This window comes from Ornithorhynchus anatinus, chromosome 4 (genome assembly GCF_004115215.2).
Source record: "Ornithorhynchus anatinus isolate Pmale09 chromosome 4, mOrnAna1.pri.v4, whole genome shotgun sequence".
Classification (NCBI taxonomy): Eukaryota; Metazoa; Chordata; class Mammalia; order Monotremata; family Ornithorhynchidae; genus Ornithorhynchus; species Ornithorhynchus anatinus.
In genome coordinates this window covers 96,416,889-96,871,898 of record NC_041731.1, presented here as the reverse complement: position 1 = coordinate 96,871,898, position 455,010 = coordinate 96,416,889, and the positions used below count along the sequence as shown (strand labels likewise).

General features: G+C 44.7%; 1 protein-coding gene and 4 non-coding genes across 6 annotated transcripts; 2 read left to right on the top strand and 3 right to left on the bottom strand.

Annotated features, from left to right (window-relative positions):
• Window positions 1-168,896: 168,896 nt before the first annotated feature.
• Window positions 168,897-433,591, bottom strand: TGFBR3 (transforming growth factor beta receptor 3). Of its 2 annotated transcripts, XM_029062681.2 has the most exons (18): window positions 433,363-433,591; window positions 394,043-394,228; window positions 332,898-333,082; window positions 274,163-274,300; window positions 242,091-242,274; window positions 227,770-227,938; window positions 223,011-223,158; window positions 216,198-216,387; window positions 213,803-214,125; window positions 213,221-213,373; window positions 207,033-207,173; window positions 206,695-206,874; window positions 200,160-200,459; window positions 196,583-196,703; window positions 184,637-184,672; window positions 182,306-182,413; window positions 180,844-180,907; window positions 169,014-169,102 (listed from the first exon to the last, which is right to left on the bottom strand). In XM_029062681.2, exons 2-17 carry the CDS (start codon window positions 394,101-394,103, stop codon window positions 180,867-180,869), a joined length of 2,478 nt encoding a protein of 825 aa, XP_028918514.1. In that variant the 5' UTR covers window positions 394,104-394,228; window positions 433,363-433,591; the 3' UTR covers window positions 169,014-169,102; window positions 180,844-180,866. The 2 variants fall into 2 exon arrangements, with proteins under 2 accessions (XP_028918513.1, XP_028918514.1); XM_029062680.2 differs by lacking the exon at window positions 180,844-180,907 and having other exon boundaries at window positions 168,897-169,102; window positions 433,363-433,590.
• On the bottom strand, window positions 185,734-185,871 carry LOC114811445. Its single transcript, XR_003759148.1, has one exon. It is a non-coding gene; the product is annotated as a small nucleolar RNA SNORA7 (small nucleolar RNA).
• TRNAV-UAC lies at window positions 189,785-189,857 on the top strand. Its single transcript has one exon. It is a non-coding gene; the product is annotated as a tRNA-Val (tRNA).
• Window positions 247,901-248,038, bottom strand: LOC114811798. The gene has a single exon (XR_003759494.1). It is a non-coding gene; the product is annotated as a small nucleolar RNA SNORA7 (small nucleolar RNA).
• On the top strand, window positions 320,210-320,347 carry LOC114811831. The gene has a single exon (XR_003759527.1). It is a non-coding gene; the product is annotated as a small nucleolar RNA SNORA7 (small nucleolar RNA).
• Window positions 433,592-455,010: the final 21,419 nt, after the last annotated feature.

The window sequence follows — 455,010 nt, the reverse complement described above, 5'->3', positions numbered from 1 at the left end:
CTCTGCCCATAGTAAGCGCTTAACAAATACCAACGTTAATTCTAATCCCAGTTCTGGCACTCGCCTGCTGGGTGACTTTAAGTAAGTCCCTTTGCTTCTCTGTGCCTCAGTTCCCTCGCCTGTAAAAGGGAGGTTAAGATTGAGCCCCGTGTGGGACTTGGACCATGTCCAACCCGATTAGCTTGTATGCCCTGGTGAGTGTACAGTGCCTGGTAAGCCCCTAATGATTCTATTTATTGTTATTGTTCTTGTCTGTCCGTCTCCCCCGATTAGACCGTAAGCCCGTCAAAGGGCAGGGACTGTCTCTGTTACCGATTTGTACATTCCAAGCGCTTAGTACAGTGCTCTGCACATAGTAAGTGCTCAATAAATGCTATCGCATGAATGAATAATAATGTTGGCATTTGTTAAGTGCTTACTATGTGCAGAGCACTGTTCTAAGCCCAGGGGTAGATACGGGGTAATCAGGTTGTCCCACGTGAGGCTCACAGTCTTCATCCCCATTTTTACAGATGAGGGAACCGAGGCCCAGAGAAGTGAAGTGACTTGCCCACAGTCCCACAGTTGCCAAGTGGCAGAGCCGGGATTGGAACCCGTGACCTCTGTCTCCCAAGCCCGGACTCTTTCCACTGAGCCACCCTGCTTCCCTAACAAATGCCATCAGAAGAATCCCATCAATACCGTCATCTTTGAATAGGAGAGAGGGAAGGAGAAAGAGGGAGAGAGCAAGCATGCTACTCTGTTTCAAGTGTGGAAAGTAGAGGTCTGGAATAACGCTTTAAACCGGTGGAAAAAAAATCATATAAAATAATGTTGGTATTTATTAAGCTCTTACTATGTGCAAAGCACTGTTCTAAGCGCTGGGAGGATACAAGGTGATCAGGTTGTCCCTCATGAGGCTCACAGTCTTCATCCCCATTTTACAGATGAGGTAACAGGCCCAGAGAATGAAGTGACTTGCCCAAAGTCACACAGCTGACAAATGGCAGAGCTGGGATTAGAACCCACGACCTCTGACTCCCAAGCCCGGGCTCTTTCCACTGACCCACGCTGCTTAAAAGAACTACCCATGTCACTCTTAGTGCTTTGTAGCGTCCCAATCTGCTGCCAGATAGAATAAATCATTTCATTCCAGCTCCATCCCGCCCTTTCTGGGTTTAGCTTGGGTCTCGCTCTTGCGCAGGCAGGAGCGGAGCTCGGTTCCGGCCCTCGCTATCACGAACCCGTCACGAGCCACAGGTCTGTAATCCAGACGGGACCAAGGTGAACCTCGGAGGTGGGTACCGGGAATATACGCTTGGCCGAAAATCCCAGCCGGGCCCCGTGTGGCCTCTAAATGCGGAGCCATGTAGGTGCAGTGAGGAGCCCAGGAACTAGTCTACTTGGAAGACTTCAGTGGAAAGAGCCAGGGCTTTGGAGTCCGCGGTCATGGGTTCGAATCTCAGCTTGGCCACTTGTCAGCTGTGTGACTTCGGGCAAGTCACTTAACTTCTCAGTGCCTCGGTTACCTCATCTGGAAAATGGGGATTGAGACTGTGAACCCCGTGTGGGACAGGGACTGTGTCCGACTTGATTTGCTTGTATCCACCCCAGGGCTTAATAGAGTGCCTGGCACAAAGTAAGTGCTTAACAAATGCCACAATTATTATTTTCCACCCTCCCCTTTCCCCTCAGAAAACTGTTTTCTCCCTGCACAGAGATCTTCTAACTTTAGACTCTCCTTCCTCTTACCACAGGGTATCATGCCTCGCTTAATCTCCCCCATGTACATGCACAAATCAATGTCCATCACACCATCCTCTCTGCTGAATTCAGCCATTTAAACCTGACCTCTATGTGCACCATCACCTCCCCCCGACCCCGGTTCAGCCAATCGAAATCATCATTCATTCAGTGGTATTTATTGAGCGTTAACTGGGTGCGGAGCACTGTACTAAGTGCTTGGAAAGTACAATGCAGCAATAAAGAGAGACAATCCTTACCCACCCTGGGCTTACAGTCTAGAAGGGGGAAGACAGACATCAAAACAAGTAAAAAGACACCCTTGCATTCACTCATCCTTTCCAGTGGTCTCGGAAGACTGTGTCCAACCTCTTTAGAGTGTACCTACCCCAGCGTTCAGTACAGTGACTGACACATAGTAAGCACTTAAATACCATTATAAAATAAAAAACCTATAAAACCAGATCTGTGTACTTTCAAAACCTTCCACTTGCATTTCCAACCTCATCCCTTTCCATTATCTAAATAATAAAACATTTGGGTCCTCTCTCCTTTCCACCCTGACCCTTGCCTTCAACTGCTCACTATACTGGCTCCTTCCCGTCTGCCTTTAAACGTGGCCAATTAACAGTATTTATCGAACAGCTACTGTGGGCAGAATGCCGTATCAAGTGTGTGGGAGAATACAATCGATTTAGAAGACGTGATCCTGCCCTCGAGGAGTTTAAAATCCAGTGGGGAAGTAAGACTAAAATAAGTATCGGGTAAGGAAAAGAGTAAAGTGGATATATTTTAGTGCGTAAGTGACAGGGTACAAACTCCTCACTCTCGGCTTCAGAGCTCTCCATCCCCTTGCCCCCTCTTACCTCACCTCCCTTCTCTCCTTCTCCATCCCAGCCCGCACGCTCCGCTCCTCTGTCGCCGCTCACCTCCTCGCTGGGCTTCGTTCTCGCCTGTCGTGCCGTCGACCCCTGGCCCACGTCCTACCTCTGGCCTGGAACGCCCTCCCTCCTCACGTGGACCAAACAAGCACACCGAAAGCTCGCCTCCTCCAGAAGGCTTTCCCAGACTAAGCCCCCCTTGTCCTCTGCTCCCCCGCCCCCCCCCATCATTGCCCCGACTCGCTCCCTTGCTCTGCCCACCCCCACAGCACTTATGTGTATATATATACATATTTATAATTATTATTCTATTTATTTTTATTAATGATGTGTATAGATCTCTAATTCTATTTATAATGACGCTACTGATGCCAGTTTACTTGTTTTGTTGTCTTTCTCCCCCCTTCTAGACTGAGCCCGTTGTGGGCAGGGATTGTCTGTATTTGTTGCTGAATTGTACTTCTCAAGCGCTTGGTACAGTGCTCTGCACACAGTAAGCCCTCAATAAATGTGATTGAATGAATGAATGTTACAGGAGGTTATGAGTACTCAAGTACCTAACAAATACCATCATTATTATTAAGTGATGATGATGATGGTATTTGTTCAGCGCTTACTATGTGCTGGTTTTGGGTTTTTTTGCGGGCCGGGGGGGGCGGTTTTGGTATTTAAGTGCTTACTATGTGCCTAGCACTGTTCTAAGTGCTGGAATAATTTGTTAAGCGCTAACTATGTGCAAAGCACTGTTCTAAGCACTGGGGGGGGGATATAAAGTGATCAGGTTGTCCCACGTGGGGCTCACACAGTTTTAATCCCCATTTTACAGATGAGGTAACAGGCACAGAGAAGTGAAGTGACTTTGCCCAAAGTCACACAGCTGACAAGCGGCGGAGCGGGATTAGAACCTATGACCTCTGACTCCTAAGCGCTGCGGTAGATATAAGGTCATCAGGTTGTTTCATTTGGGGCTCACAGACTTAAACCCCATTTTGCATATGAGGGAACTGAGGCACAGAGAAGGTAAGTGACTTGCCCAACTCTCCTTCTCCCTTTCCTCTCCACCCAAACGGCTATCTTACCGTTACAGGCTCTCGTAATATCCCGGCTAGATTACCGTGTCGGCCTGCTCTCCGATCTCCCTTCCTCCTCTCTCTCCCCGCTCCGGTCTATTCTTCACTCCGCTGCCCGGCTCATCTTCCCGCAGAAACTATCTGGGCCTGTCACTCCCCTTCTCAAACACCTCCGGTGGTTGCCCATCGACCTCCGCACGAAACAAAAACTTCTCACTCTAGGCTTCGAGGCTCTCCATCCCCTCGCCCCTTCCTACCTCTCCTCCTTTCTCTCTTTCTACCGCCCACCCCGCACGCTCCGCTCCTCCGCCGCTCACCTCCTCACCGTCCCTCGGTCTCGCCTATCCCGCCGGCGACCCCCGGGCCACGTCCTCGCGTGGTCCCGGAACGCCCTCCCTCCTCACGTCCGCCAGACTCATTCTCTTCCCCTCTTCGAAACCCTACTTAAAGCTCACCTCCTCCGAGAGGCCTTCCCTGACTGAGGTCCCCTTTTCCCTCTGCTCCCTCTACCCCCCCTTCACCTCTCCGCAGCTAAACCCTCTTCTCCCCCCTTTCCCTCTGCTCCTCCCCCTCTCCCTTCCCATCCCCTCGGCCCTGTACTCGTCCGCTCGACTGTATCTATCTTCATCACCCTATTTATTTCGTTAATGAGATGTATATGACCCTGATTCTATTTATTTGCTATTGTTTTAATGAGATGTTCATCCCCTCGATTCTATTTATCGCTATTATTCTTGTCTGTCCGTCTCCCCCGATTAGACCGTAAGCCCGTCAAAGGGCAGGGACTGTCTCTATCTGTTACCGATTTGTCCATTCTAAGCGCTTAGTACAGTGCTCTGAACATAGTAAGCGTTCAATAAATACTATTGAATGAATGAATAAGTGCTTTGGTGGCAAAGAAATGACTTCTTTGGATCCCTCTGCACCCTCCAGCTGGGACCCAAAGCCCTCCTCCATTCCTGCCCACATTCTTCAAACATACCGCTTACACCTACTCTGTCCACTTCCTCTCCTCCAACTGCTTCCTTGACCCACTATAACCCGCTTCTTTCTTTTCACTCCACACTCCACTCATTCATTCATCCATTCAATCGTATTTATTGAGCGCTCACTGTGTGCAGAGCACTGTACTAAGCGCTTGAGAAGTACATTTCAGCAACAGAGACAATTAAAGGTATTTGAGTGTGCTGGGCAGAGCACTGTCCTAAGCGCTCTGGTGAGTACTATACAACAGAGTTGGGGGACACGTTCCCTGCTGACAATAAGCTTTACAGTCCGAAATCCCCGGTGATCCTCTTCCTCTAGTGATAGCCCATCCAACTCTGCATAATAAGAAGAAGAAGAAGAAGAAGAAGAAGAATGGTATTTGTTAGGCGCTTACTATCTGTCAAATACTTTTCTAAGCAGGGGGTTAGATACAAGTTAAGATATAATCCCTGTCCCACATGGGGTTCACAGTCTAAGTGGGAAAGAATTTCTGCATCAATCAATGGTATTTATTGAGCGCTTACTCTGTACAGAGTGCTGTACTACTAATAATGGTATTTGTTAAGCGCTTACTCTGTGCAGAGCACTGTTCAAAGCGCTGAGGGAGATACAGGGAAATCAGGTTGTCCCACGTGAGGCTCACAGTTAATCCCCATTTTCCAGATGAGGTAACTGAGGCACAGAGAAGTGAAGTGACTTGCCCCCAGTCACACAGCTGCCAAGTGGCAGAGCCGGGATTCGAACCCGTGACCTCTGACTCCCAAGCCCGGGCTCTTTCCACTGAGTCACGCTACTGAGCGCTTGGAAAGTACTGCTCAGCAATAAAGAGAGCCAATCCCCGCCCACAATGGGCTCACAGTCTAGAAGTAATAATAATAATAATGTTGGTATTTGTTAAGCGCTTACTATGTGCCGAGCACTGTTCTAAGCGCTGGGGTAGACACAGGGGAATCAGGTTGTCCCACGTGGGGCTCACAGTCTTAATCCCCATTTTACAGATGAGGTAACTGAGGCACCGAGAAGTTAAGTGACTTGCCCAAAGTCACACAGCTGACAAGTGGTAGAGCCGGGGTTCGAACCCATGACCTCTGACTCCAAAGCCCGTGCTCTTTCCAGTGAGCCACGCTGCTTCCCTAGAAGTGGGGAGACAGGCATCAAAACAAGTAAATGGGCATCAATAGCATCAATATAAATAAATAGAATTCTAGATATATACACATTAATATAAATAAATAGAATTGTAAATATGTACATATATACACAAGTGCTGTGGGGGGGGCGGGTAGGGCAAAGGGAGCGAGTCAGGGCGATGGGGAGGGGGAGCAGAGGAAATGGGGGCCTTAGTCTGGGAAGGCCTCTTGGAGGAGGTGAGCTCTCAGTAGGGCTTTGAAGGGGGAAGAGAGCTAGTTTGGTGGAGGTGAGGAGGGAGGGCGTTCCAGGCCAGACGTAGGACGTGGGCCGGGGGCCGACGGCGGGACGGGCGAGAACGAGGCCCAGTGAGGAGGTGAGCGGCGGCAGAGGAGCGGACCGTGCGGGCCGGGCTGGAGAAGGAGAGAAGGGAGGAGAGGTAGGAAGGGGCAAGGAGATGGACAGCTTTGAAGCCAAGAGTGAGCAGTTTTTGCTTCACGCGAAGGTTGATAGGCAACCCCTGGAGGTTTTTGAGGAGGGGGGTGACATGTCCAGAACATTTTGATAAAGTCATAAATGGATAAAGTGCCAAATGGACTATCCTAATCCTCTACCTCTCGGCTGCATTCGATACCGTGGACCACTCTCATCCGTCGGGGGAAGAACAAAGGGAGCAAGTCAGGGCAACGCAGAAGGGAGCGGGAGAAGAGGAAAGGGCGGCTTAGGCTGGGAAGGCCTTTTGGAGGAGGTGGGCCTTCGATAAGGTTTAGAAGTGGGGGAAAGTACTTGTCTGTCGGATTCGAGGAGGGAGGGAGAACCAGGCCAGAGGCAGGATAGACGAGATTGAGGCACAGTGAGAAGGTTAGAAGCAGAGGAGCGGAATGTGCGGGCTGGGTTGTAGTGGGAGAGTAATGAGGTGAGGTAAGAGGGGGCAAGGTGATGAAGTGCTTTAAAGCCAATGGTGAGGAGGTTTTGTTTGATGTGGAGGTGGATGAGCAACCTCTGGAGTTATTAAGGAGTGGGAGACAGGTCCTGAACGCTTTTGAAGAAAAATGATCCGGGCAGCAGAGTGAAGTATGGACTGGCGTGGGGAGAGACAGGAGGCTGGGACGTCAGCGAGACTGATGCAGTAATCCGGGCGGGATAAGATGAGTGACTGTAGTACCGCGGTAGCCGTTCGGACGGAGAAGAAAGGGTGGATTTTAGTGATGTCGTGAAGGTGGGACCGACGGGCTTCCGGGATGGGGATGTGTGGGTTGAATGAGAGAGAGGAGTCAAGGAGAGTGCCGGATGGTGGTGCTAAGGCGAGGAAACTGAAGCACAGTGACTCGCCTAAGGTCGCACGGCAAACAAGTAGTGTATTGTAGTCTTCCAACTGCTTAGTACAGCGCTCTCCACATAGTAAGCGCTCAATAAAACCATTGATGATTCATTCATTCAATAGTATTTATTGAGCGCTTACTATGTGCAGAGCGCTGTACTAAGCGCCTGGAATGGACAAATGGGTAACAGATAGAGACAGTCCCTGCCATTTGATGGGCTTACAGTCTAATGATGAAGTGGCAAAGCTGGGATTAGAACCCAGATCCTCTGAGTCCCAGGTCCTTGCTCTTTCCACACGGCTTTTCTACCTTTAATGCACGAAGCCGTGGTGCGGAGCATCACCGTCTCTAGTATCCTAAAATATACATGTGGTAGGGCAATCTTTATCCTTGATATAAATTCTATTTCTCAGCCTAATCATTATCTCGAATGGTGGTGTGGGGTGAAATCTGCATTCCATTTGAGAAGAGGAAAATTAATTGGAAAGTAAAATGGATTGAAACAGGAAAATGATAAAATATGCTCTGATTTAAAAAAAAAAAAACTTCCCTAAGAAGCTTGACTATATTTGTATCACACGTGTGAAGACTAGTAACAGGTTTTCCAAAACACAAAATAGGTAAAAATCTCGTCTCATGACTAAGTTAAGGGATAATGTTTATTTCAGGGGGAAATCTGAAGCGGTAAATAATTTCAGCAAATGACTTAATCCAAAACCTAAACCAAAACCATTCGTTAACCGCAAAGATCCTTTTTTAGTTATTACTCTTTGACCAAACTGACAGACCAAGATTCAGCAGGAGCCAGAGAGGAGCGGGGAAACAATTTTCTCTTTTGAGAGTTTGGAAATTCACCGATTCACTTCCAAATTTGTCCCCGTCCTCCTTTGGGAGGCAGAATTAGGTGAAAACGTGGAGATAAAGGTGAAAAATGTAAAAAGGAACCACCGGAGTTTGGATATAGAAGGCCCACCGCCACCACGGAACCAGTTCTGGCAAAATATGTATAAAACCCTCCAGTGACCTCGATGCCTCTAATGTCACAGTAAATTGGCTACATTTCCAGAACCAGGCATGGGGGCATCCCGGGAAGAAGTCAAATACACTGTTTGCGACGTAAAATTGTAATGTTGGTATTTGTTAAGCGCTTACTATGTGCCGAGCATTGTTCTAAGCGCTGGGGTAGACATAGGGGAATCAGTTTGTCCCACGTGGGGCTCACAGTCTTAATCCCCATTTTACAGATGAGGGAACTGAGGCACAGAGAAGTTAAGTGACTTGCCCACAGTCACACAGCCGACAAGTGGCAGAGCTGGGATTCGAACTCATGAGCCCTGACTCCAAAGCCCGTGCTCTTTCCACTGAGCCACGCTGCTTCTCCATGTAAAAAGGAACCACCGGAGTTTGGTAAAATGTAGAGAATAGCCAGGCAGAAGCTGTACGTGGCCGATCCATCTCTAGCAAGAGACGTTCCTCTAGTTAAGGTCCCGTCGTAATAAATCAACGTAAGTATCATGTACGAGCAGGCTCCTACAGCATGGAAAAGAACAAAATCAATACTCTGGGTGACGGAATGAAGACTTTTGAAAATTCCACTCGACAGCTTGCTCTTCGTGAATATACGTCATCTTCGACGGAGTCAAAATAGCCTGCGACGAGAATGATTTGGAACTCCATTCCAGCAGTGCAGTGGACGAGCCGGGGTCCATCCAAGTTACCCGACTATTGACCAGATTAATTAACGCAGCCAGCAAACAGAAAAATAGAATACGCAACCCGTTCTCATCTCTTTCGAAGTCGGGCGCTTGTTTGTCCCACCGGTCAACCAATTTATTGAAAGCTTATGGTGCGCAGAGAGCACTGAATAAGAACTCGGGAGAATACAAAACAGCAGAGTGGGTAGATATGTTCCCTGCCCACAGTGAGCTTGTAGTCTACAGGGGGAGACACGTAAAAGTACATAAATGTTATGACTATGTACGTAAATGCTGTGGGGCTGAAAGATAGGTGAAGAAAGGTTGCAAAACAGCACTGTGGCTTAGTTGAAAGAGCCCGGGCTTGGGAGTCAGAGGACATGGACTCTAAGGCAACCAGCGTGGCTCAGTGGAAAGAGCACGGGCTTTGGAGTCAGCGGTCATGAGTTCGAATCCCAGCTCTGCCACTTGTCAGCTGTGTGACTGTGGGCAGGTCACTTCACTTCTCTGTGCCTCAGTTACCTCATCTGTGAAAAATGGGGATTAAGACTGTGAGCCCCACGTGGGACAACCTGATTCACCTGCCCCAGCGCTTAGAACAGTGCTCTGCACATAGTAAGCACTTAACAAATACATTATTATCCTGGCTCTTCCATTTGTCTACTGTGTGACCTTGGGCAAGCGATATCACTTCTCTGTGCCTCAGATAGCTCATCTGTAAAATGGGGATTAAGAGTGTAAGCCCCAAGTGGGACAACCTTATTACCTCGGATCTATCCCAGGGTTTAGAACAGTGCTTGACACATAGTAAGTGCTTAACAAATACCATTATTATTATTACTATTAAAACAGGGTGACGCAGAAGGGAGTGGGAAAAGAGGAAATGAGGGCTTAGGGAAGACCTCTGGGAGGATATATTTTTTAAAGGACTTTGATGGGGCCGAAGGGAGAGTGATCGTCCTCTGGTTATGAAGAAGGAGGTTGTTCCAGGCCAGAGGCAAGGTGTGGGCCGGGGGGTCAGTGTGAGATAGACGAGATTGGGGGTATGGGGGTAGGTTTACATTTGAGGAGCGAAGTAGCTGGGTTCTAGTAGGACATAGGGAGGTAAGATAGGAGGGAGCAAGGCGATTTAATGCTTTAAAGCCAATGGTGAGGAGTTTCTGTTCGATGCGGAGGTAGATGGACAACCACCGGAGGTTCTTGAGGAGTCGGGAAACATGGACTGAAAAAGGCCTTTTTTTTTATGGTAGAGAAAAGAACTGAGCAACAGAGTGAAGTATGAATTGAAGTGGAGAGAGACAGGAGGCAAGGAGTCACCAAGGAGGCTAATAGAGTAATCAAGATTCATTCATTCATTCATAGTATTTATTGAGCGCTTACTATGTGCAGAGCACTGTACTAAGCGCTTGGGATGAACAAGTCGGCAACAGATAGAGACAGTCCCTGCCGTTTGACGGGCTTACAGTCTAATCGGGGGAGACGGACAGACGAGAACAATGGCACTAAACAGCGTCAAGGGGAAGAACATCTCGTAAAAACAATGGCGACTAAATAGAATCGAGGCGATGTACAATTCATTAACAAAATAAATAGGGTAACGAAAATATATACAGTTGAGCGGACGGGTACAGTGCTGTGGGGATGGGAAGGGAGAGGTGGAGGAGCAGAGGGAAAAGGGGAAAATGAGGCTTTAGCTGCGGAGAGGTAAAGGGGGGATGGCAGAGGGAGTAGAGGGGGAAGAGGAGCTCAGTCTGGGAACGCCTCTCGGAGGAGGTGATTTTTAAGTAAGGTTTTGAAGAGGGAAAGAGAATCAGTTTGGCGGAGGTGAGGAGGGAGGGCGTTCCAGGACCGCGGGAGGACGCGACCCAGGGGTCGACGGCGGGATAGGCGAGACCGAGGGACGGCGAGGAGGTGGGCGGCGGAGGAGCGGAGCGTGCGGGGTGGGCGGTAGAAAGAGAGAAGGGAGGAGAGGTAGGAAGGGGCAAGGTGATGGAGAGCCTCGAAGCCTAGAGTGAGGAGTTTTTGTTTGGAGCGGAGGTCGATAGGCAACCACCGGAGTTGTTTAAGAAGGGGAGTGACATGCCCAGATCGTTTCTGCGGGAAGATGAGCCGGGCAGCGGAGTGAAGAATAGACCGGAGCGGGGCGAGAGAGGAGGAAGGGAGGTCAGAGAGAAGGCTGACACAGTAGTCTAGCCGGGATATAACGAGAGCCCGTAATAGTAAGGTAGCCGTTTGGGTGGAGAGGAAAGGGCGGATCCTGGCGATATCGTAGAGGTGAAACCGGCAGGTCTCGGTAACGGATAGGATGCGTGGGGTGAACGAGAGGGACGAGTCAAGGATGACACCGAGATTGCGGGCCTGCGGGACGGGAAGGATGGTCGTGCCATCCACGGTGATGGAGAAGTCTGGGAGCGGACCGGGCTTGGGAGGGAAGATGAGGAGCTCAGTCTCGCTCACGTTGAGTTTTAGGTGGCGGGCCGACATCCAGGTGGAGATGTCCCGGAGGCAGGAGGAGATGCGAGCCCGAAGGGAGGGGGAGAGGACAGGGGCGGAGATGTAGATCTGCGTGTCGTCTGCGTAGAGATGGTAGTCAAAGCCGTGAGAGCGGATGAGTTCACCGAGGGAGTGAGTGTAAATGGAGAACAGAAGAGGGCCGAGAACTGACCCTTGAGGAACTCCAACAGTTAAAGGATGGGAGGGGGAGGAGGCTCCAGCGTAGGAGACCGAGAATGATCGGCCAGAGAGGTAAGAGGAGAACCGGGAGAGGACGGAGTCCGTGAAGCCAAGGTGAGATAAGGTATGGAGGAGGAGGGGATGGTCGACAGTGTCAAAGGCAGCAGAGAGGTCAAGGAGGATCAGAATGGAGTAGGAGCCATTGGATTTGGCAAGAAGGAGGTCACGGGTGACCTTAGAGAGAGCAGTCCCGGTAGACTGGAGGGGACGGAAGCCAGATCGGAGGGGGTCTAGGAGAGAATGGGAGTTAAGGAATTCTAGGCATCGATTGTAGACGACTCGTTCTAAGATTTTGGAAAGGAAGGGTAGTAGGGAGATAGGACGATAACTGGAGGGGGAAGTGGGGTCGAGAGCGGGTTTTTTTAGGATGGGGGAGACGTGGGCGTGTTTGAAGGCAGAGGGGAAGGAGCCCTTGGAGATTGAGTGGTTAAAATGAGATAGGATTATTCATTCATTCAATAGTATTTATTGAGCGCTTACTAAGTGCAGAGCACTGTACTAAGCGCTTGGAATGGACAAATCGGCAACAGATAGAGACAGTCCCTGCCTATTGACAGGCTCACAGTCTATTTGGGAGAGACAGACAAAAACAATAGCTATAAATAGAATCAAGGGGATGAACATCTCATTAAAACAAATTGGGATTAACAGGGGAGCAGTCTGGATGGAGAGAAAAGGACAGATTTTAGAGACGTATGTTGTTATGCTTGAACAGGCGGGATTTGGTGACAAATTGAATATGTGGGTTGAATGAGAGAGTTGAGTAGAGGACAACAACAAGGTTAGAGGCCTGAGAGACAGGGAGGATATTGGTACTAGTGGTACTAGAGAGAAGCAGCGTGGTTCAGTGGAAAGAGGATGGGCTTGGGAGTCAGAGGTCATGGGTTCGAATCCCAGCTCTGCCACTTGTCAGCTGTGTGACTGTGGGCAAGTCCCTTAACCTCTCTGTGCCTCAGTTCCCTCATCTGTAAAATGAGGATGAAGACTGTGAGCCTCACGTGGGACGGCCTGATTACCCTGTATCTACCCCAGCGCTTAGAACGGTGCTCTGCACATAGTAAGTGCTTAACAAGTACCAACATTATTATTATTAATATTATTATTGATTCTTGGATTTGGAACTTCCAAAAGGCATGGAAAGCATTTAGGGTTCAACTTGCCAGTCCTGCACCCTAAGGCTTGAAGGTTTGGAAGAACACCAAATGCTTCGATCGCTCCCTAGAAGAAAGTGACTCCAGAGGCAGAGCTCCTTCTGGCACATTCTCTGGTTTCAAACAGATAACCCAGAAGCAGCGTGGCTCAGTGGAAAGAGCCCGGGCTGGGGAGTCAGAGATCATGCGTTCTAATCCCTCCTCCGCCACCTATCAGCTGTGTGACTTTGGGCAAGTCACTTAACTTCTCTGTGCCTCAGTTCCCTCACCTGTCAAACGGGGATTAAAACCGTGAGCCCCACGTGGGACAACTCGATTACCTTGTATCTACCCCAGTGCTTAGAACAGGGCTTGGCACATAGTAAGCGCTTAACAAATATCATCATTACTATCATTATTACTTTGTTTAAGGTTTCAACAGCAACAGTAGGTAATCTTCTTGTGGACAGGGAATGTGTCTGTTTATTGTTATATTGTACTCTCCCAAGTGCTTAGTACAGTGCTCTGCACAAAGTAATAATTATGGTATTTATTAAGCACTTGCTATGTGCCACGCATTGTACTAGGTGCCGGGGTGGATACAAGCAAATCGAGTTGGACACCGTCCCTGTCCCATGTGGGGCTCACAGTCTCATTCCTCATTTGACAGGTGAGGTAACTGAGGCACAGAGAAGTGAAGTGATTTGCCCAAGGTCACACAGAAGACAAGTGGCAAAGGAGAGATTAGAACCCAGGACCTTCTGACTCCCAGGCCCGTGCTCTACCCACTAAGCCATGCTGCTTTTCTAGCAGAGTTGTTAGGCACATTCCCTACCCACTAGGAGCTTACAGTCTAGAGTTCATTCAGTGATAATGAATAACAATATTAATAATATTTGTTAAGCATCACTTACTATATGCCCGCACCGTACTAATCCCTGATAGATACAAGATAATCAGTTCAAACGCAGTCCTTATGCCTTATGGTACTCACAGTCTAAGTAAGTTCTGTCTCAAATAGTGGCAATAATATATTTAAATGAATGCTGTCATTATCATCATCATCATCATCATCATCATCATCAAGAGCACTTATTAAGTGCTTACTGAGGGCAAAGTACTATAGTAGATGTTGGAGAAGAGCGGGGCATAGTGGAAAGAGCACAGGCTTGGGAGTCAGAGGACGTGGGTTCTAATCCAGGCTCGGCCACTTGTCTGCTGTGTGACCTAGGGCAAGCCACTTAACTTCTCTGTGCCTCCGTTACCTCTTCTGCAAAATGGGGATTAAGACTGTGAGCCCTGTGCGGGACAACCTGATTGCCTTGGATTTACCCCAGTGCTTAGAACAGTGCTTGGCACGTAGTAAGTGCTTAACAAATACCATCATTATTATTATTATTAACATAGAAAATAAGTTAAAGACAAGCTTCTTGTTTACAATAAATGGGTGCGATAAGTAAGCATAAACTGTCAACTACCCAAAAGGAAGAAGACTTAGAACATAGAGACAGATGCTAAAACAGAAGAAAGAAATTAAGTAAATAGAGTCAGAAGGTCCTGGGTTCTAATTCCCACTCCACCCCTTATCTGCTGTGTGACTTTGGGCAGGTCACTTTACTTCCCTGTGCCTCAGTTACCTGAACTGTAAGAAAAGGGGATTGACTTGTATCTACCCCAGTGCTTAGAATAGGGCTTGGCACATAGCATGTATCGTAATTATTATTATATTCGCATAACTACTAAGAAGACTGATGGAGTGATATGCCCAGGAAAGTGGAATAGAATGAGGATTCTTCTCCTTGGAGTGTTAATATAGTGGGTGTGGATGGACCATTCTTAATTTCCCCCCCCCCATTTTTTCCCTTACACCCTATTATAGGCCTCTCATCCAGGAATTTACTGAGATTTTTGGCCTGGGCAACTTCCTGGGATAAAACATTCCATATGTTTATCACCCACTGTATAAAAAAATCTTTCCTCTTGTTTGTTTTGAATTTACCACCTTTAATATTTAATGCCCACTGGTCTGGGATACGATGAGCAACAATTATGTGTTTGCCCTGACCACAACCTTGATGATTTTGGAAATTTCAATTATTGGACATTTCAGCCTTCCGCAGAGTTCTGCTCTTTTCGGACTCCCCTCGCGTAGAAACGCCTTCATTTTCTTGATCATTTTAGGTGCTTTCCTCTGTATTTTCTCCCACTTGATTAGGTCTCTCTTAAGATGCAAATACCAGATGAACTTTCCATCTAACGGATCGGCCCCCGAGAAGCAGAAAATGTCTGCACAGAAAATCAAGTTGGCACTGGGCCAATCTGATGTCGTGGGGAGGAATGAACAAGGACAAATTGAATTTTTTAAAAAGAGGATGTCTTTACTACTACCAGATTGCCTGGGAAATCTGCCTGTTCCTTACCGTTCCACTGGGGATATAGATCGCCTCTAAAAGTTTGGGTAGTATTTGGGCCAAAATGATCTAGAATCTTCTTCCTTCATGCGTCGCTTCCAGCTGCATATCTGTGTGGGTTGTGTCATCCCAGCAGCCAACGGCAGCACTTATGAATATGCCCCCATCTTTGCCAACATGTGTAGCAAGCCCTGTTAGAGAAGATGCACGGGCTTGTGGCGTGAACATGGGCTTGGGAGTCAGGTGGCGCGGACACGAATCCTAGCCTCATCATTTCTGTGACCTTGGACAAGTCATTTAACGTGTCTGTGATCTGAGGCAAGTCGCTTGACTTCTCTGTGCCCCCGTTTCCTCATCTGTTAAAAAGAGAAGTGTCTATTTTCCATCCCGCTTAGACTACGAGCCCCATGTGGGACAGGGACTTGGGTCTGCTCCGGTTATCTTGTATCTAGACCATACTTGGTTCAGTACTTGGCCCATAGTAAGTGTTTAAGAAATACAGCACTTATTATTACTAGTGTCCTAATTCTTGTTTGTTTTTCCACAGGACCAGCTGTATCTTCCCCCTGCTCCCTCTATTCATAAATAACTTGCGTCTGCCTGTTTCCTCCATTAGATTCTTAAGCTCGTGAAGGAAGGGATCGGGTCTTTTCCGGGGAAGCAGCGGGGCTCAGTGGAAAGAGCCCGGACTTAGGAGTCAGACTGAGCTCCTCTTCTCCCTCTACTCCCTCTGCCACCCCCCTTTACCTCTCCGCAGCTAAACCCTCTTTTCCCCCCTTTTCCCTCTGCTCCTCCACCTCTCCCTTCCCAACCCCACGGCACCGTACTCGTCCGCTCGACTGTATATATTTCCATTACCCTATTTATTTTGTTAATGAATTGTACATCGCCTCGATTCTATTTAGTCGCCATCGGTTTTTATGAGATGTTCTTCCCCTCGACTCTGTTTATCGCCATCATTCTCGTCTGTCCGTCTCCCCCGATCAGACCGTGAGCCCGTCAGACGGCAGGGACCGGCTCTATCTGTTGCCGACTTGTTCATCCCAAGCGCTTAGTACAGTGCTCTGCACATAGTAAGCGCTCAATAAATACTATTGAATGAATGAATGAGTCAGAGGTCGTGGGTTCTAATCCCACCTCCGCCACTTATCAGCTGTGTGACGTTGGGCAAGTCAGTTCACTTTTCTGTGCCTCAGTTACCTCATCTGTCAAATGGGGATGAAGACTGCGAGCCCCACGTGGGACAACCTGATTAGCTTGTATCTACCCCAGCACTTAGAACAGTGCTTGGCACATAGTAAGCGATTAACAAATACCATAATTATTATTATTACTTCTACTGTATTTTCTCAAGTTCTTAGTACAGTGCAGTATAGTACTAGACAAAGTCGTGGCTCAGTAAGTAATGATAATTAGGGTACTTGGACAGCGCTTACTATGAGAAGCAGCGTGGCTCAGTGGAAAGAGCACGGGCTTGGGAGTCAGAGGTCATGAGGTTGAATCCCAGCTCTGCCACTTGTCAGCTGTGTGACTGTGGGCAAGTCACTTAACTTCTCTGTGCCTCAGTTCCCTCATCTGTAAAATGAGGATTAAGACTGTGAGCCCCACGTGGGACATCCTGATTCCCCTGTGTCTACCCCAGCGCTTAGAACAGTGCTCGGCACACAGTAAGGGCTTAACAAATACCAACATTATTATGTGCCAAGCACCGTTCTAAGAGCTGGAATAGAAACAAGGTAAACAGTTCAGACACAGTCCCTGTCCCACATGGGGCTCCTAGTCTCAATCCCCATTTTAACAGATGAGGTAACTGAGGCACAGAGTACTTGCCCAAGGTCACTCAGCAGACAAGTGGCGGAGCCGGGATTAGAACCCGTGACCTTCTGACTCCCAGGCCCATGCTCTGCTCACTGTGCCATGCTGCTACGGATGGATGAAATTTTCTACGAACCTTGAAACTTAGTGAGGATGGGTCAAGCATATATCTTCTGTGCCCATGAGTCAACCGCCATTGTCTCATGGACCTGGACTTCTCGGGATTTCCTCACCTTGACTCTAAAACTTCCAGGATAGTGGGAAAACTTGTTTCATCTTCTGGAAAAATCTCTTCATCGAAGCTAATTCCTAGAAAGGAAGTCAGGCCTGAGCCTGTGATTTTGACTCCTCCGTCGTTTTTCCTTACTCCACTTAGCTTGATTTTGCAGACGTAAACCGGATGTTCCTAGAATCTGTGAGCTGAATTTTCTCCTTTTGCTGCCAGATGTTCATTTTGTTTTTGGTATCCACTTCAGAGTCAGTTCTGAGGTGGAACTAAGCTCTTTCTTCCAGAGAGTACCTACGAAGATTATTACATATTCCTTTCTTCTCTGTTTAAATAGGAACAAGCTACAGAGTAGCTCAAAGTTTAGCTCACTCCCAGGTGTTCCCCAATTCCCCTATCACAAATGCACAGGTTGAAGACCTGATTGAATTGGATTCTTTCAATGTTTTTTGTTACTATGTGTCAAACACTTTTCTAAGCGCTGAGGTAGTTACAAGTTAATCAGGGTAGATACAGTCCCTGTCCCACGTCGGGCTCACAGTCCAAGCAAGAGGAAGAACGGGTATTTAATCCCTATTTTACAGCGGAGGAAACCGAGGCCCAGAGAGGTCGTGACTTGCCCGAGGTCACACAGCAGGCGAGTAACAGAGTCAGGATTGGAACCCAGGTTCTCTGGCTCCCAGGCCCGTGCTTTATCCATTAGGCCCCGCCGCTTCCCGATCGTCTTGAAATAATAATAATAACGTTGGTATTTGTTAAGCGCTTACTACGTGCAGAGCACCGTTCTAAGCGCTGGGGGAGATACAGGGTCATCAGGTTGTCCCACGTGAGGCTCACAGTCTTCATTCCCATTTTACAGATGAGGGAACTGGGGCACAGAGAAGTGAAGTGACTCGCCCACAGTCACACAGCTGACAAGTGGCAGAGGCGGCATTCGAACCCATGACCCCCAACTCCCGAGCCCGGGCTCTTTCCACTGAGCCTCGCCGCTTCTCTATCCATCCAGATGGCTTGAGGTTTAGGAAGGTAATTCTGATTATCTCCAACTGGCACTTACCCAGTTTTCTTTGGATGGTTCGTTCTTATTTTCCAGTTATTCCAATTAACCTTGATTCTGATAAACGGCCATTTGGATAACGAGGTTAGGATAATCGGTCTCTGCTGAACCTCGCTTATCAAACTGTGGATATTTTTGGACCTTTGTTGGGAAAAGGAACTTGGCATTTGGCCGAAGCGAGCCCGTGATGAAAGCTCAAACAGAAAGTACGCTGGAAATTCTGAAGCTCCCGATCCGTTTCTACGAAAAGATGGAGATGAGTATCTAGTGGCTGCTTCCTATCATTCATTTTGCAGATTCCCAGAATATTCGACTGTTTTTCCTCGTCAGGCTTTTTATTCCCGCTGCTCATTTTCCCTAGAGATAAAACCGCTTAGTAGAAGGACTTTCCATTAGAAACGTATTAAGCCTACCAGTTCAGACCAATTTCATCTGAACATCGACGGTACCGCTTTTGAAAATGACAGCGGCGCTGACATTTTTTAATGAAACTTTCCCATTTAAGGAAGTGATTACAGTTCCGTCAAGGCCCGAAGCGCCACTGCGGGTCAAGGGTGTTTTTCAACAGAGTCAAGCTTATTCGTTTCGAGATCTGAACGAGTCACTTCGGCGATGTTAATCTCTCACTGCTTCTGGCGTCGGCCATCGAGGAAGAAACGTTTGCAGATGTCCGAATAGCTATGGCATAAAATCTTGAAACCCACAAGGCTCTGGGGCCTGGGTTTTACTAATTCCTGCTGTTTATGTAATTTCGGCCCTGCGCGTCACAGTAAAGTTATTTATCTAAAGGAGTTGCAGCCGGATCTGGCAGGCTGAACCGTCTGCCAGCGTCTGCAGATATATCGTTTCCTCCTACGTTCGTGCGGGCTGTCAGCGGGCTCAGAAGTGTCCTGACACCGAGCAAAAATACCTCGACTACCTCCGTTTCGGCGCATTCCGAATGTGTCGCCGCGGCATCGTTTCCCTTGGGTGTGTATCGGAATCGTCGTCCTTTCCCGGGGTGTGGAAATTCTCCCCGCTGCCTCGGTTTGGCCGGCAGAAATAGTTTTTCGCACCGTTTCCAATTATGAAAAGATTTTGACCCAGGACCGCAAGGGTCATCGTCGAAGCGAGTGTTTAGTAAATAATAAGAGATTTACAGAGACAGCCAGCTTTGCGGAGACAATACAAACTAAGAACAGTTGGGGTGGGTTTGGACGGCGGGGAGGGGGTGGACGGTTGGGGGGAATCTACTACAAGAGTGGGAAGGACCTGGGTTCTAATCCCAGCTCTGCAGCTTGCCTGCTGTGTGACCCTGGGCAAGGCGCTTCAGCGTGGCTCAGGGGAAAGAGCCCGGGCTTGGGAGTCAGAGGTCATGGGTTCGAATCCCCGCTCCGCCACTTGTCAGCTGTGTGACTGTGGGCGAGTCACTTCACTTCTCTGGGCCTCGGTGACCTCATCTGTAAAATGGAGATGAAGACCGCGAACCCCACGTGGGACAACCTGATGACCCTGTATCTCCCCCAGCGCTTAGAACAGTGCTCTGCACGTAGTAAGCGCTTAACAAGTACCAACGTTATCGTTATTTTCAGTTACCTCATCTGTGAAAGGGGGATTAAGACTGTGATTCCCATGGGGGACAGGGACTGTATCCGACCTGATTTGCTCGTATCCACCCCAGTGCTTAGGAAGCAGCATGGCTCAGTGGAAAGAGGCCGGGCTTGGGAGTCAGAGGTCCTGGGTTCGAATCCCGGCTCTGCCACTTGTCAGCTGTGGGACTGTGGGCAAATCACTTCACTTCTCTGGGCCTCAGTTACCTCATCTGTAAAAGGGGGATTAAGACGGTGAGCCTCACGGGGGACAACCTGATGACCCTGTGTCTACCCCAGTGCTTAGAACAGTGCTCTGCACATAGTAAGCGCTTAACAAATACCAACATTATTATTATGATTAATCCCGACTCTGCCACTAGTCTGCTGTGTGATCTTGGGCAAGTCAGTTAACCTCTCTGTGCTTCAGTTATTTCATCTGTAAAATGGGGATGAAGACTGTGAACCCCACTTGGGACAACCTGATGACCTCATATCTACCCCAAAACTTAGAACAGTGCTTGGCACAAAGTAAGCATTTAACAAATACCATCGTTATTGTTACAGCGCTTGGCACATAGTAAGCACTTAACAAATGCCACAATGATTACTATTATTATTGTGATAAGGAAATTCATAAGGAGGAAAGAGACATTTTATCTGAGAAGAGAAAAAGGTTTAATTGGTAAGTGAGGATAGAATCCACAAAGCAGCGTGGCTCGGTGGAAAGAGCCCGGGCTTGGGAGTCGGAGGTCGTGGGTTCGAATCCGGGCTCTGCCACCGATCAGCTGTGTGACTTTGAGCAAGTCATTTGACTTCTCTGTGCCTCAGTTACGCCATCTGTAAAATGGGGATGAAGACTGTGAGTCCCAAGTGGGACAGCCTGATGACTTGTATCTACCCCAGCGCTTAGAGCAGTGCTCGGCGCATAGCAAGCACTTAACAAATGCCATCATTATGATTATTATTATTACAGATCAGTCCAGAAAGGCTCGCTGTGGGTAGGGAGCAGGTCTAACCAACTCTGTTGTACTGTTCTCCTCAAATGCTTAGTACAATTCTCTGCACATAGTAAATGGTCAATAAATATCACTGACCGCTTGACTGAAAACCCAGAGTTATGACATATAGCTACGGTAATGTATCCAGTGCTTAGAACAGTGCTTGGCACATAGTAAGCGCTTAAGAAGTACTATAATTATTATGAGTATTTGAGTAAAGGATTATAGAGGTTTGTAACGAAGTTGCCGGGTTGATTGTCTATTGTCTCTATATGGAATTAATTTATAACAGGGCTCTGCAATCTGTGGCTCAGGGCCTGTATTTGGTTCTTTTAATAATAATGGTTTAATTATTGAATGAATTATTAATGAAATAATAATAATTTCTTAAGCGCTTACTATGTGCCAGGCACTGTACTAAGCACTGAAGCCAAATGCAGCTCTCAAGTAGAAAAGGAGAAGTAGAGAAGCAGCCCGGCTTAGTGGCTAGAGCGGGGGCCTGGCAGTCCGAAGGTCGTGGGTTCTAATCCCAGCTCCGTGGCTTGTCTGCTGGGTGACCTTGGGCAAGTCACTTCTCTGTGCCTCGGTGTTACCTCATCTGCAAAACGGGGATCGAGACTGGGAGCCCCACGTGGGACGGGGACTGTGTCCAACCCGATTTGTTTGTATTCACCCCAGCGCTTAGTACGGAGTAAGTGCTTAACAAATGCCACAATTATTATTATTAATAGTAATAATAGTAATAAAAGAAGGAGGCATCAAAAACCACTGCCCAAAGACGGGCTAAATTTTGGGGGGGGGTGGGCTGAACCCCTGACAGGGCACGGTACGGCGACATGGCTCCATTAATCGCAATTCTGGCATGGCAGATGGCACAGCCTTGGTGGACTCTGTCCTGTCCGTTTCTTCCAGGTGTGGGGGGGATCAGCTACGGGCAATCACGAGGGACAGGGATGGAGTCTGATTCCCACTGGGGCATTCTCTCCCACCATTTACTACGTCGCCCTGCACACCGTCAGGACTCTTTATTACTATTCTCCAGAGTCTTCTGTCACCCATCCTGTGCCACTTGGACCTGGGAATCCTCACCCGAACGGGAGCAGGTTGGAAGTTCACAACCCAACGAGCTAAGGGTCTAGAGGGGCATAAGGAATTCATTACACAGTGTGCAGGAACTGGCATTGGATTCGAGAAGTTACGGAGAAGAGAAAAAGTTAGGAATGATCGATCAATCGCTCCACGAATCAGTGGCAGGTACCGAGTACCTACCGTATGCCGAGCACTGTTTTAAGCCGGTGGGAGAGAACGACAGAGTAAATTAACGTGACCCCTACTCTTGGTTCTCCATAGCCATTAGGATGGATGTCAAAGAAGGTAAAGATCACAGTGTTCCTACAAGCATCCGGTTATTGTGGTAAAAGAAAGAATATTAGAGTGGGTTAACTAGGGTTAACTAGAATTAACTAGGGTTAACTAGGGTTAGATTGGTCTGAATCTTTTCCTAATTCTTCTCAACACCTTTACAAGCAGGGCCTCCTCCATTCAGACAGTGACTGCGGGGAAGAGGTGATGAGGAAAGAAGAAGAAGAAGAAGAATTGTGGTATTTGTTCATTCATTCAGTCGGTCATATTTATTGAGCGCTCACTGTGTGCAGAGCACTGTACTGAGCGCTTGGGAGAGTACAGTTCAACACTAAAGAGTTGAACTGAGTTTCCCTGCCCAAAATGAGCTTATGGTCTAGAGGGGGAGATGGATATTAACATACGTAAATACGTGACATGCTGTGGGCCTGGGAAGGGGGATGAATAGAGGGAGAAAGTCAGGGCGATGTAGAAGGGAGTGGGAGAAGAGGAAAGGAGGGATTAGGGAAGATCTCTTGGAGGAGTTGGGCCTTCACTAAGGCTTTGAAGGCAGGAGAGTAAATTGTCTGTCGGATTTGAGGAGGGGGAGTATTCCAGGCCAGAAGCGGGATGGGGGTGAAGGGTTTGGCGGCGAGATAGAGGAGAGCGAGGTACGGCGAGAAGGTTAGCATTAGAGGAACAGAGTGTGCAGGCCGGGTTATAATAGGAGAAGGAGTAGAAGTAAATTAAGCACTGTGATAAGCGCTGTTCTAAGGGCTGGAGAAGGGTCAGGTCAGACACAGTCCCTGTCTCACTTGGGCTCACAACTCAAGTACGAGGGAGAACTGGGATTGAATCTCCATTTTATAGATGAGGTAACGGACGCACGGAGAAGTAAAGTGACTAGCCTAAAATCACCCGGCAGGCAAGTAGCAGAGCCGGGATTAAAACTCAGGTCTTCTCACTCCCAGGCCCGCGCTCTTTCCACTAGGTCCCGCTGCTTCTCTACTAATACTCGGGTCAAGCACGGTCCCCGTCAAATACGGGGCTCATAATCCAGAGGGGAAGAAAAACAGGTTTTTAATCCCCATTTTACAGTTGAGGACACTGGAAGCACGGAGACGTGAAGTGACTTGCCCAGGGTCACACAGCAGGCGAGGGCAGAGACAGGATTAGAGCCAGGTCCTTTGACTCCCAGGACTAGCGGTCGCTCCACTGGGACGCACAGACTGCTTCTCTTGCCTCATTCCTTTTAGCAAAACTCTAAAATCTAAAAACAGGAAACTGTTAATAATGTTGGTATTTGTTAAAGCGCTTACTATGTGCAGAGCACTGTTCTAAGCGCCGGGGTAGACACGGGGGAATCAGGTTGTCCCACGTGGGGCTCACGGTCTTAATCCCCATTTTCCAGATGAGGTAACTGAGGCACCGAGAAGTGAAGCGACTGGCCCAAAGTCACCCAGCTGACAAGTGGCGGAGCTGGGATTCGAACCCATGACCTCTGACTCCAAAGCCCGTGCTCTTTCCACTGAGCCATGTTGCTTCTCTGCCTTAGGTGTTTCGGCGAAAGAAATTGCGTACATTTTTCATTAGCCATTCCTTCTAGTCTTTCCAGTAAAGGGACTACTGTCCCTAAAGGAGGCCCAAGAGTGACCACCGTCCAGGAAAAAAATCCAAATCTGCCCTATCCTCTCAGCCATCTCTAACAGTATGGCTTAGTGGATAGAGCATGGGGCTGGGCGTCAGAAGGTCCGGGTTCTAATCCCAGCTCTACCACGTGTCCTGTTGTGTGACCTAGACAAGTGCCTTCCCTTCTCTGGGCCTCAGTTACCTCATTGGTAAAATGGGGATTAAGAGGGTGGGCCCCATAGAGAAGCAGCGTGGCTCAGTGGAAAGAGGCCCGGGCTTGGGAGTCAGAGGTCATGGGTTTGAATCCCGGGCTCCGCCACTTGTCAGCTGGGTGACTGTGGGCGAGTCACTTCACTTTCTTGGGCCTCAGTTGCCTCATCTGTAAAATGGGGGATTAAGACTGTGAGCCCCAAGTGGGACACCTAATTACCTGTAGTTACCCAGCGCTTTAGAACGTGCTCTGGCACATAGTAAGCGCTTAACAAATACCAATATCATTATATGGGACAGGGACTGTGTTCAACCTGATTAACTGGTATCTATCCAGTGCTTAGAACGGTGCTCGGCACCTAGTGAGCCCTTAAGATTCCCGACGTTTACAGCCGAAAGGAGAATGTCTGCAGAGTCCAAAGAAATAATTTCCCAATGGGTCAGAATTTCATCAAAACTCTATTGAAAATTGTGGTATTTGTTAAGCGCTTACTATGTGCCAAAGCACTGTTCTAAGCACTGGGGGATAGAAGGTGATCAGGTTGTCCCATGTGGCGCTCACAGTTTTTTATCCCCATTGGACAGATGAGGTAACTGAGGCACAGAGAAGCAGCGTGGCTCAGTGGAAAGAGCCCGGGCTTGGGAGTCAGAGGTCACGGGTTTGAATCCCGGCTCCGCCACTTGTCAGCTGTGGGACTGTGGGCGAGTCACTTCACTTCTCTGGGCCTCAGTGACCTCATCTGTAAATGGGGATGAAGACTGTGAGCCTCACGTGGGACAACCCGATGGACCCTGTATCTACCCCAGCGCTTAGAACAGTGCTCCGCACATTGGTAAGTGCTTAACAATACCAACATATTATTATTATTATTGCCCAAGGTGACACAGCGACTAGTGGCGGAGCCGGGATTAGAACCCGTGGCCTCTGACTCCCAAGCCCGCGCTCTTTCCACTGAGCCACACTGCTTCACGCTGCTAATATTACCCTCTACTGTATTCTTCCAAGCGTTTAGTACAGTGCTCTACTCTCACCAGTAGAAGGCCCTTTCTCCTCTCTAACCCAACCGCATCTCTTGGGCTCCGTTATCTTCTGCCGTCTCAGAAGAGACAAACGCCGCCGGGCCGCCCTCCAGGAATAAGGGGACCTTTCTTCCAACGGCCCGGTCAAAGAGGGGATGAGTTAGAGGACGTTAATCATTCCGTTCAAAGCCTTTCCCGCTCCTCAGAGCTCCGCGGCATAAACTGATAGATGTTCCAGCTGCTTCTCTTAAATGAAACGACCAAGTGTCGCAAGCTGAATTCCAGGCCTTTTACAGTGTTACCAAGTAGCTCTCCAAATGGACGGAGGAGACGTTTTCACAAGCGTCTCCGTATTCCTGGTCTCGTAACTGCCTTCCCTCACTTTCTCTCATCTAGACTGTAAACTCGTCCTGGACAGTGAATGCGGCTGTTTATTATTGTATTCTATTCTCCCAGTGGGTTAGTACAGCGTTCTCCACTCAGTAAGCGCTCAATAATAATAATAGTAATAATAATAATGATGGCATTTGTTAAGCGCTTACTACGTGTCAAGCACTCTTCTAAGCACCGGGGTAGATACAAGCTAATCAGGTTGGACACAGTCCCTATCCCACATGGGGCTCACAGTCTCTATCCCTATTTTACAATAATGTTGGTATTTGTTAAGCGCTTACTATGAGCAGAGCACTGTTCTAAGCGCCGGGGTAGATAGAGGTCATGAGTTCGAATCCCTACTCTGCCACTTGTCAGCTGTGTGACTGTGGGCAAGTCACTTCACTTCTCTGTGCCTCAGTTACCTCATCTGTAAAATGGGGATTAACTGTGAGCCTCACGTGGGACCACCTGATTCCCCTGTATCTCCCCCAGCGCTTAGAACAGTACTCGGCACAAAGTAAGCGCTTAACAAATACCAACATTATCATTGTTATTACAGGATCATCAGGTTGTCCCACGTGAGGCTCACAGTCTTAATCCCCATTTTACAGATGAGGGAACTGAGGCACAGAGAAGTGATGTGATTTCCCCAACATCAAACAGCAGGCAAGTGGCAGAGGCGGGATTAGAAGCCAGGCCCTTCGGACCCTCAGCCCCGTGCTCTATCTACTAGGCCATCGCTGCTTCCCTGAGTAAAGTTCGGTGAGTTCGATCAACTGATTAGGTTCTCAGGTGCACCTCGGCACTCTGAAAATTAAGAGAAAGAGATCAGTTTTAATTACGTTTCTTACCATTACCAAATCTCTGGTTCTGAAATACCACTTTGCATCGGATGCGTCAAACTGTGCTGCGACAAGCCGCCCTTCGGCGACGCTTCTTAGATTATGAAATGTTCCGGCAATCTTTCCGTGTAGAGGGATGATCTCCACAGAGCGCTCTGTCCGTAGCCCAGGAATCAACAGTCCCAGTATATTTTTTCCTTATTAACAATCCACAGAGGCCACAGGGTTCCTCCGCGTCTTAAAAGGCAGCTGCGGGCTACGCCGTCGGGTTCACATTTCCCTTTGGCTCTCTTTCCCTTCCCCGGGCTGGGCCGGTCGTTTCACCTGAGCGGTGGTTAAGCTGTGGCTTAGTCGCGCTGTTTGCCTCTCGGCCTTCCGGATTTGCCTTTGGAAAGAGTGGCAGATGTTTAAATTGGCAACCAGACTTCAGGGGCTGGAGAGAGGAACGTCGTGTTCCCTTCCACATTGTAGCACATGTAACTTTTTGTTACTGTCGGGCCCCCGGACTACGGTACGGTGATGAGATGAAATTCTGACCGGTTTGCGAATTATTTTCTTCTACTCTGCAGGAGGTTTTCCTTTTGGATGTAAAATTTCAGGAGATGGGCTGAGAGCATAGGGTGGTCTTGGATTTTTTCCTGGACAGTGGTCAGTGTCGCTCATTTTATGACCTCCTTTAGGGGCAAATAATCACTTTACGGGTAAGATTAGACTGGCTAGGGGCAAGAGCTCCGTGGAAAAAAAGCTAAATTCTCCTGGACAGAGCCTGCTACTGGGAGGCGGGAGGCTAGGAGTCAGGTGACCTGGGTTCTTCTTCCAGCTAATAATGATAAGTGTGATGTTTTTGAGTGCTTACTATGTGTCAAGCATTGTGCTAAGATCATAGGGTAGATTGGTATATAATCTATGTAGATAGGGTAGATAATCAGTCTGTGGCAACACATGGGGCTCACAAGAAGAACAGATATTTAATCCTCATTTTACGAGGGTCAGAAAAGCCAAGTGACATAGTCAAGGTCACACAACAGGAGAGTGGAGGAGTCAGTATTAGAACCCAGGTCCTTTGACTCCCAGACCTGTGCCCTTTCCAGGCGGCCACACTGCTTCTCTGGACAACTCTGCCTCTGGACTACTAGGTGACCTTGGGCAAGCCGGAGAAGCAGCGTGGCTCAGTGGAAAGAGCCCGGGCTTGAGAGTCAGAGGTCATGGATTCTAATCCTGGCTCCGCCACTTGTCAGCTGTATGACTTGGGGCAAGTCACTTCACTTCTCTGTGTCTCAGTTCCCTCATCTGTAAAATAGGGATTAAGACTGTGAGCCCTACGTGGGATGACCTGATCACCCTGTATCCCCCCAAGCTCTTAGAACAGTGATTTGCACATAGTAAGTGCTTAACAAATACCATTATTATTCTTATTCTTCTTATTATTATTAAGTCTAGTGTCTCAGTTTCCTCCTCTGTTAAATGAGGATGATTGCTTTCCCATTAATAATAATAATGTTGGTATTTGTTAAGCGCTTCCTATGTGCAGAGCACTGTTCTAAGCGCTGGGGCAGATACAGGGTAATCAGTTTGTCCCACGTGAGGCTCACAGATAATCCCCATTTTACAGATGAGGTAACTGAGGCACAGAGAAGTTAAGTGACTTGCCCACAGTCGCACAGCTGACAAGCGGCAGAGCCGGGAGTCGAACCCATGACCTCTGCTTCCGAAGCCCACGCTGATTAACCCACACCACCCTGTGCCGGGCTTCCACCGTGTTTTTCTGAGGCCTCTTTCTCGGCCTGTTGGTCCCGTCTCCGGAGAAGGGCCAGAAGCAGGGGAATCCTGCCACCTCCACAAAATGTAGAATGTTGTGAAGACGGCAGCTGAGGCAGTCACTGTGGCAAACGGTTTCGTCTCTGAGCCGTGAAGAGACTGAAATTCTGCTCTTCTAACCACTATATCTGGCAACTTGTATTTGATTTTCTATTTATCCCTATCTTCATCTTATATTTTCATTTGGTATTTTCATTCATTTCTTTTCTACTTATTTGTCTGTTGCCAGCCCCATACCACCCTTAATTTTCAACTGCGAGGCCGTCGAGGGCCAAGGACTCTATCCGTCTTCCCCAGCGCTTAGTATAGATGAGGAAAGTGAGGGATAGAGAAGTTAAGTGACTTACCCAAGGTCACACAATAGGCACGTGGAGGAGCTAAAATTAGAACCCAGGTCCTTTGACTCCCAGACTGATGCTCTTTACACTGGTCCATGTTCCTCCTCTGGACCTCTCTGCTGCTGGACTGCTGGCTGACCTTGGGCAAGTCTAGTGTCTCAGTCTCCTCATCTATTAAATGGGAATAAGTTGATGACTCTCCCTTTAACCCATACCACTCCATGGATTTTTACTATTACTCCTCCTCCTCCTCCTCCTCTCTCTCTCAGATTTAAGTGCTCTTGTGGGTCAGGGACTGTGTCCAACCTGATGATCTGTTACCTACCAAGCACTGCTTTGGCACATGATAAGCACTTAATAAGTACCATAATTAAGTAGTCCTGGGCCATCACAAGCTTTGTGGAGGAGGAGCAGTGTGCCTGGTGGAAAGAGCATGGGTCTGGGAATCGGGGGAACTGGCTTCTGATGCCGGCTCTGTCACTTCAATCAATCTATCGTTTTCAGTGAGAGCTTACGGTGTGCACAGCACTAAGCACATGGAAGAGTACCATATATCAGAATTTATAGACACATTCCCTGCCCACAAGGAGGTTACAGTCCAGATGACAAGGCAGGCATCCTTATAAATGAATAAATTATGGATATGTATATAAGTGTCGTGAGACTAAGAATGCCGTGAGACTAAGAATGGGGTGAATAAAGGCTGCCAATCCAAATGTAAGGCTGACTCCGAGGGAGTGGGAGAAGTGGAAATGAGGGCTTAATCGGGGAAGGTCTCTTGGAGGAAAAGTGATTTTAATGAGGCTTTGAAGGTGGGGAGAGCGATCGTCTGTGGGATATGAAGAGGGAGGCCGTTCCAGGCCGGAGGCCGGACGTGGGCGAGAGGCTGGCGGGGCGATAGACGAGGTAGATTACAATTTTGTCTGTCCGTCTCCCCCCGATTAGACTGTAAGCCCGTCAATGGGCAGGGACTGTGTCTATCTGTTGCCGATTTGTCCATTCCAAGCGCTCAGTACAGTGCTCTGCACATAGTAAGCGCTCAATAGATACTATTGAATGAATGAGTAGGTTGGAATTAGAGGAGTGAAGTGAATGGGTTGGGTTACAGTGAGAAATCAGAGAGGTGAGGTAGGAGGGGGCAAGGGGATTGAGTCCTTTTAAGTATTTCTGTTTGATGTGGAGGTTGGTGGGCAACCACTGGAGGTTCTTGGAGAGTGGGGAGACATGACCTGAATGGTTTTGTAAAAAAAAAAAAAAGATCTGGGCAGCAGAGCGAAGTACGGACCGAAGTGAGGGGAGACGGGAGGCAGGGAGGTCAGGAAGGAGGCTGATGTGACCTTGGGCAAGACATTAACTTCTCTGGGCTTCAGTTACATCATCCATCAAATGGCGATCAAGTCCTCCTCCCTCTGATTTAGACTGTGAGCCCTTTGTGGGGTAGGAACTGTGTCCAGCCTGATTATCTTGCATCTACTTCAGTGCTTAGAATAGTGCTTGACACGTAGTAAACCCTTAACAAATAACATTAAAAAAAACTTGGCATGCCAAGCGTAGTCCTTAAAACAAGCAACCGCTAAGACTGATAATCAATCAATCAGTCAAAAGTATAAGGGGTTACTATGTGCAGAGCACTGTACTAAGCACTTGGGAGAATGCAAGACCACAGGCTTGGTAGTCATTTTCCCTGCCCACAGTGAGCAAGCTCAGTCAAGAGAAGATAGTCCAAAAAAACTTGGTCACATATTCCAGGATCCTATCTCTAGGGACTTTTATTAATAATAACAATAATAATAATGATGATGATGATGATGGCATTTGTTAAGCACTTACTATGTGCCAAGCACTGTTCGAAGCACTGGGGGGGTACAAAGTAATCAGGTTGTCCCACGTGGGGCTCCCAGTCTTAATCCCCATTTTACAGATGAGGTAACTGAGGCACAGAGAAGTTAAGTGACTTGCCCAAGGTCACACAGCTGATGTGGCAGATGCAAATGTTCCTCATTTTTCTGGGTCCCTCTATCTAATCGCTCATAATGTTTCATCTTCCACCTGACCCTCTTCACCTGGCCACCTGCTTCATCCTCCTTAATAAGCAAATTAACCTTGACCCTTGGATATCTTCTCTCTTCCTGGAAGCCGATCCTTTCCATCCAGTCTAACATCCTGTTTGTGCCTCTTGTTCAAGTGTTCTTCCTTCATTAGCAAGAACGTGAGCCAGAATTTTTACTTCTGCATTTTCCTGCCCTTTCACTTTCAGTTTAAAATGAGGTTTAATCAAAGTTTCTGGATTTTTCGAAAAAATTCTCTTTTGGGGGGCCAATTTTCACTCTAATGCTGGAAGTAGGATGTACTTCGGAAGAAAATAGGAGAATTTTCAGTAGAAGTCAAAGTTCCGAGGGATACCTAAATCCATGGTGCCGCTAAATGCTCTGAGCATAAATTCGTTCATTCATTCAATCGTATTTATTGAGCGCTTACTGTGTGCAGAGCACTGTACTAAGCGCTTGGAAAGTACAATTGGGCAACAGATAGAGACAATCCCTACCCGACAACGGGCTCACAGTCTAGAAGAGCACTGAGGTGCTCTCAGTGGAAGCTCAATAAATACCACTACTGCTCCTCCTCCTCCAGTTACTCCAATTAATAATAATAATGTTGGTATTTGTTAAGCGCTTACTGCGTGCAGAGAGAGCACTGTTCTAAGCGCTGGGGTAGATGCAGGGGAATGAGGTTGTCCCACGTGAGGCTCACAGTCTTCATCCCCATTTTACAGATGAGGGAACTGAGGCACAGAGAAGTGAAGTGACTCGCCCACAGTCACACAGCCGACAAGGGGCAGAGTCGGGATTTGAACCCACGACTTCTGACTCCCAAGCCTGGGTTCTTGCCACTGAGCCAACTGCTTCTCTAGTATTGTTACACTGTACTAAGCGCTGGGGTAGAGACAAGCTAATCAGGTTGGTCACGGTCCCTGTCCCACATAGGGCTCGCAAGCTCATTCCCCATTTTATAGGTGAGGCAACCGAGGCACAGAGTAGTTAAGCGACTTGCCAAAACTCACACAGTAGGCCCGGGGCAGAGCCGGGATTAGAACCTATTTCCTTCTGACTTCCCGGCCCTTGCTCTATCCACTAGGCCACGCTGCTTCTTAATCGTTCCTCACTCTTCATCCCTCTGCCTCCGTTCCCTCTCTCACGCAGTTCATCTGGCTCCGAACGCTCGCCCTTCCCACTCCCGAAAGATTCTCCACATGATGATAATAATAATAATAATGTTGGTATTTGTTAAGCGCTTACTATGTGCCGAGCACTGTTCTAAGCGCTGGGGTAGACATAGGGGAATCAGGTCGTCCCACGTGGGGCTCACAGTCTTAATCCCCATTTTACAGATGAGGGAACTGAGGCACAGAGAAGTTAAGTGACTCGCCCACAGTCACACAGCCGACAAGCGGCAGAGCTGGGATTTGAACTCATGAGCCCCGACTCCAAAGCCCGTGCTCTTTCCACTGAGCCACGCTGCTCCTGCAACCCGTGCAGCGCCATCCTCAAATCCCACCTTTTCCGATAGGCCTTCCTCGATTAATTGCCCACCACTCTACGTGAATATGTTGTAGTGGATCGAACACGGGCCTGGGCTCTCATCCCGGCTCCACCGCTTGTCTGCTTTGTGACCTTGGATAAGTCACTTCACTTCGTACCTCATCTGTAAAAAACGGGGATTAAGAGTGTGAGCCCAATGTGAGACATGGACTGTGTCCAAGCTGATCGATTTCCATCTACCCTAGCGCTTAGAACAGTGGTTGGCACATAATAAGAGCTTAATAAGTCCCATAATTATTATAATTATTATTACTATGACATATAAGCTCCTCAGCCAACTCTGACACTAGTGAACTAACTCTTGAATTTCTACGCTCAGCAATCTCCTACTACTCGTACTACTCAGTGGAAAGAGCCCGGGCTTGGGAGTCGGAGGTTATGGGTTCTGATCCCGGATCCGCCGCTTGTCAGCCGTGTGACCTCGGGCAAGTACTTAACTTATCTGGGCCTCAGTTACCTCATCTGTAAAATGGGGATGAAGACTGTGAACCCGATGTGGGGCAACCTGATGCCCTTGTATCTACCCCCGCGTTTAGAACAGTGCTTGGCACACAGTAAACGCTTAACAAATACCAACATTTCTATTACTATTTTTTTGCATTTATCCCAGGGTTAGCACAATGCTTGACAAAAAATAACTGAGACAGAGTGGCCTAGAGGAATGAGCTTGAACCCGTGAGTCAGAGGATCTGGGTTCTAATCCAGGTCTGCCGTTATCCTGCCGTGTGACCCGGGGCAAGTCACCTCATTTCTCCGTGCCTCAGTTTTCTCACCCGTAAAATGGGGACACATTACCTGTTCACCCCTCCAACGTTGACTATAAACCCTGGGTGGGACAGTGGGGACTCTGTCCATTCTGATTAACTTTAATCTTCCCCAGAATTTATTTCTGTGCTTGGCACAAAGTAAGGATTTAGCAGGACTTGGCATAGTGAGGAGCAGTGTGGCTTAGTAGAAAGAGCCCGGGCTTGAGAGTCAGAGGTCGTGGGTTCTAATCCCACCTCCGCCACTTGTCAGCTGTGCGACTTTGGGTGAGTCACTTCACTTCTCCGGGTCCCAGTTACCTCATCTGTAAAATGGGGATTAAGACTGTGATCCCCAAGTGAGACAACCTGATTAGCTTGTATCTACCCCGGCGCTTAGAACAGTGCTTGGCACATAGGAAGCGCTTAACAAATATTGTCATCATCATCATCATCAAATACCAGAATTATTACTAATAAGTGATTAATACCATAAGTTATAGACTATTTCCAGGAGAGCCCCAAGATTAGGAGTCAGCAGGTAAATTTTGGGGGGGGGGGTGTCTATCTTTCTCCCTCTCACCCCTAACTCTCCCTGCCACTTCAATGAAGGGAGTCTCTGGTGGTCTAAGACTAGGAGATGTACAGGGCTGGGATGTCCTAGGAGGAGAGGTCCGTCTCCCAGAGGTCCTCAAACCCGGTCCTCTCCCAGACTTCTCTATCACCGTGGATGGCACGACCGTCCTTCCCGTCTCTCGGGCCCGCGATCTCGGTGTCGTCTTTGACTCGTCTCTCTCGTTCACCCCACGCATCCTATCCGTCACCGAGACCTGCCGGTTTCACCTCTACGATATCGCCGAGGTCCGCCCTCTCCTCTCCACCCACACGGCTACCTTACCGCTACGGGCTCTCGTCATATCCCGGCTAGACTACCGTGTCGGCCTTCTCTCCGACCTCCCTTCCTCCTCTCTCGCCCCGCTCCGGTCTATTCTTCACTCCGCCGCCCGGCTCATCTTCCCGCAGAAACGATCTGGGCCTGTCACTCCCCTTCTTAAACACCTCCGGTGGTTGCCCATCGACCTCCGCTCCAAACAAAAACTCCTCACTCTAGGCTTCGAGGCTCTCCATCCCCTTGCCCCTTCCTACCTCCCCTCCCTTCTCTCTTTCTACCGCCCACCCCGCACGCTCCGCTCCTCCGCCGCCCACCTCCTCGCCGTCCCCCGGTCTCGTCCGTCCCGCCGTCGACCCCCGGGCCGCGTCCTCCCGCGGTCCCGGAACGCCCTCCCTCCTCACCTCCGCCAAACTGATTCTCTTCCCCTCTTCGAAACCCTACTTAAAACTCACCTCCTCCGAGAGGCCTTCCCAGACTGAGCTCCTCTTCTCCCTCTACTCCCTCTACCGCCCCCCCTTCACCTCTCCGCAGCTTAACCCTCTTTTCCCCCCATCTCCCTCTGCTCCTCCCCCTCTCCCTTCCCATCCCCTCGGCACTGTACTCGTCCGCTCGACTGTATATATTTCCGTTACCCTATTTATTTTGTTAATGAAATGTACATCGCCTCGATTCTATTTAGTCGCCATCGGTTTTTACGAGATGTTCTTCCCCTCGACTCTTTATCGCCATCGTCCTCGTCTGTCCGTCTCCCCCGATTAGACCGTGAGCCCGTCAAACGGCAAGGACCGTCTCTATCTGTTGCCGACTTGTTCATCCCAAGCGCTTAGTACAGTGCTCTGCACATAGTAAACGCTCAATAAATACTATTGAATCCAGCTTCCAATGATTTTCCAGGGTGAAGTCCATTTTTTCTTAGTGGAATTTGTCAAGCGTTTACCATATGCCAGACACTTTCCTAAGCAATGGGGTAGAAAATCAATCGATCAAGCAGGTTTATCGAGTGCTTACTGAGGAGAGAGCACTGTACTCGCTGCTTGGGAGAGTAATAATGAGTATAATGGTATTTATTAACCACTTACTGTGTGTCAACAACTGTTCATTCAATAGTATTTATTGAGCGCTTACTATGTGCAGAGCACTGTACTAAGCGCTTGGGATGAACAAGTCGGCAACAGATAGAGACAGTCCCTGCCGTTTGACGGGCTTACGGTCTAATCGGGGGAGACGGACAGACAAGAACAATGGCACTAAACAGCGTTAAGGGGAAGAACGTCTCGTAAAAACAATGGCAACTAAATAGAATCGAGGCGATGTACAATTCATTAACAAAATAAATAGGGTAACGAAAATATATACAGTTGAGCGGACGGGTACGGTGCTGTGGGGATGGGAAGGGAGAGGTGGAGGAGCAGAGGGAAAGGGGGAAAATGAGGCTTTAGCTGCGGAGAGGTAAAGGGGGGATGGCAGAGGGAGTAGAGGGGGAAGAGGAGCTCAGTCTAGGAACGCCTCTTGGAGGAGGTGAGTTTTAAGTAAGGTTTTGAAGAGGGAAAGAGAATCAGTTTGGCGGAGGTGAGGAGGGAGGGCGTTCCGGGACCGCGGGAGGACGTGACCCGGGGGTCGACGGCGGGATGGGCGAGACCGAGGGACGGCGAGGAGGTGGGCGGCGGAGGAGCGGAGCGTGCGGGGTGGGCAGTAGAAAGAGAGAAGGGAGGAGAGATAGGAAGGGGCAAGGTGATGGAGAGCCTCGAAGCCTAGAGTGAGGAGTTTTTGTTTGGAGCGGAGGTCGATAGGCGACCACTGGAGTTGTTTAAGAAGGGGAGTGACATGCCCAGATCGTCTCTGCAGGAAGATGAGCTGGGCAGCGGAGTGAAGAATAGACCGGAGCGGGGTGAGAGAGGAGGAAGGGAGGTCAGAGAGAAGGCTGACACGGTAGTCTAGCCGGGATATAACGAGAGCCCGTAATAGTAAGGTAGCCGTCTGGGTGGAGAGGAAAGGGCGGATCTTGGCGATATCGTAGAGGTGAAACTGGCAGGTCTCGGTAACGGATAGGATGTGTGGGGTGAACGAGAGGGACGAGTCAAGGATGACACCGAGATCGCGGGCCTGCGGGACGGGAAGGATGGTCGTGCCATCCACGGTGACGGAGAAGTCTGGGAGCGGACCGGGCTTGGGAGGGAAGATGAGGAGCTCAGTCTCGCTCATGTTGAGTTTTAGGTGGCGGGCCGACATCCAGGCGGAGACGTCCCGGAGGCGGGAGGAGATGCGAGCCCGAAGGGAGGGGGAGAGGACAGGGGCGGAGATGTAGATCTGCGTGTCATCTGCGTAGAGATGGTAGTCGAAGCCGTGAGAGCGGATGAGTTCACCGAGGGAGTGAGTGTAAATGGAGAACAGAAGAGGGCCGAGAACTGACCCTTGAGGAACTCCAACAGTTAAAGGATGGGAGGGGGAGGAGGCTCCGGCGTAGGAGACCGAGAATGATCGGCCAGAGAGGTAAGAGGAGAACCGGGAGAGGACAGAGTCCGTGAAGCCAAGGTGAGATAAGGTACGGAGGAGGAGGGGATGGTCGACAGTGTCAAAGGCAGCAGAGAGGTCAAGGAGGATCAGAATGGAGTAGGAGCCATCGGATTTGGCAAGAAGGAGGTCACGGGTGACCTTAGAGAGAGCAGTCTCGGTAGAGCGGAGGGGACGGAAGCCAGATCGGAGGGGGTCTAGGAGAGAATGGGAGTTAAGGAATTCTAGGCATCGATCGTAGACGACTCGTTCTAAGATTTTGGAAAGGAAGGGTAGTAGGGAGATAGGACGATAACTGGAGGGGGAAGTGGGGTCAAGAGCGGGTTTTTTTAGGATGGGGGAGACGTGGGCATGTTTGAAGGCAGAGGGGAAGGAGCCCTTGGAGATTGAGTGGTTAAAAATAGAAGTTAAGGAAGGGAGGAGGGCAGGGGCGACGGTTTTAAGAAGGTGAGAGGGAATGGGGTCCGAGGCGCAGGTGGAGGGGGTGGCACTTGCGAGGAGGGAGGAGATCTCCTCTGAGGATACTGCAGGGAAGGATGGGAAAGTAGGGGAGGGGGTTGTTCTAAGCACTGGGGTAGATACAAGGTCATCAGGTTGTCCCACGTGGGGCTCACAGTCTTAATCCCCATTTTACCGATGAGGTAACTGAGGTAACTGAGGCGCAGAGAAGTTAAGTGACTTGCCCAAAGTCACACGGCTGACAAGTGACGGAGTGGGAATTAGAACCCACAACCTCTGACTCATTCATTCAATAGTATTTATTGAGCGCTTACTATGTGCAGAGCACTGTACCAAGCGCTTGGAATGGACAAATCGGCAACAGATAGAGACAGTCCCTGCCAACTGACGGGCTCACAGTCTCACAGAGAAGCAGCGTGGCTTCAGTGGAAAGAGCCCGGGCTTTGGAGTCATAGGTCATGGGTTCGAATCCCGGCTCTGCCACTTGTCACCTGTGTGACTGTGGGCAAGTCACTTCACTGCTCTGTGCCTCAGTTACCTCATCTGTAAAATGGGGATTAAAACTGTGAGCCCCACGTGGGGCAACCTGATTCCCCTGCGTCTACCCCAGCGCTTAGAACAGTGCTCTGCACATAGTAAGCGCTTAACAAATACCAACATTATTAATCGGGGGACACGGACGGACAAAAACAATAGGCAGTAAATAGAATCAAGGGGACGAACATCTCATTAAAACAATAGCAATAAATAGAATCAAGGTGATGTACATCTCATTAACAAAATAAATAGGGTAATGAAAATATAACCTGGGCTCTTTCCACTAAGTCACGCTTACCAGGTTGGTAGACACGTTCCCTGCCCACAATGAGATTACAGCCTAGAGAGGGAGAGGGACATTAATTTAAATAAATAAATTATGGCTATGTACATAAACGCTGTGGGGCCGAGGGAAGGGTGAATAAAGGGAGCAAATCAGGGTGAAGAAAAAGGGAATGTGAGAAGAGGAAATGAGGGCTTTGACAGGGAGGCCTCTTGGAGGAGATGTGTCCTCAATAATAAGAATGTTGGTAGTATTTGTTAAGCGCTTACTATGTGCAGAGCACTGTTCTAAGCGCTGGGGGAGATACAGGGTGATCAGGTAATCAGGTGGTCCCACGTGAGGCTCACAGATAATCCCCATTTTACAGATGAGGTCACTGAGGCCCAGAGAAGTGAAGTGACTTGCCCACAGTCACACAGCTGACAAGTGGCAGAGCCGGGAGTCGAACCCATGACCTCTGACTCCGAAGCCCAGGCTCTGATGGTGGAGAGAGTCAATGTCTCTGAGTTATGAAGAGGGAGGGTGTTCCAGGACAGAGGCAGGACGTGGTGGGAGGTCGGCATAGAGACAGATAAAGAGATAATCAGTTTGGACACAGCTCCTGTCCTACATAGGGATCTCGGTCTTGTTCCCCATTTTACATACGAGGTAACTGAGGCACGGAGAGGTGAAGCGATTTGCCCCAGGTCACAAAGCAAAGCGATAGAGTGCGGATTAGAACCCAGGTCCTTTGACTCTGAGGCAGAGTACAGCACTAGCAATTTGCAAAGATCTGTCCTAGTAGACGTGGCGCTGATTCAGATACGGTTGCTGGTCTAATGGGAGGAGAGGCAGGAGGAAAGGCCAACAGAGGAAACGAATCAGAAGAGGGGACAACTGATAAAACAGCGCAATTGGCCGGTTAGGACACCCCAAAGGGCTCAGCGGAAAGATCCCGGGCTTGGGAGTCAGAGGTCGTGGGTTCTGATCCCGGCTCCGCCGTTTGCCAGCTGTGTGACTTTGGGCAAGTCACTTCACTTCTCTGTGTCTCGGTTCCCTCATCTGTAAAATAGGGATTAAAACTGTGAGCCCCACGTGGGACAACGTGAACGCCTTGTAACCCCCGGCGCTTAGAACGGTGCATTGCCCACAGTGAGGCTTAACAAATACCACCACTTTTTAAAAATTTATTTTATTTTACTAACGTTACAGTCCTCAGATAACTCATGACTCCCACCAAACAGTCTTGAGTGGAAAAACTACCTCATCCCTCACCGTGGTCTAACTGTGGAGACGGTAGGCTTCTCCCCGGGGAGAGGGCGGGCTGTTGCCGGTCAACGGGTGGTCCCGCCAGGACCCTCGAGTCCTGACGCTAGGCATGCCTAGGGCTGCAGGCTTATGCGCTTTCGCCCACCCAGGCCAGGGAATGGAGAGAATGCTTCCCCCTGGAGCTGGTGGAGCCGATTTCCCACCCTTTTTTCCGAGGGAAGGAATAAAACCCGATGAGTTGCCAGGAGAAATTTAATTCAATACGATCTGAAAATGAAGGACTCTGAAATCTGTGATGTCGGCCTTTCTCCAGACCTCTTGTCAAACTGCTTACTTGGAAAGCATTCAGATCATCAGGACGGAACAAAAAAACAAAAGTTTACCGAGAAGCAGCGTGGCCTAGTGGAAAGAGGAGAGGCCTGGGAGTCAGAAGACCCGGGTTCCGACCCCTGCTCTGCCGATCGCTTTCTGTGCGACCTTGGGAAATCACTGAAGTTCTCTGTGCCTCAGTTTCCTCAGTGTGGGAGGGCCTCCTGGAGGAGGTGAGCTCTCAGTAGGGTTTTGAAGAGGGGAAGAGAGCTAGTTTGGCAGCGGGCTCAGTGGAAAACTCAGTGGGCTCAACTGTTAAATAGGGATTGAACGCCTGTTCTCCCTCCTAATTAGATTGTGAGCTTCACGAGGGACAGGGACTGTGTCCAACCTGATTAACTTGCATCTACCTCAGCACTTAGAGCAGTGTTTGATGCATAATAATTACTTAACAAATTTAATAATGATAATAGTAAAAATAAAGGCTTACATTTTTGAGGGAGATGTAACTTAGTGTCCCCTACGTTGTGTATCTATCTGCTGACTTTGTTACCTGTGTGAGAGGTACAGTGCTCTGCACGTGGTAAGGGCTCAATAAACATGACTGAATGAATGAGAGGGTCTCTAATAATAATAATAATAATGTTGGTATTTGTTAAGCGCTTACTATGTGCACTGTTCTAAGCACTGGGGTAGATACAGGGTAATCAGGTTGTCCCACGTGAGGCTCACGGTTAATCCCCATTTTAGAGATGAGGTAACTGAGGCCCACAGAAGTTAAATGTCTTGCCCACAGTCCCACAGCTGACAAGTGGCAGAGCCGGGAGTCAAACTCATGACCTCTGACTCCGAAGCCCAGGCTCTTTTCCACTGAGCCACGCTGCTTCTTAACCCTCTCTCTGACCTCTCAGTATAATCTGTCATCTTCTAAATGTTATTTCTCAATTCTCTGCATGTCCTATATGCCCAAAATGATAAAAATCATTCATTCAATCATATTTTTTGAGCGCTTACTGTGTGCAGAGCACTGTACTAAGCACTTGGAAGGTACAATTCGCCAATAGAGACAATCCCTGCCCAACAATGGGCTCACGATCTAGAAGAGGGAGACAGACAACAAAACAAAATACATAGACAGGCATCACTACCATCAAAATAGATAGAACCATAGATAAATGCACATCATTAATAAAATTAAAAAAGCAATAAATATATACAAATATATACAAGTGCTGTGGGGAGGGGGAGAGAGTCGGGGTGATGGGGAGAGGAGGAGGAACAGAGGGAAAGGGAGGGCTCAGTGTGGGAAGGCCTCCTGGAGGAGGTGAGCTCTCAGTAGGGTTTTGAAGAGGGGAAGAGAGCTAGTCTGGCAGCGGGCTCAGTGGAAAGAGCCCGGGCTTGGGAGTCAGAGGACATGGGTTCTAATCCCGGCTCCGCCACTTGTCAGCTGTGTGACCTTGGGCAAGTCACTTCACTTCTCTGTGCCCCAGTTCCCTCATCTGTAAAATGGGGATGAAGACTGTGAGCCCCAGGTGGGACAACCTGATTACCTTGTATCTATCCCAGCGCTTAGAACAGTGCTTGGCACATAGTAAGCGCTTAACAAATACCAACATTTTTTTTTTTTAGTTTGGTGGATGTGAGGGGGGAGGGTATTCCAGGTCAGAGGTAGACATGGGCCAGGGGTCGACGGCGGGACAGGCGTGAATGGGGGACAGTGAGGAGGTGAGCGGCGGAGGAGCGGAGCGTGCGGGGTGGGCGGTAGAAAGAGAGAAGGGAGGTGAGGTAGGAGGGGGCAAGGGGATGGAGAGCTTGGAAGCCAAGAGTGAGGAGTTTTTGCTTCATGTAAAGGTTGATAGGCAACCACCGGAGGTTTTTGAGGAGGGGAGTGACAGGCCCAGATAATCCAATTAATCCAATAATCCAAAGATAATCCGGGCAGCGGAGTGAAGTATAGACTGAAGTGGGGAGAGACAGGAGGATGAGAGATCAGAAAGGAGGCTGATGCAGTTAGTCCAGTTGGGATATTATGAGAGATTGCACCAGCAAGGTAGCAGTTTGGATGGAGAGAAAAGGGCGGATCTTGGTGATGTTGTGAAAGTGAGACCGGCTAGTTTGGGTGACGGTTTGCATGTGTGGGGTGAATGAGAGAGCAGAGTCAAGGATGACACTGAGGTTGCAGGCTTGTGAGACAGGAAGGATGGTAGTAATGTCCACAGTAGCAGGAAAGTCAGGGAGAGGACAGAGTTTGAGAGGGAAGATAAGGAGCTCAGTCTTGGACACGTTGAGTTTTAGGTGGCGCGCAGACATCCAGGGGGAGACGTCCTGAAGGCAGGAGAAGATATGAGCACGGAGGGAGGGGGAGAGAACAGGGGAGGAGATGCAGAATTGGGTGTCATCCACGTAGAGATCATAGTTGAAGCCGTGGGAGCGAATGAGTTCACCAAGGGAGTGAGTATAGATGGAGAACTGACACTTGAGGAACCCCTACAGTTAGAGGACGGGAGGGGGAGGAGGAGCCCGTGAAAGAGACCGAGAATGAACGGCCCGAGAGGTAAGAGGAGAACCGGGAGAGGACGGAGTCCGTGAAGCCGAGGTTGGATAATGTGTTGAGGAGAAGGAGATGGTGAACGGTGTCAAAGGCAGCTGAGACGTCAAGGAGGATCAGGTTAGAGTAGGAGCCATCGGATATGGCAAGAAGAAGGTCACTGGTGACCTTTGAGGGGGCAGTTTCGGTGGAGCGGAGGGGACGGAAGCCAGATTGGAGGGGATCCAGGAGAGAGTTGGAGTTGAGGAATTTGAGGCAGTGAGTGTAGATGACTCGCTCTAGGAGTTTGGAAAGGAAGGGGAGGAGGGAGATAGGGCGATAACTGGAGGGGGCTGTGGGGTCAAAGGATGGATGGGGGAGACGTGAGCATGTTTGAAGGCAGAGGGGAAGAAGCCATTGGAGAGTGAGAGGTTGAAGATGATAGTTAAGGAAGGGAGGAGGGAAGGGGTGAGAGTTCTTATGAGTAGGAATGGGGTCCGAAGCACAGGTGGAGGGGGTGCCACTTGAGAGGAGGGAGGAGATCTCCTCTGAAGATACTGCTGGGAAGGATGGGAATATAGATGAGAGGGTTGAGGGAGCAGGGGATGGAGAAGGGGGAGGAGTGATTTGGGGGAACTTAGGCCTAATGGTGTTAATTTTCATATTGAAGTAGGTGGCCAGATCGTTGGGGGTGAGGGATGGAGGAGGAGGAGGAACAGGGGACCTGAGGAGGGAGTTAAATGTCCGGAAAACTTGTTAAGCCCTTATATGTTTCAAGCACTGTTCCAAGCACTAGGGTAGATACAAGACAATCAGGTTGGACACAGCCCTCTCCCAGATGGAGCTCACAGTTCTAATCACCATTTTACAGATGAGACAACTGAGCATAGAGAAGTGAAGTGACTTGCCCAAAGTCACACAGCAGACAAGCGGCAGAGCCGAGATTAGGACCCGGGTCCCTCTGACTCCTAGGCCATGCTGCTTCTCTATGAATTACTTTACTCCAAATCACGCTCACTGGTTAGCCTAGCTTCAGATGTGTGAAAAACACCGCCCAGCCTTGGTCTTTGTCCCCCAAATTCCCTTGCCCTGACAGTTCATTCAGTCAATCAATCATATTTATTAAGCTCTTACTGTGTGCAGAGCACTGTATTAAGAACTCGGGAGCGTACGTCCTCCGACTCGCAGGCCCGTGATCTATCCGCTAAACCACACTTATCAGATTGGACACCATCCCTGTTCCACACACAGGGCTCATAATCTTAATTCCCATTTACAGATGAGGTCACTGAGGCACAGAGAAGTGAAGTGACTTGTCCAGGGTCACATAGACAAGTGGCAGAGACGGGTTTAGAACCTAGGTCCTCTGACTCCCAGGCCTGTGCTCTTTCCATGAGGTCATGCTCTTTTTGCCCAAAGAGAATAATGAGAATTATTGTTATTATTGTTATTGTTACTAGGTTCTCACAGGTCTGGAATATTTTTCCAATTCCACAGCATGCTTATAGAACGGAACTAATAAATGAAATAAAAAAAGAGGTCTTCTGAAATCTTGGGGCTGTTATAAAGAAGGCCAATCAATGATATTTATTGAGCTCTTGGAGGAGCTTGGAGGAGTAAAATATAGCAGCGCTTGGAGGAGTAAAATATAACGGAGGAGGTAGACATATTCCCTTCTCACTCTTCTTAAACTCACCTTTCTTAAACCACCCCACAGAAAAATTGGCCCCACCAAAGCACTTTGGAACGACCCCTACGGAATCACAGTGGGCAGAGTGTGCTTCAAGCAGAGTCAGGACAGGATAGAAAGGAGTTTCTCTGGCTTCTTTGGCTTTTGAGAGTAATAATAATAATAATAATTGCAAATATTAAGCGCCTACTATGTGCTTGGTACCAAGCACTGTTCTAAGCGTTGGCATAGATACAAGGTCATCAGGTTGTCCCACGGGGGCTCACAGTTTTAATCTCCATTTTATAGATGAGGTCACTGAGGCCCAGAGAAGTTAAGTGGCTTGCCCAACGTCCCACAGCAGACAACTGGTGGAGCTGGGATTAGAACTCACGTCCTCTGACTCGCAAGCCGGTGCTTTTTCCACTAAGCCAGGCTGTTTCTCTTGAGAGTCCACAGCTGTATCCGCAGCAGCTACAGGCAGGCAGTTGGCCTCATTCTTATCATCTCTTCCTACTGGAGGATGGATAATGTCCCTTCTCATCAATTGTTCAGAGCCTTATTCTTTTGCATTTGTCCACAGTTAATTACAAAAGCTACTTTTCTACTCAGGCGCCTAGTCAATTCAAGTCCTTCTGGCATCTGTCCCTCATTGTCCTTTATACGAGTGGCAAAGACTCGATTGTTCAGCGGGGGCTTTCTCTTGCAGCAATGAATTGGCCTTTCCATCCCTTTGAGAGGCCCTTCTGTTCCCTTCACTTGACTTCTCGTCCTCCAAGGACGTGAAAAATGCCTTTAAGGAGCACAATTTTGGGTTGTCGAATTCTTTTCATTTTCCACCTTTCGTTGCTGACGTTTGCGTTTTCGATGTGGTTCACCGGATGGGGAGTTCAGCACTGGACTAAACTGCTTATAAATGACAAATCGTTAGATGTGATAAATAAATAAGTGGAATTTGTTAAGGGCTTACTATGTGCCAGGCACTGTGCTAAGCACTGAGAGAGATACCCCTTCTAGACGGCGAGCCTGTTGTTGGGTAGAGATTGAGTCTATTTGTTGCCGAATTGTACTTTCCAAGTTCTTAGTACAGTGTTCTGCACACAGTAAGCGCTCAATAAATACGACTGAATGAATGAATACAAGGTTATCAGGTCGGACACAGTCCACGTCCCTCGTGGGCTCACAGTATTAGTCTCCATTTTACAGACGAGGTAACTGAGGCACAGAGGAGTGAAATGACTTGTCCAAGGTCACACAGCAGATAAGAGGGAGAGCCAGGATTAGATTACTAATCATGTTGCTATATTAGCACCACTGTATTGTATCATATTGTATCATGTTGCTATATTACCGATTTCGTTTATTACTGTTTATTGTTGTCAGTGCTGCCACCCACCTCTCTGGCCTCGCCATGTCCCTCCTCCCCCCCGCCCCCTCCCGCCCCTTCCTATCCTCCCCTTCCCCTTCCCCTTCCCCTCTCTCGCTCAGCTCTTTCCCGCTCTCTCCTCTGTCTCCTCCCCCCCTCCTCTCTCCCGCCCTAGAACCCCACTTTACCAGTGCTACCCCTCTTCCCCCTCCCCCTACTCTTCCCCCCACCAAACCCCCTCTTCACCCCCTCCCCCCTTCTCTCTTCCCCACCCACGCCCCATCCCAGTCCTCTTGTCCCACCGCCACCCCTCATCCCCCTCTCCTCATCCAGGGCCCCGCCACCTCCTTCCCATCCAAACCCTCCCCTCCCCCCGCCCCTCCCCCCCTCCTCCCCTTGCACCCACAGCTACTTTCAAGTGTGGCCTCTGGAACCCCCGCTCTGTTACAGGCAAGCTACCTTTCATCCATGACCTTTTCCTCTCCCGCTCTCTCCTCCTCCTCGCCCTTTCGGAAACGTGGCTCTCTCCCGAAGACACGGTCTCCGCCGCCGCTCTCTCCGGCGGAGGCCTCTCCTTCTCCCACTCCCCCAGACTCACCGGTAAGGGAGGAGGCGTCGGCTTCCTCCTCTCGCCCCGATGCCGCTTCCGCACTATCCCTCCTCCCCCCTCCCTCTCCTTCCCCTCCTTCGAAGCCCATATCATTCGCCTCTACCACCCACTCCGGTTACTTGTCGCCGTCATCTACCGCCCTCCCGGTCCCACCTCCGACTTCTTCGACCACCTTGACCCCTTTCTCACCTTCCTCCTCTCCTTCTCTCTGCCCACTCTGATCCTCGGAGACTTCAACATCCATACGGATGTACCCGACGACTCCTCTGCCGCCCGCCTGCTATCCCTCCTCGACTCTGCCGACCTCCTCCTCCACCATACCGCGCCCACTCACCGACTCGGTCACACCCTCGATCTCGTCATCTCCTGCCGCTGCACTATCTCCTCCCTCACCGACTCTGAAATCCCTCTCTCTGACCATAACCTTCTCACCTGCCTCATCTCTCACACTCCCTCCCCCTGCAAATCTTCGCTACTGCCCCACAGAGACCTCCGCTCTCTCGATCCCATCCGTCTTTCCAATAGCATCTCGCCTCACCTTGCCGCCCTGTCCTCTCTTCCCACTCTCGACGAGCGGGTCTCCGCTCTCAACTCCACCCTCTCTACTCATCTCGACTCTCTCGCCCCCCTTTCCCTCCGCCGCTCTCGCTCCACTAACCCACGGCCCCGGATCGCCTCCTCCGTCCGCCTCCTACGCTCCTATGCTCGAGCCGCCGAGCGCTGCTGGCGAAAGTCCAAGCACCGAGCCGACCTCACACACTTCAAATTTATCCTTTCCTGCCTTAACTCTGCCCTCTCCTCCGCCAAGCAAAGCTTCTTCTCCTCCCTCATCGACACCCATGCCCGTCACCCCCGCCGATTGTTCCGGACCTTTAACTCTCTCCTTAGGCCCCCTGTTCCTCCCCCTCCCCCATCTCTCACCCCTAATGATCTGGCCACCTATTTCCTCACGAAAATCAACGCGATCAGGTCTGAGCTCCCCAGAGTCACCCCTCCGCCTCTCCCCTCCCCCCCAACAACCCCCTCCCCTACTTTCCCATCCTTCCCTGCAGTATCCTCAGAGGAGATCTCCTCCCTCCTCGCAAGTGCCACCCCCTCCACCTGCGCCTCGGACCCCATTCCCTCTCACCTTCTTAAAACCGTCGCCCCTGCCCTCCTCCCTTCCTTAACTTCTATTTTTAACCACTCAATCTCCAAGGGCTCCTTCCCCTCTGCCTTCAAACATGCCCACGTCTCCCCCATCCTAAAAAAACCCGCTCTTGACCCCACTTCCCCCTCCAGTTATCGTCCTATCTCCCTACTACCCTTCCTTTCCAAAATCTTAGAACGAGTCGTCTACGATCGATGCCTAGAATTCCTTAACTCCCATTCTCTCCTAGACCCCCTCCGATCTGGCTTCCGTCCCCTCCGCTCTACCGAGACTGCTCTCTCTAAGGTCACCCGTGACCTCCTTCTTGCCAAATCCGATGGCTCCTACTCCATTCTGATCCTCCTTGACCTCTCTGCTGCCTTTGACACTGTCGACCATCCCCTCCTCCTCCATACCTTATCTCACCTTGGCTTCACGGACTCTGTCCTCTCCCGGTTCTCCTCTTACCTCTCTGGCCGATCATTCTCGGTCTCCTACGCCGGAGCCTCCTCCCCCTCCCATCCTTTAACTGTTGGAGTTCCTCAAGGGTCAGTTCTTGGCCCTCTTCTGTTCTCCATTTACACTCACTCCCTCGGTGAACTCATCCGCTCTCACGGCTTTGACTACCATCTCTACGCAGATGACACGCAGATCTACATCTCCGCCCCTGTCCTCTCCCCCTCCCTTCGGGCTCGCGTCTCCTCCCGCCTCCGGGACGTCTCCACCTGGATGTCGGCCCGCCACCTAAAACTCAACATGAGCGAGACTGAGCTCCTCATCTTCCCTCCCAAGCCCGGTCCGCTCCCAGACTTCTCCGTCACCGTGGATGGCACGACCATCCTTCCCGTCCCGCAGGCCCGCGATCTCGGTGTCATCCTTGACTCGTCCCTCTCGTTCACCCCACACATCCTATCCGTTACCGAGACCTGCCGGTTTCACCTCTACGATATCGCCAAGATCCGCCCTTTCCTCTCCACCCAGACGGCTACCTTACTATTACGGGCTCTCGTTATATCCCGGCTAGACTACCGTGTCAGCCTTCTCTCCGACCTCCCTTCCTCCTCTCTCGCCCCGCTCCGGTCTATTCTTCACTCCGCTGCCCGGCTCATCTTCACGCAGAAACGATCTGGGCATGTCACTCCCCTTCTTAAACAACTCCAGTGGTTGCCCATCGACCTCCGCTCCAAACAAAAACTCCTCACTCTAGGCTTTGAGGCTCTCCATCACCTCGCCCCTTCCTACCTCTCCTCCCTTCTCTCTTTCTACCGCCCACCCCGCACGCTCCGCTCCTCCGCCGCCCACCTCCTCGCCGTCCCTCGGTCTCGCCTATCCCGCCGTCGACCCCTGGGTCACGTCCTCTCGCGGTCCCGGAACGCCCTCCCTCCTCACCTCCGCCAAACCGATTCTCTTTCCCTCTTCAAAACCTTACTTAAAAATCACCTCCTCCAAGAGGCGTTCCCAGACTGAGCTCCTCTTCCCCCTCTACTCCCTCTGCCATCCCCCCTTTACCTCTCCGCAGCTAAAGCCTCATTTTCCCCCTTTCCCTCTGCTCCTCCACCTCTCCCTTCCCATCCCCACAGCACTGTACTCGTCCGCTCAACTGTATATATTTTCGTTACCCTATTTATTTTGTTAATGAATTGTACATCGCCTTGATTCTATTTATTTCCCATTGTTTTTATGAGATGTTCTTCCCCTTGACGCTGTTTAGTGCCATTGTTCTTGTCTGTCCGTCTCCCCCGATTAGACCGTAAGCCCGTCAAACGGCAGGGACTGTCTCTATCTGTTGCCGACTTGTTCATCCCAAGCGCTTAGTACAGTGCTCTGCACATAGTAAGCGCTCAATAAATACTATTGAATGAATGAATGAATTACTAATAATTTTGGTATTTGTTAAGGACATAATGAGTGCCAGACACTGTACTAAGCGCTGCGGTGGATACAAGTAACCAAGGGCCAGGCTCTAACTACTAGGCCCCACTGGTGCTGGGCGGCAAAGATAATTTGATGCTGTAAATAAACACCATTAGAATGATCATTAACTCGTAATAAAATGTGTTTTGTATTCATTTTCCCACCCTGCTTCCTACCAGCTGGAGGCTTCCTGTCATTACGCCATATGTCATATTAGTTTTGAGAAGCAGCTGTGGTCTAGAGGAAAGAGCACGGGCCTGGAAGTCAGAGGACCTGGGTTCTAATCCCTACTCTGCCACATGTCTGCTGTGCCCTTGGGCAATTCACTTCACTTCTCTGTGCCTCAGTTACCTCATCTGAAAGATGGTGGTTAAGACTGAGCAGGGAATGTTTCTGTTAATTGCTATATTGTATTCTTTCATTCATTCAATAGTATTTATTGAGTGCTTACTATGTGCAGAGCACTGTACTAAGCGCTTGGAATGAACAAGTTGGCAACAGATAGAGACGGTCCCTGCCCTTTGACGGGCTCACGGTCTAATCGGGGGAGACGGACAGACGAGAACGATGGCGATGAATAGAGTCGAGGGGAAGAACATCTCGTAAAAACCGATGGCGACTAAATAGAATCGAGGCGATGTACATTTCATTAACAAAATAAATAGGGTGATGAAGATATATACAGTCGAGCGGACGAGTACAGTGCCTAGGGGATGGGAAGGGAGAGGGGGAGGAGCAGAGGGAGATGGGGGGAAAAGAGGGTTTAGCTGCGGAGAGGTGAAGGGGGGGCGGTAGAGGGAGTAGAGGGAGAAGGGGAGCTCAGTCTGGGAAGGCCTCTCGGAGGAGGTGAGTTTTAAGTAGGGTTTCGAAGAGGGGAAGAGAATCAGTTTGGCGGAGGTGAGGAGGGAGGGCGTTCCGGGACCGCGGGAGGACGCGGCCCGGGGGTCGACGGCGGGACGGACGAGACCGGGGGACGGCGAGGAGGCGGGCGGCGGAGGAGCGGAGCGTGCAGGGTGGGCGGTAGAAAGAGAGAAGGGAGGAGAGGTAGGAAGGGGCAAGGGGATGGAGAGCCTCAAAGCCTAGAGTGAGGAGTTTTCGTTTGGAGCGGAGGTCGATGGGCGACCACCGGAGGTGTTTAAGAAGGGGAGTGACAGGCCCAGATAGTCTCTGCGGGAAGATGAGCCGGGCGGCGGAGTGAAGAATAGACCGGAGCAGGGCGAGAGAGGAGGAAGGGAGGTCGGAGAGAAGGCCGACACGGTAGTCTAGCCGGGATATGACGAGAGCCCGTAATAGTAAGGTAGCCGTGTGGGTGGAGAGGAGAGGGCGGATCTCGGCGATATCGTAGAGGTGAAACCGGCAGGTCTCGGTGACGGATAGGACGCGCGGGGTGAACGAGAGAGACGAGTCGAGGATGACACCGAGATCGCAGGCCCGAGAGACGGGAAGGATGGTCGTGCCATCTACGGTGATAGGGAAGTCTGGGAGAGGACCGGGTTTGGGAGGGAAGATGAGGAGCTCAGTCTTGCTCATCCAAGCGCTTAATACAGTGTTCTGCACACGGTAAGTGCTCAAGAAATACATTTGACTGACTGACTGTGAGCCCCATGTGGGGCATAGATTGGGTCCAATCCGATTAGCTTGTAGGGTTAATAAAGTTTCTGGTGTATAGTAAGCGCTTAAGAAATACCATTAAAAAAAGTTTGATTTGCATAAATGAAAGACTTTACAAGTCCCTGTCAGTTTTATTATTATCATTATTATTAGCAATAATAATAACAATGATTGTGGTATTTGTTTAGCACTTACGGGGAAGCAGCTTGGCTCATTGGAAAGAGCCCAGGCTTGGGAATCAGAGATCATGGATTCGATTCCCAGCTCTGCCACCTGTCAGCTGTGTGACTGTGGGCAAGTCACTTAACTTCTCAGGGCCTCAGTGACCTCATCTGTAAAATGGGGATTAACTGTGAGCCTCACGTGGGACAACCCGATGACCCTGTATCTCCCCCAGCGCTTAGAACAGTGCTCTGCACATAGTAAGCGCTTAACGAATACCAACATTATTATTATTACTGTACTAAGTGCCGGGCTAGATATAAGCTCATCAGGTCCCACATGGGGCTCACGGTCTAAGTAGGAGGGAGAACGGATATTGAATTCTCATTTTGCAGATGAAGGAACCGAGGCACAGAGAAGCAAGTGACTTGCCCAGGGTCACAAAGCAGGGAAGTGGCCGAGTCAGGATGAGAACCCAGGTCCTCTGACTCCCAGGCCCATGCTCTTTCCACTAAGCCATGCCGCTTCTCATGTAGCCAGTTGCTTTGAAATTGAGAAGATCTTGAAATTGAGAAGATCTTTCGCTGAAATGGTTCAAGTTTGCCCTTCGAAGCTGGCACCTTGGTTCTCCTTCAGGTGCCCACTTCATTTCGGGCTGGTGGTAAAGAAGCAGCCCGGGACTGGTGGATAGAGCACGGGCCTGGGAGTCAGAAGGTCATGGGTTCTAATCCCCCCGCAACCACTTGTCTGCTGTGTGACCTTAGGCAAGCACTTCACTTCCCTGTGCCTGTTATCTGTAAAATGGGGATTGAGACTGCGAGCCCCACGTGGGACAGGGACTGTGTCCGACTCTATGTGCTCGTATTCCCCCAGCGTAGAGTGCAATGCCTGGCACATAGAAAGCACTTAACACATATCATCATCATTACTATTAAGAGAAGCAGCGTGGTTTAATAATGTTGGTATTTGTTAAGCGCTTACTATGTGCAGAGCACTGTTCTAAGCGCTGGGGGAGATACAGGGTGATCAGCTTGCCCACGTGAGGCTCTCAGTCTTCATCTCCATTTTACAGATGAAGCAACTGAGGCCCAGAGAAGTGAAGTGACTTGCCCACAGTCACACAGCTGACAAGCGGCGGAGCCGGGAGTCGAAACCATGGGCTATGACTCCCGAGCCCAGGCTCTTTCCACTGAGCCACGCTGCTTTTTGTGGAAAGAGCCCAGGCTTTTTCTAACCCCGGCTCCACCACTTGTCAGCTGTGTGACTTTGGGCAAGTCACTTCACTTCTCTGGGCCTCAGTTACCTCATCTATAAAAGGGGGATGAAGACTGTGAGCCTCACGTGGGACAACCTGATTACCCTGTATCTCCCCCAGTGCTTAGAACAGTGATCGGCACACACTAAGCACTTAAATACTATCATTATTATTATTGTTATTTAAACTTGAGAGGGGGATCAGGAAGAGAGTCTCGCTAGGAATCAGTCAGAAGATCCTGGCCGGAGAGCCAGCCGAAAGACACAGAAGTGAAGCAGAAGACAAATAAATCAGAAGAGAAGCAATAGAAAAAAGTTCCTTGTGGGCAGGGAACATGTCTATCGATTCGGTTATAAAGTACTCTCCCCAGGACTTAGTACAGTGCTCTGCACACAACAGGGGCTCAATAAATATCATCGATTAATTGATTGATTAAAAAAAAGCAGAAGAGAAACAAAGAAAAAAAAGGCTTAGAGAAAGAGAGCTCAATAGAGACAAGGAGCTAGAGGGAGAGAGAGAAAGAGAGAGATTCATTCATTCCATAGTATTTATTGAGCACTTACTATGTGCAGAGCACTGTACTAAGCGCTTGGAATGGACAATTCGGCAACAGATAGAGACCATCCCTGCCCAATAACGGGCTCACAGTCTGATCGGGGGAGACAGACGGCAGATATCCAGACCCAAGCCCAGGTCTGGAGGCAGAGGAAATTGGGGAGAAGGGGATAAAAAGGATTCACAGTTACGTATAAAGACACACTTATTTACCTAAGCATTGATTGTAAATTCCTCTCAGCTTATAAATTCCTGAAGGCCAGGGACTCTTGTCTTTTAAGTTCTAGCGTATGCTTGCAAGTCAATCAACCAAACATCAGTATTTATTTAAGCCCTTATTTTGTGCAGAGTATTATACCAAAATTTGGGGGAGTACATTAACTGTCACCTAATAATAATGTTGGTAATTGTTAAGCGCTTACTATGTGCAGAGCGCTGTTCTAAGCGCTGGGGTGGATACAGGGTGATCAGGTTGTCCCACGTGAGGCTCACAGTCTGAATCCCCATTTTACAGTTGAGGCAACTGAGGCACAGAGAAGTGAAGTGACTTGCCCACAGTCACACAGCTGCCAAGTGGCAGAGTCGGAAATCGAACCCATGACCTCTGACTCCCGAGCCCGGGCTCTTTCCACTGAGCCACCCTGCTTCACCCTCGAGGAGCTGTCAGTCTTCAGGGGAGACAGACACTGAAATCACTCGAAGACCAAAGGAAGGCACAGAGTTTGAAGAGCTGTACATAATGTAATAAATAACTTCAAGATATAGTATATAATTTAAAGACATATATCTTGAAATTATTCATGTTTTTAAATTATTTATTATAAATTGCTTATTTATTTACATTAATGTCTATCTCTTGCTCTAGACTGTAAGCTCCTTATGGGCAAGGAACGTGTCTGCTAGTTCTGTTGCACTGTACTCTCCCAAGCACATAGCACAGTGCTCGGCACATAGTAAGCGCTCAGTAAATACCACTGATTGATAAGTGCTACCTTGTGGGCAAGATAAGCTATGTCCAACATTTCTGGACATGGCCCAAGCCCCATAGCATAGTGGCTAGAGCATAGGGCTGGGCGTCAGGAGGTCATGAGTTCTAGTCCCGGCTTCACCACCTGACTGCTGTGTGACCTTGGACAAGTCACTTCACTTCTCTGTGCCTCAGTTGCCTCATCTGTACAACGGGATTAAGACTGTGAGCCCCTCGTGGGACAGGGACAGTGTCCAACCCGATTTGCCTGTATCCACTCGGTGCTTAGTACAGTGCCTAGCACATAGCGCTCAACGGCTACCATTAAATACCATTTCTCATTTTCAGGGGGATTGCTGCATTGACGTCCCTGAAGTTGCCCACTTGGTTCTCTCTTGTCTCTCTCTCTCCCTGACGCTCTTCCTCGTATCTCTAAATATTAAAGAAATGCAGTCTATTTCCAGAATCAGTGTGATCCAGTGACTGGAAGTAAAGCAATCTAGTTTCTCTTCCCATTCCTGCTACTCCCTGGAGAGTCTTGGGAAAATCATCCAACCCTTTGGTGATTTCTCCTTTTGGAAGATAACTCGCCACGTTGCGGTGCCATGGGGTTTCGAAAGTTCATGCTTATTAAGCGGAAGTGGATGCATTTGGTATCTGTATTTTTTAGAGTATTTGTTAAGAGATTATTATGTGCCGGGCACTGTACTATTCGCCGGGATATGTTCTGGTTGGACACGGTCCATATAATAATAATAATAATGGCATTTGTTAAGCGCTTACTACGTGCCAAGCACTGTTCTAAGCGCTGGGGGAGATACAGGGTAATCAGGTTGCTCCACGTGAGTTTCACAGTCTTAATCCCCATTTTCCAGACGAGGTCACTGAGGCACAGAGAAGTGAAGCGACTTGCCCAAAGTCACACCGCTGACAAGTGGCGGAGCCGGGATTAGAACCCATGACCTCTGACTCCCAAGCCCGGGCTCTTTCCACTGACCCACGCTGCTTCTCGTATCCAACCTGGGGCTCACGGTCTTAATCCTATTTTACAGATGAGGTTACCGAGGCACAGAGAAGTGAAGTGATTTGGCCAAGGTCACCCAGGATTGGAACAAGGATGCTGGTTGTCTTTCGGTGACTCTTTAGTGCAGACTGTTGTTTTTGAGGAATCGACTGTTGCTCCAACCCAGGGAAGAGAATCAGACCTAGGGAAGTTTTAGGAAGTTTATGAGAAGCGGCGTGGCTCAGTGGAAAGAGCCCGGGCTTGGGAGTCAGAGGTCATGAGTTCGAATCCCGGCTCTGCCAGTTGTCAGCTGAGTGACTGTGGGCTAGTCACTTAACTTCTCTGTGCCTCAGTTACCTCATTTGTAAAATGGGGATGAAGACTGTGAGACTCACGTGGGGCAACCTGATGACCCTGTATCTCCCCCAGCGCTTAGAACAGTGCTCGGCACATAGTAAGCGCTTAATAAATACCAACATCATCATCATTATTATTATTATGGAAGAAGAGCAGGGCTGATTTTCAGAAACTTCTCTGTGCCGTCCGTAGTGCAGTGAAGCAGCATGGACTAGTGGAAAGAGCTTGAGCCTGGGAGTCAGAGGACCTGGGTTCTAATCCCGGCTCCAGCATTTATCTGCTATGTGACCTTGTACAAGTCGATTAACTTAGAGAAGCAGCCTGGTTTAGTGGAAAGAGCAACACGCTTGGGAGTCAGAGGTCATAGGTTCAAATCCCGGCTCCGCCGCTTGTCAGCTGTGTGACCTTGGGCAAGTCACTTCACTTCTCTGTACCTCAGTTACCTCATCTGTAAAATGAGGATTAAGACTGTGAGCTCCACGTGAGACAACCTGATCACCTTGTATCCTCTCCAGTGCTTAGAACAGTGCTTTGCACATAGTAAGCGCTTAACAACTGCCGTCATTATTATTATTCTCTGAGTCTCGGTTCCCTCATCTGCAAAATGGGAATTTAATACCTGTCCTCCCTCCTAATTAGACAGTGAGCCCCATGTGGGACCTGATTATCTTGTATCTACCCCAGGGCTTTCCTCTCTCAGGATGGCACCTGGAGAGTTCCCAGTCCTCTATAATAATAATGTTGGTATTTGTTAAGCGCTTACTATGTGCAGAGCACTGTTCTAAGCGCTGGGGTAGACACAGGGGAATCAGGTTGTCCCACGTGGGGCTCCCAGTCTGAATCCCCATTTTACAGATGAGGTAACAGAGGCGCGGAGAAGTGAAGTGACTTGCCCACAGTCACACAGCTGACGAGTGGCAGAGCGGGGATTCGAACCCATGACCTCTGCCTCCAAAGCCCGTGCTCTTTCCACTGAGCCACGCTCTATCAGTCTCGACTATGGGAGGGAGAGTCGAGCGGAGGCCTGTCCGTTCCATTCCTAGCTTGGCCAGCGGCTAGCGAGTGGAAAACGATCTGCTACAAGTCAAAACTCACCGGTGCCGGGCAGCAGCGGCACGGGAGAGAGTCGAGGGTTGGAGACTCAAGTCGACCACGTGGAAGAAGGCAATGATAAGAATAACAATAATAATAATTATCATGGTAATTGTTGCGTGCTTACTCTGGGCCGAGCACTGTTCTAAGCGCTGGGGTAGGTGCAAGTTATTCAGGTCGGACGAAAGCCCCGGTTCCAGAAGGGGTTCACACTCTTAATGGTAAACCACTCCATATTTTTACCTAAGTACCAAAGAAAAAACCCCCGTGGTGTCACTATCAGAATGATTGCACATGGAGGTGGGACGTTCTGGGAGAGATGTGACCATGGCGTCGCTATGGGTCGGAGACCACTCGACAGCGTAATAATAATAATAACGTTGGAACGCTGTTCTAAGCACTTGGATAGATCCAGGGTCATCAGGTTGTCCCACGTGAGCCTCACAGTTAATCCCCATTTTCCAGACGAGATAACTGAGGCACAGAGAAGTTAAGTAACTTGCCCACAGTCACACAGCTGGGATTCGAACCCATGACCCCCGACTCCCAAGCCCGGGCTCTTTCCACTGAGCCACGTTGCTTCGGACCCCAGGGTTTAGTACAGTGCCTGGCACATAGTAAGCACTTAAACAAATATTATTATTATTATTATTAATATTGTCATTGCTTTTCAGTGTGGCCTAGTGAGAGCAGTATAGGATTTGGAGTCAGAGGACCTGGGTTTTAATCCTGGCTAAACTGCCCGTCCGCCGTGTGACCTTGGGCTAGTCACTTAACTTCTCAGTGCCCTCAGTTGTCTCATCTGTGAAATGGGGAGGAGGACTTTGAGCCCTACGTGGGACAGGGACTGTGTCCGACCCGATTTTCTTGTATCTACTCCAGCACTCGGTACAGTACCTGGCACACAGTGAGCGCTGAAGGTTCACCTCCTCCAAGAGGCCTTCCCAGACTAAGCCCCCCTTTTCCTCAGCTTTCCCTTCTGCGTCACCTCGACTCGCTCTTTTGCTCTTTCCCACCATCCCCGTCCCTCAGCATTAACGTATATACCTATAATTCTATTTATTTATATTGATGCCTGTTTACTTGTTTCGATGTGTATATATCTATAATTCTATGTACTTATGTTGATGCCTGTTACCTTGTCTTGATGTCTGTCTTCCCTCTTCTAGACTGTCAGCCCGGTGTGGGCAGAGATTGTCCGTACTGCTGAACGTAGTACTCTGCACAAAGTAAGCGCTCAATAAATGCGATTGAATGAATGAAATACCTCAATTTTTAGTAGTAGTTTTTCATTCGATCGTATTTATTGAGCACTGTATTAAGTACAATAGAGTACAATATAACAATAAACAGACACATTGCCTGGCCACGATGGGGTTACAGTCTAGAGTAGAAGCAGCGTGGCTCAATGGAAAGAGCCCGGGCTTGGGAATCAGAGGTCATGGGTTCTAATCCCGCCTCTGCCACTTGTCAGCTGCGTGACCTTGGGCAAGTCACTTCACTTCTCTGTGCCTCAGTGACCTCATCTGGCAAATGGGGATGAAGACTGTGAGCCCTACGTGGGACGACCTGATTACCTTGTATCTGCCCCAGCGCTTAGAACAGTGCTCGGCACATAGTAAACGCTTAACAAATACCGACATTATTCTATTATTTATTATTCTATTTATTGCTACTGTTTTTGTCTGTCTCCCCCGATTAGACTGTAAGCCCATCAGTGGGCGGGGATTGTCTCTATCTGTTGCCGAATTGTACACTCCAAGCGCTTAGTACAGTGGTCTGCACGTAGTAAACGCTCAATAGATACTACTGAATGAATGAATTATTATTAGAGTTTCTGACCAATCAGCATTTGTTGTCTACCTAGGGAAGAAAATCAGGGCTGGGCTGGTTTTTCGAAGAAGAATAGGGCGGCCTGAGTTTCTCCAGACTCAGCCAGAGGTCTGAAGTGAAGCTGAAAGAATTGAGCTTCCAACATCAAGTGCTTTCACTGATTCCTGCCTCTCCCCCTTCAAGTTCCGCAAGACCACCTCTCCCACTGCCATTTTTCCCCTCTCATCCTCCTGCCTCCTTCAACCTCCTCCCCTATCTCCACACTTCCACTACTGCTCTATGCTCTCCTCTCTCAGACCACTCCACCTCCTGTCATATGCCAGTCCACTTGTTAATTTAGGATTTTCTGAATTCCTTCATTTGATCGTATTTATTAAGCGCTTACTGTGTGCAGAGCACTGTACTAAGCGCTTGGGAAAGTACATCACGACAATCTACAGTGAGCCCGCAACGAGCTCACAGTCTAGAGGGTGGGAGAGGAGGAGGGGGGATACTCTCTCTGCACAGTGTAGGAACTAATTATTATATACTCTGGCTTAATTTATCTTAATTTATCGGAGAATCTAAGATTCCTCTTTAGCTGGCACCAAAGACATACGACCGTGCAAATTCATCATTTAGGGGACTGGAAATAAAAATGATGAATTAATTTTAATAGATACTTTGAATTAATCCCAATCCAACGTGACAACTCGATCCTGTGATCTTTCCTACTGTAGTATCCTTTCGGTGATCTACAGGCTACAGCCTTGAAGGCAAATGTATTTTTTCTATCCTACTATATTAAAAAAAAAGCTTCCAGAGAATAAATTTAGACTTCCTTACTGAATTGGCTTGAAGAGCTGCTATTTAAGATGTCTCCTCTGTTGTTTTCGAATTCTATTTACATGATTTCAAGATGTTCTACTGTTGTTGCAGATCCCATTTTAAGGATTTAGAGAATCACAGAGGGGAACAAGGGTTCAGAAATCTATCAAAAAATGGAAGAGAAGGCATCGTTTTCTGGAAATTCAATCCTAATCTGGCTAAAAGTAATGACTATGTTTACAATAGAGTTATCAGTAGAAAAATATGTCGTTCTCAACCAATTTTGATTTTATTCGTTTTGTATTCTGGCCTGATCTGTCTCCTATTACAAGTTCTAACCTCGGATTCTGATTTAGATACTGAAAGGTGCCTTCAGTTCAAATCAGGGTGGAGAAATTTTTGATGAGACAGGTCCCGAATGGAGTCTTTCCATTGGGCACAGTGGGACTCAAAGAAGTTGAAAGGAATTTTAATCGCATGAGAAGAATAGTGGTAAAGGAATGAATTGTGGCAGGTGCCAAGGAGAGTGATCAGCACACACTAAGGTCTCAATAAATACAGTTGATTGATTGATTGATTTATATTGTCCTACTCCAACAGAAGCTCTCCAACAAAGCTCTCCATCACCTTGCCCCCTCCTACCTCACCTCCCTTCTCTCCTACAGCCCAGCCCGCACACTCCGCTCCTCTGCCTCTCACCTGTTCACTGTTTCTCGTTCCTGCCTGCCCCGCCGTCGACCCCTGGCCCACGTCCAACCTCTGACTTGGAATGCTCTCCCCCCTCACATCCACCAAACTAGCTCTCTTCCCCTCTTCAAAGCCCTACTGAGAGCTCACCTCCTCCAGGAGACCTTCCCAGACTGAGCCCTCCTTTTCCCTCTGCTCCTCCTTCCCTCCCCATCGTCCCGACTCCCTCCCTCCACTCTACCTCCTTCCCCTCCCCACAGCACTTGTATATATTTGTACATATTCATTGCTCTATTTACTTTATTAATCACATGCATTTATCTATGGTTCTATTCATCTATTTTAATGGTAGTGATGCCTGTCTACTTGTTTTGTTTTATTGTCTGTCTCCCCCATCTAGACTGCGAGCCTGTTGTTGGGTAGGGATTGTCTCTGTTGCCGAATTGTACTTTCCAAGGGCTTAGTACAGTGCTCTGCACACAGTAAGCACTCCATAAATGATTGAATGAATGAATGAATGAACAGAAGATTCAGTGATTCCAAGCTCTTGGTTCTATCTTTCTTCATATAATTTTTCTTTTTCTTTCCTAGATTAATGGTCCTGTGACAGAATAATAAGTTGATTAGGCCATTACATTTTCAAAGTGTGTGCTTTTTTCTTTCTTTTCTATGGTATTTGTTAATGATAATAATGATGGTATTTATTAAATGCGTACTATGTGCATTCTAAGCATTGTTCTAAGCAGTGGGGTAGTTACAAGGTAATCAGCTTGTCCCATATGGGGCTCGCATTCTTCATCTCCATTTGACAGATGAAGTAACTGAGGCACAGAGAAGTTAAGTGACTTACCCAAAGTCACACGGCTGACAAGCGGAGGAGCCGGAATTAGAACCCATGACCTCTGACTCCCACGTCCATACTCTTTCCACTAAGCCACGTTGCTTCTCTGTTTGTTAATGACGTTCTGTGTGCCAGGCACTCTACTAAGTGCTGGGGCAGATACAAGGTAATCGGATTGGACCCATTCCCTGACCCACATGGGGCTCACAATCTCAATCCCCATTTTACAGACGAGGTAAGTGAGACAAGGAGAAGTGAAAATGACTAGCCCTAGGTCACACATCAGACAAGTGGCAGAGGTGGGATTTGAACCCATGACCTTCCGACTCCCAGGCCCGTGCTGCTTGACGAACTCCTCCGGCTAGGCACAGATGGACACTATTTTGAAAGGAAGCTGTTGTTGTTGTGAACCTTATGTATCTGAGCAGTAAGAATTCCATCCAGTGCAGGGGACTTAGAGGCATTTTGTAAAAAAAAAAATTTAATGTATACAAATTCCACCAGCTATTTACATCCCAGCTATTTTGTTTCCTCTGTTTGGAAAAGGAATTTCTTGTTACAGAAACAGAAGTGCCCTCTGTGACCTGCAATGTAAATTTTGGTAAATTTAATAGCAAAGACCTAAACTTTTGACACATATTTATATAGGTTTTTCTTTGATGCAGAAGAATAAACATGACCACCTCTGAGATTTTCCAATACAGCGTGTCTTTGCCACTCTGCGCTTTCTCTCGAAAGTTATGTCTACACGGCTCAAAATGAAGTGGAGATTTGGATTTTATCTGACTCATTTGGTCAATGCAATGGGACAGTTCAGTCTCCAATGTGAATTTTGGGGGTTTGCAGTGTCCGGGTTGAATGCCTACATTGCTCCAAAGCAATTTGATAATTCCTAAATCTCCACTTAAAGAGAAATACTATGTTTTTCAAGAAAATGTACCAATTTAGGGCAAATACATTTATATCAAAAGGACAGTGAGCCTCAATTTAGGACGTTTTACTTTCCGTAAACTCTGAAGAGGAAGTGATTATATCTTTACCATATGCTCTATAGAATCCAGGATGGCTTTAATCATTTACAAACTGGACAATTGCACTGGATTTACTACAGCTGTCAGGGGGTCCCACGGCAAAAGATGTTTTTGAGCCTCTATTGAGGCCTTTTTATTCCAGTCTAAGAGAAGGTCCAACACAGAACAAGCCATGGTTGCATGCAAGGAAGCAGCATGGTGTAGTGGAAAGGGCACGGGCCTGGGAGTCAGGTCCTGAGTTCTAATCTTGACTCTGCCGTTTGTCTGCTATATGACCTTGGGCAAGTCACTTAACTTCTCTCAGTTACCTCATCTGTAAAACAGGGATTAAGACTGCAAGCACCACGTGGAACGTGGACTGTGTCCAATCTGATTAGTTTTATCTACTCCCAGGCTTAGTACAGTGCCAGGCACATAATAAGCACTTAACAAATACAATAAAAAAAGGATCCCTGGTGATGTCTGCCCTTTGGAGGCATGTTCATTCATTCATCCAATCGTATTTATTAAGCGCTTACTGTGCGCAGAGCACTGTACAAAGCACTTGGGAAAGTACGATATAACAATGAACAGTGACATTCCCTACCCACAACGAGCTCACAGCCTAGAGTGGAGGAAAACAGACATCAATACAAATAAAGAAAATTATAGGTACGTACATAAGTGTTGTGGGGCTGGTGCGGGAGGAGGGGGAAGTAAAAGGAACAAGTCAGGGCACTGCAGCAGGGAGTGGGAGATGAGGAAAAGTGGGGCTTAGTCTGGGAAGGCCTCTTGGAGGAGATGGGCCTTCAATAAAGTTTTGAAGGAGGGGAGAGGAATCTTCAGTCATTTTTGAGAGGGGAGGGTGTTCCAGGCCAGAGACAGGACATGAACAGGGGTTAGTGGTGAGACAGGTGAGATCGGGGCACAGTGAGAAGGTTAGCGCTAGAGGAACAAAGTATGTGGAGTGGGTTGTAGACGGAGGGAAGTGAGGTGAAGTAGGAGGGGGCAAGGTGATGGAGTGCTCTAAAGCCAATGGTGAGGAGGTTTCGTTAGATACCGAGGTGGATGGGCAACCACTGGAGAGTTTTGAGGAAGGGGGTGACGTCCGCACATTTTTGTAGAAAGATGATTCGGGCAGCGGAATTTTTCCATTAACTGTCTGATGGAGGAAGCAAGGAAGGATAGACTTGCTATGATGGTGTTTTACAAGTGTGCCTTGCCAGAGTACTAAAATGAATGCTGCAAGACTCAAATTGCAGCTTATGAATATGTTTTAATTAAAGTTTCAATTTATGACATTTAAAGAAAAAAATCCATAGTTGTCCCTTTAATTTACTCCTCCAGAATGGCTGGGTGAGATGAGATTCCTCAAACATAAATGCACCGAGGAAGTAGATTTACTTGATTCTTAAGAGGGCAACCCCAAAAAGTCGCCAGTATTTGCCTGGTTCTGGCTGGAGTTTTGGGCTCAGAGAACCAAAATGTCCAATGCAGTGCTGCCTCATGAGAATCTCAGTTCTTTTCAAGAAGATTCAAGAAGTAGATTTTGAAATCTTTGGGGTTCAATTAGAGGGATTAAAATGGACATTGGCAAACAATGCTAAAATCCAATTTTTCAAAGGACCTCCGGTCAGGCAGCAAAACATAAGCTGGCCTAAGATTAATAACCTCTCAATTCATAGCATGCCTGGGAATTATGAAAGGAAAAAACCATCCTTCATTGTTTAAGGACATATAATTGGCTCTCAGAAATCCAAAGTAATTTTTTTTCATTATTTTAGTCCCTAACTCACTCATATTCAATTCCGAATGAATCATCCTGGAAGTTGGTGATGATGATGATAGTAATAATAATTGTAATAACATTTGTTAAGAGCTTACTATGTACCAAGCATTGTACTACAATATAATCAGATCCCACATGGCCTCACAGTCTAAGTAGGAGGGAGAACAGGTATTGAATCCCCATATTACAGATGAGGGAACTGAGGCACAGGGAAGTTAAGTGACTTGCCCAAGGTCACATAGGCATGTGACAGAGTCAGAATTAGAACCCACGTCCTCTGACTCCCGGGCCCCAGTTCTTTCCATTAGGCCAGGCTGCTTCTCGAAATAACTCGGAAGAAAATGGAGACTGATACCATGCTACCATGAGGCCTCAACAAGAAGCTTAGAAATTTTGCGGTGTTCCAAATTCATTCATTCATTCATTCAATAGTATTTATTGAGCGCTTACTATGTGCAGAGCACTGTACTAAGCGCTTGGAATGTACAAATGGGTAACAGATACAGTCCCTGCCCTTTGACAGGCTTACGGTCTAATCGGGGGAGACGGACAGACGAGAACAACAGCAATAAATAGAATCAAGGGGAGGACAGAAACAATTACCCTTGTCCAGTTTTATGCCTAGCCTGAAATGAGAGAACAATTGTGAATCGGTGACTTCCTAAGTATGGAGTGACCTTTTGAGCTGGCCAGGAAGCTGGAAAGAGGATTCATTCCTAAAAGGTCTCTAAGGAAGAAGACACAGATCTAGGCCTGTTGAATGGGAAACTCTTCTCCCTGGGCTAGTGTTGAAGCAGGTTTAGTGATTATTAACTCCTGATTGCATAAGGCTTTCTATGAGCAGGCTGGAACTTAAATTCGACTGACTTTAAGGAGAGCTTAATCTTAAATAAAGACTGAGTTCCATCAGAGATTATTTTAAATATGAAGGAAGAGGGCACTGTGGAGAAGACACTGGAAAATTCATCCCATACTGGTTTCAGGCTTTCCTTGCGGCTTATTTGTCTCAAATCAGCCTAAGAATATACAGGAGTGGAATTTTCAGGGAGGAACTTCCTACATCTCTAGCTCGCTAGCACTAGATACCTTCAACTTTAAGCCTACTCTTAATCAATTAATCAATCAAAGGTCTTTATTTATGTACTTAGTGCAGAGGACTGTACTAAAGGCTTGGGAGAGTAGAACACAACAGAGTGGATAGACACTTTCCCTGCCCACAAGGAATTTTCCATTTAGAGGGCGAGGCAGACCTATATGTAAATAAATTACGGATATGTGCTTAAGTGCTGTGGGGCTGAGGGTGGAATGCATATCAAGCCCTTAAAGGGTAAAGATCCAAGTGCCTAGGTGAGGCAGAAAGAAGAGGTAGTTGGGGAAAAGGAGGCTGAGTTGGGGAAGGCCTCTTGGCGGAGATGTGATTTTAACAGGCTTTGAAGGTGGGGAGACTGGTGGTCTGTCAGATATGAAGGGGTGCGGGGGAGTTCCACTACACCATGCTGCTAATAACCTTGAGAAGGTCCAGAGAAATATATCAAAATAATCAAGGAAATGGAGAAAGCTTCCTTATGAAGATAGATGGCCAGAGTAAGAATTTTTCCTTCTGGGTCGATGCAGGCTGAGAGGGGAGTGATTGAAGTTGAAAAAGTGATGAAGAGGTTGAGCGGGCGACTGCGACTTGTTGACCAAACCTCACACCAAACCAGGATGAAAGTCAAAACAAACCAAAGGAAACACTTCTTCACATTGCAGTGGTTAGCATATGGAATTTGTCACCCTGGGAAGTTGGGCAAGTAGAAAATATTCAGTAGGTTTAAGAGGTGTTTGGATAACTTTATGGATCATCAGCCCTCCTGAGAACTTGAAAACTCATTTAGATCCATTAAAAGCACAAGTCCTCCAAGAGGACCTCTTCCACTAAATCCTCATTTCCTTTGCTCCCACTCCCTTCTGCATTACCCTAGCACTTGGATTTGCACCCTCCACTCACCCCTCCCTCAGCCCCAAGGAACCGCATACATATCCATAATTTATTTATTTATATTAATGCGTCTCCCCCTCTAGACTGTAAACTCATTATGGGCAGGAAATGTGCCTACAAATTCTGTTATGTCGTTCTCTCTCAAGTGTTTAGTCCAGGGGTCTGCCCACAGTAAGTGCTCAATAGATGATTTATTGATTGATCGATCCATTCACAAATACTTTTGCATATATGTCGATTCAACATTCTAATTGTTCAACACTTTATATCTGTTTCTCTGGCTAGGACAGGGAACATGTGAATCTGTTTTGTACCTCCCAAGAGTTTATTAAAATGCACTGTACCAAGAGGGTTCTCAATAAAAGCTCAAATTGCTCTCGGGTCCAAGTCTCCTTTCTGGCGAATCTGGAGGAAAAGACCTAAGGAATGAATCCTCAGTTAGCATTTTATAGAACTAGCCACCATTGTTTTTTTTTTTAAAAGAGCCATGGTCTATGTGTAATGATCAGGGCCCTATGTGTCAGGATTGCTCAGCAGGAAATGTGAGAAAGCCTAGGGTTGAAAAATTCTGATTAAAAAATGATTAGATGAAGAGTCAGGCAGTTCCCGGTAGTCAGGATGGATATTGCCCAGAAACCAAGGACATCTATTCATTCATTCGATCGTACTTATTAAGCACCTACTGTGTGCAAAGACATCTTTTTGCTGCACCTTAAAGTCTCTTTAGAGAGAGAGACTATAACCATGTGCCTTAACAGATCCCTTCTACACTGACGCTTCTATTTTCAGGGACAGCATGTGTTTCAGTAAACATTTTTACTTCTGCCCAAGAGTCCGGCTGAAAAACGTAGCATTGTGGGGGAGGAAAAGAAGCTCTTAAGGACCGAGCACTAAATATAACCCTTAAGAAATGTTAGAGTGTTAAAGAGATGCCAAGGTCAAAATAAAAGAAAGAAGAGAAATTGCACATCCCAGTTACCACCAACGCTCCCTTCGGAGAAGTAAGCTATTAAGGAGCTATTCTGGCTCTAAAGATGAAATGTCAGGAATGTACGTTCAGGACCCATAAGCAAACACTGACTTTAAAACAAGTGAGTTTATCTCTATGCTGTTGTTTGAAAGGGCACACCTTGGTTTTTCCTTGCTCAAGTGGATAAGGTTCCTGCCAAATAACAGAAGGGCTTAGAGTCTGAAGAGACCAATTTAAAAGTATCCTGCTGGGAAATCGTGCCCATGTCCTTAAGTTCTTGGAAAATGAGACTGCCAATTTGTACTAAACCAAACTCAGAATTTTAAAGAATTCACAGAGTTGGTAAAAGTGAATTGCATTCAGTCTGACCAACAGAAGCAGCCTGGCCCATGGGGAAGAGCATGGGCTCCTGGGTGTCAGAAGACATAATGATAATGGTGGTATTTGTTAGGCACTTACTATGTTCTAAGCGCTGGGGAGGATTCAAGATTATCAGGTTGTCCCACATGGGGCCACAGTCTTAATCCCCATTTTACAAATGAGGTAACTGAGGCACAGAGAAGTTAAGTGACTTGCCCAAAGTCACACAGCTGACAAGCAGCAGAGCCAGGATTAGAACCCATGACCTCTGACTCCCAAGCTCATGCTCTTTCCACTGAGCCACACTGTGCTCTGCACACAGCAAACACTCAATAAATACAATTGAATGAATGAATAAGAAAAATCTACCCCTAATACGGCATACAAGGCTTCTTACATAGGAATCACTTAACAATTACCATACAAAAAAATCCCCCCAGTGCTTAGTACAGTGCCAGGCATAGAGTACTCACTTAAAAAATACCGTAAAAAAATCCCTGCTCTTAGAACAGTGCTTGGCACATAGTAAGCGCTTAACAAACACCAACATTATTGTTATTATAATCTACTCATTCACACTTTATCACACACATCCCCTTCCCTTCAAACCCTCCAGCTCAGGAAGAGAAGGACCCATCAGCAGCTTCATCCCTTTCTTCACCTCCCCTCACGGAGAGGGAATGATTAAAGTGGAAAACAGTATTCAGCTGTTCTCCTGGAGAACATTTCTTTCTCCTTCCCACATGCTCGTGGGCAGTGACTAGGGAAAGTAGAGAAAGGCCAGGTCTGGTTCTTAAGGGGAAACAGTGTCACATTGACCACAGAGGCCTTGCACGTGGGTCTGACGATAGGTTAAACCTTACGACAGGGGTGTTTGTGAGGAAATAGTGGGGATTCCCAAGAAATCAGAGGTTTAGAGTCAGGGAAGGGCAGGGAACAAAGAAGAATTAGCAGCTTAAGAAGTTCTGCATTTCTTCCCTATAAAGTCTGCTGATTCAACTAACGGATCCATAGCCCGATTAGACTGTAAGCCCGTCAAAGGGCAGGGACTGTCTTTATCTGTTGCCAATTTGTACATTCCAAGCGCTTAGTAGAGTGCTCTGCACATAGTAAGCGCTGAATAAATACTATTGAATGAATGAACCAAGCCTCTTCGCTTTGGTCCTTCTAGAAAATAAGAAGGAGCTCAGGATGTCAAAACCCAGGTCCACGTAACTCCTGAATTCTAGAAGGAGGGCCAGGATGAGCCAGTGAGAAAAATAGGAGCCAGAAGAAAACTGAACATAAATGGAAGAATAACATAGACTAAAAGAAGCAGAAGAGAGTCTAGGCTTGTTACCTGGGATGGGGGCTTGGAGCCAGTATGAAGGTTTTTCATTTTTTATATTAAATAATGCATTTATAGCTTATATTTATTACAGGCATAATATGTGCCAAGCACTGTACTAAGTACTGAGGTAGATACAAGCTAATCAAATTGGACACAGCTCCTGTCCCACATGGGGTTCATAGTGTTAATCTCCATTTTACAAATGAGGGCACAGAGAAGTGAAAGGACTTTTGCAAGACACTGGAAGACGTGGGCGAGTCAGGATTAGAACCCAGGTCGTTCCTGACTCTCCGACCTGTGCTCAATCCACTAGGCCGTGCTGCTTCTCCGCTCCATTTCTTTAATGAATATCAGGGCAAAGATTGTCTTGTCAAAGAGCTCCACCAGCATGTTAGAAATCACTCTGGGTTGAAACTCCTTCCCCCTTCACATCCAACAGACCACCACTCCCGCCACATTGGAAGACATTCAAAATAATAAGGTTGGTATCTGTTAAGCGCTTACTACGTGCCAAGCACTGTTCTAAGCGCTGGGGTAGACACAGGGTAATCAGGTTGTCGCACGTGAGGCTCACAATCTTGATTCCCATTTTACAGATGAGGTAACTGAGGCACAGAGAAGTGAAGTGGCTGGCCCACGATCACACAGCTGACAAGTGGCGGAGCCGGGATTCGAACCCATGACCTCGGACTCCCAAGCCCGGGCTCTTTCCACTGAGCCATGCTTATTAAAATCACATCTCCTCCAAGAAGCCTTCCCCGACTATGTCCTCCTTTCCCCGACTCCCATTCCTCTCTGTGTCACCCTTGCACTTGGATCTATACCCTTTTTTCACCATATCCTCACTCTCACAGCGCTCTTTTGCAAATTGTTATTCACCTTAATGTCTGTCTCCCCCTCTGGACTCTAAGATGCAGGGAACACGTGTACCAACTCTATTATACCGTACTCTCCCAAACGCTCTGTAATTACATTCTTCTCTGCCTCCCCCTCTAGACTTCAGGCTCGCCGTGGGCTGGGAATGTATCGGTTTAATAATAACGTTGGTATTTGTTAAGCGCTTACTATGTGCCGAGCACTGTTCTAAGCGCTGGGGTAGATACAGGGTAATCAGGTTATCCCCCGTGAGGCTCACAGTCTTAATCCCCATTTTCCAGATGAGGTCACTGAGGCACAGAGAAGTGAAGTGGTTTGCCCACAGTCACACAGCTGTCAAGTGGCGGAGACAGGATTCGAACCCTTGACATCTGACTTCCAAGCCCGGGCTATTGCCACTGAGCCACGCTCCTTCTCTATACTATACCTTCCCGAGGATTTAGTACAGGGCTCTGCACTCCGTAAGTGCTTAATAAATGATTGACTGGCTTAGAACAGCGCTCTGCACACAGTGAGCGCTCAATATGTACATCCGACTGATCGACTGATCACGCTTCAGACATGGTATTTGGCTGCCAGGAAATTCAGTGCAAGTTGTTCGTATTAGTAATGATTACACAATACGGGCTCAACTAGCAGGATCTAACTTTGAGTAAAAAGAGCTGAACTTTGAGACAGCCATTTCCTGTCAAGAATCTTCTTGGCTTTGACCATGTCCTGTATTCTCCCCCGCCTCCCACCCTAAAACTTCCGTGCATAGGAGCAGGATTAAGATGGAAGGCCTTCAGATGAAACGAATGTATTTCCTCCACTTCTACATTTGACAACAACCTAAACTTCTCCTACACTCGCCTTTTTGAAAGAAAAGAATGCTGAGTGCATTACTCAGAACCTCAGCTGGGCAGCCTAGTCTCAATACACCCAGAAACATATGCAGAAATGCAAGAGATCAAAAATGGGGCCATATGTGGGTCTGAACAAAAGAAAAACCAAACAAAACCTCCACAGACTCAATCTGACCTCTGCCCTGGCCTCTCCTCGCCCTCCATGGCAACACGAACTTTCCTCGGACACACACACACAAACACACGCAAACTCTGGTTAACAACATCCTCCTAGAGTGTGGCCAGTTTCCTTCTGCTAGGTCGAGAAGTCTAAATCACTGACATTCAAGCAACAATTTCCTCTTCATTTCGTGCCCCACCCCATTTGCACTTTGGCTCCGTGGATAAAAGCTCCGAAGGGTAAAAGAATGTAGTCGAGGCTGGGAACCGCCTTCCGCCCGGAGGAGCTCCTTACTGCGCTGACCCAAGATGGCCTGAAGAAATAGCCTAACTATAAGCACACCGTTCTATAATTTGGCGCGTGTATCAGGGTTGGGTTGGTGGAGAGAGGAGGGAGAGGGAAATTTCGGGACTTTCTCATTCATTCATTCATTTAGGTCGTATGTATCGAGCGCTTACTGTGTGCAGAACACTGTACTGAGCGCTTGGGAAGGTACAATATCATAATAAAACAATAAAGAGTGACATTCCCTGCCCACAACGAGCTCACAGTCTAGAGTACGAGCTCACAGTTCTCCTTCCTTCCTGAAGGTTTGTGCCAGGGACTGGAGGAGCGGAATGGCTTAGTGGATAGAGCACGGGTCTGGGAGTCAGAAGGACCTGAGTCTAATCCCACCTCTGCCACTTGCCTGCTCGGTGACCTTGGGCAAGTCACTTATCTTGTCTGGGCCTCGGTTTACCTCACCTGTAAAATGGGGATTGAGAGTGTGAGCTCCGTGTGGGACAGGGACCGTGTCCAGCCGAACTAACTGGAATCTACCCCAGCATTTAGATCAGGGAATGTGTCTGTTTATTACTGTATTGTACTCTCCCAGACACTTAGTACAGTGCTCTGCATATAGTAAGCTCTCAGTAAATACTGATTGATTGTTGCATAGAGTTTTTTTCTGCAATAACACGGTCATTTCTCTAACCAGGGATAAGGGTCTAAAGTAAATTCAGAGGCAAATCTAGGGTGGAGTGTTGGGGAAATGTGGATTCTGGGCTGAAAGTTCCTCCACCAGGCCCCATTGGGGCCTACAAGGGTCCCAGGCTAACTGGGGCATCTGGGCAGGACTCTAGACCATCCTTCCAGGTAGTTTATTCCCCCCGCTCCCCCGGTCGCTGCAGCAGCTCCCCAAGACCCCAGGTGAGGGGAGACCCCACTCTGCATGAGAAATGGGCTAGAGTGGGGAGAGGATATCTTCCCTCCCCATCTTACAGACCAACATGGACACTGCAAGTCCCTGCCCCGGCTCTGGATTTGGAAGCTCGTCTCTAGGCTGTCAGCTCGTTTCGGGCAGGGAATGTGCCTGTTTGTTGTTATATCATACTCTCCCGAGCGCTTGGTACAGTGCTCTGCACACAGTAAGTCTTCAATAAATACGATTGAATGAATGAATGAAACCTCTTCCTGGGTTCAGAAGAGGCAAGACAAAAATCCCTGAGCAGCCCCAAAGCCAAGGCAGGAGCTGAGGAAACCCCTTCCCCAACCTGGAAGCGGCCAAATGCAGGAGAAGTGAGGCTGAAAGGGGAGCCACCATTCTTTTTTTTCGTGGCATTTGTTAAGCGCTTACTATTTGTCAAGCACTGTTCTAAGCACTGGGATAGACACAAGTTAATCAGGTTGGAGATAGGCCCTGTCTCACATGGGCTAACAGTCTTAGGAGGGAGAAGAGGTATTGAATCCCCATTTGCAGTTGAGGAAACTGAGACCCAGAGAAGTTACGTGACTTGCCCAAGGGCACGCAGCCGACAAGTGGCAGAGGGGGAATTAGAATTTATTTATTATTTATTTATATATTATTCATCTATTTATTTATTCATTTATATTTATATTCATTTATATGTATTTATATTAATGTCTGTCTCCCACTCTAGCCTGTGAGTTCGTTGAGGGCAGGAATGTGTCTGTTGTTATACTCTCCCAGGCACTTAGTATGAATCCAGGTCCTCTGGCTCCCAGGCCCTTGCTTTATCTACTAGACAACGCTGGTTCCTTATCATCTTACACCTATATTTCAGCCTTACCCCATCTAGCTCTAAGGTATAAGATGAATTACTTCTGGCAGCTCACAGTACAACCAAATCTGTGCGGGTGAGGCTTATTCTGGGGGACGGGCAACTATGAACCAAGCCACAGCTCCTGCCAGTAGTGCTTCGGAGTATGTATTTTCTAAAAAAAACTTCATTTATTTTCTTGTAGACCTTTTTCGACGGTTTCTGAGGCAAGGAATTGAATAACAGTGGTCTTTGTTAAGCACTTATATGCCAAGCACTGTACTAAGTAGTAGATAATCAGGTCAGGCACAGTCCCATGGTGCTTGCAGCCTAAGGAGGAGGGAGAACAGGTATTTAATCTCCATTTTACAGGTGAGGCAACGAAGAAGTGAAGCGATTTGCCCAAGGTCACACAGAAAACAAACGGCAGAGCGGGGATCCAATAGAACCCATGTCTCCCAATTCCCAGGCCTGTGCTCTTTCCACTAGGCCATGTTGTTTTCTTATTTGAGATATAAAGAAACTAGATGATTTAGCCCACTAATTTCAATCATTCATTCATCCAAAGGTATTTATTGAGTGCTTACTATGTGCAGAGAACTGTACTAAGCGCTTGGGAGAGTACAATACGACAGAATTAGCAGACACATCCCCTGCCCATAATGAGCTTGCAGTCTACAATTTATAACAGAGTTAAAATTTATAACAGATCTAGGGGAAAGCTACGTAAACCTTCATAATCATAAAATCTGAAATTGGTCTGCTTATGTATCCCAGATGCTTTATTTTCTTGTATTAAGAATTCTAAACTTGGTAAAAATGTTTTTTGTGCTGAGGGATTATTTTTAGGTTGAGTTCCTTATTATATATGTCTGGGTAGAATTAATAATAATACTGGTATTTGTTAAGCACTTACTATGTGCCAGGCACTGTTCTAAGCTCTGGGGTGGATACAAGCTAATTGAGTTGGACCCAGTTCCTGTCCCACAGAGGGCTCACAGTCTTAATCCCCATTTTCCAGATGAGGTAACTGAGGCCCAGAGGAGTGAAGTGACTCACCCAAGGTCACACACAGCAGATAAGTGGCTGAGCCAGGATTAGAAGTCAGGTCCTTCTGACTCCCAGGCCCGTGCTCTATCCACTAGGCCATGCTGCTTGCTCTTTCTATTATGAAAAATACCAATGGTAGTACGGTGTAAATATTGCTCAGCTGAATTTTGGAGCACAGAGATCCAGGACAGAAGAAGGGTCCAGACGAAGTGTGAGATGAAGGGACGAATTTCCCTTCAAAATATGTGCCCTTTGGTTCCTGATAACCTGCTCAGAGAGTCTCTTGGGAGCCAGAGACTCTGACTCTGTCAGTGTCCATGCATTGCAATCCCTTGCTGTTTGGTAGAAGCAGCATGGTGTAGTGAATAGAGCATGGGCCTGGACAGTCAGAAGATCACGGGTTCTAATCCAGGGTCTGCCACTCGACTGCTTTGTGACCTTGGACGAGTCGCTTCTCTTCTCTGTGATAATGACAATATTAATGTTGGTATTTGTTAAGCGCTTACTGTGTGCAGAGCACTGTTCTAAGCGCTGGGGTAGATACAGAGTCATCAGGTTGTCCCACGTGAGGCTCACTGTTAATCCCCATTTTACAGATGAGGTAACTGAGGCCCGGATAAATTAAGTGATTTGCCCACAGTCACACAGCTGACAAGTGGTGGCGTTGGGATTAGAACCCATGACCTCTGACTCCCAAGCCCGGGCTCTTTCCACTGAGCCACGCTGCTTCTCTATACCTCAGTTATGCCTTCTCTGTGCCTTCTCTGTGCCTTAGTTACCTCATCTGGAAAATGGGGATGAAGACTGTGAGCCCAATGTGGGACAGGAACTGGGTCCCTCCTGATTTGCTTGTATCCATCCCAGAACTTAGAACAGTGCCTGGCACGTAGTAAGCCCTTAACAAATATCATTACTATGATTATTATTAGTAGTAATTATTCATTCATTCAGTCATATTTACTGAGCACTTACTGTGTGCAGAGCACTGTACTAAGTGCTTGGAAAGTAAATTCGGCAACAAATAGAGATAATCCCTACCTGAAGCAGCGTGGCTCAGTGGAAAAGAGCCCGGGCTTTGCAGTCAGACGTCATGAGTTCGAATTCCAGCTCTGCCACTTGTCAGCTGTGCGACTGTGGGCAAGTCACTTAACTTCTCTGCGCCTCAGTTACCTCATCTGTAAAATGGGGATTAAGACTGGGAGCCCCACGTGGGACAACCTGGTTCCCCTGTGTCTCCCCCAGCGCTTAGAACAGTGCTCTGCACATAGTAAGCGCTTAACAAATACCAACATTATTATTATTATTATTATTACCCAACAACGGGCTCGCAGTCTAGAAGGGGGGAGACAGACAACAAAACAAAGCAAGTGGACAGGCACCAATAGCTAGACCAGAACTTTCTACAGTCCCCTGTACCTTGTAAGTGCTTAATATCTGACATTAGTCCTACTACTCTTTAAGGAAGCACACATTTTGCTCTCCTATTGACAATATTGTTTGAATATTTTAAAAAAAACCCTGAGAAATTCTTGCTTGAGAAGATAAAAGGTATATCATTTTTGCCAAAGGCAAAGACTGACATTTATCTCATCTTGCAAGAATGTATTATTCCGATGACAAAGATGGTCTCTGAGCAAACTGAGCTATCACCATTTCCCACATCAGCACTAAATAACTTCTTCTTCTGTGAACTGAACAGAAACTGTTTATTTCTCCGTGCGCTCAAAGGCAGTCTGGATTTTCATTTAGACATCACGTCTTAGGAGAAGTGAAATGAGAGCTGTAGTGTACTGGTAGATTAATTATGTTTTTTTTCTTTTTCAAATATTTTCTTGCACTCTCTTCCAGTTGTGCAATCACACTTGAGAAAATCTAAAAACCTAGGTAAATTGAAAACACCAGGCTTTACAATTTATATTTTTATTAAACACACCTGGTGAGATTTCTTAACCACCAGAAATTCAGCTGCTTAGAATGGTCGATTCTGATCCATCCCAGAGAGGGTCTGGAGGGCTTTATAAATTCTTCCTCAAGGTGAGTCTTCTGATAGCCCACATGATTTTTTTGCCCTATGTTGGACCTACCTTAGTATCACTTGAAAGTTTGAAAAGGAGGTAATAAACCTGTGATCTGCTGCCTCAAATTTCAATGTTGTTCTAATTCCTGTTTTACTATGATAATATTCCCTCTATTTGCATTTTTGAGGTGAAACCGGCCACTGGCTCCTTTACAACGACCGCCACCTTCCTCTAGGGAAATAGAGCTGGCTCAAGAGTGGCTTGTTTTTCCCTCCCGTAGAACAGGATAGATCTGTTTATAACTCAGCTGTTTGGGAAGTTTCAACTCTTGTTGTTGTAAATTGACTATTTATCAGCTGAGGTTTGCTTAATCCAAAATTTGTGATGCTGCTTTTTAGGATTCGAGGGAATATTTATTAACTAGGTTTAATAGCCCATTGATAGTTGATCTCTTCTCGGCATTTTATCCTCCTGAGTTCAAGGGAGCGTAAACAACATATAGTATGGATTTTTCAAAAATTACAAATTTCACCCAGAAGTCTCTCTCTGTCAGGTCATGATTACCCAATATTATAATTGTGCGTGCTCATTAGCTGCCTGACTTTTAGATGGAATTTGATGGCACTTTGGGTCATTAATTAAGCAATCAGTGGTATTTAGTGAGCGTTTGCTATGTGCGGAACACACTACTAAGCGTTTGGGAGAGTACAATGCACCAGAGCTAGCCGACAGGTTCCTTGCCTGCAATGAACTTACCGGGTTTCGTGTACAGTTGACCTTTACAGCTGAGGCAAGTGGTTGATAAAACTGTGGATCTGGATTTGCTAAATATGGAGATTTGAAAATGTTGGTTTGGAAAAGGAAAACAAACTGTGTCGAAGCAACTGTGCTGCGTATTTAAGAGATCAGGCTGCTACAGCTGCAGTCAGGCCTAGAGCTAAGGAGGGCAAGTTTCAGTCTCTGGAGATGCAGGTATAAATGAAAAGCTTTGTGGTCATTCTGCTTCCAGTTCGTGGGCTTGATGTTTATACGTCGCCGTAAAATATTCCATGGAAAGATTGCAGTTCAGCCCAAACCGGAAGAATAAACTCCCTCCTCTCCTTAACAGTCCTGACACTTGTAAGCTAGTTCCTTTCCCCTACTGTTCACCAATTCAAACACCTTAAGGCTTTTAAACTCATTTTTCCTCTCAGGAAAAGACTTAGAAGAGCAAAGACCCAGGATTCCGGAACGTCCCCAAGGCAAAGAGAATAAGATTACTTTTTCCGTGCTCTGCCGCTAACGGTCATGCCAGATTTACCCTTTGGAGTTGTTTGCTTGCTGAGCTCCCACTGAACCACCTCTGGGGCCGGAGACCGGGGAAGGGGACTTGGGACATTTTGGGGGCCGTCAAAGGGGCAGTATGACTGTTTCCCCCACATCAGGACATCAATCCATCAATCCTCTTCATTCAATAGTATTTATTGAGCGCTTACTATATGCTTCCTCCACATTGACTCCCATGAGCATTTCTGAGCTTCTTAGCTGTGATTTTTGGGTCTTAAAACCCTCTTCCTTACCCCTCCACCCACCTCAGGACAACAATTTATGGATGAAGGCAGGGGATCCAATTAGCATTGTTTCAAAAAGGACAACAAAAGTGTGGATTGGGTTGTCAGTGATGCATAGATTTTGTTTTTCAGCCAAACTTCATGCCTGGATAGAATTTTATTGGCAGTAATAATGATGGTGTTTGTTAATCGCTTACTATGTGTCAAGCACTGTTCTAAGCTCTGGGGTAGATAAGCGCTAATCAGGTTGGACACAGTTCTTGTCGCACGTGGGGCTCGCAGTCTTGATTCCCATTTTACAGATGAGGTAACTGAGGTCCAGAGAACTTAAGTGACTTGGCCAAGGTCACACAGCAGACAAGTGGCAGAGCTGGGATTAGAACCCTTGTCCTGCCGACTTCCAGGCCCGTGCTCTATCCACTAGGCCACAATGATGTAAGTACAGTGTATAAGAAAATGAGAAATTCATTCATCCAGTCGTATTTATTGAGCACTTAGTGTGTGCAAAGCACTGCACTGAGCACTTGGGAGAATACAATATAACAGACACGTTCCCTGCCCACAATGAGCTCACAGTCTACAAATGATCTTTCTGGGTCAGACCAATTATCTGCCAGGTCGGTATTCTGTATCCACTTGAGAATTAGCCTCCTTCATGTCCATCTAGTTATACACTAAAATCTCTTATCACCCTCATCCATATTAGGAATCCAATATGAACATTTTTTGAAATGGTATTTGTTAAACAGTTACTGTATCTCAGGCACTGTATACTAAGCATTGGGGTGGATAGAAGTTTGGAAACAGTCCAAGCCTCACGTGGGGCTCACAGTCTTAAACCCCATTTTATAGATGAGGTAAGTGAGGCACAGAGAAGTCAAGTGACTTGCCCACGGTCACACAGCAGACAAGTGGCAGCGCCGGAATTACACCTCAGGTCCTTCTGACTTCCACTTGACTTGACCACATTGGTTCTTATCTCACCCATAAATTGATCCAAATATCTTTTGACCCTGCCAATATTTCCAACACATACCACTTCCTGAAATAATATTGAAATAATAATAATATTCCTGAATGTGTTTGCACTTGTTTGTTTTGAACTTGCCACTTGAAGCTTCAGTGGGTTCCCCCTTGTCCATATGCTAACCTACTCGCTTTGCCTCGATCTCGTCTATCTCTCCGCCGACCCGTAGCCCATGTCCTGCCTCCGGCCTGGAACACCCTTCCTCCTCAAATCTGACAGACAATTACTCTCCCCTCCTTCAAAGCCTTAGTGAAGGCCCATCTCCTCCAAGAGGGCTTCCCAGACTAAGCCCCACTTTTCCTCATCTCCCACTCTCTTCTGCGTCGCCCTGACTTGCTCCCTTTTCTCATCCCCCATCCCATCCCCCCGGCACTTATGCACGTATCTGCAATTTATTTATATTAATATCCGTCTCCACCTTCTAGACCGTAAGCTCGTTGTGGACCGGGAATGTGTCTGTTCATTGTATCGTACTCTCCCAAGCGCTTAGTACACTGCTCTGCACACAATAAGCTCTCAATAAACACGATTGAATGAATGAATGAAGAATGTGGGATTCGTACTGGGAGTGGAATGGGGAGGCCTCTGCTTGACTCTCCCTCCCGTAGCCGAAACTGGTAGAGAACCAGAGCTGGAGAAGCTCTCCAGGTGCTATCCTGAAAGAGGAAATTCCTATCTAAGTAGTGGGAATTTAGAGCGCATCGGACCGTGATCCCTTCAGCAGGTTACGCCTGGAGCGGCTGCGTGATTGGACTATCTTTCCCATCCCTCTGCCATCCAGTGATAGAAGCCATTTGATGCCAATTTTTTTATGGTATTTGTTAAGCACTTACTATGTTGCAGGGACTGTTCTAAGCACTGGGGTGGATACTGGCTAATAAGGTTGGATGGAGTTACAATCTTAATCCCCATTTTGCAGATGAGGTGTCTGGAGCCTAGGCAGGTCTTATGAGCTGACAAGGGTCTCTCACCAGAAGGGAGGCAGAACAGGGATTTGAATCCAGATCCTTCTGGCTCTGTCCACTCGGCCACACTCCTTCTCTATACTATTGGATAGACCAAAAAGGATAAAACTAAAATGGATCACATAGCTTGATTTCAATGTGTCCTTTCCTTTCTGTCTTCTGAATTTTTGCCCTTTTACACATATCTTTTCATAGCAAGGTAGAATCAGATCCCTTTTGTTCAGTACTTCCCAAACGCTTAGGCCAGTGCTCTGCACAGAGTAAGCGCTCAATAAATATGATTGAATGAATGCATTGCAGAGAAGCGGAGTGGCTCAGTGGAAAGAGCCCGGGCTTGGGAGTCAGAGGTCATGGGTTCAAATCCCCGCTCTGCCACTTATCAGCTGACTGTGGGCAAGTCACTTAATTTCTCTGTGCCTCAGTTGCCCCATCTGTAAAATGGGGATTAAGACTGTGAGCCTCACGTGGGACAACCTGATTACCCTGTATCTACCCCAGCGTTGAGAACAGTGCTCATAGCAAGCGCTTAACAAATACCAACATTATTATTATCTATTCTCTTGTTCTTTAGACTGTAAGCATACTGTGGTCAGGGAATTCATCTACGAACGCTTATGTAGTGTGCTCTCCCAAGCGCTTAGTACAGTACTCTGCACATAGTAAGCACTCAATAAATGCCATTGATTGATTATTGCTACTAGTAATAATAATGATGGTATTTATTAAGTGGCTACTAGGTGCTGAGGTAGATAAAGAAGTGAGATTGGACATAGTCCCTGTCCCACACAGGGCTCACAGTGTAAGAGGGAGGGAGAGCTAGTATTTAATCTCTAATTTATAGCTGCGCAAACTAAGGCATAATCAATCATATTTATTGAGTACTTACTGTGTGCAAAGCACTGTATTAAATGCTTGGGAGAGTATTGTATAACAGTTGCTAGACATGTTCCCTGCCACAGAAGTTGTGACTTCCCCAAAGTCATATATCAGGCACAGGAGCCCACAGCTCTAGACTCCGGACTAATAATCTGTATAAACACAAGACTCCCTTTGGTATTTGATGCATTATTTTAGTTCAAAAGTTTGCATCTTTAACTCTTTTTTTTTTTTGGTAGGGTTTTACTTCCTAATTAAAAAAGAGAGCTCAAATGAACCAAGAGTCAAATTATATGTATAAAACTCTATGGAGTGGTTTGCAAGGATGAGAATAAACTTTCCAGAAGAGGGAAGGAATGAAAATATTATCAGTGTCTCAATAACATTTGGCCTGTTCTTTTTAAGAGCTTCAGTTCTTCTTTTGGCTTGTCTCACTATACAGTTTGCAGCCTTGGAAGAATGATTAAGAATGTTGAAATAGTTCAACTAGAGATATTCTTGTCATAATAAAATACATCAGTGTAAAATATTAATTGAACTTTTGTTTATGAAGTTATGCGTTTTGTTAATCGATAAGATTTTCCTGATACTAATCCATGCCTTCATTGAGATATCTCTTTCTTTAGAAGGTAAAATGTAAACTAAAGAAAAGCATATTATAATCTAAATGACATTACTGGTTTCCAGATTCACGCGTCCCATCTTTCATTTAGAATTTATCATTTCATTTTGTGAAATTTTGTGACTTCAGCATTTGTTACTTGAAACTGTTAGCTAACTTGAAACTCACTCCTCTAAACTCTTTTATGGAGAATTTTTAGTTTTAAAACAAAGAGGAAATTGGGGGAAACGACTGAGAATACAGCAAAGAAAACTTTGGTTGATAAAATACAAGTAGTAAATACACACAATACTTGAAACAAACTGTTATTGAAAACTCCTCAAGTCAATCTCTATTTTAACAGGATTTCTTGCTAATAAGCAGGTTTATAGGTCTAAGGGGCACGGGGCAAACTCTCTAAAAAAAACACAGGATCTCAAGTTGAATTGTTCTTCCCTTCGGTCAATCCTTGATCCTCCCTCCTCCAGTGGAATCTTTTCCTAATGGGCAATTTAAGGTCCAAAGAAAGGCTTTGACGTTTGGAAATTTCCAATGGTGAATAAATGGAACATTTTTTTTTTTTTAAGTGAATGAACTCTTTCAGGTCACTGGAAAGAAGAGATTGTTTACTAACTGGTACCCCTTAAAATACCAATTCAGGCCTGGCCCCCATCCAGATCAAACTAATAATAATAATTGTGGAATTCATTGAACACTGACTTTGTGCTAAACACTGGAGCAGATACGAGATAATCAGTTCAGACCCAGGACCTATGCTCTAAGAGGGAGGGAGAACAGGTATTGAATTTCCATTTTACAGGCATGGGGAATAATAATAATAATAATAATGTTGGTAATTGTTAAGCACTCACTATGTGCAGAGCACTGTTCTAAGCGCTGGGGTAGATACAGCGTAATCAGGTTGTCCCACACGAGACTCACAGTCTTAATCACCATTTTACAGATGAGGTAACTGAGGCACAGAGAAGTGAAGTAACTTGCCCACAGTCACACAGCTAAGCGGAGGAAGTGGGATTCAAACCCATGACCTATGACTCCCAAGCCCAAGCTCTTTCCACTGAGCCACGCTGCTTCTCAAGTTAAGTGACTGGCCCAAGGACCCAAAGTGGCAGAGCTGGGATTAGAACCCAGGTCCCCTGACTCCAAAGGCTGTGAGATTTCCAGTGGGCCACGCCGCTTTGGACTGTAAGCTCGATGCGGGCAGGGGATGTGTCTGTTATATTGTACTCTCCCAAGCGCTTAGTACAGTGCTCTGCACACACTAAGTGTTGGATTGACTGACTGAGGGCAGACAGTGCCTCCACATCAGGTCCAATCTCATTTCTAGTTCCGGAGATGAAGCCATACTTCAATATATTTAGTATTCACTATTCAATCGTATTTATTGAGCACTTACTGTGTGCAGAACGCTGTACTAAGCTCTGGGGAGAGTACAATAGAAGAGTAAACAGTCACACTCCCTGCACACGACGAGCTTACAGTCCAGAGTCAGGGAGACAGATGTCAGTGCAAATAAAAATTACAAATACGTACATGGGTGCCGTGGGCTACGAGGGGGGAAGAGCAAAGGGAGCAAGGCAGGGAGACACAGAAGGGAGTGGGAGATGAGGGAAAGTGGGGCTTAGTCTGGGAAGGCCTCTTGATCCTTAAGGCTAAGGTTACCAGAAATTTGCTGGAAAAGGACAGCACCCGACGCGAGTCAGCGAAATGGAAACGAGAAGAAAGGAAATAGGAAAGAGGCAGAGGGGAGAGAGGAGAAGGCGCCATGTTCTGTCACTGCCGCGTTTTCTTATTTTCTGTTGCGAAGCATGAGGTATAGTGGAAGGAGCACGGGACTGAGAGTCGGAGAAGCTGGATTTCTAATCTAGGCCCTGCCTCATACCCGCTGCGTGACCTTGGGCGTGTCACTTAACTTCTCTGCGCTTCAGGTCCTTCATCTGCAAAATGGGGACTCAATATCTGTTCTCCCCTCTACTGGGGATTAATATTCTGTGCTCCATGTGGGACAAGGACTGTATCCAATTTGATTAACTTGTATCTGCCCCAGCACTTAGTACAGTGCTTGGAACACAGTAAGCGCAAAACAAATGTAATGATCATCATCGTCATTCTGTGGCCTCCACCTCCTAGGTAGGGCAGCTTCATCAGCCTACCTGAGGATGAGCTAATCGAACTGCAGAGGTTGCCGTTACTCTTTTCTTATATTTTTAATGGCATTTGTTAAGCACTGCACTAAGCACTGGGGTAGATACAAGCTAATCAGATTGGACACTGTCTACGTCCCACACGAGGATCAGAGTATTAATCCCCATTTTGCAGAAGAGGTAACTGAAGTACAGAAGAGTAAATGACTCTCCCAGCGTCTCACAGCAGATAGGTGGTGGAGTCAGTATTAGAACCCAGATCCTTCTGACTCCCAAGCCTGTGCTCTACCCACTAGGCCATGCAATGGCTGACAGTCGCCTGAACTGACTTGGGCCACCTTGGACTGGGCCTTGTAGACCACACCTGTCCATAGCATGGCTTAGTGGAAAGAGCCCGGGCTTGGGAGTCAGAGGTCATGGGTTCTAATCCCGGCTCCGCCTCTTGTCTGCTGTGTGACTTTGGGCAAGTCACTTCACTCCTCCGGGCCTCAGTTACCTCATCTGTAAAGTAGGGATTAAGACTGTGAGCCCCATGTGGGACAACCTGCTTACCTTGTATCTACCCCAGTGCTTAGAACGGTGCTTGGCACATAAAATGCACTTAACAAATACCATAATTATAACCATTATTATTATTATCATCATCCTGGGTGGTAGAGGCAGAAGGTTGTGGCCTGAATTGGATCCGACTGCTGGGATTGCCATCCCCACCTCAACCTCTCGTCATGGGCAGGAAATTAAGTGGCTATTTATTCATTCAGTCGTATTTATTGAGCGCTTACTGTGTGCAGAGCACTCTACTAAGCGCTTGGGAGGGTATAATACAACAATAAATAGACACATTCCCTGTGGCGGTGGAATCTGCTGCCGCTGTCGACGTCTTCCCCGACTGAGCCCGCCTTTCCTCTTCTCCCACTCCCTTCTGCGTCACCCTGACTCGCTCCCTTCATTCTCCCCCCCCCCCCCAGCCCCACAGCATATCTGTAATCTATTTATGTACGTATTACATATATAAATATTACATATCTGTAATCTATATTGATGTCTGTCTCCCCCTCTAGACCGTAAGCTGGTTGTGGGTACGGAACGTGTCCGTTTATGGTTGTAGCGCACTCTTCCAAGCCCTTAGTACAGTGTTTTGCGCACAGGAAGCCCTCAGTAAATATGGAGTGAATGAATGAATGCAGAGAGGGAGGGGGAAGCAGAGCGGTCTCCACCTCCTCCTTCTCATTCCTGCAGTAGTGCTTCCTGTAGTTCTCCTCCTGCCACTCCAGTCAAAGACGGGAGTCAAATGGATTACCTCTTAGGCATTTTAAGTAGCAGGATGGAGCCCAGAATAGTGCAACCATCCCACTCATTTCTGGTCACCTGACTCCAGTGCTTCAGCTTACTGTTCACAGTGACATTCAAATGTGTGTCTATATGGTGCACCACAGTGGCTGTCACTCCCTTCCCCGTCCCCGACACCTTGACTTGAGGAAAACCAAAATGGAAGGCCGTGGACCGCTTGACCCCAAGTCCAGCCTGTCTTTCCGTGGCCTCTGGGGCAGGCCCGAACAAGGGCAGTTCGCCGCGGGACGTATTTCAAAATCGACCAATTCGACCCTCTTCGGATAGAGTACGGTCTCCCGTCTTGAAATTCGGGAGTAGCTATTTGAGGGTGATCTTCTTCAAATGCCGTCGTGTCGTTTCCGACCCGTTGTGACTCCGTGGACACGCCCTCTTCGGAACGTCCCATCTTCTTTCATAAAGTCGTTCCGGTCTGCGTATCCATGTGTGTTCTTGGTAGAGATATGGAAGTGGTCTATCACTGCCTTCTTCCTTGCAGTAAGAACTTGAATCTCTGCCACTGTTTTCGATCAACGTTTCGATCGCTCGATCATCTGCCTTTGGCTCTTTCCCATGTCGCTGCTGCCCGGTACGGGTGAATTGAAGCTAATACGTTATTGTAATTACCATCAAATCACGGACCGTTTCTTCACCTAGGGGGGAACTAACACGGTCTAGTGCTAGACTGGAAGCTTGTTGTGGGTGAGGAACGTGTCTACCAACTCGGTTTTATTGCAGTCTCCCAAGTGCTTAGTACAGCGTGGCTCACTGGAAAGAGCACGGGCTTTGGAGTCAGAGGTCATGGGTTCGAACCCCGGCTCTACCACTTGTCAGCTGTGTGACTTTGGGCAAGTCATTTAACTTCTCGGTGCCTCAGTTACCTCATCTGTAAAATGGGGATTAAGACTGTGAGCCCCACGTGGGACAACCCGATTCCCCTGTGTCTACCCCAGCGCTTAGAACAGTGCTCGGCACATAGTAAGCGCTTAACAAATACCAACATTATTATTAAGCGCTCAGTAAATACCGTAGGAAAAAGAGCCCGGGATTGTAAGTCAAGAGACCTGGGATCTAGATCCTGCTCTGGCACTGGCCTGCTACGTGAATGTGGACAAGTCATTTCTCCACTGTTGGGGTTTAGTGTCTTCATCTGTAAAATGGAGATAAAATAGAATGTGAGTCCTGGGTAGAATAGGGACTGTGTCTGATTTGATAATGATGTAATAGCTTCAACACTTAGCACATAAGTACTCGATCGATAATGGCCATTATGGTAAAAATTAAGATTTTACCATTTTAGGATTTCCAAGTCAGGGAAACGTGAGACCGCCGTCATATGAGCTTGATGGAAAATATGAGATTTTTAGGGAGATTTAGTGGAAGAAGGAGACGGCGGATCCTCAGTGTTGATTGGAGAACCGCTTTTAAATGTTGTATTTATCTGAATCTAAGTGCCGCATTAGCAAATAAGTCACGCTTCTCAGAGAGCATCACTCACAGTTTACTCTACTGTGTTTTCTGCCCAATTTTATGTGAGAGGTCATTTTTTCTCTGACACAGTGCTGTTCCTTTTCTTCCTAACAGGGACCACAATGGAAATCTGACCCTAAAAAAACTGAAGTACTATCAAAGAATCAAACCATATATGGTATGTAAGGATCTTTTTTATTTTAAATAAGTAACAAAACTATTTATACTTTTACAAGAGCCTGCCCTATTTTAGTAAATATTTGGCAGAGTGACTTGATTAAAAGAGCAAACTGCCCCTCTTTCTGCTTGGTATTTTGCCGTAATGAAAATCTTTCATTAATTTCCTGAAAATAGAAGCGGTACATTTTTATTCCTTCTTCCTAAGTAGTGCTTGTGTATGAATAATTCGGTTAAGAGCTCTATTTACATTAGCCATAACCAAACAGGTGCTTTTAAGCCTAAAACCCAACTGCAGATTCATCTCTCTGAAGTCACCAGATAATAAAATTAGAAAAGATTCTATTCTGCATGGGAAAAGTTTTAGATGAACCTGGATTCTTTTTTATCTGCTTAACAGAATGCCTCAAACTAGATATCAAATAGCCTCTATTTGGCCAGGAGCCTCGAATGTTTTGAAAAATAATAATCCCCTTGGTTATTAAACAGCACACTCTCTATTAGAAGTTGAGGGCCATATGTTTCTGATTCACTGGCAATTAATTCAGTCTGGTCTATGGAGGGCAACCTCCATGATCCACATTCTTTCCGAGCATTGTCGTCTTTTTCTTCCTTGAAATTAGGATCTTGCCAACACACCTGTGCGGAGAGGGTGGCAACTCTTGGAACTCATTACCCTCGTCACCCCCACCGCCCCTTGGGAATGTCGTACCGCAGAAGAGATGGTAGGGCATTACACATCCCCGCAGCGTGGCTCGTGGAGAGAACCCGGGCTTGGGAGTCAGAGGTCATGGGTTCAAATTCAGGCCCTGCCATTTGTCAGCTGTGTGACTGTGGGCAAGTCACTTAACCTCTCTGTGCCTCAGTTACCGCATTTGTAAAATGGAGATTAACTGTGAGCCTCATGTGGGACAACCTGATTACCCTGTCTACCCCAGCGCTGAGAACAGTGCTCTGCACATAGTAAGCGCTTAACAAATACCAACATTATTATTATTAGTGAAGCAGCATAGCTCAGTGGAAAGAGCCCGGGCTTGGGAGTCCGAGGTCATGGGTTCGAATTCCGGCTCTGCCACTTAGCTGTGTGACTGTGGGCAAGTCACTTCACTTCTCTGCACCCCAGTTACCTCATCTGGAAAATGGGGATTAACTATGAGCCTCACGTGGGATAACCCGATTACCCTGTATCTACCCCAGCGCTTAAAACAGTGCTCTGCACATAGTAAGCGCTTAACAAATACCAACATTATTATTAGAGCAGTGAGGTGAGGTAGGAGGGGGTGAGGTACCAGGAGGAGGGACTGCGAGGCTGATGGGACCCTGAAGTCAGCGGGGGTGAATGTTGGCTGGGCCTTAGGGAGAGTGGCTTGAAGGGGAAGGATAGAGCGTGAATCTTGGAGTCAGAAGAACCTGGGTTCTAATCCCGGCTCGGCCACTCATCGGCTGTGAGACCTTGGGATTGTCACTTCACTTCTCTCTGCCGCGGTGACCTCATCTGTAAAATGGAGATTAAGACCGTAAGGCCCATGTGGGATATAGACTGTGTTCAACCTGATTATCTTGCATCTACCCCAGTGTTTAGCACAATGCCTGGCACATACTAAGCGCTTAACAAATGCCATTAAAAAAAAAAACTTCAAGTGGAGGTGCTCTCTAGACCCTAAGCTTGTTGTGAGCAGGAAATGGCGGCTCTTTATCGTTATGCTGTACTCTCCCATCCGCTTAGTACAGTGCTTGGCACACAGTGAGCACTCAATAAATATGATTGAATGAATGATTGGTGCTGCTGCACAGCAGAGAGCACTGATGGTTTGGCTGAAAAGGACGGTAGGGATGAAGGACAAATCTCTGCTCCTATAAGCAATGCTAGTAAGGAAAATTGGGGGCTCGGGGGAGAAAAATCCACGCACAGTGCTCTCAGGACCCCCTAAATGCTAGCTGTGTTCAACCTTGATTCTATTAATCGTGATTACGTTGTCTTGTTTTTGTCCATCTGTCTCCCCCAATCAGACTGTGAACCTGTCATTGCGCAGGGATTGTCTCTATCTGTTGCCGAATTGGACATTCCAAGCACTTAGTACAGTGCTCTGCACGTAGTAAGCGCTCAATAAATACTATTGAATAAATGAATGAATGAATAGCTGACTGGGGAACTACTCCAAAGGACCTCACCAGTCAATCACTCAATCAGTGGTACTTATTGAGCACTTAGTGAGCACTTGATGTTGTATCCTACTCTCCTAACCGCTTAGTACAGTACTTGGCACACGGTAAGCGCTCAATAAGTACGATTGAAAGAATAAATGAACATACTGGGTGCAGAGCACTGAACTAAACGCTCGATAAAGTACAAGTTGGTAAATGTGGTCCCTGCCCACAGGAATTTACGAGCTACAGATGTGTCGCCTGTAGGTGACTGGTTTATTAAAAGATCCATGTGCATAGTATGTGTCTTCTGTTATCGCCCTCTCTCCTGCAACCTCACAAGGTCAATGGGGAAGCAACATGGCGTAGTGGATAGAGGATGGGCTTGGGAATCAGAAGGACATGGGTTCTAATGCTGGCTCCGCCACTTTGCTGTGTGGCCTTGGGCAAGTCACTTCACTTTTCTGGGCCTCAGTTACCTCAACTGTAAAATGGGGATTGAGACTGGGAGCCCCATGTGGGTCAGGGGCTGTGTCCAACCCGATTTATTGCCATTGTTCTCGTCTGCCTGTCTCCCGCGATTAGACCGTAAGCCCGTCAAACGGCAGGGACCGTCTCTATCTGTTGCCGACTTGTTCATTCCAACCGCTTAGTGCAGTGCTCTGCACATAGTAAATGCTCAATAAATACTATTGAATGAATGAATGAATGATTTGCTTGTATCCACCCCAGTGCTTAGTACAGTGCCTGGCACATAGTAAGCACTTAAAAGCCCCCACAATTATTATTATTATTATTATTAAGTAAAGGTGTGAATCTGACTTTAATACAAGAAGCTTAGCAGAAAGCCACTTTTACAGAGGTGATTTTCAAGGATGGGTGTTCAGTTTCTGAAAACTCAAAGTCTAGAAATCCAGTTCTTGTAACCCCAGAAAATTATACTATGTAGTGGGTTTTGGGAGCAGGATGTCTGCTCGGACTTTTGGGTTATTAACAGGGAAACCCACTAAGTCATCAGGTTGCAAAAGCTCTCCAGAGGATAATAATGGGTGTCTATCCTAACACCTAGGAAGGAAATCCAGAAATCTGACTCTAGTAACCAAACAATAATAATAATAATAGCATTTGTTAAGTGCTTCCTATGTGCCAAACACTGTATTAAGTGCTAGGGTAGATCCAAGATATTCAGACCCCAGGGGCTCACAGTAGAAATAGGAGGGAGAATAGCTATTGAATCCCCACTTTACAGATGAGGGGACTGAGATACAGAGAATTATGGATGATGGTATTTGTTAAACATTTACTATACGTCAAGCACCGTTCTAAAGTGATGGGGTAGATACAAAGTAATCAGTTTGGACACAGACCCTGTCCCACATCGGGCTCACCTTACAGATGAGGTAACTGAGGCACGGAGCCGTTGAGTGACTTACCCAAGGCCACACAACAGACACTGGGAAGAGGGAGGATTAGAACCCAGGTCGTCCTGACTCCCAGGTCCGGTCTCTGTCCACTAGGCCATGCTGCTTCCCTGACCAAGGTCACACAGTAGCGGCGGAGCCGGGATTAGAAACCAGATCCCCTGACTCGCTCCCGGGGTCTGACGATTCTACCTTCTGAAAGGCTTTCCTTAGTCACTTAAATCTCTGTGACAAGGATGTCATTTGCGGCTTAATTTGCCCTTCAGCGACCAGATTCAGTCATCTGCCACCTGCTCCTGATTCATTGGCCTTGGGGCCTGCGGGGTGACTTTTGGAGCAAGCGGTGGACTGTTTAGGGAAACAGGTGTGACCAGCTTGAAGCCACTGGAGCAGTGGGTGATTCCTGTGTTTGGCTCAACTGTGCTTAAGAACAGCTTGTGGCAGAATGACAAGTCGGGGGCAACAACAAACAAACTATGCCGATTAAGGCGGAAATTTCTGCAAAGAATTGAGAGGGGAAACACCTTTGCCTTTTAAGAGAATTGCTGCAAAAGTTTAACAGACCTAGACAATTGAGAAGGCTCAAGGCAGTAATTAAGACGTCAGTGGGCTGGGACTGTCTCTATCTGTTGCGGAATTGTCCATTCCAAGCGCTTAGTACAGTGCTCTGCATGTAGTAAGTGCTCAATAAATGCTATTGAATGAATTAGAAGGGGAAGAAGAGGGTGAGGTGAAGGGGAGGAGAGGCCTAGACTTTCATATCGAGCTGCTGCCTGTCTACTTGTTTCGTCTTGTTGTCTATCTCCCTCTTCTAAACTGTGAGCCCGTTGTTGGGTAGGGAATGTCTCTATCTGTTGCCCGAATTGTACTTCCCAAGTGCTTAGCGCAGTGCTCTGCGCACAGTAAGTGCTCAATAAATACGACTGAGTGAACGAGTTCAATTTGGAAAAATCACTCTGGTGAAGATGGAAGCTGGCCTAATGCAAGGAGGCGGAAGTCTATGACAGATTGGGAAAATGGCTCGAGAAACACCGTGGTATAATGGAAAGAGCACGGGCCCGGGAATCAGGAGAGCTGGGTTCTAATCCCGACTCCACCACTTGTCTGCTCTGTGACCGTGAGAGAGTCACTTCACTTCTGTCCCTCAGTTACCTCATCTGTAAAATAGGGACTGAGACTGTGAGCCCCAGGTAGACATAGACTGTATTCATTCATTCAATAGTATTTATTGAGCGCTTACTATGTGCAGAGCACTGTACTAAGCGCTTGGAGTGTTCAAATCGGTAACAGATAGAGACAGTCCCTGCCCTTTGACGGGCTCACGGTCTAATCGGGGGAGACGGACAGACGAGAACGATGGCAATAAATAGAATCGAGGGGAAGAACATCTCAATAAAACAATAGCAAATAAATAGAATCAAGGTGATGTACATCTCATTAACAAAATAAATAGGGTGATGAAGATAGATACAGTTGAGCGGACGAGTACAGTGCTGAGAGGAGGAGAAGGGGAGGGGAGGAGCAGAGGGAAAGGGGGGAGAAGAGGGTTTAGCTGCGGAGAGGAGAAGAGGTGGGGGGGTAGAGGGAGCAGAGGGAAAAGGGGAGCTCAGTGTGGGAAGGCCTCTTGGAGGAGGTGAGCTTTAAGTAGGGTTTTGAAGAGGGAAAGCGAATTATTTCGGTGGACGTGAGGAGGGAGGGCGTTCCAGGCCCGCGGGAGGATGTGGATAGGCGAGAACGGGGGACGGCGAGGAGGTGGGCGGCAGAGGAGCGGAGCGTGCGGGGTGGGCAGTGGAAAGAGAGAAGGGAGGAGAGGTAGGAGGGGGCGAGGGGATGGAGAGCCTCGAAGCCTAGAGTGAGCCTAGACTGTAGCCAATCTGATTAGCTTGTATCTTCCCCAGCACTTGTACGGCACCCGGAACATAGTAAACACTTAAATACCGCAATTATCATTATTATTATTACTGCAGAAAATTGGTGAAGGACGATTTCTATTGTGCATCTAACACTTTAGAATGTACTAACAGGCCCTACTGTCAAACTTGGTGAGCTCCTATTTAAGACAGGCAGTGGGGCGAGGGGGGCTCAACAGGGCCACACCTGTGGATCCGTGGCCTAGTAAAACGATCAAGGGATTGGAAATTGGGAGATAGAGTTTCTAATCCCTGCTCCACCACTTGTCTTCTATGTACCCAGTAAACTTCTGCACCTCAATATCTTCATCTGTAAAATGTGCATAAAATACTTCTTTTTCTTCTTCTTCTGTCAGATTGAGCCCCAAGTGAGACAAGGACTGTATGTGATCTGATTATCTTGGATCTACCCCATCACTTAGCTCCACGCTTTGGCACATAGTAAACACTAGAAATACCATCATTAGTAGGATAAGTACCGTTGAAAGAAAGCCCTAGGTCTCTACCTTTATGGGAATTTTTGAAAAATACAACTGAAGTAAAACCCTCTTATACTAATTGCCATTTAAAGTACATTACGTATAAAACTTTTTTCGTATAAAATTTAGAAGGTATCCACACCCTGATGACTTATGGTACAGATGTGGGTGAACTTCTGAAAGTCCTAGCTTTCTATCTATCACACCTGAAAAAATTGGCTCTCGCAAGTACAAATCCAAGGACTTAAGAGGGGGTTACAGAGATGAGCGCTCTGCTGTGGAAAAAATAGACTTTTATAGTTCTAAAAGCACTTCCCTTCGTACAGTTTGACACGGTCTAATGAAATGGATATGCTTCCAAGCCTGACCTGCGTTCACATGTAGATGGAATTAGTGGAGTGTTTGTGTCTGACTAAAATTTCAGGAGATCATGTTTTGGAAATTTCTGCTTCAAGGTGCATTGAGGAGCCCAAGCTGTCTGTTTTTTAGCTTGAACACACACTGGAAGGTTGATGTCTTCTTACTGGAGCTGTCAGTTGTCAGTGTTGATAATCTCTGCTGACGTTCTTAATAGAAAGCAGCACGGACAAGTGGAAAGAGCACAGGCCTTGGAATCAGAGCACCTGGGTTCTAATCCCGTCTCCGCCACTTTTCGGCCGTGTGATTTTAGGCAAGTCACTTAACTTCTTTGTGCCTCAGTTTCCTCATTTTTGGGGTATTTGTTAAACTCTTACTATATGTCAGGCACTCTTCTAAGTGCTGGGGTAGATACAAGGTAATCAGGTTGGACACAATCCTTATCCCATGTGGGGCTCACAGCCTCAATCCCCATTTTACAGGTAACTGAGGCACAGAGAAGTGAAGCGACTTACCCAAGGTCACACAGCAGACAAGTGGCAGAACCAGGACTAGAATCCAGGTCTGATTCCGAGGCTCGTGTTCTCATCTGTAAAATGGGGATTAAGTGCTCTAGACTGTAAACACCTTGTGGGCAGGGACTGTATCTACCAACTCTATTATATGGTACTCTCCCAGGTGCTCATTACAGTGCTCTGCACACAGTAAGAGCTCAATAAATCAGTCGATCATATTTAATGAGTGCTTACTGTGTGAAGAGCACTGTACTAAGCGCTTGGGAAAGTACAATATAGCAATTTAATGGACACATTCCCTGCCAACAACCAGCTTGATTGTTTGATCCTTTTCCCTCCATTTTAGACTGAGAGCCCCACGTGGCAAAGACTATATGGTACAGAGACTGTGATTGATTATCTCATATTTACCCCAGTGCTTAGAACAATGCTTGGCACTTAGTAAGCTCTTGGTAGTATTTATTGAGCACTTACTGTGTGCAGATACTGTACTAAGCACTTGGGAAATTACAATACAACCGAATTGGCTGTGAGCTCACTGTGGGCAGGGAATATCACTGTTTATTGTAGTATTGTACTTTCCCAAGCGTTTAGTACAGTGCTCTGCACACAATGAGCACTCAGTAAATACTACTGAGTGAATGAATGACCCCTGCCCACAAGGAACTTACAGTTTACAGGGGGAAATGGACATTAAAAAAGATTAGAGATAGTGGAAATAAAAGTACAAGAATAAGCATCATTGTGGCAGGGAATGTATCTGTTTATTGTTGTATTGTACTCTTCCAAGCATTTAGTACAGTGCTCTGCACACATTAAGTGCTCAATAAATTCAATTGAATGAATGAATTAAAAATGACTCTGTGGTTCTACAGGCAGCCTTCATGTTTGAAGGAAGGAACACACAAAGGGACTTTGCTTCTGAAGCTGCACTTCCAAAACCTACAATCAGGTTACTTTCCCTGTCTCCAAAGCCTTACTGGAGGCACATCTCCTCCAAGAGGCCTTCCCACATTAAGCCCTCCTTTTGCTCATTTCCCACTCCCTTCTGCATCAGCCTGACTTGCTCCTTTTGCTCTTCCCTCCTCTTCCAGCCCCTCAGCACTTACGTATAGATTTGTAATTCTATTTATTTGTATTGATGTCTGTCTGTATTGATGTCTGTCTCCCCCGCACACGCACCCCCGACTATAAGCTCGTTGTGGGCAGGGATTGTTGCTCTTTATTGTCGTACTGTACTTTTCCAAGCACTTAGTACAGTGCTCTGCACATAGTGAGCGCTTAATAAATACGACTGAGTGAATGAACGAATGAACGAATGAGGTTGTGTTACTACAGCCGTGCCTCATTTGTTGGCAAATAGGTTAGCTGGTTTATTAGGTTTATTGAACTACAGCCCAGTTTTTCAGTTCTTTATTTGAATTAATCACTAAAATCAAGCACCATCTGCAATGTTGTTTGCAGAATCGTATCCTGATGCTCTGGCAGATATGAGTTACAGGGATGAATTGAGAAAGGAAAATACCATCAAGGCTCCGTACTGAGAATCCTTCAGGCTACTTTTGACCCCGAATTCTACAGCAATGACACTTATAATGCAAGTGAAGTTTCCATATGGTCTTTTCTTTTGAAACAAAGGCAGCTTAATCCTCCTCCCACAAGAAGGGCAAAATGCTACGAGGTTCTTGGAAATGTTATTACTCTAAAGATCGAGTTCAGACTCTGGCTGTATTTGTGCCTTTCTTAATCTCCCATAAACCTGTGGTATGACCTTGAGCAAATAATAGCTTATTTTGCTCCTCAGTTTCTTTATCTGTAAAACTTAGGCAAGGGCCCTCCTTTCCTTTGCGAACCTTGTGAATTAGTGTGTAAAAAACATTCAGAACCAGAATTTTAAATGAATATAGTAAATCTACTCTTGACTATCCATGGTAATTAGTGAGGAAGGTAACATGAAGAATTGAAACTTTTAAATAATCCAAAGACATTGTGTTAGATCATTCTTTTCGGTCAGTTGGCCAATCTTATTTATTGAGTATTTACTGTGTGCAGAGCACTGTATTAAGCACTTGGGAGAGTGTCGTGTAACAAGATAACAGACATATTCCTTGCCCGCAGTGAGTTTACAGTCTAGAGCTGCTCTTTACCAGAGCATCTAACAAGCCACAGAAGGGACAGATATGTTTCATTTCTTTTTATTTCCCCCCAGATCTAGTCAAAATTGGGCCATATTTACCCAACAAAACTGAGCACGTTTCCAGCATGGGGTTTTTGAAGTTGTCTTGGAGGATATCCGTGCTGTAATGGGGGTTCCATGGCGTAATAGTTAGCACTTTGGTCTTTGAATTCAGAGTTCCCAACTTGGTGGGAAGTCTATTTGAGAAGTGGCCTGACTTAGTGGATAGACCACAGACCTGGGAGTCAGAAGGACCTGGGTTCTAATCCCAGCTCCACAAGTCTGCTGTGTGACCTTGGGCAAGTCACTTAACATCTCTGAGTCTCAGTTACCTCCATTACCTGTATATGGGGATGAAGACTGTGAGACCCATGTGGGACATGGACGGTGTCCAACCTGATTAACGTGTATCCACCCAGCTTTTAAAACAGTGCTTGGCACATAGTAAGCACTTAAGAAGTACCATAATTATTATTATTATTCCGAAGTTATCCCAGAGGGCTCAGGTCAGGGCTCAGGTAGGGATCGATCTTGCATTCCCCATCCCACCCTGCAAGCTGCTTAGAAACATCATATTCCAAAATGTGACAGCCAACAGGGCTTCCCAGTATGAAGCACTAGTAGAAAAAAGCCGGAAAAGATAATACGGAAAAATGTGCAGTCATGAAGATAGGAGAAATGTACATGTATGCACACACCCGGATTTGCTCACGTAGGACACGGTCATGTCAATCAGTCAATCATATTTGGAAGCATGGAAGCAGCGTGGCTCAGTGGAAAGAGCCTGGGCTTCGGAGTCAGAGGTCATGGGTTCGATTCCCGGCTCTGCCACTTCTCAGCTGTGTGACTGTGGGCAAGTCACTTAACTTCTCTGTGCCTCAGTTCCCTCATCTGTAAAATGGGGATTAACTGTGAACCTCACGTGGGACAACCTGATCACCCTGTATCTACCCCAGCGCTTAGAACAGTGCTCTGCACATAGTAAGTACTTAACAAATACAAATACCAACATTATTATATTTATTGAGCATTTACTGTGTGCAGAGCACTTGAGAAAGTACAGTGTATCAGAGTCGGTAATAATAATAATAACTGTGGTATTTGTTAAGCGCTTATTATATGCCAGGCACTGTACTAAGCATTGGGGTGGATACAAGCAAATCGGGTCGGACACAGTCCCTGTCCCACGTGGGGCTCGCCGTCTCAGTCCCCGTTTTAGAGATGAGGTAACTGAGGCCCAGAGAAGTGAAGTGACTTGACCAAGGTCACATAGACAAGTGGCGAAGCCAGGACTAGAACCCATTTCCCCCGACTCCCGGGCCCGTGCTCTTTCCACTACGCCATGCTGGTTCTCTAGACAGACCCACCACGAGCTGACAGTCTGGAAGGGGAGACAGACATTAAAATAAATTATAGCTATGTACGTAAGTGCTGTGGGGCTGAGGATAGGACAAATAAAGGGAAGAAGTCATGCGTACACACGCTCACATACAAATACGGTTAATGCTGACACTGAAAGAAACCAGCAGCAGCGGCCATGGCTACTACCTTCAGTCACCCTCCTTTGGCAACATTTCATCATCCCTGTAAGAGAACACCCCAAGGGTCACAATCTCCATGCTCAGGCCACCCAGCATAATTACAAAAACGCTCTTCATAATAATAATAATTATGGTACTTGATAAGTACTTATTGTGTGCCAAGGACTGATCTAAATGCTGGGATTCAAGTTAATCAGGTTGGACAGAGTGCCCGCCCCACATGGGGATCCCACTCTTAATCCCCATTTTACAGATGAAGTCACTGAGGCACAAAGAAGTGCCCCAGGTCACACAGCAGGCAAGTGGCAGAACTGGAATTAGAACCCAGGCCCTTCTGACTCCCAGACCCGGGCTCAATCCACTAAACCACACTGTCTATGGGCGTCGAAAAGCCGTGTGGCCTAATGAAAAGAGTATCGGGCCTGGGAGTCAGGAGACTTGTACCCTGATCTTTAATCCATCACTTACGTCCTGGGTGTTCGGGGCTAGCCACTTAACTTCTCTGTGCCTCAGTTTCCTCACCTGTAAAATAGGATTGAAATGCCTGTACTCCACAGGGACTTCTACTGAATCAGTTCTCCCCCTCCTACTTTACCTCAGTGATCTCTTATTACAACCCAGTCGGCACACTTCGCTCTTCTAACGCCAGCCTACCCTCTGTACCTCCACCTATCCAGCGGCTGACCCCTTGTCTGTATCCTCCCTATATCCTGGAACTCCTTCCTGCTTCATAGCTGACAGACCACCACTTTTCCAACCTCCAAAAACTACCTAAAATCTCTTTCAAGAGGCCTCATTTCCCCCATCCATCCTCCCCACTGCCTATAAACTTAGCTGTGCATCCCCTAAGAACTTGGATATTCACCCAAACCCATAACTGGGGTATATACACATCCTTACGTATATATGAATCTAGCCTCCGCTCTAGACTGAAAGCTCCTTGTGGATAGGGAACGTGTCTACCAACTCTGTTGAATAGGCACTTAGTAAAGTACTAAGTGTGCAGGGCAGTGCTCTGCACATAAATGCTATTGATTGATGGACTAGACTCTCCTAAGTATTTACTATAGTGCTCTGCACACATTAAGCGTTCAATAAATACGATGGATTGAAGCAGCACGGCCTAGTGGATAGAGCACAGGACTCAGCAGGACTTGGGTTCTAATCCTGGCTCTGCCACTTCTCTGCTGTGTGACTTTAGGGAAGTCACTTCCCTTCTCTGTGCTTCAATCACCTCATTTGTAAAATAAGGATTAAGACTGTGAACCCCATGTGGGATAGAGACTGTCTCCAACCCGATTAATTTGCCCTAGTGCCTGGCACATAGTAGATACTTAAATCCCATAAAAGAAAACTCCTTGTTGGATGGATGGATCCCTATCCTCTACTATTAACCCATCCCTAAATTATTTTAATGATAGTGGGAAGAGAAGATGTAGAACACTGGGAAACCAACTGTTTAATAATTGTTATCTATATTTCTTTTTTTATTATGAATTTTCTAGAGGGTGTCTTAATGCTTCATTCTATTATCTCAAAAATGTTCAGCAACGATGCAGTTTAGCCTTTTCTCTGCCCTCACACTTCAGCCATTTCCGGTAGCCAGTAGTAAAAAAACATTGATTATACTTATTTTTCACTCCACATAGTACAGATCTGAAAGCTCGGGGAAGGATGGATTGGTTAAATAAAGTTGTAGGTTGCAGTTGCATTTTAGAAATTGTTACCCTTGAAGAAAAAAATTCCATGATGAATTAGAGATTATGTAGATGTTTTAGAAGAATCGTGCTGGTTTTTATTATTAGTATTTCTCTATGTACTTATCTGTAGTGTAACTTTCCAGTTAGGGGATTCACTGCCTGTTTAAAATAAAACGAGAGCAAGGGCAGCTGTTCGCTTGGGCTGCCTGATGGGACAACATGCCATAAACAAGAATCTATATGATAACATAATTCCCCACGGATTCAACCTTTTAAGGAAGCTGCTCTGCTTTCCCCAACAGAAAGATTAACTAGGGGAAGTTCAAGTTTACGTTCTCGTTCGAGTTTCATCAACCATGTGATTTCTCCAAAACTTTTTTTCAAGTTGGAGAAGGAGAGCTCTCAAAATTCAGGCAGTTGCAAACTGGTTTTAGAAAAATTCTGGAATTTTGCCTTAGAATTTCCAAGTTTATGGACGAGAATGTCCAGATTCATATTTTTCCAGGAAATGGAATAATGGAATGGTTTTATTTATCTATTTTGGTGGTAGTGATGCCTGTCTACTTGTTTGGTTTTGTTGTCTGTTTCCCCCTTCTAGACTGTGAGCCCATTGTTGGGTAGGGATTGTCTCTGTTGCTGAATTGTACTTTTCAAGCACTTAGTACTGTGCTCTGCACACAGTAAGCGCTTAATAAATACGCCCGAATGAATGAATGAATTAAAATGCCCCAATTTATTGGTCAGAAAGATTTAGGGGTGTTGCCAAGGAAACTCTCAGGATTGAAAGATCACAAACATTATAAAAACTATGATATTTGCCTCTGTTCAAAGCAGTGACCTGCAATTGATTTTAAGGTGTCACGCAGGGATAATTATAGTATTGGTTAAGTGTTCGCTATATTCCAAGCACGGCTATAAGGACTAGGGTAGATTCAAATTAATCAAAGTGGACATAGTCCTTATCCCACTTGGGACTCACAGTGTGAGTAGGAGGAGCACCCCCTTTTACATATGAGGTAACCGAGACACAGAGAAGTCAAATGACTTGTCCAGGGTCAAACAGCAGACAAATTGCAGTGCTGGATTTAGAACCCGGCTCCTGTGACTCCCAGGTCCGAGCTCTTTCCACTGGGCCAAGCCGCTGTTCAGTAAATAACAATAAGGAAGAGTAGTGTTATCACATTTTGTCATACCCATTCCATGTGTTTAGCCTCTTCCCCAAACTCCAAAAAATACCACCACTTTGATGCTGTAGCCCCATTTAGTAGGGAATTAGTCTCTCAAATTGATTAATTTGATTGAATAATTCTCCTCCTCTTCAAAACCTTATTGAAGTCTGCTCTAGACTGTGGTCAGGGAACATGCCTACCAACTGTTGAATAAGCACTTAGTAAAGTACTAAGTGTCTAGAGCAGTGCTCTGCACATGGTAAGCACTCAATAAATGCGGATTGATCCACTGTACTCTCCCAAGTATTTAATGCAGTGCTCTGCACACATTAAGTGTTCAATAAATACCATGGATTGAAGCTGCATGGCCTAGTGGATAGAGCACAGGCCTAGGACTCGAAAGGACTTGGGTTCTAATCCTGGTGCCACTTCCCTGCTGTGTGACTTTAGGAAAGTCACTTCACTTCTCTGTGCTTCAGTCGCCTCATGAGAAGCAGCATGGCTCAGTGGAAAGATCCCGGGCTTTGGAGTCAGACGTCATGGGTTCGAATCCCGGCTGGGCCACTTGGCAGCTGTGTGACTTTGGGCAAGTCACTTAACTTCTCGATGCCTCAGTGACCTCATCTGTAAAGTGGGGATGAAGACTGTGAGCCCCACGTGGGACAACCTGATTCCCCTGTGTCTACCCCAGCGCTTAGAACAGTGCTCGGCACATAGTAAGCGCTTAACAAATACCAACATTATTATTATTAAAATAAGGATTAAGACTGTGAACCCCATCTGGGATAGAGACTGTCTCCAACCTGTCTCTCCTTTCCGCTTCTCCCGCTCCCTTCTGCATCACCCTGACTTTCTCTCTTTATTATAATAATAATGTCGGTATTTGTTAAGCGCTTACTATGTGCAGAGCACTGTTCTCAGCGCTGGGGTAGACAGGGTAATCAGGTTGTCCCACGTGGGGCTCACAGTGAATCCCCATTTTACAGATGAGGTAACTGAGGCACAGAGAAGTGAAGTGACTTGCCCACAGTCACACAGCTGACAAGCGGCAGAGCCGGGAGTCGAACCCATGACCTCTGACTCCGAAGCCCGGGCTCTTTCCACTGAGCCACGCTGCATTCTTCCTTCCTCCCAGCCCACAACACTTATATACAGATCTGTAATTTATTTAGTTATTTATATTAATGTCTGTCTCCTCCTCTAGACTGTAAGGTCATCGTACACAGGGAATGTGTCTGTTTATTGTTATATTGTCCTCTCCCAAGTGCTTAGTGCAGTGCTCTGTACACAGTGAGTGCTCAGTATATATAAATGAATGAATAAATGAATGAATGAGTTATAAGGGAAAGCAGCGTTGCCTAGTGGCTAGAACACGGGCCTGGGAGCCAGAAGGACCTAGGTTCTAATCCCAACCCTGCTGCTTGTCTGCTCTGTGACCTTGAGCAAGTCATTTAAATTCTCTGTGCCTCAGTGACCTCATCTGTAAAATGGGGATGAAGACTGTGAGCCCTAAATGGGACAGGGACTGTGTCCAACCTGATTACCTTGCATAATCTCGTTTAATACAGTGCCTGACACATAGTAAGTGCTTAATAAATACCATTGTTATTATTATTATTATTATTAATAAGAAGAACCCACCATGAAAAGTCACTGCCGTCGATCCAAAGAAGTTGGCTGCTGCTGATGTCCCTTGTTTAATCCTTACAAGTCTTCCGTATTGCCTCTGTTTACCCCACTCCAGCACAGGCCTGGAAATGAGAGGGACCTGGTCTCTAATCCCGACTCCACCCCAAAGAACCTGGTTTCTAATCCCGACTCCACCACATGTCTGCTGTGTGACCCTGGGTAAGTCACTTCATTCCTCCGTGCCTTAGTTCCCTCATCTGCCAAATGGGGATTAAGAGTGTGACCCCAGTGGGGGATTAACCTGATTAACTTGTATCTGCTCCAGTGCTTAGAACAGTGCTTGGCACATAGTAATCGCTTAACAAGTACCCTAATTAACTCCAAAATGACTCCCAGGCCCCTTCCGTCCTGGGTGCTTACCCTGCTCACCGTCCTCTGTCCTGTCCTATCGGCACAATTTCTGCTCGTGCACGACACAATATTAGGCCAGCGTAACATGCTGTATTTCTAAGGTGTCTTGGACAGAGCTCAGGGAAATAAGATTAATCGAAAAGTCATGTTGGTTTTTCAGAGCAGGCCATGGGGTTAGATGGCACATTTAGGCCATTTTGGCCCAAAAAAACTAGACCTAAGAAGGTTCACCCAGTCCTCCTAAAATGCCAAGGTTTGTCTGCCACGGTTGAAGCAGCGTGGCTCAGTGGAAAGACCCCGGGGCTTGGAAGTCAGAGTTCGTGGGTTCTAATCCCGGCTCTGCCACTTGTCCGCTGGGTGACTTTGGGCAAGTCACTTCACTTCTCTGTGCCTCAGTTACCTCATCTGTAAAATGGAGGTTAAGACTGTGAGCTCAATGTGGAACAACTTAATTACCTTTTATCTCCCCCAGTGCTTAGAACAGTGCTTGACACATAATAAATGCTTAACAAATACCATCAGTGTCATTATTATTATTATTCACTATAGAGAAACTTCACATTAAGGAAAGCATATGCTGTGGTACTTAGCTGTTCCAAGGTCATGCAAATGCCAACAACCAGTTTCTTCAGTACTGCTAGGTTTGCACTCTGTGAAAAAAGTGCCCTAAATCCCTGATCATATTGTAGTCAATCAATCAATCAGTGGTATTCATTGAGCTCTCACTATGTGAAGAGCACTGCACTAAACGCTTGGGAAAATACGATAAAATAGAGTTTGCAGATACGTTCCTGGCCCAGAATGAGCTTATAGTCAAAATGTATAATGGAAATATGTGTTATGGAAGAACTGAGCAGACTTCACTAGATATTTTAATAATGTTGTCATATTTTTAGATTCCTTGAGATGCATTCATTCATTCATCCAATTGTATTTATTGAGTGTTTAATGTGTGCAAAGCACTATTCTAGGCACTTGGGAGAGTACAATATAACAGTGTAGCCTCTAGGAAAGAGCATATACTTGGGAGACAGAAGACCTGGCTTCTAATCCTCACTCCGCCATATGCCTGCTGTGACCTAAGCGCTTAATACAGTACCCTGCACACAGTAATCTCAATAAATACGATTGAATGAGTGAATGAATGACCTCGGGCAAGTTATTTAACTTCTCTGCGCCTCCATTTCCTCCATGAGGAATAAATACCTTTCCTCCCTCGACCGTAGACTATGAGCCCCACGTGGGCCAAGGACAGTGTCCAACCTGATTATTTTATATCTACCCCAGCTCTGAATACAGTGCTTGGCACATAGTAAGCACTCAACAGATAGCTTTACTATTATTTTCAAAAGTTAGTGGACCCTTCTCTGGTTAGACTGAGTGAGCAGGCAATGCCCAAATATTCTCCAATTTAATCCGACCCTGATTCCTCTGGTATCCGGTTTGTGCCTCCTCCAGGATAAATACTCAGAAATACTGAATGCATGCCTCTGGTTTAAAGAAAATAATTAAACTTGATCTCAGTGTGCCTTGCCAATTAAAAGGTTCTACTGTCTAATGACATCTAGGCAGGGTAGCAGGGAAAAATGACTAGATTATCTTTGTTTTGAAAACTCAAAATTTAGTATTTCGACTGTAAAATGCTTGGCTCCTTGTAGGAAAATGGAGTGTACGCCCACTCTGATATCTGGTGAGGAAGTTTTCTAAAGTGCATTTTTATATATAGGTTCAAAAATATCAACCCACAAAAATATTTATGCCAGCCCACATAGAGACATAAGGCAGTGGGGTGGGGGAAGGACTGTATTTTCTATTTTCAGACTGTTGCTTGTGGGTCTCCAGATTTTCTTCGAGATGGGTAGAATTAGCTTCCATGTCCTCACTAGTGTGAGAATTTCCCAAAACAAATTTAGAGCAGTGGATAGTAGGAAACTACTGTGAGATACAAGAATTGAAATTATTTCACAATTGTACTTTTTTGTGAGGAAGTTTTATCTTCACTGGATGATGTTACATTTAGGATTCATTCTAATCCAGCCTGGGATCGATTCGTTAAAATTATATGAAATATGCAAGATTGGGCCTCCAACGCAGAGAAGTCTTTACATAAAGTTTGCCATGCTTTGTAAATACAGATTCTTCAAGACTCATCCAACATGACTCATATTTTTAGTGGTATTTAAGTGCTTACTGTGTGGCAGGCACCGTACTTATCACTGGTGTAGATCCAGCGCTTAGAATAGTGCTCTGCACATAATAATAATAATGTTGGTATTTGTTAAGCGCTTACTACGTGCAGAGCACTGTTCTAAGCGCTGGGGGAGATACAACGTAAGCAGGTTGTCCCACGTGAGGCTCAAGGTCTTAATCCCCATTTTACAGATGAGGTAACTGAGGCACCGAGAAGTGAAGTGACTCGCCCACAGTCCCACAGCTGACAAGTGGCAGAGCCGGGAGTCGAACCCATGACCTCTGGCTCCCAAACCCGGGCTCTTTCCAGTGAGCCACGCAACTTCTCTAACATTATGCAAGCTAATCAAGTTGAACACAGTCCATGTCCCACGTGGGGCTCCGTCTCAATCCCCATTTAACAGATGAGGTAACTGAGGCACTGAGAAGTGAAGTGACTTGACCAAGGTCACACAGCGGACAAGTGGCGGAGTCGGGATTAGAATCCAGGTCCTTCTGACTCCCAGACCCATGCTGTACCCACTAGACCACGGACTCTTCGTCTTTAGGCTGGTTCTGGGGAATCCAGGAACAATGAGGTGGCAGACAGAGAAGTCATCCCAGATCCAGAAAGATAAATATAACAAAGTGCTGCCCGTAAAAGCACAAGTAAACACTCACTTGACTCTGAGGTAAACATGTGGTTTCCCCTTGTGTAAGGGAAATTAACTAAAGATATACATGAGAAACTCTAAGGCAGAAGGTATCCAAGAAGATATGGCTATTTAGTCTTTATTTACCAACCGGTTTCCAAAGCCTTTTTCAGTAATTTGAGGCTGAAAAGCATGTTGTGAAGAGGAAAGTAATTATTATTATCATTTTACAGGGAAAAGAATTGAAACATAAGAGAATCTTTAGCATTTTAATGCTGAAGTTCAGAGAGGAAACTGAGACACTAACAGGTGGAGATCTAGCAATCTGAAGTCAGGAGACCTATGTTCCAGTCTCAGTCTTGCCGCTGGCCTGCTGTGTGACCTTGGACAAGTCGCTTAACTTCTCTGTGCCTCATTTTTCTCATCTTTACAATAGGATCTGAGTTCTCTCGCTCTTAGATCATGCGCTCCATGTGGGATGGTGACTGTGTCTGATGAGATTATCTTGTATTTAACTCAGCAGTTAGCACAGAGCGTGTGGTCAATAAAAAAAATCTATAAGAATAACTTTGGTGATGATAATATCATTTTTATCATTATCAAAGATATATGTTAAACATTTCTTATACAAAGAAGCAGTGTGGCCTAGTGCAAAGAACATGGGACTGGGAGTCAGAGGACCTGGGTTCTAATCCTGGCTCCACCACTTGTCCGCTGTGTGTCCTTGGACAAGTCACTAAACTTGTCTGGGCCTCAGTTTCCTCATGTGTAAAATGGGGATTAAATCCTACTCCCGTTTACCTAGACTCTGAGCCCCATGCGAGAACAGAGATTGTGTCCAATCTGATAATCCTGTATCTATCCCAGGGCTTAGAACGGTAGTTAACACATGGTAATCGCTTAGCAAACACCATATTTATTGTTATTGCTATTATATATTGAGTGCAGCTGTACTAGATGCTCAGGGAATTTACAGAAAAACCAAAAGGAAATGGAGGACAGTGAATATGACTTTGAGTAAGACTGCAAAAGCTACAGTGAGTAAAAGAAGTACGGACATTTGATGAGAAATATATACAGATGTACTTAGGTTTCTTGAACCATAGTCCGATGGGGAGAATAGAGAGCATGGCATAGTGGATAGAGCACGGGTCTAGGAGTCAGAAGGTCATGGGTTCTAATCCCTGCTCTGCCACTTGTCTGCTGTGTGAGTTTGGGCAAATGACATCACTTCTCTGGGCCTCAGTTACCCCTTCTATAAAATGGGGATTGAGACTGTGAACCCCACACGGGACGGGGACTTTGTCCAAACCGATTTGCTTGTATCCACTCCGGCACTTAGTACAGTGCCTGGCACATAGTGAGTGTTTAACAAATACCATAATTATCGTTAGTGTTATTATTATTACTTTAGCATCTAACGATTGCCCATCCATCCCCACCTTTGACCTCATTCTCACACCTTCCTTTCTGCCTGGCACTCCCTTTCTCTTTACAATAAAAATAATAATAATAATGCTATTTGTTCATTTATTCATTCAATCATATTTATTGAGCACTTACTGTAAGGTGAGCACTGTACTAAGTGCTTGGAAAGTACAATTCAGCAGCAGAGACAATCCCTGCCCAAATACAGGTTAAGCTCTTACTATGTGCCAAGCACTGCTCTAAGCGCTGGGGTACATACAAGCTAATCAGGTTGTCCCCCGAGGGGCTCACAGTCTTAGTCCCCATTTTACAGATGAGGGAACTGAGGCACAGAGAAGTGAAGTAGTTTGCCCAAGGTCACACAGCAGAAAAGCGGTGGGACCGGGATTAAAACCCACATCCTCTGACTTCCAAGCCCGTGCTCTGCTTCTCTTTATAAACAACAGACCACTATATCTCGACTCTGCCCCTTGTCAGCTGTGTGACTGTGGGCAAGTCACTTCACTTCTCTGTGCCTCAGTTCCCTCATCTGTAAACGTGGCTCAGTGGAAAGAGCACGGGCTTTGGAGTCAGGGCTCATGAGTTCGAATCCCAGCTCTGCCACTTGTCGGCTGTGTGACTGTGGGCAAGTCACTTAACTTCTCTGTGCCTCAGTTCCCTCATCTGTTAAATGGGGATTAAGACTGTGAGCCCCACGTGGGACAACCTGATTCCCCTATGTCTACCCCAGTGCTTAGAACAGTGCTCGGCACATAGTAAGCGCTTAACAAATACCAACATTATTATTAAAATGGGAGTGAAGACTGTGAGCCTCATGTGGGACAACCTGATTACCCTGTATCTACCCCAGCGCTTAGAACAGTGCTATGCACGTAGTAAGCGTTTAACAAATACCAACATTATTATCATTCATCCCATCTTCAAAGCTTTACTAAAATCCCATCTCCTCCCAAAGACCCTCCCTGACTAAGTCCTCCCTTCCCTGTCTAAGCCTTCCCTTCTGCATCACGTATGTGTTTGGGTCTGTTCCCCTTAAGCCCTTCGACATTCCCCCTATCCCTAACCCCACGGCACTTCCGTTCATATCCTTATACTCTGCTTTGTCCCCTACTTGTAAATTATTTGAACGTCTGCCTTCCTCATTAGGTCGTGTGTTCCTAAGTACAAGAGGAGAGGAGAGCGGGGAGAGACAGGACGTGGAGAAGTCGGCAAGGAGGCTGACGCAGTAGTCGGTACCGGATAGGATAAGTTCTTGGATCAGCACGGTAATTGTTTGGATGGCGAAGAAAGGGCAGGTTTTAGCAATGTTGCGAAGGTCGAGCCGACGGAATCTGGTGATGGATTGGGCTGCATGTTGGTTGGATGATAGAGATGAGTCGAGGATTACTCCAAGGTTGTAGTCTTGTGGGATAGGGAAGGTGGTGGTGCTGTCTACAGTGATGGGAGGACAGGGTTCTGGTGGGAAGACGATCCACTCTTGCTTCTGCCTTGAGACATTTAACTGGGTGGGGACTGGGAAAAGCCGAGAGGAACTTTGCCCTCGTGATCCGTTTCCCAGCCAAACCTAGAGAGCCTGATGCACAACCCACACTCCCATAACTTTGCCCAGGGGCTCACTGTCTCCCCAGACATTTTCCCCCCCAGACACACCCTGCCACCAGCCTCCTAGTGCCCTCCGAGATCCAGCTCCCCTGGGCACTCAGTTAGGATCAAAAATTTGGGGTGGTTTCCCTCTCACAGTTAGCTGGTGGGCTATGAGGACCATGGAGGGAAATTCATTCATTTATTCATTCAATAGTATTTACTGAGTGCTTACTATGTGCAGAGCCCCTGTGACCAGAGAATCCATCTATCAATCGATTATTGAGCACTTGAACTGAACTCACCCAGCCCCAAGGAGTCAAGATGAATCACAGCAAACAATTTGCTTCCCTCTAACCATAATAATGTATTTGTTAAGCTCTTACTATGTGCTAAGCGCTGTAGTAGATACAAAGTGATCAGGATGGGGACAGTCCCTTTCTCCCATAGGGCTCACAGTCTGAGTAGGAGGGAGAACAGATATTGAGTCCCTATGTTACAGATGAGGAAACTGAGGCACAGAGAAGCTGTGACTTGCCCATGGATACACAGCAGGCAAGTGGTAGAACTGGGATTAAAACCCAGGTCTCCTGATGTTGCTTCAGGTGGTTCCTCGGGTGGAAGGGGATCTCCGATCCGGGCCGTGGAGGCAGAGAGGAGAGTGCTACTGTGCTCCAGGGAGTGTCTGCCTGGGCAGAATCCCGACAACCTTGGTTATCACTTGAGCCAGCTTGGCCCTTCTCCGGACGGTGTGTCACTGGGAGAGCCGGCGCCAGCTTCTGGAAGACATTTCCCTGGGTGATGGTTGGTCCTGTCTCCACTTGGTCGCTAGCCAAGTGCTCTCTGTGCACACGCTTCCACCTCCTATCCTTTCGGGGACTTGCATTTCGCTCGACAGCCCACTCCTCTTTCCTGCGAAGCTCGGCCGGGTTCCTCCCCACCCCCTTGGTTTTCATCGGGCAAAGCCTGTTCTCCTTGACTCTCAAGCTTTTCTTGACAAGTGTGACTAGGAAAGAACTATATTTCTGGGGAAACAGCAAAAGCTTCTTCGGAAGATAATCTCCAGCCCCAAGGAGTGATCTCCTCCCGGAAACTCCCTAAAGCTCTGGGAACCCAGGAGCCTGTTTTCCTCTCCCATCACCGGCCCCTAAGGCGGGTGGACAGTCCTAGTGCCAGCTAGTGAGGCTGATGCTGTCAAAGGTAGAGGAGCCTTCTTAGAAGCACGGGATGGGGAGGGATTTTAAGGCAGAGAGAGCTGTGGTCCGTCTGATACGGAGAAGCAGGGAGCTACAAACCTGGCAAAGTGTATGAGCAAGGGGAAGCAGGATAGTTGTGCAGAGCACTGTCTTAAGCACTTGGGAGACTACAATGTAACAATGAGCAGACACATTCCCTGCCCGCTACGAGTTTACGATCTGGAAGGGGAGACAGACATTAATATAAACAAATAAAAAGACACCGAGGCATGCCTAGAAGGTTGGCATGGGAAGAATGATGATGGAGAGTTGGGAAATCATTCAAACAATCAATGGTATTTAATAATAATCATAATAACGATGGCATTTGTTAAGCGCTTACTGATCACTTACCGTATGCAGAACACTGTAACGGATTTATTCATTCACTTGCATTTAATGAGTGCTTGGTGTATGCAAAGCACAGTAGTGGGAGAGTACAAAATAACAACAAACCAGACGCATTTCAGCCCACAACGAACTCACAGTCTAGAGGGGGAGGTATTGTCACTGTTTATTGACGTATTGTTCTTTCCCAAGATCTTAATACAGTGTTCAGCACATAGTAAGCACTTAATAACCGTGGTTCAGTGGAAAGAGCACGGGCTTTGGAGTCAGAGATCATGGGTTCGAATCCCAGCTCTGCCACTTGTCAGCTGTGTGACTTTGGGCAAGTCACTTAACTTCTCTGTGCCTCAGTTACCTCATCTGTAAAATGGAGATTAAGAGTGTGAGCCCCACATGGGACAACCTGATTCCCTTGTGTCTACCCCAGCACTTAGAACAGTGCTCTGCACATAGTAAGCGCTTAACAAATACCAACATTATTATTAAGTACGATTGAATGAATGAATAACTGACATTAACATAAATAGGTAGATACATGAACAGGTACTTGGGAGAGTACAACAGAGTTGGTAGACATGTTCCTTGTCCACGACAAGCTTACAGTCTAGACGAATAGTGGGAAAGGAGAGCAGATAAAAAATCAACAAGTAACATTTATTGAGCGCTTACTGTGTGCAAAGCGTGCGTAGGAAGATATAATACAACAGTAGGGAGCCGTGATCCCTGCCCACCTGGAGATTACATCTACAGATACGGTGGGACCAGACGGTGGAGAGCAGAAGCTGCTGGTGAGGAGTTTTTGTTTGATGCCGAGAGACGAAGGAAGCCAAGGGAGAGGAGAGAAATGGGCCGGGTCACGCTGAAGAACACGATCCATGTAGCAGCACGTAAAGTAGATTGTAGTGGGGAGAGGCAGAAGGGTGGGAGACAAGAGAGAGCGGTGAATGCAACAGTCTGGCCGTGGAAAGACCAGAACTCATTCCAGGTTGGTAGCAGTTTGGGTGGAGAGGAAGATCTGGGAGATTTTCTGCGGGAAGAACCAACAGGATCTGACAGCCTCGACCGCCTCTCTGAATAAGGAATGGATTTACACAAACCATACCGAAAAGCCCAGACAGCTGGGGCTTTTAAGAGATCTAGATGTCATACGGTCCCGGGTTAAGAATGCAAGTCAGGCTGCCCTTGCTGAACGAAATGTGCTCTATCTTGCTTGAGTCTCTGATTGGGGAGTTTGGGGCTTAGGGACGGGAAAGTAAGCAGTCACTATGTTTGGACTCTCTTCTATCTAATTTGATCAAGGCCGCCGTCTCAAGGCCCGGCAGTGGAGGCCTCGGTTTAAAACCGTAAATCGCCTCAGTCGGCGGGAGGAACACTCTGACAGGGCAGAGCCCTCATGTTTGTTTTCCCGTAATCAAAATTCATAAGCCACTCTTTTCAAATGAAATATTCTTTTTATCAAAGATGAGTATTTTACAAGTGCAAACCAATCTGGTGTTTTCAGAATTAATATCTATTAACTGGTTGTTACCGCGTAAGTAATCAAACCACGGGGTTCTTGTCGGAGCTGGGAATTTATATTTTCAGTTGTGAAAGTTCCGGCGGCAACTGTCTGAATTTCACCAGGGAAACACCCCCTGCTTATCGATCCCTTTGTGGGCCAGTCTGGGTTAGGGCTGTGGCCGTGAGAGGAAAAGGAGGGGGTTGATTATGTCTGGAGCCCGTCAGTAGCAGTTGCGAGTGGTTTCTGGAAGGAGAATGTGTCTACTCCTCAAAGCTCCCTCCCCACTCTCAACCACCATATTCCAGGGGATATCAGTCAATCTGTCAACGGTATTCATTGAGCGCTTACCGTGTGCAGGCCACTGTACTAAGTGCTTGGGAGATTTGGTGGACCCAATCCCTGCCCAAAGTGAGATTACAGTCTAGAGGATGTCTTGTTTAGTTTTTAAGATCCATCCAACCTGGTTTGCGGTGTTTTGGATAGAGGGTCTCACCTGCTCGACATAATTCTGGTGATCTCTGAATCACGGACCAGGCTCCAGAGCACTTTCTCAACTGACTTGGTTTCCCTAGAATGCCCCTCCAAGCCTCCTTACTTGGCTAGATGATCCATTGGCCTGACATGGTTGCATTCATTCAATAGTATTTATTGAATGCTTACTATGTGCAGAGCACTGTACTAAGCGCTTGGAATGAACAAGTCGGCAACAGATAGAGACAGTCCCTGCCGTTTGACGGGCTCACGGTCTAACCGGGGTAGACGGACAGACGAGAACGATGGTGATGAATAGAGTCGAGGGGAAGAACATCTCGTAAAAACAATGGCGACTAAATAGAATCGAGGCGATGTACATTTCATTAACAAAATAAATAGGGTAATGAAGATATATACAGTTGAGCAGACAAGTACAGTGCTGAGGGGATGGGAAGGGAGGGGGGAGGAGCAGGAGCAGAGGGAAAGCGGGGAGAAGAGAGTTTAGCTGAGGAGAGGTGAAGGGGGTGGGTAGAGGGAGCAGAGGGAAAAGGGGAGCTCAGTCTGGGAAGGCCTCTTGAAAGAGGTGAGCTTTAAGTAGGGTTTTGAAGAGGGGAAGAGAGTTAGTTTGGCGGAGGTGAGGAGGGAGGGCGTTCCGGGACCGCGGGAGGACGTGGCCCAGGGGTCGACGGCGGGATAGGCGAGACCGAGGGACGGTGGTTTGATGTTGCTTCTACAGTATTTCTAGCCTCTAAGGCAATCCGTCTCAAACATCTCCCTGAGATACTCCTTTCCCCTCATCATCCTTCCAATCCCGCTACCCCAAGAAACTCCCAACTAATACCGATTAGAAGGAGAGACTGATGATGGTATATATCTGTAGTTGCCCATTCAGATCAAATCAGATTGTGACTAGAGAAATAATTTATCTATCTATCTATCTGTCTGTCTGTCTGTCTGTCTGTCTGTCTGTCTGCCTGCCTGCCTGCCTGCCTGTCTGTCTGTCTGTCTGTCTATCTTTCTATCTATCTATCTATCTATCTATCTATCTATCTATCTATCTATCTATCTATCTATCTATCGCTGGGGACTGGTTAAAAAGGAGGAAGCATGATATTAGAGGTCCCTTCCCCCACTCCCAGCCCCAAAGCTTTTATGTACATATCTGTAATTTTATTTACCCCTTTGCTCTTCGCCCACTCCCAGCCCCAAAGCATTTATGTACATATCTGTAATTTAATTTATTTGGTCATCATGTCTGTCTCCTCTCCTCTAGACTGCGAGCTCGTTGTGGGCAGAGAATGTCACTGTTAATTGTTGTATTGTACTTTCCCAGGAGCTTAGTATAGTGCTATACTAAGCACAGAGTAAGCGCTCAATAAATATGATTGAATGAATGAAGTCTGGGAATCCCTAAACTACATCTTCCTGTGCCACCCTATGCTTCCCAGCTCCCTACTTTGAATGTATTCCCCCAGTTATAAGCATTGCTTTATAGGCCAACCATTGACCACTTCCTCCAGTTTGGTTTCCCCCAGACAGGATCTGATTGTTGGGCACATTTGTCATTCTGCCTGTTGAGATGCAACTCCTGAATCTGAAGTATTTTCTCTCTGGAAACCCATGCTGTTGTAAAAGAGGATGCTGTTTGACCACACCCTTTAGCTCCATAATCTCCTTCATTTAGAGAAACAGCATGATTTAGTTGAAAGGGCACGGGCTTGGGAGTCAGAGGACATGGGTTCTAATCCTAACTCTGCCACTTGTCTGCTTTGTGACCTTGGGCAAGTCACTTAACTGCTCTGTGCCTCAGTTACCTCATCTGTAAAATGGAGATTAAGACTGTGAGCCCCACGTGGGACAACCTGATTACCTTGTACCCCACCCCCAGCGCTTAGAACAGTGCTTGGCACATAGTAAGTGCTTAAATACCATCATTATGGTTATCTTTTCCCCTCTTTGTTCCAATGGGGGCTGAGCTCTCCAATTTGAGAAACACTGAGCAATCAGTATGGACAAATGTTTTTAATGGTATTTGTTAAGTGCTTATTATGTTCCGGCTACTGTACCAAGCACTGGGGTTGACACAAGTTTATTCATTCAATCATATTTATTGAGAACTTTCTGTGTGCAGAGCAGGTTGGACCAGTCCCTCTCCTTCTTGGGGCACACAGTCTCAATCCCTATTTTACAGATGACGTAACTAAGGCATAGAGAAGATAAGGGACTTACCCAAGGTCCCACAGCACCCAAGTGGCAGAGTCAGGATTAGAACCCCGATCCTCCTGTCTCTCAAGGTCCGTGCTCTATCCAGTAGACCACCCTGCTTCTCTGAAATTGGAATCAGATTTCTTCTCTCTCTATATTTCAAAAATCTTCGCCAGATGCAGGTGGGTACAGTCCACTCGGGGCAGGACTGTGAGTTTCACCCTCTGTGCTGAAAGGCCAGGCCACCCTTTGTTCTGCGTGAGGCTTCGGGTAAATCCCTTCATCTCTGTGCAACTCAGCCTCTCTTTTTGCAAAACTGATCTGGGGGTGGGATGGGGTGGAGAGTGGAAGGAGTTGAAGTTTTACTCTCCTTTGGGGGAAGCAAACAAGCAAGGCCCTGGGGAAAATTGTGCATATAAAAAAACACTAGTTTTTGGACACGAAGAAGGGGAAAATGAATGTAAAATAAGTTCAATTCAAAGACGTGGGTGTTTTTGGTGGCAAGTTTAGACGTAGGTGTTTTTGGTGTGGCAAGCTTTAGGGAACCGGTGTTTCATAACATGATCTTATCCATCACCTCAGGTTCCTGTGAGGTCTCCGGAGGGTAATTTTTATCAGTTATCAGTAGCTAACCGGGGTACCTCTTAGTGCCCCAATTCTTAGCATCCAATTCTTGCATGTAGGCATATGCCAAAAGCAGTTTCTGTTCTCACCTGCTAATTTATGCTGTGGTTCATGACGCTCTTGTTTCCCCCTCCTCATTGCCATCAGTGGTATTTATTGAGCACTGACTTGTGCAGCGCACTGTACTGAGGGCTTGAGAGAGTAAAATACAACGGAGTTGGTAGACATATTCCCTGCCCATAATGAGTTTACAGTTTAGAGGGCCTCATTAATTACAAACCACAAATATTTAACAAAAGGTTTAGCAGCAACTTTGCAATTAATAGAAACCAACAAAATAGAACAAGAATCCGAGTCCCAGATTAGCTTAGACCAGATAACCACCTGGTCAACCAACTGTTCTTTCCAGGTTTCCTCTTGCAAATAGAGCTGGCATCATTCTTTTCATCAACTCCTGCCTCGACTCAACGATAGTTTCAGCCACGTACTGTTGGGAGAACTGCTCTTTTTCCCTGCCTTGTGGAACAATTCTACTGCTGCTGCTACTGAAATCTGTGGAGCTGAAAAAGATGGGCCTGTTTTCTCTGGTTTCCCCTTCACTTTCCAGTTCATCTGTTAGCGGCCAGGGATGCAGTTATAGTTTTCCCACTGCTGAGACCGAGGATCTCTGGAGACTAAGCCCCCCTTTTCCTCAACTCCCCCTCCCCTCCACGACACCTCGACTCACTCCCTTGGCTCTTCCCTCCCATTCCCTGTCCCATAGCACTTATGTATATATGTATATACCCATAATTCCATTTATTTATATTGATGCCTGTTTATTTGATATGATGTGTATATATCTATATAATTCTATTTATTTATATTGATTCCTGTTTACTTATTTTGATGTCTGCCACCCCTCTTCTAGACTGTAAACCCGGTGTGCACAGGAATTGTCTCTTTTTATTGCTGAACTGTACTTTCCAAGCGCTTAAGTACAGTGCTCTGCACTCAATAAAGGCTCAATAAATGTGATTGAATGAACTGAATGAATGAGAGGTCAAGAAGAACTCAGGGAGCCACTGAGTTTTTCTTCTATATTGTAAGATCCTTGAAGGCAGGGATGACGTCTAGCAAATCTGTTCTTTTGTACTCCCCCAGGCACGTAGTGTAGAGATCTGCACACGGTAAGCACTCAATCCGATTGATTGGGGAGAAGAGGCAGGGAGGGATTGAGGTGGGAATGAGGTTTCTAGGACAGGGGAGGTGGTGGTTGGGGCCAGAGCAATGTATTGTACTCTCCCAAGTGCTTAGTACAGTGCTCTTCACACAGTAAGCACTCAACAAATGCAATTGAATGAATGAAAGAACAATGTTCTTATTCTTGATTCTCCACCACCAATAAATGAAGGGGCCAAAGTTTCTCTCCTCAAAGCATCTTTTCATTAGCTGGATCATAATAATAATGACGATGAGGGTATTTGTTAAGCACATCAAGCACTGTTCTAAGTGCTGGGGTAAGTACAAGACAATCATGTTGGATACAGTTCCTGTCCCTCAAGGAGCTCAAAGACTTAATACCCATTTTATAGATGAGGTAAGAGGTACAGAGAAGTGAAATGACTTGCCCATGGTCACACAGCAGACAAGTGGTGGAAGTGCAATTAGAACCCAGATCCTCCCGACTCCCAGGCTTGTGCTCTATCCACTGGGCCCTGCTGCTTCCCTGGTGGCCACTGAAGGCAGATGAAGGTTAATATGATCAATCAGTCAATATATAGCATTTATTAATCGATGGCATTTATTCAGGGTTTACTGTGTGCAGAACACTGTACTAAGCATTTGGGAGAGTATAATACAGCAGAATTAGCAGACACATTCACTACCCATAAGGAGCTGAGAAGCTTATTTATTGAGCATTTCGCCTGTGTAGAACACTGTACTAAGCGTGTGGGAGAATATACTAGAGCTATTAGACACAATCACTATATCCAAGGAACTTATGATCTGGTGGTGGAGACAGATGCTCATATAACTTACAAATAAGGGTCATTTTGGATTCAGGCCAATTTACTGACAAACAAGGGTAAAATGTCCACTTTTTCTCAAATTCAAACTGAAGCCTCCTCTGCTGTACCAAGGAGAAAATTTCCACCGGTCTGGGCTTCCAAGTTTCGACAGTATTAATCAGGAAGATCAGACCCAAACAACAAGGGGAGTTTAATTTATTTGCAGTCAGTTATTGCCCTGAATTTATTTAGCATTTATAGTAACTTAAGCGCTTACCATGTGCGAAGCACTGTAAGATAATCAGATTGGACACATTTCCTATCTCTCATCTAAGAGAGAGAAGAGGTATTGAAGACCCATTTCACAGATGAGGAAACTGAAGCCAAAGGTCCCACAGCAGGCAAGTGACAGAACCAGGATTAGATGCCATAGACTATGTGCTAAGCACTAGGGTAGGTACAAGATAAATCATACTGGTGATATTCTCCAGAATGTTTTCTTTCTCTCAGAGGATGAACATAAATGAACAAGATTCAGTTCTTTTGGTACTGGTGTGGAGTACCACGCCACGTCCTCTGACTCCTAAGCCTGTGCTCTTTCCACTAAGCCACGCTGCAGAGCACTGAACTAAGCACTCAGGAGAGAACATCAGAAGGAAAACACACAGTTCCAGTCCTCAAGGACTTGTACAGTGATCACTTAGGCTTTTGTTCTAGATTCAACCACTGATACTCAGTTGACTACCTCCAGTACTGTGTGGCTATGGCTAAGTATGATTAAATTATTATTAATTCATTAGGGGACTAGAAAAGGGCAAAGAGCCAGGATAAGGTGAAGATGGATGCTTAATAGTGCCATTTCCGAAACACGAATTTTGTGTTGGTGGGATCCCATTATCTGTTAAAAGGGGATGATGCCGTTTGTTTTTCTCTACCTCATGGGTCTGTGGGAGAGCTATTGATAATAATGTTAGTATTTGTTAAGCGCTTACTATGTGCAGAGCACTCTTCTAAGCTCTGGGGTAGATACAGGATAATCAGGTTTGTTACAGATGATTTGTAGTCCCCCAGGATGTAGGGTGTGGGATGAGGGAGGGATCTCTTCACCGGTAAGTAGATCGTATTTACTGCTTATTCATTCATTCATTCATTGAATAGTATTTATTGAGCACTTACTATGTGCAGAGCACTGTACTAAGCGCTTAGATGGACAAATCGGCAACAGATAGAGACAGTCCCTGCCGACTGAGGGGCTCACAGTCTAATCGGGAGAGACAGACAAAAACAATAGCAATAAATATAATCAAGGTGATGTACATCTCATTAACAAAATAAATAGGGTAATAAAAAATATATATACAATTGAGCGGACAAGCACAGTGTTGAGGGGAGGGGAAAGGAGAGGGGGAGGAGCAGAGGGAAAGTGGGGGAGAAGGGGGCTTAGCTGAGGGGAGGTGAAGGGGGAGTAGAGGGGCAGCAGAGGGAGCAGAGGGAAAGGGGGAAGCTCAATTTAGGAAGGCCTCTTGGAGGAGTTGAGCTCTAAGTAGGGCTTTGAAGAGGGGAAGAGAATTAGTTTGGTGGAGGTGAGGAGGGAGGGCGTTCCAGGACAGCAGGAGGATGTGGCCCAGAGGTCGACGGTGGGATAGGCGAGAATGGGGGAGTGCTTATTGGGTGCAGAGCCCTGTACTAATCACTTGGGAGAGCACAATTCAGTGATAAACAGATACAGTCCCGGCCCACAAGTTTACAGTATAGAAGGGGAGGGGGCAGGCAGTTAGAGCCAGTCCTCAGAAATACTTCCACTTGAAATCATATGAGTGCACTCACATGAAGTTAGAAATCTCTTCTCTCTCACACACAAATGCACAACATGGCTAAAATCCACCCTTTCCTCTCCATCCAAATTGCAACCACGTTATTACAGTCACTCCTTCTATCCCGCCCAGTTTACTGCATCAGCCTCCTTGCTGACCTCCTAGCCTCCTTTCTCTCCCTACTCCAGTCCATATTTCACTCTGCTGCCTGTATTATTTTTCTACTAATACGTTCAGGGTATGTCACCCCGCTCCTCAAAAACCTCCAGTGGTTTCCCATCTACCTCCCCATCAAAGAAAAACTCCTCACCATTGGCTTTAAAGCACTCCGCCCTCTTCATCTCACCTCGCTACTCGCCTTCTACAACTCGGCCCACGACACTTCACTCCTCTAGGGCTAACCGTCTCACTGTGCCTCCATCTCGCCTATCTCGCCGATGATCCCTAGCCCAAGTCCTGCCTCTGGCCTGGAATGCCCTCCCTCCTCATATCTGTCAGGCAATTACTCTCCACCCCCCCTTCGAAGCCTTATCGAAGGCCCATCTCCTCCAATAATTCTTCCCAGGCTAAGCCCCATTTTTCCTCATCTCCCACTCCCTTCTGCCTTACCTGATTTGCTCTCTTTGCTCATCCCCCCTCCCAGCCCCACAGATGTTATGCACCCATCTCAAATTTTGTTTATATGTATTGATGTCTGTCTCCCCCCCACTAGACTGTAAGTCCGCTGGGGGTAGGAAATGTGACTGCTTACTGTTATAGTGCACTTTCCCAAGTACTTAGTACAGTGCTCTGCACATAGGAAGAGCTCATTAAATGCAAATGAATGACTCAGTAAGTCATTCTATGAGATTTATAATCATGAAACTGAGACACCATTTTAAACCCTGCCCTTTCAATTAAGGGACAGAGATTAATTATGTCATACTTTTCCTCTTGCTGGAGATGTATCCCAGGAACAGATACAGATACAAACAGTCCCCACAGGATACAAAACTGCTTATGGTGAGACTTTTGTTTGAAGCCACTGGAAAACCGATTTGGGCCATGCTTTATGTAACCCCATGGATGAACTAGTTTCTCTGCTGTATTTCATTATGGGAACCAGCAACAAAGAGATCTGTAACTGGAAAAGCCCAAAGCAACAATATAAGAGATGTTTTCATCCATTCAATTGTGTGCAATTGAAAAAATAAAATCAGGGTAAACTTGTAGAGCTTCCGGTCCAGAGCTGGGTTGGCCCAGATTTCTTACTAATTGAAAAGCAGCAGGTGGGAGCAATGAATGACTGAATGTTGCAATGAGTAACACCTGCAGACCTAACAGCAAGAGGTCAGAACAGGAAAGGAATGAAGAAAGGAATTCCTTCAACCAGATTCTACACTTGGAAAGCTTTACAGGATGACTCTCCAAGTCAGGGAAATCCAAAGTGGTTTTTTCCTTTCCTTAGGTTAGCTTTTTTTCCCCAAGAAGACATGATGCCCAGCTGTTGAATGCTTTGGGATCTGCAAGCATTAAAACTGGCCTTTGTGATCTCTTTGTGTCACAAATCTGTAATCCGGCAAAAGGTGAAAAATGGTCACTTCACCAGATCTTCCCATATCCACCTTCTTCCACTCAGGATGGACAGTAAGGTAAGTCATGATTTTCTCAGTTAACACTTTACTTCAAGGCTCTCTTGGTCAATCAGCAAAGAATGCATTGTTCTTTGAGGGAAACACATTAACTTAACTGAAACTGAAAGATTCAAAGTCCTGTCTTAGAACTCCAAACTCAGAGTGTTGGTTTAAGAAGCACGTCAGAGGTTTTCTGTGGATGGTTAATCAATGTTCATGGAAAAGAGGTCAAGCTAACTTTAGACGGGTGAAGTAAAAGGAAGACAAAGTACAGACTCGAAGACTCATTAGCAAATCTCTTCCCAGACACAGAGGGGAGGTATTTTGTGTCATCCACGTAACAGCAGTAGTACAGCAGGTTTTACTCTCCCAAGTGTTTAGTAAAATGTTCTGCCCCCAGTAAGTGCTCAATAATTCATTCAATTGTATTTTTTGAGTGCTCCCTATGTGTAGAGCACTGTACTAAGCTCTTGGAATATACAATTAAGCAACAGATAGAGCCAATCCCTGCCCAACAACGAGCTCACAGTCTAAATGGGGGAGTCAGACAAAACAAAGCAGAACAAAACAAAGCAAGTAGTCTGGCATCAATATCATCAAGATAAATAGAATCATAGATATATAAACATCATTAACAAAATAGAGTAATAATTTATTACAAATGAATGAAGTTAGAACACTGTATGTTTTGGTCTCCACACGCAAATGCCAATTTGAAGGCTGAGCTGATTAACCAGACATGTGAGCAAAATAGCTGTCCTTTTCCCTCACTGCAAGATATGACCCCAGAGGATTCTTTCCATTCTCTTGTTTGTTCAAGGAAACTGGTCTCCACTAACTCTGCAGGCAGTTACAAACAAAATGATCACAGGGAACAGCTTGTTGAGGCAGAGGTTTAATGATCTTTCTCGAAATCAGATGGGTTGCCGCATCTTTCCCCTTATCCAACTTAATCTGCAATGTGAAATCCTTTAAGTATTTTTTTCCAGGTAAGAATTGTCTGCAGTATCCTTATCCCTTATTCTTCACTGAAACGTTCTTAAACAATTTGACTCCTGAGTCAGAATCTGTCAATCTATAAAAACAGAAATTTTCTTGTTCATTTCATCACTGATGAACATTCTTCCAAAAGTTTTGTTAATTTAGTGGATAGTTGAATGCTATATTAAAGATTGTTTGCCCAACTAACACAAGTGACTTGTTTTAACCTTAAGGGACCTGAAGCTGAAAATTACGTTATGGCAAAAGGAATTGCTGTTTCCTTTTTATAACTTTATAACTTTCATTTTCCTCTCTACGCCCAATTAGGTGACCTCACATACTTAGGCAAACAACTAGCCACATCCAAAAGAAACAACAGCTAGAATTAAGGAAAATCCTGAGAACAGCATTTCAAGATGAGATTGTTTTAAGGCTGCAACATTTCCAGTTCTTGGGCGCTTCCCATCAGGATACTATCTCTCTCACAGGATTTGCTTCAAGCTAACGGTTTATGGGAGGGAAAATGTTTTATCCCTGGATGTTAATGACTTCTGAGAAAATAAGGCAGTTGTTTACAACTGTATTTTACTGCTTAACATGGCTAAGGGAGGCCTACCTGTCATTTATTTGGGACTCTGGTTGTATGCAGCATATTATATTTGATTTAAGATCTTATTTGCATTTGTAAGACAACTGGATACTTTCTGGAGGTTGAGTGTGATAAATGTGGTTGGAGAGGAAGGAGATGGAAGTTGAGTGTGATAAATGTGGTAAGAGAGGACATTTAACTCCAGTTTGTGGCACTTTGGTTAGATAGCTCCAAAGACAGTATAACAGAATGATTCTGAAGTATACACATTTACAACCTCCCTCCTCTCTTCCCTCCCCACCTTCACCCCCAAACACTTTTAGAATAATGACTTCTTTAATTCTGTGGTCAAAAACTTAGCAAAAGAAACTCTAACAGAGAACTGCCTCTACAAATCTGGGACAAATATATGTAGGATTTCCCAATTCTCAGCAAATTATATCATCATACATTTAGATGACTGTAAAAAAAATTCCTCTTCAAACTAGTAATGAAAATCTAAACTGTAAAATCTTATCATGCAATATGGAAATTGTGACAACCATATCATCCTCTTTAGAGTATTAATCACATATCCTGCTCATCAATTTAGTCTGAGAGTGCTCTCCATATGCTAACCAATAAATCTTGGCATTTTCAGCTGGGTGATAACCTTCCACTAATCACCAGTGGGGAAACAGAATGGTTTAGTTGAAAAAGCATGGAGCTGGGAGTCAGAGGATTTGCGTTCTAATCCCGCCTCTACCACTTGTCTGCTGTGTGACCTTGGGCAAGTTCCCTGATTTCTCTTTGCCTCACTTTCCTCATCTATAAAATAGAGGTTGAATACCTAAGGGACAGAGACTAGTGCTTGATCTAATGATATTGCATCTAACACACAGTAAGTACTTAGCAAATATTAAAGTTATTTTCCTCTAGAGTGTAAATTCACTGAGGCCAGGCTTCAGTGACCCTATTTATCTATTGTATTTTCCCAAGCGCTTATAGTGTTCTTCACAGAGTAAAAAGTCAATAAATACCAGTGATGGATTTTTCTATGCAAGGGAGTGTCCAGGTGACAACTAAACTTAGATCCTGGTCTCCTAAGGGCCTAAAGGATAAAGGGAGAAAGAGAGAGTGAACGGGTGACAGACTCATAAAGAATGAGAGGCAATAATCAAGCACTGGTGTTTATTGAGCATTTACTGTGCTCAAAGCTTGGGAGCAGATAATACAGTAGAGTTGTATTGGGAGAAGCAGTATTATCTAGTGGATAGAGCATGGTCCTGGGATTCGGAAGGACCTGGGTTCTAATCCTACCTCCACCACTTGACAGCTGTATGACCTTGGACAAGTCACTTAACTGTGCCTCAGTTGCCTCATCTGTAAAATGGGAATTAATACTGTGAACCCCATGTGGGACAAGGTCTGTGTCCAACCTGATTAGCTTGTATCTATCCCTGTGCTTTATATGGTAGCTGGCATCCAGTAAGTGCTTAATAAATGCCAGTAAAGACAAAAAGAATTGGTAGCTCTGATCTCTGCCTTCAAGGATCCTGCAATCCAGTGGAAAGAAAACACCAAACAATATAAGAAAAGGGTAGCAAAGAATGGAACAAGGATAGGCTATTGGGGCCAGAGGAGCCACGACCACAGTCTCAATCTCTGATATTCTAAAAGATGAGAAGGAACAATTAATAATTCATTATACCCATAATTTATTGTATCTGTGATTTATGTTAATGTCTGTCTGCCCCTCTAGACTGTAAGCTTGTTGTGGGCAGGGAACGTATCTACCTACTCTGCTAAATTGTACTCTCTTATGCGCTTAGTACACCGCTCTGCACATGGTGAGTGCTCAGTAAATTCATTCATTCAATCATATTTATTGAGCGCTTACTGTGTGCGGAACACAGAGAAGCAGTTTGGCTCAGTGGAAAGAGCATGGGCTAGGGAGTCAGAGGTCGTGGATTCAAATCCTGGTTCCGCCACTTGTCAGCTGTGTGACTTTGGGCGAGTCACTTAACTTCTCTGTGCCTCAGTTCCCTCATCTGTAAAATGGGGATTAAGACTGTGAGCCCCACGTGGGACAACCTGATCTCCTTATATCCTCCCCAGCGCTTAGAACAGTGCTTTGCATTGTAAGCATCATCATTATTATTATTATTACTAAGTGCTTGGAAAGTACAATTTGGCAACCTATAGAGACAATCCCTACCCAACAACGGGCTCACAGTCTAGAAGGGGGAGACAGACAACAAAACAAAACAAGTAGACAGGCATCACTACCATCAACATAGATTCAGAGAACCATAAATTAATGCACATCATTAATAAAACAGAGGAATAAATATGTACAAATATACACAAGTTCTATGGGGAGGGGAAGAGGGTAGAGCAGAGGGAAAGGGAGGGTTCAGTCTGGGAAGGCCTCCGAGTGATCGATCGCACACTGTCTCTGCTTCCTCACCCTCCTGGCCCATAGGAGTCAATCATACTTATGGCGTTGTGTGCAGAGCACTGTACTGAGTGCTTGAGAGAGTGAAATGAGACAGAGTTTGTTAGACATGTTCCCTGCCCACAGTAAGTGTGTGACAAGCCTCTTTTCCTTGTAGGCTTGCTACTACTTGCTTCGAATCCTGGCTCTGCCACTTGTCAGCTGTGTGACTGTGGGAGAGTCACTTCACTTCTGTGTGCCTCAGTTACCTCATCTGTAAAATGGGGATTAAGACTGTGAGCCCCACGTAGGACAAGCTGATTACCCTGTATCTACCCCAGCACTTAGAACAGTGCTCTGCCCATAGTAAACACTTAACAAATACCAACAGTATTATTATTATTATTACTTTGTACCAGGCCCAGAGTAAAGGGATGTTGGGCAGAGAAGGTGTTTTGTCATTATTCTGTACTTCCCAAGTACAGTACACTGTACCTAGTGGACACTCAAAAAATGCAGTTACTTCTACTCCTCTTCATGTTGCCCCTGTTTCCTTGCTTTCCTGTAAAATCTGTCTGGATGAGCTTGCTATCTCGGGCAGACCAGGGTATTGCTTTGGGTGAGGAAGTTGAGGACATTGGTCTTTTTTTCAAATATAAACTCACATCCACCTCTGTACTCTACTATTTAAGACTTGGTCATCCATTTTTCCACCATCCTATTCTCTTTATCTTCCTATATCTGTGTCTGTCTCCCCTGCTAGATTTTAAGCAATTTGGGAGCAGGGTTCATGTCTACGAACTTTATTGTAGTCTTCCAATGGATCCATGGTATTTGAGTGCTTACTAGGTGCAGAGCACTGTAGGAAGTGCTTGGGATAGTCCAATCCCAGGTCCGCCACATGTCTGCTGTGTGAACTTGGCTAAGTCACTTAACTTCTCTGTGCCTCAGTTACCTCATCTGTAAAATGGGGATTAAGAATGTGACCCCCCATGTGGGACAGAGATTGGATCTAACCCCATCAACCTTGTATCTACCTGAGTGCTTAAAACTGCTTGGCACACAGTAAGCGCTTAATAACTACCATTATTATTATTAATTATTATCATTATTACAACAGAATTAGCAATCAATCATATTCTGCATCTACTGTGTGCAACGCACTGTACTAAGTGCTTGGGAAGGTACAATATAACATACTTGGTAGACACGTTCCCTGCCCATAGCGAGCGAACAGTCTAGAGGGGAGCCTAGTACCCAAAAAGACCTCAATAAATACTACTGATTGATTTCCCAACTGGCTAAAACCTTATGGTGTTGGATACTTTTAAGCACCATTTTCAGGTTTCTTTGGGGTCCTGACTCCAGCAAGGGACCTTCACCTTTCCGCCTTCATAAGCCCCATAGACGGTGTGGCCAAGTGGAAAGAATAAGAGCACTGGAGTCAGGAGGCCTGATTTTTAATCCCAGTTCTACCACTTGCCTGCTGTGTGGCCTTGGGCAAATCACTTGATTTTTCCACGCCTCATTTTCTTCCCTCGTAAATTGGGGATTCAATATCTTTCCCCCTCCCTCTTAGAGCATGAGCCCCATGTGGGATAGGGACTATGATCTGATTGTACCGAACCCACTCCAGTGTTCAGTGCAGTGCTTGACACACAGTAAGTGCTTAATAAATATCACAGTTATCAACAAACGAGTGAGATCTCCTTAGCTACATGAAATGTCAGAAGCAGCTCTTAGACCACCTTCAGAAGGACAAGGCAGTTCAGGAAATCATATTATAAATTTGCCCCTCTGTAGACATGAGCTCTTTGATCAAAGTATCAAGATACTACTGATTTCCCTTCATGTCTTCCCCATAACCTTTTTCCAAACTACTTTCTAGTGAAAGCGAGAAATCATCCTCCATCACATCAGGAGCCTTCCCAGATGTAATGATGGGCTTTTGTAAGAGCCAATACCTGGAACAAAATATTGTGCGTAATGACATCAGGAGCTACAGGAAGTTCCATTACAATGAGTTACAGTAGGCCTTGATGAATAAATACTGTTGATGTCAACATTTGCCATAATCTGAGACAGAAGTGTTTCACCCATAGGCACCAAGAAATTGCCGCCTTACTCAAGGGCTTGGTGTTGAGTAATCGGACTGTTTGGCTCAGAAGCTCCTCTAGGTTTACTCCTCTTCATCTGTTAAATGACAGTGTGTATTGCAGATGGAAAAGACAGGGAAGAACCTCCCTGTGATATGTTAGGACTTACTCAAAGGAAGAGTTGCTCTACTCTTATATTGTACGTGAGGAAGAGCTCAATTTTTCTCTTGGCATGGATCTCTCCTAGCTGGTTCTCTTCCTCTGGGTCTGTGACCACCTCTCCTTGTGCTTTCAGTCATAAATGAGTCACCCCCGTGATGATTTGAACACCCAGGAGTCCCAGAAAGAGACGTTTGGTGCCAGCGCCATCTGTTTCATTTTCTCATCTAGGCTGGAATTTTTAACCACCTAATGTTTGAGGCAACATAACAAGGGCTCAGCACTAGACGCTATTCACTCCTTTCCTTTCATTCATTCAATCTTATTTCATTCATTCAATAGTATTTATTGAGCACTTGGTATGTGCAGAGCACTGTACTAAGCGCTTGGGATTTCCAATTCGGCAATAGAGACAATCCCTGCCCAGTAACGGGTTCACAGTCTAAACAGGGGAGACAAACAGGAAAGCAAAACAGAACAAAACATCATCAAGATAAATAGAATCATAGAGATATACACGTCATTAACAAAATAAACAGGGTAATAAATATATACAAATATGCACAGTGATGAGGGGAGGGTAAAGGGGAAGAGCAGAGAGTGGGAGGGGGGAATGAGGAGGGGAGGAGGAGCAGAGGGAAAGGGGGGCTCAGTCTGGGAAGGCCTCCTGGAGGAGGTGAGCTCTCAGTAGGGCTTTGAAGAGGGGAAGAGAGTTAGTTTGACGAGCAGAGCAGTGCAGAGCACTGTACTAAGCCCTTGGAAAGTACACTTCAGCAATAAAGAGAGACAATCTCTATCCACAACGGGCTTACAGTCTAGAAGTGGGGAGACAGACATCAAAACAAGTAAGGGCATGGTTTTTCACTGCGGTGGTGTCCATTAACTTGATGTGGACCACAGAAAACCCGTGATAAACTCCCTCTTTCCCACACATATCAAAACCTGACTCTGAGGCTTGAGCACTTCTGATGCCTACAATGTTCAGTGAGTCCATTATATTTATTGAGCACTTACTGTATGCGGAGCACTATACTAAACGGTGAGACAGATGAGATCTAGGTGCAGTAAGAAGGTTGGCATTAGAGGAGCAAAGTATATGGGCAGGATTGTAGGAGTAGCCAGGTGAGGTAGGAGGGGGCAAGGTGATTGCTCTAAAGCTAATTTAATTTAAATTAAAGTTAAAGGAGTTTCTGTTTGATGCAGAGGCCGATGGGCAACCACTGGTGGTTCTTGAGGAGTGGGGAAACATGGACTGCACAGTTCTGTAGAAAAATGATCCGAGCAGCAGAGTGAAGTATGGACTGGAGTGGGGAGAGAGAGGAGGCAGGAAGGTCAGCAAGGAGGCTGATACACTAATCAAGGCGGGATAGGATAAGTGCTTGGATTAACGTGCTAACATTTTGGATGGAGAGGATAAGGCAGATTTAGAGGTGTTCCTGTCAACAGCGTGGCCTAGTGTAAAGAGTAAGGACCTGGGTTCTGATTCTGACTCCATCACTTGTCTGCTGTGCAGTCTTGGGCAAGTCCCATCACTTCTCTGCGTCTGTTTCCTCAACTGTAAAATGCTCCCTTTTCTCCCTTCTCCTAAGACTGTGAACCACTTCTGACCTGATTAGTTTATATCAACTCCAGTGCTTCAGACAGTACTTGACAAATAGTAGGGACTTAAATCCCTTTATTATTAATAATAATGGTAATTATTATAATTATAATAAATTGTAACAATAACTTTCTTTTTGTTATTAACAGTAATAGCAATAATATTAGATAAGTTTATCTGACTCAGTGAAAAGGACCCTCACCTCTTTTATTGATTATGTGCTGAATCAGGCAAAAATATTATCAAGCTAGAAGTTAGTATTATATAACCCTAAGAATTTGGGAAAGAGGCATCAAAATCGGATTCTGCTCCTCTGGGGAATTCTTCTCATTGGACAGACTGCGAGGGGAATCAAAAGCAGTGAATCACTCAGATTAAAAATCCTTCTATGCTGATAACTGTGCTCTAGAGGATAGAAACTCAAAAGGGACACGCAGATTGTTTCGAACTGTTCCTTGATCTGCAAAGGGCTATGATGGTGACCAGCCTGTATTTAGCAAACTCTTTAGACAATCGAAGATCTCCTTTGGCGACACAGAGCCGAGAGCTGTCTCTCCATACTATGCTAGTACGTCTTTTAAGAGAGTAGCAGATTGTGGCACCAACATGGCATCAGGATTCAGACCAGACTGAAGGTCAGTAGAATTGTGGCTCAGTGGAAAGAGCCCCGGCTTGGGAGTCAGAGGTCATGGGTTCATATCCCAGCTCCGCCACCTGTCAGCTGTGTGACTATGGGCAAGTCACTTAACTTCTCTGTGCCTCAGTTTCCTCATCTGTAAAATGGGGATGAAGACTGTGAGCCCCACATGGGACAACCTGATTACCCTATATCTCCCCCAGCGCTTAGAACAGTGCTCTGCACATAGTAAGTGCTTAAATACCAACATTATTAATAACGGAACTGACCGCGACTTCCTTTTGAGATGTAGAACATGTGCACAGGTGGCACATTGAACTTCTAGAGCAGTTCCGTCAGTTGCAGTTTTTGCCGGGCTAGAAATATTCTGGAGGACCTGTCTTGGCCCAGGGCCATTAGGTATAAGTCAGGTGACGGAGCCTGAATAAGGAGATCCTCAAAAGGGCATAATAATAATAATGGCATTCAAGTGCTTACTATGTGCCAGGCACTGTACTAAGCACTGGCTTAGATTCAAGCAATTCGGATTGGACAAAGTCCTTGTCCCACGTGGGGCTCTCGCTCTCAATCCCCATTTTACAGTTGAGGAAACTGAGGCCCAGTGAAGTGATTTGCCCAAGGTCACATAGCGGACTAGTGATGGACTTCATGACCTTCTGACTCCCAAGCCCGTGCTCTACTAGAGGAAAGAACGTGGGCCTCAGAGTCAGAGGACCTGGGTTCTAATCCCAACTCTGCTACTTACCTTTCGTGTGTGATCTCAGTCAAGTCACTTAACTTCTCTGTGTCTCAGTTCCCTCATTGGCAAAATAGGAATTTACTACCTGTTCTCCCTCCTACTTAGACTGTGAGCTCCATGTGCGACCTGATTATCCTATATCTGCCTTAGAGACGCAGCATGATGTAGTGGATAGAGCATGGGCCTGGGAGTCAGAAGGGCGTGGGTTCTAATCCCGACTCTGCCACTTGTCTACTGTGTGACCTTGAGCAAGTCACGTGACTTCTTTGGGCCTCATTTTTCTCATCTGTAAAATGGGGATTGAGACTGTGAGCCCCACGTGGGACAGGACTATGTCCCACCTGATTTGCTTGTATCTACCCCAGCATTTAGTACAGTGCCTGGCACATGGTAAGTGCTTAACAAATATCACAATTATTATTATCAGCAGTAGTAGTAAAGTGCTTGACATAGTAAGTGCTTAACAAATATTTTTACCATTAGTAGTAGTATTGAATTTCGATTTCTCAACCTTTCTTCCTTATCTCATCTCTCCCCCCCACCCCCCACCGAAATGATCCTTTAGGGAACTCCCAATAAGTTTTCTAGAGCCAGTCCAGTTCAGCCTACATGCCATGCTTAGTATCAAGTGGCAAGACTGGATCACAAACAGCAAGATCCTGGAACTCATTCAGACCACCAGCTTTGAAGAAACACTCGTCACATCACACTTCCCTGGGCTAGACATGTGAGGAGAATGGATGACAGCCGTGTACCCAAATAGCTGCTCTGTGGTGAGCGGAACCGTAAACAGGGTGGATAGAAGAACTGCTTTACAGACACAGTAAAACCAAAGGCCAAATGATATAACAACAATAAAAACAATGCACTGATGGGGACCTAGCAACAGAGGATGGTCCATCCAGATATGCAACCATCAGAAACAGGGTGACTGTCTTGGAGTTCAGGCTTGGTTGGAGAGTATTGCGATCCCCAGAGGAAGGCAAAAGGGCAAGAGTAAATAAAGATTTAAAGGACAGTTCCAGGCTTACTTTTTAAATGCTTGAAGGCCCACTTTTCAAAGTTATCTATCTTGGAAACAGCATGAATTAGTGTTTTGTGGAACAAGCAACCCCATCTAGGGCGTATTTGTAGGGTCAGGCTGTGGTGTGGGGAGAAGGGTTGGAAAGGTTCTTGGCAAAAACAACTTAAAGAGAGTTTCTCCCTAGCCCCACCCACCCACTAACCCAATTTCATACCCCCTTGCAAAGGGTTTCAACAAGATCTTCTCTCTAGCCAATCCAATCCAGCTTGGACTAGCAGTAGTCCCGGTGCAGTAACTCTTCTTCAGGCAGGATCAGATAGTGTTGAGATGAGGACTCTGATGTACGTGGCTAAAGGTAATGCTGTCCTTCCCTCCTGCACCCTCTCTTCCGGGAGAAATCATCTCCACTTGGGGCTGAGCAGATTCCCAAGAAGCTGGAAAACTGAACCAAGCTTCTGGGGTTTGGTAATAATAATGTTGGTATTTGTTAAGCGCTTACTATGAGCCAAGCCCTGTTCTAAGTGCTGCGGTAGATACAAGGTAATGAGGTTGTCCCAAGTGGAGCTCACAGTCTTCATCCCTGTTTTACAGATGAGGTAACTGAGGCACAGAGAAGTTAAGTGACTTGTCCAAAGTCACACAGCTGACAAGAAATAATAATAATGTTGGTATTTGTTAAGCGCTTACTATGTGCAGAGCACTGTTCTAAGCGCTGGGGTAGACATAGGGGAATCAGGTTGTCCCACGTGGGGCTCACAGTCTTAATCCCCATTTTACAGCTGAGGGAACTGAGGCACAGAGAAGTTAAGTGACTTGCCCACAGTCACCCAGCCGACAAGTGGCAGAGCTGGGATTCGAACTCATGAGCCCTGACTCCAAAGCCCGTGCTCTTTCCACTGAGCCACGCTGCTCTCACTCCCAAGCCCAGGCTCTTTCCACTAAGCCATTCTGCTTAATGTCAGTGAGTCACTAGTGGGAAAGATCATGGGTTCCAGAGTCAGAGGTCACAGGTTCTAATCCTGGCTCTGCCACTTGTCTGCTGTTACCTTGGGCAAGCCACTTAACTTCTCTGTGCCTCAGTTACCTCATCTGTACAATGAGGATTAAGACTGTGAGCCCTACGTGGGGCAACCTGATTTCCTTGTATCTACCCTAGTGCTTAGAACAGTGCTTGGCATATAGTAAGCACTTAACAAATACCATAATTATCATTATTATCAAGGGCTGACTGTATGCGGAGCACTGTACTAAGCACTTGGGAGGATATACTGTAACAATATAACAGATACATGCCTTACCCACAACGAGCTTACGGTGTAGAGGAGGAGATAGTAATATGAATAAATAAGTGACAAATATGTATCTAAGTGCTGTGGGCCTGGGAGGGGGGATGGATAAAGGGAGCAAGTCAGGGCGTCGCAGAAAGGATCGGAAGAAGAGGAAAGGAGGCCTTAGTCAGAGAAGGTCTCTTGGAGGAGATGCACCTTTTAATAAGGCTTATGAAGGTGCGAAGAGCCACCGACTATCGGATATGAGGAGGGAGGGTGTTCCGGGCCAGGGGCAGGACGTAGGCAAGAAGTCGGCGGCGAGCTAGATGAGATTGAGGTACAACGAGAAGGTTAGCAGGATGACAGAGCAGGACTGGGGCAGAGTAATGTTGCTGCTTCCCGTGGCCCTCTGGGAAGCCCAGCTTCCGAGCACCACGGTAGTCAGTCGTCCAGTCTTAGAGCAGGCTGTCTGGCTTCCGGCTGGCTCGTCCTCAGCTCCATATTAGAACGGGTCACTTTGACGTCTGACCTTTTATGTTTTTGGAGCTGAGACTCCCTCGGCTCCCGTCACCGAGTTGCATGGCTTGGAGAGCGCACCAGACTTCACATGGATCGGGAAGGGGGAATGCGAAGGCTCTGGAGGAAATAGGGTTGCAGGGATCTTCCCTGGAGAAACACTGTAGAGTCAGGTGAAATCAGCATACTTCCACAGAATGGCAGCTGTGGTGCTGTTGCTTTAAGCTGCAGGCTTGGTTTTTTAATGGCATTTGTTAATAGTAAGAATGATAATAACTGTGGTATTTGTTAAGCTCATACTATGTGCCACACACTTTGCTAAGCACTGGGGCGAATTCAAGGAAATCGGGTTGGACACGGTCCCTGACCTACCTAGGACTCGCAGTCTCCCATTTTCACTGTGGGCTGGAAATGTGTATGTTGTGTTGTACTCTCCCCAGCACTTAGTACAGTGTCCTGAGCTAAGCTTAATAAATGCGATTGAGGTAATTGAGACACAGTGCAATGACTTGCCCCAGGTCACTCAGCAAGGAAGTGACGGAGCCAGGATTAGAAGCCAGATCCTCCTGAACCCCAGGCCCGCTCTCCATCCACTACGCCATGCTGTTCTCTAGTAGAATTTCTGTTATAACGTATTGATGTTTTTAATTATATTAAGCATTTACTACGTGCCAGGCACTGTACTAAGCACTGGGGTAGATACAAGCTAACTGAAGTTGAGCGATGCCTTAAAGTATAATCCATGAAGCAGCATGTAGGGTGCAGAGTAACCTAGTGAACAGAGCATAGGACTGGGTGTCTAGAAACTTGCTCTGTGATCTTGGGTAAGTCATGTGCCGTAGGGGAAGCAGTGTGGCTCAGTGGAAATAGCACGGGTTTGGGAGTCAGAGGCCATGGGTTCTAATCCATTGTTTTTACGAGATGTTCTTCCCCTCGACTCTATTCATTGCCATCGTTCTCGTCCGTCCGTCTCCCCCGATTAGACCGTGAGCCCGTCAAACGGCAGGGACCGTCTCTATCTGTTGCCGACTTGTTCATTCCAAGTGCTTAGTACAGTGCTCTGCACATAGTAAGCGCTCAATAAATACTATTGAATGAATGAATGAATAATCCCTGCTCCTCCTCTTGTCAGCTGTGTGACTTTGGGCAGGTCACTTAACTTCTCTGTGCCTGTTACCTCATCTGGAAAATGGGGATTAAGACTGTGAGCCCCACGTGGGACAACCTGATAACCTTGTATCCCTCCCAGTGCTTAGAACAGTGCTTTGCACATAGTAAACGCTTAACAAATGCTATCATTATTATTATCTCTGTGCTTCCGTTTCTTCATCTGGGAAATGGGGATTAAAATGACCATTCTCCCTCCCCCTTAGACTTTGAACTCCTTGAGGGACAGGGACTGGGGCCCGATCTGCTTGTGTTATATTAATCTCAGTGTTTAGCACAAAATAAGCACCATTATTATTATTATGAAATATAGATTGGAGTAGGGGAGAGGCTGGAGTCTGTGATGTCATGGAGGATGTCGCTGGAGTCTGTGATGTCATGGAGGATGTCTCTTCATCCAGAGAGGCTAACCATGGTAGGATTCATACTACAGCCCAGTCTGCACACTTCACTCCTGCAGCACCCACTTACTCACTGTGTCCCAAACTCATTTTATCGCACCAACGACCCCTTTCGTTCTTTCAGTTTTGTATTTATTGAGCCCTTACTGTGTGCAGAGCACTGGGAGAGTGCATTTGGGAGAGTATAATACAACAATAAACAGACCCCCACCCACATCCCCCCCCAGCCTGGATCTTCCTCCCCTCTCTACATCCACCAGATTACCACTCTCCCGACCTACAAAGCCTTATTTACGTCACATCACCTCCAAGAGGCCTTCCCCGATTAAACCCTCTTTTCCAAGACTCCCTCTTGCTTTTCTGTCTATGCAGTTGTACACTTGATATTCACCTCACCCACTCTTCATCCTCTAGACTGTAAACACATTGTGGGCAGGGAAGGTGTCTGTTTATTGATGAATAGTTCCCTCCCAAGTGCTTACTAGAGTGTTCTGGACACAGTAAGCGTTCAATAAATACGATTGAATTTGACAGACTGAGTACAGAATCAAAAGCCAGTGAATCACTGAGAAATCATTTTATGCTGATAACTGTGCTCTGGAAGTTCACACCCAAGAGAACATGCAAACTATTTTTGAACTATTTCTTTATCAGTAAATGTCTGTGATGGTGACCAGCCAACCTAGCACTTACATACACATCTGTAATTTATATGAATGTCTGTTTCCCCTCTAGATGGTAAGCTCCTTTGGGGCAGGAAATGTTTTTACCAGTGCTGGGGTTTTTTTTTATGGAATTTATTAAATGCTTACTATATGCCAGGCATTGACCTAAAAGCTGGGAGTAGATATAAACTAATCAGGTTGGACACAGTCCATGCACATGGGGCTCATAGTCTTAATCCCCATTTCACAAATCAGGCATCTGAAGCACAGATAAATTAAATGTCTTGTCCAAGATCACACAGCAGGCAAGTAAGTGGTGGAACCATGATTAGGAGGGCTCTCAGGCCCGTGCTCCATCCATTAGGCCATGCTGCCTCTGTTGGATTGGACTTTCTGTATACAGTACGAAGATAATAAACACCACTGATTAGCTCCCCTAACAAGGCCAAAGTTTCTTCCAGCGTCAACCCACTAGGTTCCTTCTCCGGTAAGGGTCTCTGAAGCCCTCAGAAAGGGCTCTCAGACTCAGGAAAAGCCTTGCTTTGGAGTGGAAGGAAAGGTGCCTATCAAGCAAATGCTATCTTGTTTCAGATTAAGCAGGAAAGTCAATTTTGAATAATCAGTCAATGATATTTATTGAGCTCTGTAAGAGTGCTGTTAATAATGTTGGTATTTGTTAAGCGCTTACTATGTGCAGAGCACTGTTCTAAGCGCTGGGGTAGACACAAGGGAATCAGGTTGTCCCACGTGGGGCTCACAGACTTAATCCCCATTTTACAGATGAGGTAACTGAGGCACAGAGAAGTTCTAAATTCTTGGGTGACTGTAATACAAGAGAAATTAGCAGACACTTTCGCTGCCCATAATGAGAATAAGGGACATGTGCAGTAAAAATGATGTAGCCAACTACCCATTTCAACTCTTCCAGGCTAATAGTAATACTTATAATAATAATAATAATAATGATGATGATATTTAAGTGCTTACTATGTGCCAAGCACTGTTCTAATAAGTGCTGAGGTAGATACCAGGTAATCAGGTTGTCCCATGTGGGTCTCACAGTCTTAATCCCCATTTTATAGATGAGGTAACTGAGGCATAGAGAAGTTAAGTAATTTATCCAAGGTCACCCAGCAGACAAGTGGCAGAGCCAGGATTAGAACCCATGTCCTCTGACTCCCAAGCCCGTGCTCTTTCCACCGAGCCACACCGCTTCTCTATTTGGTATTTCTCTATTTCTGGTATTGGTTAAGCACTAACTATGAGTCCCAGCATTGTACTAGGCACTGGTTAATATCTTGCAGTATGGCCTAATGGACAGCACAGGCTTGAGAGTCAGAAGGTCCTGGGTTCTAATCCCAGCTCCACCACTTGTCTGCTGTGTGGCCTTAATAATAATAATAATGTTGGTATTTGTTAAGCGCTTACTATGTGCCGAGCACTGTTCTAAGCGCTGGGGTAGACAAAGGGGAATCAGGTTGTCCCACGTGGGGCTCACAGTCTTAATCCCCATTTTACAGATGAGGGAACTGAGGCACAGAGAAGTTAAGTGACTTGCCCACAGCTTCACTTCTCTGTGCCTCAGTTACCTCATCTGTTAAATGGGGATTAAAACTGTGAGGCCCATGCGGGGCAGGGACTGTGCCCAGCCCAATATGCTTGTATTCTCACTGAAGGCACAACTCCTCCAAGAGGGCTTCCCAGACTAAGACCCCTTTTCCTCAACCGTCACTCCCTTCTGCATTGCCCTGACTTGCTCCCTTTGCTCTTCCCCCACCTCCCAGCCCCACAGCACTTATGTATATATCTGTTATTTTATTTATTTAAACTGATATCCTTTATTTGATATCTGTCCCCGCTCCCCCCAGACTGTGAGCACATGTGGACAAGGACTGTCACTCCTTGTTACTATATTGTACTTTCCCATGCACTTAGTACAGTGCTCTGCATACAGTAAGTGTGCAACAAATAGGATTGAATAAATGAATGAATACAGTGCCTTGCACATAAGTGCTTAACAAATACCCTAATTATTTTTTTGAAAGCAGCATGGCTTAGTAGATAAAGCACGAGCCTGGGAGTCAGAAAGTCATGGGTTTTAGTCGCCGCTCTGCCCCATGTCTGCTGAGTGACCTCGGGCAAGTCTCTCACTTCTCTGGGCCTCAGTTCCCTCATCTGTAAAATAGGGATTAAGAGCGTGAGCTCCTGCATGAGACGGGCTGGTTCCAACCTCATTACCCGGTATCTACCCCAGCGCTTAGAACAGTGCTCTGCATATAGTAAGCACTTAACAAGTACCATAATTGTTATTATTATCTGCGTGGTCTGACCGAGTGGCTAGATGGACCTTCTCGCTATAGGAAAATGTGAAGGCAGCTGCTTTGGCCAGTAGTGTTAACTTGGCCCTCATTTCTGGTTTCATTTGGGCCGTCCCCAAGGATGTCCAGAACAGCAGATGCTCTACAGGCTGTCTTTGCTCCACTTGCCACCTCGGTCAGACTTCAAGCCCCTGACTCCCCGGTGGTTTATTTTATTTATTTATTAATAGTATTTGTTAAACGCTTATTATGTTCCGGGCATCACTGGGGTAGATACAGGCTAATTGGGTTGAACACAGTGTCCCGCATCGGGCTCATCGTCTTAATCCCCACTTTACAAGTGAGGTAATTGAGGCCCAGAGAAGCGAGTGACTTGCCCAAGGTCCCACAGAAGATAAGTGGCGGAGCTGGGATTAGAACCCTGGTCCTTCTGACTCCCTGGCCTGTGTTCTTTCCACTCTGCCTTGATGCTCTTCTCTTCAACTGAACCTGATAGGTGTCACGGAGAGAGGGGAAGAGGAGGAAGAAAAGCCCTTTTAATCAATGGTATTCACTGAACACTTACTGTAAGCAAAGCACTGTACAAAGCGTTTGGGAGAGCACAATATAGCCGACATATTCCCCGCCCACAACAAACTCAGAGTCCCAAATGGAGACAGACATTAATGTAAATAAATTACAGACACATTCATAAATGCTGTGGGGCTGAGGGAGGAGCATGTAAAGGGGGAAAAATCAGGGTGATGCAGAAGGGAATGGGAAAAGAGAAAATGAGGGCTTAAGGGAAAGCCTCCGGGAGGAGATATGTCTTCAGTAAGACCTCGACAGTGGGGAGAGTAACTGTCTGCCGGACATGAAGAGGGAGGGCGTTCCAGGCCAGAGAGGAGTGTTTGGCTTCTGCCTGGAGACAGGTTAGCAATTCTAAACTGGGGAAATCTCTCTTTCCCCAGTAGTCATTCAGAGGGGTCAATCCGAGGCGCTCCTCATCAAACCATTCTCCCCTCTGAGCCCCGGCCCGAGGGACGATTCAAAACCTTGCTGGTTTAAGCTGTTGAACGGCTGCAGTCGGAGCTGGCTCAATCAGCCCAATCTGAAACGCCAAATGGATTGCGGCCGGGGGCTGGGGCTTCCAGAGGGACAGACAAACAAAAACAACCGTTAGCCCCGGAGCAAAGATTGACAGAGGAAAAGTCCTGGGAACAGGAGGTTTGAGTTTGCACAGCTTGATGGACCCGTCTTTGCCGACACACCCGCGAGTGGGCCTGATCTTCCGATTGCGACTGATAGCCACCATTGTGTCCCCCTTCAGTTCTTCCTGCCAGGAAATCCCTGTCCTCTGTACTAGTTGACTGATGATAAGGGGAGCCTGGGAGCTGGCAAGAAGGTGGCATCTGACTACCGTGCGGATCCCCTTGTTAGGGGGAAGCCCTCAGGGTCAGAGGTTGGAATCGGAGCGCCTTAGTCGCTACTTGGAAGCAGTATAGTGTAGTGGGTAGAGCACAGGCCTGGGAGAGCTTAAATTCTAATCCCAGTTCTGACACTTGTCTGCTGTGTGGCCTGGGTAAGTAGCTTCACTTCTCTGTGCCTCAGTTACCTCATCTATAAAATGGGGATTAAGATCGTGAGCCCCATTTGAGGCAGGGACTGTGTACAATACAATACAGTGCCCGGCACATAGTGCTTAACAAATACCACAATTATTATTATTACTGGGAGCAGGTTGGCTATGGGGTCAGGCCCTCCTAAGGGGCAATCAATCAATCCATCAGTGGTATTTATGGAGCACTTACTGTGTGCAGAACACTGGGAGAGTACATGTTCTCCGTCCACAAGAACCTTGTGGAACACTGGTCACTTCCTCCCACAGAGGTGATCTCGTACAGAATGCAATCTGGAAGACGAGGTCTAGGAGGGATAGAGTGGATTATATACTATAAATCATTTATATTAATGTCCGTCTTGCCCTCTAGCCTGTAAGCTTATGGGCAGGGAACGTCAACCAGATGTCATACTCTCCCAAATGCTTGCTTTAGTGCTCTGCACATAATCAATTGTATTTGAGTACTTACTGGGTTTGGGAGAGTAAATAGTAAGCACTCCATAAGTACCCATGATGATGGATTATAAATATGGGTAGGGAATTCCCCCAACCTCTTCTGCCTCCTGAATTTATTGTTTTGTTCAATTCTCTATTAGCTTGAATAAAGTGAACCCAAATTTATATGACCAAGGTCTCAGTCAATCATATTTATTGAGTGCTTACTGTTTATAGAGCACTCTACTAAGTGCTTGGGAGGGTAAAGTACAACAGTGTTGCTAAGACACATTCCTTTGTTTAATGGTACTTGTTAAGCACTTACTGAGGGTCAAACACTGTTCTAAGCGCTGGGGTCAATTAGGCTGGACACAGTCTCTGTCCCATACGGGGCTCACAGTCTAAAGTGGGAAAGGAGCATGTTCTGAATTCCCATTTTATAGTTGAGGGAGCTGAGTCACAGAGAAGTTCAGTGACTTAGCCAAGGTCACACAGCTAGCAATTGGCAGAGCCGGGATTAGAATCGAGGTCCTCTGACTCTCAGGCCTGTGCTCTTTCTACTAAGCCATGCTGCTTCCCTAACCACAATAATAATAATAATGTTGGTATTAAGCGCTTACTATGTGCAGAGCACTGTTCTCAGCGCTGGGGTAGATACAGGGTAATCAGGTTGTCCCATGTGAGACTCACAGTCCTAATCCCCATTTGATAGATGAGGTAACTGAGGCACAGAGAAGTTAAGTGACTTGACCACAGTCACACAGCTGGCAAGTGGCAGAGCTGGGATTTGAACCCATGATCTCTGTCTCCCAAGCCCGGGCTCTTTCCACTGAGCCACGCTGCTTCTGAGCTTTCAGTCTAGAGGATACAGGTACAAGCGAGTATAGAATTACATCTACAGATTCCTTTGTTAAGGGGGTCATGTTCAGGTGCTTGAAACTGGGCCAGTTATGGCATAACATTTCCAATATTGCTCTTAAATTATGCCCCCTCTTTTGTATTTTTGGAACTCAAATTTTATAATTGCTAATCTCTGATGAAGTAAACATAAATGCTTCCACAGTTTCACAGAGGTGATATTAAAACGCTTGTTCACTATACATTTCTAAGTTTGCAGGTAGATGTTTGCAGAATTTCCAACTTCTTTCAATAGCAGCTTCTAGACCTTACTGACCACCTTACCACCGCGTCCCCCACCGCCCCACCCCAACACACACGGCATATTGCCTCTGCCATAAATTGTGTTTAGTTCTGTATTTTGGCTAGAAAATTGTTAGGGAATATTTATCCAAAAGGATGATACTGTTTGGAAACAGCATGTCACAGTGTCCGAAGAAGCAGCTATGTTCAGCTGGGTGGCACCGGACACGGGGAATACTATAGCACACGTTTTCCTAAAGGTGCGACTTCACGAGAGCAAACACCAAGTTGTAGGTCACTAGCCTAAACCTATGGTGGTGAGGGAACACGTCTACCCTGCTGTACTGAATTCTCCCAAGCGCTTAGTATAATTTTCAACGCACCCATAAGCACTCAAATACCACTGATCAATTGTAGAAGATGTTCAGTGAGGGTAGAAATCACATTTGCTTTTTCTAGTGTACTCTCCCAAGCACTCAGTATGGTGCTCTGTATACAGAAAGCACCCAATGAACACATTGATTAATCAAATGGACTGGTTCTAAGTAGTTGGGGCAGACTTCCTGAAAGTCGAAAAGTGGAAAAAATATCCAGGAAATGTTTCCCAGAAATTCAGATGCTGGAAAGCAGCATGGGCAAGGATAGAAAACTCTTCGAAGACTGAAGTCCTGTCATACCGATATGCTCTCCTTCACAATGAAGTAAACCAGTATCTTTAAATGCAGAGTTCAATTTGGCCCCAGACTAAGAGCACTTAGACCAATGTGCATGTTGACAGGCCTTAAGGGGAGAAGCCAATCACTGATTTACTCCAGGCAGGTTTTGAATTCTGAATTTTATAAAAACATTGGCCAGTGAGGATGCCTAGATTTTGGTCGCATCACTTTGGGGATTTTTTCTCTCCCTAACTTCTGTGTATTGTATTTACACTAAATGTATATGAAGAGGAAGGTGTGTTTGAAGGTAAGATAGGTTTAGGTGTGCAGATGAAATTTCATTATTTCTTTTTCAGAGGCAGGAGAGTGTGGAAAGCACCTTTGGAGGGTAAAAGGAGTATTGTAAAGATGACCTGAGATCCCCATAAGGGGCATTAGGAGATTATACTTTATGTTGGAATTTGTTAAGCGCTTACTATGTGCCGAGCACTGTTCTAAGCGCTGGGGTAGACATAGGGGAATCAGGTTGTCCCACGTGGGGCTCACAGTCTTAATCCCCATTTTACAGATGAGGGAAATGAGGCACAGAGAAGTGAAGTGACTTGCCCAAAGTCACACACAGCTGCCAAGTGGCAGAGCTGGGATTCGAACTCATGAGCCCTGACTCCAAAGCCCGTGCTCTTTCCACTGAGCCACGCTGCTTCTCCATTAGATTAGATTAGATTAGAGAAGCAGCATTGCCCAGTGGAAAGAGCATGGGTTCTGGAGTCAGAGGACCTGGGTTCTAGTCCCAGCTCAGCTGCAAACATGTTGTATGACCTTGGGCAAGTCACTTAATTTATCTGGGTCTCAGGTTCCTCATCTGCAAAATGGGGATTCAATACTTGTTCTCCTTCCTACTTAGACTGTGAGCCACATGTGGAACCTGATTATCTTGGATCTATCCCAGTTCTTAGTACAGGGCTTGGCACATAGATATTGGTCAATACTACAGTTTTTTAATTTTTCTCATTAACATCTGAACACCAGAGACTACTCCTTCTTCTTCCAAAGGAACATAACCAAGGCATTCCGGGTTCCATCCAAGCCAGGATTCTCCCTTTGGTAAATGGCAAAAGAATCCTGGAGGGATCACAGGGGGAATGTGGGGAGAATGAGAAGAGGATTGATGGGGCTGACCAGTGGGATGGCAGTGGAATAAATTTGTTCATTGTCGTATTTATTGAGCGATTACTGTGTGCAAAGCACTCACTATACTAAGCGCTTGAGAGAGTACAATATAACAATAAACAGACACATTCCCTGCCCACAACGAGCTCATAAGCAGGGAGGGAGGTGAAGTTTCATGATCCTAGCTGGGGTAGAGTTGGGAGGAGGATAAGCTGGGGCGGAGGGGGGAGGACAAAGCTCGGTGATCCTAGCTGGGGTGGAGCGGGGAGGAGAATGAAGCACAGGGATCCTAAACCGGGGTGGAGTCCAGCTGTCCTGGAAGAGCAAGTCATTTTACTGACAGAACTGGGTCCACCAGGTGGAAAAAGCCTGGCTGAGGTGGGAGGAAAGAAAAGCATCGATGTCCAAAGACGAGGGAACTGAAAGCGCACTGATCTCCGAGAGCCTAAGATTCGGGCTATTGGCCAAGATCTCATCAGGGCAGCATGAAACGCTCAAAGGAAATCAAAATCTTGCTGATGTCACAGTTTTCCCCAGCATCCTCTACTTGTATACAATTCCTCCTTTATGTTTTCTCCTCCAGCCAATGACTGAACAAAGGCTCTTCATACTATCAGTAAGGGAGCACATTGCTAAGGAAAAAGGAAACGGTCAAGTTAGCAGATAAAATACAGCGTCCTGAAATCCGCTTTCAAAGCTCGAGCAGCTTTTCAAGTAGTTTTAGAAAGGGAGTCAACCCAATACAGTTAACGTTTACTCTGGACAAAAGGATTTCCTCCACTAAAGAAATACTCCTATCTCCTATTATTCTGAGTTTACAACATGAAATTTATTGTAGTCTAGTTACTTCTCTCTGGGGTGTTTCCTCCACATGAGTTTTCCAGAATAAACTAACTGGAAACAGAAGAGACGAGTGTGAATTTTTTGCTTTAGTTAAGGTATCTTACCTACTTTGTGCAGTTCAAGGGGCACAAGGCATTTCAAAACCGAAAGGTACATCTGAACATGGAGGTTGTTTTTCTATGAACTAACAGGTTCTTCATTTTGGTACTTTGTGTATATCCCATTTGATGACAATAAAGCTGTCCCCATCTGGCTGGTTATTTAGCTGGGATGTTCACAGAGTTATTGAGCTGGAAAGTAATTAAATGCCGTGCCGGGCCTTGAATTCTCAGGGCGCTGATTGGTGGAAGAATCAAAGTAAAGCATGAAATTACCAGAGGCCTCTATTTTGTTTAAAGTCCATTTAAATATTTATCCTGATTTTGTACAGATGCTATAAACTCTGGGGCAATGACAGTGGAGATTATTTCAATTCAAGAGCAAGATTCAGACAGGAGAGCTGCAGGTTCACAGAAAAGAAAAATCCCATAGGAGAGGTAGCAGGGTCCTGGATTGGGAATTTTCTCATCCTGTGCCAGGATTCCCAAGATTTTCATCACTTGATTTACCTGTTTATCTCCTGGGTTTTCACCGTCTTGCACCTTCTTCTCTCTACCTCAGTAGCTAGTCTTAAGGGCATCAGAAGCTGTTCTGAGTTGAATGCCTTTTGAGACCAATCTTATTATTTGAGAGCCCAGAGCAAAGGTTGCTGCTTGCTAGAGACTGCCCTTTGATGCCTAGGTTAGTGAAAAGCCTGCAGAACGTGCAGAACAAAAGTGCAGGAAAGGGGAGGGATGCATATGTCCCAAACACTTAGCTCAGTGCTGTGCACACAGTAAGTGCCCAATAAATACAGTAGACTGGTAGAGTGATTTGCCAGCCCTCCTCCCAACATCAGTGGAGAGGGAGAAGGGACAGCTGTTCGAGACTTCCCCCTGCATTGATGGGGTTTTTGGCTTACGATGACAGAGAATGAGACAAGAATGAGACACATTTCCTCACCCCCTCATTCTTAGGGGACAGTTTCAGGGACTCTAGATTCAGAGACTGGGTGTGCAGAACTGAATGACCCAAAACCCACCACTGAGAGAACTGGTGGTGTTTGCAGTAAAAGGAGGCAAATGGGCAAAATTACCTTTGGGAAAACCAAAGCCTATCATTAAGGAGAATCAAACTAACTCCCAACAGCAGGCCGGCTGATTTTTGGAAAGCAGGCCAATGGGTATACATAGCTAGCTCCTGGGGTCCGGTTTCAGAGACTGGAGAAGTTTCTCCATCCCCCTTATAGATGAGGATTCAGTTTAGCCCTCTGGCTGCAGGACAAATACTGGGCCTTGGATTATTATTATTAATAGTAATAATAATGGTATTTGTCAAGTGCTTACTATGCGGCAGGCCCTGTACTAAGTTCTGGGTGGATGCAACCAAATCAAGTTAGATATAGTCCCTGTCCCATGCACGGCTCACAGTCTCAATCCCCATTTTATAGCTGAGGTAACTGAGGCAGAGAAGTGAAGTGAGTTGCCCAAGGTCACACAGCAGACAAGTGGCGGAGCCAGGATTAGGACCCATGACCCTCTGAATATAGATCTTTTGGGCAGGGGATTTACATGGGAAATTTCAAGCAGAGCCAATAACATATATATGAATATGTAGCTGTTTAACACATTCTTGTTATGGTGATGAGCCCAGGTTGATTTTTTTTAAATTTTTACATTTAAAATGATAGGATTTGTTAGGTGCTTCCATTGTGCTAAGCACTGTACTAAATGTTGAGATAAAATGTAACCAGGTTGGACACAGTCCCTGTTCCACATGGGGCTTACAGTCTGAAAAGGAGGGAGAACAGGAATTGAATCCCCAACTTTCACATGAGGAAACTGAGGCACAGGGAAACAAAGTAACTTTTCCAAGGTCACACAGCAGAGCGGTGAAAGAACAAGAAATGGGACCCAGGTCCTCTGACTCCTAGGCCACACTACTTTCTAAAACCAATGCAGGTACAAATCTCTGCATTTTCTGGCTCGGTCCAGTTAGCAATATTAAAAATGTATTAGTGGCAGGAACAGGTCTGTACTTAGGGAATAGTTTTCATTAACTGTGGAGCCCTGGCCCTCCGGAGAAAATGAACTGACTAACTGGAGAAGAGAGGAAAATAATAATCATTATAAACAGTCCCAGCCCAAAACACACACATGCCTGTCTCCCAGAAGCAAATCTTTTGGTGGATTGAATGCCAGGGTCAATGAATCCCCCCCGGCTAGTGGTAGTAATGTTAATAGCCAAGGAAAGGGAATCAGGGACTAATGTTTCTTGCTAGTAAAGCAGCGTGGCCTAGTGGAAAGATCACAGGCCTGGGATCTAGATGATCTGGGTTCTAATCCTGGCTCTGCCATGTGTCTGTGTGACCAAATCGTTTAACTTCTCTGTTCCTCAGCTTCGTCATCTGTACATTGGGAGATTAAATCCTAAACCACCCTACTGAGCCCCATGTGGTACAGGGACTGAATCAGACCTGATTATCTCACATCTACCCCAGTGCTTAGAACAATGTCGGGTACAAAATAAGTGCTTGACAAATACCACAGTGTTTATTATCGCAGGTTGGCATGGGAGAACTTGAGAGAGCAGGATGGAAAGATAGCAGGCCTGTGGGATTGCTCCCTCTTGGGTGTCTCCTGACTGGCCTGATATTCCTTGCACTTGCCTCTGTGGTGGCCCCTCTGCCTCTCTGCCACCTGCCTGGACCCTTGGGATGGTTCTGAGACCGCAAAACTGGCAGCCTCAAGGAGGTGGCTGTGTAGAGAGCAGGTTCTCGAAGCTGGGTCCTAGAGGAGATAGTGACACTGAGCCCCTGGATGTGGGTTTGGACTTGCCTGCCCAGCTAAGACTAGGGCAAACATCGGTCTATCTGCTTCAGATTCAGGGCAAAAGCGACCTTTTCTACCAAAAATGATCTTCAAAACACTCTTTCCCTAGACAAATCAGTCCTCTGGCTGTTTTTGAGGGCCCAAGGAGTGCATAGCATTGTCCTAAGCATGAACTTAGAAAAGAAGCTTCCAGTCAGTCTAGGAATCAATCATCTTTATTGAGCACTTACTGTGTGCAGAGCACTGTACTAAATGCGTAGGAGAATACAATATAACAGAGTTGGTAAAAAAAAAAAATTCCCTGCTAGCACTTATGTACATATTTGTGATTCATTTATATTCATGTCTGTCTCCCGCTCAAGACTGTAAGCTCATTGTGGGCAGGGAATGTCTGTTTATTGTCATATTATACTCTTCCAAGTGCTTAGTACAGGGCTCTGCACACAGTAAGCACTCAATAAATACGACCGACTGGCTAGCGAGCTTGCAGACTAGAGGGAATAGATAAGGGATGTCGGTGCAGATCCCGGAAGCACTGATCATGATCCTCAATGGTATTTACTGAGCACTTGCTATGTGCAGAGCCTTGTACTAAGCACTTGGAAGAGTACAATCCTACAGAGTTGGTAGAAGCGTCCCCTGCTCCCCAAGTCCTACTTTTCTACTTGGGGGAGCCCAGAATGAAGGGGTTGGAATCTCCAACCACAGCTGGAGTAGGGCAGGACCCGTATTTGCCTTGACAAGCTGCCGGCTCATCCGTAAGTGAAGGGCAAGGCTAAAGCGTGTTGTGAGATTCCGGGACCTCTCTTAAACACTTGCCAGCTGAGGACATCTGGAGTGGTGTGTCTCTTGAGTCTAGAACGGCTAAATGGGTGGAGCCGGGCCGGCTGACTGGGAGATGACTCACGCGGGAGTTGCTTTGGCGGGCCAACCACAAGGCTAATTTGGAAAAGATGCGAACTGATGCCCAAGCGTGCAGAAGGTTGAGTGACTGGCGCGAGATGCTGCGAGACGTTTGCTTTTGCAAGTTGAGAGGGGAGGGATGGGGAGTAAAGTAGATTTTCCTCCAAGAGGCCTTCCCTGACTAAGCTCTCCATTCCTCCACTCCCATTTCCTTCTGCGTCACCCTGACTTGCTCCCTTTATTCATCCCCTCTCCCAGCCTCACAGCCCTTCTGTACGTATCTGTAATTAATTTATATTAATGTCTGTATCCCCCCTCTAGACTGTAAGCTCCTTGTGAACAGGGAAGTACTTCGTACAGTGCTCCGCACACGTAAGCGCTCAATAAATAAGATTGAATGAATGGTTCTAGTGGAGGGCTGGTTTTGTTTAGGGAAGAGATGTAAGGAAAGTGGGAGATAATTCTGTCCCCAAATGACAGCTCATCAAATACCCTCCCTCTCCTAATTACAAGCAGTGCCCTGTACCTCTTTAACCCAGCGGAGATTGCCGCTTCAAAATCGAAAGATGGAGGGAGACTTGGCTACATAAGGCTGCTCTGATTGTTTCTTGAAGTCTTTCCAAATAAGAAATGACCCAGGGAGCTCGGTTGTGAAATGTTTTTATCTCCCTGATGAAGCAGTGTGTCCTTCAGCTAGGAGTTCTTTCACTGACCAGAACACATTTCCTCATCTTATCCTTTAGGAGGCTGCACGAAAATCCACAGGATACGATGAGGGCAAAAATCCGCCCTGTTACAGTCTGTGAAAGGTCCCCTATCTCTTCTCCTCCATGCTTTTCCAACCCCCAATTTACTGCCCCAATTTAATCCTTGGTTAGCTAACCAGCAATTAGAGCTTGCAGATAAAAAGAAATCCCAGAGCTAGAAATTCTCAGGTCAAATTCCTCAGTCTCAATGCTGAGAAGCTAAAGCCAGACCTGAATGAATTCCTAGTAGAGGAAGGGTCTTTGAGCCTTAAATTAGCTTTCAGGTGTAGGTTGAATGGGGTGGTGAGAGAGGAGGGTGCCTAGGAATCTTCACGTTCTAAATGGAATAATTTGAGCGTCCGGGGAATCATTTCAACTGTGGAAAGGAAATGGAAGTAACTAGGGGAAAAAAGAATGGGGCCTAGGGAACTATACTTGGATCTGACGAAGTATATTGGATTAGATTCAAGCTGGCTGTTGTCCAGATTCAGATTTCTGGTGTTCTGTGGGCTATTTTTTTAAAAAAGCTTATTAACTTCGGTTTGAAAACCACAAGATATTTCAAGCATCGATCCCAGATATTCTTTGAAGACTCTGCAAGGGGTCTACCTCTTGGGAACCAAAAGGCAAGAGTGAGGTCTAATTGCTGGAAGTCTGGATGGAGAGGCGAGTTCTTGATATCACTCTGTTCTGCAGCTGCGTTGGAATGATGCAGGTTAAAGGGAGTTGAGTTTGAAGTTTACAAAGTCATGAAGGATGTCATGGGGCAAAAAGGGAGTTGTGGGTGTTGATGGATAATTATGGTATTTAAGCGCTTACTATGTGCCAAGCACTGTATTAGGCGCTGGGGTAGATACAAGATGATCAGATTGGACACAGTCCCCATCCCATATCTGGCTCACAGTCTAAGGGGAAAGAGAAAATAGATGTTTAATCCCCATTTTACAGAGGAGGAAACGGAGGCCCAGATAAGTGAAGTGACTTGCTCAGGGTCATAGAGAAGACAAGTAGCAGAGCTGGGATTCGAACCCAGGTCCTCTGACTACCAGTCCCATTTTCTTTCCACTAGGACACGTCTTCTTGAACAACACCCCCGACCGGCCGAGACTGGAAGGTAATGGGTTCCAAGCAAACAGGAGCAAACATTTCGGGGAGTGAGGTGGGTGAAATTCATTCCTGTTGTGCAGGTGAAAAATATCAACTGGTCCAAGGAGAATCTGGTAAAATTCATAAGTGATAGATTCGTAACCAGTTGTTAGGTTGAAAAAATCAGGAGCGTTAGAAGATGTATCCCAAAGCGTAAGGATGATTGGAAGGAGGACAACGGTTAGTGTTCCTCTTTGGGTCTTTGGGCTAGATAGAGCAGAGTCTACCAACTCTGTTGTGTTGTAGTCTCCCAAGCGCTTAGTACAGCTCTCTGCACACAATATGCGCTCGATAAATATGATTGATCCTTGGTGTGACCCAACATGCTATCATTAATAGTAGAGTTTGGAGATGACACTGCGATGGTGTACATAAGCACTCCATCACCTCGCCCCCTCCTACCTTATCTCCCTGATTTCCTACTACAAGCCAGCTCACACACTTTGCCCCTCGAACGCCAACCTACTCACCATGTCTCGATCTCCTCAATCTCACCACCGACCCTTTGCCCACGTCCTGCTTCTGGCCAGGAACTCCCTCCCCCTTTATATCCAACAGACAATCACTCTCCCCACCTTCAAAGCCTTCTTAAAATCACATCTCCTTGAAGAAGCCTTCTTAATACATGCTCTGCGCACAATAAACAGTAAGCACTCAGTAAATGGGATTACTTGATTGATTGAATATGAGTATGGTCCCATGCCCCTATTCCTTGAAACGTAAAACCTGTCACCGGTGATGGGATGGGTGTTTTAATACATCTGTATAATCCTCTGTGGTCCTCTGGGTTCAGTCAAAGGAAAACACAAATAAAGAGAGCCAGGAGGGAGAAATAAGAACGGTAGCCATGCGAATCCTGAATAAATATTATTAATAATAATAATTTGGTACTTAAGTGCTTACTATGAGCCAAGCATTGTTTTAAGCACTGGGATAGATACAACTTAATCAGTCCCATATGGGGCTCACACTCTTAGTCCCCATTTTAGAGATGAGGGAACTGAGGTCCAGAAAAGTGATATTCATTCAATAGTATTTATGGAGGGCTTACTGTGTGCAGAGCGTTGTACTGAGCACTTGGAATGTACAATTCGGGCAACAGATAGAGACCATCCTTGCCCAACAACAGGCTCACAGTCTAATAGGGGGAGACAGCAAAACAAAACAAGTAGACAGGCATCGATACCATCAAAAGAGATAAATAGAATCATAGATACATACACATCATTAATAAAATAGAGTAATTAATAATACATACAAATATACACAAGTGCTGTGGGGAGGGGAAGGGTGTAGAGCAGAGGGAGGGAGTAGGGGGAATGGGGAGGGGAGGAGGGGCAGAGGGAAAGGGAGGGCTCAGTCCAAGAAGGCCTCCTGGAGGAGGTGAGCTCTCAATAGGGCTTTGAAGAAGGGAAGAGAGTTTGGCGGATGTGATGAGGGAGGGCATTCCAAGCCAGAGGTAGGACATAGGCCAGGGGTTGAGGGTGGGACAGGAGAGAATGAAGCACCATGGGGAGGTTAGCGGCAGAGGAGCAGAGTGTGTGGGCTGGGTTGGAAAAGGAGAGAAGAGAGATGAGGTAGGAGGAGGCAAGGTGATGGAGAGCTTTGAAGCCAAGAGTGAAATGAGTTGTTCAAGGTCACACAGCAGACATGTGGCAGGGGTAGAATTAGAACCCAGGTCCTTCTGACTCTCGGGCCCGTGCTCCATCTACTAAGCCATGCTGCTTAGTACAGAGCTCTGAACACAGTAAGCACTCTATAAATATGATTGATTAATTGATTAAGTTGCCGAGCGGAGAGAGCCTATGTCTCACTGAGGTATTTACAGTTCTTCATCTGGCTCTCTTCTCTCGGTTCTCCCTTGTCTTCTTCCGGACCACCCTCTGTCTGTGATACTGGCAAAGAAACCATTCCTTGGCCACCCACGAGGTGCTGGCATTAGACTCCCCACAGACCCTTGTTTTGTGGGCATGGAGATGGGTTCAAAGGGGTCTGCCATACACCCTAGAATACCAGGAAAGCGGTGAGGGGCCTGGTACTTCAGCCCTAATTTTAGACCTCTCTGAGCAGTTCTGGTAAACCTCCCCATGTGGCCACATCGTGTTCGGAGCAGGAAATACGAGAGCAAAAGGCGGAGGGATGGGGGGGACCCGACAACCCCCTCCCACCTTGGCACCGGGTGGATCTCGCATGTGTCTGGCTGGCTGCCTCCTCGCGGGCCGCACTTTGCTTTTTTGCCGGGAAACTAGCCGCCCCCTGCCAAGCACAAGCCTTGGGAAAACAAGGGGACCATAAATCGTGAGCCACAGGCTCTGCTCTAAGCAGAGGGAGGGAGTGGCTGGGCCTTGAGCCGTTGCCAGCTCCTCGCTGGGCAACGACCTGCATGAGGTAAACCTGTGGGCTGCTCTCCCACAAGGTCTGGAAAGGTTTTTCTCTAATGCTGCTTGTCAGCAGGCCTGGCAAAGCTGGATCTCCCCAGTCGGGGGGGGGGGGGGGGAGGCGGGGTGAGAAGGAGGGGGTCTTGCAGCCGGCCCGGGGCCCGTCCGGCCCCTCTCCCGGTCCGAGAACCGTCCCACGGCCTCACCCTGTATGAGGGTGGCTCCCTCCTGCTCTTCCAACCTGAATTCTGATCTGGAGAAGCAGCACAATGCTGCTGCTGCTGCTTCTATCAGCCCCCTAAACCATCCCATCTGCCTATTTGGAGGCTAAACTTTGACAGCTGCATTTCATGCTCCTCATTGGCTTGTGTTGTAATTGAGGATGAGCCAAAGGCCTGGTCTGGCCCAGGTTACACACTTCTCCTCTCCCTGCCTCTGAAAGACTGATTTACCACCATTCCCTTCCCCGTCTATGTGCTCACACACGTCTGCACTCTTGCTGGTCCAGAAACACGCTGAAATGGAGCCCAAGGAGAGACAGAAGTAAGAACTGGCTGGCTACTCTACTGGCTAGGCTACTAGAAACAGCGTGGTCTAGTGGAAAGAGCACGGGCTTGGGAGTCAGAGGACGTGAGTTCTAATCCCAGCTCTGCCACTTGTCTGCTGTGTGACCTTGGGCAAGTCACTTCATTTCTCTGCACCTCAGTTACCTCAGCTGTATAATGGAGATGAAGACTATGAGCCGCACGTGGGACAACCTGATTACCTTGTATCTGCCCCAGCACTTAGAATAGTGCTTGGCACATAGTAAGCGGTTAACAAATACCACAATAATTATATTATTACTCCCTCCAGGTTCTGTAGTTGAACTGAATTAAAGCTCCTTCAGACACTTGCTACCTAGAACCAGGGAAATGCTTACCTCTCCCACTTGCTCCACTTGACATTATTCTGTCATGACGTGAATGCACATAATGTATGAAGCAGCACGGCGTAGTGGATAGAGAATAGGCTTGGGAATCTGAAGGGCATGGATTCTAATCCTGGCTCTGCCACTTGATGTTATGTGACCTTGGGTAAGTCACTTCACTTCTCTGGCCCTCAGTTCCCTCACCTGTAAAATGGGAATTAAGCCTATGAGCCCCGTGTAGGACAGGGACTGTGTCCAATTTGATTATCTGATATCGAACCCAGTGCTTAGTACAGTGCCTGACACACAGTAAGTAGTTAATAGAAAAAAAAAGATCAAGGGGGCAGGGATGTGATTGATTCAGTGCTGTGGGTGCAACATCAAAGGGGGTATTGATGTGACTCCCTCCTCTCCCTCCAAAGAAATATTCTTGGTTCAATCTGGCCTGATGGAAGAGCACAGACCTGGGATTCAGTTGACCTAGGGCTTCATCCTGTCTCTGCCATGGACCTGCTATGTCACTCAAGGAAAAAAAATCATTTAACCACTGTCCGTTGCATTTCCTCATCAGTAAAAAGGGGATTAAATACTTGTTCCCCCACACTATTAGCCCATGAATCCCGGGTGAGACAGGCACTGTAACCAATCTGATTATCTTACCCCAGCACTTGGCCCATAGTCAGCACTTACCAAATACTGCAATTATTATTATTTTGCTCCTCCACAGGGAAAACTATCCAAAGCCCCACTCTGCTCCCCTTAGCTGGATGGTCAAAAGCTATTCCAGAGAGATTCAAATTCTCTTTGCCAGGCTGTGTGTTTCTGAGTTCAATTCCTTATGAGATAATAGTAAATAATAATAATTGTGGTGTTCGTTTAAGTGATTACTACATGCCAGACATTGTACTAAGTGCCGGAGTGGATATAAGCAAATCGGGTTGGACATAGTCCCCGTCCCACTTGGAGCTCAAATCTCAAATCCCATCTTACAGTTGAGGGAACTGAGGTACAGAGAAGTGAAGTGATTTGTCCAAGGTCTCACAGTGGACAAGTGGCAGAGCCAGGGTTAGAACCCATGACCCATGTAGACAACTGTGTGAAGTATGGATTGGAGGATGTAGAGGTTAGAGGCATGGAGGTCAGTTGTAGACTGTATGTTCATAATGGGCAGGGAATGTGTCTGCTTATTGTTGTACTTTTCCCAGCGCTTAGTACAGTGCTCTGCACTCAGTAAGTGCTCAATAAATATGATTGAAAGAGACGATGGTAGGCTGACGCAAAAGTTAAGATGGGACAGGATAAATAAGTGCTTGGAGCAGTGTGTTGGCAGTCTGGAGAAGAAAGGATGGATTCTAGAAATGTGAAGGTAGAACCAACATCATTTGGTGACTGACTTGAATGTGTGGGTTGGAAGGAGAGTCCAGAATAATGCCAAGGTTGCAGGCTTGAGAGACTGAGAGGATGACGGTGTCGATGATGATGGAAAGGTCAATGGGTAGAGTGGGTTTGGATGAGAAGATGACGAGTTCTGTCGTGAACATGTTGAGTTTTAAGTGTCAGTGGGTTATCCAAGTAGAGATATCCTGAAGGCAGGAAGAAATTCAAGGCTGGAGGAGGTTGAAACTGGAGAAGTAGATTTGGGTGTCCTCTTGGTAGAGATGGTAGTTGAAAACATGGAAGTGGATGAACTCTCAAAGGGAATGGGTGAAGATTAAGAATAGTAGACCCAGAGCTAAGTTCCACAGTTAGGGAGTGGGAGGCAGTGGAGAAGTTAGTGAAAGAGCAGCCAGAGAGGTAGGAGAACCAGGGGATGACTGTCAGAGAAACCAGAATGACATAGTATTCCTAAGTAAGAGAATGGTTCAGTCCATCATTCAGTCAGTTATATTTATTGAGCAGTTACTGTGTCCAGAACACTGTACTAACTGCTTGAGAGAGTGCAATCGCAATACTGCCACAGACACCCTGTCCACAGCGAGTTTACAGTCTAGAGGGGGAGATGGACATTAATATAAATAAATGCCAGATATGTACATAAGTTCTGAGGGACTAGAAGAAGGCTGCTGTGAGATCAAAGGAGGAATAGAGTGGAGTAGAGTCCATTCTCTCCTCTGAATCGATGCCTTATCATGGCAGGAGAGCTTGCATATGCTGATGAAGCTTAGAGCTCTGCCATATAGGATTACCCATAAAGGAAAGGTCTAAGCTGAAGTGTCAAAGTCAATTCACCTGTGCCAGGCAGCAGCGGCATGGGGAAGATTCAAAGGCGAATGATCGAGTGATCAAAACGTTAATCAAAAAGAAAACAGCAGAGACTCAAGTTTTTACTGCGAGGGAGGTGTCAATGATAAACCATTCCTTGTCTTTACCAAGAAAACTCTACTGATACACATACCAGAATGACTTTATTTATGACAGAAGATGAGACATTCTGAAGAGGATGTGTCCATGGAGTCGCTATGGGTCGAAAATGACTTGACGGAATTTGAAGAAGAGTCCATTAGATTTGGCAAGGAGGAGGTCATCTGTGACCGTGGAGAGAGCAATTTCAGCAGAGTGAGGAGGATAGAAGCTGAATTATACTGGATAGAGGAGGGAGTAGAAAAAAAGAAAGAAAGAAAGAAAGTGGAGGCATTGAGTGTAAACAATTTGTTCAAGGAGCTTGGGTACCGATGATGAGGGAGATGATGAATTGATGGCTTTGGATTTGTTAGGCATTTTATCTTTCCCTAATTAACCTCCCAGGTCCATGGACCATATCATCCCTTCAACCAACTCTAACACTAAATACCTTTTTTTACACTCTCCTTAGCGCATATTCCATACCTGACCCGTGCCAACAAAATGCACACTTTACTCAGTTTCTTGATTTTAATCACTTTAATTCTAAATACTATGTTTGTCTCCTCTGTTTGACTGACAGAGAGCTTCCAGTCTGTCAGTGATATTTACTGAGCCCTTAATGTGTGCAGAGCACTGTAATAAGCATTTGGAAAAAGACAATACAGCAGAGTCAGAAAGCAAGCACAATCCCTGCCCTCAGTGAGCTGACAATCTGGAGGGGGAGATGGGTATTAAGATAAATTACAGATGGGGAAATGGAAAAGTATATGTGCATAAGTCGTGGAGCAGGGGGGTGGAATTAACATTGTGTTTGAAATCCAGATCAAGGTACATAGGTGACTATGAAGGGAGGGGAACTAGTGGAAATGAGGGCTTAGGGAAGTCTTTTTGGAGAAGTTGTGATTTTTGGATGGTATGGTCTGAGGTGGAGTGGTTGTCATTCAGATATGAAGGAGGACGTAGTTCATCAGTGAGATAGAAGCGATTGAGTAGGTTAGCATTAGAGGACTGAAGTGAGCAGGCCGGGTGGTAGGAGGTTACCATGGTCAGGTAGGAGAGTGAGAGTTGAATGAGTGCCTCAGAGCAAATAAGGAGTCCCTACTTGCTGTGGAAGTGGACAGGCAACGATTGGAGAAATTTGAGGAGTGGGGAGATATGGACCAAATGGTTTTTTGCCCTTTTGTTTTTTTAGAAAAATGATCCAGGCCACAGAGGGAAGTAATGTCAGGAGCCGGGGGGGAGATAGAAGAAGGAGAGGCCAGAGAGAAAGCCGATGCACTAGTCAAGGTGGAATATGATAAATATTTGGATCGGCATGGTAGCTGATTGGAGAGGAAAGGGCATATCCTAGAAATATTGCAAAGGAATCTGTTAAAGGTACTTGTAAAGTGCTTACGATGTGCCAGGCACTGGACTAAGCACTGGGATAGATACAAGATTATCTGGTTGGGCAAAGCCCATGTTCCATAAAGGAATCACGGTCTTAATCCCCATTTTTCAGATGAGGTAACTGAGACACAGAGAAGGTAAGTGACTTCCTCAAGGTTCATTCATTCATTCAATAGTAATTATTGAGAGCTTACTATGTTCAGAGCATTGTACTAAGCACTTGAAATGTACAGATCGGCAACAGATAGAGACAATCCCTGCCCATTGACGGGCTTACAGGCTAATCGGGGGAGACAGACAGACAAAAACAATAGCAATAAATAGAATCAAGGGGATGTACATCTCAATAAAACAATAGCAATAGATAGAATCAGGGTGATGTACATCTCATTAACAAAATAAATAGGGTAATAAAAATATATACAAATGAGTGGACGAGCACAGTGCTGAGGGGAGGGGGAGAGAGGGAGGAGGGGGAGGAGCAGAGGGAAAGGGGGGGAAAAGGGGCTTAGCTGAGGGGAGGTGGGGGGGTGTAGAGAGGCAGCATAGGGAGTAGAGGGAAAAGGGGAAGCTCAGTCTGGGAAGGCCTCTTGGAGGAGGTGAGCTCGCAGTAGGGTTTTGAAGAGGGGAAGATAGGCGGAGATGAGGAGGGAGGGCATTCCAGGACAGCAGGAGGACGTGGCCCGGGGGTCGATGGTGGGGATAGGTGAGAACCGGGGATGGTGAGGAGGTGGGCGGCAGAGGAGCGGAGCGTGCGGGGTGGGCACTAGAAAGAGGCAAGGGAGGAAAGGTAGGAGGGGACAAGGTAATGGAGAGCCTTGTAGCCTAGAGTGAGAAGTTTTTGTTTCGTGCAGAGGTCAATAAGCAACCATTGGAGGTTTTTAAGGAGGGGAGTGACATGCCCAGAGCATTTCTGCAGGAAGATGAGCTGGGCAGCAGAGTGAAGAATAGACTGGAGCGGGGAGAGAGAGGAGAAAGGGAGATCAGAGAGAAGACCGACACAATAATCCAGCCGGGATATTATGAGAGCCTGTACCAGTAAGATAGCCATTTCAGTGGAGAGGAAAGGGCGGATCTTGGTGATATTATAAGAGTGAGACCAGCAGGTCTCGGTGACGGATCGGATGTGTGGGGTGAACGAGAGAGCTGAGTCAAAGATGACACCGAGGTTGCGGGCTTGAGAGACGGGAAGGATGGTCAGACCATCCACAGTGATAGGGAAGTCAGGAAGAGGACAGGGCTTGGGTGGGAAGATGAGGAGCTCAATTTTGGACATGCTGAGTTTTAGGTGGCGGACAGACATCCAGGTAGAGACGTCCCGGAGGCAGGAGGAGATACGAACCTGAAGGGATGGGGAGAGGACACAGACAAGTAGCAGAGCTGGAATTAGACTCCCATACCCATGATCTTTCCACTAGGTCGGGCTCCTTTTCATTCATTATTCAGTACTTCCCCAACAGCACAGTCCACTCAATAAATGCTGCTACTTTCATTCATTCAGTCGTATTTATTGAGTGTTTACTGGGTGCAGAGCACTGAATTAAGCACTTGGAAAGTACAATTCAGCAGTAAAAGGAGACAATCCCTGCCCAAAATGGGCTTACAGTCTAGAAAGGGGGAGATAGGCATCAAAACAAGTAAAAAGCCACCAATATAAGTAAATAGAATTATAGATATACAGACATTAAAACAAGTAAATGGGTATTAGTATAAATAAATAGAATTATAGATATGTACATATATACACAAGTGCTGTGGGGAGGAGAGGCAGGGTAGAGCTAAGGGAGTGAGGCGGGGCGATGGGGTGGAGGGGGGATCTGAGGAAGAGAGGGCTTAGTCTGGGAAGGCCTCTTGGAGGAGATGAGCCTTCAGTAGGGCTTTGAAGGGGGGAAGTGCAATTCCTATTACTGTCCTCATCTCCAACCCCCTTAAACCCAGACTTAGCGCTCTTTGGATTTGTCATGTAATTCGACGAGCTCATTAGTTCATTTCGTGACCTTTCTTTTATAACAGGGTCCACTGTGAGTCCAAGTTTCTACATGCAAAGCTTGCCCACCCAACCCTAATCAAAATCTTAATTTCAGGCTAGTTCAATCAAGTTATCTGATCTTTAAAATGGGGATTAAGATTGTGAGCCCCATGTGGGGCAGGGACTGTGATCAACCAGATTAGCTTGTATCTACCCCTATGCTTAGTACAGTACCTGGCACACAGTAAGTGCTCAATGAAAACCAAAGGGGGAAAAAAAAGTAGGAAAGGCTTAGGAACTTCCAGGAGAACAGTCTGGGCCTTGGTGGTGTGTAGTATATCTTCTCATTCATTCATTCATTCAATTGTATTTATAGAGCGCTTATTGTGTGCAGAGCACCGTACTAAACTCTTGGGAGAGTACAATACAACAATAAAAAGACAAATTCCCTGCCCACAACAAGCTTATGGTCTAGAGATGCGGAAGACAGACGTCATTACATACAAATAAATTAGAGATATGTACATAAATGCTGTGGGGCTGGAGTGTGGAAGAACAAAGGGTGCAAGTCAGGGCGACAGAAAGGATCAGGAGATGAGGAAAGGTGGGCTTAGTTTGGGAAGGCCTCTTGGAGGAGATGGGCCTTCAATAAGTCTTTGGAGAGGTGAGAGTAATTGGCTGATTTGATGAGAAAGGGAATTCCTGACCAGAGGCGGGACATGGACGAGGGGTAAACACCGAGTTAGGTGAGATCAAGGCACATTGAAAAGGTTAGCGCTATAGGAGCGAAGTGTGTGAGCTGGGTTGTAGAAGGAGAGTAGCGAGGTGAGGTAAGAAAGGGCAAGGTGGTGGAGTGCTTTAAAGCCACTGTGAGTCAAAGCCGTTGTATTTTTTAAGCACTCATTCTACTGCAGAGCACTGTTCTGAACACGTGGGAGAGAACAATAGTTAGTGGACACCATTTCTGCTCTCAAGAATCTTGTAGTTTAGTAGGGAGGGCAGTCTCTAAAATGAATTATAGGTAGGGGAAGGAACAGAATAAATTACAGGTAGGGAGAAGCAACAGAATTTAAGTGGTATGGGGTGGACTCAAATAAGTAGGTGACACAGTTGGTAGAGAAAATAGGTTGGCAATTAGTCAAAATTAGTCAAGGAAGGCTTCCTGGAGGAGATATGCCTTATTAAAATAACATCTCCTCCAAAAGGCCTTCCCCAACTAAGGCCTCATTTCCCTTACTCCCTTTACCTTCTGCATTGCCCTCACGCTTGAATTTGTACCCTTTACTCACCCCACCCTCAGCCCCTCATGTACATTTCCATAATTTATTTTAATGTCTCCCCTTTTAGACTGTAAGATCCCTTTTTATGGTATTTAAGTGCTGGCTACAAAGCAGACCCTGTACTAAGCGCTTACAAGCTAATCAGGTTGTACACAGTCTGGGTACCACGTGAGGTTCACAGTCCTAATCCCCGTTTTACAGATGAGGTAACAGGCACAGAGAAGTGAAGCGACTTAACCAAGATCACCCAGCAGACAAGTGGCAGAGCTGGGATTAGAACCCAGGTCCTTCTGACTGCCTGGCCCGTGCTCTATCCAGTAGGCCGTGCTGAGAACGAGGCACGGTGAATAGGTTGACGTTAAGGGAGGAAAGTGTGTGGGCTGGGTTGTAGTGGAAGAGACACAAAGAGGATAGAAGGAGGTAAAGAGTGAAAGTCACCCCAGCTCAGCCCCAAAGACATCCTCTCTCCATCCGGAAGTGATTCAGAAGCCGAGGAGGAGCCAGGTTTCGGGGGGCCGTGTTGAGGCCAATATCATTTTTTGGTTAGCAAGTCTGTTAAGCAGCATGGCTCAGTGGAAAGAGCCCGGGCCTGGGAGTCAGAGGTCCTGGATTCGAATCCCAGCTCGGCCACTTGTCAGCTGTGTGACTGTGGGCAAGTCACTTAACTTCTCTGTGCCTCAGTTACCTCATCTGTAAAATGGGCATTAACTGTGAGCCCCACGGGAGACAACTTGATTACCCTGTAACCACCCCAGCACTTAGAACAGTGCTCTGCACATAGTAAGCGCTTAACAAATACCAACATTATTACCCCAAAGTTATGCTAGTTGTGGTTAGGGAATAGGTCTACCAACTGTTATGTCGTACTCTCCTAAACACCGTAAATGCTCAGTAAAAACCCTTGATTAACTGATTATATGGTATATACTGAGTACCTGCCGTATTGAGGATGCTGTACTAAGCTCTTGAGAGATTATATTATTCTCCATCAGCTTTCAAGAACACATCCTGCTCTTTCCCAGATATTTAAGGGGCTACAGTGTTTCTTTAATCCTGGAGCAGTTCTTTGAGTCAGGAGGAAAAGAGGTGTACTCATTTTTTCTGATTTAGAGGGGAGGAAACTGGAGGTGTTAAGTGATGGCCCAGCCAGTAAATAAAGTAGTTAATGGTGTGGGGACTACAAAAGCCTCATGACTTCTACACCAAACCTCTTTCCATGAGAAAGAGGAAAGTTGCAGTTTGATTGCTCAGACCTATTGGCCGAGCGTTGGATGCTGTGTTCTGGGCCACAGTGGAGTCAGGGAAAACAAGGTGTTCATACCATGGTCCTGAAGCCCCACCTCAACTCTCAAGGGCCACAGTGGTGGGGAGGAATCCCTTGAGGCAGGAAAGCAGCGTGGCCTAGTGGAAAGGAGTCAAAAGACCTGGGTTCTAATCCTGGATCTGCCACTTGCCTGTGTTGTGTCTCAGTTCCCTCATCTGTAAAATGGAAATTCAATTCCTGTTCTCCCTCCTACATACTCTGTGAGCCCTGATGGGACCTGATGATCCTGTATCTTCTCCAGGGCTTAGTACAGTTCCTGACATATAGAAAGTGCTTAGCAAATGCCACAATGGATTCTTGGCTCTACAGAATAATCCGGGCCCTGCAGAGCAAAGTGGCATGGAATTTTAAACTCCCCTTTGAGATACTTTTCATTCAGTCGTATTTACTAAGCACCTACTAAGCCCTTGGGAGAGTTCAGTATAACACTAGACACATGCCCTGCCCACAACAAGCTTATTTTCAAATGCTTTCTTAGTTATCACTTTAATCATAATAATAATTATGGTATTAGTTAAGCTCTTACTATGTGGCAGGTACTATTCTAAGCGCTGGGGTAGATACAAGCAAATTGGATTGGACACAGTTCTTGTCCCACATGGGGCTCACAGTCTCAATCCGTATTTTACAGATGAGGTAACTGAGGCACAGAGAAGTGAAGTGACTAGCCCAAGGTCACATAGACAAGTGGTGGAGCTGGGATTAGACCCCATGACCTTCCGACTCCCAGGCCTGTGCTCTATCCACTATGCCATGCTGCTTTTCTGCTCTGCTTGCCATCCATGAAAAGTTTCCATCCTTGGGCACAGGAACTGACACTTGAGGAAACTCGAAAAGGAAGAAAAAGAAGTTAGCAAATCATTCATGGAATGACCCACGCAACCCCCTCCAATCTGGCTTCCGTCCCCTCCACTCTACCGAGACTGCTCTCTCTAAGGTCACCCATGACCTCCTTCTTGCCAAATCCAATGGCTCCTACTCCATTCTGATCCTCCTTGACCTCTCTGCTGCCTTTGACACTGTCGACCATCCCCTCCTCCTCCATACCTTATCTCACCTTGGCTTCACGGACTCTGTCCTCTCCCGGTTCTCCTCTTACCTCTCTGGCCGATCATTCTCGGTCTCCTACGCCGGAGCCTCCTCCCCCTCCCATCCTTTAACTGTTGGAGTTCCTCAAGGGTCAGTTCTTGGCCCTCTTCTGTTCTCCATCTACACTCACTCCCTCGGTGAACTCATCCGCTCTCACGGCTTTGACTACCATCTCTACGCAGATGACACGCAGATCTACATCTCCGCCCCTGTCCTCTCCCCCTCCCTTCGGGCTCGCATCTCCTCCCGCCTCCGGGACGTCTCCACCTGGATGTCGGCCCGCCACCTAAAACTCAACATGAGCGAGACTGAGCTCCTCATCTTCCCTCCCAAACCCGGTCCTCTCCCAGACTTCTCTATCACCGTGGATGGCACGACCATCCTTCCCGTCCCGCAGGCCCGCAATCTCGGTGTCATCCTTGACTCGTCCCTCTCGTTCACCCCACACATCCTATCCGTTACCGAGACCTGCCGGTTTCACCTCTACAATATCGCCAAGATCCGCCCTTTCCTCTCCACCCAGACGGCTACCTTACTATTACGGGCTCTCGTTATATCCCGGCTAGACTACCGTGTCAGCCTTCTCTCTGACCTCCCTTCCTCCTCTCTCGCCCCACTCCGGTCTATTCTTCACTCCGCTGCCCGGCTCATCTTCCCGCAGAAACGATCTGGGCATGTCACTCCCCTTCTTAAACAACTCCAGTGGTCGCCTATCGACCTCCGCTCCAAACAAAAACTCCTCACTCTAGGCTTCGAGGCTCTCCATCACCTTGCCCCTTCCTACCTCTCCTCCCTTCTCTCTTTCTACCGCCCACCCCGCACGCTCCGCTCCTCCGCCGCCCACCTCCTCGCCGTCCCTCGGTCTCGCCTATCCCGCCGTCGACCCCTGGGTCACGTCCTCCCGCGGTCCTGGAACGCCCTCCCTCCTCACCTCCGCCAAACTGATTCTCTTTCCCTCTTCAAAACCCTACTTAAAAATCACCTCCTCCAAGAGGCGTTCCCAGACTGAGCTCCTCTTCCCCCTCTACTCCCTCTGCCATCCCCCCTTTACCTCTCCGCAGCTAAAGCCTCATTTTCCCCTTTTCCCTCTGCTCCTCCACCTCTCCCTTCCCATCCCCACAGCACGTACTCGTCCGCTCAACTGTATATATTTTCGTTACCCTATTTATTTTGTTAATGAATTGTACATCGCCTCGATTCTATTTAGTTGCCATTGTTTTTACGAGATGTTCTTCCCCTTGACGCTGTTTAGTGCCATTGTTCTCGTCTGTCCGTCTCCCCCGATTAGACTGTAAGCCCGTCAAACGGCAGGGACCGTCTCTATCTGTTGCCGACTTGTTCATCCCAAGCGCTTAGTACAGTGCTCTGCACATAGTAAGCGCTCAATAAATACTATTGAATGAATGAATGAATGAAAGTGGCTGGGTTTCTTTCCTTTACTGGCACGGGCACTGAATCACTTTAATTCAAGATCACTCAACTCCAACAGAAACAGCGTTAGGTGACGGCTTTTCCCGAGAACCCAGATTCCTTGACTTTCAAGGCTGCTTAGAAGGCTAATTCCCTTTTTGGATTTGTTTCTTTTTTTCTTCTCTACTCATTTAAGGAGACTGTTTAGATACTCTGCCTCTCCGTGAAGAAACTTCTCTGAGCCACTGAACTTCGCCTTCCATAGCTCGTACCCCCAAAAGCTTGTGTGCTTCTTACAATAGGGACACACAAATGTGTGTTAAAGTACACAATGCCTGTGTCCACATTGGGACTGTACTCTACCCCCTTCCCAGTGCTCTTCCAAATAGGCAAAGTTTATGTGGTGGTTGTTTTTTTCCTCCTAAATTTAACACTATTTTAATACTTTTTCTAAAAAGTACAGACTGTTCTTTGCAGGAACTATGTCATCGGCAGTTTTATAAGCAACAGACCAGTAAAAGCAGCTCCACCCAAATTGCTTATTAAGATATTCATATGTCGCTTCTACTTGTTAAATAGAGCCAAAATCTGTTTTCTTATTTTGAAACCCGCTCCCATCTCTGTTAAGTTGGCTCTTAAGGCTTAAGCTGTAATTATTAGTGAGGAACCCTCTAATAACACTCGAGTGGGGGTTAATAGCGTGAGTGTTGCATTAGTACAAAAGTTGAAAACAGAAGAGAAAAATATGACATACACCCACCCACTTTAAACCCCTTTCCTTTCTTTTCCAAAGCAGACCAGGCCGGTTCTGAAGGTTTCATAGAAACACTTGAGCAGAGAGTGGAGAAAACCATTAAGTTATGATTCAGGCTGATCTTTTCGGGAAAGGGGAGGTGATGTCATTTCATCTTTTTTTATGTGTGAAATCAAATCTGTAAAAGTGCAGAGTTAACTTTGGGCTTTGGACCAGCAACTCTGAAAATGCTGGAATAAAGTTTAGAAGTAAAGGCAGCAAGCAGATGCCAATACTAATAAATATTGGAGGAACAGTGATGTAAATGACATCTATAAAATTAATCAAATCTCCGCTTCTTTAGGTTGCATTGAAGTGAACACCGCTATAGTTTTCAGCCCCTAAACAGAAAAGTCTGGCGTATGTTTCCTCTGAAATTGGCACTCTGTAAAACGTTTTCACTCTCCATCCTTTCCTCTCCATTCAAACTGCTATCATGGTAATAGGATTCATCCTATCCCACCTGGATTACCGCATCAGCCTCTTTGCTGACCTCCCAGCCTCCTGTCTCTCCCCACTCCAATCCGTGCTTCACCCTGTTGCCCGGATCATCTTTCTAAAGAAATGTTCAGGACGTATCACCCTGCTCCTCAGAAAACTCCAGTGGTTGCCCATCCACCTCCACATCAAACAAAAACTCCTCACCATTGGCTTTAAAGCACTTTACCACCTTGGCCCCTCCTACCTCACCTTACTTCTCTCCTACAACCCAGCCCACAGGCTTTGCTTCTCTAGTCCTAACCTTCTAACTGTGTCCCCATCTTGCCTATCTCGCCTCTGACGTCTAGCTCCGTGTCTTGCCTCTAGCCTGCAATGTCTTCCCTCCTCAAATCCGACAGACAATGACTCTACCCCGACTTCAAAGCCTTACTGAAGGCCCATCTCCTTCACGAGGCCTTCCCAGACTAAGCCCCACCTTTCATCATCTCCCACTCCCTTCCGAGTCACCCTTACTTGTTCCCTTTGCTCTTTCTCCCTCCCAGCACTTATGCACCATAACTGTAATTTATTTATTTGCATTCACATCTGTCTCCCCCACTCTAGACTGTAAGCTCGTTGTGGGTGGGGAATGTGTCTGTATTGTTGTATTGTACCCTCCCAAGTGCTTAGTTCAGTGCTCTGCACACAGTAAGTGATCAATAGATACTACTGAATGAATGAATAATTACAGAGAAGTTAAGTGGCTTGTCCAAGGTCACACAGCAAACAAGTGGCATACTCTGGTTGGGACCAACTTAATCACTGCATTGTCCTTAACTGAAGATTTCTTCTATTCATTCATTCAATTGTATTTATTGAGTGCTTACGGTATGCAGAGCACTGTAGTAAGCAATTAAGAACTATAACAATAAACAGACACATTCCCTGCCCACAACGAGCTTACAGTCTAGAGCGGGGGAGACAGACATTAATAGAAATAAATAAATTACAGATATGGACCTAAGTGTTATGGGCCTGGGAGGGAGGAAGAACAAAGAGAGCAAGTCAGGGCGACACAGAAGGAGTGGGAGAAGAGGAAAGCGAGGATTATACCATGGAAACTCCTGGAAGTATTGACATACCAAGTCTAAATCTGGCTGGGGCATAGCGTGAGAAGCAGCATGGTATAGTCGATACCATGGCTCCACTACTTGTCTGCTGTGAGACCTTGGGCTAGTCACTTCACCTCTCAGTTACCTCATCTGGAAAGTGGGGATTGAGACTGTGAGACCTACATGGGGCAGGGACTGTGTCTAACCCGACTTGCCCGTATCCACCCCAGGGCTTAGTACATGGCCTGGCACCCAGTGAGCGCTTAACAGATAGCATAATTATCTATCTGTAGCTCACCTTCCACCTTACTCCCATTTTTATTCCTTCAGTTGTATTTATTGAGCGCTTACTATGTGCAGAGCACTATACTAAGTGCTTGGGAGAGTACAATATAACAATAACCAGACATTCCCTGCCCACAACGGTTCTGCCTGCTATTAGTTTTGGAGACTAGAATTTGGGGCTCTAAACAGCTGTGGAGAAAACTGCAGGGATAGGTGAGCCTAAAAATTTTTTTTCTTACAGAGCAACAATAGTAATAATAAAAACTTTGTTTGAGGCGAGGATTGCATTCACTCTGTGGGAAAGATAGAGCTTTAAGATGAGAGATTCCACACCGGCTTTTTTGCTAGAGTTGCTGGTAACACTGAGACATAGGTAATGCCAAACTCAAACTAGCATGCAGACAATATTTTTGTTACCCTGACCCTTTTAGGTCACTTTAAGACCTGGTGCCGCATCTGAGCTGCAGAACATGGAGGCAAAAGTTGCAGCAGATAGAGGTTCAGCCTGAAAAGCAAAACAAACATCCGGTTCTATATTAGAACTGGCCTCTTGTCCATCCATAGAGAAGCAGCGGGGCCGAGAGGCACGAGCATGGGTTTGGGATTCAGAACGTGGGCTCAAATTCCGGCTCCACCACTTATCTGCTGTGTGACCTTGGGCAAGTCACTTAACTTCTCTGTGCCTGAGTTCCCTCATCTGTAATATGGGGATTAAGACTGTGAGCCCCAAGGGGGACAGAGACTGTATCCAACCTGATTACCTTGTATCTACCACAGTGCTTGGCACGCAGCTTAACAAATATTATTCTTATTAATATCATTATCCTACTTTCCAAGGCTTTTGGAGAGTAGCAGCAGCTGAGCGGGGCTAGGAGAGGAATGTTCAGTCACGGTAAAGAAGGCTTGGTAATTCCAATAGTCTCACCTTTCTTCCCAGAAGCTGTAGACGTCTAGAGTCCTGCTCACTGGGACAGTGAAACTCCTTGTAGCAAGTTCCCCACCTGGCCCGTCGCTAGGGACAACTGCTAACCCTAATCTCTTTGATTCCAAGTTGGCTCTTCTGGAATAGTTGACATTTTACTGAGAATCATGGAGAAGCAGTTTGGCCTAGTGGAAAGGCCTTATAGTCAGAGGACCTGGATTCTAATACCAGCTCTGCCAATTGCTTGCTGTGTGACCTTGGGCAAGTTCATTCATTCAATAGTATTTATTGAGCGCTTACTATGTGCAGAGCACTGTACTAAGCGCTTGGAATGTACAGATCGGCAACAGATAGAGACAGTCCCTGCCTTTTGACGGGCTTGCAGTCTAATCGGGGGAGACGGGCAGACAAGAACAATGGCAGTAAATAGAGTCGAGGGGAAGAACATCTCATAAAAACAATGGCAAATAAATAAAATCAGGGTGATGTACATCTCATTAAACAAAATAAATAGGGTGATGAAGATATGTACAGTTGATCGGACGAGTACAGTGCTGAGGGGGTGGGACGGGAGAGGGGGAGGGGGAGAGGGAAGACACTTCACTTCTCTGGGCCTTGGTTTCCTGAACTGTAAAATGGGGATTTCAGTACCTGTTCTCCTCCCACTTAAGACTGTGAGCCCCATGCCGGACAGGGGCTGTGTCTGACCTAAATGACCTGTAGCTTCCCCAGCACTTAGAACAGTGTTTGGCACATTAAATAAGCACTTAGATACCATAAAAACAAAACAACAAAAATTGGTGCTCGTCTTCCTGCATTTTGGAACCATAAAGAGGTGGAGGTAAAATGCTAATCTTTGTCAATTCCAGCATACTTCAGAGATGTTTAAATCAGACCTGTAGATAGCATCTTTTCAATTAATCAATCAATGGTAGTTATTGAGCACTTACTGTGTGCAGAGCACTGTACTAAGTGCTTGGGGAAATTCAGTATAACAGATTTGATAGACACTTCTGTTGCCCACAAGGAACTTCCAATCTAATCTCTGGCCATCCTGTTTTACCAGAGCAATATTAGTTTGCGACTTTGGCTTTTTGAAATATGTAATGTAACTTTTTTTGAGTGATGGAATTCTAGACTGTAATCTCATTTTGGGCAGGGAACGTGTCTGATATTTCTGTTGTATTTTACTCTCCCTCTTAGTACAGTGCTGTGCATATAGTAAGCACTCAATAAATACTATTAATTAATGTTTTAGAAGGGTTTGATTTGCCAGGGGGCAATCCATGTGCAAATCTCAAGCAGGTAGGAGGAAATAAAGTGCAGATAAGAGAAATCAAGTCTAGGGAGGTAGATTTGGGAGTCATCTTGTTATGGGCAGGGAACGTGTCTACCAATTGTTATAATGTTCTCTTCCAAGTGCTCAGTAAAATGCTCTGCAAACCATAAGTGCTCAGTAAATGATCGAGCGATTGATTAATCTGCAAAGGGTTGGCAGTTGAAGTCTTGAGAGCTGATAAACTCCCTCAACCTAAGGTCGGCCTCCTTTCAGTCAGTCGTTCAATCTTATTTATTAAGTGCTTACCGTGTGCAGAGCATTTTACTAAGCACTTGGGAAAGTACAATAAACAGTGACAAGCACTCTTCCCTGGTGCAGTGGGAGGAGGACAAAGTGGCAGCCCAAGGTGAGGGTCGCCCCCAATCCCGCATCATCTGGGCTCCCATTAGCCCCCCATCTCCAGCCCAGCAGAGGGAGGATGAAGAGACAGCGTCATGAAGCCCCTGCCTACAGCTGTGGCCTCTCTGACTGCTGCCTCACACGTGTGGCTTGGGACCCAGTAAGACTGGGACTCTAGAGGATAGGGCACGAGCCTGGGAGTCAGAAGGTCATGGGTCCTAATCCTGGCTCTGCCACTTGTCTGCTGTGTGACTTTGGACAAGGTGTGCCATTTCTCTGGGCCTCAGTCATCTCATCTGGAAAATGGGGATTGAGATTGTGAGCCCCACATGGGACAGGGATTGTGTCTAACCTGATCTGCTTGTGCTTAATATAGTACCTGGCACATAGTTAAGTGCTTAACTAATACAGTAATTATTATTACCAGCATCCAGACCAGCTTCCCCCAGTCCTGCACGGACACTGGAACAGGAAGGTTGCCGTTCTAAACTTCTGAATCCGTTTAGGCTGGGATGGTTTGTAAGTAAGCTGGCCAATTTACGGGGGACGCTCCAAAGGGGCAAGAGGCAGCAGGGAGATCATTTTCAAGGGCCAGGACTGCCTTCTTGACCTAGTAGGTAGAGCACAGGCCTGGGATATAGAAACTGGGTTCTAAGCCCAGCTCCGTCACATTCATTCAATCATATTTATGGAGCGCTTACTGTGTGCAGAGTACTGTACGCCACATGCCTGCTGTGATCTTGAGCAAGTCACTTCACTTCTTTGTGCCTCAGTTACCTCGCCTGGAAAATGGGGATTGAGTGTGAGCCCCATGTGGAATGTGGCCTGTGTCCAATCTGATCAGCTTGGATCTACCCCAGCACTTAGTGTACAGTGCCTGGCCCATAGTATGTTTTTAACAAGTACCATTAAAAACAAACCTAAAGATTATTCTCCTCTTTACAATTAATAATTTAATCCAGGTCCAGCAGAGCTTGTGGGGGAGGGGGAGAGCATATATAAAGCAAATACTGGCCTCCATCCATCTTGCACTGGTTCTAATGAAGTTCAAGCCGAAGAATTATTATTAATTGATATATATCTTTATTATACACAGAAATCAAGAGGACATATCAAAACTATACATACACCTAAGCTTTTTCACAAATTGCTGAAATACTGACACAGAAAGGAATACACTTGGGGTGTTCAAACTGGCCACAGGGATTTGGAGGGGCTTATTTTTTAAAACCCCTCAGATAAAAATCAGCAAAATATCAGGCTCGTTCAAAACGATCCAAAAATGAGAACCAAGTATTGTGTGTGGGGACTGACCAAAAATCCTTTCAACAAAATATCGATGAATTCATGAACAACCCCTAAACAAGACAAACACAAAAACACAAAGTGTCACTCAACAAAGTGCTCTACAAGCACAACCAGCAGTACAGTCTTCTTTTGAACCATGAGGTAGATACATTACAGAAAAGGTTGGAACAAACAGACAAAACAGTCAGAAAACACAGCATTTACAATCTTTCCAAGAGAGCCAACCGTCTTTCATCTGGCTAATGCTTATAAAATCCAGAAAGATTTGACCTCATGAATATTATAAAGTAACAAAGAGGTTTAAGCCCAAGGGTGAAGACCTCCTCTGGCATAACTGTGACTTAACAGGAGTTCTGCCTTTGGGCTTGAAGCATTTCAACCAATATCTCTTACAAGTGAGAAACGGGCCCTGCTCATAGTTCAGCAGACATAAGCGCAAGACTTTGCAGAAGAAAATGTCCAAATGATATAAACCACACCCAACAGTCTTAAAGAAACTTGGAGTAAATATGAATGGCTGTTATAAAGTTAGGGCCTCTACTTATATCACAAATTTTAAATGGAAGCAGTCTGAAATGCTGCTACAAAAGACCTGAATATTCTTAGAGTAAGAAGTTCCTCTAAGAAAAAAATCCTTTTTAATAAATGTTTACAAACCAAAATAGCTCAGATATTTGAAGGCATCCAATTTAATGTGATATGGTAATGCTCTGTTAGCTCAGATTTCTTACAGTGAATGATACCTATGTATCTTGAATATAATCTCAAAATTCAAATTTTTACCTTTTTATACATAGAAACTTTTAGGTGGTAATTCTGTAAATTAACTTTGTTAAAAAGAGAGTAAATTACTGATAAAGTCATTAATAATGCAGCATTTTTCTCTCAAAAATATACATTTAAATATGTTACAGAAGGTTTTAACCCTGTCCAATGAAGAAATGGATTTTTCAATACTTCCAATGAAAATATTGAAGATATTTTTAAAGAGTAAAGGGTTAAAAGAAGGTATTGACAAACAATTCACAGTAACTGAAATTTAACATTTCATACTGAGTAACTTACATTTATCAAACACTTAAATATCTTTATACACAAATTTTATGTAGTAAAATATAGCTATAAGTGACTTAAAGACTCTAGTCTTCTTTGAAGACATCTTTAAAGATTTTTTTTTTTATACATAGACTATGCTTACACAATACATTCTGCTGAAGGTTAGGCAAAGCGCATTATTTTCAAACACAGGTAGCATATTTTCAATTCAATTCCCACATGTTAAAACAATTATTCAAAGATTAAAATCTCCTTTCACCCACACTTTGGTCAGGTTTACATGGCCACGATTTTCCACAAAATTTCAGATTAGTAGTTCTTTCTGGCTTTCACATGGTGGAGGTGGGGAGAGAAGACAGGAAGGAGCGAGAAACAGTAATTATCCAATTTAGCCTTCTATCGCCAGCTTTCTACTCCACTTGGGTTTGGGAGTTATTTAGATCTTCAGTACTACTCCCTTAAAAGATGGACTAAATTCTGTTCACAGATACCCTGTCATTACAGCTCCCCTTACATTTTCAATGAAATGAGTACTTTACTGAGGGAAAAGTGGCGCCATTTTGAATAGTTTCTATGGGAGTTGAGAGTGGTGCATGGAAAATTTTCCTCTTTGATTATTTTTTTTTTTAAAGAGAGGAACCAGTAGAACCTATGTCAGTTGCAAAGTGACAAATTAATAGTTCTCCTACTATGTGGGGATTAAATTTTCAAAGAACCTCCACGATTAGAGAGTCCTTGCATTGTATTACACATGTTCTGACTTACACCATGAGTCTGCACACAGTGTTCTTCCAACAACACCATCATGTTCTATCCAGACAGCAGTGCGCTATTGGAAGAATGTTCTCAAATTTTCCAACTGTTTTCAATCCAAAACGTGAAAATCCATGTTATCGGAGAACTGATGGTATTTCATTTAACGAAATTCACCTTATTCTCTAATTTTTTAAAAAGTAAGGCTTAGTAAATTCTTAAGGCACAAGTTCTAAATAAAAATGGTCAAAAGGGTATATTTTCCTCTTTTCTATACTACTTTAGGAAGAATCAATTGCAAAATTCAAATAACTACGAGCAATTCCATATAAATCACTGGGAATTTGCTTCTTTAGCTTTGTTTTTATCATCATTGGTAATTACTGAGCGTTTACTAGCGCTTTTATAAAAAGGGTGGATTCTTTTTGGTATACTCTAAGCCCCTGATACACACACAAAGTAAGATCTTGGATATTTCCTAGGAGTCTAAAAATAAATTTACATTGTTACAATTTAAAAACACATCTACTGGATTACATATCGTACATTTGCAAGTATGTAAATGTGCGTGTGTGCCATGGGCCAAGTTCTGAATTCATATGACTGTGCCAAATTCTACTGCCTTTAATAAGCTACTGCACTCTATACTAAATATCAGAAATGTGCAAAAACTACCACATATGGCCATATTCTATTCACATGTGCTCAGAGAAAGTGAGGGAGAAACATGTAACATTTGCATTAAGACATCTTTGTACTGTGTGTATATATGTGTGTAAAGAAATATAAAATTGATAATGTAACTGGAGGTTGGGGTTTGTTGCACACGTAAAGGAATGTTGCTTCGATATGTCAGTGTAATTTACAAAAGCAGCCATCATTAATCAAACATATATGAAGCTGCATGAATAATATGAAAGCAGGAATTAGGCTGTAGCAATCAAGCTCACCCAAAGGTTTAAATTGGATGTGGTTAAAGGGATACAAAGTAATTAAACCTTCCTCAACTAATTACTTTGGAGTTTGAAACAGCTTGTATGCCACGAAGAGACATTCTTAGAAAACACATACTTCCCTAACACACAAATCGATTCATTTAGCCAAAATAAGCCCTGTGAACTCTGTGCATCAGGGGAAGAGGTCGTGAACCCCAATTACGGACGTATGTATTTGGACAAAGCAGCATTTTCAAAACTGGCATGTGTTTCACATTGAGAACCCACCGGCCCTTTGAGGGGATGGTGGGATTTGACTTAGTAGCTTTGTCACATGTATCTTAACATGTTAAAGAGCGGTCCAAAGACCCGGGGTGGGGAGAGGAAGGAAAAAAAAAATCAGGTGACTTTTAATATCAAAATCCCTTCTCAGCTTTCAAAAGGAATCAAATTAATCCGTCCAAGTTCAGACAGCGAACACCAACAAACAGGTCCCTTTGAACAACTGCCCTCCTTCCCGGTTCCTTAGCTTCGTCTCTCCCCGGCACTAAGCCGTGCTGCTGCTGGAGCAGGGGGTGCTCTGGGTACTGCCGATACTGTGGGCAGCGCTGCTGTTCTCGGAGGCTGGGGGTGTTGTAGGGACCGGCTGTCTTCCCGCTGTCTCTCCTGTTAAGCATAAAAGAGAAAGAAAAAATATATGTGAATCCCCCGCAAGGGCATTTTGATTGCACCTCAACTGAGCATTTCTTAGAGTCAGTCAATCGAGCGTATTTGAGTGTTTACTGGGAGCAGAGCTCTATAATAAGCACATGGACATTTATTTCTGGATCTGAACAGAGGCTACTGGAATGTCACCTGGAGACACAAACTCTAATGGATAATTTTAAGCATCAGTGATGTGTGAAAATATTGTTGCTTTTCTTTTCTTCCCCTATGCTATATAGCACAGTAGTAAGCACTTAACAAATACCATTATATATTATTACCACTATATATTATATTATGTGTAATATAAAAATTATAGTATTTGTAATATGTAATATAATAATTATGGTACTTGTTAAGCACTTATTATGTGCCAAACATTGTTCTAAGTGATACAAGTTAATCAGGTAGGACATAGTCCCTGTCCCACAAGGGGTTCACACTTTTAATCTCCATTTTACAGACGAGGTAACTGAGGCCCAGAGAAGTAAAGTGAGTTGACCAAGGTCACAGAGCAGACTTTTGGTGAAGCAGGAATTAGGACCCAGGTCCTCTGACTCCCAGGCCCATGCTCTATCCTCTTAGACACGCTGCTTCTTTATGGTTGTGAGGGGCAGAGATAGATGTCAATAAATCTCCACAAATCTGTAATCAATCAATCCCTTATGGGATTTGAGCACTTCTTATATGCAGAGCACTGTGCTAAGCACTTGGGGAGAGTACAATGCAACAGAGTTGGTAGACATGTTTCCTGCCCACAAGGAGTCTAGAAGGGGCAAAAGACATGAAAATAAAATATAGATATGTACAGAAGTGGTGTGAGGCTGAGGATGGTATGACTATCAAATGCTTAAAGAGAACCAATCCAAATGTATAGATGGCTCAGAAGGGAGAGGGAATAGAGGAAATGAGGGCTTAGTCAGGGATGTTCTCTTGGAGGAGATGTGATTTTAGGAGGGTTTTGAAGGTGGGGATATGGATTGTCTGTTGCATATAAATAATAATAATAATGTTGGTATTTGTTAAGCACTTACTACCTGCAGAGCACTGTTCTACGCACTGGGGTAGATACAGGGTAATCAGGTTATCCCACAGGAGGTTCACAGTCTTAATCCCCATTTTACAGATGAGGGAACTGAGGTCCAAAGAAGTGAAGTGACTTGCCCACAGTCACAGAGCTGACAAGTGGCAGAGCCGGAATTCGAACCCATGATCTGACTCCCAAGCCCATGCTCCTTCCATTGAGCTACGCTGCTTCTCCAGGCCATAGGCAGGACATGGGCAAAGCGTTGGCAGTGAGATAGGATTGAAGTACGGCGAACAGGTTGGCATTCGAGGAGTGAAGTGCGTGGGTTGAGATGTAGTAGGAAATCAGCCAGGTAAGGTAGGAGGGCGTGGTTAATGTTTTGCAGAACACTGAACTAAATGACTGGAGAATACATCAGACTAGGTAAACATGATCCCTGCCCTCAGGAAGCTTACAATCTAGCAGGGGAGACAGACATTAAAATAAATTGTAGGTAGGGGAAGCAACAGAGTATGAGGATAAGAGCTAGTGGGGGTTGAGGGGTGAGTACCAAGTGATTAGGAAATATAGACGTAAGCACATTGGTGTAGCAGACGGGAGGGGAATAGGATGGGGAAATGAAAGATTAGTCGGTGAAGATTTCCTGGAACAGGTTTGATCTGGGTAGGAATTTGAAGACAGGGAGAATGGTGGTTAGGTGGTTTGGGGAGGGAGTTCCAGGCAGGACTCAGAAGGAGTGGAGTGAGAGAGATAAGATTAAACCACAGTGAGTGGACATTAAAGGAGCAAAGTGTGCAGGGTTCTAGTGGGAAAGGAGCTAGGATAGGTACAGGGAAGTGACCTGACCGAGTTCCTTAAAGCCGGCGGTGAGGAATTTTTGTCTGATGCAGAAATGGGTGGACAGCCATTGGAGGTTTCTGAGGAGTGGGGAGATGTGCACAGAATGATTTTTAAGAACAACCAGCAGTGTGAAAGCATGGAAGCAGTGTGGTCTAGTGGAAAGAGTGCAGGCCTGAGAGTCAGAGGTCCTGAGTTCTAATCTTAGCTCCATCACTGGCCTGCTGTGTGATCACAGGCAAGTCACTTAACTTCTCTGGGCCTCACTTCCCTCATCAGCAAAATGGGGATTCAATACCCATTCTCCCATGTGATACCTAATAATCTTGAATCTACTCAGCACTTAGTACTTAAATAGAATAATAATAATGATCCAGGTGGGAAAGTGAAGTATGGACTTGGGGGGGTTTAGGCTGGGGGCACGGTGGTCAGTGAGGAGGCTGATACAGTAGTCCACATGGAATTTAGCATTCTTGGTTCTCCTCTTATCAATCAAACGATCAATTAATTAAATTTACTGAGTGTTTAGTGTATGCAGGGCACTGTTCTAAGCACTTGGGAGAGAAGCAGTATTGAATAGTGGATAGAGCACGGGTCTGGGAGTCAGATTGCCGTTGACTAATCCCAGCTCCGCCACTTGTCTGCTGTGTGAACTCAGGCAAGTCATTTAACTTCTCTGTATCTCAGTTCCCTCATCTGGAAAATGGGGATTGAGACTGTGAGCCCCACGTGGGACAGGGACTGTGTCCAACCTGATTTGCTGGTATCCACCCGTGCGCTAGGTACAGTACCAAGAACATAGGAAGCACTTAACAGATACCACAATTATTATTATATAACAGGGTTGCTAGACAGTGACCTTACAATCTAAAAGGGGAGATAGGCATTAATATAAATAAATTAAATTACAGATATCTACTTAAGTATCTTGAAACTAAGGGAGGGGGTGAATAAAAGGTCCAGATCCAAGTGCAGGTTGACACAGAAGGGCTGGCTATTCCTCTCAATCTCTCTTTTAGGCTCTTCTGCTTCCTACCCACTGACAGCGGGGGTCCTTCAAGAGCCAGTTTTGGGTCCCCTTCTATTCTCCATCGGCACCCACTATCTTGGAGAACTCCTTCACTCCCATGGTTTCAACTACCATCTGTATGCTGATGATTCCCCAAGCTACATCTCCAGCCCTGGCCTCTCTCTTTCCCTGCAATCTCACATTTCCCCCTGACTTCAGAACATCTCTACCTAGATATCCTGTCGACACGTCAAACTAACCATGACTAAAACAAAATTCCTTATCTTCCCAAACACTGTCCTCGCCCATCTTTCCCACCACTGTAAAAAATGTCTCACAAGTCCTCAACCTCGGTATTGTTCCGGACTCCTCTCTCTCATTCAGCCCACTTATTCAATCTGTCACCAAATTCTGTCTATTCTATCTTCACAACGTCACTAAAATCCCCCCTTTCCTCTACATCCAAACTTCTACTACACTGATCCAAACACTTATCCTATCCCGCCTTGACTGCCGCATCGGCCTCCTCCCCGGCCTCCTTATCTCCTGTCTCTCCCCACTTCAGCCTGCTTCACTCTGCTGCCCAGATCATTTTTCTAAAACAATTTTAGTCCTCAAGAATCACCAGTTGTTACCCTTTCACCTCCACATCAAACAGAAACTCCTTACCATTGGCTTTAAAGTACTCAATCAGCTTGCCCCACCTACCTTACCTTGCTGATCTGCTATGGTCCAGCCTGCACACTTGGCTTTTCTAGTGCCAGCTTGCTCATTAGACCCCCCAGCTCATCTATCTCACTACCAACCCGTTTCCCACAGCCTCCTTTTGGCTTGGAACTACCTCCCCCTCCATTTATGTCAGACCACCACTCTCACCATCTTCCACTCTCACCATCTTATTAAGGTCATATGTCTTCCAAGAGGTCTTCCCAGATTAAGCTTTCTTTTCCCTGTCACCTCCACCCTTCTGTGTCACTTCTGCACTTGGTTCTGTGTACTTTGGATACTTAGTATCCACCCCACCCTAAGTCCCACAGCACTTATGTACAAATCTATACATTATAAACTATAAATTATTCATATTAATGTCTGTCTCCTCTAGACCGTAAACTCATTGTGGGCAGGGAATGTATCTACCAACTCTGTTGTATTGTACTCTCCCAAGTGGTTAGCTACAGTGCTCTGTGCTTAGTAAGTGCTCATGAAATACCACTGAGTGACTGATTGCTCATTATTAAATACCATTATTCTAGAAGGCACTGCTTTCAATCAATCAGTGGCATTTATTGAGTGCTTACTGTGTGCAGAGCACTGTACTAAGCACTTGAGAAAGAAAGATAGGGTTGACAGACACAATCCCTGCTCACAAAGAACCTGAGAAGCAGCGTAGTTTAGGGAAAAGAGCATGGGCTTGGGAGTCAGAGGTCGTGGGTTCTAATCTCCGCTCTGCCACTTGTCTGCTGTGTGACCTTGGGCAAGTCACTTCACTTCTCTGAGCCTCAGTTACCTCATCTGGAAAATGAGGATTAAGACTGTGAGCCCCACGTGGGACAACCTGATTACCTTGTCTCTACTTCAGGGCTTAGAACAGTGCTTGGCGCATAGGAAGCAGTTAACAAATACTATCATTATCATCATCATCACTTAACTATCATTAAAAAAATAAAAGAACTTACAGTTTAGAGGCGAAGACAAACTAAAATTACAGAGAGGAGAAATGGCAGAGTATATCTACATAAGTGCTGTGATGCCGAGGGTGGGGTGAATAGCAAGTATCGAAGGGGTACAGAGACTCCGAGTGCACGGGAGATGCAGAGGAGAGGGCGAGTGGGGGAATATGACGGCCTCTCGCAGGAGATGGGATTTTTGGAGGGTTTTGAAAATGGGGAGAGTGGGGATCTGCTGGATATAAAGTGGGAAGGAGCTCCAGGACTGAGGGGGGATGAGGATAAGGGGTTGGCGATGGAATAGGTGAGATCGAGGTACAGAGAATAGGCTGGTGTTAGGAGCGAAGTGTGCGGGTGGAATTGGCTACACCTCGCTATTGTAAGGAATAGTTAAAAACCACTATTCTTGCCAAATGTACAAAATGTTAGAGGGAGGAAACTGGGTTACACACATGGTTTGCATTTAGTGCTGACGTTGATATTTTCCCAAAGAAAAGCTGTATACCATTCAATGCTTCAATTAGAAATCCCTGCATGCACAAACAAAAGATAGAGTAAATCAAATATTACCAGTTGCAGTTAATTTGAAGAATTAGAGGGTTTCATATACTTGCATAAGCATCCTTTTGTTCCACTTGGTCCCTATTAGCCAGATTTAGGAAAACATTTCCTTTTTTTCTGGTGCTAAGGGTCTTATCTAAGTCATAAACAAGCCACCCAGGCCCCGTATGATTAAAACCACGTGTCTGGATAGGATTATTTTGTATCTACCCCAGAACTCAGCATAGTGCTTGGTACATCGAAAATATTAATTAAATAGAATAACCAAAGGCACTAAAGCAGCTGCTTTGGTATCCCAGGAACAGTGCTACCATCCCCTTTCTAGGGCCCCTCAACCCCGCTGCCAAGAAAGCAGTTCTGTAAAATGTAGAACAGGCCCAAGCGCCTTGCCTCTCCGGACCTATTCCAGTCTCACTGTCACCCATTTTACAAACCACACAGTTTCACATATTTCTGGATCCACCACAGCACCTCAGTATGATCTCTGTATATTTAGCCCGGGCTTAGTTTATGCCGAATACCTTTTCTCCTGAGGAAGAAAGTGACAAGAACGGTTGGCTCAGCCTCCCTGGAAGGCGAGGGAGCCGCACTGCTGTGTTTTTGTTCCTTTTTTTTTCAGAAGCTTTCTGCTAAACCATCTTCTCCCCATTAAGTGGGAGTGAATGTGTGGTTTAGGCAAGGTGGAAGAGATTATAGACTTTTGTTTTGATGGCACTGATTTCTGATGAAATTGACTTTGCCCTTGAATGCCCTTTTTCCCCAAAGAAAAATCTTGGCTCTTCTGACATCATCATTCTCTACTGTGAGAGATTTGACAATTTTCTGTAATTTTTAGACTCCAGATGGAAGATTCTAGTACCTCCCATTATATAACAGCCTCCCAACTTCACCAGACATTTCATCAGTTTAGACACATCTATTTAAATATTTCAGATTCACCTTGATACATGGCTACCCAAAAACTATACTTTATTTTTATAAGACTGTGGCACAAATAGTTAATAGAAACCCCAGTTCTTGAACACATCAGCCTCTTTATGTTCTGGTTTGAGGGGAGTGGTAATAAGATGGCATGTCTCAGCTATTGACAGTAAACAAGCTTTCACCCCTCTGAAAGTGACATGTGCTTGATTATTCACACTTAGGAAAACTGCCAAGACTATTCTCCCTGCCCAGGAAGTCTGAATATTTGCTTTCCGATCTCTATTTGCCAAATATAATTTGTTGCTATGTCAGTTTATTTTAATCAGCTCCCATTAAATAGGGTTTTCAACTTCCAGACTTTTGGAAAGGTCCTGCAAAACCCTTTAAAAAAATAAAAGAAGCAAACTAACAAGATTAAGTACTTGGTTTTTCTACAGTGCACAGATGCTCCCTTTTAATTTCCAGAGCTGAATTATTTTTATAAATTGGTACCTGCCTTGAATAATAATAATGATTGTGGTATTTTTGTTAAGCACTTGGTGGCAAGAACGTGGGGGTAGATATAAGATAGTCCCTCTCCCACATGGGGCTCACAGTCTGGGACCTAGGGCAGACGGGAACTTAGTCCTCATTTTACAGATGAGGAAACTGAGGCACAAAGAAGTCAAGTGACTTGCGCCAAGTCAAAAAGCAGGCACGAGACAGAGTCGGGTTTAAAACTCAGATCTCCTCCCAGTTCTTTTTTTTTGTTAAGCTTTTACTATGTGTCAAGCTCTGTTCTAAGCATTAGGGTAGGTACAAGTTAATCAGACTGGATACAGTCCCTGTCCCACATGGGGCTCACAATCTAAGTCATCAAATCCTGTTGTTTTTTCCTCCACAGTATATCCAAAATCTGCCCCTTCCTATCCTTCCAAACAGCTACCATGTTGGACTCAATTCCTGAGATATTCATTCATTCAATCATATTTATTGGGCGCTTACTATGTGCAGAGCACTGTACTAGGCACTTAGAATGTACAATTTGGCAACAGATAGAGACAATCCCTACCCAACATCAGGCTCGCAGTCTAAACGGCTTAATATCCCAGCTTGAATACTGTATCAGCCTCCTCACTGGCCTCCCTGCTTCTAGTCTCTCCCCTCTCCAGTCAATACTTAACTCTGCAGCTTTTTGTTGAATTTATCCCACCTTGCTCTATTCGCTCTGCACTAATTAAACCTTGGGTGATTTCCTCCAAGCAATAGGCTCAATTCCCAGGTTCATCCATTCAATGGTATTTATTGAGCGCTTCCTCATGGGGAAGTAAGAGGTTTCAGGTTTGCGAGCCCTCACCCTTGAAAGGACACATTTTATTTTTCTGGGTAAAACTAGCAATAAACTCTCAATGAAACTCTGAGATGGGGTGGGAGTGCCTTGAGTATAAATATTAGAGATGAGTTCAGCCTATTGTTTCCACATGTTAGGAACCAATTCAGTGTTTCATAAGAGGAATGAACTTTCTCCTCCCCGTTTCCTGTTCTTTCACCTTATTTATTTCCCTTAGGCAACAGGGGAAGTGAGTGTCACCCTTCTCTTTGGGCATGGGGCACAGTTTCTCTAATATATTTATGCAGTTTCAAAATTTCTTTCTTTCCCAATGGGACCCCTATTGTAAAGTTTTGGGCTTTTGATTATTGCAAACTGCATCTCCCTTTCTCTAAACATCAATCCTTATCTGTTAATACGTTCAAGTTATTTCTCTCCTGATGTTTGAGCTACAACATATGTCCTTAGGGCTGCTTCTCTACCAAAATGGAGAGTCAGCAACCACTGTTGAGAGAAAAAGGACTAACGAATTATATTAATTCAAAAACAAGATAAAAATATTCATAGTTTGTACAGTTCTGCTCATTGGACTATTATTGATGGACAGTCTTCCCTCTCTTCCTAACTTCATCCCTCCCTAATGGACTAACACCTGGGGTAAAAATGTTAAAGCACAGCATATTTTAGGAGTCAACTTCCAACTATTGTGTGGAATTTTAAATGAAACATTCTTATGGTACTCAAAGCTAATGCTTAAGCTAATGCTCTGAGGATGGCTTAGCCATTTTCAATAAATCAACCAGATTTGAGCGCTTACTGTATGCAGAAGGCCAATATGCACTTGAGAGTGTATAAGTTAACATGAGTTGGTAGACATGTTCCCTGCCTATAAGTAGCTTACAGTCTAGAGGGGGAGACAGAAATTAATATAAATTATGGATAGGTACATAAGGGCCATCGGGCTGAGGGTGTGATGAATAAAGGGTACAAATCCAAATTCAAGGGTCATGCAGAAAGGAGAGCGAATAAGGGAAATGAGAGCTTAGTGGGGAAGGCCTCTTGGAGGAGACGGGATCTCAATAAGGCTTTGAAAGTGAGGAGAGTGATCATCTGTCATTATCAATGGCATTTACTGAGTGCTTATTGAGTACAGAGTACTGTATTAAGCACTTAACAATAATTGTGGTATTTGTTAAACACTGTGTGCTCGGCACTGTACTAAGCATTAGGATGGATAGGGATAGGTACAAGTTAATCAGGTTGGACACAGTCCCTGTCCAACATGGGGCTCACAGTCTTAATCCCCATTTTACAGTTGAGGAAACTGAGGCACGGACAAGTGAAGCAACTTGTTCAAGGTCTCACAGAAGACAAGTGGCGGAGCCAGGGTTAGAACCCAAGACCTTCTGACTCCCTGGCGTGCTCTATCCAATAGGCCATGCTGCTTCCCACGGCGCTTGGGAGAGTACAACGGAATTGGAAGATGCGCTTCCTCATAAGTGCTTGAGGTTGAGGGTGGGGCAAATATCAAAAGCCCAAAATAGAGATCCAAATGTTTAGATGAGGCAGGAGAAAGAGGAAGTTCTCTCTTGCATAACTTGTTCGCTCCCAAGGCGCCAAGCACCATCTCCAAAAGGATGAGTCCCAAATGTGTATCTCTAGCCCTGATCCTTCTCCTTCACCTTCACAGGTCAAGAGAGATGTCTGTTGGATACGAAAGGGAAGGGAGTTCCAGACCAGAGGCGGAATATGGGCAAAGGGTTGGTGGCGAGATATACGTGATCGAGGTACAGCGAGTAGGTTGGCATTATAGGAGCAAAGTGAGTAGACTGGGCTGTAGAAGAAAATCAGTGAGGTAAGATAGGAGTGGGCAAGGTGATTGAGGGCTTTAAAGTCAATGGTAAAGATTTTCTCTTTGATGTGGAAGTGGATGGACAACCACTGGAGCTTCTTGAGGAATAATAATAATAATGGTATTTGTTTAGCCCTTACTAAGTGCCAAGCACTGTGAACCATGGACTGAAAGTTTTTTTCAGAAAAATGATCTGAACAGTAGTTTGGACTGGAGTTGGGAGAGACAGGAAACACAGAAGCTGCATCAAGGAGGCTGATAACGTAGTCAAGGTGAGATAGGATAAATGCTTGGATTAACGTGGTAACATTTTGGATGGAGCAGAAAGGGTGGACTTCAGCAATGCTGCGAAGGAAGAACTGACAGGATTTGGCGATTGACTATGTGGGTTGAATGAGATGAGTGGAGGATCATGTCAAGGTTATGGGGTTGTGAGACAGGATGGAGAGTGGTGCTATCTACAGTGATGGGAAAGTCATGGGAGGACGGGGTTTGAGGTATTGGCAGGACATCCTTTCATTACTTTCATTCAGGAGCTGACATTTTAGAGTCTGAGGGAAGAAGCCACTGGAGAGGAAATATACTAACTGTAAATCTGATGCCCCTTCAACCTCTCTAGTGTCTACCATTTTTGGTCTGTTTCTCCAGGAGTTAGCTGAGCAAGCTGATAATGACATCAGAGTTTGAACTGTCTCCTGGATGGCAGTGAGTTGGGAGGTCTTTTTAAATTTATTTATTTAATTTTAGCTAAAACCTTTCAGCTACTATGTCCTGAATCCAACAAAGGCAACCCTTGGACAGGAAACAGCATGTGTTTGGCCACACCAGCCAGCCACCCTGTAGATATAAAATGGCAAGGCCCATTTGTTATAGGCCAGTGGTGTGAAGGTTCACAGGAATGAACTTTCCCAACTCTCTGAGTAGTTTGGGAAGTGAACCAAGGGAGACGGGTTTTAGTGGGAAGATGGCTTCAGGCTGTGCAATCTGGCCAGAGAGACTGATCATTTGTGAGCCTGAAAGCACAATTGGCAGAAATTATAAACTTGGTTTTCGTCTTCCCATTTGGCAGAGGATGTTTGACCGAGGAATATCTAAGGTCACGGGAAACAACTTCTGATTCTGAGAACGGGTGGGGGGTGGGGAGCTTCAGGAGGTGGAAGTGCCCTAATAACCCCCCTTGTGGGGTGAACGGTGAGGTGAAATTTCCAGGCTGGCCTTTGAGTCCTGTGGACCCCCACATAAAACTCTCGCATCCTGGAGCCCAATTCCAGTTCTGGGGGAGAGAGGAGTTTCAAGTTCTCTCCAGTGGGCAGGGAAAGTGTCCGTTATATTGTTATAACTGTACTCTCCCAAGCAGTACAGTGCTCTGCACACAGTAAGCGCTCAATAAATACGACTGAATGAATGGAGTGCCCATCTTGGTAGCTCCACTACTGAGTGGTCCTTACCAGGCTCTGAGGTAGGAAGCGGGTCGGCATAGAGACCAGGTGTATAAGCTAGCTAGATCTGCTGTTATCAGACCAAATACTGGGGGGTGATGTTGGCCACCCACCCCCAACTCCCCAGGACAGCCCTTATAACCAGAGTAACTTTTTTTTTTTTAAAAAAAAAGATCTTAAAGCCAGTTTTGGAGACTGAAGGAAGGACTTAAACCCATATTCCACATACAATTCAGACTTCTGCTTTTTGAAGTCCTCAGAATCCAATACCCAGATATTCCCTTTCCCTCTTTAAAAAAAAACAAAAACACCTGCAAAACTGTAAATCTCCATATGGATGGGAATCGTGGCAACTCTATAGCATTTTACTCTCCCAAGTGCTTATTATGGTGCTCTGACTGTTAAGTGCTCAATAAATACCATTGGCTTGACTGAAATAAGCACCCCTTTCCAGAGTCAAGATGATGTCCACTGTTCTGTCAGTTTATCTTCAATTTTTAATGTGCGTGGACTTGGAGGTAGAGGGCTGTGTGTATCTGTATCTCCTCCCCGTTCACTGTTTTACATTAACTGTAATAATAATAATAATAATGTTGGTATTTGTTAAGCGCTTACTATGTGCAGAGCACTGTTCTAAGCGCTGGGGTAAACACAGGGGAATCAGGTTGTCCCACGTGGGGCTCACAGTCTTCATCCCCATTTTACAGATGAGGGAACTGAGGCACAGAGAAGTTAAGTGACTTTCCCACAGTCACACAGTTGACAAGTGGCAGAGCTGGGATTCGAACTCATGAGCCCTGACTCCAAGCCCATGCTCTTTCCACTACGCCACGCTGCTTCCACCTCCAGGTTACTGACTGGTTATTTTAAAGCCTTGAGCAAGTGCAGGATTATCAATCAATCATATTTATTGAGTGCTTATGGTGTGCAGAGCAGTGTACTTGGGAGAGAACAACACAACAGAGTTGGTAGATATGTTCCCGGATTACTAGCCTAACAGCAGCCTCCCAGTGGAAAGAAGGAAGGCATTGTAGAAATTATTACGCTGAAGAAAGGGCAAATGCCGCCCTGCCATACCTTTGCCTTGTTCTGTTTGGAGGTCAGGATTTGCCTTTCTCTTGGACTGATTTACCCCAATTCACTAAGGTGAAACAAAGGTGAAAATTCAAAAAAACAACCAGAATTCAGATCTCTACGGCAGTCAGTCAGCGTGGCCTAATGGAAAGGGCATGAGCCTGGGGATCAGAGAACCTGGATTCTAATCCTGGCTCCACGACCTGCTGTGTGACAAGTCATTTCACAATTCTGCATTTCAGTTCCCTCCTCTGCAAAATGGGGATTCAATACCTGTTTTCCCACCTCATGTGGTACCTGATTATCTTGTATCTGCTCTGACACTCAGTAAACTGCTTGGCATACAGTAAGAGTTTAACAGATACTACAATTATTACTATTATTCAAGCACTCATGGTTCTGCACTTCTTGGATAATCAAAGGAACAAAGAAAACTGCAATGGAAATATTACCCACCTGCTTGCTCTGTGTTATTCTAAAAGCTTACTTTTCCAATTTGGTATTTGTAGAGATTTCTGAAGTGGCCCTTTGCCCTTAGACATCTGATTAGTGATTCTGCTTTGCTCTTTGGCATATTAATTAAAGAAATCTTAGCTTCCCGTTTTCACCTCTTGCCCATTTCTATTTGTGCTTCCCAACTTCTTGTAACATCGAGTGAGTTGTTTCAAGTTTCCAGTTTTGAATATTTATTTTCATTTTTTAAATCTCTAACCAAGGAGTAAGCATCTTTCCTCAAAGTTTAAACTCTTATAATAACAATAATAATCGTAGTATTGGTTAAGCACTTAATATATGCCAAGCACTGTACTACGCTCTGGGTGAATACAAGTAAATTGGGTTGGACACAGTCCCTGTCTCACATAAGGCTCACAGTCTTAATCCCCGTTTTACAGAAGAGGTAACAGAAGCACAGATAAATGCGGTGACTTGGTCTAGATCACAAAGCAAAGTTTCAGAGCTGGGGTTAGAGCCAGGTCCTCCTTGACTCCCAGGTCCAAGCTCTAACCACTAGACCTCATTGCTTCTCTAGCATTATCTCCACTGGATAAAGCATGGAAAGATTATATTAATATTTCCAAGCATGCCTTGGGTGTAGTTATCACTCTCATTATCGAATGCTGTCGCCATGGCAACTCTATGGATCTATTTTCTCCAGAACATCCTATCGTCAGCCATAATCCGTAACCTTGCTGACGGTTCTTCCATCATCGTTGTTACAATTTCTGTCCATCTAGCTGCCGGCCTGCCTCTTCCATGTTTTCCCTGGACCTTTCTTAGTCTTCTCCAAAGAATTAGTCCTCTGAAGTTGAAGTTAGGTGAACTTGGCCAGAGTTCAACAATCTTTTTGGAGAATGTGATTAAACCATGGGAATTCATAAGAACATAAGCAGAAAATACATTACTGGTCAGTGTGAAAGAGAGAACACAGGCAAGCATCCATAGAACATGTAAAAATAACACTAACCTGTATGCGAGTAGATATACCAGAGGGCTCCAGTCAGGAGAGCGCCGATCACGAATGCCGCAAACGCGATGCCCACTACTGTCAGCGTGTCCAGACCATGGAAAATTGCTAGAAAGGGAGAAAGCACACATGTAATCTCAAAATAATTGTGGAATTTGTTCAATGCTTACTTATTTCCCAGGCACTGTACTAAACTCTGCGGTGGATACAAGCAAATCGGGTTGGACACAGTCCCTGTCCCACATGGGGCTCACAGTCTCAATCCCCATTTTACAGATGAGGTAACTGAGGTGCAGGGAAGTAAATGACTTGCCCAAGGCCACACAGCAGACAAGTGGCAGAGCTGGGATTAGAACCCAGGTTCTCCTGACTCCCGGGCCTGTCCTCTATCCACTATGCCATGCTGCTTCTCTTGGCACAGCAGGTTTCAGTAATCTTTTTTTCTTTAAGGGTATTTGTTAAGCGCTTATTATGAGGCACTGTGCTAAGCTCTGGGGTAGATACAAACTAATCAGGTTGGACGCAGTCATCTCCCACATCGGTCAGTCAGTCAATCATATTTTGTCAGTGTTTACTGTGTGCAAAGCACTGTACTAAGTCCTTGGGAGAGTACAATATAATAACATAGCAGGCACATTCCCTACCTACGACGAGTTTAGAGTCGAGAGGGGGAGACGGACATTACAATCAATAATTACAGATATGGGGCTCACGGTCTTCATCTCCATTTTACAGATGAAGGAACTGAGGTCTAGGGAAATGAAGTGACTTGTCCAAGGTCACTTGCAGGCAAATGACAGAGCTGGGATTAGCACCCACGTCCTTCTGAGTTCCAGGCCTGTGCTCTATCTACTAGGTTTTCTTAATATCCTTTCATTTCATAGGCATTGTTAAGTGTCGAATACTTTGCTGTAACTTTCTTAAAACTGTAGCTGAATCTATCATGCACGCACTACTAAGAATAACCACCCAGATGGGGCACATCACTTTGCACAGGTTTCTGTCAAAAAAAAAAATACAAAAAGAATATGAACCCCATGACCTTTCAATGGTCATCATTTGGTAGCTTGTTTGAACTTAAATGTTACTCTAATCCTGAGTGTTTGGTCAAAAGCTTCCAAACTCCAGACATTACAAACTCAAAACTTGAAGCTCCTCCCCTAGATTGCAAACTCCTTGTGTGCAGGGAACATGTTTACCAACTCTGTTGTGCTGTACTCTCCCAAGGGCCTAGTACAGTGCTTTGCACACAGTAAGTGTTCCTTAAATATCATTGATTTAATTTTGTTCAGTCTTTGTTCAGTCAGTTGCTGAATTGTACATTCCAAGCGCTTAGTAGAGTGCTCTGCACACAGTAAGCGCTCAATAAATACGATTGAATAAGTGTTGATGCAACTTATTTTTTTTTCAATACTTTGTAACAGTTTTAAGAAAAGTGGCGGGGCGGGGGGGAGGGGGAGTGTGCAGTGGAAGGCCTGGAGGAGGAACAATAATGTACGCTCGAGGATTATTCTTGTTTTCATCTCATTAAATGAAAGTTCCCATAAAATTCTCAGTGGAAGCTTTCCTTTTGTTCCTGGCTGATGCACCCATCTGAAGTTTTTTCCAATCTCAGTCCTCTTCCTAGATGGAGGACGGAAGTGGGGTTCAAGAGGGAGTGATCTCAGTCTCAAAGTCAGCAAAACACATAAATAGAATCAATTGTTTTTTACATTTGGCAATGTTCTTTACATCTGAAATTCATTCCAGACCACAAAAATAGAATGTTTCCTTTCAGCTATGAAAACTACCTCCTTCTTCAAGGAACTTAAGAAAGTTAAAATCCGTTTACAAGGGAGAGGCCAGTGGTGGAAAGTGCAATTTGCAAAGACCCCATTTCCTGGAAATGTTACACTGGTCTTAAATCACACGGGATCGGCCTTGCCATTTTCCCTCTCCTCCAATCAGAAACAATGTCAATGGCTGTCTGGCAGAATGGACCCATTTCAGCCTTTCTCCACATGTCTCATTCCTAGTATAAAAGTTCCAGAGCCCCACTTTAACTGTAGGGGAAAATGCTGAGAGAGTCAATGCAGCCTCTTTCCGTAGCCTTAACTCCATGTTTTTGGAATACCATATATTAATCAGGCTCTGGCACTTCAGCAGAGTTCAGGGATCTCTTCAAGTGAATAATTTTGCTCCATTTTATGGCACAGACTAGTAGTGTGGAAGAGAAGGGGCAGAGATAAGACATCCCCCTAGGAAAGCTTTGAGAAATCTGCAGTGAACCCATGTGTTCTAATAAGAGTAAAGAGAATGTCATTAAGGTGATGTCATTTCAGGTTTACTTACGTTGAGGAATTTTGTTTGGTATGGGACCAACTGGACCTGTTTCAGAAATAAAAACATGAATTAGAATGCGCTCCAGAGAGAAGCTTGGCATCATGCAAATCAGGTGTTTGTTTTTTTAACTGGTATTTAAACACTTACTATGTGACAGGCGCTGTACTAAATGCTGGGGAAGATACAAGCTAATCAGGATAGACATAGTACAAGTCCCAGATGGGGCTCAGAGTTTTGATCCCCATATAGTGACTTGCCCAAGGTTGCACAGCAGACAAATGGCAGAGCCGGAAACAGAACTCAGGTGCTTCTGACTCCGAGGCCCATGCTTGATTCTAGACTGGGAGCCGTTTTTTGGGTAGAGATTGTCTCTTATCTGTTGCCGAATTGTACTTTTCAAGCGCTCAGAACAGTGTCTGCAAACAGTAAGTGCTCAATAAATACGACTGAATGAATGATCCACTAGGCCACGCTGCTTCTCAAATTTAAGTTCAGCCCTATGAAAGAGACTGCATATGCCAATCATATCTGCATAAGGGCCACCCTTTATAAAAGCTGCAAATTTATCATAAATTCTTGGTAAAATAAATTGTAGCGACATACACAGAATAGAAACAAATGAAATTGGTGAGATGAACAATCTCTCTTCACTAACAGACACACTGTGACATTAATTGGTGGAATTTCATCCGATAGCATTTACTGAGCACTTTAGCTGTGAGCAAATCACTGCATTAAGCACTTGGGAGAATACATTATAAGAATAGACACATTCCCTGCCCACAGCGAGTTTACAGTCTAGACGAGGAACTTCCGTGGGATGGGGACAGTGGTTTAAGTAGTAGAGCAGTAACAGCATTTATGAGCACCCACTTAGTGCAGTCTTGGCTTATGCCATCGAGTCGCTTCCGACCCATAGCGACTCCATGGACACATCTCTCCCAGAACGCCCCCCTCCATCTGCAGTCGCTCTGGTAGTGGATCCATTGAGTTTTCTTGGTAAAAATACAGAAGTGGTTTACCATTGCCTCCTTCTGCACAGTTAACTTGAATCTCCACCCTCGACTCTCTCCCATGCCGCTGCTGCCCAGCACGGGGAAGTTTTGACTTATAGCCGATTGCCTTCCACTCGCTAGCCACTGGCCAAGCTAGGAATGGAATGGGTAGGCCTCTGTTTGACTCTCCCTTCTGTAGTCAAGACTGGTAGAGTGCTGGAAACTCTCTAGGTGCGACCCTGAGAGGGGCCATTTAGTGCAGTACACTGCATTAACTACTTGGTATCTAAAGAACAACAAACCGATGCTTTCTCCGCCTAAAAGGTGCTTACACGCTAATGGAGGAGGCAAACAGAAAATATTTCTCACTGGAGTGGTCGCAGTAAACTGAGCAGAAATACGTACAAGGGGCAAGGAAGCAGGAAAAGGAGCAAGAGAGAGTGACAGAAAGAAATAGTTACAACAGCAGAAGTTTTAATACGAGATGTTAGAGTGGGCTCTCATTCATTCAGTCATACTGAGCAACTACTGTGGGCTAAGCACTATACCAAGCGCTTGAGTACATCGACACACATCTGCTCTGGAACAAAGTGGTCAATGTTAGTGCTTCCTGCCTATGGGCAGGAACTGCATACAGAAAGACTTCACACCACTCTATGAGAAGCCGTGTGGCCTAGTGGAAAAAGCCTGGGAAAGTATTATTTATTTCTATCAATGTCAATCTTCCCTTCTAAACTGTAAGCTCGTTTTGGACAGGGAATATGTCTGCTTATTGTTATATTGTACTCTCTCAAGCACTTAATAGAGTGCTCTGCTTGCCCTAAGTGCTCAAAAAATTCAAGTGAATGAATGAGTCAGAGAACCTGGGTTCTAATTCCAGCTCTGCCCCTTGTCTGCTGTGTGGCCTTGGGCAAATCAATTCACTTCTCTGAGCCTCAGCTCCCTCATTTGTGAAATGGGGATTCAGTACCTGTTTTCCCTCCTATTTAGACTGTGAGCCCCATGTGAGATCTTGTATCTACCCCTCGGTACAGTGCTTGTACACACTGTACACAGTACACAATAGCATAGTACTTGTCACATAGTAAGCACTGAACAAATACCATTACACACAAAAAAAACCCTGTAAATCCCAGAGATCAAGGTTGCAGCCCCTCTTACTTAAGACTGAAGGCCCCATGAGGGACAGAGACTTGATTGTCTTCTATTCTTGACTCTTTTCTATTTTCCCCAGTGGTTAGTATGACTATGACATAGCATGACTATGTGTCTTTCACATGGTAAGCACTTAAATACCACTTAATAATAAGAATAATAATATTCTGCTTGAAGGCAAGCTGCAAAAGGAGAGGGAAAGGTACCTCAGATACATCTTTCTCTTCCTGCCTTTCTCCTGAGACCAAACTATCCCATAGGCCTCCCAAAAACGTCACCACAGTGGCCACATGTGGACCACAGCCGTGAGTTAGACATGCCCGATGGATGTAATCACTAGCATTTCAGTACTGGAGCTTCTATTGTATTTGGAATTTCAACAAACACCAGAATTATTTCATGTCGATTTGTAAATCTCGGATTCATAGCTTAGATTCGAGCCACGTCAGTGCCAGGAGCGTAGATGAACTCATCGACTTTCGAAAAGCCGGAAAGAAGGCTGTGTGTAAGGGCCACTCGTGAGGCGTGCTCTCTCCTTCTGTTAAATGAGACCATTTTCCTTCCCTGGCAATTGACATTTCATTCATCTCTCTGCCTGAGAAGGCACTAAAAGGGAAGCATACAAGCTTTCCCCATAGAAAATGAGCAGATTCACGAGAACCACAGAGATTAGAGGCAACTCTTACTTCGGGAGTTGAGTGGATAAATTAACTATTTGTTCCAGGGCCAAACGAGAGTTCTGGTTGGCCTGGGGTTCAGAAAGTTGTGTGAACTCTGCTGACCAGAGGTTACAGCCTCCTCTTCCCTACAGCACATGTGACCTTCTTATAATGGGGGCTTGGTCTCAACCCTGACACTGCTAAACCCATCTTGAGTCCGTCTCAACCACCCGAGTCCCCTCAAGAGCTGGTGGGGAGAAGAGGTCTACTGCCAGGCAGGCCAAGGTTAGCTTCTTAAGAGTGGTTAGCACCCCTGATAAAAAACAAAACAAAACAGGAGAAACGGTCTCTCCTATCCAATGGTTAAATAATTATGGTGGTATTTTTTAAGTGATTACTGTTCGTCAACTACTCTTCTAAACTCTGGGGTGGATACAAAGCTAATCAGGTTGGACACAGTCCCCTTCCCACAGAGGGCTCACAGTCTTAATCCCCATTTTCCAGATGAGGTAACAGAGGCACAGAAAAGTGAAGTGAGTTACCCAAACTCACACAGCAGACAAGTGGCAGAGCCAGAATTAGAACTCAGGTTCTTCTGACTTCCAGGCCCATGCTCTATCCACTAAGCCGTGCTGCTACTTAAATAATAATGATGGTATTTGTTAAGTGCTTACTGTGTTGCCAAGTACTGTTCTAAGCCCTGGGGTAGGTACAAGCTAATCAGGTCGTCCCACATAGGATTCACAGTCTTAATATCCATTTTACAGATGAGGTAACTGAAGTACGGAGAAGTTAAGTGACTTGCCCAAAGTCATACTGCTGACAAGTGGCAGAGCCGGGATTAGAAATTAAAGTACTTCCATCTACTGTCCTGAAACAGGTGGTCTGATTTCTAAAGCAATTCTCATCTGTCACCTCTAAGGACATTATGTGGAATGAATAGAACCGTAATCAAGAATGATTAGTGTTGCCTGCCATTAGACTGAACTTTCCCTTCTTATTTTGTTGGGTTGGTTTAGCTCCAAAAGCACAGCATTGTCTGCTAGGCCACAAGAGCCCTGGGGAAAGGAGAATTTGTGTAAGAAGCAATCCCAGGAAACATATTTATGATAAATGAAAAAAAAATGAAAGCCAAACTTCAGTGACAGTTTGCTTTCAATGTTTTAGGGGGAATTTGATGCACTGAACTAAAGGAGCTCTTTGTAAGAACATTTTTTTTAATTCAATGGTATTTGTTAAGTGCTTGTATGTGCCGGGCACTGTTCTAAGCACTGGGGTAGATACAAGGTAACCAGGTTGGACACAGTCCATATCCCATGTGCGGCTCACAGTTTTAATCCCCATTTTACAGATGAGATAACCGAGGCCCAGAGAAGTGGCTTGCCAATGATCACCAGCAGACAACTGACAGAGCTAGGATTAGAACCCAGATTATAACAATAATAATGGTATTTGTTAAGCCCTTACTATGTTTTGTTTTACTGTCTGCCTCCCCCTTTTAGACTGTGAGCCTGTTGTTGGGCAGGGATTGACTCTGTTGCCGAATTGTACACTCCAAGTGCTTAGTACAGTGTTCTGCACACAGTAAGTGCTCAATAAATACAATTGAATGAATGAATGAATGTGCCAAGCACTGTTCTAAGTGCTGGGGTATCTAAAAGGTAATCAGGTTGTACCACGTGGGGCTCACAGTCTTAATCCTCATTTTACAGATGAGGTAACTGAGGCACAGAGAATTAAAGTGATTGCCCAAGGCCATACAGCAGACAAGTGGCAGAGCTGGTATTAGAACCCATATCCTCTGACTCCCAAGCCTGCGGTCTTTTCACTAAGCCACGCTGATTCTCAGGCCCGTGCTCTATAAATCCAAGCTAAGGCACTTTGTCTCTTCTACATACACATCTTTAAGGTACAGATTAACTAGTGGTTAATTTGATATACGCCATAAAATAAATCATTTACTTGTAATAATAATAGCGATAGTGTTTGTTAAGCACTTACTGTATGTCAAGAACTCTTCTAAGCACTGGGATAGATTGAAGTTAATCACATTTGGACACAATCCCTGTCCCACACGGGGCTCAATTTCTAAGTATATTACTGTGTACACTCTCCCACTGAATCCATAGCCTGCTGAGGGCAGTATGGGCTATTCACAGTGAGCAGGGAGTACAAAAGCATTCAATCACATTTATTGAGTGCTTACTGTATGCAGAGCATTGTACTAAGCGCTCAGCACCATACTAAGCGCTTACCACTAGCATGCATTCTAGTTCCAGCTCCAAGTCTAAGGGGCATCTCAGCTTTAGGTAAAGCATTCCACATTTTTGTAAGTGTTGTCTAATGTGGGTTCCATAGTATAGGGGTTATCACATCTGCTTTACACGCAGAAGGTCCTGGGTTTGAGCCCCAGTGGAACCACTGTCTCAATTTTCCCCCGATTAGACTGTAAGCCCGTCATTGGGCAGGGATTGTCTCTGTTTGTTGCCGAATTGTACGATCCAAGCGCTTAGTACACTGCTCTGCACATAGTAAGCACTCAATAAATACTATTGAAGAGAATACAAGCCTGGGAGTCAGAAGGACCCGGGTTCTAATCCCAGCTCCGCCAGTTGTCTAGTGTGTGATCAAAGTCACTTCACTTTTCCGTGCCTCAGTTACTTCTTCTGTTTCAAAGGGGATTAGGACTGTGAGCCCCAGGTGGGACATGGACTGTGTCCAACCAGATTACCTCTTATCTACCCCAGCACTCAGTACAGTGCCTGGCAAATATTATTATTATTTATGGTATTTGTTAAATGCTTACTATGTGCCAGGCACTGTACTAAGCACTGTGGTGGATACAAGCAAATCAGACTGGACACATTCTCTGATCCACGTGGGGCTCTCCGTCTCGATCCTCATTTTACAGATGAAGTAAATGAGGCACAGAGAAGTTAAGCGACTTGTCCGAGGTCTCACAGCAGACAAGTGGCGGCGCTGGGATTAGAACCCAGGTCCTTCTGACTCCCGGGCAAGTGCTCTATCCACTAGGCCATGCTGCTTCTCATAGAAAGTGTGTAACAAATACCATAGATGATGATACTAATAGGCAAATCATTTCATATTCCTTGTTCTCACTGGATTTAACTGGACAAGTATAACAGAAAAAGTTCTATAATAGAAATAAATGTTACACAGAACGGCTTGGTATTCTGCATTTAAGTACAGTAGGCAACAAGTGACAATTGGGCTAGAAATGCTCGTACGTGTCAGCGTAACATTTTCTACTTCAGAGCTAAAAGAAATGCTGCACTTGGGTTCATGTTCGGCTAACCTTTGAGAAGTCTCTTTAAGAAAGGGCCACTTGAGTCCCTGCAGAACAATTGGCTAACAACAAAGACATCTTGTCAAAGCTCTATTGTGCCTTATACTTGAAATCTGCAAAGCTCTGGGAACTGTTCCATCCAATAGCTCATAATTGGGCTTTGTCACCCACAGTCCAACAGAATGCTTTATTATGCCATTATTTTTCCTTGAGTTTCTGCAAAAATCTGGTTTCATTTTACCAACATATGAATTAAAAATGTAGGCTTTTTTTTCTGCAATGCCCTGCTTGATGTAAATAAATGCTTTCAATCCTTAATGAATTGACGTTAAGAAGAAATTTCTCAAAATGTGATGCTCCGCACGGAGCTAAGAAGAAACAGTTGTTATTTCCCCTAGCAAAGCTCCAGAGTTCTCAAAATTGTTTAAACGGTAACAGACATACACTGTAGAACCGAGGATAAAGGATTTCTGGTCTCCATCCTTTGACACTCTGGAAAGCATTCCAAAATCCCAAATTGCCCTTGCATGCAACTACAGTATTTTGATCTTCATTTAAATCCTTCAATAAAATTGCACTGTTAAAAGGAAGAGAGAGCGGAGAGTAAAAATGTTTGCTTTAAGTTTACGGATAAGATTGTTTTTTAATCCTTCTTGTTGTTGCAGAATAAATGCTACTAAAGTTTCTTTTTCTTTTGCATAAGTCACAGTTTGGATCAGAGTCTTTAGAAAGATATCTCAGCAAAACTGGCCAATCTCCTCCTCCTGATTCCAGGCATAATTCTTATGAACAAGATGGCTGTGGTCTTTACACATTAGCAATTAATTCACCAGCGTTTACTGACATTTACACTGACCCTGTCCTGCATTTTAATCCCCATTTTATAAATGAGGTAACTTAAGCACAGAGAAGTTAAGTGTCTTGTTCAAGGTCACACAGTTGACGTGGCAGAGCTGGGTCCTTCTGACTCCTAGGCCTGACACTTATCTTGACAGATGCATTTGGGAAACTGACAGGGGTGGGGGGAGGGTAGTGTGTTGGGTAGGTTGGGGTGATGGGTGAAACAGTTTTGAGGTACTTTGGGGGGTAAATTGGGACTCTATCCTGAGAGACAACACTGAGTGCATAATGACCTTAGTGTGGTCACCTGCACACAGCAACATTCAAATATGATTGATTGATTGACCATTGGGATTTATAGCAGTCCTCTGACTCCCAAGCCTGTGCTCTTTCCACTGTCACACTGCTCTCCCAAGTGCTTAGTACAGTGCTCGAATGAATGAATCAGTGTCCAGTAAATAAACATTTCGTGAATTTGAACCACAGTATTTAAAGCAGAGAACCTGTTCTGTCATTTGTTTCCCCATGTTTTCAATTTTCTGACATCAGACACCTTACTGATGCATCCTGAGAACAAATACTACAAGAGGGTGGGGGAAAAAATCTTTTAGATCACCCGATATGGCTCAGGTTTGGAAGCATTTTAAGCAGCTGAGTAGCTTTAATTTAAGCCAGACTCAAATCTTACACATTTTCACTTTCAAAATTAAAACCAAATTAAGAGGTCTGGATTGCCACCGGATCATAAAATGAAATATTAAAAAAAAATCCAAAATGCCCATTGGACTCGATTTTATAGCCTGGGTAGGCTTAAATGTCATGCTTAAATGGGTTCGAGACATTCTATAGCCTTGTATTTAGCCCCAGAAATGTTAAAAAATGCAAAAGTGAATACCAGGGTCAGAATTTCTATGGACAAAGGGGACATTATGGCCTCAATCAAGGCTCTGGTAGGGTAGAAAGACTGCCTGATTCTATGAGGGTTCACCATTGCAGGCTACTCACTATGTAGCACTTTTCTCTACCAGGTGGCGAGCATTTTCAATAAGGTTGGAAATAATCCAGCATTACTCTGGATGTCCTGAAAAACCAAAGTCTCGGACTAGTGTCTGGACAAATCTTATAATACTTTAATAATTGTGGTATTTAAGTGCTTACTCTGTGCCAAGCACTGAACTACCACTGGGGTAGATACGAGATAGTCAGCCTCACATTCTACGTAGGAGGGAGAATGGCTATTTAATCCCCATTTTGCAGATAAGGGAGCTGAGGCACAGAGAAGTGACTTTGCCCAAGGTCACGCAGCAGGTTAAGTGGCAGGGATGGGATTAGAACTCAGATCCTCCGACTTCCAGATCCATGGTCTTTCCAGTAGGCCACACCTATTCCTAATTTGGGGACTAAAGCAGTACTTAGAGCCCCTACCTTTACTGCCACCATGGCATTCTCAAAATTTCCAAAATATCCCAATGATAATAATGATAATGGTAATTGTTAAGTGCTTACTATGTGCCAGGCACAGTACTAAGCACTGGGGTAGATACCAGCAAATCGGCTTGGACACAGTCCCTGTCCGACGTGGGGTTTCGTAGTCTCAAATCCCCATTTTCCAGATGAGGAAACGGGCACAGGGAAGTAAAGTGACTTGCCCGATGTCACACAACAGGCAAGTGGAGGAGCTGAGACTAGAACCCATGACCTTCTGACTCCCAGGCCCATGCTATATCCACCACGCCATGCTGCTTCTCTGGCTAAAGTTGGCTGATCTGAGAAATGTCCCTAGTTTTGATCCTCAAACTTTTCTTCCCCAAAACTGCGGCAGCTGGGCAGAAATTCCCAGAATATACTGGAATTTCTTCCCCCAAACTGGGGCAGTTGGGCAGAAATTCCCAGAATTACACTGGCAAAAGGGAAAGACTGAAGGATCTTCAGCTTGACGTCTTTCTCGTACTAAGAGTCCTCTTTGCTACGCAAAACGAGAGTACAAGTTTCAGACAGTGGCAAGCCTTGGGCTCAGACAAGCTAAACACCCCATTGCCCTGTCAACATGGTGCTGAGTCTCTCTGAGGGACAATTCTGGCAGCACCTGGCTGTCAGTCACTCGATCGTATTCACTGAGCACTTACCATGTGCAGAGCACTGTACCAAGTTCTTGGCAGAATACGGTATAAAAATATAAAAGACTTTCCCTGTCCACAGTGAGCTTACAGTCTGGAGGGAGGATGATCAGATGCTGGCCTTGGATGCAGTTTGGACAGGGAAAATCGCTACAGCCAGATGTAATATGGCTTGGAAAGTAATCCTGACCACACACTGGCTTTGAGGCATTTAGGGACAAAATTTAACCTCGAAATGGGTCCATTAGCAGGGTGGCCTAAGGGAAGCAATGTGGCCTAGTAGAAAGAACACAGGCCTGAGTGTCAGAGGAGCTGGGTTTTAATCACAGCTCTGCCAATTGCTTGCTGTGTGACCTTGGGCAAATCACTTAATTTCTCTGTGTCTCAGTTACCTCAGCTGTAAAATGAAGATTAAATTCTCCTCCAACTTGGACTGTGAGCCCCATGAGGGACAGGGACTGTGTCCAACTTGATAAACTTGTATCTTCCCTAGAATTTAGAAGAGTGCTTGACGAACATCATTCAAAAAAAAAAAGGGGGTGGGGCTGCAGAGCCAATGAAGTTTCCCAAGACTGGTGCCTGTCTCTTTTTTAGGGAGATTATGGTATTTCTTAAGCATTTACTACGTGCCTGGCGCTTTATTAAGTGCTGGTATAGAAACGAGCTAACCAGATTAGACAAAGTCTACATCCCAAATGGGGCTCACAGTCTTAATCCCCATTTTACAGATGAGGTGACTGAGACCCAGAAAAGTGAAGTGACTTGCTCTAGTTTCCACAGCAGAGAAGTGGCAGTGCCAGGAATAGAACCAGCTCCTTCTACTCCCAGACCCTCTCCACTAGGCCACGCTGCCTCTCTTGTCCTTGCCTGGCTTCAAGAGTAGAGAGCCTTAGAAGAGCAAGTCACATAAAAGCACCATCTCTGCTCTCTTAAAAATGCTGGGGGATAATCAGGAAAACTTTGTCTAGCACAAAGAGAGACAAATCTCTCCGGCTCCCAGAAGGGCATGAACTACTTATGCTCGTTGCGGGAAGGGAACGTGTCTACTACATTGTTATACTGTTCTCCTCCAAGAGCTTAGTACACTGCTCTGCACACAGTAAGCGCTCAATATACGCACCTGACTGATGGACAAGGTTCAGACAGAGGCGGCTGGGTGGAGAGGGAAATGGCTATTCCAGCTTGCCATTTTAATCCAGCTCGCTATACAGAGTGCACAGTATGAAAAAAAAAATCCTTAATTGGGTCCCCTTCTCTGGGAAATATTTTATGGGATATTCCTGGTAAACAGAGGCTTTGGATGGGCCTGCTGGACAATAAACAGTCTAATACGGTACATGTTTATGATACCGTTACTGTTCAAACAAGTCAATAAGCTAAGGTAAATGAGCAATTTTTTTTCTTAGAGAAGAAATTTAGATCAAACTCAGGGTATCTGGCCTATGTCAGAAAGAAATGTTTTACATAGTCCACAAAACAAAACATGAAAGATAAGGGGGCCCAGGCAGATGAGATAGTCCAGAAAACTTTTTTCTAAAGTATAATGGCCAATGGAGTACATTAAGTGTAGTCTTGCCAGCTTCATAAAGCTAAGCTTTGCTGAAATGTTGATTTTTTAAAAATGTACAAAACATAGCATCACCTAAACTTCCACATTCATCCTTGCCTGCTAAATAAGCACATTTATTTTATATAAAACATTTTATCCCATTTTGGGGATAAAGGAGCCACTGAAGTATAGAATACTCACTCCAAGCTTAAAAGAATATTATTACATTAGTATTCAAACAAGAGAAGTTACATAGAAAAATACTACCTTCAGACTCAAAAAAAAAATGAATTACTGGGAGTAATGCTATTACACTATTAATCACGGGCCGTCATAACAAAAATGTATTACGAACAAAATTTTGTCTCTCCAAATTGGTGAAGTCAGATTAAAAGTTGAGTGGTTAGTATTGACATTTTTTAAAATTAAAACTAGAATCAATTGCAAACCCACTTTGCCATACGTGGCTCAGTGGAAAGATCCTGGGCTTGGGAGTCAGAGGTCGTGGGTTCTAATCCCGGATCTGCCACTTGCCCACTGTGTGACGGTGGGCAAGTCACTTAACTTCTCTGTGCCTCAGTTACCTCATCTGGAAAGGGGGGATGAAAAGTGTGAGCCCCACGTGGGACTACCTGATCACCTTGTATCCGCCAGTGCTTAGAACAGTGCTTTGCACATAGTAAGCGCTTAACAAATACCACCATTTATTTATTTTTTTTAAATTTCTTTCTTCTTACACATGACACTGAAGGACTAATTTAGTTGTTATAACAACACCCCAAAAGGCCCTACTGAAAATAACTAGCAAACCTGTTCCATGGTTTTGAAAATTAAAATCGTCATAAAAAGTTTGTAGAAAAAAAATCAATGCACATTGACTATAAGCACTCCTAAAAATACTCAGTTTGTTGGGAGAATCAACAAAATTAACCGAAGGCATATTTTGAGATTCTTTCTTTAACACTAAAGGAGAGAGAGAATGAACGAGAGTGAATTTCACAAGGGGGCTGGAGATACTGGAGAGATTGGGAGAGTGCCACCGGGACAACGTAAATCAATCACACAAGACCACACAGTTATTTGAAGAAGCAGGACTAAAACCCTCAGGTTTCCTGACTCAATCCTGTGCTCTTTATCCTAGAACCCCGATACTTCCCGTAGGGGACAGGAATCGTGTCCAACCTGGTTATCTTCCATCTACCCCAGCACTTAGTTCAGTTCTAGGCTGATAGTAAGCACGAAACAAGTACCGGTATTCTTTTTATATTATTACTTTCGTTACTAATAAATGAATTTGGGCACCCATCTTGACATTTCTGCTTAGAACGAATACCTTTTTTTCTCTCTTCGTGAGGGATTACAGCAAGCGGTTTGGTGAACGTTTTCTTGTTTTGCATCATGGCCCAGATCGTGGCAGCGTCCAGAGAGAGGCAGGCTTCATCAGGAAGAATGCACTGAAGGAAAAACAAGTGGAGGGTCAAGGATTCGCTCCAAATCAAAACCTCGCGGCCAGAGCAGCTGCTTCATTATCTGTGTGGCTCAGTGACATTCACTGAAGAGAAACAGGAGATTTGTGTGTTATCGAAAAACCCAAACAATCTGTGAATTATACTGGCAGGGGAAATGTATTCTCAGCTGCATTTCGAGATGCAGATATTGGTGTATGGCCTGTGCTCAAAAAATAAAAACAGTGCCTGGGAGTTTTAGCAGCCTATTCTATTTCATCATAATTCTCCTTTTAAAGTTTTCGGGCATCAACATAGTTCGCAGTGTCCCATCAAGAATTCATGTCGTACGGTGGATTTGGCATTCAGAAGCCAGGTTTGGGACATGCCAGCTATTTGTAGTCCATGTGGAAATTTGTGCATTTGGATTTCTCTGTACTGAGTCAAGGGGACTGTTGAATTAGTCTAGAGTCGACTTAGAACGTGGCGGCAAAATCAAACTTCATCCGACTCAGCCATGGAATTTGAGCTCAGTTGTAAAAACTGAGATCAGGTGCTAATTTATTAGAAGATACGTGTGTGTATATATGTATATATCCCATGTTTACTGATTTGTGATATGTTCTGAAAACTTGATGCAAGGCTATAAAAATATTAAACCTTTTTTCCTTTAAACAACTCAGGCAAATGTCCAAGCTTAGAAGTAAAATTAAATTAACAAGCCCATTTCCTTTTTATACCAACCAGTGAATCAATAGTAGTAGGATTTATTGAGCCCATTTGGTGTGGTGGACTGCACTGGGACCTCTGGAAGTACAGAACAAGGAAGTGACACGCTTCCTGCCCGGCATGGAGTTCTTACGCAAACGGAGGAGATAAATATAAAAATCTTTTCAGGTAAAAAAAAATAAATAATGCAAATACACGAGTTCTCAGAAGGGTATAATTACATATCCAAGTGCTAGAGATGCTAGAAGCAGCATGGAATAACGGATAGAGCACGTGCCAGGGAGTCAGAAGGTCATGGGTACTAATCCCGGCTCCGCCACTTGTCTGCCCTGTGACCTTGGGCAAGTCTCTTCACTTTCCCTGCGCCTCAGTTACCTCATGGGATTGTGAGATCCACATGGGACGCGGACTTGCTCGTATCCACCCCGGCGCTTAGTGCAGTGCCTGGCACGTAGTAGAAATACCATCACTCTTAGAGATGGCTGACGATAAGGCTCAGGGTGCTGGGTAATTAACTGGGAAAAGCTTGTTGGAGGATCCAGAATTTTAGGTGGGACTTGAAAGTGAGGGTACTTGGACACTGTCTGATGTGGGAAGGGAGTTCTAGACTGGAGAAACAGCAAAAGTGAACCCTTTATTCCCCACACCCTCAATCCAACAGCACTTAGGTACATATCCAGAATTTATTTTCACGTCATCCTCCCTCTCTGGACATTGAGTGCCATATGGACAGAGAACACATTTACCAACTCTGTTATATGTAGTCCTTGAGCGCTCGGTACAGTACTTGGCTCACAGTAAGGGCTAACAAGGATAATTGTTATTTAGTATTTTCAAGGCAAATCTTGCCCATTCTCATTCATTCATTCGATCGGATTTATTGAGCACTTACTGTGTGCAGAGCACTGTACTAAGTGCTTGGAAAGTACAATTCAGCAAGAGAAACAATCCCTGTCCGCACCGGGCTTACAGACTAGTTCGGACAGCTCATTCACTCATTCAATCGTATTTATTGAGCACTTACTGTGTGCAGAGCACTGTACTAAGCGCTTGGAATGTACAATTCGGCAACAGAGACAATTCTGCAATACCCCTGTGTCCCCGACTGCATCATGCTCTGCCTATTTGATTCCTGCACAGGCCCCGTGGGCAGAACCCAACCCCATCCTAACCCCACACCCAGCCCCAGTTTCTCACTTGCCACTTCCACTCACCACTTTGCCCAGCCCAACCGGGCAATACCTGCTCAACATATTGGTTAAAGAACCTGCGTTTGTTCTGCACTGTGGCCTAGTGGAAGGAACTTAGGTCTGAAAGTCAGAAGACCTGGGTTCTAATCCTGTCTCCAGCCAGTTGTCTGTTGTGTGACTTCGGGTAAGTAACTTGACTTTTCTGTGCCTTAGTTTCTTCATTTACAAAATGGGGATTCAGTTCCTGTTTTCCCCATTACTTAAACTGTGAGCCCCTTATGGGACCTTATCATCGTATATCTATCCCAGCATTCAGTACAGTTCTTGACACATAGTAGGTGCTTAAATACCACACGTAACTATTATTATCTGCATTTCACGGTTATAGCTTATTTTTGGTTTGCGGCTCTTCAGTTCATGAGACTCGTCAATCAGTGGTATTTACTGAGCACTTAGTGTAATAATAATAATAACGGTATTTGTTAAGCGCTATGTGCTAAGCACCTTTCTAAGCACTGAGGGAGATACAAGGTTATCAGGTTGTCCCAGGTGGGGCTCACAGTCTTAATCCCCATTTTACAGATGAGGTAACTGAGGCACAGAAAAGTTGAGACTTGCCCAAAGTCACATAGCTGACAAGTGGTGGAGCCAGGATTAGAACACAAGACCTCTGACTCCCAAGCCCGTGCTCTTTCCATTAAGTCACGCTCCGTGCAGAACACTGTACTAAGCATTTGGGAGAGTACATTACCAATAGAGTCGGCAGACATGTTCTCCGCCCACAACAAGCTTACAGTCTGGAGACTTGCTGTAGAGCATTTAAATTTTTTAACAGAGGCTATAGTTATATTCTATGTCTTTTAGAGAGTGTGTGTTATAAGTGACCTCAAAAGATTTCTGATATCAGTTTATGGAGTGTGTGCCTATCACGGGCACTGGACAACATACCTAGAACACACTCAAGGTCAGAGAGACTAAACTATAATTAACACAAACAACCTTGGGAGTTGGCAACAGTTCTATATAATGATCCAAGTACGTTAATTTCAAATGGCTGTGATCTTAGACTAGCCTAGTATGATAACTTTAATGAAATCCAGAAAATAAAATTCAAATATTTACTAGTTTCCCTTGGAAGTTCTCCTGAGACAAGTCGACCTTATAATCCTAACAGCGGACGGCAAGAACAATTGCAAATGGAAATCTCAGTTTGGAAAAATCCAGGCTAACCCGGGAGTTATCCTTTAGTCTGATGTGTAATTTTGGCACCAATTGCTATCTGAATAGCATAAAGCCAGACCACTCCCTCAATGGAAAACAGATTCGATTAATCACTTGTAAAGTACTACTCAATACAACCGAAGGAAAAACTGTGTACCGTCAAAATTCAATCAATAAAACTTTATGAAACTTTCAGGACAATGATAACATTCATATTGCCAAAATATAAATGTAAACTTGCAAGGCAATTCATCTGTTCCTCCAATTTTTTCTCATTTTTTTTTTGAGCTCTAGAAGTCCAACAAGAGATCTGACCAACACTGACCTTGGGTAATCCTTGGGTTCCTCTTTCCTTCTTTGTACACAGGGTTAGCTCACACTGAAGGAAGAGCAATGACGTGTTGAAGACTGGCTTAAACACAAAGCTAAATCGCTTTCTTTCCACCTGCGCATGTAGTAAAGGGAAGTTGACTTTCTGGAGATTATAGAATTTCACAGATTCATCTTTAGGACATATGTTCTCGATGATGGTGTAATCAGACATTCTATCAGGGTTGGAATACTTAGAGATAAAGCACATTTGGATGGCAAATCCCAGTTCTCGGTCGGCCTTAGTGACAGAAACCTAGGAACAACAAAAAAGAATTACAAATTTGGTAATGAGCCAATAACATCATGGGTTGGCACCCTCGTGCTCTTGATAAATAATGATCTATCCGTTCAAAAAGATGTTTTCAATCTAACTCTGACTAATCGAAAGACAGAAAGATTAAAATCCAAACTGGGAAATCCCTGAACTTCTTAGTACTTCAGTCATCCCAACTTCAAAATCCAGTACAGCAAAACCTAAGTTGGACTGAAAGAGGAAGTAGAAAGTGATGCTGTCTGAACTGAAGAGTCTGTATCGTAGAAATACTTTCTAAAAATGCAGTATTATTATGGAACCGTTCGTTTGGGTGGGCTTAGGCTAGTCTTAAACTTTTCTTCTTGGTGTCCATAGTATTGGTCTTTTTTCTAAACATGCCTGTAAGTTTTCCATTGGAAAACTAGAGCTTGAAAGTTTTGGGTGTCCCTCCCCAGCTCCCTCTGTATAACTCCGGCCCTTCTGAAGCTTGGTTTCCACAGTCTAGGTCAGAGCCTGCTGGTTTTTGGCGGAAATGGAGGATCCCAATAGAAGGATCCAGTAAAGAGGACTGATTGGAACTAATAAAGTTCTACTGAATGAATATACAGTATCTTTCTTACTTGAAATTGAATTTTCCCAAATAAATAAAATATCAGGGGAAAAAAAAACTACTGCTGCTCATGTCCTTGTAGTTGTGTTACTAAAAAAAATTAAGTCCTCAAAGAGCAGAGTGGAGAATTCAGAGTTTATTTAAGCAACGAAAGGGGTTGAGATCAAGACTTGTGGAAAGTAGTAGTCTGTTGAAAACACTCTACAATTGAGGTCTTTTTCCTCTCACAGCTGATTCAAAGATCCCTCTGACTGGAAGGAGGCAAAAAGCCCACATCTAATACTTTTTATAATGGATGGGGCAACCCAGTTGCTCTCGGGTTTGGCAAAGAGTTGCAACCTGTTCACAGGTCTCTTTCGGGCTTTGCCAAGCCCTCTCCCTTCACTTTTAAACCCATGGGTATTTCAAGGGAAATCTAATCTGAAAATGTTTCCGGTTCATATACCCTTTATTCTTCCAAAACACTTGTATGGGCTAGATCCAAGCCTTGTTAAATCTTTTAAAACAGGAAATTGTGTTTGGCTGAGGGTAAATAGAATTAAAATCCCAACAAATCTGAGCTCAGTTGGAAACTCAGGATTTATAGGGTTCTCCATCTGACAAAACTTAATCCGGGATCAAACATGTCATTTGGAATTGTTTGAGTTCCTCCTTCCTGTATCCATCGATGGTATCTAGGGAGCCCTTACTTTGTATATTCTACGCTTAGGAGAATGCAATACCAGAGAGTTGGTAGACACAGTCACTGCCCACAAGGAACTTACAGATCAGAGGAACTTACCTAGGCTAGATCTGTCTGCTTGTCTCTTTTTTTTTTTAATGGCATGTTAAGCACTTACTAGGTGTCCAACACTGTTCTAAGCACTGGGGTAGATACAAGTTTCATCAGGTTAGACATCGAAAAACGGCCCACATAGCGAAGCAGCATAGCCTAGTGGCAAGAGAAGCAGCGTGGCTCAGTGGAAAGAGCCCAGGCTTGGGAGTCAGAGGTCATGGGTTTGAATTCCGGCTCTGCCTCTTGTCAGCTGTGTGACTGTGGGCAAGTCACTTCACTTCTCTGTGCCTCAGTTAACTCATCTGTAAAACGGGGATTAACTGTGAGCCTCACGTGGGACAACCTGATTACCCTGTATCTACCCCAGTGCTTAGAACAGTGCTCTGCACATAGTAAGCGCTTAACAAATACCAACATTATTAAGAGCGTGGGCTTGGGAGCCAGAGGACATGGGTTCTAATCCCAGCTCTGCCACTTGTCTGTTGTGTGACCTTGGACAAGTCACTTAACTTCTCTGTGCCCCAGTTAACTCATCTTTAAAATGGGGATTAAGTCTGTGAGTTCCACAAGGGACAACCTGGCTACCTTGTATCTACTCCAGTGCTTAGAACAGTGCTTGGCACATAGTAAGCGCTTAACAGATACCTTATTATTATGGGGCTCACATGCTAAGCAGGATGGAGTAGAATTGAATCTCCTTTTAAAAACTGAGGAAACTGAGGCACAGGGAAGTTAAGCAATTTGCCCAAGGTCACACAGCAAGCAATTATCAAAGTCAGAATTAGAACCCAGGTCCTTTATCTCCCAGGCCTGTGCTGTTTCAACTAGGCCTTGCTGTTTCTCTATGTGGGATTCACATTCTAAGATGGAGGCAGCACGGGTATTTTCTCCCCATTTTGCAGAGGAGAAAACTGTAGAGAAGCAGCGTGGCTCAGTGGAAAGAGCACGGGCTTGGTAGTCAGACGTCATGGGTTCAAATCCCAGCTCAGCCGCTTGTCAGCTGTGTGACTTTGGGCAAGTCACTTAACTTCTCTGTGCTTCAGTTACCTCATCTGTAAAATGGGGATTAAGACCGTGAGCCCCACGTGGGACAACCTGATCACCTTGTACCCTCTCCAGCGCTTAGAACAGTGCTTTGCACATAGTAAGCACTTAAATGCCATCATTATTATTATTATTGTTGTGATTATTAAAACTGAAGCACAAGAAGGTAAAGTGGCTTGACAAGGACCTATAGAAGGCAAGTGGCAGAGATGACACTAGAACCTGAGTCTCCTAACTTCCAGCCCCAGGCTCGTCCCACTAGGCTACACTGCCTCCTAGGTGAGCTTAGAAGGTCATGGGTTCTAATCCCAGCTCCACTATTTGTCTGCTGTATTGTCTTGGACAAGTCACTTTACTTCTTTGTGCCTCAATTACCTCATCTGTAAAATGGGGATTGACCCAGTGTTTGTGGCACTGAGTTATTGGAGGAATGCACAACCTCTGATAACAGTCTAGAATGACAACGTGATTACCCTGTATCTCCCCCAGCGCTTAGAACAGTGCTCTGCACGTAGTAAGTGCTGAAGAAATACCAACAGTCTAGAATGCTAATCTCTGAAGCACTGCCAGGGTCATGATTTGGAATTGACTATCTATCCAAGACACTTCTCCAGTTGTATTTATTGAGTGCTTACTGTGTGCAGAGAAGTGCACTAAGCACTTGGAAGAGTACATTAGAACAGAGTTGATGGACATATTCCTTGGCCACAACAGGCTAACAGTCTAGAGGTCCATTTAAATCTCCTGTATTTTTTTCCTCCTTGCCCTGAGTGACGGTTATTGTGCTTCCCTCTGAACATAAGAGCTGTAAATTACGAGGAGATTCCTTAAAGTTCAGCAATATAGCTGTAAATAACTGACCATATCTAAATGCATAGCATGTATTCCATAGTGTGGCCTGGTAAAAAAGCCACAGGTCCGGGAAACAGAGTACCTGGGTTCTAATCCCAGCTCTGCCACTTGCTGACTGTGTGACCTCAGGCAGGTCACTTAACTTCTCTGTGCCTCAACTGTAAAATGGTTACGTTGTACTCTCCCAAGTGCTTAGTACAGTACTTTGCACACAGTTAGCGCTCAATGAATATGATTGAATAAATGAGAGCAGATACCTGTTCTCCCTCCTATTGAGACCGTGAGTCCCATGTGGGACAAGCGACTGTGTCTGAGACGATGCCCTTGTATCTAGTTCCCTCATCTGTAAAATGGGGATTAAGACTGTGAGCCCCATGTGGGACAACCTGATTCCCCTGTGTCTACCCCAGCGCTTAGAACAGTGCTCTGCACATAGTAAGCGCTTCACAAATACCAACATTATCATTATTATTATTAGCCCAGCCCTTAGAACAATACTTGACACGTAGTAAGTGCTTAACAAATTATTATTTTTATTAAGTGCCATTGAGTCATTTCCGATTCATGGCGACTCCATGGATATACTTTCTGCAGAACGTCCTGTCCTCTGCCCTAATCCGCAACCTTTCTAACGGTTCTTCCATTATTATCGTTACGGTCTCTATCCATCTAGCTGCCGTTCTGCCTCTTCCACGTTTTCCCTGGTCTTTTCCTACCATTAGTGTCTTCTCCAGAGAATTAATCCTCCTGATTATGTGTCCAAAATATGCTAATCTAAGTCGAGTCATTTGGCCTTCCAAAGACCACTTTGGTTTAATTTGCTCCAAAATCCATTTGTTTGTCTTTCGGGCAATCTATGGTATTCAGAAAAGCCTTCTCCAATACCACATTTCAAAAGAATCATTGTTATAATCATTATTATTTGACAACATAAGTAGTATAGCTAATGCTATATAATGGCTTAATCAAAAACAGCTGCTATGCCTCCCATAAAGGATGGGCAGAGTGAAATCCTCACAACTTGCATAGATTTCTGTAGGCTAAACAATAGCTGACATAATTAACCAACAAAAACACATCCCTCTCAGATGTTCTCTGCCCCTGTCAGGGTATGCCCCATACCAAGTATGTACATATCCATAATTGATTCTAATGTCCATCTCCCTCTCTAGTGTGGTCAGGAAACATCTCCCACCTCTGCTGTATTCTCCCAAGCATTTAGTACAGTGCTCTACACATAGCAAGTGCTCCATAAATACCTCTGATTGATTCATTTGATGTCTTATTTCAAAATCTCTTACATCCCTATGGCTGCGGTTGGCTAATTTTGCGATGGAGAATGAGAAGGGGGTCTTAAGGTCTCCGATACTTCCAAAACTTGTAATTCCAGCAACTGAGCACATGTGCTAGAGAGCAAGGCAAGTTCCCAACACGCATGCTCTCAATCCAGATTTTCTTGGAGCATGAGACACCCCGCCTGCATGACCAATCCACAGCATTTGAGTATCTATTAGGTGCCCTACTCTAAAAAAGACTCTTCTCTTGCCCTCGGCTTCTGATCCGGCTGTCCCAGCACTTAGAACAGTGCTTGGCACATAGTAAGTACTTAATAAATACCATCATTATTTTAGGAACCCTCGCCCTGCCCTCTGTGTACACGAATCTCTTCTCCCCTCCAAATGGTCCTACGTGAAGGGAAGACGTTCTAGGGCTGTTCTAGCTTGACGATGACAACTCCCAGTGCTTTCCAAAGTGAATCCATCCGTCGATTAATGGTATCTATTTAGCACTTACTATGTGCAGAGCACTGTACTAAGCGTTTGGGAGAGTATAATACATCAGGATGAGTGGACACGTCCCCTGCCTGTAACGAACTTACCGTCTAGAGGGGGAGACAGATGTTAACATAAATAAGTCATTTAAACTATATCATTTAAAGATATATACATAAGTGTGGTCAAGCTGGGGCTAACAAATAGGCAGCAAGTCACAAGAGTTTTAGAGCAGTATCACTTTATCTAAAGTGAGGCAATCATTACTCCTCACTAACCTCCTCTTTTGGGACCTCTAGTACTTTCCTAGGAGTTTCTTTTTATAACATTAAACATCCTGAAATCAAAACCCATTTTACCTAGTCACTGCTAGCCAGTCTCAGTGTATCTCAGTTCCCCTAGAGCTTGCAGCAGTAAATCTAATATGGAAATGAACACTTTGATACTCACCTTAGCCTATAACATGTATGTACATATCCTCTACTATTTCCCCTATCTGTAATTTATTTTAATGTCTGTCTCCTCATACAGACTATAAGCTTTTTGTGAGCGGGAAATCACATCTACCAACTCTACTGTACTCTTCCAAGTGTTTAAAATAATGCTCTGCTCACAGCAAGGGTTCAATAAATCCCATTGATTGATTGATCAGGAGTAAGAGAACAGAGTCTGCGTGCAGAAAGGAGGGAAGGAGGAGGTGGGGGGAAAACAGAACAGGGAAAGCACAGAAAGAGTAGGCATGAGAAAAACCTGAACTAATACAACAATTTACCAGACTACACTAAATCAAACTTCTCTTCCCTATTCTCGTCTACATGGAGTCCAACATACAAAATCAATGTTCTTTATTACTGGCCCAAGGTCACTTTTCAGAGAGATTCAGCCACTGCAAGATTTAAGAGTAACTTTGATTGACACTAACTGCTGCTGCATAAATATTCAGGACTGAGCAGCCATGAGACTTTATTAGTAAGGTTTCTGTTTTGCCAATTTTTTTGCCCTGCTCCCTGCAGCATTCTTTCCACTTAGCTTAACCCTCAGATTCCCCTCTTTCTAAAACTATCTGACTGTTTGTCCACACAAAGCTGATAGCTTTGCTATTGATAGCTAGTAAAGAAGTAACTCAGATTTTTCAATAAACACAGCTAGACAGCTCAAGGTTGGCTGCCTTTGTTTTCTTACCTCAACATAAATGGGCCCATTCTCGGCCACAGAGAAGAGTCCCTGCACTGGAACCCGGAAGAGGTCAGTTGCATACAGCTCCATGTTGAAGGTGACATTCCTGGCGTGAGGTTCAGATGGCAACAAGAAGGAATTGTGAGAGCCATCCGGAATCCCTGCCTGCCGTCGTGTGCAATTAAACTGGAAAAAGCAGAGGACATTAGGAAAACGTGCAGCACCAGGTAAAGGAAGGGAGAGAGATCCAATCTTATAGCGATTTTATTTTACCGCCGCTTCTAATGAGAATTAACCACAAAACAAAACTGGCCACAAACCACCCGGTGAAACCAGATACGTACCACAACAATTTCAGGCTTGCTCAAGAAGGGACTATCTCCTTCATCAGCATCCCCTGGAAATCCATTATCACCAGACTCCAAATCTTCATAATCGTTTGGCCATCCACTGCTGTCACTCAGAGAAGACACCTGGATGACAATCTATAGAGAGGAGAAACACAAAGAGGAATTAGAAGAAAATGGCACATCACACTCTGTGGCCATTATTATAGGCACTTACTGAAAGCCTACCGAGTGTAACGCAAAAGGCAGAATGCTTGGGAGAGTGTCACAGCAACCAAATAGACATACCCTGCCTTCCAGGAGTCTAATGGGTGGAATGGATAGCTAGAGAAGAATTACTTTCTGAGAGTAGGGACAGGAGAAAGATTAAGACTATCACAAGCAGTAGCAAAAGGTATCAAGATGAAATAGCTGTTTCAGTAATTGAATGTACAAATAAATTTCAAATCAAAGATCTTCATAGGTGGATAAAGGCTGAGGATAAAAACAAATAAGTGCTCTGGTTGGTGTTGGGGTGAATGTGATTTGGGTATTGGTAATTAGAGAAGGTGATGGTGGGCTTTTAGGAAGGTTTGACTATCATCAGAGGTGTGGTCTGGTGGATTTTAAGAAGAGGGGGGAATCAGTCAATAAACCAATCAGTGGTGTGTAGGGAAGGAGCACGGGCCTAATAATCAGAAGGACCTGGGTTCTAATCCCAGCTCCACCACTTGTCTGAAGTGTAAACTTGGGCAAGTCATTTAACTTCTCTGAGCCTCAGTTACCTCATCTATAAAAATGGAGATTAGGACTGTGACCCCAATGTAGGCCAGGGACTGTGTCCAACCTCATTAGCTTGTATCTACCCCAGCACTTAGAACCGTGCTTGATACACACTAAGCGCTTATCATCATCACTATTATTGCATGCACTGAACACTTACCGTGTGCAGAACACTGTACTAAGTCCTTGGTAGAGGAAAATACAAGGGGAAGGAAGGAACAAGGGGAAGGAAGGAATTTAAAGACACAAGGAACAGCATGAGCAAGAGGTTGGAGATGGAAGAATCAAGAGGGAGCCACAGTTGGGTGATGTTGGAAGTATTGAAGAGAGCAATCTGAGCAGAAGCAGGTGAAGGGAGTGGACATGTGAGATGGGAAGAGCTGGTGGAGAGCCTGAAGTGGGTGGTAAGGAGTTTCTGCTCCATGCAGAGGGAGAAGAGTACCAATAGGTCATGGTATGGACTCACTCTAAAATAGCACTGACTTTACCCCTGAGAGGTGTTGGCAACAAACTAAATAAAATGAAAATAGAAACTCTTGAACATTATTTTTGCAAAGGGATTTTTTAGAGTAGTCTCCTGGGATTCCTGCATTTTAAAAAACCCTGCAATTTCCCCCTCCTGGAAATAGAGAGCAACAAAATGCTCCACACCTCAGAAAAGTATTCTGGGTAATAATATCACAATGATCTCCCCTGCTCCTTGCAATCCCTCTAAGAAAATGTCTTTAAAGGACAAATATCTTTTTTAGCCTCCAATTAAGAATCTAATCCAAGACTAGCCAGAAGTTACCTCCACAAGATTTGGACTAATCACTGCCCTCAATTTGTTCCCTCTTCCCCTCTGTCAATCATCTCTGTTTTCTCTCTTCCTACCTCGACACCTCAAGATGAAGGGAACAGCTGAATATTTAATCCATTTTAACCAAAAAGGAGTGCAACCTTAACTGTCCTTAGGTTTTGCATTATCTCTGAATTTTTAATGCTCGCCAAGGTCACCGCTCAAAGATGAAAAGCAACACAAGGATGGAGTAAGAACCAGTTTATTCAGGACCATAGAGCCAATTCTGAGAAGAAATAGAACTGATGTTAGGGACAACCAAGGTGGAATTTGCCCAAAATTACTAATCTGTGGCATCTATCAGCTGGGGGGAAAAATGATCTAATGATGATCCCTGAAAGAACAGCTGCTGGGCTCATTCTGGGAAAGGGAGCCAGTTTAGGGAACAGGCTCCTTGCCCACCTGTTTGCTGTGTGACTGTGGGCAAGTCACTTAACTTCTCTGTGCCCCAGTTACCTCATCTGAAAAATGGAGAATAAGACTTTGAGCCTCATATGGGATGGGGACCGTATTCAATTTAAGCTTTTATCTACCCCAGAGCTTAGTACAGTACCTGGCATATACTCTCTCCAGTGCTAGGTACAGTGCTCAGTGCATAGTAAATGCCATTGATTGGTTGATTGATTACAAATACCATATATATGTATATATAAAGACACATATATATATGTCTTTATATTATATATATATATATATATATATAAAGACTACAGCACTAAGTAATTATACTCTATAAACTCAACCTAGGTCAGAACCATCCCCAGGAAGTATTTGGGAAAAGTCAGGGCTCTAGAGGGCCACACGATAGCAATCTCATCAATAGTAATTATTGAGCATGGAAAACTGTATCAAGAGCTTGGGAGATTAGAGAGCTTGAATAGTTTTGATCTCTGTCCTTCAGGAGCTTACAGTCGAGGAGGGGAGACAGACATGTAGATGATTTACAAATAGGAGGAAGAAAGATAAGGGGAAATGTATACGAGTTTGTGCTGAAGTAATAGGATTTGAAGTTATATAAATAAATGCTACAGGTGACTCTGAGGACACCAGTGCATAGGTGGTGCTGAAGTGACACTTGGGTGGATTAGAAGGTAGCTAAGATACTTGGGTGAGGGTAGGGGAAGAAAGAAATGTGGCGAATGCTTCAGAAAAATGGTCCAGGGAGCAGAGTGAAGCTTGTACTGGAGAGGGGAGAGACTGGAGGCAGGGAGATAATAATAATAATAATTATGGTATTTGTTAAGCACTTACTATGTGTCAAGCACTGTTCTAAGCGCTGGGGTAGATACAGGGTAATCACGTTGTCCCAGGTGGGGCTCACACTTTTAATCTCCATTTTACAGACGAGGCAACTGAGGCCCAGGGAAGTTAAGTGACTTGCCCAAGGTTACACAGCAGACAAGAGGCAGAGCTGGGATTAGAACCCAGCTCCTCTGACTCCCAAGCCCGGGCTCTTGCCACTAAGCCACACATCAAGGAGGCTGATTGCAATAGTCAAACTGGGATGGAATAAGTGTCTGGACAGCACCTGGGGCCATTTGGATGGAAATGTAGTTCACTGTGGGTAGGAATGTATCTGTTTGTTGTTATATAGTGCTTTGCACACAGTAAACACTCAATAAATACTACCGAATGAAATGTAAGGGCTGATCCGGGAAACAGGGTGGAGAAAAATGCACCAGACTAAATATAAGTGATGAAAGAAGGGAGAAGGAAAGGTTCACACCCAGGTTGCAGGCTTCAGTGGCAAGGGCTTTGATGGGAAAGTAAGGTGGAGCAGAGGATTTGGAAGGGAAGATGGAATTTGCCCAATGTTGCAAAATGCCTCGTGCTACCTAATTACAGGTACTAAATGGAACTATATGTCGGTTAGGAACAGATGACCCATTGATTCCCAAGACGCTTTGCCATTTGATTCGGACTGACTGCCCATTTTCACTTCTACTGCCTCTCCCACGCAATTGGTCCCAGCCCCATAAAACACTTAGGTACCCCACTCTCCCAACACTTAGATATCCTTACTGGGTTGCTTCCCTTACCTGTCAGTCTCCCCAATTAGACTATAAGCTCCTGGAGAGTAGGGATCACTTCTACCAACTGTATCATACTCCCACGAGTGCCAAGGTACCTAGTTTTTATACATGGTAATGGGCACTGAATATTTACCTGGAGATCTGGACAACTCAAATCTTTTGTCAGTGCAGGTAAGGTCGGCAGACAGTGGGAAGATACAATAAGAGAGAAAGGTGGGGGTGGAAGGGGTTTGGACTGAGGCACCATCTTTTCTGAAGGCTTTTAGAAACAGAGTAGATTTCCCAACTATACTAGATTATTTAATAGGTTGTTTCTTAAGGTGACTAGTTTCCTCTCAAAGACCCTCTTGATTTTATCTTTTTTTTTTCCTCCAAACCACAACCACAGAATAAATTTTACACTTAGCATCTTTTTCTGGAAGACTGGGGGAAACTAATACAGAGTACCCAGAGAGCCTAAAAAGACACATGGGACAGGGACTGCATCCAACCTATCTTTGTACTTTCCAAGCACTTAGTACAGTGCTCTGCACACAGTAAGTGTTCAATAAATACGATTGAATGAATCTACCCCAGTGCTTAGTACAGTGCTTGGCACAGAGGAAGTGCTTAATAAGTATCACAAAAAAGAAAATAGATGACTATGATGCTATTTTGCCATCGATCTCTCGCCCACACCCTGCCTCTGGCCTGGAATGCCCTCCCTCTTCGTATCCGACATATGATCACTCTTCCCACCTTCAAAGCCTTATTAAAAGTACATCTCTCCCAAGAGGTCTTCCCTGACTAAACCTTCATTTCCTCTTCTCCCACTCCCTTCTGTGTCATCCTTGCTCTTGGATTTGCACCCTTTATTCACCCATCCCTCAGCCCCATAGCCCTTACATATATATCCCTACTTTATTTATTTACAGTAATGTCTGTATTCCCTTCTAGTCTGTAAGTTTGCTGTAGGCAGGGAACGTGGCTACCAATTATATTACACTGTACTTTCACAAGCATTTAGTACAATAAGGGTTCATTTGATTGACTGACATGAACTAAGCCAAATTGAAAAGCCACGTGTCTTTTTCTATTTCCACTCCTTGTCCCGATTAATAATGGGGCCCTGCCCCCTCATAACTTTACAAGGAGCTAAAATAAGATGTGCAAATAATTTTCCTACATCTTTAGGTTTCAGAAATTTCCCCAGAGTCCACAGAAATATCCCTAGACTCACCAACATAACCCTAACCTAACATTTACCCGAAAGCACTGCTCGGTGCTCAGTTACCCATATTATTTTAGGCCACGAGCCCATGGGCCCATGCTTAAAGTCCAACATTTCTGGGCATGTCTTCCCCTCCCCTCAAAAATCTCCTGTGATCAACCTCCGTATCAAACAAAAACTCCTCACTATTAGCTTCAGAGCTCTCCACCACCTTGCCCCTTGTTACCTCACCTCCCTTCTCTCTTTCTCCATTCCAGCCCACACACTCCGCACTCCTCAGGTGCTAACCTTCTCACTGTGCCTCGTGCTAGCCTGTCCCACTGTTGACCCCTGGCCCACATCTTACCTCTGGCCTGGAATGCCCTCTCTCCTCAAATCTGCCATACAATCACTCTTCCTCCACCTTCAAAGCCCTACGGAAGGCTCGCCTCCTCCAAGAGGCCTTCCCAGACTAAACCCCCTTTTCCCTCAGCTCCCCCTCCCCTTGGCGTTGCCTCAATTCGCTCCCTTGGCTATCTCCTCTCCCTGCCCCACTGCACTTATATATATATCTATAATTATATTTAATAATAATAATAATGTTGGTATTTGTTAAGCGCTTACTGTGTGCCGAGCACTGTTCTAAGCGCTGGGGTAGACATAGGGGAATCAGGTTGTCCCACGTGGGGCTCACAGTCTTAATCCCCATTTTACAGATGAGGGAACTGAGGCACAGAGAAGTTAAGTGACTTGCCCACAGTCACACAGCCGACAAGTGGCAGAGCTGGGATTCGAACTCATGAGCCCTGACTCCAAAGCCCGTGCTCTTTCCACTGAGCCACGCTGCTTCTCTATATTTATTTATATTGATGTCTGTTTACTTGTTTTGTTGTCTGTCTCTCCCCTTCTAGACTGTAAATCCAGCGTGGGCAGGGGTTGTCTCTCTTTATTGCTGAATTGTACTCTCCATGCTCTTAGTACAGTGCTCTTCACACAGTAAGTGCTCGATAAATACGACTGAATGAATCTACATTCGGTGCCGAGAAGCAACATGGCATAGTGGAAAAAGCACGAACCTGGGAGTCAGAAGGTCATGGGTTCTAATCCCGGCTCTGCCATTTCTCTGCTGTGTGGTCTTGGGCGAGTCATTTCACTTCACTGGGCCTCAGTTACCTCATCTCTAAAATGGGGATTTAGACTCTGAGCTCCACGCGGGACAGGGACTGTGTCCAACCCAACTTGCTTGTATCCACCCCAGTGCTTAGTACAGGGTCTGGCATGTAGTAAGCACTTAACAAACATCACAATTATTATTATTTTTACAGCAGAGGTGGGGAAGATGGCTCCACAGGGTACCACTCACCGAATTATAGTAAACCACACTGCCTGGGGCAGAGGCTCGGCGCCTGGTCCCACAGGCATACAGGGAAGATTCCAGAATGAAATGGGTCCCATTCATCTTGGCTTTGCAGTCGGGGTCCAGCAGGGAAAGCTCCGTCCCTACATAGCCATTAGCCTAGGACAGTCAGTAAAACCAGAAAAGCCATTAGAATCCCACCATAGTGTCAATGCAGTTCTGCTTTCGCACAATCATGGGCTTGACTAGTCTGGTTTTCCACGTAAAGGGTACTGTAAGCTGTGCTTTCCTTCCCTTCCACCCCCCACTCCCTGCCACCCAACCCCCATAGCAAAATATTGATATATAAAGTTTTGGAGATGACTTCTTACTCCTCATGTGTGATCCCGCCCCGCTTTGTTCTGAACAACAGGAACCAGGAAAGCATGATAGCCAAAGGAAGCAGCTAGCATGCAACTGAGAAAACAGTGGTGTCTCTGGGGTTCCAAAAACTTACGGGGAAGAGCAGAGGAATAACAACTGCAATCTAGAAGGGGGGAGGAATAAAAATTTCCTCCCTCTCCTTAGGGGTTGAGGAACTCCACTGACCTGCAGAGAGTCTTTTCCTACGGCCACAGTCATCTTTTCGTCATCACATCTGACCGAAAGCGCGACGTCAATGCTCCCCTGAACCTCTTCGGGTTGCTTGGGGCTGGGAAGCAGCTGTATGCTGGGGCCCTGAATGATAGGATCCTTTTCGGGAGGTGAGCCTTCCTCCCCTTTTTCCTGTTTCCCTTTTCTGTTGATAGAAGGGAAGGGAAAAGGGAAGGGGCTTCGGATAGGGGGATTCTCAGGAGCCGGTAGAGTGCTTGCTCCCAGTAGTATCGCCAGCTCTGGAGGGATGGAATGATCCTCTTCATCACTCATTTCCTCTGGTGTCGGAAAGAGAACGCAGTGAAGCATCAGTAAGTGGCTTCCCACCTTCAAAGTCTTATTAAAAGCACCGCTCCTCTAAGATTCTCCTCTAGCTGAAAGTGATCTGTGGCAGGCACAGGGGAAAATTGGAACGGAATGGGTCTATGGAGAATTTTGCCTCCACAAGTGACTCTGAATATGGAGTTGTGAGGCCCAGTCCTTGTCCCCTCTATGTTCTCCAGAGGCTCTTCCAGGGTCTCCTCCAAAGACTGGGAGCCCCATATGGGATAGGGATTGCATCCGATCCGAATATCACGTATCAACTCCAGTCCTAAGTATAGTGCTTGGCACAGACTCAGTGCTTAATGAATACCATAATCATTCTTATTCTCATAGGAATCAAAAACCACCCCCATCTTGTTTTTCTCAGGTTGGTTTGCTAACAGATGTTTCTGGAAATTGGTCCCTCAAGTCTTTACTTTTTGATCTGAGACTGTCATTCAAAACTAGAGGAGAAAGGGCCTCATTTGCTCCAGACATTTGCAAAATGTTCATTGTCCCTAGAGGGAGGAACAATTTGACATGCTGGGTATGGGTCCCGGGAAAGAGTTTAATTCAAGATCCCCACCTGGGCCACAAACAAGCTGGGGATAGAGGGTGAAATACCATAGGCATGAAGTCCCTTTTAGGCCAGGACCTGGCTGGTTATGGTGTTTAGGAAGTACTGATTAGGAGAGCTAGCACTGTGTTAAGCAATGGGGTTGATATAAGATAACCAGATCAGACAGAACCCCTGTCCTTCCCTGGACTCACCATCTGAAAGACAATAATAATAATAATTTTGGTATTTGTTAAGCACTTACTATGTGCCAAGCACTGTTCTAAGTGCTGAGCAGATACAAGGTAATTACGTTGTCCCACGTGGGGCTCACAATCTTAATCCCCATTTTCCAGATGAGGTAACTAAGGCACAGAGAAGTTAAGTGACTTGCCCAAAGTCACACAGCTGATAAGTGGCAGAGCCGGGATTAGAACCCACGACCTCTGACTCCCAAGCCCAGGCTCTTTCCACTGAGCCACGCTGCTTGTGTAATGTATACTGAGGGCTATTTGCACTTGCTATAAACATGATGCAAGTTTCAACCCCAAAATATGGCCATTTTGCTTCTCCGTTCCAGATCCAGAAAGCCTCCTATAATGTCCAAATTTGTTGCACTATTGATTTTAGGGAACCTCCTAGGGCCTTAAACGGGTTCCATAAGCCCCCACTACTCTGGACGGTAAGCTTATTGTTGGCAGGGGACGTATCTATCAAATCTGTTATATTGTACTCTCCCAATGATGTAGTACAGTGCTCTGCACAAAATAATCACTCAATAAATACAACTGATCATCTGACTGACTGATTGGAACAATCACTGAAAGTTCTCCGAATGGTAGCTTTGCCCTTGCATCAATATTTTAAAACTCACTTTCCCACGGGTCTCACATAGAGACCTTAGTCAGTCAGTTAATCGTATTTCCTGAGCACTTTACCGTGTGCAGAGCATTGTACTACATGCTTGGGTGAGTACAATACAACAATATAACAGACACATTCCTTGCTCACAACAACCCTATCTCAGTACATCTTAGCAAACGGCCCAATTCTGCTACCTGGAATTTTGTTGAAAATTTTTGGAAATTTCAATTACAGAGGGGATGCGTGATTAACCTCTAAAGTCTAAACTCATTTAGGAAAACCCAAAACTACTCTGTCAAAAAGACTGTGCTCCTTTTTCATTTGTTGCTAAACTATAAAAGGCCTCCTAAGAATACAGTGAACAATCACCTTCACGTCACCCAGCCATGTCATTTTTCTAAAATTCCAGATAGGAAATACAACTCTTTTTTCTCCACACCTTGATTTTTTTTCCTAAAATTAATTTATCGCCTTTGATCTTTGGAGATTGACAGCAAAAAGGAGAGAGAGCTCAATGCACCTTTCAAAATAAAGATCAAAAAGCCAAGCGATCTCTGAAATGGTATTTCTTTACCAGGAAGGGGTCACAAAAACTAGCCTTCTTATGATCAAAAGAAGCATACTTACCATTGTTTTCAAGCCTTAGATGGAATCGGTTGGCGACAGGAGCCATTGTATATGATGTAACTGGACCGTACCCATGGTCAAAAGCCCACTTAATCAAACTCTCCTGCGTTGAGGGAATGTCGACTCTTACTGATTTTTTCATAGTCATGGACCTTTCACTTTCTTTCCCGAAGCCAATGCTGTTTGGTGCCTGGGGGTTAGAGAAAAAGAAATCGCTCAAATCCCCAATTAAGGATCCTTTATTAAATATCTTAAACATGAAAATAATTCAAAGAATTAAGTCCATTCTTGAGCAGCCAAAGACCACTGAAACAAAACCTCAATAAAGTGGATTGCTTTCCACACCAAATACTCTTTTTTCACAACTTCTTGAAAAAAATACATGCCTACATATGTATGATTCTCAATCCATCGTATTTATGGAGCAATTACTGGATGCAGAGCACCTCACTGAGCATTTGGGAGCATACAAAATAATAGAGTTGGAAATTGTAGTATCTCGTCCCATTGAACTCATTAATATGAAAGAGGGCACAGTCTTTAAGCTTCTAAAATAGAGTCAAACAATGGAATTTATTGAGTGCCTACTGTGTGCAGATTATTCAATGGTATTTATTAAGTGCTTACTGTGTGCCAAGCACTGTACTAAATGCCCGAAAGTACAATACAACCATAAACAGACACATTCCCTGTTCACAACGAGCTTGCAGGCTAGAGGACTGTAATAAGTGCTAGGGGAAAGTACAATGCAATAGAGTTGGTAGACACTATCCTTGCCCAGAGAAATTGGCAGATTTAGAGAAGGAGACGGACTCTAAAACTAACTGTAGGAAGGGGAAATGGCAGGATAAAATAATATATACATTATGCTGTGGGTGGGATGAATATCAAGTGCTTAAAGGGTACGCATCTGAGTCCATAGGCGACAGAGAGTTGAGGGCGTGTAGGGGAAATGAGGATTTAGTCAGAGCACATTTTATAAGCTGTGAAGTCACACATTGCAGTTCAGCTACAAATTAATGTCAGTTCAGCAACATTATCTTTACTATCACCTCCATTAATCATTCCTGGGTTTATTTTAATACCTTAATCGTTCGTGCTTACATGAGTTTTCTAATTTTTAAGAGCTTCAGAATGTCTCCATCAGAAAAAACCAGCTAATCTCATTTTCCTTTTCACTTGGACCTAATTCCTTCACTTTCAATCCCTGGGGTTGGAAAGCACGCACACATGTGCATACACACACACACACAAGCACATACATATACACACTTTCTTGAATTTCACCCTTCTACAGTGACAACTTACAGGCACCTTAGAAGCAATTTTAGTGGTATTAAACCTACGTCGATGTGTACTTAGGCATTCTTAAATAAGCAACACTTGAAAATGTTTTATATTCAAGGTATCAGATACCAGAACACTTTATTTTCCACAGGTTCAGGTTGGATATGAGCTGAAGAGGGTATAAGTGATATGGTCAAAGACTGAATCAGTGTCAGTCTTAGGACAGAACCAGGAAGTTCCCTATTCCATTAGTTGTTCCTTTCAATTACCCTATGTATAAAACAGCAATATGGATTTACTTTTATGTGGGGGCTCTTATCAAACCAAGATTCTTAAAGAAGCACCATAAAATGCTGCCCAGACTATACAAATACAACAATTTTGGATATTCCTGAATTGCTAATAAAGCCATATTCCTAAAATGGAAATAAATAAGTTATATCAGTCCTCTCAAACTTTATTTTATATGCATAAACTGACCCAATATTTCATTTTTAAAATGACTCTGGTTTGCATTACCCTGAATACAAATAGAGAGTCTTCACAATTCCCTTCTCCTTCCCAGCTCCCATCAAGGAAGCAATAGGGCAGTAACACATAACAGTGTAGAAAGGCCCAAAATGAACATCTCACTCAAGATGACATGCATTTGTGAGGGTTTCTGAGGAGGGCTAAGTGGCAGGTTACCAGTTATCGTACACACTTTTGCACTTCGACTGTGAGCTTCTTATGAGACAGGAATTGTTTCTGACCTGATTAACTTATACCTACCACAAGGCTCAAAAAAAAAAAAAAGGCTCAGTACATTCCTTTAGATTTCACGCTTCTTGTGGGCAGGGAACGAGCCTACCACTCTATTACAGTGTATTCTCCCGAGCCCAGTGTTCTGTACCCAGTAAAATGTAATTACTGTTTACTTCTTTACTTCTTTTGATGTCTATCTCCCCTCTTTTAGACCGTTGTGGAGTCATCCCCAAAGTCCACCCTTAGTACGGATGTATCTTCAGGCATTTATGTGTAGACCACATATTTCATTGAATTTTCAATTAATTCATGCTGACTTCATAGTCCTAGACTGTAAACCCACTGTGGGCAGGGACTGTCTTTATTGCTGAATTGTACTTTCCAAGCACTTAGTACAATGCTCTGCACACAGTAAGCACTCAGTAAATAATAATGTTGGTATTTGTTAAGCGCTTACTATGTGCAGAGCACTGTTCTAAGCGCTGGGGTAGACACAGGGGAATCAGGTTGTCCCACGTGGGGCTCACAGTCTTAATCCCCATTTTACAGATGAGGGAACTGAGGCACAGAGAAGTTAAGTGACTTGCCCACAGTCACACAGCTGACAAGTGGCAGAGCTGGGATTCGAACTCATGAGCCCTGACTCCAAAGCCCGTGCTCTTTCCACTGCGCCACGCTGCTTCTCTAAATACGCTGCTTCAGTAAATACGACTGAATGATTGAATAATTGATTTAGTGATTGATTGATTCCCCAGGAATCAGTATGATGACTGAGGAGCAAATTCAGTGGGATAGCAAGTGCTGTTCTATATCAAATGCAGTTTTTTTGAGCCACTGCTTCAATCTAGCTGTACAGTCTTCCCTGCATGAGGATTAAGCCATTTTCAGGCTGTGTAAAACATTTTTATTTTCATGCTGAATTACTCTTCTCTGCATATACGCTGCATTTTTGCTAAATTCCCCATTTGTTTCCCATTTTATGTGTTCTTGACGTGACTAAATATTAATCTTTTCCCACTGTAAAACCATAAAAAATTTACAGGACCCATTTTCTCTTCGTCAATTCCGAATCGGGGTGGTGGCTCATGGACACTCATTGCTCTGAATAAAGGCTTAATGAGTCTCACCTTTCATTTTCCTATCTCCAAGTGTCTGCTCTGAAGTCAGACCGACTGACCTCTCAACAGAACTGCATCGAAGGCGAAAAGATCCACCCAGGGAAGCTTAACAGAATACAGGAAATAGCTACATTATACTTAAAAAATTCTATTATTCTAGGGAAACCCCACTGGGATGAGGAAGAAAACCAAAAGGAGACAAAGAACATCCCGATTTGCGTACCGTTCTTTCTTCTTTTTAATCATTAGCAGATTTATGCCAACACAACAGTTTCTTCCTCACATTTCAAATCCGAGATGTGACTGCCTGAAACTGTAATGCTACTTTAAACAATGTTGGCTGGCCCCAACTGCCCTATTCTTTTATTGTTCTATAGTCAAGGCAGCTGAAAAAATATTGTATTTCCAGAACGGCATCACGCCTGCCACCTGCCCTTTTTGATTCACGCAGAATGGTCTGATGACACCTTTCCACATAAAATTCTAGGAGCTGTCAGCACTGTCCACGCTGATATGCCTTGGGACCGCCAAGGCTAGAAATCCATTTACACATCGGCAAATAACAGTGCCCAAAAAATGGGAGGAAAACTGATCACGGGGGCCTCGGAATTAAGTCCTGAGAGCCTAAATGGAAACTCTTAGCCACTACCCCAACTCCCCACTCCAAGTCACCATCCCTTCTCTGGCTCTTTTGTGCCCCTCGGTTGTGTGGGATTCAGTGGAGCTCCCCTTACTCGCTACTGTCACCTAGCAACCCCTTTTCCTGAAGGAGGGAGAAGTGGAGAGTCAGAGAGACCACTCTTTCACACACCGATGGGATCTGTTATGTGTACTGGGTGAATGACTGGTTAACCCACAAGCTAAGTGTGAGCTGGAGAGACTATGGGACATGAACCAGGTTTCAATACAGGGGCCTGAACATTTCATGAAGTCCCAAATGCAACAACTACCCAGACTGAAGATCAGAGGTGTAGCATCAACTCCAAAGACACCATCAATTCCCTGAAGGTGGCAATTAAAGCCAAGGGGGATGAGAAATGAGGTGTGCAGTGGGAAAAGGAAAATGATTTTTGCCAACCAAAGCATATTGCCAAGCATTTTTCAGGGCCACATCACTGAAAGAGCCCAGATTTTCTCTCTCCTTTTATTTTTGGTAGATATTTTCTGTTCAAACCAGCTTTGGTGACCAAAAGGAGAAGGCAAAAGGATCTTTTCTTTCTCTTGCTCCTGGCATAATTCTTCATTTCCCATGTTTTTAGGACATTGCCTACGTACCCACACCACCTTGAACAATGAGGAGACCGGGATTTAAGAAAACAAGGCTTTCTGTCCTTTTTCAGTATTCTTTAAATGTGCTAATATGGACTTATATTTGGAGAGTTGAATATAGAAGAATAATAGGTGCCTGAGGAGAACTTTGCCTTTATTTAGCCTAAAAACGGATTGGTTTTTCCATATAAATAAATGAATATGGATCTCAACTTCCCGTTTTCTTCTAAACACTCATGCAAAGCCACTCTACTAAGCTACTGAAAACTAGCTTCGCCTTCTTAATTTGCATTCAATGTTGATTTTTTGCAGGTACCTCTTCCCTAGTCCAGCTGGGAATTACCCTAGAGGAAAATTGGAAAGGCTGCGGAACTGATTTGGGTAATAAAAAAAAGAACAACGTGAAACATTACCTAATTGTTTAGTAACGTTGACACGCATTGTCCAAAATTGGACTTGGAAAGGAGTTCAGTCATAGGGAGGGATAAACAGAGCCCATTTCTGGATGAGTAGTCTAATTTATAGCCTTTTCGATTCCTATGAAGGGCATTTAAAAATTCCACTCAAAATTGTAATATATCGAACACACGTATCCAGGGAGAGGAGATAGCCTTTTAGGAGTGACAAAAGAGGGAACGGTCCTATGGGAACTCTAGGAGGGAATTTAAAAGTACTGTAGGTTTTAGAGTTCTGAGGCATGATCACCTTTCCTGTTTTTGTTATTCTTAAATTTTAACGTTCCACTGGTGTGCCACACTGCAAGTCAAAGAATGTCTTGTATTACTGGTCCTCCAGTTGGCCAGGGCAAAATCGACAACACATCTACTTTAGAAAACAATTTGGTCTCAGATTGTGGTTAGCACCAACTTAATCAACACCACACACCTATTAGGGAAGCAGCATAGTCTAGTTGATAAAATATGGGCCTGAGAGACAGAGGACCTGGGTTCTAATTCCGGCTCCACCACTTGCCTCCTGCCTTGGGCAAGTCACTTAATTCCTCTGTGCTTCAGTTTCCTCATCTGTAAAATTGGAATTCACTACCTGTTCTCCCTCCTACTTAGACTGTAAGCCCCATGTGGATCAGGGACTTTATGCAGCCTGATTAACTTGTATCTACAGTGCTTAGACTAGTACTTGACACTTAACAAATACAGAAGTCGGAGGCAGGAATCACTGATAAAAGAAGAAAGATGGCCTGATGATTTCAGGACCCAATCATCTATTTCTGTGGGTGGAAGATTTTTCTGACACTGAAAATCACAGGTGGCATATATACTTATTTCCCTAAACACTATATGCTTTATGTATCTTTAATCCATTTTCAATAGCAATCACCAGGGAAATGACTGCCAACTATTCAAGTGAACAAACTATTACCTTCAAGAAATAAAATGCTAGGTGATATATATGAAGTTATTAGGAACACACAACAGATTTGCAATTATATGCATATTTCTCTAAACATAAACTGTAGAAGAGCAGAAATTCCCAACTCTTAGCTGAGACAGAGAGAGATTAAGTGATTTCCCCAAAGCCACATTGCAGACGCTAACCATGGCTCCAAAACAGTCTTTAGTTTTCAGTTTGCTACTGACCAAATTATTAAGCCACAGTGAAATGCCTTCTCTTCCCTAGAAAAAAAATTAGAAAAAAGATGATCTCTCTCTCATAGGTCACACAGGTCACTTTGTGGTTGTTCTGGTGAGGTTATTAGGCTTGGCAGAAAATCCTACTAGATATTGAATTTTGCCTGACAGCTCACAGGATTCATGGACTAAATACATTTTTTTCTAGCCCTCCTTATCTCCTTTAAAGGGTAGCGTGACCTAATGGAAAGACTATGGGCCTGGAAGTCAGAGGACCTGGGTTCTAATCCCGACTCTGCCACTTGCTTCCTTTATGACGTTGGGCAAGCCACTTAACTTCTCTGAGCCTCAGTTAACTCATCTGTAAAATGGGGAAGAAGATTATGAGCCCCACGTGGGACATAGTCTGTGTCCAACCTGATCAGTTTGTATCCACCTCAGCACTCAGTACAGTGTCTAGCACAGAGTAAGTGCTTAATTACCATTTTAGAAAAATATTTCTGGGGCAGCGGGAATTTACAGTGCTTGTTTTGAGGGTAGCAGATCCAACATAGGTAAGAAGCAGGGGAAGTAGATGCAGGATCACTAATTCTCTCTTTGTCAATAGCCACCTGTTCAACTTTAGCCCAAGTGGCCAGGAACAGCTCACTCCATCAGGCCAAAGTTTTCATTTCTAAATGACCTCAGGAAGGCCAAAGAGGAAAAAACGTGTTCAAAGGACTATATGCTTCAGAGCTACAACTCACTCACGTATAATCTGAACTGCTAACAGCCTCCCAAAAGAGTGAAACGGCTTATCAACTTACAATAACTTCCAGGGCGCCTTTAACATCATATGACTTGATCACCCAATTGACAGATTTTTTACACTTCAAGATAAGAGCAAGATTTTTGACCACGTCGGCATCTTTTCGAAACGGTCTGATGTCAACTATTATGTCCACCTGGAAAGCACTGTGGATGGAAAATGAAGACAAGAGTTACAACCTGAATGCCAGAATTTTGCAGCTATCAACCTCCTTTCAATCTGTTATGTTTCCAATGTCTGGCCAGCTGATTAAAAAAACTGGAGTTGATCCCAGGCAACACGGCATATGCAAAACAGATTGTTACTCCACACTGGCTGGAGTGATTTTTTCATAACAATAGAAACACATGCCCCAGATTGAAAATAATTTACTAAAATTTGGTTTTCAAAAAAAGTGCTTGCTTAAATGCAGTCCCGTCTATATTTGAAATGAGTGGGACTAAATCACTAGACTTTGCCCTTGTAGAGGAAAGATTCTTTTTTCCCCATTTCATGATCTTAAAAATCTGACTGTTCCCCCAACTTGCTGAATGTATAAATGAAAGGGGTAATAAAACTTGGGCAAATATCTTGATTTGGGCAAGTTTTGCTTAGGCATTTACACATGCTGTAGAATTATATTGGCATTTTCTTTCCAAAACTTCTGGATATACAGTTACTCAAATAAAGAAAGCAGATGTCCCACATGTGATTACTGGAAAATCAATGAAAACAATTCAGACTTTTACGAATTTGGTAAAGAAGAAGAATTTTTTTTACCAAGCAATAACATCTCCTCTTACAGAATATAAGCATAAAAGATAAATCTACATTTCTATTGTGACTTTTGACATTTGTAAATAATAATAATTATTATTATTGTTATGGTACTTGTTAAGCGCTTACTATATGCAAAGTAGTGTTCTAAGCACTGGGGTAGATACAAGTTAATCAGGTCAAACGGCAGGGACTGTCTCTATCTGTTGCCAACTTGTTCATTCCAAGCGCTTAGTACAGTGCTTTACACATAGTAAGCGCTCAATGAATACTATTGAATGAATGAATGAAAGGCCGGACACAGTCTCTGGGGCTCCCAGTCTTAATCCCCATTTTACAACTGAGGTAACTGAGGCTCAAAGAAGTTAAATGACTTGCCCAAGGTCACACAGTAGACAAGCGGAGGGGTTAAGATTAGCACCTAAGTCCTTCTGACTCCCAGGTCCGTGCTCAATCTGCTAAACTACACTGATTTTTGGATTATTACATAGGGACATCTGCCTGATTCCCGTGAGTTCTCCCTGGCCTTTCAAATCTACATATAATCCCTCATATGGGGGCAGACAGTGGTAATCGTCGGCTCCACCTTCACGACATCGACAAAATCCACCCTTTCGTCTCCATCCAGGAGCGTGGCTCAGTGGAAAGAGCATGGGCTTGGGAGTCGGAAGGACTTCTGTTAAGCGTTTAACAAATACCAACATTCATCCAGACTGGTACCACGGTAATCTATTCATTTATCCTATCCTGCCTTGATTACCGTATCAGCCTCCTTGTTACCCTCCCTGCCTCCTGTCTCTCCCCACTCCAGTCCAACCTCCACACTGCTGCCCGGATCATTTTTCTACAAAAATGTATGGGCCCTGTTTCCCCACTCCTTAAGAACCTCCAGTGGTTGCCCCATCCCCCTCCAGATCAAACAAAAACTCCTAATCATTGACTTTAAGGCACTCAATCACCTTGCCCCCTCCTAGCTCACCTCATTACTCTCCTACTACAACCCAGCCTGCACACTCTGCTCCTCTAATGCTAACCTTCATACTCTACCTTGACATCGTCTATCCCACCGCCGAACCCGTGCCCACATCCTGCCTCTAGCCTGCAACACCCTCCCTCCTCAAATCCGACAATTACTCTCTCTGCTTCATAGCTTTATTGAGGACACATCTCCTCCAAGAGGCCTTCCCTGACTAAGCCTCCCTTTCCTCTTCTCCCACTCTCTCTGCATTGCTCTGACTTGCTGCCTTCATTCATCCCCACCTCCCAGCCCCACAGCACTTATGTACATATCTATCATTTATTTATATCAATATCTGTCTCTCCCTCTAGACTCTAAGCTCACTGAGGGCAGGGAACGTGTCTGTTTATTGTTGCATTGTATCCTCCCAAGCTCTCAGTACAGGGCTCTGCACACAGTAAGCACTCAATAAATACGATCGAATGAATGAAAGTGACTAGTAGAGAGTATTTTTCAGGCTAACATAGAAAGGGCTTGCAATGGGGATTTTATCGTTTGAAAATGTTAATGTGGTTACCTGAAGAATGTCATTTTTTAGCCAAATTTTTTAGCCACTCGGTGTGGCTTTTGGATTTTACATCCCATATTCTTTCTTGAACCGAAAGTCGAAAGTCCCAGAGTGGGGGTGGGCAAAGGTGGAGTGGAGAAGAGAGGCTTTCTGCTGGTATAAAAGTGTCCCCTCAGGCCCACCATAGGCTAAACACAAAATCTAGTCACCCTGCCTGTGCCACATCAGCCACAAAGCCAGCTAATGCCATAAAATCAGTTGCGATTTGAGCAGCACCTGAGAGCACTAAGAAAAGAGTTTTCCTTACACACTATTAACGATGGTAATCATCATGGTAATTTTAGATGACGAAAGTCATGTGTGGGTGGGGCTTTCTGGGGGAGGGGTTTCTGATGGTGGGAAATAAAGCAGCCAGAGACAGAGGTCCTAGGTGGGTGACCAAACACCACAGAGCAACAGATATATGTGTGCAGCAGCTAGCAGAAAATGGACAAAGTCTTCTGCGGGGGGGGATGAAGGTGACACAGGCACATGGAAAGTCGGGGACACGACACCCTCAAGTAGAGAGCCCTGACAGAGAAGCAGCATGGGCAAGTGGATAGAGCGCAGTCCTGGGAGTCAGAAGGACCTGGGTTCTAATTCCACCTCCACCTCTTCTGTGTGACCCTGGGCAAGTCACTTCACTTCTCCGGGCCTCAATTACCTCATCTGTAAAATGGGGATAAAGACTGTGAGCCCTATGTGGGACAGGGACCGTGTCCAACCTGATTAACTTGTATCTGCCCCAGCACTCGACACAGAGTAAGCACTTAAGAAATACCACCATCACCATTATTTTTCCCAGGGAGAACTCAGAACCCAGTCTAGGTGCAGCTGGTCCGGGCAGGGCCAGGAAGCCATTTTCCAGTTCCAGCCGGATATCCTGAGCTCTCCTCAGCCACCCCCATGTGGCAAGAGCTTTCATCCCTGTCTCCAGGGTCTTGGGAATTCTGTGTTAGCCTACCGCACGGCTGTGGCAAGGACTCTGGGTTCACCACGTCCTTCTGGGTGGGCCGGCACATCGGAAGTTGAGCCACCATTTTGTCAGGACAGACTCACCACAGGCAGCCGACAACTGTTTCTCCTGGCTAAAGAGTGGCTCTATTAGCTTCACCTCCAAAAGTCCTCGTCTGAAGGAGGGAGAGGTTAGTAAGCTAGACATTCCTATTGCCCCATCCTGGAACTGGCATAAATAATCATAATAATTATTCATAATAATAACACATGGTTTCTGTTACATGCTTTCTCTGCACCAAGCATTGTACTAAATGCTGGGGAAAATACAAGATAAAGCCAGACACAGTTCCTGTCCGACATGGGGCTCACGGGCTAAGGTGGAAGGAGAAGAGGTATTTAATCCCCGTTTTACAGATGAGGAAACAGAGGTTAAGTGACTGAAGTGACTGAGAAGTTGAGTGATTTGCCCATGGTCACACAGCAGGCAAGTGGCAAAGCCAAGATTAGAACTCAGGACCCCTGTTTCCCAGGCCACTGCTATTGCCACTAGACCACGCTGCTTCTCCCAGTGACGAAAATGGCAAAAATGAGTCAATACTGACAGAGCTTTTCACTGGGGGTTGGGTTGAAATAATGGGGTCCTTGCAAATGAGAAGGGATAATTACAATTTCCTAGAAAGATATGTGATTAAAGGTCTGAGCAACCCATCAAATTAATTTAATAATAATAATAAGTATGGCATTTGTTAAGCACTTACCACGCACCAAGCACCGCTCTAAGCACTGGGGTAGATACAAGGTAATTAGGTTGTCCCATGCGGGGCTCCCAGTCTTAATCCTCATTTTACAGATGAGGTAACTGAGATACAGAGAAGTTAAGTGACTTACCCCAGGTCACACAGCAGACAAGTGGTGGAGGTGGGATTAGAAGCCAGGTCCTTCTGACTCCCAGGACTGTGCTCTATCCACTAGGCCATGCTGCCTCAAAGAGTCCCTAGCACACAGATGATCTGACAGGTACAGTCTTACCCCTGCAATCAATCCCTTTAGCTACTAGTAGCTCTTAACAGGAAACAACTCCACATCTCTTCTACCCGTGGCCGGCATTCATGTTTTTACCTTCTGCCGTGATATAGCACGAGATTTCTATTGTCACTTTCAAGCTCCTCAGAAACATCGCCTGAATACTTTAATAATAATAATGTTGGTATTTGTTAAGCGCTTACTATGTGCCAAGCACTGTTCTAAGCGCTGGGGTAGATACGGGATAATCAGGTTGTCCCACGTGGGGCTCACAGTCTTAATCCCACTTTACAGATGAGGTAACTGAGGCACGGAGAAGTGAAGTGACTTGCCCAAAGTCACACAGCTGACAGGTGGCGGAGCCGGGATTCGAACTCATGACCTCTGACTCCTAAGCCCGTGCTGCTCTTTCCACTGAGCCACGCTGCTTCTCTATTAAATTGATTGATTGGTTACCTGTAGGGATTCGAATTGGGTGTGATTAACTCGATGACGTGCACTTCTCTCTCCAGAGGCAGACTGGACATCACACACCCCTCTGCTGGCCTGGGCTGAAGATACCCAGCAAGATAATTGAGGGAGAGAAAGTTCTTCTCGATGGTGCAGGTCGGAGGGAAAACTTGATCTGAAAAGAAGCATACGGGGATCCAGTTACACACAACTTGACTGTTGCAACAATAATGAATAAATAAGTGTGGTATTTGTTGAGCGCTTGTTATGTGCCAGGCACTGTCCTAAGCGCTGGAGTGGATACAAGCCAATCAGGATGGACACAGGCCCTGTCCTACATGAGGCTCACAGTCTCCATCCCCGTTTCACAGATGAGGTAACTGAGGCACAGAGAACAATGATAATAATAATAATGATTGTGGTATTTGTAAGCGCTCACTATGTGCCAAGCAACGTACTAAGCGCTGGGATGGATACCAGAAAATCAGGTTGGACACAGTCCCTGTCCCATGTGGGGCTCAAAGTCTCAATCCCCATTTGAAATTGAGGGAACTTAGGCACAGAGGAAATGAAGTGACTTGCCCAAGGTCACACAGCAGACAAGAGGCAGAGCTGGGATTAGAACCCATGACCTTTTTACTCCCAGGCCTGTGCTCTATCCACTATGCCGAGAAGCCAAGTGACTTGACCGAAGTCACACAGCAGACAAGTGATGGAACCAAGATTAGAACCTTGACTTTCTGATTCCCAGGCTCGTGATCTATTACGCTTAGGAAAAGACTGATGGGAATGAGTCTAAATTGAAGACATGCCTTCCAGCTCTGTGATACTGTACTCTCCCAAGCACTTAGTACAGTGCTCTGCACACAGTAAGTGCTCAACGCACAGCATTGATTGATTGATGAGGATCTCAGATCAGGTTGGCCCCCATCAGTCAGCTGACTCACGTAGGAACTTATTTATAAAGTAAATATCTTTATATTCTATTTTCCTTATCTGTAATTTAGTTTAATCGATCATATTTATTGAGCACTTACTATGTGCAGAGCACTGTAGTAAGCGCTTGGAATGCACAATTCGGCAACGGATAGAGACATGTCTGTCTCCCCCTGTAGACTGTAAGCTCCTTGTGGGCAGGGATTGAATCTACCAACTCTATATTATATTATATTTATATCACTGAGTGATATTTATAACCATTCAAATATTTATTTTCACCACCCTCCTGCTATTTTTGTCTCCGCCACTGAAATGTAAGCTCCTCGTGGGCAGGGAACATGTTTCATTTATTCAGTTAATAGGGGGTATTTATTGAGCGCTTACTGTGTGCAGAGCACTTGGGAAAGTACAATACAAAAGAGTTGGTAGACACATTCCCTGCCCCCAAGGAGCTTGGAGTCTAGAACTACTGTCTATTCTGTACTTTCTAAGTGCCTACTACAGTTCACTGCACCAAGTGGGTACTCATTAAATGTTATTATTATTATGAATAGTAATAATAATAATGGGATTTTTTAAGCACTTTCCAAGTGCCAGGCACCGTTCTAAATTCTGGGGTAGATATATTAGGTTTGGAAACAATCCCTGTCCCCATAGGGTTCTCAGTCTTAATCCCCATTTTATAGATGAGGTAACTGAGGCACAGAGAAGTAAAGTGACTTGCCCCAGGTCACACAGCAGACAGGTGGTGGAACCGGGATTGGAACCCAGGTTCTTCTGACTTCCAGGCCCGTCCTCTATCCACTAGGTCATGCTGCTTATATGACCATGGAGAAAGGGAACTGGGTTGGCCTCAACAGCATAGAGAAGAGGAATCAAGCTTTACGGAGGGGCACTTTCGAATCCCAAAGACCCAGAAGGAGTGAGGAGAGTCGAGCTTTCACCCTGGACTACCTGCCAGGATATGGCAGGAGGCGAGGTGTTGGGATAGTTTCCATCCGGACATCACTCCATCATATTTATCGAGCGCTTACCATGTGCAGAACACTGTACTCAGAGCTTAGGACCGTCCACTATAACCGAGTTGGTAGACACATTCCCTGCCCACGGTGAGCTTACAGTCTAGAGAGAAGTTTACAAAGAGATGAACCTGCAAACCCCATTCGAAAATTTCCCCCAACAGTAAACGGTGCCTCTGCAGCACTGGATTTGATGAGATTTCCATGCAGCCACTTAAACATTTAACCAGAAGTGAGTAAAAGTGCTGGCAGGGTATCTGCTACGAGCAATGGCCAGGGAATTCTCGATGCAGTGGGCCTTCATCAGAAAGGATCAGTAATCGGGACGCTGGGATTTGAATTAACAGGGACTTTTGCTTCTTTCAGATTAACTACCACGCATAACTTTGGAGTCCGAATTTACAGGCCCGGCGCAGGATTTCGGGCAAAGGGCCCAATCTTTTACAGCACTGCCCATGAGGACAAAAGCAGTGTGCTTAGTGGATAGAGCACAGCTTTTGAAGTCTAGAGGACCCAGGTTTGAATCCTGACTCTGTCACCTGTCTGCTGTGTGACCTTGGGCAAGACGCTTATCTTCTCCATCTTCTCTGTGCCTCAGTTACCTCTGCCACTTGTCTGCTGTGAGACCTTGGGCAAATCACTTATCTTCTCTGTGCCTCAGTTACCCTATCTGTCAAATGGCGATTAAGATTGTGAGCCCTATGTGTCCAACCTGATTAACCAGTACCTACCCCCAGTGCTTAGTACAGTGCCTAGCACCTAGTAAGTGCCTAACAAATACCAAAAAAAAAAAAAAACCAGCTGAAGCTTAGTCAGCTGGTCAATCATACAGAGCACTGTACTGAGCGCTTGGGAGAGTACAATTTAAGTTTATTTGGACTCTCCTATCCTCCATTTCTTCTACACTCTGAGGATTATTATTAATAATAATAATTATTATGGTACTTGTTAAGCACTTACTATGTGCCACACACTGTTCTAAGCACTGGGGTAGATACAAAGGATTCTGAGGCACACAAGGAATGCGAAGGCGGAGTCAAAGCCTCTAAATGAGGCTTTAGAGAAGCAGCGTGGTTCACTGGAAAGAGCCTGGGCTTGGGAGTCAGAGGTCATGGGTTCTAATCCCGGATCCTCCACTTGTCAGCTGTGTGACTCTGGGCAAGTCACTTCACTGGGCCCCAGTTACTTCATCTGTAAAATGGGGATGAAGACTGTGAGCCCCACGTGGGGCAACCTGATCACCGTGTATCCCCCCAGCGCTTACAACAGTGCTTTGCACATAGTAAATTCTTAACAAATACCATCATTATTATTATTAAATGGGCAGACATGACAGGAGGCCTTTCCTTTCTGACTCCACAGAATAGCCTCACGCTGAACTCCCCTTTAAGAAACACCTCAGAGAAAACGGCAACGGACTTGAAACTACCCTGCTGCTTGAGAGAGCCCTCTTCTGACATCTGCTGTTTTTCCCGCCAGACGAGGCCCGAAAACTACAGCTGCAACTCTGCTGACTTCTCGCCCCGAACACAGGATGGAAAATGACCTTGAGGTGATCCAAGGCTGAAATCAAATGAATGTATCCACAGAGCTCAGTCCTAAGTATGTGTGTACATACAGCTGGTTAGCTGAAGTTCCATCTGGAAGCCGGGGTAAGGACTAGTTACCTCTAGGGTTTCTTTCCTTTATATCTGCCTCATTTCTCACTTGAGATAAACCTACTTTGAGGCTTAAGGCTTGGAAAATATTGATGTCTCTCCCCACAGATGTTGAACTTTTAAAGCGTTTCGAGACGGGGGCTGGGGAACGCTAGAAAAATACATAGAAATGTGGGCAAGGTGTCAGGAATATTTGGCTTTGAACAATAACTCCTCGTACACCTCAATCTCTGAAGCAGGCTTAAATCTCGAAGAACCAGATTCTCCTAATGACTGAGTTAGTCACGGAGAGTAAATTGCATTTTGGGAAGCTCAGGGAATTTAGTACTCCTTAATATTCATTTTACTAAATGATACTCTCGAGCTCTGAAAAAGCTAATGTGTCCGGGTTTATTGACCTATAAAATGGAGCTATAATTCCTTTTCATGGTCAGCAGGGGTAATGCGTTTTGAGATTCTTTAAAGGAAGATCAAATTTACGCCCTAAATATTTTCACTTCAGTCTGGCCTACTGGAAAGAGTAAGGGCCTGGGAGTCAGGGGACCTGGGTTCTAATCACGACTCCATCACTAATCTGCTGCATACCCTTGGACAAGTCACTTAACATCAGTGCCTCAATTTACTCAACTGGAAAATGGAGATTAAACCCTACTCCGAGCTGCATGTGGGACAGGGTCTGTGTCCAATTCATCTTGTTCATCTTGTACCTCCCCCAGCATTTACTCCAGTGTTTGGCCCATAATGAAGTGCTTAGCAAGTACCATAATTTTTAGTATCATTATTTAAAATAGGATTAGTATCCTATATACAGATGTGTTATATTGTAAACTTGCTGAGGGAGGGAACCAAGTTCAATGTTCTATAGGATGCCAAGGAAATGCTGCAGCTGCTTTAGGGAAATGAAACTTGACCAGCACACCCTTCTTCCGTTAGACTGTGAAGCCTGTGCAGGACAAGGACTAATAACAGTAATGATAATGATGGTATTAAAGTGATTACTATGTGCAAGGCACTGTTCTAAGTGCTGGGGTGAATACAAATCGAATTGGACAAAGTCTCTGTCTCACATGGGGCTCTTTTCCCTGTTCTAAGTGTGAGGTGATTAACTTGCCTTAAGTTAATCAGGTTGGACCTAATCTCTGTCCCACATGGGGCTCACACTCTTAATTCCCATTTTACAGATGAGGTAACTGAGGCCCAGAGAAGTGAAGTGAGCTGCCGAAAGTCACGCAGCAGACAAGTGGTGGAGCCGGCATTAGAACCGATGACCTTCTCGACTCCGAGGCCTATGCTCTATCCACTATGCCATGCTGCTTCTCGATGCCTGTGACTGTCCTGATCACCTTGCATCTTCCCCAGTGCTTAGAGTAGTGCTTGATACATAAGAAGCACTTAGATGCCACAATCATTATCATCATTATTATTATAATTCACAGAAGAAAGGGAGACTCTAGGAGTCTGCCAGGCAATACTCTCATACTCACTCTTGGCAGGAGTTTTCTTTGGTCATGTGGATTAGTACATCAGCTGTCAACTTCAAAACCTTAGTAAACTATGAGCTGAAACGGAGCCGCTGGCTCTTAGTTAAAAGCCAGGACCCCTCTGCCACCTCTCACCAGAGTTTTACCTTTTTCTGCAAGAGCTGTTTTAGCATTCACAGACATCCTGAGTGGCTGACTCAGTCTCAGCAGTCCTCAAGACTGGAAGCTATTTATTTTGTTATTTTGTTAATGAGATGTACATCGCCTTGATTCTATTTATTTGCTATTGTTTTAATGAGATGTTCATCCCCTCGATTCTATTTATTGCCACTGTTCTTGTCTGTCCGTCTCCCCCGAGTAGACTGTAAGCCCGTCAAAGGGCAGGGACTGTCTCTGTTACCCATTTGTACATTCCACGCGCTTAGTACAGTGCTCTGCACATAGTAAGCGCTCAATAAATACTATTGAATGAATGAAAGCTCCTTGAGGACAGGGACTCTGTCTACTGACTCTACTGTACTGTACACTCCCACACACTTAGTACAGTGCTCTGCACGCACACACACACACAGTAAGCGCTCAATAAATACGGTTGATTGATCGATGTCCTATTTGAACTACGCCTGGGTGGACTGTGCCATGTAGATCCACTGTACTTTGTAAATGTCAGAAGAACCTGGGTTCTAAACCCATTTCTGCCACATGTCTGCTGTGTGACCTTGGGCAAGTTACCTCAATAGGCCTCAGTTACCTCATCTGCAAATGGGGATTAAGGCTGTGAGCCCCAAGTGGGACGGGGACGGTGTCCAATCCGATTAGCTTGTATCCACCCCATCTCTGAGTATATTGCCTGGCACATAGTAAATGCTTAACAAATAATCACACATCATAATTATTATTAAACGCTCTGTGGGTAGACCAAGGTTTAAGCTGGGGATGCCTTGGGCTATTGCCATTGACTCCCAAACAGGAGGGCAAAGATCCCAGCCCGATGGTTGCACAAGGCAGAGGTAAGTCAAGAGAACTTTTTTTCACCCAAAGACCAATAAGTAGAGCCCCCCAAAGTGCAACACTCACTCTGCTCGGAGAGCCTTCTCCTGTCCTGACTCTCCTGTTGCTAAGGACCCATTCCACGAGCCATTGTCATTCCTCAGCCAGTGGAGCTGAAAAACTGATTTTTTTTTTCTGTCTCTGAATGGCCCTCCTCGTGCCTGGCATTGAAACCTGGAGCGTGTGCCAAGTAGAAAAGAAAACACAAAGGGGAATCCCCGGGTAGAAATCTGGCAGGTTTGTAAGAAAACTGCCACATGCTTAACTAGTATTTTGGGGCTGGTTGCAGAACAAGAGTGGGGGGCCCTGGGCAGGGCTAGAGTTTAGAGGATTAAGAAATCAATCAATCGTATTTATTGAGTGCTTAAAATGCACACCTTCTGCCACGAGCTCCATACTGAAGACCAGAGTAGAAACCACCTTTGTCTCTTCAGTGTGTGACATAGGACGGAAGAGTGGCCAGAAGGTAGACTCAGGGGACTACCTCATCCTCATGGGAACACATCTCTCTTCTTGTCTTATCATCTCCGACCCATAGCGACGCCACGGGCACATCTCACCCAGAACGCCCCACCTCCACCTGCAATGGTTCTGATCATGTATCCAAAGAGTTTTCTTGGTAAAAATCCAGAAATGGTTTACCATTTCCTCCTTTCGCACAGTCAACTTGAGTCTCCGCCCTCGACTCTCTCCCATGCTGCTACTGCCCGGCACAGGTAAGTTTTGATTTGTAGCAGACTGCCTTCCACTGGCTCGCCCCTGGCTTAGCTAGGAATGGAATGGATAGGCCTCTGCTTGACTCTCCCTCCCGTAGTCGAGAATAATAGAGTACTGGAAACTCTCCAGGTGCGACACTAAGAGGGGAACACATCCCTAAGGCTAGTGAATCTAGTGGATGGTGTGTCAGATTGGAATCTAGAAGGGCAATTAATCAATGGTATTCACTGAACATTTACTGTGTGCAGAGCACTGTACTAAGCACTTGGGAGAGTATAATCCTCCTCCAAGATCTTAGGGGTAGAATCGATCTTTGCCTCCAAGGAACTTACTTTTGCCAATAGTTTCACTGTGTTATACACAGCACGCCACTTACCTCTCAGTAGCCAGAATCTTCATCTGAAAAATGGAAGAAATAATATTCACCTATTCCCCCTTCCTCCAGGATTATGGTGAGCAAAATTGGCATAATCTCTAAGAAAGCACTTTGAGCTGTGTAGATGAAAGATTCCTCTAAATCCAAAGAATTCATCCTACTTAGTTACCCTGATCACCCACCCAGTTTTCAGTTTTACTTCTTTTCAGTAATTCATTTGACAGGATTTACTGAGCACCTACTGTGTGCATGGCACTGTATGAAGTACCAGGGAATAGTAATAATGATGGTATTTACTAAGCACTTACTATGTGCCAGGCACTGTACTAAACTTTGGGGTGCATACCAGCAAATCGGGTTGGACACGGTCCCTGTCCCACATGGGAATCACAGTCTCAATCCCCATTTTACAGATGAGGGAACTGAGGCCCAGAGAAGTGAAGTGACTTGCCCAAGGTCACACAGCAGATAAGTGGCAGAGCTGGAATTAGAACCCATGACCTCACGACTCCCAGGTCTGTGCTCTAACCACTATGCCAGGCTGCCACTGTTCCTGATCCACACCCAGAGGGGCAGCAGACACACAAGGAAAAAATGAAATGAAAATGGCAACCTAAAATAACAGAACAAGGACAATGATAAAAACAATAGACTGCCAGCTTGTTGTGGGGTAGGGAATGTGTCTCCCAACTCTTATGCTGTACTCTCCCAAGAGTCAAGTACAGTGCTCTGCACTCAGTAAGTGCTCAATAAATACTGTTGATTAAGACCTAGAAGGTAGACACAGCCTACCCAGCTGTGTGTACGGAGTGACTTCAATGACAGTCAGCAGGCCCCCAAGCAGAAGACAAGAACCCTACTTCATTGGATCGCTCCATTAAGTCTTTGACTACCTGGAAATCTGCCCTCCCCACCTCCCTCCTGGGCCTTTTTGACTCTCCCATCTTTCCCAGCAGTATCTCAAGAGATCTAACAGCTCCTCTTAAAAGCTACCTCCACCCACATCCCTAGCCTCATCCCTCCGCACGTTTTTAAAACATTTGCTCCCTCCCTTCTTCCCTGCCAGCCATTTTCAACCATTTGTTTTCCAGTAACTTCTACCCCACTGTTTTTAAACTTGCCCATGTCTTCCCTACCCTAAAAAAAAACTCTCCCTTGACCCAATAGCTCCCTCCAGCTTTTGTCCCATGGCCCTCCTAATCCTCTCCAAATCATTTGAGCTAGTGGCATATGCCTGCTGACTCCACTTTCTCTCCTCCAATGCTCTCTTTCATCCCCTCCAATTTGGTTTCTGACCCCTTCTCTCCACGGAACCTGCCCTCTCTAAGGTTTAACTCTCCAGCCCTGACCTCCTTCTTTCTCTAAAATCTCAAATTTCCTCCTGCCTTCAGGGCATCTTTACTTGGATGTCCCTCAAGTTTAACATGTCCAAAACAGAACACCTCATCTTCCCACCTAAACCCTGACCTTCTCTGTCCTTCCCATCACTGTAGATAAAACCACCATTCCAGGTACTCAATCTGTCATGAAATCCTGTTCATGAAATCATGAAACATCTCTAGAATCCTGCTCTAGATTGTAAGCTCACTGTGGGCAGGGAATGTGTCTGTTTATTGTTATATTGTACTCTCCCAAGTGCCTGCACACAGTAAGTGCTCAATAAATACGATTGAATGAATGAATAGAATCACCCCTACCTCTTCATCCAGACTGCTACCATGCTGATCCAAGCACTTGCTATTCCCCACCTTAACTACTGCATCACTGACCTCCCTGCCTCCTGTTTCTCCCCTCTTCAGACAATATTTCACTCTGATCACTGGATTGTCTGGAAAAAAAAGTTCATTCCACATATCCCCATTCCTCAAGAATACCTAAAGGGTTACTCATCCATCTCCACATCAAACAGAAACTTCTTACCATTGGCTTTAAAGCACTCAATCAGTTTGCTCCCTTGTACGATACCTCTCTGATTTCCTAGTACAACTCGGCCCGCACACTTCACTCCTCGAATGCCAGCCACTGTATCTTGATGTTGACCACCAACATCCTCTCTCTGCCCAGAACTCCATATATGACAGCGTGGCTCAGTGGAAAGAGCTTGGCTTGGGAGTCAGAGGTCCTGGGTTCGACTCCAGCTCTGCCACTTGTCAGCTGTGTGACTGTGGGCAAGTCACTTCACTGGGCCTCAGTTACCTCATCTGTAAAATGGGGATTAACTGTGAGCCTCAAGTGGGACAACCTGATTACCCTGTATCTACCCCAGCGCTTAGAACAGTGCTCTGCACATAGTAAGCGCTTAACAAATACCAACATTATGACAGATCATCACTCTCCCGACCGTCACAGCATTATCAAAATCACATCTTCTCCAACAGACCTTACCTATGAAGCCTTCTTTTCCTCTACTCCCTCTCTCTTCTGTGTCACCTATGCACGTGTATCTGCACCCTTTAAGCACTTCATATTCACCCCAACCTGCCAGCACTTATGTACACACTCCTAATTTATGTATTTATATTAATGTCTGTCTCCCCCTCTACACTATAAGCCCACTGTGGGCAGGACACATATCTACCTACTCTGTTGTATTGTATTCTCCCAAATGCTTAGTACGGTGCTCTGAAATCAATCACTTATATTTATTGAGCCCTTACTTTGTGCAGGGCAATGTACTAAACACTTGGAAGAGAACAATATAAGAGAGTTGATAAATACGTTCCCTGCCTACAAGAAGTTTATAGTCTAGAGGAGTTTACTGCACACATTAAGCACTCGAAAAATACCACTGATTGATTTAATGATTATTTGAAATCTTAAGTCTTTTGGTTAAGGTTGATTTGAAGATGCCTGAGTGTGTTTGAAGCACATGGAAGCTGGGGGAAAAGAGCTTCATTAGACCTGGATGAGTATTTTGGAACTCTAAACGTTAGTTTCAGTTTAGTATTAAGACTGAGGATAAAGATTATGTTTGGAACTGGATTTGATTGTATGCTCCTTTACCTATGTATAATATGGTACTTAGAACTGGAAGGCCCAGATTTATGAATAATAAATGATCAGTTCTTTCCTTTCAAATTTACTTTTTCCCAAATATTTTAGATCAAAAAAGAAGTATTTAATTCATCCAATCATATTTATTGAGCACTTACTGTGTGCAGAACACTATACTAAGCCTTTGGGAAAGTACAATGCAGCAATAAAGAAAGGCAATCCCTGCCCACAAAGAGCTATACACTGTGCCCATGTTTATGACCACCCTTTTTGAGAAGGCATAGGAAGTCCTTTAGAAAGGAATTATACTTGAGCTGTAAGGTAGGAACAAGCATTCTCAAAGCTCATTTTTTTTTCTTTAAAATGGTTTTGTTAAGCGCTTACCATGTGCCAGGCACTGTACTAAGTGCTGAGGTAGATACAAGCTAATCAGGTTGGATAGAGTCCATGCCCCACTTGGGGAGAAGAGTCCTAGCCCCCATTTTACAGATGAGGTAACTGAAGAACAAAGATGCTAAATGGCTTGGCCAAGGTCACACAGCAGACATGTGGCAGAGCTGGAATTGGAACCCAGCTCCTCTACCTAATTGTTAAGTGCTTACTATTTGCAAAGCACTGTTCTAAGTGCTGGGGTAATCAGGGTGTCCCAAGTATGGCTCACAGACTCATCCCCATTTTACAGATGAGGGAACTGAGACCCAGAGAAGTTAAGTGACTTGCCTAAAGTCACACAGCTGGCAAATGGCAGAAGTGGGATTAGAACCCATGATCTCTGACTCCCAAGCCCAGACTCTTTCCACTAAGCCACGCTGCTTCTCCTCCCAGGCCTGTGCTCATTCTATTAGGCCATGGTGTTTCCAGTGCTCATTTTGGAGTCAGCTGGATGGTGATAGGGAAGGCTATATGATTCTGTGCCTAAAAAACAGTTTTTAAAGCTGCAATGTTATTATTATTGTATTTGTCAAGTACTCGCTATGTGTCAAGCACTATTCAAGCACTGGGGTAGATACAAGTTATTCAGGTTGGACAGTCTCCACTGCTCACAAAATAAGAAGGGAGAACAGTTATTTAAACTCCATTTTACAGTACAGTTGAGGCCCACAGCAGTTAAATGACTTGTCCAAGGTCACACAGCGTGCAAGTGGGGGAGATGGGATTAGAACCCGGTTCCTCTGACCCCCAGGACTGTGCTCTTTCCACAAGACCTCAATGCATAGACGGAGGCGCTCCCAATTTACAAAAACCTCTTATGGGTTCAGGCTGAGGCAAGTTCTGGGGTGAAGACTGAACAAGCCCAGACCAGGACCAGCACAGTATACAACCAATCAATTACTGGACTTACTGGACTAAAAGCTTGGGTGATTACAATTTATGTATATTAATGTTTGTAGCCTCATCTAGACTATAAGCTTCTTGTGGGTAGGGTATATGTCTATTCTTATACTTTTCGAAGTGCTGAATACAGTGCTCTGCACACAGTAAGCGCTCAATAAATACAACAAAGTTGGCAGACACAATCTCTGCCCTGAAGGAGATCATGGTTTAGTGGAATACAGCCATGAAGACCTCTGGGTTCAGCTGGACAGTCACAGAGTGTGGGCCCATTGGGTAGGGATGGTCTCTATTTGTTGCCAAATTGTATTTTCCAAGACCTTAATACAGTGCTCTGCACACAGTAAGCGCTCAATAAATACGATTGAATGAATATACTGGTGTTTCTCATTCATCTATTTAGAGTCTTTAAAGATCGCCAAGGCCAGCTGGGTGGGCCACTTGGGCTTATGGTGTTAGTGGTCAGAGCGTGGGAGAGCAACAAAAAGCAGCTGACCACAAGGCCTGCAGTTTGGTTCAAATTTTTTGCGGTGGCCAAGAATCAGTCACCATCTTTTTATTATTTCCAAATAACTTTTCTTCTGTGCTAATTATACTCTTTATTCACTTGACCAAAAAAATAACAATGCTCTTTCAAATGTAAGTAACTGGTTATTTATAGCATGCTACAAAGGAAATTAAAATGGGCAATCTCTTATCGAGGCTAAACACCATTTCTTTCTCTAACACTTGGCCGTTATAGAGTAGAAGCAGCGTGGCTCAGTGGAAAGAGCCCGGGCTTGGGAGTCAGAGGTCATGGGTTCGACTCCCGGATCTGCCATTTGGCAGCTGTGTGACTGTGGGCAAGTCACTTAACTTCTCTGGGCCTCAGTTACCTCATCTGTAAAATGGGGATTAAAAAACCCTGAGCCCCACGTGGGACAACCTGATCACCCTGTATCTCCCCCAGCGCTTAGAACAGTGCTCTGCACATAGTAAGCGCTTAACAAACACCAACATTATGAAAAGCATTTCCAAATGGATCTGTCTGCTACTTTTGTGTGTTTAACTGAAAGGATGGGATGGAAAATATTTTCAAACATCTAAATAAAGAATAGCTACCCAGGAACCCTAAGCCTCAGGGATTTCTATATCATAAGAATAATTCAGTGCATTTCTATAGGGCTTCTTTCTCATAGTATTTAGTGAAAGATATAATGAATCCTTCCATTGTTCCTGTGTGGCAGAGGACACACAGTCGAGTCTCTTAGATAGCGAAGAGTAATCTACCAAAGCAATTTCCAATCTAGGCTTTGAAAGGCCAGGACAGATAGGTAGATGAGTTGCCCAGCTTAGTTTGAGGGAAGGAAGGTGTTTGGAAAGCAGAATTACTTTCAGAAATGGGTATGGGAGTCTTACCCCTCAAAACCCCTCTCCTGAGCTAAAACTGCAAAGTATTTGTCCTGGAGGCATGCCATTGGTCAATATTTTTTTTAATGGTATCTGTTAAGCACCTACTATGTGCCAAGCACTGTTCTATGCTCTGGAGTGGATAGAAGTTTATCAGGTGGGACACAGTCTCTATCCCGCATGGAGTTCACGGTCTAAAATGGAAGGAGGAGGATTTATGAGACTGTAAACTCCTCTAGTTTGTAAACTTGTTGTTAGAACTTCTTCCAACTCTGCTATACTGTACAATTCCAAGTGCTTAGTACAGTGCTCTGCACACAGTAGGCACTCAAAAAATATGATTGACTTAATTCTCATTTTATAGATGAGGTAACTGAGGTAACTGAGACCTAGACAAGTGACCTGCCCAAGGTCACATAGCAAGCAACTGGCAGAGCCAGGATTAGAGCCCAGCTTCTCTGGCTCCCGGGCCCACGCTCTTTCCACTCGGCCACACGGATTGTCTTTGTATTGTATTAAACTTCAAGTGGTCAAGAGCTCTACTGGAAACATCTTTACAATCCTTAAGGGGATGGAGGAAGAAACGACCTCGTCCTTGTACTCAAATACTATTGATTCATTGACCCTCCGCTTCATCGATGGAAAATCTGAGAAGCAACAGAGAGGAGGTTAAGTGAACTATCCAAAATATCACAGGGGCTACCCATCTGAAAGAGGTGAAATCAGCGATCATTTGAAACAGAAGAATCCCCAACCCACATGCTTGAGTGCAAATAGAGACAAATGAACAGAAGATGAGCAACCAGTTCGTTTCTCTCCCAGTTTACCCGGGTCAGTGGAAGGCACTCATTTTCAGCCCATGCAGCCCGGGATTTTTGGCTGTGACACGGCATCCCCAGGCATGGTTCCTGAGGGCTCTGTTAGGACCAACCTACCATCCTCGCCTCAGAACATACAATATTCATTCACTCATTCATTCAATCATATTTATTGAGCACTTACTGTGTGCAGAGCACTGTTCTAAGCACTTGGGAGAGAACGCTATAACAATAAACAGACATATTCCCTGTCCGCAATGAACTTCAGCCTAGAGGGGGAGACGGTCATTAATATACATAAATTACAGATACGGATAGGTGCTGTGGGGCTGGGAACGGGGGTGAATAAAGGGAGCAAGTCAGGGTGATGCAGACGGGAGTGGGAAAAGAGGAAAGGAGGGTTTAATCAGGGAAGGCCTCTTGGAGGAGACGTGCCTTCAATAAGGCTTTGAAGGGGGGTGCGGAGTAATTGTCCATTGGATTAATACAATACAAAATGAACGTCCCAGAGAATTCCTGAGATGGCTTTTCTCTTCATCTGGACTTAAACCTACCTTCCCCCACTTTGATATAAATGTTTCTTGAGATCTTGAGCTCAGTGAAAGAAGTGACTGCTCCATATTCCTTTTGAGCCCACTGCAGCAAATGATCGTTTCTCTGTGGGAAGGTCTTTTCCGCAGTAGTCGCTGACTGGGAGAAGTTACCGGCCTCAAACTGGACCACGGAACCTCGAGACACCTGGTGGGAATAGAAACATACTTTTATTCTGCATGTCGCAACCACCCCAAGTTGAAGTTCAGTGATTAAAAAAAACCCAGCACATCATCCATCGATCACACTGCCATCTGGCCATCTTGATTAATCAGTGGTTGTCTGCAGTTGATTCTCTTCCCTTAAGCTAATTCACACACCTTTCTTGAGCTATTCATGTTTGACATCTGCTCAACCACACTGTTTTTCAAATGTTCAAATAAAATGCACTTACTCTAAATAATGAATTCCCCAAAGGAACACAATAAGCGACTGCGAGAATACTCTAACAGAATTGGAAGACATGTTTCCTGGCCCTAAAGAGTTTAGAGTCTTTTGCTCAAGCCCATCTCTCTAACTGGAATTCCCATGCAAATCCAATGTACTTCCTAAGAAACTCATGGGAAAGGATGAAGAGAAGCAACGGAGCTTAGTAGAAAGAAGACAGGCCTGGGAGGCAGAGGATCTGGATCCTAATCCCAGCTCCACCACTTGCCCAAGGTCACAGAGCAAACAAGTCAATTAATTTCCCTGTGCCTCATTTTTAATATGGGTATTAAAGCTATAAACCCCATCTGAGTCAAAGTCTGTTTCCAATGTGATTACCTTATATTTCCCCCAGCACTTAGTATGGTGCCTGGCACAGAGTAAGTGCTTAACAAATACTACTAAAAAGAACCAGGGTAAAGGAGGTAGTAGGAAATAGGGCACTTAACCCATAAGTAGATTTTAAAATGACTAAGAATTTGGTAGCATTAATAATAATGTTCGATAAATACAGACGATTGACCGAGCAGGAGGCAGCACTGGCTCATGGCTGGGGAGGATGGGCTGTTGAGGTAGGAGTTTCTGCTCAGGAGCCTTCTGCACCAGAGGGGTTCTCTCCAGCCTCACTTCTGTGCCGCCATGGCTCTGGAAAGGACTCCTACCTTGGCCACGGTTTAGGCTGGGACGCATCCATTCAATCGTATTTATTGAGTGCTTATTGTGTGCATAGCACTGTACTAAGCACTTGGGAGAGGATAATATAACAATAGACAGGCACATTCTCCGCCCACAGTGACCTTACCAAGCAGACAGCTCTCACAGGGTACCTCCACTCAACCCGATGTCACTGTCTGATACAGAATTCTTGTCCAGCTGGACCTCGATCTCGTCTATCTCGCCGCCAGTCTCTCGCCCATAACCTACCTCTGGCCTGGAAGACCCTCCCTCCTCATATCAGACAGTAATTGCTCTACTCCACTTCAAAACCTTATTGAAGGCACATCTCCTCCAAGAAGCCTTCCCTGACTAAGCCCTCCTCTTCTCTTCTACCACTCCCTTCTGCGCCGTTCTTATTTGCTCCTTCATTCATCCTCCCTCCCATCCCCACTTCACATATGTATATATCTGCAATTTATTTTATTTATCTATTTATATGGTCTGTCTCCCCTTCTACACTGTGAATTGGTTGGAATGTGTCCATTTGTTATCATATTGTACTCTCCCAAGCGCTTAGTACAATGCTTTGCACCCAGTAAATGCTCAATAAATACAATTGAATAAATGAATGAATCAGAACTGTCTCCACACTTTGGCATGTAATGCACTAGCCATGGGCCCACTGGAGGTCACAATGACCTAAAAGTGACTTGTCTTATTTTTCTGGCTAGAATGTAATGACAAAAGCCCCCAAAATAACAAGAGTAAGAACCATAATGATGGTATTTGTTAAGCGTTCACTATGTGCCAGGCATTGTACTAAGTGCTGGGGTGGATACAAGCAAATCGAGTTGGACAGAACCCTGTCCCATGTAGGGCTCATAGACACAATCCCCATTTTATAGATGAGGTAATAATAATAATAATGTTGGTATTTGTTAAGCGCTTACTATGTGCCGAGCACTGTTCTAAGCACTGGGGCAAACACAGGGGAATCAGGTTGTCCCATGTGGGGCTCACAGTCTTAATCCCCATTTTACAGATGAGGGAACTGAGGCACAGAGAAGTTAAGTGACTTGCCCACAGTCACACAGCTGACAAGTGGCAGAGCTGGGATTCGAACTCATGAGCCCTGACTCCAAAGCCCGTGCTCTTTCCACTGCACCACGGGAGGCCCAGAGGAGTAAAGTCATCTGCCCAAGGTCCCAAAGCAGACATGTTGCAGAGCCAGGACCAGAATCTGTGACCTTTTACCTCCCAAGCCCGTGCTCTAGCCACTGCACCAATAAAATTATTTTTCTGAGCCTTCTCAAATCTTTGGTGGCACAAGGTTTCCACATTTAAGGTTTGTTTCCAGGATTGCACTACCCTGCCAATGATGGTCACCCAGGGAAATATCCCCAAACTGCTATGTAATAATAATGTTGGTATTTGTTAAGCGCTTACTATGTGCAGAGCACTGTTCTAAGCGCTGGGGTAAACACAGGGGAATCAGGTTGTCCCACGTGGGGCTCACAGTCTTAATCCCCATTTTACAGATGAGGGAACTGAGGCACAGAGAAGTTAAGTGACTTGCCCACAGTCACACAGCCGACAAGTGGCAGAGCTGGGATTCAAACTCATGAGCCCTGACTCCAAAGCCCGTGCTCTTTCCACTGCGCCACGCTGCTTGGGCAGGGATTGTCTCTATCTGCTGCTGAGCCCTTAGTAATAATGTTGGTATTTGTTAAGCGCTTACTATGTGCCGAGCACTGTTCTAAGCACTGGGGTAGACATAAATGAATGAATGAATAAATAAATGATTAAACAAATAAATATATATATATATTGTTATTGCCTTCTCCTCAGTCAACTTGGAGCTTGAGATTTTGCCTCATTCATCCACTCCGCCTTCTGGCCCTGCTCCTCAAACCCTCCAAAAGGGAAATAACAGGCTCTCTTTGCCCTAAACTCCAGTTAGCAAGAAGACTGGATACAGCACAGACCTGGGAGTCAAAAGGAGCTATGTTCTACTCCCAATTCCTCCACATCTGCTGTGTGACCTTAGGCAAATCATTTCATTTTCTAGGCCTCAGCTCCCTCATCGGATTAAGAGTGTGAGTCCCATGAGGGACAGGGACTGTGTCCAACCTGATTAACTAGTATTTACCCCAGTGCTCAGCATAGTGCTTGGCACATAGTAAGCCCTCAACAACTACCATCACTATTAAATTGAGGTTCTTGGGATGGACTACAGAAGACCTTGAAATTCCTTCAGGTAATAAAAAATAGGCTCCAAATCTGACCCCCATTAAAACATTCATGGGATGCTTTACAAAACACTTTTGTTTATTTCATTACAAACATTTTAGAATCTCACATTCACCAAGGATATGTCTACCAATTTGTCACAAGATGGTTCATGAGTTTTATCCCAAATGAAGGAAGAATTTTATCACACTCTAACGTGCCCACCTGTGACCTACCACTCATGATCCATTCGATTTGCTTTTATGAAGATACGCATGCCATCTCTGATGGTCACCACAGTTTCAAATGAAAACAAAATTATTAGAGAATAAAATTTTTAAATATTCAGGATTGAACTTCCCAGTGTTCCTCATCAGTCCTGTAGTTACTTAGGTATAAAGACACAGAGCTCTATCATTATCGATGAAGCAATTCATAAGAAGGGACATAAACGATCCTTAATAATTTCTCATAAGAACCCTCACCATTCATCCCTGAAGGCATTCAGCAATAATCACTGGATTTCCCCAAATCACTGTCATAAGAAAGACCTAAAGAATTCTGCTCAATTTCCTGTTTGCTTTGGAAGGACAAAAAGGGTCAGAACTTCCACCCTGCTATGATATTAGAACTAGCACACTCTCAAACCTCCCAAATTTTCCCTTCATTCTTATTTACCAGCAATATTTATGACTACAGACCCAGAAATTCAGATAAAATAAAGGCATCTGCCCTAAAAAGAACCTCTAACCCCATGCCATTTTTACTCAAATCTGACACTGAAAAACACAAAAGCTCAGAAATCCTTTATCCCTCTGCCAAAATAGTTCCAAATATTTAGGCTAACATCTGCTTAACCTCTGAACGATCCTCCTCACGTGTTCTCTTCAGATGAAGATCATAAAGCTCCTTCATTTCAAAAAAAAAACCACTATAGTGAATCTCTAACAGTGGGACATGGGATAAATCACCTTAGCACACTCCTGAAGGAAGAAACTGAACTGTGTAATTGGGAGAGATACGCAGTCACGAACTGGGAACAATTAATTCTTGCTTCATTTAAAATCAAAAGAGCACAATGGGACACTTGAGTCTTTGAGGAAGTGCAGAGAATATGGAAAACCTAAACAGGAAGAAAGCACTGGGCTTTGGGCATTCTTTTTTGTGGAGAGGGGGATTTCGGTAGCAAACCACCTGTATCCACTTTCCGGGTGAGGTGAACAGTTAAGGGTCCTCAAGTTATGCACCAGTGAGAAAGCAGAAATCCAAAAGACAACACAGCCAGAGCTGAAGTCCCTGGCCTGCAAACTAGCATAAGTAGTCCATGTCACAGTGGCTAACTTCCAGGCCCAACACTTTTCTCCAGTCAGTGAAAGGGACCTCAATTTCCCCCTGCTATTACTCATGATTGGGAGAAAGCATGGAGGAAGAAAACACAGGATTTGGCAGAAATGCTAGTCAACAAACCTAGGACCCAGATAAGATTGTGAGGCCTTCCAAAAACCTGTCATCCTCTTTTTACTTTTTTTAAATTGTATTAAGTGCTTACTACGCTCCAGGCACTGTACTAAGTGTTGGGTTAGATACAAGTTTGGACGCCGTCTACATGCCACATGGGGCTCACAGGACTCACATCTTATTCCTAGTTTTACAGATAAGGTAACTGAGGCCCAAGGAAGCTAAGTGACTTATCCAAGGTCACCCAGCAGACAAGTGGCAGAAGCAGGATTAGAATCCAGGCCCTTCTGACTCCCAGCCCCATGCTCTTTCGACAAGGCTACGCTGCTTCTGCTGATCACATTTTGAGGTCATTGTCTTCCGTACCTTTCCAGAGGCCCCGTCATCTGATGAGGTAACAGCTGTGAAGGGCAAACTAAACTTTGATTTCCTGAATCAGCAACTGCTGTTCTGCTCAGGCTACTCTGAGGCTGACTATCCACCTCCCACGATGGCTGTTTTGAAGGACAGTCAAGACACAGTAGTTCAGAATTAGGAATTGGAATTTCTGCCTGAGTGGAAGAATCATCTGTTTTGGGATGGTGGGTTATGGCAGGGACCCACTGATGAAAATGATAGGTTGTGGGCATGGAATGTGTCTCTTTACTGTTATACTCTACTCTCCCAAGCACTTAGAACAGTGCTCTGCACACAGTAAGTGCTCAATAAATACGACAATGAATGAATGATGACGAGGGGAATGATGGTGTTTGTTAAACATTGTCTCAAACACCGTACTACACTCTAGGGTTGTTGTTGTTGTCTTATGCTGACGCCACGCGATGTCATGGTCACATCTCTCCCAGAACCCCACACCTCCATCTGCAATCATTCTGATAGTGGATCTGTTCAGTTTTTTGGTAAGAATACAGAAGTGGTTTACCATTGCCTCCTGTGCGGTAAACTTGAGTCTCCACCCTTGACTCTCTCCCTTGCCGCTGCTGCCCAGCACAGGTGAGTTTTGACATGTAGCAGATGGCCTTCCACCTGCTAGCCACTGCCCAAGCTAGGGATGGAATGGACAGGCCTCTGCTTGACTCTCCCTCCCATAGTCTAGACAGGTAGAGTACTGGAAACTCTCCAGGTGCGACCCTGAGAGGGGCACGCTAGGGTAAGTACAAGATAATCAGGGTGGACATAGTCCCTGTCTCACATGGGGCTCATAGTCCTCATAGGTGAGGGAACTGAGGAAGCGAAAATTGAGTTGCCCAAGGTCACGTGGCAGATCTGGGATGAGAGTACAGGTCCACAGTCTCCTAATGGAGAAAGCACGGGCCAGGGGGTCAATCTGAGGCTATCAGTGAATTCACTCTCCAGAAAAACCCTGGGAATACCCCAATTTCCCTCTCGGAAGCATCTTTGGTTGGCTGGACCATCGAATCAATTATTCCTAAAACCAGACTCCCTCTTCTGGGACTGAGCTGAGACAGCTACTCCTCCATCCCTGCATTGCAATGATCACTGCACATACTTGGACTCTTACTCTGGAGAAACTGGCTAGCACCACTTCAGACAGATCCTCTACTAATGAGAATTCTCCTCAGAACTCTCTGCAGGACACATTTCCAAATCACTCCAGTAAGGCTACGCTGCCCAGGGAAAATTATTGGTCAGATGTGCTTTAATGAGAGAAGCAGCATGGCCTAGTGGAAAGAGCCCAGACCTAAGAGTCAGAGTGGCTCAGTGGAAAGAGCACAGGCTTGGGAGTCAGAGGTCATGGGTTCGACTCCCGGCTCTGCCGCTTGCCAGCTGTGTGACTGTGGGCAAGTCACTTACCTTCTCTGTGCCTCAGTTACCTCATCTGTAAAATGGGGATTAAGATCGTAAGCCTCACGTGGGACAACCTGATGACCCTGTATCTACCCCAGCGCTTAGAACAGTGCTCTGCACATAGTAAGCGCTTAACAAATGCCAACATTATTAATCCTGGCTCCACTGCTTGTCTGCTGTGTGACCTTGGTCCAAGTCACATTACTTCTCTGTGTCTCATCTGCAAAATAGAGATTCAATACCTACTCATCCTCCTGCTTAGACTTGTGCTTAGACAGTGCTTGGCACATTTTAACCACTAACAAATACCACATTTTTTCATGGTATTTGTTGAGTGCTTATTATGTGCCAGAAACTGTACTAAGCTCAGGGGTAAATATGAGGTAATCTGGTTGGACACAGTCCCTGTCCCACATGGGGCTCACAGTCTTAATCCCCGTTTTACAGATGAGGTATCTGAGGCACAGATTAGTTAAATGACTTGCCCAAGATGACACAACAGACACAATTATTATTAGTAAACATCATCAAGATTATCATCATCAATATCTGGGGATAAAAGTTCAGGATCTCAGAATGAAGATTGGTTCACTCTTTTTAATTTACTGACAGCGAGCAAATGCACCTGTTAAGATATCTACACTGTTTTACACGTTAGGATGAGTAGTAAGAGACTGGGAAGATTCTGAAAATATTTCAAGAGGGAAAATGAGCCGCCAGAGGAGATGATTCAGGCCTTAGTGTCTCCTGCGCTTCAAATATGCAGTTCTTGGAAATACTGACATTCTCTTCGAATGCTTCCAAAGCAAATGAACACAACCTCGTGTTAGTGGATCCTACAGATCTCTGTGCGTGTTGTAATACACGGGCATCTCTCCATGCACACACTTCTTTCATTGTAAAACTGACCAGAGGCTTCTAAGGCACTCAATCAGCTCTCTCCCCACTTCGTAAATTCTCTCCTTTTCCACTTCACCCTGCATGCTTCACTCCCCTAAAGCCAACCTACTCACTGTGCCTTACCCTCATCGCTCTCGCTCTCTCTCTGTCAACCTCTTGCTCATGCCCTACTACTTGCCAGAAGCCCCTTCCCCTTTCACAAAGGGCTGACCACCCTTCTGCCCTTCTTCAAATTCCTCTAAACCCTTCTCCAACTAATCTCCCGCCCCCCGGTCCTACTTGCCCTCCCGTCTCCCCCGCCACTTCAGTATTTACCCATCAAGCAATCATTGGCATTTATTGAGTGCTCATGGTGTGCACAGCACTGTACTAAGCACTTGGGAAAATAGAGTTTGTAGTCACAATCCCTGTCCATGAGAGGTTTAAGTCTACCAGGGAAGACAGACTTTAAAATAGATTAGGGATCTATTAGGGGAAATATAGGGTATAAAAATATTTAAAATAATATTGTGGGGTTGGGGCAAGCCTCGAAGTCCTTAAGAAGGAACCCAGCCAAATTCTTAGTCAGTCACGGTCAATCTTATTTATTGAGCACTTACTGTGTGCAGAGAACCATACAAAGCACTTGGGAGAATACACTATAACAATGAACACATTCCCTGCCCACAATGAGCTTACAGTCTAGAGGGGGAGACAGACATTAATATAAATAAGTAAATTATAGATATTTACATAAGTGCTGTGGGGCTAAGAGGGAGACGCTTCAAAGATTTGAAGACAAGTATTAAATCACCCCTCGGCCTTTGGGATTTTTTTGCTTTGCTTTTTGTATACAATAGAATCAAGTTGGATGCAGTCCCTGTCCCACATAATGCTCAAGTCTAATTCAGAGGGTGAAGGATTTAATTCCCATTTTACAGATGAGGTAACTGAGGCACAAAGAAGTCAAGTGAAATGGCCATGGTCAAACAGCAAACAAGTGGTGGAGTAGGGATTAGAATACAAGTCCTCTGACCCTGGTCAGTGCTCTCTCCACAAGGCCATGCTGCCTTTCTCTTTTCCAGGTAAATTGATCTCAATCCATTTATCTTTCCTCAAGCCACTTACTTCATTCTTGTCACTTTCATGGATACTCCCTAGTTTCCCTGTTTCTTTTTTGAAATGCAGTAATTGAAACTGGACACTGCTTTAATGCTGATCTAAGTAGAGCACAGCATAGTCTTTACTTCTTTAAAAAGACCAATATGGTGCTGGGATGAGTTAATGATGACTAATAATAATAACGATGATTATAATAAAAAAAAACTGTGGTATTTGCTAAGTGCTAACTATGTGCCAGGGACTGTACTAAGCGCTGGGTAGATACAAGGTAATCAGACTGGACACGGTTCCTGTCCCACATGGGGTTCATAGAAATAATCCCCAATTTATAGATGAGATGGAAAGAGCAGGGGCTTGGGAGTCAGAGGTCATGGGTTCGAATCCCGGCTCTGCCACCTGTCAGCTGTGTGACTGTGGGCAAGTCACTTCACTTCTCTGGGCCTCAGTTACCTCATCTGTAAAATGGGGATTAAGACTGTGAGCCTCACATGGGACAACCTGATTACCCTGTATCTCCCCCAGCGCTTAGAACAGTGCTCTGCACATAGTAAGCGCTTAACAAATACCAACATCATTATTATTATAACTGAGGCACCAAGAAGCTAAGTGGTTTGCCCAAGGACCCAGAGCAAACAAGTGACAGAGCTGGGACTAGAAACCAGGCTCTTCTGACTTCCAGGCTTGGGCTGTATCCACTAAGCCATTCTGCTTCTTTGTCAAGAATTCTTTATATTTTATAGTCAGTAATGAACCCAAGGACTTTTTCTACTGGGCTCATGCTTAGTCAATCTTTCCCCACTCTGAGTTTATACTTTTGTCCCTAATAATAAGAATAACGGTATTTATTAAGCACTTACTATGTGTCACACACTGTTCTAAGCACTGAGGTAGACAGCTTAATCTGGTTGTCCCACATGAGGTTCACAGTCTTCATCCCCATTTTATAGATGAGGTAATGAGGCCCAAAGAAGTTAAATGGCTTGCCCAAGGTCACCCAGCATACAAGTGGCAGAGCTGGGATTAGAACCCACGTCCTCTGACTCCCAAGGCCGTGCTCTTCCGACTAAGCCACGCTGCTTCTCTAAGCATTTAGAGAGGAAGTTCCAGGCAGGAGGAACGGCACGGGCAAGTTCTGATTAAGAATCAAATATAGAAAACTCACCTATACTGGGCAGCAGTGGCACGGGAGAGAGTCGAGGGCGGAGACGTGAGTCTGCTGCTCGGAAGAAGGCAATGGTAAACCACTTCCGGATTTTAACCAAGAAAACTGTATGGATCCACTACTACAATGACTGCAGATGGAGGTGCGGCGTTCTCAGAGAAGCAGCGTGGCTCAGTGGAAAGAGCCCGGGCTTTGGAGTCAGAGGTCATGGGTTCGAATCCCAGCTCTGCCACTTGTCAGCTGGGTGACTGTGGGCAAGTCACTTCACTTCTCGGTGTCTCAGTTCCCTCATCTGTAAAATGGGGATTAACTGTGAGCCTCACGTGGGACAACCTGATTACCTTGTATCTACCCCAGCGCTAAGAACAGTGCTCTGCACATAGTAAGCGCTTAACAAATAGCAACATTATTAACATTATTACTGTTCTGGGAGAGATGTATCACGGCATCGCTATGGGTTGGACACGTCTTGACAGCGTAAGACTTAGGCCTATGCGTTTTCCCAGGGAGAGGACTGGAGGAGAATGGCAGAATGTCCATTGTTGGGAAATCATTTGGCCAAAAGAGCTCTGGGGAAATGGCCAGTGCAGCGCTTCCCATTAATGGGCTGAAGATCCATGGTGTAATATGGAAGCCATCTTACTGTGCCCAAAGAAACTAGGGGAGAAGCAGCATGATGTAGCAGACAGAGCCCGGGTTTGGGACTCAGAAGGTCATGGGTTTTAATCCCGGCTCTGCCACTTGTCTGATGTGTTGCCTTGGGCAAGTCACTTCATTCTGCCTCAGTGACCTCATCTGGAAAATGGGGATTGAGCCTGTGAGCTCCACTTGGGACAGGGACTGGGTCCAACCCGATTTGGTTGTAACCACCCTGCGCTTAGTACAGTGCCTGGCACATAGTAAAGGCTTAACAAATGCCATTATTATGTTCTTGTTCTTGTCTGTCTCCCCCGATTAGACTGGAAGCCCATCAAAGGGCAGGGACTGTCTCTGTTACCTATTTGTATATTCCAAGTGCTTAGTACAGTGCTCTGCACATAGTAAGTGCTCAATAAATACTATTGAATGAATGATGATGATGCCTGCCCACACCAAAGACAAAGCTTGTACTGTACTCTCCCAAGTGCTCAGATCAGTGCTCTGAACACAGTAAGTGCTCAATACATACCACTGATCTATAACCATCTCTGAACTCTGCCACTTCCCAAAGCCTTCTTGGAGGGGGAGGAGAGAGAGAAAGGAAGACAATATCTACCGTAAATTTGTCCGAGTGTTGGACGGTGGAAGCCAAAGAGGTAGGGGAGTATTGATCTAGTTATTTATTGAGTGCTTACTGTGGACAGAGCACTGGGCCAAGCGATCGGGAGAGAACAATATAAGACTATAACAGAGTTGGTATACACGTTGCCTGCCCACAACGAGTTTACGGTCTAGACGATTGCCTTAAATCATCCCATCCATATGAGAAGCCATCCAGTATGGGGTAGTGGATACAGCAAGGGCCTGGGAGTCAGAAGGCCATGGGTTCCAATCCCAGCTCCTGCATGTGTCTGCCGTGTGGCCTTGGGCAAATCATTTCACTTCTCTGTGCCTTCACTTCACAGTCATTTCACTTCACAGTCTCAATCTGTAAAAAGGGGATTGAGACTGTGAGCCCCAAGTGGGACAGGGACTGTGTTCAACCCAATTTGCTCGTATCCACAACAGAATTTATGCACTTAAATACCACAATTATGATTATCACTTTGAGTAAATGCTTACAGAAAAGGAGAGGCCACAACCTATCTCAACCATCCATTTGGGACCTCACTGTCTCCCCTGATTAAGAAATAACCTTGGAGTCAGAGCTTAGAATAATAAAATTTGATTTTTCACTTCACTATTCCAGCCAAAAGGACCACCTATCACACTTGCTTAGTTACTCAGGCTCTTCCTCAGAATCCATTAAGTTTTCCTCATTCTTGATCATTAAAATGTAATGCACTGATACTGTGTGACATGATAAATGGCTTCCTGAGGGAGTCATCCTACCCTAAAATTCAAGCATCCCAATTCTTAGCAAGGGATTAACCCAAGGGAAGACAATCAGGGGAACAAATGAGCAGAAAGCAGATCTGGTGGGGGGAAAGGGGGAGCGTGGTGGTTTTGGGAGTGACAGGAGCTAGCTCAGGCTGCGTCCTTTACTGTGTACTTTTCGCCGCTTTAATCCTGCACAAAGTTCGTATTTAATATGCTGGTTACGCTACTAGGCTTCTTAAAGAGGCAAGCATAACTCTATCTGCCATTGCTGGGAGTTTTATTACAAGAATTTAAAACTAGGCAAAGCAAGCCAAGTTTCTTATTTTTGCTGGACCAGATTCAACTAACGCTTCCAAAAAAAGAATGAAAAAACAAGAGGCAACCAGCGCTTTTGTTTCCACACCTGCCCTCGAGCATTAACTCCCTATCATATGAAGCGGAACCGTTTGGGCATCAAGGCCGATCTCCGAGGGGCCAGGACACTGAGGCGAAGCTGGGGTTGGCAGATGCAGCTACCATTTTCTCAGAAAGGGACCTTTATTTATATAAACACTTATCTCAGCACAGCCCGTCAGCTGACTAAGCAGTCCTTGCCAGATGGAATCACGCTCTCCTGCTGGGTCTCCTCACTCCCTGGTTGGTTTCATCGTCGGCAAGGCCGGAGAAAGGCCTGGACTTGATTCGGCTCTTAATGAAGCCGTTTCCTATTAATCCCTGGGGATGAGGCTCAATGCAAATCCTGCTAATGCAACAGGAATGGATTGACCGATCTTGGGTCCAGGTTTCTAAGCACTGTCCTGGGGTGAGGGAGAAGCAGCGTGGCCTAGTGGAAAGAGCCCGAACTTGTGGGTCAGAGGACCTGGGTTCTAATTCTGGCTCCGCCATGTATCTGCTGTGTGACCCTGGGCAAGTCACTTCACTTCCTCTGTGCCTCAGTTACCTATGTATAAAATGGGATTCGATCCTACTCCCTCCTACTTGGATTGTGAGCCCCTCGTGGGACAGGGGCTGGGTCCAACCTGAATAACTTGTATCTACCCCAACGTTTAGAACCGTGCTTGGCATATAGTAAGCACTTAATAAGTACCATAATTATTATACTTTTAATACTATAATGGAGTCAAGGGCCCATCTGCATACTGCCTGGGATTAGAGTCAGGTCATGCATCGGCCTGTTCAGCTACTAGGACACTTGGATGCCTGTGGAACCATCTTGAAAGAGAAGCAGCGTGGCTCAGTGGAAAGAGCACGGGCTTTGGAGTCAGAGGTCATGAGTTTGAATCCCAGCTCTGCCACTTGTCAGCTGTGTGACTGTGGGCAAGTCACCTAACTTCTCTGGGCCTCAGTTACCTCATCTGTAAAATGGGGATTAAGACCGTGAGCCCCGTGTGGGACAACCTGATTCCCCTATGTCTACCCCAGTGCTTAGAACAGTGCTCTGCACATAGTAAGCGCTTAAATACCAACATTATTATTATTGAAAAACAAAGACGAGGGGAGGGGCAAAGAGAGAGAGAGGGAGGGAGAGAAACAGGGAAGGAGGAGAGGGAGAGAGAGAAAGAGAGAAATCAATCAAGGGTATTTACTGAGCAGCTACTGAGTGCAGAGCCATCTAGACTATAAGCTTGCTGGGGCAGGGAATGTGTCTACTAACTCTGTTATATTGTACTCTCCCAAGTGCTTAGTTCAGTGCTCTGCACCCAGTAAGGACTCAAAAAATACCATTGCTTGATTGATACAATATATCATCGTTGGTAGACATTCCCTACCCACTAGGAGCTCACGGTCTATAGGAAGAGAGGAAGAAAGAAAACGAATTTATGTATGGTTGTGTAGGTCATACAGCCTACAGACCATCCCAGCCTACAGCAGACCCGACCATTTGATCCTCAAATGGCGAGTCCAGTACCCTGAAGAGGCCGTCCCAAAAACAAGCAAGAAGACGGACTCTCTCTTAGGAGGCGCCTGTCATTCTGTCTACCCCAGTTCTGCGCTGCCATCAGACGACAAAATGAGAATGAGGGCCCAAGAGAGGATGGGGAGGCCGGGAGTCCTGTGTTTCCTAAAAGAAATGTTTTGTGCAATGAGAGCCCACACGTAGAGGCCTGACGGTAAAGAAAATCCCCTTCAGGCCTCAGGAGAAATGGTTCCAGGAATTATTCAGCCTCAGAGAAAACTGCCCCGGTCACCCTGCCAAGTTCCACTGTGAGCTGAGTTATCAGTGGAGTGATTGCCAGCTGCCCAGGTTTATGGCTCCTCAGGGGTTGCTTTAGCTTGCACGCCCAACTCGACACATTTTCATGAGTCTCGCACTGGTGAAAGTTCAGCAGTTACACAATCGGGATACTCCTCTCCCCTCTGACCTTCTCTTCTTTCCCCTTCAGGCTTTTTCCACCCCTTCCCCAATCTCCCGGCCCCACCGAAACAAGCACTACAGCTGACTGCATCGATCACATTTTTTGAGTGCTTATTGTGTGCAGGACACTGTACTTAGCACTTGGGAGAGTAAGAGACAACAGGGTTGGTAGAGACATTCCCGCCCACAACAAGCTTACCGTCTAGTGGGGGAGACAAACATTAGTATAAATTAATTAAAATTCATTCAATCATATTTATTGAGCACTTCCTATATGCAAAGCACTGTATTAGGCACTTGGGAGAGTCCATTATCACTAAAAACAGAAACATTCCCTGCCCACAACGAGCTTACAGTAAAATAAGACAAGAGGAGGGAAATTCAGAGGTTCCATACAACAGTAATAATAATAATGTTGATATTTGTTAAGCGCTTACTAGGTGCCGAGCACTGTTCTAAGCGCTGGGGGAGATACAGGGTAATCAGGTTGTCCCACGTGGGGCTCACACACTTTTAATCCCCATTTTACAGATGAGGGAACTGAGGCACAGAGAAGTTAAGTGACTTGCCCACAGTCATACAGCTGACAAGTGACAGAGCCGGGAGTCGAACTCATGACCTCTGACTCCGAAGCTCAGGCTCTTTCTACAAGTGCAGACATTAGGTGGTGATGTAATAATGAAGCAAATTTTATATTTAAGTAAGATTCATTCAATCGTATTTATTGAGTGCTTACTATGTGCAGAGCACTGTACTAAATTCTTGGAATGTACAATTCGGCAACAGAGAGAGACAGTCCCTGCCCAACGATGGGCTCATAGTCTAAAGTAAGATATCTAGGGACCCGGAAAATAGGCACAAAAGAACACACGTACGCAGCAATGAGCATTAAAAACAGCGTGGGCTAGTGGATCGAGCACGGGCCTGGAAGTCAGAAAGACCTGGGTTTTAATCCCACTCCTCCACATAGTTGCTGTGTGATCTTGGGCATGTCACTTAATTTCTCCAAGCTTCAGCTACCTCATTTGTAAAATGGGGATTAAGACTCTGAGCCAATGTGGGACAGGGACTGTGTTCAATCCGATTTGCTTGTATCCACCCCAGCGCCTAGTACAGTGCCTAGCACATATTAACTGCTTAATGAATACCTCAATTATCACTATTATTATTGTGGAACATTAATAGGGAGATTAGGCTGTGATGTACTTTGTACATGCATAAAGATCAAGCAGAGGCTGAAATAGCATAAAGCACTAAGCAAGGTTTTAAAATATTTCCTCTCCCAAATGGGAAGTGGTACTTTTGTTCTGGAAGCAGAGCACACCCTCTGTCTTTGCAATTCCTACATGGACTGCTTTTACTGGCTTCCTCCCATCCCCCCACAATGGGAAATGTGATCGGTAACATGTTTTATATTACCACATTATCATGACTCAGCCCTTAAAAATTTTTTTCTTTTAAAATAAAAAACTTTATAAACGTAGCTCCATCACCAGGGATTTGCAAGCCTATGAATTCATAAACCGCAATATGGAAAGAGGTGTGGGCTATGCAACTCGGATATTTACCAACTGTAAATTCAGAAAATTTAAGTGTTATTAGCACTGTTTTATCTCTTCCTCTTTACTGCCATCAAAAACGGGATCTCCTTTCTTCCAAGAAAATGACTAGAATCAACGGCTTTGAAAATTGTACTCGAGCGTTCACAGTGGCTATTCATTTTTGCCTTTTCCTTGAGCATTACTGACATTTTAAGGACCCACGAATCAAAAGTGGCATTTATCACAGCATCGACGAGTTTGCACATATCCAGGGAAATAAGTTCCGGGTTAATACCCTCTGAATGCTAACATGCATTAACTTGAGATTTTTCAAAGTGTTACCAATTCTAATATCCCACATTTGGAGAAGCCTTGAAGCCTAACCAACAAAACTGGTCAAACGTCTGATACAGCCAACCCCCATTTTCTTTGGCTATCGAAGCTTTAATTAGCGGGTTACCGACTCTATTGGTTGCATGCCAGCTCTTGCAGATGAGAGTGTGTGTACAAATCTCATATAATCTATTTGGAACATGAATCCCAGAGATTGCGACATTAACTGTTCCATGAGCTATCCTGGAGTACCCCGTTTTCTAGGGCAGACGCTGGTATCTAGCCGCCCTAAGGCAAACCTGAATTTTACAGAAGGGAGGCTGGGGGTAGGGGAGAGGGGTTGTAGAAAGATCAAATTACATCCTGCTCCAGAAATCCCACTTTTTTTTTATTTCCTCTCCAACCGTTCTTCCCCCTCAACTCCAGACCCAGCCGCAGGCACTGGTTTGGGGTTCAACTCCAACCCAAGCTCGACCCAGGGATGGGCCATTTAATGGAGCAGACCTGCTGTAGCAGTTAATAGCACTGCTCTTTACACTGCCTCTTCCCAGCCCAGGATCGGGAAACAATGCCCGCTCAGGGGCTGCTCTCTAATAATAATAATTATGATATTTGTTAAGCGCTTACTCTGTGCCGGGCACCATATTAAGCGCTGGGGTGGATACGAGCCAATCGGGATGGACACAGTCCCTGTCCCACGTGGGGCTCACAGTGTCAATCCTCATTTTACAGATGAGGGAACTGAGGCACAGAGTAGTGAAGTGACTTGGCCTGGGTCACACAGCAGAGAAGTGGCGGAGCTGGGATTAGAACCCACATCCTTCTGACTCCCAGGCCCTTGCTCTAGACACTACACCATGCTAGGCAACAGACAATTAGGGGCTACCAACCAGGCTCTCACTCTGAACTGAAGACTGAGCCCCCAGATGGCTCCAAGCAAAGGAAACTTCCCTCAAATTTGGAGCACGAGATGACCACCCTCAATCTCCTGTTTTCCAAAGTAGGGATCCCAAAGCCTGCAGAAGGGACATGGCCTAGTGGATCGAGCACGGACCTAGGAGTCAGAGGGACCTGGGTTCCGATCCCGGCTCCGCCACCTGTCTGCTGCGTGACCTTGGGTAAGTCACTTCACTTCTCTGGCCTCAGTTATGTCATCTGTAAACTGAGGAATAAGACTGTGAGTCCACGGGGGACATGGACTGTATCCAACCTGGTCAGCTTGTATCTATCCCAGCACTTAGTAAAGTGCCTGAGACATAGTAAGCGCTTAATTAATACCATAAAGAAACAAAAAAAGAAAGCCACAAAGGCCCCCTAAGTAAGCACCACTTTTTGGGGAACCGGTTACAGGAGAAGAAATGTGTACCTAGAAAAATCCACGTTGAATCTGCAAGCTTTAATTAGAAGTCTAAAGGTCTGTACAAGAAAGCACTTCAGCTCTTCTCTGATTCATGATGCATTACATTCCTCCTCTTATGTTCTGCCCTAAGCCCAAAGATGCTATTAAGGAAATACCTCATTTGTTCGAGTCACATCCAATTTCCTGGCCTAGGTCCATGGACGTAAGTTGAGTTTCACACATCCTGGCCCTAGTCTGTTCACATAACTCCTCCACCCAGCCTCCTCACCGCGTTCTCCTCTCTCTATCCCTCCTGTCCTATTTCCAACCTCAACCCTATTGCCTGCTGCTTGTGAAAACACTAGGAAGGAAGTCTATTGCTTGCTACTCTTTCATCGCCTTAACTGGGTGATTTCATAGGCAAAGTGAAGAGGAAAATTGAAGCAATTACCCAGATAACTAAAAAAAAAAAAATCTACCTCAAAGCTGACAAATGAGAAAGAATGGACTGATAAAACAATTGGTCATTGGTATTTATTGAGCACTTACTGGGTGCAGAGCACTGTACTAAGCAGAGAGTAAAATATAATGGAGTCGCTAGACACATTCCCTGCCTGCAACGATTGGAGATGATTAGTGAGCGTTTCTACAGACTGATAATAATAATAATAATAATGTTGGTATTTGTTAAGCGCTTACTATGTGCAGAGCACTGTTCTAAGTGCTGGGGTAGATATAGGATAATCAGGTTGTCCCACGTGAGGCTCACAGTCTTAATCCCCATTTTACAGATGAGGGAACTTAGGCACTGAGAAGTGAAGTGACTTGCCCACAGTCACACAGCTGACAAGTGGCAGATCTGGGATTCGAACCCATGACCTCTGACTCCCAAGCTCGGGGTCTTTCCACTGAGCCACGCTGCTTCTCTAGGTGTTGTGCATCAAGATGATGAGAAGCAGCATGGCGTAGTGGACAGAGCACGGGCCTGGGAGTCAGAAGGTCATGGGTTCTATTCCCGGCTCGGCCTCTTATCTGCTGTGTGGCCTTGGGCAAGTCACTTCAGTTCTCTGTGCCTCAGTTACCTCATCAGTATTTTGGATAGAGAGGAAAGGGTGGATTTTAGCAATATTATGATGATTGAACTGACTGGATTTGATGATTGAATATGAATTTACTAAAAGCTCACCTCTGATTCCTCTTCTGATTCCTGAGGTCCTCCTCCCCTCCCCATCGCCCCTACTGCCTCCCTCTTCTATTTACTGTGATTAGGTTTTCTTGTTTTTGTCCGTCTGTCTCCCCCGACTAGACTGTAAGCCCATCACTGGGCAGGGATTGTCTCTATCTGTTGCCAAATTGTACATTCCAAGCGCTTAGTACAGTGCTCTGCACATAGTAAGTGCTCAATAAATACTACTGAATGAATGAATCAGTAAAATGGGGATTGAAACTGTTGAGCCCCATGTGGGACAGGGACTGGGTCCAATCCGAGCGCTTAGTACAGCGCCTGGTACATAGTAAACGCTTAACAAATACCACTGTTATTAGAAGCAGTGTGGCCTGGTTAAGAGAAACAGTGTGCCTGCTGAATAGAGCAAGGATCTTGAAGTCAGAAGGACCTGGGTTCTAATCCCAGCTCTGCCATTTGTTTGCTCTGTGACCGAGGCAAGTCACTTAACTTCTCTCAGTTCCCTCATCAGTAAAATGGGGATTGAATATCTATTCCCCCTCCTTCTTAGATCCGTGAGCCCCATGAGGGATATGGACTGTGTCCAACCTGATTTGCTTGTATCTATCTCAGCCCTTAGTACAGTGCCTGGCATACAGTAAACGCTTAAGAAATACCATGACAAAGGATGAAAAGCTAGAATTAGATATTATGTATTGCCTGCATGCACAAAATATGTATCTTCCTCGCTACTTAGACACCTGACTCTTCATAAAGGATAATCCTGGTGCAAGGATCCCGAGCCCAACTTTGGATTCAGGCCCTGTGACCCAAGTTACCGAAGCCTGTCATTCATGTAACCTCCGCTTTTAAGAGCCGTGTGACCCACTAGTTAAAACATCAATACATCACACTCCTCAGGATGTGGTTTTTAAGATCAACAGATCTCGGGCTCAGAATGATCAAACCTCCACCACAAAAAGTCATTCCTAAGCCTAGGCCTGACCCAATGCTACCTATATCAATCAATCAATGGTATTCATCGAGTGTTTACTATGTGCAAAGATCATACTAAGCAGTTGGGAAAGTACAATAGAGTTGCTAGATCAGATCTCTGCCTGTAAGCACATCGAATCTAATCAGTCAGTCAGTCAATCATATTTATCGAGCACTTACTGTGTGCAGAGCACTGTACTAAGCACTCGGGAGAATACAACAATAAACAGACACATTCCCTGCCCACAGTGAGCTCACAGCCTAGAGGGGGTAACCACTCAAATATCAGGGATTGTCTCTATCTGTTGCCGAACTGTCCATTCCAAGCACTTAGTACAGTGCTCTGCACATAGTAAGCGCTCAATAAATACGACTGAATGAATAAATGAATGAATATCGGCCTCGCGGTGTTTTACTGGCATTCCAAAGCTACAGAGTTTAATTAGATGGCATCCAGATGGAGAGGTTTTGCTGAACTGCAACACAGTTCTTCATGAGGAGAAAAACACAAATGTGGTCAGGCTTGTAATAAAGGCTTTCCTAAAAGGGGCTAAGGTGACAGGTCTGGAAAAGCAAGAACCCTATAATAATAATGATGGTATTTGTTAAACGCTTACTATGTGCCAAGCACTGTTCTAAGCACTGGATTAGATACAAGGCAAGGTAATCGGCCCCAAGAGGGGCTCACGGTCTCGATCTCCATTTTACAGAAGGGGTAATTTAGGCATAGAGAAGTGAAGTCACTTGCACAAGGTCACACAGCAGACAAGTGGCGGAGCCGGGATTAGAACCCATAACCTCTGAATCCCAAGCCCGTGCTCTTGCCCACTAGGCCATACTGCTTCAGGAGGATGGGCAGTGACAAGGCAAGTTTCCCAAATGATAACAAGTATAATAAGTATTATCTCTGGACCGCAAGCTCATTATGGGCAGGGAACTTTTCTGCTAATTCTGTTGTACTGCACTTTCCCAAGCACTTAGTACAGTGCTCTGCACAAAGTAAGCACTTTATAAATACCATTGATTAATTGAATGATATTAAGCACTGCGTAAAGCAATGGGGGAAAAGACAAGATCATCACATCAGATATAGTCTTTGTCCTACACAGGGCTCATGGTCTAAGAAGGAGGGAGAACAAGTAGTTTATCCCTATTTTACAAACGAGGATACTAAGGCACAAAAATTAAATGACTTGCCCAAGGTCACAGAGCAGGCAAGTAGCAGAGCCAGGACTAGATCCCAGTCTCCTGACTCTCAGCCCTGTGGTCTCAGCTAGGCTCAACTCTAACCCAAAAGGAGCGATGAAAAACTAATTATATTTATTTCAGGGTTCAGCCCCTCCCTCATTTCTTCCGGGGGGCCAACAACTCATTTAATACAAACCCGTGGAACCGGCCTCGATTAGCAAAATCCTTTAGGAACCATCAATTTAGGCCCAATGTCATGCGAAGCAGTAACCCCAAGATGAACAGGCCAATTCCTTGTACTATTTATACCCCCAAAACACTCTTGAGGGTGCTGTCAAAATCAGAGGTTTTGTTCCATAGGAAAGCAGGCAAAAACTGGAGATTTTGACACTAATGCTGATGTACTGTTTTTTTCCTTCCTTTTCACAGTGCTTAAATTAGAAAAATTAGCACAGTGAGCTGAAAGCTTCTGTTGACATGTTCCCTCCATTCCTCAGAAAAAGCACAGTTCTAGGATATTCCAATGAAAATGAAAAAACTAATGATTAACTCAGAATTGCAACTTGAAGAAAATTACACATTTGACACACAAATGGATGCTTTCTCTGCCTATTCAAATTTCATCTCAAAATAATCCTAATTCTCAATACACTCAGGTCCCCTAAATTCTCCTTATTAAAACTACGTTAAGGAACGTTCAAGTTTTAGTACTTGCAACTTGACCAAGACTGCATGCATTCGGTTGACCTCTTCTTCCCACAACGCAGTGTATTTTATCCAGTAACATGTTCATGTCCAGAACATTCTCAAATTTCCTAACAGCATTCTCTCCACATTTATGTAGTCAAAACACATGTTTCAGAAGAAAAGGGGACATTTAGCAATAAAGTGTGCGGGGCTGTAAACCACAAGGCCGCGTAAAGCTCATTCATCCTGTTTTACTGGTTACCAAAGTGGAGTTGATGTTTGATAGATCCGCATAAATCTCTGCATGTGCAGGCATCACAGATTGCTGAATTAGAGGGGAATCAAGTCTAGAAGGAACTCACTGACACCTGAAGAAGGAATGTTGATTTTAACCAAAATGGCTCAGTGAATTGATTCAGTCTCACTGATGCGATTGCAATAGCCTCATGCTTTGTTGTTATATTGTACTCTCCCAAGTGCTTAGTACAGTGTTTCGCACCCAGTCAGCCTTCAGTATACACGACTGAATGAATGAATGGGCAGAGTACAAGACGGGGACCCAGTCCTGCCTCCACCACTTGCTTGCTGGGTGACTCAGGTAAGTCACTTAAGTTCTCTATGCTTCAATTTCCTCATCTGTAAAATGGGGATTAAATACCTATTGTCCCTTAGACTGCGAGTCCATGTTTATTTTAATGCTACTGATGCCTGTCTACTTGGTTTGTTGTCTGTCTCTCCCTTCTAGACTGTGAGCCTGTTGTTGGGTAGGGATTGTCTCTATCTGTTGCCAAACTGTACTTTCCAAGCGCTTAGTACAGTGTTCTGCACACAGTAAGTGCTCAATAGATACGACTGAATGAATGAATGAAAAGAGACTGTGATCCATCTGGTTGCATTGTGCCTATCCAAGTAGAAGCAGCGTGCCATAGTGGATAGAGCACGGGCCTGAGAGTCAGATGTTTACGGCATCTAATCCCAGCTCCGCCACTTGTCTGCTGTGTGACCTTAGGCAAGTCACTTAACCTCTCCGTGCCTCTATTACCTCATCCGTAAAACGGGAATTGAGACTGTGAGCCCCACACTGGACAGGGACTGTGTCCAACTCAATTTGCTTGTATCCACCCCAGCACTTAGTACAATGCCTGGCATGTAGTAATTGTTAAACAAATACCATCGTCATCATTATTATTACTCAAGTGCTTAGCACAGTTCTTGGCAAACGGTAAGCGCTTCAAAAACACCACAATCATTATTACTATTATTGAAAGCCATGCTGTCATGCTTTCTACAGGATGTTTCACCTTGAGGACATCCCTGACAGTGTAGGTGGATCCTAATGAAGAAAGTTCAGGGATTGCACTGATCACCTCCTGGAACTCCGACCGAGAAAATGCACCCACGCAAACCTTTGACCTGCCTCCAGAAGCTCCAACCTGCTTCAACTTGCTGGAACAGGCAATTTTACAGTAGGGCAAAAGGGTAAACTAAATGAGGGGTTTAAATTCTTCCCGAGTTCCACACTTCCAATGGGTATACAAGGACCTTGGACTGGGGGGGAAGAGCTCTTTTAATACCAGACACCAACATTTCACTCTTTTTTATCTTTTTTTGGTAAGCACTCACCATGTCAATCAGTTAGTCAGGCAATCGCATTTATTGAGCACTTACTACGTGTCAAATACTGTTCTAAGTTCTGAGGTAATAATAATAATGGTGGCATTTGTTAAGCGCTTACTATGTGCAAAGCACTGTTCTAAGCGCTGGGGGGATACAAGGTGATCAGGTTGTCCCACGTGGGGCTCACAGTTTTAATCCCCATTTTACAGATGAGGTGACTGAGGCCCAGAGAAGTGAAGTGACTTGCCCAAAGTCACACAGCCGGCAAGCGGCGGAGCCGGGATTCAAACCCATGACCTCTGACTCCCAAGCCCGGGCTCTTTCCACTGAGCCACGCTGCCTCTCAGGTAGGTACAAGTTAATTAGGTCAGACACAATCTCTGTCCCGCATGGGACTCAAGTTGAAATAGGAGAAAGATTATTATTATTAAGTGCCATCGAGTCGTTTCTGATTCATAGCGATTCCATGGATATATTTTCCCCAGAACGTCCTGTCCTCTGCCATAATAATAATGATAATGTTGGTATTTGTTAAGCGCTTACTATGTGCCCAGCACTGTTCTAAGCGCTGGGGTAGACACAGGGGAATCAGGTTGTCCCACGTGGGGCTCACAGTCTTAATCCCCATTTTACAGATGAGGTAACTGAGGCACCGAGAAGTGAAGTGACTTGCCCAAAGTCACACAGCTGACATGTGGCCGAGCGGGGATTCGAGCCCATGACCTCTGACTCCAAAACCCGTGCTCTTTCCACTGCCATAATCCGCAACCTCTCTACTGGTTCTTCCGTTATCGTCGCTCTGTTCTCTACCCCATCTAGCTGCCGGTCTGCCTCTTCCACGTTTTCCCCGGAGTTCTCCTAGCATTAGTGTCTTCTCCAGAGAACAGGTACTGAATTTCTGTTTTACGGTTGAGGAAACCGAGGGACAGAGAATTTAAGGGGCTTGTCCGAGTTCACACAACAAGCAATTGGCAGAGCCGGGATCAGAACCTAGAACCTCTGCCTTTTCACTAGCCAACTCCTTCAGAATGTTAGTGACTAAACTGGGCACACCCTAGATTGTCTTGAGACTAATCTGCTTCATGGTGTGAACTGTGTAATTCAGTTTCACCTAGTGGAGCCACGCAAGTACACCGGTTTCCAAAGCGGGAAGAGTCTGGCAAGACTCTCTTCTACCTGGGCATATGGGGCTCTTTTCCCTTTTTTGATGGAACCGCCGTCTATCCCGCCAACCCAATTTTCAGCTACTGACTTCTTTTCGGACAACTTTAAAGTAAAATCATTACTATGGGCAGTTTCCGCTCCCACCGCGGGAGGTTTAGGAATTTGGTCATCGCCTCTCTCGTCCGTAACTCTGGACTCATGGCGGTGAATAAAAACGAATCTCGCATCTCACCCTGCCTAGTATAACAATAATAATGTTGGTATTTGTTAAGCGCTTACTATGTGCCCAGCACTGTTCTAAGCGCTGGGGGAGACACAGGGGACTCAGGTTGTCCCACGTGGGGCTCACAGTCTTAATCCCCATTTTACAGATGAGGTCACTGAGGCACCGAGAAGTTAAGTGACTTGCCCAAAGTCACACAGCTGACAAGTGACAGAGCGGGATTCGAACCCATGACCTCTGGCTCCAAAGCCCGTGCTCTTTCCACTGAGCCACGCTAGTATCGAGCTGCTGGTGACAGAACGGATGCTGGGATCAGATTTCTGAGGCCTGCATCCAGGCCGCTTCAGCCGCCCAAACTATTTGGGAGTCTGAAACGAATGAAATCCCAAATATTCTAGGGTATACCAGACTTTATTGATTTTATTATGGCATTTATTACTATGTGTCAGGCACTGTACTAAGCACTGGGGTACATACACGCTAATCAGGATGGACACAGGCCCTGTCCCACAGAGGGCTCACAGTCTTAATATCCATTTCACGGACGAGAGAACTAAGGTGCAGAGAAGTGAAGTGAGTTACCCGAGACCACACAGCAGACAAGTGGAGCCAGGATTAGAACCCAGGACCTTCCACCAGACCTGTCTTCTAAGCGCTGGGCCATGCTGCTTCTCATTGCAGTGTTTCCCAACTGCTCCTCATGTCCCCTTCAAGAATACATGGTGGTGGGAGGAGTAGAGCTTCCCTTCTTCAAACCTCTTCCCCCTCCCCTCTCAAGTTATACACGTTGCTTCCAAGAATAACTACTCAGCAATGGGAGAGGTGCCGGTTTTTCAATGCCCCAACACATCACCCAGCATGAGTTTGACTAATCCTGTCTGGGACACTGAACAAAACAAGATGTGGTCATTACGCACAGTGGATAGACCACGGGCCCGGAAGTCAGAAGGACTTGAGTTCTAATTCCGCTCGGCCACTCGTCTGCTGGGTGACCTTGGGCAAGTCACTCAACTTCTCTGTGCCTCAGTTACCTCATCTGTAAAATGAGGACAAAGACTGTGAGCCCTACACGAGAGAGGGACTGTGTCCAACCATATTAGCTTATATCTGCCCCAGTGCTTAGTATTGTGCCAGGCACATAGTAATCACTTAACAAATACCACAATTATTATTTTTAATAATAACAATAATAAATAAATAATAATAAATCTGCCCAGATGATCCACTAATGGCAGGAGCCATCCTGGGATGGGGCAAAAAGGTGACTGATTTTTGACTGTATCTTCAAAGTCAGGGACATCAAAGGAAAGATGGGGAAGAGTCAAGTGGTTTAAAATGAGAAGTGCCAAGCAGAAGAGTCTCTCTGGTAATAAGCATTCCCAAATCAAACATTCTTCAGCTCCAAAACCCTCTTCCATTGCCTGTTTTCAACATCTAACACCCTCATAAAAACTACTGCAGTTCTAGCCAGAACGCTCTCCGAATTCTTAATGCTACATTCCTTTCTGCAAATAATGATCATCAATGCTATTTATTGAACGCTTACTCTGTGCGGAGCATTGTATTTAAGTGCTTGGGCGAATACAATACAACAGAGTTGGTAGACAGGTTCCCTACCCACAATGAAAAAAATGATAAACTCTGTCCAAAAGCATGTTGTTTTTAAAGTGGACACAGTGTGCGGTGCTTCTTTGTTGCCAAATTTCTCTAATGAAACTGCCCTAAGTATATAACAAGTTCTAAAAGAAAAAAATTCTAGGATCAGACCATATATGTTAGTCACACAGCACTACCCTAAAATGAACATTGGACTCTCCCATCGTAAATGATAATTTAGCCTCAGTCCAGTCACAAATACTACACATACTCTGTTAATGTCCTTTCAAATTTAAAGTGGCATGTTAATTTCTGTTGTTGGAAAAGACAGGGGGAAATATGTACTAAATGGAGGAGGAAATTGGATTTCCAGGCAAGTGAGCATCAACAGGGAACTCACGAAGCTAAGTCCCCAAACTATGAAAATGGCAAATACCCTTTCAAGTTATTTTTACCCCCATTTTTGGACACAAACTCAGCTACATTTTACTTGGATCCTTGAAAAAGGCCACTTATTTAGACATGTTTGTAGTACTAGCTCTGCATTTCCTATCCTAGTTCATGCTTACCCTAGCAGAGGGTACATCTGGGGCTGTTTAACAACTGATTGGAAAGTCAACCTTCTGATTTCCCATTAAATACCAGGCACAGGAAAACAAATAGCACTTGTTTTTCAGGGAGTCTTGTCAATCATCCAAACTCTTGTAGTGCCTGTGACTTGGTGGCTAAGGGCCAAAATAGTTGAGCCTTTTTTTTTTTTTTAAAGAAAAGGGAGTCAATCAAATTTAGGCAGCAAGTAGAGTTCAGTTTTAACCTTCATCAGCCTTTTCCTCTCCCCCATTCTTAGAAATGCATAAATGGCTTTTAATTATCAGATTTTATCCTAGCGCTAATTTAGTATTTTTATTAGTCTTAAGGCAATAGCATAGAGCTTAATTTTTTTTTTTCCCATTATCTGTACTGTGATGATCTGGTATTTTTCTAGGTTCAGTAGCTAGTTCTTTACGTTAAATACGTAGTATTCTTTTTCCGTAATAAATAATATGGTTATAACCTGATTAAAATTTAAAAAAACACAAGAAACAATGGAAAAAGATGCTCTAGATTTTTCTGATGAACTGGTGGTGTGACCTCGGGCAAGTCACCTAACTTCTCTGTGCCTCAGTTACTTCATCTGTAAAATGGGGGGTGGAGAAGATGAGCCCCGTGTTGGACATGGACTGTGTCCAACTGGATTGGCTTGTAATAATAATAACGATTGTGGTATCCGTTAAGCACTTAAGTGCCAGACACTTTTCTAAGCAGTGGGATGGATACAAGCAAATAAGGTTGGACACAGTCCCTGTCCCACTTGGGGTTCACAGTCTCAATTCCCCAATTTAAAATGAGATAACTGAGGCACAGAGCAGTGAAGTGATTTGCCCAGGTCATGCAGCAGACAAGGGGTAGAGCCAAGATCAGAACCCGGTTCCTTCTGAATCCCAGGTCCGTGCTCTATCCACTAAGCCATGCCGCTTGGATCTACTTCAGTGCCGAGAACAGTGTCTGGCACATCGGAAGCGCTTAAATGCCATAAAAAAAAAGCTTTGAGAAACCAAGTCAAAAAAGGAGTTGATGGAGTAGGGGATTTCACCTTTCTGTTAGCGAAGCGGCATGGTCCAGTGGAAAGAGCACGGGCTTAGGAGTCAGGGGTTCTAATACCGGCTCCTCCACCTGTCAGCTTTGTGACTTTGGGCAAGTCACAGCTTCTCGGTGCCTCAGTTACCTCATCTGTAAAATGGGGATTAAGACTGTAAGCCTCAGGTTGGACAATCTGATTACCCTGTATCTACCCCATGGCTTAGAACGGTGCTTGGCACATAGCAAGCGCTTAACAAATACCAACATTATTATTATTATTATTATTATTATTATTATTATTAAGTGTTCCCCTTCCCCGACCTTAAGCACAGATTCTCTCCTCACACACCGCAAAGCAATTGGGCTGTGCCCGAGCAGGCTCGTCAAGAGTCCCCAGACCTCCGCCACAGAGAGAAGCCAAGCATTCTCTTCTGAAGCGCCTCAGCTTCAGAAGCAGCGTGGCCTAGCGTATAAAGTACGGTCCTGGGAGTCGGAAGGTCCCGGGTTCTAATTCTGCCTCTGCCACTTGTCTGCTGGGTGACCTCAGGCAAGTCGCTTCCCTTCCCTGTGCCTCATTTCCCTCATCTGTAAAATGGGGATTTTGACTGTGTGTCCCATGTGCTTTGTATCTACCCCAGCACTTAGAAAAGTGCCTGGCACACAGTGAGTGCTTAACAAATGGCATTTTTAAAAAATTACATTCATTCAGTTGCATTTATCGAGTGCTTACTTTGTGCAGAGCACTGTATTAAGCGCTTGGGAGAATACAACAATAAACAGACACATTCCCTGCCCGACATGGGAAAATGAAACCCACAGTATGGTGTTTCAGAAAACACCCACACCCACATGACTGCAGCTCTTGCTATTTTCATTATTGTTCAGAAACGTGGGCAGAGGAACAATGGGTCACGGGGAGAAGAAAGGGCTTAGCTTCTTTCTGCCATATGAGGTTCATTCTGTGACTGGGTTAGTCACCTAAGGAAATAGACTGAAGATTGTTGAAATTTGGGGCAGTTTCAAATGGAGGATTTCTGTGCGTTTTCACCCACAGAACAGTAAACCTGTGACAGGTTGATAGACTTTTATACATGTAGAGAAAGAAACCACCCAGAAGACCAGGGAAGTTAGATTTTAATCAACTGGTGGAGAAGCCAAACCATCCTTCCGCCGTTCCCACAAACTCTCGGTGGGTCAGTTTGAAAAGACGGCATCAGGTGAAATAACTTAAACAAAGCTGTTTGGTTTGTAGGTATTCAATCTGAGAGTGTGGAAATAAAGCTCTCTGCATCTTGCCGGGTACCAGATACTCTTTACTCCCACTTTTGTGAAAAAGAAATTGGTCCAAAGAATAAGAAGCAAATGCCATCTCTGATATAGTCAGGCTTGTCTAAAATGATCAGAGCAGCAAGATTTTAATTTGCAATGATTAAATAACAGAAAAATAGAAACAAGTCAGCGTTCAATAAACGCCACTGATTGACTGAAGTCCTTCTAAGAGCTGGAAAATGTGACCATCTTCAGGACCCTTTATATTTCCACTACTCAAGAATAACTTTAGCAGAGGGTAAAACTCTTCATTTCCTTTATCATTTTGATGAGCTTTTTCGATCCAAGTGGTTGATTTATGATTTTTAAGCACTTAGAGTGTAAAAAGCATGGTACTAAGCGCTGGGGTAGATACCGGATAATCAGATTGGACACAGTACCTGTCCCACATAGGGCTCACAATCTTAATCTCCATTTTCTAGATGAGATAACTGAGGCACAGAGAAGTGACTTGCCCAAGGTCACAGAGCAGAGAAATGGCAGACCAGGGATTAGAACCCAGGTCCTTCTGACTCCCAGGCCTTTGCTCTATCCACTAGGTCACACCGATTCTGAAGCCGAGGAAATTCTGCGCAGCTTAATTCCCGTGTAGGTGTGTCAAGGTGAGAGTCGGCGTTTAAGGTCAGGGGAGGGGAACACTTTTGTGCAGAACCCAGAACCCAGCTCTTTCTGACTCCCAGGCTCATGCTCTTTCCACTAGGTCACACTGCTCCTTAGTCCAGGGGTGCTTCCAGCTGTGATGAAGAAAGCATTTCTCCATTAGGCCAAAACTCCCCTCTCCACTGTAAATGAGAAGCAGCCTGGTCTAGTGAATAGAGAATGGGACTCAGAATCAGCAGGACCTGGGTTCTAATCCCAGCTCTGCCATATGTCGGCTGTGTGAACTTGGGCAAGTCGCTTTACTTCTCTGTGCCTCAGTTACCTCATCTGTAAAATGGAGATTAAGACTGTGAGTCCCATGGAGGATGGGGACTGTGTCCAACACGATTTGCCTGTAGAGAAACAGCGTGGCTCAATGGAAAGAGCACCGGCTTGGGAATCAGAGGTCATGGGTTCTAATCCCGGCTCTGTCACTTGTCAGCTGTGTGACCTTGGGCAAGTCACTTCACTTCTCTGTGCCTCAGTTCCCTCATCTGTAAAATGGGGAGTAAGACTGTGAACCCCACGTGGGACAAACTGATTACCTTGTATCTCCCCCAGCACTTAGATCAGTGCTTGGCACATAGTAAGGGCTTAACAAATACCATCATTATCATTATTACTATTCCCCATGTGCTTATTACAGTTCCTGAAACATAGCAAGTGCTTAACAAATGCAATTATTATTCAAAAAGGCACACAGTGTGGCTGGTGAAAAAGCTTAGGGTAAGAGGAGCAGATGAGCAAGTTTCTTTGGCTTTGGCCAAAGGCAGCATAGATTTTATCCCTTCTATTCTTTCCTCATTTATGCTACCTCTTTCAATCTATCAATCATATTTATTAAAGGCTTACTGTATACAGAGCACTGTACTAAGCACTTGGGAGAGTCCTTTCCTGCCCACAACAAGCTTACAGTCAAGAGGGAAATTGAGGCACCCACTGAATATCACTTGGATCACCTTGCCCCGCTGCATTTCTGGTCTCCTGTCAGAAAATGGCTTATTTTTACTCCCCCGCCAACACAAACCCGTCTTTCCCCCTCCCTTCTAAGGGATCAGAAAATCAAAGAATGAATAGTATCATTTACATATATATGATGTGTTTTTAGATTTGTAGATGACAACTACACAACTGATGCTGAAATTCTACCCACGTAAGTACGCGAGTGATCAAAAGTCCCTGCCACGGTCCGAAATGGAAAAAAAAAAACCCATCCTTTCTTGGGCCAGCGCATTTGTAACGTGCAGAGCTCGGTCCTATTTTTGATTCTGCCTCTTGCTATCATGATCTTCCCAAAGTCTCTTCCCTAAGGAGTCACAAATGTTGGCCTCTTGTTTTCAGGAGTCAAGAATGGAAAGATCATCAACCATCAAAAAAGAGTAACAGTTTCGTTATAATGAATTCAAAATTGTAGGGATGGCTTTCAGAAAGGGAAAAGTGCCACTTACACAAAAACGGAAGGAAATGACAAAATTAAACGGAAAGGAATTCTTTGTATAGATTTTCCTCAAAGTAAGTGAACTCCTCTAGGGCTACAAAAAGCCAATAAGTATAGGTTAAGGCCACCACTTGGAATGGGCTTTGGGCATTATGGTTTTCACTTCACGGGTACAGAAATTGAAAATCTAACACATCGTGTTAGCATTCTGCAGTTAACGACATTAGCAAGCAGCTCTGACAGCTCGATAGAAACTAGGCGTTATCGCTGCGATGCAACGATTCTACTCATCATCAGACATGATATCACTCTTTAAATATTCAATCCAAACAACTCGTCCATTTCACTGCAAATAGCAAACTTGAATGTCCTGGCAAGCCGAAAGGACATGATTTACAAATACTAGGTAATATTTGGATCTTTCCTCGTAAGCCATGTTCCAGCTTTTGAGAAAATACAAATGACTTCATTTTGGAGCTTGCTGTGTCCCTTTATCACTTACAACACATCCTCATATCAGTTGGTGTTATATACAAAGAAGAGACAAGGTCAGTGATATTTATTTTGGCACAGATCACGCATCTAAAGGCGATTTACAATATTTCCTATAGTTCGTGCCGTCACTAAGTGAGCTGTGAACTGAAATTTAATCGCGGGCCACCCAGAATCTCCAACTGCAGGTCCTCCAGGAGTTTTCACTAAATAGGTCTAGTTTCTCATTCACAGCCTAAGTATTTGACAGCATAACTCTGTTACACTGTATTCTCCCAAGTACTTAGTACAGTGCTACGCACATAGGTAGAGCTCAGTAAATACCACTGACTGCTTTGGGCATTTGTTTTAACTGCGTTCCTAGATCACATAGATTCTTCCCAAGTTCTTTCTTTTGCAATCTGAACTACATTTTTGATTTTTTTGGTGGTAGCATTATTTTTTGCCAAAAGAAGGCTAATATCTTTTCAATCATATGTCTCGTTAACACTCCGTGTTATGAAAAGGTCAGCTGAGACAGAGAACAGATCTGGAGGTCTTTGAATACTTACAAAGAATTGTCTGGTGACCCCAGCCGCCAATCTCTCTGTCTTTAGCTTCCAGGTCAGGGGCTTAGGGGAGTTGAGCAGGAATATTATTGGCTTGTGGTGAATGTGCACTGATGAAATAGGATTCAGATGCAGTGTGACCTGAAAAGTAGCCCAGGGAAAAGACATTAGAACAGTGATATTTTATTTCAGAAAACAATTCACCCAAAACACAGTTCAAAGAGTCACATCTTGTATTAGTTCAACGCCTATGAATCAGACGTACTAACCCGACCCAATGGGTTACCCGACTGGCAACAAAGCAGAGTGGAAACAAGCGAACAAATCAAAACCTGATGAGATGCAGACCATGAGCCATCCGTTCCTTGCACTACCTCATCCCTGGGTCATGTGACTAAGGTGAAAATTCGAGAACACAATAGGCTGTTCATGTCTCCCCTCTCCTAAGAAAGTCCTCCCTTGACTTCACGACCTCCTCCAGTTATCGTCCCACCTCCCTCCTACCATTCCTCTCCAAACATCTTGAGTGATCTGTCTATACCGGCTGTCTCCAGCTCCTCTGCTCCAATTCTCTCCTTGACCCCCTCCAAACTCGCTTCTGTCCCCTTCATTTCACAGAATCTGCCCTCTCCAAGGTCACAAATGATCTCCTTCACTCCAAATCCAATGGCCTCTACTCCATCCTAATCTTACTCGACCTCTCAGGTGCCGTAGAAACTGTCAACCACCGCTTTCTCCCGAAAACATTCTCTAACCTTGGCTTCACTGATTCTGTGCTGTTCTGGTTCTCCTCCTCTCTCTCTGGCCGCTCATCCTCAGTCTCTTTCACGGGCTCTCCTCTGTCTCCCACCCTCTAATTGTGGAAGCCCCTCAAGGTTCAGTTCTGGGTCCCCTTATATTCTCCATCTACACCCACTCCCTTGGAGAACTCATTCACTCCCCTCTCTATGAGGACGATTCCCAAATCTACACCTCCACTCTCTCTCCTCCTCTGCAGTCTTGCGTTTCCTCTTGCCTTCAGGACATCTCTACTTGGATGTCCCTCAAACGTCTTAAATTTAGCATGTCCAAAACAGAACTTACCTTCCCACTCAAACCCCCTGACTTTCCCATTACTACAGACAGCAGCACCACCATCCTTCCCGTCCAACGTTGGTGTTATCATCGTTCTCATTCAATCCACATTTTCAATCCGTCACTAAATCTTGTCGGCTCAACTTTCACAACACTGCTAAAATCCAACCCCACCCTGATTACCGTATCAGCATCCTTGCTTACCTGCCTGCCTCCCCTCTCCAGCCCAAACTTCACTCTGCTGCACAGATCATTTTTCTACAAAAATGTTCAGTCCATGTTTCCCCACTGTTTGAGAACCTCCAGTAGTTGCCCAACCACCTCCCCATCAGACAGAAACTCCTTTCCGTCTGCTTTAAAGCACTCAATCACCTTGTTCCCTCCTATCTTACCTTACTGCTTTCCAACTACAATCCAGTCCTCCCACTTTGCTCCTCCAATGCCAATTTACTCACTGTAACTCGATCTCCAACCTTGCCTCCATCCTTTCACCCACCTCCTGCCTCTGGCTTGAAAAACCCTCCCTCTTCATATCCAAGAGACAATCACTCTCTCCACCTTCAAAGCCTTGTTGAAGGCATATCATCTCCAAGAGGTCTTCCCTGAATGAGCCCTCATTTCCTCTTCTCCCACTCCCTTCTGTGTCACCTTTGCACTCGGATTTGCTCCCATCATTCATCCCTCCCTCAGCCCCACAGCAGTTATGTTTATACTCTAGTTTATTTATTCATTCACTTATGTATTATCATTATTATTGTGTGTCCCTCTCTAGACTGAAAGCTTGTTGTTTGCAGAGAACATGTCTACCAACTCTGTTATATTGTACTCTCCCAAGAGCTTAATACACTGCTTTGTACACAGTAAGTGCTCAATAAATATTGTAAACCCGTCAAAGGGCAGGGACTGTCTCTATCTGTTGCCGACTTGTACACTCCAAGCACTTAGTACAATGCTCTGCACATAGTAAGAGCTCAATAAATACTATTGAATAAATATGATTAATTGATTGAATGCTACACTTCAGAACTTACAGAGAATGACCTTCTAAACTTGGCCACAGTAAGTAGAACCTGCACCCAGTGAAGACCAAGTGGTTGAAAACGGAGGATCCCAAAGGAACAGTCCAAGCTCTCATTACATCACCTCTTAATGCCAATGAGTTTTTTTAAAAAAAAAAATGGCCTTGGATTCTCCTTAGAAAGGGAAAAGAATACAATGGAACCCTGATTATCTGGCCCCTGGCACAGCCAAAACCTCAATTATTTTATTTTTGTTTTATGCTATTTGCTAAGCACTTACTATGTGCCAGGCACTGTACTAAGTGCTGAGGTAAATACAAGCTAGTCCAGTTGGACCTAGTCCCTATTCTATATGGGGCTCACAATCTAAATCCCCATTTTACAGATGATGGAACTAAGGCAAAGAGAAGTGAAGTTACTTGCCCAAGGTCACACAGCAAAGTAGTAGAAGCAGAATTAGAATCCAGGTCCTTCTAATTCCCAGACCCGTGCTTTAGACATTAGGCAAATTGCTTCTCCTTTGACAGTTATGACCTGGATTCCACTCCCGGATCCACCAGCCCCAGATGCAGCATGGTATGGTGGCTAAAACACAGGCCCAGGAGTCAGAAGGATCTGGATTCTAATCCCAGCTCCCAGCTCCACCACTTGTCTGCTGTGTGATCTTGGGCGAGTCACTTCACTTCTCTCTGCCTCAGTTACTTCATCTGTAAAAACGGGGATTAAGACACATGTGAGACAGACTGTGGCCAACCTGATTAGCTTGTATCTACCCCAGTGCTTAGAACAATGCTTGACACATAGTAAGTGATTAATAAATGTCATCATTATTATTATTAGATGCATAAAGCTGAACTAGAGCCATCCCTGAGCCATTCCTCATGACTCTTGGTTGACCTGCTGAGGAAACCAATGCTTCTGCAAGCATTCTATCCCTTTTGGTTACTGCCGGACAAGAAGAGGAGGAGGGAGAAAGGAAGGGTTTGGGGGTGAGATGAGATCCAAAGAGTGGGGCTGGAGTGCAGCGCCGAAGTGAAGGGATTTTCCAGGTATTTGATTCTCTGGATTAATGATAATAATGATGGTATTTGTTAAGTGCTTACTATGTGTGAAGTGCTAAACACTAAGATTTAATCCTGAGTTACCTGGGTTCCCAAGGTCCGCTGTGAAAACCAGCAATTCAAGAATCTACGATTCAATGATCTATGAGCCTAGGCAGGAAACAACATTGGGCAAAGGGACTGCGGACTAAAATGGGGGATTTTAGGGTCAGCAGATGGCCATGTGGCCCAAAAACCTTCTCGGACACTTCACTGGACACCTGCTGGCAACATCAAGAGCTTTAAAGGTGCCATATCAGGACTGGGTTCTAGTGGAGAAAGTGAGTCCAAGGACCAGTAGAAAAAAAAGGAAAGGCTGACGGCAGGGGAAGAGTTTCTAATTGGGCTCCAGTATGCAGCCAATACCCTAAGTATACAAGGACACACAGTACTCGAACAGGAAGGAATGGGTACAAGTCACAAACATATGCTAGTGCCAGCCCCAAACAGAGCTCAGGAAATGAGTGCACGATAGGGAAACTCTTAGGGAAGAGAAGCAGCGTGGCCTAGTGGAAAGAGCCTGGTCCTGGGAGTCAGAGGACTTGAGTTCTAATCCTGGCTCCACCACTTGTCTGTGTGTAACCTTGGGCAGGTCGCTTCACTTCTCTGTGCCTCAATTCTTTTATCTGCAAAACTGGGATGCGATAGCTGTTCTCCCTCCTACTTAAATTGTGAGTCCCATGTGGGACCCGCTTATCTTGTATGTATTCAATTCAATTCAATAGTATTTATTGAGCGCTTACTATGTGCAGAGCACTGTACTAAGCGCTTGGAATGAACAAGTCGGCAACAGATAGAGACAGTCCCTGCCGTTTGACGGGCTTACAGTCTAATCGGGGGAGACGGACAGACGAGAACAATGTCTTCAATCATATTTATTGGTGCTTACTGCGATTTTGGAGCAAATTAAACCAAAGGGGTCTTTGTAAGTCCAAATGACTCGACTTATATTAGCATATTTTGGACATATAATCAGGAGGACTAATTCTCTGGAGAAGACACTAATGCTAGGGAAAGTCCAGGGAAAATGTAGATGAGACAGACCAGCAGCTAGATGGATAAAGACCATAACAATGATAAAGGAAGAACCATTAGAAAGATTGCAGATTATGGCAGAGGACAGGATGTTCTGGAGAAAGTATATCCATGGAATCGCTATGATTCGGAAATGACTCGAAGGCACTTAACAATAATACTGCATGCAGAGCACTGTACTAAGCACTTGGGAGAGTACAAAATAACAATAGTCGGACACATTCCCTGTCCACAATGAGCTTATAGTCCAGAGGGGGAGACAGATAACAATATACATTAATATAAAGAAATTATAGACATCAGTGCTGTGGGGCTGGGAGGGGAGATGAATAAAGGGAGCAAGTCAGGGCAATGCAGAAAGGAGTGGGAGAAGAAGATAGGAGGGCTTAGTTAGGGAAGGACTCTTCAAGGAGTTGAGCCTTCAGTAAAGCTTTGAAGTGGGGGAGAATAATTGTCCGTCGGATTTGAGGAAAGAGGACGTTCCAGGCCAAAGGCAGGAGGTGGGCAAGGGGTCGGCAGTAAAATAGACAAGATAAAGGTAACGCAAGGTTAGCATCAGAGGAGCAAAGTGTGTGGGCTGAGTTATAGTGGGAGAGTAGCGAGGTGAAGTAGGAGGGGGCAAGGTGATTGACTGCTTTGAAGCCAATGGTGAGGAGCTTTTGTTTGATGCGGAGTGGGCTGGGCAACCACTGGAGTTTCTTGAGGAGTGGGGAAACATGGCCTGAACTCTTTTGGAGGAAAATGATCCCAGAGATCAGTACAGCGCTTGGCCCATAGAAAGCACTGAACAAATACCACAATTAATATTAGTTGGGAGGGGCTAAATCTGAGCCCTCAAAAATCAGGACTTGGACCCTGCCAAAAAAAGGCAAAAAGATCACAGAAAACCAGAATTAGAGGTCTGTGGTTGAGGGAAGAGGGAGGCTAGTTTATCTTTCTATCATTATTTGGGATTTTCCTTTTCCCTCAAAAAAGGAATCTTTTCATGTTTAGGATGAACATAAAGTACTACAGTAACAACCAATAACAAGGCCAAATATTCTTTTAAAAATAAAATAACAGAACATAAATCCTCCAAATCCTATTTTGATTTCATTCTGCCTCCAAGGTGAACATATAGGAATCCATTAATACTGGCATTTTTCAAATAGTTTTCTCGACTCCCTCTCCCCAAAATTCTCCTCCCTTGTATGATTACTTTAAATGGGTTAACACTAGGAGCCTAGTGATACAAGCGTCTTATTCGGAATAGCCCAAAAGACAATGCTTTAAACATTAGCAAAGTAAAGACCTAGCTCAAATTAAGGGAGGAGAGAAAAAAAAGAGAAAAAGGGAGTATGAGACAAGCAATATTGCTTAAAGTCCAGTGTATTCCAGATGGTCAACACATTTTAAGACAGTTCATATAAGAGAGGTTACTAAGTGTTATAGCTGTCCGTGTTTTCCTGGAATCTACTCTCCCCTGCAGTTATGTGGCAGTGTCTGGCCAAGATGCAGCTTCAACTCTGGCACAAACAGACCAGGCAAAGCCTTTGGCAAAGAAGAATTCACACTGTCTGTGACTGCGAATTAGCAAGAAAAACACCCAATATGGTAAAAAATCACTTGAAAGGGACAAAAGAGTTCTCGGAGACACTACACTAAGACTCCGTTCTTCCCCAGGCTCCTTTCCCCACAATCATTCCGTTCATTACGTGTGGCCCACGACACGGTGAGATAGAGAGGAACCAATAAAAGCCCAAACTAAGAAGGGGAATTATCCCAATCCAAGTGAGGAGAAAAACTTGCTAAAGAAGACTTTCCTAAATCTCTTGTCTTATCCCAGCCTGAGATAAATTTCTTCTTTCATCCAGCTCCCCTAAGGAGAAACAGACTACAAACACTGGAAAAGCCTGGACCTGGAAAAACCAGCCAAAACGTTCGGCCAGTTTTTTGGAACCCCACAGAGAACAAAAGTCTGATTCCACCCCGTCACTGCGATTGCACGCTTTGGTCGTCTCTCCCTGGGGTTCTACACAGGTCCTAGGTCATTTGGGGATTCGAGGACTCTAGGAAGACCTGGACAATTCTGGCCCCCATTTCTGGGGTCACCATTTCTATGGATCCGAGGGTGCCCTTGAATAAGGCATAGCCTAGCGAAAAGAGCACGGGCCTGGAAGTCAGAGGAGCTGGGTTCTAATCCCGGTTCTGCCGTGTGCCTGTATGGTAACCTTGGGCGAGCCACTTAACTTCTTTGTGCCTCAGTTACTTCATCTGTAAGATGGGGATTCAATACCTCTTCCCCCTCCTACTTAGATTCAATATCTGTTCCCCCTGTCCAACTGAGGCAGGGTCTGTGGCTGACTTGATTATCTGTATCTTTCCCAGTACTTAGAACAGTGTTTGATATACAGCAAGCACTTAAATACAATTATTACCAATCAAATCATATCATCAAGTATTTACTATACACATTAAATATGTACAAGACATGAAGTATTGTATTAAGCTCTAGGTGAAAGGCTCATAATCTGGACAAAGAGAACCCAGCATGGCCTAGTGGAATAGAGCATGGAACTGGGAATCAGAAGGACCTGGGTTCTATTCCCAGCTCTGCCACGCTTCTGCTGTGTGATCTTGGGCAAGTCACTTCACTTTTCTGAGTCTCAGTGACCTCATCTGTAAATATGGGGATTAAGACTGTGAGCCCCATGGGGGATAGGGATTGTGTCCAACCTGATTTGCCTGTACCTACCCCAGAGCTTAGAACAGTGTCTGGCACATAGTAAGTGTTTAACAAATACCACAGTTATGATCATTACTAACCAGTCTGTATTTACCCTGGAGTTTAAACGGTTCTTTTGGTCATAGTTCTGCTGAACAAATGCTAGTAATGGTGATAATAATGAAAGGTTGAAATTGAAGAATCAAAATTATCCATTACTACTCTGAGCTCCTGGGAAGGGCCAGTCCTGGCAGATCTCCTGAAGAATTCTGGGATTTGGCATCTTCCTAAAATAGTTCATCTTCAACCTAAATCCAGGAGATTCAGGGAGAGCTCACCCAGAAACAAAGAGTCAATGACCCTTCAGTTAGCTGTTCTGGCTCCCCCTCAGGTAGGGCGAGTTAAAGGGGGATGAGAACACAGAATGGGGAAATTTCATGTTTAGGCACATGGTTTACAAGTGTCCAACAATTCTAAAACTAGTCTATAATTGCTCTGTGAAAACCACGCAAACATGCATTTGGTGGCTGACAATTTATTCAGATTTGAAAGGCCTAGCCACATTATTTATACACCAAAAGAAAACTGAGGCAGAAGTTGAAACCGAGCTTCCTGGCTAAAGAGCTACTCTGCTTAAATTGCAAGTTGTAAATGGCCCTAAGGACTACTCCTTAAAGAAAAAAATAAGGGCTATTCTCTAATGAGGTTACATTGGCATCAGGTGACCCCAAAACTTCAGATGGCCTGAAGAAGAGAACGAGCTACAGTCACATACAGGAGTACCCTTCCAATCTCAAGCCACGCCTAATAACCAACATGCATCACAAGCATGGGAGAACCGTGACCTAAGGGAATACTTTTTCCACTGAAGTTTATAGATTCCACAGATACTAAACGTTTCCTCTTCTCTAAACCTTTCCTCTTTCCTCTATCGGATATGAAAAAAAGGAAAGAGGTAAACTATATATTATCTGCAATTTTATAAAACAGTTAACATATATTGACCCCATGTTTTGTTGTTTTATCTGCACTGGGAAAAACACATCCATCCCATTAATCCTCTGTAGAGAAAGAGCAGAGAAAAGGGACTTGGAATGTCCAAAATTCATAGATTATGGAGGCAGAACTAATTCATTCTGTCACAAGGATTTTGCAAGATTTCTTGTTATTTAGAACTCCTTGGATTTGTTAAATAAACAAAGCTGAGGCAGTGGAGAAACTGATGAGAGATTAGCATTGGTCCAGTTTCACAAATGTTTGGGCAATCTCCATTCCTACATCTTCAATAGTTACTAAAGGTCCCCAGGGTATTCAAACACAACAAGATCTGCAAGAACAGATTATACTCTTATCTAAAACCAAACCCAGAACTATTTTGAAATGGATCATTCAGTAATCAGTTCTCCCTGTGACATGAAGAGCCTCAGTGGCATACCTATAACCAAAGTTATTATACCCTTTATTCATCCATGATCTGACCTCTTTTATTTGGTTATAACTCTGGCATTGACTTGAAAGCGGAAAACTACTGAACTGGAGCTTTCCAATGTCCAAGCTGCTTTCCAGTTTGGAACTCTAAGGTACTGTGTTTCTTTGCAAATTACTGCTTCATGAGAAGCAGCGTGGCTTAGTGGCAAGAGCACAGGCTTGGGACTCAGAGGTCGTGGGTTCTAATCCCAGTTCCACCATTTATCAGCTGAGTGACTTTGAGCAAGTCATTTAACTTCTCTGTGCCTCGGTTACCTCCTCTGTAAAATGGGGATTAAGACTGTGAGCCCCACATGGACAACCTGATTGCCTTGTATCTACCCCGTGCTTCGAACAGTGCTTGGCACATAGTAAGAGCTTAACAAATACCATCATTATTATTATTACCCTAATGGCCTGAAAGAACTGTTTCAGCTTCCAGAATTGTCTTTGGACCTAATCATATCCTTAATTGGCTAGGGGTTTGCCTGATTGACAGTAACTTCTTGGAGAAGCAGCGTGGCTTAGTGGAAGGACCACAGGCCTGAGAGTCAGAGGACCTGGGTTCTTATTCCAACTCGGCCACATCCCTGCTGTGTGACCCTGGACAAGTCTCTTAATAATAATGATAACGCTGGTATTTTCTAAGTGCTTATTATGTGCCGAGCACTTTTCTAAGCGCTGGGGTAGATACAAGGTAATCAGGTTGTCCCAAGTGGGGCTCACCATCTTAATCCCCGTTTTACAGATGAGGCAACTGAGGCCCAGAGATTTGCCCAAGGTCACACAGCAAAGTGGCAGAGCTGGGATTAGAACCCACGTCCGCTGACTCCCAAGCCCGTGTTCTTGCCACTAGGCCATGATGCTTCTCTTCTCTGTGCCTCAGTTCCTTCACTTGCAAAATGGGGATTCAAAACCTGTTCTCTCCCTCCTACCTAAACTGTGAGTCCCATGCCGGGCATATCAATCAATTGTATTTATTGAGCACTTACTGTGTGCACACCTCTATACTAAGCCCTTGGGAGAGTATAACAACAAGATAACAGACACATTCCCCGCCCACAATGAGCTTACATTCGAGTGGGAGACAGACATTAATAAAAAATAAATAAATTACAGATATGTATATAAGTCTTGTGGGGCTGGGAAGGGGAAGCAAGTCAGGGCGATTGATGCAGAAAGGTGTGATAGAAAACAAAGTGAGGACTTCATCAGGGAAGGTCTCTTGGAGGAGACGTGGCTTTTAAACCACTTGTATCTATCCCAGCACTGCTCCAGTTGCATCTGATTCGTATCTACTTCAACACAGTACAGTGCTTGGCACACAGTAAACCCTTAGCGAATACCACAACTATTATTATTAGTTGCTGGTGGCTCTGAAGATGGGAAAGAGGGTTGCACAATGAGGTAATTGGACAACATTTTGATTTAACAAACTCTAATCTGGGATTATGCACTTGGGCCTGTAACCCTTCTACACTCTGATACTCATCCCACCCAGAGCACTTAAGTACATATCCTGGTACTCTGCCCCTATTCCTATCTGAAATTTATTTTTAATGTCTCTAGACTGTAAGCTCACTGAGGGCAGGAATTGTGCCTACCATCACTATTATACCATACTCTCTAGAGTGCTTAGTTCAGAATCACCTTGATTCTATTCATTTGCTATTGTTTTAATGAGATGTTCTTCCCCTTGACTCTATTTATTGCCATTGTTCTTGTCTGTCTCCCCCAATTAGACCGTAAGCCCGTCAAAGGGCAGGGACTGTCTCTATCTGTTACCGATTTGTACATTCCAAGCGCTTAGTACAGTGCTCTGCACATAGTAAGCACTCAATAAATACTACTGAATGAATGAATGAACTCTACACCCTGTGAGCACTCAATAAATACCACTGATTGAGTACAGTTTGAACTGCATGCTGCTCCCCATCTTCTTATCCACAGAAACTCCCCTTTCCCTGAATCTCTGAAGAAGCCCCCATCTTGGCATTGAGTCCACGACAGAGGGTCCTCCAAGGGCTTCTTAACGAACCACTTGACCATTTCTGGAGGAGGACGATACAGGGCAAGAACTTTCACCTCCTAGAATTCCTCCCATCATGTAAAAATGCTGTCCCTGCAGTTGGGAACGTGCTAACATATACAGAGACAGAGAGAGACACACAGAGGATAAAACTGATGCAATTGCCAGAACTGACAAGATTCAAGAATCCCTGGGATTCTCCAAAAATAACCCAGAAAGACCATCCATGTAGAACTTAAAATCAAAAGCTGAATCTTAGTTCAGAGGAGTGTATGACCCTTTCCATAGTATTCTGACTCTCTTAGAGAATAACGTCAGCATAAATTTAGGCCTGAGAGTTGGGAAGAGAAGTCCTACACCATTTGGGTAATAATTTTGTGTTCATGGGTATTGAGAGTTTGTAATCGGCAGCGTCTGAATAGCGAAGATCTTATGAAGATCCTCCAAAATGTAAGCTTCTTGTGGACAGGGAATGTGTCTCCCTACTCTGGGATACTGTACTCCCCCAAGCGCTTAATACACTGCTCTGCACACAGAAAGTGCTCAATACCTACCATTGATTGACTGATTTCTTTCTTTCATTAGAGTAAAATCAAGGAATAAGTAATAAGGTGGTTTCATTTCTTACCTGACGGACTGTTTAGCTTGGAGAGCATAAATTTTAAATTTGACCTGAATGCATAAATCCTGGGACACACTCGGCTACCATAGACTGTATCTATTATCTTAAACTATGAATGATCTAGATGGAAATTTCATAGAATCAATGAGAAATTTTAAAAATTTTGACCACATCTTTACCAGGAATAGAAACACATAAAATGATTATAAGGAAATAATGTAATAAAAACTCCTTAGGTCTTCTCATTTCTTTTTAATTCCCAGGCCATAGTTTGTAGACATAATAATTGTGGTATTATTAAGTGCTTACTATGTGCCAGGTGCTGTACTGAGGGTTACGGTAGATACAAGATAATCAGGTGCCACATGCGGCTCACAGTCTAAGTAGGATTGAGAACAGGCATTGAATCCCCATTTCACAGACAAGAGTACTGAGGCACAGAGAAGTTGAGTGACTTGCCCAGGGTGACAAAGCAGACAAGTGACACAGCTGGGATTAGAACCCAGGTCTTCTGACTCTCAGGCCTGACTTCACTAGATCATGCTCGTTCTCCGTTGGTATAATCTCTGCATACTACCGTTTTAAGGAGGACTAGTGTCCATTTCTAGACTGTGATCCTGTTGTTGGGTAGGGAATGTCTCTACCTGTTGCTGAACTGTATTTTCCAAGCACTTTGCACACAGCGCTTTGCATACAGTAAGCACTCAATAAATACAATTGAATGAATTCATTGCTTTGTTCCATAAAAACATTCAATTGCCATTGTTAAAAGCAACAACAGCATTTATGGAGCTCCTACTGTATGCAGAGTGCCATACTAGGTACTTGAGCTAAAATACAAGTTCAATACTTAGCACCTAAGAGGAGATTTAAACAAGAGAAAAATAATGCCATATTCTTCAGAATTATTCACTACATTTTCTTCCTCCATTTTTTTTTTTTACAGTTGGCTAGAATTCATATTTGCTTTCCAATTACGCTTATATGCAAAATGACGGTAGGTTGGACTAGTTGCCAAAGTACCATGTATTCTGGTGGCAAGTGCTAGGAAATACTGCAAATTGTTAGAAAGATAGGCATTTGCATGCTCTTATTTTGAACTAAAAAATCCAGTTTGTTGAAGAAAATTAGTTCCTTCACCACAGCAAGCAATTGGGAAATAATATATTAATCAGTTCCTTTTGACGAGGACTTTCATGGTTTCTATTAGTTAGCATTGATGATATGAAGTTGGCAAGAATTAATCAACGGTTTCCACTGGATGCTCCATTATGCCGCACTTTGGCTTAGAATTATAACTGGTATTGAATCGGAGCTATAGTAATGAACAGTTAAATGTACATCTAATTTTTTTAATGGCATTTAAGTGCTTACTACATGCCAAGCACCGTACTAAGCCCCAGTTTCGATACAGGATAATCAGGTTGGACACAGTCCCTGTGCCACTCAATCCCCATTTTACAGATAAGGTCGCTGAGGCACAGAGAAGTTAAGTGACTTATCCAAGGTCACACAGCAGACAAGTGGTGTCCCTTTGGAAACCGTTTTTTGGCCTGAAGATTCTGTTCCAACTTTACATTGGAAAAACCTGCCAATAGCCTCAGTTCTCAGAAAGTTCACACAACCATGAACTTCTGATTTTCTTACTGATGAGTTGTTGAGTAGAGTACTCTTAGGAACGAATAGTATTTTCAGATTTCCAAATCATCTGCCTTCTCTTTATTTGCTAATTACTGGCAAGGTAGCTGCCAGCTTCAACTTTATTAGCTTATCTGGAGCCTCCAATGATTCAAGTGAAACAAGGAAGACGACAGTGGGGAGGTGATGATGGTGCAAGGTCGGATTGGATTGGTTGGTTTCTTTCACGGGGGAGAGTTGGATAACAAGCAGCGTGGCTCAGTGGAAAGAACCCAGGATTAGGAGTCAGAGTCATGCGTTCGAATTCCGGCTCTGCCACTTGTCAGCTGTGTGACTGTGGGCATGTCTCTTCACTTCTCTGTGTCTCAGTTACCTCATCTGTAAAATTGGAATTAACTGTGAGCCTCACGAGGGACAACCTGATTACCCTGTATCTACCCCAGTGCTTAGAACAGTGCTCTACATATAGTAAGTGCTTAACAAATACCAACATTATTATTATTATGTTTAAATATGTTCATTCATTCATTCAATCACATTTATTGAGCTCTTATTGTGTGCAAAGCACTGTACTAAGTGCCTGGGAGAGTACAATATAGCAATAAATAGACACATTTCCTGCCCTCAACGAGCTTAGAGGGGAAGACGGACATTAATTGAAATAGATTACAGATCTGTACATGTGCTATGGGGTTGCGGGGCGGGGGATGAATAAAGGGAGCAAGTCAGGGTGACACAGAAGGGAGTGGAAGAAAAAGAAAGGAAGGCTTAGTCAGGGGAGGCCTTTTGGAGGAGATGTGCCTTCAATATTTGGGGGAGTAACTGTCGGTCAGATTTGAGGAGGGAGGGCATTCCATGGGACAGGACGTGGGCGAGAGGTGAGAGGCGAGACAGATGAGATCAAAATAGAGTGAGAAGGTTGGCATTAGCGGAGCAAGTGGTTGAAGTAGGAGAATTTCTCAGGGCCATTCATCATCCATTACCTGGATGTGTTGCAGCTAAATCTGGAATGTCCATGAATGGGCATTCTAATAATAATAATAATAGTGATGATAATGGTATTTGTTAAGTGCTTACTTTTTGCCAAGCACTGTTCCAAGCGCTGGGGAAGACACAAAGTAATCGGGTTGCCCCACGTGGGGCTCACAGTCTTAATCCCCATTTTCCAGATGAGGTAACAGGCACAGAGAAGTTAAGCGACTTGCCCAAAGTCACACAGCTGGCAGGTGGCAGAGGCGGGATTAGAACCCACCACCATTGACTCCCAAGCCCGGGCTCTTTCCACTAAGCCACGCTGCTTCTCTAAAGGGGAGGCATAAACTGCAATAGTAGCCCACACTCTCATCTAGACTTTGAGGTCCTTATGGTCAAGGAACATGGCTACCAACTCGATTATATTGCTCAACTACCAACTCTCCCAAATGCTCAGTACAGGTCTCTACCTTCAGTGAGCACTCAATAAATACAATTGACTAATTGCCTCTCCCGCCATCACTACCAACCCAGGAACTGTGTTCACCTTCATCTTCAATCTATTCCAGCACTTAGGACAGTTGCTTGGCATACAGTAGGCACCTAACTACCACAAGTGATTATTATTGTTGTATTATTACTATTATTATGATTAATGATAATAAAAGTTCTATTTATACAAGCTACATGTTTAAATCCAACCTGATCCAGGCTAAGATTTTAAAAGTGAAGAAGCCGCGCGGCCTATCCATTCATTCGTTCAAGTCGATCGTATTTATTGAGCACTTACTGTGCACAAAGCACTGTACTAAGAGTACAATACAGCAATAAAGAGAGACAATCCCTGCTCACAGTGGGCTTACAGTCCAGAGGGGAGGAGACAGATATCGAAACAAGTAAACAGGCATCAATATAACTAAATAGAATTATAGATCTATACATATATGCATGAGTGCTGTGGAATACGGGGGGGAAGCCTACTGGATAGAGCACGGAAGTCAGAAGGCCCCTGGGTTCTAATCCCGGTTCCACCACTTGTCACAAAGCAAGTTCGCTTGTCAGGAATTTGTGTGACCTTGGGCAAGTCACTTTGGTTCTCTGGGCCTCGGTTACCTCATCTGTAAAATGGAGATTAAGACTGTGAGGCTCATTTGGGACAGGGACTATGTCCAATGCAAATCTGCTTGTTACAACCCAAGCACTTAGTACAGTACCTGGTCCTCAGTAAGCACTTAACAAATAGTACTATTATTATTAGCATTACTATTAAAAGCCTCACAGGTGCTAGGAATTTGTTTTCCAGCAGCCCAGATGTGTGGGACAGGTGGGTGATCCATGCGTAAAAGTCTGAAGGCTGGAGGAAATACACAGTTGTCGAGTACACGGAAGGTCAAGACTGGAGATGTAGATTTGGGGATAAAGTGGTGATAGTTGAAACCAAATGAGCTGATGAGCTCCCCAAGGGAGTGAAAGTAAAGAGAGTAGAAAGTCCAAAACGAGCCTGAGTGTATCCACACTGAACGGGAGAGGAGCAAAATAAGATCCTGCAGAGGATTTGAATCGTAGGAAGGTTGTAAAAAAAGGTTTCCGTATGCAGCCGGTTATGGAAATCAACTTACTCTTGTAAAGTAAGCAAAAAACATTTAAGTGGATAGACCCCAGGCCTGGGAGTCAGAAGGTCATGGTTTCTAATCCCGGCTCCACTACTTGTCTGTGTGTGACCTTGCACAAGTCACTTAACTTCTCTGTGCCTCAGTTACTTCATCTGTAAAAGGGGGCTAAAGACTGTGAGCCCTATATGGGACAGGGACTCTATCCAACCCGATTAGCTTGTATCTATCCCAGCACTTAGAACAGTACCTGGCACATAGTAAGCACTTAACAGATACCATAGTTCTTATTATTATTATTTGATGCTGCAGCACTTTAAAATATCAGTCCCATTGACTGAGACCACTGTGTTTTCTCATGGTGTTTATGCCCACATAATGATCGGCACTGAAGTTTGTGAAAAGCTAAGTTAAAGACTCTACCAGATACAACAATCTCAACAAGGTTAAGACAGCTGCAAAGGTTTCTGTTTCCCTGGAGATGGTAGTTGCACGGAAGGCTAAGTATCACCACAGCAACCAGACTACAAAAACAGTCCAGGGCCTCCTGCTCCACAACTCTGGTAAAGCAATTTGAACTCCAAAAAGGCAAGGGCACCAGAGTTGAAAAACGATCAAAGTAAACACTGCGATTCAAGGACCATTTTTGTTTTCCTGACTTTCAAGGCATCGAGTCACAGCCTCAGAGTTTTGTTATGAAAGATGAACATCAAGTGCCAAGGATTTGTACGACTGAACTGCTCTGGTGTGAAGGTCCTGAGATAAATTTGTCGCACACTTTCCAAAACAACCTCTCGCACCAATAATCTGGAGTGTTATATCCAGTTACCCTGTGTAGCTAGGGCAGCTTTTAAGCCCCAACAAAGGAAAAAAGGAAAATGTTTCCATATATAATCTAAAGTTGGGGAACTTTAGGGCATCCAGAAGACACAAAGGACAAATCCAATCCATTTTTTTAAATTACTTATGTCTTGATAAGAGCTTCAATGACAGAGGGGAACCAATCTATAATTTCCTGACTTGACAGACACCAGAATTTAACTTGCCATGGAAATAGGCATCAGATGGCTAACTATTTTTTTTTTAATGATAATGGGGGGGTTAATAATAACGACAATAATAGTGGTACTGAAGTGCCCAGCACTGTTCTAAGCACTGGGGTAGCAACAAGTTAATCCAGGGGGTCACAGTCCTTGCCCCATAGTCTTAATCCCTGTTTTACATATGAGGTATCCGAGGCCTTTGAGAAGTGAAATGACTTGTCCAAGGTCACACGGCAGACAAGTGGCTGAACCGGGATTAGAGTAAAAATAAATTGTGGTATTTGTTAAGCGCTTACTATGTGCAAAGCACTGTTCTAAGCGCTGGGGGATACAAGGTGATCAGGTTGTCTCACGTGGGGCTCACAGTTTTTTAATCCCCATTTGACAGATGAGGTAACTGAGGCACAGAGAAGTTAAGTGACTTGCCCGAGGTCACACAGCTGACGAGCGGCGGAGCCAGGATTAGAACCCGTGACCTCTGACTCCCAAGCCCATGCTCTTTCCACTGAGCCACGCTGCTTCTCTACCCAGGTCCTTCTGACACCCAGGTCATTGCTCTACCCATTAAGCTACAGTGCTTTTGAGTACTTACTATATGCCAAGCACTGTACTAAGGACTTGGGTAGATACAATACAAGCAGATCGGAACGAGCTCCTGTCCCATAGAGGCTCATAGTCTATTTAGGAGGAAGAAAAGGTATTTTCTCCCCATTTTGCGGATGAGGTAACCGGGGCACAGAGAAGTTAAATGACTTGCCCGTGGTCACATAACAGGAATGTAGCACATCAGGATTAGAACTCAAGTCCTCCGATTCTCAGGCATCTGCTCTTTCCACGTGGCCATGCTACTTCTCTTGGCTACAAATTATCTTCTGTCACAAGTGCACCCATAGGTGAATTTCACCTTCAGTTATGTATGAAAGCCAACTCCATGGAGCAGTAGTAGAGATTTTATGCCACTTAAATGTAACAGATTCTTTAAATGTCGATTAAAATGAAAAGCGAAATGGCTTGAATTTACAGAAGGCTTTTTGTCAGAGAAGTTAAAAGTATTTCCAATACAGTATTCTGATAGAGTCTTTTCCTCTCCATGTTAATCCAAGCACTTATTCTATTTTACCTTGACCGCTGCATCAGCCTCCTTGCTGACCTCCCTGCCTCTTGTCTCTCCCCACTCCAGTCCACATTTCACTCTGTTATATGGATCGTTTTTCTACAAAACCATTCAGTCCATGTTTCCTCACTCCTCAAGAACCTTCAATAGTTGCCCATCCACCTCGACATCAAACAGAAACTCTTTACCATTTGCTATAAAACACTCAATCACCTTGCCCCCTCCTACCTCTCCTTGCCACTTTCCTACAACCCAGACCATGTAGCCTAGTTGCAAGAGGCTTAGGAATCAGAGGATGTTGGTTCTAATCCTGGCTCCACCACTTGTCTGATGTGTTACCTTGGGCAAGTCACTTAACCTCTCTATGCCTCAGTTCCTTCATCTATAAAGTGGGAATTACGATTAGGAACCCCATGTGGGACAGGGACTGTGTCCAACCTGAATTCCTCGCATCTACCTCAGGGCTTAGAACTGTACTTGGCACATAGTAAGTGCTTAACAGACAAATATCTTAATTATTCCTCTAATTCCAACCTACTGACTGTACCTCAATCTCATCTACTTTGTCGCCAACATCTCTCCCAAATCCCACGATGCCCTCCGGCTTCTTATCCGACAGACGATCACTATGAGACTGTAATTCTTAAAGGTTAAAAGTTTTCTTAAATCTGGATAGTGCAATATATTTAAGAGAATAATTCATCTTAGTAAAAGACTGATCCTTAAACACTGGTCAGGACATTTATAACTCAACAGGAACTAATTGTTACATAAGACTTACCATGAGGGCTTATAACCCCAAAAGTGAGGCTGTGGAACTGGGGTGCAAAGTGAGTGGCCGCACTAGTCTGAGTATTTGGGAGGTTTTCTGCAGCTTGGCTTTAATGGGAAGAGCACAGGACTGGGAGCCAGGAGACCTGGGTTCTACTCCCAATTCTGCCACTGGCCTGTTGTGTGACTTTTGGCAAGTCAACCTCTCTGTTCCGTACTTTCTTCACCTATAAAATGGGGATAGAATTTCTGTGCCCTAGTTTCTTCACTTATAAAATGAGGATAAAATTCCCATCCTCCTTCCTTCATTGCAAGACCCAGTGGGACAGTGGATGCTTCTAATCTGATCATCCTTTAACTACCCCACTACTCTGCACGGTGCCTCTCTCCTATATCTACCCCACTGCTCTGCATACTACAAGTACACATAGAGGATGCTTTCTAAATATTACTATTATTGAAGAAAAGCAAATGATTATTGCTCCTGGACCTGTCTTTGGTCATAAATGGCTTCAGGGTATGAAGATGTAAGATTATAGTTCCCAGGGTAAAGAATAGGTGAGTGACTGTTCTGTGTTTAGTTTCCACGATTCTTCCTTCCGTTCTTTGGTTTGTGGGTTTTTTGGTTGGGTGGTTTTTTTTTGGTTTTCTCTGTTTGTGCTTTAGTCCTGCTTTTCCACTGGTTTTAGCAACAATTATAAAGATGTCCCCAACCTTCAGAACAGCCAGCCCAAGTTCTGGATTTGTTTCTGTTGTTGCTGAAAGACTTGGGTGGTTTTATCTGGCCTGAAGAAGTCAGAAGCTTAATCCATACACAAACATTACCTGAGAAGAGGATCTTTCCATGCTCAACTCAAGTTCTCCTGCAGCTGCAGAGCAAATGGATGACTGAGAGAACTGAAGGAATATTGTCAAATCAACACATGTGAAAGAGAAGTTGTTCCCAACTGATAATAATAATAATAACTGTGGTATTTGTTAAGTGCTTACTAAGTGCCAGGCACTTTACTAAGCACTGGGGTAGTTACAGGGCAATTGGGTTGGACACAGTCCCTGTCCCATATAGGGCACACAATCTTAATCCCCATTTTCCAGATGAGATCACTGAGGCACAGAGAAGTAGCAGAGTCTGGATTAGAACCCAGGTCCTTCTGACTCCCAGGCCTGTGCTCTATCCACTAAGCCAGGCTGCCACTCGTTGTGTGGCTTAGTGAAAAGAGCACCAGCTTGGGAGCCAGAGGTCATGGGTTCTAATCCCAGCTCCGCCACTTGTCAGCTGTGTGACTGCGGGCAAGTCACCTAGCTTCTCTGTGCCTCAGTTACCTCATCTGTAAAATGGAGATTAAGACAGTGAGCCCCACATGGGACAACCTGATGACCTTGTATTCACCCCAGAGGTTAGAACAGTGCCTGGCACATAGTAAGCACTTAACAAATACCATTTAAAAAAAAAAGATGGTTCCTTAAGCAATGAGTAGGTGAAAAGATTAGGCCGTGGGCCAGACGCACAAGTCAACAATGATCCACTCTGCTGGTTCTGAAAGAATGGAACTTCTATAATAATAATAGGACTCCATTGCAACCTCCAGACATCGCCCCATCTCCTTCTTATTATTCTTCTCCAAATTTCTCCCACAGACAGTTTAATCGCTGGCTGCCTCTTCATCTTCTCCTTCAACTCTCTCCTCGACCCTCTGAGATCTGGCTTCGGCCCCCTCTAATCCACAGGGAATGTTCACTTCAAGGTTACTGATAACCTTTTTCTTGCCAAATCCAATGGACTTTACTCCATCCAAAACCTCCTCAGCAGACTTTGACACTGTGGGCCACCCCCTTTGCCTGGAAACACTATCAAACCTTGATTTCACTGACACTGTCTTCATTCAGTCAGTCGTATTTATTGAGCGCTTACTATGTGCAGAGCACTGTACTAAGTGCTTGGAATGTACAATTTGGCAACAGATAGAGACAATCCCTGCCCAACAACAGGCTTCCAGTCTAAACGCGGGAGACAGACAACAAAACAAAACGTCAGGCAGTAGTCTTCTGCCCCTTCACCACCATCCTCTTTCAGTAATGGGTTTCTACTTCCTCAGCTCTCTTTACAGATCCTTTAGTGCTCTCTGAATCTGAGAACAAAAAGGACTTTGACCTTTGGCTGCCAGTTTTGAAGGACTGGACATAGTCTTCTCTCCTTTCTGTAAAATGGTTGTCTCGCTTGTTAGGTATCATTGTCTCAGTGGGTATAAGCTATCTTTCTTATGCTCTGAGAAGAAAGCACTCTTTACTCCAGATTGTAAAACCTGGTAAATACCAAAAAAAAAGTTGTGTGGAGAGCGCATAGGCCTGGGAGTCGGAGGACCTGGGTTCTAATCCTGACTCCATCACGTCTGCTGTGTGACCTTGGGCAAGTTCAAAAACAGGGCACCTAGATTTAAAACTCCATATTTGGCTTTTTCTATCCTTCTGAGTTCATACCTTAACCTCTAGATGTCTTCTTAAAGAGTTTCTTCACATTTAAACTGGTATTATAATGCAAGGTCACTGCTTTTCAGGACTACTGAGAAATGTAATTTCTCTCATTCGCCCAAAAGTACTCCTACAATCCCTCTCCCACAGGGGCTCACAATCTAATTCGGAAGGAAAAAACCGTATTGAATCCCCATTTGCAGTTGAGGAAACTGAGGCATAGAAAACTTAAGTGACTTGACTAGCAGGTAAGCGATTAGAACCCAGGTCCTCTGGTTCCTAGGCCTGTGCTCTTTCCATTACGCCACACTGCTTCCTTTTGAAGGGGGTGGGGGAATGCTTTTCTCCCCTTCTCACATGTGGTGCCAAGTTTTCAAACGCAACCTTTAAAATGGGTATATCAACAAATGAGGAGCAATGGAGCACAGTACTATTGCAATCCTAATAATCCATGCCACATCTGATATCTCACATCTGCTTTTCTAAGAACCCTTTTCCCAAATCATTAACCTCCTTGTAGGTAGGGCACTTGCATATCAATTCTGCTGTACTGTACTCTTCAAGTGCTTAGTACTGTGCTCATCACATAGTAAATGCTCAATAAATACCTTTGATTCATTAATCATTAGGAAAATTCCTACTTTTGGGCGAATGAGAGTAATTACTGGAATTAGTAATTCCAATTTTACTGATGAAGAAACTCACTGATAAGACACCTCGAGGTTAAGGAATGAACTCGGAAGGATACAAAAAGCCAAGGATGGAGATTTGCATCTAGGTGCTCTGTTTCGGTCCTGTCTCAGTTGTCCTTTTCGGTCCTGTCTCAGTTGTCCTTTTCGGAAAATATGAATTTAAAAGCTTTGAATAGAACACCTCTAAAAAAACAGGGGAATATTACTGCATGTGTGTGTATGTAGTTAGAAAACGTCTGAGCGTGACCCAAATACCTATAATTAAACCCGAAAGATTGTGCAATCAAAAGAGAAAAAAAGATGGATTGACATGGGCTTTGTATAAACTGCTGAAGTGAACACAATGAAATTTGAGAAAAGCTCTTCCTGCTTTGAGCTCTAAAAAAATATCCAAAAATGCATCAGATTAGCTCTGCAGACTAGTAGGGACATGAATCCCTGTTTCTCTTTTTCCTCTCGACTCTGGCTTAGGTGAATTTTGTAATCTTCTATGTAGGGGAAGAAAGGCAAGATAGTTCACGTTTCGCTTGTATCTTCAGGGTACATGACTCTTTTATAAATGAGTCTTTCATAATTTTCCGCTGGTTTGGCAAACTGGGTATCTTTTAACAAGATTAATCACTTGCTTACTAATTTCTCTTTAATGAATTAGCCTATTACATTATTCTGATTCATCCTAATTTATGTTTATTGAGAGCTATTTATAGTTGGTCTCATTAAGGGTTTCAGATAACTAAATAGCTTTATCAAGTATAATAGCTTCTTCAAGGCATGCAAAATTTACAATTCTCCCTTTCACTTAAATTGGGAGCCCCAGGGACAAAAAGCAATATCTGGCTTGATTATCTTGTATCTACCTCAGTGCTTAGGTGTTTGGGCACATAATAACTGCTTAACAAATACCATTATTATCATTACTGTTAATAATAATATATTAGATTATGGGCAATAATAACAGTGGTATTTGTTAAGCTTATTACTATAATTATTACTATCACTATTATTCCTAATATTACTAATTATTGGTAAAAATAAGAGAAGCAACATGGCCTACTGGAAAGAGCAGGAGCCTGGGAGTCAGTGGATCTGGGTTCTAATCCCAGTTCTGCCACTTGCTTGCTGTGTGACCTTGGGCCAAGTCACAATTTCTCTATGCCTCAGTTGTCCTGTTCTCTCTCCTTCTTAGACTGGGAGTCCCATGTGGGGCAAGGGCTGTGTCCAACCTAATTAACTTGCGCCTATCCCAGTGCTTAGAACAGTGTTTGACACATAGTAAATCTACTTGTTTTGTTTTGTTGTCTGTCTCTCCCTTCTAGACTGTGAGCCCGTTGTTGGGTAGGGACTGTCCCTCTCTGTTGCCTCTCCGCAGCTAAAGCCTCATTTTCCCTTTTTCCCTCTGCTCCTCCACCTCTCCCTTCCCATCCCCACAGCACTGTACTCGTCCGCTCAACTGTATATATTTTCGTTACCCTATTTATTTTGTTAATGAATTGCACATCGCCTTGATTCTATTTAGTTGCCATTGTTTTTACGAGATGTTCTTCCCCTTGACGCTGTTTAGTGCCATTGTTCTCGTCTGTCCGTCTCCCCCGATTAGACCGTAAGCCCGTCAAACGGCAGGGACTGTCTCTATCTGTTGCCGACTTGTTCATCCCAAGCGCTTAGTACAGTGCTCTGCACATAGTAAGCGCTCAATAAATACTATTGAATGAATGAATGAATGTTGCCAAATTGTACTTTCCAAACACTTAGTACAGTGCTCTGCACACAGTAAGCGCTCAGTAAATACCACTGAATGAATGAATAACAAATACCATAAATAGGTGGGGAAGATTTCTGGGATTGATGGAATGCCAGGGTTCGGCTCTAGGGAATGTGCCTATGGGCACGTGTCTACCAACTCTGCTGCATTCATTTAATCGCATTTATTGAGCACTTACTGTGTGCACAGCACTGTACTAAGCGCTTGGAAAGTACAATTCAGCAACAATACAGTGCTCTGCACACAGTAAGCGCTCAATAAATGCCACTGACTGAATTGAGCTCTTTGCCAAAAATTAATCTTCTCCTAAGCCACTGGGAAGATGTGTTTCCTAGGTAGGGTAGAAACCGTGTCTGTATTGATTACCTGGTAACTACCCTAGCGCTTAGTACAGCGCTTAGCACATAGTAAGTGTTCAATAGATACCGCTATTATTACCTTTTCCTTATGGAAATAAGACAGTAATCTAATGCTCCCAGTGCTAAGGTGTTACTATTCCTGCTTGCATATGATGGTGGACTATTATCGCAATCACATTCCGGTGGCTTCCCATTTCCTCACCTAAAGCTATCAATCAATGGTATTTACTGAGTGCCTACTGTGTGCAGAACACAATGCAGCTTAGTGGATAGAGCCCGGGCCTGGTGGTCGGAAGGACCTGCGTTCTAATCCCAGCTCTGCCACTTGTCTGCTATATGACACTGGGCAAGACATTTCACTTCTCAGTTACCTCATCTGTACAATGGGGATTAGGACTCTGAGCCCTGTGTGGGACAGGGACTCTGTTCCACTCGATTATCTTGTTGATTATCTACCCCAGCGCTTAATATAGTGCCTGACGCATCATTAGTGCTTAACAAATATTTAAAAAAACAAACGAACAAACAAAACAAATCAACAGAGTTGGTAGATACGATTTCTGCCTTCAAGGAGACACGGAATTCATTTGGGAGTTACATAGGCTGGTCACTCTTGTGGGCCAGAGAGACAGCAGAGCCCAGAAATATACAAGGACCTTACAGCCCCTTCAGGACACCCCACTCCATCCATGGATAGGGAGATCCAATTGGACTCAGCAGGTGATAGACACCTCTAGTTATAACCCAGCCTGTTAGAGAAGCAGCATGGCGTAACGAAAGTCAGAAGGTCATGGGCTCTAATCCCGGCTCGGCCACCTGTCTGCCGTGTGACCTTGGAAACGTCACTTCACTTCTCTGTGTCTCAGTTGCCTCATCTGTAAAGTAGGGATTAAGACTGTGAGCCCCACTGTATCCAACTCGATTTGCTTGTATCCACCCCGGCGTTTAGTACAGTGCCTGGCACAAGATAAGTGTTTAACAAATACCATCATCATTATTATTACGTCTCGTGAGAGCATTTGATTCCAGACCAGCCATCGCAACCAACTTTCTAGGTGGCGTTCACTGAAAAAAGCACCAGATTAGATCAGAAAAGCATTAATTATCTAATCAATGGGAACTCTTTGATTTTTAATTTCTGAGGGTAAACCTGGACTCCGACTATATCAAAATGCTTTTCACAAATTCCTTTTCAAAGCCATCTCCTTGGATTATTTCCCCAAAGGATGAAATAGTAGCCTGTTTCCAAGGCAGGGCATTATGATGCTAATAATATTTTGACAATGAGAATTCATAACTGAACACAAATAGTTGTTTGGGTAGAATAGTACTATATTTAGCCCTACACTATAAAAAACCTATTTCTTTCCATGGCCTTGATCTATGGGTGGCAGTGTAACTATTTATGTTTAATTCTTAACAGATGTTTTATGGTAATATCTAGAACTTTCCCCAGTGTATTTAAATGGAACCGACAAACCTTGCAAATACTGCTATTCTAGAACAACTGTCCCAACAGTCTTCGATGCTGGGTCACTGGAATATTTTGCTCTTTGACTTTTTATTCTGGTTTTTTTTTTTTCTTTTTAAATCATCTGCTCCAAAGACTTTCAATGAACAAGCACAAGGAGGATTTTTAAGGCAATTTTCAAAGGTTCCTTACTGTGCTTGCAAAAAGGTGAATACTTTCTTAATGGAATAGTAAGAATGTTTCCAAGGGAGAAATGTAGACGGAGTATTTCACTCTATTCTCATCAATTCCTTATTGCTTCAGGACATGCTGCACCTGCTGAAGTATCCCAGCTGCACAGCAAACAATCAACAGTATTTATTGAGTGCTTACTATGTGCAAAGCACTGAAGTAAGAGCTTGGGAGAGTACAACACGACAGAATTAGCAGACTTGTTCCCTTCCCAAATCGAGCTTTTAGCTCCAGGCCTTCCCGGACTCCTAAGAAAATAAATAGCTAGCAGAACACAAGGCTGTTTTTTTCTCCCACTTTCATTTTTTTCCACCCTTGGGATTTTCCATCTTTCGTTAAAGAGAGACCTCAAAAGAACCGGCAAAGTGCGGACAAATGGCGTGCAACCATTTCTAACCAGGCCTGGCTTCGTCTTCATCTGCTATTCTGGACACCTGCTGCATGGAAGCTGTCAAAAGCTGGGTCTTGCCAAAAGCCACGATGAACCGAGACCCTCACTTCACATCTGAACTAAACCAGATCTAAGCAGTGGAGTCGCAGGAGCAGCGCAGCTTAGTGGCTAGAGCCCAGGCCTGGGAGTCAGAAGATCATGAGTTCTAATCCAGGTTCTGCCATAGGTGTGCTGGGTGACCTTGGGCAAGTCACTTTCACTTCGCTGGGCCTCAGTGATTTCATCTGTAAAATGGGGGTTACGAATTTGAGCCCCGTGTGGGACAGGGACTGTGTCCAACCTGACAAACTTGAATCTATCCCAGAGCTTAGGATACTGCTGGGCACATAGTAAGTGCTTAACAAGAACCAAAATGACAATACTTATTATTATTACATATAATCACCAGTACCACTTGCATATCTTTCAAGCCAAGAAGAATGGATAGGTGTAACACGGCCCATCTACAAGGCAGTTGAGACCAGCCATCCTTATCTGCTCTCCTGGGGACAGACCAGTGCTTTCTGCTATTTATGGCTAAAGTTTAGGTTGCAACGTGGTCTAGTGGAAGAGAGCACATGCCTGGAAGTCAGAGGACTTGAGTTCTAATCCCAGCTCCACCCCTTGAGAAACATCATGGTGTAGTGGATAGAGCATAGGCCTGGGAGTCAGAAGGTCATGAGAAGGTCCCTGTTCTACCACTTGTCCGGTGCGTCACCATGGGCAAGTCACTTCACTTCTCTGTGCCTCAGTTCCCTCACCTGGAAAATGGGGATTGAAAGTGTTAGCCCCACGGGGGACAGGGACTGTGTTCTACCCAATTTACTCGTAGTCACCCCAGAGCATAGCACAGTGCCTGGCATATAGTAGGCACTTAAGAAATATCATCATTATTAGTTACCTTATCTGTAAAATGGGGATTAATAATAATAATAACGATGGCATTTGTTAAGCGCTATGTGCAAAGCACTGTTCTAAGCACGGGGGCGATACAAGGTGATCAGGATGTCCCACGTGGGGCTCACAGTCTTCATCCCCACTTTACAGAGGAGATCACTGAGGCATAAAGAAGCTAAGTGACTTGCCCAAAGTCACACAGCTGACAAGTGGCGGAGCTGGGATTAGAACCCATGACCGCTGACTCCCAAACCCGTGCTCTTTCCACTGAGCCACGCTGCTTCTCATTAAGACTGATTAGTCTGTATCTATCCCAATACGGTACCTGGCACAGAGTGAGTGCTTAACAAATACCATTAAAATAAAAGTTGCAGGCTAAACATTTGCCTTAAGAGAAGAATAGCAAAGCCTACATGCATGGAAAAAAAAAAACTAAACATAAAAACAAAACACTTTCCTTGAATCACATTACAATTTCCCTAATGTAACAATGTAACTTAAGCTTTGCAGTTTGCAATTTGAATTGAACTACATATAAATGTATACTTTATGTAATTATCTTAGTCCAAATGATGCTGTGGTTCATTAAGTTAATTTTAATGATTACCTTTCCCTAACATTCCCGCACTTCAAAAAACATTTGAAAAACATAAGCCTGTATTTTTTTCAAGGCCCTGTGTTGATAAAACTGGAGAAATAATTTCTGTCAAAATTATATCACCATTATGTACAAATCAGAGTTCAGCTATAAGGCCTAGGAAACTAAAATCCCAAAGACAGTCTGTTCTTTTAGGATTTGGAAACCACCCTTGATCCAGATCCACACCCCTTTCTAGTCTGCTTAAAAAACTCACAGCATAACTTCACATAAACTTTGACCAAGTACCTCCTGCTGTCAAGAACTTGCTTTCCTACTGTTCAACAAGGATAATTACTATATAAAAATATTTCTGGTTCCTAAACTCTAAAATCTCTCTTTCTGAGAGCATTTTATAATCTGCCTGTTGCAATACCACACACCTGTGGAAGCAAAATAAGATCCGGAACCAAGACTTTTAACAGAGCTAGGAGTGGATAGAGCACAGGTCTGGGAGGCAGAAGGTTGTGAGTTCTAATCCCAGCTCCACCACGTCTGTGGTGTGACCTTGGGCAAGTCACTTCGCTTTTCTGCACCTCAGTTACCTCATCTGTAAAATGGGGATTATGACTTTGTACCTTATGTGGGTCAGGGACGGTGTCCAACCTTATTTTCTTGTATCTACCCCAGCACTTAGAACAGTCCTTGGCACATAGTAAGCTCTTAACAAATACGATTATTGTTATTATTATTATTGTCACCAAATTTTCCTCTCTGCTCTTTCCCTCTCCATTTCTCTGGTGGCAGATAATAATAATTGTGGCATCTGTTAGGTACTTACTATGAGACAACCACTGTACTAAGCCTTGGGGTACACATAGGAGGATAATTAGGTCCCATAATTAGGTCCCTCATGAGGCTGACATTCTAAACAGGAGGGAGAACCGGTTTCGAGTCCCCATTTTACAGATGAGGGAACTGAGACAGAGAAAAGTTAAGTGAGATGACCCAGACAAGTGGCAGGGCTGAAATTAGAACCCAGGTCTTCTGACTCCCAATCTGCACTCTTTCCACTAGGCCACAGTGCCTCCCATAATGATACGATAATGAGTAACAAATGTCTTTGATGATGAGGAGGAGGAGGATGATAATGGAGTCTCCTGTTGAGAAGGCTGGGAACCAGCCCAGGTAAACTGTTCTAGGACCAGTAGTTTGTGTTGTTCAGTGTCACTAATTCTGTTTATTGTTACCTTGAACTCTCCCAAGTGCTTAGTGCAGTGTTCTGCACACAGTAAGCACTCAATAAATTCCACTGAATGACATGAATCAATACATTCAAGTTCCCACTGAGGTAAGGAATGGAACTCCCGAGTAGATACACAGGGTTTTAAAGATGGCCAGGGAGAAGAAAACGTTGAAAAAGCAATAGGCCTGGGTAATGCACAAGCTGGATAACTGACAAACAAGAGTGAAAGCCATAGAGTGATACATTATCCAATTTAAAACTATACTGAAGGGTGAGTTCAGGCAAGGGACTCAAATGTAAAATCTACTTGACATTTCTTTTGGGAATGTGAAAGTGAATTCTTTATTCAGAGCTGGGGTAAGGGGCAAATCTTTTTGAACACTGTTAAGTATGAGTCACAAAAATGGAAAACATATGCAGAAAGGCCACACAGTCGTGGTACCAGCGATAGAAAGAATTTGAAGAGAGTTAGTGTAACTGATCACAGTAATTGCCCCAATCCTCAGCACAATTATAATAATGATAATGGGATTTGTTAAGCACTTATGATGTGCCAAGCACCGTTCTAAACTCTGAGGTACATACAAGGTGCTCTGCCACTTGTTGGCTGTGTGACTGTGGGCAAGTCACTTAACTTCTCTGTGCCTCAGTTCCCGCATCTGTAAAATGGGGATTAAGACTGTGAGCCCCACGTGGGACAACCTGATTCCCCTATGTCTACCCCAGTGTTTAGAACAGTGCTCGGCACATAGTAAGCGCTTAACAAATACCAACATTATTATTACATTGGGGCTCATTTTACAAATGCAGTAACTGAGGCCCAGAGAAGTTAAGTGGCTTACCCACAGTCACATAGCAGACAAGTGGCGGGGTTGAACTGAGAAGCTGTGACCTCTGACTCTCAAGCCCGGGCTCTTTCCACTGAGCCACACTGCTTGATCCCGGTGTCAGTTCACCTTGATCTTCAAGGGTATGGAAGGATCTATACCCTGACGTTATTCATAAAGGTAATCGAGCATCAGAAGAGTTATTTTGAGTTTAGATTCTTTCAATTGTATTTACTGAGCGCTTACTACGTGCAAACAACTGTACTAAGCATTTGCGAGAGGACAATATAAGAATAACAGACACATTCTCTGCCCATATTTGAAGGGTTTTGAATTGCAAAGCCTTCCAACTGCAAAGGAACTAGCTCTTAATTCTATTAAATATCCAGTGCCAAAGTTCTTTTCCACAGTAATTTTTTCCACAACAGTTAAGTTTAGTGGTTTCATTGAGATTCTCAATGTAATCACCACAAGTGATCAAGGCACTTACAATTCCATTCAAAAAGTGAGGGAAGGGAGAGGACGTCAAAAAGGTTATTTCAGCACTAACTAAAAACAAATATCATCACGTGTGTTTGGCAGACCTTGATCCTCAACGATGTGGACTGTCTTCCTAAATACCCTTGGGAAGATCCTTACACTTAAGTGCATCTATAAAGATAATTTAATATCAGAAACGTTTCCCTGAGTTTAGATCAATTTGAAGGTTTTTGAACTGGAACTCCTTCCAACTGCAAAGGAACCAGCTCTTAATTCTATTAAAAAACCAGTGCCAAAACTCCTTTTAACAGCATCTTTCTGACAACAGTAAAGTTTAGCGGTCTCACTGAGATTCTCAATGTAATCACCATTAGTATTATCAAGGCACTTTCAATTCCATTCAAAAAATGATGGAAGGGAGAGAACCTCACAAAGGTTATTTCGGCATTAACTAAAAACAAACACCACCCTGTGTGTTAGGCGGACCTTAATCCTCAATGATACTGACAATTTTCCTAAATACCCTTGGGAAGATCCATACCCTTGAGTGATTCCTTAAAGATAATTTAGCATCAGAAACGTTTCTCTGAGTTTAGGTCATTTTGAAGGTTTCTGAATTGGAACTCCTTCCAACTGCAAAGGAAACAGCTCTTAATTCTATTAAAAATCCAGTGCCAAAACTTCTTTCAACAGTATCTTTTTCACAACAGTTAAGTTTAGCAGTTTCATTGAAATTCTCAGTGTAATCACCGTTAGTATTACCAAAGCACTTTCAATTCCATTCAAAAAGTGATGGAAGGGAGGTAACCCCATAAAGGTCATTTCAGCATTAAATAAAAACAAATACATCGTGTGCTCAGCAGACCATATCCTCAATATGGACTAAATACCCTTGGGAAGATCCATACCCTTAAGCGCATACATATAGATAACTTAGCTTCAGAAACGTTTCTCTGAGTTTAGATCGATTTGAAGACTTTTGAATCGCAACTCCTGGTTGCCGAGAAACCAGCTCTTAATTCTATTAAAAATCCGGTGCCAAAGCTCCTTTCAGTGGTAACTTTTCCACAAGAGTTAAGTTTAGTGGTTCATTATGATTCTCAATGGAGAAGTAGCATGATGTATAGGAGAGACCACTGGCCTGGGAGCCAGAAGGTCAAGGGTTCCAATCCCACCCCACCACTTCTCTGCTGTGTGGCCTTGGGCAAATCAATTCACTTCTCTGTAGCTCAGTTATCTCATCTGCAAAATGGGGATTAAGACTGAAAGCCCCAAGTGGGACCAGGACTGCATTCAACCCTCTTTGGATAAGCAGCGTGGCTCAGTGGAAAGAGCACGGGCTTCGGAGTGAGGGGTCATGGGTTCGAATCCAGGCTCGGCCACTTGTCAGCTGTGTGACTTTGGGCAAGTCACTTCACTTTTTGGTGCCTCAGTTACCTCATCTGTAAAATGGGGATGAAGACTGTGAGCCCCACGTGGGACCACCTGATTGCCGTGTCTACCCCAGCGCTTAGAACAGTGCTCGGCACATAGTAAGCGCTTAACAAATACCAACATTATTATTATTTGCCTGTATCCACATCACTTAGTCCAGTGCCTGGCACATGGTAAGTGCTTAACAAATACCACAGTTAATATTGTTTTGATTATTACTAACCATCAGTACTATCGAGGCACTTTCAATTCCATTCAAAAAGTGATGGAAGGGAGGGAACTTCATAAAGGTTATTTCAACACTAAAAGCAAATACTGTCATGTGTGTTCAGCGGATACACCAAGCACAACAAATGGCTTGTGTTAAGAGTCTCTGAGGGATACTGGCCTCAACAGAAACTAAATTACCCAGCACTATGAAGTAGGACTCTCTAATCACCTGCATTAGATGAAAACTCCGAGGATATGCACAACTTATGAGGAAAGAGTTGTCATCCAGAGACGATTCCTCTAGGCTGAAGGTAATTCTTTTCTGCCCCTGTCCCCGCCCCACCAGATGGGCCTATTCACTCGAAATTAAACTCTCTGGTTCCTTTGGGTTTTGGAAGATTTCCAAATTTGAGTCATCCTGGAGAACAAATGAGGGAAGCAATTAAATGTCCCCCTCACACATCTGTCAGACATGCTCTGGAGAAAGTCTTTGATTCCCCTTGATTTCCAGGTGAGTTATCCTTACCCCAAAACATCCAAATACCCTGGTTGGCCTTTTGGTTCTAATTCCTAAGCGGGTATTTCTCAAAGGACCAAGAGAAGCCAAGAGTGGGAGGAGCTGGTGGGAGGAAATGAATTGTTCATTTTGCTAAAGGTCATCTTGCTCAGAGGACTTTCGCAATATTAGGTCGATCATTGTAAGGATCTCTCTGGGGCCAATAAGCAACACAGTCAAAACTTTTTTTTAATGGTATTTGTTAAACACTTAGTATGTGCTAAGCTCTGAGGTACATATAACCAATCAGTTCGGGCACAGTCACTGTCCCACGTGGGGCTCAGATGATTTTACAGAGAAGTGAAGTGATTCAACTAAGGCCACAGAGCAAAGGGCATAGTCAGAATTAGAACCCAGGTCCTTCTGACTCCCAGGCCCACGCTCTATCCACTAGGCCATGCTGCTTCTCAAGGCACTTGAAAAGAGTGCAAATATCCCAAATGAATTATTGAAAAGAATCCAAAATATCCACCGAACCAGAGTCCAGGTTGTAGCTGAAAAAATCAATACCTTCTACTCTTTTCTTCACTTTGACGTTCCTCTTCTATGCTTCCCTATGGCCTCACTTCCCTTACCCTAGACACATTCCCCTCCATTTCTCCCATGCCCTACACGCTGTCTTAAAAGAGATGGGGGCCTGGGCCACAGTAGCAAACCCTCCTGTTCTTTATCCAGATGTGATTCCCTAAGGAATTGGAAAACACCTAGAAGTAGACAGAAAGCCGGGACAGCCATTCCTCTTGAGGAACACATCTCCTAATACATTTTTAATTTTAATAATAGTGGTATTTAATAATAGTGATATTTGTTAAGTGCTTACCGTGTGTTAGGTACTCTACTAAGCACTGGGGCAGATACAAGATAATCAGGCTGGTCACGGTCCCTGTCTCACATGGAGCTCACCATCTTGATCTCCATCTTACAGATGAGGGGACTGAGGTATGGAGAAGAGAAGTGACTTGCCCAAGGTCACACAACAGACAAATGGCTCAGTCAGCATTAGAACTCATGTCCTTCTGAATCCCAGGCCCGTGCTCTATCCATTAGGTCATGTTGCTTCTCCAGTAAATCGTAACTGGCCAGAAATCGAACCTGAGCTTCTAGTGTGACAAGCAAAAATTCTACCAGTGAACCACAGATGCTTTTAAAAAACTAAATATTGTTGTTCATATCAACATCTGTCTCGCCCTGTAGATTCTAAGCTTGTTGTGGGCAAGGAACATGTCTACCAACTCTGTTATGTTGCATTCTACCAAGTGTTTAGTACAGTGCTCTGGAACCAGTAAGCGCTCAATAAATATGCTCGATTGATTGAATAATAAAAATGGTATTTATTAAGCACTTGCTATGTGCCAAGCACTGTACTAAGTGTTGCGAGACATACAAGATAATTAGGTTGGACACATTCCCTGTTCTACAGGGGTTCACAGTGTAAACAAATCTCCTGCCAATGACAAATCTAAAGTCACAACCCTACAGACAGCCAACTCAAGCAGAAGTCGGAACGCGTCACCCCCTCTCTCTTCTCTGTAACCTCCCTCCCCTCTCCCTCCTTGTCTCTTCCCTCCCCAAAAGGTTTAAACTGGGAAGAAACGAGGCACCTCCCGTACCCAATGCAGAGGAGAATGGACCACCACCTGCAGTGGCAAATCCCAGCGTTTGGGGCAACGCAATTGTTTTTCTTTTTTTTAAATAAAAGTATTCAAAGCTGAACGTAACACAGTGAGTATAAGAAACAAGAGCAATAATATCTACTTGGGGACCTGAGCCACTCTTCTGCCAACTTGAAAGAAGAAAGCAGGGTCATTGCTTCAAACCTCTAACCGAGGGAGACCTTATACTTAAGGTAGTCCCTACCCGGTCAAGGAATGAGTCACGAACAATCCTCTGAGATGGATTGATAAGGGTCTTTGTCACAGGAAGGAGACGACTTTTAGAAGAGAAAATTTCTGACTGGTTGACTAGATTGCAAGCTCGTGTGGGCTGAGAATGTGTCGGTTTATTGTTATACTGTACTCTCCCAAGCGTTTAATACAGTGCTTTGCACACAATAAGCTCTCAGTAGGTATGACTGGATGAAGTTAAGTATCGACCGTGGGCTGAGCGTGGTGCTAAGCAATGGAAGAAATGCAAATGAACAGCTCAGGCCTAGTCTCTGCTTCCCAATTTCTACTCCCAGATTGAGGGATCAAGGCACTCCATCACATAAGAAAAAAATAATAATAGCTGCATAATAATGTTGGTATTTGTTAAGTGCTTACTATGTGCAGAGCACCGTTCTAAGCGCTGGGGTAGATACAGGGTCATCAGGTTGTCCCCCATGAGGCTCACAGTCTTCATCCCCATTTTACAGATGAGGTAACTGAGGCCCAGAGAAGTGAAGTGACTGGCCCACAGTCACACAGCTGACAAGTGTCAGAGCAGGGATTCGAACTCATGACTTGTGACTCCCGAGCCTGGACTTTTTCCCCTGAGCCACGCTGCATTTGTTAAGCGCTTATAAATGAGGCAGAAGTGGCGTGGCCTAGTGGGTGAGTGCAGGCCTGGGAATCAAAAGGACCTGCGTCCTAATCTTGGCTCTGCCACTCGTCTACTGGGTGACCTTAAGAGCCCTGGCTTGGAAGTCAGAGGTCATGGGTTCGAATCCCAGCTCCGCCACTTGGCAGCTGTGTGACTGTGGGCAAGTCACTTAACTTCTCTGTGCCTCAGTTACCTCATCTGTAAAATGAGGATTAACTGTGAGCCTCATGTGGGATAACCTGATTACCCTGTATCTCCCCCAGCACTTAGAACAGTGCTCTGCACATAGTAAGCGCTTACCAAATACCAACATGATTATTATTATTTAACTTCCGTATGCCTCTGATATTTCATCTGAAAATGGGAATCAAGGCTGTGAGCCTCACACTGGACACGGACTGTGTCCAACCTGATGATCTTGTATCTACGCCAGCATTTAGTACAGTGCATGACACACAGCAAGCATTTAACAAATACCATTAATGAAACAGCAACAACAACAAAAACACTTCTACACAAGGTTAGACGCCATTACACACCTTGCTTCTGCTTCAGCCAATGACTCACTGGGAGTTACTGGAAAAATGACTTAAACTCACTGGGCACCAGCTTCTCTGTCTTCAAAACAGGCAGACTAATACCTGCTTACCTCACCAGATGGCCGGGAGGATTAAAGAGATAATGTGTAAGAAATAAGAGGTTCTCAGGTAAAAGGTACTAGAAGAACAAAATACAAGGATTTTGCAATAGAATTAGAGTGTTGCCAGAAGGAAGCACAATACATATAATCAATCCTAGGCTTAGAGAGATTGAAGGGGCCTTGAGGGAATCCAGCCTATTGCATTTACCAAATCCAATCCTGCACCTAGAGGAAAATATAAAGAAACATTCCTATTCCAAACGCTTACAAAATGATTAGAAAATTATGGTAAATATCTGCATTTTGAAACTTAACCATTTTAAAATCCTACAAAAAATACTTGAACCTTCCTCCTTTAAAGTTTAAATTTTAAACAAGTAGCAGCATGCCATAGTGGATGCAGCATGGACTTGGGAGTCAGAAGGACCTGGGTTCTAATCCCGGCTCTGCCATTGGTCTGCCGTGTGACTTTGGGCAAGTCAATTAACTTCTTAGTGCCTCAGCTACTCATCTGTAAAATTGGGATTACGACCGTAAGCCCCATGTGGGACATGGACTGTGTCCAACCTAATTATCGGGTCTCTACCCCTGTGCTTAATACTGTGCCTGGCACACAATAACCGCTTAACAAATGCCATTAAAAAAAAAAAATTTCTAGTCAGTTTATAGATACTCGTGAGGTTTCCCCGCCAGAATTTTAAGAGCTTCGTGTAATTAAGTTTTGCTTTAACTCACCATGTGTTTGGGGTTCATTAGCCCCAACGGAAGGCAAAAGTAACAGAAACCACATAATAGCCACCCTCAAAAGTAAAAATCTTATTCCTGTCTCTTTAAGACCGCACTCATAAATGGGTTGCTTCTGCTGCACACCATGCTCTAAACAAACAGACTCTTCTGGCCGACACACAACTTCCTCTGGATTTCTGGTGGGTAAAGCTCGAAAAGACTGCCAAATCGAGTGACCGGCAACCTTTGGGCTGACTTAGAAAACAAGCTACAAAGACTTGAGTCCAGAGTAAACAAAGGAAAAAGCCACATTAAACAAGAACAAATTACCATACAGGGACGAGTACCTTCAAGTGTTCGCTGAGCAAAAAAATAAGTTTAAAAGTTTGTTTATTGGCTAGTTGGAGGGGATTGGCTCAAATTTCCTCAGTGATTCGGAGCAGTCAAATTAATTAAAACCAATACAGTTTGGTACGTTAATAATTGGGTAGGGGTTGCCACTTAGATACTGAGGGTAGTTCATTCAAAATAACACAACTTCAAATTGGGTTCGGCTGTCCAAATGATAAACATTGGGCCCAGTACCATTTACTACTTTTATACCTAATTAGAGGGGAGCACTAGCTGTTTATTAAAATCTTAGCTGTTCCCAAAAGAAGTGAGCAGAGACTTAATGAAAGACAGAAAGTTGCTGGGAAAGGCCTGGAAGCAGATCTAGAGAGTTCTCTGAGTTCAGTAAAATGTAATAGCACGAGATTTAATTAGAGAAAAACCAAGAGCAGCAATACAAAATGGAAGACAGCCGGCTAGATCGTAGTGAAGATGAACTGGAAGACAATAGACCCAGGTATGCAAGCACATTAAGAAAACTACCCAAAAAACGGAGCAAAGGGGGTCTGTGGAATATCCAGACCTGAGCTCTCTATTTAGGGAATAAGAAATAGGCAAAGAAGGACAATGACAAGGACAAACCAGAGGGCTCAGTGAATATAGCAATATTACGGATCAAATCCACAAAGATCATGAAGAAACAGGACACGCTAAAGTATGTGTGAATTCAAAACAGAGAAGGTTTTTAAGTGGTAAAATTCCATTCAGCCTAAGGAAGAAAGGTGGAAACCGGAAAAGAAAATTTAGACCCTTGGGTCACTGAACGTATAATCTGTGTGTGTGCATAAGCAGCCTCTGCCTGTGTAGGTTAAATATTCCAAGACAACTTTCTTGACCGCTCATTTGCAGATGCTCATTGGTTTATGTTCCTTTCACAAATCCAAAGGTTTAAAAAAAAAAAGTACTTACTTTAAAGGTAACGGCAACTTTGAGAAGAACGATCCAAGTAAAAGTACTTAACATTCAAAAATGAAACAATGAGCCAGAAAGCTTAATAAAGTGAAAGAGGCAGCTGACTACCAACTCTATGGTCTTGTAGTCTCCCAAGCGCTTAGTACAGCGCTCTGCACACCATAAGGGCTCAATAAATGTGATGGATTGATTAACCTCATCTCCAAAATGTACACTTTGATTTGGAAACTTTGGCACTGATCAATTTCAAATATAGAAAAATTCTGAAGGTCCTATAAGAGTCAGGGCCACAATGAGGGGAGTATTACAAACGCAGTTGTCAATGCTCTGGATGACATCAACGAGAATCCAAATGCATTACTTTACGCTCCTACGATGCCTTTCTCTAAGCCAGTTTAACAGGCACCAACCACCGTGATCGTCACGGCTGATCTGCTCGGCCAACCACACAAGTCTAGAGCATATTCTGCTTTGATAGACGATCGATCGTTCAGCCCGTATTGCCCAAGTCAGTCGATGGGGACATTGTCACTTATCAGCTGAGTGGGGGTTCCAGTTTGCTCAGGCCGAGTTTGCCTCACAAACCCAACTTCCACTTTTACCACTTCTAAAACTCCACAGCAGGCTCCTAGGGAAGAACATCTTGTAGTCATCAAAATGTGGTCTGAGCTTGAAAATTTCTGCCCAACATGTTAAAAACTGTCCCTAGAGCTTGATATGGATCAACTCCCACTGGTTGGCCCTGCCTGTGGCTTCAGAATTGTAAGCTGATCTGATCTGTCATTTTCAGCTCTGATCCCCAAGGCAGATGATTTCTTAACAGTGCTAATCTTTTGCCTCCATATCACAGTATATGAAAGGACGCCCCTATCAGTTGGCATTTTCCAGAACTTATCCAATAAGAGGAAAGTTGAAGGAAACAATGAAGGGGGGACAGGGGTTTACTGTCCAGAATTACAGGAGCATGAATTGAGTGCATTCATAAGCTTTTTTTTTGAATGGTATTTGTTAATTGCTTCCTATGTGACAGGCACTGTTCTAAGCACTGGGGCAGATACAAGGTTATTAGTTTGGACACTGTCCCTGCCCCATGGGGAAACCAGTCCTAATCCCCATTTTACAGATGAGGTAACTGAGGCGCAGAGAAGGTAAGCCCAAAGTCAAACTGCTGATAAGTTTTCACGACCTGTGACTCCCAAGCCTTTGCTCTTTCCACTAAGCCATGCTGCTCCCACGTACTACGAATACTTTGAAGTAACAGGAGTAACAGGTGGAGATGACATGCCTCACTTTAAACAACCCGAGAGTCATATAAGACCTCAAATAAGACCTGGAATATGTGTAAAACTGAAACAAAGCGATAAAACCCAATGACTTCTAAATTTTTCCAAGATGACAGTCATTGTCATTCTTAACACGTTTGCCAAGGCACTGAATAATACAGCCCTCTTGAGATTCAGAGAAATGTGACAGAGGTTTCATGGAGGTCCAGGAAGTTTATTAAAATGGGGATGGTCACCTTGAAAAAGGAAAAGCTGCCTCATTTTCTCAATACACAAGCTACAGCTTCATTCATTCATTCATTCATTCATTCATTCATTCAATCGTATTTATTGAGCACTTACTATGTGCAGAGCACTGTACTAAGCGCTTGGAATGAACAAGTCGGCAACAGATAGAGACAGTCCCTGCCGTTTGACGGGCTTACAGTCTAATCGGGGGAGACACAGACAAGAACAACGGCAATAAAAGAACAATGGCAATAAAAGCTTCCTGAGTGCACATCACATAACAATACACATTGCCTTTTTCTATGGTATTTATTAAGCCCTTACCATGTGTCAAACACTGTTCTAAGAGCTGAGATAGGTGCAAGTGAATTAGGTCAGACACAGTCCTTGTCCAGCATGGGGCTCATAGTCTAAGTAAGAGGGAGAACAGGTATTAAACGCCCTTACATTTACAGTTCAGGAAACTGAGGCACAGAGAAGTGAGGTGACTTGCCCAAGGTCATACAGCAAGCATTTGGCAGAGGCAGGATTAGAACCCTGGTCCTCTGTCTCCCAGGCCCATGCTCTTTCCAGTAGGCCACGCTGCTTTTCACGGAGGATAAAACTTGCATAATGGGAGGAAATTCTGATGAGACAGAGAAAAACAGAAAGTTCTCGCAGTACCAAGCTAACTGGAGCAGAAATATCAACTGCCCACAATACAGCCTCAGCCCTTTTTATCAATCAATGATATTTGTTGACTCATACTATGTGCAGAACACTGTACTAAGAGCTTGGGAGAGTACAATACATCGTATTTTTACTATAGACATTTAGTCGTACCCAATACTCATGAATACGTTCAATTAACTTGAATGGCAGCTTGGTGGTCAAAGAAAAATAAAGCCCTAGAAGTATTTACGGTTGTAAGATCGTGAATGTAGCATGCATTATGTGAATGTCAAAGCTACTAACCGTACACCCTGAAAATCAGTCTCTAAACAACTCTAATAGATGGGGATTTTCATGAAATTGGTTTCAATGGAGATTGCCTTGGAAATTGTCTCATCTTGTCAGAAATATCCCATTTAAGTCCTACTTGGGAGGTTCATCAGTAGCTTCCCAGGAGAATTTTGGCAAGTTCCTCGCCAGCAATAGCGAGCAATGAGATCCCACAAAAGACAGTTTTCTCACATTTCATCTATGCACTTGGATCTGTAACCTTTGGACATTTGATATTCATCTCATCCCCAACCCCACAGAAGTCATGTACATATCTTTAAATTGCATATTATAAATTGTTTATATTAATGTCTGTCTCCCCCTCTACAGTGCAAGTTTCCTGTGGGCAGGGAACATAACTAATTCTCTTGTCCTCTCTCAAGAACTGTTCTGCATAAAGTAAGTGCTTAATAAATACCACTGCTTTATTTCTTCTTAGAGCTGGTGATAATGATGACCTCTCCAAAACCCCCAACAATTTTTATTGCCCCATATATTACAAAAAACCACTACAGGCACCTAAATGGTACCTCTTCTTCCCTGAAGATAAGACAACAAATTTGATAGCTTTACCATTCTTTATGATTAACAGCAACAGTGGTATTATTAAGCTTTGGAGCACAGGCTAGAGCTTCCCATGTTGGGAATCAATCGAGAGCATTTATTGAGCACTTACTCTGTGCTTGAACTCAGTGCTTGGAAGAGTTCAAAAGAATCATAATCATTATAATTTATTGAATGCTTACTAATGGGCAGAGCACTGTACTAAGCACTTGGGTGAGTACAACAAGAGTTGGTAGACACTTTCCCTGTCCACAGTGAGCTTGTAGACATCACTCCTGCCCTCGAGGAGAATAAAATTTGGTGGGGGAAACAAATTAAAATCTATTACAGGATCAGATAGATTACAACTAACTGTTCCTCTACTGCCTCTCCCTTCTGCATCTCCCGTTTAGACTGTGAGCCCAGAGTTGGGCAGGGATTGTGTCTATCTGTTGCCTAATTGTACACTCCAAGTGTTTAGTACAGTGCTCTGCATATAGTAAGTGCTCAATAAATACGATTGAATGAATTGTTTATGCACTTGGATCTTTGCCCTTTAAGCATCTGATATTCACTCCACCCTCAACCCCAAAGCACTTTTGTACCTAGTCTTATTTATTTTAATGCTTGTCTAGAGTGTGAGCTCCCAACTCCATCTACTGGACTCTCCCAAGCACTTAACACAGTGCTCATCAAACAGTAAGTGCTCAATAAATACTCCTGATTGAGTGGCTGATTGTGAAGAAGATGTAGTACCATTTAAAGACATGTTCATATGTGCTACATGGGTGTGTGAATACTTGAGTGCTTCTATGATATGGAAGTACTGAAGCGGCAGTTGTAGAGAAGCAGTGTGGTTTAGTGGATAGAGCACCGGCCGGGGAGTCAGAAGGACCTAGGTTCTCATCCTGGCTCCACCGTGTCTGCTGTGTGACCTCAGGCAAGTCACTTAACTTCTTCATGCCTCAGTTCCCTCATCTCTAAAATGGGTATTAAGGCTATGAACCCCATGCGGGATAGAGACTACATCCAACCTGATTAACTTGTCGCTACCCCACCGCATAGAACAGTGCTTAGCACATATTAAGTGCTTAACAAGTACCGTAATTATTATTATTCCGTAGAGTTGGGGAGATGAGAGACTATTGCTTACTGAAGTGATAATGCCATCTATTTCGGATGCCTTCTGTGCATCTACACTCTCTCTGAGTCATCTACACACTCCTGTGATTTGAAGGCAATGTACTTCTAGAACCATATATCAATCAATTAATTATATTGAGTGTTTACTAGGTACAGAGCACTGTGCTAAGGGTTTGAGAGAGTACAAAAGAATTGATAGACACATTCCCTGCCCACAACAAGCTTACAGTCTAGAGAGGGAGACCGACATTAATACAAGGACTGTGTAATACATAATTTAAACATACGTACAATAAGTGCTGTGGGCTGGAAAGCAGAGCGAATATCAAATGCCCAAAGATCACAGATCCAGGTGCAGAGACGACTCAGAAGAGAGAAAGAGAGTCAGGGAAAAGGGGTCTTAATCAGGGAAGGCCTCTTGGAGGAGATGTGACCTTCGTAAGGCTTTGGAAGTGGCGAGAGTGGTAGGCTGGCATTTATGGAGGGGGAGGGAATTCCAGGTCAAAGGGAGGACGTGGGAAAGAGGTCAGTGGCAGGGTAGATGAACATGGGGCACAGCGGAGCATCCCTCAGGGGCTGTGTAGATATTGTTGGTTTGGTTTCGGTCTACAGAGTCTTGGATCTCTTCAGCCTTAGGATCCCACACAAGTCGTCCCTTAATTCGCTTGACTTCACTTGCTGTGACTTATCTTAGATTAGTTCCCATCAACCCAGTCCCGACTGTAGCCGGCTAACAGTGCCCACCAGAACTACTTGGACTGTTAGGGTCACTTTGTAAAACACACTCTTCTTTCTCTCACAGTCAAGGCTTCTTTGCAATTCTTTCCAGTGCACCTCAATTTGAGTCTTGCCCTCACAAATGGATCAAATACCATAATTATTATTATTATCTCAGAGACAGAGTACACCACAGTAAGAATATGCAGAGGTGGATCAGCCCAAGCCACACCACAGGTGAGGGAAATTATTAATAATAATAGTACTGTTCAGCGCTTACTGTGTGTCAAGCACTGTTCTAAGCACTGGGATAGATAGAAGATAATCAGGTGGAACTCAGTCCCTGTCCGACATGGGGATCACAATCTACATCCCCATTTTACAGATGAGGGAACTGAGGCCCAGAGAAGTAAAGTGACTTGTCCAAGGTCACACAGCAGGTGAGCGGCAAAACCGAGATTAGAATCCAGGTCCTCCCGACTCCCAAGCCGGAGTTTTATCCACTAGGCCAGAGGTGATTTTGGAGCTAATCAATGATATTCATTAAGCAGTTTCTGCGGGTAGACCACTACACTAACCACTTGAGAGATTAAAATGCAAAAAGGACATAGATACAATCCCTGCCCACAAGGAGGTAACAGATTATTCCAGCCCAACAGCATTTATGTACATATCTGTAATCTATTTATATTAATGCCTGTCTCCCCCTCTGTACTGTAAGCTCCTTGCGGACAGGGAATGTGTCATTTTATTATATTGTACTCTCCCAAGAGTTTAGTACAGTGGTTTGCACACAATAAGCGCTCACTGAATGAATGAACTAGAGGAGCACCTCACAGATTAAAGGGATTTCACAGACTAGAGCTGAAGGCTCGGGAGCCTTCTTGGCACAGTTCAGGAAGGATTCTCTGAGAAAGTGAGATTCAAAAGTTCTTTAAAGGACAGAAGGGAAAGTCACGGTCGACTGCCTGTCCTCCTGCCCTAAATGGGTCACTGATTTAGAGGAGGAAGAACAACTTTCTATATGCTTGGATCTAGTTCACTTGGCAAATTCAGACATATATTCTTGGCAAAATTAAGTAAATGCCAAGACACACAAAGGTATAAAGACATCCCAAGCATTTAGAACAGTGCCCTGCACACAGCGCTCAGGCAATATGACTGACTGACTGATCGAAACAGTGGTAAACCTTCTGTAGACAGGGAATGTGTCTAACAACTCTGTTATAGTGTACTCTCCCAAGCTTTTAGCACAGTGCTCCGCACACAGTAAGTGCTCAACAAATATGACTGATTGATTGGTAAAGGCTCCCGCTCTCCTTCCCAGAGTGACTAGTTGTTCCCGGAGCGACTTTTCCTAGTCATCTCTTTTTTTCCGACGTGATTTCCTGATGAGAATGACCCCGGGGGAGAATGCTCCAGCCCTGAGTAATGGGAGAGGAGGTTCACTGTCCTCTTTGCCCATGCAGGCTGCCTTCCATCTGGGGAAATCTGCCCATCTCCACCCCGATGAGTCGGAATCAGCTAACGCACCCTTCTTCCCATGACCTCAGAACTGTCCCTCCCTTTGCAAAAACCTCCCCTCTCCCACTGGGGCTGGGCCCCTGGCAATTCTTCGAGCAGCTCCTCCTCCAACATCAAAATAAACAGACTCACAAAAACTCCTTCTCTAAAAGCTGTTTCAAAAAATATGGGGGATTTCCCATCAACAGCTTTTCAATTCCCCCAAAGCGCTACAGGATCAGGAATAGACAATGGTCCTCAAAAGGAAGGTCACAAGTGAAAACTGAACAACTACAAATAAGAACATTTCCATTCCTGCAGCTAATGAAAGTTTTTGTGTTTTTTTTTTTTTACTGGAAATGAATCTTTGGTGTCGCTCTCATTGTTCGCAGCTTTAGGAAACACTCCCATGGGTGAAACCCTTCAAGCTAGCAGGAGTGGATGCAGACATTCGGCTTTTCAAGTCAGAAGAGCACAAGGAGTTGATTTTTAAATGATGGAAAAAGATAACATTTGCTCCCCTTTGTTTTTGACTGCTTATTTGAAAAGTAAAATCTGATCTCTGGAGTTGTTTATGCTCTTTTGCTGTCTGCTGTTGCCAGAGAGTCTTTCTCCTGCTTCCTGTTCGTTTGCAGTGAAGCTGCTGGAGGAAGGGCCAGATGATACCAACCACAATATACTGTGCACAGATCAATCAATCAATCATGTTTCCTCAGCGCTTACTTTGGGCACAGTACTATATTAAACATTTGGGAAAATAAAATACGACAGAGTTGGTAGACATGTTCCCTTCCCACAATGAAATAGTGTAGTGGATAGAGCCCGGGCCTGAGAGTCAGAAGGACTTAGATTCTAATCCCTGCTCTGCTGTATGACCTTGGGAAAGTCACTTCCCTTCTCTGTGCCTCAGCTATCTCACCTGCAAAATGAAGATTATGACCGTGAGCCCCAGGTGGGACAGGGACTGTGTCCAATCTGATTAGTTTGTATCTACTCCAACGCTTAGAATACTGCTTAGCATATAGTAAGCGCTTAACAAATACCACCATTATCATTACAATAGCAAGTGCCTTGGTGATACACTAGCAATCTTCTACCTATGGGGCTGTGCACATTCTTTTACTTACTCTTAACTATTTTCCCCAAATACTGCCATGCATAAATCTGATTTTCATAAATCATAAATCATTTTCACAAGCAAGGCAACAGAAAGTCTGCCCTATCTCAGGGTGCTTCAACAAAGAAGAGCGGAAACCAGGAGAGCACGGAGAGAAATGAACGTAAAAGGAGCTTATCGCATCAATCAATCAATGGTATTTATTGAGCACTTATTGGGTACAAAAGAATCGGTAGGCAAGTTCCCTGCTCTCAAAGAGCTAAAAGTCTAGATGGAGAGATCAACATTAATACAAATAAATAATTTACATTATGCCGATGATGATGGTATTTGTTAAGCACTTACTATGTATCAAGCTCTCTTCTAGGCTGGGAGAGATACAAGCTAATCAGATTGAACACAGTCCCTGTCCCACATGGGGCTCACAGTCTTAAACCCCATTTTACAGCTAAGGTAACTGATCTAATGTATAGATATGCAATTTATATATATTCATGCATTCTCTGAGGCTGAGGGTGGAATGAACAGATCCAAGCGCGTGGACGATGCAAAAGAGAGAGAGGAAGCCAGGGAAAAGAGGGCTTGACCAGGGAAGGCCTCTTGGAGGAGGTGTGACCTTAATATAATGCCATATAGAGAGAGAAGGGAGTTCCAGGCCAATAGAAAGACATGGGAGAGAGGTCGCCGGTGAGATACATGATATCGGGATACAGTGAGCAAGCTGGCACTAGAGGAGCGAAATGTGCAGGCTGGGCTGTAGTAGGAGACTATCATATTACTATCATACAATTCACGCTGTAATAATAATCAGTCAATGGCCTTTATGGTGTGCTGAGAGGTATATGAAATGGTTGGGAGAGTAATGATAGCCTGTTGAAAGCTGTGTGTCTCAATAGACCACTAAAAATATTCATTCGTATTGTGTCTACCAACGCTACCGTGTTGTACTCTCCCAAGCATTTTGGGCAGGGCCCTGGACAAAATGGCGCTCATTAAATACCACTAATAGATTGTCTGGGATTCAAACTCAGGCCTCTTGACTCCTAGTGATCCGCTCTTACCAAAGGCAATGTTTCTCCTCCATAATCTGTGCTTCAGTTGAATGGAAAAATACAAGAGACTAACAGTAGCAAAATTTGACCTGGTGCAAACAGAGAAGTTTCAGTTCCTCAATCTTTCCCTCTGCTGTCGTCCCCTCTCAACTCTTCGCCTATAATTCATTAGGGTGGAGATTGGGAGAGATGTAGGAATTCAGTGCTCCAGCAGCTCTCAATCATTCAACGGAAAATATTGAGCACTGTGTGCAGAGCACTGTACTAAGCACTTGGAAGATTAAGATACAACTGAATTAGCATTGGATGTAGAGGAAAAGGCTGGGGATGATAGTTGACATATCCATTGTTAGAATGGTTTTAAGGATAACTGCTTCTCCTTCAAGACTGTAAACTCCCTGTGGACAGGGAACGTGTCTACAACTCTGTTGTATTGTAGTCTCCCAAGTGTTCATTCACCTCTCAGGGTCGCACCTGGAGAGTTTCCGGCACTATACCAGTCTCGACTATGGGAGGGAGAGTCAAGCAGAGGTCTACCCATCCCATTTCTAGCTTGGCCAGTGGCTAGCGAGTGGAAGGCAATCTACCACAAGTCGAAACTCTCCTGTGCTGGGCAGCAGCGGCATGGGAGAGAGTCGAGGGAGGAGACTAGAGTTTACCTCGTGGAAGGAGGCGATGGTAAACCACTTCCACATTTTTACCAATGAAACTCTATGGATCCGCTACCAGAACGACTGCAGATGGAGGTGGGGCGTTCAGGGAGACGTGTCCATGGCGTCGCTATGGGTCGGACACGACTCGACAGCATAAGACGACAACAACAACAACAAGTGTTCAGTATAGTGTTCCGCACCCAGTAAGCGCTCAATACCAATGATGGACTAATTGTGTCAAAATTCACAATGATGGGGCCAAATATGACCTCTCCATTTCTAAGGCTCCTACTGAAATTAAGGACTATACGAAGGCAAATCAGGCTGCACCTATCATTCTAAAAACAAATCAACGACATTTTCTAGGCCCGATCACATAGTAGAAGTAGCATTTATAGAGCACACGTTTTTGTGTCAAACTGTAGTAGGCATTGGGAAAGTGCAGGATAACAAAGTGACACATTCCCTGCCACATATCCTCCATCATCCTCTAACAGAGGAGCCGCAGCGAGCAAAATAAAGAGGTGTGTATGGGTAACTGGGAGAAGATGATAAAGGTGAGTGAAAACAAAACCAATTTAGGGGACATAGAATTATCACCTAATGATTTTTAAGAACAATTTCTTATGGCTGCTCTATATTATAACACACCTTTTGTTCATGAAAATAGCATCTGTAGGTGTGTATGTGTTACATAGTAATATAGGAAATGTCTGCTGGGTCCAACCCGCTGAGAATTCTAGTTTTGAGAGTGCTACCAAAAGATGTTTGGAGGAACAATCTTCTAGCATCTCTCTTTTCCCTCCTCAAAATGTATCATGAACCTACAATTCATGAACTGAAGAGAACTGTAGAGAAGCAGCGTGGCTTAGTGGACAGAGCCCGGGCCTGGGAGACAGAAGGACCTGGGTTCTAATCCTGGCTCTGCCACTTAACTGCTGTGTGACCTTGGGCAAGTCACTTAACTTCTCTGTCCCTCAGTTACCTCATCTGCAAAATGCAGATTGAGCCTGTGAGCTCCACGTGGGACATGGAGTTTGTCCAACTTGATTAACTTGTATCTACCCCAGAGCTTAGTACCTGCCCGGTACGTAGTAAGCACTTAAATACCATTTAAAAAAAAATTACCACTGTCTAATTCTTGGGGTCAACTCCGTGTAGACGAGAGTTTTGCTGGAGACCTACCAATCCTCTGATATTGCAGCCATTTGTAATGATGTGTTAAACATACTAGCCAGGAGATTTTGATTTCCTTCAACCCTGATGAGTGGATTCCATCAAGCCCTCGTGGGTGATTGATAATTAACTTATCAATTCAGTTTAAATAATCCTATGTCCTTACTACAGTTGCATCCAATACCTAAATTTATCCGCTCACAAAGGAGGTTTCCTAATATCTTAGAAAAGACTGGGCTAATTCATCAAATTGCTCAGCTGTTTCTCTTTCATCCTTAAATATACCTTTTGACAGTGTGCACTTAAGGGCCCTGTTGATTCTCTACATATTTGTCTGCTCTTGATAGATTTGTAAAACGTTATATTAATTGCTTTGGCATATCTTACACAGTGTTCTACCCGCTTTTGGCCTACCTGATTTCCTGTTTCCACTTGCCCTGCTCTCCTTTAAGGGCTTTCCTTTTCATCTCACTCAGGTTTGATTTCCATTATTTAAAGGCCTGCTCTTTCCTCTGACAATCTCTTTTCGCTTTGTTAGTTGGCCCTGAGGGTTTCTGTTTGATCCCATATTGTTGTTTTGTACGGAGGCACCCATTTTACCTGGGCTTCTGAAATATTTTTAAACTAGCCTCCAGGCTGCTCAGAGACTGTTTATTCACTACTCCTTTCGGCTTTTTCTTAACCAAAGATCACATTCTACTATAATTCTCTTTAGCAAAATTTAATATGTTCCGTCGGAGGGGTGTTTTTTGCCTTCTCTCCCACTGGGATCATTATTACAGAATGACTCGCCACCAGGTCATATCCACTACTCAATTAAATCCAGCGCATTATCTCTCTTTGGGGGACTTAGTATTAGTTCTTTCAGAAAAGCCACTAATCCTACCAAAAATGTTACCTCTCCTTCTTCATCCTGATGAGTGGTTAAGCCAACCGATGAGGGGATAAGTGAAATCTCCTACCGTGACTCCCAATTCCACTTTAGTGGCTTCCCACATCTCTTCCAACAAACTCTTTCATCTTCTTTATCCTGATTAGAGTCTTTAGTTCAGTTCGACTGACTTTATTCGTCTTTTAAGTTTCTATCCAAAGGAATTTCACAGGACTTAACTTGGTAATTTTTCTTCACTATGGTGACCCTCATAAACCGTGTCTCATATGATTGTCCATCTTGTCTTTTCTCTAGCGTTTTTAGCCTAACAGTATTGGTTATTTTTCCTTCATCAAGTTTCAGAAACCAGTTATATCTAGGTTCCTTCTAACTGCCAAGAATTCTAATTAATCTAGTTTATATTTTAGGCTTCTAGTGTCACTGTGGAAGTATTTGGCTATTTTGGCTTTGCTTTTTGCCTATTTCTCAACTTCTAATTTGTGCTTCTCTATTACCTTAGATTCCTGATACAAAAATTATCCCAAATTCCCCTCCAGACTCTCCCAGGACTCTCTTGCCCTCCAACCACCTAAGGAATTCTAAAGGTTGTTTCACACTGGGCATGTGTTAACCTCATTTGCCAGCAGTTATCTTATTCTTATGTAAATACCCTTATCTCTTACGTAAATATCCGTATACACTAGTATTTTTCTTATCTGTAATTTATTTCAATGTCTCCTTCCCCCTGTGGACTGTGAGCTCCTGGTGGGCAGGGAGAGCTTCTACGGACTCTGTTGTATTATACTTTCTCAAGAACTTAGAAATCAATCAATCACATTTATTGAGTGACCACCTGGACCAAAACTGCAGAATGGAAAAGATTGTAGAGGATTTTGAACACTGAGAATCAGTCAGCTGAGTGCTTCCTGTGTGCAGAGCACTGTAATAATAATAATAATGTTGGTATTTGTTGAGCGCTTACTATGTGCAGAGTACCGTTCTAAGCGCTGGGGTAGATACAGGGTAATCAGGTTGTCCCACATGGGGATCACAGTCTTCATCCCCATTTTACAGATGAGGTAACTGAGGCACAGAGAAGTAAAGTGACTTGCCCACAGTCACACAGCTGACAAGTGGCAGAACTGGGATTCAAACCCATGACCTCTGACTCCCAAGCCCGTACTCTTTCCCGTACTGTACACACTGTACTAAGTGATTGGGAGAGTACAATATAAGAGAGTTCCGTAGGCATTTTGCCTTTCCACAACGAGCTTAGAGTCCAGTGCTCTGCACACAGGAAGCACTCAGCTGACTGATTCTCAATGTTCACAATCCTCTACAATCTTCTCCATTCTGCAGTTTTGGTTCGGGTGGTGATGGCTTTTTTTCTGTCCCCCAAAGATGCCCATGTATCTAAACCCCTTTGCTCTGCTCCATTACTTCACTCCGCACACTGAAAGTCTGGAGCTCTATCTGAACAGGTTTCATGCCAGAAGCTGGCAGCATCCCAGCTAGCTCTCCTGAAGAGGTGCTGAACTTTGGACTTCTGCCGGCAACTAAAATTAGTCCTCAGAGACCTCCTGTTTAGGATCATCCTTAGTTAATAATAATAATAATAATAATAATGATGTTGGTGTTTGTTAAGCACTTAGTATGTGCAGAGCACTGTTCTAAGCGCTGGGGTAGATACAGGGTCATCAGGTTGTCCCACGTGAGGCTCACAGTTAATCCCCATTTTACAGGTGAGGTAACTGAGGCACCGAGAGGTTAAGTGACTTGCCCACAGTTACACAACTGACAAGTGGCAGAGCTGGGATTCAAACCCATGACCTCTGACTCCCAAGCCCGGGCTCTTTCCACTGAGCCACGCTGCTTCTCTCATGTTCCTGGGCCACGTCCTCCCGCGGTCCCGGAATGCCCTCCCTCCTCACCTCCGCCAAACTCATTCTCTTCCCCTCTTCAAAACCCTACTTAAAACTCACCTCCTCCAAGAGGCCTTCCGAGACTGAGCTCCCCTTCTCCCTCTACTCCCTCTACCACCCCCCCTTCACCTCTCCGCAGCTTAACCCTCTTTCCCCCCCCATCTCCCTCTGCTCCTCCCCCTCTCCCTTCCCATCCCCTCAGCACCGTGCCCATCCGCTCAACTGTCTATATTTTCATTACCCTATTTATTTTGTTAATGAAATGTACATCGCCTCGATTCTATTTAGTCGCCATCGGTTTTTACAAGATGTTCTTCCCCTCGACTCTATTCATCGCCATCGGTCTCGTCTGTCCGTCTCCCCCGATCAGACCGTGAGCCCGTCAAACGGCAGGGACCGTCTCTATCTGTTGCCGACTTGTTCATTCCAAGCGCTTCGTACAGTGCTCTGCACATAGTAAGCGCTCAATAAATACTATTGAATGAATGAATGAATGTTCCTCAACCGTCGACTTCTTCACTCCAACAACAATCTACCTCTGGACCCAGATGACAAACCGCCACACACCATACATCAACAAACCACTCTTGGATATCATTCCCTTAGCTGCACAACAGTTCAATCTCTCACTGGCTTCTGTCCAGTTGAAGGAGTTGATCCTTCTGGAGCTCTCTCAGAAGAAGAGTTCCCCTGGTCAAGAGAAATCTAGGATCCAAATCAGAGGATGAGTCTCTTCTAAGAGCTGGCTGCTCACTCAATGGTATTTATTGAGTGCTTACTATGGACAGAGTACCGTACTAAGTGCTTGGAAGACTACGGTAGAGTTGGTAAACATATTCCCCGTCGTCAAGGAGCTTATTTTCCTTTCCTGGTCTTTGTAATTCTCATTCCTACAAATAAGTTACACTTTTCTCCTCTCAGTTCCAAGTCCTAGAATTATGGATTTTTTTCCTCATATATGAGTGAAATGTCTATATTTTTATTATTTACTATTGCAGAATCGCAGGACTTTAAAACAATTCCACAGGTCATCTAGCTCTTTTCCCTTACCCCAAGCAAAACTGAGCCTAACCATCCTATAACCCCAGAAGCAGCATGGCTCAATGGATAGAGCCCGGGCTTGGGAGTCAGAGATCGTGGGTTCGAATCCCGGCTCCGCCACTTGTCAGCTGTGTGACTGTGGGCAAGGGGAAGCAGCGTGGCTCAGTGGAAAGAGCCTGGGCTTCGGAGTCATAGGTCATGGGTTCGACTCCCGGCTCTGCCACTTGTCAGCTGTGTGACCGTGGGCAAGTCACTTAACTTCTCTGTGCCTCAGTTACCTCATCTGTAAAATGGGGATTCACTGTGAGCCTCACGTGGGACAACCCGATGACCCTGTATCGCCCCCAGCGCTTAGAACAGTGCTCTGCACATAGTAAGCACTTAACAAATGCCAACATTATTATTATTATTAAGTGACTTAACTTCTCTGTGCCTCAGTTACCTCATCTGTAAAATGGGGATGAAGACTGTGAGCCCCACGTGGGACAACCTAATTCCCTTGTATCTACCCCAGCGCTTAGAACAGTGCTTGGCACATAGTAAGCGCTTAACAAATACCAACATTATTATTATTATTATCCTAGACAGAAAGGTAGCTATCTTATTCTCAAAGTTCTTCGTGAAAAAAAGTCATTCACATTTTTTTGTTAGCCTATTCCCAGACCTTGAAACTCTCAAAGGAAGAAAGTTTTTAATTCTCCCTTAAATCTAACTTACTGTAAATGCAAAAGCCATTGTTCTATGAGGGATTGTGAAATATATTTAAATCCCTTCCCTAGCCCCATCTTTAGTGATCAATCCCCAGTACGGAAGCAGCTTGGCTTGTTGGATAGAGCTCGAGCCTGGGAATCACAAGGCCTTGGGTTTTAATCCCAGCTCCACCACTTGTCTGCTATGCGACCTTGGGCAAGTCACTTCACCTTTTGGGTCTCCGTTACCTCGACTGTAAAATGGGAATTAAGACTCTGGGCCAGGGAACGTGTCCAACCTGATTTGTTCGTATCCACCCCAGCACTTAGACAGTTCCTGGCACATAGTAAGTGCTTAACAAATACCACCATTTTCACTATTATTTATTTGTTTTCTGCCTCAGTGACAGATGATTCATCTTCAGGGGCTTCATGAGGAACAGAGAAGCCCATGCCTGGGAGTGTATATATTTTCATTACCCTATTTATTTTGTTAATGAATTGTACATCGCCTTGATTCTATTTAGTTGCCATTGTTTTTACGAGATGTTCTTCCCCTTGACGCTGTTTATTGCCATTGTTCTTGTCTGTCCGTCTCCCCCGATTAGACTGTAAGCCCGTCAAACGGCAGGGACTGTCTCTATCTGTTGCCGACTTGTTCATCCCAAGCGCTTAGTACAGTGCTCTGCACATAGTAAGCGCTCAATAAATACTATTGAATGAATGAATGAGTCAGAAGATTCGGGTTCTGCTGTGTTGCCTTGGGCAAGGCACTTAACTTCCCTGTGCTTCATTGGCAAAATGGAGATTAAAACTGTGAGCCCCACGTGGGACACGGATTATGCCCAACCCGATGAGCTTTGTACCTATCCCAGCACTTACTACAGTGCCTGGAACATAGCAATACTTAAGAAATACCATTAAGAAGAAGGAGGTTCATTTTGTAAAACATAGTAAATACAAGAACATCCCGCTGTCATTACTTGAAATGTTTTCCTTCAGCAGACTGTTTGGATCTATTTTCAGAATAAACAACAGTACTGCACAATTGAACGTCAAGAATTTTCTTCTGCTGCTGTTTCTGAAAGAGCTAGAACAAAAATTCTTCAATCCCGCAGAGTAAGGAATATATATATAAATGAGTGATTACTGCTGCCTAAGAACTACTATAGTCAGCAAGCCTTCATATATGAACTGCGTTCCCTTCCCTCCCATGCAGATTCCTCCCCCTCTCCCCACACAAGTTCAGAATTAAAGACGCATTTCTGGGATAAAGGAATCTGAACTTAGATATTTGTTGCCGCAAATGTGGGCAAGCAGCCAGAAGTACTAAGGATAATTTATAACATATTTGGATGGGCTAAATGATCCTTCTTTGAAAACAGCCAACTCTGCACACTCTTACACTCTTCTTTAGATCAAAATCTGTTTCCTCTTTTCTCTTCATTCCCCCACCCCCAAACTCGAGGCCAGCCAAAAAGATGTTAGGGGGGCGGAAGGGGAATTTTAAGGCAGAGGAAGGGTACTAACTAAAGGTTCTAGATCTGAACTTTTCTGACCAAAGATGGGGAAAGAGGTTAAGTCAATGTAAGCAGCTGAGGGAGTTTCCCTAACCATTCTGCTACCAAAATACAATACTCAAGTGGACAGATTACCCACTACGGAAAGAGGTCTAACACCACTGAGATGGACTATACAAAGGAATTCAGTCAGGCCAACTATTCTACCCCCATTCCTCAACTCCCAGGAAGAATGGGAAAAATCAGTCGTATATACTGAGCGCTGTGTGCAGAGCACTGTACTAAGCACTTGGGAAAATATGCTATTGCAGAGTTGGCAGACATGTCCCCTGCCCACAAGGAGCTTAGAGTCTAGAGGGGAACTTTGGTGTTTGCTTAGAGCTTACTATATGTGCCAAGCACTGTACTAAGCACTGGGGTAGATATAAGAGCACCTTGGTCCCACTTGAGGCTCCCAGTTTAAGTAAGAAGCGGTGTGGCTCAGTGGAAAGAGCCCGGGCTTGGGAGTCAGAGGTCATGGGTTCTAATCCCAGCTCCACCGCTTCTCCGCTGTGTGACTTTGGGCAAGTCACTTCACTTCTCTGTGCCTCAGTTCCCTCATCTGCAAAATGGGGATTAAGACTGTGAGCCCCATGTGGACAACCTGATTACCTTGTACCCCCCCAGCACTTAGAACAGTGGTTGGCACATAGTAACAGCTTAACACATGCCATTATTATTATTAAGTAAGAGGGAGAACAAGTCTCAAATCCCCATTTTGCAGTGAGGGAACTAAGGCAAAGAGAAATTCAGTGATTTGCCATGGTCACACAGCAGGTAGGTGGTGGAGTCAGGATTAGAACCCAGGTCCCCCGATTCCCAGGCCCGCACCCTTTCCACTGAGCCAAGCAGCTTCCTCTGAAAGAACTGCACCAACAAGGCTCTGGCCGTCCTACAATCAAATAATCAAACATATTTATTGAGTGCTTACTATGTGTAGAGCACTGTACTACGTGCTTGGGAGAGGACAATACAACAGAGTTGACAGACATCTTACCGTCCCACAGGGAGTTTACAGTCTAGAGGAGGAGAACAGTCTAGAAACTAACGGAAAGATGAGTTGAGAAATCTAGATGGAAAACCCCTCATCTACCTCTGCAACAAGGACTTCTAACCAAGATCTGTCTAACAGTAACAAAGGGAGATTTTCACTTGCAAAAGCATAGGAATAAACTCTAACGTTCATTTATTGGGAATGGTAGGCAGCAGAAAGCGGGGGGCACAAAAATTCATCACGGAAGAGCAAACATTTAGGCCAGGAAGGTGAAGAGGTATTTTGTTTTGTTTTTTTAAGAAGTCAGTCTGCTCCCAAACAGATATTTAGAAACCTACAATTCTGATCTTTGAAAACAACATTATTAGAAAATAATAATCAGTTGTACTTTCCCAACTGCCTCGTATGGTGTTCTGAACAGAATAAGCGCTCAGCTGATTGATCGACTCATCCTGCACACCTCGTCCCACTCCTCAGAAAATTCCAGGGGTTGTCCATTCCTCTCCACCTAAAGGAGAATTTCCGCACCAGTGGCTTTATGGAACTCAATCAGCCCTCTCCCTCCTACCTAACCACTCTCTTCTCCCACTACACCCCAGCTTGCAATCATTATTCTTCTCAGGCTAACCTACTGACTCTTGCTCTCCTCTCTCCCAACACGGATCTCTGACTCAAGCCCTCCTCTTGCCTGAAACTCTCTCCTTCATGACTAACAGACCGGAGTTTCCTCCCCCCATCTTCAAGGCCCTTCTAAAATCACATCTCCTATAAGTCTTTCCTGATTAGTTTCTTACCTCCCCACTTTATTTCCTCCAACTGACACCGCCTCAAACTGAAACTCCTTACCATAGACTTTAAAGCCTATCACCTTGCCCCCTACTGTGCTGGAGAAGCAGCATGGCTCAGTGGAAAGAGCATGGGCTTTGGAGTCAGGGCTCATGAGTTCGAATCCCAGCTCTGCCACTTGTCGGCTGTGTGACTGTGGGCAAGTCACTTAACTTCTCTGTGCCTCAGTTCCCTCATCTGTAAAATGGGGATTAAGACTGTGAGCCCCATGTGGGACAACCTGATTCCCCTATGTCTACCCCAGCGCTTAGAACAGTGCTCGGCACATAGTAAGCGCTTAACAAATACCAACATTATTATTATTATTACCTTACCTCCCCGATTTCCTTACTGCAACCCAGTTTGCCCACTTCAGTCCTCTAATGCCAATCTACTAATTGTACCTTGCTCTCATCTATCTCACTCCTGACTACTCACCCCCATCCTGCTCCTAGCCTGGAGCACCCACCCTCTTCACATCAGACAAACACTCTCTCCACTTTCAAAGCCTTTTTAAAGGCAAATGTCCTCCAAGAGGTCTTCCCCGACTAACCTCTCATTGCCTCATCTCCCCCTCCCTTCTGCATCACCCTTGCACTTGGATTTGCATCATTTATTCACCCCTCCCTCTGCCCCACGGCACTTATATACATATCTCTACTTTATATTAATGTCTGTCTCCCCCTCTTGACTACAAACTTGTTGTGGCCAGGAAATGTGTCTACCAACTCTGTTATTTTGTACTCTTCCAAGCACTTAGTACAGTGCTCTGCACACAGTGATCACTCAATACTATGGATTGACTGCCTGAATTAAGAGCTTGGGAGTCTATAGGAGAGTTGGTAGATATGGTCCCTGCCTACAACGAGCTCACAGTCTAGAATCTTTCTCAGCAGTACGATCAAAAGAGTTGTGACCCAGTGCTCTTTCTACAAGCATGAGGGGACAGGTGGGTGAGTTAATTCGCCAATCCAAAGCCTTTACTGAGTCCCGACTTTGTGCAGAGCATTGCTTTAAGCTCTTGGGAGTAAAAATGGAGGGTGCTCAAGGATCTTACAAACTGGTTAGGGTGACAAATAATTATATTGCAGGTAGGAGGAATAATAGATTGTAAAAGACAAGATATGAGCATAAGTGCTTTGAGGGTTGTGTGAACTTAAGGACTTAAGTTGGGTGAACTTATCTCTCTTTCTGCAGTGGTACAGGAGGGTTAGCAATTAATCACTTGTACTTATTGAGCACTTACTGTGTGCAGAGCACTGTACTAATCGCTTGAGAGAGTACAGTGTAACCGAGTTGGTAGGCAGGTTCCCTGCCCACGATGAGCTTACAGTCCAGAGCGATAGACAGGCATTACTCTAAATAAGTGAAAGTGTTGTGGGCCTGAGGGAGGAGTGAGTAAATGAGGCAAATCCAAGTGCAAGGGTGATGCAGAAGGGAGTGGGAGAAAAGAAAATCAGGGATAAATCAGAGAAGACCTCGTGGAGGAGATGGGCATTCAATAAGGCTTTGAAGGTGGGGAGGTGATGTCTGTCGGATATGAGGAAGGAGGGTGTTCCAGGCTAGAGGCAGGATGTGGGCGAGAGATCAGCGGTGAGATAGACAAGATGGAGGTACAGTGAATAGGTTGGCATTAAAGGAGCAAAGTGTGCTGACTGGGTAGTGGAAAATCAGGGAGGTAAGGTAGGAGGGGACAAGGTGATTACTCTGTGCAGTCCTCTACACACAGTAAGCCCTCAATAAATATCACTGGTCACATCTAGCCAGCTAGGTAGGCCTTTAATTCATTCATTCAATAGTATTTATTGAGCGCTTACTATGTGCAGAGCACTGTACTAAGCGCTTGGAATGAACAAGTCGGCAACAGATAGAGACGGTCCCTGCCATTTGACGGGCTTACGGTCTAATCGGGGGAGATGGACAGACGAGAACAATGGCGATAAATAGAGACAAGGGGAAGAACGTCTCGTAAAAACAATGGCAACTAAATAGAATGGAGGCGATGTACAATTCATTAACAAAATAAATAGGGTAATGGAAATATATACAGTTGAGCGGACGAGTACAGTGCCGAGGGGATGGGAAGGGAGAGGGGGAGGAGCAGAGGTAAAGGGGGAAAAGAGGGTTTAGCTGCGGAGAGGTAAAGGGGGGGGTGCTAGAGGGAGAAGAGGAGCTCAGTCTGGGAAGGCCTCTTGGAGGAGGTGAGTTCTAAGTAGGGTTTTGAAGAGGGGAAGAGAATCAGTTTGGCGGAGGTGAGGAGGGAGGGCGTTCCGGGGGAGGACGCGGCCCGGGGGTCGACGGCGGGACGGGCGAGACCGAGGGATGGCGAGGAGGCGGGTGGCGGAGGAGCGGAGCGTGCGGGATGGACGGTAGAAAGAGAGAAGGGAGAAGAGGTAGGAAGGGGCAAGGTGACGTAGAGCCTCGAAGCCTAGAGTGAGGAGTTTTTGTTTGGAGCGGAGGTCGATGGGCAACCACTGGAGTTGTTTAAGAAGGGGAGTGACAGGCCCAGATCGTTTCTGCGGGAAGATGAACCGGGCAGCGGAGTGAAGAATTGACTGGAGCGGGGCGAGAGAGGAGGAAGAGAGGTCAGAGAGAAGGCTGACAGAGTAGTCTAGCTGGGATATAACGAGAAGCCGGGATATAACGAGAATAATCCAACCCTATAAACAATCACTGGCTCTTTATATTATCCTCTCCCAAGTGCTTAGTACAGCGCTCTGCACACAGTAAGCTCTCCATAACTACGCTTGATGATTGATATGTTCCTTTTTTCTAAATCTAAACCATCAAACCATCTGCTTAGGAGAAGCAGCATGGCTGGAAAGAGCCTGGTCTTGGGAGTCAGAGGTCGTGGATTCTAATCCCAGCTCCGCCACTTGTCACGTGTGTGACTTTGGACAAGTCACTTAACTTCTCTATGCCTCAGTTACCTTATCTGTAAAATGGGGATTAAAACTATAAACCCAATGTGGAACAACCTGATTACCTTGTATCTACCCCAGTTCTTAGAACAGTGCTTGGCACATAGTAAGCGCTTAACAAATACCACCATTATTATTATTATTAAGTGCTTCATAAGTAGGAAAATAAGGTAGGTCCGGTCCACAGTTAACAAAATTTCTATTGTCGTGACAGAGGAGCAGCATGGTGTAGTGGATAGAGCACGGGCCTGGGAGTCAGAAGGTCACAGGTTCTAATCCCCGCTCTGCCGCTTGTCAGCTGTGTGACCTAGGGCAAGTGACTTCACTTCCTCTGTGCCTCAGTTACCTCAACTGTAAGATGGGGATTGAGACCATGAGTCCCATATGGGACCAAACTGATATGTTTGGATCCACCCCAGCACTTAGAACGGTGCCTGGCACATAGTAAGTCCTTGACAAATGCCATAATTATTATTAAGTGTGAGCACCTTACCTCTCTTTCCAGCTGGCTGGGCCCATCATCCGGGTTTCGGAGATTGAGAACGTGCACCTCCCACGGTAAGCCAGTGGTGCCTCTGCTTGCACAGCCTGACAAGACGGTGAAACTCTCCAGCAAGGCTTGGACCGGATGGGAGGAATTGACAGGTGAGAGCGCACACTCTGTCCTGGGCACAGGACCTGAAGAGGAAAAAAAAAATCACAAACAGTCTGTTCAGACATCGGGATTTATCTCACCACTAGGTATGAAGTCATAGCCTTTCGGGACAGCAAAGCCATTGCCAACTCGCACAGGAGAGCTTCTCCAGACTTAGAATTTACCGCACTAAATGGAAACAGCCGGGCTCTATTTCCTAAGGACGGAACGGCTCCATTTGGAGGGGCTATTCTTGTTTTTGAGTTCTCCGCTTAAGTGCCCAGGTCTTGGTTTCATTCCCTATTTGACATTTGTATTTGCCTTCTCCCCAGCATCAAGGGAATTTCCCTCCCCTCCAGGAAGGCAATAAAAATGAAATAACTGGGGGGCGGGGGGTGGAGAGAGAAGAAAACTGCACCTGTCCTTACCAGTCCCACTACATTTATGTACATACCTATAATTATATTTAATGTCTGTCTCCCCCTCTAGAATGTAAGCTTGTTGAGGGCAGGGAATGTGTCTGTTGTAGTGTTATACTGTACTCTCCCAAGCGCTTAGTACAGTGCTCTGCGCACAGTAAGCTCTCAATAAATATGACTGATTTATAACAGCACATCTTCACTTGCCCAACTTTCTCCTAGGCTCATCGGGGGTAGGAAATGGTGCCTACCAACTCTGTCCTACTGTACTCTCCAAAACGTTTAGTACAGTGCTCTTCACACAGTAAGCATTAACTATGATCGGTTGATTTTTTACAATCATCAGGCAGCCACACTCCAAACAGGCATCATCGCTGCTGCTCGCAAGCTCTCTTTCATTCACTCATTCATTTAGTAGTATTTATTGAGCGCTTACTGTATGCAGAGCACTGTACTAAGCGCTTGGAATGTACAATTCGGCCACGGATAGAGACAATCCCTGCCCAATGATTAGGCTCACAGTCTAACTGGGGGAGACAGATGGACAAAAACAAGACACCATAATCATGATAAATAGATAATAACAATAATCCACCCTGCAGATCCTTTTGAGAAGCAGCATGGCCTAATAATAACGCTATTTGTTTAGTGCTTACTATATGCCAGGCACTATACAAAGTGCCGGGGAGGATGCGGGCAAATCGAGTTGGACACAGTCCCTGTCCCACACGGGGCCCACAGTTTCAATCTCTTAACGCAAACAGAGCCCAGGTACCCCGCCAATTATGCCCGCAGCCATCACATCACAGACACGGAGGTTTGCCAAGTCTATTTCGGTTCTGTCAGCAATTATCTCCACTGATAAAAGCCACTGGGCTCAAATGGAAGAGTGCGTCTTTTCAAATAATCACGGCCACGCTGGGTGGGGCCGCCGATCCATGAGCAGCGTGGAATGGTAGAGCAACACTGTCCAGCTGTAGGAGCAGAGAGCTCTTTACCCAGCCACACACGCAGCTGTTTGTAGATTTGGGATTTCCCCCTTACTTCCCCCCTCCGTCCCTCCTTCTTCACCAAGGTCAAGGAGGGACCAGGCTTGTTTGGTCCCAGAAGGCCACAGAAGACAGGTTCTAATCCTGACTCCGCCACATGTTTGCTGCGTGACCTTAGTTAAGTCACTTCACTTCTCTGGCCCTCAGTTACCTCATCTGCAAAATGGGGATTAAGAGTGGGAGCCCCCACGTAGGACAGGGCCTGCGACCAACCTGCTTAACTTGAATCTACCTCAGTGCTTAGAACAGGGATTGGCACACGGTAAGCACTTAACAAGTACCATAATTATTATTATTATTGGCTCCCCAGTGTAAAGCACTGGGGGGATCATTGCCTAAGTGGGCATTCTTTGCTTAGCCTATAAGTTTGCTGTTTTCCTATGGAGCCATAAATGTTCCACAAACAAATCAAAGCAAGAACGGAAACATTTTGCCGCTCTGTTATTTTGTATACAGCTCTGGCAGGCCTGTAGTTTGACCAAATAAAACATCTGCCAAGGGTTTTATGATTTACATCAGGGGTGTCAAACTCAAATTTGCTGGTGGGCTGAATTTCTTCTTAAGAAAACACTGGCGCAAGCTGGCTTGGGTTCAGAGCACAGGCTGGGGAAAGGGGGAGAAGCAGGAACAGGCCATGTGCGTTAGGAGGAAAGAGGTAGTGGGGCTGAATATACACAAACACACACACACACACACGCACACTGAAAATTCCAATTAAATACTCTGATTGAAATTCTTAGCCAATTATATGCAAGGCCACACTGGGGGCATTTTCTCTGTTCTCCCCCCGGCCCCTACCTCCTTCTTCTCCTCCTCCTTTTGGCTTGCAGAGACTGTTTCCTTTTAAGGGGCCAGAACGAGTTTACAGAATTTAGAATTTTTAGAAAATCGCTCGGCGCACTGGATAGAAACCTCGTGCGGAAAGAAAACAACTCTCGGATCACGATTCTGACGTTGATTTTCCTGTACGCTCGCTCACCTTAACTCTCCAGAAGTTCCAAACATGTATTAACTTTAAAACCGAGAGCACCGAGGAAAACGAATCCGAATCAAAGAGGTGGTTTCCCAGCGAATTTAAAGGAGTTGGACGGTATGATTTTAGATAGAGGATTAGGTTTGCTAAAATTAGGGAAAAAACAAATACAATGAGACAGCACAGAGTCTCGAGAGCTCTGTGCACGTGGGGCAGAGGGGAAAAAATCCTGCTCTCCCTTTTAGGTCCCTCTGCACCGTGACTAAATGAAGCACCCGACAACTGCAGCCTCACCACCCTGCATGCTCTCCACAGCATAGCGCAGTGGTTAGAGCGCAGGTCGAAGAGTCAGAAGGTCATGGGTTCTAATCCCAGCTCCGCCATTTGTCTGCTGTGTGGTTTTGGGCAAGTCACTTCACTTCGCTGTGCCTCAGTTACCTCATCTGTAAAATGGGGATGAAGACTGTGAGCCCCACGTGGGATGGGGACCGCGTCCGACCCGATTTGCTTGGATCCACCCCAGCGCTTAGGACGGTGCCTGACACATAGTAAGTGCTTGGAAAATACCAATATTATTATTATTAACCCTCACAACCGCAGCCGATCCAACTCGATCTGCCCGCTCCCTGCTTGCTGCAGGAAAGAGGACACCAACGGCAACGGGAGGCATCACATAATAACCGCAGGACACTTGGTGACTACGGTGGCCATGGGCTAGAGGTGAACTCTGAATCACGAGGAGCCTGAAATTCGGCTCTTCTTGCCACAGCTCCCTGTTGACTTTTTATTTTGCAAATAGTATTTTTGGTCTTGTCCCTTACGCTGTTGTAACGTTATTTTGTTTCATTACTACCGATATGTCCGTCTCTCCGTGGCAAGAGCAAGGGGTTTGCAGTCAGAGGTCATGGGTTCGAATCTCAGCTCTGCCACTTGTCAGCTGTGTGACTGTGGGCATGTCACTTAACTTCTCTGTGCCTCAGTTACCTCATCTGTAAAATGGGGATTAAGACTGTGAGCCCCACGTGGGACAACCTGATTCCCCTGTGTCTACCCCAGCGCTTAGAACGGTACTCTGCACATAGTAAGCGCTTAACAAATACCAACATTATTATTATTATTATTATTAGTCCTCACCCCACGACTTTTACTCATGGATTATGAGCCTCACAAGGGGAGGGAACAATGTCTAATTTCAACATGGGTACTAATTCTGGTTCTACTGCTCCCTTCTCAATGGCACGGGATGTCTTTTCATTTGTCTTGGCCTCATTTTCATCTCTAAAATGGGTGTTCGATACCTGTTTTCCGTCCCCCTTAGACTGTGAGCCCCACGTGGGACAGAGACTGTCCAACCTGATTATCTTGTATCTACCCCAGCACTCCCTTCAGCTTGTGGTATGTAATAGATGCTTAGCAAATACCATAATACCATAAAAAATACCAGGGAAGCAGCATGGCTCAGTGGAAAGAGCCCGGGCTTGGGAGTCAGAGGTCATGAGTTCGAATCCCAACTCTGCCACTTGTCAGCTGTGTGACCGTGGGCAAGTCACTTCACTTCTCAGTGCCTCAGTTCCCTCATCTATAAAATGGCGATGAAGACTGTGAGCCTCATGTGGGACAACCTGATTACCCTGTATCTACCCCAGCGCTTAGAACAGTGCTCTGCACATAGTAAGAGCTTAACAAATGCCAACATTATTATAATCATTATTATTATTATGGGGCTCACAGTCCTAATCGCCATTTTGCAGATGAGGAAACTGAGGCACAGAGAAGTGAAGTGACTTGTCCAAGGTCACACACAGCAGACGAGTAGCGGTGCCAGGACTAGAACCCAGATCCTTCTAACTCCCAGGCCCGGGTTCTATCCCCTAGGCCGCACTGCTTCTCCATCATTATTTATTGAGTGCTCACTGTATGCAGTGTCCTTCGTCAGCTCCCTCCCCCATTTTCCTCTCACATTGCGAGCCCCTTGAAGGGCAGGGATCTGCCTTGATTCTATTTATTGCCATTGTTCTTGTCCGTCCGTCTCCCCCGATTAGACCGTGAGCCCATCAAAGGGCAGGGACTGTCTCTATCTGTTACCGATTTGTACATTCCAAGAGCTTAATACAGTGTTCTGCACATAGTAAGCGCTCAATAAATACTATTGAATGAATGAATAAAACTAATTTCTGCCCATGTCTTCTTTCCCAGTGCACAGCTATGGTGCTTGGTAGGCAGTAAGCACTTAAATACTGTTATCACTACCACTAACTCCTTCTCACCACGTAGGTATTCACAGTCTCGTTTCTCCCCCACCATCTGCACATCCGGCAATCTTCATTCTCAATCTCGCTGCCTACTTTTTGCTTTCTCTTTCCTTAGCACAGCCCCCCAACACAGGGCCACTTCAGTCTCTCATTTGACCACATCCTGACCACATTGACCACCACCACTTACTCAGCCCTTCCCCCCAACTCTTAGTTAATTCTCTTTCAAATTTTTTATGGTATTTGTTAAGCCATGTGCCAGTATGTGCCCGTACACTGTTCTGTGCTTAGGAAGAGCTCATTGATTGATTGTCAGGCACTGTCCTAAGCGCTGGGGAAGGATGCAAGGCAATCAAGTTGGACACGGTCTCTGTCCCACATGGGGGCACACTGTCTTAATCCCCATTTTACAGATGCGCTAACTGAGGCACAGAGAAGTGAAGTGACTTACCCAAGGTCACCCAGCAGACAAGTAGCGGAGTTAGGATTAGAACCTTGATACTTGAGCTAACAGATCCTAGTAGCTGGCAAGATGGAAGTAAACTAGAGGAAGCTGAGGGTGCGATTTGGGAGACCCAGGCTTCGCTTTGCTGACAGCTAGAGAGTTGTGTAAAATCTCAAACCCGTGGCCCTCCTACCTCCCCCTTTAAAAAACTTTCCACAAGTTGTGACTATAAACTGGCCTCCATTTTCCACCTAGCAAGACAAACTCCTTCGCTTCAATTTGATAAGCGGAATTAGTCTGATTATTATTATTACTACTACTAGTAATAATTGTGGTGTTTTTAAAGTGCTTCCATTTGTCAAGCACTGTTCTAAGGGCTGGGGTTGATAAAAGCCAATCAGATTGGATGCGGTCTCTGTCCCACAAGGGGCTCACAATCTAAGTAGGAAGGAGAACGGGTTTTGAATCCCCATTTGGCAGATGAAGTAACTGAGGCACAGAGAAGTTAAGTGACTTGTCTAAGGTCATACAGAAGACAAGTGGTAGAGTGGGGATTAGAGCCCAGGTTCTCTTATTCCCAGGCCTGGGCTTTTTTCCCAGTAGGCCACTTGGCTTCTCTCATATGCTTTTATAATCCATCAATGGTATTTCTCCAGTGCTTACTGAGTGCAGAGCACTGTACTAAGTGCGTGAAAGAGTAATAATAATTATAATAATAATAATGGTATTTGTTAATCATTTACTATGTGTCAAGCACTGTTCTAAACCCTGGAGTAGATACAAGGTAATACGGTTGGCCCATGGTGGAGCTCACAGTCTTAATCCCATTTTACAGATGAGGTAACAGGCACAGAGAAATTAAGTGACTTGCCCAAAGCAAGTAGCAGAGCCGGAATTAGAACCCACAACCTCTGACTCCCAAGCCCGTGCTCCTTCCACTAAGTCACGCTGCTTCATAACAGAGTCGGTAGATACATTCCCTGCCCATGACAAGCTTGCAGTCTAGAGGGGGAGACAGACATTAATATAAATATATAATTTTTAGATATGTACAAAAGTGCTGTGGGGCTGAAGGTGGGGCCAATATAAGTATTGAGGGAGTGCACAAACATCTTTCTTCTTCTTTCCCTCCTTCTCCTTTATTTCCCCAACAATGCTAAAAGCAGCAGTGCGACTTTGTAAATAAAGATCAGGCCTGGGAGTCAGAAGGACCTGGGTTCGAATCCCAGCTCTGTCACATGCCGGCTGTATGACCCTGGGCAAGTCACTTAACTTCTCTGGGCCTCCGTTACCTCATCTGTAAAATGGGGATGAAGACTGTGAGCCCCACATGGGCCAACCTGATTACCTTGTATCTACCCCAAGGCTTAGAACAGTGATTGATACATAGTAAGTGATTAACAAATACCATTATTTGACAGTCTCTGTGTCAACCCGATTAACTTGTATCTACCCCAGGGCTTAGAACAGTGCTTGGCACCTAGTAAGCACCTCATAAATTCTCTGTGCCTCAGTGACCTCATCTGTAAAATGGGGATTAAAACTGTAAGCCTCACGTGGGACAAACTGATCACCCTGCATCTACCCCAGCGCTTAGAACGGTGCTCTGCACATAGTAAGCGCTTAACAAATACCAACATTATTATTAGTATTATACTAGAAGGGGACCTGAGATCACGCCACCTCATGAGTGACTAATTTCCAATTCCACTGGAATTATGGAGAAGGCTGAAAGCTAGACCTTCCCTTCCGAAAGAACACGCATAACTCCAGGCTTAGTTACACCACCTCATACCCCATAGCCGGGATCATTAGAATCAGACCCGGAGTCTTGACAGAAAGCAGACAGAGCATTTTTGAATCGGCTAAGCTGACGCTCATCTCACCAGACAGAATGCTATCTCACTCTAACGACACCCAGAATAAGCACCTTGTTGGAGAGAGGAATCGCATTAAATAATTTTCCCTTTCAGTAAATACTTTTTAAGCCCTCTTAGGGGAGATGCATTCCAATTTGGTACAAACATCTGGTACCTATTCCACATCATTTTCAGCACTCCGATTTCCCCTATCACCCGGGGTACTAATGAGGAACGTGTGTTTGGCTGTAATAAAAATGGGAATGAGGCAAGGGAGGCAGGAAGAAATTCTATAGCCCGGGATCAACTCATACCCGTGTTGGATTTTATTCAGACAACAACATTGGCCGATACGGTTTCTGGTTGTGTCCCCTGGAGGATGCTGCAATGCTGTCAGACGTGAGGAGGGACATATTCTGCCTGTTCTGCTCTGCCTTTGCCCTATTCCTTCAAAGTTCCTCAGTCCCCCAAGAATCTGGAATCCGAAGGGATCCAACACAACTTCTCAGCCAACGGCACGCCTGGCTTTAATTGGTTTTTATGGGAGGGAATGTTGCACTTTAGGGTTCATTTAAAAAAAAAAAACAAAAACACCTGGAAAGAGCTGGTTACAAGATCAGGGGTGGTGGGTCTACTCTGTGAGTTTGGGTTGGAACATCTCAAATTACAAATCAACGGTTCCACGGGCCATCTGGGATCCAGCTAGAACACAGATTCTGGAAACCAGAAAAGACACCCCCACCCCGGCCGCCTTTCCCTTGAAGTCCTCTGGTCCACCTCTTTCTTTCCTACATAAAAGATAGCCTGAAAAGGGTCAGTGGATCTAAACAAGCAACAGACAAGCAGAATACCAAATTTACGTGCACAACTGGGCCACATTTTTGCAACATTTTTCTAATGTAATGGGGGGAGATATTACATAGATCATGAGGGAATTAAGTCTAGCAATAAGGGAAAGAGGAAAAAACAGAGGAAATGAGAAGAGAAGGAAGATGAAGGAAAGATAGCACTTGAGGCTGTGGTCTCTCCTACTGTAATCTCTCAAGGGCTACAAACAATACGCACTTAATGAATTAATTCCCACACCTTGTTGTGTTCTTGTGACAGGTTCCCCCGGGATTATAATCTCTATTTGTCCCTTCACTTGGATCATGCACACCCAGCCTGTGTTGTCATTTGGTTCATTTTCATGGAATTTTCCTCTCCTGGAAGCACTGAGGAGGGAAAACAGCCAGTGTCTATGTTGTCTGCTTTCATTTGAATGGAATTTTGCTTGCAAACAGCCTCACTGCACACATAAGCCACTTCCTGTGTCAGTTTAATACTTTCTTAAATAAAAGGTAGGATAAGGACTCCGTCCAAACTGAATGCTTTCTTAAATAAAAGGTAGGATAAGGACTCTGTCCAAACTGATTGTCTTGTATCTAACCTGGTACTTACCCTCTCAGGGTGGCACCTGGAGAGTTTCCAGTACTCTAGGAGTCTCGATTACAGGAGGGAGAGTCAAGCAGAGGCCTAGCCATTCCACTGCTAGCTTGGCCAGTGGCCATCGAGCGGCAGGCCATCTGCTACAAGTCAAAACTCACCTGTGCTGGGCAGCAGCGGCACGGGAGAGAGTCGAGGGCGGAGACTCAAGTTGACGGCGCGGAAGGCGGCAATGGTAAACCCCTTCCGTATTTTTACCAAGAAAACTCTCTGGATCTGCTACCAGAACGCTCGCAGATGGAAGTGCGGCGTTTATCGTGATTATGTGGTCTTGTTTTTGTGCGTCTGTCTCCCCCGATTAGACTGTGAGCCCGTCATTGGGCAGCGACTGTCTCTATCTGTTGCCAAATTGTACATTCCAAGCGCTTAGTACAGTTCTCTGCACATAGTAAGCACTCAACAAATACTACTGAATGAATGTGTCCATGGTGTCGTTATGGGCTGGACACGACTCGACAGGATAAGACAATGACCCTGGTACTTCTAGACTGTGTATTGGGTAGGGATTGTCTCTATCTGTTGCCAAATTGTACTTTCCAATCGCTTAATACAGTCCTCTGCACATAGCAAGTGCTCAATAAATACAATTGAATGGTACTACAGAGCTTGGCATGTAGTGTTTAAAATAATACTATTATTATTATCATTAGTACAAGTAATAGTGGTATTATTAGTAATAGTAGTCATATGTGGAGATTTTCTCAATGGCTTTGCTCTTTTCAGCGGAGAGGGAAAATATCAAAATGAAAGACTCCCTGTTTCATTCAAATCATTGCAAAGATTATAATAATAATAACAATAATTACGGTACTTGTTAAGCACTTTCTATATGCCAAGCACTGTTCTAAGTGCTGGGGTAGATACAAGTTAATCAGGATGGACACAGTCCGTGTCCTCGGTGGGGCTCACAGTCTTAATCCCCATTTTACAGTTGAGGTAACTGAGGCAGAGAAGTGACTTACCCAAGGTCACACAATAGACATATGGCAGAGCCAGGATTAGAACCCAGGGACTCCAAGGCCTGTGCTCTATCCACTACGCCACACGCTGATAAGCAGCTTTGGCTCACTCTGAGCAGTGAAGTAGATGTCAGATAGACACTGTCATTATCTGTTGCCGAACTGTACATTCCAAGCGCTTAGTACAATGTTCTGCACATAGTAAGTGCTCAATAAATACTATTGAATGAATGGACACCTTGTCAATATTTCACCCTGTGGAGGCCCTTCTCAGGAAACCACCAGGACCTGGTTGGCTTGCACTGCTTATGCTCAGCACTTCTGGCCCTTCCCCGATTGACCAATAAGTCACATTTTTTGAGCACTACTGCTTGCGGAGCACTCAACTAAGCTCATGGGAGACTATGGAGAAGCAGCGTGACCTGGTGAAAAGAGTGTGGGCCAGGGAGCCGGAGGATCTGGGTTCTAATCAGACTGAGCTCCCCCCTTTTTCCCTCTGCTCCCTCTACGCCCCCCTTCACCTCTCTGCAGCTAAACCCTCTTCTCCCCCTTTCCCTCTCCTCCTCCCCCCTCCCATCCCACCCCCTCAGCACTGTACTCGTCTGCTCATCTGTATATATCTTCATCACCCTATTTATTTTGTTTAATGAGATGTACATCACCCTGATTCTATTTAGTTGCCATTGTTTTTATGAGATGTTCTTCCCCTTGACTCTATTTATTGCCATTGTTCTCGTCTGCCCGTCTCCCCCTATTAGACTGTAAGCCCATCAAAGGGCAGGGACTGTCTCTATCTGTTGCCCATTTGTACATTCCAAGTGCTTAGTACAGTGCTCTGCACATAGTAAGCGCTCAATAAATACTACTGAATGAATGAATGAATAATCCTGGCTCCACCACATATCTGATTTGTGACCTTGGGCAAGTAAAGTTACTTCTCCATGCCTCAGTTATGGCATTGAAAAATGGGGATTGAGACGATGAACTCCATGTGGGACAAAGACTGTGCCCACCCTGATTATCATATATCTATCTATCTCAGCACTTAATACGGTGCCTGGCACATAGTAAGCGCTTAACAATACTATAAAAAAAAGATGGCTGATAGTCAATATGGCGAGAGTTGTGCTGAGCCTCGAAGCTGACTGTGAGGAGTTTCTGCTTGATGCAGAGGGAAGTGGGAAGCCATTAGAGGGTTTGGAGGGGAGAGGAGATGTGAGATGATCAGCACTTCAAGCAGTGGGGCCTAGTGGAAAGAACACGGGGCTGGGAGTCAGGAGGACCTGGATTCTAAATCCAGCTCCGCCACATAACTGCCGTGAGATCTAGGGCAAGTCACTTAACTTCTCTGTGCCTCAGTACCCTCATCTACGAAATGGTGATTCAGTAACTTTTCTCCCTTCTATTTCGAATATGAGCCCCACGTGGGATGTGATGATGTTGTATGTAGCCCAGCACTTAGTACAATGCTTGGCACTGCCCCCCACAGCCCCCAGGCTCACTGTGGGGAGGGAATGTGTCTGTTATATTGTTGTGCTGTATTCTCCCAAGTGCTTGTACAGTGTCCTGCATACAGTAAGAACTCAATAAATATGATTGATTAATTGGTCCGAAGTGCTTAACAAATACTATTATTATTATCTAAGAAGATGATCCGCATCATGAAGTATGGATTGGAGGCTAGAGGCAGGGAGACCAGTGAGGAGGCTGATGGATAAGTACTTAATCACCTTGCCTCCTCCTACCTCACCTCCCTTCTTTCCTATTACAACCCAGCCCGCACTCTTCAATCCTCTGGTGCGAACCTTCTCACTGGACCCCAATCTCGTCTATCTCACTGCCGACCTCTTGCCAACACATCCCACCTCTAGTCTGGAATGCCCTCCCTTCTCATATCAGACAAATAATTGCTCTCCCCCACTTCAAAACCATCACTAAGCCCTCCTCTCTTCTTCTCCCACTCCCTTCTACATCACCCTGACTTGCTTCCTTCCTTCATCCTCCCTCCCAGCCCCAAAGCACTTTTATATAATATATTTATACATTTATTTATGTATAAATTTCTGTCCTCCCCTTAGACTGTGAGCTCACTGTGGGTAGGGAACGTTGTTGCACTGTACTCTCCCAAGTGCTCAATACAGTGCTTTGCACAGAGTGAGCACTCAAATACGATTGAATGAATAATATAATGATGGTATTTGTTAAGCGCTTACTATGTGCAGAGCACTGTTCTAAGCGCTGGGGTAGATACAGGGTAATCAGGTTGTCCCACGTGAGGCTCACAGTTAATCCTCATTTTACAGATGAGGTAACTGAGGCACAGAGAAGTTAAGTGACTTGCCCACAGTCACACAGCTGACAAGTGGCAGAGCCGGGATTAGAAGCCATGACCTCTGACTCCCAAGGCCGGACTCCTTCCACTGAGCCACGCTGCAGAGGTGGGACCAAGGTGGTAACTGTCTGGATGGAAAGTAATGGGTGGAAGTGGGATGAGAATATAGTGCTTAATATAGTGGTCTGCACACAGTAAGCACTCAAATATGATTGAATGAATGAGGAGGAAGAACTAGCAACAGCGTGAAAATGAATCAGCAGCATGCATGGCGTAGTGGACACAGCACGGGTCTGGGAGTCAGAAGGTCATGGGTTCTAATCCCAGCTGCGCCACGTGTGCTGTGTGACCTTGGGCAAGTCACTTCACTTCTCTGTGCCTCAGTTCCCTCATCTGTAGAATGGGGATTGAGACTGTGAGCCCTACGTGGGAAAGGGACTGTGTCCAACCTGATTTGCTTGGATTCACCCCCAGCACTTAGTACAGTGCTCGGCACATTGTAAGTGCTTAAATACCACAATAATAATAATAATTGCCATTATTATCATTATTATGTGAGTTGTAACACTGTGAGGAGTCGAGGAGGACACCAAAGGTTTAGGGTTTCCAGGCCAGGACAGGGACAGGGAGGATGGGAAAGTGGGGAAGAGGAGTGGGTTTAGAAAGAAAGCTGTGAAGTTCTGTTCAATTGGAGGTTCTGGAGGGATATACAAAGGGAAATGTCCTGGAGAAAAGAAGCAAGTGACATTTCCAGTTACACAAGAAGTGAGGGTCGGAGAAGTAGATTTGGGAGACGTCCTCACGGAGGAGGCAGCCCATGAGCTCCCCAAGAGAATGTATATCGAGCAAGAAGAGCGGAGAAGCAGTGTGACAGAGAAATGGTGTATCCTAGTTGAAAGAGCACAATCCCGGGCATCAGAGGACCTGGGTTCTAATTCCGACTCTGCTACTTGTCTGCTGCGTGACCTGGGGAAAGTCACTTAATTTATCTGTGCCTCAGTTACTTCACCTGTAAAATGGAGATTAAATCCTCCTCCCTCTGATTTAGACTGTTAACTCTCTGTGGGACATGGACTGTGTGTCCAATTTAGTAATCCTGACTCTACTCAAGCGCTTAGTACAATGCCTGGCAGTATAAGTGTTTAACAAGTACCATTGGAATAAAAAAGTACAGGGGACAGAACAAATGAATCTGCTTTTGCTGGTCACCCAATGACATAAATAGAAATGTGACTGATATGAATACCTGTAGGCACTGTTTAGTAAGGATAACCTTTTCACTAGTAAGCACTTAACAAGTACCATTCAGTCATTCATTCAATAGTATTTATTGAGCGCTTACTATGTGCAGAGCACTGTATTAAGCGCTTGGAATGTACAGATCGGCAACAGATAGAAACAGTCCCTGCCCTCTGTTGGGCTTACGGTCTAATCGGGGGAGACGGGCAGACAAGAACAATGGCAATAAATAGAGTCAAGGGGAAGAACATCTCATAAAAACAATGGCAAATAAATAGAATCAGGGTGCTGTACATCTCATTAAACAAAATAAATAGGGTGATGAAGATATATACAGTTGAGATATATACAGTTGAGTATATACCATAAAAAACTAGTTTATTAAATACTCAAAAAAATCTGAAATGGATTCGATATCATATCTGTTGAACACAGTGGCATGAACAAGCCCTCATTGCTGCTTCTCCCACTCCCTTCTGTGTCGCCCTTGCACTTGAATTTGCACACTTTATTCACCTCACCTTCAGGGGCATTAAACTTACGTACACATCCACGGTTTACTTATTTATACTAACGCCTGGCTCCCCCAGTGGACTGTAAGCTCTCTGTGGACAGTGAATGTGGCCATCAACTCTGCTGTCCTTTCCCAAGTGCTTAATACAGTGCTCTGCACACAGTATGCGCTCAATGACTACTACTGATAGATTGAGAGAGCTATACATGAAATAAAAGGTTAGGAAATAGATGTGTCTGGAAAAGAGAGACGCTCTTCCAGGTGAATGTGCAGTATAATGTATCAAAGCTGAACCCTGGTGAGAGCAGTTTCTGTTTTCCTACTCTTACAAGAGTAGGAAAATATATTTGTGTCATTCGGGGCGAACTTCTCAGTCTTTTCCCCTCTCACGGTCGCACCTGAGGAGTTTCTAGTACTCTACCAGCCTTGACGATGAGAAGGAGAGTCAAGCAGGGGCATATCCATTTCCTAGCTCGGGCAGTGGCTAACGTGTGGAAGGCAATTTGCTACAAGTCAAAACTCACCCGTGCTGGGAAGCAGCAGTGTGGGAAAAAGTCGAGGGCGGGGGCCTCAAGTGTACTGCGCAGAAGGAAGCAATGTTAAACCACTTTTGCATTTTTCCCAAGAAAACTCTATGGATCCACTACCTGAACGATTACAGATAGAGGTGGGGCGCTTTGGGAGAGATGCATCCATGGTGTCGCTATGGGGCAGAGATGACTCGACAGCGTAAGACAAGATCTCAGTCATTTCCATTCTATATGGACTAGTTCCTCCATTTTCAATCAATCAAACATATTTATAATAATAATAATAATGTTGGTATTTGTTAAGTGCTTACTTTGTGCAGAGCACTGTTCTAAGCGCTGGGGAAGATACAGGGTCATCAGGTTGTCCCACGTGGAGCTCACAGTTAATCCCCATTTTCCAGATGAGGGAACTGAGGCACAGAGAAGTGAAGTGACTTGCCCACAGTCTTTATTGAATGCTGTGAGCAGGGCTAAGCGCTTGGGAGAGTACAACACAACAATATAACTGACACATTCCCTGTCCACAGTGAGCTGATACACAGTCTCCCTTTTCCAGTTGAAAACCATTCGGCCAGTAGAAGCTCACCTTCTTTTCCCTTGAAGAGAAGCACACATGCATTTAGAGTATCGATATAACAATAATAATAATAATAATAATGGTGGTATTTGTTAAGGGCTTACTATGTGCAAAGCACTGTCCTAAGCGCTGGGGGGATACAAAGTGATCAGGTTGTCCCACGAGGGGCTCACAATTTTAATCCCCATTTTACAAATGAGGTAACTGAGGTACAGAGAAGTTAAGTGACTTGCCCAAAGTCACACAGCTGGCAAGCGGAGGAACTGGGATTAGAACCTCTGGCTCCCAAGCCCGGGCTCTTTCCACTGAGCCACGCTGCGATATGAAATACAAACCTTTAAATTAGCTTGTAGCTACCCCAGTGTTTAGAACAGTGCTTGACACACAGTAAGTGCTTAACAAACACCATAATAATAATTACTATTATTATTTTTATTAATGGCAGAGGCATTCATGGCTCAGGGGGCAAGAGTCTGCCGACTGCAACTTCACTTGAACCAAGCTGCAGGAATCGATTGATTCATTATTAATTGATGGCATTTATTGAGCACTTATTGTGTGCACAACACTATATTAAGCACTTGGGAGAGTTCAATACAACAGAAGTGGGAGACGTGATCCCTGTCCGCAGAGAGCTTACCATCTAGGGAGGAGGAATAGCATTACTGTCTGATCCTCCTTGACCTCTCTGCTGCCTTTGACACTGTCGACCATCCCCTCCTCCTCCATACCTTATCTCACCTTGGTTTCACGGACTCTGTCCTCTCCCGGTTCTCCTCTCACCTCTCTGGCCGATCATTCTCGGTCTCCTACGCCGGAGCCTCCTCCCCCTCCCATCCTTTAACTGTTGGAGTTCCTCAAGGGTCAGTTCTTGGCCCTCTTCTGTTCTCCATTTACACTCACTCCCTCGGTGAACTCATCCGCTCTCACGGCTTCGACTACCATCTCTACGCAGATGAAACGCAGATCTACATCTCCGCCCCTGTCCTCTCCCCCTCCCTTCAGGCTCGCATCTCCTCCCGCCTCCGGGACGTCTCCACCTGGATGTCGGCCCGCCACCTAAAACTCAACATGAGCAAGACTGAGCTCCTCGTCTTCCCTCCCAAGCCCGGTCCGCTCCCAGGCTTCTCCATCACCGTGGATGGCACGACCATCCTTCCCGTCCCGCAGGCCCGCAATCTCGGTGTCATCCTTGACTGGTCCCTCTCGTTCACCCCACACATCCTATCCGTTACCGAGACCTGCCGGTTTCGCCTCTACAATATCGCCAAGATCCGCCCTTTCCTCTCCACCCAGACGGCTACCTTACTATTACGGGCTCTCGTTATATCCCGGCTAGACTACTGTGTCAGCCTTCTCTCTGACCTCCCTTCCTCCTCTCTCGCCCCGCTCCGGTCTATTCTTCACTCCGATGCCCGGCTCATCTTCCTGCAGAAACGATCTGGGCATGTCACTCCCCTTCTTAAACAACTCCAGTGGTTGCCTATCGACCTCCGCTCCAAACAAAAACTCCTCACTCTAGGCTTCGAGGCTCTCCATCACCTTGCCCCTTCCTACCTCTCCTCCCTTCTCTCTTTCTACCGCCCACCCCGCACGCTCCGCTCCTCCGCCGCCCACCTCCTCGCCGTCCCTCGGTCTCGCCTATCCCGCCGTCGACCCCTGGGTCACGTCCTCCCGCGGTCCCGGAACGCCCTCCCTCCTCACCTCCGCCAAACTGATTCTCTTTCCCTCTTCAAAACCCTACTTAAAAATCACCTCCTCCGAGAGGCGTTCCCAGACTGAGCTCCTCTTCCCCCTCTACTCCCTCTGCCATCCCCCCTTTACCTCTCCGCAGCTAAAGCCTCATTTTCCCCTTTTCCCTCTGCTCCTCCACCTCTCCCTTCCCATCCCCACAGCACTGTATTCGTCCGCTCAACTGTATATATTTTCGTTACCCTATTTATTTTGTTAATGAATTGCACATCGCCTTGATTCTATTTAGTTGCCATTGTTTTTACGAGATGTTCTTCCCCTTGACGCTGTTTAGTGCCATTGTTCTCGTCTGTCCATCTCCCCCGATTAGACTGTAAGCCCGTCAAACGGCAGGGACTGTCTCTATCTGTTGCCGACCTGTTCATCCCAAGCGCTTAGTACAGTGCTCTGCACATAGTAAGCGCTCAATAAATACTATTGAATGAATGAATGAAGCCAAAATGGTCTGTTAAAATAGAAATCTGACGAAAAAATCAAATCAACCTGAGACGCAGCGTGGCCTAGTGGATAGAGCACCGGCCTGGGAGTTGGAAGGAGCTGGGATCTAATCCAGGCTCTGCCACTTGTCTGCTGTGTGACCCTGGGCAAGACATTTTGCTTCTGTGCCTCAGTTACCTCATCTGTAAAATGAGAAAACTGTGAACCCCATGTGGAACACTGTGTCCAAACTGATTAACTTATAGGTGCCCAAGCACTTAACTCAATGCCTGACACACAGTAAGCGCTAAAAACAAATACTATGAAAAAGTGCTCAATAAATACTATTGATTGATTTAGGCAATGTGTGCAGAGGAATGATCTAAGCACTGTATTAAGCGCTTAGGAAAATAAATCATCATCAGTGGTATTTATTGAATGCTTAGCATGTGCAAATGCACTGAACTAAGCACTTGGGAAATCCCAGTCACGATCAATGGTATTTATTGAGCGCTTAGTGGTTGCAGAACACCGTACTAAGTGCCTGGGATACAACATATTTTCTAGATATGATCCCCACTCACAAGGAGCTGGCATACAATTTAGAGGTTCACTAAATTGGAACACAATTCTTAAAAGTGCTTTTCAGACATGAAATGCGGTTCCTTTCCCTAAGGGAGAGCCCAGAAATTTTCTTGGATTTTAGCCTTCTTTTAAGTTAGAAGGGATAGGAAGTTGCATAGAAACAATGAATGGAAGTGTGTTGTTTTTTTTCTTAAACAAGAGCAGGAAACATTCAGGAGAGTTAATAGTAGAATTCTATATCTGTGTCAATGGCAAAAAAATAAACCTAGAATCCATGTCCTTCTATCCTTTTTCCTACACACACACATACACTCTTTTCCCTCTCCCCATCCCCAATAACCTCACCACATTTCTATGGAGGAAAAATGATTTCAAAATCATTTTCCTAAAGTGACTTACTGAACCCTCTCAAACAAAACTAGACATATTTCTGCTGCCATTGAATTGCTGAAGTATTAAGGACAACAAATGAAGAAATTCCAAAAAATACAGGGCCCAGTTCATCGAGTAAAACTAGAAGTGCTTTTTTTTTTTTTTTTTTTTTTTTTTTTTTTACTAAAATGCACCAGAACATTTCGACCACTAAATAGAACCAGAATAAGTGAGCTCGCCCCAAGCAACTACCTATTCTTCTCCACAATGAAGAAATAAATATCTAAACAAGTCACTTGATTTAATCTCATCTCCCTTCTTCCTGCATCACCTTAGCACTTAAATCCATAACCCCCAAAAGAACTGAATTGGATGATTTACCCTTTTTTTCTGATGAGATTTTTGGGGTTGGATTTTTTTTTGCTGTTGGTGGGTTGTTGTTTTTTTAAGGATAAGATCTCAAAGGCTACACCCAAAATGTTTGACTACAGTCTCAGAGAATAACTGCATACGGGCAATGCTTTCTGACCCTCCTCCAGCACAGAGAAGACTTGTTCAATAACCCCATTTACACATTTGTTTCCTAACATTTCAATTGTCACACTGCACACATCAGCATGATAAATGCTGTAGCAATAGGATGGCCAGTAATGAATTCAGTTAATCCACCCAGAGATCCCCCTCTCAGGGTTGCACCTGAAGAGTTTCCAGTCCTCTACCAGTTTCGGCTATGGGAGGGAGAGTCAGGCAGAGGCCTGTCCATTCCATTCCTAGCTTGGCCAGTGGCTAGCCAGTGGCAGGCCATCTGCTACAACAGCGTGGCTCAATGGAAAGAGCCCGGTCTTGGGAGCCAGAGGTCATGGGTTCGAATCCCAGCTCTGCTGCCTGTCAGCTGTGTGACTGTGGGCAAGTCACTTCACTTCTCTGTGCCTCAGTTACCTCATCTGGAAAATGGGGATTAAGACTGTAAGCCTCATGTGGGACAACCTGATGACCCTGTATCTACCGCAGCGCTTAGAACAGTGCTCGGCACACAGTAAGCGCTTAACAAATACCGACATTATTAAGTCAAAACTCACCCATGCTGGGCAGCAGCGGCATGGAAGAGAGTTGAGGGCGGAGACTCAAGTTGACTGACTGGAAGGAGGTAATGGCAAACCACTTCCAGATTTTTACCAAGAAAACTCTATGGTTTTCCATACCATCCGCTACCAGAACGACTGCAGATGGAAGTGGGGATTTCTGTGAGAGATTCGTTCAATCGTATCAAGCATTTAATGTGTGCAGAGCACTGTACTGAGCACTTAGAGAGATGTATCCATGGAGTCACTATGGGTCAGAGATGGCTTGAAAGCATAAGACAAGAACCATAGATCACAGGATGCATTTGTGAATTGGTTTGGGGGAAACAGGCCCAAAGTACATGAAGTGCTTACTACACTAGACCACTGTTCTATCAACCCCAGCCCTTAGAAATTAATCACACTGGTCACATTCCCAATCCCACATGAAGCTCAGAGTGTAAGGAGGAGGGAGGGCAGGTAGTGAATCCCCCTTTCACAGATGAGGAAACTGAGGCATGGAGCAGCTAAGTTGTGGGCCGGGAACTGGTCTACCAACTATACAATACTATACAATAAAGTCTACCAACTTTCCCAAGTGCTTAGTACAGTGCTCTGCACACAGTAAGTGTTCAATAAATATGACCGAATGAATCAATCTTTGCTGCTCTGTAATTTGCTCATTCTGCAATCCACAGGCTTCCATCATCTCAGTATACAGGGCAGAGATGTCCAAAGATAGTATTTTTTCTAAAATGGCCAGCCTAAGATCCTGTGCCATAAAGACAGAACCCATCAGGAAGGAGGATTCCCATCCCAGACTCAGTGAACCAGAAGCTTTGGAGAGGAACTGGGGGTCTGACATCTGTCCTTGTAACTTGATAAACTATTCTTTTCCCTAGAACATTTAGCTACACTGTTTTAATGACTTATGGGCCCCACGGACTGAAAAGCACCCCGTGACCTAAGGAAATTTTTTAAAAAAAAACAAAACCCAACGGAAACTAGGACAATTCATCCCACTTAAATCTGTATTTGGGAATTCGCTGCCCCATAATAGGACATGGGGAGGTTGTATTGCATCTAAACCAAAAGCTTTTCCTGGTGGTGATTTATTTTCCTTAACATTGTACTAAATCCATGGTTTACAATAGTAGGACATTGCTGTCAGGATACAAGGTCTTTCAGTATCTCCTCTCTCACCAGACTGCCCTTGCTAGCTCACTAATCATATTCCAGAACAGGATGGCAATTACAACTTTCTTCTTTCAGTGAGAAAGATGAGTGAATTCATTATATTGAACATTGTAAATTCCTATTTCTGCAAACAGTCTTCCATCCCCATCATTTTCCTTTATTTTTCTTCTAAAAGGCCTGTTCATTTCATCCACAGTATTTATTGGATCTGCTAGACTGTAAACTCTCCGTGGACAGGGAACATGTCCACCGACTCTGTTGCCTTGTACTCTCCCAAGGACTTAGTACAGTGCTCTGAACACCATAAACACTCAATAAATACCTCTATTCAATCATTCAGTCATATTTATTGAACGATTACTGGGTGCAGAGCACTCAAAGTGCTTGAGAGAGTACAATATAACAATAAATGGACACATTCCCTGCCCACAACGAGCTTGCAGTCTTGAGGGGGAGACAGACAGTAATATAAATAAATGAATTTTCACATATGTACATGAGTGCTGTGGGGGAGGGACGAGGGATGAATAAAGGAAGCAAATCAGGGTGATGCAGAACGGAGTGAGAGAAGAGGAAAGGAGGGCTTAGGGAAGGTCTCTTAGAGAAGATGCAAACCACTGAACTAGGCATAAAGGGAATATAGAGAGATAAAGACAAGGTCTCAGCCCCCATGGAACTTCTAATCTAATGGAAAAAATCAAAATATCATCTAATGGAATGTTCTTGTTATAAAAATAAATAACAGACCGTTATTAGGAATTAGAAATTCCTCAATTAGGAAGCAAGGACATGATCTAGAGAAACATTTAAATAGAGCTCAAAGACAATAATTGCAACCCATGAGTGTATTAATATGGGACAGCAGGTCATTTCTATAAGACTGCAATCTATCCCAGCTCCAAACCCATATGAAATGACCTGAAATGGTACAGTCATTAATATGCAGTGAATCCCAAGCGGTCTCTTAAAATGGAAATCTAAGCAGAAGCCAAATCAACATGAGAAGCAATAAGGCCTAGTGGACAGAGTACAGGCCTGGGTGTCAGAAGACCCAGGTTCTAATCCCAGATCTGCCGCTTGCCTGCTGCGCAACCTTCAGCACGTCACTTTGCTTCTCTGGGCTTCAGTTACTTTTTGGGTAAAATGGAGATTATGATGGTGAGTCCCATGTGGGACATGCCTGATTAGCTTGTATTTACCCCAGTGCTTAGTACAATGCCTGGCACACAGTCAGCATTTAAATACCACCTCCCCACACCAAAAAAGACTGGTCTGCTCTTACAGTGCTAGACAATCACCTAAGTGCTTAGATAGCTGTGAATGGGCATAGCTGCACAAGCAAGGAGGGGAAGAACGGGGATTATTTAAGGAAGGCTTCATATGGGAAGAGAGTTTTCAATACGCAGGGGACACTAAGTGGTTGCAATCGTATGAACAAGAGATTTAGGATAAAAGAGTTGAGTTCAGAAAATGAGGACAAAGCGAACATGAGCGGGGCAGAAAGCAGGAGCTGAGGAAAGTGAAGGAAGTCAAACAAGGCTACGTGTCTGCTGTGTGACTTTGGGCAAGTCATTTGCCCACGAGAGAAGCAGCATGGCTCAGTGGAAAGAGCCCGGGCTTGGGAGTCAGAAGTCATGGGTTCAAATTCCGGCTCTGCCACTTGGCAGCTGTGTGACTGTGGGCAAGTCACTTTACTTCTCTGTGCCTCTCAGTTCCCTCATCTGTAAAATGGGGATGAAGACTGTAAGCCTCATGTGGGACAACCTGACTACCCTGTATCTACCCCAGCGCTTAGAACAGTGCTCTGCACATAGTAAGCACTTAACAAATACCAACATTAATTAATTAAAATGGGGTTTAAGACTGTGAGCCCTATGTAGAACAGGAAGCATGTCCAACCCAATTATCCTGTCCCTACCACAGCTCTCAGTACATTGCCTGGCACACATCAAGTGTTTAAATTTCATAAAAAAAATTAAAGGGCTCAAAACAGAAGGACAATCTTGAAACCAATGGTCAATTTTTTTTACAATAGGAACAGAAGAACAGTGTCAGCTTTTGATCAATAGAGAAGCAGCGTGGCTCAGTGGAAAGAGCCCGGGCTTGGGAGTCAGAGATCATGGGTTCGAATCCCGGCTCCGCCGCTTGTCAGCTATGTGACTTTGGGCAAGTCACTTCACTTCTCTGTGCCTCAGTTACCTCATCTGTAAAATGGGGATTAAAAACTGTAAGCCCCACATGGGACAACCTGATCGACTTCTAGCCCCCCAGCACTTAGAACAGTGCTTTGCACCTAGTAAGTGCTTAACAAATACCACCATTATTATTATTAACAATCAAGCAATCATATTTATTGAGCACTTACTGTGTGCGGAGCACTATACTAAGTACTTGGAAGAGTACACTATAACAGAGTTCATAGACACATTCCCTACCCACAGAGAGCTTACTAAAGTCTTACAGTTTAGTCTACAGTTCTAGCTCAGCACCATGAACACCGTACCTGGGTACATTGGGTCAGCACTAGCTCTGGTAGAAACACGCATCACTCTCTGACAGGATCTGAAATTTTACTTCCAAGCCCAGAATTTCCGTAAGTCTGAGATGGGAGAGCGTGATCCGATCAGCACTTCCAAAAGATTCTGTTAGTCCGAATCCCAAACGGCTTCTCCCCTTGTTGCCCATTACCTGTGGTCTTGATCTGAACACGGAGGTCTACTGGTTGCTTCACGTCTCCCAGTTAACCGACAGAAATGATATTCGTTGGGTAAACAGAGTTGAGTTTGTCCCCTGGTAGACTGTTGTCCCATAACCAGAAATTTTATATATATATATATATATATTTTTGTTTGTTTGTTTTGCCACAGTTGATATGAGTGCCACCCTGAGGGCAGAGGAATGTTGGCCATTTCCTTTCCCGCTCAAAACAGTCTACTGTGGAGTATTATTATTATTATTATTTGTTAAATGCTTACTGTGCATCAAGCACGGTTCTAAGTGCTATGGCATTCATTCAATCGTATTTATTGAGTGCTTTCTGTGTGCAGAGCCCTGTACTAAGCGCTTGGAAAGTACAATTCAGCAAACAGAGACAACCCCTGCCCACAACGGGCTCACATGCACATGCATATTACATATGTTTGGCATAACCATTCAAATGAATCTCCTGAGACCTAAAATTTGTCATCTTTGCCACTGAGCATGATCTTTTTTTATGGTAGTTGTTAAGCACTTACTATGTGTCAGGCACTGTACTAAATGCCGGGGTAGATACAAGCTAATCAGGTTGCACTTGGTCCCTGTTCCCACATGGGACTGAGAGACTTAGTCTCCATTTTACAGATGATGTAACAGGCACAAGAGAAGTTAAATGACATACAAAAGGTCACACAGGAGATAAGATTAGAACTCAGGTCCTTCTTGACTCCCAGGCCCATCCTCTATCCACTAGGCCATGCTGCTTCTCGTTTGTCAAATTGAGACCACAGGACAGCTTTTAGGGAGCCAATTTCACCTATGTCACAGCTTGAGGGGGACAGGGATTTGGAATTTGTCAGGAAGGGAGACTGAATCCTGTCCGTCCTGGGAAGGGAAGAACAGACAGCCACGTTCTCTTAGTGATTCTGGAGGACAATTTTCGCCATTATTTAGGGCTGAGAAACCCCAAAAATGTCACATAAGGTCACAGAGCAGAGCCAGAACTAGAACCCATATCTGCTGCCTCCCAGTCCATTCCCTTTCAAATAGGCCCCGCTACTGTGAAATTCCTTCTCTTGTCCACTCTCCAAGGAGGCATTAATATATCCCAAACAAGCTAGTGTCAGGAAGGAGGCATTAATAAATCCCAAACAAGCCAGGAGAAGCAGCGTGGCTCAATGGAAAGAGCATGGGCTTTGGAGTCAGGGCTCATGAGTTCGAATCCCAGCTCTGCCACTTGTCGGCTGTGTGACTGTGGGCAAGTCACTTATCTTCTCTGTGCCTCAGTTCCCTCATCTGTAAAATGGGGATCAAGACTGTGAGCCCCACGTGGGACAACCTGATTCCCCTATGTCTACCCCAGCACTTAGAACAGTGCTCGGCACATAGTAAGCACTTAACAAATACCAACATTATTATTATTATTAGGAAGGGAAAGGAGGAGAAGGCAGACTGGGGGGAAAAAAGGGGGAGAAGGAAAAAGAACAAAGGATAGTCTCTTGACTCTCCCCCTTCCCCACCCTTCTCCTACTCCTAAATGACCCATAATTAAGAGTCGACAATATATTGAGTTCATTGTGCTGAAGGCATTGCTGGGAAAATGATCAACAGGGACTTGTAATAATAACAACAACTATGTCATTTGTTAAGCGCTTACTATGTGCCAGGCACTATAATAAGGACTGGGGTGGATATGAGTAAATCGGGTTGGACAACGTCCCTGTCTCATGTGGGGCTCACAGTTTTAATCCCCATTTTACAAATGAGGTAACTGAGGCACAGAGAAATGAAGTGACTTGCCCATGGTCACACAGCAGACACGTGGTAGAGCCAGGATTAGACTCCAGGTCCTTCTTACTCCCACTATCCACTAAGCTACACTTGCTCGCAGGTGGGTGGGTTGAACCATTTTGTCTTTTTCCTATTCATCCAGGATAAATCAAGATTAGTGAGCTCAGACACAAGGACGCTGGCTGAAGGCGGAGACTATACAGCGATTAGAGCATGTAGAGTTTCCATACGGGGGCAGGACACCTCCCCGGCTGCTTTTGTCTGATTTTGCTTTGTTTTGGCTCGTCCTTGGCAATCTGGCAACTGATCCGCTTCCCAAAGGGGGAGGAGGGGGGCTCCATCCATGGTGAAGGAGCTCAAGGCCTTGACAGCTCCAACCATTTTCATAAACAGAACCCAGTTACCACAGTGATTGGCGCTGGGAGCTGTTGCTAAATAAATGAGCCAAAAAAAAAAAAATTAAAATCACAAAATCATGAGCTGGACCTCCCCTAATCTCCAGAATCTAAGTTTCTGCTTGGGACTTCCGTTCCCACTGAAGCATAGCCTGCTGCTCAAATGGAAGCCCCAGGACTTCGGATGCCTGATGCCTAAAGTAGCAGCCAAATGGTAAAAGGCCCCTCAGGACCGTCCATTTCTGGTTCAGCCTTGTTATTGAAGCACTCTGCTAATACTGCCAAGCCACTGGTGAAGACTTGGCACAAGGTAATTCATTTATCTATTTCTATTACTGTCTCTCTAAACCTCTAGACTGTCAGCTCATTGTGGGCAGGGAACCTGTCATTTTATTGCTACACTGTACTCGTCTGAGTGCTTTGTACAGTGCTTTGCCTCCAGTCAGTGCTCAATAAATATGACTGAATGAACACAGCTGCCGGGTGAAATGGGGAAAATGGAAAAATGGAAATAACTCTTTGTGGGCAGGAAACATGTCAACCAGCTTTGTTATATTGGACTCTCCCAAACACTGCTCTGCACACAGCCTACCAAATCCGCTCCCGTCTCCAGATGATATTCAGCCGAGGTTTGATGAGAGAGCAAGGGAGAATCAGCCTCCTGGAAAATTCAGTTTTGTCAGGAACGGAGATGCACGGTGCAAGTGGAGTTGGTGCTCAACCTGTCATCCTTCCCAAAGGCCTCCGCACATCAGAAGCAAATAACAGGAGGGCATCAAATCTTCCCACGGTGCTCTGTACACCAATGCCTGCTATTATGGTTTTGTGTGGATTAACGAAAATAATGGTAATAAACACTTTGTGCTGAGCACTGTACTAATCAATCAATGGTCTTTATTGAGCACTTACCACGTGCAGAGCATTGTAGTAAGCTCCTTGGAGAGCCCAATACAACAAAGTAGGTGCACATGTTCTCTGCCCACAAAGAGGTAATTCCATTTTCCCCATTTCACGCAGGTATCTGTGTTCATTCATTCAGTCATATTTATTGAGCACTGACTGGGCACAAAGCACTGTACTAAGTGCTTAGATGAGTACAATATAGCAACAAAGTGACAGGTGCCCTGCCCACATCGAGCTTGCAATCTAGATAAAAATAAATGAATTACTATGTGTCAAACCCTCGCTAATGGACGATATTGGCAGAGTGGTTCGATAACAAGGCTGAGCCAGAAGAGGACGGCCCTGAGGGTCTCTTACCATTTGGCCGCTACTTTAGACATCGCGCATCTGAAGTTCTGGGGCCTCCATTTGAGCAACAGGTTATGCTTCAGTGGGAAAGGAGTTAAGTACTTGCCCACAGTGGGGCTGAATATCAAGTACCCAAAGGGTACAGATCCAAGTGCACAGATAATGCAGAAGGGAGAGGGTGTCGGGGAAAAAAGATGATTTAATCGGGAAAAGCACTGGGGTAGATGCAAGGTGATCAGGTTGGACAGTTTCTGACTTTTCTGACTCACATGAGGCTTCAAGTATAATCCCTCCTCTTTCTCTTTCCTCTCTAGAAATAAATGACCCCTACTTCTCTCTCCCCCAAATAGTATTTGTTAAGTGCTTACTATGCGCCAGGCACTGTACAAAGAAAGCACTAAGGTAGTACAAGCAAATTGAGTTGGACACAGTCCCTGTCCCATGTGGGGCTCACGGTCTTAATTCAAATTTAACAGATGAGTAACTGAAGCCCAGAGAAGTCAAGTGACTTGCACAATATAAAATGGTGGAATGAGGATTGGAACCCATAATAATAATTATGGTACTTATTAAGCGCTTACTATCTGCCAAGCAGTGTTCTAAGCACTGGGGTAGATATAAGTTAGTCGGATACAGTCCCTGTCCCGCATAGGGCTCACACTCTTAATCCCCATTTCACAAATGAGACAACTGAGGCCCAGAGAAGTAAGTGACTCACCCAAGGTCACAAAGCAGACATGTAGCGGAGCCAGGATTAGAACTCATGACCTTCTGACTCCCAGGTTTGTGCTCTACCCATTAAGCCATGCTGCTTTGGTATAACAGAGTTGGTAGACACATCCCCTGACCCCAAGGAACTGACTATCTAGAAGGGCAGAGAGTCAAAGTAGTGAGCCTTGAAGCAATCATATTTATTGAGCACTCATTGCCAATTGAAAGGCATTCTTGCTTGATACAGAATGACATGAGAAACTAATAATAATAATTGTAGTATCTGTTAAGGGCTAACTATGTACTAGGTACTGTACTAAGCGCTGGGGTGGATACAAGGAAATTGGGTTCAACACAGTCCCTGTCCCATATGGGGTTCCCAGTCGCAACCTTGGGCAAGCTACTTCACTTCTCCAGGCCTTATCTGTAAAATAGGTATTAAGACTGTGAGCTCCATGTGGGACATGGACTATGTCCAACCCAGTTAGCTTGAATCTACCCCAGCGGTTAGTACAGTGCCTGGCACATAGTAAATCCTTTCCTCCGTTTACACTGTGAGCCTGTTATCGGGCAGGGATTGCCTCTATCTGTTGCCGAATTGTACATTCCAAGCACTTAGTACAGTGCTCTGCACATAGTAAGCGCTCAATAAATACTACTGAATGAATGAAATCCTTAATAAGTACCATAGACCAACATAATGTAATGGTAAAACTGCAACATCTTAGGCAAACAAAAACTTTCCAAACAAGACATGGGTTACATGATTACATTTACGACCCTTTTTGTAGTTGTAATAATAATAGTGGTATTTTTAAGCATTTGCTAAATGCCAAGCACTGTAATAGGAGCTGGGGTAAATACAAGATAACCAGATCCTACAGGGGGCTCACAGTCTAAGTACGGGGGGGACCAGGCAATGAATTCCCATTTTGCAGATGAGGGAACTGAGGCACAGAAAAGTGAAGTGACTTGCCCAAGGTCACACAACAGGTGGCAACGCTAGGATCAGAATCCAGGGTCTCTTTCAGGCCCATGCTCTTTCCACTAGACCACGTGGCTTTGCAGTTTATATGCTAGGAAAGCCTAAAAGTTTCAGAAGGTTGTCCTTAGGCAAATCCTTCAATGTCTAGAATTTATTAAAGACCTCAAATTAACGTCTGTTTACATAAGGAAAGAATTTATTTTGTATGCCGCACATCAAAATCCTTCATAATTAATAACCCACTTTTCAAAGAACGTAGGCTGGGTCCTGCTGAATGAACTGAATTGGACAGGGAAAAAACAAGCAAGCAAAAAACGGGAATTGCTTCAATTTTACGTAACGTGATACCCTGAATGCATTATGCTGAGCTCCCTAGCCTTAAGGCTAAAGCACACTCCAAGTCTGCATCTTAACAGGAAAAATAAAAGAGCAATTTGGAGAGATCATCTGGTAACAGTATATTTAAAGAACTAATATACTAAAGAAACTGAGCCCTGAATGAGCACGGTTCATTACAATTTCCCCAGATAATGTATTTTTAATTTAATGTGTATTCACCACTACCTCACATGCTCTTTGTAACTAATCTCTCTCTCTCTTTTCTCTTCTCTTTTCTCCTCCTCCTCTCTCACCTAACTCTCCCTCTTCCCCCACTCCCCTCTCCATAAAAAACGAAGGGACTGTTATGATCGGATATGTTGGAATTTTCATCACATTTTTCTTCCTCACTGCAATAGGGTTTGATGGCTTTTACAATTCAGGTTTCTGGCAAGCTTTTTGTGTCAAAGTTCCGAAAACCAATCAACTCCTTTGTACATTACTCCTGCTTGTAAACCAGTTACTGTCCAGCTGTGCTGATTCTTATGCCAGCTAATTTTGTTCATGTGTATGTTTCTGTGCCTTTGATACCAAGATCGTTTTCTTAATGGTTCATGGCATTTACATAACTGGGGGGGGGGGGGGAAGCAGATCTACTCAATATTTTAAAGTGACAAGGAATATGAGATCCTATTTCATGGTCATTCATTCATTCAATTGTATTTATTGAGCACTTACTGTGTGCAGACACTGCACTAAGCACTTGGAATGTACAATTATGAGAAATAGACTGCAGACTCTAAGCTGTCAAACTCACTGTGGGCAGGGAATGTGTCTACCAACTGTTGTATTATACTTTCCCAATCACTTAATACAGTGCTCTGCACAAAGGGAGTGCTCAATAAACACCATTTATGATGATCATCATGTTGAAGAATGGATCTCAACATTCTGGATTTTTTTTCCTCATGCCAGAGCCAAAAATACTGCTGGAGATGAATAGCCTGCTAATGTCCAATCAGTGTGTTTTTGGTTTTTGTTTTAAAATGGTATCTGTTAAGAATTTACTATGGGCCAGGCACCAAACTAAGCTCTGTGGCAGATACAAGATAATCCAGTTGGACATAGTCCCTCTCCCACATCAAGATTACAGTCAATCCACATTTTATAGATAAGATAACTGACGTACAAATTGGCAAGCTATGCTCTAGACTGGGCAGGAACCTTCTCTGCTAATTCTGTTGTACTGGACTCTCCCAAGAGCTCAGTATAGTGTTCCCACATAGGAAGCACTCAATAGATATCAATAAATAGAAAAGCAGCATGGCCTAGTGGATAGAGCTCAGGCCTGGGAATCAGAAGGACCTGGGTTCTAAAATCCCAGCTCCGCCATTTGTCCGTGTGACCTTGTTTAAGTCGCTTCACTTCTCCGTGCCTCAGTTCCCTCATCTGTAAAATGGGGCTTGATTGTGAGCCCCATGTGGGCCAGGGACTGTGTCCAACCTAATTAGCTTGTATCTGACCCAGTGCTTAATACAGTGGCAGACACAGACTAAGTGCTTAAAAAATACCATTTAAAAAAAAAAAAAAGATTGACTGACCTCCATCTGTACAGGCAGAGTGCAAAAAGCTATCAATCAATCAATCAATCAGTGGTATTTATTAGGCACTTACTATTTGCAGGGCACTGTACTAAGGAACTTGGAGAGTAGAGTAATAACAGAATTGGTTGGCACAGACTCTGTCCACAATGAGCTTGGGCTTCGCTTGCCCTGGGCCGCAGGTCAAAGTTACCAGCACGGCTTCTTCTACAATCACCACACTCAGCAGGGTCAGAGAGAAACCCACCCATGCCAGAGCACAGGCCTGGGAGTCAGAAGGTCATGGGTTCTAATCCTGGCTCTGCCACTTGTCTGCTGGGTGACCCTGGGCAAAGCACTTCATTTCTCTGTGCCTCAGTTACCTCATCTGAAAAACGGGGATTAAGACTGTGAGCCCCAAGTGGGACGGGGACTGTGTCCAACCTCATTTGTTCATATTCATCCCAACGCATAGAACAGTGCCTGACACTTAGTAAGCACTTAAATACCACAGTTATTATCATTATAATTAATAAACACCATCGATTGATTCTTTCAACAGTTTTACATCAATAAAACCCTTTTTCTGCAAGTAACGAATGAGATGCTACAAGACGCAGTCAAAAGGATCAGCACAAATGTATTAAAAAAGGACCAGAATCAAAGTCTTTTTCCCCCCTAAAAAAATTATTCTGTGCCAGATGCTTTTCTATTCTTTCACTGGCATAAGCCAACAATATTCTCTTCCAAAATAAATATCCTGAAAAATTATGCTTACAAAGCAAGCCTTCCACAGATGGATGTAAATCAAGGGAATCACCTCAGCGACGACGCCCTTGTGGTCAGCCACTCTGCTGCCCCACCAATACATTTTACTGTCATGCGTTAAAAACTCATTTTAATCTCTGAAGCAGAATTTCTGGTTATAAATAAGCTCATCGCCCCAAAAACGAGCAAGTTGCACCGGGTGACATGGAGAAGAAGAGTCCATCGCCAACGAGCAGTTTTGTAATAGTTCAATACACAACCATCAAAATGATCAGTGTTGTCACTTATATGTAACAAAGACAACTGGGATCATTAATCCCTGAGGATACCAAAAAAAAAAAACCTAGCTCAAACAAAAACCTGCAAGGTCATTCCATTTCCCCTGAATGAAAACATTCATTTTGTTTACATTACAGCAATGATTGAATGACAACGTGGGAGTGAAATGTTTTACTGAGATTATAGGGAAGATAGCAGGATTGAACATTTTCTGTGCCTTTTGAACCAAAACAAAAAATGCATCTGGATACCCCATTCTAACTAAAGAAAAATATGACAGTGTACTTGCCTTGGTAGGATTTAGATCATAAAGCCCTGATATTTGCTTGTATCCACCCCAGCATTCAGTACAGTACCTGGCATACAATAAGCTCTTAAATACCAGAATTATTATCTAAAATTCAATAACTTCAATAACAAGAAGCAGCGTAGTCTACTGGATGGAGCACGATCCTTGAAGTCGGAAGGACCTGGGTTCTAAACCCAGCTCCGCCACTTGTCTGCTGTGTGAACTTGGGTAAGTCACTTCACTGCCTCGGCTATCTCCCCTGCAAAATGGGCATTAAGACTGTGAGCCCCATGTGGGACAGCGATTGTGTCCAACCTAATTAGCTTGTATCTGCCCCAGTGATTAGTACAGGGCCTGACACATAATAAGTGCTTCAAAGATATCAATTAAAAATAAATAACTAGAGGTTCTGAGGAGAATAGCAACAGAGACAGACTGTCTTTTATAAGAACTGACTCCCTGGGAAGCAATGACCCTGCACTGAATGACTCAAGATAGCAACCTCCCTCCCTCCCTGCAAGTCACCTCCTAGGAAACAATAATAACTGGAATAATACTTTGTGTTTGTACAGCGCCTTTCTCCAAGGAACTCAGACAGCTTCACAAACATTATCTCACCGATCCCTACATCATTCCTGTGAAGAGAGTATTGTTTTGAGGCCTACTTTAGAGGGAGGTATCTTCATAGAAAAAAATTAGAGATGGTGTCAAAAACAGATCAGGAATTTAGCGGTGGAATTTGAAACAGAACCCGGTTAACCAAATAGCCAATCCAGAATTCAAGTCAATAAACTTCACCATCCTTTGAGAATTCCAGTTTAGAAGGAGAAGTACCAGTAGTAGGAATGGTATTAAGCATGGCCTAGTGACAAGACCATGATTTTAGGAGCCAGAGGTCGTGGGCTCTAATCCGGCCTCCGCCATTTGTCTGCTGTGTGACCTTGGGCAAGTCACTTAACTTCTCTGTGCCTCAGTTACCTCATCTGTATTCATTCATTCAATAGTATTTATTGAGCGCTTACTATGTGCAGAGCACTATACTAAGCGCTTGAAATGTACAAATCGGCAACAGATAGAGACAGTCCCTGCCCTTTGACGGGTTTACAGTCTAATCAGTAAAATGGGGATTGAGAGTGTGAGCCCTTTGTGGGACAATCTGATCACCTCGTGTCTACTCAGCACTTAGAACACAGTAGAACATAGCTTGGCACATAGTAAACTCTTAACGAATACCATAATTATTATTATTGCTAAATGATTACAGTTTATCAATCTGTATTTGTTGAGCACTTACTCTGTACTGAGCATTTGGGAGAGTACAATATAATAGCAGACATGTTACTTCAGTCTGTAAATTTGTTGTAGGCAGGGAATGCCTATTTATTGTTATATTGTACTGTCCCAAACGTTGTGTGCTTAATAAATACGACAATGAATGAATGAACATGTTCCCTGCCCACAGCAGGCTTGCTAAGTGTCAAGCACTACACTAAGCACTGGGGTGGAAACAAGATAGTCTTCACAGTCCCTGTTCCACATGGGGCTCATAGTCTAAGTAGGAGAGGGAACACAAATTTAATCCCCATAGTACAGAAGAGACAACTGAGGCATGGAGAAATTAAGCAAATTACCCAAAGTCATACAGCAGGCAAGTGGCTGAGCGGAAATGAGAACCCGGGTCCTCTGATTCCCAAGTTTATGCTCTTTCCATTAGACTACACAGTTCCTACTCTTATGTGCTAAGTGTTGGGTTAAATACAAGCTGATGATGAGATCCTCTCCTATATGGGGCTCACAACTAACTGGAGAAAGACAGATGGGGAATCATGAGAATGAAATTAAGAAGACTAAATCACAAAGTTCTTTTGCTTACAACTCTGGGCTGGAGCACCATCAGATTAAGTCTGGCTCGACAATTTGAAGCTTGAACAACTCGGCAGCCTGACTGCAAGAAATACTCACATACGTATGCATATTTGAGGGGCAGAATGGCCTAATGGAAAAAAAAAGGATGGACCTGGGAGTCAGGGGACCAGAGTTCTAATCCCAGCTCTGCCACATGTTTTCTGAGTAACAGTGGGCATGACACGCAATTCTCTGCACCTCAGTTTCCTCAGCTGTAAAATGGGGATTAAGTATCTGCTCTTCTTTCCCCCTTAGTCTGTGAATCCTATGGGTGGCAGGGGGAATATAATCTCATATCTGCCCCATCTCTTGGGGTGTAGTGCTTGGCACATAGTAAGTGCTGAACAAATACCATTATTATATTTTTATTTGACTATCATTTACACACAGATCTATAAATTCAATTATTGTTTCAGTTGCTTTTCTCTATGCCTCCTGCCCATAATTATTCTTTCTCTGGCTTCATTCTTTTCAATACTACTACTAATAATAATAATAGCAACAATAAACAGTGGATTTTTTTCAATAATAATACTAATAACAATAACATAATAGAGCCAAGATTAGAATGATAATAATAATGGTATTTGTTCAGTGCTTACTATGTGCCAGGCACTACAGCAAATAATAGTGGTATTTGTTAAGTGCTTACGATGTGCCAGGAAATGTATTAAGTGCTGGGGTGATACAAGCAAATCAAGTTGGACACGGTCCCTGTCCTACGTGGAGCTCACAGTCTCAACCCCCATTTTACAGATGAGGGAACTGAGGCACAGAGAAGTGCAGTGACTTGCCCAAGGCCACCCAGCAGACAAATGGGGGAAGCAGGGATTAGACCTATTAACCTTCTGACTCCCAGGTCACTGTCCTATCCACTTAGACCATGCTGCTTCTAAATCAGTCCTCCAGAGAGAGCCGTGAAAAGCGACCAAATACAACTCCCAAGCATTCATTCATTCATTCAATAGTATTTATTGAGTGCTTACTGTGTCCAGAGCACTGTACTAAGCACTTGGAATGTACAATTCAGCAACAGATAGAGACAATCCCTGCCCAATGACGGGCTTACAGTCTAATCGGGGGAGACAGACGGATAAAAAAAAGCACAAATTCTCCCATCTGTAAAATGGGGATTGAAACTGTGAGCCCTATGTGGGACAGGGACTGTGTCCAATCTGATTGCCTTGTATCTACCCCAGTGCTTAGTACAGTGCCTGGCACACAGTAAGCGCTTAACTACCATTATTATTTGCAAGGAACACATTGGTCTTGTTGAACAGAGTGAGACCAATTCCTCCGCTAGCAAATACTCTATGAGATTCCTTAGTTGCTTGGCTCCTAAGGATTCCAAGTTGAAAAACAACCAGCAGCGACGACTCTCTGCCTGGCCTTCCCCATGCTTGGGGAGATTTAACAATACGGTGAAGTGGCTCTATACTCTGAAAAGTTTCATTGGAATTCTTTCCTCCTGAATCACATCAATAAAAGGAGGCTTGCTCTAGGTTCCAGAAGTGCCGGTTTATTCACAGGCCGCTTACGGCAGATGCACAAGGGAAAGGAACTAAAATCATTTTTGTTAGAGCCCAGGCTGGGACTGTGCAGTAAGAAGTTTGAGGAATGAATGTTTTCATAGGGAGTCATGTTTTGTAAAAATTATTTTTAGACAGTATATGTCAATCAATGGTATTTTTTGAATGCTTACTATGTGCAGAGCACTGTACTAAGCATTTGGGAGACAACAAGGTTGGTAGATACATTCTCTGCCTGCAAGGAGCTTACAGTCTAGAGGGGGAGAGAGAGAGACTAAAATAAATCATTTGTATATGTGCTGTGGGGCTGAGGGTGGGGTGAATATCAAGGATACAGATCCAAGTGCTTTGGAGAAGCAGAAAAGGATAAAGGATCCAGATCCAAGTGCTTTGGAGAAGCAGAAAAGAGACAGAGTAGGGGAAATGAAGGTGTAAATCAAGGAGGACTTCTTGGGGGAGATGTGATTTTAAGTGCTTAAAATCTTGGTGCTTAAGTGCTTGGCTTTGAAGGTGGAGAGCGTGGTGGTCTGTCATATTTGTTGCCAAATTGGACTTTCCAAGTGCTTAGGTACAGAGCTCTGCACACAGTAATCTCTTAATGCGACTGAATGAATGATGGGGGAATCGAACTTCTAGGCCAGAGGGAGGACATGGGCCTGGGGTCGGCGGTGGGATAGATGAGATGGAGGTAATAAGTACTGAATAAATACGATTTAATGAATGAATGAAATAGGTTGGCATTAGAGGAGCGAAGTATGACGTGGGCTGGATTGTGGTAGTGATGCCTATTTGTTTTGTTTTCTTGTCTATCTCCCCCTTCTAGACTGTGAGCCCGTTGTTGGGTAGGGATTGTCTCTACCTGTTGCCGAATTGTACTTCCCAAGCGCTCAGTACAGTGCTCTGTATGCAGTAAGCACTCAAATATGATTAATGAATGAATGAAATCTGAGGTGAGACAGAAGGTGAGCTAAAGTTGACATACTACTACTGACAGTACTACTAATAGCCATTACAATCTGTGGTATTTGTTATACGCTATGTGCCAAGCTGTGTACTGAGCACTGGGGTAGATACAAGATAGTCAAGTCCCACATGGGGCTCACATTCTAAGTAGGAGGGGGAACAGGTGGCCTAGAAGAGAGAGCACAGGCCTGGGAGTCAGAAGGACTGGGTTCTAATCCCACATCAGCCACTTGTCTGCTGTGTGACCTTGGGCAAGTCATTTCACTTCTCTGTGCCTCAATTACCTCATCTGGAAAATGGGCATTAAGACTATGAGCCCCATATGGGACAGATGCTGTGTCCAACCTGATTAGCTTGTATCCACCCCAACACTTGATACAGTATCTGGCACATAGTAAGTCCTTTACAAATACCATAAAAAGAAAAAAGGTATTTACTTGGGGCTTGCACTATTAAAAGGAACTGATTTAATGAGTTTGAATAAGTTATAGGTATTTGTCATTTCCACACCACTTAGCAGGGTAGTTTGAAAAAAACACTGCACTACCTTGTTTTTATCTGTCCATTCTTTTTTTTAACTTGAATCGCCAGATCACAAATTGATTTTTCAGCTCTTCTACTTCCACCAGCAAAGGTTATTGTTATGGATGAGATCCAAACAGGAGAATAGAGAAAAGTGAAGGGGGAATTTAGGGGAATGATATGGCCGGGAGGAGAATCCCCAAAAGAAAAACAACTCTATTAATGGCACAGTTCCAGAAAGCAATTGAGAAGGGTAATGTCCAGTCTGATCTCTGCACAGGGTTTCTGCCAATTTTTCCCAACCCACAATCACTAGTAGTTGTTTGTTTTTGTTTAGTTTTTTTTTTTTCCCAGGATGAGCTTTGCAAATCATTTTAAACAATTAGTGCTTTTTAATTTACCGGGTCGGCCGTGCAGTCTTTGACAGGACTTTTTTCAAGCTAATTGAACTTGGCAAAACAGAAAAAGAAAAAAGTAGCCTTAATAGTGGGAAGCAGAGCCCCGATCTTGTTGGTAACCAGCAACGTTAATCCAAACCAGCCAAACCAATAGCAAGTCTGGAAGTCTTAAGGGGCTGTTCCTATAAAACGGATCATTTTCTTTGATTGTAAAAATCAGAATCTTTTTGCTCAAAAGTATGTTTTTCTCCAACTTACTGAGAAGTGCTTGACTTGGAGCTTTAAAAAAAAGAACTGAATGTTTCCTTCCCACCAAAACAATTAAGTTTAAAATAAAAAAATCAATCCTAAAAATAAGTCTTCTCCCCTCAGCCCCCCTACAAGGCAGGCTGCATAATTCATGATTTCCCCTTCCAAAACCTCAGTAATGTGAGAAATTTAGCAATTTTCTTTCACGGCCGGACACCGCAGAGAATTTGAACAGTTCTGCATTCAAGGAAAGAAACGTAAACAACATTTTGGGAGGCCCAGAAAGAAAAAGTTAGCAGGAGGGAGGAAATGCAGATCCTGGTACATTCTTCTGCCCTTCTTTCGATTCAATCTCTGAACCTAAACAAAACCACCACCAGCCTGTGGGCTCTGGGGACCCGTGTGCTAACTGAGCCCCACAGAACTTCGGTTGAACGAGGGTGTGAAGAGGTAAGAAATCTGGAATAGAAAATGCTATAAATTTTTGGAGAGCAGGAAGAGTGTCTGGTCTACATTCCATTTCCCCACCCTACCAGGGCCCTGTACAATGCCTGTGCCCCAAGGTTCTAAACAAATATTAGCTGAATTTCAGGGAAGCATGCTTCTCCTTGAAAACTATTTTAATGGGCCGGTGGCAGACTAAAAGGGGAGTCAGAAATTACCGTGGGTTAGAGTTTCAGCTGGACTCCTTTCTCGTTAAATAGCTCAAGCTCTGGAGAATCATTTCACTTCTCGACTGTCTTAACCTATCTTATAAGAACAGCCCTAGATTTCATGCACTTTGTATACTTCATTAAACGGTAACAGCTCCAGGGAAAGAAACCAGGGTCTGTCACTGTGCCTGTAACGACCTCGGAGCTTCCTAGAGACCGTCAGTCGCCGGCTTTCTGTGTGCAGAGCACTGTACTAAGCACTTGTATGATACAACCGAGTTGGTAAGAACATTCCCTACCCACAAGAAGCAACTACTTTGGAGTCTGGCAAAGACCTTGCATCTGATCCAGAGGAAGACTTGGTGACCCTGGACGGAAAGACTGTCCCTTCTTGCCCTTCTCGAGGTACACCAGTGCCCTTAAGTTTGACACTGTAGGAGCTGGGTCACTTCACTTCTCTGTGCCTCAGTTATCTCATCTGGAAAATGGGGATTGAGAATGCAAGGCCCCTGTGGGACAGGGACCGTGTCCAACCCGATTTGCTGGTATCCACCTCAGTGCTTAATACAGTGTCTGGCACATAGTAAGCACTTAACAAATAGCATAATTATCATTGTTATTATTAAGTAACAACAATCCATCAGTGGTATTTCTTGAGGTCTTATTTCTTGAGGTCTTACTGTGCTGCAGAGCACAGTACTAAGTACTGGGGTGGATACAAGCAAATCGGGTTGGTCCCATGTGGAGGTCACAGTCTCAATCCCCATTTTACAGATGAGGTAACAGATACAGAGAAATTATTTGGCTTGCCCAAGATCACACAGCAGACAAGTGGCGGAGCCAGGATTAGAACCCACAACCTGTTGTCTGACGCACCAGCCAGTGAGGATGAAATGAGGGGGGGGAGCTCCAAGGGTCATTTGGGAGTCTAAGAGCAAAAACCTCTACTATACTTGATTTTTGAACCAATGTTTGGAATTACCCAAGAATTTAAACCCAGAAGAACTCAGAGCTCAGCACCTTAAAATGACACCCCCCCCCATCCCATTCCTAAACTCATTAACAAGTGCAAAATGTGAGATGGAATAAAAAAGAATCATGGCCTAGTGAGAAGAGCAGAGGCCTGGGAGTCAGGGGGCTGAGGGTCTAATCCCGGCTCTGTCACTTGTCGGCTATGTATGTGTGTGACCACTTAACTTCTCTGTGCCTCAAGTTTCTTGTCTGTAAAGTGGGAATTATTCCCTTCTACTTAGATTTTCAGCATCATATGGAACAAGGCCTGTAACCCACCTGATTATCTTATATATACCCCAGTGCTTAATACAGTGCACGGCACAGAGTAAGCACTTAACACGGACCATAAAAATATATGGCAATCGTAGGACTAAACATCAAGTGTGGGCAAGAATGAGATGGAAGAGACCAAGCAATCAGTCAGTGGCATCAGTTGGGCACCTACCATGTATGCAGAGCGCTGCACTAAGCACATGGGAGAGCAACACTGATAATGCAGGGATTATCAAAAATGAAGAAAAACACAACTCATCTTTCCATCCTAACTCTGACCTCCCCTCCTTTACTTTCCCCATCACTGTAGACAGCACCACCATTCTCCCTGGCTCACAAGCCCATAACTTTTTTGCATTCTCCTAGCCTCAACTGTCTCACTCTCTCTGCCCTCACAACATTGCTAAAATTTGTCCTTTCATCTCCATCCAAACTGCTATCACATTGATCTGAGCACTTACTATTTTCCCACCTTGACTACTGCACCAACCCCTTCGCTGGCCTACCTGGACCCCACCTCTCCCCTCTTCAATCCACATTTCACTCTGCTGCCAGATCATTTTTCTAAAAAAACCCACCATTCACTCCACTTCTTCCCACTCCTCAAGAACCTCCAATCATCACCCATCCACCGCTCATAAAGAAACTCTAATCATCAGTTTTATGATCTAGTGGATAGAGCCCGAGCCAGGGAGTCAGAAGGACCTGACTCTGCCACTTGTCTGCTGGGTGACTTTAGGCAATTCGCTTCACTTCTCTGTGCCTCAGTTACCTCATCTGTAAAATGGGGATTAAGACTGAGAGACCCATGTGGAACAGGGACTGTGTCCAACTTGATTAGCTTGTATCTACCCCAGTGCTTAGAACAGTGCTTGATACATAGTAAGCGCTTAAATACCATCTTCATTATCATCATTATTATTCTCCCCCTCCTATTTAATCTCACTGATCTATTACAACCCAACCCACACACTCTGCTCCTCTGACACCAACGTACTCTCTGTACTTCAATCTCATCTACCCCACCACCGATCCCTTGCCCATGTTCTCCCTCGGGCCTGGAACTCCCTCCCCACTTCATGTAGAGAAGCAGTGTGGCTCAGTGGAAAGGGCCTGGGCTTGGGAGTCAGAGGTCATGGGTTCGAGTTCCCGCTCTGTCACTTGTAAACTGTTCATTCATTCATTCAATAGTATTTATTGAGCGCTTACTATGTGCAGAGCACTGTACTAAGTGCTTGGAATGTACAAATCAGTAACAGATAGAGACAGTCCCTGTCCTTTGACGGGCTTACAGTCTAATCGACTGTGTGTGTGACTGTGGGCAAGTCACTTAACTTCTCTGTGCCTCAGTTACCTCATCTGTAAAATGAGGATTAACTGTGAGCCTCACGTGGGACAGTCTGATTGCCCTGTATCTCCCCCAGCGCTTAGAACAGTGCTCTGCACATAGTAAGCGCTTAACAAATACCAACATTATTATGTATGACAGCCCACTACTCTCCCCACCTTCAAAACCCTCCTAAAATCACATCTCCTCCAAGAGGCCTTCCCAGATTGAGCTCTTATTTCCCCTATCCACTCTCCCCTCCATGTTGACTACACACTTGGCTGTGTATCCCTTAACAACTTGGATATTCACCCTAGCCCCACTAGTGCCTACGCAAATATTCTTACACTATTTCTCCCATCCCTAATAATAATAATAATAATCATGGCATTTGTTAAGTTCTTACTATGTGCCAGGCACTGTACTAAGCTCTGGGGTGGATACAATCAAATCAGGTTGGACACAGTCCCCGTCCCATGTGGGGCTCACAATCTCAATCCCCATTTTCTAGATGAGGTAACCGTGGCACAGAGAAGTAAAGTGACTTATCCAAGGTCTCGGAGCAGACAAGTGGTGGAGCTGGGATGAACCTATGACCTACTGACTTCCAGGCCCGTGCTCTATCCACTACACCACGCTGCTTCCTCCAAAGTAGGAAGCAGAGTCAAGCCAAATTCACAGCATGACTTGCATAAGGAGGCAACCCCATATTAAAACCAAGCCAGCGAAGTGCAAGTCGAACAGGAGACCCTGGGTTACGGATGGCTGAATTCCTCAGTTTCCAACCATATGGTTTTCTAACCAAGAGTAATTCAAAGCAGAGCTGGACTCGTTCCATTTTGAATAGTATTAGCCTTATTTTTTCAGAAAGCTTTTACAGGTGTGCACAAAACAAATTTTCTCTTCTGGTGGAGCAGAATATTTATTCCAGAGATCAGGGGAAAGGTTGTAATAATAAACACCACTTTTTTTTCTTCTCAAAGGGGCACCTAATGACTAGGCGAAGGAAGAACAAACCACATTTCTCACAACAGTTTAATTTCACAGATACATTCTCTTCCTCATCCCTTATTTGGGGTATTCTAACTGCATCCCCAGACAACCCTGCCACTTTCAAATGTCCCAACCATCTGAGAGTTTCCTTAGCATAGGAAAAACAGCTTTTCAATAAGCAAATAATTAAACAAATCAAATATGTTTCTCTTGAAAAGGTGGCTTATTCAGCTGCCCCTGAATTCTATTTTGAAGTTGCCAAACATAAATACAAATTAAAATGAGAGCACAAGTTTTAATCTAAACCAGGGGAGCTACTCAAAATCCTTTTATTAATATGGTTACTACAGCAGGAGGGGAATGGATATGGAATGTGTAGCCACTGAGAAGCAAAAGCCATGTCCTTCTGCTTCTCAATCAGCATGAGTAACTAAAATCTTTTAGCACCGAAACAACACTTCTGGCTCATGCAGATGGAGGCTGAGAAAAAGTCAGTCACAAAAAATTGAGCAAAAGTGCAATAACACTTCTAATGAAAAAGATCAGAGCAGGATTGATTCCCCCACCCCACCCCCAAAAGGTCCCATGTTCTCATTTCTCTACTCTGTGAAAGAGTCAGGGGTTCATTTCGGGAAGGCAGATACTGGGGTTGAGCTGCCCCAGGGTCCCTTATCACTCTTCACCCCACTTACCTTGTCTTATGCCATCGAGTCATTTCCAACCCAAAGCGACACCAAAGACACATCTCTCCCAAAACAACCCACTCCCCATCTGCCATCATTCTGGTAGTGTATCCATAGAGTTTTCCTAATACAGATCTGAAAGTGGTTTACCATTGCCGCCTTCCGCGCAGTAAACTCGAGTCTCCACCCTCGGTTCTCTCCCATGCTGCTGCTGCTGCCCAGCAGAGGTAAGTTTTGACTTGTAGCCGATGGCCTGCCACTCGCTAGCCACTGGCCGAGCTAGGGATGGAATGGACAGGCCTCTGCTTGACTCTCCCTCCCATAGTCGAGACTGGTAGAGGACTGGAAACTCTCCAGGTGTGACCCTGAGAGGGGTCACCCCACTTAGAGCACCAAATTCTGACCCACCTCAAAAAGAAAAAGGTAAACGCAAAACTCGGCCCAAGACCTCCGCCATCAAGATCAGAAGACTCAGGGACTCCAGGCCTTCGCCCACCCTCCCTGGAGAATCTCCCACCATAGTGGTGCTCAAGAGCATCAGAAAGCAGCAACGACTCGTGGATCGAGCACGGGCCTGGGAGTCAGAAGGACACGGTCCCAGGTCCCAGGTCCACCACTTATTTGCTCTGTGACCTTGGGCAAGTCACTTTACTTCCTTGGGCTTCAGGCCCCTCATCTACAAAATGGGGATTCAATACCCATCCTCCATCCTGTTTAGACTGTGAGCCCTATGTGGAACCTGATTGTCTTGTATCTATCCCAGCATTTAGTACAGTTCTTGGCACACAGTAAGCACTTAAATACCACATTTTTATTAATAAAGATCATCAATCACTGGTATTTATTGAGCACTTACTGTGTGCAGGGCAAAATACTTGGGAGAGAACAAAAATAACAGAGTTGGAGACATGATCCCTCCCCACCATGAGCTTACAGTCTAGAAAAGATATACCATATGATATGATACTAGTAGTAGTAATTGTGAGATTTATTAAGCAATTACTGTGTGCAGAGCACTGTACTAAGCCCTGGGAACTAGGCACAGTCCCTGCCCGTTGGAGGCTTAACTCCTGATGGGAGGATCTTATCCCTTCATGCAAAAGTGGCTGAAAAGACCGACACAGGCTTTACTTTTTCTTCCTCAACGGATTGCTCTGCTCAAGCAAAAGCTTCGAAGTAATAGGAGGTTGTAAGAGGCAGGCTCAAACACTGAGCTGCCTTGTTTGAAACAAATCCAATAGCGAGCACAGGAGGTGGGTTTTTTTGTTTGCTTTAAGGCATGAATTAAACATTTACTATGTTCCAGGCACCGTACTACGCACTGGGGTAGATTCAAGCTAATCAGGTTGGACGCAGTCTATGTCCCACACAGGGCTCAAACTCTTAATCCCCATTTTACAGTTAAAGTAACTGAGGCACACAGAAGTTATGTAACTTGCCCAAGGTCACACAGCAGACAAATGGAATAGCCAGGAGGAGAACCCAGGTCCTTCTGACTCCCAGGTCCGTGCTCTATCCCACTTGACCATGCTACTATCTTAACGGTTGGTTGTTTCTTTTCTGGTAGACTACACAAGATCTTTGAAGGTGGGTAATACCTTCCACTGATATTCTCTCCATATATTCCCAAGGACCTTGAAGACTACTTTGACTTAGAAAGCATTCAAATATGTTAGTAATAAATGATGGCAAGAGATTGGGGGGATTAATATTGACTTCCGCCAATGTTAGACTGTGATCCCCATATGGGACAGGGAATTGGTCTGATCTGATTATCCTGTATCTACCCTAGAGCTTAGTACATGCAAGGCAAATACTTAAATACCATAATAATAATTAGTATTATCTTTTAATACAGATTATTTATAAATCGATGCCCCCCAATTACTTTCATAGACTGTGCAGTTATGGAAGGAGCAGCATGGCCAAACGGATAGAGCCCGGGCCTGGGAGTCAGAGGATCTGGGTTCTAATCCTGACTCTGCTACTTGCCTGCTGTGTGACCTTGGACAAGTCAATTTGCTTCTCTGTGCCTCATTTACCTCATCTGTAAAATGGGGATTAAGACTGAGTCCTATACGCGACAGGGATTATGTCCTACCCAATTATCTGTTATCTACCCCAGAGTTTAGTACAGTGCCTGAAACACAGCAAGTTCTTAATAAATATCATGGAAAAAAAGGCAGAGGAGACTTTTCAAAGCAGAGATTTTCCTTCAGCCAGTTATTTGTTTTCACCCTTGCTTTCCGTTTGCAAAGAAATAAGCAGAATCTTTTCTTTTCAATCCTGGGATTTGGGAAGGGAAAAAATAAAACTGCAATTCTCGGGGCTGGGCCAATTTAAGATAGAGTCCAAAGATGCTGGTCTTCCCTAAGAACGAATTGAGTTTAAGACCTTTTTCTTTCTCAGTATCCCGGCCTGGTTTACAAGGGCCCCTAAAGAAAATGGAAATACTGCACTTCTAAGGGGCTGATTTCTTATCCACAGAATCACTTTTTATGGAAAACAGTTGCAGGAAATGTTTTGAAGAAAAATAAATCAGCAGCTTGTGCGCATCTGGTGAAATCAGGGAAAAGCCGGCTGGGAGGTGAAAACACCTATAATGACCTTACGCATGGTGTCATTCCTCAGTGAGGTGCTGATGTTAAAATGTTTCCTGAAACAATTCATTGCTGCTCTATTTTACAACTCTTGTACACAGCTCTGAATTGCAGTCCATTTACCTCCGAGGTGGTCCTCCCTGAATCAAGATCGGCATTTCAACTGAAAACTTCTAAAAAGCACTAGGGTTAAAAACGGTCAACTTACTGGCAAAGCTGACCAACTCTGACAAGTGGCCTTACCCCACCCTTCTTCTTTCTTGGTCTGAACAAGACCCCCCTTCCAAGCCTTATTGAAGGCACATCTCTTCCAAGAAGCTTTCCCTGACACTAAGGCTCCTTTCCTCTTCTCCCACTCCCTTCTGCATCGTCCTGACTTGCTCTCTTTGTTCATCCCCCCTCCCAGCCACACAGCACTTATGTACAGATCGGTCATTTATTTATTTATATCAATGTCTGGCCCCACCACCTCTAGAATGTAAGCTCATTGTGGGCAGGGAATGTGTCTCTTTATTGCTGTATTGTACTCTTCCAAGTGCTCAGTACAGTGCTCTGCACACAGTAAGTGCTTAGTAAATATGACCGAATGAATGACCGAATGAACAGAAAAATGTGCCTGTTCATCTTTTCCATTCTGAGTTCTCCATAAAATAACTGAGTGGAACTCAAGTTAAAGTCTTCTAGAAAATCTTCAGTTCATTCATTCATTCAATAGTATTTATTGAGTGCTTACTATGTGCAGAGCACTGTACTAAGCGCTTGGAATGTACAAATCGGCAACAGATAGAGACAGTCCCTGCCCTTTGCCGGGCTTACAGTCTAATAGGGGGAACATCTATTGAGCATCTACTCTGTGCAGAGCACAGCACCAAGCACTAGGGAGAGAAGAATAGAGGTAAAAGACACTTCCTGTCTACAAATAACTCATCAATATTTTTACTGTTTAGAGTATTTGTTAAGCACATTACCACATGCCAAGCAGTCTACTAAGTGCAGGGGAGTAGATATAAATTATTCAGATTGGACATAGACCTCGTCATCAGGTGGCTCACAGTCTAAGAAGGGAAAGCAGGTATTTAATCCCCATTTTACAGATGAGGAACCTGGGGCTCAGACATTCAACTGTATTTATTGAGAACTTACTGTGTGCAGAGAACTGTACTAAGCTCATGTCAGAGTACAGCACTATAACAGAAGCATTCTCTGCCCACAGTAAGCTTGGGTTTAGAGGGGGAGACAGGCATTAGGGAAGTTAAGTGACTTACCCAAGCATCTGGCCGAGCTGGCATTAGAACCTAAGTCCTCTGACTCCTAGGCCTATGCTCTTTCCACTAGACCACCCTGCTTACAACCTAAAAATAATCATACTGTAATTTAACTCCAAGTGAAAAGCCCTGTATTTGCCATTGGAAGTGACTGTTGTACACTAGTTCTTTCTCCAGATCTCTAACCCCCATGACTCAAACAAGCATTGGGACACCAGCTTTTCACATCCCTCAAGTTTCTCCTTGTTTGGACTTGGTTTTCCGCTTGGATTTGCACTTGTTACGGTGAAGTGCTCAAGGTCAACAGAACAGCAGAGTTTATGCCATCATCCCACTCAATTCCCTAAGAAGATCGTATCTGCCAAAACTTTCGTCTCTGAGAACGGTGAGCACTATCATGAATGATCTTATACTTTCCTTACAGATGGCAAAGAAAATTAATAAACAATCCACCCAGAAAGTTACAGCCATCAGTAGGTTTAAAAAAAAAATAAATCACAAAATTACCCTGAATGCACAGGTACTGGGAAACAGCAAAAGCTCTTTTAACTAATTTGGACTTCCTTGCTTGTCCACTACCAAGTCTCTGGTGGTCCAAAAGGCCCCAAGTCTTCCCAACTTTCTTCTGGTTGGGCTACCACCTTCATCCTAATTTTCCCTCCGATCGGGAACTAGGCTACAGAATGATTCAGAAGCCGGATATCGCAGCAGCTCAGCCAGCCGTGTTTCTGGAGTCGAATTTGTCCTATCAGTCGAATCAGTCGCCAGCCTAAAACTCCCATTTCATGGCTCGTTATGGCAGGGAATGTGACTGTTTACTGTTCCATTGTACTCTCACCTAAGCACTTAGTTCAGTGCTCTGCACACAGTAAGTGCTCAATAAATACAATTGGACTGAATGGAGGGTGCACTGGCACCCTTGAACATTCATTGTTTCAAAACTTGATTAGTGCAGAGGTTCAGTGCAGATTGGGACGGCTGCCAGGTCTTTGTTTACTCTGATTCCAAAACAACGGTGTGAGCCAGAACATCACACAGAGGATAGGCACAGCATCCCCACAGGAAGCAGAGGCCAAAGGCTTCTTTGCTGGAAACATGTTTGAAAGGAAATGGTGTTTTCCCATAAAACTTCTACTTGGAAGTCCAGGTACATCAATCGGCGACGAAGAGAAATATATTTGCATGGCACACGTTTGCAGACTGGAGGTCAAAACAATTTTTTTTAATGGTATTTGTTAAGCACTCAATATGTGCCAGGCACTGTTCTAAGTGCCGAGGTAGATACAAGGTAACCAGGTTCGGCACGGTCCACGTCCCACATGGGGCTCGCAGTCTTAATCCCCATTTTACAGATGAGGTCACTGAGGCACAGAGAAGTGAAGTGACTCACCCAAGGTCACACAGCAGACAAGCGGTAGAGCGGGGATTAGGCCACAGGTCTTTCTGACTCCCATGGCCGTGCTCCACCCACTTTACATCTGGATGCCAAATCAAGTCAGTGGATAAAGTCTCCCCCTCTAGACTGTGAGCTTGCTGTGGGCAGGAATGTGTGTTTCTTATTATATTGTACTTAGTACAGTGCTCTGCACATAGTAAGTGTTCAAAAAATACAACTGAATGAATAAAAGAGTGGGAGAATAATCTTCCCACTGATTAGATCTAGTATAGGCTCCTGCAGTGCATGTATTCTCCCAAGCACTTAGTACAATGCTTTGCACACAGTTAACACTCAAGAAATATGACTAACTGAATGAATGGATGGCATATGCTGACGTTGACCCCAATAATCATTTTTTATGGTATTTGTTAAGCACTTACTATGTGCCAAGCACTGTACTAAGTGCTGGGGTTGGACACAGTCCATATCCCTTGTGGGGCTCACAACCTTAATCCCCCATTTTACAGATGAGGTCACTGAGACCCAGAGAAATGAAGCAACTTGCCCAAGGTCACACAGCAGACAAGTGGCAGAGCTGGGATGAGAACCCAGATCCTTCTGACTCCCAATCCTGTGCTCTATCCACTAGGCCACGCTGCTTCAGTGCCACATAAGCAATTCCAGTGACCCAAACCAATTCTCTTGAATCTAATACGTGGCTCTTTCTTATTAAGAAGTCTCCTCAAACCAAGTCCATGCTACAGATTTCCCCCCACCCAGCAAAAATATTACCAAAATTTTATTTTTGAAATGGGAAACGTGAAAAGCTGTAGCCAAAATATTAGTAAAAATTATCGAATCGGCTTTATCAACTCATAGCAGAAAAATGATAAGAGCCAAGGTAACGGGTGAACTACAGAGTCGGCATGCTAAGATTAAGGCACCAATAATAATTAAGGGCTCTTGGACACCTGAGGTATGCCCCTCTCGTTGCTATTTAGCAGTACAAAACTAGGGAAGGGGAGGAAAAGCTTAATAAAAGAAAAAAAATGAGCCTCTGAGCAAAATGGCTTGCTTCCCCCTGCGTCATTTATCCCTCACCACAGGCAAAAAAGGAAATATTTTCATTTAAGTCAATCAGCGCATAAGCAAGCTACTATTATCCTGAATTAGCACATTTTTATAGGCTCTGCTTATTCAACCCCCTAACAAGCCCTCCTGAATTCCCACCTCCCCAGGGAGCTTTTCTTCTCCCCAGCGGCAAGGCCTAGTGGATAGAGCATGGGAGTCAGAAACACTTAAGAGGAACACTTCTTAATAATAATTAATATTGTTAAATGCTTGCTATGCGTCAAGCACTGTACTAAGTGCTGAGGTAGATACTAGATACAAGCTCTTAGTACAGTGCTTTGCACCCAGTAAGTGCTCAAAAAATATGACTGAATGAATGATCATGTTGGATCCAGTCTCTGCCCACATTGGGCTCACGATCTAAACAGGAGTAGGACTCAATCCCCATTTTACAGAAGAGGAAATTAGGGCACAGAGAAGTGACTTGTCCAAGGTCACAAAGGAGATAAATGGCAGAACCAGACTAGAATCAATCATATTTACTAAGTGCTTACTGTATGCAGAGCACTGTACTAAGCACTTGGGAGAGTACAATAATAATAATATAATAAAAATAATGTTGGCATTTGTTAAGCCCTTACTATGTGCAGAGCACTGTTTTAAGCACTGGGGTAGATACAGGGTAATCAGGTTGTCCCACGTGAGGCTCACAGTTAATCCCCATTTTCCAGATGAGGTAACTGAGGCACAGAGAAGTTAAGTGACTTGCCCACAGTCACAGAGCTGACAAGTGGCAGAGCCAGAATTCAAACCCATGACCTCTGACCCCAAGCCCAGGCTCTTTCCACTGAGCCACGCTGCTTCTCTGCATAACAGATATATTCTGAAGCCAGGTCCTCTCTGACTCCCAGGACCATGTACTTTCCACTAGGCCATACAGTTTCTCTGTATAAAGTCTTATCTTTACTCTGCTGTCTAAACTACAAAGCTAGCTCCTCGAGGCACTACTTCCTAATCAACATCGGCAAATAAGTAACTGGTTCCAAAGGAAGCACGCTAGAACCCTGACTCCATCTCCTAAAATAATAATAATATTGGTATTTGTTATACGTTTACTATGTGCCAAGCACTGTAATAAGGGCTAGGGTGGTTACAAACAAACTGGGTTAGACACAGTCCCCTGTCCCACATGAGGCTCACAGTTTCAATCCCCATTTTACAGATGAGGCAACTGAGGCAGAGTTGTGCTGCTATACAAACTAGAAACAGCACTGAAACAAACTCACTGTGGCTTTACAGGCAAGACAAAGGACCCCAGAAGTGAACGGAGTCCCAGTCTAAAATATCATTTCAAAATAACCCGCTAACATCCACAGAATCACTCCTATAGATTTCCCAAAGAGTTGCACAGCAAAAAAATAATAACTTCAGGACAGAAAAAAAAGTCCTATCTTTACGTGAGAACTACTAATCCAACGCAGGATGATGTGCTTGTGATAATACACCTTCCTTCCAAGGATCTCAAAAATGTTTGAAGTGCAAGAGTACAGTTATGCAAATACTTTTAGCAATAACAAGTCAGGGACGAAAGGGAACTAAGTTTTCGATGAAAATCATTTGAATTATCTTCAGCTTTCATAGTAGCCCTTTCTGATGTGGTGCGTTTAGTGAAGATTCGTGTCGGAGGGTGGGCTGGAAGGGAATAACCCTCTCGGCTCGACAAAAAATGAAACTGCTGACAAACAAAGGAGACTGAACAATTCAAATCCACACAGCAGCATTGAAAGGCACCTGCTTCTGCTCCCATTTTGCTTTTCAGCACTTTTAAGCTCTGAGAGAATAATGCTTTGGCTCTCTAATCCCTCGACTTGACCTTCCAAAGAAGTTTTATTGTTTTTATATTGTTTGTTTATATTATTTCAAGTTGTGGTAGCAAAGCATTTTTTAATGTTTCTAGAGGATAAGATTTATGTATTTTTTATTGAAGCTAGTTATGGGCAGGGAATGCGTCTAATTCTGTTGTATTGTACTCTCCCAAGTGCTTAGTACAGTGCTCTGCACACAGTAAATGCTCAATAAATATAATTGAATGAATGGTCTGCAACATAGTAAGCATACAAAAAATACCACTGATTGCTTGACTGCTCTATAAATGGGCATGCCCCCGACTACAACCATTTCATGATACAACCTATATCATTTGATGCCCTCTGGCCCTGCCAATCCAGATAACAATAATGGTATTTATTAAGCACTTACTATGTGCCAGGCACTGTTCTAAGCACTGGGGTGGATACAAGATAATTGGGTTGGACACAATTCCTGTCCCACATAGGGCTCACAGTCCTAAAGTCTTTTACATTACAGTTTTCTACAGATGAGGAAACTGAGGCACAGAGAAGTGAAGTCACTTGCCCAAGGTCACATAGCAGTTAAGTGACAGAGCAGAGATGAGAATCCAAGTTCTTCTGCCTCGCAGGTCCAAGCTCTATCCACTTCTCTTAATGAGAAGCCATGCTTCTTCTCTTAATGAGCAAATACCTCCTCTGTCTTCTCCCACCTTGGGCTGAGGTTAATTAATCCACAGTGAATCGATCCTGCAGGGAAGTTCTGCCCAGAATGTGACAACTTCTCAAGATGCTGAAGGGACCACTGAGCCGATAATCAAAGGACTTGTTGAACCGACAATTTATTTACTCCAGCACTTAGTAAAGTACCACAACTATTATTATATTATTATTAGAAATGGATGACAGAGATATTGATGAGTTAACTGCACTGTGGCCAGAGGGAATCGTTTTCCAACAAGGACCTCACTGAATTTTGGCAATCCCATGAATAAGAATAGCTGTGAAATTTGTTAAGCGCTTACTATGTGCTAGGCACGTAAGCGCTGGGGTAGTTACAAGCTAATCAGGTAGGACACAGTCCCTTTCCCACTTGGGACTCACTGTCTTCATCCCCCATTTTAAAGATGAAGGAACTGAGGCCTAGAGAAGTCAAATGACTTGCCCAAGGTCACACAGCAGACAAGTAGTGGAGCCGGAACTAGAACCCAGGTCCTTCTGACTCCCAGACCCAAGATCCCTAGACCCCGCTGCTTCATTCATTCCTAAATGGCCAGAGAAAAAAGGATGATATATTTTCACCAGCTAACATTAGGGGATTAAAAGACTTGTGCCCATGTATAAGAAAGCATATGTATAAAAAACTTAGACACATGTAGAAGAACTTAATGGAGAGAGTTGTTGAGTGGTCTGAGGAGGTGTTCGTAAAGAGTTATCCTGCTACAAGCGGCTTTAAGAAGAAAAGAAAAAGGAACCTAAATTAGACAGACCTTTCATTAAAAATAAAAAAAAACCAATATCAAGAACAACCTTCTACTTGGCAACCTCTGGTAAAGACTCACAGTAAGTTTACCACTCCTCAGCTAGATAATATTATGCTGTTATGCTCTGAATTACCTCAATAAAAGTTTAAAAATAGTTTAGTGACATGTGTCATTACTGTATAACAAGCATGTAAAAGAATTTCTTATTACTTTTCCAGAAGTTCTGGACCAGATCCTAATTTTACCATGCAAATCTAAGGAAACTATACTTAATGGTACCATGATGTACATTCATACTACAACATAATCTGGTTGCATCGTGGGGTGGTCCTGTAGATGGAATTCAAGCTCATAAATATAATAATGAATAATATTTGACATTGATTGCCAGAAAAAAATATGATGGATTACTTAACACTACTATACCACACTATATTCTCTACTTCCTGTCCCTCCCCTCTCCTGTCCAAACTTCACACTGCTACGTGGATCATTTTTCTAAATTTCTAAGTTTCATTCCTCATCTCCCCACTCCTCAAAAACCCCCAATGTCTGCCCATCAATTTCTGCATCAAGCAGAAACTGCTCCCCATCATTTTTATTAACTCTATTTCCCCTCAATCACACCTTGCCCCCTCCTACTTGACCTCGCTACTCTCTTTCGTTCATTTGCATTTATTGAGCCCTTATTGTGTGCACAGCACTGTACTAAGCACTTAGGAGAGTAAACAATAATAATAATAATTATGGTATTTGTTAAGTGCTTACTATGTACCAAGTACTGTTCTAAGCGCTGAGGGAGATACAGGGTAATCAAGTTGTCCCACGTGGGGCTCACAGTCTTAATCCCCATTTTACAGATGAGATAACTGAGGCACAGAGAAATTAAGTGGATTGTTAAGGTTACACAGCAGACAAGTGGCAGAGCCAGAATTAGAACCCACATCCCCTGACTCCCAAGCCCGGGCTCTTTCCACTATGCCACACTGTTTCTAATAGAGCAATAAACACAGCAATAAACAGATACATTCCCTGCTCCTATTACAGCCCAGCCCGCACACTTTGCTCCTCTAATGCCATCCTTCTCACTGTACCTCGATTTCATCAATCTCGCCACTGATCGCTTGTCTATGTCCTCCCTCTGTCTCGAAACACCCTCCCTCCTCAAATCCGACAGGCAATTACACTCCCCCCATTCAAAGTCTATTGAAGGCACATCTCCAAAACGCCTTCCCCAACTAAACCCCCCTTACTTCTTCTCTTACTCCCTTCTGGGTCACCCTGACTTGCTCCCTTTATTCATCCTCCCTCCCTGTCCCTCAACAGTTATGTATATTTGTACCTATGTACAATGAGTTTACAGTTGAAGGGAGAGGAGACATATTAATATAAATAAATTACAGATCCAAACATAAGTGTTGTGCTAATATGCTATATTAATCAGTTGCACTATTTTCCTCACTAAGTGTACCAGGTTGTCCACGAGTTCTTCCATCTTAAGCCAAATTCTCCAAAAATATTCTAGAAACTCCACTGTTATTTTTTTAAGCCACTAGGTACCAGTCAGTGAGTTAGCAAATGATCAGTATTCCACCCAATGGAGCTTGAGGGTTTGGACAACCAGCCTTTCCATATGGGCTAGAGGGTGGGAGCCACTCCTTTCCTTGCTGGGCCAGGTTAATGTGCTAATTTTCTGTTTAGTCTCTCCACTTCTCTTTGTAAACTCCTGTGTGTGTTTCATTTTGACTCACTTCGTAAAGGAACATTAGGAGAGCCAAAGACTGGAATTACTGTACCTCACTCTTCTTCCCACCCTGACCTAACTCCTATGGGCAAGGATAGTGTCTACCAATTCTGTTCTATTGTACACTCCCAAGCGCTTAGTACAATGCCCTGCACACAATAAGTGCTCAATACATTCGTCAATTGATTGTGTGTTTGTTAGTTTACTAACGTGATAATTGAATCTTTGGTCTATTTGCTTCCAAGCCCCTGTTTGTGTTTTTATTCGAGGTTTCAAGGGAAGCTAAGCATTTCCTGAGCCTGCATGGAAGTGAGGCATTGTGTCTGAACATTTTTATGAGCATATATCTCAGACAGTCATGTCAAGCTCATCCCTGCAGGTCAGCCAGGTATGCAGTTATACATTTTGATATACATATATTTATACATGTTTCCCCCACTCCTCAATCAACTCCAGTGGTTTCCCACCTACCTTTGCATCGAACAAAAACTCCTCACCATTGGCTTTATAGCAATACACTACCTTGCCCCCTCCTACCTCACCTCACTACTCTCCTTTTACAACCCAACCCACACATTTTGCTCCTCTGGTGCTAACTTTCACACTGCACCTCCATCTCACCTATCTCGGCTGCCTATCCCTAGCCCACGTCCTGCCTCTGGCCTGGAACCGCCTTCCCTCCTCAAATCTGACAATTACTCTCCCCCACATCAAAGCCTTATTGAAGGCACATCTCCTCCAAGAGGCCTTCCCAGACTAAGCCCCACCTTTCCCCATCTCCCACTCCCTCCTGCATCATCCTGACCTGCTCCCTTTACTCTTCCCCTCTCCCAGCCCCATAGTACTTCTGTACTTATCTGCAATTTATTTATTTGCATTGATTTCTGTCTCCCCACCTCTAGACAATAAACTCATTGCAGGCAGGGCATGTCTATTATTGTATTGAACTCTCCCAAGTGCTTAGTACTATGCACACAGTAAGCGCTCAATAAATGCAATTGAATGAATGAATACTAAGCACTTGGGAGAGTACAATATAACAATAAGCAGACACAATCCCAGCCCACAAGGAGTTTACAGTCTAGAGACAAGCACAGAACCACATAGGAACAAAGAAATAGTCACAGAAAAGCAAAAAGATGTAAAGAGATTTCGAAAGGTGGACAAAGACGCAGAGACACACACAGCACTGTGAAGCGAGAAAGAACAAAGATGCACAAGAACATCCAGTCAATCAGTGGTACTTATTGAGTGCTTAGTGTGTGCAGAGCACTGTACTAAGCACTCGGAAGAGTCCAGTAAACAGAGCTGGTAGATTCCTTGTGGGCAGTAATGTGAGAAACACACACACACACTTCTCCAGATGATTTTTCCATTTGGACAGTGGTAACAGGAGACAACTGTGAGCTCGCTGTGGGCAAGGAATGTCACTCTTTATCGCTGTATTGTACTTTCCCAAGCGCTTAGTACAGTAAGCACTTAATAAATACAATTAAATGAATGAATGAACGAACTGCGGCAGTGACAACCCTTCCAACTGCTGAGCTTTTGTTGCTTTTGTTGCTTTGTGTCCTTTGTGACAGGCTGATTGAATCTTTGCTTACTGAATGACTCCTTGCTGATTGGATCTTTGCTTACAAACCCCTGTTCAGGTTTTATTGAAGGTTTCAAGTTGAAGGGAAGCAGAGAGTCCCCTGAAAACCCTGGAGATCCCTAATGCAGCAGAAATAACATCAGTGGCCTTTTCAACCCAGAGGCTGCTGACTGAGCATCTCAACCACATCTTCCTACTCCCACTTTCCGGCTGCAACTAGTGGTTCCATGGGTGATGTGAAATCTTGTTGCAAGCTGCATTTGGACCCTAAGAGAAGTAGGGTGGATTAGTGGATAAATCACAGGCCTGGGAGTCAAAAGGACCTGGGCTCTAATCTTGGCTCCTCCACATATCCGCTGAGTGACCCTGGGCAAGTCATTTCACTACACTGGGCTTCAGTTCCCTCATCTGTAAAATGGGGATTAAGACTATGAGCCCGTTGTTGGGTAAGGATTGTCTCTGTTGCTGAATTGTACTTTCCAAGAACTTAGTACAGTGCTCTGCACAGAGTAAGAGCTCAATAAATATGATTGAATCTGGGTCAGGGACTGTGTCCAACCTGGTTAACTTGTATCTTCCTCTGTCCTGGAACAGTAGTGCTTGGCACATAGTAAACACTCAATGAGTACCATAACTATTATTATTTTGACACACCATGGATATGTACGTGTGCATATAGAAGCAGGGTGGCCTAGAGAACAGCATGACTTAGTGACTAGAACAAGGTCCTGGGTTCTAATGGCAGCACTGCCCATTGCCTGCTGTGTGACCTTGGGCAACTCACTTAACTTTTCTGTGCCTCAGTTTCTTCAACTGTAAAGTAGAGATTAAATATCTGTTCTTCTTACTTAGACTGTGAGCCTCATTCATTCATTCAATAGTATTTATTGAGCGCTTACTATGTGCAGAGCACTGTAGTAAGTGCTTGGAATGTACAAATCGGTAACAGATAGAGACAGTCCCTGCCCTTTGACGGGTTTACAGTCTAATCGGGGGAGACAGACAAACAAGAACAATAGCAATAAATAGAATCAAGTCCCTGACCCAGCCTCATGTGGGACAGGGACTGCGTCCAACCTGATCAACTTGTATAATGTTAACAATTATGGTAGTTGTTGAGCACTTATTATGTGCCCAGCAATGTTCTAAGCAAATGGGATAGATAAAAGTTATTCAGGTTGGACACAGTCCCTGTCCCACATGAGGCTCACAGTCTTAATCCCCGTTTTACAGATGAGGGAACAGAGGCACAGAAAAGTGAAGTGACTTTACCAAGTTTACACAGCAGACGAGTGATGAAGCCAGGATTAGAGCCCAGGTCCTTCTGACTCCCAAGCCTGTGCTCTATCCACTAAGTCACCCTGCTTCCCTCTTGTATCTACCCCAGGGCACAGAACAGTGTAATACACATAGTAAACACTTAAATACCGTAATAATATATATATATATATATTGCAATGGGCGTGCAGTAGGAGTGGTGATTATTTTTATAAAGCATTCCCAGGATTTAAAGCACTGTACCAAACTCTTGGTCAACACCCAACAATCAATTAGTGCTATTTATAGGGCACTTATTGTGTGCAGAACACTGTTCTAAGGGCTTGGGAGAGTACAATACATCAGAGCTGTTATGCAAACTCCATGCTCACAAGAAGCGTACAGCCTGGAGGAGTGAAATGCTTCCTACCCGCTAGGAGCTCACATTCTAATGAGGGGGAGAGACAGAAATATGTTTACAAAGAGAGTAGCTAAAATAATTGGGCAAACACTTGATTTGATTAAACATGCATACTGTACTGAAGTACTGAAGATGAGTACGAATAAGTTCAGAAGGGCTAGAGATGGCTAATGTGTTTAAATGACTAAGGGTCCTAGGAGCTAATGGGGAAAGGTATGCACGTTGGAGAAGGTGGCATTAGAGAAGCAGAATGGCTTAGTGGATCGAGCGCAGGCCTGGGAGTCAGAAGGACCTGGGTTCTAATCCCAGCTCTGCCATATAACTGCTACATGATCTTGGGCAAGTCACTTTAAAAAAAAGGTTTTAGGCCTCAGCTACCTCATCTGTAAAATTAGGATCAAGACTATGAGCCCCATGTGGGACTGAAACTGTGTCCAACCTGATTAACTTGTATCTACCCCAGAGCTTGGTTTATAGTAAGCATTTAACAAAGTACCATAATCATTATGAGAGGAAGGATTTGAGTATGGGGAGAATTGTGGTCTTCCTGATCTAGGGAAGAAGAGATTAAAGAACCATGAGATAATCACTTTAACAGGAACAAAGAAGGCATACTGGAAAGTAGCAGGTGAAGGGGGCAGATAAGCAAAAAGACAAGCAAATTAGAGAAGAGCCCCGAAGCCAATTGTGAAGAGTTTTTGCTTGTTGTGGCAGGACACAGGAAGCTAGTGAAGGACTTAGAGGAAAAGAGAGGAGAACTGGGCAATTCTTCAAGATGATGATCATGTTGTAACATGTAATTCAGATTCGAGGGGGAAGAGATGAGAGGCAGGGTGATCACAGAAAGGATTGTTACGATCAATCATATTTATTGAGCACCTACTTTATGCACAGAAATGTATTCCGTGCTTGGGAGACAATACAACACAACTCAGAGTTGGTAGACGCGTTACCTACCCACAGTGAACTTATAGTCTACAGTCTAGATACAATTATTTAGCCACGATATGGCCAGAGTGGTAGCCGTCAGGTAGAGAGGAAGGGGCAGATCTGGGAGATGTAACGTTCAGAAGAATTTTTTTTTTTAATGGTGCTTGCTAAGCACTTACTAGGTACTAAGTACTATATACTAAGTGCTGAAGTATATATGACAATCAGGTTGGACACAGTCCCTTGTCCCCATGGGGCTCACAGTCTAAGTAAGGCAGCTAGTATTTAATCCCCATTTTGCAGATTAGGAAACTGAGACACAGAGAAATTAAAGTGACTTGTTCAAGGTCACACAGCAGACAAGTGACAGAACCAGGATTAGAAATCTGGTCCTCTCATTCCCAGGCCCGTGCTCTATCCAGTAGGCCACGTTGCTTCTCTAATTTGGCAGTGCATTCAGTGTGAGAGTTTAATGACCCTGAAGCATAGAAGAGGACACAAATTCTGGACTTCTGTACAGAGAAGATGGTGGTATTATTAAGAAGCCCTCAGACTGAGCCTTTTTCCTCTGCTCCTCCTCCCCATTCCACCGACTCCCTCCCTTTGCTCTACCCCCCTCCCCACCCCACAGCACTTGTGTATATATGTACATATTTATTATTCTATTTATTTTATTAATGATGTGTATATATCTATAATTCTATTCATTTATATTGATGCTATCAATGCCTGCTTACTTGTTTTGATGTCTGTCTCCTCCCTTCTAGACTGCGAGCCCGTTGTTGGGTAGGGAGTGCCTCTATTTGTGGCTGAATTGTACTTTGCAAGCACTTAGTACAGTGCTCTGCATAGTAAGCACTCAATAAATATGATTGAATGAATGACAAAGGGCAAGTTAAGGGAAACAGTGGGTTTAGGGGAAAAGATAGTAAGTACTTTAAATTGGAGATGTCCTGGAGACAAGTGAAGACTCAGGATGTAGGACCTGGACTGTGAGCCAAGTGGGACAAGAACTGTGTCCAACCTAACGTCTATCTACCCCAGGGCTTAGAACACTGTTTGACATAAAGTAAGCGCATAACAAATAACATAAAGGAAAAAGATAGAGACATAGATTTGGAAGGGGTCATCTGCAAAAAACTAATAGTTAAAGCCACATGAGCGAGTTACCCAAGAAAGTAAATATCAAATGAGGGGAATATAGGAACTGGATCCGAGCCTTGTGGGATTCCCGCAGCAAAAGAATGAAGGGCGGAAGAGGAGACAGAAAACAAAACTGAGGAAGTCGGAGAGGTAGGACAAGCCGAAAAAGAAAAGAAAAAGAAACTCAAAACTGCCAGCAAAAGAGTGGTCCACAGTACCAAAAGCAACTGAGAGGCTGAGAAGAATCAGGATGGAGCTCAGCCCTCTAGACCTAGCTTGGAGGAAGTCATCAGAGACTTTAGAGAGCACAGTCTCGGTGGAATGAAAAGGTTGGAATTCCGGCCGTAGTGGATCGAGACGAGACTTGGTGGACAGGAAATGAAGGCAGCCGATGTAGACAACAAGCTATCGGATGGGAATGGAAGCCATGAGATGAGAGAGGGCTTTTTTTTTTAGTGCAAGGGAGATGTGCTTGTCTGAAAGCAAAAGCCATCGGAGAGTGCGAGGTTGAAAATAGTAATGAGGGGAAATGGCAGCCAGTGATTTTAGGAGGTGAGAGCTGACTGGGTCTATGCTGCAATGTATAGGAGAAGGCAGTACAGTGGACTTCATGGTAACATGGTGTAGTAAAAAGTGTCCACAGCTACCTGCTTATTCTCAGGATGTATTTTACACACATGGCAATATACCACTTAAACAGATGTGCCCCTACCCCTCAAAGAATAATAATAATTCTGGTATTTGTTAGGGACTTATGATGCGCCAGACACTGTACTAAGCGCTGGGGTGAATTCAAGCAATTTGGGTTGGACACATTCCCTGTCCCATGTGGGGCTCACAGTATCAATCCTCATTTTACAGATGATGTGAGGCCCAGACAAATGAAGTGACTTGCCCAAGGTCACAAACCAGACAAGTGGCAGAACTGGGATTAGAACCCATGACCGTCTGACTCCCAGGCCCATGATTTATCCACGACACCAGGCTGCTTCTCAAAGCTGCCAGTTCAAAAATGGTTTGCTAGCTATATTTACAAATGAATGTGTCATGGCTCCCCCTCAGAATACAAAGCGAATCTGGATGACTAAGTGATTTAGATTTTTAAAAACCTGTACTAACCTGCTAGTGTGTGGATGCAAGCGATCAGAACACTGGACAAAGACAGAAGATAGGGCGTTCTGAAGAGGGAATTGTGACGAGCCCCCAGCTCAAACCAACTGGGACCTTCCTGGACCCGGGGGAGCCTCGGTGATAGAGTTCAAACCACACCTCTAATCACCAAGGTTAATGTGGAAATTTTTTTACTTTGTTTTACCAGCGTACAAGGGAATGACACATGTACACACTCACTTACTCCACTCCAAGTGTCCAAAACCAGTCTGTGGTCAAAGGAGTCCATTCTGCCGATGCTTCTTCTTTCTGCTGCTCTAATGCTTGGTTCTCTCTGTGTCTCAGCATACCTCTGTGCTGCCTCCAGATGCCTCCTCTGGGTGTGCCCTTTGTGTGCCCCAAAGCAACCACCTTTTATCTGCCTTAGGCCTGGCAGCTGTGGCTTTACGGGGCAGTCACTGATTGTTCCAGGCCCGTTACTGGGTAGAACAAGGAGAGAACGCTCCACCTCCCTCAGTGCTCCAACCCCCCACAGGCCCGCTATCACCTGTCTTAGGCAGATCCCATCAGTGGCTTTGCAAAGTCTCTTCCTTGTTGTTGTTCACGGGATTCATTCATTCAATCGTATTTATTGAGCGCTTACTGTGTGCAGAGCACTGTACTGAGAGCTTGGAAGGTACAATTCAGCAGCAAATGGAGACAATCCCTACCCAGAGCCCGGGCTTGGAAGTCAGAGGTCATGGGTTCTAATCCCAGCTCTGCTGATTGCCAGCTGTGTGACTTTGGGCAAGTCGCTTCACTTCTCTGTGCCTCAGTTACCTCATCTGTAAAATGGGGATTAAAACTGTGAGCCCCACATGGGACATCCTGATCAGCTTGTATCCCCCCCCAGCGCTTAGAACAGTGCTAGGCACATAGTAAGGGCTTAACAAATACCGCCATTATTATTATTAGAAATCACAGCCAGTCACTCACAAGGCAGTTTGTTGTGGGCTCACCACAGGAATGACCGTAGGGTTGCTATGCGTCAGAAATGACCCGACGGCACTTGAAGTAGTGTGGATGCAACTCAGATAACTAAAAGAAGAACTCAATTAATTGCACTGATGAGTACTTACTGCACACAGAAAACTGTACTAAGCACTAGGGAGAGTACGATATACTGGAGTTGATAGATATGTTCCCTGCCCACCATGAGCTTACAGTCTAGGAATAACTGAACTTTAACATTTAAAGCACTGTTGTGTTCAGCAAAAAGTAAAGCCCCTCCAAAAATGAGCAGCATATTCCGCTTTCATCAGAGGCCTCACAACCAATAGGAATGAAACAAGGATCAAAACTGGGATTAAATGCAGGTATTTGGGGCATCAAAATGTGCTTGATTTTCCCCTCACTAACATGGTGTGAGTTACCCAATTAGACCCGAGAGAGAACGTTCACGCGTGCACCTTTTTGAAAAGTTCCAAACATTCAGCGTTTCAATCAACGTTTGCCTAAACCTCATCTGACCTAAATCCTAATGAGGCTCATTAATAATTAGTATTTCCAAAGTGCTCTTTTTGCCACCTACCTGCGGTTGCTAGGCACAGACTCATCAGGGCAAGTCCGGTGATCATAAAATTCGAAGCCATCTTTAGAGCCACTTTTCAGGCCACTTTTCAGATCAGGTCCGCCAACTCAACTGGCCGGTCTTCCTCCTGAGAGATGTCTCTTGAACACCACAAGTGCTTGTTTTGAAATTCTGTCACTCAGTCACCTATGAAAACAGGCAAAAGTGAATTTTAACGTCAATAATTTAGCCAAAAATATCTAATAATAATAATTGGGGGGTTTTAAGTGCTTACTATGTGCCAAGCACTGTTCTAAAAACTGGGCTTGTTTTGAAATTCTGTCTCTCAGTCGCCTATGAAAACATGCAAAAGTAAATTTTAACATCAATAATTTAGCCAAAAATATCTAATAATAATTGCTTACTGTGTGCTGCTCTAAAAACTGGAATTGATACGAGGTAATCAGGTTGGACACAGTCCCTGGCCCACATGGGCTTCACAATCTTTACCCCCATTTTGCAGATGAGGTAACTGAGGCGCAGAGAAGTGAAGTGACTTTCCCAAGATCACACAGCCGACATGGGGCAAAGCTGGGATTAGAACCCACGCCCTCTCCCAGGCCTGTGCTCTTTCCACTAGACCATGCTGCTCCCCTAATTTATTTTCATTATTTTCACATTCAGTAAAATATAGGCTTTCTTCAAAAGTGTACAGAAAATTCTTTTAGTTTAGGAGTTGGGTAGAACTAGGGATTAGTACAAACCTATTGCTGAACAAACATGTTTTCTCCTCTGTTGCCATTTCTTCATTCTTGAGCCAAGTGGCTCCTTTCCTGATTCCCAGCATGCACCATTTTATCCCTGACAGAGATCCATGTAATGTATTTTTAAAATGATAAAATAGGTACGTAATATACTACTAAAAGAAAGTGCTCCTCGTTGGCTTGCGGAGTGACAAGAGGAAAACACAAACTTGGTCTATTTAGAGATCATAATAAGTTCCTGAGGTTTTCTTCAAAAATGTAGGCCCAGGAGATTTTTTTTTTAAATAATAATTCGTATGGGGGGAGGGAAAGCAAAACCCAATAGCATGTAAAACTCTTGATTTCAACAATTATAGCTTCAATTTTCATTTCATGATAGGTTTGGAAATGTTCCAAAGTATCCATCTGTGAAAGTATTTCTGCTTTTCCCCAGAGATTGCCCCTCAGAAGACACTGCAGAGATAAATTATTCCTGATGTTAAGTGGTCAATAACATCTCAAAAGTACATCTCTGGCCTAGAACTACCCCCTGCCCATATACACCGGACCACCACTTTCCCCAGCAACGTGGCCTAGTGGATAGAGCAGGGGCTTTAGAGTCAGAAAGATGGGGATTCTAGTCCCGCATTCATTCATTCAATAGTATTTATTGAGCGCTTACTATGTGCAGAGCACTGTACTAAGCACTTGGGATGAACAAGTCGGCAACAGATAGAGACAGTCCCTGCCATTTGACGGGCTTACAGTCTAATCGGGGGAGATGGACAGATGAGAACAATGGCAATAAATACATTCGAGGGGAAGAACATCTCGTAAAAACAATGGCAACTAAACAGAATCAAGGCGATGTACAATTCATTAACAAAATAAATAGGGTAATGAAAATATATACAGTTGAGCGGAAGAGTACAGTGCTGTGGGGATGGGAAGGGAGAGGTGGAGGAGCAGAGGGAAAAGGGGAAAAAGGGGGTTTAGCTGCGGAGAGGTAAAGGGGGGGAGTAGAGGGAGAAGAGGAGCTCAGTCTGGGAAGGCCTCTTGGAGGAGGTGAGTTTTAAGTAGGGTTTTGAAGAGGGAAAGAGAATCATTTTGGCGGAGGTGAGGAGGGAGGGCGTTCCGGGACCGCGGGAGGACGTGGCCTGGGGGTCGACGGCGGGACGGGCAAGACCGAGGGACGGTGAGGAGGTGGGCGGCGGAGGAGCGGAGCGTGAGGGGTGGGTGGTAGAAAGAGAGAAGGGAGGAGAGGTAGGAAGGGGCGAGGTGACGGAGAGCCTCGAAGCCTAGAGTGAGGAGTTTTCGTTTGGAGCGGAGGTCGATGGGCGACCACCGGAGTTGTTTAAGAAGGGGAGTGACAGGCCCAGATCGTCTCTGCGGGAAGATGAGCCGGGCGGCGGAGTGAAGAATAGACCGGAGCGGGGCGAGAGAGGAGGAAGGGAGGTCAGAGAGAAGGCTGACACGGTAGTCTAGCCGGGATATAACGAGAGCCTGTAACAGTAAGGTAGCCGTCTGGGTGGAGAGGAGAGGGCGGATCTCGGCGATATTGTAGAGGTGAAACTGGCAGGTCTCGGTAACGGATAGGATGCGTGGGGTGAACGAGAGAGACGAGTCAAGGATGACACCGAGATCGCGGGCCCGAGAGACGGGAAGGATGGTCGTGCCATCCACGGTGATAGAGAAGTCTGGGAGAGGACCGGGTTTGGGAGGGAAGATGCCTCCACCACTTGCCTGTTGTGTGACCTTGGGCAAGTCACTTAACCTCCCTGGGCCTTAGTTACCTCATTTATAAAATGAGAGTTATTATTCACAATAATAATGTTATTTAAGCACTTACTATGTGCCTAAGCATTTACTATGTGCATTAAGCGCTGCGGTGAATACAAACAAATGAGGTTGGTCACAGTCCCTGTCCCACATAGGGCTCACAGTCTCAATCCTCATTTTACAGATGAGGTAACTGAGGCTCAGAGAAATGAAGTGACTTGCCCAAGGTCACACAGCAGACAAGTGGCAGAGCCTGGATTAGAACCCATGACCTTCTCACTCCCAGGGCAGTGCTCTCTCCACTAGGCAATGCTGCTTCTCAAGACTGTGAAACCCAAGCAGGATAGGGAATGTGTCTAACCTGAAAAATTTGTACCTACAGAGACTAGTACATAGTAAGTGTTTAACAAATACCACAATTATTATGATTATTATTGTTATTATTATAAAAGTCTTGTTAAGGTCACATCCCCAAGAGACCTTCCCCAGTTAAGCCTTCTTTTTTCTGGCTCCGTCTTTCTTCTGTGTCATCTTTGCACTTGAATATGTGACCTTTAGGCATTTGATATTCACCCCACCCTCAGCCCCACAGCACTCATGTTCATACCTATAAACTACATATAATAAATGACTTATATTCATTTGTGTCTCCCCCTCTAAGCCATAAGCTGGTTGTGGGCAAGGAATGTGTCTACCAACTCTGTTGTATTCTCCCAAGCGCTTAGCACAGTGTTTAGCACATAGTAAGCGCTCAATAAATACTATTGAGGAGGAGGAGGAAAAACCTGCTCTTTACAGCACCTCCCCAGGGGAATCCTTAGACTGATACCTTTAAGGTCCTAATGACATTTTGCCAGATGTGGATGAGTGAAATGTCATTCAAATTGAACTCTTTTCCATTTCCCTATAATCCTAAAGGAACGCAGCTAATCCCCTCAAATCGAACTCTATCATTCAAGAGATTCAACGGTACCTTAAGTTGCTAAATGCATATTTGCTGCCTGTCACCTTTTCTGACATCACGTCAGGCTGTTAAAACAAAGCCTGCAGTGAATGTATCTTTCCTTAGAACGGGATTTGGAAGACCAAATGTAAATTTTAAAAAAAAAAGCTTTCTCTGTTGGCAAAACCTGAGAAGCATGTATAAAAATGTTTTTAGCACCACTTGCAGTAAGAGCACTCTGGCTCTGTTAGTCTCTTTGCTTTAAAATATCATGCCATGGGGACCCCAGCTCCGTAGAAAGTTAATGTTCAATAGTATTTATTGAGCGCTTACTATGTGCAGAGCACTGTACTTAGCGCTTGGAATGTACAAATCGGTAACAGATAGTCCCTGCCCTTTTGTAAGCAAGGAACATGTCTACCACCTCTCTCTCAAGTGCTCAGTACAGTGCTCTGCAAACAGAAGGCACTCAGTAAATACCACCCATGATGATGATCAGTGCTCTCGGGAGCTACTCTCTGGATCGACACCCCTTATCTATTCGCTCTAGCCTGTAAGCTCATGCTCCTACTCCATTCTGATCCTCCTTGACCTCTCTGCTGCCTTTGACACTGTCGACCATCCCCTCCTCCTCCATACCTTATCTCACCTTGGCTTCACGGACTCTGTCCTCTCCCGGTTCTCCTCTTACCTCTCTGGCTGATCATTCTCGGTCTCCTACGCCGGAGCCTCCTCCCCCTCCCATCCTTTAACTGTTGGAGTTCCTCAAGGGTCAGTTCTTGGCCCTCTTCTGTTCTCCATCTACACTCACTCCCTCGGTGAACTCATCTGCTCTCACGGCTTTGACTACCATCTCTACGCAGATGACACGCAGATCTACATCTCCGCCCCTGTCCTCTCCCCCTCCCTTCGGGCTCGCATCTCCTCCCGCCTCCGGGACGTCTCCACCTGGATGTCGGCCCGCCACCTAAAACTCAACATGAGCAAGACTGAGCTCCTCATCTTCCCTCCCAAACCCGGTCCGCTCCCAGACTTCTCTATCACCGTGGATGGCACGACCATCCTTCCCGTCCCGCAGGCCCGCAATCTCGGTGTCATCCTTGACTCGTCCCTCTCGTTCACCCCACACATCCTATCCGTTACCAAGACCTGCCGGTTTCACCTCTACAATATCGCCAAGATCCGCCCTTTCCTCTCCACCCAAACGGCTACCTTACTATTACGGGCTCTCGTTATATCCCGGCTAGACTACCGTGTCGGCCTTCTCTCTGACCTCCCTTCCTCCTCTCTCGCCCCGCTCCGGTCTATTCTTCACTCCGTTGCCCGGCTCATCTTCCTGCAGAAACGATCTGGGCATGTCACTCCCCTTCTTAAACAACTCCGGTGGTTGCCCATCGACCTCCGCTCCAAACAAAAACTCCTCACTCTAGGCTTCGAGGCTCTCCATCACCTTGCCCCTTCCTACCTCTCCTCCCTTCTCTCTTTCCACCGCCCACCCCGCACGCTCCGCTCCTCCGCCGCCCACCTCCTCACCGTCCCTCGGTCTCGCCTATCCCGCCGTCGACCCCCGGGTCACGTCCTCCCGCGGTCCCGGAACGCCCTCCCTCCTCACCTCCGCCAAACTGATTCTCTTTCCCTCTTCAAAACCTTACTTAAAAATCACCTCCTCCAAGAGGCGTTCCCAGACTGAGCTCCTCTTCCCCCTCTACTCCCTCTGCCATCCCCCCTTTACCTCTCCGCAGCTAAAGCCTCATTTTCCCCTTTTCCCTCTGCTCCTCCACCTCTCCCTTCCCATCCCCACAGCACCGTACTCGTCCGCTCAACTGTATATATTTTCGTTACCCTATTTATTTTGTTAATGAATTGTACATCGCCTCGATTCTATTTAGTTGCCATCGGTTTTTACGAGATGTTCTTCCCCTTGACGCTGTTTAGTGCCATTGTTCTTGTCTGTCCGTCTCCCCCGATTAGACCGTAAGCCCGTCAAACGGCAGGGACCGTCTCTATCTGTTGCCGACTTGTTCATCCCAAGCGCTTAGTACAGTGCTCTGCACATAGTAAGCGCTCAATAAATACTACTGAATGAATGAATGGTAGGCAGGGAGCCTGTACAGTGCTTAGTACAGTGCTCTGCACACAGCAAGTGCTCAATAAACACCATTGATTGACTGCCCCTAGGGGACTGACTCCAAATGGCTGAGGCTATCAATTTTGCGAGCACAGCTTTTTGAGCAGGGAGAGCAGCCGCAGCTCAGTAAGATAATGAAAATCCGTCACCGAGTTCATGGTTTCAAAAGCTTCATGTGGCTCCTAGTTGGCAATGCAGTACCTAAAAGTACTAAACTAGAAGCAGCGTGGCACAGTGGAAAGAGCCCGGGCTTGGGAGTCAGAGTTCAGAGTTCATGGGTTCGAATCCCGGCTCCGCCGCTTGCCAGCTGTGTGACTTTGGGCAAGTCACTTAACTTCTCTGTGCCTCAGTTACCTCATCTGTAAAATGGAGATTAAAACTGTGAGCCCCACGTGGGACAACCTGATCACCTTGTATCCCCCAGTGCTTAAAACAGTGCTTTGCACACAGTAAGCGCTTAACAAATACCACCATTTATTTTCATTTATTTAAACAAATCTTAGGTATCACCAGTGAGTTTGACATGTGAAAGCATACAATAAAAGAGATACGGTGCTTCCTTCAAGGAGCTTACAATCTAATGGAGACAAAAAGAAGCAGTGTGGCTCAGTGGAAAGAGCACGGGCTTGGTAGTCAGAGGTCATGGGTTCGAATACCGGCTCTGCCGCTCGCCAGCTGTGTGACTTTGGGCAAGTCACTTAACTTCTCTGTGCCTCAGTTACCTCATCTGTAAAATGGGGATTAAGACTGTGAGCCTCACGTGGGACAACCTGCTTACCCTGTATCTACTCCAGCTCTTAGAACAGTGCTCTGCACATAGTAAGCGCTTAACAAATATCAACATTAAAAAGACAAGCCACAAAAGCACCAAGAGGGAAATACATGCAACTGGCAAAAATAAAAGTCAACAAAAAATAAAAATGTAGTACACAAAATACACTCATGAGCAGGATGACTCCTGGGATAACAACATCACCAGGGTGATAGAAATTAGTCTGGTAGGACTTAGAAGATGGGAAAGACATGGTTCGACAGATTTGCAGGATAAAGAGTTCAACACAGAGGAAAGAAGCTGTATAATGGATCCAAGACAGAAAAGCCATGAACAAGGTACAGTTAAGAGATTTGTTATCAAATCAATCAATTGTATTTGAGCACTTACTGTGAGCAGAGTGGTTGGCAGAGTACAGTAGAGTTATGCACACAATCCATGCCCTCAAGAAGTTTATATAATGCTTTAGAAAACTACTGAAGGCAATCTTCTTTTTTAATTTCCAGAAAGGAAATCACAAATTATAATAATTATGGTATTTGTTAAGCACTTACTATGCGTTAAGCACGTTCTACGCATCGAGCACTGTTCTAGGTGCTGGGGTTGATATGAAACTACTGGATCAGACAGTCCCTCCCCATATGGGGCTCACAGCCTAAGTAGGAAGGAGAACAGGTACTGAATCTCCATTTTACAGATGATGAAACTGAGGCCCAGAGAAGCGAAGCGATTTGCCCCAGGTTACACAGAAGGCATGTGGCAGAGTCGGGGTTAGAACTCAGGTCCTCTGACTCCAAGGCCTGTGCTCTTTCCACTAGGCTCGCGGCACCAAGAGAAAATGGCTTCTTTGAAGGGTTTTATCATCATCATTGGCATTCATTGAGCACCTGTGTGCAGAGCACTGTGCTAAGCATTTGGGCAACAGACGGTAGGCACAAACACCGGAAGTAGTTCACAGGGGAACAGTTCAAGTATCTCCATTGTGCCATTTACTCAGTACTTGGAACTTTCCTATCATTATAAGAGAGGGACCTAAGGTAGGTCCGTCTCAAACCCCGAGCAAATGAACTCTTACAGATGTAGTCTGTAAAGTTCTGGCAAGAATATTGTCCAATTATTAAAACGCAGCAATCATCAACATAACAGGGCCAAATCAAACAGGTTTGGTGCCCAAAAGCAAACCACAGTCAGTTTATGCCGGATCTTAAACATCTCTGTGAAAGTCCAGGACAAGTTAGAACCACTTGCTGCTTTTTCTGTCAGAGAGAGCTTTTTGTCTCTTGGCTGAAAAGTCCCTACACAGTGCTCGGTATTAGAAAGTAAGATAAATTGTTTGGGGTTCTCAACTAATCTTCTAGGTGTGGTGACAAGCTCCCAGGGAAGAAAATCCAAGAGAAGTCCCTGGGTGCCTTCTGACTTTTTGGGCAAATTACAATGTTGCTAGCTTTAACCTCATGGGAGGTGGGGTTTGAAAAAAAAATTGATGCTTTCAATGCCTGTCAAGATTTGGACGGCTTGAGGTCCTGTTCTTTGTCATGATTCAATTTTGAGGGGCTCTTGGGGTTCACTGAAATGGAACTCAAAGTAAAGGATGCTTACCTTTCTTCCGTGAATACTGAAAGGATCAACTCTCTTTGCACAGACTCATTTATCCAAATAACAGTAAAAATTCCAATGCTAGAGAAAGGGACTTTAGCCTTTTCTTTCCCAAGGAGAGAATTAGTCCAAAATTTTCCTACATTTACGCCAGTGTATCTCCCACTCTCTGACCAAAAGCTGCAGCCCTCCCTACCAGGGTAACTTCACTCCCTTCACTCCTCTGCTGCCAACTTACATACTGTGCCTCACACTCATGTCTCTCACCGTCAACCCCTTACTCATGTCCCCCTTCATATCAATCGATGGCATTTATTGAGCACTTTGTACAGGGAACTGTACTAAGTGCTTGGGATTCAAAGAATTGGTAGACACATTCCCTGCCCACAGTGAGCTTACAGTCTCACCCTCAACCCTATAGCACCTGTGTACATATCTATAAATTTATATTAATGTCCATCTCCCCCTCTAGCCTTGAAGCTCACTGTGGGCAAGAAACACCTCTAGCAATTCTGTTGTAGTATACTTTCCCAAGCGCTTAATACAGTGCTCTGTATACAGTAAGCACTCAGTAATTACCCTGATTCTCTCCCAGGGGCTTAGTACAGTGTTCTCCACACAAAAAACTCACTATAAATCCCATTGTTTACCTCAACACTGCATCTTTAAAACACTAGAATATGCCAAGACCCTATAGGAAGGCAGGTGTGCAAAAGACAGATTCTTGTGCTTGCAGCTTAAGGAGCCCTGAAAAGTATTAATGAAAAGTTTAGAAGGATTAAAAGGCCACACTGAAAAAAATCTACATTAGGTTGCTGAATTAAAAGAGGTTTGAGCCATAAATTAAGGATAATTTAGCATTTGATTTTAAAAATATAGGAAAGATCAAGTCACTGAGCATGCTTAGTTACTACAACTTGATTAAAATGATACCCACATAGTCCAACCTCTGAGCTGTGAGATTCAAGTGGTCAGCACATCCTCTGATTGACATAGAGCCTTTTGGAATTTTTCCACCCCAATCCTGTTTCCATCCTGAGGTCTCTGGTGGCCATCCTGAGTTCAGACAGATGTGGGGTGGGATGTTGGTGACCAGGCAAAGTTGGACATAGTCCCTGTCCCTCATAGGGCTCACAGTCTTTATCTCATTTTACAGTTGATGTAGCTGAGGCCCAGAGAAGTGAAGTGACTTGCCCAAGGTCACACAGCAGACAGGTGGCGAAGCTGGGATTAGAATCCATGACCTTCTGGCTCCCAGGCCCATGTTCTATCTACTAAGCCACACTGCTTCTCCAAGCCTTTTTCCACTAGTCCAACCTCTGAGCTGTGAGATTCAAGTGGTCAGCACATCCTCTGATTGACATAGAGCCTTTTGGAATTTTTCCACACCAATCCTGTTTCCATCTTGAGGTCTCTGGTGGCCATCCTGAGTTCAGACAGACGTGGGGTGGGATGTTGGTGACCAGGCAAAGCTCCAACCCATCGGGAGAATAGCTAGCAACTAGACAGACTCCTGGGCTCGGCAGTTTGCAGGCATGAGGCCATCATTCCATTAAAAAAGTATCCTATCTTTAGGCTCAGCCTTAGGGACTTTAGCTCGACAGGACTGAAATAATAATAATAATAATGATGGTATTTGTTAAGTGCTTATGAATTAAAGGTCTCAAATCACATCTCTGAAAGATCTACGGTACGGCTGATTTGCAAATTATCATTAGGTCCTGGACCCGATGATCACAAAAAGACCGTAAAATATTTTCAGTTTTGCCATTATGTATAGCCTGTGCTAAGTTATCAGGTTCCAAACGAGTAGAAGCAGTGTGGCCTAATGGATAGAGTACGGGCCTGGGAGTCAGAAGGACCTAGGTTCAAATCCCAGCTCTGCCACTTGTCTGCTGTGTGACCTTGGGCAAGTCACTTAACTTCTCTGTGCCTCAGGTATCTAATTTGTAAATTGGGAGCTAAGATTGTTAGCTCCATGTAGGACAGAGACTGTGTCCAAACTGATTAGCCAGTATCTACCTCACCTCTTAGTAAAGCACCTGACATATAGTAAGGACTTAACAAATGCCATTTAAAATAAAAAATAGTGAACTTGAACTGGTGAATGGAAAATAGCCGACATAGTCTTCTGATTTAAAGCTATTCCTGGTTTTGTTGGTTTTTTTTGGTTTGGTTTGGCGGGGGGAGGGAAGCCGTGAGGGAAGGAGAGGGGGGCAAATGCCATTCAATCATCTAGTGAGCCATCTCTAGGAATTTCTGGAAAGACAGCAATCAGGAAGGCCAGTACCATCCGAAACCCCCTTCCTTTAAAGAGCATGGACTAAACCAGGTTGCAGTGTCGGACGAGATTGTGAAAAACCTCCTCAGTATTAAGGATTGTTTAAAAACCGCAAATGTGTCTCTGCCTTGACCTTAAATTAAAAAAAGACTTTTTAAAGTATGAACAAAATAGATTTCTGGCAAGTCACTTGCTAAAGTCCAATGCGAAACTCTTCCACAGTTCCCCCTGGAGGCACTCTCCTAGCTATAACCTTACAACCGCTTTCAAAGAAATCTGACCTAAAACTCCAGTAGCTCACACGAGGAGCCACAGCTGCCTCCTCCCCTATAAGATTTCTGATTCAAAATTAATCCTCATGCCAAAGACATGCAAGTGGCATTATTATTCAGCTGCCTTGTCCATAGGGAGAACAAGGAGAAGCAGAGTCCTGGTTTAGCTTCTTGGTGGGTGGATGGGGAGTTAAAGTAGACAAAGTATTGCTTTCTTTCTTTTTTAAAAAAAATAGTATTTGTCAAGCACTTATTACATGCCAGGCACATACTAAATGCTGGAGTAGAAAGATGCTAATCAGATTGGACACAGTCCGTGTCCCACATGGGCTCAATATTAATCCCCATTTTACAGATGAGGTAACCGAGGCCCAGAGAAGCGAAGTAACTTCTCCAGGTTCACCCAGCAGACATGTGGAGGAGCTGGGATTAGAACTCAGATCCTTCTGACTCCCAGGCCCATGTTCTATCCACTATGCCACGCCGCTTCTCTAAGCACTAAGGAAAATGAAATACAGTCGGTAGACACAGTCCCTGCATTCCAGGAACTTACAGTCTAACAGAAGAGAGCTAGTAAAATAAATCACAGATAGGAGAAGCCACAGAATGAACGGATGTATAGCTAAGTGCTCTAAGGATGGGGAATATGTAAGTGCTTGGGGTGCAACTAAGTGCATGAGAGACACAGTAGGGAGGGAAAATAAGGTAGGGGAATGAGAACTTAGTCCAGGAAGGTTTCTTGAAGGAGATATGAATTCAGCAGGGTTTTGTAGATGGGGAGAGCAGTGGACTGTCATATATGTAGGGGAAGGATTTCTACGTACATGGGAGGGGTCAACAGCAAGTGAGGCAAGTTCAAAAGACAGTGAATAAGTTGGTACCAGAGGAGCGGAGCATGCAGGCTGGGTTATAGTGGGAGAGGAACGAGTATAAGTAAGAGGGAAAGACAGGATTGAGTCCCCTGAAACCAATGATGAGAAATTTCTGCTTGATATGGAGATGGATGGGCAACCTTTGGAGGATTTTAAGGAGTGGGGAGAGGTGCATAGAACAATTTTTTTATAAAAATGATCTGAGCAGCGGAGTGAAGTAAGACTGAAGAGGAAGACGCTGTAGGCAGGGAGGTCAGTGAAGTGGCCTTCATTCATTCATTCGTATTTATTGAGTGCTTACTATGTGCAGAGCAGTATACTAAGAGCTTGGGAGAGTACAACAATAAACAGACACATTCCATACCCACAACTTACTTGTCCAGAGGGAAAGACATACATTAATATAAATACATAAAATATAAATAAAATAAATGAATAAAATAAAATCCTGTCCTCCCAGCCCCCAGCCTTACTTCCTCATCACTGTAGACAGAACCACCATTCTTTCCATTTCACAAGCCTACCATAACCTTGGTGTTATCCTTGAGTCTTCTCTGTCATTCAACCCCATCACTAAATCCCATCAGTCCCACCTTCACAACATCACTAAAATCCACCCTATCCTCTCCATCCAACCTGCTACTACATTAATACTATCACTCATCCTATCCTGCCTGGTTTACTGGTTTACTCCATGCTGACCTCCCAGCCTCCTGTCTCTCCTCATTGCAGTCTGTACTTCACTCTGCTGCCCAGATCATTCTTCTACAAAAACATTCAGGACATGTCACCTCGCTCTTCAAAAAACTCCAGTGCTTGCCCATCCACCTCTGCATCAAACAAAAACTCCTCACCATTGGCTTTAAAGCACTTCCCCAAGCCCAATTCAGGTATATAAACTTCCAAGTATCTGAAATAGCCCCTGTCCTAATTTCAAAAAACTGCCATTCCCCCATCCTAGTATTTCTAGGATTGAGTAATAGCTCAATTCTCCGATGAGTCAGGCTTTGTTATGACTTTCATATTCACATGCACAGGTCTAAAAGGTAAATGCTACCCACAAAATACCAGATTACGATGCAAATTCTAGACAAACAGAAGGGATCCAAAGTTCCTCCACAAGTATTGTAAAAACCAATTCATAGAATATAGCCTAATTTTGTGTCTGTCTTGCAGAGCTTCAAAACACTTCATTCCATATAGACTTGCTTTCTTCATCTTTAGATAATAATTGTATTTATAAGCTCTCTGTGCCAGACACTGAATGGTATAGTGCCACCAAAAGACCCTATACATTCAAGTCGATTACCAGGCCACAATTGTCTTTAGATAATCCATCCTCCACAATGGGAACAAATGCAGTATATAACATCTCTTTTTATTTTCTAAACCAACCCAGGAGGAACTATTGTCGACACAACCCAGAGTCCTCCTCTGCCTCCTCTTGTTCCACCTCTGAGGATGTCCCTTGAGGGAAGTGAGGCCCAGAGAAGTGAAATGACTTGGCCAAGGTCACACAGCAGGTAAGTGACTTCTTGCCCTGCAACCTTAATGGGCAGAACTTTCTCTACTGGCATCAGGTCAAGTAGGGAGGGGTGTTACAGGCTCAAATGGACATGGGAGCAGTAGCAGTGACTCTCCGTGCATAACTGGGTAGAGATGTGGGGACGGTGATGGACACTGATTTTAATTTTTCAGAAACATTCTCTGTCTCTCAGTCCCTGTGTTCCATATGATTTCGTTATGTAAGAAGATTGGCAGATCTACTAATCAATCAGATCCTGCCTGTAGGAACTCATCAGAGGATATGGTTCACAAACATGCTATAAAATCAACCCCTTCAACTATGTGGACTACATATATATAATACACAGACACACACACACACAAATATATATATATATACATATATATATGCATATATAAATTTGTGTATAGTACTTAATAATTATAGTATGTGTTAAGCACTTACTATGTGCCAAGTACTGTTCTAAACACTGGGGAAATCAATACAAGGTAATCAGGTTGTCCCACATGGGGCTCGCAGTCTTAATCCTCATTTTCCAGATGAGGTAGCTGAGGCACAGAGAAGTTAAGTGGCTTACCCAAGGTCACACAGCATGCAAGTTGAGGAGCAGGATTAGAACCCAAGTCCTTCTGACTCCCAGGTCCTTGCTTTATCCACTTAGCCATGCTGCTTCTCATGATCAGCTACAGGCACCCACAGGGTGCCCGTAATCCAATCAAATACCAATGCGCACCTGTTTTGGGTATCCTTGCTGATCCCGAGTAGGCAACAATAACTGGTTTTTGTTAAATGCTTGCTAGGTGCCAAGCACTGTATTAAGCACTGGGGTAGATATGAGATCATCAGGACCCATGTGGGGTTCACAGTCTAAGTAAGAGACAGAACAGGTTTTGCATCCCCATTTTGCAGATGAGGGAACTGAGGCCCAGAAAAATCAGGCAGTCAATTATATTTGAGCACTTACTGTGTACGGAGGACTGTACTAAGCACTTGGAACAGTACCATATAACAGACACATTCCCTGACTGCAATGAGCTTACAATCTAGAGGAGGAGGCAGAGGTGAAGTGAAATGACTTGCCCAAAGTCACAAAACAGGCAAATATAGGTGACTCCTTGCACCGCAACCTTAATAACTTGGAGGCGATGGCTGAAATTCATTTAGATATGCACTTCATGAGTCATGTATTGAAGTCCAGGACAAAAATGTTCCATTCGGACTGGACACAAATTAGGTATTATTAAAAAATTCTGTTGATGTTAAACGGGAGGACAGAAAGACAGTAAGAGAAATGTAAGTGAAAAATAAAAGCCAAATCTCCAGGTTCTTATTTGCAAATGGCAATCAATCAATGGTATTTATTGAACACCTGCTGTGTACACAGCACTGTACTAAGCATTTGGGAGGGCACAATACCACCAAGTAGTTACCGACAATCCCTGCCTGCAAGGATCAAGACTTCAGGGGGTGTCCTTGGACACTTAGACATGAAAAGCATTCTAACAAATTTTGGAAGACTGAAATCTTTTCCGATTTTCCATGTTAATATTTGGGCAGATGAAATGGTATTTCTAGTCCCTAATTGGTTAAATGGAAGCAGGCAAGGAATCACGACAGCCTCTCAGCATGTTACTCAAAGATTTGAAAGAGAGTCTGAGTAGGTGTATCAATATCGAAGTGGGCAGCCACTAAAAAGAGGTCGAACTGGATGCTAAACAGATACTGTGCATGTCTGAAGATATTTGGATGTCCTTCAGGAACTGTAAGCTCAGCAGTGAACTGAAAAAATACAATCCAATACATGGAGCAACTGGCCAAGCCAAACTATTACCAAAATTCTGAATGATTTTAAAGCTCCTCTTCCTTTCCCCACACTCCCCATCTCCAAAAACCATAAGACAACATTTCCAGTATCTTGTGGTTTTGGATCGCAATTGTTACCTAAATGACTAAGGTCTTAACTCACTGTAGCCTTCTTTCTCATCTACTAACAGACTAAAATCCCTTTTCAATTCCAATTCACCAGAGAAAACCTCTCATCAAGGCTACCCTGGTAGATTGGGGGAAAGCTTCACTTTTTTGGGAGAAAGCTGAAAATATTTATTGCTGCTTGAGGCCCTTGATCCTCTGCTTTCCCATTTTATTCACTTCTTTAAATGCTTTCCATAGAAAGGAAATCATTTTGCTCCTTTCTAACTCCAATTTGTATTATTTTTCCTGTCTCCCATAGCCCCCAGAAAAATGCCTCTCATTCCAGCATCTTCTCATCATCCAACCTCCCTGCAACGCTGTGGCGCCAGGTAAATTTTCCAAAGCACAGGGCAGGAAGGGTGCAAGTTTGCTTGGAATTTAGAGAGCTGGCAAAGCAAACTCATTTGCAAGTGCAAAAAATGGCCTTTTGCTGCCTGGGTGAGAAATGTTGGAGTTGTGCCTGTTTCATTAGCAAGTTGTGTGAATGTTAAATATTCAGCTGGGGTAGCCCAAGATAACATGAAAACTCATTCAATAGTTACTATAGAAGCTCCACCCTCCTTCTTCCCACTTATTTCTCGCCCCAGAGTATAATCACAACTGGAGTAGACCAGCCTCCAAGGGAGTCAGGGTGTCCTAGTGGAAAGAGCACAGGCCTGGGAGGCAGAGGACCTAGCTTCTGATCCCAGCTCTGCCAATAGTTTGTTGTGTTACCTTGGGCAAGTCACTTAATTTCTCTATGCCTCAGTTTTCTCAACTGTAAATCGGGGATTAAATATCTGCAGGCCCTCCTACTTATTCATTCAATCCACTTTATTGAGCATTTACTGTGTGCAGAGCACTGTACTAAGCACTTGGGAGAGTGCATTATAACAGCAGACACATTCCCTGCCCTCAAAGACCTTGCAGACTAGAGGGGGAGACAGACAATAATAGCAGCGTGGCTCAGTGGAAAGAGCCTGGGCTTCGGAGTCAGAGGTCATGGGTTTGACTCCCGGCTCTGCCACTTGTCAGCTGTGTGACTGTGGGCAAGTCACTTCACTTCTCTGTGCCTCAGTTACTTCATCTGTAAAATGGGGATTAACTGTGAGCCTCACGTGGGACAACCTGATTACCCTGTATCTACCCCAGTGCTTAGAACAGTGCTCTGCACATAGTAAGCGCTTAACAAATACCAACATTATTATTATTAAATAAATAACACCACCACCTTACCCACAGGATCCATCAATTTGTTTCCCAAATGTCATCAGCTACGCTGCTTTACCTCAAAACATGTTTCAGTATATTCTTGTGGCGCTGCATGCGAACTCTGCTTTATGTAGGACTGTACAGCGAAGAGCAGAGACCTCAAATAAGTTGCAGGGAATGGGAGTTTGCATTTTCTGAGAGAAAAACTGGGGGAAAATCTCATCCCACCTTGAACTACCCAAGGTGCTTGCTCTTCTACATTTTTTTCTGTGGTACTCTGCTCTTTTTCTTTTTTTAAAAAACACAGTCCTCTATCCAGAAATCAATCATACTTGAGCGCTTACTGTGTGCAGAGCATTGTACTTAGGAGAGTACACTGTAACAGAGTTTGGAAATATGCTCATTGCCCACAAAAAGTTTACAGTCTAGAGGGGGAAATCTGCTTCCTATCCAAAAATTTTCTTATCGGTATCTCATTATCAGTAGGGGGATTTCCACTTTTTTTGCTGAAATTTGTAAGTACCTACTTGGAATTATAAATGGATCTACACCCATTTTGAAACTGCTTAAGCCCCTTCTGTCACCTCTATACCTCATCTATCTGTGCCAGGACTTCATAGCCCTACTGGGTTCCCTACTAATCAATAAATCATATTTACTGAGCCCTTAATGTGTGCTGAGCACTCTACTAAGTGCTTGGGAGAGTACAATATAACAGAGATGGTAGACATGTTTGAGGTTTTTTTGTTTGTGTGGTTTTTAATGGCATTTTTTAAGTGCTTACTAAATGCCAGCCACTGTACTAAGCACTGGGGTGGACACGAGCTAATCAGTTTGGACAAAGTCCGTATCCCATGTGGGACTCACTGCCTTAATCCCCATTTTACAGATGAAGTAACTAAGGCACAGAGAAGTTATGGGTTCTAATCCTCGCTCTGCCACTTGTTTGCTGTGTGACCTTGGGCAAGTCACTTCACTTCTCTGTGTCTCAGTTACCTCACCCGTAAAATAGGGATTGAGACTGTGAGCCCCATGTGGGACAGGGATTCTGCCAAACCCGATTTGCTTGTATCTACCCCAGAGCTTAATAAATTGCCTGGCACATAGTAAATGCTGAACAAATACCACAATTATTTATTATTACTAAGTTAAGTGACTTGCCCAGGGTCACACAGCAGACAAGTATTTCCTGTCCAGAAGGAGCTGGGAGATGGACATTAAAATAAATCCTGAATATGTATATAAGTGTTGCGGGGCTGAAGTGAATATCAAGTGCTTAAGGGGTTCATATCCAAGTGCAAGGGCAATCCAGAGGGGAAAGGGAGTAGGGGAAAAGAGGGTTTAGTTAGAGAAAGCCTCTTGGAGAAGGTGTGATTTTAATAAGGCTTTTTTATGATTTTTAAGTGCTTCCAATGTGTCCAACACTGTTCCAAGCGCCGAGGTAAGGTACAGGTTCATTACGTTGGACACAATCCCTGTCCCGCATGGGGGCTCACAGTCTAAGCAGGAGGGAGAACAGGTAGTTAATCCCATTTTGCAGTTGAATAAACCAAAGCACAGAAGTTAAGTGACTCGTCCAAAGTCACAGAGCAAGCAATTGGCAGAGCCGAGAATAGAACCAAGGTCTTCTGACTCCCAGCCCCATGCACTTTCAAGAAGGCTACGCTGCTTCTCGCTGCTTTGAGGGAGATTTGTGGGATTATGAAGGCTATCGAATAGATTTGGGATAGAGGAAATTTCTCACCTGTCATCCTTCCTCTACTGAAAGCCTGCACCCTTGCTGTTATCCTCGACTCCTCTGTGACTCTCGCACGCTCACTCGATCAGTGGTATTTATGGAACACTTCATGTGCAGGGCACTGTATTAAACGCTTAATCACTTGCCAACCTCTGCAGCTCTTCTTTCACACTATTTCCTATATCTACTCCTCTGTGTCTCCAAAAAACCGTTCCCTTCCTCTAAGATCTTGTCAGTATTATAGCCTCAATTTTAGACTTCTGGTTGGACATACCCTGCATGCTTCTGTCCTCCTGCACCCTGAAGACTCTCACTGGGCTCTAATCCAGCAGCCACAAGACTCACTGAGAAGCAGCATGGCCTAACGGATAGAGCACAGGCCTGGGAGTCAGAAGGACGTGGATTCTAATCCCAGTTCTGCCACTTGTCTGCTGTGTGACTTTGGGCAAATCATTTCACTTCTCTGGGCCTCAGTTCCTTCATCTGTAAAATGGGGATTAAGGCTGGGAGTCCCGTGTGGGATATGGACTGTGTCCAACCTAATTAGCTTCTCTTTACCCCAGAGCTTAGTACAGTACTCTAGCATATACTAAGTGCTTAACAAATACCATTAAAACCAAACAAAAAACAAAAACACAAAAAATTAGCCAGTGTGAATAACACCACTGGCTCTCTGACTACTCGGCCAACATTGAGTGTTTACTGAAAGAAACATAAAATAAAACTGGTTGAGAAGCAAAATGGTGTAGTGGCAAGAGCAGAAGCAGCATGGCTCAGTGCAAAGAGCACGGGCATGGGAGTCAGAGGTCATGGGCTCGAATCCCGGCTCTGCCACTTGCCAGCTGTGTGACTGTGGGCAAGTCACTTAACTTCTCTGTGCCTCAGTTACCTTATCTGTAAAATGGGGATTAAGACTGTGAGCCTCACATGGGACAACTTGATTGCCCTGTATCTACCCCAGCGCTTAGAACAGTGCTCTGCACATAGTAAGCGCTTAACAAATACCAACATTATTAAGAGCATGGGCCTGGGAGTCGGAGGTCATGGGTTCTAATCCCAACTCTGCCACTTGTCTGCCGTGTGACCTTGAGCAAATCACTTCCCTTCTCTAGGCTTCAGTTCCCTCATCTGTAAAATAGGGATTGAGATCGGGAGACTTGACTTATGTGGGACAGGGATTGCGTCCAACCTGATTGTCTTGCATCTACTCCAGAGCTTAGAACAGTGCTTGGCACATGGTAAGCGCTTAAATATCAAAATGATTATCCTTGTAGACTGTAGCCAGGTGTGGGCAGGGGTTGTCTCTCTTTATTGCTTAATTGTACTTTCCAAGCACTTAGTACAGTGCTCTGTACACAGTAAGTGCTCAATAAATACGATTGAAAGAATTATTTGGATTACATTGGGGCTGCCATTTCCTTTCAAGGTACTTGGATTAACTAGAACCTTATTACCCTGATGAAGACAGGTTTTGATTCCCAGATTAGGGAGTTCTAAAAGAAAGCAAAGCCTAAAAAAAATTTATTCTCATGAGTTTAAGCATACTGGCCACTTGTATCCACATTATGGGTTTCAGAGAACCATGACTTTTTTCTCCTGCTTCTTACAGAGGGCAGAGCCAAGAAATGGGAAAGGGCTATTCCACATGCAAATGAATCTTTGAGAGACTTATAGGCAAGGAATAAACCAAAGTATACTTAAACAGTGATTTATTCCAAACACAAATTAGTCCCTTATTAATAAAGTCCATGTTTTAGCGTGATTTTACTTCATATTAGTACAGTTTCTTTACTGATAAATTAAAGCAGCAATAAAACAAAATTCACAACAGACCCAAACTAGATGTCAGGAGCTCATTCTACACTGCATAGCTCCATGCAGGGCTTCTCAATAAAGCACAGCTAAAGGCTATGGGAACTGGAAAATTTCCAGGGGAAGATATTTAATGCCATTTGGAAATTCTGCCTTCTCTGCTCCTTCTTCTTCCCTCCCAATCTTTTCTTCAACTCTGTGTTTATTTTCACATTACTCCAGCACAAAGGGTTACAGGGTAAACCACAAGGAAACAGACACTGCTCCACACTAGTGGTGGGGGGAAAAGAGGGGAGGGGAGGGAAGGGAGGAAGAGGGGAGGGGAATCCTCAATGTACTTACTGGTTTCTGGAAGAGTCAGTTTCTCTTGCCTTGGGACAGTTCATTTACAGAATGGCATCTCCTTTGCAATGCTCGACACGCTCCCTGAATAATGCTTATTTTAATAATAATAATTATGGTATGTGTTAATCACATACTATGTTTCAGACTCTGTACTAAGCACTAAGGTGGATGCAAGCAAATCGAGTTGGACACGGTCCCTGTCCTTTATAGGACTCACTGAGGCACAGAGAAGTGAAGTGACTTGTCCAAGGCCACACAGCAGACAAGTGGCAGAGCCAGGATTAAAACCCGTCACCTTTTGACTCCCAGGCCTGTGCTATATCCACTATGCCATGAATTTTAATATTATGACCCTTTCTGCTGCTCTGATGTGTAGCAGTTTCAGAAAAATCCATTTTACCATATCCTAAGGAATCCTGCAGACATTGCTTTCCTCACATGTGCTTAATGCACTCTTTCCCAAAGTTTTGGGGGTTTTTTTTGGGTGGGGAGTTCTTTTTTAAATGGCATTTTTTAAGCACTTACTATCTGCCAGAAACTGTACTAAGTACTGGGGTAGACACAAACTAATCGAGTTGGACACAGTTCATATCTCACATGGGGCTCACAGTCTTGATCCCCATTTTGCAGATGAGGAAACTGAGGAAGAAAGAAGTTAATAGTAATAATGATGGCATTTGCTAAGAGCTTAATGTTCCAATCAGTGTTCTAAGCGCTGGGGTAGATACAAAGTAATCAGGCTGTCCCATATGGGGCTCACAGTCTTAATCCCCATTTTTTATATGCGGTAACTGAGGCACAGAGAATTTAAGTGACTTGCCCAAAGTCACACAGCTGATAAGTGGCAAAACCAAGATTAGAACCCATGACATCTGACTCCCAAGCCCGAGCTCTTTCCACTAAGCCATGCTGTGACTTCTTCAAGGTCACACAGCAGACAACTGACAGAACTGGGATTAGAACCCAGTTCCTTTTCAATTGTACATCCTATTTTTCTGTGGTATTATGTTGAGCGCTTATTATGTGCCAGGCACTGTACTAAACACTGGGGTAGATCCAAGATAATCAGGTTGGACACAGTCCCTGTCCCACATGGGGCTCACAGTCTTAATTCCCATTTTACAGATGAGGGAACAGGACACAGAGAAATTAAGGGCGCACAGCAGACGCGTGGCAGAGCCAGAATTAGAACCCAGGTTCTTTTGACTCCCAGGCCCCTTCTCTAGCTACTAGGCATGTTGCTTCTCTTCCCTAAAGAGAGGTACAGAATAGAACTCTTTAAATTGAAGGGAGGTGGTGTTACCCCACTGAAACATATACAAGTCTAATTTCAAAAAATAAATGCTGTGTGCTTATGCAAGTTGCAAACAAAGTCACCCATCTTATCTCCATTAGAACATAGACTGCTTGAGGGCAGAGACAATAAAGAAGCAGTGTGACCTGGTGGAAGCCCAGAAGTCAGAAGACCTGGGTTCTGATCCCACCTCAATCACTTTTCTGCTGTTGGAACTTCTCTGTGCCTCAGTTTCCTCATTGGTAAAAATGGTGATTAAATCCTACTCCCTCCTTTCTAGACGGTGAGTCCCATGTGAGACGGGGACTGAGTACAAACTGATAACCTTGCATCTACTCCAGTATTTAGAGCAGTGCTTGTAGACTGTGAGCCCATCATTGGGCAAGGATTGTCTCTATCTGTTGCCGAATTGTCCATTCCAAGCGCTTAGTACAGTGCTCTGCACATAGTAAGCGCTCAATAAATACTATTGAAAGTGCTTAAATATAATAATAAATTAATAGTAGTAGTAGTTTCTCCCAACTCAATGCTTAAGTTCCTTGTGGATGCTCTATCAAAATTGATTATCAAAGTTTTAGGGTCTTGATGTTTTATTTCCTTTCATGGGGATGGGGGAACGGGCGTAGGGAGGGAGAAAACTAACCCTCACGAACATCTCCTAAGTTGTCTTTTGGTATGGAGAAGGCAGACTTGTCATTTAACTCCTGCAACTCCTGAAGCAATTAATCTTACAATGAGCTGCCATATAGGAAAGGGTGTTTTTTGTCTCAGGTAAGCAAAGAAGGTCAAGGAGGTAACCTCTGATGGGTATCTTCCATCCCAACTCTCATGATTTCTCCTACTTTGTGAATTAGGAGGACTCAGACCAAAGCCTTACCCCGAGAATTCCTCCCACCAAGAGAACATATAGTAAATGTCATTTTGGCACAGGAAAGCAGTAATAATAATGTTGGTATTTGTTAAGCGCTTACTATGTGCAGAGCACTGTTCTAAGCGCTGGGGTAGATACAGGGTAATCAGGTCGTCCCACGTGAGGCTCACAGTTAATCCCCATTTTACAGATGAGGTAACTGAGGCACAGAGAAGTGAAGTGACTTGCCTACAGTCACACAGCTGACAAGTGGCGGAGCCGAGAGTCGAACTCATGACCTCTGACTCTGAAGCCCAGGCTCTTTCCATTGAGCCACTTTAGTGAGTACCTTCTTGGCATGGTGCACTGTACCATGCTTTTGGAAAATAATGAGTAACAAAGTGACATATTCTCTGTTCATATTTCATCCAGGGACAAGGAGAAGGCAGGGAAGACTAATGGCATCAAACAGAACAAACAACCCAGTGCCCCAGTGAAGGAGCCTAGCTGCCCCTCAGAGAAATGCTGGTGGAACTCCCCAAATCAAGCACTTAGTACAGTGCTCTGCACACAGTAAGCGCTCAATAAATACGATTGAATGAATGAACAAGGACTGCGTCTAACCTGATTATCTTGTATCTGCCCTAGTGTTTAGTGTGGGCAGGGAATGTGCCCGTTTATTGTTATATTGTCTTCTACCAAGCGCTTAGTAACATGCTTTATACACAGCAAGAGCTTAATAAATACAACTGAATGAACACAGTAAGCACTTAAATTTCATTTAAAAAACAAAACAAAAAAAAACAACACTGGTTACTGTGCGGATGGTCAGTTAAAGCATAATGAAATCACCTGAGCTCTTTCTAGTGCCCAGTTAGGAGATACGTTGATTGAAATCACTGAGTGTAACTACCTAACAAGAGTATCAGCAGAATTTTTGCTTGCTCGCTTTATTCATTACATGCGTCGGAGAAAGGAAATATAACATTTAGCTCTACTAGTATCATCAGTATCTTTAGTATCATCGATGATAGCAGTTATGAGCACCTACAAATACAGCAGCATGTATCGAGTGCCCACTTTGTACACTGAACTAGGTTTCTGAGATTTACAAAATTGTCAAGTGAGACATTCCCCGCCCACAAGGAGCTTACATTCTAAAAGGGGAGAGAAAAATATTTACAACACCGTCAAATTAATGAATTTAGCAGAAGTGCAAAGGAGGGTGTAAATAAGTTCAAAAGACCTAGAGAGGGCTGAAAGGATCTTATGGATCAGTGTTCTGGGAGATTAATCAAGGAAGAGCTGTTGGTGAAGGTGGGATTTTAGGAGAGATTTGAATGTGGGGAGAGCTGCAGTCTGTCTGATGTGACAAGGGAATTCCAAGCCAGGGGAATAGCATGAGCATCAAGAGTGAGGTACAACTAAGAGGTTGGCTTGGGAGGAGCAAAGACAGAAGGTTGAAAAGTAGCACGGCCTAGAGGAAAGAACACGGGCCTGGGAGGCAGAGGACCTGGGATCCAGTCCCGGATCCGCATTTGTCGGCTGTGTGATCTTGGGCAAGTCAGTTGCCTTCTCTGGGCCTCAGTTTCCTCATCTTTAAAATGGAGGTTAATACCTGTTCTTCCTTCTACTTAGTCTGTGAGCCCCAAATGAGACAGGGCCTGTGCCCAACTTGATTAATTTGCATCTATCCCAGAATGAAGCACTTAACAAGTACTGAAAAAAACTAAAATGGTGTGGGTAAGAAAGGAGATAGGAAAGGCCAATTATAAGGAGCAGTGTGGCCTAGAGGAAAGAGCACGGTCCTGAGAGTCAGAGGATATGGGTCCTAATCTCAACTCTGCCACATATTTTCTTTGTGCCCTCGGGCAAGTCACTTCACTTCTCCGTGCCTTGCTTACCTCATCTATAAAATGGGGATCCAGACTGTGAGCCCCATGTGGGACAGGGACTGTTCCCAACCTGATTACCCTGTATCTACCCCTGCGTTTAGAACAGTGCTTGGCTCATAGTAAGTGTTTAACAAGTACCACAATTATTACTAAGAATGTTTGATGAGAAGGCGAGGGAGCCAGGGGATGGTTTTGAGGAGGGGAGAGAGGTAGGGGGAGAAAGGCAGGTAGGCACATCAAGGCTTTGGGAAGATGACCCACACAGCGGCAGACAGATTGAAGGGGAAAAAACAGGAAGCTGGTTAAGGCAAGACCAGAGCTTCTAATCATAATAATAATGATGGTATTTGTTAAGCGCTTACTATGTGCAAAGCACTGTTCTAAGCACTACCAGGGTGATAACAGTTTGGGTGGCAAGGAAGGGATGGATTTAAAAGACTCTGTGCAGGAAAAACTAATAGAATTTCATTCATTCATTCAGTGATATTTACGGAATGCTTATTGTGTGCAGAGCACTGTACTAAGCACTTGGGAAGTACAGTTCAGGATTTGGCAGTAGACCAGATGTGAGCTAGCAATCCATCAAGATATTTATTATTCAATGCTTACTGTGTGCAAAGCTCTGCACTAAGCACTTGGGAAAATACAATAAAATAGAGTTGGTAGACATTAATCCCTCTCTACAAAGAGTTTAAAGTCTAAAAGGGAAGACAGGCATTAAAACAAATTACAGATGGGGGAAAGTGATGTGTAAAGATAATAATAACTGTGGTATTTGTTAAGTGCTTACTATGTGCCAGGCACTGTACTAAGTGCTAGGGTGGATACAAGCAAATCGGGGTAGGGACTTCCCTGTCCCATATGGGGCTCATAGTCTCAATCCCCAATTTACAGATGAGGTAACTGAGGCACAGAGAAAAAGTGAAGTGACTTGCCCAAGGCCACAAAGCAGACAAGCAGTGGAGCCGGGATTAGAACCCATGACCTTCCGACTTCCAGGCCCATACTTTATCCACTAGGCCACGATATGTATCTACAATTCCATTTATTTATATTGAAGCCTGTTTACTTGTTTTGAAGTCTGTCTCCCCACCTCTAGACTGTAAGCCCATTACAGACAGGGATTCTCTCTGTGTATTGTTGTATTGTACTTTCCATGTGCTTAGTACAGTACTCTGCATTCAGTAAGCTCTCAATAAATATGACAATGAATGATATTTATATAACAGCTGTGGGGCTGGAGTAACAAAATGCTTAAAGGGTACACAACCAAGCCAAGTGCAGAGTTGAGGCAGAGGGAAGAGTGGATATTATTATTACTATAAGGGAATGAGGGATAAATCACGGAAGGCTTCTTGGAGATGTGATTTTAGGAGGACTCTGAAGGTGGGAAGAGTGGTGGCCTGTCAAATAAGGAGGAGTTCCAGGCCGGAGGGAGGTTGTGGGCAAGGGGTTGGTGGTGGGATAGAGGAGATTGAGGCACAAGAGATAAATGTCAAAGTAAATCTAGTTTTGTAAGAAACCTCCCAATTTGAAAACACCCATGACTGAGTCTTTGAAGTCTTATAGAACCATCACTTAACAAAATATGAACTCTAGCACCCTCTAAGCACTTGGGAGAGTTCAATGGAGTGAGTATATATGATCCCCGCGTAACTAAAGACTGAAAGAAATGAACAAGAATCTGGGAACAATCACATTCTTTAAAAAATTAGAGTAACCCCCACTGCTCACCCTTTCTCTCATCTGTTTATCCATTTGTCTACAACCTTGTCCTCCAAAAAGTTCATTTTCCTTGGCTTATTCTTCCTATTTTTTGTGATTTGTAATTGAAAACAGACCCCTTTTTCCTGGCCTTAAAGTGGCTTACACTTTATGGTTAGGTCTGCTGACTATAGTACCTTACACCAACAGCATTGCTCTTTGGGTTTTATTTGTCCAATTCCCTAATGACATACCTAAACCAGTAAAAGATTAATTGAAAAAAAAAACCAGAATGACTCCTCACTGTTAATAATGTTGGAATAATTTCATGTTCAAATGTTGCCCCCCAAAACGGTTAAACTAAAAGGGACTTTGTCACTGCCAAACTAAAATGCCAAATTTTCCTCTGAGTAGGAGCTTTAAGCTCTAGATTTTTTTAAAGCCAATGACTTTAAAGCACTCGATCACCTTGCCCCCTCCTACCTCGCCACGCTATTCTCCTACTACAACCCAGCCTGCACACTCTGCTCCTTTAATGCTAACCTTCTCACTGTACCTGGATCCCGTCTATCTCGCCGTCGACCTCTTGCCCACGACCTGCCTCTGTCCTGAAACGCCCTCTCGCCTCAATCTGACAATTATTCTCCCCGCCTTCAAAGCCTGGCACATCTGCTCCAAGAGGCCTTCCCTGACTAAGCCCTCTTTTCCTCTTCTCCCACTCCCTTCTGCTTTGCCCTGACTTGCTCCCTTCATTCATTCCCCATCCCAGCCCCACAGCACTTACAAATGTACATGTCAGTAGTTTATTTATATATATATTTCTACCTTCCCCTCTAGCTTGTGAGCTCGCTGTGGGCAAGGAATGTGTCTGTTATATTGTATTCCCCCAAATGCTCAGTACAGTTCTCTGCACACAGTAAGAGCTCAGTGAATACTACTGACTGACTGATTTGCTTTTTCTTTTTTTTTTTTTTTTTAGTCGGGGAGAAGAAGTGAGAGGCAGTTTTAGTAGATGCCCAAATAAATCTAATTTTGTAAGAAACCTCATTTGGGCATGGAATGTGTCTATTATATTGTACTCTCCCAACACTTAGTGCTCAATAAATACAATCTCTCATTATATCCCAACTGGATTACTGCATCAGCCTCCTTTCTGATCTCCCAACTTCCTGCCTCTCCCCACTTGAGTCTATACTTCACTCTGCTGTCCGGATTATCTTTCTACAGAAAAGCTCTGGGCCTGTCACTTCCCTCCTCAAAAAACCCCACTGGTTGCCTATCAACCTTCACATGAAACAAAAACTCCTGAGTCTTGGCTTCAAAACTCTCCATCCCCTGGGCCCCTCCTATCTCACCTCCCTTCTCTCCTTCTACCGCCCACCCCATACACTCCACTCCTCTAACCGCTAACTGGGCCTCGTTCTCACCTGTCCCACCTTCGACTCCTGGCCCATATCCTACCTCTGACCTGGAATGACCTCCCTCCTTACATCCACCAAACTCTCTTCCCTTCTTCAAAGCCCTACTGAGAGCTCACCTCCTCCAGGAGGCCTTCCCAAGCTGAGCCCTCCAGGAGGCCTTCCCAGGCTGAGCCCTCCTTTTCCCTCTGCCCCTCTTCCCCTCCCCATCACTCCTACTCCCTCCCTCTGCTCTACCCCCTCCCCCTCCCCTCAGCACTTGTGTATATTTGTATATATTTATTACTCTATTTTATTAATAATGTGTATATATCTATGATTCTATTTATCTATTTTGATGGTATTGATGCCTGACTACTTCTTTTGTTTTGCTGTCTCTATACCCCTTTTAGACTGTGAGCCCATTGTTGGGCTGGGATTGTCTCTATCTGTTGCCTAAATGTACATTCCATGTGCTTAGTACAGTGCTCTGCACACAGTAAGCGCTCAATAAACATGACTGAATGAACAACTGGAATGAATGTGAGGGAAATAAATACCTCAATAACAAAAGCCATTAAAGAAAATTCAGAGGCAGTACCACGGAGGTGGGTTTTTCCTTTTTTGCCTCTTTTTCACAAAAGAGTTTGCCTATTGAAACGGGGAAGTAGTTGGCTCAGTAAATCATTAATTTCTAAAAACACCTAGAGAACTGAAATGGGTGCCTTTCCACTGGGTACAAATGCATTTATTAAAGCAGGTAATTGAGTATATAATTGTTTTGTTGGTACAATGGGGTATTCAAAAGGACACAGATGTACAAGTAGAAGCTCAGAAAACAGAAACACTGCTCTCTATCCAGAAGTGCTTTTCTTATTGTTAAAAAGCTAAGGTTCTTAATTATTCTTTTAAAAGATTAGTAATGGCATTGAATTTGGTGAGTGCTTGACACATAGTAAGCGCTTAATAAATACCATCATTATTATGAAGAGAAGCGGGGCTGTAGCCTTCAGCTGCTCTGCCAATGTTGCCAGCACTGCCAATCCAAAAAACTTTGAGGTTATTCGTTCAATCGTATTTATCGAACGCTTACTCTGTGCAGAGCACTGTACTAAGTGCTTCATCATTACCTGGCAGGAATCAAGTCCATCATCTCTCTAGTCTAGGAGTCACTTAAAGGAAAAGCTTCCTACTTGGACCAACACAGAGAAGAACTCTATCAAAGCTGACGATGAGTATACACGTTTTCAATTGTTTTTACAAATCCCCAGGCCAGAACAGTAATGTATGTTGAAGCACTTTCGGAAATGTCATCATGGAATCCTAGGCAGGTTAATTCTTCTTAATAAGGTTCTCGGACTGTGAGCCCCGTGTGAGACAGGGACTGTGTCTCCCCCTGCCCCCGATTATCTTGCATCTCCCCCCAGTACTCAGAAGAGTGCTTGGCACATAGTAAGCACTTAAATACTATTATTGTAACTATTTTAAACAAATGCTTCCTCAAAGAGTTCCTGATTCCTTTTAATAGGGTGACATTCAAACATTTGACACCCTGCTTTGCACCCTTTATTCACCATCATTCCCCTTAGCCCAATTTATAAATATTAATATTTATAAATATTATGTTTATATTTGATTGCCTAAGAGAAAATATACTCTAAAGAATAAAATTGGAGTTCAACAGACTGGAAGCTCCTCATGGGACAGGGACTGTGCCTGACCTAATTAACCTATATCTACCCCAACGCTTGACACATAGGAAATTTTTCCTCCTAGTTAGACTCTGGGACCCATGTGTGGGGCAGGGAGCATTAAAAAAAAAATTAAGGACTGCAGTTTAGGCACATTTCGGCCTTAGGAAACGTCTCCCACACATCTTATAAGGACAGACCTAAAGGAACAACAAAACAAAATAACGAAGTGAATCAAAGGTACTTCCCCTCAGATGAATGGATTAGGCAGGGCTCTCTCAGCTCTGACCGTGTCATTGTGCAGCAATAATGAGTTTGTTAAGTGCTTACTATGTGCCAAGCACTGTTCTAAGTGCTGGGGTAGACACAAGGTAAATGGGTTGACCCACATGGGGCTCTCAGTCTTCATCCCTATTTTACAGATGAGGTAACTGAGGGACAGAGAAGTTAAATGGCTTGCCCAAGGTCACATAAATATCACTATTATTATTATTTAACAAAATGAGACAGGTTGTTAGAAGACACACAGATGATAAGGCAACACTTGTAATAAATGACACAACTGATATATAAGCATATCCACTGTATGACATCAAAGTGTTTTGTACTCTTATCCCAGAAGCTTTACTATAAAGTCAAATAAACCTCTATTTTCTGAATGTTTCTGTTGTCCCTCTGGGGGAAAGTAACTGTTTTTATTTGGCCCAAATTAAAGTCCAATTTACTATAAAAACAAATTGATATAATAACATCACAATACCATTGTGAATGCACTGGGTACAAATGTTTTGTTTTCTCACTTTTTAAAAGCCATTTTTGTAGATCTAAAACTCGATTAACTCAACAACAATGCTAATGATGCCGTTACAATCTTGAAATGCAGTATTTTCTGAGGCGAGAACACTAAAGCAGGGTAAAAACCACAGAAAATGCAGCTCTTGCTATTTAAAGAACCCTGACATCGTCAATTTGGATAATTACATCTGCCGATGGTCTCCAAATTAAACTCCCAAATATATAGTCCACACTTCGTTAGTCAGTGGAGGGACTCAAGGACACCATTCTATAAGAATTAAGACCCTCAACCACAAAGTGATCTTTCAAACTTGCTCTTGCACAACAGTAGATCGACAATCTTAGATCCACAAGCTTGACCCTCAGCATGTGAAAGCGTATTCTGTCAACATTCCTTGAATGTCAAAAGAGCAGATGCATTTTTTCCCCCTGAAAATGTGTCCCTTTGACCTGTGCACTGAAATCCCACTGCTGTCAGCATGAATTGTCCAATAAACTGAGGGAGACATATGAAGTTCCTTCTTAAACTCATAACTGAGGAGAAGGTAGAATGTAAAGAAGTAGGAAGGGGGGGAAAGAAGACACAATTATATTAGAATTAGAACAAAATAAATAATTATAGTATTTGTTGGGTGCTTACTATAGGTCAGGCACTGTTCAAAGTACAGGGGAAGATACAAGATAATGGGGTTGGACACAGTCCCTATGCCACATGGGGCTCACAGTCTTAATCCCCATTTTACAGATGAGGGAACTGAGGCCCAGAGAAGTGGAGTGACGCCCAAGGTCCCAGAGCAGACAAGGCAGAGCTGGGTTTAGAACCCCTTACTTTTTAACTCCCAGGCCTGTGCTCTATCCACTAGGGAAGCCGGATGGCATAATGGATAGAGCATTAGCCTGAGAGTCAGAAAGTCATGGGTTCGAATCCCAGCTCCGACACTTGTCTGCTGTGTGACCTTGGGCAAGTCACTTCACTTCTCTGGGCCTCAGTTACCTCATCTGGAAAATGGAGACAAACAGTGAGCCCCACGTGGGACAGGGACTGTGTCCAACTCGATTTGCCCGTATCCTCCCCAGCGCTTCATATAGTGCCTGGCATATAGTAAGCACTAAACAAATATCAGCGTTATTATTAGGCCATGCTGCTTCTCAAAAGGATCTGCAGGGTAGATTATTATCTATTTATTGGGATTACATTGTCTTGTTTTTGTCCGTCTGTCTCCCTGATTAGTCTGTGAGCCCGTCACTGGGCAGGGATTATCTCTATCTGTTGCCAAATTGTACATTTCAAGCGCTTAGTACAGTGCTCTGCATATAGTAAGCGCTCAATAAATACTACTGAATGATTTACCATTATTTACTTAGAACCCAGAGTACACTGCCACTGTAGACCAAATGCTGAAAAGACTCAATCCCTCTCTTTTAGGTGCTTACAATACTGCTTTTATCCCCAGCTACAGTTTTCTTGAACAGGTGAGATTCGAAGAGTTTTGAGAGGGACAGATGTGGACCTAATGAAATTAAGTTTGGGGTTAAATGTCTACTTAGTATTGATTCCCGTCTATAAGCTCACTGACCTTGACTGGAAGTAAACACACTTTGCTATACTAAATTTATGCTTCAAGGACTTTGCATGCAGTGAAACCTAAAACTCTTTCAGAGGTTTTATCGGATTTTAAAAAGAGTTATTTAACCAGAGACAAAATGAAAACCCTGAAGGACCCCAAAACGCATTCAGGTGTGTACTGTCAGTCCCTTCAAAGATGCATGGATGTGCATCAGTTTGACACAAATGGCTAATTGAGGACATCCTATGCAAGGTACCTAAAAAGTCCTTGTATCCCTATCAGATGAAAAGTGAGGGAACTATCATGTATGACCAAAAAAAATCACACTAAGAGCTGACATCTCATAAAGAAGAAATACTCAACCTAATGTTATGGCCCCCAAACATACTATGATATATCTGAATGGAATAGAATTCGAAGCAGCATAAACCCTTTTTTTTTTTTTTTTTTTTACAGACATGGTATCATATTTTATAATTTACCACTGCTGGAATTACTACCTTTAGAGTTTGTGGGATTTAAGTTCCGCATAAGCATTTTAAATTTCAGATTCTTAAATCCACTTTTAATTTTGTTGTCTAATTATTGCTTTCGAAAGGGGATGAAATGCCTTAATATTTTAAAAGCACTGATTCAAAGGAATTTGTTAAAAGATAAATGTGGCCTGTGACACATTTAAAATAAACTGCTTGAAAAATACTAAAGGCAAAAAAAAAGTCACCAAGTAGTGACTGGCAGTAACAACTTATTGACTAAGTAACATGAAGCCGTGCGGGAACAAAGCTTTTCAAAATAGTCTAATGAACTACACTACTTAGAAATTATTAACAGGCAGTCACTCCAGACAAAGTATTATTGGCAAAAGTAATAAGGTAGAATTATCTCTAATCTTTTCAACCTTACTGTCCTTTATGCTAAATTTAAATTCCAACCTCCTTTAAAGATTTATGATCCCTGGAAATTGGTCATTACCTTGGTACTAAAGAAATGAGGAGCAATCACCTCTAATAATTTAAGAATATTAAAAACCTTCCTATTACCTCAATTCCAATTCTGTCCTCCAATACGTAGGCAGGCAAGACTACTTACCTTGTAAAATTAGCTAATTAGCACCTGACTTTTACAAGATGAGGCCCAGCCAGATCTGATGTCAGAGGACTAAACCAGGTAAAAACTTACTGTCTACATTAACTGCTTTAACAGGACACTAGTTTTCTTTGACTCCTCTTCAAACAATCCAGACCAGCCAATCCACTATTCTACATGTTTTTTTTTAAAAAATGGTATTTTTTAAGCCCTTATGTGTGCCTGGCACTGTACTCCGGGGTAGATACCAGCTAATCAGGTTAGACTACACCCCATATCCCACATGGGGCTCATGGTCTTAATCCCCATTTCACAGATGAGGTAACTGAGGCACAGAGATGAGAAGTGAAGCAACTTACCTAAGGTCAGATAATGTTGGAGCTTGGATTAGAACCCACCCAAGTCCTTCTGACTAGAGAAGCAGCGTGGCTCAGTGGCAAGAGCCCTGGCTTGGGAGTTAGAGGTCATGAGTTCGAATCCCAGTTCTGCCACTTGTCAGCTGTGTGACGGTATGCAAGTCACTTCACTTCTCTGTGCCTCAGTTACCTCATCTGTAAAATGGAGATTAACTGTGAGCCTCACGTGGGACAACCTGATGACCCTGTATCTACCCCAGCGCTTAGAACAGTGCTCTGCACAGAGTAAGTGCTTAACAAATACCAACATTATTATTACCAGACCCTTGCTCTATCACCTAGACCATCTTGCTTCCCTATTTCTCTCTCTCTCTCCCGGCCCCTTCCCTACCCGCCACTGCTCAAGTGATAAGCATTTAAGGATGAAAGGGAAACACTTTTCAATCTACTCTTTCCTGGGAATTCTCTCATTACTCACTATCCAGCCTATAGGTGGAGAAGAAAGCAAAGAGGAAGGCAAGGCAGAGCAAAATGGAATATTATAATTTTTACTTCCAGAATCAATTCCTTTTGACCCCAAACATCTAATTGGACATGCCTATAACAAGTCCTAAAATTTAAGAAAAGTTGAAGTTAGAACTCTCAATTTTTTAATTTTTTTTACAATTACTTTAATTCCAACTACTGGAAAGAGAAGAGACAATTTCATTGAGTTATAACCTTTAAAAAATGAGTATCTGCAGTGGAAGTCCTGAGAATCTTATCTTAATTTGGTGACTCTAAATACATTTTTAATCCTGAAGGAGAGTAGAATAATAATAATAATTGGTATTTGTTAAGCGCTTACTATGTGCAGAGCACTGTTCTAAGCGCTGAGGTAGACACAGGGGAATCAGGTTGTCCCACGTGGGGCTCACAGTCTTAATCCCCATTTTACAGATGAGGGAACTGAGGCACAGAGAAGTTAAGTGACTTGCCCACAGTCAGACAGCTGACAAGTGGCAGAGCTGGGATTCGAACTCATGAGCCCTGACTCCAAAGCCCATGCTCTTTCCACTGAGCCACGCTGCTTCCCACAGTAGAGTGTATAACAGGAAATAATGTTCAATAAAAACACAGTGAGCACACATGAAATAATACAAAGAGGTAGCATGACCTAGTGGAATGAGAAAAAGACTACAAGTTAGGAAACGGGAGTAATTCTCTCAGATCTGCCACTTGCCTGCTGGGCGATCTTGAGGAAGTCACTTAACTTCTCTGTGCCTCATTGCCCCTTACTAGTACAATGGATTTAAAATACCTCTTCTCCCTCCCTCTTAGACTGTGAGCCCCGTGTGATAATAGGACTGTATCTGATCTGCCTTAATTGTATCTACCTCAGGACTTGGCACAGCGCTTGACACACCATCAATGATGATAATATTGGTCATAAACTCAGTAATTGAGCTTCTTTCTAGTTACATAATGATCACGATTCTTGAAAGTAGGAATTCATTGCATTCCTGACTCTTGAAAAAGACAAAAATCCCTGTCCTCAAGGACCTTATTTGGAAGTGAAGACCCAAATGTGACTTTATAACAACAATCTGTTATCTCACCTAATGATGCCCACAACTTTTCAAACTACTTTGTAATGTGAATAAACTTCCTATTTAAAACTCTAATGTTTTGCAGTTCCCTCTGCTGGTTAACATTGAAACTTACAATTCCCAAGACTTGAGCCTCCCTTAAATTGCTAGTGATCTATATTTATATATATTTTGCATGACTACACAGAAGTTAAAGTTGTGGGACTTGCATTTGTTAAAAAAGTTATCCTGTTAACTTCATATGCCATCAAAACAGGAAAAATGAATCTGACACTTGTCACCTTTAAACTGGCAGGCAAAAAAATACACTGAAGTCTTAAAAATGCTAGACAATGTAGAATTAATGCCAAAAAACTGGAAATTCAGAGACACAGCAACATCCTCTTTGCTAACAAAAGGAATGAAGTGAATTCTTTTTTAATAGCCCATAAGGGGGTTCAAATTACTTCTCTTCCGCCTATGCCAACCTCAAGCTGTTTCCTAAGAAAATTAAATATTGACTATGTCTGAAAAAGTGACAGATATTAACAACTGAGTCACCTTAAGAGAATAAAACCTTTAAAATTATTCTAATCACAAAATAAGACTGGCTACAGAGACATACGTGGGAAGGAGGGGTAGATAATATCATTAGATTAGTTATTTGCACAAGCATAAGTGCCTCACCTAAACCCCAAAATACTTCATAACACAGCCTGCTCCCGGTTATTACTCTTTTGAGAAAAACCACAGGCATATTCTCCGTATTGCTGAAGCCTTCAGAAAATATACATTATGAGAAGGGCAAAGGACCATGAATTTACTTCGTTTCAACCTGGAGCTAAGGGCACAGGTTGATCTAGTTACGGTTAATGAGCCAGTGGCTGATTTCACAACCACGTTCAGCCAAAATGATTAGATTTAAGGAATAAATCCTGAAACCTGTGCTTCCAGAGTTTCATCTTTTCAGGTTCGGAGACACCTGCAACTATTAGCCTTGGGGACCCGAGGAAACTTTCTTCTTTCTAAATTCTTCACCCCATCCGTACTTGAATACAACTATAACTAGTTCAGCCAACACAGTGATTCTACTGGTCCCAGTGCGGCAAGAATCATTTTGCAGCGTGGCTCAGTGGAAAGAGCATGGGCTTTGGAGTCAGGGCTCATGAGTTCGAATCCCAGCTCTGCCACTTGTCAGCTGTGTGACTGTGGGCGAGTCACTTAACTTCTCTGTGCCTCAGTTCCCTCATCTGTAAAATGGGGATTAAGACTGTGAGCCCCACGTGGGACAACCTGATTCCCCTATGTCTACCCCAGTGCTTAGAACAGTGCTCGGCACATAGTAAGCGCTTAACAAATACCAACATTATTATTATTATTTTGATTATTTCCCTGAGTAACTCTAGGGATCAACCGTCGGGAATGCTGGTTTTCTAGATAAAATGGTTTTGATGCCACTTTTCCATCGTGACAGCTCAGGGTGAGGCATGAATCTAAAAACCGGGGCAAAGTCCACTTACACCCCTTGCAGTTGTAATGAAAACAAGAGATGCCTGCAGGTCCCTTTTCCTGTTGGTGAATCTTATCACATCCAAGGTCAGGATGACAGAGAGGGTTAAAAAGGAAAACAGATATGGAAGCACTAGTCCTGATGGGAAAAGTTAGTGAGGGATGGAAAATCTGTCCCCCAAATGAACGTCCTAGGGGGTTCACAACCCCACTCCTATCTGGACCACCCCTCTGTCCATCTTCAAAGCCCTACTTAAAATCATACCTCCTCCAAGAAGCCTTCTCTGATTCACCCCATCTCCCCACCCTTTTGTCATGTCTATGCATTTGGGCCCTTGGGTCTGTAACCCCCTAAGCACTTGGACACTCACCCCACCCACTGCACTTGCAGTTAAATGTTATAATGTATTAATGTCTATCTCCCTCTCTAAACTGCAAACTAAAAGCGGACAGGCAACGTGTCTGCCAACTCTGTTGCACTGCACTCTCCCAAGTGCTCAGTACAGTTTTCTACACATAGTAAGCCCTGAAATACTATTCCTTGATAGCAGCGTGGCTCTGTGGAAAGAGCACGGGCTTTGGAGTCAGAGGTCATGAGTTTGAATCCCAGCTCTGCCACTTGTCAGCTGCGTGACTGTGGGCAAGTCACTTAACTTCTCTGGGCCTCAGTTACCTCATCTGTAAAATGGGGATTAAGACTGTGAGCCCCACGTGGGACAACCTGATTCCCCTGTGTCTACCTCAGCGCTTAGAACAGTGCTCTGCACAGAGTAAGTGCTTAACAAATACCAACATTATTTTTATTATCTGTTGCTTTCCCCACCTGAAATATATTTTAATGTCTGTCCCTCTTTCCCCCAACTAAACTGAAAGCTCCCTGAGGGTGGTGAACTCATCTACCAACTCTATCATACTTTCCCAAATGCTTAGTACGGTGCTCTGCCCACGAGAAGTGCTCAATAAATGCTAACTCGAAACCTCAGCAAGAGGGCTGCAAGCAGTCACAACACAGACAAGGAAGGAGAGGGGAAAGGCTGCAGTGAGCTTTCCGAGGGTATGTGAGGAAGTTCACAAAGGCACACGACCTTCTCAGCGTGGCTAATGGATAGAGCACGGGCCTGGGAGCCAGAAGAACCTGGGTTCTAATCCCGGCTTCCACCACGTGTCCGCTGCGTGACCTTGGGCGAGTCACTTCACTGTGCCTCAGTCACCTCATCTGTAAGATGGAGATTAAGACTGTGAGCCCCATGTAGGGCAGGGACTAATAATAATAATAATGTTGGTATTTATTAAGCGCTTACTATGTGCCAAGCACTGTTCTAAGCGCTGGGGTAGACACAGGGGAATCAGGTTGTCCCACGTGGGGCTCACAGTCTTAATCCCCATTTTACAGATGAGGGAACTGAGGCACAGAGAAGTTAAGTGACTTGCCCACAGTCACACAGCTGACAAGTGGCAGAGCTGGGATTCGAACTCATGAGCCCTGACTCCAAAGCCCGTGCTCTTTCCACTGAGCCACGCTGCTTCCCAGCGCTGAAAACAGTGCTTGACCTATAGTAAATGCTCAACAATCACCAACATTATTAAGTGGGACGAGGACTGTGTCTGACCTGATTAACTTGTATCTACCCCAGTGCTCAGAACAATGCTTGGCACATAGAACAAGTACCAACATTATTATTGTTGGTCAACCAACTATATTTGAGTGCTTACTGTCTGCAGAGCACTGTACTAAACGCTTGGGAGAGTGAATCACAACAGAGTTGGTAGACATTCTCTGCCCAACAAGGATCTTAGAGTCTGGGGTGGGGGAAGAACTGACATTCACAAATATGATAAATTATAGATATGTACCTACATAAGTTATATATAAATTATGGATACATAAAGCCTAGGACTAAAGGGCTGAGAAGCAGCATGGTTTAAGGGAAAGAACATGGGCTTGGGAGTCAGAGGACTTGGACTCTAATCCTGACTCCGTCACTTATCTGCCGATTCACCTTGGGCAAGCCATTCGACTTCTCTGTGCCACATTAAACATCCATAAAATGAGGATGAAGACTGTGAACCTCACAGAGGACAACTTGATTACCTTGTATCTACTCCAGCACTTAGAACAGTGCCTGGTACATAGTAAATGCATAACGAATACCATAATTATCATTTCCAATTAAGCTCATAAGGACAGGGAATGTCTGTCATATTGCACTCTTCCAAGCACGCAGGACAATCCTCTGCACAAAGTAAGTGCTCAATAAATACGATTATGTGTTGTGGGGGTGAGGGACGGGTGAATAGAGGGTGCACATAATAATTGTGGTATTTAAGCACTTACTGAGTGCCAGGCATCGCACTAAGCCCTGGGGTGGCTCCAAGAAGCAGGTTGGACACAGTCCCTGTCCCATGCGGAGCTCCCTGTTTTCCAGATGAGAGAAGTGAGACCCAGAGAAGTGGAGTGACTTGCCCAGGGTCACCCAGACAAGTGGAGTGGAGAAAGTCACACACAACACACACAAACAGACACACAACAACCAGCAGCAGCCTCCGGGGTGGAAGCGGAGCATGCAGCTGGGAAGAACCTCAGAGGCCAACCCGCAGCCCAGCCGGCCCACACAAACCAGCTGCCTCCCCTCAAGTCGACCCCCGGCCGGACCCATTTACTCATTCAATCGTGTTTATTGAGTACTTACTGGGTGCAGAGCACTGTACTAAGCGCTTGGAAAGTACAATTCAGCAACAGAGACAATCCCTGCCCAACAATGGGCTCACAGTCTAAAAGGGGGGACAGCAAAACCAAGTAGGCAGGCATTAATTGCATCAAAATAGAGAAATAGAATTACAGATATATACATAATAGAGAATATGTAGACAAAGCAATAGGCATCAATAACATCAAAATAAATAGAATTATGGATATATGCACATCATTAATAAAATGAAAGGAATAATACATAGGAATCTCCCCCCTGCTTTTGAGCAGCACTTTCTAAAGGCGCCTGGGGACTGGGTAGGGCCAGCTTTTGGAAACCCAGGTGCCCTCGGCTTCCAGCTCCTCCCTGCCCAGGAGGAAGAGGACAGGCCGGGGGGGGTGGTTCTGGACGGGCAAGCCAAGGAAGGGAGAAGGAAATGAAAGGAGGGGCAGAGGGGAAGTGTCCAGGGGGGCAGAAGGGGCAACCCCTCTGCAACTGGGGGGGGGGGTGTCCAGGAGGGCAGAGGGGGCAATTCCTCTCCAACTGGAGAGTGGTCCAGGGGGGTAACCCCTCTGCAACTGGGGAGTCCAGGAGGACAGAGGGGACAACCCCTCTGCAACTGGGAGGGAGTCCGGGGGGCAGTCCAGTGGGGCAAAGGGGACAACCCCTCTGCAACTAGGGGGGTGTCCGGGGGGCAGAGGGAGCAATCCCTCTGCAACTGGGGTGTCCAGGGGGGCAGAGGGGGCAATCCCTCTACAACTGGGAGTCCAGGGGGGCAGAGAGGGCAACCCCTCTGTAACGGGGGGTGCCCAGGGGGGCAAAGGGGCAACCCCACTGCAACTGGGAGAGTCCGGAGGGGGCAGCCCCTCTGCAACTGGGGGAGTCCAGGGGAGCTAGCTGGGGGTAGGGGAAGGATAGGGGTGGTCCCAACGGGGGGCAGGATGGGGGGGATAGGGGGTGGGCCTACCTCTGACCCAACGGGTCGGGTGGGATGGGGGGATGCTCCGGGGGTCGAGGAGGAAGTGGTCGCGGACTAGGCCATCCGGATGGGGTTGGCCGGGCCAGTCCTGCCCGGGAACCGGGAGCGCCGGGGACCCTCTGCCACCGCCCCTCTCACTGGCGGGGAAGACAGCTGCTGCCTCGGGGGTCCTCCCAAGGTCCGAAGGCCCCCATGGGAGGGGGCGAGGAGGAAGGGGAGAGCGGGGCCGGGCGGGGACGAGCCTGCGGCCCCATCAATCAGAGGCGCCGGGCCCAGGACCAAAATCTCCTCCTCCTCCCTCTCCTCCCCGCCCTCTTCCCTCCTCCCCTCCTTCCTCCCGAGACCTCATGGAGCGACTCCGACCTCCGCAGGAAAAAATAATCAGTTTTAAAAAAAAGCAACTCCCGTCTCCCTCTTTCTTTTTTTTAAAAAAAGGGAATTTGTTAAACGCTTACCAGGGGGCAGGCACTGTTCTAAGCGCTGGGACACATAATAAGGATTAGGATACTCAAGTGCTTACTAGGAGGCAGGCACTGTTCTAAGCGCTGGGGCACATAATGATTAAGATACTTGTTAAGTGCTTACTAGGGGGCAGGCACTGTGCTAAGCGCTGGGGCACATGATCATGATTAGGATAGTTGTTAACTACTCACTGCGGGGCAGGCACTGTGCTAAGCGCTGGGGCACATGATCATGATTAGGGGGCTTGTTAACTACTTACTGGGGCAGGCGCTGTTCTAAACGCTGGGGCTGGTAATAATAATTAAGATAGTTAAGCGCTTACTAGGTGGCAGGCACTGTTCTAAGCGCTGGGACACGTAATAATTAGGATACTCAAGTGCTTACTAGGAGGCAGGCACTGTTCTAAGCGCTGGGGCACATAATAATGATTAGGATACTTGTTAAGCGCTTACTAGGAGGCAGGCATTGTTCTAAGCGCTGGGACACATAATAATGATTAGGATACTTGTTAAGTGCTCAGTGGGGGGGGGGGGAAGGCACTGTTCTAAGCGCTGGGGAACAAAATAATGATTAGGGTACTTGTAAGTGCTTTCTGGGGGCAGGCATTGTTGTCAGCGCTGGGGCACATAATAATGATTAGGATACTTAAGTGCTTATTGGGGGGGGCAGGCACTGTTTTAAGCGCTGGGGCACGTGATAATAATGATTAGGATACTTGTTAAGCGCTTACTAGGGGGCAGTCACTGTTCTAAGCACTGAGGCAGATAATGATAATAATTAGGATAGTTGTTAAGCGCTTTCTAGGAGGCAGGCACTGTTCCCAGTGCTGGGGCACATAATAGTGATTAAGATAGTTGTTAAGCTCTTAGTAGGGGGCAGGCACTGTTCTCAGCGCTGGGGCAGATAATGATAACAATAATAATTATTAGGATACTTGTTAAGCGCTTATTAGGAGCCAGGCAGGGGCAGATAATGATAAATAATAATGACGATGGTACTTGTTAAGTGCTTAATATGTGCCCGGCACTGTTCTAAGTGCTGGAGTAGGTAATAATAATAATGGTATTTGATAAGTGCTTACTATGTGACAGACACTGTTCTAAGCAGTGGGGTAGATGATGACGATAATGATGGTATTTGTTAAGTGCTTACTATGTGCCAAGCACTGTTATAAGCATGGGGGTAGATAATGATAATGGTAAAATAATGATAAATGCTTATTTTGTACTACACTGTTCTAAACACAAATTGGACTTAATCCCTGTCCCTTTTGGGACTCACAGTCTTAATCCCCATTTCACAGATGAGATAACTGAGGCACAGAGAAGTGGAGTGACTTTCCCAAGGTCACACAGCAGGCAAGTGCTGGATTCCGGATTAAAACCCATGACCTTCTGACTCCCAGGCCCGTGCTCTATCCACTATGCCACCAGGTTGGACACAGTCCCTGTCCCACACACAGCTCACATGCTTAATCCCCATTTTACAGATAAGGTAACAGGTCCAGAGAAGTGAAGTAGCTTGCCCAAGGTCACATAGACACGTGCAGAGCTGGGATTAGAACCCATGACCTTCTGAATCCCAGGCCCATGCTCCATCCACTAAATCATGTAATTTGGGCAGGTTTGGTTGCAATCCCTGTATCACATGGGGCTCACTGGCTTATTCCCCATTTTACAGGTGAGGGAACTGAGGCCCAGAGAAGTAGAATGACTTGCCCAAGGTCACACAGCAGACAAGTAGATTCGAACCCAGGTCCGTATGACTCCCAGGACCGTGCTCTATCCATTAGGCCATGCCACTTCTCTTCTGTCTTTTACTTTCCCCATGCCAGGGAGGATACCTCCTTCTCCTCCTCTCCTCTGCCGGGTCCCAACCCCCAAGGGAAATGTAGCTTGGGTGGAAGCTGGGGAGAACGCAGCCTGGTGTTTGTAGTTCTCCGTATTTTTTTTACATTGCTACAACTTTCCGTGTCGTTGTCTTGGGGGTTTTATTGGGTTTTTTTTCCCTTCCAGCATCTTCAATACTAATTTTCTAAAACCCACAAAAAACAAGTATCCCACATCTTGATAAGATCAGAACTTGAAACAGATGATTCATCCAGATTTCCAAACGAAACTTTTACCCCTCTCAGAATGTCTGTTGCTGTTTCCTTCCGCTCTACCAATTGTCTCAAGAAAAATCTTTCATGGGGGGAAAAAAAAGGGGTATCAGATCCTTATCACATACTCCTATGACAATCTGTGAGCCCGTTGTTGGGCAGGAATTTTCTCTATCTGTTGGTGAATTGTACACTCCAAGCGCTTAGTACAGTGCTCTGCACATAGTAAGTGCTCAATAAATACGATTGAATAAATGAATATAAAAAATTAATTCTTTCAATCATATTTATCGAGTGCTTATTGTGTGCAAAGCCCTGTACTAAGTGCTTGGGAGAGTACATCTTAGCAAATGTTATGGACTATAAACTCATTGGGGGAAGGGAAGGTGTCAGTTATATTTCACTCTCCCAAGCACTTAGTACAGTGCTCTGCACACAGTAATAGCTCAATAAATATGACTGATTTATATTAAGAAGCTGCAGATGACTACATACCTATTAGAGCAACGGCTGCATTTATTCAAGTTTCTAGTGTGTGCAGGGTACTACATTAGGCCTTTAGAGAGGTAAAATACAAGTTGATGTCACCTGTGCCCTGGGAGAGTTTGCAATCTAAAGAGGTAGCTAGTGCACCCAAATTGCAAGCCTGAGTAGCCATAGATACAAATGATAAAAATGAAAAGAAGCAATTAAATGGTTACCCATTAAATACCATCTGTCAAACAGTACGATAGAGTCACAGTAATTAGATCAGACACAGGACTGTTGCACTTGGGAGACATTAGTGGGAGATCTGGGATTAGAATCCAGGTTCTCTAACTGCCAGACCCACGCGTTTTCCACTAAACAGTGGTCAAATATTCATCTGATTTAATAGTCTGACGTGACCAGGTTTGTGAAAATTAAATGGGGAATGTCTTTTGAGGAAGTGACTTTTCAGGAGGACTAAAGGGGCGTGGGGGGGGGGGGGGTTTGATCCATTTGAGGAGTAAGGGACTTCCATGCAGGAGGGGAGGCATGTGCAAAGCGTTGGAGAGAGGAGAGTCAAAGGGAAGTAAAGTTAGGTGTGTTTGGGATTGAAGAGTGAAAGCTAGAGGGGAAGAGAAGAAGAAGAGAGCAGATGGATAAGGAGATTGCTCGTGGAGCAACTCAGATCCACTGCTAAGGAGTGCTTGTTTATGACAATCCTAGAGAAATTGCAGGTTTTGGAGGAGGTGGTGATGCATCTCCATATCTCCCCTAAGAAGTCTTTCCAGGCTAACCTCTCATTTTCCCACCCTATTCTCCCTCCCTTCTGTGTCACCTATACACTGGGTTTGTACTCCTTAAGTACTTTGTTACCATGTCTCTTATATTGTTATATGTATTATCCCAAGTGTTTAGTACGGTGCTCTGCACACAGTAAACTCTCAGTAATTACACTTGACTGACTGACTCATCCCACCCTATTTCCGAGGCACTTATGTACATACCCTTATACGTGGCTGCTTTCTCTTTCTGTAATTTATCTTAATGTCTGTCTCCCCCAGTTGAATCCATCGATCAATCAATCATATTTATTGAATGCTTACTCTGTGAGGGGCCCTGTACTAAATTCTCTGGAGAGTACGATTTAACAGAGTCGATAATCACACTTCCTACCCACAACAACCTTACAGTCTAGACGGGGAGAGAGACATTAGACGCAGTGTCACCTAGAGGAAAGAGCACAGGCCTTTCAGAAGGACCTGGGTTCTAATCCCCATTCCACCATTTTTTTCTGTGTGACCTTGAGCAGTCACATAACTTCTTTGTGCCTCAGTTACCTCATCTGTAAAATGGGGATTAAGATTGTGAGTCCCATGTGGAACATGGTCTGTGTCCAACCTAATTAGCTTGTAGCTATCCTAGCACATAACACAGTGCCTGGCGCTGACATTATATTAATGTCTGTCTCCCCCATAGATTGCGAACTCATTATGGGCAGGAATGTGTCTGTTGTTATACTGTACTCTCCCAAGTGCTTAGTACAGTGCTTTGTGCAGAGTAAGTGCTCAATGAATATGACTGAATGAATAGAGCTAATAAATGCTGTAAAAAATACTATAAATAAATTGTGGATATTTAAATAACTGCTGAGGAACTGAGGTAGGGGTGTACTTCGTCAAGTACAAGGGTGAAGCAGAAGGGAGTGGGAGAAGAGGAAAGGAGGGGCTAGTCGGGGAAGTCCTCTTGGAGGAGATGGGCCTTGAATAAGGATTTGAAGTTGGGATCATCTGTCAGATATTCATTCATTCAATAGTATTTATTGAGCATTTACTATGTGCAGAGCACTGTACTAAGCACTTGGAATGTACAAATCGGCAACAGATAGAGACAGTCCCTGCCCTTTGACTGGCTTATGAAGAGAGAGGGTGTTCCAGGCCAGAGGCAGGACGTGGGCGAGAGGTTGGTGATGAGATGGACAAGATCGAGGTACAGAGAGTAGGTTGGCATTAGAGGAGAGACAATGTGCAGGCCAGGTTTTAGTAGATTCTCAGTGCAGGAAGCAGCGTGGCTTGGTGGGTAGAGCACAGGCCTGGGAGTCCACGCCACCACATTAGTATAATCACTCATCCTATCCCGACTGGATTACTGCAACAGCTTCCTTTCTGACCTCCCAACCTCCTGTCTCTCCCCACTTCAATCCATACTTCACTCTGCTGCCCTGATTACCTTTCTACAGAAACGTTCTGGGCCTGTCACTCCCCTCCTCAAAAACCTCCAGGGGTTGCCTATCAACCTTCACATGAAGCAAAAACTTCTCACTCTTGGCTTCAAAGCCCTCCATCCCCTACCCCCTCCTACCTCACCTCCCTTCTCTCCTTCTCCAGCCCAGCCCGTACACTCCGCTCCTCTGCCGCTGCTAACTTCCTCACGGTGCCTCGTTCTCGCCTGTCCCGCCATCGACCCCTGGCCCATGTCCCACCTCTGGCCTGGAACGCCCTCCCTCCTCAAATCTGCCAAACAATCACACTTCCTCCCTTCAAAGGCCTACTGAAGGCTCACCTCCTCCAAGAGGCCTTCCCAGACTAAGCCTCCCTTTTCCTCAGTTCCCCCTCCCCTCTGCATCACCCCAATTATCTCCCTTTGCTCTACCTCCCCTTCCCCCCCACAGCACCCGTCTATATATGTAGATATGTACTTGTCTAGATAGGTAGATATGTACATATCGATAATTCTATTTATATTAATGCCTGTTTACTTGTTCTATGTGCATATATCTATAATTCTATTTTTTTATATTGATGTCTGTTTACCTGTTTTGATGTTTAGAGAAGCAGCGTGGCTCAGTCGAAAGAGCCTGGGCTTGGGAGTCAGGGGTGGTGAGTTCTAATCCCGGATCTGCTGCTTGCCAGCTGTGGGACTTTGGGCAAGTCACTTAACTTATCTGTGCCTCAGTTACCCCATCTGTAAAATGGGGATTAAAACTGTGAGCCCCACGTGGGACAACCCGATCACCTTGTATCCCCCAGCGCTTAGAACAGTGCTTTGCACATAGTAAGTGCTTAACAAACGCCACCATTTATTTTATTTTTATTTATGTCTGTCTCCCCCATTCTAGACTGTAAGCCTGGTCTAGACAATCCCTGGATTGTCTCTCTTTATGGGTGAATTGTACTTTCCAAGCACTTAGAACAGTGCTCTGCACACAGTAAGCACTCAATAAACACGACTGAATGAATGAATGAGTCAGAGGCCCTGGGTTCTAATCCCATCTCTGCCTCATGTCTGCTGTGTGACCTTGGGTAAGTCACTTCACTTCTCTGGGCCTCATTTACCTCATCTGTAAAATGTGTATTTAGACTGTGAGCCCAGGGACTGTGTCCAACCTGATTACCTTGTTGTATCTAATCTACTCCAGCGCTTGGAGCAATGTTTGACACATAGTAAGCATTTAATAAGTACCATTATTATTATTAGTATTACTAGTAGTAGTAATAGGAAATCCAGATCAGGGAGATAAGGTAGTAGGGGGCAAATTGAATGAGTGCTTTAAAGACTATGGTAAGGAGTTTCTGTTTGATGTGGAGGAGGATGGGCAACTACTGGAGGTTCTTGTGGAGAAACATGGACTGAACGTTTCTGTAGGAAAATAATCCCGGCAAAAGAATGACATATGGACTGGAGTGAAGGGAGACAGGAGACTGGGAGGTCAGCAAGGAGGCTGATGCAAAATCGAGGTGGGATAAAGTAAACACTTGGATTAACATTGTAGCAGGATTCAGAAGAAAGGGCAGATTTTAGTGACGTTGGGAAGGTTGAATTGACAGGATTTGGTGACATTAAATATGTGGGTCGAATAAGAGATGTGTCAAGGATAACGCCAAGTTACGGGCTTGTTAGGAAGGATGGTGCTGTCTAAAGTGACAGAAAAGGCATAAGGAGGACAGGGTTTGGGTGGGAAGGAGTTCCATGTTAGACATGTTAAATTTGAAGTTTCGGCGGGACATCCAAGTAGAGATGTCTTGAAAGCAAGAGGAAAGGCAAGACCGCGGAGAAGGAGGGAGATCAGCTCTGGAGACATAGATTTAGGAATTGCTTGTGTAGAGATGGAAGTTGAAGCCATGTGAGTAAATGAGTTCTCCAAGAGAGCGGGCAAAGATGAAGAATAGAAGGGGATCCAGCCAGAATGGCACCTTGAGGGACTCCCACAGTTAGGGGGTCTGAGAAACCTGAGAAAGAGATTGAGAAAGTGTGGCTAGAGAGATGGGAGGAGAACCAAAAGAAGAGCGTGTCAGTGAAGCCAAGATTGGACTACGTTTCCAGGAGAAGGGGGTGGTCGACGGTGTCAAAGACAGCTGAGTGGTCATGGAGGATTAGGACGGAGTAGAGGCCTTTGGATTTGGCCAGAAGGAGATCACTGGTGACCTTTGAGACCTTTGAGGTGACCTTGGTGACCTTTGAGGTTTCTGTGGAGTAAAGGGAACGGAAGCCAGATTGGAGGAGAGAATTGGAAGAGAGGACTTGCTCAAAGAGTTGTCTACGATACACCCCTTGATAGCAGAAACTTTGTCCACCGACTCTGTTGTATCCCAAAAGGTTGCCCCTCGTTGTGCCGAGCTTCACGTTTGCAGCACCTGGTGCTGTTTTCTCTTTTACTATGTTCTCTGTCTTTTCAGGGGAGGCTTTTGCTCAGAGAACCACTCCCATGTTTGTGGCAGTGTGCCAAACACATCTGCCCTCAGCAATCAACTCCCAGTTTTCAGCAAGGATACAACATTGTCTGAAGCTCTGTTTGACGGTTTCCTGGGTGAACGGTGTGGGGAGTGGAGGCCCGGAGACAAAGTCGGGGGATGGGGGAGTTTCCTCCCAGGCATTAATCATTTTAACCTGGGAGGACTGGTCCAAAGTAGTCATACCCCTTATGAAATAATGCCACATAAATCACACATGGGAACTCCTCCCTTCCCCCTTCCTTGGTTTGCCCATCCCTCCCTGTTTCCAGCCTCCTTTCTGAGCACCCAAACCCACTCTGTAGTGAACAGTACTGCCACAGCACCTTTTTTTCGTTCTTCCTTTCACATTTAATTCATTTTTTTCTGACTTGCAGACCCTCTTCCTGGCACGAGTCAAAGCCACAGGGAAAGAGACAGTGAACTAGGGTTTGAGAGGGGTAGATTCACAGTCATTAGATCAGATCCAGGGGTATAGCACCCAACATGACTTAGTGGAAAGAGCACGGGCTTGGAAGTCAGAGGAAGTGGGTTCTAATCCCGGCCCCGCCACTTGTCTGCTGTGTGACCTCGGGCAAGCCGTTTAACTTCTCTGTGCCTCAGTGACCTTATGTGTAAAATTGGGATTAAGACTGTGAGCCCCACGTGGGACAACCTCAATACCTTGTATCTACCCCAGCGCCTAGAACAGTGCTTGGCACAAAATAAGTGCTTAACAAATCCCGTGATTATTATTATGATTCTGTCAGACAAGCTTCGTGGCGTAGTGGATAGAGCATGGGCCTGGAAGTCAGAAGGTAATGGGTTCTAATCCTAACTCTGCCACCTGTCTGCTGTATGACCTTGAGCAAGTCACCTTACTTCTCTGTGCCTCAGTTACCTCATCTGTGAAATGGAGATTGAGATGGTGAGCCCCGCATGAGACAGGGATTGTATCCAATCCAATTTGCTTGTTTCCACCCCAGCGCTTAGTACAGTGCCTGGCACAGAGTAAGTGCTTAACAAATACCACAGTTATTATTATTAGGGGGAGATCTGGAACTACAAAGAAGTTAAAGCTGCAAAGGTAGAGACAGTAAACTAGGGTTAAAAGCGGACAGCTTCCCTTGCCCATCCTTGGTATTATCCTTGAGTCCTCTCTCTCATTCAACCTACATATTCAGTAAATCACTAAATCCTGTCAGTTCGGCCTTCACAACATCGCTAAAATCCTCTCCGTCCAAACTGTTACCACGTTAATCCAAGCATGGCTCAGTGGAAAGAGCCCGGGCTTGGGAGTCAGAGGTCATGAGTTAGAATCCCGACTCTGCCACTTGTCAGCTGTGTGACTGTGGGCAAGTCACTTAACTTCTCTGTGCCTCAGTTACCTCATCTGTAAAATGGGGATTAACTGTGAGCCTCTCGGGGGACAACCTGATTACCCTGTATCTACCCCAGCGCTTAGAACAGTGCTCGGCACATAGTAAGCACTTAACAAATACCAACATAATAATAATTTATCCTAACCCACCTTGATTACCGTATCAGCCTCCTTGCTGACCTCCCAGCCTCCTGTCTCTCCTCACTTCAGTTCATGCTTCACCCTGCTGCCCGGATCATTTTTCTACAAGAACGTTCAGGGCATGTTTCCCTCAAGAACCTCAAGTGGTTGCCCATCCACCTCTGCATCAACAGAAACTCCTCACCATTGGCTTTAAATCAGTCAATCACCTCGCCCCTTCCTACCTCACCTCGCTATTCTCCTACTACAACTCAACCCACACACTTCATTCCTATAATGCTAATCCTCTCACTGTATCTTGATCTCATCTATCTCATCACTGACCTCTTACCCCTGTCCTGCCATTGGCCTGGAGCATCCTCCCTCCTCATATCCGACAGGCAAATAATCTCCCCCCCCTTCAAGGCCTCATTGAAGCCGCATCTCCTCCACAAAGTCTTCCCTAAGTTCCCCTTTCCTCTTCTCCCCCTCCCTTCCGTGTCTCCCTGACTTGCTCCCTTTATTCATCCCTGCTCCCAGCCCCAGAGCACTTATGTACATATCTACAAATTATTTATAATAATAATAATGTTGGTATTTGTTAGAGCACTGTTCTAAGCACTGGGGTAGATACAGGGTAATCAGATTGTCCTACGTGAGGCTCACAGTCTTCATCCCCATTTTACAAATGAGGTAACTGAGGCCCAGAGAAGTGAAGTGACTCGCCCACAGTCACACAGCTTACAAGTGGCAGAGCCGGGATTTGAACCCATGACCTCCGACGCCCAAGCCCGTGCTCTTTCCACTGAGCCACGCTGCTTCCCCCTCTAAACTGTAAGCACTGTGAGCAGGGACCGTGTCTGTTATATTGCTATATTGTAGTCTCCCAAACGCTTAATACAGTACACTGCACACAGTAAGCTCTCAGTAGGTACGCTGACTGGCTGACTCTATGCCTCAATTTCCTCATCTGTAAAATGGGAATAAAATGTGCTATGAGCTCCAAGTGAGTACAGGGAAGCAGCGTGGCTCAGTGGAAAGAGCCTGGGCTTCGGAGTCAGAGGTCATGAGTTCGACTCCCGGCTCTGCCACTTATCAGCTGTATGACTGTGGGCAACTTACTTAACTTCTCCGTGCCTCAGTTACCTCATCTGTAAAATGGGGATTAAGATTGTGAACCTCGTGTGGGACAACCTGATTACCCTGTATCTACCCCAGCGCTTAGAACAACGCGCGGCACATAGTAAGCGCTTAACAAATACCAACATCATTATTAATACAGGGATTGGGTCCAGTTTCATTCATAATCTTGTGTTTACCACAGAATAAATACTTAATAAGTGTCCTTTAAGACTGTGAGCTTGATGTGGGCAGGGAAAGTCACTCTTCATTGTTGTATTTTCCCAAGTGCTTATTAGTACAGTGCTCTGCACACAGAAAGCGCTTAATAAATACGATTGAATGAATGAGTGAGTGAATTTCAGTAAGTCTACTCATATTTCAACTAAGACTGAGTCTTCTAGGGCAATTAAAAAAAAACAAACAAGGGGCAGTGCTGTAGAAGAGCAACTTTTTTCTTCGTTACGGTTGGCTTGCAAGATTTAAGAGAAGGGCAAGTTTGCACATTCTTTAACTCATGAATCTGCAAGTGCAGAAAGCAGAAAGCAGTGTGGCCTAGGATAAAAAAGCACAGGTTCTAATCTCAGCTCCTCCACTTGCCTGATGTGTGACTTTGGGCAAGTCACTTAACAATCAGATTACCCTGTATCTACCCCAGCGCTTAGAACAGTGCCCTGCACATAGTAAGCTCTTAACAAATACAGTAATTAATTAATTAACTCCGCTGTGTCTCAGTTTCCACAACTGTAAAATGGGGATTCAGTATGTGTTCTCACTCTCCCTTTCACCACGAGCTCCATCTGGGATAGGGATGTATCCAGCCTGATTAACTTGAACCTACCCCAGTGCTTAGAATAGTGCTTGTCACAAAGTAAGTGCTTACAAATACCATTAAAAATAGAGAGAAGCAGAATGGTCCGCTACATAGAGCACGGGCCTGGGAGTCAGAAGGACCTGGATTCTAATACCGGCTCCTCCACTTGTCTGCTCTGTGACTGTGGGCGAGTCACGTACCTTCTCTGTGCCTCAGTTATATCATCTGTAAAATAGGTATTAAAATAATAATAATAATGTTGGTATTTGTTAAGTGCTTACTATGTGCAGAGCACTGTTCTAAGCGCTGGGATAGATACAGGATAATCAGGTTGTCCCACGTGAGGCTCACAGTCTTCATCCCCATTTTAGAGATGAGGTAACTGAGACCCAGAGAAGTGAAGTGACTTGCCCATAGTCACACAGTTGACAAGTGGCAGAGCCTGGATTCGAACCCATGACCTCTGACTCCCAAGCCCGGGCTCTTTGCACTGAGCCACGTGGCGAAAACAAGTATGGGAATGACCAAGGCTGAATAGTGGCATGGAACATGTCTACCACCTCTGCTGTACTCTCCCAAGTGCTTAGCTCAGTACCCTGCGCTGACGTAGCATGGCCTAGTGGATAGAGCACGGGCCTGAGAGTCAGAAGGACCTGGGTTCTAATCCCGGCTCTGCCACTTGTCAGTTGCGTGACTTTGAGCAATTCCCTTCACTTCTCTAGGCCTCAGTTACCTCATCTGTAAAATGGAGATTCAGGTTGAGCCTCACGTGGGACATGGACTGTGTCCAACCTGATTAGCCTGTATCTACCCTAGTGCTTAGAAAGTGCTTGACACATGGTAAGTGCTTACACAAATACCATCATTATTATTATTATTACTCAATATGATTGATTAATGATTGAATGGAGAGGAGCCATATCGGCAGTTGTGCCTCAGTTTCCTCATCTGCAAAATGGCCGTTCAATAACAGTTCTCCCTCCTACGTAGACTATGAGCACCAGGTGAGGCCTGATGATTTTGTGTCTACCCCAGTGCTTAGTACAGTGTTTGTTTCCTCTTCTTCCTCTCCCTTCTGCATCACCCCGACTTGCTCCTTTCAGTGACTTCCCACAGCACTTACATACATATCTGTAATTTACTAATTTTTATTAATGTCTTGTCTCCCCCTCTAGACCATAAGCTTGCTGAGGGCAGGGAATGTGTCTATTTAGAGAAGTAGCATGGCTCAGTGGAAAGAGCACGGGCTTTGGAGTCAGAGGTCATGAGTTCAAATCGCAGATCTGCCACTTGTCAGCTGTGTGACTGTGGGCAAGTCACTTAACTTCTCTGTGACTCAATTACCTCATCTGTAAAATGGGGATTAAGACTGTGAGCCTCACGTGGGACAACCTGATTCCCCTGTGTCTACCCCAGTGCTTAGAACAGTGCTCTGCACATAGTAAGCGCTTAACAAATACCAACATTATTATTATTATTATTTATTGTTATATTTACTCTCCCAAACAGTACAGTGCTCTGCTCACAGTAAGTGCTCATCCCAAGCGCTTAGTTCAGTGCTCTGCACATAGTTAGCGCTCAATAAATACTATTGAATTGAATGAATGAAATATGATTGCATAAATGAATGACACATAGAAAGGGCTTAAGAAATACCACTATAATTAAGGAGGAAGAGATGGGAGAGGAGAAAGAAGAGGAGTAGACTTTGAAATATTCATTCGAAATCCACTGGGTGCTGTGCTGGAGGTCAGAAGGTCATGGGTTCTAATCCCAACTCCCCCACTTGTCTGCTGCGTGACCTTGGGCAAGTCACTTTGCTTCTCTGGGTCTCAGTGATCTCATCTGTAAAATGGGGATTGAGACTATGAGCCCCATGTGGGCCAGGGATGGTGTCCCACCCAATCTGCTTGTAACCACCCTAGTTCTTAGTACAGTGCCTGGTACATAGTTAAGCGTTTACTAAATACCATTATTATTATTATTCACTTGGTGATAAGGCTAGTTTGGCATCTTTGATTATTTGGTTTTAATCATTTTTATCCCCTTATGCCTCTTTTAATTGGTGTTTCAACAGTTTATTTTGCTTTGTCTTCACATTTAGACTGTGGAATCGTGCCTTACACTTCTCTATGTGGTCTCCCAAACTCCTCTAGTAGAGTGTTCCGCAAAGACTACGCTTGATAGTATTGAGAAGAAGAAGGCTGAAGAGAGAGAGAAGGAGGGACTGATTTAGGCTGACCTAGATTTATTTCTGCTTTAGGCGATTTGTTATGTGCTATTAGGTTTATAAACTAGTGGATGAGGAATGTAAATGTCATCATATAGATGTTTCTAAAATGAGTGGGGAAATTGATTAAAAAATGTTCGATTACTCGGTTAAAAAACAGGTATTTCCTCTGCTTTCAGCTTCCAGAAGAGTGTTTTGAAGGCTGAAATAGTTGAATTTGTTTGAGCAGTTCAAAGATTTCTCCAAGAAATACCTTGAATTGTATTTATTGAGCACTTATTGTGTGCAGAGCCCTGTACTAAGTGCTTACTGTTCTGCTTAACTATCTGAGAGGAACACGAATAGAAATCTTCAACTTTCAAAGTATAACTCGCCCGACTTCCAGCCCATCTCCTGTGACTTACCTTCCATTTTGGGCCCTAAGGACTAGGAAAGTGAAAGGGCAGGGAAAACTCTGATACAGCAAATGTCACCTGGAGTAGGCCCTTCTTAGTCTTTACTTTGCTCCTTGGTCTCTCTCTTCGCCTTTCCCTCAGTTCCCAATGTTCTCTCCTGTCTTTCCTGAAGAGTGCCTAGGAGAATGTGTGGAGGATGAGACAAATTGGAGAAAAAGAATTTAATCAGTGATTATTTTACAAATAGCAATGTGTTTTTAAATTTCATTGCCGAGGAAAGAACTGTCCATAGTCAGTTGCATTTATTGAGCGCTTACTGTGTGCAGAGCACTCTACTGAGCACTTGGGAGAGTACAGTATAACAATATAGCAGACATATTACCTGCCCAAGATGAGCTTAGAGTCTAGAAGGGGAGACAGACCTTAATGTAAATAGATAAATTATAGTTATGTACATAAAGCGTGGCTCAGTGGAAAGAGCCTGGACTTGGGAGTCAGGGATCATGGGTTCGAATCCCAGCTCCATCACTTGTCAGCTGTGTGACTGTGGGCAAGTCACTTCACTTCTCTGTGCCTCAGTTACCTCATCTGTAAAGGGGATTAGCTGTGAGCCTCACATGGGACAACCTGATTACCCTGTATCTCCCCCAGCGCTTAGAACAGTGCTCTGCACATAGTAAGCATTTAAATACCAACATTCTTATAATTATATAGATGCATAATGCATGCAGAGCTATGGAAATGACTGCAAATTATTGGCTAATAAGAGACACAGGTTACCCTGGGAAAGTCATTCATTCATTCATTCAATCGTATTTATTAAGCGCTTACTGTATGCACAGCACTGCACTAAGCGCTTGGGAAAGTACAGTGTACAGTGATAAACAGTGACATTCCCTGCTCACAACAAGCTCACAGTCTAGAGACAATAAGCTCACATTCCCACACCAACCTTGTCCTAGAATTTTGCCCTGGAACTTTACATACACCCTTGCATTTTTGAGATTAGATTTAAGCTTGCTGAAGGTATGTTCCCTTCCATTTCTTTCCGAGATAGTCAATGTTGTTTATATTTTCAAATCGCTGATCTGGAAATGGAGACACGAGGTCCCAACACTGGCTCTTCAGATATTTGCCTTTCCTTAATGACGCTAAATTCTCCTCTGCTGGAATTCAGAGAGGTCTGGAGTGGAGCATTTACTCAGTTGCTTTTTCTTTCAAGCTTTCTAACTCTTTCATATGCATTTGCTGTTCACCCATAAATATAATTTGAGAAACTTGTACAACTCTCTTCTTAAGATTATTGTAAGTCCACTCTTCCTGTTAACTTTCCTGAATTTATAAATATAGCACTCAGTCATTCGATCGTATTTATTGAGCACTTGCTGTGTGCAGAGCACTGTACTAAGCACTTGGGAGAGTACAATACAACAATAAAGAGACACGTTCCCTGCCACAACAAGCCGTTCTCATCTCATTTCTGTCACTTGCCTGCTGAGTGACCTTGGCCAGGTCCCTGAACCTCTCTGTGCTTCAGTTTCCTCATCCGTAAAATGTTTTTTCATTCTCAGGCTGCCTCCCTGTTCTCCCTTCCCCTTACGCCGTAAACCCCGTGTGGGACAGTGACCGTGTCTGACCTGATTGCATTTTATCTACCCCAGCGCTCAGAGAAGCAACATGGCTTAGTGGAAAGAGGACGGGCTTGGCAGTCAGAGGTCGTGGGTTCTAATTCCGGCTCTGCCACTTGTCGACTATGTGATTTTGGGTCACTTCACTTCTCTATCCCTCAGTTACTTCATCTGTAAAATGGGGATTAAAACTGTGAGCCCCACATGGGACAACCTGATTACCTCGTATCTACCCCAGCACTTAGAACAGTGCTTGGCACATAGTAAGCGCTTAACAAAGGCCATCATCATCATCATTATTATTGTAGTGCTTGGTGCATCGTAAGCATGTAACAAATACCACAATTAAGGGAACCAGTGTGACCTAGAAGAAATCAATCAATCAATCAAATGTATTTATTGAGTGCTTACTATGTGCAGAGCACTGTTCTAAGCGCTTGGGAGAGTATAATATAACAGAATTGGTAGAAATGTTCCTGATCTACAACAAGTACTTGCCTGGGAACCAGGAGAGCCTGGATTCTAATCTGTTCTACTGGCTGAGAGGAATATACCACTTGTCTGCTGTGTGACCTTGGACAAGTCACTTAACTTCTCTGTAAAATGGAGATTAAATCTTACTCCTTCCTATTTAGACTGGGAACCTCCTATGGGACAGAGGCTGTGCCCAACCTGTACCTATCTCAGTCCTTAGTACAGAGTTTGACAGATAGTAAGCGCTTAAGAAGAAGAAGCAAAAGGAAGCAGAGGAAGAGGGAGAAGGAGGAAGACAGCACTGAAATATTATGTGTATATCTATAATTTATTTATTTATATTATATCTCTCTCCCCTTCTAGACTGTAAGCTCATAATGGGCAGGGAACAGGTCTACCAACTCTGTCTACTCTCTCAAGCATTTATTACAGGGCTCTGCACACAATAAGCACTCAATAAACATGATTGATTGATTATTACCCAATTTTGGCTCAGTAAATTGAATTTAGATTTTAAAGCAGCTTGGCCTAGGAAAGATCACAGGCCTGGGAGTTAGAGGAGCTGAGTTCTAATCCTCGCTGTGCACTTTCCTGCTGAGTGACCTTGGAAAAGTCACTTCACTTCTCTGTGCCTCAGTTTCCTCATCTGCAAAAATGGGGATAGCTACTTAGACTGTGAGCTCCACAAGGGACCTGATTATCATGGATCCACCCTAACACTTATTTCAGTGCTCTGCACATAGTAAGCATCTAACAGATGCCACAATTATTAAAGAATCATACTTGCCGACCAATGCTATGTGTTCATTTTTCCTTGAATTAGTTGATTAAATTATAACTTCATCGGCGTGGTGTAGTGGGGTTCAAATCCCAGCTCTGCCACTTGTCTGCTGTGTGGCCTTGGTCAAGTTGCTTCACTTTTCTGGGCCTCAGTTACCTCATCTGTAAAATGGGGATTGAAACTACAAGCCCCTCACGGGACAGGAACTTTGTCCAGCCTATTTACTTATATCTATCTCAGTGCCTGGCACACAGTAAGCACCTAACAAATACCATCATCATCATTATTATTATTATGCTTACTGACCAATGCTATAAGTTCTTATTTCCTTGTAATTAGTCATTATCACTTCATCATGCTTTGGGAAGTGGCTCCTTCCCTTGGGCTAGAGAATACGGGAGAAAGTGATCAGTTGGAGGACTGCATTTAAACCTCCTTAAAACTTTGCAGGAGAAGGCAGAGGAATACCGGGAAGCATAATATTGCACAAGCTTCTAAAAGGCACCATTGTTCTTAAAATGCTCCGTGCCACAGATTTTTTTTCTGGAGTGTGTTGCTTCATTAAGCTTTAATTCTACCTTTCCATTATGCTGTTGGGGAGAGATTAAGTTTATGGACAATTCTAAAGCCCTGAAGATCACCCGAGAGGCCCAGGGTACTTGAATACTCTCACTCTTCAGTTATTTTTAGGTTGGCAGAGTGAATGTGCTGGGGAACTATGCGATGACTTACACGTGTTTTAGTCCAAGACCAATTTATTACCATTGTACCATCAGAAATGTACACAATGTACAGGACCTAACTGTGACTATCAAATATGAGACTAGTGGGAAAAGAAAGAGAACATATCAAAAGCAACAATAACCAGAACAGTGCTTAGAATTAACCATATAAGTAGAATTAATCTCACCGGGTCACTGACAGTTCGAAATGTAAAATGTAATTTCCTCAAGTTGGCCGTAAAGAACAAAACACATCTAAAGTCAAATGAAGTAAGCAATGGTACCTCAAGTTATCTATCATTTTTAGGTCTAAAAGTACTGTGCTGGAAAATGATCTAAATGAATCATTTGCTCTATCTTATGTTTAAACAGTAGTGCTGCTGTTGACTTGGAGATGAAACACCTGAATGATATCATGTGCTATTGTGCAGGGATTTTTACAAGACCTAGAGATATTAAGTTTGTATTTTTCATCTGTTCTTAAGTCTCACTCTCATGCAAGTATAACAAAACTCAGTGTGTATCTTTTGATATTCAGAGGATTTCCACAAGGCCTTCTCTTCACTACAAAATGAATCATAAGTGCTTAACAAATTCCATCATTATTATTATTATTAATAAATGCCATCATGAGAGACCCATGAAAGAAGTCTGTATCCAGCCCAGTCAGAGGATTGCTGAATTTCAGAGTGGCAAAAGGAACACCACTCCAGGCCTGGCTTATTAGGGGTCAGAGGGGTCCACCTCTGCACATTAATCCTATCTTCAGCACACTTATACAAATGGGTAGTTTTATTCATTTACCTTATTATCGATGCATTTATCAGTGCGTGTAGTGTAGAGTGGACTTTAAGCCAAATATGTAAACCTCACCCGCACTGATTGAACAGTATGACTCTTGGGCTGATGTAGTTTGGGGAAACTTAATATGTGTTTACTTTCATTACTTTTTTTAATTAAATATTTGAGTGAGGAAAGCAGTCCAGAGTTCAGAAAGGTGAATAAGAATTGTTTATTTTATTTATAAGATTTATCATTCTAGACTGTAAGTTTCCTTTAGACCGTAAGCTTGTTGTGGGCAGGAATTGTGTCAGTTTATTGTTATATTCTACTCTCCCAAGCCCTTAGTACAGTGGTCTACACACAGTAAGTGCTCAATAAATGCAATTGACTGGCCGGCTGACATTTATTCAACATTCCCTTTTGCAGTATTTATGAAGCTTTGGCTCTGTCCTGAGGACTGTACCAAGCATTGTGGAAACCAGCTCTTAACCAGCCTTACTCCATTTAGTTTTCAGTCTCCATTTTCTATTTATTCTAGCTCTTCTTCCTAAATCATGCTTCAGCCCCACCCTTCCCCTGTCATCAGTTAAGAAAACTGGAGCCACACTTTATTGAATCCCTGTTGTGAGCATGCAGGAACTCCACCTCCACCATGAACTATAACTAGCTACCTCTCTCACCTTTCAACGATGAGTTTGAGCCCGCTTTTAGGGTGACAGACTGTGTCTGTCTTCACCCACACAGATCTGTATTACTACTGCAATAATAAACCCCTTCTGCTGTATTGCTGCAACTTGATTCTTTTGTTGGACCTGACAGTATCGCAGCAGATACGGAATAAATATTTCACACACCGCCCCCATTACATGATTAAAAGTGATTTTCTTCTGTAACTCAAACCCCTAAATACTCTTACTTGGGACATTCGTTGCCCCCATAGCTTGCAACTTTTTCTCTTTCTCTTTCTCTTCTTTTCTCTTTCCCTCTTCAAAACCCTACTTAAAACTCACCTCCTCCAAGAGGCGTTCCCAGACTGAGCTCCTCTTCTCCCTCTACTCCCTCTGCCATCCCCCCTTTACCTCTCTGCAGCTAAACCCTCATTTTCCCCTTTTCCCTCTGCTCCTCCACCTCTCCCTTCCCATCCCCACAGCACTGTACTCGTCCGCTCAACTGTATATATTTTCGTTACCCTATTTATTTTGTTAATGAATTGTACATCGCCTCGATTCTATTTAGTTGCCATTGTTTTTACGAGATGTTCTTCCCCTTGACTCTGTTTATTGCCATCGTTCTCGTCTGTCCGTCTCCCCCGATTAGACTGTAAGCCCGTCAAACGGCAGGGACCGTCTCTATCTGTTGCCGACTTGTTCATCCCAAGCGCTTAGTACAGTGCTCTGCACATAGTAAGCGCTCAATAAATACTATTGAATGAATGAACTTTTAATAAACAAAAATAAGGCAGTCACACATGCATGCAGACATAAAAGAAATCCCTTTCCCGTGTCACTGGCTTAAGTAGGGAAGGGACAGAGTCCAATCTCAGGGTCACCTCCTCTTTCTCTCTGCCTGATTTTGGGGGATGGGCTTTGGAGTTCCCTCCAGCCATCTGCAGTTCTGAGAGCTAGAGAGAAGCGACACTTCACTTCATCCCAAGTCTTGCTCTTTCCCTTCTGCCGGACGTAGGAGTCAGCTCTGCACACAGGAAGGTGCTCAGTAAATATGATCGACTAACAGGGAGAACGAGGCAGTGCAGGCCTGTAAGTTCGCTGTTGGCAGGGATGTATCTGTTATATTGTTATCTATCTCCCAAGTGCTTAGTAGGGTGCCCTGCTCACACTAAGCACTCAATAAATATGATTAATTGGTTGCTGGGATCCCTGGATACCCGCTGATAATTGGGCACATTATCCAGTCAACCAAGAGGAATTCATAACGATACAGTCTAATAGATAAATTAGATGGGCTACACAAATCAGCCTAATGCTTATCAATCAATCAATGGTATTTGCTGAGTGCTTACTGTGTGCAGAGCACTGTAGTAAGCAGTCAGAAATGTATAGTGTAACAGAGTTACACTGTATTTATTTGTGTATATTAATGTCTGTCTCTCCCCCCTTGACTGAGAGCTCACTGTGAGCAGGGAATGTGTCTGTTGTTGATGATTTGTACTCTCCCAAGTGCTTAGTATAGTGCTTTGCACACAGTAAGCGCTCAATAAATACGATTGAATGAATGAATGAAAGAGTTGCAATCCTAGCCTACAAGGAAGCTTTTGATATTCCCCCACCCTTAGCCCCACAGTATTTAGGTTATAATAAGTATAATAGTTGTGGTATTTGTTAAGTGCTTATTACATGTCAAGCACTGTACGAAGCACTGGGGTAGATACAAGATGATTGGGTCCCACATGAGGCTCACAGTCCAAGAAGGAAGGGAGAACAGGAATTGAATCCCTATTTTGCAGACGAGAGAACTGAGGCTCAGAGGAGTAACATGGCCTAAAAGATAGACCATGGCCCTGGGAGTCGCATGGGCCTGGATTCTAATTCCGGCATGACCACTTGTCTGCTCCGTGACCTTGGACTAGTCATTTAACTTCTCTATGCCTCAGTTACCTCATGTGGAAAATGGGGATTGAGACTGTGAGCTCTTTGTGAGACAGGGACTGCGTCCAACCAGATTGTCTTGTATCCACCCCCAGCGCTTAGTACGGTGGCTGGCATAGAGTAAGTGCTTAACAGATACCATTAAAAAAAAACACCAGAAAAGTTAAGCGACTTGCCCGAGGTCACACAGCAAAGTGGTTGTTGTATATAATCTATATGTACAGATCCGTAATTTATTGTAATCCTTGTGTCTTTCTCTAGACTGAAAACTCCTTATGAGTACAGAATGTGTCTACCTTCCTAGTGCTTAGTATAGTGCTCTGCATACAGAAAGCACTCATTAAATACCACTGATTTGTACAGGGGGAGAAAGACAATAGACTAAATTATTCATTCATTCATTCAATAGTATTTATTGAGTGCTTACTATGTGCAGAGCACTGTACTAAGCGATTGGAATGGACAAATCGGTAAAAAATTATGGCTGAGGAAATAGTAGAGTATAAGAATATGTACCTAAATGCCTAACAATCCTTCTGGGCTGAAGTTAGCCGGCTAAGGAGTAAAATATCTTCAGCACCTTTAAGGGGTAAAATGAGTCTAGGAAATTTTCTCAGCCTGTCATTAGGTTCACCCCAAGCCTTCAAGATCATTCAATCAACTTCCCAGAAGGGAGTAAATTAAAGAATCAGAAAAAGAAAACAGCGTCTCACTGCCGAATCCTTGCCCACGTCCTCCTCCTAGCCTGGACTCCCACCCCCTCCATATATGTCGACTACCACTCTCCCCACCTTCAAAGTCTTATTAAGGTCACATCTCTTTCAAGGGGTCTTGGTTGATTAAGCT

What these genes read in the sequence shown, in the direction of transcription:
- TGFBR3 (XM_029062680.2), bottom strand. Translation starts at nt 394,103, where the DNA reads ATGGCTTCGAATTTTATGATCACCGGACTTGCCCTGATGAGTCTGTGC. An exon ending in AAGGCGCCCTGGAAGTTATT is followed by an intron (nt 216,388 to 223,010) that starts GTAAGTTGATAA and finishes TCTAACCCCCAG; the next exon opens with GCACCAAACAGCATTGGCTT. An exon ending in GTATATCTACTCGCATACAG is followed by an intron (nt 169,103 to 182,305) that starts GTTAGTGTTATT and finishes TATGCTTAACAG; the next exon opens with GAGAGACAGCGGGAAGACAG.